The 456,685-nt window shown below is 41.5% G+C and overlaps 1 protein-coding gene, 1 long non-coding RNA gene and 1 other non-coding gene across 3 annotated transcripts; 2 read left to right on the top strand and 1 right to left on the bottom strand.

The window, feature by feature from the left end:
* Positions 1–15,784: 15,784 nt before the first annotated feature.
* Positions 15,785–63,107, bottom strand: LOC124777338. The gene is made up of 2 exons (XR_007015717.1): positions 62,894–63,107; positions 15,785–16,410 (listed from the first exon to the last, which is right to left on the bottom strand). It is a non-coding gene; the product is annotated as an uncharacterized LOC124777338 (long non-coding RNA).
* A 40-nt stretch (positions 63,108–63,147) lies between these two features.
* On the top strand, positions 63,148–342,604 carry LOC124777337 (putative E3 ubiquitin-protein ligase UNKL). The gene is made up of 15 exons (XM_047252703.1): positions 63,148–63,270; positions 63,369–63,578; positions 63,843–64,029; positions 111,515–111,614; positions 123,434–123,569; positions 168,199–168,401; positions 169,057–169,202; positions 219,422–219,574; positions 249,236–249,419; positions 273,561–273,674; positions 295,870–296,030; positions 306,458–306,652; positions 306,769–306,930; positions 315,887–316,048; positions 339,760–342,604. The coding sequence occupies exons 1-15, from the start codon at positions 63,212–63,214 to the stop codon at positions 339,919–339,921; spliced, it is 2,334 nt and encodes a 777-aa protein (XP_047108659.1). The 5' UTR covers positions 63,148–63,211; the 3' UTR covers positions 339,922–342,604.
* On the top strand, positions 127,408–127,482 carry Trnal-caa. Its single transcript has one exon. It is a non-coding gene; the product is annotated as a tRNA-Leu (tRNA).
* Positions 342,605–456,685: the final 114,081 nt, after the last annotated feature.

Here is a 456,685-nt window from a genome sequence, read left to right as displayed (position 1 = left end):
GGAATTTTTTCTTGAATAATATACCATCTCGAATCTTATACCAATTTTCAGAAATAGTGGCAGCTCCTTGATTTAATTTGTTTCTTATCTTCTTCCAGTGTGAATCATGTTCCTGTAGTCGTGATAAATTTTGACATAAAGTTGACATCTTGGTCTCACAAAATTTCATAGTCATGTTCATCACTCGGAAGTCGATAATTGAATTCTCAACCTCTTTATTATCCCTTCCTTTAGGTAATCTTGACAGTTCATCAGCCATGACGTTGTCCTTTCCTTTGATATATTGTAGAATCAACGCCCAGCGAGTCAATCTCGAGTGGAACAGTTTGCTAGTTAATATGTAGGATAATGCCTTGTGATCACAAAATATAGTTGTCTTTCTCCCGTAAACAAAATATCTGAATTTTTTCAGTGCCCATACTAACAGCTAACACTTCCAGTTCAGTAACTGAGTACGCTCGTTCGCATCTCTTCAACGTTCTGCTTGCAAATCCACTGATTTTGATGGTGTTTATATCTTGCATGTCTTCCATTTGAAAACCTGTCGCTCCCATGCCAGTTTCCAAAGCATCAGTAGCTATACAGATATCCTGATCCAATTTTGGGTGGTGCAACATCTGCACTTTAGTTAAAGCATTACGTATTTTGTCAAATGATTGAGAGCCATGTATACTCCATTTCCGCATTGCATTTTTTCGCAGTAACTGTAGCAAACATTCTTGGTTGATAACATTTTCTGGCAAAAATTGACGAAAAGATGAAGATAAGTCTAAAAATGATTAATTCTTTCTTATTCCTTGGATAAAGACATTTCTTGATGGCTTTCAGTTTATTTGGATTTGGTAATATAAGTAACCATATGGTGAAATGATGAGTCCTAAAGATTTCAGTTGTCTCCTCGCAAACTTAGATTTTTGTAAGTTCACTGTAACCCCATATTCAGAATACTTCACAGAAACTCTTTTCAATAATTCAACATGTTCTTTCCAAGTCTCTGTGGCTATTAGAAAATCGTCCACGTACAATGTCACTCTGTCAAGCAATTCCCAACCCAGCACAGTATCAAATGCTGAAAGGAATACACTTCCACTTATGTTCAGTCCGAATGGCATGACAGTGAACTGATAACTTCTACCTCAAAAGATGAAAGCTGTATACTTTCTTGATTCTATTGAGATCTTGGTTTGCCAATATGAGCTTCTCATGTCCAGGTATGTTTGGAACCGAGCACCATGAAACTTCTGCAGTAATTCGTCTACATTCTCTGGTGTCATTTGAACAAGTGCAATGATCTTGTTTATTTCCCGAGCACCTACAACAAGTCTTATTTCACAAGCATGTAAAACAAGTCTTACTTCACCATTTGCTTTAAAAACTGTCAACAAAGGATTGCAATATTCAGAATGAGATGGTTCAATGATTCCCCATTTCAACATTTTGCCAATTTCCTTTTTGACTGCATCCTGTTTTGACCAAGGAATGGGGTAGAATGTTTGTCAGAAAGGCTGATGCCAGTAAGTGTTGATCTTGAAGTCAAAAGACTTAATTATTCCTGGATGTCTGTCAAAAATAGATAAATATGCATCTAAAAGGCAATTCAATTCTTCCTGTTGATTAACAGATAAAATTTCAGATTCTGCGACTTTTTCTTGTATCATAGTTTGATCTATTTTATCTTCAACACATTCAATGAGACAAACACCATCTATGATGGTGTCATTACTATTTACACAATCAATCATTAACTTTATAAATAAGGGTTTTGGGTCTATTTGACCCCTCATTAAAGAAACTGTTACAGTCTTGTCCCCAGAGTTGAAGGTACAGGTCCCTCTCTTTAAATTGATCACTGCTCTGGCATCAGACAAAAAATTGAGTCCCCAAATACAAGGCACAGTTTTCTTCGATACGATCAGGAAGGTACATTCCATCAATACCCCCATAGTTCAATATCCACTCGTGCTTGTTTTGAGATCCTTTGCATCTTAACACTGAAAGCACCAGATACAGAGCATCGTGAGACTGGGAATGTCGTTACCTTTCTCCCACAACGGATATGTTTGTAGCAATCCTTTGTCATTACTCTAACAGTAGCCCCTGTATCAATTAAAATGTCCGTTTCAACCTCATTTATCCATGTATGTACCATTGCCTGCACAATTCATCCAGTTACTTTGACTTATTTTCTTCAAATAATTATTCCCGCAAATCAGTATTGTTATTGTACCTCAAGACGTTTACATTAAAATGATGATTGCCTCCCTCATCTTCCCCAGTCGCCCTCAGAAGACTATCAGAGAGAGGTATTAGTTTAACCTCTTCCCCAATGTCATATTCGGTGGATTGTGAACTTCAACTACCTGTAATGAATAGTCAAAGTTGGTTAATTGTTGCCGCTGTGATGCTACTGTTTGCTCACCAAGCGGTGCTACTTCTGATGGTCGTTGCAATACATTAGCATCTACCCACCGAATCCGATGATTCAAAGTGTCTCCCCAGGTATCTATTTGATCTGGATCTTCTTTTGGACAGGTAGCGTCTCTCCTAAAATTAGTATCTTGACCATGAACATCTTTAAATTTCCTTTTTTGTATGATAGTCTCCACCTTTACATAATTTACAGATTGGGTATCACTGTTATGATCTTCCTTGGAATAGTCATTCCTACGCTCTTCATTCCAATATTTACTGTTATGGCTGTATTTGAACTTCTGGTTGTTGTTATTATTATTGCCCTGGTTATTTCTTTGTAAATTAGACATTTGACCATTATCTTTAGAAGCTTGTGCATCCTCTAAAATCATATCTATCAAGTCAACGACTGCCAGGAATTGTTCCACATTGGAATCTGGGACGTTAATAAGTTTCTCTCGTATACGGATTGGTAGTATGCCTTTCAAAATACGAGTTACTTCTCAATGAGATATGGGATCCAATACCTAGTCTTATTAATATATTTTTCAAAATACTGTCTCGGGGAACCTCGTTTGCCGTTATAAAATTCTGGCTGGTATACTTCCTTGTGAAGTCGTTCTTGTTTACTGTTAGACCAATACGTTGCTAGTAACAGTCACTCAAAGTCCGCACATGTTTGGCACTTTTCAATTGCTTCCACAGCCAACAGTGCTGCTTCACCCGTAATTTTAGATGCATTGAAATGTAGTCGATCCTGTTCAGATCAACTCCTTGGGAAAATATGTTTAAAATTCTTTACAAAGATTTTAGGACGGGTCCCATTCCTTCCTGTAGAAAAATTAGGAAAATGCCTACTTTTAAAAATACTTGTCTTGACTTTCAGAGATGACAAATATCCCTTCTGCACAAACGGATTATCTTCGTTCACATACCAATAATCAACTTTATCCGATTCATTCCCCCAACATTTCACATCATTCCTGCATTGATTACCTTTTGATTTGTCTACAGAATATTGATTCTCCATTAACAAGCTTCACGAAGATTTCTGTTGCAAATCAAGTGATCTATCCTCTATTTCCAATTGCTATTTCGAAAAATCTTCACAAACTGTCTTTAATGGTCTGGGACTTATCAGTAATTGAATTAGTTCAGCATTTTTCGTCTGGATTTCTTTAACTAACTCTGAATACTGTGACTTAATGACACTTCCAACTTTTTCCTCTACCTCTATTTTTTAGTTTGATCCAATCATTTAAACCATTATCTAATTTCACTGTCTGCTTTCTCAAGTACTGATCTATCCCTTGACAAGCATCTTTCTCAAAGTCCGTGACCAGTCTGATCAAATTGTCAATTTGCTTACCGGTTTTTATGGAACTACATTCGCAATTTGAAATTCAATCTATTAAATCATTCGGTCTCTTAGAAATCTCCCTACATTTCTTCTCAATGTCCTCGACCTTCCCTATTACTTCAGAATGTAATTGATTTCAGTCTTTAGAAACCATGATTTCAAGACCTTTGAATTCCTCACTTAACTGTTTTCCAATCGAGAGTTGATTTATCAAATTTTTCATTCGGTGATTTATCATCATGTTTCAAAGAATCTGTATCTTCCTGTAATTGCTTGGTGTTCTCTTTTAAAGAACCTTTGTCTTCCTGTAATAATCCAAATTGCCTATCAAATTTACTGTCAAGCTTCGTCATGATATCCATCAGTCACGTAAACTGTAACATTCAAAGTGTCATCTTTCCCTTCCTTCGATTTACCACATCTACAGATTCTCCCATGTCACTGTCTTTACTTTGGATAGAATCTACATCCAATGTTGCCTCAACATTTGAAACATCAACCTCCGTTGATCGTGTTTCCCCACCAGTTTCAACAGTCATCTCCCTATGAGATTCAACCCCCTTATCTTCACTTATCATTTCCAACCTTGAGTTTACTTCACCTCATACTCTACGATTTCTGCTGTGCATGGTTACTTATTCTGGAGCAAACATTTAACATAAACACAATCTTTATCCACTAGAGACAACACTTCAATGCATTAACAGAACGTTTCCAAATGGATAACTCACACACTTGTAGATGACTTGCGTTAATGGTCGGTACTTATCTTCTCCTTAGGTTCTTACTGCAGACCTTAGGCTGTTAGTCAAGCCTAAAGTTGCAGTTCCAAATTTGCCCTTCATGCTGCAACGCACTCAGGCCGACAGGCTGGGCGCCAACATGAACCGCTTTTTCCCCCCCTCCTTTCGCAACATCATGTGGACCACATGGTGTCGTCTTGTCTTCCAGCTTGCTCGTATCAGGGAAGGAGTGAGGGAGAATGGCACATAGAGTTTCAGTAAGTGTGACTGTTCAGTTAGTGTCCCAGTGTGGATTTATATTTTTAATTCCATTTTTTTTCTTCTCGAAATGAATGTCTGGTCGCCCTCACCAAACTTCCGACAGGTATGTAGTGTACCTGCATTCAAAGTTTAAAAGATTGGTTTTACATTAAGAGAAATCTAACAATATTGAATATGTCGAACCGCGGTTTATTTATCCTTCTGAAATAAAACTGCACTCACGCTGCATCCACTCATTGTAAATAGTGTGATTTCGTAAGCAACTGTAATTGTGCTGAATGATTCATGCAACCTTGCAACGGAATCAATAAGCTACTCCGTATTTCCGATTATTTCAAAATTCAATATTTTAATACTTAGCATGGGTGAGTCTTTAAATCTCTGCTAATTATTTATGGACCACACTATTGTTTATCGCGCGGCTATTCAAATCTGCGTGTTTTCAATTACTTCGACAAGTCAATTGCACACAATGCTGAGCGCATTCTATACCAAAGTGTTATTTTGTGTTCCCCATGTGACTCCAAACTACTCTCATCGACATTATTACGCTATAGAACTGGATTAATGTACCAATAACACAATGTAGCACTTTTCCCTAGAAATAATGCGAACAAATCACCAAGACGAATTATTAATTCACACACACATCTTCGTCCAACAAAATATAATAAAGCAAAAGAGCTCTCTCCTCTGTCCACGGAATAAATGCGGCACTTACATGTCACCTTCCTCTGACGTGAAAATCCAAAACACTTCAACAAAGGTATCTACACAATTCAAAGCCAGAAAAATGTCAAAACAAATATTCTACTGTAAATAGAATTATATCCCATAGTTAAATCACCACATTGCAAAAATTTAGTTTGATTGCTGCATATAGCATATGATTGATACTATGTAAGGGTACTGGACTACATTTGGACGTATTCTTGGATCCAACTTGTTGATTGGTATGTAAGGTATAGCAAGAGATAGTCAGAAAAGTGATGCATAGTAATGAAAAATTTCAGTGTCAATGCATTAAAATTGTATTTGGCATAAACTGCTTAGCTGCAAGGCAACTGGAAGCTGCATTCTTGGACAAAATTGTACCCCATTCCTCACCCACATCAGAATACAGTTTATCAGCAAGCAAGCTATTTTGCTTAAATCTGCATCAGAATGAATACAGAAAGAACAAATTACCCTAATGAATGACTGCAAAAAGTCACACTGAATGGTATCGCAGCCTGTGGGGACAGTGCAAATTATTTCACCCATGGTCCTTGTGTTGAATCGTATTATTATTTTGTTCTTTTCTTTTTGTACATGTAAGCTATATGTAAACTGAATGGGATATGCACAATGCCAAATGTAGATCAACGAGTTGTTTTGTGGCAAGGATAACGTTCTGATACATCTGCACGAAAAATAAGAAGGAATACGCTCTTCAATTCATTCAGAGTTATTAGAAAGGTAAAATTAATTTGCACATGTGAGATGTGCATCCCTCTCTGTTGATCATTTCATCCACTGCCTAGATCCTGCATCGGCATTGTTATAATCATGACTGCACAATGGAATTAACATGAAGCAGTAAGTGATGCATATTATGAATATTGACCTTGAATGTATTGATATTTAGGATCTGTTGATATTGTGGTATTGGTATGAGTTAAAGTCACCCCGGATTCAGAAACTACCTTCCAATTTCTTTCAACTATTCTTTCCAATCAATTTTTTTCCATTTATTCAAGCAGCAATTATTAATCAGTTTCCACCATCATTATACACCCCTCCCCCTCCCCCCCCCCCCCCCCCACACACACACACACACACACACACACACACACACACACACACACACAAAAAATTATATATATATATATATATATATATATATAAAAACAAAGACGATGTGACTTACCAAATGAAAGTGCTGGCAGGTCGACAGTCTCCCACTGAAGCGAGTCCTACAAGTTTCACCTGAGCACTGGTCTGCTTGCTTGTAGGAAGACATCATCTGTGTTGTTCTGATTCTGGGGACCTTGGCTGTATATTTGTAGATGTTCTGCTTAAAACCTTGTTACAAGTCCTAACTTTGTGTTCTTAAAAGTTATCCATCCTTCATACCCACCTGCAATGTAGTGATCTGTGTTCACAACTGGTCCATTGACTTTACATTTTGGTTATTAATTCATACAATTTACCACCACGATGTCACTGAAGTCTACGTCAGTAGTTAGTGTGAAGATTTCCGCAATGACTGTGAATGATATGGTTTCACCCAAGCAAATGTCCAGCTTGAGTGTAAACTGTAGAACAGCAGTTGTCCTGAATCATTTTAAACGAGTGATTCACATTTTTTGTTGAATTATGTAAAAATAAACAACCTGTAATTTGCTGATATGGTAGTAATGTTCTTGTCAGCTCTTAAACAGACTGTAGATTTTTTTTTTTTTTATGCACCTTGCAGTTTGAAGTGTGCGTATTTCGCTCCTGATTCAATAGGGTCCTTTATTTCTTGATGTCTGTTTGACATGTCTGAAAACTTCACGTTAAGCAACAGTTTGCATCAGTCCGGATGAGACAGATACACAACCCACCAAGGTGCATCCTATGCACAATTATCACGCCATTATTGAAGCTGACAGTTCATTGTTTTACAAACAAGGAGCTTGTGTTTTGAGTGCCCAAACTGTTTAAGATTGCTACCATGTGATACCACACATCTGCCAACTGTGTCTCTCTGCTTCCTGCATTGCCAATACCTCATTTATCCAGTGTCATAGCAAAGGTGCGGAGTAATATTAAAGCCACTGGTCCAATACCTCCATACCATCTGCACTCTGCTCCAGCAAGTTATTTAGCCAGGTCTCAACTGATACACATCTACAGAGGAGCAAATTAAGTGTTTATATTTTCCTGTGTTCTTCTTGCAGCATGTTCTTAAAATTTCGGGCAAGTTTCCATTTAGCAGGCGTAAGCTCACATTTTGTAAGTGTAAATTTGGGCAGTTTGTAGTGCAGTTGTCATTTCTTCTGAACAGCCAGCTACACAGCTCACTGAGACACCAGTGGCAATTGGTAACACATCACAAGAGTAGCAAGTTGCATAATTAGGAGTCAGTCTGATTTTACAGTTTACTTCTTCAGTTAGTCTTGCAAGGATGGGTAGGAAGTGTGCATGCTGTGCACAAGAAACATGTCGCTTGTTTCACCCACAGCTTCTACTATTGAGGCACCTTCTACTGCACCTGAGGCCCTCACAGCAGAGTGAGTGGTGGGTGGTGATGCATTTGCATCATTCAAAGCAGAGGGTCAATGTGAGACTGGATGTCTGGAGTGGACAGTTGGCCATGCCTTCAGCGGGGACCGAGCAGCAACATGTAGGCAGAGGTTTGCTAGCTATCGGGAGCTCTAACGTTAGGTGTGCTGTGGAAACCCTTAGCCAAATAGCATTTAAGGCTGTACAGAAAGCCAATGTATACTCCGTATGTATGCCGGGGAGCCTCATCTGAGATGTGGAGGTGGCCCTGTCTGCTGCTATCGAGAGAGTAGTGTGCAGTCGTCTGCACATTATGGCTCACATCGGCGCCAACGAGGCCTGTCGCATTGGTACTGAGGCCGTCCTTAGTTCATACAGACAGCATCGTGAGTGTGACGTAGGCTGCTGGCCTCAAGAATGGGGTGCAAGCAGACTTCACAATGAGCAGCATTGTTCCAAGAGTTCATAGTCTTGGCTACATGTTTCTAGACCTGCATTATAGGTTGGGGATTTGTAGGGCTCCACTTAACAGATCAGGGGTGCACTACACAAAGGAAGCAGCTACTCGGGTAATAGAGTACTTGTGGACTGCACATCAGGGTTTTTTGGGCTAGGCGTTTATTGGAGGTACTCTGATGAACGCTTGCCAGTCATTACACAGCAAGGGAAGTCAAACCGTGCTCAAAATAAAGACACATCAACTGTCAAAATTTTATCAGTAAATTATCGAAGTATTTGTAACAAAGTTCCCTAATTTACTGCTCTCCAGGAAAGTTCTCACACTCAGATTGCCCTGGAGACCGACAGCTGGCTCAAATCTGAAGTGGAAAGCTCTGAAAGATTTAGCAAGTCATGGAATGTGTATTGGCAACACAGATTAGAGACCACAGAAGGGGCAGTGTTCATTTCAGTTGACAAAAATACTATATCTATTTATGTCATAGTTGAGTAACAGTGAAGTTATCTGGTTGCCAAGTTAATTCTTGGATGTTTTTACCCGGCCACCTGATTCTGCTGTGACAGTTCTAGAGTCATTCAAAAAATGTCTATGGTCAGTAATGGGTTAATACTCAGTTCATGCTTACTGGTTGGAGGCAACTTTAACCAACCGAGTATTGACTGCGATGTTTTTGGATTCAATATGGGGGTACAGAAAGACAGTCATGCAAAGTACTTTTCACCACATGTTCTGAAAACATGTCTTGAGCAGCTAGTTCACAAGCCCACACACAATGGAAATATCATAAATCTTGTAGCTACAAATAGGAGGGAACTTATCGACAGCGTCAGTATAGAAGTGGGGATTAGCGATCGTGAAGTCATTATAGCAACTATGGTTGCAAAAGTTAATAAATCAGTCTTTGGCTAGGAGGGTGTTTTTGTTTGAAAGAGCAGATATGAAGTTATTAGAATCTCACTTAGACAGTGAATTGACATCACTTAGTTCCAGAAAGATTGACGTAGAGGAATTACGGGCAGAGTTCAAGCAGACTGTAGGTCGTTATCTGGAGAACTATGTACCCAGTAAGAATGGAAAAACCCATCATAGTATAATAACAAGATTCGGAAAATGCTGAGGAGGCAAAGGCTGTTGGACTCCCGGTTCAAAGGAGACAAACAAAAGTTAGTAAAGATTTGTGCTTCTATGAAAATATTTTTGCTCAAAGCAAACAACTACTATCACCACCACACTTAACATCTACATCTACAAATATACTCTGCAAATCGCATTTAAGTGCCTGGCAGAGGATTCACTGAAGCACCTTCACAATACTCTATTATTACAATCTCGTATATCATGTGGAAAGAACAAACACTTATATCTTTCCATACCAGTATTGATTTCCCATATTTTATCATGGTGATCATTTCTCCCTATGTAGGTCGGCATCAACAAAATATCTTCACATTCAGAGGAGAGTTGCATATCATAGCAAAAGATCTGGCAGATAACTAAGAAAATTCTCGTCCTATGTAAAATCGCTAAATAGGTCTAAGGCTTCCATCCAGTCACTTTTGACCAGTCTGGTGTGGCAGTTGAAGATACCAAAATGAAAGGCAAAGTTTTAAATCTCAGTAATAAGCATCCGTGACAGAGAGAAACAACTGAAGGAGTTGAAAACAAAGTCACCAGGTCCGGATGGAATCCCACTTCCGTTTTTCAAGGAGTACTCTGCAGCACTGGCCCCTTACTCAGTTTGCTTTTATTGCAAATCTCTTGCCCAGTGCGCCATCCCAAGCCACTGGAGACAGATGCTGGTGACTCCTGTGTATAAGTAGGGCAGAAGAACTGACCTGCAAAATCACAGACCAACATAACTAACACTGGTTTGCTGCAGAATCCTTGAACATATTCTCAGTTCAAATATGATAAATTGTCTTGAGACTGAGAAGCTTATGTCCACAAATCATCTTGGTTTTGGACATCGCCCCTCGTGCCATACTCAGCTTGCCTTGTCTCACACGATATACTGCAAACTATGGATGAAGGACAACAGGCAGATTCTACATTCCTAGATGAATGTACAAGCACATGGAACAGGTTTACAGATGCATTAGTGGTTTGAAGACTTCTGTTCACTTTTCAACTGGTCTTCTACACAGAATTGTACTGAATTGGTGGTGATCATCATCATCATCAGGATTTCCTTCCAGCGAGCCGTGTAGGTACTTTGTGAACGATATGCCTCTATTGGTTTCTGTGCTGGTATAGCTTTTCCCTCTCCATTACATCCCATGTTACTCCTCTCCTCTTGAGATCTTCCTTAACCTGATCTGTCCATTTCTTTCTAGGCCACCCAACTGGTCTTCTTCCTGGTACCGCCACCTCCAAATACTGGCGTGGAGTTCAAGTCGGGTGCATTCACTTCACATGATCGAACTACTTCAATCTCAAAGCACTCATTCTTTCCTCTGTACTCAATGTCACCGTCAGGTCTCTCCTTGTTTTTCGTAGAGCTGACCTATGGAACTTCATTTCACATGCTTGTTTTGACACTCTTCTCTCTTATTTATGACATAGGCCTCTAGACTATACATCATGTTTAGCGCGAGATAAGTTTTATACATGGTCTGTTTGGCTCTGAGGGACTTCCTTCTCCCAGATTAGATTTCATACTTGGTGGAAGAAGCTACATCCTTTCGTTATTTTGTTTAAGACTTCTAGTTTGGAACTACCATCACATGATATGATGCTACCCAGATAATTGAAGTTTTTCACACATTCAACCTTCTCCCCATCCACTATGATGTGACAAGGTGTGGATGTCCTGCTCCTCTTCATTGCCACTGTCTTGTTCCTATTCACAGTTAACTCGAATTTCTTAAATTTTGTGTTCCAGTAAGAGAGTCTCCTCTGAACCTCCATTTCCGTCTCTCCCCATATGGCGATGTCATTGGCAAAAACAAAAGCGTTGAGATCTTCATTTCCTTCATCCTTGATTTCTTTCATGATTGTGTCCATAAGTGTAATGAAAAGCGAACTGCCTTGCTGAACAACTCTCTGTCTTAAACCATTTTGATCTTCCACCTCCTACTTGTACACTGCTATCACAACCATTGTACAACATCTAGACTTTTTTAATTACTGAATCAGGAACATTATGATTTCTCAAGCATTGCCATATTTTATCCCGTCGTACACTGTCATATGCTTTTTCCAAATCCACAAATACTGCTATCAAGTCCTTTCCTTTTTCCCAATATTTCTTCATTAACTGACACAGAGAAAAATGAGATCTACTGTTAACGTATTACTTCTGAACTCTCACTGTTTTTCCTCTAATTGGTGTTCTAGAATTTTCCGCAATCTTTTTTCTACGACCTTTCCCATTATCTTAAGGCAGTGTGATAAGAGTGAGATTCCTCGATAGTTGGTCCATTTCTTTCTACTACCTTTCTTGAACAATGGTATTATAATTCCTTTTTTCTATTCATCCAGCACTTTGTTTTCCTTCCATATCATCCCCAAGGACCCAGTGTAACCATTGTATTCCATGGATTCCTGCGGCTTTAATCATATCCACTGTCAGCTCATCTACTCCAGCTGCCTTCCCACTTTTCATCTGTTTCAGGGAATTCTCTGTTTCTAACCAAGAGATTGGATACTGCTATTCCTCTAATTCAAAGACTTCGGTGTCACTTTCTTGTGCACCTTCCCCACTCAGTAAGATTTCAAAATAAGTCTTCATCCGTCTTCTGATACCTTCCAGCTCCCTGATAATATCCCCATCCTCTGTTTCAATCACTTTTATGTCTTCTCTATCAGTTCTTTTACTTTTCAAAAACCCATAGAGCAGTTTTTGGTCCCTTTGCTACCTTGCTCAAGCTTCTGGGTGAATATTTCCCAACTCTTCTCCTTTTCTTCTTTTGCTTGGACTTTCTTTTGTCAGTATTCCTTCTCCAGTGTTGACACCTTGAGTTCATCTTTTGGTACCAGCCTCTGGTTCTGATTTCTTCTTTCAAACTGCATGTATTTCTTAGCTATATTACGTTTTTTAATTGCATCTTTTACTCTATCATTCCACCAACTGGTTTTTTTGTATTTCACTTTACCCTTTGCATTGCCACATTCGCCAAAGGCAATTGATATTTATGTAAATAATCCATAATTCTCTTTTTGTAGGTTGCTATTATTTAAGAAAAATGGAACAATAATGAAAGTGGTATGTTATTCCCCATTTTTTCTGTATGACCTTTTAGTGGGTGGGAAGAACACTTACAAGTTTTAGGTAATCAGAGAAGCAACTGGATGTGTGTGACTTGTCTGTAAATTCGTGGGGTGCTTTTAGGAGACACGGCGGGGGTGTCACATAGACCTGGGGATATTTAACTCTTAAATTTAGGAATGAGCTCTACCCTGTGGTAGGTACCAGCAGCTCCCTGATATAAAACCTGGCCAGTGTCCAGCTGCCAGAGAGTCCAAGTCTGCACCGAATGCAAATCGCATAAATAAATGGTCACGAAGATACTACTCTATACAAATCCTTGTCTTCAGTTCTAATTGTTATGCTACGTCTACACCTCAGGTCTTGCGGTAAACAAAGTGGTGTATGAATCATCTTGTGATAAAAACCACTCATTGCCTGTATTTTTAAAGAACGTTTCATCTGAATGCTGAAAGGCATAACCCTGAAAATCCATATTATTCAAAATATATCATCATCAGTGTATTCTTTTATATATATAAAAACAAAGATGAGGTGACTTACCGAACGAAAGCGCTGGCAGGTCGATAGACACACAAACAAACACAAACATACACACAAAATTCAAGCTTTCGCAACAAACTGTTGCCTCATCAGGAAAGAGGGAAGGAGAGGGGAAGACGAAAGGAAGTGGGTTTTAAGGGAGAGAGTAAGGAGTCATTCCAATCCCGGGAGCGGAAAGACTTACCTTAGGGGGAAAAAAGGACAGGTATTCACACGCACATATCCATATTCTTTTATATATTTACACTAACTGAATTTTCCGACACTTTGAGTGATGACCAACTTGGCTCACACCCTAACCATGTGGAACTGTATTTGCAATAGATCCAGTTTGTTGACAGTTGCAGTTATGTAATCGTTCGGCTGCGGAATCTTGAGTATCTTAAAATTAAACGTACAGTATTTTATTTTGTGCATCGCTATTTCAGGAGTGTCATCACTAGACCTTGGACTTTTAGGTTCTGAAAAATCTTAAATTAGGTACCTAAAATAGGTTCTATAACTTACAAAAATAGGTTACAATAATCTGGAAATAGGTGACCAAAATGTGACATTTTATTGTCTAGGAAGATAAATAGATTGACAAAAATCCACATTATATTATTGTCTATGTCCATAATTACAGTCACAGTAAATAACTAACACTTTCTCCACATTTTCCATTGAGAAACTGCATGTCTTGTCTGTTAATAGCATCTTATATGCCAAGAATGAGCATTCCACGTCAACAGATGTCATCGGAGTGTATTTAATTGATAGTATTAGGCGCAGACTGCACACTCATGTTCTGTTGATTTACTCGATAAGATATCAACCACTGTGCAGATGGTGGTCGGTCCTGTTTTTTTTTATTGCACTGTCTTTAGTTTCTCACTTTCATACCAATAGAACTAGGGACCAAGTCGATTGTTTCTGTGACCTCTTCTATCAATCGCAGTTGCGTGTAGACTGGTTTCCCTGAACACGCTAGTGCTTTAATAATAGGCACCATTAATGCATAATGTGATTTTATGTATGCAATGTTGTTCGAAATTGTTGGGTCCTTTAGAAAATCTTTAGCTGAAGTAATGCTCACTGCCTCCTCCCACAAGTTAAGAACAAGGTTCTTAATGTCTTCCAAATGCTTGCTGTAATACTCCACTGCCTGTGGCCACGTTCCCCAGCAATTAAGTATGGGTTCTGGTGGAAGTGGTACATTGGGAAGTTCCTCTCGAAATAACTGGATTCTTGTAGGTGCTTTAATAAAAACCTTTTTGATGGCAGAAATAGCTTATTTACATGTGGAAATTCGAGACTTATTATCTCAGCTACATGATTCATGGAATGGGCAAGACATATGATATGGAGCAAGGCTGGGTAAAATACTTTCAACAAATTGACAGCAGCAATCATGTATGCGGCTGCATCAGTGTAGATTACAAGTAATTTATTTTTATCTAGACTGTTGGGGAAATGTAATTTGAGGGCTTTATTAACAAAGTGAGGATTTGTTTTCTGGTTAGTCTTTTTTAGTTCCTTGCTGCAGATCAGGTGAGGTACAGAGCTAGTTTCAGGATCTGACTTTCCAACAGTCAAATTACTCACATATCGACCTTGTCTGTCAGTTGCCTCTTCGACAGAGAGCCACATGTATGAATCGCCTGTGTCTTCCCTTATCTTGCTCTATGTATTTTCATATAAAGAATCTAAATTGTTCTTTCTCAGTTTGGATTCTGATGGAATGATGTGGTGACAGTATTTTTCTGGAGAACTTTGGATCTGACTGTTTTCACCTGATTTGAATGGTATGTTTGCTGCAACAATGGCTCAACACAGCTGAAGATTAAATTCAGTTCTGTTTGTTGCATTTGGTTTAGTTACAAATGTTTGTTTCAATTTTAATTTATTATTTTAAATTTGCCTGGTGTTTAACCGCTGCAACATGCTGACTTAAATGTGACCTCTGTTCAGAACATACCTAAAAACAAAAAGAAAAGAGAAATACTTTGTGGAAGAATTTACGCACAAGATCTACTTAGCAAAATTAACGTACATTAAGGGTTTAGAAACACTATTTTTGCATTCACACATGTCTGACCCAAGATAACTTAGAAAAAATAGAGGAATCACTGTTCTGTGAGTGGGCGTAGCAGATAATTGGTCAACATGTTACTTACGTCTTTGTTGTACACATTGGAGTGAATAACTCTTCTGTCTGTAGGGAAACCAGAAAATCCTTGTAACAAGTGACGAATCAGAGATGATTTGGATCTGCCTAGTTTCGGCATTCTTGACTTTCCACACTGACCTACTGAATGTAGGCAGTGCAGGTGATTCAAACTGGCTGTTCCGACAAGGCAGGAAGGTGTTGGAGGCAGGTCACAAGGCTCCTCCTTGTCCTGCTGGCCAATTTGACAGTCCACAGCGAGCGTCAACGCTCCGCAGAACAGGGTGGGCTGAAACAGCCTGGCGTATGCTGTCACTGTGACTCACGATTGGCATTCACGCATGTGAACAAACTAGTTATCATTCAATTACTGTTTTCTAAGTAATTGTGAAGACCAAAAGGGTACGTTTAGTCATACAAATTTTATTTGACTGGATTTTTAAAAAAATTAGATACAGTCAAGTTCTAACATGAAGTTAGATATTTTTAGAATATTTAAAAATTAGGTACAATCAGGTTCTAACATTAAATTAGGTATTTTAGGTACTATAAAATTACAATTTTCGATAAAATATTTGTGTAATTCTTAGCTGGAAAGACCATTTGCGAACGTTAGTCATAACAAAGTTTATTTACTTGGATTTTTAAAATTTAGGTACAATCAGATACTAAACTAGCATTTTCGATCATAAATTGCGTAATTCGTGTATGTACAACTTTTATTGCCTTTATTTAATGAGAAACAAAATAGGTTTTTACTTAAAATCCAATTCTTTCAATTTAAAACACAGTAGATCACAACATGAACAGCTTTCACCTTTTGCTGTTTACATTTTGCTATCAACTTGCTATGAAGAAGTATAAGCTTCTACCTTTTTCTGCCCGTTGGAGGTCCATCTTTATCAATTAAAGCAGCTTCAGTAGCTGTAGTGTCATGACTTTCTTCATCGTACCACACTGTGTCTATATCCCTGGATCAGGTGTTACATGTTCAGTAGCTAATGTATCATGAACTTTATGTTCTGGCCCCTGAAAACAATGCATAATATATAGCCTGCCTTTTTGAAAGCATGTTTGCAGTTTTAGATGTACAGATAAAAAACTACAACATTTAAATTACCTACAAGACACATTCATAGAATAACAACCCTGCTTTTTTTTCAGTTGCCTATAAACAGAAATAAGTGGCTAAACATAGCACAACATCTAGAAAATCTTCAGAATTTTCCAAACTGTTTGTGAGCAATTGACATCAAACACATCATCATACCGAGCCAAGTGAATACATGAACCTAATTTTTGAACTACAAAAAGATATTTAGTGTGGTACTTCCAGCTCTAGTGAATGCCCACTATTGTTTCACATTTGTGAGGAAGTTTTCAACAATTCATGTCAGTCAACTGAAACTATCACCCGACAGGAAGGTGCCTTCATTTAGTGAAATATTACTATGTCTTCATCGGCGAAGCAGCTTTTTTTTTTTCTTGGATTGCAGCATGATGAAGCAATACCCTGGTATTTATGAGAAAGGAAGTGCACAAAGAATTTCCAGGTAGAGGTTATTTCATCTACAGTATTGCTGAAAATGTTGTTTGTATAAAGGCATCTTGTTTTCCGAGTTTTCAACAACCTAAGGGTTATGGATCCTAACAAAGTGAGCAATGTTACCCTACTGTGCATCCTTTTGCATAAATTAATGAGGAGAAGCTAATATCAGCAACATTTTATACTCCTACAGGTATAATTGGATATGTTTCCGCCAAAGTCAGTTGACAAAAGTTTTCTGAGTAAAGTACCGCATCATAATGTAAAAAGTTAAACTGCAGGACCAAATGTTTTAGCCACAGTTGCAGTGGCCTTATTGTGGTTCTACTGATCATCAAATGGTACTCCCAACCAAGGGCATGAATCCGGATGACAACATCCCTTGTAGGGAAAGAGATTGGAGTATGCGGGACAGTCAGGGAATTGTCGAATAGCAATTGCACAGGAGACCAAGAGCTGGTACCATCAAATGTGAAGAGGAATGATCTCCATTTCAGCAAGCACACTAAGAGACAAACCGAAATGCACTAGTGGCCAGACACATGCCATGATGGTGGACTGGATCTAACAGTTTCAAAGCTGAAGGAGTTATTGAGCCGCAAACATGGCAACCATAGTGCAGTCAGGACAAAACCAGGGCCTGGTAAATACATATAAGAGTAGCACCCTCAACATTTATGGGCAAAGCAGCAGATAGTGTCAAGCTTCTGAGTGCAGTTAGTCTTCAGGTAATGAATATGGGGCAGCCAACACAGTTTCTTGAAGGAAAAAAAAAAAAAAAAAAAAAAAAAAAAACAAACGAGGCCTAACAAACAGGACTGTGCTACAGTGTCCAGGTGCTTGGCACCTAAGTAGAGTTTGAGCCAGGACAGACCACAGTACAACAGCAGAAATGCAAGACTCGGGTTTTTGTAGGAAAGATGTGGAAACTGTCTGAAAGAGCCATGCAGAGGTTCACGGACAGCACCGTGGAAATGTGATTTATTCATCTCATAAAATACAGAATTTCAGAACAATAGTCTTATGTACAGGATCATGTCTGGGTTACAATTTACTTAATTAAAAATTTTGTCAACCATGCAAATTGCTTGTTGAAGAATTTATTCACTGTTCTTTCTAATTTTTAATGCTATTTCATAATGTGCACTCACTATAACTAGCACAAATTTTTAATTCATTCTGAGGATTCTGCTCAAAATATCACCTCATCCTTCATGAAATCTTTCTCTGAGTAGTAGGATCTTTCCATTAGAAAATCATGTGGTTTGTTTTCTAAAATATATAGCATCATGTTCGTTATGTCACAACCTTTTGTTTTTTGTATATGGAACACAAATCAAACTTGCCTAAGGATTGAGCCTTGAGAAACATCTAGTGACAGTTTTCCTCTCCACTCTATTTGTTGTGATTATTACCCTTTGTTTCCTCTCAGTGAGATATGATTCAAAGCAATGATGGAGTCCTCTTGGGTAAAATATTCCGGAGGTAAAATAGTCCCCCATTCGGATCTCCGGGCGGGGACTACTCCGGAGGATGTAGTTATCAAGAGAAAGAAAACTGGCGTTTTACGGATCGGAGTGTGGAATGTCAGATCCCTTAATCGGGCAGGTAAATTAGAAAATTTAAAAAGGGAAATGGATAGGTTAAAGTTAGATATAGTGGAAATTAGCGAAGTTCGGTGGCAGGAGGAACAAGACTGGGCAGGCAAATACAGGGTTATAAATACAAAATCAAATAGGGGTAATGCAGGAGTAGGTTTATTAATGAATAAAGAAATAGGAGTGCAGGTAAGCTACTACAAACAGCATAGCGAACGCATTATTACGGCCAAGATAGACATGAAGCCCACACCTACTACAGTAGTACAAGTTTATATGCCAACTAGCTCTGCAGATGACGAAGAAATTGAAGAAATGTATGACGAGACAAAAGAACTTATTCAGATAGTGAAGGGAGACGAAAATTTAATAGTCATGGGTGACTGGAACTCGATAGTAGGAAACGGGAGAGAAGGAATGTAGTAGGTGAATATGGACTGGGGGTAAGAATTGAAAGAGGAAGGTGCCTAGTAGAATTTTTTACAGAGCATAACTTAATCATACCTAACAATTGGTTCAAGAATCGTAAAAGAAGGTTGTATACATGGAAGAAGCCTGGAGATACTGACAGGTTTCAGATAGATTGTATAATGGTAAGACAGAGATTTAGGAACCAGGTTTTAAATTGTAAGACATTTCCAGGGGCAGATGTGGACTCTGACCACAATCTGTTGGTTATGAACTGTAGATTAAAACTGAAGAAACTGCAAAAAGGTGGGAATTTAAGGAGATGGGACCTGGATAAACTGACTAAACCAGAGGTTGTACAGAGTTTCAGGGAGACAATATAGGGAACAATTGATAGGAATGGGGGAAAGAAATACGATAGAAGAAGAATAGGTATCTTTGAGGGATGAAGTAGTGAAGGCAGCAGAGGATCAAGTAGGTAAAAAGACGACGGCTAGTAGAAATCCTTGGGTAACAGAAGAAATATTGAATTTAATTGATGAAAGGAGAAAATATAAAAATGCAGTAAATGAAGCAGGCTAAAAGGAATACAAATGTCTCAAAAATGAGATCGACAGGAAGTGCAAAATGGCTAAGCAGGGATGGCTGGTTAGAGGACAAATGTTTGGATTCTGTAGAAATATTGGAACACGTGAGGCAATACTGACCCTACGACTTATCTTATAAGCTAGATGAAGGAAAGGCAAACTTATGTTTCTAGCATTTGTAGACTTAGAGAAAGCTATTGACAATGTTGACTGGAATACTCTCTTTCAAATTCTGAAGCTGGCAGGGATAAAATACAGGGAGCGAAAGGCTATTTACAATTTATACAGTAGGTATTAAAATCCATAGAGAAGAAATAAAAACGTTGAGGTTCGCCGATGACATTGTAATTCTGACAGAGGTAGCAAAGGACTTTGAAGGGCAGTTGAATGGAATGGACAGTGTCTTGAAAGGAGGATATAAGATGAACATCAACAAAAGCAAAACGAGGATAATGGAATGTAGTCGAATTAAGTCGGGTGATGCTGAGGTAATTAGATTAAAGTAGTAAAGGAGTTTTGCTATTTGGGGAGCACAATAACTGATGATGGTCAAAGTAGAGATGATATAAAATGTAGACTCGCAATGGCAAGGAAAGCATTTCTGAAGAAGAGAAATTTGTTAACATGGAGTATAGATTTGAGTGTCAGGAAGTCGTTTCTGAAAGTATTTGTATGGAGTGCAGCCATGTATGGAAGTGAAACATGGACGATAAATAGTTTGGACAAGAAGAGAGTAGAAGCTTTCAAAATGTGGTGCTACAGAAGAATGCTGAAGATTAGATGGGTAGATCACATAACTAATGAGGAGGTATTCAACAGAATTGGGGAGAAGAGGAGTTTGTGGCATAACTTGAAAAAAGAATGGATTTTAATACCTACTCCGAATTTTTCTTTTGTTTCCTTCACTGCTACGGATCGAGTTACATAGGGGAGAGGCTACAACCCTGTCTCACTCCCTTCCCAACCACTGCTTCCCTTTCATGTCCCTCAACTCTTATAACTGCCATCTGGTTTCTGTACAAATTGTAAATAGCTTTTCGCTCCCTTTATTTTACCCCTGCCACCTCCAGAATTTAAAAGAGAGTATTCCAGTCAACATTGTCAAAAACTTTCTCTAAGTCTACAAATGCTGGAAATGTAGGTTTGCCTTTCCTTAATCTAGCTTCTAAGATAAGTCGTAGGGTCAGTATTGCCTCACGTGTTCCAATATTTCTACAGACTCCAAACTGATCTTCCCCGAGGTCGGCTTCTACTAGTTTTTCCATTCGTCTGTAAAGAATTCGCATTAGTATTTTGCAGCTGTGACTTATTAAACTGATAGTTCGGTAATTTTCACATCTGTCAGTACCTGCTTTCTTTGGGATTGGAATTATTATATTCTTCTTGAAGTCTGAGGGTATTTCGCCTGTCTCATACATTTTGCTCACCAGATGGTAGACTTTTGTCAGGACTGGCTCTCCCAAGGCTGTCAGTAGTTCTAATGGAATGTTGTCTACTCCCAGGGCCTTGTTTCGACTCAGGTCTTTCAGTGCTCTGTCAAACTCCTCACGCAGTATCGTATCTCCCATTTCATCTTCATCTACATCCTCTTCCATTTCCATAATATTGTCCTCAAGTACATCACCTTGTATAGGCCCTCTATATACTCCTTCCACCTTTCTCCTTTCCCTTCTTTGCTTGGAATTGGGTTTCCATCTGAGCTCTTGATATTCATACAAGTGGTTCTCTTTTCTCCAAAGGTCTCTCTAATTTTTTCTGTAGGAAATATCTATCTTACCCCTGGTGAGATAAGCCTCTACATCCTTATATTTGTCCTCTAGCCAGCCATCCCTGCTTAGCCATTTTGCACTTCCTGTCGATCTCATTTTTTAGACATTTGTATTCCTTTTAGCCTGCTTCATTTACTGCATTTTTATATTTTCTCCTTTCATCAATTAAATTCAATATTTCTTCTGTTACCCAAGGATTTCTACTAGCCCTCGTCTTTTTACCTACTTGATCCTCTGCTGCCTTCACTACTTCATCCCTCAAAGCTACCTATCCTTCGTCTACAGTATTTCTTTCCCCCATTCCTGTCAATTGTTCCCTTATTCTCTCCCTGAAACTCTGTAAAACCTCTGGTTTAGTCAGTTTATCCAGGTCCCATCTTCCTAAATTTTCACCTTTTTGCAGTTTCTTCAGTTTTAATCTACAGTTCATAACCAACAGATTGTGGTCAGAGTCCACATCTTCCCTGGAAATGTTTTACAATTTAAAACCTGGTTCCTAAATCTTGGTCTTACCATTATACAATCTATCTGAAACCTGTCAGTATCTCCAGGCTTCTTCCATGTATACATCCTTCTTTTATCGTTCTTGAACCAAGTGTTAGGTATGATTAAGTTATGTTCTGTGAAAAATACTACTAGGCAGCTTCCTCTTTCATTTCTTACCCCCAGTCCATATTCACCTACTACATTCCTTCTCTTCCTTCTTTTGCTATCGAGTTCCAGTCTCGCATGACTATTAATATTTCATCTCCCTTCACTATCTGAATAATTTCTTTTGTCTCATCATACATTTCTTCAATTTCTTCCTCATCTGCAGAGCAAGTTGGCATATAAACTTGTACTACTGTAGTAGGTGTGGGCTTCGTGTCTATCTTGGCGACAATAATGCATTCGCTATGCTGTTTGTAGTAGCTTACCCGCACTCCTATTTCTTTATTCATTATTAAACCTACTCCTGCATTACCCCTATTTGATTTTGTGATATTGCCTTACAATCCAGAACTATTAACTGTCTGTCCATAATTTGCTCCATCTAAATCAGATTGGCTGCATTTATGAAGTACTAACTGAAGCACTCAGATATTTGAGCTGGATTTACATCAGATCAGAAATATCTAGCTTTTGATTTCTGATACCTAATTCACAGTAAACTTTTTTGTTTTTTGCTCTAGATTGAATTTACTATTTGTCATTTGTTTTGAAGGTTACACAACTTTCTTAAAATAGTTGTATAGTTTCTAATATATTTTACAAAACTATGATCTTTGTTGTACTTCAGCTGGTTTTATACTTTCTTTTCCTCCCATGGGAAATTTTTATTCCTTGTGTGATCCATCTTACCTTGCTTGATGGTTTATTGCAGTATGTTCTTAGTGGGGAAGTTTCATTAAATTCTTCAGAAGAACTGTTAAAAAAAATGACTAAAATTTTCATTAGTTTAATCACCATCTTTGAGAGACAATTTTACTTTCACTTGATTTGATTTTGGCAGGGAAGCTAAAACAGCTTTGGTCTAACCCGCTACTGCCCGCACCGAAACTGACTTTATTGTGTGGTATCACTCCTTGTATGTCTAGTAAAGCCAACCAATGCCCCTAAATAGTGCAAGGAGTCCCTTACCAGATATTTGTTAGACACATTTTTTCAGGTCTAGTTGTCCTGCCATGTGGGGCAGCTGAGCAGTCTGAGGCACCTTGTCACGGTCCGCAAGGCTGCCCCCTCGTCAGAGGTTTGAGTCCTCCCTCGGGCGTGTGTGTGTGTGTGTGTGTGTGTGTGTGTGTGTGTGTGTGTGTGTGTGTTGGATTAATGAGTGCGTAAGCTTAGGGACCGATGACATCAGTTTAGTCCCGTAAGACCTTACCACAAATTTTTTCTAGTTGTCTCTAAAATTCTGTCTCTTGCTCTCCAATGCCGTGCATTCGAAGGTTAGGTGTGATGCAGTTTCTTTACTCTCATCACAGATCCTACATTTACAGTTTTTTTTCCATTATACCCACTGCATGTAAGAGTTTTTTGAAATTCCCATGGCCCGTCATCAGTCCAACCATGAGTTTATTCTCTTTTATGTTCAAGCCCAAAATTACATAGCTTCTTTTAAAACACAGCTTTGGCATCATTACCTCACTGTGTTATTGTTTATAGACCATGGTCCGGTATTATGTGCTGTCTTCTAAGCCAGTCCTGTAGCTCTAGTTGGATCATAGCCTTTGTGATTGTCAGGACAGGTTCCAGGCCAATGAGTGGAGTCTTTGCCCCCATCCTGACCAACCTGTCAGCTTGTTCATTGCCACCAATCCCTGAGTGGCCAGAGACCCACACTAGGTTAAACCTATTGCTTCCCCCTGGCTCCACATTCTGCAACAATCTTAGATCTCGTTGCACAGGCTGCCAATGATTTCACGGATGTCTGAATAGATGCAGACACTATAATCCTTGTAGCACCGACGCATGTTCTCCTCCCCACATGCCCAGATTGCAGTAATTTCAGCTTGGAATACCGAGGCCAGTTTTCCTACAGAGATGATGCCCTCCAGTCTTGGCTGAGCCCCGTACACGCCGGCCCCAGCAGAACCTTGATCGGATTTCAACCCATCAATGAAGCAGACATGTTTTTTTCCCACTGCTCCCTACTTCCAATTTTTATATTTTAAGCCTTGTTGAAGCAGTTGGGAGTTGTTATACAGTCAGCTAACTTTTGTTAGTTTCTCATAACATATTTCACTATTTGTTTTATTGAAATGTCTTTTGATATAACTTTTTCTTGTATCGAGTTTATAAGTTTTGGCAGTGAAACAAACAAGGCTGAGTCAACTGAAAGTCCTAAGTCTAGACATAATTTATGTACATTAACAGTTTGTTACAATGTTATCAATGGATGTGGCTGAGTGAAAATTTTTCTGGTGAACTCCAAAAAATTTAGTTTAAAACCAGACTTTTTAATTTAATCAATAACTTTTGTTGATTCTTTGATGCCACTTGCAGTGTTTACATTAAAACCAGCAGCTATTACCACTTTTTTCTTTCATTGGTTTATTTAAAATGCACTGGAATTTAGAGAGGAATGGTTTAATTAATGCCCTTTGTGGAATTCTGTAAACCGCGATCACTAACACATTAAGGTCTTCAAGCTCTTTGCACAGCTTTGAAATATACAAGCTTCATTTAAACATTTAAAATCTGTTTTCACTTTGTACCTTATAGAAGAATCCAAAAGTATGCAACGTCCTCCACGGGATTTTTTTCCCCCTGCAATAGCTGCTTGTAATGTTGAAATTTTCAATTTTATTTAAAATATTTACTGAATTAGAGATATGCCAATGTTCATTTAAACAAATCATTATTTCACTTTTACATTCTGCGAGAAGAACTTTTAAGTTATCAACTTTGTAGCTTAGGTTGCAGGAACATTTCAAATTCAAGTCATTTATATTTCAGTGCACCAGACAAGAATTTTCACTTGTTTGAATGGTATTAAGCAAACATTACTGTGAACAATGTTTGGCAGCTTTCTTTTGAGCTAACAGGTTTTTTTTTTTCTTTTATATGCCCCCCCTTCCCCAGAAATAATTAGTTTACATTATTTTTAATGATTTTGAAAATATTAGTTTGCATTATTTTTAATGGTTTTACAGAAGGTCATTGAGCCTAGTCTGTTTAAAGGCAGCCTACATGTACATCCACAAACCACTGAAGTGCATAGCACAGGGTACGCCCCCTTATACTAGCTTTTTGGATACTTTCCCGTTCAATTCATGTATGGAGCATGAGAAGAATTATTGACTCGTTGCCTCTGTGTGTGCTGTAATTATTATAATCTTACTGTTATTTCTGGTTATAACACAATAAATATATCACCATTCTACAGTTTACTGACACAACACTGGCACAAAAAGTTCTGTTACCAAGCGCCAAATTATAGTTGAACACTTTAAGGAAAATTATGATGTTGGGTATACCTATGTTCAGGAAGTGCACGTGAAATGCAGAATTCCAGCAGAATCACAAGCCCATTGACATGCTAAGCCTAGTCAGTGTTAAGGCCCAAGTTCCAATATAGCATTCGGATTCTAAGTCCAGAGTGCAGCCAAATTAACATTGAACAGCAGGTCCACGGCAGCGTAGCACACACGAGCTGTGGAGCAGAACATAGGTAAGTGGCTTGTATATGTCAGTGGCAGTATTAAATAAGGTTTCACAGTTAATGGCGCCGGTGGCTGGGGTCGCTGTACATTCTGGGTGGCCAATCACCGTCACGGGTGGCCAATCGCTGTGGTTTGAAGCGCACGTATGAAGACGGCCTACACTGTTAGTGGCATTTCTCGGCTGCGTGCAATGAATTACACTGGTGCTTGGTGCGGAGCCTTAATAATGGTGGATGTGTGCAATGGATTACACTGGTGCTTGGTGGATACCACACCCCTTCATCCTTAGGGAAGTGGGAAAGCATATGCTGCGAATGAACACTACATACATGGGGTCCTCCTCTGAGTCCTCAGTGGCGTTAGTGATTCAGGGCACAGGAGAATATGGATGAAAATGCCCCAGCTGCAGGTGAAGGTTGCATGGTGTTGACCTCGGCAGTGGAGCAGATGGAACAGGAGGAGCCAGCGGCATTTCTTCATCTTCATCTGGAATTACTTGTGGTTGGTGATCGGGCGACATCTCTTTAGACTGGGAAGGGCATCTGGTACTAGTTGGTTGGTTTGTCGGGGTTGAAGGGACCAGACTACAAAGGCCATCAGTCCCTTTTTCCATGACTCTGACCATGAAGCAACCGCAAGGAAGAAAGAAAAGCAATGGAGAGGACAAGGGACTACACAGAACAAGAAAAACATAGACAAAGACCAGAAAAGAGGAATTAAAAGCTCACAGAGAGTTAACAGCGGCTGTCCGACCATGGGGGGGAGAAAGGGGGGGGGGGAGAAAGGGGGGAGAAAGGGGGGGAGAAAGGAGGGGAGAAAGGGGCGCAGTACACTAAAAACCCTAATCTAAAACTGTAGGCCAAAGGCCAGACACAAAAAAAGAGAAACCCTCAGATTGAGAGATAAAAGCCCCCTGCTTGAATAAAACTCAAAACTAAGCCTGCCATGTCAGTGTCATGTATTAAAAGAGCGGGGAGCGTATCAGGCAGTGCAAATGTCTGCCTGAGCGCAGTTAAAAGCAGACCGGCCAACAAGACGTGGACCACTATCAAAGCTGATCCACAGCGACATTGAGGTGCATTCTTGTGGTGCAATAAATGACCGTTCGTCAGCCAGGTGTGGCCAACGCATAGCCAGCAGAAAACAATTGAGTCCTTGTGAGAGGCTCGCAAGGTGGAGCTCCACACACCTGTCGTCTCCTTGATGACCCTAAGTTTGTTGGGGGAACGCAGGGTGCGCCATTCATCACCGTAAGTACTTTTTGCTGCAATACTGACTGGAGATCACATTCCGGAAGGCCGGTGCACTGATAGCCAGTTGGCCAGCATGTCAGCACGTTAATGACCCGAAACACTGGTCAATAGGGACTACAGATAACGAAGGACTCACCTGAGCAGGGGCGGATGTACTCTAGGGCACGGGAGGTGGCTACAAGCTCTGCAGTAAAAACACCAGCTATTCTGCAATGAGCGTTGTTCAGATTGTTACCCAAGAGTAAAGGCATAACCAACTCGACCAGCAACCATCGAACCGTCGGTACAGACTATGGCAGCCGGGAAACGCAGCAAGGATGGGAAGAAAGCATCGGCGGAGGGCCTCACGAGAGACGAGTCTTTCGGGCCTTGTGCTAAATCCAGCTGAAGCCACGGGCAGGGCACACACCATGGGGGTATACACATATGGGCCCGGAAAAGAGGTTGGAGAGGGAAAACCTCAAGCCCAGAGAGAAGAGCCCGGATGTGAACAGCGATTATACACCCTGACTGGGGTCGCCTTTCTGGAAGATTGACTGGGGCCGCCTTTCTGGAAGATCGACGACTGAGTTGGAGAACAGGAGACAGTAATTTGGATGCCTGGGCAAGCCACAAACATGTGCAGCATAAGTAGCCAGTAGTCGTTGATGTCGGATCCACAATGGAGGGACACCAGCCTCCACAAGTATGCTGTTTATAGGGCTTGTGTGGAGCTCCAGTTGCGAGTTGGATCCCGCAGTGAAGTATGGGGTCAAGCAACCGCAATGCAGCAGGCTCCCATAATTGAGACGGGACTGCACCCTGCGGGTGTCGCCCTATAGTTGTCGTTCAGCAACTGCAATGCCAGTGGAGCTATAGCACAGGCAAAAGTCATCACCATACAAAGAAGCCGATACAGACGTTCCCATAGTTGCAGCTAGTCCATTGATATCAACTAAAAAGAGGCAGACACTCAAGACAGAACCTTGCGGAACCCCATTCTCCTGGACTCGGGAGGAATTACAGGAGGGACCAACTTGCATGCAGAAGGAATGAAGTGAAAGAAAATTTTGAATAAAAATCAGGAGCCGGCCACTAAGACCCCACCCATGAAGCGTGGTAAGGATGTGATGTCGCCACGTCACATCACATCGTACCCCTTCCGCATGTCAAAAAAGATGGTAACCAGATGCTGACGGCAAGCAAAGGCCGTACAGATGGCCGACTCCAGGCAGACCAGATTATCGGTGGCGGAGCAGCCCTTATTGAACCCTCCCTGAGATGGAGCCAGAAGGCCACGGGACTCATGTAGCCAACTCAACCTCCGATTCACCATGCGTTTGAGCAACTTGCACAGAACATTCAACACTGCGATGATAATGCTTTCCCGCCACTGAGACGGGAACTCACCCTCAACCCAGATACGGCTGAAAAGGTTTAGTAGGTGTCGCTGGCAGTCCTTGGAGAGGTGATTGAGCATCTGATAGTGGATGCGATCCGGCCCGGGAGCCATATCAGGGCAAGCGGCTAGGGCACTTTGGAATTCCCATTCACTGAATGGAGCATTGTACGATTCAAAGTGGTGCGTATGGAAGGAAAGGCTCTGACGTTCCAACCGCTCTTTCAGGGAACGGAAGGCCAGTGGGTAATTCGCAGAAGCAGAACTCTGAACATAATGCCTGGCTAAGAGTTCTGCAACTGTGTGTGATTCAGTACAGACTGCTCCATCCAGTGAAAGCCCAGGTACACTGACGGGGATCTGATATCCACAGGGCTGCCTAATCTTGGCCCAAATCTGTGATGTAGAGGTACGGATGACAATGGTGGAGACATACCTTTCCAAGCACTCTTGCTTCCGTCGGTGAATAAGGCATCGAGCTCAGGCATGGAGCCGCTTATAGGTAAGGAGGTGTTCCAGTGATGGGTGCTGCTTATGATGTTGGAGGGCAAGCCTGCGATCTCGAATCGCCTCAGCGATCCCCGGTGACCACCAAGGCACAGTCCTCTGCCGAGGGGACCCAGAAGAAAAGGGAATTGCAGATTCCACTGCAGAAATGATGCTGGTGGTTATTGTGAGAACCACCTGATCAATGGCATCATGAGAAAGAGGTTCAATAGTGGCAATGGAAACGGACGAGTCCCAGTCAGCCTTATTCAAAGCCCATCTGGGGAGGTGCCCAGGCGAGTGATGCTCTGGCAGTGACAGAAAGATTGGAAAGTGGTCACTACCACACAAGTCATCATGCACACTCCATTGGACAAATGGTAGAAGGCCAGGGCTGGAGACTGGAAGGTCGATGGCTGAGTACATGACATGCGCCACACTGAAATGTATGGAGGCACCATTATTTAAAAGAGAAAGGTCGAGCTGTGACAACACTTGCTCAATGACAGTGCCTTGGCCTATTGCCACCAATCCAAGCCGCAGAGGGTTATGGGCGTTGAAGTCGTCCAGTAACAGAAAAGGTGGTGGCAGTTGGGCTATCAGCGCAGCCAATACATGCTGCGGGACACCACCATCCAGTGGAAGATAGGGACTGCAGACAGAAACAGCCTGAGGCACCCACACCCAAACAGCGACAGCCTCTAAAGGTGTTTGTAGAGGGACACACTTGCTGTAAGGTGAGTGAAGGACGTAGATGCAGATGCCACCAGATACTCTCTCATAAGCTGCCCAATTCTTGTAATAACCCCGATAGCCTTGGAGGGCAGGGGTTCACAACACCGGAAACGAAGTTTCCTGGAGAGCAATGCAAAAGAAAGGCTGGAGGCTGAGAAGTTGTCGGAGCTCAGCAAAGTGGTGGAAAAAACCGCTGCAATTCCACTGGAGGAGGATATTGTCCGTGGCCAAAAAAAGCGTGAAGGGACCGAGAAGGCAGATTATGCCGCTGGGTCATCGACCACCACTGAAGGAGAGCCTGAGTCGAGAATAAGTGCGTCTGAGGTAGGGGCGTGATTGAGGTCGTTGGGGGACGCCAAAATCAGCAAATTGTCCTGAGACGCAGAGCTGGTAAGGACAGGTGGCACAGAGGCTACCGGAACATCTTCCTTCTTACCCAGTTTTGTCCCCCCACCCCCCTCTTCTCCATAGTAGCAACCTTGAAACGTGGGAAACTCTTCGATCTGCCACTCATGGCTCCTTGAACCACTGACTGATGTCACCTGTCACGCTGGAGGGTGCCTGAGAAGGTAGTCTTCCAAGTGACCCTTCTGTGCGAGAGAAGCTGGAGGAGGCTGGAGGTTGGTGTACCTTTGGCAGAGGAGGTTTTTTTTTTTGTTTTAGGGCGCAAAACTGCTATGGTCATTAGCACCCGGCCTGTGACTTAGGAAAAGGTAAAAAACGAAAACGGAAACCAGCAGCAATGGAAACGAAACTCAAAAAATTGGAGAAACTAAAAGCAGAAGGAAAGCTTAAAAAACCACTATACAAGGGGGTTGGTTGTCCCCAAAAAGAGCTTCAAATGACTGACGTCATCTCACTGGCACTAATAAACTCGAGAACGTGATCGGCTGAGCGCGTGTCATCTGCTAAAATGGACGATATATCAGGCGACAGCTGTAAACGGGCGCGTAATGGAGTAAAATAGGGGCATTCAAGTAAAAGGTGTCTTACCGTCCACAGCTGAGAGCAGTGGGGACAGAGTGGGGGAGGATCGCCGCTTAAAAGATGTCGATGGCTAAAAAGACAGTGCCCTATCTGGAGTCTAGTTAAAATTACCTCCTCCCAACGACGCGTTAGGGAGGAAGAGGTCCAAGCACAGGGAAGAGCTTTCACGTCCCGCAATTTATTATGGGGAAGTGTCGACCAATGTGCGTGCCATAAAAGAACAACACGACGACATAAAACACTCCATACATCGCCAAAGGGACTCGTGCGAATAGCTGGCTGAAGAAGAGAGACTGCAGCCTTGGCCGCTATATCGGCCGCCTTATTTCCACAGATACCAACATGTCCTGGGATCCAGAGGAACACCACCGAGACGCCCCCCAAGTGGAGCAAGTGTAGGCAGTCCTGAATCTGGTGGACCAGAGGGAGGACATGGTAGAGAGCTTGGAGACTGAGGAGAGAGCTGAGAGAATCGGAACAGATAACATACTGTATCCACTGATGGCGACGGATGTATTGGACAGCCTGGAGAACAGCGTAAAGCTCCACAGTATAAACCGAACACTGGTTGGGAAGCCGAAATCGATTTGGGGTGTCGCCAACAATATAGGCACGCCCTACACCAAACAATGTTTTTGAGCCATCGGTGTAAATAAATGTGGCTTCCTTCATTTGTGCACATAGAGCAGAAAATGGTCGACGATAAACAAGTGAAGGGGTACCATCCTTGGGAAACTGACAAAGGTCACAGAGCAGGCAGGTCCGGGATGGAGCCGAGGCGGTGCTGTACCCCAAGTTGTCAAGAAAGTTTTAGGAAAACGGAAGGAAAGAGAATGAAGCAGTTGACAGAAGCGGACTCCCGGTGGTAGTAGGGAGGAAGGGCGGCCTGCATACCCTAAATCCAAGGAGGCGTCGAAAAAAATGTCATGGGCCGGATTAGCAGGCATGGAAGACAGATGGCTAACATAACGACTCAGAAGGACAGCCCGCCGATTGGACAGCGGAGGTTCAGCAGTCTCAGCATAAAGGCTTTCCACAGGGCTGGTGTAAAAAGCTCCAGACACTAAACGTAATCCACGGTGGTGGATAGAGTCGAGACGCCGAAGAATTGACAGCTGAGCAGAGGAGTAAACTATGCTTCCATAGTCCAATTTCGAGCGCACTAAGGCGCGATAGAGGCGGAGAAGGACCACTCGGTTCGCTCCCCGGGAGGTACCATTCAGGACACGGAGGGTGTTGAGGGATCGCAGACAGCGAGCCGAAAGATAGGAAACGTGGGAGGACCAGCACAGTTTTCTGTCAAACATCAGACCCAAGAATTTAGCGACGTCTGAAAACAGAAGGTTGACAGGTCCTAGATGTAAGGAAGGTGGAAGAAACACTGTATGATGCCAAAAATTAACACAAACGGTCTTACTAGGAGAAACGCGGAAGCCTGTTTCGATGCTCCAAGAGTGGAGGCGATCGAGACAGCCTTGAAGACGTCGTTCAAGAAGGCTGGCCCGTTGAGAGCTGTAGTAGATCGCAAAAACGTCCACAAAGAGGGAGCCCGAGACATCAGGAAGGAGACAATCCATAATTGGATTTATGGCAATGGCAAACAGTACAACACTTAGCACAGAGCCCTGGGGTACCCCGTTTTCTTGGGAGAAAGTACGGGAGAGAGTAGTGTTCACCCGCACTTTAAATGTGCGCTCTGTCATAAATTCGCGAAGAAAAAGGGGCAACCGACCGCGAAAGCCCCAAGAGAACAGTGTGCGGAGGATGCCTCTCCTCCAACAGGTATTGTATGCTCTCTCCAGATCAAAAAATATTGTTACTGTTTGGCGTTTCCGGAGAAAATTGTTCATGATATAAGTGGAGAGAGCAACAAGGTGGTCAACTGCAGAACGATGCTTTCGGAAACCACATTGGGCAGGTGTTAAAAGACTGCGGGACTCCAGCCACCAAGCTAAACGGCAATTCACCATACGCTCCGAAACCTTACATACACTACTTGTGAGAGAAATGGGGCAATAGCTAGAGGGGAGGTGTTTGTCCTTTCCAGGTTTCAGAACAGGAACGACGTTAGCTTCCCGCCATCGTCTGGGAAAAGTACTGTCGGTCCAAATTCGATTATAAAGGCGAAGTAGGTAACGCAGACTATGGTATGATAAATGCAGCAACATTTGGATGTGGATACCATCCGGTCCTGGGGCGGAGGAGCGAGAAGAAGAGAGTGCATGTTGGAGTTCCCGCATGGAGAAAACAGTATTGTAGCTTTCGTGATTTTGAGAGGAGAAAGCAAGAGGTCGCAATTACGCTGCACGTTTCTTCGAGAGAAACGCTGGCAGGTAATTTGAAGAGCTCAAAATCGCAGCAAAGTGTTGACCCAATGAGTTAGAAATTGCGACGGGGTCCACTAATGTATCATGCGTGACAGTGAGCCCAGAGACCGGGGAGAAACTAGGCGCGCCTGATAACCGTCGAATCCGACTCCAAACTTCCGAGGAGGGAGTGAAGGTGTTAAATGAGCTAGTAAAGAAGTCCCAGCTTGCCTTCTTGCTATTACGGATGACGCGATGGCACCGCGCACGGAACTGCTTATAGCGGATACAGTTGGTCAAAGTAGGATGGTGTCTGAAAACGCGTAGAGCACGTCGGCGCTCACGTATTGCGTCACAGCATGCCTCATTCCACCAAGGAACTGGGGGGCGCCGGGGCAATTCGGAGGTGCGAGGTATTGAACGTTCCGCAGCTGTAAGAATAACGTCTGTAATATGAGTGATCTCATCGTCGACACTAGGAAAGTGACGGTCATCGAATGTCGATAGAGACGAAAAAAGTGTCCAATCGGCTTGGGCAAACTTCCAGCGTCTCGGGCGCATATATGGCAGTTGTGGCTGCAATCGAAGCACACATGGAAAGTGGTCACTTCCATGTGTATTAGCAAGGGCGAACCATTTGAAGCGCCGAGCTAGCGGAACAGTACCGACCGAAAGGTCCAAATGAGAGAAATTTGTCATGGAGGCAGACAAAAATGTAGGGTCCCCAGTGTTGAGGCAAACAAGATCCACTTGGTGGAAGACGTCTAGCAATAGTGAGCCACGCGGACAAGGATGTGGAGATCCCCAAAGCGGGTGGTGGGCATTGAAGTCCCCAACCAGCAAATAGGGGGGTGGGGGGTGGAAGCTGACCAAGAAGATGAAGGAGATCAGCTCGTGCCATTGGTGTGGACGATGGAATGTATACAGTACAAAGGGAGGAGGGGTATCCAGGAAAGGAAAGACGGACAGCGACTGCTTGGAAGGAAGTGTTTAAGGGGATTGGGTGATAATGGAGAGTATCATGGAGAAGAATCATGAGTCCTCCATATGCTGGAGTGCCTTCAACAGAGGGGAGATCAAATCGGACTGACTGAAAATGGGGGAAAACAAAGTGGTCGTGGGGACACAGCTTTGTTTCCTGAAGACAGAAGATGACTGGCGAGTAGAATCCTAAGAGGATTGACAATTCATCCCGATTGGCTCAAATGCCGCAGATATTCCAATGGATAATGGACATACGGAGGACAGAAAATGGAAGAATGTGACCAAGGTTGCCGTCAACTCAACGACTGCTCAGAGCTTGCGACCGACAGCGTGGAACAGCACTCAGCTGAAGGCAGAAGATCCTGATCCATAGGTTGTTCAGGAGCAGCTCCTGCCACCAGCGATCGGTCGGTTGATCGGCCGCCAGCAGCGCGCCTCGGTGACACAGAAGACGGCTGAGGGCGGTTACCGACAGGTGTTGCTGTAGATGAGACACGCCGTGGCAGAGAAGGAGAGGAACTGGGTTTCTTATTAGCCTTCTTGGAACCATGATGTTTAGATGAAGGAGGAACAGATGGTTGTGAAGTTGGGGTACGTAAAAAATCTTCACGAGTATGCTCCTTTTTGGAAGTCCGGGTGTCTGACTTTTGGGATCGAGATTTAGCAGAACCCGATGAAGGGTGAGCCATAGAGCGAGCAGGCGAAAGTGGGGAGGTTGAACGGGCGATCTTTGCGCTGGCTGATCTGACGACCATGTCACTAAAGGTGAGATCACAAATCTGCGTGGCCGCCTCCTATGCTGGCCGAGGAGAGGCAAGGACAGTGCTGTATTTTCCTGTCTGAGGCACAGTGGGCTTTCGACTGGCGAATAATTTTCGAGCAGCAAAGGTCGACACCTTTTCCTTCACTCTGATTTCCTGAATGAGCTTTTCGTCTTTAAAAATGGGGCAATCTCGAGAGGAAGCAGCGTGGTCACCCATACAGTTGCTGCAACGAGGGGATGGAGGTGGACAAGCACCCTCATGGGCATCCTTGCCACACGTAACACATTTGGCCGGGTTGGAACAGAACTGGCTGGTATGATTGAACCGCTGACACCAATAGCAACGCGTAGGGTTTGGGATGTAGGGGCGAACTGAAATTATCTCATAGCCCGCTTTTATGTTCGATGGGAGTTGAACTCTGTCAAATGTCAAGAAGACAGTACGGGTTGGAACGATGTTCGTGTCAACCCTTTTCATGACTCTACAAACAGCCGTTACGCTCTGGTCAGACAGGTAGTGTTGAATTTCCTCGTCGAACAATCCGTCGAGGGAGTGGGTATAAACGACTCCACGTGAGGAATTTAAAGTGCGGTGTGCTTCCACCCGGACAGGGAAGGTGTGGAGCGGTGAAGTATGCAGCAATTTTTGTGCCTGGAGGGCTCTGACTGTTTCTAACAACTAGGTGCCATTCCGTAATCTGGAACAAGACTTTACATGACCTGCAATTGCATCAGCACCTTTCTGAATAATAAAAGGGTTGACTGTGGAGAAGTCGTGACCTTCGTCAGACCGAGAAACAACAAGGAACTGTGGCAACGATGGAAGAACTGTCTGTGGCTGAGACTCCGTGAACTTAACGCTTGTGAGCAGACATAGTGGAAGATGAGGAAACCATTGCGGAAGAATCCCCCTTGATTAGCGGCGTCTCCGATGGCGCGCTCCTCCCTTGTGGGGGACCTCTCTGAGGCCACTGCCGCTTTAGGTGGTTGTTCACACCTCAGGTCACACCTCCCGAGAAACGGACGGAGGGACCAATTGGTACTTTCGGAAGGTATCAGCTTGGGTAATCACCCCTTCCTGGGCCTGGCCGTTACCAGGGGGTACGTACGTGTCCTACCTGTCTACCCGGGGCGGAGAATTACGCGTTACCTCACCACCGGCTACGCATGAAAATGCGTGGGTCGGCCTTCAGACAAACACAGGGAGGAATTTTGAGAAAGGGAAAAACAAAGAAAGGGAAAGAAAAGAAGAGAGGTCTCAAACGCCGCAGCGAAGAGGTAAGGAAAAGAGAAGGACAAAGGAAGGATGAAGACGTGCAAGCAGAGATAGCGAAGAATGTGTTACATGTTCGAGCGTCTGTCTCCGGACATAGGCACAAACCATACTCCCAGAGGGGTAGAAAGGGAAGGAAAGAGCCGGAGGTGAGGGGAGGGGAGAGGGGGGTGAAGATGGGGGATAGGGAAGGATGCAGAAAAGGAAGGTATGCAGCCCGGAAAGGAAGGAGGGCCACATTAGCTCGGGGTCCCGTGCTCGCTACGCACGTATCCACAAAAGAATTGTGGACCCCCTGGGGGGATTGGGGGGGGGGGGGGGGGGAGAGCTTGATAGCCCCATCAATTTGGGGGGTTGGTCTCCCAAAGGAGGTACTGTGGGTGCACCAGAAGGAGCAATGTCTCCCATCACTGACACGAGGAAGAGTCGGGGCAGCCCTGAGGGCCCACTGGAGGTTTAACAAACGCAGAGACAGCCGGGGCAACGAAGTTGCAGCCGCAGCACACGATGCCGTCATTGCAACAGGATGAAGGCGGAAGGTGTTACTATTTCCTCTTTGATTCTTGATAGGTGAGCCTGCCAATGGATTTGATTTCCATTATTCGCCGCTCCTCATGGAGAACAGGGCAATCAGACGAGCAGGGGGAGTGGCATTTCCCACAGTTGACACAAGTGGGAGGAGACACATACAGAGCGCCCAGGTGCAGAGAGCGACCACAGTCCCAGCAAGTGCTGCTGGACGTACAGAGAGATGACACGTGGCCAAACCTCCAGCACTTTAAGCAAAGCATAGGAGGAGGGACGTAACGTTTCATGTCGCAACGGTAAACCATCACCTTGATCTTTTCAGGTAATGAGTCGCCCTCAAAAGCCAAGATGAAGGCACTGGTAGCAACCCTGTTATCTTTGGGGCCTCTACGCACGTGCCGGATGAAGTGGACACCCCGTCACTCCAAGTTGGTGTGTAGGTCCTCATCCAACTGCAAAAGGAGGTCACGATGGAAAATAATACCCTGGACTATGTTAAGGATTCTATGGGGCGCAATCAAGACAGGAATGTCACCCAGCTTGTCACAGGCGAGCAGTGCCCACAACTGGGCTAGATGGCCGCCCAGATCAAAATCGACGCACTACGCATTTTGGACAATGCTGCCACTTCCTCAAACCTAACTTCAAGATGGTCGACAAAAAACTGGGGCCTGAAAGGTCTCTTCATCAGTCCTGCTGCAAACGAGGTACTGAGGCAAATACGGCTCTCGAGACCAGGTCGACCGACGGTCCTCCCACAGGGTAGCCAGGGAGGGAAACGATCGGGAATCATAGGTTGCAGCATCAAAATTATTCCTTACACGCTTGGAGACTTCTGGGGCCAAGCAACCACCAGCTTGATTTGATTTAACCCATTTCATTGTGGGTCATCTGCCCTAATGCCACCCACTCCGACCAGAGCTCTCCCCACAGGTGTCACCCAGCCTCAGCAAGGACCACCTGGCAGGATAGCCATTGCCGCGAGTCCTGGTACCCCAGATGGATGGGCACCTACTCCTTGGCATATATGGGGAGGTCGCAGCTCTGTCATCAGCATTGCGATCCCTCTGTTGTCAGGGGGCTACCACCAAGAGCATACATGACAACTCCACCATGGTGGACTGGCTACCACACTGGATTTCAGGTGCCGAAATGGTCCAGAATTGTCGTAGCCGCAAAGGATGGTACAGCGCAGGAGATGAGAAGGAGGCAACCCATATGACGTTGGGTACAAAGCCTGCTACATGACAATAGGTAGCATGCAAGATCTTGGTGCACGATGGACAAACCAAAAGCACCATGTAAGGTGTTCTTCCCCAAATGGCACAAACTAGCAACAGAAATTTGGAAAAGATGGAGGTCAAACTCGAGAGGGGACCAAGACAAAGACCAAAACGTGAGAGATTCCTTTTAGTCGCCTCTTACAACAGGCAGGAATACCGCGGGCCAATTCTAACCCCCGGACCTGCAGAAGGGCATCTGGTTTTGGTCGATGTCGGGTAAGTCGCTCTTGTTGGGATGTGGTGTTGGTCAGCTAGCTGTGTACGAAAGGCGTCTGTAAGTCCGGCGTCTGTCTGGGTAGCTTGGGGTAGGATGAGAACTAGGTGACTTGTAATGGTGGTGTGGGGATGGGGACGGAAAAAACTGTTGGAAAACTAGGTGGGAACAAAGTTGGTTGGCATGTCACAGAACATCCCGGTCCAGAAGCTGCACCTGGAGTCCTTCCAGTCCCAGTACTGGACGATTGTTCCCAGAATCCACGTTGGTTGCCAGCAAAATCCTATCACCCACACCAAGGTCCCAGGGCATAACTTGGAAGCAGGCAATAGTGGTGGTGCTGGTCATGGCATTTGCAAGAGCAGGCTCAAGAGGCTCTGGGGTGCTGTCCATAGAAAAGTTCCGCAGGACTTTTGTCTCCTATGGGTGTGGACATGTAACTGTTAAAAAATAAAACTTTATGATGTATCAGTGGAGTGATCCTGGAGGTATTTCTTCATCTGAGTTTTGAATGTGCTGGCTATCCTCTCAGCTTCTCCATTACATTGTGGATGGAAATGGAGTGTTGGAATGTGGCAAATGCCATGCCGGGCACAGAAACTACCAAACTTCTCACTACAGAATTGTGGACTGTTGTCAGTTACGAGCACTTCCGGCAGACTTTCAATTGCAAATTTTTTTTCTAAGGCTGTGATGGTGTTGCTGGTTGATGTGGCATTGCAGCAGGCACTGTACGGAAATCGGGAGTGAGCATCAATCACTATCAAGAACACTGCGTTAAATCAGGCCCAGCAAAATCAACGTGTACCAGTTCCCAACGGCGAGCACATGGTGATCAAGAAGCAAATGAATGTCATGGAGTTGCCTGCTGGCTTTGGCAGTACGGACATGTCTGGGTGAGTTGTTCAGTCTCCTGGTTCCTGCACGGCCAGTAACTGAACCTGCAAGCCGGATGTTTAGTTCAGGATACCCCCAGTGATCTTGGTGCAATAGTAGCAGAACATGCTGATGTAAAAAACAAAGAACCACTACCCGTGGGTGTCCATTGGAAATGAACAGAAGCACTCCGTTGATCAACATGAGCTGATTGTGAGCATTAAAGAACTGACGGAATGCCGCCGAAGCCTTGGGAGGTGGTTGTCCAGGCTACCCATGAATTATGTGACTCCGGACTTGTTGGAGTACCTTGTCATTACCGGTTGCATCTGCAACCTGGGAGCTGGTAATGGGAAATCAATCTATGGTGGCTTCTGCTTCATTGATGTGTAAACACAGAATTTCTTTTTTGTCAAACTCTGGATCAAGTCCACATGGAAGGCGGGCTAAGGCATCAGCATTGGATTTTCAGTTGTGTTGTGGAAGTGAATCTCATACTTTTAGCACGCCAAAAATACGGCCCAGTGCTGGAGGCAGTGAGCAGTCCCATCTGGAATCTTTGCTGCTGGATTGAATGAGGAGATCAGCAGTTTATGGTATGTGATGAGGTGAAACTTTGTGCACATAAACAAAAATGTGGAATTTCTTTAACGCGAAGATGATGGTCAGTGCTTCTTTTACTATTTGGGAGTATCGGCATTGGGTGTCAGTCAACATTTCTGATGTGTAGGCCACAGGGTGCTCAGAGCCTTCTGCCTCCCTGTGTGCCAGGACTGCTCAGACACCTGTATCAGATGCGTCTGTTGAAATAAGTATCTGCTTTGATGGAAGAAAACGTGCGAGGCACAAGGCTGTCAACAGTAGGATTTCTACCTGTGGAAGCCATGCCCTCAAGCTGGTGTCCACTGAAAAGGCACCCCTTTTTTGCATGACAGGGAGAAAGGTGCAGTTTCTATTGCTGCTGCAGGTAGCAGCTTTCAGTAACACGATATCTTCCCCAGAAAGGAACAAAGTTGCTTATGCATTATTGGTATGGGAAGTTTGATTATGGCTTCAACACGTTTATCCAGAGGACGAATGCCCAAGCTGGAAGCGATGTGGCCAAAGTACTCAGTCTCAGACTGGGAAAAACAACAATTTTCATTTCTGCATTTCAGGCCAACTTTCTTTAAGATGCTGAATAAAGGTTTCAGATTACCAAGGTTCTCCCTGTTACAATGATGTCATCGAAAAAGTTAATGCATCAATTCACTTTGAGTACTAATTGTTTCAAAAAGAGCCGAAAAACGGGGGGGGGGGGGGGGGGGGGGGTTACTTGCTGTACCAAACATTAGTCATTTCAAATGATAAAGTCCGTGCGACGTGTTAAGTGCAAGAAACTGTTGAGATTCTGAATCAAGGGGAAGTTGGAAGTATGTATCCACTATGTCTACTTTAGAGATGATGTTTCTACCTTTTAATTTGGCAGTAATTCTTCTGGCTTCAGAATAGGATATGCCTCAATCTCTGATTAGGCATTGACAGTTACTTTAAAATTGCCACACAGGTGGATCTTCCCCGGTGGCTTTAGCACTATGCCCCATTGACTAGGAGGAGTAGGTTCTAGAACTCCAATTGCAGTTTGTCGATCCAATCCTTCCTTTACTTGGTCTCTGAGAACTAACAGAATGGCATGGGCTCTACAGTACGAGGCGGTGCATTACATTTCAGTGTGAGGCGTGCCTCAAAATCCTTTGCAGTGCTGAGCTCCAGGGTGAACAGGTCCTTATAATCCTAGCAGTGTCTCTAAGTCCGAGTGCGAACCAACTTCAAATACCAAATACACAGAATCTTCTATTGAAAGCCCAAATTTCTGAAAAGAGAAGTCCAAACAAGTTCTCAGTGGAATCACTGTTAATGACTAAGAAGGTAATGTGGCAGGTGATGATATGATGTTGGCAGTTCGATTTGACCACATACAGGGATGGTGCGTTTATTATATACCATTAGACATCTGTTTTTTGCAAGGCAGGTGCTCCAAGATTCAAATAGACACCATAATTCAGAATGCTAATGGTTGCACCGATATTTACTTTTAACTGAATTGGTTTCTCTGCAATTTGCACTTCTACAAAAAGCTTATTGGTGGTCTCTTGATGGTCTGTAGTGGCTACCAGATTAACATCCACCTGTTGGGCAGGAGGCTGCCTTGCCTGGCAGGACTTAAGACATACAGAAGCTAAATGGTCATTGTCAGAGCAGTTTTAGCAATAGGTCCATTTTTCAGAGCAGTCTTCACACTGATGTTTTTTTAACACAATCCGGACGGGATGGCAGTCGTTTCACTAACCAATACCAGTCTGATTGGCTTGAGTGGGATGGAGGACGTCGGACGATGGTACGGCATCCTGCCTGTACTGTTGCTACGTCCAAATCACGACTAGTGTGGCCATTGGCAGCTGCCTGGGATGTGTTTACATTAATGGCTGCTATGTCGATCCACGACTCCAGTCTGCTGCTTGAGTCACTTTGAAACTTTGTGCTAAGTTCAAAACTTGGTCTAATGACGGGTCTTCGAGTTGAAGTGTCTCGTGCTAGAAATCCCTGCCTGGAGTACTCTGGATGACCACGTCCACAGTCATTTCTTCTGCATAGGACTCACTTTTAGGGGCAACAAAATAGCATTTTCACCCTAAAGCTTACAGCTCTGCAGCCAATTCTTTTTGAGTCTGTCTCTTGCATTGGTAAAATGCTACCTGGGAGGAAATAACATGGGTATGCTGCTGGTAATAATTAATTAGCAATGAACCAATATTTGAAAAGATGAGCTCTGAAGGCTTAGATAAGGGGTCCAGATTGCACAGCAGCAAGTAAATTCCAGGTTTTGACAAAGTCAAAAAGAAAGATTTCATGAGGCTGGCATCAGTTACCTTGAATGTGTGGATATGTTCTAGTTATCTTGATTCATAGGCTTCCCAATCCTCTAAAGCCTCATTAAAGGGAGAAATAGCCAGCACTTGCTGCGTTGCTTGCATTCGCAGTATGCCTTGAAGAAATGGTTGGAAGATGTTCAGTAGCTGCTTCTGGTTCACATCCTGCTGAAGAATAAGTTGAATGAGTAGAGCTTCCAATGTAGATGGTTGCTGACTTGTCGCCATTTTATTGTGACATAACTAGGAATAACACAACAAATGTAACACCATTCTACGTTTTATTGACAAAACACTGATAAAAATAACTTTGTTACCAAGCGTCAAGTTGTAGTTGAACACTTTACGGAAAATTACATAAATTGATGGTGGTTACACCAATGTTCAGGAAGCGTACATGAAATGCAGAATTCCGGCAGAATCACAAGCCCGCTGAAATAATAAGCCTAGTGAATGTTTAAGCCCAAGTTCCAGTATAGCACTCCGTTTCTAATCCAGAGCACAGCCAAATCAATACTGATCAGCAGGTCCACTGCAATGTAGCACTCCTAAGTTGTGGAGTAAAACATAGCATGATGAGAACTGGCTTGTAGATGTTGGTAGTGGCGATAAATAAGGCTCCACAGTTAATGGAGCCGGCAGCTCGGGTCGCTGTATATCCTGTGTGGCCAGTCGCTGAGTGTCATTGGAGGCCAACATTGTGGTTTGAAGCACGTGCACACGCACAGAGGTGGCCTGCAATATTAGTAGCACATGGAGAGGTGCAACCAATGATGCGTTGTTTGGTGTGGAGCTTTAATAGTGGTGGATACCATACTTATCCTCACAATCTCTATATGAGCGATACATAGGAGGTGGTTGTATATTACTAGAGTCATCATTTCAAGCTGGCTCTTGAAACTTTGTTAGTAGACTTCCTCAGGGTAGTTTACATCTCTCCTCAGGGGTCTGCCATTTCAGTTTCTTCAGTATCTTTGTGACACTCTCCCATGTATCAAAAAAACCTGTGACCTTCTGTGTTGCTGTTCTCTGTATACAGGTTGACAGTTATTGAACTGTATGCAAAAAAAAAAAATGTAAATTAGTTACAAACTACGGTGTGCATCATTTTATTCAACATGTAGACATCACTATAGATATTTGGATTTAGGTTGTGACATGTTCGACATGCCTGCCATTATTGGTGAAGGTTACGAGCAGACCCTTAGCGAAATTTTGCATGGCCTGCAGTAGTGTCGGAGCTGGGATTATTGCTATAAACATTATTTTTAATGTAGTCCCACAAGAAGGACTCACATATGTTCAGATCTGGAGAAAATGGCGGTCAATCGAGGCCCATGCCAGTGGCCTCTGGGTACCCCAGGGCCACAATGCAGTTAAAGTGCTTTCGATGGCGAAATCAGTGTCACTTTGATTAATGGGGATGAAATCATCTTCCAAAACCCTCACATAATGTTCAGGTAGTCACCACGCCATCAAGGAATATCACACCGATTATTCCATGACTGGACATTGCACACCACATAGTCATCAGTTTACGGTGAAGAGACTTCTCGATTGCAAAATGCAGTCTCATTCTCCCAAATGCAACAATTCTGCTTATTGATGAACCATCCAAATGAAAGTGGGCTTCATCGCTAAACCAGACCATGCACATGCACACTAGTTCCCAGCATGCCCCGAAGCAAACCTTGCAGTTTGAACTTCCTAACGCAAACCATTCAAGGTTATGATGATTTTATTTCATATAGTTCCATAATTTTCTCTCTGTATGTTTAATATCCTCAGTTAGCCCTATTTGGCATGGGTCCCAGACACTTGAGAAATATTCTAGAAGTGGTCGCGTGAGAGACTGCACTTCCCCAGTATTCTACCAATAAACTGAAGTCAACCACCTGCTTTACCCACAACTGAGTGTATGTGGTCACTCCATTTCATGTCCCTACAAAGTGTTACACCCAGGTATTTGTACAAGTTGTACGAGATTCCAACTGTGACTTATTGATATTATAGGGTACTATGTTTTTTCATTTTTTGAAGTATGCAATTTTACATTTCCGAATATTTAAAGCAAGTTGCCAATCTTTGCATCACATTGAAATGTTATCAAGAACTGACTTAATATTTATGCAGCTTCTTTTGGACAATATACCATTATAGATAACTGTATTTTCTGGAAAAAGTCTCAGGTTATTATTAACATTGTTTTCAAGGTCTTTAACATATAAAATGAACAGCAAGGGTCCCAATACACTCCCATGGATCACACCCAAGTTACTTCTTCACCTGATGATGACTTTTCAACCAACGTAACATGCTGTGTCCTCCCTACCAAAAAGGCCCTTAACCCAATCATAAATTTCACTTGATACCCGATATGATCATACTTTTGATAATAACCTTAGGTGTGGTACTGCGTCAAATGCTTTTCAGAAATCAGTCCATCCTTGGCCAAACAATCTTTGAATAAAAACTAACTTGACTTTATAATCATAGCACCTAATCTATCACAAATCTCATTAATTCTGCAGTTGATTTGGTCAGTACTGATCTCACTTACTGCTTATGACAATCCTGGAAGCAGGGTAGATTTTTCTGGAGGATCGCATTATATTTTTCCATTTATTTATAGTTTCTCCTTGACTATATCCTCAGAGGGGATTTTTTGCAAGTGATGAAAATGCCTTTGTAACTTTCATTTACTTCTTTTTCAAAATTCTCTCTTGAATTCATATTTTTAATATATTTATTGAGCTCGTGGGACCTAATTGCTGGACAGACTTCAGTTTCACAGGTCGGTATGATATTTTTCAACATGGAATTGCAAATTTCATGATATTCATTTCCAGCCACATTTTTGATACTATGACATCTGTCTCTTTTGTTCTCAAACTTTTCATTTGTCCATCTATACACAGTATTTATTCTGATGGAGTCTGCACATTGTACCGATTCATGTGACATGAAATGCAAGGGGCTCATATTTATGTTCCTCTGAAAAAGGCATGTTACTTTGTCAGTTGGTTGGTTTAAAGGTTGGGGGGGGGGGGGGGGGGGGAGAGAGATACCAAATTGCCAAGTCATTGGTCCCTTGTTCCTTTTTAAAACAATTCCACAAGAGAAAGAATAAAATAAATGACACTCACAGCACAACGAACACTACAATAAACAAAATAGGACAAGAAAACCAGAGAGAGAGAGACACAAGAAACAGGTAGAAGGGATTTGAACAAGAGAGCCGATGACTGTGGCTGGCTGACCACGAGAAAAAAAAAAAAATACATTAAAACCTTTAGCCTAAAAGCGCTAGGGTGGAGGACACAGAGAAACAAACAACAAGCACTAAAACTTAGATAGAAGGATGAAGGATAACCCCCCCCCCCCCATCCCCACGCATAAAACTAAATCAGAGACCCCATTCATATAATGTGGCAACGATATGATGTTGCCAGGTCGCATCCTAAGCTTTTCGTAAATAAAAAAAGATGGTAACCAGGTGTTGGCATCTGGTAAAGGCTGTTCAGATGACAGACTCAAGGGACACTAGATTATCAGTGGTAGAGCGACCGCATAGAGCCAATAGGCCACGTGACTCCAGGAGCCAACAGAAACGCCAACGTACCATACGTTCTAGCAGCTTACAAAGAACATTGGTGAGGCTGATGGGCCAATAGCTATCCACATCAAGTGGGTTTTTACCGGGTTTCGGCACAGGAACGATGATGCTCTCCTGCCATTACGACGGGAATATGCCATCCCTCTGGATGCGGTTGAAGATGACAAGGATATGTCACTGGAAGTCCGACAAGAGATGTTTAATCATCTGACTGCGGATCTGATCTGGCCCAGGAGCTGGGTCGGGGCAATGAGAAAGAGCGCTGAGGAGCTTCCACTCAGTAAATGGAGCGTTACACGATTCACTGTGGTGTGTAGTGAAAAAGAGGAGTTTCCCTTCCATCAGCTGTTCGAATGTTCGAAGGTACGAAAGGCAGGGTGTAATTTTCCGACGCAGAGGCTTAAGCATAGTGGGCACCAAAGTGCTTGGCAAGTGCATTTTAGTCGGTAGATAACACTCCATTTATATGAATGCCAGGCACACCTGTGGGGGGGGGGGGTCTGGTACCCAAAAACATGTCTGATCTTCGTCCAACTTGGGAAAGTGATGTATGGCACCCAATGGTTGAGACGTACCTCTCCCAACCCTCCTGTTTCCGTCTTTTTATAAGCTGGGGAATGCAGGCACAGAGCCATTTAAAGCTATTAGGTGCTCCAGGAAAGGGTGCCGCTTATGAGACTGTAGAGCCTGCCTACGCTCTTTAATAGCCTCAGCAATTTCCGGCGACCACCAAGGTACTGTCTTTCACCGGGGCACCCTGAGGAACAAGAAATTGCATTTTCCACTGCAGAAACAATTGTCTTGGTGACTCATTCAACCACCACATCAATGTTACCGTGCCGTGTGGGGGAGATTTAATGGTGATGACAAATGTGACAGCGTCCCAGTCTACCTTGTTTATAGCCCATCTGGGTAAGCATCCATGGGCGTTATGCAGGAGGAGTGACAGGAAGATGGGGAAGTGGTCACCACCACTCAAGTCATTGTGGGCTCTTCAGTGGACTGATGGGAGATGTCCTGGTCTGCAAAGTAATAACTCAATGGCCGAGGAAGTACCGTGAGCCAAATTGAAATGTGTGGGGGGGGGGGGGGGGGGCCCAGTATTCAGGAGTACTGCACAATCTGGAGAAAGATATACATTGTAGCCGGTTACTTCCTCTGTCGTTCTTATCCTGACAGGCAGAGGTCAAGTTGAGACAGTAAATTTTCGACATCTCTACCTCGGCCAGTAAGTATGGTGCCATTCCACAAGGGGTTATGGGCATTACAATCTCCCAAAAGTAGGATAGGTTTAGGGAGCTTCTGAATCAGTGCAGCCAAAACGTTCAGGAGTACTGCACAATCTGGAGGAAGATATACATTGCACACGGATACTTCCTCTGTCGTCCCTATCCTGACAGCCACAGCTTGAAGAGGAGTTTGAAGGAGGCACGGGTTCACTACATATTGAGTTCAGGACATCAACACAAACTCCACCTGACACTATTATACTCACTACTGTTCTTGTAATATCCCCGATAGCCACGGAGGGCTGGGTTCTGCATTGTTGGAAACCAGAGGTCCTAGAGGGCAATGCAGAAAGCAGGTTTAAAGCTTAACAGTTGCCATAGCTCAGCCAGGTGGTGGAAAAAACTGCTGCAATTCCACTGGAGGATGACATCATCGTGAGACTGGGAAGGCACGAAGCACGCAAGGAGGCAGTTTATGCCTCAGGGTCACCTGCTACCGCCAATTGAGTATCGGTATCCATTCCTATGGCGGATGAAGCACCAGTGAGATTAAGGGATGCTAAAATCTCCACCTCATCTTCAGATGCAGAACTGGTAGGGAGTGGTGGTGTTGAGGCCATCGGAGGGTCCCGCTTCTTAGCAGTCTTCTTTTTGGTTTGCTTGCCCTCTCGCTTCTCTTTAGGGGCTCGCTGGGAGGACTTCTCTGAAATAGCTTCAGGCACGGAGGAAGACTGTCCGGCAGCTTAAGGCTCCTTTAGCCACTGGCGAGTGTCCACTGTGGCATTAGTGGAGACCTTTCAAAAGAGTGTCTCGTGGGACTGCTGCTGCACAAGAGGAGCCAGAGGAAGCTGTCGCTCCTCCGGCTGGGGGGAGGGGATGTTCCCCGCGTTTGATGGAGTATTGCTCCGAAGTAGGTGCTTTGGGAGCAACACAAGAATATTTGCCCCCTACCACGAAGGGGGCAGATGTATTCTGGCAGCACAGTGTATGTAATTACTATCACTTGTGGCGGTGATGTTGAAGTAGCTGCAGCATATGTGGACGTCAGCCGAATGAGGTGTAATCGTTAAAATTTACATTTAGCCTCTTGGTAAGTCAATTGGTCCAGTGTGCTGTACTCCATGATTTTCCACTCTTTTTGGAGTACTGTGCAGTCTGGTGAGCAGGGGCAGTGGTGGTCTCCACTGTTGATACAAGTGGGAGGAAGTGCACACGGAGTATGTGGATGCAGTGGACGTCCGCAGTCTAGACGTGTGGCACTAGAAATGAAGCAAGAAGACATGTGCCCAAATTTCCAGCACTTAAAGCACCGCATAGGGGGAGGGACATATGGTTTTAACATCACAGCGGTAAACCACCACCTTGACATTTTTAAGCAAAGTATCACCCTCAAAGGCCAAGATGAAGGCACCGGTCGTTGTCTTTGGGTCCCCTGTAAACGCATCGGATGAAATGAACATCCTGCCATCGGCGTGGATCTCATTGTCAGACTGCAAGAGGAGGTCGCGATGGAAAAAAATCCCCTGCACCGTGTTGAGGCTTTTATGGGGAGTGACAGAAACAGTAATATCACCCAGCTGGTCGCAGGCGAGTAAGGCCCAGGACCGGCCTGGGGATGCTGTCTGAATCAAGACTGCACCGTTTCTCATCTTGGACAGTGCTGTCACTTCCCCAAACTTATCCTCAAGATGTTCAACAAAAAATTGAGGCTTCGTACGTAAAAAGGAGTCCCCACCCATTCTGCTACAGACTAAATAGCGAGGCGAATATGGCACTCTTCTTTCTGCAGCCCTACATTCTTCCCACGGCGTGGCGAGGAAGGGAAGCGATTTACGATCATACCTGACAGCATTGTATTTGATATTTCCCTTCTCAGAGACGGCTGGCGCCGTTCGGTCACCAGAAAGTGATGACTTGCTCTGCTTCATTGCGGGTCATCTGCCCTGATGCCACCCACTCTGATCAGGTGCTTTCCCCAAAGGCACCACCCAGCCACAGCAGAGACCACTTGGCACAACGGTCATTGCCGGGAGTCCTGATGCCCCAAGAAGACGGGCATCTACGCCTCGGCATACACGGGGAGTTTACAGCTCGGGCATCAGCAATGCAATCCCTATGTTGTCATGGGGCCACCACCAAATGGGTACACGACGGCCCCACCACAACAATCCCCAGGAGAAGAGGTGGTGTCAGAACTGCTGGCTAGTACGCCCCTGCCCTGCCCTTTAGAGAGATGTGAGTGCATGACGACATGAGAGGCAGACTGGCCATTTTGGCAGAACGGGACCCAGCAATCCAGCCAGGTAGAGTGGAGTGAGGTAGAGTCTACACACACAGTGCAAGCAGGGGAGATTTTTATGAATGGGGAAAATCGCAGGTTCCCACAAGATTTTATCTTAGGCCCACTATTGCTTCTCGTGCTTGTTATCATTCTTCCACCTAAAATAAAATGAACAGAATTAATTCATTTTGGAGATGACACTACTGTTGTAGTCATCCACACACATGAACAGCAACAGAAATTTTGGCAAATCATTTTCTTCAGAATATTGTTGAGTGATTTCTTGCGAATGATATCACCTTCAACAACAAAAAAGGACACAAAATATTCAGTTCTGCGCAACTAGTAAGTGTAACACCTGGGGAAGAAACAATAACTTGTGTTTTAGGGCTCCACATTGACGAGAATTTAAAATATGACGATGATAATCATCTTTGATGTTCCTTAAACATCTTAGTTCAGCCATATTTACATTTCAAATCACTGAAAATCTTAGGGGGATACAAATCAGTAAGTCTGCATATTTTCATGCGATATCTACATCTGCATCTAAACTCTGCAAATCATTGAAGTGCATGACAGGGATTATCTCCCATTTCAGCAGTTATTAGGGTTTCTTCCCATTCCATTCACTTGCTAAGCACAGGAAAAATGATTGACTGAGTACATCTATGTGTGCTGCAGTTAATATAATCTTCTCCTCACTACTCCTTTCATCATTTAAAGTCGGTTGTTGAGACATTGGAAGTAGACTGTCGAAGATAAAAGTAAACTTTTCTGAGAAAGCCTACTTCCAATGTCTCAGTTTCTTCGCCATCTCTGTGACACTCTCCCACACGCTATACAAACCTGACCTTTCATGATGTCCTCCTCTGTTTACATTCGATATTCCTGTTAGTCCTTTGGTATGAGCAAACACACTTGAACAATATTCCAGAATGGATCACGTGAGTGATTTGTAAGCTTTGTAGACTTATGCCAATTTCCCAATATTCTACCAATACACTGGAGTCTATCACTTGCTTTACCCATGACAAAGCTATATGATCATTCCATTTCACATCCCTGCAAGTGTTATACCCAAGTATTTGTCCAAGTTGACCAATTCCAATTATGATTCACTGATATTGTAGTCACAGGATACTCTTTTTGTTCTCTGAAGTGCACAATTTTACATTTCTCAACATTTAAAGCCAGTTGCCAATCTTTGCACTACTTTGAAATTCTATCAAGATCTGTTTGAATATTTCAGCTGCTTCTTTCAGCCGTATTTCATTATTGATGCCTGCCTGGTCTGCAAAACGCCTAAGATTAATTTTAATATTGTTTGTAAGGTCATTAATATACAGCACGAAATGCAGGTGTCCCAACACACTTGTCTGGTGCATACCTGGAATTACTTCTACATCTGACGATGACTCCCCACACCAACACATGCTCAACCCAGTAACAAATTTCGTTTGATAACCCATGCCATTGTACTTTAGCCAATAAGCATTGATTTAGTATTGAGTCAAATGCGTTTCAGAATTCAAGAAACACTGTATCTACCTGACTGCCATAATCCACAACTATGCGGATGTAATGTGAGAAAAGTGCAAGTAGGGTATTACATTATCAATGTTTTTGGAATCCATGCTGGTTGACATGGTGGAGGCAGTTATGTTCAAGATACCATTTTATGTTTGAGATCAGAATATGTTCTAAGATTCTGCAAGAAAGGGGTTCCAGAATATTGGATGGTAATTTTAGAGATCACCTCTTGTACCCTTTTTATAAATGGGTGTGACATCTGCTTTTGTCAAACTACTGGGCATGTATTTTTGTTCAGGGGATCTACAATAGGTTATAATTAGAAGAATACAGTATAGAATCTAATAGGTATTACAATGTGTGCTGAGGCTGTTCAATTTTAACAATTACACTTGTTTCTCAACACTTATTTAACTTACCACTTCAGTGGTACAAGAATTAATTATGGGCAATTCTATTGTAAAGGAACAGTTAAACAGAGTTAAGCATTTGTACTTTTGCTTTGCTGCCCTCAGTTTCAGTTCCTATCTCATTTTCAAATTGCTGGAAACTAACTTTGGGCCATTGACAGCCTTTACACAAAAATAGAATTTCTTTGGGTTTTGTGAAGCATCATTTAATAATATTCTGCTATGATAGTCACTGAATGCTCTACACATTCTTCTCTTGACGGCAAAATGTGTTTCATTCACCATCTCTCTCTGTAGCCCTATGCTTTGTTTTATACCTGTCATGCAGTAGTCTGATCCTGTAGATGTTTCTTTACAGTGCATGTAAACCAAGGAGAATGTGTCCCATAGCTAACTGTGCTACTGGGTACATAGCTATTCAGTGCACTATCAACTATTCTTGAGCCATAGTTATGCCACTTTTTCCCATCCTTTTCAATTTAGTCTATCCTAAGCTACAGATTTCAAGTTCCTCATTGACACTATTGCTTATCTCTCTAGTTGCTACAACTGCCTCAAGGTCACTGATAAACTTCAGAATGTGGACTTCCTCCAAGACGTCAGGTCTGTTTGTTGCCATCAGATCTAATAGATTTCCATCATGACTAGGGTTCCTAGCTATCTGTTCTCAGTAGTTTTCAGAGAAGGCATTTAGTATTGCTTCACACGATGTCTTTTCACACCCACTACTAACAGATCTTTTACTTCCCCACTTGACTGCTTGGTAATTAGTCACCATCAATGATTACAGTATGACTGGGAACTTAGGTACAAGAAAAATGAACTTTTCTCTAAAATTTTTGGTTACATTAGGAGGTGCACCATCTGAATTTCCCATTAGCATGTCCTTTCAATGAACATTCAAATTTTCTTCAAAAATCTCACTGCTATCAATTTCAGTTTTCAACCAACTTTCTGCACCTAGTAATATGCGAGCTTCACTGTATTTCCAGAGCGTTTGTTTTTGCGGATTCATGACCTAACTCTTTATTGAAAAAACTTACACAACAGAAATGTCCCCTTCATTGTACTCCCCTCCACCTTGGACTGCTCCATGAGAATTTTGCACTGCCAGAAGCAGTGCTGCAAGTCTTTTCCTGTTATGTTGTCGAGGAGGCCCATCACATTTTCCTTCACTGTGTCCACGGACTCGAACCTGGTTCCTTTGAGTGCAGACTTCAGTTTTTGGAAGAGAAAGAAATTACATTATGCTATGTCAGGCGAATAAAATGGATGTTCCGTTACTGGAATGTTGTTTTTGTCAAAACCCTCTACACAGACAACGCATTATGAGCAGGTGTGTTGTCCCGACGAAGAATCCACAAGCGATTCTTCTACAGATCTGGTCTCCTTCTCTTCGCAGATGTTCATGGAGGGTCTCCAGAACAGTTATGGAGGGTCTCCAGAACAGTTACATCAGCTTGATTGACAGTCTGATCTTCAGGCACCCAACAACGTAGATAACCCCTGAAATATTGAAGAAAACGATCATCATTGTTTTGAATTTTGATTTACTCGTGTGCTTTCTTCTTCCTAGGAGATCGAGGGCTCTTCCACGGCACTGATTGTCTTTTAGTCTCAGGATCATATTGGAATATCCATGTTTCATCACACAATGTTTCTGAGTGTCAGCACAGCAGTCCACTCGATGTTGCTTTTGTTTGTTTGTGCGGATTCTTGGCACCACTAGCACAAACCTTTGTCATGCCCAGATCATCGTACAAAATATGTCTATCTGTTTTCTTACAGATGCAGGCAAGTTCTGAAATTGCTCGGAGTTCAGGCAGTAGTCTTCTCAAACAATTAGTATAAGATTTGGAGAAAAAGTTGTGTTTGGTGGTGACAGAAATGACATATTCACCAATAAAACACCGTAACTCCTACTGGAGAAAGCAAAGGAAACCGTCAAGAATGCTTACAAGTGTGCAGTATGTAATAAATTAACATTGACCGTAGCTTATACACAGTCGAGTCACATTAATGTGGCCACTATCTACGTTCATCAGAATGCAGTAACCGTTCAGGGATGGACCGTGGTAGCGCTACCAGAGGAGAATGCATGAAGTGTGTCAGAGGGACATGAAGAACAGTGTCGTCTTCATCGCACTGAAGAAATGGAGCGATTTATCTGAGGTCCTAAAGGGCACAACCGTCGGCTTCCGGGCCAAGGGTGGAAGCATTTCTAAAACAGCTAGGTTTGTAGACTGTTCGTGTGCTGCCATGGTTAAGTATACCCGTGCACAGAAAAATGGCGCAAACCAAAACTGGTGCCAAAGCAACTGTGGCACACCACAGGCCACAGATGACAGGGATGAATGACGGTTACTGAGATGTGCAACTCCAGAGCTACCAATCGCCCAGATGGACTGAGGGGCTACCGACAGCATCTCCTCGACAAACGTTGCCGCATGCAGGCCTCCATAGCAGGTGCCCAGTTCGTGCACCCGTGCTGACTGCTGTTCGGTGGTGATGAAGGCTGGAATTTGTGTGCCAATATCACAACTGGACATTCACCGACTGGTGACAGGTGGCTTTTTCAGATAAACCACCATTTATGCTCCATCAGATTGAAAGCAAAAACCCTGCATAAACGGTCGGAAGATCCAAGCCAGAGGTGGGAGCATTATGGCATGGGGAATGTTTTCCTGGCATTCTCTGGCCGATCTCTTCTTTCTGAAAGCTACAATGGACCAACAAAAGTATGCATCTATCCTCGAAGACCACGTCCATCCTTTTATATATAGTTTATTTTTTCTCATCCGAATGGCACTGAGTCAATGCAATGCGTCACCCAACTCTAAGTGTGTGTGCACAGTTTTATGAGCACCAGGGTGAGTTTACTGTATTCTACCGCCCACAGAACTCCCCAGCTTTAAATGCATTCTAGACACTGTGGAACCACCTCGATCGGGCTGTTTGCACCGTGGATCCTCAACTGACAAATCTAGTGCAGACAGCCGTGGCAACAATGTTGGCACGATTCCGCATTCCTGTCAGTACCTTCCAGAATCTCAGTGCCACTCTTATCTTACAACTCGCAAAACAGTGCTGCGGTGGTGTAATGGTCAGCATTTCGGTCTAGTAAGCGAGTAGTGCTCTGCACTGCAAAAAGTGGTTACTAAGGTGATCACATTAATGTGACTGGACAATGTAAATCTAGAGATTTTATAACAAATACAAAGTTTTTAGGGACAAATACCAGTTGTCAGTCAACAGGATTCTGTCACATTTTGAAGCGTGATCACAGTTTCCTGCTTTACGAGACAATTGTATGTTAGGAGTCAACCAACTAGCAGGATGTCAGTTCAGTTTTTCAGGTTGACAAAGGTAAGTAAATTAAGACACATATGGACATGTGGAACACAGTCGCATGCTTACGGGCCTCGAGTCATTTTCCAAACAGACTGGAGTTAATACACAGACTATGGAGGCAAGTTCGTGGTCCAGAAGTCACCAATGGTTGTCTTAGTGTATGCAGTGCTGAAGAGCAAAGCTATGTTTTATATGATAAGTTACCTCAAGTATGTTGTATGTAATCAAAGAACATTGTACAATAGGGAGCAACTGAATGAGGCAGTACAGCTGCTGTGACACTTACCTCACATACAGGAAATGGAGTTGGTTGCGTCCGGCCATCTCGATTTATGTTTTACATGGTTTTCTAAAATAACTTTTTGGAATTCTGAGTTAAATCCTCCGTAAAGGCAGTGGCTGAGTACCTGTCCTATCCCCAGGGTATATTTATGTATTCTGTGTGTACGTATATTTTTAGATATCAACGGTCAGTCCTACCCGGAACAGGTGAATCGACAAAACTACACACCGAAGAAGGGTCTAGTGTATGAAACCTGACGTAAGAAAACTCCAAGGTCCACCGTAGGTCGACAGAGCCTACAGAAAAGGATAAGGAAGCAGGTAAGAGAGCAATGGAAGAAAGGCTGGCAAGGTGCCCCATCCGGGAGCAGCCAGAGGCCCTCAAAGGCAGAAAGTGTGACAGGGGCCTTAACTTTTGCCAATTACTGGGGGCACCCCACCCAACATTACACAGAAAAGACTTGTGACACAGATAGGGTGAGAGAAGCACAGGAAAACAGAATAACAACACCGAGCCAAACAGAAGAGGCAAGAAGGGAGAAGAGAAAAAGAAGGGTAGAGCACGCCCTGGGGCAGACAACCAGGCTTGGACAGCCGTTGTCCGGTTGGGGGAAAGGAGATGACAGGGCATCCTGTCAACCTCTTGACGAGCCAATGAGGCTAAGGTGCCCTCCATTAGAGAGAGTGATAAAAAACCCCTACACGAATAATCCATAAAACTGGGACAATGGCTGAGGCATCATCTGCTAACACTGGGGTTAGCCAGTCAGGAAGATTAAGAGTCCGCTGCAGAGTGGCTAGGTTAGGACAGTCTGGCAAAATTGTGACCACTGTCAGATGGGCACCACAATGACAATGGGGCAGATCGTTGCGACGGAGGAGATGTCCACAGTCAGTTGAGTATGGCCAACGCAGTGGTGGCAAAAGACAACAGAACCCTTGCGAGAGGTCCATACAGTAGTTTGTTCGACGAAGTCAGTGTATGCCATTCCGTATTCCAAATCCGTAGAACCTGACCGCATAATACCAACTGAACGTCCAGTTCAGGAATAATGATCCCGAGAAGAGGCTTGTCGGTAGCCAATCTGGCTAGCCTGTCAGCGATTTCATTCCCCAGGATCCTAAAGTGACCTGGGGTCCAGGCAAAGACCACCGACCATTCTTTTGTTCAAGGGCAAAAAGGGAATTCTGGATACTGAGAAATGAAGGATGGTGAAGGTTACGACTGGTCAAGAGCTTGAAAACCATTCAAGGAGTCACTACAGATGAGGAAGTGACTCACCAGTGTAAGAACACATATGCTCAAGAACACGAGATGGCCACTAACTCTGCAGTGAAACACTGCAGTCATATGGCAAGGAGTGGAATTCGTTACATCCTGCACGAACGCAAACAAAGCCAGTGTGAGCGGCAACCATCGAGCTATCAGTATAGACAATGTCTGAACCTCAAAACACACCAAAAATGGAAAAGAATTGGTGGCAGAGGGCCTCAGTCAGGGCCGAGTCTTTCGGATGTTATGACAGGTCAAGACAGAGCTGTGCATGGGATGCATGACGGAGGGGAACATCAGTGGGCCTGGAGAAAAAATGGTAGAAGGGTAAGCTGGAATTCAGCCAAAAAAAGGGGAACAGATGTAGGTTAATACTGATTTCAGGACATACACAAACTCCACCTGACACACTATTATAGTCACAACAGTTCTCGTAATATCCCCTATAGCTGTGTAGGGCAGCGGTCCGCATTTCCAGGAACCAGGTTTTCTGAAGGGCAATGCAGAAAGCAGGTGTAAAGCTTAACAGTTGCCATAGTGCAACCAGGAGGTGGGATGAACCAACGCAATTCCACTGGAGGATGATGTCATCGTGAGCCTGGGAAGGCATGGAATATTCAATTAGGCAGTTATGCCTCAGGGTCACCTGCTGTCACCGACTTATTGCCTGAGCAGTCTATATCATTGTGTCTGAGGGTTCGGCGAGATCTATGTCCTGAGCGGATGCCAGAATCTCTACCTCATCTGCAGATGCAGAGCTTGTAGGTAGCAGTGCTGTGGGTGCCACCACAATTCCCTTGGTCTTCGGGATCTTCTTTTTAGATTTCTCTCACTGCTCCTTGGGTTTCCTTGGCTGGGAGGACTTCACTGATACAGTCTCCGGGACTGAGGATGAGCGTGAAGCCCTACGACCAGCTCCTTTTGGGCTCTTCAGCCACTGGCAGGTGTCATCTTTCCCACTAGCAGAAACCTGGGAAAGGTGCTACAGAAGTAGATGGTGTAGGAGCAACACATGACAGTGGTAGACCATCACCTTGACCTTCTCGGGTAGTGTATCACCCTCGAAGGCCAAGATGGAGGCACTGGTGGCAACCCGTTTATCTCTCGGTGCCCAGTGGACACGCCAAACGAAATGTACACCTCACCACTCTTAATTGGCGCACAGCTCATCATCAGACTGCAAAAGAAGGCCCCTGTGAAATATGATACCCTGGACCATATTTAAGCTCTTATGGGGCCTGATGTTTATGTAAACATGCCCCAGCTTGTCAGAAGCGAGTAACGACCATGACTGGGCAGAGGGTGCTGTTTTGATCAAGACTGACCTAGATCGCATTTTAGACAATCCCTCCACCTGCCCAAACTTGTCCTCTAAATGCTCAACAAAAAACTGAGGCTTCTTCGTCATGAAAGATTCCCCATCAGCGCTCGAACATACAAGGTACCGGGGCGAATAAGAGCCGCCGCCATCCTTAGCATGACGTTCCTCCCATGGTGTGGCCAGGGAGGGGAACAATTTGGGGTCATACTTCTGTGTGTTGAATTGAGCCCATGAGTGCTTAGAGTCTGCTTGTGTTTGACCACCAGCAAGAGATGATGTACTATGGTTCACCCTGTGTCATCCGCCCTCATGCCACCCACTCCGACCAGCAGGCCTCCCCATGGGCACCACCCAGCCACAGTGAAGGCCACCTGGCAGGATGACCATTGCTGGGAGTCCTGATGCCTCAGGGTGACGGGCATCTATTCCTCAGCATAAGTGGGAAGTTAAGGGCGCAGGCATCAGCACAGCAATCCCTGTGTGGTCAGAGGACTACAACGAACAGGGTACATGGCAGCCCCACCACAACGGACTGGCTACCATGCTGGATATCAAGTGGAACCTAGCAAACAAGCCCATTATCATTGTCAGTGTAGAAAATGATATGCACAGTTGATGGAAAAATACGCACCCAGGAGGGTCACCTTGCCCAACAGTTGGAGAATGAGCAGAAGTGCAGATCCACATTGATGAAGGATGCAATAGGTCTCAGTGCATGATGCACACGATTCACCATGTAAGGCGTCCTTACTCAATTGGCTTGCTCTTCGGAAAATTTTGAAAAATGGAGGTGAAACCCTACAGGGGACCATCACATGAAGGCCGAAACGTGACAGACTCCTTTTAGTTACCTCTTATCACAGGCAGGAATACCTCGGGCCTATTCTAACCCTGGACCCGCAGGGGGTGAATCTGACCTGGTCCTGGAGCAGCGTCTCTGGCTGTAGGCACAGATGATTTCAATTCCCACACAGAGAATGGAAGCTCGTACATCACACCACTGCACGAGTAGAAGCAGAGCATCATCATTTCCACAGCCCTACAGCAAATGTGCTGTAGTTTGTCCGGATGATACAGTTTCCAGCTAAAACCTAAGCGAGACACCATTTCTCAGTAAGAACATAAGGGGAGATGTAAAGACCTCACACAAAACCCACCCTCTCGAGTTCCAAACTCGTGCAGAGGGAGTAAGTCCTTTTGGGGGTTCCTCTTCAGTACTTTTATTGTTCGCCTGCTCGTGCTCTCACAATTTTGAAGGCACAAAGACTTCCGCAGGTGGTATTTAATTGCTGCAAAACTGCACACCCAGCTCTGATGGCCGAGCAACAGTCTTCATTCCATCGAGGTTAAGTGTAGCTCCACTCCCTAGGTACATTGACAAGAGCATGTACTCGTACTTGAATCTGTGGCAGCATCACACTTGGCAACTGGTTTTGTTACATGCTGGAGGGGGAAAAATAATGCAAACACTTGAGATGGCATGGGTTTGAAACTTTTTTTTGCTTCACCACAGCCTCGACTTTTCCTTCTCTCATTACAAAACCAAACCTTCTGCTCCATACTGGTCAATCCCCAGAGAAGTTTATACATTTCCGAGGAATGTCGACTACAGTTGTCAGATCCACGAGCTGTGCCTTCACAATTTCTAAACATAGCTCTCCCATCACACACCACAGTTGTATGACCAAGTCTCTGATAAATGAGGCACTGTGCCAGATTGAGAACAAACAGTTGAAGCTTTTGCGTCAGTGGCCAATCTGCAGCTGGTGACAGGATCACAACTGCCAGTACCTGACCACTGCTGGCAGAGCTCCCAGCCCCTAGCTGTGGCACAATCTTCGGCTTCATCCTGCCAGTAGCTGCACTACCGCAAACACAGGCCTCAGTGTCACTGAAACATGCAACCTCCTCTCCCCCCACCTCACACTTACGAGGCTTATGGTATGATAATGTGGCATGTGCCCCACTGAGTGGAGGACCTAGAAGTGATACAAGAAACTTTATCAATACAAATTTATAGTACGCTAAAGGAAGCTCTCATACAGTGTTTCATATTGTCACCAGAGCTGTGATAAAAAAATCACAAATGTCAATAAAGGTAACAAATCACCATCACAAGTACCCAAATTCTTACAATCATTAGTGGGCCCTGAACTTTTGCCCAAACAACCTTTTCACAAGCTATGGTTCCATTAACTTCCAGTTGATAACTGTGCTGTCATTGTGACACACCCTTACCACAACAAGTCTTAGCCAAAAAAGCTACACAACTTCATAAACAGCTTAGATGAAATTCGTACATACACAAAAATCAATAACAGACAGTGTTCCTATAATGCACAGGTTTATGGAAGCTGCATCACTGACTCTGGAACGTGCACAAATACTTCCCACCCACTGCGTACATCTACTAAACCCACCACGGGGCAGTTGGCAACCCAAGAGCCAAAACTCAAAATGTAAGTTGCTACACACCAACAACAGCTACCAAGTAACAACTGGAGAGATTGAGGGGGGGGGGGGGGGGGGGGAGGAAAACAAATACACAATAAAATGCTGTCCCGTAAGAATCACCAGAACAACGGTGTTGTTACCCCAGGCATTTTGGCAACTCTGCCTGCCAATGCATTTGGTCTAGCAATTGCGCAGATTTAAAAGACATGTATTACTGGGCACTAAGGTCTGCCAGCAACAGTTAAGCTCCTGGAACTGGGTGTGGTACAGAGACTGTGCAAACGCCACACTATCTGCAGTCAAACAATCATTCTGACTTATTGTGCAGGCCGGTACATCGAGTGAAGAGTTTTTGACTGATTTGAGTTCAGAAGTCAGCGCTCTATCTTACAAGAACACAAGATGGGCTTAATGCGACCAACAACTCCAACTTCCCTGTCTATGATGAAAAGCAGTTAACACTGCATCTGAATTCAGACTGCCACTTGACACTGACTTTTGCTATTACAGACATACTTGGTCCTATAATTGCTCCAGACTTTTTATGTAGCTTTCTACTGGTTTCAAACATGCTCAACAGCCAATTGGTTGCATCAAGTGCAGTGTGATGCACATGTGGCTTCCCACACAAAGAAACCCGGTTCCTCTCATCATTAGGGTTTTGTGATTCTACTGTGTGCTCACAGCAGTGTGGAACACACGTGTATGCTTCACACAAGAAGAACTCCGAGACAAGATTCACAAAACAATGTCAGATGATGTACTTTCCCCATGACTTGCTTCAGGATTTTCCAACACTCACCAAACCCGTCAGTGCCACCAGGGACTGTGACATGCACTATTCGACATCATATCTGCCTTGGGGATGCGTGGTTAAATTCCTGGGATATTGTCTTCAGCACAGGCTTCTCACCATCATATGAGTGGGCAAAAGCAGCACAACATGTACCCCTTCCCAAAACTGATGAGAGGACCCACTGATGCACTCTGGCTGCCACTGAGTAGCCACTCTCAGTACTACTCAATGCTAAATATACTACTGGTATCTTAAAATACCGTGGAGTCCAGAGGAAAAAGCAGCTTTCCACGACCTAAAGAAACATCTGTCACAGACATTGCTGCTGAGACAACATTTATGTGCTTTTGGTCAATGTGAGCCAAACAGCAACAGACACAGCTCTTTGGTAAAGGAGTGGATGGCAAATGGCAGGCACTTGCGTTACTTTTTAAAAACTTAATGAAGCAGCAAAAATGGATTGCTACTGACCGTGAGTTGTTTGTTATTTACTTCGCTAAGAACCATTTTCAAGCATCTGTTGAAGGGGGACACTTCAGATTTTGTATGGGCCAAGCAGCTATCTTTCAGAGAGAGAGACAGACCTTGGCTCACAACAACAGTGAAGTCATGCCAAATATATCACACAGTTCACAACTAATGTGCTTTTTTTTTTAAAAAAAAAAAACACCTCATCACAGACTTAGTATCTCAGAATTGCACCAATTTAAACTCCGTTCACTGGGTAGAGTAGGTTTCTAAGTAGCAGGAGCCTCCTCTGTTATGCAGTCTTGCACAAGAGCAGTGAATAGCTCTGCAGCTCAGATGTGTATCACCTCCAAATCTGCTGGACGGAATTTGGTGTGATGTAGCAAAGGGGTTGGGGTGCAGCAACCCTACATACCAGAACAACATCACTGTGAGGCTTTTGACACACTGTGTAATCTGGCCCTGCCAGGAATCTGAGTTGCACATAAGTTAGTATCCGACAATGATGCGTGGCCCAGAGATCAAAAAGATTGTTGTGTACAAGCACGTGCATGTCTATTTATGCCAGTGTAATAAGATTGGCAGGTAAATCTTCGTTCTGATCACTCCATTTCCAACACTGTCAGCAAGAGTTGCATATGCAAGTGGACACCGTGGACCAGTTGCTGTACTCTTTGGGACGACACTATTGACTGACAGTGATCAATAGTTTTAACAGGTGGCCAGAAGTTGCCACAATCCAGAACATACGTGCCAGTTGAGCAATAGTACACTCACAGTTCTCCAGGTTTGGCATTCTGCATAATGTAACCACAGCCTGAGGGAGGCAATTTGAAAAGTCAGTTTTCCCACAAACTGTTACTACTGTGAGACTGCATCCAAGCCCGCACTCCGATGTACTTGCCACCAGCAACAGGATAGTGGAGTGGTGTAACTGCCTGCAACTAACCTAATGTGTAGGCCTAACCCCTCATTGCCCCTGGTCACACTACAATTGAGAACAATGAAGGCAGACATACAACACTCTCCTGTACAGTTAGTCTACAGCAAGCAGCTGTGGATGCCAGGAGGGTTAATTGAGCCAGTGTTCTGAGCTGGTCATTCTCAAGCTACAAACACAGCTGGCAGAAACTGGAACTGGACTGAGGAAAACTGAGCCTACCAATGCTGCCAGAAATGGAGATCTGAAGATATTCGTGTGCAAAGATCAGCAGAAAACATTCCAGGTGTTGCTCAGGTGTGATGCAATATGCCCACTGCTTCTTTCGCTCTACTCTGGACTTTACAGAGCAGTCTCAAGTATAAGCCACCATTTCAAAATTGACAAGATCTGCAAACAGGTGGCAGTTTCAACAATGTGGCTCAAACCTGTGTACAGCTGCAACAGCACACTCCTTACTCAGCCTGTCAAATTGCACTTCATTGTGGAGGGTGACATTTCAACATACAGTTTTGCTCAACTTCGGTACCAATAGATGACACCGAAATGACACCCGCAGAACGGGAGCAGCCCACACCTGCACCAAACATTTTCACGGGAACTGGCAGACAAATCTAGTGCAAGTTCCTCATATAGCAGGATGTCACTTTTTTGCTTCAGTTGACACGGTTACACTGTTGTTGGCTCTCTTTCCTACTGTATCTTATGCAAGAGTGAATAAATGCTATCTGTTATTTACAACAATATTATATATCACTCCCACCATTACTATATAACCTTCAAGCATCTGCCAGTTCAGTTTCTTCAGCATTTACGTGATGCTGCATGGGCAATCCTACTGTCAATATTTTGCATTATTCGTATTTGGTGTGGGCCACACACAATTTAGGAATATTCTAGGTTAGGTCACATAAGTGTGTATGCCATCATTCCATTTCATATCTGTACGAACTGTAACACGCAGATATTTGTATTAGTTCACAGGATACGTCTACGATTTACTGAAATTGCACTCTTATTATACGTTTCTGCATTTTGTGGCATGCACAATTTTATATTCCCGAACATTTAACGCATGTTGTCTTCTCTGCACCACTTTGAAATCTTATGAATATACTTTTTAAGACGGCCAGAAAATAATAACTAGAATATTTATATGGTGGACTGTCCAGAAAATCCCCACGTATCTCTAACACAAGCAGCAAGGTGTAAGTGGCGGAGAGAGTTACACGACACTAAATCCGCAATTTGTTACATTTATAGCAATTTTAGTGATCGATTGACGGCTAGCGGGATATTGGAATTCACACAACTTTCTCAAAATTGTACGACGCGTTCTTAATACACTACTGAAGATTATGTGATTAATATCCTTAACTTCAATGTGTGAAACCAAAGAAATCAAACTGCGAGATGTGTAGCGAACGATAAATTTAAAACTTGCTCTATTCATACAGAGGTTGAATGTCGTGTTAGAGCCTGGTTTCATCAGAATGTCAAGCAACATTGTCACAAGTTTATAATCCTCGTTACCTGACACTTTCCCATAAGAATTTTATGTGGTGTAAACGGCCCGGCGTGTTCCTCGATGTTTAGCGGTTGATAAATCGTTTCACGTAGGTAGTGTATGAATCTACGAAAGCATCCAACACAAACTTTTCTTTCTCTTGTCTCACATTCGCTTTCGTAACGGCCTCCATTCCACTGATTTCTTCGATCTGGCCTCTTCCACGTGACTTCGAACTCCAATGGGGTAGCAAGAGAAGTCCACACACACTTACCAATAAGCGCGTCCTGTCAGACGCAGCGTTCCGTGCGCAGTAATGATGCGCAGTGTGTTAGCATCACAAAATGCAGTCTGAATCAAAAACTTTGTTGACAACTCCAACAGAAAAGCCGAATCATTACTCGTAAGTTCCGGGATTGAAGTGTCGAGTGTTTTCTGGAGGGCGTTTGCACTATAAAAGTTCACCGATAAGGATGAAGATGATTTTTCTTCCTTTTACAGATATTTGAAGGAGTTTCGTGTGGAACAGTGTCCATTGTTTCTTCAGCATAAATGTACCCAACACAGACCTTTCACGTGTTTTCATTGGCATTTTATGAATCAGCGGCGGAGGAGACCCGTTAGAAGACGAGATGGAACTTTTAATTATAGTGCTGATAATTACTGCACGAAGTTTGATGAAACGACAGGACAGTGCCCCGAAGGAGATGAGTAAGTTCAAACCAGTAGTTTTTATATTTGAATCTTTAAATACCTCTTTATTTTTATACGCATTTCGTCGACCATCACGTAACGCCTTTGCATTTCATCTAAGCACGTTACGTTATAAAATTGTTAGTTGTTTTTCATTAAAAATATAAACAACCATTTCGGATCAGTTTCTGTCATTTCTGCATGATAAAATACAGCAAATGTTATTGATTTATACATATTTGCATGGAATGCGCTCCTGGATTATTATTTATTGTTTTTCAGTTGTCAGTTTTTACACCGCACGGCAGGTGATACAGAAAGACGCTATCACCTGAGATATTACAAGACATGTATGTGCGTTCATGATACGGATTCACGAGGATTTTGTGTGAAAAACGGACCACATTGCGCGTTTGCTCATGGTAATCATGACCTAAGGCCCCCAGTGTACGATATTAATGAGCTTAAGGTGAGTTCCCTATCACCGTTCTCAATTCATTTTGTTTACTTTTACGCTTACTTTAACTGTCAAACCCAGTAAGAATTAGAAATGCGTTTGATAAGTTAGATTTGATAGATTTAAGATTATTTATTAGGAATTGAGCTAGTCATTTCAATTACCACTTATTTAACAAATCAGAAGTTTTGTGAAGAATTTCACTTAATACTGTACCATTTATGCTGGCATAAATAAATCATCAAGGGATCACAAATTTAGCATTGGAGGGCAGCATGGAGGGTAAAAATCGTAGAGGGAGACCAAGAGATGAATACACTAAGCAGATTCAGAAGGATGTAGGTTGCAGTAGGTACTGGGAGATGAAGAAGCTTGCACAGGATAGAGTAGAATGGAGAGCTGCATCAAACCAGTCTCAGGACTGAAGACCACAACAACAACAACAACAACAAATAAATCATGAAAGTAAATCTCAACTCAATGTAAATTTTGGAATTGGCCTACTATCCTTAGAGCAAGAACTGCCCATCAGCACGTACTCATTTAAACAGCAGGACAGGATTTCAGTATGATAATTAAGCTACAGTAACAGACTCATAAGTTCGTTAATGTAGTAAAAGGGGGAGGACAGTAAAGCAGTTGCTCCACACGCCCCCCCCCCCCCCCCCCCCCCCCCATCCTCCCTTCCAGTAAATAGATATATGCGGTCAATAAACATCAACAGCAAGACTGCAACATTTCTGCAAATTGAAATTGACAGGTGGAAATAAATGGTCTCCCACACTGAAACCAAGAACAGCATTTTCATTTAAGTTCCTCATATGTAATTAAGCTTCAGAAGAGTCAGATGTATTTTCTTTTTGAGTAAAAATATCTAGATCATATTAAACAGTTACAACATGTTGTTGTTGTGATCTTCAGTCCTGAGACTGGTTTGATGCAGCTCTCCATGCTACCCTGTCCTGTGCAAGCTTCTTCATCTCTCAGTACTTACTGCAACCCACATCCTTCTGAATCTGCTTAGTGTATTCATCTCTTGGTCTCCCTCTACGATTTTTACCCTCCACGCTGCCCTCCAATGCTAAATTTGTGATACCTTAATGCCTCAGAACATGTCCTACCAACTGATCTCTTCTTCTAGTCAAGTTGTGCCACATACTCCTCTTCTCCCCAATTCTATACAATACTTCATCATTAGTTATGTGATTTACCCATCTAATCTTCAGCATTCCTCTGTAATACCACATTTCGAAAGCTTCTATTCTCTTCTTGTCCAAACTATTTATCGTCCATGTTTCACTTCCATACATGGCTACACTCCATACAAACACTTTCAGAAACAACTTCCTGACTCTTAAATCTATACTCGATGTTAACAAATTTCTCTTCTTCAGAAACGCCTTCCTTGCCATTACCAGTCTACATTTTATATCCTCTCCACTTTGACCATCATCAGTTATTTTGCCCCCCCAAATAGCAAAACTCCTTTACTACTTTAAGTGTCTCATTTCCTAATCTACTTCCCTCAGCATCACCTGACTTAATTCGACTACATTCCATTATCCTCATTTTGCTTTTGTTGATGTTCATCTTATATCCTCCTTTCAAGATACTGTCCATCCCGTTCAACTGCTCTTCCAAGTCTTTTGCTGCCTCTGATAGAATTCAAATGTCATCGGCGAACCTCAAAGTTTTTATTTCTTCTACATGGATTTTAATACCTACTCCGAATTTTTCTTTTGTTTCCTTTACTGCTTGCTCAATATACAGATTGACTAACATCGGGGAGAGGCTACAACCCTGTCTCGCTCCCTTCCCAACCACTGCTTCCCTGTCATGCCCCTCGACTCTTGTAAGTGCCATCTGGTTTCTGTACAAATTGTAAATAGCCTTTCGCTCCCTGTATTTTACCCCTGCCACCTTTAGAATTTGAAGGAGAGTATTCCAGTCAACATTGTCAAAAGCTTTCTCTAAATCTACAAATGCTAGAAACGTAGGTTTGCCTTTCCTTAATCTTTCTTGTAAGGTGAGTCTTAAGGTCAGTATAGCCTCACGCGTTCCAATATTTCTACGGAATCCAAACTGTTCTTCCCTGAGGTCGGCTTCTACTAGTTTTTCCATTCGTCTGTAAAGAATTTTGCAGCCGTGACTTATTAAACTGATTGTTCGGTAATTTTCACATCTGTCAGCACCTGCTTTCTTTGGGATTGGAATTATTATATTCTTCTTGAAGTCTGAGGGTATTTTGCCTGTCTCATACATCTTGCTCACTAAATGATACGAGTTTTGCTCTCCCAAGGCCGTCAGTAGTTCTAATGGAATGTTGTCTATTCCTGAGACCTTGTTTCGATTCAGGTCTTTCAGTGCTCTGTCAAACTCTTCACGCAGTAGCATATCTCCCATTTCATCTTCATCTACATCCTCTTCCATTTCCATAATTTTGTCCTCAAGTACATCACCCTTGTATAGACCCTCTATATACTCCTTCCACCTTTCTGCTTTCCCTTCTTTGCTTAGAACTGGGTTTCCATCTGAGCTCTTGATATTCATACAAGTGGTTCTCTTTTCTCCAAAGGTCTCTTTAATTTTCCTGTAGGCAGTATCTATCTTACCCCTAGTGAGATAACCGTCTACATCCTTACATTTGTCCTCTAGCCATCCCTGCTTAGCCATTTTACACTTCCTGTCGATCTCATTTTTGAGACGTTTGTATTCCTTTTTGCCTGCTTCATTTACTGCATTTTTATATTTTCTCCTTTCATCAATTAAATTCAATATTTCTTCTGTTACCCAAGGAGTTCTACTAGCCCTCGTCTTTTTACCTACTTGATCCTCTGCTGCCTTCACTACTTCATCCCTCAGAGCTACCCATTCTTCTTCTACTGTACTACTTTCCCCCATTCCTGTCAATTGTTCCCTTATGCTCTCCCTGAAACTCTGTACAACTTCTGGTTTAGTCAGTTTATCCAGGTCCCATCTCCTTAAATTCCCACCTTTTTGCAGTTTCTTCAGTTTTAATCTACAGTTCACAACCAATAGCTTGTGGTCAGGGTCCACATCTGCCCCTGGAAATGTCTTACAATTTAAAACCTGGTTTCTAAATCTCTGTCTTACCATTATATAATCTATCTGATACCTTCTAGTATCTCCAGGATTCTTCCATGTATACAGCCTTCTTTCATGATTCTTGAACTAAGTGTTAGCGATGATTAAGTTATGCTCTGTGCAAAACTCTACCAGGCGGCTTCCTCTTTCATTTCTTAGCCCCAATCCATATTCACCCACCATGTTTTCTTCTCTCCCTTGTCCTACTCTCGAATTCCAGTCACCCAAGACTATTAAATTTTCGTTTCCCTTAACTACCTGAATAATTTCTTTTATCTCATCATACATTTCTTCAATTTCTTCATCATGTGCAGAGCTAGTTGGCATATAAACTTGTACTACTATAGTAGGTGTGGGCTTCGTGTCTATCTTGGCCACAATAATGCGTTCGCTATGCTGTGTGTAGTAGCTTACCCGCACTCCTATTTCTTTATTCATTATTAAACCTACTCCTGCTTTACCTCTTTCTGATTTTGTTTGTAACTTTTCCATGAACCATGGACCTTGCCGTTGGTGGGGAGGCTTGCGTACCTCAGCGATACATGTGACCGTAGTGTAGGTGCAACCACAATGGAGGGGTATCTGTTGAGAGGCCAGACAAATGTGTGGTTCCTCCTGCCACCGAACTTCACTAATTCCCACTATATCTAACTTAAACCTATCCATTTCCGTTTTTAAATTTTCTCATCTACCTTCCCGGTTAAGGGATTTGACATTCCACACTCCGATCCGTAGAATGCCAGTTTTCTTTCTCCTGATAACGACGTCCTGTTGAGTAGTCCCCACCCGGTGATCCGAATGGGGGACTATTTTACCTCTGGAATATTTTACGCAAGAGGACGCCATCATCATTTATCCATACAGTAAAGCTGCATGCCCTTGGGAAAAATTATTGCCGTAGTTTCACCTTGCTTTCAGCTGTTCGTAGTACCAGCACAGCAAGGCCGTTTTGGTTAATGTTGCAAGGCCAGGTCAGTCAATCATCCAGACTGTTGCCCCTGCAACTACTGAAAAGGCTGCTGCCCCTCTTCAGGAACCACACATTTGTCTGGCCTCTCAACAGATACCCCTCCATTGTGGTTGCACCTACACTACGGTCACATGTATCGCTGAGGAACGCAAGCCTCCCCACCAACGGCAAGGTCCATGGTTCATGGAAAAGTTACAACATAGGCCTGGGTAATTGTCAGATTTTTATAGAATCCTGATTGAGTACAACATATGATTACCGAATGTTGAGTGCAGTCTCACTACCAGCCTGGAGACTTGCCTGAGATTTTCTTCCCATACTTCTAGGACCCACCTGTGTCCCTTGTACAGTACAGTACAGTAAGCATGCTGAGTGTTGTGACTGGATAATTGCTTGTGCTTATTGCTTTACCAATCTATATGTTCATCAAAAATGCTAGTGCAGTGAAATAAGGAATTCTGAGCACGAAATTGCAGGGATAAGGCAAGCTATATTTTAACATACATAATTACAGAACACAATGCATTAAAGCACATTGTTAAGGAACAGTCAAAGAGCTCTCATTACAGTATGTGGAATGGAAAATCCAGGATGGAATATAATAATATTGTGAAAAGAATAGTTGCTACTCACCATATAGTGGAGATGTTGAGTTGCAGATAGGCACAGCAAAAGGACTGTCAGAAGGTAAGCTTTCAGCCAATAAGGGCTTCATGGAAAATACGAAAATACACACACACACACACACACACACACACACACACACACACACACACACACACGTACACGTATATACACGACCAATGACTACAGCCACTGGCTTCAGCTGCCAGAGACTGTGGTCAGTTGGGTGTGTGTGTGTGTGTGTGTGTGTGTGTGTGTGTGTGTGTGAGAGAGAGAGAGAGAGAGAGAGAGAGAGAGAGATTTCCGATCACGGCCTAGTTGGCCAAAAGCTTACTCTCTGACAGTCCTTTTGTTGTTCCCATCTGCGACAAAGCACCTCTGCTATATGGTGAGTAGCAACTATCCTTTTCATTGTATTGTTATATTCCATTGTTTGACTGTTCCATTCCTCTCCCATATGCACTTTAAATGGCTTACATATCAAGAGGTCGCAGTTGTGAAGTAAGTCCTCTCAGAGTAATAGCAAGCTCTGTATTTCTGTTTCTCAGTTTATCTTTTCTCTTTCAAAGAATTTTTTGAATGACTACTAAACTGATCTACTGTGAGAAGAGAACTCTTTTTTTCAATAAAGCACAAGTCTTTCTCTCCTATACTCTGTTAATCCATAATTTCATACCAGCCTCATCCATTCAACCGGTGTTTGAGAAGGTTTTGCCATTGTTTTGGACTTGAAAATGACCATCAACACAACATGAAAAGACCACAGTGTAGTGCATTTTCTCATGTCCACTTGTTTTGTAGTTACAGTTTTATCATCTTTCATGGCAATGGTTCTGTTACTTGCACATCAAATGTCAAAGGAGTTTCGTCCATATTGGGTGTTTAGATTAGTTCCACATTGCTGTTTCCGTGCGGTTTTAGGTGCTTCAGTCCGGAATTGCGCTGCTGTTACGGTCGCATGTCCGAATCCTGCCTTGGGCATGGATGTGTGTCATGCCCTTAAGTTAGTTAGGTTTAAGTAGTTCTAAGTATAAGGGACTGATGACCTCAGATGTTAAGTCCCATAGTGTTTAGAGCCATTTAAACCATTTGTGAATGATACCAAAACACCAACACCTACAGCAAACACTACGGAAATTGGAATCAGACATTTCCATTGACGACAGCTGACGATACGAAAACACCAATACCTACACATAAAACTTCGAAAATTAGCATCAGTCATTTCCCTTGACCTATATAGGTCAACCATAGCTATTGATTCGAAAAAACAAACACCAACGACTACGAAAAACAAAACCACAAAACACACACACACACACACACACACACACACACACACACACACACACACACACACATATACAGAGAGAGAGAGAGAGAGAGAGAGAGAGAGAGAGAGAGAGAGAGAGAGAGAGAGGGGGGGGGGGGGCACCATCAAACACAGCAAGACGACATCTACAAACACAACCAACTCATAAACTCCGCGCCTTAGTAACGTCACATACCATAACACCCTTTCACCATGGGTCAAAGCAGATGGGTTGAATCTGACACTTCCATTGACCCATATTTTGGTTTTGATTCGCATGACACTTCCTAAACCTGTAGCACCACCTAACTCCATCTTTAAAGTCTGTTATGTTCAGCTGTAGCACTAGTTTTAGTATTTGAATAATTTTGTATTAATTCCAATGCCAATTTGACAGTGTCCTTGATTTAATTTCAATGTGTCATCATCTAATTTTGGCAGTTTTGCATTCAGTCCTCTGTTTCTACATTTAGTCTTCCTCATTCTTTTTTTCAGTGACAATCGCAAATGGTTTTTTTTCTTGGTAGGGGCCAAAATATCGCCCAGTTGTTGTATTCCCATGTTCTTCTACATGTGCTATTACTTTAAATTTATAGCCCACAACATATTAATATCTGTTATTTTTTCCATTACATAACTAGTTACTGACAAGAAGAGAATAGAAGCTTTCGAAATGTGGTGCTACAGAAGAATGCTGAAGATTAGATGGGTAGATCACATAACTAATGAGGAAGTATTGAATAGGATTGGGGAGAAGAGAAGTTTGTGGCACAACTTGACCAGAAGAAGAGATCGGTTGGTAGGACATGTTCTGAGGCATCAAGGGATCACCAATTTAGTATTGGAGGGCAGCGTGGAGGGTAAAAATCGTAGAGGGAGACCAAGAGATGAATACACTAAGCAGATTCAGAAGGATGTAGGTTGCAGTAGGTACTGGGAGATGAAAAAGCTTGCACAGGATAGAGTAGCATGGAGAGCTGCATCAAACCAGTCTCAGGACTGAAGACCACAACAACAACAACAACTAGTTACTAACAGAAATATTGTGCTATTACCAACAACACAGATCTCTTTCACTTAAAGTTCACTGGCTCTGTAGACTGTAGTGGCACATCACAGGCTAGGCAGTGTTCTGCATTTGTGATGGCAGGGTGGGAGGGAGAAGTCTTAGCAAGCTTGTGAATCCCTGTAGCTCGCATTCGTCGCATCGGTGCACTGTTGCTGCCAGTTGAATCCAGTGTTGCCAGATAGAGAGAGATTTCCTGCGGAATTAAATATTTGGCCATTTTTTAGACTGGCAGAAATTGTAAATCAAACAAGTGTAAGATGCACTTGAATTTTGTAATCTTATAGTCAGTAAAATATTGCTGTACCTCTCCCAACTCATGCATGTTAAACTTGGTTTTGAATAGTCTTTTTAAATTGTTCGTTTATTATTCATCTTTAGTTAGAATCAAGAAATCATCCAGCCATGTAGCTATTATTCTGATCTCTGCTTTACTTCTTCTATAGTAGGTACCAGGATTTGCCTTAGATTGTTTCATACTCATTTTAAGGTTTCATGCAGACATCTGTTACAGTAATAACTACTTTGCTTCAGTCCATAAATACTTTTCATCACTTGCCAATTTTCTCTTTTTCCAGATGAGTTTTTCTAGTTTCTTCTGGTGAGATCACATGTATTTCTTCATCTAATTTCAGATTTACATATGCTATCTTTATATCCATTTGATAAGTTAGTAAAATTTCTTTTATTGCTAGGGTGAAAAGGCACCTAAGTTTCCACCCATTCAGAAGTTTTCTTTTGAAAAATTCTCTTTCTGAGGCATCTTTCCATTGTGGAGATTTTGAGCCACTCATAGTCTCTGCAACTGTTGTAGGTCCATCATTAAAAGGTTGGGCTGCATACATTTCATAATCAGGGTATTCCTTAGGTTTAGGTGTATGAGAAGAAAATATTTTCTTCCTCTTCTTCATTCTCTACAACTGTATGTTCATAGAATGTGTCTACTTAGTGTTTATTAACTCATACATGAAAATCTGGTTAATTTTTTTTACACGAGCACGATGATCATTCCATTTGGGGTTTGTGGAAGGTACAATGGCATTTTTCATTTTCGTTGGAAATATTTATTGTGTATGCTTGTTTTTCTGACACATGATGTGTGCATCCAGGAGGATCTCCTGACTACGGATCAAATGGTTCAAATGGCTCTGAGCACTATGGGACTTAACATCTGAGGTCATCAGTCCCCTAGAACTTAGAACTACTTAAACCTAACCAACCTAAGGACATCACACACATCCATGCCCGAGACAGGATTCGAACCTGCGACCGTCGCGGTCACGCGGTTCCAGACTGTAGCCCCTAGAACCGCTCGGCCACTCTGGCCGGCTAACTATGGATCAGTTGGAACATAAAGTACATCTACTCTGAACAATGTGTTCATTGCCATCTTCTTCCTCATCTTCAGTTTCTGTTTCTTTTCCAGACTTAATGTTTATTAAATTTGAGGCTGTATTGTCTTGATGACACTCTTTTACTTCGTTTTTATAATTGTCAAGAAATACGTCGCCACTACTGATCACCATCTTCTTATACGTAGGATTCATGGGTCAGTAACCCTTTGAGGCTTGACAATAGCCTACAAAAATGTACTTCTTAAGACTTTGGGTACCATTTTTCCTTCCATTATTCCAGGATGGAGAGAAGGAAATGTAGTAGGTGAATATGGATTGGGGCTAAGAAATGAAAAGAGGAAGCCGCCTGGTAGAATTTTGCACAGAGCATAACTTAATCATAACTAACACTTCATTCAAGAATCATAAAAGAAGGTTGTATACATGGAAGACGCCTGGATACTGACAGGTTTCAGATAGACAGAGATTTAGGAACCAGGTTTTAAATTGTAAGACATTTCCAGGGGCAGATGTGGACTCTGACCACAATCTGTTGGTTATGAACAGTAGATTAAAACTGAAGAAACTGCAAAAAGGTGGGAATTTAAGGAGATGGGATCTGGATAAACTGAAAGAACCACAGGTTGTACAGTGTTTCAGGGAGAGCATAAGGGAACAATTGACAGGAATGGGGGAAAGAAATACAGTAGAAGAAGAATGGGTAGCTTTGAGGGATGAAATAGCGAAGGCAGCAGAGGATCAAGTAGGTAAAAAGACGAGGGCTAGTAGAAATCCTTGGGTAACAGAAGAAATATTGAATTTAATTGATGAAAGGAGAAAATATAAAAATGCAGCAAATGAAGTAGGCAAAAAGGAATACAAACGTCTCAAAAATGAGATCGACAAGAAGTGTAAAATGGCTAAGCAGGGATGGCTAGAGGACAAATGTAAGGATGTAGAGGGTTATCTCACTAGGGGTAAGATAGATACTGCCTACAGGAAAATTAGAGAGACCTTTGGAGAAAAGAGAACCACTTGTATGAATATCAAGAGCTCAGATGGAAACCCAGTTCTAAGCAAAGAAGGGAAAGCAGAAAGGTGGAAGGAGTGTGTAGAGGGTCTATACAAGGGTGATGTACTTGAGGACAAAATTATGGAAATGGAAGAGGATGTAGATGAAGATGAAATGGGAGATATGCTACTGCGTGAAGAGTTTGACAGAGCACTGAAAGACCTGAGTCGAAACAAGGTCTTAGGAGTAGACAACATTCCATTAGAACTACTGACGGCCTTGGGAGAGCAAAACTCGTATCATCTAGTGAGCAAGATGTATGAGATAGGCAAAATACCCTCAGACTTCAAGAAGAATATAATTCCAATCCCAAAGAAAGCAGGTGCTGACAGATGTGAAAATTACCGAACAATCAGCTTAATAAGTCACGGATGCAAAATTCTTTACAGACGAATGGAAAAACTAGTAGAAGCCGACCTCAGGGAGGATCAGTTTGGTTTCCGTAGAAATATAGGAACATATGAGGCAATACTGACCCTACGACTTATCTTAGAAGCTAGATTAAGGAAAGCAAACCTACGTTTCTAGCATTTGTAGACTAAGAGAAAGCTTTTGACAATGACGACTGGAGTACTCTCTTTCAAATTCTGAAGGTGGCAGGGGTAAAATACAGAGAGTGAAAGGCTATTTACAATTTGTACAGAAATAAGATGGCAATTGTAAGAGTTAAGGGGCATGAAAGGGAAGCAGTGGTTGGGAAGGGAGTGAGACAGGGTTGTAGCCTCTCCCCTATGTTATTCAATGTGTATAATGGGCAAGCAGTGAAGGAATCAAAAGAAAAATTCGGAGTAGGTATTAAAATCCATAGAGAAGAAATAAAAACTTTGAGGTTCGCCGATGACATTGTAATTGTGTCAGAGACAGCAAAGGACTTGGAAGAGCGGTTGAATGGAATGGACAGTGTCTTGAAAGGAGGATATAAGATGAACATCAACAAAAGCAAAACGAGGGTAATGGAATGTAGTCGAATTATGTCGGGTGATGCTGAGGGAATTAGAATAGGAAATGAGACACTTAAAGTAGTAAAGGAGTCTTGCTATTTGGGGAGCAAAATAACTGATGATGGTCGAAGTAGAGAGGATATAAAATGTAGACCGGCAATGGCAAGGAAAGCGTTTCTGAAGAAGAGAAATTTGTTAACATCGAGTATAGATTTAAGTGTCAGGAAGTCGTTTCTGAAAATATTTGTATGGAGTGTAGCCATGTATGGAAGTGAAACGTGGATGATAACTAGTTTGGACAAGAAGAGAATAGAAGCTTTCGAAATGTGGTGCTACGGAAGAATGCTGAAGATTAGTTGGGTAGATCATATAGCTAATGAGGAGGTATTGAATAGGATTGGGGAGAAGAGAAGTTTGTGGCACAACTTGACTAGAAGAAGAGATCAGTTGGTAGGACATGTTCTGAGGCATAAAGGGATCACCAATTTAGTATTCGAGGGCAGCGTGGAGCGTAAAAATTGTAGAGGGAGACCAAGAGATGAATAGGCTGATCAGATTCAGAAGGATGTAGGTTGCTGTAAGTACTGGGAGATGAAGAAGCTTGCAGGATAGAGTAGCATGGAGAGCTGCATCAAACCAGTCTCAGGACTGAAGACCACAACAACAACAACAACATACCAGGATCTGTACAATAGCTTCACATCAAAAAAATTGTAAGTGTCATAGGTTTTGCTTTCTTCCTGTCTGCACTTCATAGGGGGTTGAATTTTTTATTTCTTTGGTAGGCAGTCAGTTGATCAAATATACAGCCATGGATACCATCTCTGCCCAAAATCATTTACGTAACCCAGCATCTGTTAACATACTTCTTGCTGTTTTAACAATAGTCCTATTTTCTCTGTGTGCAGCTCCATTCTGGGATGAACTCTATCTGATGGTGACTTGGTGTCTAAGTCCTACTTCCTTCAAATGTTTATTGAATTTTCTATTGGTACAATCCCCCACCCCAATTATCAGTTCTGACTAGTTAATCTTATTTCCTGTTCTCTTTCTCCATATTGAAAAGCTTTGGAAAAATATTAATCACTTGATCATTAGAATTTAAAAAATAAACATAGTTATATATTGAGTAGTCTATGAAGGTAATTTGTGTGTTTTAAATGCAAGCTGTCTGTGGTTTAAATGGTAACCTAGCCTGTTTAATTTGTATACAAATTTCATGAAGTTCTTTGCATTTACCACAATCTTCCTTTCCTGTTACCTTGTACTCTGATAATGAAATGCTTTTTCTGTTTACGTTCCCAAGTCTTCTATGCCATAAGAAACCTTTTGCAGAGTACACACGATAGTTTACATCTTCATATATGTCTTTAACAGTATCTAACTTGAAAATTCCCCTTTCATAAGTCGCCATTGCCATAATTTCCCCATGTTGAGTAAATATTTTTGCTACGTTTATATTGAAGATTACTCTGTTGCCCCTCCGCTGTGGATCTACCCATATGTGTTTTATTAGTGACAGCATAAAGATTTGTTTTCTCTGTAATAATATGCACTGATGCTCCTGAATCAAACATCCATTCTGGTTCTCTGTTATCCATTTTTCCTCAGGAGTAATAAGTGGAGAGTGCCTAACCTTGATTAGCTGCCCTCCTTTCTGGACTATTCGCATCATACTCTTTTTCCTTTGTTTGTGTCCTTTTATGGCACTGGGGTGCAATTTTAACCCATCTTGTGACAGTTGTAGCACTTTACTAGTTTCTTACTTTCCTACTTTCCATGATAGAATAAAGTACTGTAGCTAATTTTCTTCTCCAGAGTATGACACAAGGATGTACTTTTCGCTTCCTGCAGGACTTCACTTTCACTCAGTCTCCCATAATTGGTAAGCACGAGCTTCCTCTCTCCATAACCGTGGGTGCATATTTTTCAGGTAGTTCTGCTAAATAATGTGCCTGTTCATTCATCGACAATCTTGAACCCAATGCTCCTTAATCTGTTTGATGTAGATGTTATCTTGTTAATGTACCCATCCACATTTTTACAAATATCAAGTCGAGTGGTCATAAATTCACAGAGTAATCCGACTTTCCTTGGAAGGCTGCCATTTTCAAATGCATACTGTAACTTGTCCCAAATTTCTTTTGCCATAGCAATTTTCTCTGTGTACTTGACTCACTGGATCACTTAATAACATCAACTTTGATATTGCCTCCTGGTCCTTATGTGCATAATTTTTCTCAATAGGCTTCAGTGTACCATTCATTAGGTCTCATAAATCATCCAGATATAAGTATGCTTCCACAGCAAATTTCCATGTGGCGTAGTACTTGAGATCTACAATTTGCAGTATTTATGCCGCACTCAGTTTTCACAGTAATCTTTACTGGTAGTAAAGACAGTATTAAATTAATGCAAATTTCTGCGCCATTTCCTCATTCCGTAGCTTTCACTGCACCTCACTGTTGTGGTGATTCTTTCCTTCTACGGGGGTGTGCTGAAAACTAATTTTTACGTGAAAACCCTTCAAGAATTTTAGAAAAAACAAACTTCATTAACGTTCTTCATGTCTATATATTCATTTCTCAATATAGTCACCCTGGTGACAAACACATTTCTTCCAATAAGAGATCAAATTGTTGAAACCATCACTGCAGAATGTTTGAAATAGTTGAATGAACCACAGCCTCACCTCTGCTTGCATCCCTTCATCACTGTCAAAGTGAAGTCCACAAAGGTGTTCTTTAAGAAGTGGAAACATATGAAAATTGGATGGAGCCTAGTCAGGACTGTATTGTAGGATGATCGATGGACAGTAAACCTTATAAGATGTTGGATTTTCAAAGGTGTCACAGCGTTTGTGTGTGATCTAGTATTGTTGTGCTAAAGGAGAGGGTGCTCCATGCATGGACAAACTTTTCTGCAGTTAGAAACTTGATTACAGCCCGCTGGTTGTTACATATTGACATAGTTACATTGCGCACTGCAATATTGCACACTACAATTCCAAGCCCTCTTGTGGCAGAAAGTTGCAACTTGTGTCAGTTATGGTGAAAAGTCGACCGAGTAATATGCGTGACATATAATACCTCAACAAAGACTGAGAATAGAATAAGAAATAGTGTAGTCTGGCTTCAGCTGACCGAGACTGTGGTCGCGCGCGCTTTTGTGTGTGTGTGTGGGAGGGGGGGGTCTATTTTTGAATTTTTGACAGAGGCCTTGCTGGCTGAAAGATTATTGTCTTGTGTGTCAGACTTTTTGTTGTGCCTATCCGCAACTCAGCATCTCCACTATATGGTGAGTATCTGTCCTCTTCATAATATTGTTACATTCCCTCCTGGATTTTCAGTTGTTGGATAAGAAATTTGGACGCATTACTTTTCAGCACGTCTTCGTATGTTTCAGACTTCATATTGAAAATGCATTTACTTCATGCTGAACCCATAACCCAGTGGAACTAATGCATCAAAATAAGTCATTCTGTATACAAAATTGCAGGAATAAGGCAAGTTATATGTACTGAAATGGAATGAGCACCTAGGCTCAGTTACCAGTAAATGACACAATAGACATCTGTTTTCGGACTTTGGTGGAATAGTGGTAAAATTCCATCAGTCTGCAGAGGAGATACTTACAAATAACACACGAAAACCACTCTAGAATATTGATCAAGGGTTTGGGGCACATACCAAATTGGAATATGAGAGAAAGTTGAATGTATACAGAGAAGAGCAGCACTTACGGGAAAGTGTCACAGAGCTGCTGAAGAAACTGAACTGGTAGATTCTTGAAGGTAGATGTAAACTGTCCTGAGAAAGCATACGTACAAAGTTTCAAGAACCAACTTCAATTGATGACTCTAAAAATATACCCCTAGCCCCCTCCTTGCTTCCTCCTCCTCATCCTCCTCCTCTATAATTTTAAACTGCATGTTAGCCATACGAATATTTAAATTGTAATTATGGAAGGTACAATCAGAGTGGGCAATATTTTGTGGTGCGAATTTTGAGAAATTTTTGTTTTATACCTAGCTATTCTCAAGGTCAAAAGATCCTGGTCACTTAAAAATTTTTAATTGACTAATGATGTTGAGTAAATGTAATGCAAAACTGTTATATATTTATCAGAACAATTATTTTACAGCCTTATAAGTGAGTGGGACAACAACTGTTCATTTTGTTCGAGCATTTTACATAAAAAAATAGGTATAGAAAATAACTCTGTATATACATTTTTCTGTTTCTGATATTATTCAGAAATTTTTATTGCCTTCTGTCATGATTTTACTTCTTTATGACATTCCATGAATTAAAATTGCCTACATATAATAGTCAACATTGTTGCTGGATAAATTGTCACATGCACATGTTTAGGAAATTTATGGTCTCTAGATGCTATGTCATCAATTATTCCTGCCAAGCTGAATTTGCCCATGGACAAGGATGATCAAATAGGAGCAGTACTTGGGAAATGGGAACTGCACACTGATCTGTTGATGATGGCTAGTTGAAAGAATTTGCCTGACCATGAGGTGCCATAAAGGAGACAGTTACATCTTGCAGCTCTTGAGAGACACTAATTACTTCTCCCACCCACCAATATTGTCTTAAACACAAAAAATGAAGTTGCTTCCAACATAGCCTTTTTTTCATATACTTGCATTTAGAAGTAAGAGTTTCACACTTTGTAGAAATTTTGATATGGTCTGTAGAAACCCAGTAGCTTTGGTTATAGCATTAACAACTTCATGCTGGATGTTAAATCTTGTTGCATGATGTTTATAGAGATCTCTTACCCCATCACAAGCACTTTTTCCACGATCTGTTGCTGTTTTATTTATTTATTTATTATCTCATGTACAGTGCTTTCCAAGCTCTTAAAGCTGAAAGCAGTTTATGAAATGAAATGCTGGATAGTTTGTCACATGCACATTTTTAGGAATTGTATGGCCTCTAGATGCTGTTTCATCAATTATCATGCTGATGCATAGCCTGCATGTGCACTGTCAAGAATGAGATCATCACTGACAATACCAAAACAATGTGATGTTCCAAGGAAGTGAGCAACACATGTGAATATTGACACCTGTGATGTGTGCCAGTGGTAATTTTGAACTTCGTTCTGCAAAGCAACAGACCAGTTCTTAGCAAAGGCGAAATGAAGGGCTAATTTGTCAGTGTTGTGGAATGTGTCTGGTTTTTCATCTGCTGTGGTCTGTCTCTGAATCCTGCAGATACAATGATGATCTATTCCTTTCGTGAGCCAATGCCTAACCTCTGTGGCAAACTTCCCTAGTTCCACTGACTTCTTCATCAACTCTCTTCCCTCCCACAACGCGTAGGTAATTTCAGTGTCAGCATAATGGTGGTGTAATGCTTAAATGGTCAACACTTCAGCACCAGGACACACCACAGACTCCTCCAACATTTATCTTGCAGCCCTTGACAGGTGCACAAAAGCATCAGGTCCATCTCTCTGTACTTCTTCCCTGTAACACTACTTATGGTGAAACACACAAGATTCAAATTGGTGCAGTAAATACATGTGCATACTTCCTTCACTGGCTGGCTCTTTACCTATTTTGAGACCAATTTTTAAATTTGGGTTCTCCTTTTTCATTAGGCCATATGCTTCTCTTACTGATTAGGTCATATCTTTTTACCTTTTTAACTTTTTCACCATTTTCAGTTACAGAGATAACATCAGCCCGATTAAGACTTTTCCTGCTGCAATCTTGGTTATCACTTAGGTAATATTCCAGAGAAACACCAAGTGTATCATTTTGCAGTGGATGCCCACAGCAGGAATCTGGGCATGCCCAAATACCTTTCTCATTTTTTATTTTACATGCTTTTGAAATTAAATAACGTAAGTGGGTATGTATTTCTGTATGTGCTGCTTGAGGAAACTATCTGGTGTCAGTGTCATTAATTGTACCTTCTCAGTATAGGTGGCTGCTGAGATAGCAGTGTTTAGGTTTTGAAACCACACTTCACATTGGGTACACATGTTGCTACCTTCAGGTTCTGCACCAAATGCATTTACATTATATGCTTACAAAGTTTTAAAGATGTTGATTTTGTAAAACTTGTTTAAAGTTCTTCCACTCTTCTTTGTACATACCGTTTGCTTGTGCTTCGTATCTTGCCTGGGCATTTAAGGGGAGGTATATTAAGGGGTAAAACAGAAATGCTAACATTCAATGCATCAATAACTTCATGCTCAGGAATATAAACATCTTCCCAGTTTTCTTCAGTTTCACATTCAGGTGATGGTGATCGTTTAGGTGGGTTGTCACTAAATTTCTTGTTGTAGTGTGTGTAGCAATTCCCCCACAATGGATGTGATGCTAATGCTAGAGGACCAAGATATTTCTGCAGTACCTCTTACAGATTTGCAACAACTGTGAAGTGTTTTTCACTTTTCTTAAACATCACTTTCTTTTATCAAGGGAGCTTGAAACAGTGTTGCCAACTGCCAACATGCATTTTTTACACTAGAAATTCAATACACAGAAAAATATTGCCCCCATAAGCCAAACAATATATTTGCAATTTTCATAATGGGGTTTTGAAGTAAATAATTTGTAAAAACTCCTAAAAATGCAATTTTTTAAATGTTTTGTAATGAATATTTATATAATACAGGTATCTGGAGCAGAGAAGATATTTTTTATAATTATATCAGTTGCATCTGCTAATATAACAAGGAACTTAGCATTCCCTGACTTTCCAAACTAGAAAAAATTTAAGTAGCCAATATTTTCTTCGTAAATTTGTAATTTAAAAGACAGCTCCTAAGAGTGTGTGTGTGTGTGTGTGTGTGTGTGTGTGTGTGTGTGTGTGTGTGTGTGTGTGTGTGTGTGTGCGGGTGCGCACGCGTGCGCGCATGCAGTTCTCTACTGTTTTAAGAGTTATTTACAAAATATACATTTTCAGTGGGCTGTACAAGTTACAAAAACCAAGCTAAAATGAAAATATTTTATTTCTTTCTCAACACATAAGTTATTGGATAGATAAAAAATCTACTCACTGAAAAGCCACACCGAACCTTGGGTCAGGGAAGATGTTGAGGATGGGATGAGAAGGAAAGACTGACTTGGGGTGTGCACCGGATGAGATTCGAAAACCTGAGAGCGTAAAGGGGGAAGATGGGTCAATAGGCAAGGCATAGATTACTGCTGAAATATTGTGCACAAGTTAATAAGAGTATAAAGTGAAGTGCTTTGTGATGGAGATGGGAGGGGGACGGGGAAAAATAGACATGTCAGAAAATAAAAGATGTAGAAAACTAAAACAGAGTGAAGAAAGGAATAGTTACTATGAAGAAAAGCTGAGACAGACGACATTAACATAAATTAAGGCCAAGTGGATGGCGAGAACCGTTGACATATGAGGGCCGTTCAATAAGAAATTATCATAAACTTTTTTTTTTATTTTTTATTTTTATTTTTGTTGTTGTTGTTGTTGACAACATACCTCTACTTATCCTCATAACTTTGATGGTCTTTCTCAAAGTGGTCTCCAATGAATGCAATGCACTTGTCGAGCATTTCTACCAGTCTTCAAATACATACTGGAAACCATTTTTTTGAGGGGTCCTTCAAAATCGCCTCTGCAAACTTCACCACTGCTTTTCATGATCGATAATGCCTCCCACGAAGGCGTTTCTTTATCTTCGGGAATAGAAAAAAGTCACATGGGCCTAAATCCGGACTATAGGGAGGGTGAGGGATGAACTTCACATTGATTTTTGCAAGATACTCAACAACAACATTGGCAATATGCGGCCACGCATTATCGTGGTGCAGCATCCAGCCTGCTTCACGGAAATATGGTCTTTTGCACCTGTTAAGGACTTACAATGTTTCAAGCACATCCCTGTAGTACTGTCCACTTACTGATGAGTGTGCTGGTACAACATGCTGATAAACCATTCCATGAATATCAAAGAATGAGATGACCAGAACATTCCCAGCAGAAGCAACCACTTTCGTTTTTTGGAGGGTTGCTGATGAAGTAGATTTCCACACTGAGCTTTGCTGTTTACTGTCAGGATCAAAATGATGTAGTCAAGTTTCATCAGCAGTGATTACATTTGAAAGAAACTCCGGATCTTCCTCTAACATCAACTTTAACTGGATGCAGACCTGCATGCGAATGTCCTTTTGTTTGGGAATCGACAGTCTTGGAACCCATCGTGCATAAACATGTGTCATGTGTAATTTTTCTGTCACCGACGTGTGGTTTCAGAAGGTGATATTAAGGAAATTTATCGATCCTCTCTCACAATGACAGCAGCAGTGTTGATGTTTTCTTCCTTAAGAGCAGTAACTGTAGCACCGGGTCCACCTTCCTTTGAAATTGTCTCCCCTCTTTAAACATTTTAAACCACCTTCGAGCTGTCCTGTAGGGAAGAACAGACTCTCCATAGGCCTCCTGTAACATTGTATAGGCCTCAGCTGAAGATTTGTTGAAGCGAAAGCAGAATTTCAAAGCAGCATATTGTTCCTCACGTGTTACCTCCATTGCAGTGGTAGGTGATACTGAACATGTCTGACCTTGCCTGCTTCTCACAGGCAGGAACCAGGAGTCCCAACAATGAAACTGCTAAGGCGTGTTTTTTGCACATTAAGTTAACAGATCATCGTAAAATTAAATTTTAGTGTGAGAAATTATGACCATAAAAAATTATGATCAATCTTTATTGAACAGCCCTTGTATTATAGTGCTAGTTCCCACCTGCTGGGTTGTTAGAAACTGGTGTCTGGGGGAAGAAAACAGATGGCACATGTTGTGAAACAGGTACCGAGGTAGTGACTGCAACAGGATATTATTTGTTACCAGTAACACACTCTGCTTACAACCATTCATGCTAACTGATAATTTGGTGGTAGTCATGCTGATGTAGAAGGCCCAACAATGTTTACATAACAGCTGGTATATGAAATGTGTAATTTCACAGGTGGCTCTCTCCTTGATAGTATATGTGAAACAACACAACACCTCATATACCAGCTATTGTGTAAACACTGATCTTTTATATGGGCATGGCTACTACCAAGTTATCAGTTAGGACGAATGGGCATAGGCCAAGTGTTTATACCGCCAACAAACAATATCCTGTTGCAGAGATGCTGTACAAAATGACAGTCGTGATCTCAGTTTTGTTTCACCACACATGCCATCTGGATTCTTCCCCCAGACACGTTTCTGAAAACTCTGCAGGTAGGAACTGGCGCTACACATATCCTTGGTTCTTGCTACCCACATGGCCTTAATTTAATTTAATTTCTTCAGTCTCAGCCTTTCTTCATAGTAACTATTCCTTTCGTCACTGTGCTTCAGTTAACTATATCTTTCATTTTCTAACCTGTCTGTTTTTCATCGTACCCCTCCCACCCCTATTGCATGGAATCCACTTAGCTTTTTGCTCTTATTAACATGTGTACAATGTTTTAGCAGCAAAATAGTCTTGCCTATTACTCTATCCTCCACCTTTAAGCTGTCGGGCTTTCAAATCCTGTCGGGTGCAGTCCCCAACAATCAGTCTTTTCCTTCTAATCCCATTTGGTGAGTCTCCAATGACATGGGGTTCTGGGTGACTTTTCCAAACCTAACCCATTTTCTAAACCTCAGCAGTCCTTTTCCTTCATCCCTCTTCCTTCACCTTCAACCCTTCTGCCAGGAGGAGGAGCCACTGGCTTCGAAAGCATGCAAACTATAATACCTTTTTATTTGTATTTTCTCCCATCACCACTTGGTGAGTAGATTTTTTTATGTATCCAATTACTTGTATTTTTCAAAAATTGATTATTTTTGTTGTTTCCTGACACACATGATATAGAGGTCTAACATATATTTTTTTCAGAGAAATTCCTGATCATGAGATGAAATGTTCTGTATGATTTGAGATGAAATTGCCCCATTACACTCTGCACTTGCTGCACACCTGTACATGCACAAAATGTATTGTTCATATATACCCAATGCAATCACATAAATAGAATAAATGAGGACTCATCTGTGTGACTCATGCCATGAGCTGGCTCGAAAACACTTTCAAAGGCTAGTAAGTTGTTGGTTTTTGTGTCGTCATTCTTCACACTCAAGTTTCCAGAAAATTTACTTCATCTTTCTTCTAGATCTTTTGCTATGTTTCCAATTTACGCCAGTGTTTTAAGTCTATCTTTGGGGATATCAGTCATAGTGAGTTCCATTAAACACTTATTATCACAATTATCATTTGGCTTCTTTTGTCTTTACAGCAGCTTGTTACAAAATTTCAGCTGATAAAAATTGCAACAGCCGCCAGAAATTGATTTATTAATCACTCTGTCACAACTAGTGTCATGAACATAAAAGCTTATCTTCAGGTGAAAAACACATGAACATAAGCAAGATACAAAGTTTATAATGAGAACTAACCTTATCTTGACTGTATCAGTGCTACTGTGTTAGTTATCAGGCGAGGGCCGAGGACCTTAATTTGCGATTAGATTTCCACGAGAATCAATAAGACATCCCTAGCTTTGTGCCTATACTTGTAGTAAAATACGCACCTGTCATCCACAATATGACAGAGAACAAAGTGAAACATTACAAAGAAAATGATAGTAAGTACCAAATCCACAGAAATGGACAAGAATCACCCAGTAGATTCAGCTTATTAACAACTGCAGTGAGTAAACCACAGGTGAAATGGCCAGGACATTGGCTCAACTCATACTGAATGCATGGATCATGTCTACACAAGACCACCCAGGCATGTGTATGTGGAACTGGAGGCTCAATGTTGCAGCCCAATGGCTGTAGACATCCGTAAGAAATGGTAAGACTAAACCCTACCAAGAAATTAACTACATGGCAGCACAAGAAGATGGAGAACATCTATACAGAACTAAAATCTGGATTCACTGGTATGAAAAACAGTATAATTGACAAATAGTGTACTTCAGAAATGTACAAACATGTTCAACATGGAACCACATATTAAAAACCAGCAGACACCAGAGTGGTGGGTTTAAAGTACAATAAATGTAATGATGAGTGTGGAAAACAGTAATAGCGTACTGGCAATTAGCATATTGTATGACAATGTGAAATCAGACAGTGTAAACATACAAAGAGCTAAAAATAACTTACAAAGGAAAAACTAAAAATAAAGTAGCCAGTGTACCAGTATAAAGCACAGATGCTGAAAGATAACCTCTTTAAAAAATCAGATAGGACTTGTATCCTAAAAGTCATACAAGATCAAAAAGTGGGCTGGCCAGTCCTGAGAATTGTGAATTGTGTTTTATACATCTCATGACGTACATTTGCAATCAATTTGTTTTGCGTATAAGAGACATGTCAAAAATTTATAAAACAATTGCAATGATTTTTACATTAATAAATAATAGCACTATAATAAATAATGACACTATAAGGATAACACATTGTACCCAGCTCAAATTTCCAGTTTAGCCGCATGAATTCATCCACTGAGTAATAACACTTCAGTGTCAGTACCTCATATAGCTTTCTTTTAAATGAACCTAAATTCATCTACATCAACTTGTTCCCTTTTAATTTATTACAAATTTTCATTCCCATGTATTGAGGTCCCTGGGCATACAGTCTGAGGTGGTGAGTGGATAAGTACACTTAAGAAAAAATATGACCTTCTGTAGACACCAAATGTATCAACACTTTTTTATGCTGAAATGTGAAGTAGTACATGGCCAAAACGAGGTCAAAAGTAATGTAAAAATAATACACTAAATAGAAAACAACAATTGGGCCACCACATTCAAAAAACCACATAGTACAAATTTTTTAACTGGAAAAACAGTGGAAAATATGAAATCTATGTAATGCAAACATCTCATAGGGGGTCTGAAATGAATGTTACCGTAGTATTTTTATGAAACCTGCATATTAACAACTACAAGTGGCGAACAGCAAAATGCTGTGAACCGCAGACGGAATGGAGAGCCTACCTGTTTTGTGTTGAGGTGGTTCTCTCGTGTGTTCTGTACCAACAGTCAGAATGAGCCAGAAGGACATGGTGTACTTTTAAGTGCGCAATAAGGGTTAACTGTGGATTAGTTTTGAGGCATTTCATTATTTTTACCTCGTCTAAAATATGCATTAAATGGCCTGTAGGTTTTGGATGTAAAATATTTAAATTTTTAGAAATATTCATAATAGCGTGTCCCTCCAGTCATAAATGACATGACACCTGCTTTTTTCATACCTCCATTAGACATAAAGAGGTTACGGAATCAGACCTTTTAAGGGCACGGGTATTTGTAGTATTCATTGTGATTTTTGCCTGTTAAAATATGTTGGTCAGATGGAGAGAAGCTTTAATGTTAGATTTAAAGAGCATGCTGATCAGACAAATTCAAAAACAGTGTTCAGTGTACATTTATGTATGGAGGGACACACTATTACGAAAATTTCCAAAAATCTGATTTTTTGTAATCGTCAGCCTTCCGTTTGGATCAACGTGGCCCGTCACGAACTCCTGTCCTTTGTCAATTTTTCCATCTCAAAGAAGCACTTGCAACCTATGTGTTTAATTATTTGCTGGATGTATTCCAGTTTCTCTCTTCCCCTACAGTTTTTACCCTCTACAGCTCCCTCTAGTACCATGGAAGCTATACCCTGATGTCTCAACACATGCCCTATCATCCTGCCCCTTCTTCTTGTCAGTGTTTTCCACATATTCCTTTCCTTGCCAATTCTGTGGAGAACCTCCTCATTCCTTACCTTACTAGTCCACCAAATTTTCAACATTCTTCTGTAGCATCACATCCCAAAATCTTCGGTTATCTTCCATTCTAGTTTCCCCACAGTCCATGTTTCTATACCATACAATGTACAAATGTACATTCTCAGAAATTTCTTCCTCAAATTAAGGCCTGTAAATGTTGTGCGACTATGGCCTCCCGTCGGGTAGACCATTCGCCGAGTGCAAGTCTTTCGATTTGACGCCACTTTGGCGACTTGCACGTCGATGGAGATGAAATGATGATGATTAGGACAACACAACACCCAGTCCCTGAGCGGAGAAAATCTCCGACCAAGCCAGGAATCAAACCCGGTCCCTTAGGATTGACATTCTGTCGCGCTGACCACTCGGCTTCCGGTGGCGGGCATTAAGGTCTGTGTTTGATACTAGTAGACTTCTCTTGGCGAGGAATGCCCTTTTCCAGTACTCGTCTGCTTTTTATGTTCTCCTTGCTCTGTCCATAGTGGGTTATTTTGCTGCCTTGATAGCAGAATTCCTTACTTCAACCACTTCGTGATCACCAGTCCTGATGTTAAGTTTCTCACTGTTCTCATTTCTGCTACTTCTCTCATTACTGTTGTCCATCTTTGATTTATTGTCAGTGTATATTCTGTACCCATTAAACTGTTCATTTCATTCAACAGAGCCTATAATTCTTCTTCACTTTCACTGAGAATAGCAATGTCATCAGCAAATCTTTATCATTAATATCCTTTCAGGCTGAATTTTAATCGCAAAGTTGAATCTTTCTTTTTTTTTCCCTCATTGCCTCTTTGGTGTATAGATTGTACACTAGGGACAAAAGACTGCATATCTGTGTTACACATTGTTTAATCAGAGCATTTCATCCGTGATCTCTCACGCTTATTGCTCCCTCTTGGTTCTTGTACATATTATATATTACCCATCCGTCCCTGTAGCTTACCCCATCTTTTTTCAGAATTTCAAACATCTTGCCCCATTTTATGTTGTTGAACTCTTTTTCATATTTTACATTGGTGAAAAGCCCATCTGCTGAAGTGACTTGATAGCCTTGTAGTCTGGTCCCTTCAACCCCCACAAACCAACCATCCAACCCATCTGCTGAATATTTTAGAAGAGGTGGAAATAATGAAATGCCTCAGAACTGACCTGGAGTTCACACATAATGGGAAGGTAGAATTAAGGCATCATAACCTTTCGTCAAATTTTGATTGTTTGTACAGAACATACATTGGGATGGATTGAGTCGATTTGGGGGAAGAGACCGAACAGGGAGGTCATCAGTCTCATTGGATTAGGGAAGGATGGGGATAATAGTTAAGATATCTGTTCTCTCTGCGGCTAATGGCGTTTTGCTATTTCCCGCTTGTAGTCATTAATATGCAGGTTGCGATTCAGAACTGATACGGCAGTATTCATTTTAGAATCCCTTTGGATGTTTTCTTTGCATAGATTTTATATTATATTATGATTTTTTTCAATTAAAAAAATATTTTGCTGTGTGTTCTCCATAATGTGGTAGCGCAATTTTCACTTCTTATTTAGTGTAGTGTTTTTAAGTTACTTTTCGTGTAGTTGTATTACTATTTATCCTACTTCATGCTTCAGCATAAAAAATTGTCCACCCATTAGCAGTGTATAGTAGTTTATATTTTTATTAAGTATATTGTTCTAAGGACTGGCTATCCCAGTTTTTGATCTTTTATGACTGTTTTCCATTTTAGGATGTAGGTTCTATCTGTTTTTTATGCCAATACACTGGTGACTACTTTTTGATTTTAGTTCACAAGTTATCTTTAACCCTTTGCATAATTGAAGTGCATGACTTCTCATTGTAAAATAATATAATATGTTGGGTGTGAGTATGATGTTATGGTTTTCCACAATTTTTGTTAGGTGAATGCATTTTAAGCAGGCCACTCTTAATTTTGTTGGGTTTTAGATGTGGTTCCATGCACCTTTGTGAAGTGGTAGACCTTTTACTGGTGTTTTGTAATGTTTTGCTGTTGTACTTCACTTTTTACTTCCTTGCACAAATGTGCTCCATGAGTTCAAACTTACCATTGTATGTGATACTGTCAATGTGACAAAGTACTTTACATTGTTAGCTGTTTTTCATACCAGTGATTCCAGATTTTGGTTCTGGTAGACATTCCCTTATCTTCTTGTGCTGTCACGTACTTCATTTCTTAGTCAAGTTTGGTATTACCGTTGGTTATTTGTATTTGCAGCCACCAGCCTACTGTATCGGTCCTTCAGTTCTGTGCACACACTCCCAGGCAGCCTTCCATGGACACGACTGGTGCACTCAGTACTAGTTGCGCCGACTTCCTGTCTGCTTTGCCTGTGGTTTGCTAACTCCAAGTGCCTGTCACCTGTATCTACTGGGGGGCTGGGGGGTCCATGTCCATTTCTTTGATTTCATTCTTGCCATCATTTTCTACATAGCGCTTTTTCTCGTGTCACACTCTGTCATTTTACAGAAGACAGGCATTTTAAATGCCAACTTTGGGTCCCCCTGCAGATCCGGGGGTTGGAATAGGCCCGATGTATTCCTGCCTGTCGTAAGAGGTGACTAAAAGGAGTCTCACTTTTTGGCCCTATGAGTTCAGATCCCATTCTATGGTTTGACTTGCCACTTTCAAAATTCTACAGAAGTGCGGGCCACATGGGGAAGGACACCTTATGTGGTGCACGAGTTATCCATAGTGCCCTTACATTAGATCTCCTGAATCTCTTGTCATGGCTTTGCGTCTCCACCTGCTATTCAACTATTTGGGTGAGAACACTTTCTGGGGTATGTCATCTTCTTCCATTGTCTCCTGTCCTCTTTCGCCCCCATGACAATATTGGATTTCTCTGCGCCTAATATCCAGCACGGTAGCCACTCTATTGTGATGGCGCCATCATGTACCCATTTGGTGGTAGCCTCCTGAAAACACAGGGATCGCACTGCTGATACCTGAGCTGTAAACTCTCCATGTATGCCAAGGAGTAGATGCCCGTCTTCCTGGGGCATCAGGACTTCCGGCAACGGCCATCATTTCAGTTGGCCTTTGCTGTGGCTGGGTGGCACCTATGGCGAGAGCACCTGATCGGAGTGGGTGGCATCAGGGCGGACGACCCGCAATGAAGTGGAATAAGTCATCTCTTGTTGGTGACTGTACGGCACCAGCAGTCTATAAGAAGGGCATGATCGAATACAATGCTGGCAGGTATGACCCTAAATCGTTTCCCTCCCTTGCTACACCGTGGGAGGAACGTAGGGCTTCAGAACAGAGAGAGCCATATTTGCCTCAGTTTTTAGTCTGTAGCAGAACTGACGGGGACTCCTTTCTACCTATGAAGCCTCAATTTTTCGTTGAACAGCTTGAGGATAAGTTTGCGTAAGTGACTGCGCTGTCCAAGATGTGGAACGGCACAATCTTGATTCAGACAGCTTCCCCAGCCCAATCCCGAATGTTACTCACCTGTGACAAGCTGGATGATATTACTGTGTTCGTTACTCCCCATAAAAACCTCAACATGGTCCAAGGGATCATTTTCCATTGCGATCTCCTCTTGCAGTCTGACAATGAGCTAAGCACCAATTTAGAACGGCGGGATGTTCGTTTTATCCGGCACGTTTACAGGGGACACAAAGACAACAGGGTTGCTACTGGTCCCTTATCTTGGCCTTTGGGGGTGATTCATTGCCCGAAAAGGTTAAGGTGACGGTTTACCACTGTGACATTAAACCGTATGTCCCTCCCCCTATGCGGTGCTCTAAGTCCTGGTAATTTGGGCACGTGTCTTCCTGCTGCACTTCCAGCACCACATGTTGAGACTGCGGTCGTCCACTGCACCCAGATACTCCATGTGTGCACTTCCCACTTAGCTCCCTGCGGATCTAGGGACTAGAATAGGCCCGAGGTATTCCTGCCTGTTGTAAGAAGTGGCTAAAAGGACTCTCACACCTTTCGGCCTTTGTGATGGTCCCCTGTCGGGTTTGACCTCCATTCTTCAAAATTTTCCCAAAGAGCAAGTCAATTTGGGAAGGGCACCTTACATGGTGCATTGTGTCCATCGTGCATTGAGATCCTTAGTTCGCTTCCTCGTCGGCGCATTTCACTCCTGCTCATTCTCCATCTATTGGGTGAGGACACCTTCCTGGGAGCATTTTCCACCGTGCACTATCGCTTTCTGCGTCGACAATGACCGTGGACTTCTTTGTGCCTGAAATCCAGCACTTTAGCCAGTCCATTGTGGTTGGGCTGCCATGTACCCTGTTGTCTGTAGCCCCCTGTCCACACAGGGATCACTCAGCTGATGCCTGCTCCATTAACATCCCACATATGCCAAGGGGTAGATCCCCATCCACCTGGGGCTTCGGGACTCCGAGCAACAGCCATTCTGCCAGGTGGCCTTTGCTGCGGTTGGGTGGCACCCTTGGGGAGGGCCCCTGATCGGAGTGGGTGGCTTCAGGGAAGATGAAGTGTAGTCTATCATCTCTTGCTGGTGGTGAAACACCAGCAGTCTCTAAGCATTCCTGAGCTCAATTCAACACACAGAAGTATGACCCTAAATTGTTCCCCTCCCTGGCCACACCATGGGAGGAATGTCAGCCTAAGGATGGCAGCAGATCTTATTCGCCCCAGTACCTTGTATGTTTGAGAACTGATGGGGAATCTTTCATGACAACAAAGCCTTAATTTTATGTTGAGAATTTAGAGGACAAGTTTGGCGAGGCAGAGGGCTTGTCCAAAATGATATTTTGGATCAGTCTTGATCAAAACAACAACCTCTGCCCAGTTACAGGTGTTACTCACTTCTGACAAGCTGGGGGATGTTTCTGTAACCATCACACCCCATAAGAGCTTAAATATGGTCCAGGGTATCATATTTCACATGTACCTTCTTTTGGAGTCTGACGATGAGCTGCATGCCAATTTAGAGTGGTGAGGTGTACATTTTGTCCGGTGTGTCCATCAGGGTCCGAGGGATAATCAGGTTGCCACCGGTGCCTTCATCTTGAGCTTTGAGGGTGATAAATTGCCCGAGAAGGTCAAGGTGATGGTCTACTTATGTGATGTAAAGCCCTATATCCCTCCCCCGATGCGCTGCTTTAAGTGATTGAAGTTTGGCCATATGTCTTCCCACTGTACTTCCAGCGTCACATGTTGAGATTGCGGATGCCCATCACATACCAACACTCTGTGTGTCAACTGCAGAGAGCACCATTTGCCTTGCTTGCCAGATTCCAAGATTTTCCAGGAAGAAAGGAAAATTGTGGAGTACAAGACCCTGGACCGACTGACCTACACCGAGGCTAAGAGAAAATTTGAACGCCTGCATCCTGTGCGTATGACAGTCTTACACCGCCACTGCAACAGTTCTGGCACCATCAGCTCTGTCAACCCCAGTCACCTCTCAGAGCCGGAAGACTACACCTGCCCCCTTGATGGTAGGGGGTATTTCCCTCCCTGTTGCTCCTGCACCACCTACTTTAGAGCAAACCCCCCCCCCCGGCCACCACCATCGGGTACGTCCATCCCCACTTCTAAGATGGAGAAGCGTAACTCTTCTTCGGATTTTGCTGGGAAGGGGTCCCTTGGGTCACTCCCTTCCCAGGTTTCTGCTAGTGGGAAAGATGACACCCACCAGTGGCTGAAGAGCCCAAAAGCAGCTGGTTGTAGGGCTTCACGCTCATCCTCAGTCCCGGAGAGTGAATCAGTGAAGTCCTCCCAGCCAGGGAAACCCAAGTAGCAGCGAAAGAAACCTAAAAAGAAAACCCTTAAGACCAAGGAAGTTGCGGTGGCACCCACACCACCACTACCCACAAGCTCTGCATCTGAGGATGGGGTGGAGATTTTGACTTTTGCTGAGGAGCTAGATCTCGCTAGACCGTCAGACGCAATGGATATAGACTGCTCAGGCAATAAGTCGGTGGCAGCAGGTGACTCTGAGGCGTAAACTACCTCAGTGAATGTTCCATGCCTTCCCAGTCTCACGATGACGTCATCTCCAGTGGAATTGCGGCGGTTTTTCCCACCATCTGGTTGAGCTACGGCAACTGTTAAGCTTTACAACTGCTTTCTGCATCGCTCTTCAGATAACCTGGTTCCCGGAAATGCAGAACCCCTGCCCTCCACAGCTATAGGGAATATTACAAGAACCGTAGTGACTACAATCGAGTGTCAGGTGGAGTTTGCGTTTGTCCTAAACTCAGTATGTAGTGAACCTGTGCCCGTTCCAACCCCTCTTGAAGCTGTGACTGTCAGAATAAGGATGGCACAGGAAAGAACTGTCTCCAATGTATATCTTCCTCCAGATGGTGCAGTACACCTGAATGTATTAGCCGCACAGATTGATCTACTACCTAAACCTCATAATTCTTCATACTTTCCCGGCAATTTGTTGACATCTTGGATATTCGGGAATCCAGCCGGATGTTCGTGTCATTCTCGCACAATATTTCAACAGCTTGCCTCGCTCTCTTCTTCAGGTGCTACCTGAGACTGGTCCTTGGGTCGATCGAGTCCAGTATTTATGCATGGAAGGAGCTGGGTGTTCCCTAATCGGTCTGCACAGAGTCGAGTGTTCCGTCTGTGGTCCACACCCGCCAAACTCGGCTTCAATGGACCCCTCCAGTTGCGGATGTTCCGACTGCCGTCCGCGCCCGTTTTGGCCGTCCTCAATGGTTGTGGTCGCCATCTGAGGTGTGTCAGACCTGATCTGAGATGTTGGGTACTCTGTCTCATGACTGTTGCTATGATTTCCATCTCTGTTTCGTGCTGGGCACTCCATAATCGGTCTGTGTCATGTTGTGTGTTGCGTCTGCGGTCCGCGCCTGCCAGACACGGCTACATTGGTCCTCTCTGGTCGCCGGTGTTCCGACCGCTGTCTGGCCTGGCCTGGCCGTCTTCTGAAGAAGAGTTCACGATCTGGGTTGTGTCAGGTCTGGTCTCTAATGTCCGACACTGTGTCTCACGTCTGTTCTCTCGGTCTCCACTTTTACTTCTTGTAGAATCCCGGAGTATCCTGTGTTGAGTTTTCACAAGCTCAAGTGCTGGATTCCAGGCAGTGCTGATTTGGTATCCCGAGTCACGGTTGATTAGATTGTATGTGACCTTATCCTCACTGGCTTCTTTAATAACACTGTCCCAAAATCTTGAGGTGTGTGTCACAATCTTGGCGTCATTTTAATCCATTGAATGACCAAGTTCTTGACAGTGCTCTGCTATGGCTGATTTAGTTGCCTGTCCGAGTCTGGTATGTCTCTGGTGTTCTTTACACCTGATGTCCACAGTTCTGGTGTTCTGGCCAATGTATGACATCCCACACTAGATTAGATTAGTACTTGTTCCATAGATCATGAATACGACACTTTGTAATGATGTGGAACGTGTCAGATTAATAAAAGGTGTCTCTACAAGATATTATGTTACACAAAATATTACATGACACTTAATATTTTTAATTTCTTCTTCTTCTTTTTTTGTGGGGGTTGGGGAAATTACCCACTTACTACATCCAAAAATTTATCTAATGAGTAGAAGGAGTTGCCATTAAGAAATTCTTTTAATTTCCTTTTAAATGCTATATGGCTATCTGTCAGGTAAGTGACCAAAGACTTTTGTGGCAGCATAATTTACCCCCTTCTGAGCCAAGGTTAGATTTAACCTTGAGTAGTGAAGGTCATCCTTTCTCCTAGTGTTGTAGCCATGTACACTGCCATTACAGGGTGAGGCAGTGAAACGGCACGATTTCGATAGTGGTTGTCGGGCGCGGAGGGGGGTTGCGAGAGTGGGGGAAGTGACCTTGGGCGTCTAGAGTGGTGGAAGTTTCAGTAGCCATGAAGCGTTGGTCGAGCGCGCAACGTGCATATGCCGTAAAGGCATATTACAAAAATACGGATGGTGTGGTTGGTGCTCAACGCGCCTTTCGTCGTGAATTCAACCTGCCGCCACGGGCTCCCGTGCCATCAAGGAAAGCCATTCTCCTTTGGGTTAAAACCTTTGAAGCTGCTGCTAGCACAACAAAGAAAAGAGGCGGCAGCACAAAAACAATCCGGACACCCGAGAACATTAATCGTGTGCGCGAAGCGTTGGGACGAAGTCCGCGAAAATCCGCGAGACGGCACAGCGCAGAACTTGGTCTCAGCAATCGATCAGTAAGACGGATTTTGAAGAGTGACCTACACTATCATCCATACAAAATTCAGGTAGTGCAAGCCCTTAAACCTAATGACTACAATAACCGTATACGCTTTTGCCAGTCAATGCTTAACGTTATTGAACGAAATGAAGAAAGAGTGCATAACTTATGGATGAGTGATGAAGCCCACTTTCATCTTAGTGGGTACGTAAATAAGCAAAACTTCAGATATTGGTCCTCAGATAACCCGCACGAACTTCATGAAAAACCTCTCCATTCTGAAAAAGTAACAGTCTGGTGCGCAATGTCATCTCGTGGAATCGTGGGGCCCTATTTTTTTGAAGATGAAGATGGCAACACAGTGACGGTAAACTCTGGACGTTATGCTGACATGTTGACCATTTTTGGTCTGCCTGGAATTGATCGACATGATCCAGATGCTGAAACACTCTTCCAGCAAGATGGTGCAACAAGCCATACTGCTAATGTCTCAATGGAATTGCTCAGACTTGCATTTCCACGACGTCTAATCAGCAGGAATGGCGATTTCCCCTGGCCTGCCCGTTCACCAGATCTGACGGCACCAGACTTTTTTCTTTGGGGCTACCTCAAGTGCAAAGTCTTCCAGGAAAATCCACCAAGAACAAAAGAAGACCTGAAGGAGCGAATTCGACAGGAAATTAACAACATTCCAGTACAGATGCTAAGAAACGTCATGGGACAATTTCATCTCAGGCTTAGACAATGTATGCAAAACCAAGGACGACACCTCACTGACACCATATTTAAAAAATGATTGTTTTTAAGTTAAATCTTTAATTTCCACTCTTGTACTTGAGATCCATGTTCAACTATTATGATTTTACTTGTAAATAAATCTTTGGTGGTTTTACAAAATCGTGCCGTTTCACTGCCTCACCCTGTACTTTTGAATTCGTTCGGCTTGTAAATAACAAATTTCATAAGCGAATATATGCACACTTTTGTGCGGTGAACACTCTTTTAATGATGAGTTACCACAGAATATGATGCCATACGAAAGTAGAGAATGAAAATCGGTGTGGTAAGCTAACTTACTTAGATGTATATCGCCAAAATTTGCAGTGACCTTAATAGCACAAGTAGCTGAACTCAAATGTTTCAGCAGATCCTCAGTGTGCTTTTTCCAGTTCAACACCTCATCAATGCATACACCTAAAAATTTTGAATATTCTGCCTCAGCTACCGATTTCTGATGGAGATCCATATTTATTAATGGTGTCATTCCATTTACTGTGTGGAACTGTATGTACTGTGTTTTGTCAAAGTTTAATGAGAGCCCATTTGCAGAGAACCACTTTATGATTTTCTGAAAAACACCGTTTACAATTGCACCAGTTAATTCTTGTCTGTTGGGTGTGATAGCTATACTTGTATATATCATCGGCAAAAAGTACCAGCTTTGCATCTTCGTAAATATAGAATGGCAAGTCATTAATATATATTAAGAACAGCAGAGGACCCAAGACCAAACCTTGCGGCACCCTATTCTTGATTGTTCACCAGTTTGAGAAGTAACCAGTTTTTTGCATATTATGTGAACTGCTTACTTCAACTTTCTGCACTCTTCCAGTTAGGTATGATTTAAACCATTTGAGCACTGTCCCATTCATACCACAGTACTTGAGCTTATCTAGAAGTATTTCATGATTTACACAATCAAAAGCCTTTGATAGATCACAAAAAATCCCAACAGGTGACTTCCGGGTACTCAGAGCATTTAATATTTCATTAGTGAAAGTATATATAGCATTTTCCGTTGAAAAACCCTTCTGGAAATCAAAATTGACATTTTGTTTATAACTTTATTTTTACAAAGGTGTGAAGCTACTCTTCAATACATTACCTTCTCAAGAATTTTGGATAAGGCAGTCGGAAGAGAGATGGGGTTGTTGACATCAGACGTATCCCCTTTTTTATGCAATGGTTTAACAGTGGCATACTTCAGTCTATCTGGGAAAATACCCTGTTTCAGAGAGCTGTTACATATGTGGCTACGACTCCCACTTATTTCTTGGGAACAATCTTTTATTATCCTGCTGGAAATGCCATCAATTCCATGTGAGCTTTTATTCTTGAGAGAGTTTATTATCTTCCTAATTTCAGGAGGAGAGGTGGATGGAATTTCAATTGTACCAAATGGTGTGGGTAAGGCCTCTTCCATTTACTGCCTTGCTTCTTCTAATGAACATTTAGATTCTATTTTCTCTACAACATTTAAAAAATGATTATTCAAAGTGTTTTCGACTTCCGGCTTGTTGTTTATCAAGTTTCCATTTGCTTTGATGGTGATGCCGTCATCCTGTACTCTTTGTTGCCCTGCCTCCCTTGTAATAATATTCCAAATTGTTTTGATTTTGTTATCAGAGGTATTAATCTCAGACATGATGCACATGCTTCTGGACTTTGTAATAACCTTTCTTAATGTAGTACAGTAGTTTTTATAATATTTGGCTGTTCTGGGTCATTACTCTTTCTTGTTGTTGGATACAGTTCCCTTTTGTGCTTACAAGATATTTTTATTCCTTTAGTAAGCCAAGGTTTTTTGCATCGTTTCTTATAATTAGGTTTAACTACTTTCTTGGGGAAACAGTTTTCAAATTCTATTACAAGGGTATCATAAAATAAGTTATATTTTAAATTAGCGTCGGGTTCCTTGTACACCTCATCCCAGTCTAACGGCTGAAGATTTTCTATGAAATTTCTAATTGTTGAGTCATTAATTGAACACACAACTTTGGAGGGTAGTTTTGAATTACTGAATGGAGCTATGTCATATACTGTAACTAGCTGAGCATCATGATCAGAAAGCCCATTCTCAACAGGACAAGAATTTATGTTTTTAAACCTATCTTGGTCTACAAAAGTGTTATCTATCAATTTGCTGCTGTCCTTTACGACCCGAGTAGGAAAATGGTATGTTGTGAATACCTGGCTTGCATAGCCCCAGGTCATCTTTTAAATTCCCCAATTTTGGTGGGTGGGCAAAATATGCTCTTGATGTCATAGTTCTGGAGAATCCTGCTGATTTTTGACAGAGATAGGTCTGGCGTATGGCGGGTATGCCATCTTCTTTGCCTCTTCTGGATCCTTTCGCTGATTGGCAGGTTGAATTGCTTTCTGAATATCTCTAGAGGAGTACTCATTCCTGCTTAACACTGATCGTAAGTGTTCTATTTCTGTGGCCAAACTATCAGGGTCTGACAGAGTTTGTGCTCTGTGGGCCAGTGTTTTGAGCACTCCATTCTTCCGTGCCGGATGGTGGCAACTGCTGGCTTGTAGGTATAAGTCAGTGTGCGTAGGTTTGCGGTACACACTGTGTCCAAACGTGCCATCTGCCTTTCTCTTCACTAGAACATCCAAGAACGGAAGCAGTCCATCCTTCTCCATTTCCATTGTGAACTGAATTTTCGGATGGCAAGAGTTCAGATGTAGCAGGAATTCATCTAACTTCTCCCTACCATGGGGCCAGATGACAAAGGTATCATCCACATACCTAAAAAAAACACTTGGGTTGATATGTGGCTGAAGAGAGTGCCTCCTCTTCAAACCTTTCCATAAATAGGTTGGCCACCACTGGTGATAGAGGGCTGTCCATCACCACCCCTTCTGTTTGTTCATAAAATTGACCCCCATATAGGAATTACGTCGAGGTCAGTACATGCCTGAATAGGTCAAGGAGAGCCCCATCAAACTTCTCTCCAATAAGCTCAAGTGACTGCTGTGGACTCGTGTGAAGAGAGACACCACAATGAAACTAACCATGATGTCTGTGTCTGTGATGTGTTGCTGGCACAGCTGTTGCAGGAAATCCTCTGAGTTCTGGATGTGATGTGCACATTTACTCACATGTGATGTCAAAATCTTCTTCAGGTATTTAGCAGTAGGGTAAGTTACTGCACCAATATTGCTAACAATAGGTCGCAGAGGAACTCCATCCTTGTGAACCTTGGGGAGTCCATACAGTCTAGGTGGTGCTGGCACTTTGGGACGCAGCTTCTTGACGACTTGTTCAGGCAGGCCCGTCTCCTTCAACAGAGCCTTGAGCCCTGATCTTTTGGTCCACTTTCTCTGTAGGGTCACTTCCTATTGACCTGTATGCAAGATCCTCCAGAAGTTGTTGCACCTTTCTGTCTTATTCGGTTTTCTTTAGGATGACTGTGGAGTTCCCCTTGTCTGCGGGCATCACCACAATGCTGTAACAGCTTCTCTGTCACTGTAGGATGGAAGCCATCACGAGACTTTAGTGCTCCCAGGAATAGTTCTCACCAAGTGAAATACTTTCACGCTGCAAAGTTTTGTCTTCAGTGAAATACATTTCAACAATTGTGTGCAGTAAGAATTATCGATTCTAAGTCTAGGTGTCTTTGCTGCTCACACAATGGAGGCTAGAATGTTCTGAGGCCCAGTCAGGTGTGAGACACAAGAGTGACTCATATGACAACCCCTTATAGTTGGTGGAGAAAAAAGTACGGTGATGGCTAAAATCCCGTATGTCATCTTGCACACTCTCTCCACAAAATGTATGTTTTCCAAGTTACTGGGTTTCCAAGTGAGCTAACATCGTCATTTTTCTTTCCAGGATATTTCGACATCATTTCCATCTGTGTTCGTATTGAGTAGTGAGTGCAGATTTCACTGCTCAGAGTGTGGACTCCGATCAGTGAGCGACAAAATCTGCACTCGAATCCTGAAAGAGATGACTGTGGTAGTTGTGACAATATTGTGGAATGAAAATGACAATACTAATTTGGGATATAAAGCCAGAAACTTGTAAATTGGCATCATGTAAATTACAAACACATTCTTTATGGGTGTGGTTATACCAGTCCTTTTACCAGATAATATCTATATACTTACTCTGCGAGCCACAGTACGGTCTCCTATACAGATGATCCACACTATCTTAAAATGCTCCCAGTAAACTGAAGTCGACCATTTACCTTCCCTACTACAGTCCTTACACGCTCGTTCTATTTTGTATTGCTTTGTAATGTTACACCTAGATATTTAAACAATATGACTGTGTCAAGTAACACATCACTAATACTGTTTTTGAACAGTACGAGATGATTTTTCTCACTCATCTGTATTAGCTTACATTTTTCTATGTTTAGAGCTAGCTGTCATTCATCACGTCAATTAAGAATTTTATCTAAATCATCCTGTATCCTCCTACAATCACTCAAGTACGACACCTTCCTGTACGTGACAGCAAACAGCTGCAGGTTACTGCTCACCCTGTCCATCAGATATAGAGAGCAATAGCGGAACACTCCTGACGATACCCTCATCTCTGAACATGCGCCATCGAGGACAGTGTACTGGGTTCTATTACTTCAGAATTCTTCGAGCCACACTCGTACCTGGGAACCTACTCTGTATGCTTGTACTTTTGTTAAATCTCCAGTGGGGCACAATGTCAAATGCTTTCCCAAAGTGTAGAAATATGAAATCTGCCTGTTGCCCTTTATCCACAGTCCACAGCACATCGTGTGAGAAAAGGGCAATCTGGGTTTTGCATGAGCAGTGCTTTTTAAATCTGTGCTGATTTCCATATTGAGTAGGTTTATTGCATTCCAATTGAGAATAGGTTCAAGAATATCTTGTGGTACTAAGTATCCTTCTACAACAGTGTATTTCCAGTATTTAAGAGTGTGTTGGAAGTAACCATTTTTGTCTATTTTTGTCACCATTTATTCTGTACTTTAAGTGTGTTTCCATTTTATGTACATAACAGTAAAAATAAAAATGACACTGGAATGTGCAATTTTCCCGCCTCTCAGTGGTTCTCTCGAATTACTGCTGCAGTTTAATTTGTAAATATTTTCTTCATTAGATGTTGACACAGAATAAACTAAAAATTACCAATAACTCTCACCCATCAAACTTACTTTTATGTACAGTATCAGTGAGTAACAGCTGGGAAAAATTACAACAAACACTTCAACAAATAAAATTAGCTCAAATGAGATTGCCAAACTGCAAAATTATCAAAAGTTATGAAAAGGAAAGTTGCTACTCACCATATAGCGGTTCCCAGAACCGATCGCGGTCCTCTGGTTTGGAGCCAAGTAGAAGGCTCAGACAATTCTGCGGAGATCTGGGGTGCAAATTTCTCGACCTCCGCTGTCGGGTGGAGAAATGTAGGGTCCCCCTGAATAGGTCAGGCGTGCACTACATGCGGAGTACGTGTGGAGTGCACATGTGGGTTTTTTAGGTTAGAGAATTCACTCCCTAGGCCCGACAAGGCGCTTCCTGAGACGCGGCAAGGTAGGAGTAGGCGAAATGCAACAGGGAATAACAATATTAATGTGCTAATAGTAAACTGCAGGAGCGTCTATAGAAAGGTCCCAGAACTGCTCTCATTAATAAACGGTCACAATGCCCATATAATACTAGGGACATAAAGTTGGCTGAAACCAGATGTAAACAGTAATGAAATCCTAAACTCATATTGGAATGTATACCGCAGAGACAGGCTGGACAGTGAAGGGGGAGGCGTGTTTATAGCAATAAGAAGTGAATGGTATCGAAGGAAATTGACGGAGATCCGAAATGTGAAATAATTTGGGTGAAGGTCATGGTTAAGGCAGGCTCAGACATGGTAATTGGATGTCTCTATAGGCCCCCTGGCTCAGCAGCTGTTGTGGCTGAGCACCTAAAGGATAATTTGGAAAATATTTCGAGTAGATTTCCCCACCATGTTATAATTCTGGGTGGAGATTTTAATTTGCCGGATATAGACTGGGAGACTCAAACGTTCATAACGGGTGGCAGGGACAAAGAATCCAGTGAAATTTTTTTAAGTGCTTTGTCTGAAAACTACCTTGAGCAGTTAAACAGAGAACCGACTCATGGCGATAACATATTGGACCTTCTGGTGACAAACAGACACGAACTATTTGAAACAGTTGACGCAGAACAGGGAATCAGTGATCATAAAGCGGTTACTGCATCGATGATTTCAGCCGTAAATAGAAATATTAAAAAAGGTAGGAAGATTTTTCTGTTTAGAAAAAGTGACAAAAAGCAGATTACAGAGTACCTGACGGCTCAACACGAAAGTTCTGTCTCGAGCATAGATAGTGTTGAGGATCAGTGGACAAAGTTCAGAACCATCGTACAACATGCGTTAGATGAGTATGTGCCAAGCAAGATCATAAGAGATGGAAAACAGCCACCATGGTACAACAACCGAGTTAGAAAACTGCTGCAGAAGCAAAGGGAACTTCACAGCAAACATAAACATAGCCAAAGCCATGCAGACAAACAAAAGTTACGCTAAGCGAAATGTAGTGTGAGGAGGGCTATGCGAGAGGCGTTCAATGAATTCGAAAGTAATGTTCTATGTACTGACTTGTCAGAAAATCCTAAGAAATTTAGGTCTTATGTCAAAGCGGTAGATGGATCAAAACAAAATGTCCAGACACTCTGTGACCAAAATGGTACTGAAACAGAGGATGACAAACTAAAGGCCGAAATAGTAAATGTCTTTTTCCAAAGCTGTTTCACAGAGGAAGACTGCACTGTAGTTCCTTCTCTAGATTGTCTCACAGATGACAAAATGGTAGATATCGAAATAGACGACAGAGGGATACAGAAACAATTAAAATGGCACAAAAGAGGGAAGGCCACTGGACCTGATGGGATACCAGTTCGATTTTACACAGAGCACGCGAAGGGACTTGCCCCCCTTCTTGCAGCGGTGTACCGTAGGTCTCTAGAAGAGCGTAGCATTCCAAAGGATTGGAAAAGGGCACAGGTCATCCCTGTTTTCAAGAAGGGACGTCAAACAGATGTGCAGAACTATAAACCTATATCTCTAATGTCGATCAGTTGTAGAATTTCGGAACACGTATTATGTTCAAGTATAATGACTTTTCTGGAGTCTAGAAATCTTCTCTGTAGGAATCAGCATGGGTTTCGAAAAAGACGGTCATTTGAAACCCAGCTCGCGCTATTCGTCCACGAGACTCAGAGGGCCATAGACACGGGTTCACAGGTAGATGCCGTGTTTCTTGACTTCTGCAAGGCGTTCGATACAGTTCCCCACAGTCGTTTAATGAACAAAGTAAGAGCATATGGACTATCAGACCAATTGTGTGATTGGATTGAAGAGTTCCTAGGTAACAGAACGCAGCATGTCATTCTCAATGGAGAGAAGTTTTCCGAAGTAAGAGTGATTTCAGGTGTGCCGCAGGGGAGTGTCGTAGGACGGTTGCTATTCACAATATACATAAATGACCTTGTGTATGACATCGGAAGTTCACTGAGGCTTTTTGAGGATGATGCTGTGATATATCGAGAGGTTGTAACAATGGAAAATTGTACTGAAATGCAGGAGAATCTGCAGCGAATTGACACGTGGTGCAGGGAATGGCAATTGAATCTCAATGTAGACAGGTGTAATGTGCTGCGAATACATAGAAAGATAGATCCCTTATCATTTAGCTACAAGATAGCAGGTCAGCAACTGGAAGCAGTTAATTCCATAAATTATCTGGGAGTACGCATTAGGAGTGATTTAAAGTGGAATGATCATATAAAGTTGATCGTTTGTAAAGCAGATGCCAGACTGAGATTCGTTGGAAGAATCCTAAGGAAATGCAATCCGAAAACAAAGGAAGTAGGTTACAGTACACTTGTTCGCACACTGTTTGCATACTGCTCAGCAGTGTGGGATCCGCACCAGATAGGGTTGATAGAGGAGATAGAGAAGATCCAACGGAGAGCAGCACGCTTTGTTACAGGATCATTTAGTAATCATGAAAGCGTTACGGAGATGATAGATAAATTCCAGTGGAAGACTACAGGAGAGACGCTCAGTTGCTCGGTACGGGCTTTTGTTGAAGTTTCAAGAACATACCTTCACCGAAGATTCAAGCAGTATATTGCTCCCTCCTACGTATATCACGCAAAGAGACCATGAGGATAAAATCAGAGAGATTAGAGCCCACACAGAAGCATACCGACAATCCTTCTTTCCACGTACAATACGAGACTGGAATAGAAGGGAGAACCGATAGAGGTACTCAAGGTACCCTCTGCTACACACCGTCAGGTGGCTTGCGGAGTATGGATGTACATGACTGCAATCTCTGGCAGCTGAAGCCACTCTCCAAGCAGCATAACACAACACACGATGATAGCAGAATGCAAAAACTCGCTAAAACTCTTGCCCTGCAGGAACTAGAGCAACATTCACACCACCTCAAAAAACACTCTACCCTGCTCACTTCCTGCTTTTGCTTTGGAGTACAACTGTCCACTACCTCTATAACAACCTCCAGATCTTCCCCATGTCCCTCATAGCTGACAAAACTACTCTCACAGACCTACTACACTTACCCCACCCTCCAAACTCCCTCCCACCATCGTACAGAATCCAGAACCTAAACAGACTTGAAACACAGTCATGACCCTTTCCTCCAGATGCCTTAGCCCCATAGAAATACCAACCCTTTTCAAAGGCCTTATTGTTTGCCCCACTCCCAAATTCAAATGTGCAGCAGGACTTGTTAAAAACCTTCTTTCCTTATCCCGGTCCCTACAGTGGAAACACTTTTTCACCAACAACCTTACCAATCGGACTCCACCAAAAATTATTGTTGAACCCTGCATGACTCACTTCACTCCTCCATCCAGTCATGATCCACCCCCACTGCTCCAAAATCACCCCTGTTAACTTTCCAGAATTTTTAACCTTAAACCTTGCCTCACAATCATTCCCCAAATCCCTCAACAAGCAAACTAACCTTACATCCTCACGAGAATTGTAGCCTACCATCTAAAAACTGATTCTGACCTTATAATCCTACCTGCGGACAAAGGCTCTTCCACTGTTGTTTTGAACTGCAAGGATTACCTGGCAGAAGGACTCCGCCAGCCACCTACAAACCTTGCCACAGTGACCCCATTCCAGAAATCCAGCAGGATCTCCAGTCATTCCTCAATCCTTAGGCCCATCCCAGAACCTCTCCCCGGAGTCCATTTCACTGCTCACCCCTACCAATCCCTGCTTTCCTACTTTCTACATGCTTCCTAAATTGCATAAATCCAACCACCCAGGACACCCCATTATGGCTGGTTACAGTCCTTCCACTGAGAGAAGCTGGTCTCTTGTAGACCAACCAACACCTTCAATCTGTTACCTGGATCCTACCCTCCTATATAAAAAAAATATCAAACATTTCCTCCACTGACTCTCCACAGTTCATCTCCGTTTACCTCACGCTGCCCTACTTGTCACTATTGATGCCACCTCCCTTTACACTAACATCCCTAATGCCCACGGCCTTACTACTATTGAACACTGCCCCTCCCAATGCCCGATGGATTCCAAACCAACCACCTCCTTCCTAGTCGCCCTCAATTACGAGAGTTGAATCAAAAGTTAATTGGGTTTGGATGGGAATATTTTAATAAATCAAACACAGAAATAATCCTTAGAATGTGATCTTTAAATGCCAATATTCATTTTTCCACATAATCACCCGCCAGTTGGATACATTTCTGCCAACGATGAACAAGTTTTGTGAAGCCGTCACGGAAGAAGTCAACACCCTGTTTCAACAACCACAGTCTCACAGTTCTCTCAACGTCTTCATCAGAAGCATGATGATGTCTCTGCAGATCGTCTTTCATTATCGGGAATAGATGGAAGTCAAACGATGCTGAATCTGGACTGTATGGAGGATGCTGTACGGTGGTGAGATTCAGTCCCTGAAGTGTTCTGCAGTGGTGGCACGGGAAGTGTGTGGTTTGGCATTGTCATGCTGCTGGAAAACATTTCCCTTTTCCTTTTGGACCCTTGTTAGCCGTCATTTCAGAGTTCGCAGCATTGTGATGTAACACTGTAAATTTATTGTTGTTCCACCAACGAGGAAATCGACATGGATAACACCATGTGCATCCCAGAACACAGTGGCGATGACTTTTCCAGCTTAGGGCTGCGTCTCGAATTTCTTTTTCTGGGGCGAGTCTGTGTGACGATATTCCATAGATATGTAGATGATGTACTGTGTATGTGGACAGGTACCAACAGACAACTGAACACATTCCTAGAACAATTAAATTCACAACACAAAAACATACAATTCACCATGGAGCTAGGTGAAAAATCCATTAACTTTTTAGACCTTAAAATAGATATCACCACAAAAACACATACTTTCAAAATTTACAGAAAACCCACAACAACAGACACAGTTCACAACACCCAGTAACACACAAACATGCAGCTTTCCACTCCATGGTACATGGCCTCACATCCATACCTATGTCAAAACAGAATTTCCAAACAGAAGTAGACACCATTAAATCTATTGCATATAACAATATCTATAACCCTGAATTAGTTGACAAAATCCTGCACAAGAAACAAAGAAGGAAGCTCTTGCTCTACATTTATGCCCCATCTGCAATAACAACCACACCAAAAATCAACTGGTGTACTATTCCATATCTAGGAAACTATCAGACAAACTAAAACACTGAAATCCCAAAACTATAAAACATCATTTTATGTAAGAGGCACTACAGCTGATCTCCTATTCAATAGCAAGGACGAAACTGATAAACTAGGCAACAGTGGGGTCTACAAAATAACCTGCTCTGACTGCAAGAAACTGTGCATTGGTCAAACGAGCCGGGCCATATCAACGACGCTGACTGAACATGAACTCAGCTGGAGATTAAATAAATCAGACACCACCTTTGCTGAACATGTCCTCAAAGGAGGACACAAATATCTAACACACACAGAAGTGCTTCATATAGCCAACAAAGGCAGAAAACTCTGCCTACTAGAAGCACTTGAAATTAACACACACTAGGCCCTAAATCCCCAGCTGGTTCTAAATGACTAATTGCTACTGAACTAATCACCACTCTTAAACTTTATACAATAAAGTAGACCTGCTACTAACCACAAAGCGTCCCAGTAGTAAACAAATTCACACCCCAGTATAATGTAATAACCATTATGTATTACATTCCTAACTGTAACAATGTTAATATTTGGTATATAGTAATGCACAATTTTTCTAATAACAAAATGTAACCTCCAAAGAAAAGATCGCTGTTGTACAACCAACAATTAGTGTCCAGTGCAACTGTTCACAACAAATACCAAAAATTGTAATTTTGTAATAATGTGTATTCTAAATAATTCTAATTGTTGTCATACATGGTACTGACAAACCATAAAATGTGATTTATTATATTAAAGAACAGTTTTACAGAACGAAAAATCAAAGATCCGTTTGAAAATTCCATAGACAATACCACAACTAAAGATCGTATGTAAGTGTGTTGTATCTTAGTCTAGAATGTTCGATTTGTAAGAACACAAGCTCCTTGTAAACTATAGCCAGTAGTTATCAGAAGATGGCCTAATAAGCCGATAACTAGTTCATACAAATAAAAATCTTTAGAACAAAAAAATGCCTAAATGTTATTCAACCCTCAATATTCCATAGACTGATGTTTCGTCTCGGAGTCGTAATGGTGTACGCACGTTTCATCTGTCACAGTTGAATGGAGAAAGGCATCACCTTCATTCTCGTAATGCGAGAGGAGTTCCTAGCAAATTTCAAGCCTGTGTGCTTTCAATTCATGAGTCGACGTCTGGGATACCAATCACGCACAGATCTTCCGATAGCCAAGCAAAGCAATAATGTGACCCCCGCATTCTTGTTAAATGCTGATTGTGCTTGCAGTTTCTCTCTGAGTGATACGACGATTGTCCTGAATCAATCCATAAACATTTTGCTTGTGAAACTGGGTGGTTGCTGTCACAGGATGTCCAACTCTTTGTTTTTCACGCAGGTCAGATGTTCCTGCCTCACCATCTTTAAGCATACTCGCCAGACGATGCACAGTACTCACATCAACACAATCACTATAAACTGCTTTTGTTCTCTGATGAATCTCCATTGGGGTGACACCTTGTGCTGTCAAGAATTCAATGACTGCACGTTGCTTAAATCGCATTGACCGACCGTCTGTAACAACACAACTGTTCAGTGCTAAGGCTTCCTGCCAACTGGAGCTGTAGAGAAGAGGCTACGGAACAAGCCAGTACCTGCCGCATACCTATGCTGCCAACTGTTGAAGAGTTACGAAGATGGAGGCATTACTTTTCAGTCAACCTTTGTACTTCTCCTCTGAAAGCATTATCTACAAACAAATCCAGGGTACGACTATGGGCACCCGCATGGTGCCATTCTATGCCACCTTTTTCATGGGCTATCTAAAGGAATCCTTCCTAAACACCCAGAATCCTAAACCCATCACTTGGTTCAGATTCAGTGATAAAATCTTTGCAATCTGGATAGAGGGTGAGGACCCACTATCCATGTTCCTCCAGAGCCTCAACTGCTTCTGCCCCATTTGCTTCACATGCCACCTCCCTAGACGTTGACCTCCACCTCAGAGATGGCTACATCAGTACCTCTCTCCATATCAAACCTACTAACCTCCATCAATACCTCAACTTAGACGGCTGCTAACTGTTTTGTACCAAGAAGTCCCTTTCATACAACCTAGCCAACTGTGCATCGCATCTGCAGTGATGAGCAGTCCTTCTTGAAATATACCAAGGGTCTCACTGAACCCTGAACAGACCGCAGTTATCCTCGCAACCTTGTACAAAAACAAATCTTTCCAGTCTCCCACCACCTCCCATAATTTCACCATCTGGCGACAGATGAGCATTTCCCTCAACACTCAGTACCATCCAGAACTGGGTCAGCTGAATTACATTTTCCGCCAGGGTTTCGACTACTGTTCTCTCTCTCCCTCCCTCCCTCTCTCTCTCTCTCTCTCTCTCTCTCTCTCTCCCTCCCTCCCTCCCTCCCTCCCTCTCTCTCCCTCTCTCCCCATGTAATGAGCCGTTCAGTGAACAGCAATTTCCCAGAGCTCTCGATGTGTCCCTCAGTTTGGCCCATTTCTTAACTGGTCACAACCGTATGACTCAGCACCTGAATACGGATTATAAATGCCACCTACTGGAGGTTCTCAGTTGTACGTGGCTGAGAGTCGGTGGGCAGTACCATCACTCAATCTTCGATTGGGCGAAAACTTAACGTCCACTGCAACTAGAGACCAATTAGTGTAATGAGTGTGTGATGCAAATTGCACCAGATGATGTCGTCTTGTCAAATGCTCAAACCGCGAGACATTTCATACAATTATCATTGTGTCTTCTGTGAGGAACATCCGCAGCTGACCGTACGGTCCTGTCGAAAATGGCCGTTGGGAACAGAAACTGAAACATTGCATTGAAACAAGCGTTCTGTTCATAGTGCTGTGGAGTGTGGAAAAAACCACAAATTGGCATTCATAAGAAGAAGAACAACACCAAAAATGCAACAGGAGTTTAATATGTAAGAAATTGTCCGCACAACCTGGCACTGATGATGCCTTGCAGAAAATAAAGGCGAAACGCGTATGTCACTAAAATTGTGTTTTATTCAGTAGCTGTCAGACGGTCCATAAGTAAAAATTATCAATATACCGTAATATTACACGCAACTGAGGAAGACAGGACTACAAAAGTTGAAGATGTCGAGTTCTTTTTGTCTCCAATTAGTGCTACCCCTGACAATTGTCCTGTGGTGGATTTCTGAATTGAAATGCATTTAGAAATTTGTGCATATCTTCACCTCCACCCTCTACAGTGTCCCTAGGGGTTGAACACAGACAACCCCCTTCCCTCCACCCGCCACCGCCTGCCCCCTGTACCTACCCAGGTACATGTAGATGTATTCCAAGTTTCCTGAAATACGTGGTGGAATATAAATAATCAAATGAATGAAGGTAATAACTGACTATAGTAGAGATGTTGAGTGCTCAATAGCCATATAAATGTGATTGAAAACATGCTTTTGGGTTATAGCCTTCTTCAGGACTTAATATTACAGCACACACACAAAAAAGTGCACAGCTGTGTTGTCATTGCCGACTACTTTGTACTGGCAGAGAGTGTGTGTGTGTGTGTGTGTGTGTGTGTGTGTGTGTGTGTGTGTGTGTGTGCGCGCGCGTACGTGCGTGCGTGTGTGTTGTGTGTGTTGTGTGTGTGCGTGTGTACGTACGTGCGAATTCGAAGTGGTAATACTAGAAACTTAAAGAAATGAATGTACCGTGATATTGCCAAAATTAAAAGTAAGTATGTTATCATCATACATATTGATAATTAACATTTGATTGAGGTACTATAGATTTGGAATTCTATTCTGTTGAGGCAGTGTGTATAAAAGTAATGCAGTTTTTTGTAGCAATATTTTCGTCTATTTGTATTAACATATCTAAAACATTGTCTTGTGTGAGCAACAAGATGCCACGTGTGCAGTACTTTAAACCAAATGCTGCTGTTCTTTCATGTCAGGTTTCGTAGGACTGGCTTCTGGAAACTGTAATATAAAATTCCATTTATTTTTTAGTATATAGAAAATCTTACAATTTATTACAGCAGAGTTACAGTTAACTTAACAATCGTTGATGAGGTATATTAACTTGATGTCCTATTGTTACTACAAGTACACGAAATATGAAATTTCCACAAGTGAAGTGAAGCTGTGTCTAAATTATTGAAATGGCATCGAACTTGCCATGTACATTTCTGACAGTGTAGACTTTTTCTGAGAGATTAAGTGTGAATATTCAAAAAAAAAAAAAAAAAAAAAGACGCGCCATCTGTTGGACATTTTGTGAACTTTGGTTTTTCGGTTCTAATAAAACCCCATGTCATTCCAAGCATGTGTGTCAATTTGTACCTCTCTATCTATATTATTCCGTGATTTATTCAGTTTTCAAATTTATACTGACTTTTTGATCAACCGGTATTTATTGAGGGTTGTTTGAGAAGTAATTCTTTTGGTTATCTGTTGTAGTTTTATTCCTTGTAAATGCAGCCAAATAGATATCTTTTTTATCGTGCTGAGTGTAATTACTGATTTGTATGAAGCTGTCCTCACAAGCGTTTCTTGTTTTACTTATCTCCGCAGAATGTGAAACACATCTTGCTCATTGCATGATGTTTGTATTAATGCAAATGAGGCAATAATAAAGCAATGATGGATAATTTGTATTTATGCATCTTCATATATGTATTTCGTGTTATGTTTTTACAGTTGCTAGAACATCCTGAATCAGATCCAAGTGTCATAAGTAATGGACCAAATGCACTGGATAAGGAACGAAATTTAATGAATGAAGACCCTAAGTGGCAAGGTAACTATATGACTTATCGTAGTACAGTACTCACATATTATGCTCACAGGGGGAAGATGGAAATACAGTGTAGTGCTTAGAGAATTTCGGAGTAAATTCTAGAACCACTCGGCCTTCCACTGTTTTGAACACCCGATATTTTAGAGGTGAATGGGAGAAACGAATACGCCCTGCTGTGCATTGCCTATTTGTATGTGCAGGTCAAAAAGCAGTTACGAGAAAAGATGGACCCGGCGGCCAAACAGCGGCAGACAAGTACCTGCTGTACAGTCCACAGAGTTTCTGTGTACGGGTCGGGAACAACAAGGAAAGTTTCTGTAGTATTCCGTGCTCTTTTTAGTGTATGTGTTGATTGTAAAAAGACTAATGAACAATTGAATATAGATTTCTATGTTCATTCATGTATTAGACTCGTTTGAGAATAGAGACTTTTGAATTACTTCAAGTCTTGGCTATAAACGAAGCAAGACACATGTGTAAATGAGTCTATTGTTTAAGGGATAAGTTAGCTTGCAGAACTTATTGTCTGTGAAAGTTGAAAATATATAGTGATTGAACTGAAAAGTATTTTATGAGTACCAAAATTATTTCAAGGATAGAGAAGTATTTTAATAAACACCTTTAACCAGCTACAGTCTTCAGACAAGAAGCTTTTGGAAGATCAACATAGCTGATTACCCAGAGAAGAGGATCGGCTACGCACAACATGCAAGTTAACTGAATTGAGAGGCGTGTGAGCCTTGCAACCCAATACCACACTGTCTCTTGTCCTCCGAAAAACGTTAGAACGTGGCGACGGTGGCAGTAACAAGGTGATGTAGAACAGTCACAACAATCAACCATAAGTGCATATTTCTGTATGTGCACATTCTTTCCCCCTACAACACTTGACACTTCTCACATGCTTTTAATCTGTACTTTCATTGTTTGCGTCTTCATGTTATGGTGTGTGTATGTGGAAGTGTGTTTGTGTAGCCCGATTCTTTGACCTACTTATATGAAATAAGTTGAAGGTTATTGGAAACCACGGAAAATAAGGAGTTCAGCGATAGAAGTATATGCATATGGAAAGAGGAAAAGATAGACTGGTACTCAGATGAGAAGTGAGAAAGGAAAAAGTAGAAGTGGTTGCCGAGATCGAAGAAGAGAAAGAAGATGGCTCCCAAAGACAGGAAACCCTTCCCACCGCCCTTCCCCAGGATCCTTACTTCACCGGTACTTGAGTGAGAAGCCGGAGGAGGTATGATGTTAAACGTCTCTTACAGAACGGGTATTCTCACCTTCCCCTTTGAAGTCCCCGAAGAAAAATCTTAGCAACCCCTATGGAACAGCAAATGGTGAAGAATCAGTCACGCTTGTCTGCGAAGGTTGTCTGAAAGGTGTGGTGTGTATGTAGTGTTAGTCAAGCTTGTACTTGCACTACCCACCCCTTGCAAAACTAATGGAAACCCTCCCATCCACTTCATGTCTCATAAAAGGTATAGAATGTTCTATGAAAATAGAAAATTATACACTACAATAACATAGTTGTTTAGTCATTCGGTTTATACTCTACTTTTATACACATATAAAATTCTCTGTTCAGTTTAACTCGTCTCGACATCACATGGTTTAAATAGTACCGTCATATTATACTTTCCACTAATATAACATTCTGTTTGATTCACTTCAAGTCTAGAGATCACTGTTCATCCATGATTCTCTTAAATTGGTCTCAATCTTGTCATGTCTGGTTTCCTACATACTAAAATTATAGGATATTTTAAGAATTCAAGAACAGATTACAGAATAGTTTAAGATTTGAAGGGAATTTGGTTGCAGGAAAAATAGTACAGAAGAAACACCGAAAACAACTGGGGATCTGACGGTCGTCACTCTTCCCGATAACACAGAACGTTAACGTCCCTGGGAGACAAATGTGACTCCGCCCAGATCCCATGGATCTGACATTAACCTCACTCAATTACTTATGGACCAATACTTCTCGTAACATTTTGTGAGAAAGCCTCCCCACAACAAAACAATTATCATTTTACTAAGAAACACATTATGTAAAGTTATTCTATTTTCTACTTTGTCATGGACAAGCTTGAATTCTTCGCAAAAGTCGTCCATAACCTTGCATGCATCATTAAGTTCAGAAAAAGCAACCGTTGAGATGTTTCCGGAGATTATACTCTCGATAACTTCTCGATCTTTAATTAGTTCAAATGGTTCCACCAAACTACTTACATTTATAATGTCAAAGTTGGTTATTTTTCCTTTAAAACTTCGTCCTACATTATTTACTCGTGTACTGACACCTGTAATTTGCGATTGAACTATTGGCAATAACTTGTCCTATTTCTGAACACTCTACTTTAAGGTGTGTAATCCATGTTTTAGAACATCGAACGTAACATTGCATACACTTTGAGATTATCCTAATTTTTCGACAAGTTCTGTTTCTACATTATTACATTTATCTTCAATGTCAAATTGTTAATTTTATAGTTAAATTTTGAAGTTGCTCATCCAGTCTCTGGTTGAATTCAGTAAATAGTTGATTAACGTGAGTATCCAAAGAACTATTTAATTCACCGTTCAAATCTATCTTAAAATTTTCCACTTTAGTGGTTAAAATATCAAATTCAGTCTTCAAATTTCCTATACCTTCTCGCAACTGGTTAAATTCCTTACTTTGTTCATCTACTTTTGTACTTAACAATCCTAAAGTCTTATTCTGAATGTCCAATTTATTATGTAGTTGAATATTCACTGTGTCTATTTCTCTACTTAAATTAGCATTCTGTGCATCTAGCCATTCACTGAAAGTTACACTTTGTGCTTCTAGTTTTTCACCTAAATTCGCACTTAGTTCATCTCTCAGGGAAGCATTTTGAGAATTTAAATTTTTACTTATAGTAGTAATTTGAGCATTTGACTCCGTTCTTACTGAGTCTAACTTTAGACATAGTTCTTTGATTAAATTTGCTACTTCAGACCAGTCTGGCGTTTCCTTATTCACTGTCGTAGTCATGGCTGGTTCTGGTAGTTACTGTTCTTGATGCGTAACTTTATTGAATTTAGACCTGGTAATCATCTAAAAGAAAATACACCACTGAGTACAATAACTACACTAACAGCTTATCATTCAACAGTTCCTTCAACTTTACCAAGCAATTATTGTTTTTCACTCATCAAGCATAGAGTTCTAGCTGCTTTGGTGAGCGGATGTGTAATCAGTGCCAGTGGACAGCATTGGTGCTGGCAGTGTCGGTGGCTGGTTAGTCGCCACACCTAATCTTCTTAGTCGAAAACTTGAGGTCTTCTCTCCATTCCCTCCCTCCCCCCCCCCATCCCCCCACCCCAATCCCCTATCCACTATTACTTTTTCACGCCTTTTACTGCGTTGCACTCGTAATTTTCTTCCATGGGTTTATTGGACTCGGTACAATTACTGGAAACAGTTCTCGTATCTTGTTAGGTCTAGTTACTATGACAACACCTAATATCTTCTTCTCGTTTCTGTCTTGAAATGCCTGTTTTCTTCGGGTCCTGTCACTTAGGTCGCCGCGTTCTAACGATTTTTGGATGATAAGAGACAGTGTGGTATTAAGCTGCAACGCTCACACGTCTCTCAATTCAGTTAACTTGCATGTTGTGTGTAGCTGATCCTCTTCTCTGGGTAACCAGCTACGTCGATCTCCCAAAAGCTTCTTCTCCGAAGACTGTAGCTGAATAAACTATATATATATATATATATGTATATATACACACACACACACACACACACACACACACACACACACACACACACACACACATGATGTGACTTACCGAACGAAAGTGCTGGCAGGTCGATAGACACACAATCAAACACAAACATACACATGAAATTCAAGCTTTCACAACAAACTGTTGCCTCATCAGGAACCACACACACACACACACACACACACACACACACACACACACACACACACACATATCCATCCGCACATACACAGACACAGACATTTGTAAAGGCAAAGAGTTTGGGCAGAGATGTCAGTCGAGGCGGAAGTACAGAGGCAAAGATGTTGTTGAAAGACAGGTGAGGTATGAGCGGCGGCAAATTGAAATTAGCGGAGATTGAGGCCTGGTGGGTAACGAGAAGAGAGGATATACTGAAGGGCAAGTTCCCATCTCCGGAGTTCTGACAGGTTGGTGTTAGTGGGAAGTATCCAGATAACCCGGACGGTGTAACACTGTGCCAAGATGTGCTGGCCGTGCACCAAGGCATGTTTAGCCACAGGGTGATCCTCCTTACCAACAAACACTGTCTGCCTGTGTCCATTCATGCGAATGGACAGTTTATTGTTGGTCATTCCCACATAGAAAGCTTCACAGTGTAGGCCAGTTGGTAAATCACGTGGGTGCTTTCACACGTGGCTCTGCCTTTGATCGTGTTTCCGGGTTACAGGACTGGAGTAGGTGGTGGTGGGAGGGTGCATGGGACAGGTTTTACACCGGGGGCGGTTACAAGGGTAGGAGCCAGAGGGTAGGGAAGGTGGTTTCAACCCAAAGTTTGGTACAGATTTATTGATGACATCTTCATGAATTGGACTCACACTGAAGAAGAACTCCAGAATTTCCTCTCCAACCTCAACTCCTTTGGTTCCATCAGACTCACCTGGTCCTACTCCAAATCCCATGCCACTTTCCTTGACGTTGACCTCCACCTGTCCAATGGTCAGCATCACACGGCCGTCCACATCAAACCCACCAACAAGCAACAGTACCTTCATTATGACAGCTGCCACCCATTCCACATCAAACGGTCCCTTCCCTACAGCCTAGGTCTTTGTGGCAAACGAATCTGCTCCAGTTCGGAATACCTGAACCATTACACCAACAACCTGAAAACAGCTTTCGCATCCCGCAACTACCCTCCCGACCTGATACAGAAGCAAATAACCAGAGCCACTTCCTCATCTCCTCAAACCCAGAACCTCCCACAGAAGAACCCCAAAAGTGCCCCACTTGTGACAGGATACTTTCCGGGACTGGATCAGATTCTGAATGTGGCTCTCCAGCAGGGATACGACTTCCTAAAATCCTGCCCTGAAATGAGATCCATCCTTCATGAAATCCTCCCCACTCCACCAAGAGTGTCTTTCTGCCGTCCACCTAACCTTCGTAACCTCTTAGTTCATTCCTATGAAATCCCCAATCCACCTTCCCTACCCTCTGGCTCCTACCCTTGTAACCGCCTCCGGTGTAAAACCTGTCCCATGCACCCTCCCACCACCACCTACTCCAGTCCTGTAACCCGGAAGGTGTACATGATCAAAGGCAGAGCCACGTCTGAAAGCACCCACGTGATTTACCAACTGACCTGCCTACACTGTGAAGCTTTCTATGTGGGAATGACCAGCAACAAACTGTCCATTCACATGAATGGACACAGGCAGACAGTGTTTGTTGGTAATGAGGATCACCCTGTGGCTAAACATGCCTTGGTGCATGGCCAGCACATCTTGGCACAGTGTTACACCGTCCGGGTTATCTGGATACGTCCCACTAACACCAACCTGTCAGAACTCCGGAGATGGGAACTTGCCTTTCAGTATATCCTCTCTTCTCGTTACCCGCCAGGCCTCAATCTCTGCTAATTTCAATTTGCCGCTCATACCTCACCTGTCTTTCAACAACATCTTTGCCTCTGTACTTCCGCCTCGACTGACATCTCTGCCCAAACTCTTTGCCTTTACAAATGTCTGTGTCTGTGTATGTGCGGATGTGTGTGTGTGTGTGTGTGTGTGTGTGTGTGTGTGTGTGTGTGTGTGTGTGTGTGTGTGTGTGTATACCCCTTCTTTCCTCCTAAGGTAAGTCTTTCCGTTCCCGGGATTGGAATGACTCCTTACCCTCTCCCTTGAAACCCACATCCTGTCGTCTTTCCCTCTCCTTCCCTCTTTCCTGATGAGGCAACAGTTTGTTGCGAAAGCTTGAAATTCATGTGTATGTTTGTGTTTGTTTGTGTGTCTATCGACCTGCCAGCACTTTCATTCGGTAAGTCACATCATCTGTGTTTTTAGATATATTATTTTACACTTAAAATGTCCTTTGTGAAGTGGATTGGAGATTTTTAAATTAACACTTCACAATAAGCGGATTACTCCCTCAGACTTATATCACATCAGAGAGTAAATATATTTGAAACCAAATAAATTGGCCACTTGTTGAGAGAAATATAGCAATCCCTGTGCTTATTTTTTTTGGCGCAATATTTATATTTTTACACTTTGTTATGGCATCTTTTGGATCAAGTTTTGATTCTGGAGCAATTAATGGGACTAGAATCACAAGAAATTGGAATTCACAAATCATCCAAAATAGATTAGTGAGAGCCCATATTTTGTAGTTGCCAAAGGACTTCATTTTCTGTTCATAAAAAAAAGTCTGAATGCGCTCAAAGGCACTTTTAACAAGAGCATTTTCGCCTCTCCTTTGGTTTTGGAATATTTGTTTGGTCAGGTTCTTCTTCAGGATCTCCAGTGTCAGACTTGAGTTTCTGGTTCACGTTCTGAGCCTACTTTGGGACACAGAATGTCTTTGTAGTTCTTTTTGCAGTAGGTCCTGATATTTTGTGATCCCTGGAGGAATTACTGCAGCAGGAAACTCAAATGGGTCCATTGTCATTGGGGAAGATGCGGTACACAAATTCATTTCCATCAATGTCCCATTTGTAATGTACTCTACCTTTGTAGCTAACATTGAACTCAAAAGTGATTGTATTTAGTTATGTGAGGTACTTTGTTAGTATTACTATCCTTCAAGAAATTTAGCCAGTCATATGTAATCACAGCAACTTCACCTATTTCATTTCCAACAGCAACAGCTGAGTTAACATGTGTTGTAGGTGTAGATTTCTCAATGCAATCGGCGAATTCTTGTATGGTAGAGATATAGGTGACCCTACATCTTTTCTTTAAAAGTCCAAATGCATAGTCACATGCAAAATTTCATGTGACCTACTGGCATGAATGACAAAACTGATTCTCCAAGCAAGATATCCTAATAAGATATTGTTCTTGTTCTGACCTACACAATTGTCATCATGAATGAACATTGTGTCTTCTCCATGACTGTAGTTTTCCAAGTGTCTTCTCCATGACTGTAGTTTTCCAAGTAGTTGTGGAAAAGACTGACAACAACGTTGGATCCCTGTGTTGTTCCTACACTTTCTGGTAGTAGACAGTTTACTTGTTTGTTCACATTCTCACACATAACCTCAAATATTCCTATTCTGAATGGTACCAAGAAATAAATAGGTCCAGGCTGCAACGGGTTGCAGGGTATGTGAACCTGCTGGGCCATGTCAAAACTGTAGTGTACACAACTTCTAACACCATCTCCAAAATTTTCCGTAGTCTTTTTGATAGTTCCCTTATAAAACTCTCTTTCATTTGCAACAAGTTGTAGATGGGACATTTTTTTTTTTTTTTTTTTTCCCAATAGTTTCCATTTTAGTTTCTTCAGGTACTGAAGCCATTGCAGTTCCTGACATGAAATGCCATTGGCAAAATGCACAAAGATATGATTTGGACTTCGTGACAACTATTTCTGGGCATATCTCCTTCCAAATATTACAGAACACTCTACTTGGTACTGGTTTTTCGGGCATATCATTTGTAAAGGAAGTTTCAAAAATTTTGGCTTTATTAACACTTGAAGGTAGAAGTATGAAATTTGCATAATACTGAGTGCTACTTCTGCCTGGCAAAATTATGGCATGTTCTGCGTAATTGCGTAAAAAAAACATTACAATGAACTCCGAATCAGAAAAAGAAGTCACATTCTTAGGAAGTTTTCTTGCATTACCATGAGCTTTGACAATCAATCCTGTGTCATCATACACTTTTGTTAGGCGCTTTAGTCTTTTAATTTTAATATTGTTGGAAAACATGTAAGTGTTTTTACAAACATGCCAACCTTTTACTAAGTATTTACTTCATGGTTGTTTCCTCTCAGTTTGTACTTTATGCTTACGAGCTGTCAAAGAAGAATCTGAAGTTACACACCACGATTGGCCTAAAATTACTTGAGCTAATGTGTTGACTTTGTTCTCATAATGATCAGTCTCAGCACATTCACGACGCATTTCCAAATATTCATCAACTGAATAGTAATTGCAACATTCTTCTTTGCACCTGCAACTCTCTTTAAAAACTCTGAAACGAGAGCATGGTCTCTGTCAGCATCAAAAGAGTCAATTAAATTTATGCAGTCATCAGTCATGACCAGGTCAAAGTCTTCAGCACCACCATTGTCATCTACAACTTGATCACTATTAACATTTCATTCTATTTCAATAATAACATTATCAATAACATTATTGTTTTTACCTAAGGCTTCATTAAACTTCGGAATGTCTTGTAATAAAGAAATATCAGATAGGTTAACTGACTCATCACTTGATTCGTCACTACTTGGCATTCTTTCTTTCAGAAAAATAATCTTGAAATACTTCATAATCTTCATCACATAAATCACCACCTACACCAATATCGTTTAGTGCTTTCACAATTCTATCTTCACACATTGCCTACTTTAAACTGAGAAATTTGTGCTGTCAGCTGTTCTTTAAGGGCTACCAACTATACATTGGCAACATCTCTTTTTTTAGGCATTCGCAAAAATAGGACCACATGTGTTGTTTGACATTATTGAAATCACAAAACGGTTTTCTTTTACACGAAATTACTCTGAGCTCCTTAAAATGCTTCTAAAATTTAAGAGATGCTATTTTTTGAAGTACTGCATGTATAGCTGCGATATTTAGAAAAGGGACCTCTTGTCAAACCAATGTTATTTCCCCATAACGACAAGAGGTCCCTTTTCCGAAGACTGACATCAGTTGCTTTTAATGATATAATTGACTCTTGTTGCATTCAAACAAGTTTCAAATCAATACGAGCGTGTACAGAAAAAAATGAAAATCGAAATTTTACACATTATTGAATGTTTTTGCTTGTACTTAAAATTTTACTCTTCCGACAAGCGGTCCCTTTTCGCTTTCCACCTCACATATATTTTCAACTTTCACAGACAATAACTTCTGCAAGCTAACTTATTCCTTAAACATTAGACTCATTCACACATATTCAAATAGCATACATGTGTCTTGGTTCGTTCATAGCTAAGGCTGGAAGTAATTCAAGAGTCTCTTGTCTTAAACAAGTCCACTACATGAACGAACTTAAAAATCTATATTCAGTTGTTCATTAGTCTTTCTACAGTCAACACATACACTAAAGAGCACAGAATACTACAGAAACTTTCCTTGTTGTTCTCGACCTGTACACAGAAACTCTGTGGACCGTACAGCAGGTACTTGTCTGCCGCGGTTCGGCCGCCGGGTCCATCTTATATTCATAACTGCTTTTTGACCTGCACATACGAATAGGCGATGCAAAGTAGGGTGTATTTGTTTCTGTCGCTCACCTCTAAAATATCGGGTGTTCAAAACGGTGGAAGGCCAAGTGGTTCTAGAATTTACTCCGAAATTCTCGAAGCACTACAACAGGTTGACAGTACGTAACTTATTAAATGCAAATATCTCACGAAATAAGTGTCAAACGAAAAAACTACAAAGAACGAAACTTGTCTAGCTTGAAGGGGGGAAACCAGATGGCGCTATGGTTGGCCTGCTAGATGGCGCTGCCATAGGTCAAACAGATATCAACTGCGTTTATTTAAATAGAAACCCCCATTTTTTATTACATATTTGTGTAGTACGTAAAGAAATATGAATGTTTTAGTTGGACCACTTTTTTCGCTTTGTGATGGATGGCGCTGTAATAGTCACATTCATTTCGGTTGTTCCAATGTGATACATGTACCTTTGTGAACTTATCATTCCTGAGAACACATGCTATTACAGCATGATTACCTGTAAATACCACATTAATGCAATAAATGCTCAACATGATGTCCGTCAATTCAATGCATTTGGCAATACGTGTAACGACATTCCTCTCAACAGTGAGTAGTTCGCCTTCCATAATGTTCACACATGAATTGACAATGCGCTGACGCATATTATCAGGCGTTGTCGGTGGATCACGATTTTAAATATCCATCAACTTTCCCCACAGAAAGAAATTCAGGGACGTCAGATCCAGTAAACGCGCGGGCCATGGTATGGTACTTCGACGACCAATCCACCTGTCATGAAAAATGCCATTCAATATCGCTTCAACCGCACACGAGCTATTCGCCGGACATCCATCATGTTGGAAGTACATCGCCATTCTGTCATGCAGTGAAACATCTTGTAGTAACATCGGTAGAACATTACGTAGGAAATCAGCATACATTGCACCATTTAGATTGCCATCGATAAAATGGGGGCCAATTATCCTTCCTCCCATAATGCTGCACCATACATTAACCTGCCGAGGTCGCTGATGTTCCGCTTGTCGCAGCCATCGTGGATTTTCTGTTGTCCAATAGTGCATATTATGCCGGTTTACGCTACCACTGTTGGTGACTGACCCTTCGTCGCTAAATAGAACACGTGCAAAAAAATCTGTCATCGTCCCGCAATTTGTCTTCTGTCATCGTCCCGCAATTTGTCTTGTACACGACATTCAGAGTCGTCACCATGTAATTCCTGGTGCATAGAAATATGGTCCGGATGCAGTCGATGTTGATGTAGCATTCTCAACACCGACATTTTTGAGATTCCCAATTCTCGCGCGATTTGTCTGCTACTAATGAGTGGATTAGCCGCGACAGCAGCTAAAACACCTACTTGGGCATAATCATTTGTTGCAGGTCGTGGTTGACGTTTCACATGAGGCTGAACACTTCCTGTTTCCTTAAATAACATAACATAACTATCCAGACACTTTGATGATGTCGTCCAGGATACCGACAGCATACATAGCACATGCCCATTGGGCATTTTGATCACAATAGCCATGCATCAAAACGATATCGACCTTTTCCGCAATTGGTAAACGGTCCATTTTAACATAGGTAATGTATCATAAAGCAAACACCGTCCGCACTGGTGGAATGTTACGTGATACCACATACTTACATGTTTGTGACTATTACAGCGCCACCTATCACAAAGCAAAAAAAGTGGTCCAACTAAAACATTCGTATTTCTTTATGTACTACATGAATATGTAATAAAAAATGGGGTTTCCTATTTAAAAAAAAAACAGTTGATATCCGTTTGGCATATGGCAGTGCCTTCTAGCTGGCCAACCAAAGCGCCATCTGGCTTCCCCCTTCAAGCTAGACGAGTTTCCTTTTTTGTAGTTTTTTCATTGGATGCTTATTTTGTGAGATATTTGGCCTGGTCACTATCAATGGACCACCCTGTATATGGTGAGAGTAGAATTCATGAAGCAACATACTGGTCTGTGTGATGCTCTAAGTGAGATCAAGGGTTTCTGACAATGTCGCCATTCACAGTAGGACATTTTGATGTTATTTAATGCTTTCAAGTGAGGTTCTTTTTTTTTTTTTTTCTTCCTAGTCCTAATGCTTTATAGCTTTTGATATAGTACAGTAGCAAAGAATGTGAATGAGGGGGAGTACTATCAAGTCTGCTGTATGTGACTCTTCCCCGCAATGTAGGTGAGCAGCAGCGCATAGTTCAGCTGCTTCACTTACTTCCTTTTGTTGTTGTTGGATTGTAATTTGAATGCTTGTTTTGACAACAACAGTATTTTTTATCATTCTATTTATGATGAGAATAATTATTTTTTATTTTGTGTGTCATTATATAAAAGTGGTTCTGCAAGTCTTGTGTACTAATGAGGCCATTTTCATTGTAGATACCAGTTATGTTTTAGCAAATTACAAGACCGAACTGTGCAAAAGACCTCCTCGACTGTGTAGACAAGGTTACGCATGTCCCCAGTACCACAACAGTAGAGATAAACGGCGCAGCCCAAGAAAATTCAAGTACAGGTAAGGCAAACTTATAGTTCATGAATTTGCAGTCGACTTAAAAGTCCAGGCTTCCCAGTACTGGATTCCTTATATATGACTGTTTAAGTTTCACATATATCTCATTATTAATATCTTTCTTGTATTATAAAGATTCTTCATTTGTTACATGTACAGAGGTGTAATTTAAGTAATAGCCTGTTACTTAACTTAAACATTCACAAACTTTTGTCCTATGTTTCCCTGTGTAAATAGGGAGAGGAATGGAAAGAAAAATATCAAACTAGTTCATTTTTGAGTCCATCCATTAACCATGTTGAATGACCTTGTAAATATCGCTTCAAAATTGTGTACTGAATAGATAGTATGCAGCAGGCTATTGATACACAGTTTATAAAATGTTGGACTTCACCACTTTTTGCATGCTGATCTTTATTGCAGAGTGCCCACTGTGAAACATGTGAAATAAGGTAAAGCAAGCAGTCACTTATAGCAGACTAGTCTCAGGAGTGTAGAAACACACAATTGTGCTAGAGTTTAGTTGATATTCTTGACTAGACGAAGTCATCTTAAATCGTGATTCGACTTCAACATCTGCTACATCAGTACTCCAACAACTCGGAATTGCAGTCGGACTTCTTACATATTGACTATCTGTAAAACAAGAAATTAGTCAGTAGCTTGCATCTTGATGTGAGACCGACATCCACTTCATATTCAAGCAATTAAAGAAAATGGTATTAAAAACAGTTTTGGTATAATTGACATTATTGCTCTGTACTAGGTTGGAGTCATTCACATTCCTTGGAGCGGCGTACAGTGCAGGAGTATCGTTTCTACACTTGCAATGACATGAAGTGCGGTACTACCATTCTTGTCACTGCACAAAGTCCATAAGGAATAACTCTTGCAAATAAATATAACAGCCATGACAGAATGCACTCTGTAGTGAACCTACACAACTAAAAAATATTACTAACTCCAGAAATGACCTTTTTACTAAACTTTAGCAAAATGCTCAACTATGTATGCTTGTTCATTTATGCATCGAGCTACTATGGAATTTTCCTATTAATCAAATGGTTTCAATTTTTGGCATTTTACCTGTAAAACAACGGAAAATCTCGTATCCTTTCAACAGAAAATAGTATGCACACTAATTTTTAGGTTTTATTCTTGTGAAATAAGTAAAATTATTAAATCTTTGGAATATAAATGTTCTGTTGGCGTAGATGACATCTCTAATAAGATATTAAAACAATGTGAAGCAATTACAGCTGATGTTCTGAGTCACATATGAAATGCATCACTAACTCAAGGTATTTTCCTAGACAGGTTAAAATATGCCATTGTCAGGCCTCTCTACAAAAATGGGGACACCACAGATGTCAATAATTATCAGCCAGTATCGTACATTTTCAAAAATCTTCGAGAAAGTAATGTACTCGAGAGTGATTAGCCATATCAACAGTAATACGATACTTAGTAAATCACAGTTCGGATTTCAAAACTGATGTTCCACTGAAATAGCAATATACAATATCACTGTCCACATAATCGAGTCTTTATATAGTAAAATGTCACCAATAAGAATTTTCTCTGGCTTGTCCAAAGCATTTGATTGTGTGAACCATTACATAATGTTACAGATAACAATTCTATGGTATAAATGGAATAGCATACGAGTGGTGTAAGTCATACCTACAGAACAGGAAGCAAAAAGGTTCCTTATTTGGGCCAAGTGATTTTAAAAAATCTAACTCAGGTGAAATTACATTAGGTGTTCCACAGGGTTCAATCATGCATCCCCTTCTGTTCTTGATATATGTGAACGACCTTCCTTCCTGTCTGAAACAGAAAGCTGAACTGACACTGTTTGCTGATGATGCAATATTAATCCAGTAAAAGAAACTCCAATTGAAAATGATACAAATAAGGTCTTTGGAAAAGTCGTTAATGAGGTTTCTGCAAATGGGCTTGCTCTAAACTTTGAAAAAACACAGAACATCCAATTTTCTGCTGCAAAAAGTACAGTTCCTTCAATAAATATAACACATTAACAGAAGTCAGTAGACAGGGTAGAGCATACTAAGTTTTTGGGTGTACATATAGCTGAGAATATTAATTGGAAAATTCATATTTTGGATCTTCTAAAGCCACTAGGTTCAGCAACTTTTGCATTCAGAATAATTGCCAATTTTGAGGATATGTTGTTGTTGTTGTTGTTGTTGTGGTCTTCAGTCCTGAGACTGGTTTGATGCAACTCTCCATGCTACTCTATCCTGTGCAAGCTTCTTCATCTCCCAGTACCTACTGCAACCTACATCCTTCTGAATCTGCTTAGTGTATTCATCTCTTGGTCTCCCCCTATGATTTTTACCCTCCACGCTGCCCTCAAATACTAAATTGGTGATCCCTTGATGCCTCAGAACATGTCCTACCAACCGATCCCTTCTTCTGGTCAAGTTGTGCCACAAACTTCTCTTCTCCCCAATCCTATTCAATACTTCCTCATTAGTTATGTGATCTACCCATCTAATCTTCAGCATTCTTCTGTAGCACCACATTTCAAAAGCTTCTATTCTCCTCTTGTCCAAACTATTTACCGTCCATGTTTCACTTCCATACATGGCTACACTCCATACAAATACTTTCAGAAATAACTTCCTGACACTTAAATCTATACTCGATGTTAACAAATTTCTCTTCTTCAGAAACGCTTTCCTTGCCATTGCCAGTCTACATTTTATATCCTCTCTACTTCGTCCATCATCAGTTATTTTGCTCCCCAAATAGCAAAACTCCTTTACTACTTTAAGTGTCTCATTTCCTAGTCTAATACCCTCAGCATCACCCGACTTAACTCGATTACATTCCATTATCCTCGTTTTGCTTTTGTTGATGTTCATCTTATATCCTCCCTTCAAGACACCATCCATTCCGTTCAACTGCTCTTCCAAGTCCTTTGCTGTCTCTGACAGAATTACAATGTCATCGGCGAACCTCAAAGTTTTTATTTCTTCTCCATGGATTTTAATACCTACTCCAAATTTTTCTTTTGTTTCCTTTACTGCTTGCTCAATATAGAGATTGAATAACATCGGGGAGAGGCTACAACCCTGTCTTACTCCCTTCCCAACCACTGCTTCCCTTTCATGTCCCTCAACTCTTATAACTGCCATCTGGTTTCTGTACAAGTTGTAAATAGCCTTTCGCTCCCTGTATTTTATCCCTGCCACCTTTAGATATAGAAATTAGTGAGGATATAGAAATTAGTAACCTAACGTACTTTGCATACTTTCACTCTCTGATGTCATATGGAATAATATTTTGGGGTAACTCAACATTTAGACAAAAAGTATTCACGGCTCAAAAGAAAGTGGTTAGAATAATGTGTGCGGTTCATAGCCGCACATCTTGTAGGCATCTTTCTAAAAGATTTGTAATTCTTACAACAGCCTCACAGTACATTTACTCACTAATGAAATTTGTTCTCAACAACATGGACCAGTTTAAAAACGACAGTGACATTTATGATTATAATACAAGAAAAAAGAAAGACTTACACTATCCTTCACTCAACCTATCTTTGGCACAGAAAGGGGTAAAATACGCTGCTATAAAAATTTTCGACAAATTACCAGATGACATAAAATGTCTGACAGATAGCAGTAATAGCTTCAAAAATAAATTCAAATAATATCTAGAATGAAATTTTCACTCTACAGCGGAGTGTGCGCTGATATGAAACTTCCTGGCAGATTAAAACGGTGTGCCGGACAGAGAGCTTCTGTGAAGTTTGGAAGGTAGGAGATGAGGTACTGGCGTAATTAAAGCTGTGAGGACGGGGCGTGAGTTGTGCTTGGGTAGCTCAGTTGGTAGAGCACTTGCCCGCAAAAGGCAAAGGTCCCGAGTTCGAGTCTCGGTCCGGCACACTGTTTTAATCTGCCAGGAAGTTTGAAATAATATCTGCTTGACAACTTCTTCTATACCCTAGATGAATTCTTGAATAGGAATAAATAAATCTATAAATATATTATATGCATTTTGTGACATTTAAGGGAATGGGGTAAATAAAAGAAATATTAATCTTTAACTCTGTATATATTAAAAAATCATGTTTCATATGTGCATTTCTGGTGCGCTTGACGCGTTCCACATCATAACGACTACCGTACCGAGTGATTGATCAATGGAACACGCAAACAACTAACTAACTAACTAGTAAAAGTACTCACATTGACACACACACAACCACACAGACTCACTCACAGACACCCAGACCCACACTCTTGTGGCCAGGCTACACTGATATTAATTGTCGATTAGTGAAAACAGTTGCCTGATCTGATGGAGGTGGGGAGAGTGTAGGGGAGGATGCAAGGAGTGGGTTGCGAGAGAGAGGCAGTTCTTTCAATAGATGACTCACTGGTAGCACAACAAGATGAAAGGAGTACAGAGGGTAGACAATAAATGAGATATAGAGAGATTGTAGGAGGGAAGGAGAACAGCATAGGAAGGTGAAGATGACTGAGAAAGGGGGAGAGGTGGAAAAAGATGGGAGGGGGGAATTTAGGAAAGCAAGGTGAGGCCAGGTTAGAAGTGAGGAATTCCTGGATGATTACCAGGGGATGATTGGGTGGAAGGTGGTTAGTCCATCACTCCTATGGAACACATAGCTGTCCATAATCTGAAAATCACCCCAAACCTTACCATCCATTGTGCAGAAAAGGATCCACCAGAGTGGTCATGAGCCATAGTGGCTGTGTGCTCGAGGGTCTCCATCAACTTCCTGACATGTCTGATACAAAGCCTTTTACCATGATCCCATCCCAGAATCTTTGGTCCGTCTCATTACCTGACATTTAAATTCATACCCCTCCCCACACCAGCAGCCCCCACACACCCCTACGTTTATCTTCTCTGCAAACACAATCCCATAGATATCTCTGAGGGTCACCCCATTATGGTCGGTTACAATGCTCCCAGAGAACAAACCTATGCCTTGGTTGACTGAAACCTCTAAACTATTGTCTCTTAACTTCCCATCTAGAGGTGGGTTGTTTGTAAATGAATGGGTCCGCAGTAATGGTTCACAAAAGTGAACGGAAAGATCGAGGGATGATTTTTAAGGAACCGTTGTTCATAGTTCACTTTGATCATTCCAGGAACAGTCGTGGCCTTTCTTCATTCATGGAATGGTTGCGGCCAGTTCTGGTTCCGGGAACGGTTGGTCCTCATTCCCAGAACTGTTGTGGCCTGTCCTTGTTCCAGGAACAGTAGTGGATGTCTTGTTCCCAGCTCTGTCTCGTTCTTTTTTAGGGTAGACACTTGCTCCACATTCCATTTCAATTTTTTTACAGTTATAAAACTTACGTAAAAATTAAGTTGTTTGTGATGTATACTTCTTTCACTCAGACAAAGAAACCTGCTTATCTCTTTGTCATTTGGATCCACAGTAGAAGACAAATTTCTCACAAGACAAATTTTTGTTTTTTGTTTTGTCTGCTTGATTGAGTGACTAGTTTTTAAGATAACTTTATATTATGTTTTTGTTTATAGTGTAAGAAAGTGTGCATAAAACATGCGATTTTGGCATTTCTTCCAAAAATAAAACAAGACACTTAGTGATTATCTTATTTTTCAACTTTGACTGTTTCCTTGTGCTGCCCCGTAACTTGTTTTCTTTGCACAAAATAATGAGTTGTTCATGATTTCAGCTCCATAGAAAAAAGGGAAGGGGTACCTCCCCATTTGAAAAATCGTAGATTGGCATAAAATCATATTTACTTTTTATTTAAAAAATACTGTTCAAAAGTAGCAAATAACTTTATTACTTTGAACTTAAATATTAATATTGAATTGCTGCAGTAACTGTAATAATACAACCTATAAACCTACTATATACAAAGCACTTGAGTCACATATGACCCAAAAATCACACTTTTCTGTAAACATACTTATTCTTCAAAGAAATCTTATTTTGCCCTGGAACTCCTACACAACATGAAGTACATGCAACTTCTGTTCCTAATTTTTCTGTATAATTTATTTATTATTGTATTCCACGAACTTTGTTCCTGTTTCAATTGGATAATTTACAGTGTTCAGTTTAGTAACTGAAGAGTGTTGACATCTTCATTTATATGCCACTGTGAAGGTTCTGACATACGGAACTTGTCACTCAAATCAGATTGTTTGAATAAGAGTACTCTTAGTGTACTAGAAACAAGCATTTCATTTCCATTAATATTCCTACTTGAATCCTTAACTATCTTTGTCTGGTTGCTCTGTTGTATGATTCAGTGTAGTGATTGCAGTAATTTTTTACTCATAAAATTAAGGTGATAGAAGAATTGATGGGAACCATGAATTATATTCCAGTTTTTGTAAAGCCACACTCAGGATGTCACTATCGACATCGTGGTATATACATGTGAAGTAGTTTTGAAAGAATTCTGAAATTCAGATACAGAGCTTTGGCTTCTAAAGCGACACAGGATTTAGCTCCAACATATGGAGCACTAATGAAAGTACAAACAGAACAAACTGCAGTCTGTCCTTGTTGTTGCAATTCAGCTTCATCAAGGCACATAAACTTTTTAAACACATAAATTGTTTTTGTCATCCTCCTTGAATGATCCCTTTGGGGCACAGATAAGTACTCCATGAGACAGTTCTTAGAGAAAGAATTCACAGCTAATTCAAAAACTATCAGTATAATTGTCTCATTTGTATTGTGCCTGCAAGATAAATAAAAAAGATCCTTTTGCAAAATGTTTTTATTCAAGACCTCTAGAAGGGTTCGTATTTTGTGCCTTTGTGACAGAGACTAGTAATTTAACATAAAAGCTATTCAATACGAATTCCATGACGACCTTATTCTGATCTTTTCCATAGTAAATTAAATGACTGAAATATATGTGAGATTAGCAGCATTAAACTGGTGGTGGATTTCTTTCCTTTTATTTTTAAATAATGTGTATAAAATTTATCTTTCAATTGTCTACATTAATGTGCAATTTACTGATTTATCAATTTTTATATTAGTTTCACTCTTGCCTGTTAATGGTTGCCTGTGCCTGCTCAGTTCTTTCTCAAATAACTAATGATGGATTTCACGCACATATTTGGGGTTCTTTTCATCTGCTGGCTGATCTCTAACTGGTAATCTTTTTCGATTGTAAAGACCTTCAGAGAATGATGTGTGCTAATTCATCAAGGTTTTGGAGAAAAAAGTCTCGTTTCTTTTCAGTTGTTAAGTCTCGGCAATCTCCCAGCAAATTTATGTAGTTGCTGCAGTAGCTGACACAGATCGTCTAATTTCGGTATTGAGTTTCTCAGCTCGTTTGTCGGAAGTGATTAATTTCCCAAACAAATCTTCACTTCACACACAGTATGACACTTTGGTGCATAATTAATTTACACTCCCCTAAATAGTAAAAGAAAACTGTTAACGTCTGTTTGACAGATGGTAGTTTACTTTTGGGTATTTCATGCTAGTAGTGTCTACACAAATAAATATAATTTTTGCAACAAACTGAAAACCGAAACACTGTACTCACTACGCTTAAAACCTCGACCCACATCTTGACGACAGTATTATTTTTCTTTCAAAGGCCAAATCTATTAAAAATTCTGTGGAACTGCTGAGAGACTCACATGACACCATTCTATGCCAGGATATTTATGGGCCATCTGGAGGGATCCTTCGAATTCAACCAGCACCTACAACCCCTCGTTCGGTTCAGACTCATCAATGACATTTTCACGGTCTGGACTCCATAAATTCAATGCGTACTCCCAAATCCACTTCACCTGGTTCTTCTCAACTCAGTTCAGTGAGCCACCTACCTAGATGCTGTTCTCCACCTGTCAGATGACACTATAATTAAGTCTGTTCGTATCAGGTGCACCGACTACTTACAGTAACTCTACTTGACAGCTGTAACCCATTCTGTGTCCAAAAGTCTCTTCCTTACAGCCTGAAACCTGTGGACACTGAATCTGCTGTGGAATGTAGAAGTTGTCTAAATGCACCGATAACTTGGACTGAAGCCTGTGTTCATAGACAATATCCCATCCAGCTCGCCCGTAAACTGATCTCCCATGCCGTCTCCTCTTCTTACACCAGCAACCCTGTTAACTAGCCAGCAACCGGCACTCCCCTAATCAACCTGTATCACTCCGGCCTTGAAATCTGAACCACGCCTTTCACCTGGGCTTCAGCTACCTCTTGTCATGCTCCGAGATAAGGGATACCGTATGCACACCACACGAGTAGGGCTCTGTTGGCCACCCGACTACAGAATATCCTTGTCCGCTCCTACTCCAATCCTGTGTCCTGTCGGTTATTCCCTTGTGGCTGACCCAGGTGCAGGACCTGTCCTGTACTCCCACTCACTAATTCCTACAGCAGTTCAATCACGGGCATCTCTCCTACACTTTCAGGCAGGTCCAGGTATGAAAACAGCCATGGTACATATCAGGTGTGCTGCAATTACTCTCAGCATTCTATCTCGTCACGATAAGTAACCAACTGTCCACTAGCACGTACAGCTACAGCCAACCTGTCGCAAACCAGAAACTCGAGGATCCAGTTGCCGAACGTGCTGCACACGACAACATGAATGACTTCGACAGCTGCTTCACTGTTTGGACCATTTGGATACTATGTTCCAGCAATAATTTCTCTCAACTGTGCAGGTGGGAATTGTGACTCTGTCATATCCTGCCCTCTTGCCGTCCCCCTGGCCTAAACATCCCATAACCTGTTTCCCACTGCCTCGACTTACCGCTTATCCCATTTCTCATCTATCCACAAAAAAAAACAAAAAGGAAAGAGAGCTTGAAATCTAGTGTGAATACAGTTTCTAGTTACGTGTTTCTATGCTCCACATGTCAGTCCACTGTATGCACTGACTGGTTGCCTTTCCCTTATTTTACATATAATTTGTGAAAGTTATGTTAAAACACCCGAACGTGTCTCATTACTGCTATGGAGTCATCAGTGGCTACACTATTTACTGTTAAATGAATGCAGCTCTGTGAGATCTGTGTTACTAAGCAGGTAGCACGGTTCGTGATTCACAATCCTAGTTACAGCTTGCGTATCTAACGGTTTCCGGGGGCTATAAAAATTTGATTTTCAATGTTTTATGTAATTATTGACTGAATGACTGAACTGAAAAATTTAAAATCCTATCTTAATCTACTCATTAAGAGATAAAATCTAATGTTAAAGGTTTGACATAGTGTGACACGTTCCACAGTCAGAAACTGTGTAAACTGCTTGAAGCTGCTAAGCTTATTAGGCGCAAATTACTGCTACTATATTCGTCCAGTATTTGCGAATGAGAGAAGTAAACAACTTCTGATAAACTTTAAGCATAATTTCTAACATTCATGAAAAATTATCTTGTGGACACACTCCGCCAAATGATGAAATGTAAAAAGTCTATTGCTTACTACATTGTCACTTTACTTGCAGTAAAACTACCGCATGGTGCATCTTGTTTTAATTTATTACTACTAACAGTATTTGAAACACATATTGCAGATGGTATACACGTATACCACTGAAAGTGCCTGCAAAATTATTCATGAGATATGATGACATAGACATTGAGATGTGTGAAAAACTAGATTTTGCATAAAAAAAAGAGCGGCAATTATCCTGGCTGTACGACACTCCCCTGCAGCACCCCTGAAATCACTCTTACTTCGGAAGACTTCTCTCCATTGAGAATGACATGTTGCGTTCTGTTATCTAGGAACTCTTCAATCCAGTCACACAATTGGTCTGATAGTCCATGCGCTCTTACTTTGTTCATTAAACGACTGTGGGGAACTCTATCGAACCCATTGTGGAAGTAAAAATAACATGGCATCTGCCTGGGAACCCAAGTCTATGGCCCTCTTGAGTCTCGTGGACGAATAGCGCGAGCTGGGTTTCACACGATCGTCTTTTTCGAAACCCATGCTGATTCCTACAGAGTAGATTTCTAGTCTCCAGAAAAGTCATAATACGTGTTCCAAAAATCTACAACTGATTGACGTTAGAGATATAGGTCTATAGTTCTGCATATCTGTTCGACGTCCCTTCATGAGAACGGGGATGACCTGTGCCCTCTTCCAATCCTTAGGAACGCTACGCTCTTCTAGAGACCTATGGTACACCGCTGCAACAAGGGGGGCAAGTTCCTTCGCGTACTCTGTGTAAAATCGAACTGGTATCCTATCAGGTCCAATGACCTTTCCTCTTTTGAGAGATTTTAATTGTTTTTGTACCCCTCTGTCATCTGTTTCGATATCTACCATTTTGTCATCTGTGCGATAATCTAGAGAAGGAACTACAGTGTGAAACAGCTTTGGAAAAAAGTCATTTACTATTTCGGCCTTTAGTCTGTCATCATTTAGGAACCAGGTTTTAAATTGTAAGACATTTCCAGGGGCAGATGTGGACTCTGACCACAATCTGTTGGTAATGAACTGTAGATTAAAACTGAAGAAACTGCAAAAAGGTGGGAATTTAAGGAGATGGGACCTGGATAAACTGAAAGAACCAGAGATTGTACAGAGTTTCAGGGAGAGCATAAGAGAACAATTGACAGGAATGGGGGAAAGAAATACAGTAGAAGAAGAATGGGTAGCTTTGAGTAATGAAATAGTGAAGGCAGCAGAGGATCAAATAGGTAAAAAGACGAGGACTGGTAGAAACCCTTGGGTAACAGAAGTAATATTGAATTTAATTGATGAAAGGAAAAAATAGAAAAATGCAGTAAATGAAGCAAGCAAAAAGGAATACAAACGTCTCAAAAATGATATTGACAGGAAGTGCAAAATGGCTAAGCAGAGATGACTAGAGGACAAATGTAAGGATGTAGAGGCTTATCTCACTAGGGGTAAGATAGATACTGCCTACAGGAAAGTTAAAGAGACCTTTGGAGAAAGGAGAACCACTTGCATGAATATCAAGAGCTTTGATGGAAACCCAGTTCTAAGCAAAGAAGGGAAACCAGAAAGGTGGAAGGAATATATAGAGGGCCTATACAAGGGCGATGTACTTGAGGACAATATTATGGAAATGGAAGAGGATGTAGATGAAAATGAAATGGGAGATATGATACTGCGTGAAGAGTTTGACAGAGCACTGAAAGACCTGAGTCGAAACAAGGCCCCGGGAGTAGACAATATTCTATTAGAACTATTGACAACCTTGGGAGAGCCACTCCTGACAAAACTCTACCATCTGGTGAGCAAGATGTATGAGACAGGCGAAATACCCTCAGACTTCAAGAAGAATATAATAATCCCAATCCCAAAGAAAGCAGGTGTTGACAGATGTAAAAATTACCGAACTATCAGTTTAATAAGTCACGGCTGCAAAATACTAACGCGAATTCCTTACAGACGAATGGAAAAACTGATAGAAGCTGACCTCGGGGAATATCAGTTTGGATTCCGTAGAAATGTTGGAACACGTGAGGCAATACTGACCCTACGACTTATCTTAGAAGAAAGATTAAGGAAAGGCAAACCTACGTTTCTAGCATTTGTAGACTTAGAGAAAGCTTTTGACAATGTTGACTGGAATACTCTCTTTCAAATTCTGAAGGTGGCAGGGATAAAATACAGAGAGTGAAAAGCTATTTACAATTTGTACAGAAAGCAGATGGCAGTTATAAGAGTCGAGGGGTATGAAAGGGGAGCAGTGGTTGGGAAGGGAGTGAGACAGGGTTGTAGCCTATCCCCGATGTTATTCAATCTGTATATTGAGCAAGTAATAAAGGAAACAAAAGAAAAGTTCGGAGTAGGTATTAAAATCAATGGAGAAGAAATAAAAACTTTGAGGTTTGCCGATGACATTGTAATTGTGTCAGAGACAGCAAAGGACTTGGAAGAGCAGTTGAACGAAATGGACAGTGTCTTGAAATGAGGGTATAAGGTGAACATCAACAAAAGCAAAACGAGGATAATGGAATGTAGTCGAATTAAGTCGGATGATGCTGAGGGAATTAGATTAGGAAATGAGACACTTAAAGTAGTAAATGAGTTTTGCTATTTGGGGAGCAAAATAACTGATGATGGTTGAAATAGAGAGGATATAAAATGAAGACTGGCAATGGCAAGGAAGCGTTTCTGAAGAAGAGAAATTTGTTAACATCGAGTATAGATTTAAGTGTCGGGAAGTCGTTTCTGAAAGTGTTTGTATGGAGTGTAGCCATGTATGGAAGTGAAACGTGGACGATAAATAGTTTAGACAAGAAGAGAATAGAAGCTTTTGAAACGTGGTGCTACAGAAGAATGCTGAAGATTAGCTGGGTAGATCACATAACTAATGAGGAGGTATTGAATAGAATTGGGGAGAAGAGGAGCTTGTGGCACAACTTGACTAGAAGAAGGGATCGGTTGGTAGGACATGTTCTGAGACATCGAGGGATCACCAATTTAGTATTGGAGGGCAGCGTGGAGGGTAAAAATCGTAGAGGGAGACCAAGAGATGAATACACTAAACTGATTCAGAAGGATGTAGGTTGCAGTAGGTACTCGAGCCAACAACACGAGTCTTCCTCTGCTGACTGGAAAGGCTGGAAAAAGTCCAACAAAGGCATACGGTCTTCTCTTTTACCGACTCGAAGATCCTTTTCGACGATGCACACCACCGACAAATTTTCTGCATTGGACTCCGCAGGCCGACATCACAAGAAAGCATACAGTAGATTTCATGGAGCGGGATCCTCTTGCCTCTGTGCCCTGTAGCAGTGAGTCTTTACAGGCTGGCACTTGGCAGCTGCCGGCGTTACAGCCCTTCCTGTGTTCCTCATCGTGACACTCCTGCAATGCAACATTCGCAGCCTTTTATACAACACAGAGGATTTATGGCTGCTTTTAGAATCGCAGCGTCCACTTGTACTCTGCCTTCAGGATACAAAATTGCATCCTCGCGGCTGCCTTGAGCTTTTGAATTTCTTCCCAGTCCGTTTCGACCTTCTTCCCGAGGTCGGCATTCCATCTCGTGGGGAGTCGTGCTGCTCATACGGGATGACATACGTAGTCAACCTGTCTCTCTGACTACCCGTCTACAAGCCTTTTCCTTCCTCACTTGATCTTTTCCCTTTGTACCATTTACATCCTTCTGTCATTCGATGTCACAAGGACAGACTTCCTCCAGCTTATTGGACAGCTACCCATTTCTGGTGCTTGTTGATTTTAATGCACACCATCCTCTTTCGGGTTCTTCCAGAACCTATCAGAGTGGTGCCCCTTTGGCTGATCTTCTTAATCAACTTAACCTCTTTTGCCTTAACACTGGAGCACCCACATTCCTTTCTCACTCCTCACATACCTATTCCCATTTGGACCTATACTTCTGCACTGCCCAGCTTGCCCATCTCTTGGAGTGGTCCGTTCTTTCTGACACCTACTTGACCGACCATTTCCCATCTACTACCCATTTGCGGACTTTTACCCGACCTGCACGCACACCCAAATGGCAGCTTACTAAGGCCGACTGGCGGCTTCCCCAGTTGTGATGACCAGGTGGAATATCTTACAAATGTTATCCTTACTGCTGTAGAACGTTCCATTCTTCGTACTTCCTCTTTACCACACCGTGTCACGGTCCCTTGGTGGACTGAGGCGTGCCACTACGCAATTTGTGTGCAGAGACATGCTGTCCACATTGTTAACCGTCATCCTATGATGACAAAGTGCATTTGTTATGAACGGCTGCGTGCACAGTGTCATCGCGTTCATTGCGATAGCGAAAAAACTAGCAGGATTTCATTCACTAGTTCTCTTAGCAGTTCCACTCCCTCCTCTATCATGTGGGCCAACCTTGGATGGCTCTCTGGGACCATGATCCCTTCCCCAATTTCTGACCTGACAGTAGAAGATGATGTCATCGTGAACCCTATTGTTATCTCCAACATCTTGGGCTGCCATTTTGCGGAAATTTCAAGCTCTTCCCTCTTGCTCCATCGGAAATGAGTGGTGAGGCTTAGGTGATACCCTTCTCTTCTCAGAATCGTGAGCACTACAATGCGGCCTTTACTATGAGGGATCTAGATTGTGCTCTAACATCATCCTGATCGGCCGCCCCAGAGCCAGACGCTGTTCACATTCAGATGTTGCAGCTCCTTTCTCTTGCGGGCAAGCACTTTCAGCTTAATACGTAGAACCGCATCTGGGCAGAGGGCACGTTTCCCAGATGCTGGTGTGAAGCTACTGTCTTACCCGTACCTAAGTCCGGCAAGGACAAACACTGTCCTTCTAGATACTGCCCCATCTCTCTCACCAGCTGTGTTTGCAAGGTGATGGAACCTATGATTCGTGTCCGTCTGGTGTGGAGGCTCGAGTCTTACTAACCAGTGCACAATGTGGATTTCAAGCATGCTGTTCTGCAGTTGACCATCTTGTCACTTTGTCCATCCGTGTCACGAATAGTTTTCTGCGTAATCCCAGACTGTGGCCATGTTTTTTGATTTGGAGAAAGCCTATGACACCTGCTGGTGGACTGGTATCCTCCAAATTCTCAACACGTGCGGCTTCCGTGGCCACCTCCCCCACTTCCTGGGGGAATTTTTAAAAGACCCTGTTTTCAAAGTACGTGTGGGTTCTGCCTTGTCGGAAACATTCATCCAGGAAAATGGCATGCCTCTGGGTTCCATCCTGAACATTGATTTCTTTGCTATCGCCATTAACCCTATAATGGCCTGCCTCCAGCTGGGCATCTCCAGTTCCCTTTTTGTTGACAATTTTGCCATGTATTGCAGTTCTCTACTGACCTGCCTCATTGAGCAGCATCTTCTGTGATGTCTTGATTGTCTTTACTCCTGGAACATCGACAGTGGCTTTCATTTTTCCACTAACAAAACCGTTTTTATGAATTTCTGGTGGCACAATTGGTTTCTCGCAACATCTTTACATCTTAGGCTCGTTGCTCTCCACCGAGCGAGGTGACGCAGTGGTTAGCACACTGGACTCGCATTCGGGAGGACGACGGTTCAATCCCATCTCCGGCCATCCTGATTTAGGTTTTCCGTGATTTCCCTAAATCGTTTCAGGCAAATGCCGGGATGGTTCCTTTGAAAGGGCACGGCCGATTTCCTTCCCAATCCTTCCCTAACCCGAGCTCGCGCTCCGTCTCTAGTGACCTCGTTGTCGACGGGACGTTAAACACTAACCACCACCACCACTCGTTGCTCTCCCATTCGTTGAAACTACAACATTCCTGGGGCTCACGCTTGGTAGGAAACTCTCTTGGTCCTCCCACGTGTCTTATCTGGCAGCCCGCTGTATGCAGTCCCTCAGTGTCGTGTGTCCTCAGCGATATTCCTGGGCTGCACATCGAACCACCCTCCTCTGTACCCGTCCCTTATCTGCTCGAAACTAAACTATGGGTGCTTTTTTATGTTTGTCCCTCTTACACTGTCTCAATACTATCCACCATCGTGATATCCATTTGGCCGCTTACACTTTTTACACTCGTCCGATTGAAAGTGTATGCAGAAGCTGCTGAACTACCGCTGTCCTACTGCCGTGACTTTCACCTCAGCAGGTATACGTGCCGTTTGTCTACCGTGCGTGGCCACCTCCTTCGATCGCCAGTACGGTGTATGTCTTTCTTCTCTGTTAGCTCCTGGAGTTCGCTTTTGCCTCTTGCTCCGGCAGCTTATCTTCGTGCTACCTGCAGCTTTCCTTGTGGTTGTGAACCCTTCACCACCTCGGCTTTGTGTGGCGGCCTGTGTTCACTTCGGCCTTCAGTCACTTCCTAAGGATACTACTCCAGCCTCGCTCTATCGCCTTCAGTTTAACGACCTTTGCACGAAACTTCAGGATAGTGCCTTCGTGTACACTGACGGCTGTCAGACTGACCGTGGTGTCGGGTGTGCCTTTGTTATTGGCACTGATGTTTTTCGGTATCAGCTTCTGGCACACTGCTCAGTATTTACAGGAAAGCTCTTCGCCCTGTATCAGGCCACGGAGTACATCGGGGACACGGGCTTTTAAATTGTCATCTACTCGGACACACTCAGTGCCCTTCAGAGCATCTGTGCCCTGTTCACTGCCCATCCTTTAGTGCAACGGGTCCAGGAAAACTGTCACATGCTCGCTCTTGATGGAGCCGCTGTGATGTTTATGTGGGTCCCTGGTCGTGTCGGTCTGACAGTAAACGAGGTTGGTGACACTGCTGCCAAGGCTGCAGTCCTTGTACCTCAGCCCACTAGTTCTTATATCTCCCCCTCCCTCCAGTGATGATTTCTGTGTTGCTGTCTGTCAAGAGGTGGGGTCACATTGGCATCACCACTGGTCCTCCCTTCATGGGAATAAGTTCCGGGTTATTAAGCCCCTCCCAGCAGCTCGGACGACCTCCGCTCAGCCCTCCCGCCTGCAGGAGGTCATTTTAACTGGGTTGCCTATTGGGCACTGCCTTTTTAGCCATCACCATTTGTTAAATGGCGCTCACCCACCACTTTATGCACATTGCTCCCAACTTTTAACTGTCTGTCATTTCCTGACAGAATGCCCATTTTTTAACTGTCTTATGTTCCCGCCTGAGTTTGATGCCCGAGTTATCGGGCATTTTAGCAAATGACGCACGGGCTGTCGACCGTGTTTTACTTTTTATCTGTCGTAGTAATATGGCAAAGGCCATTTAATTTTTAGTTTTGGACCTCCGTTTCTCTGTGGTGTATTTTATAGACCTTTCTCCACATCCCTGTTTTTAGCCCCTTTTAACCCCTCTCTTTGTCTTCGTATTTCACAGTTTTGACAAGCGTGTGTATGACCCTAGATGTTTTTGCATCCTAAAACAAAACAAACAAGCTACACCTCTTTCCACACTAAAATTATCCCTACGCAACTGCATAATTATCCACTGCGACACTGTTCCTATTCGTGCATCTTTTTTCATCTCGGGAAGAGGTCACCCGTTCCCTGTAGGTCCACCTATCCTTTCCAGCACACTTTACATGCATACATATATAATAGTGTTCAATATCCTGTTAATAGCATTTGCATATATACCTGCTCCTTTTATACATATATGTCAAGGTAACCCAATCCTGCCATAGCCTTTATTCATGCTCGGTTTTGTAATCTGTCTTTTGTACTGTATTTGTCTGATTCCTCTGTACATAATCACTATTGTAACTCTGAATGCCCTCATATGATGTGTTACAGTGAATGCCCTCCTATTAGATGGTGCAACAGTCATATCTGAATGCTAGTCCATCATATGTATACTTCATATCTAAGGGTGTATTCTCCTTGATTTCCCATGTCAAAAGTGATGGAACTAACATCCAGCCCAATATAGAAAAAGAAACACCATCTGTATGTTTTGAAATCTACTTGCCCTATAAAGTTTGTTAATGTCTATTGTCACCACATACTAATGTAAAACTATGTTAAGTGAAAAGGGATGTTTCTTATGACACATGACTCATGATCACATCTATATTAGAGAGACCTTTTCTTTTCCGCTCAATGGGGCTACTGAGAAAACAGCCTTTGGATGTGGAATCCCTGTAATTTTGTATGGGCTGTCATAACAATGGAAAAAACCTGCTCATTTCTTTTTATAATTGTGGACTGTAATGAGAACTGTCGTGTCGTTCAGTTTACAGTTAGGTCAGAGTAACACGTACTTTCATTTGAGTAGCCCACATCCAAAATCCGCTAACTGCACAATAAGAGAAACTGAGATAATAGTGGAAAACTCATTCTGTCCAAACTATTAAAGATTTCATTTCTTTTTTAAAAATAAGTACAAAATTATTAATTGCATGGTATTAATGGCTGAAATATGCAATTCTGTTTCATACATTAAAATTTTAAGTGAAATATTGACTTAGTGGTTTTTGCACCTGATTTATGCGATTAGCAGGTTTTACAAATGTATCAATCCAATTTCAAAACAAACATTTGGTTGCAAAATCCGCTACTTGGTGATATGTTAGGAATGACAGAAATGCGGAATTTAAGTATTGTGAATATAAACAGAAACATTATATTTCAAAGAAAAGTCTGAATATTCTACAAAATTGGCATATAAAAATATGAAGGTGGTATAATTTTACCAGGAAAAACTGACTTACTTAACCTCAAAAAGAGAACAAATATGAATAGTCAACATTAGATTTTTAAAAAATTACGTGTTTTTCTTTCTTCTCTCCCTCTCCCTCTCCCTCTCCCTCTCCCTCTCCCTCTCCCTCTCCCTCTCCCTCTCCCTCTCCCTCTCCCTCTCCCTCTCCCTCTCCCTCTCCCTCTCCCTCTCCCTCTCTCTCTCTCTCTCTCTCTCTCTCTCTCTCTCTCCCTCTCTCCTTAAAAAAAATCTGGAAATGCTGGTTTACAGTAACTTTCACTAATCCTTCCACATATGTCATAACAATTAGTGTCAACACAGTTTTCATTGCATAACATTGCTTTAAATATACTGTTCATGTTTTTACCTTTCTGTTTTGGAAACCTTTCTTTTCTACTGATCAGGACACCTCTCCCTTTGCTGCGAAGGGCAGTCTCCCTCGGTCTCGTTCTGGTCATTTGCAGGTACAAAGATGGGTTTGACTTCCTGCAAAATTGCTACTGTTTCTATTGCTCCCAACTCATTTGTACGAGTACCATCATCTGAATTTAAACCATCCACAAAATCACTTATGCAAACATCATATTTGTCATCTGAACTCTGCTTACTGACTTGTATTTCGACAATGCATCTGCAGGAAGAGCTTCATTGTTGCATACGTGTTTGCTACATTGCAGCCAACCTAACTCTGAATAAGAAAAATATCCCTTATAATCGTAACAAACTGAAAGGTAGCTTTGAATATCTAGATTAGTAAGACTGATGTCAGTTGGCACACTTTGCATCTGGACACAGCACAGCGATCGCCATTCCTGTTGGACTTAGGAGGTTTTGTAAACATTGGATATTTAATGAGCTGTGCACCCGAAGACAACGTGCAGTAGTTGTGCACTTAGTGGCTTCTGCAAATGAACACGATTTTCTATAGCCATCGTCAACAGCTTATAGCAGGTTTTCCACCCTGAAACCTATTCCATCACATAAGTGCCGAAAAAATCTACACGTTAGTGTGATCAACTCAAAATTGACAAAAAATGCATTTGACGGCATTTACATCTGGGCTACTCATTTATATGATTTACAATGGTATAAGCACACTTAGCACAAAGTGACCTACATACTAGGAAAAATTCATTTTCTGTAATAAAGAATCATTAAGTATTCCAGCCTAATAATTATGGGAATTAACATGAATTACCCAGTGACCCAAAGTAACCTTAACACTATTCTTTTCCTTCAACAATAAACAAATAACTGTATAGACAGTTTCATTGTCTCGGGTAAGTAAATAAAATTATAAAACCTTAAACATCGTAAACTAATAATATTCTTCTCGTGTCTGCAACCAGATCATGAAGTCATTTTAACAAGGTCCACCTGTCTCTCCATACAACATTTTATGCCCCTCAATAAGATGGCGCTCTGCCGTAACAGATTTCTCAGGCTGACACAAAGTTGCGTTGTCCTGGTGCTCAGCACATCGATCTGAATAGGACGAATTGTTTGACAAATATAAGCTTTCCCACAATGGCAGGGGATTTTGTACACACTGGACTTCCTCAATCTCAGGTCATACTGTACTGAGCCAAGGAGTGCTCTAATCTTGACTGGCAGATAAAAAACACTTTTTATCTCATATCTTTTTTAAAATTCTTCATATTTTCAAAGATATGCTCACAGAAAGAGATAGAGAAGCCACCAATTTACATGTCTTTTCTAATGGTTCCTGCTAAGTCCAAAGTGGATAGCTCAGCAGATCCATTTCTCTGTATAGCCATTCTGCTTGAAGACAACTTTAAGGTGATGTAGCTTTTGGTCAAGCTTTCTATATCTAAAACAACTTAAGCTGCTCTTGCGAAAGTCTGCACGACTGCCGTGCATTGGAACGGGGGATGGCAGTTGTATGCATGCAGATAATGGTCCGTGCTCATGGGCTTTTGATAATCATTGTATCCTAGTGTTCCTTTCTGTAAATGAGACATCTACAAACGGTAGCTTTCCACTCCTTTCAGCCTCCATTGTGAACATCATGTGGAGATGAAGGCAACTTAAATGATCTAGGGAACTGTTAATAGCAGCTCTCCCATGTGGCCATACAATGAATGTACCATTGGCATACCTCCAAAAAAGAAATAGGTTTTAAAAATGCCATCTTTAGGGCCATGTCTTCAAAATCCTCCATTAATAAATTGGCAACTCTTTGGGACTATGAGCTCCTCATACCACTGTGTGTGTGTTTGTTCAAAACTGTCATTAAATAAAGAATACATCTACATCAGCTCGTGGTGACAAATCTTGGTCGTTTGCTTGACCAGTTCTTCATCAATTAACTACGAGGATCCTTAAAGAGGAACTCAGGTAAAAAGTGACCCTACATCGAAGTTGACAAGCAAATCTGAGAGACCAAGACACACAAGCTTCAAATTGCTGTATAAAAACCATAGGATTGGAAATACAATGTTAATGTTTTCCGCAGTCCAGTCCATTATAGAAGACCACAATTTAATAATTCTGCCAGGATACAAAGGCAACACCAGGGTTCTTAGTGAAGACAATCTTACATTTCTGCCAGAGTTTGCTAATGTATTAGCTCCATATTTAGCAGTCATATCAGTCGTAAGATCTGTACTCGAGGACTGGAAACTGTACAGGTCACACCAATACACATGAAAGGAAATCAGAGTAAACTGCCGAATTATGTGGTGAACACGTTCATCGAGAATGACGTATTTCACTTCTTCCTCTCAAGCCGATGAAATATATTCGTGTAAAAACATTATTTTAGGTAGGTAGTGTGTAGATAATTTCCCACTGTATGCTAGCTGGATATGTGCAGATTTGGTGACAAATATGTGAGCAAAGATCATCACTAAGATGTGGTGGCAATTGAGCGTCTCCACCTGCTGTGAGGGGGTCACTTACACTGTGGCATCTTGGAAATTGAGGAGCAGATGGACAGACAATAATGTCAGTTGAAGAGAGAAAATATAAAATGTCTTTCTGATTTAAATTTCTATTCAGAGATGATGATCCGATCTACAAATTATTCAAAGATCTCTTCACCCAACATTGTAATTGTCATCTATGAGGTGTGAATCAGAAAGTAATGGGAATTTGTACTTTTCTTAAAGAATCTTTACTTATTTGTCAACATCAGCTTGTCCCTTCAAAGTAGTCCCTGTCAAATATAATGGACTTGTGTCAGTGCTTTTTCCAGTCTTGCAAGTACTTCTGGAACTCAGTTTTTGTTGTGGTATTCAGCTCTTTTAGGCATTCTGTTTTTATCTCATCAATGGTGGCAAAACAATGTCCTTTCTTGAGCCTCGGGAAAAGAAATAAGTCGCACGGGACCATGTCTGGCAAATACAGTGTCCGAGGCAAAAAATCCCATTACATTTTGATTATGCCTCGTAAGAACAACAAAATATGGTCGGGTGATGTAACAGGTGATTATGTCATTTCGTAGCTTTTGTAGATTGACGCTCTCCTATAGCCCTTGACCGTCTGCAGATGGTGAAGAAGCCAACCTACACAGATCAGTGGCACTGCGTGTCAGGTCCACTGCATCAAAAAACTTAAAGGACACAAACATAATTAAGGTAAAAATTATCTTGAAATCATAAGAATGACGGATCATTTGTGAAAGTAATGCACCATATTGGCATAGTCCAGCTACAGAAAGTGGATGTTATGCTCAAAGTATAGATCCGTATCATTAAATTTACAGTTGTACTTTGCAACACACTTAACTTTTTAATTTTGGTTTTGTGTGCATGTGCGTATGTCATGTACAGTCTTAGACATAAAAACTGACCGCCGGCCGGCCGCCACAGAGACCAAGTCCGAGTCATTCACTTAAGGTGGCCAGTAAAACTGACCGCCCCTGACAACTCTAAGTCCGGCCATCTGCACAATCTGGCAACACTGTAAGATGCGGCAGTGTCAGGAGGAAGTGTTGTCTACTTCCTAGATGTTGTCCGATTCAGTGAGCCCGTGGTCTAGTGGTAATCGTCATGCATTCTAAACTTATACTCGCCTGTTCGCGTCCAATTGTACTTTTTTTTTTTTTTTTTTAAACTACATTTCGGCCCTCGTCTAAAGTTACGAGTGTGATTGAACATCGAAGATGATTCGCTTCACATTCTACCCACCAGCAATAACAAGTACTTCCAGAAACAATTCCGCAGGACAGCTTGTGGCTGCGTCGCGATCATAACAGCTTACGCTCGAGCGTTTCCTCGCACTGCAGCGGCGAACGGCCACCGGCCAGACGCCACCTGCCGCCTGAAATCCGGCGTCGTCCATGTGAACGCGGCAATCATCTGTCTTTTTTGAATTTGAAGTTCTAGTTATCATCTTGCAGTTAAGCATTGGATTTTGCATACCTGAAAATCGTTAACTACGGTCAAGCACAGTAAAATTGAGTCGCAAGTGGAAAAAACGTGTAATGTCTGCAATACAATATTTACTTTTGGTATAACAGAGGGGTGAGTGCAGAGGAGGCAGCTAGAAAGATTTGAACTGTGTGTGGAGCGAGTGCTTTTGGGAAAAATACACTAGAAAAAGATATTTTTCTTTTAATAAAGATCTTTCTGGCGTGAATGATTTTCCATGTTAAGGAAGTCTCAAATGCTGATACATGTGATGGATTACCAATTAACCATCATTCGACATTTGCATTCAACAGGCAAAGTTCAGAAGTCTGGTGTAGAAGTACTGCACGCTCAAATTCGAAACAGCAAAAATCAACGGAGTGACTATTCTTGAACATCATCAGATCTCTCATTGAACATTCCTATGCAGTACTGTTAGTGGTGACAAGTTATGATGCCTTTATCGTTAACTTCCTAAGAAGAAATGAAAGGCTGAGCCCCACCAAAAGACGTAAACTGATAGTGTGAACATATTTTACACCTGATAGCTCCAAAAATGTGTTTTGGGCTACGAATTCTGCCCCAAGGGGTGTGTGCATCACAACTGGAATTTGTTGCCAACAACTGAAACACCTTTCGGTCGCAGTGTAAGAAAATCGACTGACAAAACTACATCACCTGTGCTACTGCACGACAACGCACTCTGTTGATTTGAGAAACAGAACTTTCGAGGAGATTGACAGCAAAGTCGTCTCTCAGGCAATTGATAGGGAACTTCCCTCTCAAGTACTTGTCCTTCTCATCATATACTCGTAAAATTTTACCTTTCCCGCTGTTGATTGATCAACCGTCAAGGCAATTTATTTCTAGACGAAAATACTCTTTAAACTACACTACTTTAATGACATCGTTAGAACCAGTAGGTTTCTGCATGCATAGAATTTGTACACTACTTTAGCATTATCAGATTGTTTTAGATGTCGTGAAAGAAAATTCTGCTGTTGATTAATTTCTCTTTGATGATTACTGTTGCGTTCAGTAAACTAATGGACAGAAACATCACGTCGGCAGTCTATCTTAATAAAGCATTACGTATCTGTAAGACGATTGAGCCTTTTTCAACACGAGTTAGTAGGATATTAATGACTTTTGACTTCGAAAAGGTCTGTATTTACTTCATGTCCTGCATCATTCGCAAGTATTATGAAAATGTGGCAGTTCATAGATAAAATTATGTATTCACATTAATAAAAAATATGTAAGCAGAAAACAAAACTGGTATTATGAATTTTGCAGTACTGTAAGGTTTTCGCTCTGACACTAATAGGTACTAAAAGTAGCATGACGAATTTTGCTCGAGCGTCGTCTTAAGATTCCCTTATTGAATTGGTAACTGCCTGCTTGTAGCTCTGCTACAAAAGAATTAAAAATCTGGCTTTTAGCGAGTCTCGAAAGGCGAACGAAGGCAGCTTGCACCTGTTAGCCAAGTATGTTACCTGAGAACGGGTTTTTTCGTAGTGGGTAGACATCATTTTGAGGTTGAATTGGCAAATGTCAGTGAGACGTGTGCTGTTGGTGTAAGTGTTTCCGTGTGTTGATTTTGTACCAGTGATTTTTCTATAGGTTTTTCTGTCCCAAATAGAGAGTTGATGTCTCCCATTAGTATTTTCACGTCATCTTCGTGACTTTTGCTCATAGTTTTTTCGAGTGTGTTCCAGAATGTTTCGACATTTTTGGTGTTTTCTTATTTTAGATGTGGGTTGGGGCATGTGCATTGATGAGTGTATATTTTTAATTGGGGCTCTTAGTGAGCATAGTCATATACGTCGATTGTTGATGGGTGCGATTTCTTTGTCAGAGTTGATGATAGATCTGTGTTTGAGAAATGCCATGCCGAAGATTGGTGCACATTTCGCTACGTTTTGTTGTGTTTTGCTCTTGAAGATGCGATGGTTTCCGTAATGCAAGGTTTCATTGTCAGTTAGTCATGGTTCTTGAAAAGCAAGGATGAGAATTGTTTGTCGGTCGATTTCTTATGTGAGATGATTTAGTTTTCGTGTTTGGATCAATGTACCGATGTTTAGTTTTCAATTGCATGTTTTCTGCTTGTAGGGAAATTTACCAGAGATGTCCGATATTCTGTGCCATGCTAGCCTGGACTCCCCAGAATCCGAAAATCCAGCTGCTGTCTGTTGACGGGCAGATTGTGTACCACCTGGAGTAACGTTGATTTTGCTTGCACAGTTCATGTTTGCCTGTGTTTCATTGGTTTGGCCAGGGTGATACCAGGACCAGACAGAACCAGAAGGTGTTGAAGCTTTTTGAAGCAAACATTTTCACCCGAGCTCATTGAGCTAACAGATGGTGACCAGAGTACCGGTGATTTTCACTCAGATGTGTCTGGATTTTGGGTTCAACGGATTGAGTAGCTGTTCAGGATTGTGTTAGTATTTGGTTCACCCCAAGTGTTTGATTTCCTTGGTACCACCCATATGGGGGAGGTTTTCCCCTATCCGCCACATGGGATTATTATTATTATTATTATTATTGTTATTATTATTATTATTATTATTATTGTTATTATCATTATTATGTCACCAGCAAATCCAATATGGTGTATCTTCCCACCACTGAAATAGATGTGTATTGTTCGATTCAGTATTTGTATCACATAAATATGGGTTATAGTTATGTTACATTGCTGCTAGTAGACACATTTCTCACTTTTTCTTAGACAATTGCTAAATGTTACTCCATCAAAGGAATTACGTGCCCAGCATTGTTGCAACACAGACGTTCAAATTATCTGATGTCTGCAGTTTCATTTCGATACCAGATCGTTCTAATCGGATTCAGCCAGTCAGTCTTAATGTGGATATCTGACTATGGCTCTCATCATATGATAGACAGGGTAAACCATATTCTTAATCGGACTGTTGAATCTAGATCACTTATCTATGACAGGGTCTGAATTAGTAAACACTATGGAAAATACTAATACAATGTGCTCATTACAAATACGTTCTTTAAATATAAATATATGAAGTAACGAGATAAGAGTTTATTTAGAGGAGCAGAGCCCCATCCATCACAGCAGAGCAGTGCAAGATAGGTTTCAGGGCCAAGAGAGGATAAACATCAACCAGATAGAGAATATATGGACAGAGGTAACAAGGTCATTGCCATCTGGACCTACAAATGCGAGTGACCTTTGGACGAATATAGAAAACTTCTGTCTGTAAACCATCACACTGCACTATCGACGACTTAATGAAATCAATGCCCCTACGCCTTCGAGAAATCTTATGTAATGATGGTGAGTGGGTTGGTTACTAAAAGTATACTCATCCACAAAACCCATGTGGACAATTATCTGATAATCGGTCAAGCTTTGCTTTGTCGCAGCTCTTTAGCATACAAGTCCATTTACTTTCAGTTTCCTCCATGCAATTCAAGGTAATTGAAAAATCTCATCCACTCGAAGCCAACTGAGGAATTGTTTGGTGCATGTGTTGTTCAACACACAGTAGTCGTCACCCTCACTGCAATCAATCACTGTTTGTGTGTTTGCGTGTGCATGTGATTTCATATTCACGCACAATCTGAATCAATACTATTAACATTAGAGAGACAACCAACAATAAATATTGCATCAAATATGACTGTAAAGGATTTTAATGCGATGGGAAGTTACAAACTGAATTTTTACCCAACCCACGACCTGCGTATTACGTTAAGTAAGGAAGATGTATTAACTCCATGATATCATTAGGAGAGACAGTGAGCTCTTGTTGTCGTGGCTCGAGATAAGTGCATTGATTGGCAGTGCCCAATGCCACAGCGATTTGTTTATGTTGGCTGAGCGTGGACACTGCAGCAGACTCTTCGCCATAAACAGAAAGAAATCGCCTTGGCTCTGACTGCAGTGAGAGGACATCGCTGCCTGCATGTTCTAATAGTAACCAACGTGAGACTCTGCTCACAGGTGCCATGGAGGATTGCAGAGGGTATCATGTCATTAGTCATCAGAATATTTACCAGTGATGAAATGTCCACTCTATTTGAATCACAAAACAATGGGAACTTTCTCACAAAGTAATGTGAGATGATACCAAAATTTATCTAAGACGCAAAAATTAACTGCAGAGCTTTCATGCACGCAGTAGTAGCGCACAAGGAAATATTATGTCTTGGAATCATATTTTTCATTTCCTCTTCTCATATCAATGCCCTTGTTTTAGTCTGAAGTGAGAAAATAAACATTAAAAACTAAAGTTCCTAAGAAGCATATAAGTCATTGTGACCGACCGGGATTCAAACCTGGACCTCCTGCTTACTAGACAGACATGCTGACCACTGCACTATTTTATTTTTTAAGTTTGAGAAGAGTTTTAGCACCAGGTAGGCGGAGGCAAAGAGGACAGGGGTCGAAGATCCGAGGCCTGGCCACAATGCCTCCCCTATACCTGTCACTGAGTAGCTGCATTATTCCCATGTATTCCATGTTTGTTTCCATATATGCCTTAAATTGTAGAACAAAATTGAAGTAGTAATTAAGGTAAAATAAATTACAGATTGTCGCCTCCAATGGCGTGCATTCCTTGTAGAACATAACTTATAATAGTCCAAAGGGTGACAGAAAAATACATAACAAACATTCATTCAGAAACGTATTCACAATTTAAGTTTTTATGTACTGGATGCATACGAGGTCTGTGAGAAAGTCATATATTTTTCAACAAATGAAAGAAATTTCGGAGCCGGAGGAGTTTTACCAAATTAGAACTGTTCTGACTTTAGAACCAATGTAAAAGAAGATTCCAGGAATAAAAAAAGTGAAAGAATAGTATTCTGCTTCTAATCAATAAAACTGTCCCATCTCTTTGTGGCCCACATAATGCAATAGACAAAAAATTTTGAAACCTTTCCTTATATTTGTTATTCTTCTTCAGCTTAAAATGTTCTTCTGCAATATAAAACATGTACTTTTCTAAGTTAGAAGTTTTGTTTGTTAACACATAAAACACAAACTGTACCAGAATCCACGAAAAACTGTTATTCTTTGCGGACGGGTAACATTTCCAGTTGGGTTGTAAAGCTTCAGTTATCCGTATATGACTTTCTGCGGTTCTGTTGATAGTGCTAATTTCTTCCTATTCCAGTTCCAAATTCTGATACTCTTTTCACATAAGAAAATGTGCACTACAGTTTCTACAAGCTGACATTTGTCGCAGTATGGAGATGGTCTGAATTTGATTTTCCATAATCGTTCCACTGCGGGTATGGTTTCGTTTACAACGTCGTAACGTACGGCACTGACTCTAGTTGGTAGAATTTTACTGTTGATACTTTTCCGGATGTTCATCCAATTTTTAGTAGGTTAATTTACCTGAATTGGGTTGTAAAGACGATGCCTGGTAATATAATCATAGACGGTTCTAGTGTTAGTTTGTGCTGGTGGAGGTCTTATACAGCTGCAATCGACATAGTACTTTCGGACGTAATCTAGGCTGGCACCTATATGTGCTACATTAACAGGAGCGTTCCTATCCCCAAGATCTAATGAGAGGAACAGAAGTTTCTTGATGCCTGTCTTAGTGGCCCATCGAGACCTGAATAATTATACAGGATGTTTCTGGAGGAATAGTAAATATTGTAAGAGGTGGTAGTATAGACAAATTGCAGAAAAAATACCATGTAACATGTGTCCAATTTTTACTGAGTACATACAGCTGGGTTCGTTGCATTTTCGTTTCGTATGTTGGTCCTTATAGGACCCAGTTGTCTACACTTCCTTGAAAATGAGCTTCCAGCATTATTGGAATAGGTTCTTTTGGCTACAAGAATTCATATGTTCCTCCAGCATGGCGGGGCTCCTGCACATTCTAGTTGTCAGGTGACACATTATCCAAGCCTAACATTTCGCGGAAGATGGACCAGTAGGTATGGGCACTTTTCTTGGCCACCAAGGTTCCCGGACCTTATCTCTTTGGATTTTTGCCTGCATGGATGGTTAAAGGTGAAGTCTACAAAGAAAAAGTAAACCCAAGAGCCAATTTGATCATTCGGATTATGAATACTGCAGCCCTCATAAAAGAACGCAAAGACAACCTCAGAAGAGCTACACATGGAGTTATCAAGTGAAGTCAAATGTGCATTGAAGTTGGTGGGGGAATTTTTGAAAATCAACTTTTAACGTCCTCATTTGCCTTTCCTTTGAGTTTGTTAGATTTGCGTACTAACAGCTGTATCTCTGTACTCAATAAAAAGTGGACACATTTATTTGGAATGTTTTTTTATGCAACTGGTCTGTACTACAAGCTGCTAAAATATGTACTATTCCTCCTGAAACACCCTGAATATGGATATATGTGTGGTGTCTGTTCTTTCGGACATGTCCGAAAGAATACACACACACACAGTCACACACACACACACACACACACACACACACATTTTTATCTTAAGTGCTATTCGGAAAATGTTTGGCAACTAAGTGATAGTGCCGGACTGCAGCTGCATCAACCTACTCATTTTACTAGGTATAGTTGTAATTTTCTGAACAATTCCTGTTTAATAAGTGACAGCGACAGTGTCTCTCATCGTTTACTTTGTCGGAAACCTGCTTCTTTCTGCCCTAGCGTATACTATAGCAATGAGTGATTGCTCACATTCTTGGTACCTCACTGGACATGCTACTGCAACTGTAGCCAAAGATTCAAATCCCACTGGAAAAGTATGTTTCAAGTCAGATGGTTTTGCTCCTCCCCTGCCGTCATTGGAAACGATCACAACGAAATTAAGTATAGGAATCCTATGAAACGCTTGAGTTCATACTACGCTCCTGTGCAAATGAAAAAAGTAGTTTTTCGCAATTATCAGATGGCAGATGGAATTTGTCAGATTCCACTAATTATGACTGCATTATTAATTGTTGGTTCACAGGCACTTTTCTGCCACTTATTGTAACTGTTTTTAGAATGTTAGAGCTCTAAGAATAGAATCATCAAATTTTTGCCATGTGGAATATACGAATTCACCTTAAGTCTTCACGTTTCGAGCAAAGGCAGAATATCCGTCAGAAAAGCTGACAACAAAAAGCCAGGCTGTGCCTGTCTTCTCGCGGATGTGCCAATTACAGTGATCTCAATAACAATATTGTATAGCAAAGATACGTTGCCAGCTCAACCACTGGAGAAGCTCCAAAACTGTGAATCGCTTCTGGTGAATACGCTTTCTAGGTTTCGGTCCGATTAAGACAGTAAAACACAAATAATTGTCCCAGTTATTAATTTATGACATTTAGTTTGCACTCAGTGCATCGATTTATTGCAAGTAATTACACTCTAGTCCCTGAACCTAGTTACAGAAATGTGAATAGGACTCATTGATATATAATGAAAATATTGCGGCCCTTGCCCCCCGCAACTTTGAGATGAGGCTATAGTCGCATCTGAGGTCACTCACAGAACACATCAGCTGGTAACCTTCCTGGCAGTATAACTGAAACTTGGCAGCAGCGCATAATATGTTTGGAAACTCTGTGACCGACGAATTACTTCCTTGATGGCACAGAAATATCCTGCTAAATTCACTTCATATTATCATGTCATTTCAATTGAATAATGTGATTTTCTCTTGACATGTGACATAAGGATATCAGTTACTGCTTTTGAGTCAACGAAAGTCGTCTCTTACATTGCGAATTATATGCCATAGCGGCTACTGAGCCAATAAGTACGTCAAAGACACCGCAGCTGTTCACTAGCTCCTAGGTTATGTGCTTGAGTGTCAGGTGCACGCTGTCTCTGTTCGCCTTTCGATACTCGCAGAAAGCCAGATATTTAATTTCTTTGTGGGAGAGCTACAAGCAGGCAGATAAAAATTCAATGAGGGAATCGTAAGACAACACTCCAGCATAATTCGTCTTGCTACTTTTAGTTTAGATTAGATTAGATTTACTTTCATTCCAATTGATCCGTAGTGAGGAGGTCCTCCAGAATGTAGAACATGTCAGAAAAACAACAATACATGACAAATATTTACAACTCAAACAAATAAGCTAATGTACCATTCTACAGGTCCCAAGTGGTATGATCGGCATTTTTTAACGAATACTATATGAAATAATAACTTTACAAATAATACTGCACTGAATTTAAAATAAAAAAGTTTGTTTTTTATTTATTTATAAGGTTATAAACACCCCCCCCCCCATGAACCATGGACCTTGCCGTTGGTGGGAAGGCTTGCGCGCCTCAGCGATACAGATAGCCGTACCGTAGGTGCAACCACAACGGAGGGGTATCTGTTGAGAGGCCAGACAAACGTGTGGTTCCTGAAGAGGGGCAGCAGCCTTTTCAGTAGTTGCAAGGGCAACAGTCTGGATGATAGACTGATCTGGCCTTGTAACAATAACCAAAACGGCATTGCTGTGCTGGTACTGCGAATGGCTGAAAGCAAGGGGAAACTGCAGCCGTAATTTTTCCCGAGGGCCTGCAGCTTTACTGTATGATTCAATGATGATGGCGTCCTCTTGGGTAAAATATTCCGGAGGTAAAATAGTCCCCCATTCGGATCTCTGGGCGGGGACTACTCAAGAGGATGTCGTTATCAGGAGAAAGAAAACTGGCGTTCTACGGATAGGAGCGTGGAATGTCAGATCCCTTAATCGGGCAGGTAGATTAGAAAATTTAAAAAGGGAAATGGATAGGTTGAAGTTAGATATAGTGGGAATTAGTGAAGTTCGGTGGCAGGAGGAACAAGACTTCTGGTCAGGTGACTACAGGGTTATAAACACAAAATCAAATAGGAGTAATGCAGGAGTAGGTTTAATAATGAATAGGAAAATAGGAATGCGGGTTAGCTTCTACAAACAGCATAGTGTACGCATTATTGTGGCCAAGATAGATACGAAGCTCACACCTACTACAGTAGTACAAGTTTATATGCCAACTAGCTCTGCAGATGACGAAGAAATTGAAGAAATGTATGATGAAATAGAAGAAATTATTCAGATTGTGAAGGGAGATGAAAATTTAATAGTCATGGGTGACTGGAATTCGAGTGTAGGAAAAGGGAGAAACATAGTAGGTGAATATGGATTGGGGCTAAGAAATGAAAGAGGAAGCAGCCTGGTAGAATTTTACACAGAGCACAACTTAATCATAGCTAACACGTGGTTTAAGAATCATGGAAGAAGGTTGTATACATGGAAGAACCCTGGAGATACTAAAAGGTATCAGATAGATTATATAATGGTAAGACAGAGATTTAGGAACCAGGTTTTAAATTGTAAGACATTTCCAGGGGCAGATGTGGACTCTGACCACGATCTATTGGTTATGAACTGTAGATTAAAACTGAAGAAACTGCAAAAAGGTGGGAATTTAAGGAGATGGGACCTGGATAAACTGAAAGAACCAGAGGTTGTAGAGAGTTTCAGGGAGAGCATAAGGGAACAATTGACAGGAATGGGGGAAAGAAATACAGTAGAAGAAGAATGGGTAGCTTTGAGGGATGAAGTAGCGAAGGCAGCAGAGGATCAAGTAGGTAAAAAGACGAGGGCTAGTAGAAATCCTTGGGTAACAGAAGAAATATTGAATTTAATTGATGAAAGGAGAAAATATCAAAATGCAGTAAATGAAGCAGGCAAAAAGGAATACACACGTCTCAAAAATGAGATCGACAGGAAGTGTAAAATGGCTAAGCAGGGATGGCTAGAGGCCAAATGTAAGGATGTAGAGGCCTATCTCACTAGGGGTAAGATAGATACTGCCTACAGGAAAATAGAGAGACCTTTGGAGATACGAGAACCACTTGTATGAATCTCAAGAGCTCAGATGGAAACCCAGTTCTAAGCAAAGAAGGGAAAGCAGAAAGGTGGAAGGAGTATATAGAGGGTCTATACAAGGGCGATGTACTTGAGGACAAAATTATGGAAATGGAAGAGGATGTAGATGAAGATGAAATGGGAGATATGATACTGCGTGAAGAGTTTGATAGAGCACTGAAAGACCTGAGTCGAAACAAGGCCCCCGGAGTAGACAACATTCCATTGGAACTACTGACGGCCTTGGAAGAGCCAGTCCTGACAAAACTCTACCATCTGGTGAGCAAGATGTATGAAACAGGCGAAATACCCTCAGACTTCAAGAAGAATATAATAATTCCAATCCCAAAGAAAGCAGGTGTTGACAGATGTGAAAATTACCGAACTATCAGTTTAATAAGTCACAGCTGCAAAATACTAACACGAATTCTTTACAGACAAATGGAAAAACTAGTAGAAGCCAACCTCGGGGAAGATCAGTTTGGATTCCGTAGAAACACTGGAACACGTGAGGCAATACTGACCTTACGACTTATCTTAGAAGAAAGATTAAGGAAAGGCAAACCTACATTTCTAGCATTTGTGGGCTTAGAGAAAGCTTTTGACAATGTTGACTGGAATACTCTCTTTCAAATTCTAAAGGTGGCAGGGGTAAAATACAGAGAGCGAAAGGCTATTTACAATTTGTACAGAAACCAGATGGCAGTTATAAGAGTTGAGGGACATGAAAGGGAAGCAATGGTTGGGAAGGGAGTAAGACAGGGTTGTAGCCTCTCCCCAATGTTGTTCTATCTGTATATTGAGCAAGCAGTAAAGGAAACAAAAGAAAAATTCGGAGTAGGTATTAAAATTCATGGAGAAGAAATAAAAACTTTGAGGTTCGCCGATGACATTGTAATTCTGTCAAAGACAGCAAAGGACTTGGAAGAGCAGTTGAATGGAATGGACAGTGTCTTGAAAGGAGGATATAAGATGAACATCAACAAAAGCGAAACAAGGATAGTGGAATGTAGTCGAATTAAGTCGGGTGATGCTGAGGGAATTAGATTAGGAAATGAGACACTTAAAGTAGTAAAGGAGTTTTGCTATTTGGGGAGCAAAATAACTGATGATGGTCGAAGTAGAGAGGATATAAAATGTAGACTGGCAATGGCAAGGAAAGCGTTTGTGAAGAAGAGAAATTTGTTAACATCGAGTATAGATTTAAGTGTCAGGAAGTCGTTTCTGAAAATATTTGTATGGAGTGTAGCCATGTATGGAAGTGAAACGTGGATGATAAATAGTTTGGACAAGAAGAGAATAGAAGCTTTCGAAATGTGGTGCTACAGAAGAATGCTGAAGATTACATGGGTAGATCACATAACTAATGAGGAAGTATTGAATAGGATTGGGGAGAAGAGAAGTTTGTGGCACAACTTGACCAGAAGAAGGGATCGGTTGGTAGGACATGTTCTGAGGCATCAAGGGATCACCAATTTAGTATTGGAGGGCAGCGTGGAGGGTAAAAATCGTAGAGGGAGACCAAGAGATGAATACACTAAGCAGATTCAGAAGGATGTAGGTTGCAGTAGGTACTGGGAGATGAAAAAGCTTGCATAGGGTAGAGTAGCATGGAAAGCTGCATCAAACCAGTCTTAGGACTGAAGACCACAACAACAACAAACAAGGTTATAAACATGTAATACAACTACTATAATACTTATTTACAATGAACGCATTACTGCACTGAAATTGTGCAGAAGTTACATACACACACACACACACACACACACACACACACACACACACACAAAAATCAGTTGGTTCTACTGAGAAATTCACCAATGGAGTAGAAGAAGTTGGCCACCAATAAATCCTTTAGGCTTCTCTTAAACTGAATTTCGTTGGTAGTTAATCTTTTTATAGCTGCTGGCGAGTTATTGGGAATATGTGTTCCTGAATAATGCACACCTTTTTGTACAAGACTAAGTGACTTTAAATCCTTGTGAAGATTATTCTTATTTCTAGTATTGATGCCATGAATTGAGCTGTTGGTTTGAAAAAGTGATATATTTTTAATGACAAATTTCATTAAAGAATAAATACGAGGGCCGTTCAGAAAGTAACCTTCGGTTGATTTAAAAAAATACACCAAGTTAAATAAAAATATTTTAATATATACATCTTACAACTACATCTTTGCACTATTTTTCTACATAGTCTCCATAGCGATTGAGGCACTTATCATATCTCTTCACAAGCTTTGAAATTCCTTCTGCATAAAAATCGCCCGCTTGTGCCTGGAGCCAGCCTGTGACCGCATCTTTGAGCTCTTCGTCGTCATCAAACCGCTGTGACCCGAGCCATTTCTTCAAATGCATGAAGAGGTGATAATCACTTGGCGCCAGGTCTGGGCTGTAAGGTGGATGGTTGATAACGTCCCACTTGAAGGACTCAAGAAGGGCCGTTGTTCTGCGAGCAGAGTGAGGACGGGCGTTATCGTGCAAAAAACCGATACCGGAAGTCAGCATACCACGGCGTTTGTTCTGTATAGCCCGTCGTAACTTTTTTATTGTTTCACAGTACACGTCTTGATTAATGGTCGTACCACGTTCCATGAATTCAACCAACACGCCTTTGGCATCCCAAAACACCGTTGCCATCAGTTTTCTGGCAGAAAAATCTTGCGAGGCTTTTCTTGGTTTGGTAGGCGAATTTGAATGTGCCCACATCTTTGATTGTTCTTTTGTCTCAGGGTTCACGTACTTAATCCAGGTTTCGTCACCGGTCACGATTCTGTTTAACAATGGTTCTTCTTCGTCCTCATAACGTGACAGAAAAGTCTAATGCAGAGGCCATTCTTCGAGTTTTGTGGTGGTCGGTAAGAATTTTGGGCACCCATCATGCACAGAACTTACGGTAACCCAATCTTGCTGTCACTATCTCGTACAAGAGAGTCTTAGAAATCTGTGGAAAACCAGTAGACAACTCCGACATTGAGAAACGTCGATTTTCACGAACTTTTGCATTAACTGTCTGAACGAGTTCGTCAGTCACCAATGATGGTCTACCACTCCTCTCTTCATCATGAACGTTTTCTCGTCCACTTTTAAATAAACGTACCCATTCACGGACAACTCCTTCACTCATAACTCTTGGTCCGTACACGGCACAAAGCTCACGATGAATAGCTGCTGCAGAATATCCTTTGGCTGTAAAAAACCTTATGACAGCACGCACTTCACATTTGGCGGGGTTTTCTATTGCAGCACACATTTCAAACTGCCACAAAAACTAAACTAGCGCAGGTACGACGTTCACTCGACCACGGCTTGATGCCGACTGACCTGTTGAGTGCGTGAACGCACAGATGGCGTCGCTACTCCCCCCACAACCCGCACTGTGACCAATTGGAGGTTACTTTCTGAACCGTCCTCGTATATTGGGAAGCAGTAGTTAGTATCCCTAGTTCCCTAAACAGGCTTCTGCAGGATGTTCTTGAGTTCACACCACATATAACTCTTACTGCACGTTTTTGTGCCCGGAAAACTTCAGCTTGGCTTGATGAATTACCCCAAAAAATAATCCCATACGACATTATGGAATAAAAGTAAGCATAGTATGCCAGCTTTTTCATTTTTATATTCCCTATGTCTGACACAATTGGCATTGCAAATAGAGATTTGTTATGACGCTTCAGCAGTTCTGTGGTGTGCTTTTCCCAGTTGAATTTATTATCAAGCTGTAATCCCAAGAATTTAACACCGTCCACTTCTTCTATCTGCTTGTAATCATATGTCAGGCATATAATCGTGGAACACTCCTTACAAGTTCTGAACTGCATGTAGTGTGTTTTTTCAAAGTTTAGTGACAAGGAATTGGCTAGGAACCAGTGATTAATGTCCACAAACCCTTAGTATCAGAGCGAAAACCTTATGGTACTGCTAAACTCGTAATGCCACTTTTGTTTTCTGCCGACATTTTTTTGTTGTTGTGAATACATAATTTTATCTATGAACTGCCACATTTTCATAATATTTGCGAATGATGCAGGACATGAAGTAAATACAGACCTTTTCGAAGTCAAAAGTCAGTAATATCCTACTAACTCGTGTGGAAATAGGCTCAATCGTCTTACAGATACGTAATGCTTTATTAAGATAGACTGCCGACATGATGTTTCTGTCCATTAGTTTACTGAACGCAACAGTAATCATCAAAGAGAAATTAATCAACAGCAGAATTTTCTTTCACGACATCTAAAACAATCTGATAATGCTAAAGTAGTGTACAAATTCTATGCATGCAGAAACCTACTGGTTCTAACGATGTCATTAAAGTAGTATAGTTTAAAGAGTATTTTCATCTAGAAATGAATTGCCTTGACGGTTGATCAATCAACAGCAGGAAAGGTAAAATTTTACGAGTATATGATGAGAAGGACAAGTACTTGAGAGGGAAGTTCCCTATCAATTGCCTGAGAGACGACTTTGCTGTCAATCTCCTCGAAAGTTCTGTTTCTCAAATCAACAGAGTGCGTTGTCATGCAGTAGCACAGGTGATGTAGTTTTGTCAGTCGATTTTCTTACACTGCGACCGAAAGGTGTTTCAGTTGTTGGCAACAAATTCCAGCTGTGATGCACACACCCCTTGGGGCAGAATTCGTAGCCCAAAACACATTTTTGGAGCTATCAGGTGTAAAATATGTTCACACTACCAGTTTACGTCTTTTGGTGGGGCTCAGCCTTTCATTTCTTCTTAGGAAGTTAACGATAAAGGCATCATAACTTGTCACCACTAACAGTACTGCATAGGAATGCTCAATGACAGATCTGATGATGTTCAAGAATAGTCACTCCGTTGATTTTTGTTGTTTCGAATTTGAGCGTGCAGTACTTCTACACCAGACTTCTGAACTTTGCCTGTTGAATGCAAATGTCGAATGATGATTAAATGGTAATCCATCACATATATCAGCGTTTGAGACTTCCTTAATGTGGAAAATCATTCATTCCAGAAAGATATTTGTTGAAACAACAATATCTTTTTCTAGCATATTTTTCCCAAAAGCACTCGCTCCACACACAGTTAAAATCTTTCTAGCTGCCTCCTCTGCATTCGCCCCTTCGTTATACCAAATGGAAATATTGTGTTGCTGATATTACACCTTTTTCCACTTGCAACTCAATTTTATAATGCTTGATCGTAGTTCATGGTTTTCAGGTATACAAAATCCAATGCTCAACTGTAAAATGATAACCAGAACTTCAAATTCGAAAATGACAGTTGATATACACACTGACATCGTCGCACTGTGTTCACCTGAGCGGCGCTGAATTTCTGGCGGCGGGTGGCGTCTGGCCGGCGGCCGTTCGCCGCTGCAGCGCGAGGAAACGCTCGAGCGTAAGCTGTTATGATAGCGACGCAGCCACGAGCTGTCCTACAGAATTGTTTCTGGAAGTACTTGTTATTGTTGGTGGGTAGAAGGTGAAGCGAGTTATCTTCGATGTTCAATCACACTCATAACTTTAGACGAGGGCTGAAATGTGGTTAAAAATGGTGGGGGGAGGGGGGGGGGGCAGCAGTTGAACACGAACAGGTGACCATAAGTTTAGAATGCACGACGGTTACCACAGGCCCGCACAATCGGAAGACATCTAGAAAGTAGACAACACTTCCTCCTGACACTTACGCATCTTACAGTGTTACCAGATTGTGCAGATTGCTGGACTTGGTTTTGTCAGGGGCATTCAGTTTTATTGGCCACCTTAAGTGAACAGTTCAGACTTAGTTTCTGTGGCGGCTGGACAGCGGTTAGTTTTTATGTCTAAGACTGTACATTGCACACATCTCCTCCTCCTCCTCCTACCCCTCTCCTCATTCCCCTCTGACCACCTCCTCCTCTCCCCCCTCTAACCATCCCTTCCTCCCCCTTCTCTCTGTCCATCTCGTCCTCCCCCACCACCTCTCTCTGTTCATCTGCTCTACCCCTTCTCTCTCTCCATCTCCCATGTCACCCCACTTTCACCCCCACCCTCCAACGGGAGGTAGTACTTACCCCTATAGTACTTCTTTACATACAGTAAGTAGTATGTGTACCTAGTTGGTCGAAATTGATCCATTGGATTAGGACAACATGTGTAACATACATACATCCGTTGTCATATTATATACAAATTCTGCATTTGAACATTATGAAACATCTTGAAGAAAATGATCTATTGACATACAATCAACATGGTTTCAGAAAATATCATTACTGTGAAACATAGCTGGGTCTTTACTCATAAGAGTAATGAATACTATCCTCAGAGGATATCAAATTGATTTCATATTCCTAGACTTCCAGAATTCATTCCACACCGTTCCTCAGAAACGGTTTCTAATCGAATCTAAAGAGTATCATCTTAGTTCGTGCGACTACATTCGTGATTTCCTGTCTGAAGGGTTACGGTTCATAGTAACTGACAGAAAGTCAGCGAATGAAACAGAAGCGATATCTAGTGTTCCCCAATTGGAGCATCACTCTGTAGATTGTTTGCAGATGACGCTGTCCATCTACTAAAGAGACTGCCCACACTATGCTTGTCTGTCCTCTTCTGGAGTAGTGCTGCCCTGAATGGGAAAGTTTCACAGATACGATTCAAGAGTTGGAGTTTCTATCATTAAAACAAAGGTGTTTTTTGTCGCAGTGTGATCTTGTAATGAAATTTCAATTACTAACTTTTCCTCCAAATGTGAAAATATTTTGTTGAGTCCCAAATATATAGGGAGATCACAGAGCGTGCATGGAAAGATGTAGATGTTTGTTTTTCACATGAGATTTGAGAACGGATAATCTGAAAGTGGTTCAGTTCACTCCCTGTCAATCACTTGCATATGAATAACAGAGTAGTCGTGTAGATAAGGTTCGAGTAGTCGTCTAGATAAGGTTCAAGTAGTCGTGTAGATAAAGTTCGAGTAGCCGTGTAGATAAGGTTCGAGTAGCCGTGTAGATAAGGTTCGAGTAGCCGTGTAGATAAGGTTCGAGTAGCCGTGTAGATAAGGTTCGAGTAGCCGTGTAGATAAGGTTCGAGTAGCCGTGTAGATAAGGTTCGAGTAGCCGTGTAGATAAGGTTCGAGTAGCCGTGTAGATAAGGTTCGAGTAGCCGTGTAGATAAGGTTCGAGTAGCCGTGTAGATAAGGTTGGAGTAGTCATGTAGATATAGGTGAACCTACTACAGTATTTGAGGTTTAGTCTCTCTCTCTCTCTCTCTCTCTCTGCCATTCTAACTACATCCTAGTAACTGATCTCTTCTTTTAGTCAAGTTGAGCCAAAGACTTCTTTTTCTCTGTACTTTGATTCAGTATCTCTTCATTAGTTATTAGATGTACCCATCTGATCTCGTGTAGCACCAGATTTCAAAAGCTTCTATTCTCTTCTTGTCTGATCTGTTTATTGGTCACGTTTCACTTATGTTCGAGGGTACACTGTATACAATTACCTTCTGGAAAGACTTCCTGGCACTTAAGTTTACATTTAAAGTTAACAAATTGTATTTTTAAGAACTGTTTTTTTCTTTTCATTGCTAGTCTGCATTTTAAATCATATCTACTTTGGCCATTGTCAGATATTTTGCTGCAAAATAACAAAATACAACAACTGGTTTTAGTGTCTCATTTGATAGTATAATTCTATGAGTGTCACCTGATTCAACTACAGTCTGTTACCCGTATTGATGATCTTCGTGAACCTTCTATCGAGGTGACTTCCGTTCCATTCATGTGATTTCTTCCAAATCCTTTGTCATGTCCAATAGAATTTCATCATAGGAAAACTTCAAAGATTTTGCTTTTATCCCTGAACTTTAATTACATTTCCAAATTTCTCGTACCATAGTTAAATTCAGTATCTATTGCGTTATCCACAGATTTCTACTAGAACTTGTCTTTTTGCCTATTTGATTCTCAGTCGCCTTCAGTGTTTCATTCGTCAAAGCTACCCATTCATCTTCTGTTGTTTCTGTTCCCGTGTTTCAATCAATCATTGCCTAACACTCTGTTTGAAACTCTGATCAAATTCTCATACTTTCAGTTTATCCAGGTCACATTTCCTTAATTTCGTATTTCTCTGCAATTCCTTCAGTTTTAATCTGTAGTTCATAATCAACATATGGACGAAGTCCACATCTACTCCCTGCAAATATCTTAAAATTTAAAATCTGGTTTCATCATCTCTGTCTTACCATTGTGCAATCTGTCTGAAACCTTCCACTTTCTGCTGTTCTCTTCCATGCATGCAAATTTATTTTGTTATTCATAGACCATGTAAAATGATTAAATTTGTGCTCTGTGCAAAATTCCACTAGGGTCTACCTCTTTTGTTGCTGTACCCTCTCCATCTCCCTCTCCCCTTGCCCCTGTCCATGTTCTCCTAAAATTTTCCTATTTATTCCTTTCCTGCTACCAAACTTCACTCTCTGTCACAATTACAACAGTTCAATAATTTTATTTATCTCATCGCACATTCTTCCGGTCTCTTCATCTGCAGAGCTTGTTGGTGTTTAAACTTGTACTACTGTGGTGGATGTTATCTTCGTATCTATCTTCATAATATCTGTTTTCATTGTAATGATGTATTCGTTATGCTGTTTATAGAAGCTTATCTACTCTCCTGCATTCATATTCATTGTTAGACCTACTCATCCTATTTCATTTTGTGTTAATAACACTGTACTGATTGGACCAAGAGCACTGTTCTTCCTGCCACAACAGCACTTGACTATTCCTCACTATATCTAGCTTAAGTCTATCCATCTCTCTCCTTAAATTCTCTAATGTGCCACCTTGATTGAGGGATACGGCATTCTCTGTTACAGCCCATAGGACAGCAGGTTTGTTCCTCTAGAAAACAACTACTTCTGAGTAGTTCCACTTGGAGATTCAAATGGGGAATTATTTCAACTCCAGAATATTTTACCAAAGAGGATATGATAATCATTGAGCCATACGAAAGAGCTGCATGTGCACATATTAACAAACAAATACATCCCTACATGAGAATAGTGATGTTGTTATGATCAAATCTGAACATAGTTCATCGTCTAACTCGTGACTAGTACAAATCAGTTATTGTGGCTATTAACTGCACAAATTATCAAGAGCCCTAAATATTCGACAGATATGATGTAAGACTGTTGTAAAGAAAAGATATTATGCCAAACAAGCCACAGAAGGAAAATAACTAGTGATGGGAGTTCTGCAAAATCTTTACAAAATCAGATTGTAGTCAGAAAGGACGAAATGTGGCAGCCTTCTTAATTGGACCAAGAGAGGTGGCACAGTGATTAGCACACTGGACTCACATTTGGGAGGACGACGGTTCAAACTCACGTCCAGCCATCTTGATTTAGGTTTTCTGCGATTTCCCTTAATCGCTTTAGGCAAGTGCTGGGATGGTTCCTTTGAAAGGTCACGGCTGACTTCCTTCCCTGTCCTTCCGTAATCCGATGAGACCGACGACCTTGCTCTTTGGTCCCCTCTCCCAAATCAAGCAACCAGTCTTCTTGATTGGCCTCACACACAGACACGACACAGTCGTGTGCTGGAGTTCAGAGTGACTATTGCTGGTGGGTTCAATGTTTTGTTGTCAGTCTCTGACAGTTACACGTTTTTAGTTCCCCGCCCAGATTTTGTGTGGCATCGAGTGATAACATTCTCTGGTGTGGTGACAGAAGTGATTGATATTGTTCTCCTCCCCCTCACACTCTCATTATAACAATTTGTACATTGTTACATACAGCAAATTTGCCAATTATAATTAGAAAAATTATCAGCAATTGCAAAATAAATCATCATCCTGTAGCTACAAGTGAAATACATTGAATGTGGTACCAAATCAACCACAATTCTTCTGTATCTAAGGAAATATCTTTGAAATGCACTGCATGAACAGTGTTGATTACATTTTAGTTAATTACACATGAATTACTCCATCCCAAATCTTCCTAACATGTTTCTTGTTTCAAAGATACTGTACGTATGTTATTTTTTGGTGTCACTTACACATTATTTTGTTGTTTGGAACTGAATAGTTCTAATTATAAAGAAACAGATTGATTATACATGTTCCTAACAATGGCTGGATGTAATATCGACAAGTATTTTGACATATTATTGAAAATTACTTTTCAGAGTTCGAAATGTGAAATTACTTACATGGGTTCAACCTAATGATATAATAATTAATCAAGCAACCTGAATTAGCTGTAGTGTCATGTGAAAGAGGAGGTAAATTAGTTCACGGAATCATATGAAGAATGAGCTGTTAAGTTCCAGTGTCCCTCAGTTACACTGGACTCATTTGTTCTTTTGTCAGGAGGATTTCCTGTTAGCTTTACCAGTAGCTCATTATCTCTATCAGAAATTTCATCGTGCTAGTGTGCTGATCCTCATTGTTCTTAACCATTATGTCAGATTCTGACCTCAAAGTATTCTGTGATCTGTGAAAAGTGTTTATGTTTGATAAATTTTATAATTTGTGTATGATTGATAAAATTTATGATCGCTGTTACTTTTAAATACTGTGTTGCATCTTCTATGTTAGCCATACAGTTAAACCCTGTTTTTTTTTTTTTTGTACGTGAACTTTGTCTTCTCTGCATCTTCTTCTGCATTGGCAGCCGTGAACATTTCTTCTCTTACCTCGACTTTCTAACAGTAATACAAAGCGTGTCCTTAGAAATCAGATTATATTGATCTTCCCTTTACCAGATGGTAACCTTCATAAACTGTGACATTACACATGTACTGTTTGACATGAATAACAACTTTTTTAGCTCATATTACAGATAAAATATATCTTCTAGTTTCCTCTTTTGTTTTTGACATATTATCATGGTACTCATATTCCATGGGGCACTGTACATGTCCGAGCCTGGGGAACATAGGGTGGAGTAAACTGCCAAACTGCCAGGCACCACAAAGAATAGACGAGTTGCAAACATTGTCCTGCCTCACAGATGTGCTGCATCCATCCAGACACGTGTACCTGCAAAAATATGAAATAAACTTACGAACACTATGTGAATCTAAATCACTTAAGTAGTAAAATAAATTCTACAAATGTCACGGCCATCATTCATCCATCAGGTAGATGATGACACACATGTCACTTTCCCCAAACTGATATGCTTTACCACAGTGAGCCACTCCAAAAATACCAATGGATGCCTGATGTGTAGTTGACTTACAGGTGCACTTGAATACTTTGAGTTGCCTTGATAACAATTTAAAATGTTAAAAGTGAATCCAATTGCTTCTTTGTATCACAGTGCTTTTATATAAATTGGAGGTGACTCATTGGTAGTTTTGTATCCATGCCTCTTTAGACTGGACAGACCATAAGTGTCTGGCATTGTTGAAGTTCTGAAGTACCTGACGTCACTATAAAACTGTGTCATATAGTCAGTAGATTTTTATGTTGAATTGGAGAGAGGAGTTGCCACTGAAACCCAACACTTAAAACTAAAACTTTATTGCATGAACATAGTGGTTTGTGGAATAGTGTCTCTGAGAACAGAGGAGGAGGAGGAGGAGGAGGAGGAGGAGGGGGGGGGGGGGGGTGCATAAAGTAAAATATATAATGGAAACTGATTAAAAAATTGCTGCTTAAATAATTAAAAAAGAAATTTTGAAAGAAATTGGTAAGTAGTCATATCCTGAGTGAACTTTAGCTGGCGTTAATATCAACAGATCTTCAGTATTCAGTACATTATTAGATTAACAGTCTTAAATTTATGTACATCCTTTTCCTGTTACCGCTATTATGCATAGAGATTGGTATGACAATACTGGTTCTGGATCGCCCATCCTCTGCTCACGCAATTTCTTCTTGTTTGCTAATAACTTTCTTTAATGTACAGTTGAAAAAAACTTTTTTTACTCGGCGGAACTCGTAATATGTCCGCCTGTTATCGCTTATAGAGACAAACAGGTGAAGATTAATCGATTGAAGAGCGTATCTCTCCTTGTTTGTTTGTATGCCAATATTATCTAGGGTACAAAATTATTAGAAAAGAATGAGAGGGGGGAAAAATTATATGATTCTGTACATTGTATAGCTTAACTTCCCATTGAAGGGTCAATACTCCTACTATACAGGCAGTTGAAGTATTTAAAATAGTACAGAATTTTGGTGACAAGAAAGTCACAGGATTTCCCAGAACTTATAAATATTAAATTACCGATGTCGACAGGATGTGGGGCTAAAGATTTATACCTGAATGGTGCTACCTAATGGCTCTTAACTCCAACCCCAGTCTAAGTGACACACAGACTATTTGAAATAGATTATTAATAGAAATAACATCTTGCTCGGTATCTGTTTCGTTTCAGATCGACACCTTGTCCGAGTGTCAAACACGGTGACGAATGGGGTGAACCAAGCAATTGTGACAACGGTGATCAGTGTGCATACTGTCATACACGCACTGAGCAACAATTTCACCCCGAGATTTACAAGTCGACAAAATGTAATGACGTTCAAACTGCCGGGTACTGCCCTCGTGGTGTCTTTTGTGCATTCGCACATGTTGAACGTAAGTATATGTTTGGGCACCTCAATCTTTGGATTTTAACATGTCTTTGTGTTTTTGTCGTGTAAGTCTTGTTTTTGTAACAACTTAACTACCTAAATAAGTATAGAAATATGATTTTAGTAATAGCTAAGCTCATTCTGAACTGACAGCCTACCATAAATTATTCTCTGTCCTTCATTTATATTGGTGTGTCATACATTCATGGAATCACGTGAGGATGGCATACTCGGGTCCTCCTCGGCACTCCGTACTGCGTCAGTAGCACCGCACGGCACCTGCTGCGATGTAGGGGTGTCTGCTGTCGAACTCTGTCTGCTGTGTGTCGCCTTATGAATACTTGAAATGTATAATCACAATTCGAAACAAATATTTGAACGTGTATAAGATATCATTTACCTATAAAGAAAACTTCATTGTTCCTTTTAACTATTATTAATATTACAATAAAATTAATGGTGTATGTGTTTGCTCTTTTGTAGATAGTGAGGGTACAGAATAATTGCACATCTGAAGTTTGAGAAAATTTCCGAATTAAATAAACTTGAATTTTGTACCCTCAAACACTGTTGCATTTAAACATTCTGGGTACGTTTTGACAATGTGACAACCTGTTTTCATTGTTCAGTAATTATTAATATTTTATTTTCCATAACAGAGGAAATGAGTTTAGCGAGAGATCTCGTCGCTCGAGTGGATTCCGGGATGAGTCTCGCAGACATTTTATCGAGTGCACTTCCTTCCGAAAAATCAAGCAACGGTCACGATTCTTGCAAGAGGGATGAAAAGAGCAGCGATTCCTCAGTAAGTAATTTATCTTTTATTTTATAACAGTTCTGTGTGTTTGTGTGTGTGTGTGTGTGTGTGTGTGTGTGTGTGTGTGTGTGTGTATTTTATGTAATTGTGACATCGGTAAACATTGTAAATATACTGTTTGACAAAAAAAGTGAAGTACCCAGGATGCAGGGGGAAATGAAACAAAAGTACACGAGGGTACGTGATGTTATTTCAGTCATTAAAAAGTGGAGTCAGATTTACAAAAAACTTGTCAGTACAAGCCCACTCACCACTACAGTGTCGCAGCCCTCCTGGCCGGGACATGAGCACCGATTTGACCAGGTAGGCTGACACGGAGATGGAAACGCGGCCCGGACTATCGCGGTTGGTCCTCGATATTCCGTACACTGGCATTGGGACAGAGTCGACATTTTGAGCTCTTCTCACACGTGTCGTATCAGTGGACAGATCTGGGGATCTTGCCGGCCACAGGAGTATCTCGATATTATGCGGCCAGTTCGTAGATATTTATACTACAGTCAGACGAGCATCGTATCGTCAAAAAGTGACCTGGCAATACTTTTCCGCTGGAGGTATAGGGTCCACGACCTCTGTAACTATACATTACGGCCCGAGAGTTCTCTCGATCACTACCGGCCGTGGCCCGTAGTTCGTATCCGAGTGCTCCCCAAACTGTGGAGCTGAGAATTTTGCCGTGTCTCTTCGAAGTGTCGGAAGAATCGAACCTCTTGTCAGGTCACCACTGTACTCATTGACGGCAGTCTGTTTGAGGTACTGCAGAACCACCATTTGCCACCGGACGCAGTGCACCGCCACTCGCCTGCAGTCCACGATTCCAGGGCGCGGCACTGCTCCGGATGCGGCCTTTTGCAGTCAGTGTCAGTGACGGACTGCATGTGGGGCAGTAATTCCCTAGCCCTGCCACTGCTAGTCTCTGACAAACAGTGTGGGATGACACAGAATGTTGCAGGGAGTCTACTTCTCATTTTTAGGTCAGAGGTGCAGATGCCAAATGTCGGCACACGGTACGGCAATCGCCGTTCGCAGTGTAGAGACGCAGTGAACGGTAACTTTGACGGAGAGTATTCCCACCCATTGTTACGACTGAATGCTCTACAGATGTGGATAAGACAAAACGGAGACATAGGACGAGGGCACTTTCAAACTCCCGTGACCCAAAAAAAAAAAAAACTATATCTGTCATTATGATTTGGCAGTTGACGGTTGGAGTGCTGACACATTATCTGCGTATCCAGTAATGCTGGCAACTAATCGGTTATGCATGGAGATCATATAAACCTGTACCGCTGCAAAAACAGCCTGAAGATAACACAATGAAGCGTTGAAACTGGTAGCGACAAAATAAAATAAAATCACAAGGACGGCTGTAGATGTTTTTATCTTTTGTCACAATAGTAAATGGCCGTTGTCCCAGAGACCTCCTGCTAAAAGGATGGATGTACAAAAACTTCCGAAATCTGTTAGGTGCCGATACCACCTTCTTCCGCGAGTACGTGGTACCTCTGCATCGTTTGCAGCGGTCACTCGACATCTGATACTATTCTCACACCTTGTATACCGTGTGGGCACAAGAACAACACGGAGCGTGAACGACACTAATGAACTCCGGCGGATGTCCTACCTGTCACAGAGAATTGCAACTTGGGTCACTTATGTAGATAGTGACATTGTGCACACACATAGAGTGAAACTGACATTCGCCGATTTTCAGTGTGCTTCATTTTTTTATCGTTCAATGTACTTGTGTAGTTGTATAATGGATTATTAAGTATTTTATGTGACATTTGATGGTATCGTAATAAAAATTCAGTTTTGAGAACTTAAATTATGAGGAGACAGAAAAGCTGACCTCGAGGTGGTTACCTGGCAGAGCGAGGTGAACACTGTACACAGTCGGGGAGGGGAGGGCAGTAGTAACAGCATACCCTCTGCTATTCTCACGGGTGGAGTGCCGTCACACACTGTGTCTGTATGCCGTTACCTTGTCTAATTAAACACCGAGTAGCATCAGACTTTTCACTTTCCAAGCATTTACACACACAGTAATATGTGACAATTGAATCCATGTTTTGTCTTCCACTGTGCACTTTATTTCTTATGCCTAATTTGTTCCTAAATATTTGATGTACAATTTGGGCAGTGTGAGAAAACGGTCGTCGTTGTGATCGACGGTAGCTTTTGTATAACTTAACACAATTTGAGGAGTGGAGACGAGACTGTTATCTGCTCCATATTTCATTCGTGTTCGGAGTGACATCCCGTGGCGACGATATACTTCACTGCCTGGCCTGCTTGATTCCACTATGAGCTACATTTTCTGTTTGATGTTTCCGCACATTTACCTTCACTACCCTTAAACATTAACTTGTACCGACAAATCTGTTCTTATCAGTTTGTGCTTCAGTACATCCTGAATTGTAGATTGTTTAGAAAGTCACTAGCTCACGCCAGCCCGGCACTGCTGTCAGTCGGCCTTGCTCCTGTCTCCACTGCCCACAAACATTCATCACTAATCTGCGTATATGCTACCGGAAACATCAAAAACCTGACAATGGTTCATAAGATTTGTTGTGACTTGGCAAGACAGCCAAGTCACTATGCGAGGATGCCGAAAGGCACGCGTTTAACCTCACGCAGGCTGGCGTGAGGTCTGGAACAGTTATAGGAATTGAGTGTAGTAAAAAAGGAGGTAACTGGTAGAATACTTAACTTTAATCCACAATTGGTGAACATCTCTCTTGACTGTACATGCTTCACAAGATAAATATCAAATGCTATGGCGCCTTGCTACGTCGTAGCAAATGACGTAGCTGAAGGCTATGCTAACTATCGTCTTGGCAAATGAGAGCGTAGTTGTCAGTGTAGCATCGCTAGCAAAGTCGTCTGTACAACTGGGGCGAGTGCTAGGAAGTCTCTCTAGACATTCCATGTAGTGGCGCTCGGTCTGCAATCACTGACAGTGGCGACACACGGGTCCGACGTATACTAGCGGATCGCGGCCGATTTAAAGGCTACCACCTAGCAAGTGTGGTGTCTGGCGGTGACACCACAAGATTAGCTTTCACAGACAAAAAAAATGCAGGGGAGAACATTAATTTGTACGATGTACGTGCATGTGTGTGCGCGCGCTTAATGGATTTCACCTGTATGAGCAGTTGAGATCACCATCGAGCAATGTCCTTATGTTCCAGTAATGCCGATCTCTTGTTTTGAGCATTTTTTGACATGGAGCCTGCTGACTTAAAAACTACACAGAGGTAGCAGAGTTTTTGTGCAGTGCGCATGGTGGCGGTGGTGGTGTTTTTTTAAGGCCAGGCCGTAGTTTGAAGTACTCTCTCGGGCACTTACCAGGCGATACATGTGTAGGAAAATCAGACCCTGTTCAGGGTAAAGACTGTTCGACTAAAATTTCATCAGTAAATTGTGGAAGTATTTGTAACAAAGTTCCTGAATTTACTGCTGTCCAGGACAGTTCTCTATCTCAAATTATTCCTGGGACTGAGAGCTGGCTCAAAACTGAAGCAAAAATCTCTGAAATATTTAGCGAGTCTTGAAATGTTTACTAGAAAGGCTGATTAAATGCTATAGGTGGGGGGAGTGTTCATTGCAGTCGACAAAAACATTCTGAAGTTTAAATTGACTGTCATATTGAAGTTATCTGGTCACACGTTACAGGTTTAGGAGAAACCGAGTTAATTGTTGGATGGTTTCACTGACCACCAAATTCCTCTGTGACAGTCATAGGGCCATTCAAAGCAAGTCAACGGTCAGTTGTGCACCAATACCCAGACCTTTTAATACTAATTGGTAGTGACTTTAACCTAACGAGTATAGACTTGGACGTGTATGGATTCATTGCAAGGGTTACAGTCAGTCAGTCTTGTGAACTACTTTTGATTACCTTTTCTGAAAACTTCTGTCGGTAGCCCTCATGCAGTGGAAGTATCTTACATCGAAACTACAAACAGGCCGGACATTATTGATGGCGTCAGTATAGAGGGGATTAGTGGTCACGATATCATAGCGACTATGGTTATGAAAGTTAGTAAATCAGTCAAGAGGGCTAGGAGAGTGTTTCTACTAAAAAGAGCAGATAAGAAATTGTTAGCATCTCACTTAGTCGACGAACTGCATTCATTTAGTTCCAGAATGATGGCCATGAAGGAATTATGGGCAAAGTTTAAAATGATTGTGAATTGTGCTCTGGACACGTATGTGTCTAGTAAGTGGATTAAGAACAGAAAAGATCCACAGCGGTTTAATAACAAAATTCATGTTGGGAGGCAAAAATTAGTAGCGGTTTGTGTGTCTGTGGAAAGATCTATACACGAAGAATACAACAGCCACCACCATCATACCTTGGCTAAAGATCTGGCAGAGAACCCGAAAAAATTCTGGTCATACATATAATTACTAAGTGGGTATAAAGCTTCCATCCAGTCACTTGTCGACCAGTCTGGTTTGGCAGTAGAAGATAGCAAAAGGAAGGCCCAAGTTTCAGATTCCACGATTAAGAAATCATTCACACAGGAGAATCGTACAAACTTAACCATTGTTTGACCATCACACATAGTCATGTATGTATGACATAGTAATAAGCATTCCTGGCATACAGAAACAACTTAGCCGCACGGGATTAGCCGAGTGATCTAAGGCGCTGCAGTCATGGACTGTGCGGCTGGTCCCGACGGAGGTTCGAGTCCTCCCTCGGGCATGGGTGTGTGTGTTTCTTAAGTAGTGTGTAAGCTTAGGGACTGATGAACTTAGCAGTTAAGTCCCATAAGATTTCACACGCTTTTGAACATTTGAACAGAAACAACTTAGAGTTGAAAACAAATAAGTCACACGGTCTGGATTGAATCTCAATTCAGTTTTATAAATACTCCACTTCGTTGGCCATTTACTAAGTTTACTTTTATCACGAATCTCTCGACCAGCGCAAAGTGCCAAGTGACTGGAAAAAAAGTGCAGGTGACTTCTTTATATTAGTAGGGTAGAAGAATGGATCAATATACTTAACATTGGCTTGCTGCAGAATTATAGGGCATATTCTGAGTTCAAATACATAAATTTCCTAGAGATCGGAAAGCTCATATGCACAAATCAGCACGGCTTTAGAAAGCATCACTCGTGTGAAACCCAGCTTGTTCTTTTCTCACATGATATACGGTGAACTATGAATCTTCAAGCAGGTTCAGTATTTCCAAATCTCTGAAAAGCATTCGACACATCACCCCACTGCAGACTATATGTGCATACGGAATAGGCTCCGAGATATGTAATTGAACCCAGTACGTTGTCTCCGACAGGGAGTGTTCGTCAGAGACAGGAGTAATGTCAGGAATGCTCCAGTTAAGTGTAATTGGGCCATTGCTATTCTCTATATACATAAATGATGTGGCAGACAGGGTGGGCAGCAATCTGCAGTTGTCTGCTGATAATGCTGTGGTCTAGAGGAAGGTGTCCAGTGGGGTATAGAGGAAGATGTCCGAGATAAGTCACTGTCGGGTGATACAGGATGACTCGGACAAAATTTCTAGTTGATGTGACGAATGGCAGCTGTATCTTAGTGTCAAACAGGGTGTGCACAGCCCAGGACAACTAAAACAGGGGAATTTTTCAGAATTCCAGAAATTTTTCATCATTTTAGTTTTCAGTTAAATTTTTGTAATTTTAACTGGTAAGAACTGATACTCTAACAAATAATTTTACTGAAGTCTGCTACTGCAGAATAATACTGAGGCAGTAAAAAGAGTGAATAAAAAGATCTCAAATTGTAAAGGAAATCTGCCATTCACACCAACAAAACGCAGTGTACAGACAGGTGTCTGCCAACAGTAAAATGTGTCAAATGATTTAGGACAAAGTCTATGCTATACTTCATAATAACAAACTGCTCCCAATGAGTGTGAGCGAGCTCGCGTGCACACGCAGTTCAGTCGTGTACGAGCAGTACCTGCTCTCGCTCTGTGGCTACTTGAAGTGCGGCTGTATTGGCAGTAGCAACAAGCTGCCAGATTAGTGCATGTGCATAGCGGTCTTGAATTGTAGTGGGGAGGGAGGTGACCCGTGTTTACATTTAATGATTTTACTCTTCCCTTTTTGTTTACAGCTCTCACCTCAAATGAAAATAAAATGGATTTCTGTGTGGGACCTATCAAGTGAATTGAAAAACATTCACTTAATTATGGAAGTCTGAAATATGTTATTAATTTCAGTTTTCTGGTTTTATTTTATTTCCACATTTTTTGGCAGTTGAGCATTGGTGGCATTGCTGAACAGTGAAGTTATTTTCATTGATTTGCTAAAGGGATTTGGCTTTTATTAATCTTTTCCACAGAGGCAGTCAATTTATTTGAAATGAATTGTTTCATTCCACACTGCTGGCTAGTGTCAACTAGTCTGGCAGTATCCGGTGATCAAGGGTGGCAGTATGGTACTGGCATGCAAGACTCACACTCCCCCATGGCTATTGAACTTACTTGGAGTTGCTTTGCAGATCTTCTTTTCATGATAGCCAGCTGCGATGTCCTGCACAACTTCTTCTCTGAAGATAAGATGCTACTTCGAGAAATTTTATATACTTTTAAAATAACTCCATACACTCGAGAATACTTTGAACTTAATGTCACTGTATTTTTGTGACGCATGACAGTTTTCGTACAAGTAAAACCTTTTTCGTGAGCTCAACACAGCCTGGGGGATTTTTCCAGAATGAGATTTTCACTCTGCAGCGGAGTGTGCGCTGATATGAAACTTCCTGGCAGATTAAAACTGTGTGCCCGACCGAGACTCGAACTCGGGACCTTTGCCTTTCATGAGCTACCGAAGCACGACTCCCGCCCGGTACTCACAGCTTTACTTCTGCCAGTACCTCGTCTCCTACCTTCCAAACTTTACAGTAGCTCTCCTGCGAACCTTGCAGAACTAGCACTCCTGAAAGAAAGGATACTGCGGAGACATGGCTTAGCCACAACCTGGGGGATGTTTAACGATGGTAGAGCACCTGCCCGCGAAAGGCAAAGGTTCTGAGTTTGAGTCTCGGTCGGGCACACGGTTTTAATCTGCCAGGAAGTTTCATATCAGCGCACACTCCGCTGCAGAGTGAAAATCTCGTTCTGGAAACATCCCCCAGGCTGTGGCTAAGCCATGTCTCCGCAGTATCCTTTCTTTCAGGAGTGCTAGTTCTGCAAGGTTCGCAAGAGAGCTTCTGTAAAGTTTGGAAGGTAGGAGACGAGGTACTGGCAGAAGTAAAGCTGTGAGTACCGGGCGGGAGTTGTGCTTCGGTAGCTCAGATGGTAGAGCACCTGCCCGCGAAAGGCAAAGGTCCCGAGTTTGAGTCTCGGTCGGGCACACAGTTTTTATCTGCCAGGAAGTTTCATATCAGCGCACACTCCGCTGCAGAGTAAAAATCTCATTCTGGAATTCATCAGTCGTTAGACTGACACCAATTCTGTCCACTTAAGTATATGATGTAGCATAACGACCACAATATGTTCCTACGTCTCTCATGTACACATACTAGTGTAATACCATCATCATAACCATAAATACTCTTAGGTCTTACATATATGAATAAATCCCTGTATATACCTTTATGTGATGTTGAACCCCCACCTCACATAACCAGGTGCACATACCTATCACTGTGTGCACACTTTTCTCCATCCAACACGACGGTTCCCACATTATCTTAAACTGTACTCTTCCTCTTTGTGTCTTTGTGTTTTATTGTGTATATGTGTACGGGTAGTCGTGTAGCCCGATTCTTCGGCCAGCTTATGGAAAATAAGTTGAAGGTTATAGAAAACCACAGACATTGAGGACATCAATAATAGAAGTGTATGCGTATGGACAGAGGGAAAGATAGATAGGTACTCAAAAGAGAAGTAAGAAAGGAATAAGTAGAAATGGTTGTTAAGAACGAAGAAGAGAAATAAGATAGTCCCAGAGACAGGAAGCCCTTCCCACGCCCCTTCCCCAGGATCCCCACTTCGCAGGTACTTGAATGAGAAGCCGAGGTAGGTATGATGTTAACCCTCGCATTACCAAGCGGGGTATTCTGACTACCCCAGGTTGATTTTTTTTCCCTATAATAATGTTATCTGAAGGGCCACATGCCTGTGGTTTCATGACTTTGTACTAAAATGATTGACGTTGAATTCACATTAATGACTTTCTAATTTTTTTTGGTTTTATCATTGTTATTCAAGTTATTTGTTGGTGGGATTGTGAGACTACCCCGCTTGGTATGAAACGTCTTGCTTTCTTATTTGTAGAAAAAGAAGATTTTGGGAAATATATCTATCATTGATCTTCTTTGTTGAGTTTTGCCATAGACCCAATGTTTGTTATTGTTGCTGGTTACTATTGTTGAGTTGAATTTGACGTTCACAGTTGAGCTGACATTACACGAGTCAGTATTTCATCTGCAAGTAAGGCTGTCCAAAGGACTTTCTAGAGAAGAGGTCATGGAAATTCAATACAATTCTGATGTCAGTGACGATGGAAATGAAGGGGCCATTGATAATGAACTGAATTAATATATGGAACCTCTTGACAAAGACCATATCATAGCATCAGATGAAGCTGATGATGAAATATCAGAAGACATTACACATTCACGTGAACAAGAAGAAGAGGAGAAGGATGATGATGATGATGATGATGATGATGATGATGATGAAAAAGAAGAAGACGAAGACACTGGAGATTTGTTTGTTTCTAGAAGTGAATTAAAATTTTCTAGTGAACCACCAATAGGCGGCGGCGATGTCGCAACATTTTGAACGTAACACCTGGCCCAGTGAATGACGGAAAAACAATCAAAACAATAACAGAGTCATTTTTATTATTTATCTCACTGGAAATTGTGAGCATCATTGTAGAAGAAACAAACAGGGAAGCCAAACGAGTAATTTCTTTGTGGAATGCAGCTCATTCTTCGAACAAAATGACATGGAGAGATGTAAATGCATCTGAAGTGTACGCTGTATTATAGCAATTCTAATAGGAGCTGGTCGAACTCATGGACATCACACAAGTACTTATGATCTGTGGGGAGGTAATGTTGCCTTTCAGCAACCATTCTTTTCTGCTGCCGTGTCAAGAAACCGATTTCTGTCTATACTGAAATTCTTGCCATTTGACAACAGAGGGACAAGAGCACAGAGAATTGAAGAAATCAAGGACAAGCTAAAAGCCATCAGGGTAGTGTTCGACAAATTTCAATCTAACTTGTGCAAGAACTTCTATCATGAATACGGGACTATTGATGAATGATTAGCAACGTACCAAGGACACTGCCATTTTAGGGTTTATATGAAGAGCATGCCTGGCAAGTATGGCATTAAAATTTGGGTTTGTGCTGATATGAAGTTATCTTACTTATTACGGATCCAAATTTACACAGGAATGGTGGACAATACTCGGGAAGTGAATCAAGGACAGAGAGTTGTTTTGGATCTGATGGAACCATTTCTGGATAACGGTCATGGTGTAACAACTGATAATTTTTTCACCAGTTTTCCATTGGCTGCTGAACTACTAAAACGAAACATGACTTTGGTTGGTTTCTTGCTTTCCAATAAGGAAGGAATTCTTGCCAAACAGAAAGGGAGAAGTTCACTTTTCAATGTTTGGTTTCACAAATGACTTGACCTTAGTTTCCTATGTTCCAAAGAATGGAGAGGCAGTAATACTACTTTCTACTCAGCATAATTAGAGACAAGTGAGTGGTGAAGAAAGTGAACACAAACCCGAAATCATACTGCACTACAACAAAACCAAAGGTGCTGTAGATAATGGGGACAAAATAACAAGAGAATACAGTTGTGTTAGAGGAACGAGGCGGTGACCACTAAGAATCGTCATGGAAGTGATAGATATTGCAGCACTGAATGCATATATTCTGTACACTCAAAGATTTCTTGAATGGCATAAGAATAACCGAAGCCGACGTAAACTCTTCACGACTGAACTGGTATTTGGACTTGGCAAAGGCAACATGGAAGAAAGAGCCAAAAATATCAACGGTCTTCATAAAGATGTACAAGATGCACTGAAAGCTTGTGGTATTGCAAATCCTACAGTAGTGATCCAGACCCAGTGTTCCAAGTTACCAACGCCACAACGATGTGAAGATTGCAAGAGAAACGAAGATCGGAAAACAAGATTCTGTTGTGTAACGTGCAAGAAACCTGTTTGTAATATACACAAGAAACTGTTACTGTGAAGTGCATGCAGTGCAAAACTGCACTTGACTGAGAAGTTGAAAAAAGCCTTCTGTTATTTTACTGCAGTGACTGTTGAGGTACACAGATTATTAATTTTCTGTTCGTTGAGTACTGAATTTAGTGAAAGATATAAAATTTTTTTGTGCTTTGTATCTGTGATCTGATTAAATACTTCTAATAACCTGAAAAGCTGTTTTTCAATACTAAATAAACCCATTCAATGGAAATAACGAAATCTGAGAACATATATTACTTTAAAACGCAAAACTCTTTTGGGGTAGTCCAAATACCCCGCTTGGTAAAATAGAGGTGTGGAAAAGCTTGGTAACAGGAAGGTTAAACATCTCCTGCAGAATGGACATTCTCACCTTTACCTTTGAAGTCCCTGAAGAAAGATCAAGATCTTAGCAACTCCTCTGGAACGGCAATGGTGAAGAATCAGCCACACTTGTCTGCGAGGGTTGTTTGAAAGGTGTGGTGTGCGTGCATAGTGTTAGTCATGTTTGTACCTACACTACCCACCGCTTTCAAAATTTATATAAACCCTCCAAATTCATATCACGTTTCACAAAAGGTATAAATTATTCCATAATATGTAGAAAACTATGTATCATATCATCACAAGTATCTCATTATTCCTCTTATCCCGTATCGTATCATTCACATCATTTTTCACAAAGACAAAATATTCAGTAGCAAGTAAAAAAACTATGTATCATAACATTGCAAATATAGAAATATTCATATTATATCATATCGTCCAATAGTTTAGGCCCAAATCAGACCTAACTATACATTGGTTGGTTAGGCAAAAATATGACCTAACTATATGCGGATGGTGAGAGAGACGGGCTCGTTAGGCAAAAAATGACCTAACAATCTGTGGAGACTGTATCGGCTGCTGTCGATACTACAAACAAGACCTCAGGACCAGTCACAAAGACTAGCAGTGGCGCTCCTGGATTAACTGAGGACGACGTTCGAGTGGGTATAATTTCTTTTTTTTTTTTTTTTTTTTTTTTTTTTTTTTTTTTTCTGTTGCCATCCATGAATACCTCTGCACACAGTTTCGTATGGAAAACTGGTTAAGAGATTACGTTCAAAAACTACTTTCGGCAAAAATAAAACCTAACTATGATTGGATTCGAGATCCTTGATGACTAGAGCAGAGCATGCTGTCAACTCACCTTTACATCAAGACTAGAGCAGAACGTGCTGTCAGTTCACACATTATGATATGCTTCAGTCTTGACTTGATATAACAACCCAATACATCACGGTAAATATACAACGGGGAATCACAGCACCCGTGAAACAAGTAAGACTATGGATATTGACGAGATCACTTACCACTACCTCCACACGAAGCAGTATGACCTCGATATCAACCCTGCTTGCACACGACGTCTAGATGAGAATGCCCAAGTGCTAAACTATATGACAGTATAAGAGGAAGAAAACATAATACAGGATAGTATAAGACTTGAAGAGAATTTGATGTAGGAAAATGAATATGGAAGTAACACCGAACCCAACTCGGGATCCGACTGTCGTCACTCTGCCCGTTAACACAGAATGTTGACATCCTGCGGAACAGATGTGACTCCCCCCAGATCACATGGATCTGACATTAACCACACTTGATTACTTACATACCAATATTACCGTTAAATTTCGTGTGAAAGTCTCCCCACAATGAAACAGTTACCATTTTACTAGGAAACACAATATTAAGTTAAGTTATTCTACGCTCTAATCTGTCCTGGACAAATTTGATTTCTTCGCAAGAGTCATCTATAACTTTGTTAGCCTCATTAAGATTGAAAAAGACGACAGTTGTAGTGTTTCCTGAGATTATACTCTCGGAAACTTCTCGATCTATAATTAGCTCAAAAGGTTCCACCAGACTACCTACATTTATAATATCAACATCGAGTATTTCTTCTTTGAAATTTTGTTCTACACTATTTACCCACGGACTGACAATGCGTGTACTGATGCCTGGAATTTTTGATTGCATAATCGATATTAATTCTTTATGTCGAGCTGTGCTCTCTTTCAAGACGTTCGTTTTCTGTCATACGGAATTACATTTAACATTACGTACATTTTCACAAGATTCTCAAGTGTTGACCCCTGCAGTTTGTGATTGTACAATAGGGATCAGTTTGTCCTGTCTTTCAACGGTATCTTTTGAGGTATGTAATCTCTGTTTCATTGCATCGAATGTAACATTACACACACTTTGAAATGACCCTAACTTCTCATTAAATTCAGACTCTGTATTGGTACACTTGTCCTCAATATCAAATTCTAATTTCTGGGTCAACTTCTGAAATTGATCATCCTGCTTTTGGTTAAATTCGGTAAACATTTGATTCATTTGTACAGTTAAAGAATTGTTTAATTTATTCTTTAAATGTACTCATAAATTTTTCCACACACAAGATCCTTCACTACCAAGGTGGTGTCATCAGCAAACAGAAATATTTTTGAATCACCTGTAATACTAGAAGGCATATCATTTACATAAATAAGAAACAGCAGTGGCCCCAGCACCGACCCTTGGGGAACGCCCCATTTAACAGTGCCGCATTGGGACTGAACATCATTACCACTCCCAATATTGCGGAGGATTACCTTCTGCTGTCTGTTCTTAAAGTAGGAGGCGAACCAATTGTAAGCTACTCCCCTTACTCCATAATGTTCCAACTTCTGCAGTGATATTTTGTGGTCAACACAGTCAAAAGCCTTCGTTAAATCAAAGAAAACACCTAACGTTCGCAACCTTTTATTTAATCCATCCAAAACCTCACAGAGAAAAGAGACTATAGCATTTTCAGTTGTTAAGCCATTTCTAAAACCAAACTGTACATTTGACAGCAAATTATGTGAATTTAAATGCTGCAGTAACCTTGTATATACAACCCTCTCGATAACTTTAGCAAACACCGATGGCGTAGAAATAGGTCTATAATTGTCAACATTATCCCTGTCTCCCTTTTTATAAAGTGGCTTCACTACCGAGTACTTTAATTGGTCAGGAAACCGACCACTCCTAAAGGAAAAGTTACAGATATGGCTAAGTACTGAGCTAACATACGTGGAACAATACTTCAGTATTCTGCTAGATACCCCGTCATATCCATGAGAGTTCTTGGTCTTTAGAAATTTAATTATTAACTCAATCTCCCTCTTGTCAGTATCATGGAGGAGCATTTCAGGTAACAGTCTCGGAACACTTTTTTCTAAGAGCGCTATATGATTCCCTGTTGGGACTAGGTTTCTATTTAGTTCACCTGCTATATTCAGAAAGTGATTATTAAGTACTGTACATATATGCGACTTATCAGTAACACGGACATCCCCACTACGCACTGATTCTATATTCTCGACCTGTCTCTGCAGACCAGCCACTTCCTTTACGACTGACCATATGGTTTTAATTTTATCCTGAGACTTAGCTATTCTATCTACATACCACATACTTTTTGCCTTCCTAATAACTTTTTTAAGCACCTTACAATACTGTTTGTAATGGGCTGCTGCATTTAGATTTTGACTGTTTCTAACGTTTTGATATAATTGCCACTTTGTTCTACAAGATATTCTTATCCCTTTAGTCAGCCACCCAGGCTGTCTGTTTGTGCTAGTACCCTGTTTTGAACGTTCTAACGGAAAGCAACTTTCAAAGAGCACGAGAAAAGTCTTGAGGAAAGCATTATATTTATCGTCTAGTGTATCAGCACTATAAACATCTTGCCACTCTTGTTCCTTGATAAGGTTTACAAAAGTCTGTACAGCAACTGGATCAGCTTTCCTAAAAAGTTGGTAACTATATTTAACATGTGTTGCAGCACAAAAATCTTTTAGAGTTAAAATTTGTGCATCATGATCTGAAAGGCCATTCACCTTTTTGCTAACAGAATGCCCTTCTAATAATGACGAATGAACAAAAATATTGTCTATGGTTGTTCTACTGTTCCCTTGCACTCTCGTTGGAAAGAATACAGTTTGCATAAGATTATATGAATTAAGGAGGTCTACCAGCATCCTTTTCCTTGCACAATCACTTATACAATTAATATTGAAGTCACCACATATAACTAACTTTTTGTATTTCCTATAAAGTGAACCAAGAACCTCCTCTAGCTTTAGCAAAAATGTTGTGAAATCGGAGTCTGGCGATCTATAAATAACAACAGTAAGAAGTTTAGCTCCACTAAATTTAACCACACCTGCACAACATTCAAATACCTTTTCAGTGCAGTACTTTGAAACATCAATTGAAAGGGATACCGTTTTTCACATACATGGCTACTCCCCCACACCGCAAAGAGCTCCTAGAAAAGCTGCCAGCCAACCTGTATCCTGGTAAAGGAAGCCTCTGAATTATCTCCTTATTTAAGAAGTGTTCAGATATACCAATAATTTCAGAGTCAACATCTATAAGCAGTTCACTAACTTTATCTCTAATACGTATGAAGATACGGGCTTCCTACGTCAATGTAGCTGTGCACATGCAGTAACACCGTTTTCTGGGCCCCTCTGACAACTGCTGAAATGAATCTAACAGGTCGAAGGAAAATGTTGTGAATGGTGGTTTGAAAAGTGTTGCTTTCAAAGTAAATTTAATTTTACAAGACCATTCATTTATGTCAGTATTTAAAATTTTGCTGGTACATTTGTGTGATATATCTTAAAGTATAACACATGCAAAAAAAGACCATTATTACATGTGAAAGCTTAGCTTTTCTTGTAGCTATACTATGTGTATTAATTTAAACCATTAACTTTTTCTATTTGTGCATTCACACTATTTAACAGTGATGTTGGTATTGGCTGACTACATGATGTGTCCTACTCTCTGAATATCTGCTATTGTCGGCTGGGGAGATCACGTGACATCAGCTACGATTGGCTTACTAAAGTGCGTTGCAGTCTCGATTTCAATGCTTCGGTTACTAATGTGCTATGTTTGGTGGAATTCAAATATATACTGTCATAATACAAAAATATGCAGTGTACATGTGGCTGCACATCAGATGTGTTTCCAACTCTCTCTCTCTCTCTCTCTCTCTCTCTCTCTCTCTCTCTCTCTCTCTGTCCTTGTCTCTGGGTGCCGGTAAGTTCTACGCCAGTGGATAAAACCTTAACCTTTCAGAGGAATGATAAGTTATATGGTTCCGAGGGAAAGTATAAAGTCACTTAACACAGAAAAAGTGTATTTTCACTCGGGATATAGAGTATTTCTAACCAGGAAATTTGGGAAATATCGGAGAATTGCTTTTTCATTGTCCACTTGTACACCCTGTAGAAAAATATAAATTAATGTGGATGAGTAGGAAAAAAAGATTCCTAATGTTTAGATACAGCATTAGTAGTGTCCTGCTTGACACAGTTGTGTTTTTTAAATATCTGGGCATAATGTTGTGAAACAATACGAAATGCAATGAGCACATGGGGATTGTGGTAGGGAAAGTGAATGGTTGGGTTTGGTTTATTGGGGGGGATTTTAGAAAAGTGTGGTTCATCTCTAAAGGAGACCACATATAGGACACCAGTGCGACCCGTTCTTGAGTACTACTGGAGTGTTTGGGATATGCCTCAGGTCGGATCGAAAGAAGACACCGAAGCAATCCAAAGGTGAGTTGCTACATTTCTTATCGGTAGGTTCGATCGACACGTGAGTGTTACAAATACACTTCGGAAGATTGAGTGGGAATTCCCGGAGGGAAGAAAACGTTCATTTCAAACAACACTACTGAGAAAGTTTAAAAAAGCGGCATTCAAAGCTGACTGCAGAACGATCCTATTGCTGCCAACATACGTTTTCTGTAGAGATCATGAAAACAAGATACGAGAAATTAGGGCTCGTACGAAGATGTACAGACAGCAGTTTTTCCCTTGCTCTATTTGCGAGTGAAGTGGGAAAGGAAACAAGTAGTAGTGGTACGGGTACCCTCCGCCCTGCATAGTATGGCAGCTCGTGGAGCACGTACGTAGGTGTAGACATAGAGTGAGAGAGGGACTGCTGTACCTTACACTACAAAATGGGCAGCAGTTTCATCACGTCGAGAATGGCTCCTTGCACTGCAAAACACACTCGGTGAAGTATCGATTTCTGGGGTATATGCCAGGCTGCACCCCTGTATATTTTGCCACCACGCTTTTGTATATACTTTGCGTCACCTCAGAGGATGTTCATCGATAGAAGAGTCTCTAGGCTGTGTACTGACGAGCCCCTGACAGTCGCTGCAGCACCCTGGGGCACCGTCCTCTCTGTGCGAGTCACAGTACGTGGTGTTGTGGTCATATGCACCTCACCGCATTCACGTGGCCTAGTTTTTGCGTCACATTACATGTGTACTCTCCTGCCGGACACCCACTCGTGCCGGTGCTCCACCCGTTGATGACCACGTACATTCTGGGCCCCAGCCAACGGCCAACCGTCACAAGCCTCTGGAACGGACTGGACATCTGCTGCTACTGATGCTCACCGTGCATCATCACACTTCCTTGAGCCATTCTGGAGGGCACTGCTTCACAGTATCTTTGTCCGATTGCCTGCAAGCCCGTTACCCTGTGAGACTGTGTCGTAATGGCACCTTGCCGCTCGTCAGTGGATTGCCTACGAGCTCCTGACCCTGTGGGACCGTATTGTTACCAATCCTTCTCGCTTCACACCACTTTGGCATCACTGCACTCCTTTTTTAGTGTGCACCCGATAAACACTGTCGAGAACAGACATTGCTGTTATCGAGTTGTGTGGATCTTCGTTCTCGAAGTCATATGTAGTTTAGTCTTGTTAATAAATAATTGTTATTGCAAAGTGTATATCCCAGTACTGCTAATAACACCACACACCCCAAAGAATATTTCCATTTAAATTTTGCCAATTAATTTATTTGGGGTGGGACAAGTGATGAGAAACTTTGACCACCGTTGGCAGTATTCAAATAAATTAAAAGTATACGAATATTTGATGCCGTTTAGCTATATACTTATACATTAAGTCTAATCGGATACACATAGTAAAGTAATTTAGAGACAGTAAATGGCTGTATTGAAGGACAGTGAATAGTATAATCATTAACTAACCTCTTCATGTGAGGGGTTCCTGGAGACTCATCAAGATGAATCTTGAAAATTTAATTAGTGTATTATAGTGGACTGGCTTTTTCTGTTGTAAGTAGCAGCACGTTTACCTTATGGTGAAAGTTGGTAGAGCAACTTATTCTGTCGCTTTTCCACACATATCATTAACTGTCATTTTATGGACTTGCCTCGGTAAAACTAGTCAAAAGGAACACAAATGTACACAGCATTGGAAGTACCCTACGAGAAGTTTGATATTCAAACTAAACAAGTGAATATTGCACGAAGTTGGGTGTTGTCAATTTTGATGGTCGATTTGCCTTTTCTGAAACTGTGTCTTTTTCATCTGTATGTGATAATTGTAGCACATATTAAAAACAAATTCGACTAACAGGACAATTTTTCTTAAAAGGTGAGGATGTGGTTTGGGGCTGGGGCTTGGAGAATGGAACGAATGGTCATGTAGTTTAAGGTGCCAACTATATCACACTAAAGCTGTTCATCGTAGTGGGTGTTCCCTCAGCAAGTAAGATTTTGGCATACAGAATGAGATGAAATTGCTTAGTATCCTTTGAAATGGCATCAGCCTTCAGAGGGGTGAGTGTACACTGTTACACAGACTTTTTTTTTTATTGTCTCGCGTTCGATGCGAGTTGTCTGATAAATTAATTGTGCTGGTGTAAAAATGTTTTGGCTAATATGACCAAAAATAAGGGGAAATATTGCGAAATTTTCTTTAGAGACAGGTTTAGGGCCTCAAGATTAACTTAAGAAAAACCAGTATTGCAAAATATTAATAACATATGTTACCCTTTATTGCAAATGAAATGCAGAGGTGTCCTTCACACAAAGTTCGTGGTGCAAGAACAGTTTGTTACCAGTTTTTCCTATGATGATCGTCACCAAAAGATTATAAATCGTAACATAATAAATACATTTTTATGCAACTGCTGTTTATTAAACATAAAAGCAATCAGATTCTGTCTCTCTATGCTATCACACTGCTTTAAAATCTGAGATACCATTAAAATGATTGGCAGTTGAATTCAGCTCATCCACTCCTATTATGATATCTTCTGAAAGAAAACCCACCAGGGTAAAAGACTGCAGCAAGAGATAGCTGGCACCTTAAAGAACATTACCATTCAGTCTGTCCTCCAATTGCTCCCTGACTCCACTCCCTCCCTTATCTTTCTATCTTTTTTTGTGCACTATAAGCTGTGAAATTCGCACGAAGTCCGTATTTCCTTATCTTGATGGTAATATTGCAAAAATTACTTCTGTTAACACACTTATTGAGTAAATGTGGAGGAGGACAGCCTTTGATGAAGCAAGCTGGGATATTTTTACTTACCCTCTTTTGTTGCCAGCTGCCTCCTTAAAATTCACTTTTTCATTTCTGACTAACGACCATTAACATACGTGAGTATAACTTGAATTTTCATAATCTTAAAGTATCTATTTGGCTCTATCTGAAAACATATTAGCAAAGCCAGCCTTTCATTAATTCCAAAGTAATTAACAGTTTTGTCAAAAGTATTGTTTCCATAACGATCTATCATAATTTCATGATTTAAACAAATAATTCAGCTGTTACTTGCAGTAGAAGAAACTGTTAAATTTTTTGATATATTCAGTTAATTTAGTGAGTTAAGTTTTAATTGTAATTTCTGTAAATTTCACTTCAAACAGTGAGTAGTTTCAGCACCTATTATTGTGAGGATACATAAGGGCCCAATTTCTGGTCCTGAGACAGTCAGTCTACAGCCAAGTTTCAGATGAGAAACCTATGTTGATTAGAACAACAACAACAACAACAACATCAATGCTTCAACTTAACTGTGAGATAAGTGTTACACAATTAGGCCATGTGTTAAAACCATGATAGTGTCTGCTCCATACTTATCTTTCTATTCTTCAAGAACAGTGAATTTTGTGGTTAGGTTTTTAGTGCTCGTAGATGTCCAGTAGTAAACTATTGCAGCAGTATTTGGAGGTTTGCCTGCAAACTATTAATGAGGCTTATGGAAAGCTAAAACAATAGCACACTGGCCATATGTAACTCTGTGTTATTGAGGGGTTGTGAACAGGGAAAATGAACTACTGTGAAATGCAACATGCACCTGTTGGCTACATTATTTAAAGTAGTCAGTGTTGTATTTCCACACCCTTTTTTTCATCCAGTATCACAACGCAGTAGGTCGACACCTAGGACAACAAACAAACTCAGACTAGCAACTTAGTGTATGAGTGTGCCATTTGTATTTATGTCAGTTTTGGTTCTGCCCTCCAAATAATAGTTCCCTTTTACTCATTACTGGTTAATGTTGGTTGGCTAAACAGTGTAACCCCCTACCACCCTCACGGGGTGGGAGGGGGGCGGGGGACCACAGCTGGGCCAAGAGTTTGTGTGTAGTGTATGAGGGGACTTTTCTTCCTTCCAGAGCTACATTCCCTTCCCTGTGCCCCTCCCTCCCTGCCCTCGCTCCATCCCTTCTGCCTCCTCCTTCCTCTCTTTCTTTGTCCTAGCTTATGTCGGTCGAGCTATCCTCTTAGTTTCTGGTATTCCTTCTGGTTTGGTTTCTCTTGTTTTCTCTTTTTCATGTTTTCTTTTTGGAATTTTTGATCCTCAATTGGGGTTTTCCTCTCCTACATTTTCTCTCTGTAATGTTAGCCAAATGGGGAAGAACACCTTCCTTAGCATCTTCTTCATGTGGTATTATTTCCTCTTCCATTGTTTCCTCAATACCACAGCCCTTATAACACTATATAGCCAGCATGATAGCAAGTCCGTGTGATGAAGTTTTTATGTACCACCCTCAAGGGCCCAGCATTCGTTTGCCGAGTACGGGCTTGGCAAACCCGGGGTTCCTGAGCTAGGGTCTGGTAAGCACCACCAATCCTCTGTCACCGTAAGCTCTGGCCGTGCTGCAGGGAACAGGGATCTCGACTCGACTGCCCGGATCGCGAGGATGGAATAAACCTCTATAAAAAAACCTCAATCTCGAGGTGTGCTGTGCACTGATGAGATGCATAGCTGTGGAACAGTCGTTAGTGGGCAACCCCTGGGAAACTTGCCACACCTCAGTTGAATAAGGCTTACTCGGGCATTTGGGACCCTTATTTCCCTAGCTGCTCATGGGACCGAGATGGAGCCCTCGAAATCTTCTTCTTCTCCACCTGTGTACTGCCTGGGAGTAATCACACCCACACATCAAAAACAATGAGGGAGGCTAGTTCTCCTGATAATGAACTTGTTGTTAGTAACAGGGCTCAAGGAGTCACGAATCAGAATGTTTTTGTAGTGATCAAGAGGAAGGAGAGGACATTAGAAAAAGTGTCGCCTTTCTATATCCGTAAAGGCTTAGAAGGACTTGCTGGTACCCTAGTCTATTAAACGGTTGCAAAATGGTTCCTCTTTGGTCGAGTGGTTGAAACTAACCGGGCAAAGCAGGTGGAATTGCTTAAGAAATCAGAAAATTTTGCGAGTGTGACATCGTTGTTCAGTTGCGTAACTCCCTTAACTCTTAGCAAATGGGTGGTAACCTGCCATGATATTATGGACGTAGATGTTGCCAAACTCAGACAAGAATGGGCATCACAGGGGATATTAGATGTAGAGCAGAGGGCAGGGAAGGACAATGGAGAAATTGAGAAGACTGCCACCTTCATAGTGACCTTCAATTCCCCGATGCTACCTGACCACATCGTGGCAGCTTTCCTCCGACTTAGTGTTAGGACCTGTGCACCTAACACGATGCACTGCTTCAAATACCAGAATTTAGGTCATACAATGCTGAGTTGCAGAGGTAAAGTGACCTGTGGGAAGTGTGGAAAGGCACGAAGGCCATGAAGCTGGGGCTGACTGACTGTCTCCAGCAGTCTGCATTAACTGCTCTGGGAGCCATTCGGTCTGCAGCCGAGACTGCCCTGTTTTTGCAGAGGAACGCAGAATTCAGGATATCAAAGTGACCAAGCAGAAGCCAAAAAAAGCCTATCAGGTAATGAAACCCCTCCTGTCTTTGCCATTTCTTATGCTTCCTTGGTGCAGAAACCTGTTCCTAAGGTCAACACTTATGCACAGACGACATCCATTGTACCTTTATCCTCTACCAACACCTGTACTTGCACCTGCGTGTGCCAAAGCAAAGTTAAAGACATAGCGATCCAGTCAGCTACGACGGTAATGTTTTCACAGTGTGCAGCACCGAGGCACCCCAAAAGCAGATCTACCGTATCTTCCTTCGCCGTCGGCGTTGTCGTGGTTACCGTGAGACACCGTTATACCAAGAGGAAAGGTGCGTCGATCTTAGAGCATGAGATATGATGTCCTTAAGCCATTGACAACACACAACGGTCACGGTAGCACCTGATTCCAGAATAGCTGCAGTAGTTAAGATCTACGAACTATCCCCTGTTGACCAGGTCCCCAAAACTTAACTCGTAACGAGATCCCTTCAAAGCAAATTGTCATAACGATCGTCTATAAAGGCTTTGTACAACGAGAATAAATGTTACGGTTTATGGAATAATAACAGATACGACCAAACTGTCTTGTCTCTTCTGCTTTATTTAACATAACTTCGTTCACAGTTTCATTTCGCATTCACCACTCATTCACCGAAACCCTTTGATGAACAGTTTTGGTTGCTTAACACCAACAGTCAATGATAATGATACAGCTTTTCTCCTTTTTATAAATTGAAACCCGCTCTCCGTGATATAATAATAATAATAAAAAAAAATAAATAAATAAATAAATAAAAAAAAAAAACAGTCTCAATACCGCGTCCCTCGTGAGATGCGAAAGATGCGAATAGACTTATCCCGGAATTGACCGCCCTGTAGGTGTACTCAATTTAATGACCACACTTCACTGTCCGCTATTTCGCGTAACTGAATGTCCATTTGTTAGTCTGATTATACACTGTAGCTATTTAAAATTCGCCCCTATATTTTTCACAACGCACAATTAGCACTTCGTTACTTGTTTTCTTTTTTTTTCTTCTAAGAGTAAACGGAAAAAAAAGACGCCGTATCATCGGCTTAGTCGATATAAAGCAAAACACCTTAATATGCCCAATTTTACCTCTTCTTATAGGATCGGCTACCTTACTCATTAATTTATTACATATTATTTCCCATAACGCTAAACAGGTATCGCCGTTATATTTTATCTCCAAAGGAAGCCACTGAGTTGGTTTTCAAAATGGCTAACTGGATGCGTTACAGGCCGTTAGCTGTTTATGAGCAATGTGACAGCATGTAGAACTGTGTGGATCACATTACAGCTGTGATTCACCATGCTGCTGTTGCACCCATCCCAAAGTCAATGGAAATGCCTAGGAGACAACCTTTCTCTTGCCGGAACAGTGAGTGTCGTTTTGCAATCGTGCACAGATTCAGTTGATGCCCTACAGATGAGAATCTTGCAAACTTTTGAATGGTGCGTGCAAAGGCGAGGAGAATAATTTGGGAGGGTAAGCAGAGGTCTTGGTAAGAGTTCCTGAACTCCATTAATAGGTCCACATCCGCAAGTAAAGTATGGGAAGCCATCAGGAGAATCTCAAGGCACAACTCTCGACTGTCAATAGCAGCCGTACGAATTCAGGGGTCTCTCATAATGTCACCGAGAGACGTAGTTCAGACAATGCCTGAATCGTACGAGACCATTATGGCCGATTCTAGCCTGGATCCCACCTTCCGTCACTTTTAGGAGACACAGGAGATTTTGATTTCTGTTCCACTAACATGGAGGAATACAACCAGCCTTTCTCTCTGCGTGAGCTGGATTCTGTATCGTTAGTAGATTGTGATACGATCCCTGGAAATGACCTGATAACCTACAGCATGTTGCAACAGTTGGACTGACGGTCAAAGGAGGACATCCTTCAGCTCTTCAATAAAATTTGTATTGCGGGTGACTTTCCCAACTCGTGGATCGGACAGACCCCAGTAGTTATTGTGGTATCAGCCTGACAAGCTGTGTAGGAAAGACACTGGAGCATATGGTCAATTGGCGCGTAGTGTTGGTTCTCGAAACCAGGTCCCTATTCAGTCACTCCCAGTGTAGCTTCAGGAGGTATTGCTCCACTCTCAAAAACCTGACCCTGCTTGAAGCAGCAATTCAACAGACCTTCCTTCATAAGCAACACCGTATCAGTATTTTTTTCGATTTGGAAAAGGCCTACAATGCTGCTTGGAGGCATAATATTTTGTTGCAGTTCCATCAGTGGTTCTGCCGTGGACATCTACCAACCTTCATACTGTCCTTTCTCTCGGAGAGATATATTTAGATACGAGGTTGGGAATGGACTGTCTGATCAGTTTAAATAGGAGAATGGTGTCCCTCAAGGGAGTGTTTTTAAGTGTCACAGCTTTCACCATTGCAATCAACAGTATTATGTCCACAGTGCGACTTCCAGGTATGTGCTCCTTGTTTGTGGACGACTTCTCCGTCTCCTGTGCATCCTCAAGCCTTGCCCGGCTACTCGGCAATTGCAACTGATGATCAGGTGGTTGGAGGAATGGTCTTCACCACAGGTTTTAAATTCTCTTTGGAGAAAATGGTTCGTGCTGATTTTAATCATTCCTGCTGTCTGTTTAATTTACCCATTTTAAGGAAAAGGTGCAGTATCTGGATCTTACTTTTGATGAGAAGTTAAGACGGTTATCACACCATAAAGAACTGAAACTGAGACGTCTCAAGACTTTAAACATCTTTAAATGTCAGTCATAGGTCTTCGGGAGCCGACAGGGCTTGTCCGCTCCAACTTCATAAGGCCTTTGTGCAACCCCGGCTTGAATACGGATGCCAGATTTATGGGTCAGCAAGGCCTTCATGCCTTAAAATGCTGGCTGCAGTTCACCAAGAGGATATTAGGCTATTAACAGGGCCCATTCGCACGAGCCCTGTTGTTAGTTTATGTGCGGAGGCTGGTGAGTCTCCGCTGTCTATTTGACATCTTCTACCTGTGGTACACCAAGTATATAGGGCGTTGTCCGTTCCTACATTGCCAGCATCCAGCTACATTGTTCAGCAGCCACTGCAACGGCTTTCAACCATCAGCCACAAGCAACAAGGCCATTTGGGATCCATGTAAGAGAGAACCTTGAGTTATAACAACGGGGGAACATTATGGTCCAAAGCCAGAGTAGGGTATCCCCTTGGCTCCTACCAAATCCCAGATTGCTTTTAGAACTGGCTGCTTATAAGATGCATTGTATCCCAGACTATGTTTTTAGTATTAAATTTAATGAGATTTTATGTAGTCGCCTACATTTTATTACTGTCTACATGGATGGTTCTAAGCAGGGAGATTTTGTCAGTTGTTCTGTCGCGTTCCCTGACATTGTCCTCAGGATAGGGCCCCCAGAGCAGTTTTCAGTTTATTGTTGCTGTCCTGGGGGCAGTGGAGCAGATGAGATGGCAGGAGAGCGTGACAAAAAATTTATTATCTGCTCCGATCCTCAAAGTTCCCTTCTCTCTATTGGACAGATGTACACAGCAGGTGTGGCAGGTGCAGGGTGCTCTCTTTCTCCTGCAAAGGCAAAAGAAGGAAATAATTTTTTCTGGATCCCAGTGCACATATGGATTCAGGGAAAAAAATATCACTCGTGTGACTACCGAGAAGGCTCGCTCCCTTCCTCCTCCTGCTCACTGTTCAATCCCTCTGCAAGCTGTCACTTCATTTGTGACCAGGAAGGCAATAAGTTGGTGGGAGTCTCAGTGGCCAGAATTGAGGAATAATAAATTACGTTCCATAAAGACTTAAGTGCGACTGTGGATTACATACTACCGCACACAACGGTGTCGAGAAGTAGTCCTTACTCGGGGCAGAGAGTGGGACATTGCCTATTGACACGTGGTTTCCACTAATATCGGGAGGAGTCTCCAGTATGTTAGATACGGGATACAGCTGGCATTTCGACATATTTTAACTCCCCACTGCGGGTTCAGGAAGTTAGAAAAGGCCCGCGGTATTCCTGCCTGTCGTAAGAGGCGGTTAACAGGAGTCTCCAACGTTTCGGCCTATATGTCACGGTCCCCTCTCGGGTTTGCCCTCCGTATTCACATATTCTTCCGAAGAGTGAGCCAATTGGGGAAGGGTGTCTTACACGGTGCATTTTGTCCATCGTGCATTGAGACCTTTAGCCAGCTTTCTCGTCGTCGCATTGCCGTCCCGCTCGTTCTCCATCCCTTGGACGAGGATACATTCCTGGGTGCGATTTCCACCGTGCACTGTGCAGTGTTACTTTTTGCGGAGATGTCGACCGTGGACCACTTGCCACCTAATATCCAGCACGTTAGCCAGTCCGTTGTGGTGGGGGCACCATGTACCCTGTTGGTTGTTGCCCCCTTACAACACAGGGATTGCTCTGCTGATGCCTGTGCTGTTAACTCCCCACGTATGCCGAGGAGTAGATGCTTATCCCTCTGGGGCATCGGGACTCCCAGAAATGACCGTCCTGCCAGGTGGCCCTTGCTGAGGCTGGGTGGCACCTGTGGGGAGGGCCCTTGGTCGGAGTGGGTGACATCAGGGCGGATGACCCACAATGAAGTGTGGTACATCATCTCTTGCTGTTGGCCAGCCGCCAGCAGTCTCTAAGTGTTCTCAGGCTCAATTCAACACTCGGAAATACAATCCCTAATCGTTCCCCTCCCTGGCCACACCGTGAGAGGAGCATAAGGCTCAGGATGGCAGTGACACTTACTCGCCCCGGTTCCTAGTTTGTACTCGCCCCGGTTCCTAGTTTGTACGGGAGCTGATGGGGAGTCTTTCATGTCAACGAAGCCTCAGTTCATCGTAGAGCGTTTAGAGGACAAGTTTGGGGAGTTGGAGGGCTTGTCCAAAATGCACTCTGTGTCAGTATTGATAAAAACGGCATCCTCTGCTCAGTCACGAAGGTTACTTGCTTGTGACAGGTTGGGGGATGTTTCAGTTACCATCACACCCCATAAGAGTTTAAATATGGTCCAGGGTATTATTTTCCATAGGGACCTTCTTTTGCCGTCTGATGACAAGCTGCGCTCCAATTTAAGGCATCGAGGTGTTCATTTCGTCTGGCGCGTTCGTCGGGGTCAGAAGGATAATCAGATTGCTACCGGTGCGTTCATCCTTGGCCTTCGAGGGTGATACATTACTGATGAATGTCAAGGTGGTGGTCTACCACTGTGATGTCAAGCCCTATATCCCTCCCCCGATGCTGTGCTGGAAGTTTGGCCATATGTCTCCCCGCTGTACTTCCGGCCTCACATGCCAAGATTGCGGACGCCCATCACATCCCAATACTCCGTGTGCCCCGCCTCCCGTCTGTGTCAACTGCGGAGAACATCATTCAACTTGAATGAGATTTTCACTCTGCAGCGGAGTGTGCGCTGATATGAAACTTCCTGGCAGATTAAAGCTGTGTGCCCGACCGAGACTCAAACTCGGGACCTTTGCCTTTCGCGGGCGTGAGTCGTGCTTCGGTAGCTCAGTTGGTAGAGCACGTGCCCGCGAAAGGCAAAGGTCCCGAGTTCGAGTCTCGGTCCGGCACACAGTTTTAATCTGCCAGGAAGTTTCATATCAGCGCACACTCTGCTGCAGAGTGAAAATCTCATTCTGGAAACATCCTCCCGGCTGTGGCTAAGCCATGTCTCCGCTATATCCTTTCTTTCAGGAGTGCTAGTTCTGCAAGGTTCGCAGGAGAGCTTCTGTAAAGTTTGGAAGGTAGGAGACGAGATACTGGCAGAAGTAAAGCTGTGGGTACCGGGCGTGAGTCGTGCTTCGGCAGCTCAGTTGGTAGAGCACTTGCCCGCGAAAGGCAAAGGTCCCGAGTTCGAGTCTCGGTCGGGCACACAGTTTTAATCTGTCAGGAAGTTTCATATCAGCGCACACTCTGCTGCAGAGTGAAAATCTCATTCTGGAAACATCCCCCAGGCTGTGGCTAAGCCATGTCTCCGCAGTATCCTTTCTTTTAGGAGTGCTAGTTCTGCAAGGTTCGCAGGAGAGTTTCTGTAAAGTTTGGAAGGTAGGAGACGAGATACTGGCAGAAGTAAAGCTGTGGGTACCGGGCGTGAGTCGTGCTTCGGCAGCTCAGTTGGTAGAGCACTTGGCCCGCGAAAGGCAAAGGTCCCGAGTTCGAGTCTCGGTCGGGCACACAGTTTAAATCTGCCAGGAAGTTTCATCATTCAACTTGCTCGCCAGACTGCAGAATCTTACAGAAAGAGTGGAAAATCATGGTATATAAGACCCTAGACAGACTGACCTATACTGAGGCCAGGAGGAAATATGAACGATTCCATCCTGTGTGAATGACTTCCTCATATGCGGCTGCTACGTCAACTGTGATAGCCGAATCAGTTCAGCGAATTCCAGTCAGCTCACAGAGTCGTGCAACTCCACATGCCCACTTGCCCGCGGGGGGCACAACCCACCCTATTGCTCCTGAGCCACCTACCTCGGGAGCAACCCCCCCCCCCCCCCCTCCCCCTCCCACCCATCACGGACGTCTGTCCCCGTTTCTTTCCCTGAGAAGTGTCCAACTTCTTCGGCTCCTCTCGCTCGCAAAGGCTCCCTTGGGTCCCTCCCTTCCCAGGTTTCCACAAGTGCGAAGTATGACACCAAGCAGTGGCATAAGTGCCCACAAGCAGCTGTTCGTAGGGCTCCGCGATCCTCCTCCGACCTGGTGACTGAATCAGAGAACCCTCCCAGCCAGTGAAACCCAAGGAGCAGTGAGAAAAGTCCAAGAAGAAGACCTCTAAGACAAAGGAACTTGCAGTGGCACCCACCCCACCACAACCTACAAGCTCTGCGTCTGAGGGCAAGGTAGAGGTTCTGTCGCCCGCTGAGGACCTACATCTTGCCGGTCCCTCAGACGCAGTGGATGTCGCTCCCATAGGAACTCAATCTGTGGCAGCAGGTGACCCAGTGGTGTAATCTGCCTCCTCGGTCCCTTCACGCCATTCTCGGTCATGGACAATGTCATCCTCCGGTGGAACTGCAGTGGTTTTTTCCACCATCTTGCTCACCTCCGACAACTTCTCAGCCTTCTCCCTTTCCTCCACATTGCTCTTCAGGAAAATTGGTTTCCGGCGATGCGAAGCCCCCGCCCTCTGTGGCTATCGGGGTTGTTATAAGAACCGGGCAGCTTATGAGAGGGTATCTGGTGGCATCTGCATCTACGTCCTTCACTCCCTTTACAGCGAGTCTGTCCGTCTACAAACACCTTTAAAGGCTGTTGCTGTTCAGGTGTGGACACGTCAGGCTGTTACTGTCTGCAGTCTCTATCTTCCACCGGATGGTGATGTCCCGCAGCATGTCCTGGCTGCGCTGATAGCCCAATTGCCGCCACCTTTTCTGTTACTAGATGACTTCAACGCCCATAACCCTATGTGGAGTGAATCAGTGGCAACAGGCTGAGGCAGCATCATTGAGAAAGTATTGGCACAGCTCGACCTTTCTCTTTTAAATAATGGTGACTTCACACATTTCAGTGTGGTGCATGACATGTACTGAGCCATCGGCCTTTTGATCTGCATCCCTAGCCTATTACCATCTGTCCAATGGAGTGTGCATGAAGACTTTTGCGGTAGTGACCACTTTCCGATCTTTCTGTCACTGCCACATCATCACTCTTCTGGGCACCCATGCAGATGGGCTATGAATAAGGCTGACTGGTACTTGTTCACCCCCATTGCCACTATTGAGCCTCTTTCCAATGACACCATTGATGCTGTGGTTCACTCAGACACCATCGGCATCGTTACTGGGTCCCCGCAGTGGAGGACTCTGCCTTGGTGGTCGCCCAAGATCACTGAGGTGATTAAAGATCGCAGGCGGGCAATCCAGCATCACAAGCGGCATCCCTCATTGGAACACCTCATTGCCTATAAATGGGTCTGTGCGCAAGTCCACCGCCTCATTCGCCAACGCAAGCAGGAGTGCTGGGAAAGGTATGTCTCCACCATTGGCCTCCGTACCTCTCCAGCGCATGTTTGGCCAAGATTAGGTGACTCTATGGCTATCGGGCCCCCATCAGCGTACCTGCACTTTCACTGAATGGAGCAGTCTGTATTGACTCCGACACAATTGCAAACCGCTTAGCGGAGCATTTTGCTAAGAGTTCTGCATCTGCGAATTACCCACTGGCCTTCAACTCCCTGAAAGAGCAGTTGGAACATCGGAGCCTTTCATTTCACATGCGCTACCCTGAATCGTACAGAGCTCCGTTCTGTGAGTCGGAATTCCAAAGTTCCCTAGCCACTTGCCCTGATATGGCTCCCGGACCAGATCGCATCCACTGTCAGATGCTCAAACACCTCTCAGTGGACTGTCAGTGACGCCTCCTAGACCTTTTCAACCATATCTGGGTTGAGTGTGAGTTCCCGTTGCAATGGCAGGAAAGTGTCGTAATCCCTGTGTTGAAACTGGGTAAGAACCCTCTGGAGGTGAACAGCTACTGCCCCATTAGCCTCACCAATGTTCTTTGCAAGTTCCTCAAATGCATGGTGAGCTGGAGATTGAGTTGGCTACTTGAGTGCAGGGGCCTTCTGGCTCCGTTTCAGGGTGGGTTCTGTAAGGGCCGCTCTGCTGCTGATAATCTGGTGTGTGTGGAATCTGCCATCCATACGGCCTTTGCCCGCTGTCAGCATCTGGTCGCCATCTTTTTTGACATGCGGAAGGCGTACGATACGACATGGGGATATCACATCCTCTGTATGCTTCATAGTTGGGGTCTTCAAGGTCCGCTGCTGATTTTCATACAAAATTTTATGTCGCTTCATTCCTTCCATGTGCAAGTGGCGGCCTCCCATAGTTCCTCACGAGTTCAGGAGAATGGGGTACCGCAAGCATCTATCTTAAGTGTCTGCCCCTTTTTGATTGCAATTAATGGGCTCGCTGTGGCGTTGGGAACGTCTGTCTCAACTTCCTTGTATGCTGATGACTTCTGTCTATACTTTAGCTCCACTGGCAGGGCGCTATCCGAAAGGTGCAGTCTTGGGCTGTAGCACATGGCTTCCAGTTTTCGGGTGCCAAGACCTGTGTTATGCATTTCTGGCAGCGACACACTGTTCACCCTGAGCCACAGCTTTATCTTGATGGCAAGCCTCTTGCTGTTGTAGAGACGATTCGGTTTTTGGAATTGGTTTTCGATACCCGGTTGACTTGGCTGCCTCATATTCGGCAGCTTAAACAGACGTGCTGGTGGCATCATAACACATTTCGTTTTTTGAGTCACACCAGCTGGGCTGCCGATCGGTCTACCCTTCTACGGCTGTACCAGGCGTTAATTCAGTCCCATCTAGATTATGGGAGCCTGGTTTACGGTTCGGCAGTACCTTCTGCATTGCAGTCGCTTGACCCCCATCCTTGACAGCGTGGTCCGACGTGCCACTGGAGCTTTCCGGACAGTCGCTGTCAACAGCATACTTGTGGAGGTAGGTGCCCCTCCATTGCGGTTCCGGCACCAATGATTACTGGCTGTTTATGCTACACACGATTGTAGCTTGCCCAGGCATCCCAATTATCATCTCCTGTTTCCTCAGTAGGTCGTCCATCTTCCGGAACGGCGGCCTCGGTCAGGGTGTACGAACACAGTTCGCATCAGAGCTCTTCTCTCTGGGCTTGAGGTTTTCCCTCTTCCACCTCTTTTCCTGGCCCCTCTGCGTGTACCCCCATGGTGTGTGCTCCACCCATGCCTTCGGCTCGATTTGGCACAGGGCCCGAAGGACTCAGTCCCTCCTGAAGCCCTCTGCCGCCACTTTCTTTCAATCCTTGCCACGTTTCAAGGCTCTGACGTCTATACTGACGGTGCGATGGTTGCTGGTCGTGTCGGTTATGCTCTTACTCTAGGGGATCATTGTGAACAACACTCACTGCTGACTGGCTACAGTGTTTTCACTGCCGAGCTGGTCACCATCTCTCGTGCCCTGGAATATATCTGCTACTGTAGTGACTCCCTGAGAGGTTTACGAGCTAACAACCAGTGTTTTCCTCGCTGTCATGAGGTGATGGCTATCCATGAGTCCCTCCATACTCCTGCCCATTGCGGCCGCTCTCTGGTCTTTGTGTGGACCCAGGGTAATGTCGGCATCCCGGGAAATGAACGTGTTGACACGCTGGCTAAACAGGCTGTCGATGCACCAGCCTTGTAGATTGGCCTTTCGGAGAGTGACCTAAGATCAGTTTTGCAGCAGAAGGTACTTTGCACCAGGGGTGAAGAATGGCGCTCCCTTCCTTCACCCAACAAACTTTGGGCCATCGAGAGGCTGCCGGTGCGTGGCGCTCCTCCTTGTGGGTCTCTCGCAAGAACTCTGTTGTCCTCTGCCGGCTGTGCATTGGCCACACCTTGATGATGCACAGTTATTTCTTGTGCCGCGAGGACCCACCTTTATGTCGCTGCGGGTCAGCTTTGACTGTAGTCCACATCTTGTTGGACTGCCTGCTTTCAACTCTGCTCTATTGTCGGCTAACCACTGTCACAATCCGTGTGATTTTAATTCCTTTTGTCTGGTCTCTGTCTTTCTTGTCCTGTGTCGTCTCCATTGTTCGTTTTTATTCTTTGTGGGTGTTTGAAATCTTTGGGAAAAGGGACCGATGGTCCTAGCAGTCTGGTTCCTTCAATCCCACAAACCAATTATCAGCTTTCTTTCACGCATATTTAGTGTTCCACAGTTAAATTGGTGACTTGATAACATTCAGTATTTGATTATCACTTTGTTGTGTTATACATGGTGTCCCATTTCTCTTGACCACCCTAAATAACTGTTTGTCCAGAAGCAAATTACAAAATGTTTCAAGCAAATGTTCTTTAGCTGTCAGAGGGACATCAATCATCATGATTGCCTTCATTGTAGCTTTGTTTTTTACAAAGATATGAACAGCGGTATGACTTTTAAAGAGCATCCTGTATTTTTTATTCGGTACTTAATTTCCTCTCCTAAAGACCTATTCAGATATGTATAACAGTTTACCATTCACTGAAGCACAACATTATTAATTACATAACACAACATTCACTTTGAGCCCGCGATCACAATCTCGTCCACTTGCTGGAGTTGTCAGAAAACAAATGAAAAACAAGTAAAAACGTAACACAAAATTGACTTTGACTCTCCTGTACCATTGCCCACGAGTAGAACATTCAAAGGTGCTCAAGGTGGTGACGCTGCACAATGAAACATGGGTGCACTCGTTGAATGGAAAAATTATTTACTGCTTCCAGTGTTGCCTGCTGGAGAGAATTACAAGCAAGCATGATGTATTTCTGCATGTCCTTTAGAGCTGTTGGAATATCATGATAGACTACGTCTTTAATGCATCCCCAAAGAAAAAAGTCCAGAGGATTTAAAACAGTAGACCTAGCAAGCCAACCAAGTAACTGCTCCTCATCGGCCAGTCCATCTGGCAGGATACCTTCAGTTCAGAACACGACGTGCTCACAAGCCATTATGTGCTGGACATAATCGTGTTGATACCACATAAGCATTCTGGTTCATAGCGGCACTTCATCCAGAAGAGGAGGAAGAATTCATTTGAGGAAGTTGGCATACGCTGTGCCGTTTGGACTATCATTGGTGAAATAAGGGCCAATAATTGTATTACCGAGCATCCCACACCAGACGTTAATTCTTCATTGATGCTGATGTTCCACCTGTCTAAGCCATCGTGGGTTGTTGCTGGGCCAATAATGTGTGTTCCTTGTATTTACCTGTCCTTTGTTTAAGAAGGAACATTCACTGGTAAATAGAACAATGGAGAAGTAGTCCAGGTTGGCGAGGATTTGCTGCTTTGCCCACTGACAGAACTGTACACAATTCTGGAATTCATTCCCGTGCAATTCGTGAGGTAGGTGTAGATGGTTAGGATGGGACCGGTGATGTGTAAGAATACGATGTACACTGGTTTTAGGAAAGCCAATCTTGTGTTCACACTGTCATGTGCATTCGTAGCAACAGAAGCGAGAACAGCATTGTCTGTACAAGTGCTACGACAATTGCATTGTTGTGGGTTGAAACTTTCCGTTTCTTGAAGCGTCGTAATAAGACGAGAAAACATCCATTGGGAAGGTGGGTTCTTGTCAGTATATCGCTCTCTGTACAGTTCTGCGTACCATTTCGCCTACTTTCAACAACAATAAAAGAAGTGTTATGTCAATGTAGTTTGTAGGAAGGACAGCCTTTACTGTATGCCTACTCTACACAACAGTATTTAAAAGGACTAAACTACTGTACTAAATGTAGCCGTACTTATTAAACAGTATTGCACTGTTCTGCTAACTTACATTTCCCATAGATGAGTAGCATTTCTATCTTCTCTTTGTTGGTGTACATTCTACTCACACAACTCTTCAACTGATGATGGTTGATGGAATGGCGGGTGCGCATTCTACTTATGTTTACATTTGTCCTCTGTCAACATCAGCATGTGGATGTGTTCCATTACCCTAGTACCTGCACTAAGTGCAGGGAGTGTCAATGTCATTGTTGTATTATGTAACTAATAATGTTGTGCTTCAGTGAAAGGCACAGTGTGACACATTTTTGAATAGGTCTTTACCAGAGGAAATGAATTACTGAATAAAAAATACGGGATGCCATTTAAAAGAGTCATACCACTGTTCATATCTTTGTAAAAAAAAAAAAAAAAAAAAAAAAAAAAAAAAAAAAAAAAAAAAAAAAAAAAAAAAAAAAAAGGGGCTACAACGAAGGCAGTCATGCTGATTGATGTCCCACTGACGGCTAAAGAACATTTGCTTGAAACATTTTGTGATTTGCATCTGGACCAACAATTATTTAGGGTATTCAAGATAAATGGGACACCCTGTATGTAATAGTACTCAGTCACTGTGGTAATACTTGATAAAACACAGACACAGCGCATTGACTTTATTCACAGAAAATATGGAAAATCGTCAGCTGAAAAGAAATTTTCATTCTGAATGCAGTCTGACACTCAACAGGCTTGTTGGCACTTCTACACCGTGAGACAGCCAGCAGGATCATGCACTCGTCACTTCACTCTCGGTCAGTGAGCACAAGACGGTACCGAGTGAAACCGCAGGTGACGGGCGGCGAGCACCACTAGTGCGGTTTTGCTGAGAGGACATAGTGTTCTGTCACAAGTCACATTTGTCAAATACTATGTACAAGAACAATTCAGGCTAAGTAAAAGCCTAATGCACAAACTGGAGGCTGGCGTAATCTCCGCTAAACGTTGAACGAGAATCCAGTCGGCACCATAATACTCGAAGAGTTGATGAAATGGGTGAAACTCATCGTCAGTGATGCATTCACAGTGTAGTGTAATGGGATCTGGCAAACAGATGTGCAAGTATGTTCATGCTTCACTGTGTGGGCAGACTCTTTCTTCCCCAGAGACCACTCATCGGCACTGTACAGCCGTATGAGGAGCCGAGAAGTGTGACCACAGCCCTGCACACCGGTCATGGATTGAGCCAGAGGAACAGGGCGCCTTCAGTAGTGCCATCAGAGAGGGTCTGTTATCTGCGCCGCTGCCATTGTTGGCAGATGTGGCAGTGGGCGCTTTCTCCTTGTCACCGATAGATGTAATTTTTTTTACTATCAAAAAACAGTCTTGATCACAATGTATTTATTCTGGTGACTGGTTTTGACCACAGTAGTGGTCAAAACCGGACACCAGAAATCACAGCTGCAAAATACTAACGCGAATTCTTTACAGACGAATGGAAAAACTGTTAGAAGCCGACCTCGGGGAAGATCAGTTTGGATTCCGTAGAAATGTTGGAACACATGAGACAATACTGACCCTACGACTTATCTTAGAAGAAAGATTCAGGAAAGGCAAACCTACATTCCTAGCATTTGTAGACTTAGAGAAAGCTTTTGACAATGTTAACTGGAATACTCTCTTTCAAATTCTAAAGGTGGCAGGGGTAAAATACAGGGAGCGAAAAGCTATTTACAATTTATACAGAAAGCAAATGGCAGTTATATGAGTTGAGGGACATGAAAGGGAAGCAGTGGTTGGGAAGGGAGTGAGACAGGGTTGTAGCCTCTCCCTGATGTTATTCAATCTGTATATTGAGCAAGCAGTGAAGGAAACAAAAGAAAAGTTCGGAGTAGGTATTAAAAATCCATGGAGAAGAAATAAAAACTTTGGGGTTCGCCGATGACATTGTAATTCTGTCAGAGACAGCAAAGGACTTGGAAGAGCAGTTGAATGGAATGGACAGTGTCTTGAAAGCAGGGTATAAGATGAACATCAACAAAAGCAAAATGAGGATAATGGAATGTAGTCGAATTAAGTCTGGTGATGCTGCAGGTATTAGAGTAGGAAATGAGACACTTAAAGTAGTAAAGAAGTTTAGCTATTTGGGGAGTAGAGAGGATATAAAATGTAGACTGGCAATGGCAAGGAAAGGGTTTCTGAAGAAGAGAAATTTGTTAACATCGAGTCTAGATTTAAGTGTTAGGAAGTCGTTTCTGAAAGTATTTGTATAGAGCGTAGCCATCTATTGAAGTGAAACGTGGACGATAAATAGTTTAGACAAGAAGAGAATAGAAGCTTTTGAAATGTGGTGCTACAGAAGAATGCTGAAGGTTAGAGGGGTAGATCACATAACTAATGAGGAGGTATTGAATAGAATTGGGGAAAAGAGGAGTTTGTGGCACAACTTGACTAGAAGAAGGGATCAGTTGGTAGGGCATGTTCTGAGGCATCAAGGGATCACCAATTTAGTACTGGAGGGTAGGGTGGAGGGTAAAAATCATAGAGGGAGATCAAGAGATGAATACACTAAGCAGATTCAGAAGGATGCGGGCTGCAGTAAGTACTGGGAGATGAAGAAGCTTGCACAGGATAGAGTAGCATGGAGAGCTGCATCAAACCAGTCTCAGGACTGAAGACCACAACAACAACAACAACAACAACAACAACAACATGATTGGTTTTGATAGTAAGTATTTGTAACAACATTTATCACTGTTCACTCCCTTCCTCTCATATGTAGTATTCGACAAATGTGACTTGCGACAGAACACTGCATCCTCTCAGCAAAACCTCACTAGTGGTTCAATCCCACAATGTATTGAGATGTAATTTTGTTAATGGTGAGTCACTATGTGCTGTCCGAGAAGGCATTATCCAGTATCACTTTTCATAATTGCACACATGCGAACATGGCCGTACCTACATTAGTGACCTTTGTGACACCATTGTCCTCAGTTCGGAGGTCAGTTCGGTGTGGTGAGTTTCAGATTTCGAAGGGTTTAGTCTGGTCGACATTGTCGAAAACTATTTCTAAATCTACAAACGCTATAAATGAATGTTGGTCTTTCTTAAGATAGGTTGTAGGGTGGTTGCTATTGTGTGGTGTATTACGTTATTTTTCTGGAACCCAAACTGTTGTGCCTCAGATAAGCTCCTATTAGTTTTTCCATTGTCCTGCTGCTGTTACAATGAGTTAAAAGTAGGAAAAACAGTTCCAAACTTTCAGAGCTGTTTTATCCTTCATCTAGAAGGAAAGAGGGATCAGTTAACGAAAGTCTGAAAAGTAAGGGCAAGTCACTCAATCCCATGTTTGGCGGAAACCACCTGTTGTCAGTTTTAAGAGATTATGGTGGCATTAATAGAAATTTTTCCTCCAAAAGTCGAGTAATAACTAACTGTTCTCATCTCTCTGTAATTTAATGTAACATTTAATCCAACACGGGGATTAATACGAATGGTGGTACGAAAAAATACACACACACTCCGTACTGGAGACATACCAAAAAACAAATTTGGGCTGAGGGGTGATACTGCAGGATGAATGGGGTCAGTAATTGAGCCAACTGGAGGGAAGTGAATGGAGTTTAATGAGAAGAGGCTAGCCATAAGGTGAGGAAGGAACAGTAGGCAGCACGGTTGAAAGATAGGCACATGATAGCAGAGAAATTAGACAGAGCTACTAGAGTGTTGTATGTTGCCAATTCAAGTTAGAGAAACAGCTAAAATTAATGATGTGTAGGGGGTAGACGATGTCGTCCTGATTTTCAGTCCGAAGAAAGGTTTTTTGTAGTTCTCTGTGCTAATTTGTCCTTTGTGAGCCTCTTGATGTGTGCGTACCTACTGCAACGTACATCCATTATAGAACCTGCTTACTGTAGTCGAGCCTTTATCTTGCTGTACCATTATTAGTCCACACAGTTCCCAAAAAAAGAAATTAACTATTCCTAAGCACCTCAGGACTTGTCATATCAACCTGTCTCTTCATTTAGTTATGCCATAAATTCCTTTTCTCTGCAGTTCGATTTTGCACGCCTTTGTCAGTTATTTGATCTATCCTTGTAATCTTCAGCATTCTTTTGTAGCTCCAAATACCAAAATCTGTTACCTCATCCACGTTTAACAGCCGTACAAGACTACATGTGAGACAAAAAACCCCAGAAAGTAATTCATAACACTTAAATCTTGTATTTCGTGTGGACAAATTTCTCTTGCTGTGCTACTGCCAATCTGCATTTTATATCCTTTCTACATGACCATTTATTATGCTTCGTAAATGACAAAACTTGTCTACTGTTTTTAGTGTGTCATTTCCTTATCTAATTCCTTCAGCACTGCTCTGATTCATTAAACGACAGTCCGTAACTCTTGTTTTACGTATTTCAGTATTTGTGTTATAAGCTGTTTCCAGAATTCTACCCAGTAGGTGATACACAGTGAAAAAACACATCTGGGAATGACATTGTTGAGGTATCTCCACACTGCAAAGTGATTGAAAGCACTTTAAAAGAATAACTGAAACGAAACAAAACTCTTTTATAATATCCTCTGGCAAATATCCACACAACTACACCTAACAGAATTGTCTCATCTACGATGATGTCTGTGACGTGCCTAACCGCAATGAACCCCGGAGTCGTGGTAGGTGGCAGCACGAAGACCTGAGATGTTACTGTGCTGGTGCTGCCGGCGTGTAAATGCTGATGTGATGCCGGTGCATGGTGCAGACTGGGACAAACTAGGCCGGTGCTGCCAGCACGGAGAGCTGAGACGAAACTGGCAGTACTGCCTACTCGAAAGCGCCGGGACCGAACTGCAGACGAGGTCTGACGGAACTGCCGGTACAGCCGGTTCGAGGCATAGGACGTAACTAACTTTGCATAGTCTGGCAGTGAACTATACAGTAGGGAGCAGACACACATCCGTGCAGCAGGGTGAGGGCCCGTGATCTGGCATTTCAAAACAGTGCCCTGCTGACAGTGCACCCTGCTGTGACAGATTCACCGCCTCCTGTCAGTGAGGTCAGTGCTCCTAGACACTGTGGGGGCAACTCGTTACTCCGTGGTAAACAGCCCAGCCCTTACGAGAAAAATCTCTGTTTCAATGAGAACTGTTTACACACTCCTCTTGGCAGGGCAGCTGGCCACACAGCCTGCCCAGTGTGTGGAAGAAACGACTACCAGGCAAATACATCTTCCCCTCCCCCCTTAAAAACAGAAGATATTGTTTTCTCAGAAACATTATTTACTCGTGGGGAGAGGCCGCTCACCGCAGACAGCAACTCCCCAGGGTACTGGACGAATCGACAGTACAGCTGGCAGAAGGAAATTGGTGCGCGCGAACTGACCAGAAAAATACAATAACTAAGCCTTGCATTCTGTGCAGTTTGAGCTGAACAAAAACACTGTGCGTATGTAAGAACATTCGAAAGGACAAAACCACTGAATAAGAATGCAAGAGACAACTAACAAGACTGCCGAGCAAAGGGTGTAGGACGCGTGACTTTGATACACGGGAATAGTACAGAAGCACCAAAAAAAATGATCCTGATAAAATGAGTGTGCTGTGTCCGCTGAGGGGAATGACAACTAGCCTCTGTCACGGATGGCTACAGAAGAGGGCCCGGTGTTGACGGGACTCGGAGCAGTACTACTGAGGAGGCACGACAGGTGGGCGGCAGAACACGCTATGGGATCGGCGATGTCGTCATAACTGAAGAAACGGTGATCGGGCAAACGGCGGGAATGACAGGAGCGGCCACATTGGCAGCTTCGGTGAAGCTAGTGGGAACAGCCAGGCTGGCTGCAAGGACAGTGGCGGCAAGACGGCCGACTGCGGCAGGGGTGGCGAAGTCAGGATGGCGGGCGGAACAAGGGTGGCGGAGTGAAGACTGACGGATGGACGAACAGTGCCACAGATGATCCCAGTAACAACTCAGGGGGCCCCGGGTGGAATGGGGTCAACGAGAGTCCTAGAGTCGGCCAGGAGCGACGATCGAAGGGATCGCTGTGTTGAGAAGAAATCTGTGGGTACCAGTCACTGAATGCTGTTCCCTTTTTTTACTGGACCAGGACCAGAGTTGTGATGCTTCCTACAGGGCATAACATAGTGCTGAACTGGTTGTTCAAATAGGATACCAACTGGAAATTTAGACGGCTCAAGGTGTTTTGATTTGACATTTTATATTGGACAGCCAGTGTTCCGCAACCATCTGTATAAAGATGGACTTACAGAGAAAGATTTAAGTGATCGCTTTTCCCCGCATGCTTTTTGAGAGAGGAATGGTAGAGATAGCTTGAAGGTGGTTTTGATGAACCCTCCGCCAGGCACTTATTTGTGAACTGCAGAGTAATTGTGTGGATGTAGATGTAAAGTACCCTGCTTTCTGAGTAACTGCTTTTTGTGTACTGCATGCTTAACGATCGAGGGGAAAGAGGGGATCCTACAATTCTCCACCTTTACAACGCAGGTCCAGAAATCTGTAGCTGAGACCATCACAGAGCTCCTAGTTGAGACCCTCCAATCATCTCCAAACCAAATGATCCTGTTCTGGGTACAATACTGCAAATGTAAGATCTTAGAGAGTGTGTCATGTATTATGTAATGTGAATTAAAATTCCTTTGTGCTTTCACTTGATGTTCACTTTATGTTCACTTCTCTCTCTCATTTCCATATCTTTACTTTTCACTAACTTGTTTTCTTCTGCATCTAAGCCTATAGTGGACATCGTGGTTGAAAGTTATGTTATGTTACTCAACACTTTGCCGTCTGGCGACACCACAGTGGTGTCGTGCGCGAAATAGCGGTCAACAGCCAGCGACACCATAGTATCGCTCAGTGGCTGGCGACACTACAGTGGTGTCGTGAGCATAGTACCGCACAGTGGCCGGTGACAACACTTTAGTATCTTTTTCATTCTGTTGGTGTTTTGTTTATGTAACAATAAGTTACACATGTCAACAAGTTTTTTGTTTTTATAAGTACTTGAGCACTTTCATCATGGCAGACGAAAGAGACGATACAATTATTTACGATGAATGCGCGGTCGTTTTCTCTACGTTCTTGACGACTTAGCCAATTGGGAAGAAGATATTCGATATTGTTGCAGAAGAAGGCGAGTAGCGCAGTCGCCGTAGTGTAGTGGTTATGATACTAGATTGTTGCGTGGAGGGTCGTGAGTTCAGAACTCGCCTGAACTGAAAAATTTTAATTTCTATATTCAGTACAAGTACACATTCTAGAAGTATCCACAGATGGGAAGAATCATTGTACTGGAATGTATTGTAGCTGTATATATACTGTATGTGTTCTGCCTGGAGACTGTTTGCTCCATGCTCTTGTATGTGCAAGTGCTGAATAAACCTTTGTTACGTGAACTTAGTGTTCATCATTCATCTACTTACACCTTCCTCTACATGACATTATTCTGGTGGAGGCGCTGGTATTGGAACATGTGATACCGGACATTATCGACGACACAGTGGCTCCCATCAGGCCACGACAGAGCCGCCGTTTACGTGGCGAGAAACCCGAGTTCGAGCCATATTCAACAGATCACAATCTATCGGAGACAGAAGAAGAAGAAGAAGAAGAAGAAGAAGAAGAGGAGGATGTTACGATGACAGCAACTGTGTGCCACCACATGAGACATTCTTCTGGGTTCTCTGGTGACGATGGCCAAGATCCAAACAAGTGGCTGAAGGTTTGTGACCGTATAGCCGAATATAACAAATGGGATAACACCGTGTGTTTGGCTAACGTATTTTTCTAGTTAGTGGGCACTGCCAAGCAACGGTATGAGAACAGTGAACAAGCTGGGAAGTATTCCAGGTGGAACTGCGCAAGTATTTTGGCGACACACGACAACAGACATGCAAGGCTGAAGATAAATTAAAGTGCAGGGCACAACGTGTAGGAGAACAGACAGCATCCTACGTTCTAGACGTCTTGGAGCTGTGTAAAATGGTGGATCCTCGAATGAAGGAGGAACATAAGGTTGCACATCTCATGAATGGTGTTGCTAAGGACATGTATCAAGCCCTACTCCTGAAGGAGGTTTCGACATTGTCAGACGACTTTATAAATTGGTGCCAGTATATCGAGACAATGCATCGAAAAAGAATTACACGCAAGACCTCTGAACGGCTTCCAAATGTCATATCGATGCCTGTGACAGAGGAAGAAACTGATTTCACAAGTATTCTTCATCAGATAGTGAGAGAGGAAGTTCAGAAGGCGCTTGGATTGCACAGTCAGCAAAAAACTGAGATGCTTCAAGAGGTTATAAGGGAGGAAGTGGGACAGACGTTGAACCCAATTTCTCGTCCTTCATTTCTCTTTAAAACAGTAAAGACCCAGGTGAAGTTACATTCCCACAATGCCGCATGAGGAACTTGTTTGGGCACCAAGGAAGACTGATGTCTGGAGGACCCAGGATAACCAACCAGTATGTTTCCACTGCGGACGACCGGGACACATGGTGTGCTATTGTCAAGAAAGGTGGCGGATATTTGATGACGCTCGTGCCAGAAGACAGCAGACCAATCTTAGCTGACGCCAACTCCAGGCCGACGAAGATGAACAAAAAGATGTGGGTGCAGGAAGACGTAGGTCACCATCGCCGCAAGCTAGCCACTGGAGAGGACGCTCCCCAACACACCGATCAAGGTCTCCATTGCCGTTTAGAAACTCCAGCCGATCACCTAACTGTCGCAACCTGGAAAACTAAATGGTGTGACCTTCCTTGAAGGTGAGGCCGGCAAAGAGAAAAACCCTCTGCCGTCGATCACTACAAAAATGATGGGAAACTACATTGATATCTTCATGGATGGCCGACCAGCCCAAGGTCTAGTAGACTCTGGAGCAACATATTAGTCATTTCGGAGAAGTACCGTTGCCAGTTTCAGAAAACTGTAATCGTCGACTGCAAAATATCTCTGCTGAAGGTGGCTAACGGGAAATATATAAAATCTACAGGAAGATTTGCATTCGTGTGGGTATAAGTGGCCATACACAACCTTTAGATTTCATCGTCATACAAGAGTGTAGTCATGATGTCACTCTCTGATGGGACCTTTTGAAAGCTTCTCAAGCAATTATTGATTGTGGTCGCTCGAAGATTATGCTAGACAAGATGAGATACCTTGGACAGGAAGATGCTCATCCAAGTGTGTGTGGCAACTTTGTGCTGGATGAAGTGATCATTCCTGCAGTCAGCACTAGAAAGGTAGCTGTTATGTGTCATGCCATGTATCAACCCATGGATCTTGTAGTGGAATGTAAGAGAAGCATACCACTGAAGAATAACTTGGTCATCCCAGCCTCTGTCGTCTCGTTTAAGAACGATGTCAGTGAATTGTGGATAGTTAACTGTCGCCGAAAACCACAGCTCACTCCAAAACGCATGTGAGTAGCAAATGCTGAGTAGTAAATTGCAGAACAGCTGAGCATCATAGAAACCTCTCATGCCGAGTCTGTGGCGAAATTAGCGCTACCACTAAGAGACACCCCCCCATGAACCATGGACCTTGCCGTTGGTGGGGAGGCTTGCGTGCCTCAGCGATACAGATGGCCGTACCGTAGGTGCAACCACAACGGAGGGGTATCTGTTGAGAGGCCAGACAAACGTGTGGTTCCTGAAGAGGGGCAGCAGCCTTTTCAGTAGTTTCAGGGGCAACAGTCTGGATGATTGACTGATCTGGCCTTGTAACACTGACCAAAACGGCCTTGCTATGCTGGTACTGCGGGTGGCTGAAACCAAGGGGAAACTACAGCCGTAATTTTTCCCGAGAGCATGCAGCTTTACTGTACGGTTAAGTGATGATGACGTCCTCTTGGGTAAAATATTCCGGAGGTAAAATAGTCCCCCATTCGGATCTCCGGATGGGGACAACTCAAGAGGACGTCGTTATCAGGAGAAAGAAAACTGGCATTCTGCGGATCGGAGTGTGGAATGTCAGATCCCTTAATCGGGCAGGTAGGTTAGAAAATTTAAAAAGGGAAATGGATAGGTTAAAGTTAGATATAGTGGGAATTAGCGAAGTTCGGTGGCAGGAGGAACAAGACTTTTGGTCAGGTGAATTCAGGGTTATAAATACAAAATCAAATAGGGTTAATGCAGGAGTAGGTTTAATAATGAATAAAAAAAATAGGAGTACGGGTAAGCTACTACAAACAGCTTAGTGAATGCATTATTGTGGCCAAGATAGACACGAAGCCCACACCTACTACAGTAGTACAAGTTTATATGCCAACTAGCTGTGCAGATGATGAAAAAATTGATGAAACATATGATGAGATAAAAGAAATTATTCAGGTAGTGAAGGGAGATGAAAATTTAATAGTCATGGGTGACTGGAATTCGAGAGTAGGAAAAGGGAGAGAAGGAAACATAGTAGGTGAATATGAATTGGGGGAAAGAAATGAAAGAGGAAGCCGCCTGGTAGAGTGTTGCACAGAGCATAACTTAATCATAGCTAATACTTGGTTCCATAATCGTAAAAGTAGGTTCTACACATGGAAGAATCCTGGAAATACTAGAAGGTATCAGATAGATTATATAGTGGTAAGACAGAAATTTAGGAACCAGGTTTTAAATTGTAAGACATTTCCAGGGGCAGATGTGGACTCTGACCACAATCTATTGGTTATGAGCTGTAGATTAAAACTGCAAAAAGGTGGGAATTTAAGGAGATGGGACCTGGACAAACTGATTAAACCAGAGGTTGTACAGAGTTTCAGGAAGAGCATAAGGGAACAATTGTCACAAATCGGGGAAAGAAATACAGAAGAAGAAGAATGGGTAGCTCTGAGGGATAAAGTAGTGAAGGCAGCAGAGGATCAAGTAGGTAAAAAGACGAGGGCTAGTAGAAATCCTTGGGTAACAGAAGAAATATTGAATTTAATTGATGAGAGGAGAAAATATAAAAATGCAGTAAATGAAGCAGGCAAAAAGGAATTTAACGTTTCAAAAATGAGATCGACAGGAAGTGCAAAATGGCTAAGCAGGAATGGCTAGAGGACAAATGTAAGGATGTAGAGGCTTATCTCACTAGGGGTAAGATAGATACTGCCTACAGGAAAATTAAAGAGACCTTTGGAGAAAAGAGAACCACTTGTATGAAAATCAAGAGCTCAGATGGATACCCAATTCTAAGCAGAGAAGGAAAAGCAGAAAGGTGGAAGGAGTATATAGAGGGTCTATACAGGGGTGACGTACTTGAGGACAATATTCTGGAAATGGAAGAGGATGTAGATGAAGACAAAATGGGAGATACAGTACTGCGTGAAGAGTTTGACAGAGCACTGAAAGACCTGAGTCGGAACAAGGCCCCGGGAGTAGGCAACATTCCATTACAACTACTGACGGCCTTGGGAGAGCCAGTCCTGACAAAACTCTACCATCTGGTGAGCAAGATGTATGAGATAGGCGAAATACCCTCAGACTTCAAGAAGAATATAATAATTCCAATCCCAAAGAAAGCAGGTACTGACAGATGTGAAAATTACGGACCTATCAGTTTAATAAGCCACAGCTGCAAAATACTAACGCGAATTCTTTACAGGCAAATATAAAAACTAGTAGAAGCCAACCTTGGGGAAGATCAGTTTGGATTCCGTAGAAATGTTGGAACACGTGAGGCAATACTGACCTTACGACTCACCTTAGAAGAAAGATTAAGGAAAGGCAAACCTACGTTTCTAGCATTTGTAGACTTAGAGAAAGCTTTTGACAATTTTGACTGGAATACTCTCTTTCAAATTCTAAAGGTGGCAGGGGTAAAATACAGGGAGCGAAAGGCTATTTACAGTTTGTACAGAAAGCAGATGGCAGTTATAAGAGTGGAGGGACATGAAAGGGAAGCAGCGGTTGGGAAGGGAGTGAGACAGGGTTGTAGCTCTCCCCGATGTTATTCAATCTGTATATTGAGCAAGCAGTAAAGGAAACAAAAGAAAAATTCGGAGTAGGTATTAAGATCCATGGAGAAGAAATAAAAACTTTGAAGTTCGCCGATGACATTGTAATTCTGTCAGAGACCGCATAGGACTTGGAAGAGCAGTTGAATGGAATGGACAGTGTCTTGAAAGGAGGATATAAGATGAACATCAACAAATGCAAAATGAGGATATTCTAGGCGCTCAGTCTGGAACCGCACGACTGCTACGGTCGCAGGTTCGAATCCTGCCTCGGGCATGGATGTGTGTGATGTCCTTAGGTTAGTTAGGTTTAAGTAGTTCTAAGTTCTAGGGGACTGATGACTACAGCTGTTAAGTCCCATAGTGCTCAGAGCCATTTGAACCATTTGAAAACGAGGTTAATGGAATGTAGTCGAATTAAGTCTGGTGATGCTGAGGGAATTAGATTAGGAAATGAGAGACTTAAAGTAGTAAATGAGTTTTGCTATTTGGGGAGCAAGATAACTGATGATAGTCGAAGTAGAATGGATATAAAATGTAGACTGGCAATGGCAAGAAAAGCGTTTCTGAAGAAGAGAAATTTATTAACATCGAGTATAGATTTAAGTGTCAGGAAGTCGTTTCTGAAAGTATTTGTATGGAGTGTAGCCATTTATGGAAGTGAAAAATGGACGATAAATAGTTTGGACTAGAAGAGAATAGAAGCTTTTGAAATGTGGTGCTACAGAAGAATTCTGAAGATTAGATGGGTAGATCACATAACGAATGAGGAGGTATTGAATAGAATTGGGGAGAAGAGAAGTTTGTGGCACAACTTGACAAGAAGAAGGGACCAGTTGGTAGGACATGTTCTGAGGCATCAAGGGATCACCAATTTAGTATTGGAGGGCAGCGTGGAGGGTAAAAATCATAGAGGGCGACTGAGAGATGAATACACTAAGCAGATTCAGAAGGACGTAGGTTGCAGTAAGTACTGGGACATGAAGAAGCTTACACAGGATAGAGTGGCATGGAGAGCTGCATCAAACCAGTCTCAGGACTGAAGACCACAACAACAACAACAATAACAAGGATCCAACAGGACGACTCGCCAGGAGTGCACTTCATTTTCAAGGGTATGACATTACCATTCTGTACAAAAGTGGAAGAAAACACCAAGATGTCGACTGTCTCTCAAGAAACCGTGTGCAAGACCATCAAGACTTTGATGAAGATAGTGACTGTCTCATTGCACTCCAGGATCTTCTTGCTGAGCAGGAGGAGGACACCAAGGTAACTCAAATTATGCTTGCCTTAAATCGGTCAGAAGATGTGAAAGGACAGTTTAAGGTAGTTAATGTATTACTATGCAAAAAAAAAAAAAAAAAAAAAAAAGAAAGAAAGAAAGAAAGAAAAGAAAAAGAAAAAAGAAAAGAAAAAAACAACTTTGATCCGTTTGGAAAGAGGTGGCAACCAGTGATTCCGAAACACATGCACTTAGATGTTCTACAGAAATTCCATGACACACCTGAGGCTGGACATTTAGGGTTTATTAAGACATATGACAGGATCCGCAAGAGATTTTTCTGGCCAGGTTTATTTAGGAGTGTCTGTCACTCTGTGTCGCACTGTCGAGAGTGCCAGAGGAGAAAGGCAGTTCCTCAGAAACCACCTGGCCAACTCATACCGATTCCAGCAGTCAAAACACCTTTCCAGCGTGTTGGGATTGACCTCCTTGGATATTTTTCCAATGTCTGCTAGTGGCAATGTATGGATTATTGTTTGCACTGATTATCTGACACGGTATGCAATTACAAATGCAGTGAAAACATCCGAGGTAGCCAAATACATCGTGGAAGACATTGTATTAAAAAACGGATTGAGGGAAAGTTTTTCAGTTGAATCTTGTGGCAGAGATACCGATAAACCGTCGGTGCAACATTACTCATCACATGATGACTGCCTACCATCCGCAAACTAATGGGCTTACTGAACACTTTAATAAGACCTTGGCCAACATGCTATCAGTGTTTGTCAGTGTTGAGCAGAGAAACTGGGATGAGGTGCTACCTTTCGTAATGTTTGCCTACAATACTGCCAAACAAGACACCAGAGGATTTAGCCATTTTTCCCAGTGCATGGGCGTGAGGCGATGACGACTATGGACACTGTGTCTCTGTTACATCCTGATGACGTGGACGATGACTACATCGGCCAGGTGTTAACCAGAGCTGAGGATGCTCGGCAGTTAGCTCGACTCCGCATGCTGCAGGCTCAAGAAAACAATCACCGAAGGTATGACGTGAGCCACTGCCTTGTTGTCTACCAGTCTGGTGACCTCGTCTGCATCATCATTCCTGTTCGGAAGGTTGGTCTCTCTAGGAAGCTCCTCAGGCTCCACTTTGGACCTTATAAGGTTGTAAGACCTATCTGATGTTACTTATGAAGTTGAAGATTTCGATCTTGACACAAGTCGACGAAAGATCAGAGATTCGGTCCACTTCCTTCAGATGTAGCCCTATAAGGATCTTGCAACCCAGGGTAAATTCGAAGCTCCAGCGACAGGCAACAAACGGAAAGGTAACAAAGAACGTAGCAGCAAGGGAAGTTCTAAGATGATCACCGCCAGGGCGAACATCAGGCATCGGAAGTCGGAGTATGCAGGAGCGACGACTCGTTCCCGGGCTAGGAGGACGTAACACCGAGATGCTGTTCTCTTAAGGAGGGAGCAATGTCGCAGAAGAAGTCGACTAGTGCAGTCTCCATAGTGTAGTTTTTATACTAGATTGTTGCATGGAGGGTCGTGAGCTCAAAACTCTCCTGAACTGAAAAAATTTAATTTCTATATTCGGTTCGAGTACATTCTAGAAGTATCCACAAATGGGAAGAATGATTATACTGGAATGTTCCGTAGCTGTATATATACTGTATGTGTTCTGGCCGGAAGCAATTCGCTCTGCGCTCTTGTATGTGCAAGTGCTGAATAAACCTTCATTAAGGGAAGTTAGTGTTCGTCATTCATCTATGTACACAACCCTCTACGTGACAATATCAAAAAAATGAAAGTGAATCAGAATCGTCAGAAGATAGTGAACTTTGTCCAAGAAGAGTTCGGCGAATGCTACGGTTACCAACTGATGTGGATGAATCAGATGAAGGAGACAGACTATGATTTACTGGGGACCAATAATAAATTTGAAAGATCTCCCAGACCATACATATTTCCCAAAGATACACAGAGCGTCATGGATATTGTAGAATTATATATTGGGAACAATCTATTTGAATATATTAACAACGGAACCAACAGGTATAACAGTCAAAATTGCAATAGAAGGAAACTGGATAAAAAAAAATGCAAAATTAGTCGATGTTACGGGACCCAAACTTAGAAAATGGTTTGGGCTCGCTATTCTTATGGGAATTGTAAAAAAGCAAGGGTCAATGATTATTGGTCAGCGTATCCGTTGATAGACACACCGGTATTTTGCAAAATGATGTCCCACAGCCGATTCAGACAGATATTATTATTTTTACATTTTTCCAACAACAACAACAGCAACAATAAACTGGATAATGCCGACCGGCTTTACAAAGTGCAATTTGTAATTGATTATTTTTCCAAAAAGTTTAAAGAAATGTTTAATCTAAGTCAAAACAACTCAATTGATGAAGAAATGATACCGTGGTGTGGACAGTTAAATTTTAAAGTTTACAATCTGTCGAAAATTACAAAATATGGCATACTCATTTGGATGTTGTGTAATTCGAGTATTCAGTTTTCAGTTTATTCACCATTGACCACTTACAGCGGAATAGGTCTGAACATTAATCATACAATTAACAATAACTTTACAGTAAAGTTTTTACAATTTAATTCCTTTTCTTTTAGGAATATTCTGTTATCTTATAAAATGGGTGTTTGAGTAACCAGTCATAAACCTGACGTTTGAAAATATTACTGGTCAGTGACCGAGCAGATGCTGGAAGTTTATTGAAGAGTTTTAAACTCATTATTTTGTGTGATTTTGCAGTCTTTGTGAGTCCGTGTCTTAGTATGTTGAAGTACAGTTTGCCTCTGGTGTTGTGGGGGTGTATGTTCTCTCTGGTCTCGAACTCATTTAAGTTGCTTTTGACATAAAGCAGTGCTGTGTAGATGTATAGATTCACAACAGTTAATATCATGTGCTTGATAAAGAGGGGGCGGCAGTGTTCCTTGGGCTTAGCTTTGCTCATTATTCTGATTACTTTTTTTTTAATACAGGATACATTTAGTCATTCAAGATATTCCCAGCACTGGACAGCCTTTAGTGAAAACAGTGATGGAACTATTGACACCTTCTTATGGAAAGTGGCATCACCTCTACATGGATAGTTATTATAACAGTGTAGAACTTGCAGAGATGTTACTTGAAACGAAAATTCAAGTTTGTGGAACGGTACTACAAAATAGAGGACTTCCAGAAAAATTAAAGTGCGCAAAGTCATTGTATTTGAAGCTCATCACCAACGGAAAGGTGACAAGCCAAATAATCCGAATTAGCGCTGCCGGTGCCGAGCGAATAAATTTGTACAAGATGTGCGGATGGCAAAGTGTTAATATATTAATTTTGTCAGTAGTAATGTGACCCGTCTTCTTTACATTCACTTTCACTATGTAATTGTCAAATTTTTTATTTGTTTTGTTTTGCTGACCAGAATAATCCTCATTGTTTTAATTATTTTGACTGTTTGACACAGAATGGGAGTGGAGAGGTTTCAGAGTCTGCATCCACAAGTAGTGCTGGGTCAAATAGTTCCCACAGTAAAGCACCAGGAGCTCAGCTCGCACACCACAAAATGGGAATGTCGTCAATTTTCTCATCAACTCAGCATGAAACATTTCAAGAGACTGTAAGTGCACCTGCTCTTTGTTTACTCTGTAGTTTTAATTGGTTTATGTGAGTCGTGTCCAACTATTTGATATTTTTAGGTTAAACTATCAACTGAAGTCCCTTCTCTCTCTCTCTCTCTCTCTCTCTCTCTCTCTCTCTCTCTCTCTCACTCTCACACACACACACACACACACACACACACACAGAGAGAGAGAGAGAGAGAGAGAGAGAGAGAGAGAGAGAGAAAGTAACCAATGGGTGAATTAGTGTGGCACATCTCTATAATTATTATCAGATGAAATACATGTTGAACTAAGTACTACACTACATGTTGAGTGTACCCTTCATTATGGTTCTTGTAAGCTGAGGGCTGTCATTCTGATGGTATATAATTTACACTTTTAGCAAAATGTGTAACAGTGCCAACTAGCAAACTGGAAAGCAATAAGTACACTCTGTTGTTAGGCAGATTGGAACAACTATCAATCTGTTTCCCCTAAACATGTCACCTCAGCCACTTTATGAACTGTGCCATTCCTTTGGGTTCCCAGCAGGCCATGTTACCAGCAGATAATTTCTCCTTTTCTTGGATATCTTGTTTTAGGAAGAAAAGCAGACAAAAACTGTTCATCGAATTATTTCTTCCTTCAATTAAACAACCTATGCGGCACAGTGGCAGATGCAGCAGGTTTTTTTTAAAAAAAAAAAAAAAAAAAAAAAAAAAAAAAAAAAAAAAAAAAAAAAAAAAAAAAAAAAAAAACTGTTTCACTCGTGTCTGCATAGTTGCAGATTAGACTTATGGAGCTAAAAAGTTTGAAAGCATGTTGAAAGCCATGCATGCATTGCATTTTGGTAAATGTAAGTCAGTTATGAGAGTTCAGTGAAAATTTCATACCAGCTACTTGCCAAAATGCCCCCATGCATGCTATGATTAATCTGATGATGTCTTCACAGTTCAGATGATGTCTTCATGATTCTCATGGAAGCAGTACATAAGGGATTGTTGTATATTCGTAGATTCCTCACTTAATGCTTGTTCTTGAAATGCTCTAAATAGACTTTCATGGGATTGTTTGCATATATCTGAGAGGGAAAATCAAAAAGTAAAGGGACTTTTGAGAAAAGTAACATTTATTCTTATGATAGAAAACCGGACCATACATTATTTTTCTACGTAACCTACCTGCACTTCAGTGCACATTGTCCAACATTTCACAAGTTTTTTGATTCCGTTGGAAAAAAAGTATTTTGATTGCACCTGCACTGCGTCAGTGACTTGTGCATTGGTTGCAAATCTTTCTTTGACCGTTTCCTTCAGTGCTGGGAGCCAGGTCTGAACTTTATGGCAGGTGTTCCAGTAGTTCGAATCACGTTGTTTTTGCTGCCCATTTGGCATAATGTGGCCAAGCTTTATCTTGGTGCAGAATGACACCTTTTTACAGTTTTCCACGACATTTGAATCTGATTGCAGGTTTCAGTTCAACTCGCAACACGTCACAATAGTTCTCACTGTTCACAGTTTCATCTCTTGGGGTGAAATGAATGGCTACCACACCTTCCAAGTCACAGGATAGTGTTACCAGAATAGTCTTACAGCTGCAGTTGACATTTAGATTTCTTAGCTTCTGCCAACAAATGGTGTTTCCAAACCGTGCTCGCAGCCTTGCTTTCTGGTTTGTGATGATGCATGCACATTTCATCTAAGTAACAGTTTGCTGTAGAAATCCATCTCCCTCGTGATGATAATGGGCCACATGTGCACGAGAGATGTCCATTCTTTGCACCTCATACGGCACTGACAATTCTTTCGTTACCCATCTTGCACACACTATCCAAAAATTTAGCCTGTCGTGTTAGATAGAATACACTGAACAGTGACTGATATGTAAAGTATTGGTGATTTCATGCACTGTGATTCGTCCGTTTTACATCACCGTACCCTCAAAAACTTCCAAATTATCCTCAGTGGTTGATGTCAATAGTCTACCCGAGCTTTCCTCATCACATTAAGGTCTTCCCTGCTTGAATTACTTTACCTATTTGAAAATCTTGCTTTGTGATAAGCAGCTGCTTGCATCGGACAAACAATTTCTGTAGGTTTAACACCTTCCACAAACAAAACGTGAATCGTTGCGCTCATTTCCTACTCGGTGTAGACCGACAATGAAGCTGCCGTGTTTCACATTCTGCTACAATACGGTGACTAGCACTGGAATAGGAGTAACACGTTGTGTAGAGTTGTTGGAGACAACAATACTTCAGCCCCGGATTAGAGCAGTGTTACCGAGCCCTGTGGCAAGAAAATGTAAACCCCTACACTTTTTGACTTCCCCTTGTTCAACTACATCTACATACGTAACTCTGCAAGCCACCATACAGTTTGTGGCATAGAGTACCCTGTACCACTATTAGTCATTTCCATACCTGTTCCATTGGAAATACCCTTAGCAAAAAATAACTCTCTGTATGCCTCTGTACAATCCCTAATGTCTGTTATCTTACAGTTTGTTGCACATTGGTGGCAGCAGAATAATTCTACAGTTAGCTTCAGATGCCAAGTATCTAAATTTTCTCAGTAGCATTCCTCAAAAAGAATGTTGCTTCCCCTCTAGTGATTCCTATTTGAGTTCGTAAAGCATCTCCATAATACTTGGGTGTTAACTGAAACGATCGGTAACAAATCTAGCAACCTGCCTTCTGAATTGCTTCGATGTCTTCCTTTAAGTTGACATAATGAGGACTCTGAACACTCTAGCAGTAATTGAGAATGGTTCATACTAGTGTTCTGTATGCTGTCTTCTTTACAGATGCGTGACAATATCGTAAAGCTCTCACAGTACACAAAAGTTGGCAATTTTGCTTTCCTCACTACAATTCTTACATGCTCGTCCCATTTCATATCGCTTTGCAATATTAATCGTCATAACTGTGTTGAGCAGCCAGCTACTAATGCTGTATTCGAACATTATGGGCATTGTGTTTCCTACTCATCTATATTAAATTAAATTTGTCTACATTTAGAGCTAGCTACCATTCATCACACCAACTAGAAATTTTGCTATATTATCCTGTATCTTACAAAATTGTTAAGCCTTTCGTGACCACTTTTCAACAAACTCTTGGGTAAAATATTCCGGAGGTAAAATAGACCCCCATTCGGATCTCTGGGCGGGGACTACACAAGAGGACGTCATTATCAGGAAAAAGAAAACTGGCGTTCTATGGATCGGAACGTGGAATGTCAGATCCCTTAATCGGGCAGGTAGGTTAGAAAATTTAAAAAGGGAAATGGATAGGCTAAAGTTAGATATAGTAGGAATTTGTGAAGTTCGGTGGCAGGAGGAACAAGACTTTTGGTCAGGTGAATACAGGGTTATAAATACAAAATCAAATAGAGGTAATGCAGGAGTAGGTTTAAAAAAAAAAAAAAAAAAAAAAAAAATATAGGAGTGCGGGTAAGATACTACAAACAGCATAGTGAACACATTATCGTGGCCAAGATAGACATGAAGCCCATGCCTACTACAGTAGTACAAGTTTATATGCCAACTAGCTCTGCAGATGATGAAGAAATTGATAAAATGTATGATGAGATAAAAGAAATTATTCAACTAGTGAAGGGAGACGAAATTTTAATAGTCATGGGTGACTGGAATTCGAGAGTAGGAAAAGGGAGAGAAGGAAACATAGTAGGTGAATATGGATTGGGGCTAAGAAATGAAAGAGGAAGCCGCCTGGTAGAATTTTGCACAGAGCATAACTTAATCATAGATAACACTTGGTTCAAGAATCATGAAAGAAGGTTATATACATGGAAGAACCCTGGAGATACTAGAAGGTTTTAGATACGTTATATAACGGTAAGACAGATATTTAGGAACCAGGTTTTAAATTGTAAGACATTTCCAGGGGCAGATGTGGACTCTGACCACAATCTATTGGTTATGAACTGTAGATTAAAACTGAAGAAACTGCAAAAAGGTGGGAATTTAAGGAGATGGAACCTGGATAAACTGAAAGAACCAGAGGTTGTACAGAGTTTCAGGGAGAGCATAAGAGAACAATTGCGAGGAATGGGGGAAAGAAATACAAAAATGCAGTAAGTGAAGCAGGCAAAAAGAAATGCAAACGTCTCAAAAATGAGATTGACAGGAAGTCCAAAATGGCTAAGCAGGGATGGCTAGAGGACAAATGTAAGGATGTAGAGGCTTATCTCGCGAGGAGTAAGATACATACTGCTTACAGGAAAATTAAAGAGACCTTTGGAGAAAAGAGAACCACTTAAATGAATATCAAGAGTTCAGATGGAAACCCAGTTCTAAGCAAAGAAGGATAGCAGAAAAGTGGAAGGAGTATATAGAGGGTCTATTCAGGGGCGATGTTCTTGAGGACATTATTATGGAAATGGAAGAGGATGCAGATGAAGATGAAATGGGAGATATGATACTGCGTGAAGAGTTTGACAGAGCACTGAAAGACCTGAGCCGAAACAAGGCCCCGGGAGTAGACAACATTCCATTAGAACTACTGACAGCCTTGGGAGAGCTAGTCCTGAGAAAACTCTACCATCTGGTAAGCAAGATGTATGAGACAGGCGAAATTCCCTCAGACTTAAAGAAGAACATAATAATTCCAATCCCAAAGAAAGCAGGTGTTGACAGATGTGAAAATTACCGAACTATCAATTTAATAAGTCATGGATGCAAAATACTAACGCAAATTCTGTACAGACAAATGGAAAAACTGGTAGAAGCCGACCTCGGGGAAGATCAGTTTGGATTCCGTAGAAATGTTGGAACTTGTGAGGCAGTACTGACACTACGACCTATCTTAGAAGAAAGATTAAGGAAAGGCAAACCTATGTTTCTAGCATTTGTAGAATTAGAGAAAGCTTTTGACAATGTTGACTCGAATACTCTCCTTCAAATTCTGAAGGTGGCAGGGCTAAAATACAGGGAGCGAAAGGCTATTTACAATTTGTATAGAAACCAGATGGCAGTTATAAGAGTTGAGGGACATGAAAGGGAAGCAGTGGTTGGGAAGGGAGTGAGGCAGGGTTGTAACCTTTCCCCGATGCTATTCAATCTGTATATTGAGCATGCAGTAAAGGAAACAAAAGAAAAATTCGGAGTAGGTATTAAAATCCATGGAGAAGAAATAAAAACTTTGAGGTTCGCCAATTACATTGTAATTCTATCAGAGACAGCAAAGGACGTGGAAGAGCAACTGAACGGAATGGACAGTGTCTTTAAAGGAGGGTATAAGATGAACATTAACAAAAGCAAAACAAAGATAATGGGATGTAGTCGAATTAAGTCGGGAATTAGATTAGGAAATGAGACACTTAAAGTAGTAAAGGAGTTTTGCTATTTGGGGAGCAAAATAACTGATGATGTTCGAAATAGAGAGGATATAAAATGTAGACTTGCAATGGCAAGGAAAGTGTTTCTGAAGAAGAGAAATTTGTTAACATCGACTATTGATTTAAGTATCAGGAAGTCGTATCTGAAAGTATTTGTATGGAGTGTAGCCATGTATGGAAGTGAAACATGGATGATAAATAGTTTAGACAAGAAGAGAATAGAAGCTTTTGAAATGTGGTGCTACAGAAGAATGCTGAAGATTAGATGGGTAGATCACATAACTAATGAGGAGGTATTGAATAGAATTGGGGAGAAGAGGAGCTTGTGGCACAACTTGACTAGAAGAAGGGATCGGTTGGTAGGACATGTTCTGAGGCATCAAGGGATCATCACTTTAGTATTGGAGGTCAGCATGGAGGGTAAAAACCATAGAGGGAGACCAAGAGATGAATGCAGTAAGCAGATTCAGAAGGATGTTGGCTGCAGTAGGTACTGGGAGATGAAGAAGCTTGCACAGGATAGAGCAGCATGGAGAGCTGCATCAAACCAGTCTCAGGACTGAAGACCACAACAACAACAACAACAGGTAAAAAAATTGTGTTTTCCGACAAAATGTATCTCAAAAGTTTTCCTCGAGTGACCGACGGGAGTGGAGCTATTTACAGACTTACAAATCTTTGATTTGGTGGAATGAGGTGTGTTCCATGCAGTCACTACTTTTGAAGTTCACGACAGTTGTGACAAGAGGATTTACTTAGTTTCTTACTGGTTGTCATGATACCTTATCTGCAGTTCGCTGTTGTTAGATATCAGTTATATCATCCCATAGTTTGTATCTGTCTTGCAAACTTTTCGTACCGGAAAACAAGAGTTAGTGTTTAGCCAGAAGAGCAAACCTGCCCTGACTCGAATTACAGTAAAATCCAATTTTAACGAATCTCCAGAGACCCAAATATTTTTTCCATAAACAGGCCTTTTCTGTAAATGGGGATTTTAACACAGTGCACAGAAAGAGTGACCCAGAAGCATAATTCATGCATATTTATGTGACATAAGTGCTGGTCAATTACAGAATTATCAGTATCTTGTGCTACAAATTTAAATGTAATAGATGTATAATTATTACACATTTTATAGAAAGCAGTCTTAATTTATTAATGATAATAGTAGTAGTAGTAATAATACTAATAATAATAACAGTAATACCCGAAGTCTTCTTTCTTTTGCCCTTCCAGCATGTTGTAGTAAAAGAAGTTGCCCCTTCAGTTGGTTGGTATAAGCTGGAATGATTCATCTACCGAGTTTTAAGGACTATAAGACCCACCACACAGTTTATAAAACTGAACTGACCAATAAAATGCTAGAAAAACGTCACCTGAACTTTCTTCTTCTTCTTCTTCTTCTTCTTCTTCCTCGTTGTCATTGTCCTCTTCATATATAAGATGGTTTCACTGCCATTGAGTGTGTTACTTATGTCACACTTCTTGAAAAATTTAACAATAATGTCTTCTCTCACTCTAGATCGCAGCTGTTTCAGCCACTGACATGCTTATTTGATTTTAAGTCATTTTAAAGCTCCCTTCAGCATGAACTGACATTGGCTTTCATCTCATATCCATTTGTTTCATTGTTCTCACATATACATTTTACATGGTTTGTTTATTGAGAAATCAAAAGGTTGCAATTGTGAAATAAGTCTCCCAGAATAACAGCAAGCTCTGTATTTCCCTGTCTCAATTTCTCTTTAACAGAATTTTTCGAATGACTACTAATCTAATCTAGCACAAGAAGAGAACTCTTCTTCAATAAATCACCTTTCCTTCTCTCCCACACTCTGTTAATGCATAATTTCATACTAGCCCTGTCCATCCGACCATTGTCATGTATGTGAACAGCATCTGGCAGAATTTCAGAGGGTTTTAGCATTGTTTTGTATTTACAAATGGTCACTGGATTAACTTTAGTACCCTCAACTCAGCATGAAAGGACAAGAGTGTAGTGCATTTTTTTATGTCCGCTTGTTTTTATAGTTCCAGTTTTAGCACCTTTCATGGCTACAGTTCTGTTACTGGGCACATCAGATGTCGGAAGCATTTTGCCCATATTCGCTATTTGGCTTAGTTTCAAACTGGTTTTCTTTAGATGTTCAATAATAAAGCAATGGAAGTATAATGTTCTTCAGACTCTTGTGGCATTTTTGGAGACATTTTGGTTTTGGTTTGCACGCTAAATCCATGACGCTTCATAAACCTGTAGCACCAACCTAACTCCACCCTCAAAATCTGCTAAGTTCTACTGTACCGGTAGCTTGCGAGTGTGTATTTCAATCATTTTTGCATCAATTCCAATGCCATTTTTTACGATGTCTTTGAATCCATTTCGATACATCACCATCTAGCTTTGGCCATTTTGCAGTCAGTCTTCTGTTGCTCATTTTGAGCGCTCTCTCTCTCTCTCACTCTGCTACCCCACCAGTCAAAAATTGTCTTTTCTGCTGGTGGAGGGCCAAAATGCTGTTCAGCTGGTCTGTTTCTCTGTTCTTCTGCAGATGCTATTTCTTTCAATTTATGGTCCACATCATACGAATACCTTTTAGTTTATTTCATTACAGAACTAGCTAATAACAAAAATATTGTGCTGGTACTGATAACATAAATCACATTCTATTCAAATTCACCGGCACCGTAGACTGCAACGACGCATCATAGGCTAGGCAGTGTTTTAGGTTTGTGATCGCAAGGCAGGAGAGAGACATTGTTAGCAAGCTAGTGAATCCCCGCGACTCACGTTCGTCACATCGGTGCACTGCTGCTGCCAGTTGAATCCGATGTTGCCAGATAGAAATAGGTTTCCTGTGGCATTGAATATATGGCCATTTTTAAGACTGGTGGGAATTTTAAAGCCGGCCCTGCAATTTGGAGGCAATTTTCTGAAGAAAAATATAGTCTGGAAAATACAGTACATTAAAAGAGAAAAAGAAATTGCTGATGGTATCAGTTCCTTGCACAGCAAGAACAAATCTTGGTACTGCGGTCTCCTCTTTTTGTTCTGCTTCAGCAGTATTGTCTCAACCAGCTCCTACCTCAGTGTTACTTTATACCACAAGAGTTCGACACATTTCACTTCTGTCAGTCTGGGGTGTGGATATCAGGAAGTCATCGTTACAAAGACTCGAGTCCTGAAACGCTGCATTTTCAGAAATATGTGTGATTCTGCTCCATTCTTCTTTTGTAACAATGTCATCTTCAGCAGCAACTGGTGTATTGCAGCCAGCCTGTGTGATATAATTAAACAGTCTCTTGGGTTACAGGATTCCAGACAACAATAAACACACGCGTAGCCTGTATAATGTCAAGCCTCGTCATTTCCTTCCTGTCAAGGAATGAAATCGACTTTGCTCAGTTGCTACTCTTCATTTGGCTGAGTGTATTGTGCTGAGGTCAAGATGCTACAGTTGAATTGTGCTGTTCAGAGGGTGGAACGCAGCAGTTAGATTCCTCGGAAATTATGTTTGCTTGGGATGTGCAGGACATAGGTCAGTTAATGAGTACAGTTTTCCAGTTGTGCCACCCATCTGAAAAATCTTGTAAAGCTCTAAAATGTTTCCAGGCAGTGTTGTTGCACTCATACACACACATTAGAATTATTATGTTTTGTGAAACACCTGAGAATTTTAAACTTTCCTATTGTTAATGGGGGCCTTTTATTTCAGTCGGTATTTACATGCAGTAGCATCATATTTCTTTACATTTTTTAGTCTCTGTGGCATATTTCTCCGTTACGATTAAATTGTAAAAGACACAAATTTCATCAGCGTCGAAAGTGTTTCTGGTCTGGTAGCCCTGTATCGGTGTGGCAGTGTAATGTTCTTTCAATTGGTCACACATTTTCCACTTACACTTTGAAATGACAGATTGAGATATTCTTTTGAAACAATCCAAACAGCTGCTCAATGCAACAAAATTTTCAACACCAATCTTTATAGCAATATCACAAGTCTTTTCTTGCTGCATGAGCCCCTTATAGGAATGAGTGAGTTAGTTTCATGTTCCATGGATCATTTGCATGATAAATTGTGATGATGTGAAATGAGTTATTTTACCGTCACATCACAAATTAATTTGTAAATGTGGTTACATCCTGATTATTTGTAAGCTTTTTGTTTTATTATTCATTTTATTTAAACTTTTTAGACTCATAGAGGATCGCACAAAGCAAACTATGATCCGTGGTTGCTATTTTTCTTGTCCTTCCGGAATTGTTTCATCCTCTGGCTATGTTTAGATTGACATTCCATTTTCTCGTAGATCTCTTGGGTTTTTCTTCTGGTGCAACTTCCCAGCAGTAGATCTTCCGTCTGAAGATTTTTCGATCTGCGATGTCTGCGGACGTGATGTTGGCATTTCTGAGACAGATTGAACTTGTTTGATCCATACTTTCATCGTCCTTAATTTCCGTGAGTACATTAGAAGTTTCTTTGCTAACCTGTTGTCATCAGGTCTCATGATGTGCTCATAGAACTTCAGTCGTCGTTCGCGGAAGTCTGTTCAAATGTTGGAGTATTTTTCTGTTGTTGTATTTGAATGTAGCTGATATCTTTCATCTTCGACCTTTGGACCCAGGATTTTGTAAATGATTTTCCTTTCAACTTTTTTGATGTTGTCGAGATCCCCTTTGTAATTGAGATTTAGGGTCTCGCTTGCATAGTGTTTCAGGTTTGGTGACAGTCAGTCACATAGTGTTGAATTTTTGTTTTGATATTCATGCACCTTTTGTTGTAGATGTTTGCAATTTTCCTGTATGCTTTGCACACTTTGTGATCGTGTGCTTTTTGGGCTAATCTTTCTGTTGCTGTGGGTTCGATGACTTCACCCAAGTATTTAAAGTGATTGACTCTGTTTATTGTGCTGTATTCTGTGGTTAAATTTTCTGTTTTTACATATTTTGTGGCCATAAATTCAGTTTTTGTGAAAGAGATTAGGAGCCCAACTTTTTCAGCACATTCTTTGAATACATCGATTTGACAAATTGCTGTTTGTTCATCCTCTGAGAGGATCAGGAGATTGTCAGCAAAGGCTAAACATGTGACATTGATGCCCCCCTCCCCCTCTAGCATGATGGGTCTCTGGCTGTTTTGTTTTTCCAGTTCCTTTTTCCATTCTTTGATGACCTTATCGAGAACGATATTGAAGAGTAGTGGGGAAAGTCTGTCACCCTGTCAGGTGCCAGTTTTGATGAGGAAAGGTTGGTGGGAGATTTATCCACTGAACTTAACTTTGGAAGTGGTTTTGGTTAGGGTTTGTTGGATGAATCATCGTGTCTTCGGGTCAAGATTGCTTTCTTCGAGGTTATTAATGAGGGATTGTCGACCGATGGAGTCGTAGGCTTTTTTGAAGTTGACGAATGTGCAGATGGTTGGGAGATTTTGTGTGGCTCGAAATTTTAATGTCGATTTCAGGTTGAAAATTTGTTTGGTGCATGATCTGTGTTGTCTAAACCCTGTCTGGTATTCGCCAATTAGAGGCTCGAGCTGTTCTTGTGCACATTGTAGGAGGCAGGCAGAGAGTATTTTGTAAGGGACGGGGAGGAGGGAGATTCCTCTGTAGTTATTTACGTCGGATTTGTTTCCATTTTTGTGGAATGGGTGGATGAGTGCACATTTCCAGTCGATTGGGAGTTTTCCACTTTGCCAGATTTCTTGGGTGATCTGTGTGATTTTCTCCGTTCTTGATGTGGTGATGGATTTCTTCTTGTGTTGGTGGTTCTGCATTGGGGTTTGTGCGCTCTGGGACCAGGTGTTGGAGACATTCTGGTGGATTGGGGCAATTGAGGAGGTCGGAAAAGTACCATGCCAGTTCTTCGTAGTTTTCTTGGTTGGTGAGTGCAAGTTTTCATTCTCGTTTCCTGAAACTCAGATTTTGTGGTGAGTAACTTTTAATTTTGCTTGTGGAAGGCTTGTAGGAATTTCTGCTGTTGAAGTTCTTGAAGTTATCCTCTAGTGATTTGAGTTGTTCAGTGATGTAGTTGTGTTTTGTTTTTCTGATGGTTCTGTTTGTCTGCTTGCGGGTGTTGAGGTTTCTGGTGATTTGCGGCTGTCGTATTTTTGGAAGCTGAGTCAGCGGTTAATGATGGCTCGATCACAGTTAGAATTCCACCAGGGGTGTTTTACCTTCTTTTGCAGTGGGATCAGTTCTTTAGCTTTTCTGATTATTTTGTTGCAGAAGACAGTCAAATTATTCACCGGTTCTTTCTCCCATTCTTCTGTGATTTTTATTTCCTGGATTTTTGGTACATAACACTTTTGGATGTAGACTTTTTTGTGCTGAACTATCTTTGTGAAATATTTTACTTTGATTTGTATAAGGTAGTGGTATGAATGAATGTTTGCACCCCATCGGACTTGGATATCCTGGATGGTTCTGTAGTGCGCATGGGAGATGGCTTTGTGATTGATCTGGTGTTCACTGAGTTGTTGGATTGGTGATAGCCACGTTTTTCTGTTTGTGTGCAGGTTTTTTGAAGTGGGTAGACATAATCTTGAGGTCAAATTATTGGCAGATATCTACGAGCTGCGTGCCGTTTGTGTCCATGTTTTGGAGTGCAGAATTCTTGGCAATGATTTTTTGATAGGTATTTTTCTTGCTAATTTGAGCAGTGAAGTCTCCTATTAGAATTTTCACATCATCTTGATGAATTCTGCTCATGGTCTTTTCAATTTGGTTCCAGAATTTTTTGACGGTTTCGGGGGGGTTGTTCTTGTTGTCGATGTTGGTGGGGCCATGTGCATTGATGAGGGTACACTTGTTGTTGGCACTCTGGATGTGCATTGTCATAAGTAGATTGTTGACAGATGAGATTTCCTTTACAGAGTTTATGATAGATCTATGCACAAGAAAAGCCATGCCAAAGATTGGTGCACCTTTTGTAACTTTCTGTTTTGCTCTCAAAGATGCAGTAATTTCCATAGTCCATGGTTTTGTCATCAGTCTGTCGAAGAGCAAGGATGAGGACTCATTGTTGGTTGATTTCTTGAGTGAGGTTGTGTAGTTTTTGTGGTTGGATGAGTGTGTTGACGTTCAGTGTTCTGATGAATATTTTCTGTCTGTAGGGAAGTTTACCAGAGATCTCACACATCCTCTGCTGCGCTTGCCTGGACTTCCCAGAATCCGAAATTCCAGTTGCTGTCTCTTGACAGGCGGATTGTGTACCATCTGGGGTAAAGTTGTGATGGTGTGCACGATTCAGTGGTTTGACCTGGATCCTTCCAGAAGTTGTTGAGGCCTTTGTACTGTTTTCAGCCGAGCTCACTGAGCTAACAGACACTGACCAGAACACAGTTGATTTTCACACAGACATTTTGAATTTCTTGGCTTCAAGTTAGTATTTGGTCAGCCCCAAGTATTTGATTTCCTCAGTACCACCTGTATCTGGGAAGCTTTCCCCTATTCACTACCTGGGGAGGCACCTGATGGAGGATCTAACAACCTCACACAGGTGTTTTTATTATTATTATTAATATTATCATTATTATTATTACTGTTATTATCATCAGCATCATCACGACCATTATTATGAAATATGCAGCTGTGAGTTAATAATTCCTACCCACCACTCTTTGCACATTACAATAATAGAAATTCTTCTGGAATAGACATAGTTGTCACAGAGAAATCTTTTCAGTTTGTTTTCAAATTTTAATTTGCTGTCTGTCAGCCATTTTATATTAGTGGGTAAAAGATGAAAAATTTGACATGCTTCGTTGTGTAATGCCTTCTGCGCTAAATACAATGTTAGTGTGGAGAGAGAATGTTACTGTGGAGTAATAAACGTCATTTTTCATTCTGGGATTGTTCAAAGAGTTGGTTTACGCACAGGTCACCCTCCCCTTCAGCAGGACAGTGCCAGCGCCATCGGTCTGGTCCAGAGTTGGCCCCATCCGCCCGCATTTCGGTATTTGCAAAAAATAAAGAGCATCTTCGAGGATTTCACTTTGATAGTGACAAAGCAGTGCTAACATTGGTGAGAATGTGGCACCGTCGACAGATTCAGTTGCTCTACATTGAGAGTATCGACAGGCTGTTCTCTCGTCCGGAGAAATGAGTTCGCCTTCAGGCTGACTGTGTTGAGAAATAAATACGTAGACGTGAAGAATAAAGATGTAGAACGTTAATGAAATTTGGTTTATTTAAAAAGATTTAAGATTTTTCACATAAAAAATTTGGGGCATTACTTGCACAACTTCGTACATTGAAATGACCAAAGACTGTTAACAGCTTGCTGCTGTCTGACAGGTAGAACAGTAAGGAATCCAATTTCTCATAAACAGTTCAAAATTTCTGTTTACAATTAAAAATTAATTGCATTATTTCACAAGCCACATTTCTGTGTGCTGATCACTACAAAATCTACTTGTCTCAATGTTTTTGGACTTGTGTTCTGACTTAATATATGTGACAACTCCTCCTTTTCCCACATTAGTTCTACGTGAGTAAGATACTAGACTGTAATCTTCTCAACCCTGTGTTTATGTGGTGCTCAGATGTCTATCTTGTTAGAGCTCTCTAAATTTTCTAAACAGAAAGACATTCTTCTACCTGATTACTAAGTCATCTAATATCCTTCACTTTCTACATTTACTACAGGAAATAATAAGAATAAAAATCAAAAATCGATTCTTTCGGAAACCAGTTTTTTGAGCGGTTTTAGAAGTAGGTTAAACTGGTGTTAAAAAAAATCAATATATCTGCCATCCGTATGGCACAACAATACATTGCAGCCATCCTGCATCCATATGTGTTTGATGTGACAGTATTGTTGTGCAGCTTTTCAACAACACATTGCTTGTCCACACGTACCATGTGCGTCAGTGGGGTACTTCTCATTTTTTTGGAAATGTGAGCTTTATTTGTCCAGTTGTGAAATGAAGCCACTGGGTGTTAGGCTTGTTTATGATTAGAGTCTGTGGGGTAGTTGTGGAAAGGACTGGGAGAGGTCATCAGTTCAGATATTGAGGGATTCGGTGATGGGACAGATAACTTTTCTGCAGGGAAGAGGGCTTCTGATGTGCCATGTACTTCTAAATGCTTCTGTTGGCCCCACTCTGACAGCCATGACCCTTTTCACAGCAAATGCCCTTCTTCCCTAAAACTTAGGTATTAATGGGAAACATATTTGCTCCACCACCAAATTGCTCGCAGACTTCAACACCTATATATTTTTATTCTGGTTTTATTATTATTATTATTATTATTATTGTGTCACATGTAATTAGTTCTTCATTGCTTTTGTTCTGTTCTCTCTCTCTCTCTCTCTCTCTCTCTCTCTCTCTCTCTCTCTCTCTTTTCCCCCCCATCCCCCACCCCCTCCCCCTTCCACCTCCTTTTCCCTATTTTCCCTTCTTCCTACTTCATAATTACACTATTCATTTCTCTTCCTCATAACTTATGTTTACTCTGTTGTAATTATCATCCTTGGACTGTAGCTGGCACAGTGCTTACCAACGTACTTTATCTGCCCCCCCCTCCCCCCTCCCCCCCCCCCCTCTCTCTCTCTCTCTCTCTCTCTCTCTCTCTCTCTCACACACACACACACACACACACACACACACACACACACACCCCTCACTGCAGGTGGGTTCCTTCATCATGGGGTGTGAGTGACTTGCCCTTCCTTTCTGACCTATCACTCCCCCCCCCAATTCTGAAAGCAAGAATAATGTCATGTACTTTTACTTTTATGTTTATCTATTGGCAGTGTTACATATTTTGCCTCCTAAGGCAAGTGATGTCTACGAATTCTATTTAATAATTTATTTGGTCGAATATTGCTTTTGACACAGTTATTTTTACATCTGTCATTTTTTGCATCCATGCCATTACTAGAATGAGGGAGTAAGAGAATTTGATTGGTGATCAAAGCACTATATACGAATTTGTTATCAGTAGGATTGAGGCCACCATCCAATCGTGCAGATTACTAGTTAAACGAGCCACTATTCCATTTCACATGGCTGTAAAGTAGACTAGATGGTAAACTTGGACCTTCCTTCATTTAAGGTGGTTGGGTTTCAGGTTCCGCTGAATAACTCAGGTGCCCACTATACGCAGGAGGCGGGTACACAGGTAGCAGGGGCTGTGTGGTGTGGATCGATTTTTGTTTAGGTTAGAGCGTCTCACGAAAACACAAACAGGGCCTCAGTCACAAAGGGTGCGAGCTGAACACAGGAAGAATGTAGATACAGGAACCATCAGTATAACAGTTATAAATTGTCGTAGCTGTGTTGGGAAAGTACCAGACCTCCAAGTGCTAATAGAAAGCACTGAAGCTCAAATCATCATAGGCACTGAAAGCTGGCTAAAGCCGGATATAAGCTCAGCAGAAATTTTTGCAAAGAACCTAGCGGTGTTCCGAAAGGATAGGCTAAACACAGTTGGCGGTGGCGTGTTTGTTGCTGTTAGAAGTAATTAATCTAGTCGCAAAATTGAAGTAGATGTTTCCTGTGACTTAGTATGGGCAGAGGTCATTGTTGGCAAGCGGAATAAAATAATAATTGGATCCTTTTACCGACCGCCCAGTTCCATACAGTTGCTGAAAGATTCAAAGAAATCTGGAGTTTGATTTCAAAGACTTACCGGACTCTCATAGGTGGTGGTGAGTTTAATTTACCCTCAGTGTTGTTGTTGTTGGTGGTGTTCTTGTTGTGGTCTTCAGTCCAGAGACTGGTTTGATGCAACTCTCCATGCTACTCTATCCTGTGCAAGCCTCATCATCTCCCAGTGCCTACTGCAACCTACATCCTTCTGAATCTGCATAGTATATTCATCTTTCGGTCTCCCTCTACGATTTTTACCCTCCGCGCTGCCCTCCAGTACTAAATTGGTGATCCCTTGATGCCTCAGAATATGTCCTACCAACTGATCCCTTCTTCTAGTCAAGTTGTGCCTCAAATTTCTCTGCTCCCCAATTCTATTTAATACCTCCTCATTACTTATGTGATCTACCCACCTAATCTTCAGCATTCTTCTGTAGCACCACATTTCGAAAGCTTGTATTCTCTTTTTCTCTAAACTATTTATCGTCCACATTTCACTTCCATACATGGCTACACTCCACACAGATACTTTCAGAAACGATTTCCTGACACTTAAATCAATGGTCGATGTTAACAAATTTCTCTTCTTCAGAAACGCTTTCCTTGCCATTGCCCGTCTACATTTTATATCCTCTCTACTTCGACCATCATCAGTTATTGTGCTCCCCAAACAGCAAAACTCATTTACTACTTTAAACGTCTCATTTCCTAATCTAATACCCTCAGCATCACCCGATTTAATTCAACTACATTCCATTATCCTCGTTTTGCTTTTGATGATTTTCATCTTATATCCTCCTTTCAAGACACTGTCCATTCCGTTCAGCTGCTCTTCCAAGTCCTTCGCTGTCTCTGATAGAATTACAATGTCATTGGCAAACCTCAAAGTTTTTATTTCTTCTCCGTGGATTTTAATTCCTACTCCGAATTTTTCTTTTGTTTCCTTTACTGCTTGCTCAATATACAGATTGAATAACATTGGGGAGAGGCTACAACCCTGTCTCACTCCCTTCCCAACCACTGCTTCCCTTTCATGCCCTTCCACTCTTATAACTGCCATCTGGTTTCTGCACAAATTGTAAATAGCCTTTCGCCCCTGTATTTTACCCCTGCCACCTTCAGAATTTGAAAGAGAGTATTCCAGTCAACATTGTCAAAAGCTTTCTCTAAGTCTACAAATGCTAGAAATTTAGGTTTGCCTTTCCTTAATCTATTTTCTCAGATAAGTCGTAGGGTCAGTATTGCCTCACGTTTTCCAATATTTCTATGGAATCCAAACTGATCTTCCCCAAGGTCAGCTTCTACCAGTTTTTCCATTTGTCTGCAAAGAATTTGTGTTAGTATTTTGCAGGCGTGGCTTATTAAACTGATAGTTTGGTAATTTTCACACGTGTCAACACCTGCTTCTTTGGGATTGGAATTATTATATTCTTCTTGAAGTCTCGATATGTTGGTGAAAATACATGTTTAATTCCGGAGGTATGCATTAAACACATTCTCTGAAAATTATTTCAAGCAGTTAGTTCATGAGCCTACACGAATAGTATACGGTTGTGAGCACACACTTGACTTCTTAGCAACAAATAACCCTGAGTTAATAACAAGCATCAAAACCGATACAGGGATTAGTGAACACAGGATTGTCATAACGAAATTGAATATTGTAACCTCCAAATCCTCCAAAAGTAAACGAAAAATATACCTATTCAAAAAAGGAGATAAAAATTCACTTAACGCCTTCTTGAGAGACAATCTCCACTCCTTCCAAATTAATAATATAAGTGTATACCAGATGTAACTTGAATTCAATGAAATAGTATCAGCTGCAATTGAGAGATTTATAACAAATGCATTAACAAACGACAGAGCTGATCGTTCTTGGTACACAAAATGGGTCAGAACACTGTTGCAGAAATGACGAAACAAACATACCAAATTTAAACAGACGCAAAATTCCGAAGATTGGTGGTCTTTCACAGAAGCTTGAAAATTAGCGCACACTTCAATGCAAGATGCTTGTTACAGTTTCCGCCAAATTTTACGACGAAGGAATTTCCAAGCTCGTCCATCGCTACGATAAGTGCCTTAATTTAAATGGCAACTATGTAGAAAAGTAGTATTTAAGTGTGGCTTTCATCTTTATATAATAAAAAAAAATTTCCAATACTTTATTTATTTTTAATTCCAAAACATAATGTACTTTGTGGATAGCCCTCATATGTTAGTGGCAAGAAACACTCAATGCTTTCTCTGCGCGATAGCAGTGGAGATACTATTGAAGAGCCAAAGCAGAGTTACTAAACACAGCCGTCTGAAATGCCTTCACAGAAGAAGAGGAAGTAAATATTCCAGAATTTGAATCAAGAACAGCTTCCAACATGAGTAACGAAGAAGTAAATATCGTCAGAGTTGTGAAGCAACTTAAATCACTTAATTAAAGCAAGTCTGCTGGTCCAGGCTGTATACCAGTTAGGTTCCTTTCAAAGTATGCCGAAGCGTTATCTCCATACCTGATAGGTATATACAACCGTTTGCTTGACAAAAGACTGGAAAGTTGCACAGGTCACACCTGGCGCATATAATTGACATTGATATGCAGCAGGATTTTGGAACATATATTGTATTTGAACATTATGAATTACCTCGAAGAAAACAGTTTATTGACATGCAGTCAACATGGGTTTAGAAAACATCGTTGTTGTGAAACACAACTAGCTCTTTATTCGCATGAAGTGTTGAGTGATATTGACAAGAGATTTCAGATTGATTCCGCATTTCTGGATTTCCAGAAGGCTTTCGACACTATACCACACAAGCAGCTTGTAGTGAAATTGCGTTCTTATGGAATATCGTCTCAGTTATGTGACTGGATTTGTGACTTCCTGTCAGAGAGGTCACAGTTCATAGTAATTGACGAAAAGTCATTGAGTAAAACAGAAGTGACTTCTGGTGTTCCCCAAGGTAGTGTTATAGGCACTTTGTTGTTCCTTATCTATATAAATGATTAGGGAGACAATCTGAGCAGCCATCTTAAGTTGTTAGTAGAGGTCGCTGCCGTTTATCGACTAATAAAGTCATCAGAAGATCAAAATAAATTGCAAAACTATTTCGAAAAAATATCTGATTGGTGCGAAAATTGGCAGTTGACCCTAAATAACAAAAAGTGTGAGGTCATCCACATGAGTGCTAAAAGGAATTCGTTAAACTTCGGTTACACGATAGATCAGTCAAATCTAAAGGCCGTAAATTCAACTAATACATAGGAATTACAGTTTCGAACTACTTAGATTGGAAGGAACACACAGAAAATGTTGTGGTGAAGGCTAACCAGATTGTGTTTTAGTGGCAGGACATTTAGAAAATGTAACAGATCTACTAAGGAGACTGCCTACGCTATGCTTGTGTATCCTCGCAGATAGGACTGTCAGAGTACATTGAAAAAGTTCAAAGAAGGGCGGCATGTTTTGTATTATCGTGAAACACGGGAGAGTGTGTCACTGAAATGATACAGGATTTTGGCTGGACATCATTAAAAGAAAGGCATTTTTTTATTATGAAGCAATCTTCTCACAAAATTCCAATAACCAACTTTCTCCTCCGAATGCAAAAAATATTTTTTTTTTTTTTGGCACCTGCCTACATAGGGAGAAATGATCACCATGATGAAATAGGTAAATCAGAGCTCATACGGAAAGATATAGGTGTTTGTGCTTTCCACGCGCTATATGAGATTGGAATAATAGAGAATTGTGAAAGTGGTTTGATGGACACACTGCCAGGCTAAGTGCAGAGTATCCAAGTAGATATAGATGTAGATGTACCAGACACCATTCCCCTCCGAGTCACTAGAGCCTATACTAAATTGTTTATTATTTGCATTTGGAAATTCCATTATTGTACGTAAAGTTCCGTTTAACTTTTGTTTGTGGGAAAAGCTATCTGTGATGCTCTGTTTCTGTTGTTATTAGAAGCTATGGATTGTATTCGTAATGCCCTGCATTTACAAGTACATAAAAGTGGTATATTTATCATTGTATGTCGGGACACCCTGTAAGTAGCTGAGGACTAAAACAAGTTGTTTACAGAGTGAAGAAAATAAGGTAATATTCACAATCTGAGCTAAACATTGTAATAAAAATTTAAATGTGGGTTTGTCAAACCGAAAAACCCACATTCAGAAGCCTTAAACATTCTCTCCGTTCATCATGTGCACTCTGCATACCAGATTATTGTACGGTCAACTGGGTTCAGTATGTGATACTCTTCAAGAAATTTGATTGGCAGGGAATGATACGCTCTTCAACGAGACCAGCTGACAATCGGATATTTGCAATTTTTTGTATTTATAGTATGTGAAGTTCAGAACTCAAAATGAAAGGCCCTAAGCATTCCAAAGCATTCATTGCAACTTCCAAAAATTCTGGAGAATATCAACTTTGAATTTTTCCAACTAAAAATTAATGATATTTTTCACGACGATCAGCATGGCTCACTCAGAGAATGGCTCGCTGATTTGAATCTCGCTATGGCATATTTTTTCATTTGCATCAAGTTCTTACTTCATTTAAATGTAGAATTCATCACATATATAGTAATTATCACATCTAATCATCATTTTTGTATGATAAATGCACATCATTTTGTTCTAATTATGAGGGTGAATCAAATGAAAACCTTAAATATTTTTTAAAATATTATTTATTGTACAGAAGTAGTACAAAGCTGTATCACCTTTCAAAATAATCTCCCCCACGCTCAGTGCAAGTCCTCCTGTGCTTATAAAGTGCATAAATTTCTGTAGAAAAAAATTCTTTTGGTAGTCCGTGCAACCACTCATGCACCGCATGGTGTACCTCTTCATCAGAACGGAACTTCTTTCCTCCCATTGTGTCTTTGAGTGGTCCAACCATATGGAAAACACTTTGGTGATGAGGAATGGCGCCATTCCTTGGTCGCTCTCTTCATTTGCGGTTAGTGGAAGTGAACCCAGGTTTTCGTCCCCAGTAATGATTCTTGCAAGGAAGCCATCACCTTCTGTTCAAAGCGGCAAAGAAGTTCTTCACAAGCATCAACACGTTGTTCTCTCATTTCAGGAGTCAGCTGCCATTACATCCATCTCGCAGACACTTTGTGAAACTGGAGCGCATCAAGCACAATGTGGTGTGCTGACCCATGGCTAATCTGTAAACATGCAATGTCATTCAGTGTCACTTGGCGGTTTTTCTTCAACTACTGCAATGTTCTGTAGAGTCACAACTCGTGCCTGACCTGGACGAGGAGCATCCTCCACTGAAGTCACACCATTTGCAAACTTCCTACTCCATTCGTAGACTTGCTGCTGTGACAAACATGCATCACCGTACTGAACCTTCATTCCCTGGTGCAAGTCGCAAGTGGGGCAGCCATCTTTATACTGATACTGTGACGGTATGTGTGCACCTGCACTATGCTGCCACCTACAGGCCATTCTGCACGCTGTTTGTAGTGCGCTTATCAACTTACAGGATAACGGCGGGAAATTTCGATTTGTTAATACAAATTTAAGGTTTTCATTTGACTCACCCTCGTACATTTCAAGCATACAATTCCAGTTTTTGTCGCAAATATAAATTCTTAATTATCAGTGTTTTATAAAAGATTGTTAATAAATATATAATGCTATTTTAAATTTAACCAATCTTTATAAGCAATATTTTATAAAACATTGATGATTAAAATATATATTTGTGGTATGTGCAATATGTAATTAGAAGTATGAAGATGTGAATTTTTCTTGAAAATGACAGTTAGAAATGTCAGTTAGTAAATACTTGAATTTTTAAATCTAAATAATGTAGGTATTTGTATTTAAACAATAAAAGCACCACAGCAGGATTGAACCTGTGATCCATTGATTACCCTATTACCATTCTCCGATAGTACTGAGCAAGCTGTGCGGTGCAGCTTGAAAATTGTTTTAACGTCAGTGAATTAATGTTCCTAGGAAATCTTTGCAGTAGATTTTCTCAAAAACTTTTGAGTGTTTCATTGAGATGCTTGATTGATATTTGAGTTCTGAACGTCACACACCATAAATATAAAAGGATCACAGAAAGTTGATTAGGTAATCTCCTTGTTAGGACTTGTTACGGTCTTATTGTTGAGAGACGTAATAATTTCAGTCAGAAAAGCTGGGATATCAATGTGCTAATGATGTGCCCCTTCATGCTGATATTTACTGACACAATTTGTACCAGATGACATAACAGTTGGTTGGTGTTGTATGGTTTCCTGGGACTAATTGCAGAGTTTAGTTTCCTTTCTAATGTGTTAAAGAGTCCCTGAAAATTTTGAGAATGATGTTGCAGTCATTTACATTTGTAACTTTCAACAATGTGCTACTGTAAATAACTGCAATGAATCCTGCCTCTTATTCCTTGTGTTCTTCAGTTGCTTTCAAGTTTGAAGGTGAAATGAGAACACCTCTGCGATACAGTTTTCACCGACCAAAACAGATTTCGACTTTGATCAGTCATATAGGGGCTGTGTTTATCTTGCGATATCCTTCTTATGTGACCAGGATATTACATTAGTTCTTGATTCAGGAAGTCACTCTAATATTAAAGTCAGTCCAGACATAGAAGATGGTATCACCAAAAAACATAATTCATGTTTCAAAAATGATTGCAGTGGATGTCGGCCATACTTACCAGGAGATCTCGTGTCATGTCATATTTTTGTTGGCCGCAATGTCTTAATACTTTATTCTTAATGTCAGGAAAGCTATTATCATACTGTCTGACCTGATAACAGAAAGCTTACCATTTCATTTGGAGTTCTATCAGTGAATGTCTGGACTTAATCGTGGTAGGCCGGAATTGACATTTGACATCCTGACTTCTGAGCTACATGTATATCTACATCTATACTCTGCAAACCACAGTGAATTGTACGGTAGAGGGTACATCCCGTTGTACCAGTTTCTAGGGTTTCTTCCCATTCCATTCGTGTATGGAGTGTGGGAAGAATGATTTTTTTAATGCCTCTGTGTGTGCTGTAATTATTCTAATCTTATCCTCCTGACCCACATGTGAGCAATATGTAGGGGGCTGTAGTATATTGCTAGATTCATCATTTGAAGCCAGTTCTTGAAACTTTGTTAGTAGACTTTCTTGGGTTGGTTTACTTATATCTTCAAAGAGTCTAACACATGCTGTACCCACAGTTGAGCCTATGTGATCATTCTGTTTGATATCCCTACAACGTTTTATGCCCATGTATTTGTATGTGTTGGTTGATTCCAACTGTGACTCATTGATATTATAGTCATAGGATACTACGTTTTTTCGTTTCTGAACATTTAATGCAAGTTGCCAGTCTTTGCGCTATTTTGAAATCTTATCAAGATCTGACTGAATATTTATGCAGCTTCCTCCAGTTAGTACTTCATTATACATAAGTGCATCATCTGCAAAAAGTCTGAGGTTACTATTGATGTTGTCTCAAAGGTCATTAATATACAACATGAACAGCAAGGGTGCCAACACACTTCCCTGGGGCACACCCGAAATTGCTTCTACATCTAACAATGACTCTCCATGCAAGATAACATGCTGCATCCTCTCTACCAAAAAGTCCTCAGTGCGCTCAAAAATTTCGCTTCATCCCCCATATGATTGAACTGTTTACAATAAGCATAGGTGTGGCATTGAGTCAAGTGCTTTTCAGAAATCAAAAATACTGTATCTACCTGACTGCCTTGACGCAAAGCCTTCAGTATGTCGTGAGAGAAAAATGTGAGTTGGGTTTCATATGATCAGTGTTTCTGTAATCCGTGCTGGTTGGCATGGAGGAGGTCATTCTGTTCAACATACTTCATTATGTTTGAGTTCAGAATATATTCTAAGTTTCTACAACAAATCGATGTCAAGGGTATTGGTGGTAATTTTATGGATCACTTCTTCTACTTGTCCCATAGATGGGTCTGATGTGTGCTTTTTCCCAACTACTGGGCATGATAGTTTTTTAATTATTATTTTTTTATTTATGATGGATTGTAGTTAGAAGAGGGGCTAATTCAGCTGCAAATTCAGTATAGAATCTGACTGGGATTCCATCGGGCCCAGTAACTTTTTCAATGTTAATGATTTCAGCTGTTTCTCAACACCACTGACACTAACACTGATTTTTTTCATCTTTCCTGTGGTACAAGGAGTCAGTCAGGGCAATCCTCCTGGGTTTTCCTTTGTAAAGGAACATTTGAAAACAGAGTTAAACATTTCAGCTTTTGCATATGCTACCCGTAGTTTCAGTTCCTCTCCCATTCGCTAGGGACTGGACACTAACTTTGGTGCCACTAACAGCCTTTACGTATGACGAAAATTTCTTTGGGTTTTGTGAAAAATCATTTGACAGTATTCTGCTACGGTGCTCACTGAAGGCTCAGATGTTGCTCTCCTGATAGCCAAATGCATTTCATTCAGCATCTCTCTATCTATAGCCGTATGCTTTGTTTTACACCTCTAATGCAGTAGTCTGTTTCTTTAAAAGTTTATTTACAGTGGCTCTATGCCACAGAGCGTCCCTCCTGTTATTATGATTAGATATTTTTTAAAACAGGCCCATAGTTCCTCCACATGTCTCTCTACATTTGAAAACAGAGTCAAGTTTCTAGCTCCTCATTGAGATACGACCGGACAGTCTATAGCCTCCGTAGGCCACGGTCGCGACATCGGCGGTGCGCTTCTGCTCTCTCGGGGCCCGCTCTCGAATGGCTCCTCAGCTCTGCTCGTGGCCACTGTGCCAGAGTGTACGTGGGATTCGATCCGCTGCTCCTGGCAGGAATCAAATGGCACTGATACTGTGGCACGGATTCTCTGGGAGAGAACTCAGTGGGAGTGGTAGCAGGTGTGGGTGGCAGGTGGGCGGTCCCGTGGCACCGAGTCCCGTGAGGAACTTAGGTGGCAGGCACAGCCCAGTTCCGAACTCACAGCTACTGCTGGCGAGCCCAGTTTTCTCACCGTCCGGCATGCCCCTGATGGGTGGTGGTGCTGCCGGATTCCGCCGACGAGAAGTGCTCCTGCCTGAAAATTTGGCCTTATTCGTATCGCTCTGAGGTGCAGTTGTTGCACTAGAACCTGGCACCTAGTTACACCATCTGTTACCAGAGACTTCCCTCAGTGCGGTGACGTCAACCCTCCTGCTACAGTCGTTACTACTGTGCAGTGCAGTGCAGTTTTCTGCCGAGTACTGCTAGCCGTGTCTTGCAGTCCCTTCAAGTGTGTGTTACTCTGACCCACATGTCACCACACTGCAGCTATCAGGCTGCATCTGTTAATGCGATACTTGATGGTGGCTTTCTCACGGCTTCTCATTACTTTTGCTCGAAGACTGGTTAGTGACACTACACTACCCCCTCCCCCCATGGAGAAACCTGACCCCTGAAGTCTTGCTTCGACCTGCTTCTCTACTGAAATTACTGTCACCCTTAATCTGTAAAACAAGTACGTACTACTAAATAGGCTATCCTTAACTACTGTGCAATTACTATATTAATCTTTAAACATTCCATTAACTATTTATCATCTCTTGCTCGTATTTCTTAATCTCACATGACCTCTTGAGGGTCTCTTGACGTGCTCATTAGCACAAATACTACGAAACGTATTTCACTGTTAGGCCCCTTGCCTCGCACGTGCACAAAAAAAATTTTAACTCTCCATCCCAGACTTACAAACTGACACTCTTCTTGTCTCAATAAACTATCCTTATCAAACAATGGAAAATCCATGATGGAATGTAACAATATTATAAGAAGGAAAGTTGCCACTCACCATATAGCAGAGATGCTGAGTGGCAGATAGGCACAATGAAAGGGTTTTCGAACTTAAAGCTTTCGGCCAATGGCCTTTGTCAACAATAGACATACATATGTGCGAGAAAGCGAGCGAGCGCGTGTGCGCGCCCACACACACACACACACACACACACACACACACACACACACACACAAATGCAAACGCAACTCACACACACGACTGCAGTCTGAGGCAACTGAGACCACACTCTTTCGTTCTCTTCACTGGACTGACAGGTTCAATTACATTAACGGTCTTTCTTTCATTTTCTTTCTTCTCCCTCCTCTCTGCTTTTTTTTTCCTTTCCTTTCATTCTTTGCCTAATCAATGTATTTCTGGCATCCCAAGGCCAGTTTTCCATTATCCAGCACTCCTGCTCTCTCTGCAATTACTCCTTTTACTGTGGAGTTTTGTTATTAGCAATTTTCTTCATGTCAGTGTCTGATGCATCTAATCTCTTATCCTGCTCAACCTTTTCTGCTTACAACTTTTCTACTTTGCCTCTTAAAATTTAAACACCCCAGAGCTCCTTGTGGTATCGACCCAGACACGGTCACCTCTCGTCGACCCCGAAACAGTTGCCTCCTGTCGATCACACAGTCGTAAAAGGGAGAGAAAAAAAACTCTTAAGCATACCACTCTACCGTATCTTCCTTCGCCGTCGGCGTTGTCGTGGTTACCGTGAGACACCGTTATACCAAGAGGAAAGGCGCGTCGATCTTAGAGCATGAGATATGATGACCTTAAGCCATTGACAACACACAACGGTCACGGTAGCACCTGATTTCAGAATAGATGCAGTAGTTAAGATCTACGAACTATCCCCTGTTGACCAGGTCCGCAAAACTTAACTCGTAACGAGATCCCTTCAAAGCAAATTGTCATAACGATCGTCTATAAAGGCTTTGTACAACGAGAAAAAATTTTACGGTTTATGGAATAATAACAGATACGACCAAACTGTCTTGTCTCTTCTGCTTTATTTAACATAACTTCGTTCACAGTTTCATTTCGCATTCACCACTCATTCACCGAAACCCTTTGATGAACAGTTTTGGTTGCTTAACACCAACAGTCAATGATAATGATACAGCTTTTCTCCTTTTTATATATTGAAGCCCGCTCTCCGTGATATAATAATAAAAAAAAAACCGGTCTCAATACCGCGTCCCTCGTGAGATGCGAATAGACTTATCCCGGAATTGACCGCCCTGTAGGTGTACTCAATTTAATGACCACACTTCACTGTCCGCTATTTCGCGTAACTGAATGTCCATTTGTTAGTCTGATTATCCACTGTAGCTATTTAAAATTCGCCCCTATATTTTTCACAACGCACAATTAGCACTTCGTTACTTGTTTTCTTTTTTTTCTTCTAAGAGTAAACGGGGAAAAAAAAGACGCCGTATCATCGGCTTAGTCGATATAAAGCAAAACACCTTAATATGCCCAATTTTACCTCTTCTTATAGGATCGGCTATCTTACTCATTAATTTATTACATATTATTTCCAATAACGCTAAACAGGTATCGCCGTTATATTTTAATTGTATTCAAAAGCATGTTACTACTATAATGACCGACCAAATCGTAACAAATCGCGCGGCGTGCGTTTTTAACGATAACTTTATGCTATTCAAGTTCTGTTACAGCTGTCTTGACTCGTAATGTTACACCACGCTACTAAGACTTCTCACTATCTTACGTGCTTAAATGTTGAGCTGTATTCCTTTCTCTGCAAGGAGTAAAATCAAATTATGAGCACACTTAACTGTAACGGTATTGTATTACTTCGTGCTGTCACTTAACTACTTTCGCACGAGTGGTTGCTCGTAATCACTGCTATTCTTCAAAACGACAACCGTGCTTAGCTTCACTTCCTGAACTACTAGTAATGGTTAACAACTTATACTACTAGACAGTGAGGCACACCTCTCTGTAGTGACATCTGTATTGCCCATATTGATCAGGTGAAAACTGAGTTACATTTACACCTCCAAATATCATCTGCGTTCACCTGTCACACAGCGAACTTGGAGTTGAACAAAACCAGAACAAAAAGACTGCACTCACCCCACCATGTGTCAACAGAACTGCACTGCTGCAGTAGTCGTGTCACCTTCCTCATCCACATACGGACATAGCTGTAGTTGCTGCCTGTCTTGTCACTGAACACTAGGAGAGCCCCTGCCGGTACCGCTCTGATGAGTGGTGTCTTCTGCAGTAGTGAAGGAAGGCTGCCTACACTGGGATTCGGCCCACTCCTCCCCGGCAGGAGTCAGACGGCAGCTGGTGTTGTTGTACTAAGTTCCAGGGGGAAACTCATTGTAGGCAGTAGTAGGTATGAACGGCAGGCCGGTGGTGCCACAGCACTGAGCCCTGTGAGGAACTTAGTGCAAGCGGTGGCAGGTGCAGCCCAGTCTCGAACCCGAGGCGCCCGATGACGGTTTCCCGTTCTTACGCGATCCGGCACACTTCTTTGTCCGTGGTGGTGCTGTCGGACTCCGGCGACGAGAAGTGCTTCTGCCTCAAAACTTGGCCGTATTTATATCGCTCTGAGACACAGTTGTTTCACTGAAACGTGGCACCCAATTGTGTCACCCGTAACGGTGGACTTGCCCCGGTTTAGATACGTCGACCCGCCTGCTGCGGTCATTACCGTCACGCAGTGCAGTTTTCCACCGAGTGCGGTTAGCCTCAAGTCGCAACCGTCTTATGTGTACATTTTTCTGATCCGCTTGTTGCCGCACCGCGGCCTTCGGCACGTGGCTGCTAATGCGATACTTTGAGGCAGCATTCTCACTACTACTTGTTGCTTTTGCTGAAAGACTGGATAGTGATGCAACACTTACGAGGAAACTTTGCCCGGACAAACTTCTGACGAATTTACTTAGAAACTTCACATTTGTACTTTCTCGATTGTGTCAATCCGGTACGTGTAAATAGAGCGAGGTGTGCCAATGGAAGAGGATTGCATCTAGTTGCAAATGTGTGTATCGCCAATCGAACTTTAATGAGGTAGGACATTGACAGCAGTTTGGTATGACGGTGTAACAATTTTGAAATAACTAAGTTGCTAAAGCAAAACCTGCAAAGGATTGTCACACCCAGAATGCCTTCACAGAGGATTTAAAGAAAATGAATTCTTTAGGATTCGTAATTCTCGATATTACCATATCCCTCTTTTAAATTCAATTTTGGGTCCATCTGATTTGATTTGTCTCCCAATAAGTGAATGATAATGCCCACGGGCATCATTTCGAGACCTCGTGAAGTGGCTGTCGTCCTGACACTGAAGGCAGCATATACCACAGAATTTTCACTAAGCAGTCTGTGGGAGTTCTTCATTGTGTTTATCTCAAAGAAAAAAGCAGTTAGATAATGTGTTGGTAACTTGACAAAAGTGGGGAGGGGGAACTCAAGAATTAGCACAGCTTTTCAAAATTTTCTTGGTTGCTTTTCTCACAAACAGTTCAAAAATATTTAATGTGTTGAGCTACAGACTCGTGAGTAAATGAATAGAGATATTGTTGCTTATATCATCAAAATATTGTCTAATAATTTTCTTTAAAGTGATTGTAAATTGGTTGTTATTTTCTTCATAAATATTATCTGAGGAGATGGGAGAGGAATCTGCAATTTTCATTCAGTACCTTATAATTTTCTAAAGCACTAAACATACCTGTCATCAGAAGCCAGAATTTATTTTCATATATTCTGAAACATTTGTGTTCAGATGTTTAACCTATGATGTCACATCATATGAACTCTTTTATTTGTGAAGTTTCCTTCCGAGGTAGTATGTATTATTCCTGTTCTGGCTGAAAAGTCCACTATATCACACCCTTAATGAATTATTGAAACACTAATTTTTTCTCTCTTTCTTACAGAGTGCAATGCAAAACAAACTAATAGCAATAGAGCGGGATCCACTCCTTACACCAATGGAAAAGGCAAATAGGAAACAAAATATTTATTTGAATTATAGCATTAGCAATTCTATACCACTGCCATCAGTGTCCCCACTGGCTACTCCATTTTATCCAGCAGCTGATACTGTTGAATCTGTTGTAGGTAAGTGTATATTTTTCTATATTATTTTAATTGCTCTAAATTTTGTGGTATTGTGTGAGGTAATTGAATGAAAATGAAAAATTATTTCTATCGCCTGGGAATTAAAATCTTCAATTAAAATGGCATGAATTGCAATGACATGCTTTGTTGTGATTTTGACTGTGATAAACACTGTGTTGTTCATCATTGGCATGTTAGGGTAAAAGGTATCACAAATTCTACTAAGTAACAAAATTTGTTCATTTCACACATTTATTTACACATATAGGTGACTTCTGAATTTTCCTTTGTGTGAGATTGCTTGTGCCAAATAGGTCTGACCTACTGTTTGTGTCATTTTCACATGGTCTCTCGTATTGTGTATTTTCAAAAATTTGTGAGTGCTTCATATTTATATCGTACTGCCAAGTGTTAAATTACTTTGTTCTTTTCGAAAACTTTCAGTGACAGTATTTTTGAGAGTTTTTTAACACTTGCGAGTGTTTATGTTCAGTATGTGAAATAAAATTGTCTTAACTTCTGAGCGGTTTGCCTTAGGATGCTCAAACTGCACGGTTGGCCGCCGGGCACAATGGGAATTAGTGTGTGTAGTACGGTTCAGTTTAGCGACAAAGCTCACTTTCATTTGGACGGGCTCATCAATAAGCAAGTCTGTATTTTGCTATCGAGAAGTCTCTTCACCCTCATTGGGTGACTGTGTGGTGTGCAGTGTCCTGTCACGGAATAACTGTGTGATATTCCTCTACGAGACGGTGACTCCGAATGGTACTCGAAGGTTTTGGAAGATGATTTCATCCCCATTGTCGAAAGTGATCCTGATTTCGACAAGATGTAGTTCGTGCAAGACAAAGCTCAACCCTGTTGAAGTAAGAGTGTGTTTGATGTCCTGGAGGAGCACGTTGTGGGCTGCATTCTCACTCTGTGGTACCCACAGGCCACTGGCACGGGCCTTGATTTGCTGCTGTATTCTCCGTCTCTGAGCATGTGCAATTTCTTTTTGAGGTTTACAGCAATAACCCCACAACTATTGCTGAATTGAAAACAGCCATTCAGGAGGTCACTGACAGCATCAATGTTCAGACACTTCAGCGGGTCATGCAGAATTTTGCCATTCATCTGTGCCACATCATCGCCAATGGTGGCAGGCATGTGGAACATGTCATAACTTAAATCAGAATATCTGTAGTGACATTTACATGTTGAATAAAGTGTGTCCACACCATAGTTTGTAACTAATTTATCTTTTTCCATATACTTCAGTAATAGTCACCCTATATAACGGATTTGTGTGTGTGTGTGTGTGTGTGTGTGTGTGTGTGTGTGTGTGTGTGTGTGTGTGTGTGTGAGTGAGAGAGAGAGAGAGAGAGAGAGAGAGAGAGAGAGAGAGCGAGCTAGGAACAGGGTGGGGAGGGGGACAGGAGGAAATGGACAGAGTGAGGAGGGGTGTGACACTTGCAATATACATGACACATGCGTACAGAGCCATGGGTAAAAAGCAAGTAAACATATATTTTTGGCTGCTTTCTAAGGTTGTGTGTGATGTATGCAACATACTTCGTAGTAAATCGGTGTTCGTGAAATCCAGTTACTGTAGTATATATTAAACCTAACATATTGTGCTGCGTTTAGTTTCCTCTTTAAACAAGAACACACATTGTCAGTATCTCTCATAAATCATAATCATAAATAAAATAAACAAAATTTCTGAGTTGATTAGTGACTTTATCCTCAAAAATGTTTCAGTGTACCAATAAATTTATCTCAACTTTTTATGTTGCTGTAATAGATTTTTTCCAGTTAATTGCTTCAGTTGTTAGGTCAGCTGGTAATACTTGTAGCTTGTCAGACTGGGAAATTGAAAGAGAATCAGAAAACTTAAAGTTATTTGTGTGTTGGTTTATAAAATTTGCATCAACCACAATGCATCCACACTGTGAATGCTGCTCTTGGGTACAGGAGGAGTTAGTCGATGTTCGTAAACAGCTGCTAATCACCTCCAGTATAGTTAATTGATCCAAAGCTACAACCGATGGGTATGTTGCGAGGGTTAGCGAGAGTCCTTACGAGAGGTACTTCGTATCTCAAAGTACTATACTCCTGTGGGTATTGCCTCCTCTACGGGAAGTACAGGATCTGTCACTACTTTGTCACTCGAATGGGAATGTCATGTAACTGATAGGTTTAGGTTGGACGGACCAAATAGAATGCAAGTGTTACCCTTATCCCCTGACTGACAAGTTGGAGGTGCTGCCTTCCTCTGGAACTAAAAGTGAACCAATGAGACTGACTTCACTGGTTGGGAAATATATTGTATCCGTTGTCTAAAGGAGGCAAATGCAAACAGGTAGTAGTCTATTGTTCTCAGCAGCTCTGACTTATGGCAGATAATGGAATCTCTTAGAAAAATAGTTTTAAATGGTAGTATGGAAAACCAGGTGCACTCAGTGTGTGTGATCAAGGGCGTCATTCAACAAATTGAAGAGGTAGATCTGGCAGCCATTATTAGATCATGCTGCAACTTGCTGCAGGTTGTGGTGCACATTGCAACAAATGGTGTCGGTCATCTGGTTTCCTAGATAGTACCCGAATAATTTCAGTGAAAGGAAGAGAAGAGTAAGAAGACAGTGTTGCTTGTGAAGTTTCAACGAAGCTTATAATTTGTAGCATTGTCTCCAAAACTGATTGTGGCCATCTGCTTCTGAGTCAAGAGGAAGCCTTGAACCAGAGCTTCTGTGACAAGTTAGGCTGCAACTTCCTAGGCTTACACCAAGTGGTTGAGAATAGTGGGGACCCCCTAAATGGGCCAGGTGTACACTACACATGAGAGGCTGCTACTCGTGTAGCTGACTGTGTGTGGGGTGCACACAAGGTATTTTTAGGTTGAGCCAGATAATGATAGCTGTAGGATACTCAGAAGTGTCAGTGTACGTTCCAAAGAAATGCCTCCCACAGACAAGACTATTAAAATCCTGTTGATTAATTGTCAAAGCATTAGCAACAAAGGGCTAGAGTTTGAATTGATCCTAAAAAGGAGTGAAGCTCACATATTACTAGGTACAGAAAGCTGATTAGAAGCTAAAATTGAGAACAGTGAGATTTTTAGGATAACTTAAGTATATAGTGTGAGTCACTAACTATTGCCACCAATAATAACTCTGAAAGTATGATAGGAGCTGAAAAGTTTGTAGGACAAAAGTTGTGTGGGACAACGGTCGCCATAATATGATGTTGGCTTTTGTTGCTAGGTGGGGTCCCTTAAGAGATATGAAGGTCAACTTTGCTTCTTTTTTTTTAATGGGATGCTATACTTTGGTATTTATTTTCTGATAGGAATTATCGAGATGAATCCAATGATGTGTAACAGTAAGGTCAACAAAGGTCACAAAGGTGGCACGAACATCCATTTACAGAAGGTGTTCGAAGTGATGGCCATTGGTATTAATGCAGTGCTACAATCTTCTTATTGTGGATTGACTGGTGTTGCTAATCACTTCGGCACTTATCGAAAGACATGCACTGACAATTCTGTCTCCCATATCTTCAGGCGTAGTTGGAACCTCTTTATAAACAATGCCTTTTACGAATCCCTACAATAAAAAATTCAGAGGTGTCAAGACTGGCGAACAAGACGGCCACGACACACCTCCTCCACGTCCAATCCAACAATTTGGGAATTGTCTCTGCAGTTCATTTCTAGCCATCAGCGAAAAATGTGCTAGATGCCCAATGTGTTGATACCACATTCTGTTCCTTGTTCCTGAAGGTATTTTCTCCAATGACATACCTAATGTTTCTTACAGGAATGTGTCATACTTCCTAACATTAAGATTTCATTCGATGAAACAGGGGCCTGTAATTCTGTCCTCTAGAATACCACACCATACATTCATCGACCACGGATTTTGGTGTGCGACTTGCTGCAGCCAACAAGGATTTCCAGTTGCCTAATAATGCATGTTACGCAAATTAACATTTCTGTGCTTCGTGAATGTAGCCTCGTCAGTAAATAAAATCAAATTAACAAATGTGTCATCCCTCAGAGTCTGAAGTTGAGCCTACCAACAGAATTCAATGCAATGCATACAATCTGTACCAGTTAATTCTTAGTGGAGACTGATATGGTAAGGATGATATTTATGGGGATGCAGAAAATGAGTAACACTATTCTGGCTCATGCCAGATTCCCTTGCAATTTGACACGAACTAACACAAGGATCTCGGACTACAGTGGAGAGAGTACCAATTTCTGTTTACTCATTAGTAACTTTCCTTTGCCAGATATGTTTCCGATGCATTAAAGATCCAGTTGTTCTCAATTTATCACACACACATTTAAGTGTACAATGTGTAGGGTGAGTATATTGAGGATATCTTTCAGTGTATAAGTCTCTAGCTCTCACTGAATTTCGTGGGCATTCTTTGTAAATGAGAAGCATATTGAGTTATTCTTCGAAGGAATACATCATTTACATTCGCTTGATTCGACAATACTAGTCTTACCTTTCCTATTAGTGTTGTATTACGAAACCATCGAATGGTGTTCACATGTCAATGGTACGTTAGATGGATATGCCGTATTTGGCGAATATTTACTATTTGCACGATATACGAGAGAGAATTATCAGAGCATGTGCTTCAATAAGAGCAAAAGGGATAAGGAATACCACTCAATCCATGATAAGAAGATTGAAACAGTGCATTGATACCAATGGTCATTATTTTGAACATCTTCTGTAAATATACGTTCATGCCACCTTTGTGACCTTCATTTATTTTCAAAGACCTTACTGCTACACATCATTGGATTCATCTCAATAGCTGCTATCAGAAAATCGGTGCCAAACTACAGCATACCATTTAAAAAAACAAAGTTGACCTTCATATCTCTGATATGACCCCACCTAGCAACAAAAAAACCAATGTCATATTATGGCCCCCGTTGTCCCATGCAACATTTGTCCCACAAACTTTTCAGCTACTATCATACTTTTCGAGTTATTCTCGGTGGTAATAGTTAGTGACTCACCCTGTATATTGAAAGGATAGGCAAATGGCAAATGGAGCTTGTATATTTGTCACAAGAGACAAGAAATTCTAAACTTATAACTAGATTTTTCTTACGACCACCAGATTTTCCTCCAGATGTAACCTAAGACCTTAGAGAAAATTTCAGTTCACTAATAACTTTAGCAATCCTGTAATCACAGGAGGAGAACTTAATTATACAATAATCAGTTTGTATAATTACAATTTTGTTGGTGGGGGCCATGACAATACAAAAGTAAAAGTGGCTACTAAAAAAGTAGAAAGTTATTTGCAGCATTATCAGAAACAGTCTCAAAAGCACGGGACATCCTGTTCCAATATATGAAGAATTGTTGCATGAGCTAAAAACATCCATGATGTTTAAGTAAAGTAGAGAGGATCAAATATTGACAGACCTACTGTGTGTACCATATCTGTTCTTACAGAGAGGGCATACTATGAAAGATGTAGCCGTAGTGCGTGGAAGCCAGCAGAATGTTGACTACTTGCTGGTCATCTGGTATGCAGTCTGCGGACCCAGAAGATGTGCACAGGATAAGTGGGATTATGGAGTCTCTTAGGAGAAAAACAAATGATGTTTTTTGATTGTAATGTAAGAAAGATTTTATATTGATTGGCAGCACTCTTGTTTGAAGGGTTGGGGATTTTCTCTGCCCGGGGACTGAGTGTTTGTGTTGTCCTCATTATTTCATCATCATCATCATCATCATTTGTGACAGTGGCTCAAGTGGACTGTGTGTAAAAATTAGACTGTGAAAAAACTGGTACTTCTGATGACCACACAGTTGAGTGCCCCAAAAACCAATCATCATCAACTACTCTTGTTTGAGTTCTAGTAGAGAAAGAATGTGTTAGTGTCATGTTAATGGACTGAATTGTAAATGCAGTTATAATATCTGTAAGCATATGATTGAAAGTGAAAATACGTGTTCAGTTGTCATTTGATAATTTAGTGTAGTCATTAGCAATTTCCTGCCGCAGAGAAGACAGTTAAGAGAATTTTGCATGAGCATGACACAGCATATCTGGTGTACAAAATTCTACACAGTGACTGGAATTACATATGAGCCAGATTTAAAATAAAAAAAATAAAAAGTAATCCTGTAACAGAACGTTGTGACAAACTGTACAGAGTGCAAGTGAAATAGTATCGGGCAAAACTGTATTATTATTATTATTATTATTATTATTATTATTCCACCCTCCCACTGCCTCCCGTGCCCACGCAAATTCAAGTGACTCGCCAGATACAATTTGGTACAGCGTAGATGATAGCACTTGAGTCTGCACAGCCTAAGTCTCAGGTTCAATCTTTATTACTGTCCTGTGTCCAGATTTTGTATGACATTCTTGTTCAGTTTTAGGAAACCAAATGAAGAATATGTTTGACGACACCATCTCTGGTGCGCTACCTGAATTTGCATGCGCAACAGTGTGATTGGCTAACATCAATGCTGATTAACTTAGAAACAGCACAGTGTATCAATATTTTTTTTCTGAACAATTATTTATCAGCTCAACCTACCCTGCAACACCCTTACAAGCTTTTCAGATTGTTTCTCAGCACCCTGGATGTTCAACATATTAGATAAAGAGACTGTAGCTCAGCATAAAACGTGAAACATTAAACTCTGGACAGGACATATATAATAAATGTGGGTCAAGTTAAAAAGAGTAAGTGATCAGAAACTGGATACACATGTACCTAGAACAATAGTTCATGATGAGAGGTGCCCTCCATGGTACACGAATCTGTATACAAACTTCTAAACAAACAGAAACTACTCCATAATAGTGTCAGTGCCACCATAGTTAGTATCCAGATACTTATTGACAAGACAGGAACTAAAATTGAGCGTAACAAAGTAAAAGCAAAAAATCCGAAGTTAATTCTCTTACCACTGCCAAGGTGAGTAAAATATATGTTATTGTCAGTGGCATTGAGAAACATCTGACATTGTTAAAATAGGACAAATCTCCAGGGCCCTATAGAATCCTTATCAATTTCTACACCAGTGATTTTTAAACTTTTTTCCAATGAGGCCACTCTTCACGAGCAAAAGCATCAGCCACTCCCTCCATTTTATGAACAAAAATCCTCATTTTTTTAAATATTTTCTTTGCCTTGTTATTTGATTTACCAAATTCAGTTTAGAAGGATTTTGTGCAACAGAAACCAAAACTATACAAATTGTTGAATTGACAATATGGAACAAATTATCTGTCTTATTCACATTTTCATTTATTCAAAACTGCGTAATGAACAGTATTTACAGTATGGCAAATGAGAATTACAAGAACGTTGTTGTTGTTGTGGTCTTCAGTATTGAGACTGATTTGATGCAGCTCTCCATGCTACTCTATCCTGTGCAAGCTTCTTCATCTCCCAGTACCTACAGCAGCCTACATCCTTCTGAATCTGCTTAGTGTATTAATCTCTTGGTCTCTCTCTACGATTTTTACCCTCCACGCTGCCCTCCAATACTAAATTGGTGATCCTTGATGTCTCAGAACATGCCCTACCAACCGATCCCTTCTTCTGGTCAAGTTGTGCCACAAACTTCTCTTCTCCCCAATCCTATTCAATACTTCCTCATTAGTTATGTGATCTACCCATCTAATCTTCAGCATTCTTCTGTAGCACCACATTTCGAAAGCTTCTATTCTCTTCTTGTCCAAACTATTTATCGTCGATGTTTCACTTCCATACATGGCTACACTCCATACGAATACTTTCAGAAATGACTTCCTGACACTTAAATCAATACTGGATGTTAACAAATTTCTCTTCTTCAGAAACGCTTTCCTTGCCATTGCCAGTCTACATTTTATATCCTCTCTACTTCGACCATCATCAGTTACTTTGCTCCCCAAATAGCAAAACTCCTTTACTACTTTGTCTCATTTCCTAAACTAATTCCCTCAGCATCACCCGACTTAATTCGACTACATTCCATTGTCCTCGTTTTGCTTTTGTTGATGTTCATCTTATACCATCCTTTCAAGACACTGTCCATTCCATTCAACTGCTCTTCCAAGTCCTTTGCTGTCTCTAACAGAATAACAATGTCATTGGCGAACCTCAAAGTTTTTATTTCTTCTCCATGGATTTTAATACCTACTCCGAACTTTTCTTTTGTTTCCTTCACTGCTTGCTCAATATACAGATTGAATAACATCGGGGATAGGCTACAACCCTGTCTTACTCCCTTCCCAACCACTGCTTCCCTTTCATGTCCCTCAACTCTTATAACTGCCATCTGGTTTCTGTACAAATTATAAATAGCCTTTCGCTCCCTGTATTTTACCCCTGCCACCTTCAGAATTGGAAAGAGAGTATTCGAGTCAACATTGTAAAAAGCTTTCGCTAAATCTACAAATGCTAGAAATGTAGGTTTGCCTTTCCTTAATCTTTCTTCTAAGATACGTTGTAGGGTCAGTATTGCCTCACGTGTTCCAATATTTCTGCGGAATCCAAACTGATCTTCCCCGAGGTCGGCTTCTACCAGTTTTTCCATTCGTCTGTAAAGAATTTGTGTTAGTATTTTGCAGCTGTGACTTATTAAACTGATAGTTTGGTAGTTTTCACATCTGTCAACACCTGCTTTCTTTGGGATTGGAATTATTATGTTCTTCTTGAAGTCTGAGGGTATTTCGCCTGTCTCGTACATCTTGCTCACCAGATGGTAGAGTTTTGTTAGGACTGGCTCTCCCAAGACTGTCAGTAGTTCTAATGGAATGTTGTCTACTCCCGGGGCCTTGTTTCGACTTAGGTCTTTTAGTGCTCTGTCAAACTCTTCAAGCAGTATCGTATCTCCCATTTCATCTTCATCTACATTCTCATCCATTTCCAACAAGAACATTAAAAATTTAAATTATGAAGTTCTGTGTGATGGATGAGCTTGCTTTTGAGAAGAAAGTTTCTCCAGACACGCTGTAAAAGCAGAAATAGCGTGTTTTTAGCTTCAAATGGTAGTTCGGTTTCATAGCTGCCAAAGCTGGAAAGTTTTCATTGCATTTTGCCTCAGCATTGGGAATTTCTTGCCAATACGGATCCGTATCTCCCACAGAGACACTTCAATTACATTTACTCTTCAATGAAATAACACAAAGTGAGATCAATAAATTGTTTTTGCTCTTCTATATGTGGATGTGATGGTTCAGGAGCATTTTTGAATGGATTTTTAATCAAATTAAATTTATCAAAATTGTCACTGAAATTCTTTTCAAAGTGAACCTTTAGTGTTGCAAGATGTTGATGAAGGCAAGCTTCTGTCTCCATTGTGTCCTCGTAACGGTGACACTAGGGTAGGGAATATACCTAGCATGCCACGTCCCATTTGGTTTTCCCCCAGCTGTAAATAGTATACAAACACCTTCCATTTTTCATTCCGAGATAGTACAGTTGCCCAATTACTGTGAAGTGTTTAGTATTAAGAATATTTCATTCCTCAAAAATGTCAATGAGATAATCTATTTTCAATAGAAAATCTCTGTTTCTGAAACAGTTTTCTAAAGAGTGACTTTTCTCCTTTAACAAACAGAATACTTCATTGTTCGGTTGAAACATTCTTTTTAGCACTCTTAACTGTTCCTATAACGATACACAGCACTTCACAAGGGGTGTGCTGTTCCCTTCAGCAACCAGAGCCTCCCAATGTTTTGTGCAGTGAGTCCATACTGCATCACAAGCTACAGCTCGTTTGGTTGCGATCCTCCGTGAACTCCAGACATTGAGTGAGCTCCATCTGTGCATACTCCAGTGCACTTATTACATAATATCCCATTTTGATTTTAAAAAATTGTCAAAAAGGCTTTGAGCTGTTGCTGTTTTCGGTTTCGACTCACAGTAAAGTAATTCGTCTTCAATGTTAAACTCATCAACAAAATGAACATAAGCAATCTTTATGAAAACCAGTCACTTCATCCACTTCAAGTGCAAAACTGTTATTACACAGTTTATTGTTAACTGCTTGAGTAAATTGTCAGAAATGTCTAAAAGTCATCTTCTGTGCACTGTGTTGTTAGGGATAGAAATACGTTTCAGCTGTCGAGTAAATGAGTCACCGAACTTTGGCTACGCTATATCAATTGCTGCTAGTTTTTACAACCGATAGTGTTTCTTGAATTCAGCAATCCTATATGAAATCCTATTCGAGGCTAAAAGGGCCTTAGAAGTCGCATTTGTCATTTTAGCAAAGTTCTTGTGGGTAGGCAGTAAAACATTTAGTTTCCTGACAAAAATTTCTTTTGGTTTTCCCATTAATTCAGGATGTTTGATTTCATGTCTCTTTAACTTGTTAGGTTTCGTGCTGTCCGCAGCTAAAATTTTTAAGCAAATTACACACTGTGGATGTTCTTCGCCATTAATTCTAGTTTCTGTGAAGCCTAGCAATAAATACTCCTCACCATACCTTCTTGTTTTAACCTTTGTACACATGTCAAAAAAAGTTTTGTATCACCACAGTTCCAAGAGTTCTGGAACCTGTACAGAAAATCGGAATAGAGATCAACATAAACATCATTTCTGCCCTTTTTATTGCTCATGGAAACCACACATTGTATGTTGTACCATCGTACAGCAAGATCTTCATAGGTGGTGGTCCAGATTGCTGTACACACTGGTACCTCTAATACCCAGTAGCACGTCTTCTTGCGCTGATGCCTGCCTGTATTCGTCGTGGCATACTATCCACAAGTTCATCAAGGCACTGTTGGTCCAGATTGTCCTGCTCCTCAATGGCGATTCGGCGTAGGTCCCTCAGAGTGGTTGGTGGGTCACGTTGTCCATAAACAGCCCTTTTCAATCTATCCCAGGCATGTTCGATAGGGTTTGTGTCGGGAGAACGTGCTGGCCACTCTAGTCGAGCAATGTCGTTATCTTGAAGGAAGTAATTCACAAGATGTGCATGATGGGGGTGCGAATTATTGTCCATGAAGACGAATTCCTCGCCAATATGCTGCCGATATGGTTGCACTATCGGTCAGAGGATGGTGTTCACGTATCATACTGTGATTATGGCTCCTTCCATGACAACCAGCGGTGTACGTCGGCCCCACATAATGCCACCCCAAAACAGCAGGGAACCTCCACCATGCTGCATTCGCTGAGCAGTCCATTCAGCATGTTGTTGGGCCCATCTGTTCCGCACTGCATGGTGTCCTGGTTGCAAAGATGGACCTCGCCATGGACGACGGGAGTGAAGTTGCGCATCATGCAGCCTATTGCACACAGTTTGAGTTGTAACATGACGTGCTGTGGCTGCACGAAAAGCATTATTCAACATGGTGGTGTAACTATGAGGGTTCCTCCGAGCCATAATCCGTAGGCAGCTGTCATCCATTGTAGTAGTAGCCCTTGGGCAACCTGAGAAAGGCGTGTCATCGACAGTTCCTATCTGTCTTTATCTCCTCCATGTTTGAACAACATCGCTTTGGTTCACTCCAAGACGCATGCACACTTCCCTTGTTGAAGCCCTTCCTGACTCAAAGTAACAATGTGGATGCAATCAAACAACAGTATTGACCATCTAGGCATGGTTGAACTACAAACAACACGAGCCGTGTACCTCCTTCCTGGTGGAATGACGTTAACTGATCAGCTGTCGGACCCCCTGCATCGAATAGGCTCTGCTTATGCGTGGTTGCTTACATCTTTGGGCAGGTTTAGTGGCATCTCTGAACAGTCAAAGAGATTGTGTCTGTGATACAATATCCACTGTCAACACCTATCTTCAGGAGTTCCGGGAACCGAGCTGATGCAAAACTTTTTTTGATGTGTTTATTATCTCCCTCCCCTCTGGCAGCTGATGTCTCCGTGCCTGTTGCTAACCAGGAACCGCTTCATACTGCAAAGTCTGAAAGTTTGTAATGGGGCATCAAGATAGATGTGCCGAAGCTTGTACTTTGCGTGATAGTTAAGGATACGGTCACACTGCAACCAACAGTGGGGGATCCACCAACAGCCGACATTGCCCCGGAGTGCTCGATTGTTTCAAACAGTGCTAAAAATATGACCACAGTTTCATTTTTGTTGGCAACATCTGATGTAACAGTGTTGTTATGAAAAAACTGTCCAATTATTATTATTATTATTATTATTATTATTATTACTTTTTTAATTAAAAATATACTGCACCTCTCTTGCACGCCTTTAGGGCCTAGCCTCACACTCCGACCCGCCTCTCCCACCTCCCCTGGGGGTCATGCATCACACAGTTTGATAAATGATGTTCAGTACTGAGTTGGACCCTCTTTTGCCTGTAGTATACTGTAGAACCCTCAAACAAAAATTGTGTTGTGTGGTTGGAAGAGAGTATATGTCACACACACACACACACACACACACACACACACACACACAAAAGGAAGGATGACAGAAGTGATACACCAAGCTACTGTCCAATATCATTGGCCCCATTTGTTGTAGAATCATATACTATATTCTGTGGTCAAATGTATAACAACATATTCTAAGGTCAAACGTATTATAACATATCCCGAGGTCAAACATGGTAATGTATCTCAGAAAATGACCTCCTCCGTGCTAACTGGCATTGATTCCCGAAAATATCTGTCGTGTGAAAGCCAATTCATGCTTTTGTTTTATAACGTCCTGAAAGCCACGGATCGAGGCAATCAGGTAGATAGAGTACTTCTTGACTTTCGAAAAGCATTTGACTCGTACAACACTTCCACTTATTATAAAAAGTACAGTTGTTTAGGATAATTGAGAATTTCTATGTAGACAGGACACAAGAAGTTATTTTGGATAGAGAGTCATTAACCTAGTAAAAGTAACTTCATTTGTGGTGCAGGGGAGTGTGTGTGTGTGTGTGTGTGTGTGTGTGTGTGTGTGTGTGTGTGTGTGAAGTGCATTTTCATATCCATCAAAGGTTAAGGTCAATGACCTTTGGTATGAAAATTCTCAGTAAGCTGCAATGTGGCATATCAATGTAAAAGGTCTATTCATTAGCTTTCCAATGGTACCATTTTCATTGCTGTAACTGAATTATAACCAGATTTACAGTCATTTATGTTCTGACATATACATGTAAATTTAGCACAAATTTCAAACTTCCCAGTCCTATAACTTTCTTCACAATTGTAATACACATCTGAAAATTGGTATTTTTCCATCTCTTATCTGGGTCATTGAATGCATCAAATTTGAAAGAAATCAAAGGGGGTCTGGTTGAGAGGTGCGTTGAATTGACATGGAATGACCCTAATATCTTTGTTGTTCTTTTGACTTTATGAGCCAAGTTTTACGAGCTGATAAAAGCATAGTCTCTCTAAAATAATTGTTGAACTGTATGTAGGCCATAAATACAGTTGAATGCTGCCAATTATTTCTGTCCAAAGACTCTTGTCGTAGGAAGAAATAAGTCACATCTTACTGGAAAAAGACACTGTTACTTTCCTAAGCTGCTGAGGAGCTATTCCAGGAAAAAAAAAATCAAAACATGTTCCACATGGAGCTCCACAGCTATCTGCAAAAATGTTCAAACTAAAATACTCAATAGAGACCTAAAGCAACCCAACAGAAATTCTGCCAGCTGGGTTGCATTTCCTGCAATAGAAGTGTGGATTTTTATTATCGGTATCTGTTACATAGAGAGTGTGATAGTTTACTTGATGTGAATAATGTGCCTTATTTATTGATAGTTGAAGAACCTATATGTGCTGCATATCAAAACATAGTGTTGTTGAATTGTGGGGTTTCTCCGTCAGAAGTTGGTGAAATGTCTTTGCCCTTAACCTTTGAGCTCCCAAATTAGTCAAAATTTGTGATTTTTCATTTTGGACAGCTGTCGCTAATATGTGAGACATTTTAAAACTGTGGCTTTAAGTATCTGAGGCAGGTAGTGAAATTTTGAGTTGAGTTGAATATTTTCTGAAAGGATTACATTTTTACTTGTAATTCACTTGGTACATTTGCATTATATGTTTTGAACAACTTTCTGATGCTCAGTTCTGAAGAAAGGTACAATTGCTGGTTCTCATTCCTAGAATAATGCCTCTCCCTGCCCTCCAGGTTTGAGATGAAACTCTTTTTTTGCTGCAAACTTCCCTTTCTTCTGGTCACTCACTCTTCGTTCTCTACATCCTTCACCACCCATAACCCAGTTGTATTTAGATGACTCTACCCAAATCCAAACAGTTTTGCAAAAAATTTAGCACCCATGGTTTATAAATCTCTATTTACTGAAATGTGATACTTAACAGTCATCAATGTCTGGATATCAGCTCTCGGGTAATGTCTCTTTGGTGAAGAAACGCAAATCATCAATGAAACTTGTAGATCTTCACTTTTGTTTAGAACTCCAAATACTTAATTTTTTGCCTTTAGTAAGAAATGTGCTGGTATATTGCAGCAATGGAAATTACCTGTGTGTTCGCATTGTGGTGTGGACATGGTCATGTCCGGATCTTTATTGGAGTGCCTACTATAGAAGGGGGAGGGGGAGTCATAAATCTGCATGTTGGCTTAGTACTATATTAAATTATAGGATGTCAACATTTATTAAAATTTTGGGGGTACATATTAATGTTTTTAGTGAGAATTATGACCCCAGTATTCGTTTTTAAAGCTTATTTTTATGTACCTTGTCTTAGATTTAAGTTGATGGTTACGTTCATTTTCTTTTCCTCTTTCAGCTTCCTCTCAAATTATCACCTACGACAATTCCTTCATGATCAAAAAAGCTGTTCCCTTACTCACAATTCACAAATAAAATATAACTGTCGTTATAGAACTGATAAGTTTGAAAGTAAAGTGTGCTGTTTGTCATTATAACCAACTGAGCAAAGTAACGTATTAATGTTGGACACAAGTCAGACACTATAGAAAACTCAGTATAATTTGAAACCACAACTAGTTCCAACAGCCATTTACACTTTTAGTGAATACTATTTGTTACAATCTGAGTTCACAGAATGGAAAATTACTTTGGAAACTATAGGAAAATACAACAAACTCAATTTGTTCCATCGGCCGATGTAATACTATTTGAAACAGTGCTCCTCAAATATGTACAGGTACAGGGGTTGCGGGACGAGGAAGGTGCACACTTTATATTGAAAGCTGATCGAAATCAATAGTGATCAAATTTAGCACAGAATCAGCAGACCTCATGAGTAATGTGGGGTTTATAATTGCCTAGCTCCAATAGGCATGGAGATAATAGGGGAAAACATACTTTTTGTAGCCCCTGACAACTGCCCGGCATGACAGGGCATATTGTGTAGGAATGGTAACGCTGTGCCTTACCGCGCTGCTGTGCAGTGCTTCCTACACGTGAGGGGCACACAGTGGTTTCCTAGCCCCTTCCACATAGGCTGAACAGATAGTGGGGAAGGAACTGAGAGAGGGGAGGAGTAGATAGACAGTGAGAGGGAGGAGGAGGAGGAGATGTGCGAATTATATATGTCAGACGTGTCTCAGGGCAAAACTCTCTTCCAGCCTCTCTGTCGACTGCTGTTGCCCAACTATCTGCAATGTGCAGTGATAAGGGTAAAGAGGTGTGTACTCAGCTCCAAGTGTGTACTTTGCCCAGTGTGGCAGGTGGGTAGTGAGGGATTAGTAACGGCCTAATTCATCATCCATCAACAGTGAGGCATATCAGTGGATACATTCAGTACACTATGACAAATGGTATCATACACTGTGTTGGTAGAGCTGTGCTGCTCACTCCACAGTGATCACGTGCCTCCTTCAGAGCTAAGTTGCAACCGAGGTAATAAATATTGAGTTGCTTACAATTATTACATATGCCAGTACAATCCTATACCTATGACATTGCGTCCCTTATGTATAGGAGGCACAACCACAACTCCTCCGTGGCATCCGAACACACCACTATTTCAGCAGATATATTCAGTATGTAAAGCCACATGCTTTATTTTGTAACTTAACATCACTTGTGAGTAGGACAATGTCAAAAAGAAAATGGACTGCAGTTGGATCAGTGTGACCAAATACCAAGCAACATAATGACGTTCACAGACTGAAAAGTTCTCAGGAAAAATATTCGCGACTGTCTTCGATGCGTGCTACAGCTTCTATTAGTAGAGCCTGCGATATGGTCTGACTGTGTGATGCCCATTTGCATTACAAGAAGCAACATTCGGCTGCATCCAGAACCTCAGACACCTTCCAGCAGCATGACATTTGCTTACGATACGTGATACGACAACCAGCTGCGTGCAGAGCTGCCGAGGCTGCACGACGGTATGAAGCACGATTGCAACAAATCGTGAAGCACTCGGTCGTATGAGTGTGCCATTCACGTAACACTTTAATGAAGGAAGGCTTCTATTATGATTCACATAAAAATTACTCGAAGGACAAATCCGTTAAAATTGGAGCACTACTTGCACTGTGTGTACATTGCGGGGCAAAGAGGTTTCTAGCAGAACCTCATGACCTATGATCTATGAATGGGAAAATAAAACTTGATCAGATGCTACAACTACCAACAGATCTTCTCACCTACATGTCAGGTACCGTATTAGAGTCAAAACGTTTACTGCTGCACAACATTAGAAAGTGTAACATTTTGTTTCAGATGACATCTCTTGGTGCAACATCAGTTTGTGAGCGCTTTAATTTTCTAACGACATTTACAGTGCAGGGGGGAGGTTTACCACGAGGTGAGTTCTCTCTTCCCACCACGTGACCATCATTTAATATGCCCGCAGTTATACTTCACAGGCAGTGACAAACTAGAAACAAATAAGAGATGTGCACACATTCCAGGAACAAGCTGCCACATTGTGCTAAACATTGCAAAACATGTTCCATAACCTCATCAAACAGTTTATGATCACTCTGAAATGAATGTAGACAGGTGATTGCAAAGTTGTGATACACTTAGATCGACGGTCACCAGGCCAACACCAGTGGCACTTCAGTGGTAATTGCAACTGAAAGTACTGATCGCTGTCACACCCTGTGTCACATTTTGGGAACTTGTGGACCGTACGACATTGGCAGCGATCCTCAAATTATGTAAGCACTGTCCATTTGTGAGAATTTCATTGTATCCAGAGGTGCCTCGGTATTACATGCAGCACACATCAGGGAAATGTTTCCACAGAAGAAAATTTGGTAAATGTGTGCTGGGACACAATTGACACTGGGAGCGGCGCATCAGGAACGGTGTACACAGAGCACACTCATAACACTGAAGCACAATGTGTGATGCCGAGTTGGTCTCGGTGCCGCATCACATAATACCAACAACGTGTAGACCGAGCAATCCTGTTATACTGTGGGAGAAATATAAAGCGACAGTGAGTTAGGAGATACTTGTCTCTGTCTGCAGAGACAGTCTGTGTGTTTTCAACAAAATGCTTATTATACTAGGAGACAAATGTGTGGTCATGTGCAACAAAATATTACTCCACAATGTGACCATCAGCATTTGATACAGACAGAATACATATCTGCGATATGCATTATGAAGTCGACAATTTGCACGCTTTTGTTGGAGCCGAGAGACCGCAGTTGAATTATGACCGGAAGCAGGCCTATGACATTATTATGGATTGCATAGCACATCAAAGGGGTGGCATTATTTTCCTCAATGTGCCCAGAGATAAAGGTAACACGTTTCTACCAAATTTGAATCTGGCAGACATACAGGCACAGAGAGGTTGTGTTCGCCACCACTTCGGCCATTACGATAATGTTGCTAGGAGGAGGAAAGATGGGCCATTCGACACTCAATTTACCACTTGACATCGTGAGACAAAAATATCCGTCACGAAATGTAAGAAATACCATTTGTCATGGAGCATTACTGCAGATATGTAAAGTAATACTTTGGAACAAGTGCTCAGTGGTACACAAGAATGTTATTGAGGCACTTTGTGTTAGGAGTAGCCACAAAACAGTGGAAGGTGCTGTGGGGCCCCTGTATGGAGACTTTTTGTTATAACTTCAAGTTAAACAAATGTATTTCAAGGAAGACGCAATACATGACAGTCACAGATCGAGTAAACAGAGTAAGACGTGTGTACGCTTTAACAGTCAAATCATAACTGAGTCAAGAGTTTAACAGCCGCTGGCTGGCTGGCCACTTAGGTGGCGCTGCTACTGCACGGCTGGCAGACAGTGCCACATGTAGAGGACGCGCGTAACTGTGCGGCAGCACTTTGAAAGATTGGCGAAGTTTTTGCACAGGTCTTGATGGAGGTGGCCTGTAGATTGCTAACATCCATAGGTGTTGTTTGACTGGCAGTAAAGTCTCGAGGAGGAGGCTTGCCGTACGGACGGAAGTGTCCCCGATGATAACAGGTCGAGATGACAGGAGATGTGGGGGTCGAATCTGCTGGGGCCCCGTGCACCAGTCTGCCCGTTGCGGCAAATCCGGTTGTTATAACAGGAGACATGGGCGATGTGTCCGCGTCCGTAGGAGAAGGAGGCGAATAGATAGGAGAAGGAGGCGAGTAGAGTTGCTCCAACAGATGATGGTCTTCTGGTTCCTGCATGGGCACGTCTCCTGGTGGTGTCAGTTCTTGTGCTGGCACCGATATGATGGTGAGAGGACTGCGTTGTGAGTAATGAGAGATTCCAGTATCCCGAGCAACAGGTAGAGCCGAAGGTGGTGTAGCGGCATCCGGAACAGGTGTTGTCGGCACACGAGGCCAAAGCTGGTCCAAATGATGCACTGCAACACCCGTATCCGTCTGGATTTCATACAGGCGTTGGCCACGGTGTCGTAAGATGGGGCCAGGACTCCATTTTGGCCGCCTGCCATATCCCCGTACTCGTACAGGTTCGTCGGCGGTGACCTGGCCAAGCGAAGGCACCTGCGGCCGTGATGTGGAAGGCTGCAGAAGATGAAGTAGCATGTGGGGCTGTCGGCCATGTAAGAGCTCAGCCGGGCTGTGGTCGCCCATGGGGGTGAAACGGTAAGAAGCCAGAAATTGGAAAAGCGCATCATCAGCAGCAGCAGAAGAAGTCAGGAGTTTCCTCATCTGAGCCTTAAATGTGCGGACCAGTCATTCAGCCTCACCATTTGACTGTGGATGGAACGGAGGGGCCGTGATGATCACAGAAATCCGCAAAATCGGAAGAGGCAAATTGCGGACCATTATCAGTAATACGAGTAGAGGGAAGGCCTTCCAAAGAGAGATTGCAAGCTAGAGCATTGGTGGTTGCCGCAGTGGTAGGCGACATGCAACGGACAATGAAAGGAGAGTTAGAGTAGATGTCAATAACGAGAAGCCAATAAGTACCTAAAAAAGGTCCAGCGAAGTCAGCATTAATACGCTCCCAGGGCTTCTCAGGCGAAGGCCACGGTGACAAAGATGACTTCGGGGTGGCAACCTGTGATGCACAAGGGCCGCAGGCAGTGACCATGTGTGCGATTTCAGAGTTGATGCCGGGTCAGTACACATGACGGCACACCAGAGATTTTGTGTGAGAGACACCCCAGTGCCCTTGGTGAAGGAGGCGCAAGACCGAAGCACGCAAAGATGCAGGTACCACAACACGAGGTGAAGCATTTTCAGTGGGAAGGAGGATAACACCATCCCTAGCGTAGTAGTTCCGCAACAGATCAGAAGTCTTAGCGGATGGACGATCTGGCCAACCCTTCTGAATACAGCGTAAAACCCGGGAGAGGGTAGGGTCAGAACCCGTAGCAGCTGCCAGCCGGTCCCGGTGATGGGGAACCCGTCCACAACCCGCTGCTCGGCAACATCCAGGTGCAAACACAAAAGGTCGTCCCTACCGAATGCCAGATCAGGACCCATGGGATGGCGAGACAGTGCATCAGCATTCGCATGTTGAGCCGTCGGCCGGAAATGAATCTCATAATTGAAACGAGACGAGTAAAGACCCCAACGCTGGAGGCGGTGTGCAGCCTTGCCGGGAAGTGACATTGATGGATGAAACAAGTGGTTTGTGATCCGTAACAAGATGAAATTTGGATCCATAGAGAAAAACACCAAACTTATGAAGAGCATAAATTATGGCCAAAGCTTCTTTTTGAATTTGAGAATACTTTTGTTTGGCATCCATGAGCGTTTTGGAGGCATAACCAATGGGTTGTTCAGAACCGTCAGAAAAACGGTGCGCAAGGACTGCACCGACCTTGTATTGAGAGGCATCCGTGGCAAGAACAAGATGCTGGCCCGGTTGATAAGTAGCCAGACACGGGGCCTGTTTCAGTATAATCTTCAATTTCTGGAAAGCCGCATCGCATGATGTGGACAAGTGAAAAGGCACGTTTTTATGCAACAGGCGATGCAATGGCTGAGCCACCGAAGCAGCAGATGGTAAAAACTTGTGATAGTATGCTATTTTTCACGATAAGGCCTGCAGTTCCTTAACAGATGTAGAGCGAGGAAGGGTGTCGATCACAGTGACAGTTTGCTGAAGCGGACAAATACCATCCCGAAGAGAGTTGAAACCCCAAGTATGTGATAGATGCCTGAAAAAATTGTGATTTATAAAGATTAAAGACCGGCAGTCTGTAAGACATGAAAAAGTGTTTGGAGATGTTGGAGATGTTCGTCAGTGGTGGAGCCAGTGACAACAATGACGCCCTGGTAATTTATACACCCAGGGACAGTGAGCAATAATTGTTCCAAGAATCGCTGAAAGAGAGCAGGGGCGCTGGCAACCCCAAATGGCAATCGTTGGTATTGATAGAGGCCGAAAGATGTGTTAAGGTCCAGAAACTGCCAGGAAGCAGCGTCGAGAGGAAGTTGATAAGCTTCTGACATGTCAAGTTAAGAAAAATACTGGCCTCCAGCAAGTTTAGTGAACAATTCTTCAGGTTGAGGCATAGGGTAAGTATTGATGAGACATTGAGCATTTACAGTGGCTTTGAAATCGCCACAGAGACGAATATCACCATTTGGCTTAGCAACGACAATGACAGGAGAGGACCACTCACTGGAAGTGACAGGAAGCAAGACCCCTGAGACGATCCAACTCCCATTTGACCTGATCACGAAGGGCCACAGGAATGGGCCGAGCCCGAAAAAACTTTGGCCGAGCAGTGGGTTTGAGCGTGATATGAGCTTCAAAGTCGTTTGCACGGCTTAACCCAGGAGAAAAATGGGACAAAAATGTCGTCGACAAGGAATCCAATTGAGCATAAGGAATAGCATCAGAGACGATATTGACAGTCATATATGGAGAACCCAAAAACACGAAAGGCATCGAAACCAAAAAGATTCTCCGCATTACTATGGTCGACCACAAATATGGGAACAGTGCGAACGACAGATTTGTAAGATACCTCACCATCAAATTGTCCCAAGAGAGACATCTTCTGTTTATTGTAAGTCCCTAATTGCGTAGTGACAGATGACAGGATTGGAGAACCCAACTGAAGATACGTCTGAGAATTGATGATAGCGGCAGCAGAACCAGTATCCACCTGCATGCGAACATCTCGACCAAGTATTTGGACAGTGAGGAATAACTTCCCTGAAAGGGAAGAAGTACAATTGACAGACAACACAGAATCAGAATCAGCGTCATGTCCATGAACATCATGTATGCGGTCGGATTTGCAAACGAATGACATATGACCCCTCTTTTTTTTTTTTTTTTTTTTGTGACACACGGCCCAACGCTGTGGACAATCTTCTTGTGATTGTTTCGTAAAACACCGCGGACATGAAGGAAGTTGCCGTGGGTTTTGCTGCAGTTTCTTAGAGGTTTGTTTACGGTTAGGCCGAGGCTGCACTTGGGAGCATACTGCGGCCATGTCGGCCGGCGGGGACACGCCACACGCTTCGTCAACATCGCACAGTGGTTGTATTTCCCCGACATTGCCCCATGCCTCTATTTGCGCTCCAGCGGTGCGAGAAATTTCAAAAGCTGAGCGATGGATAGGACTTCATCTAGAGTCGGATTTACCAACTGAAGGGCACGTTGCTTAACTTCTTTGTCGGGTGCCGATCGGATAATAGCATCCTGTACCATGGAATCGGCATAGGATTCTTTGTGAACTTCAGTAACAAATTGACACTTTCTACGGAGGCCGTGAAGTTCATCAGCCCAAGCGCGATAGGATTGATTCGGTTGTTTTTGACAACGATAAAAGGCAACATGAGAGGCTACCAGATGTGTTTGCTTTTGAAAATAGATGGACAGGAGTAAGCACATTTCAGCAAAGGACAAAGACGCAGGATCTTCCAAAGGAGCCAATTGCGGCAACAACCAATTCATTTGAGGTGAAATCCATGAAAGGAACAGAGACTTACGTGTTTGTTCGTCCGCAACATGAAGTGCCAAGAAGTGCTGTCGAAGACGTTTTTCGTAATCAGACCAGTCTTCCGCCGTTTCGTTGTAAGGAGGAAAAGGTGGTAGAGACAACGATGAGAGACGCCCCACATTTGATGCCGCGACGAAATCACGAATCGCATTTGTGAGAAGCGTTTGCTGTTCTATGAGACCTTGCAGTAGTTGCTCTAAAGTAGGCATGGAAACATGCGTCAAAGATGGAAAGGAAAAATCACTACCTCGTTGTTATAACTTCAAGTTGAACAAATATACTTCAAGGAAGACGCAATACATGAAAGTCACAGATAAAGTAAGCAGAGTAAGACGTGTGTACACTTTAACAGTCAAATCATAACTGAGTCCGGGTTTAGTGGCTGATGGCTGCTTAGGTGGTGCAGCTGCTGCATGGCTGGCAGACAGCGCCACATGTAGAGGACGCACGTAACTGTGCGGCGGCACTTTGAAAGATCGGCGAGTCACAACACTTTCAGATGTTGCCAGTCATCAGCAGATCTAGACACATGTGTAAGAAATTCATATTTATGGAGCCAGATGCACAAATTATTGTTGAAACTAAACACAGGATTATGTTTAGTGATTCACTGTGCACAAGTGTTCTCAGAATATTTATTAGCTACTGGAGAAGAACGTACTGTTGACACAGCTGGCAGTATAAACCTTTCATCAAAATTTTGCACTGTGGTATCTTGCATTGAGGAGCTTATAAATTGTGCATGGCTACATATTGCAGATGACTGTCGCAATATGGTATGTTTCACAAAACCGGCCAGTCTTTTGCCTAGAAATGGTTCTGTCAGTAATACAGTACTACATCTGTTACTGGGAGAGGTTACTAAAATTGCATGTAGTGATGCAGCAGTTGATGCTTCGGAGTTTCTGAATTCTCTCAATCTTGCTGGTCTGCCGCAACTGATAACATGATTTAGAAGCCTCAGTGCTCCACAGGTTTACTATGTAAAATGACTGTGTGTTAGGCGAACATTGGCCAGTGTGTTTGAGACTGCGGTCTTAGCAGGTTAACTAGTAAGGGTGAGAGACAATCTGTTTTCATATCCCGAATACTCCTCACTCCAACATACCTCCCCTTCACATTTTGCAGACTTAAATTTGTGGTACGATTATCATTTGTAGTTATGATGAATAAGGCACAGGAGCAGGCGATTTATTACTGTTGAATTACTGTTTCATCACAGTGTTTCTTGTGCAGTTTGTTTGCATTTGTCCAGGAAGTGTATCGAAGAATTCTGTAAAATTAGCAAAGCTTACTATAAATAAATAAACAAGTACAATCTTTTTTACTGCCCACATTAGTGATGATCTGTCTACTTTCTACATGTACCCTATTTCTGTGGCGATCAAATATTTTATTAATTCCTGATATCTGCACTACAGTCTACATTCAACTGGCTATGGCACAGAGAAAGTAATATGATGAGCTAACTAAACACAGATTGGAATAAGTTACTTCTGCAGGTGGCCTGCAAACACCCATTGTGTGAAGATGAGGTGGACAGAAATTGTCTGCGATTGGCAAATGCATATCTGTTTGAAGTTGCGGGTATTTAGTTAGTCAGGAATAAAAAGGAATTCTCTCTCTCTCTCTCTCTCTCTCTCTGTTTCAGTCCCATCTTTCCCCCTCTCTCCCCCCTTCCTCCCTCTTTTCGTCCAAAATACCTGTTATATGTAGAAGATTGTGGTATTATGTAGTGTGGTGTATGTACAGAAATAATAAGTGTTACTGTTGGTAATTAAGACTTTCTTGTACAGTATTTTGAAGCCAATAATGCTGACATGTAAATAAATTAATTATTTCTCCTCAGGTAATGCATTGGAGGATTTGACACTGGATGAACCATTTAGTTTAACAGCTTCCCTAGACAAAGACTTAGAAGCAGAATCTCCACTGTCTATATCTGCAGGATTAGCAAGTTCTGGTAAGTATGTATTGTATATTCTTTAATTTGATGAAAAGTTTCCCTGCACATTTTTGAGTATACACTCATTTAGAGCTTCATAAATGCCTGTATGGGCTTGTTGAAGTAAGTGATACATTTCTCTCTCTCTCTCTCTCTCTCTCTCTCTCTCTCTCTCTTTCTCTCTCTCTCTGTATTTGTGTGTGTGTGTGTGTGTGTGTGTGTGTGTGTGTGTGTGTAAAAAAATAATGGCCTATTTTGTATGTCATTATTACACACTCTGAGTTAGTAAAGGAGGAAACACCGTCAACTATTATATTTAGTTCCAGTAGACTAGTAAATCAGTTTGAAGAGTGTACATCAGACATCTGCATGTTGCTAAGTTAATTTGGTTGCTACTTCCTACTCTTTATCAGATGAAGGACCATCTACCTGAAAATGTAGAACAGCGCTGTGTTACTTACTTTATATCTTTTGCAGTCATCCCAAATTCTTTGTAAATGTTTGGTTACGTAATGTTGTGGAAGTCCTTAGTGTCTTCGATTTGTTTTTCACTTTTTATGTGTGTGAAAGGTTTGTCAGACACAATAACCAACTGCACCTACCCTCTACTGAGCCACTTGCAGTAGCCGAATGCATCAGAGAAAGCTAGGAGAATATTGCATTCTGGTAGCCAGAGAAGGGCTGCAGTCACATGTAGTGTGGTAGCAACAAATAATTTTGTGACATTGTACTTATTCTCTTTTTTGAGTATGTGTGTTGTAAGATAGTAAAGGATGTAAAGCATGCACACAGTTCAATGGAAATATTAGAAAGTTTTTGGCAAGCACAGAGATAATTAATACATACTCAGGCGTTGTTATAAAAAGCAACTAAATAAAATCAGTATGAGTGTAAGGACAACTTTATGAGTAGTATTCAGTAGATCTGCAAGCAAACCCTATCAACCATTTGCCAGAATGACATTAAACAATTTGCATTGCTTATTATTTGCTGCTGCTGCTGCTGCTGTTGTTGTGACCGTCGGTCCAAAGATTGGTTTAATGCAGCTCACTGAGCCAATCTATGCTGTGCAAGTCTATTCATCTTTGCTTCATTACTGGAAACTACATCCACTTGGGCCTGGTTACTGTAGTGAAGTCAGGGTGTATATGCCCCGGGAAATCCAGGAAAAATCCAGGAATTTTTTCATCCAGTAGAAAACCGGGAAAAACCCGGGAATTATTCGGAATTTCGGGAATTTTTCATGGTTTTAATTGTCAGTTAAATTTTGTAATTTTGACTGGTACGAACTGATACTCTAACAGAAAATAGTACTATATCCCGCTACTGCAGTATAATACTTCAGCAATAAATCATAAACGAGAGAAAAATACCAAAATATAACTTAAGTTGCAAAGGAAATGCGCCATTTACAATAACAAAACACAGTACACATATAGGTGTCTGCCAACAGCAAAATGCGTCGAAGGCCCTAGGATGTAGACTATGCAATACTTCATAACAACAAACTGCTTCTGATGAGTGTGACTTCACGAGTGTTCACATTGGGTTGGTTTGAGCAGTTGCCAGTGGGCTCACGCTCATGCGCAGTTCTGTCACACAAGAACAGTACCTTTCCCGCTTCTCTGGTTGCTTGAAGCCAGATACTAACTGGAAAATTTTTTTCTGGCACGCCCCAGGTGCCAGATTCGCACATGCGCAAAGAAGTTCAGGTTGTACTGGGGAGGTGGGTAGTCTCCACGTGACCTGTCTTTATGTTTAGTGCTTTTGCTATTTCCTCTTAGGGTACAGCTCCCATGTCAAATGAAAGCAAAACAGATTTCTTAGGGTACAGCTCCCATGTCAAATGAAAGCAAAACAGATTTCTGTGGCCGGGAGTTATCATGGGAAGTAAAATACATTCACATAATTACAGAAGACTGAAATATATTACTAGTTTCAGTTTTGTGATTTTATTTCATTTCCACATTTTTGGCAGTCGGGCAATAATTGCCTTGCAGAACAGTGAAGTTATTTTTGTCAGTTTTGTTTCATTCCACAGTATAGGCTAGTTTGCTGAATTCCAAGTGCACATTTTCATCTTCTGGCACGTATGACATTTTGCCATAAGAAAGAACCAAACTAGAGATAGTACAGTACTGGTACTCGGAGAAAATATACATCCTGAAAACCACTCTGGGAAGCATAATATTAGGTTGGGGCCTACTTCTTTGTGAATCTGGACATACAAATGTGCACTTCAGGCTGAATTATACATTTCAGTACGGTTTACGAACTTTTGAGTTCTCGTAGCATCCTCTGATGCCCTGTTTCTTTTATGACATAGTGTAAGATATCTTAATGCTTTATACGTATGAACGTGCAGGCTTCCTTCACTATCGTAGCTGCGCAAGTGCAGTAACACCTGTTTTCTTGCACTCTGGCAACTGTCAAAATGAATCTATTTCTAACAGGTCTCGAGAAAATACTGCGAACAGTGGTTCGAAAAGCATTCCCTTTTGCGCAAGACGAATTACGTTACATGTGAGGTGTGTGATGAATATCTTAAATCACAGAGCGTTTGACTCTCGTTTACAACTTAATATTTTGAGGACTGGCCACATAGAAGAATTTTGAGACCAGAAATTTATGTCATTACTTTAAATTTTACTGGTACATTTGTGTGATGTTTGATGTTTGTTAAAGTGTAACACATGCAAAAAAGACCAATATTACTTGCGAAAGCTTAGCTTTTCTTGTAGCTACACTACGTATATTAGTCTAAACCGTCAACTTTTCCTATACGTTCGCACCACTTAACGGTGATGTCGCTTTCGGCCGACCACATCACGTGTCCTACGCTTCGAATACCTACCTGTCACCGGCCGGCGAGATCACATGATACAAACCAGGATCGGCTTACAAAAGGGTACGGCGATCTCGATTTCTGCGCTTCGGAAGCTGAGGTGCCGTCTTCGGTGGAATTCGGACTTACATTTTCGTAATTACGAAAATACCTAGCTTACACATTGCCGCATATCGGCAGAGATCTCTTTTTTGCCAGATTTCGTTTTCTAAAGTGGCAGCGGGAAGTTCTACACCAACGACATATAAAAAGTTAACTATTCAAAGGATTGATAAGTTTTACAGTTCCGTGGGAAAGTATACTGTCACTTAACAAGGAAAAAGAGTATTTTTTAACTGGGAGAAGTCCGGGAAATTGTTTTCCTCGTCCATGTATACACTCTGTGAAGCTTCTGTCTTTCTCTACAGTTATTACAGTGCACAGTTCCCTAAATTACCAAATTGACTATTCCTCAATATCTCACTGTATATCTTATCAGCTGGTCCATTCTGTCAGGCTGTAAACTTCCTAGCTTTAAATTCATATTAGATGTTAATATATTTCTCTCTCTCTCCCTCTCTCTCTCTCTCTCTCTCTCGCTCTCTCTCTCCCCCTCTCCCTCTCTCCCTCCCTCCCCCCCCCCCCCTCTCTCTCTCTCTCTCTCTCTCTCTCTCTCTCTCTCTCTCCCCCCCCCCCCTCCCCCCCCCCCTTCATCTTCTTCTTCTGCCATCATTGGTTATTTTGTTACCCAAATAGCAAACTTATCTATTAATTTTATTGTCTCATTTCCTGATCTAATTGTTCTGCATCAGCTGCTTTAATTTCATTTCTCTCAATTACCCTCATTTTATTTTTAGTGACGTTCGCCTCACAATAGGGTCGCCAAATCCGAGAGTCGAAATCGAGGACGCGGTCGTATGGCGAACGCCGTAGGCAGAGGAATTGTTGTCAGTTGAGAAAATTGCCTAACTTTTTAATCACAATTACTAAAATATACACAATTGTGTCGCTTAAGTCCAGACTACGTTATACCGAGCTCTGTACCGGTCGCATTTCTGTGACTGTTGAATGGGGGAGAGAAACTTGCTCCGATTCTGTGTGAGTGTATAAAAATGGATGCTACTCGAATTTTTCACGTATATTAATCTCAAATAAACCATGGAATGAGAAATATAAAGACGAGGCAGGCAGCAGAAATAAAAGCAGCATTGTACTGCTTGGGGTGTCACGAGGCTGGAAAGGAGAGGAACTCGAGTTAATAACAGAGATATTTTAAACACTCACTACTTTCGTGGACTTTGGTCTCTCGGTCCGAGACGTTTGTCTTCTAGCATAAAATCGTGGATTGTCTGCAAACTGCACGGTGTATGGAAAACCGATCTCATAACAACTTTTTGAGTCTGTATCTATTCTGTTTCCAATATATTCCGTTTTTGTCTAACAGAAATGAAATGTCATCTGCAAAGCTTGCTTTTTTATTTCTGTATTATCATCATCATCTTTTCTCACTGTCCTCATTTGATCTGTCCTCATTACATTATCTGAATCATTTCAGTTTTGACATTCTTATGCTTTTGCACAGTGTTCGCTTCACCTGTGTTTCTTGACAGATTTTGTCACTTCGAATCTTAACTTCTCTCGTATTTCGAGCACCGACTTCAGGCGCTCTATTTCGGCAGCTCGGAGTATGCTGATGTTTCTCCCATTTGTGGCACGGATTTTAAAGGTGTATGTAGTTAATGGTAAATAAAAGATTTTTTGGCTCTCAAGAACCGGAGGTCATCTGTAAGTCCTAACTTGGTGGTAAAAGTGAGTTCCCTTTTTAATTCCGTCTGTAATTTCTGTAAAACATTTGGTGCCACGAGTTGTGGCGTTTCTATTTTTTCTTCTCAAGCTCAAATTCACTGACTGTCGGTATTCTTTACGGCTTGCTCGATGCCCGGAGGTGGGCAGTAGACTGCGGTCCTCTCTCATTTCTCACGTCCGGCCTTTCCCTCGTGTCCTCCAACTCTTACTGCCGAGGTCCGGTCTCTGTACGAGTTGTAGATAATCTTTCTCTCCTTGTATTTTATCCCGAACAAATTAAGAATTTCAAAGTGTTTATTCCAGTCGATAGAGTCAAAAGCACTTCTAAATTTACAAATACTATAAATGCGGGTTTGCATTTTTCTGACCTATCTCCAAAGATGATTTGTAGGACCAGTTATTGTCTTGCGAGTTCCTACGTATTTCTCGAACCTCGACTGGTGTACCACCAGGTCGGCATCTACCGGTCGTTTGTTCCTTCTGTACGTACTTTGTACTAGGGTTTTACACTTGTGATTTATTAAACTAACGGTTCGTCAATACTTGTACTACAAATGGTACGGCACAGCAATGAGTCGTCCTTTTTTTTTTTGGAGTGCTATAAATAGTTACTCTTGGCATATGTTCAATTACACCTACCGGTATTTCGTAGCATCGACAGATGTTGTTTCCCTGTTGTTCACGTGTCAGTCACAATTCTTTAAGAGACCACTGTATAATGATGGTAGGCTCTGTGGAGAACACATCGATTGGCTGTGTGGCGCCTTCTGTACGAACTACATAATATATAACACTCGAAGGAAAGCAGTTATGAGAGTAACAGGAAATAAAATAAAAGTTAAAATATTTACATTGCTGTCAGACTTATTTCCTCATTTAACAGTAAACATAGGAAATAAAATAAAAAATTCCAGATTCACTCCTTATGAGTCGGTGAGTCAATTGTTTCATTATTCTTTAAAACATACATGTAACATCAGATTGGTAAAACTAATTTTTATTTTTACAAGACACAAGGAGGCACATGCTATATGTTGCAACTATTAGAATTGATTTGATTTAAACATTTTTGTCTTTTGTACTATTTTTCTCTTTATGTAATCATCATGACGGGTATGTTGTTCCTCTTATTTACTGAATAGTCCATAGTGGGTGCCAAATGTCAGCACAATGGATGGTTGGTGTGACTTGGCATTCCATTACATGTGTCTCTGTGTCACTTTAAACAGATTTTAATTATAAATACAATAAAACAAATTACTGAATTGCTGTTATTAACAATGTACGTGCATCTACACTAACATACCGTGGAGAAAATCCTGTAAGTTCAGTGTTATAACCATTGTACTCGTACAGTATTATGGTAATGGCTGTCATCTGTGTACCTAAAGTAGTATACAATTTTGTCCACCAGTGAGGGATTTTCATAAAAGAATCTGTTTTCTAGATAATTCATAAACACGTCAGCGAGCATTCCGGATCTTGAGCTCCCCTGCTTAGATCATCTTGTTGGGAATAAAATTTAAAGTAGTTAAATTTTAAAATTATCGTAAGCAGCAATGATTTCATCTACTTCCCTCATAGAAAGCTTGTTTTGTTCCATTAAATTACACTGAATTACCTGCACAGTTTTGTCAATAGTTATGTTTGTGTATAAGTTGACAAATCAAGAAAACAAATTTCATTTTATCAGTTATTGGTGTATTTTTAATTTTATTGATAACTTCGAAACTGTTTTTAATGGAAAATTGGTTATAGAATTTATAATGAGTTTTAAGAAACCACAGGCATTTCCCAGCTACTTTATAGAATGGACTGCTCCTACCATCTGTTAAATGTGGAAATAAGTCAGACAGCAATGTAAATAATTTTGCTTGTATTTTGGTTTATGTTTTTCGCAGGCAAATTTGAAGTTTTTTACTAGAGACCATAACTGCTTTCCTTTGAGTGTTATATATTACGTAGTTGCTATAGAGGGTGCAACTCAGCCAAATCGATGTGTTCTCCACAAATCCTACCTTAATTATACAGTAGTCTTGAAAGAACTGTGATAGACACCCAAACAACAGGGAACTGACATGCATTGATACTATGAAATAGTGGTATGTAATCTAGTGTATAAGCCGTATAGGTTATGCCATGTGTTGTAACTTTTTATAGTATTGCCTGACAATATACTTCCTGAATTTTTTGACATTGATAATGGTTAGGCACTGCCGAAATCTAGATGTGGCAAATAAAACCTGCAAACGAGGACGACTAATTGCTGTGCTCTATCATTTGTAAACCATATCACAGTCGCTGAGTTTACCCGTGTTCCTAATGAAAGGTAACCTGATGAATACTTATACTTCTTGGCAGTTACCTCTTATGGAGTAGAAATTACTATGTGCTTCTCGAAGTCCCAGAGTGTATTATATGCCTTGCATACTAAGTGGAACACTTTTGTCATGTTTGGTTCTGCCAAGAATCGTAAATATTTTGTAGTAATTTCATGCCAAGGTACTTTGTTTCGAGTTACATATTTCAGTGCCCTGTCACTCTCTTCTCAGACAACACACTCCCGGACCCGAGCTTGTCTTTCCTTTTTATAATAATGCCTTCAAGTTTATTTCATTTTTTAGTCCTTCTATCCCTTCCATCTGAGCTCTTGATATTTGTATAGCTGCCTCACTTTTCTTTTTAATTTTCCTAAAGTTGCAGCCAACTGACCTGTAGCCATGCATACTTTTGCAACTTTAAATTTCTTCTGTGGCCGCTGCTCATGCTTTGGGTGTCACACTTCTCTTTTCTTTTTTTTTCTTTTTTTTAAATAAAAAAAAAATTTTTTTTTAATGTTGGTGTTCCGTGTTCCCATTTGCCTTGCTCCATTTGCTGCATTACATTCTCTTTTTGTCAGTGAAACTTAGCATACTTTGTAATATCCAAGACCTCATATTTTTGCCTTATTGTTCATCTGCTGCCTTCTCTCAAAACTGCCCATTTGTCTTTTGCTTGTTTCGGTAGTCATTTCGTAGTGCTCCCTTTGAAACTCTTAACAACCTCTGGTTCTTTCAACTTAGCTGGGTCCCGTCTCCTTTGTTTCCTAACTTCTACAATTTTAACTACAAAATCTATTTTATGCAATGCTTATGTAAACTGTTTAGTAGCTATACTGCTTAACCAATAGCCCACAAATACTTCTTGACGTATGGCTGTGTCAGATGTGCTAAGTGTCAACATTTCCATGAGACTCCTACTATAGTACTTTTAGGCTATTGATAACGAGTGGTCAGTCATTATATAAACATTAAACTACCACTTTCAATTATGTAAGCCCATCCACCATGGCAAGGTCATATCACAACAGATGGGAAAAATCAGTTTTTAGTTCTGCTGTGGCCAAAAATCGGATAAAAAGCAATCAGTTTTTAATTGTCCAGAGGCCCAAAACCGCATAAAAAGCATCAATCACATCGGTTTTTGTTGTTCTGAGGGCGAAAACCACATAAAAAGCATCAGTCAACATCAGATTGGTTTATTAATTTCCTTGTGACTGGCGCAAAACATATTCAGTATGCTGTCCACTGTTTTCTGCGAGAAGTTGTAATCGAAAAACAGCATGTTCCACAACAGATCAAAGTGTTTCCAGGGTCACGTTCGGAATGTGTGCCTTCAGTGCAGCTAAGTTTGCAATTGGAACACTGAACACAACATCTTTCAGATAGCCCCACAGGCTGAAGTCACACGGATTAAGATCAAGTGATCGGGATGGCCAGGTTGTAGGGAAATGGTGGCTGATAATTCTAGCATTTCCGAAACGGCATTTCAGCAGCTGCTTAACTGGATTTGCAATGTGTAGAGGTGTGCCATCTTGAATAAAAATGATCCCATCCACACATCCACTCTGTTGGAGAGCTGGAATGATGTGGTTGCGCAAAAGACACTCACAGCGCTTACCAGTGATGGTACAGGTAACAGGACTGGAAGCACCTCTCTCTTTAAAAAAGTAGGGCCCTATGATAAACACACAGCGACCTTTTCAGAATAAAGTTGTACTGGTTGATTTGTGTGTGGATTTTCCATTGCCCATTATTTGACAGTTCTGTGTATTGACATATCCTGTTAGATGGAAGTGTGCTTCGTCTGTCCACAATATCTTCCACAGTCAATCATTGTCCACTTCCATATGAGCAAGAAATTCTAAAGCAAAGGTCTCTCTTGCTGGCAGGTTAACAGGAAGCAACTCGTGTACATGGGTAATTTTGAATGGATGACAAAGAGGGATGTTTCGTAGGCTTGTACACACCTTGCTCACAGGTATGTCCAGTGTTCAGGCAATTCTCCGTGCACTACACGTTTGCGCACCACCACTCGTCTCCTCTTGCATTGCTGTGACCACTACTTCCACTGATGTCGAATCAGTTCATTTCCTCCCTCTTCCAGGTAGCACACCAAAACAACCCATCTTTTCGAATTTCCAAATTATTTTCTCCAGACCCACAGCAGTCATTGGACCAACACCTTTTTTCAAACCTTTCAGTGTCTGGAACTTCTCCAGAGCGACGTGTGCATGGTCATCATTTTTGTAATATAGCTTTACAAACAGAGCACGATCCTGCATTGAGACAGTCATGGCGAACATCGCAGACACAAAAGGAGGAAAAGCATGTACCCGGCGTGTTTATACCAACTTCAATGGGTCATGTGCATAATGGGTATTTTCAATTATATATATTCTGACACATACAGCGCCATCTATTGATTAATTTTCACACTATTTTTTTCCTTCTGCCATACGTTTTCCCCCTTCTCCAATAATATTCCATTGCAATTTGACGTCATTCTGACCAGTGTTGTTTTTACAGCGTTTTGTATGATGCACTTTAATTATAATCACCCTGTAGAGTGCTCACTAGGGTGGCTTTTAGCTATATGTAATTTTCTCAAAGTTAGAACATTGCCTCTCCCACCTATTGCTTTTGTTCCAGTTGACAAAAAAATAATCTGTGAAAAATTTCATCTCAATCCAAGAAACCCTAAGCAACTCTCAAACACATTGATGTTGTACCATAGCACCCACAACATGTGTTTCCATAAAAACATGTTGTATTCTTCCTTATCTCTGCATTACACTTCTCTTTTGTGCGAGTAATGTATGTGACACATTCAAGTAAACCCAGTAATTATTTAAAATAATTTTGACTCACATTTCTGAACAGTTCTTCCAAGGAATTAAAAACTCCATGAAAATTCAAGGAGTACTACTTTATTTTCAACAAGGCACATATTTTCAGTTTGAGAAACCATTTTAGTTACAATTATTGCCTCAGTACACTCATTTGTGTAGAACCAAAAGATAATTTCATCGAAATTGTTTGTCAGTTTCATCTTTCATGAGGATGTTGTTGTACTCCTTTATGTGCATCATGGCAACAGCCATCTCCTCAAGTTTCTGAACTACACTTTTATAATGGAAGTCATTTTTTCATGTTGAAAGTCTTTGGGAGATAATCGGCACTGATAGGGAACCTTTTGAAGAAAGTTTATGTAATGTGTGTGACAAAACATTAAAAGTCAACATTTGTAAAATAAGATAGATCATTTTTGTGTATAATGTTCCTTTTCATTTGATATTTATTTATTTATTGACAAACTGGGCTCAGAAGTACGTGTGTTCAGGATAAATACATATTCTTGCTAATGAATTATTCTCCATATGAGGTAAATAAAACTGATCTTGAAATATGTGTATCTTGAATGAATACATGGCCTTTGCCATTCACCTAGAATGAGTAACAGCTCCTGGGATATGAAATGACATCCCATTTGTTGGAATTCTGCATAGAAAGATCATATTAACTCCAGCAGTTTTCGTAATCATTTCATAGTTGTTTCTGTGCAGTTGGATTTCAAGAAGTCAGAGACTAATAGACTGTACATCATCAGATACTTCACTGCTCCAGGTTATGTAAGCGTTCTTGTCAAGTTCCAATCAATTTACTCTAAACATCTTGAAAATTTCTGTGTCCGACATGTAATTTGCCTCCGTCATTGAACTCAAACGCCAATTAAAAATGTGATGACGGCAATGTAGGTATGACAGGACAGAACTGAACAATTTTTCTAGATTTTTACAGCTGCCATTAATTCAGCCTAGGTAATGACTAAACACTTTCTCTATATTTTTACAGCTGCCATTTATTCAGCTGTGCCTGAATTTTATGAGCCATACCCCACTTCTCTGCTGCCTGGTAAATAGTTGTGGCTTGATCATCTCCAGACGAGGCTGGGATTTCAGGGACTCCGGGCAACTGTTCCTTGCCTTTAAAGGGAACTAATACTGCCAGTCTACCTCCATTTTCAACACTATTGAGTGCCAAGAGCAACTTTCCATCTCATTACAATACTACTTCAAGGAGTTTGATTTATAAGCAGGTTTCCAGTTTCGTGCCTGAAAGTTTCTGCTGCAGTCATTAATATATAAACATCATTCTGTCACTGATTTTGCACCTGCAGGGTATATACCCACCGGGACAACCAGGAAAAACCCAGGAATCTTTTTATCCTGGAGAAAACTGGGAAAAGCACAGGACTATTTTAGAATTCCAGGAATTTTTCATTGTTTTAGTTTTCAGTCAAATTTTTGTAGTTTTGACTGGTAAGAACTGATACTCTAACACAGAATTTTACTTCAGCTCGCTACTGCAATAAAACATAAATGAGGAAAAATAAATAGAACCTGAGTTGCAAAGTAAATGCACATTTACAGTAACAAAACACAGTACACATACAGGCGTCTGCCAACAGCAAAATGTATCAAAGGCTGTAGGACGAAGACTGTGCAATACTTCATAACAAGAAACTGCTACCGATGGGCATGACGTCACAACGGTTTCGTTGGGTTCATTTGAGTAGTTGCCAGCGGGCTTATGTGCATACGCAGTTGACTTGCGTATGAACAGTAGCAACAAGCAAACAGATGCTACCCGGAAACATTTTTCTGGTGCACCCGAGCTGCCAGATTCGCACATGTGCAGAGCAGTCTGAGTTGTTGTGGTTTGAGAGGTAGCTTGAAGAAAAAACATCCACCACATCAGTCTTCTATGTAGTAATCAACAGTTCATTAAAAATGAAAGAGCTTGGTGATCCGTATAGACATATATTTCGGACCCCCTTATCAGTGTTTGGAATTTTTGTATACGCCGTACTATGGCCAATAATTCTTTTTCTGTGGCTGTATAATTCAATTCATGTTTGTTGAGACTCCGGCTAACGAAAACTATTGACCTATGGTCTATACTTTCCAAACCCCATTCGCCTTGGAAAAGTTCTGCTATACATAGTCTGATGAATCGGTTGAAATCTTGAATGGTTCACCCATCACCGGATGGTGCAATGTCAGTGATTCTGATAGTGCCCACTGTACACTTTCAGATGTATTATGTGGCTCTTGGTCTCAACTCCACAGTATTTCCTTCCCTAATAAATGCAAAAGTCGAGGGTCTTTTAACTCTCGACTGTGTGTATAGCGACTGTAATACCCTGCCATTCCAAGATATCTCTTCAGTTGTCTTATGTTTCTAGGTGGTGGACACTCCTTAATGGCCTCTGTACCTTCTGGATTGGGCTTAATTCATTGTACACCTATGATATGTCCCAAGAATTTTAGCTCTTGCCTCGCAAAGTGTGATTTAGACAATTTTATTGTAATACATTTTTATTTAAATCTTTTTAGGGTTTTTCCTCAAGATCAAGCAATGCTCGTCCCAGGTGGGTTATACTATCAGTATATATCTACATATATGATTAAATCCTTTAATAATTCTCTTCCTAATGCTTCATCCAGCACGTGTATAAATACTGGTACTGAGATATTTAGTCCAAAGGGTAACACATTAAAATGATAGGATTTCCCATCAAATAGAAATATAGTATATTTCTTTTAATCTGGATGGAACCGGATTTGCCAATACTCAGCAGTCAGTTCCATCGAGCTAAAATACCGTGCTTTCTCAAATTTCGACAATAACTCGTCGATGTTAATAGGTCTATATCTTTCAGTTTCTATATACTTATTTAGGGTGCATGCCTCCAGTACTAACCGCACACCTCCTGTAGCCTTTTTCACTACTACTAAAGGATTATTTATTACACTCGTACTGTGTTCTATTATTTTATTGTCTATCATTTTATCTATCCCCTCCTTAACCACTTCCTTTAAGTTTACCAGTATCAGATAAGGTTTACAAAAGAACGGAGTTTTATCTTTGACCTTAAATTTAATAATCACTAATACTACCCGGACTATCGGAGAACACCATTTCATATTCTAGTAAAATCCCTGATAAATCTAACTTTTGGTCATTTGTTAATATTTGGGATTCATAAACTTTGTTTTGTATGTCCGTCTGGTAAAATGTATGACTTATGTTTCCAATCTCTGTTGACAATTGTGCGCTCTCTGTTAATTGCAAACATTGGGCCTCTGTTGTTTGTTTACCCATATTGTTGTCTGTCACAAATGATACACAACACTTTTAGTCTCCTTTTCCACAATAAAGCAAATTTTCCTCAAAATTTAACACGACGTTAAATTCTGATAGCCAGTCTATGCCAAATAACACATCCCTGTTAATATTTTCTATGGCCAGGTGTGTTTGATGGAACGTAATACCACTGATGATGTTACAAGTTACTTTGGTTTCATATTTGACAACCTTACTTTTAGTTCCAGTTATACCGACTATATATACTCCTGTTACTGATAGTATAGGTAAGTCATGCTTGGTTCTTAATGTGTTAAAGAACTCCTCGAAATAAGTGACACTTCACTACCCGAATCTATAAAGATGTTAACTTCAATATCTTTTATTCTTCCAATTGTAATTGGTTGTGGAGTAATGTTGTTATCGGTATGTTCTTCCAGTAACAACCACTCTTTGGTGGGTGCTTAATGCATATAAGCAACATATTTATTATAATTTAGGCCTCCTAGTGTATTTATACGACCTGGGACCCAGCCCAGGGTCCAGATCACACTACGTTTTCCTCACTATTTGTAAGCACAGGTTGGTTACCAAATTGAAGTATCACATTTCTACTTTGGACTCCATTATTACTCGGTACAAATTTCTGTGACATAGCTGGGCCTATAGTTGAAGGTGAATGTTTCTTTTGAAAATTTTCGTTACCATCATTCTGCCTATGCTGATGTACTCTCGCTAAACTTGCCACGTGTCTCTTAAAGTTACCACTACTATTATTATTTCTTCAGTAATTTTTACTTTCATTTTGATGTATGCTCTCATTTCGGTCCCTATTTATGGCATCAAGTGCATCTACAAAGGATAATAATTCTTCTACCGTTTTCCATCCTCTACACAATATGTCCTTTCTGGCATAAATAGGTAAACGTCTTATAAGAATCCTAACCAACCCTTCTTCTTCCATGGGCTTATCAAAGTACTTCGCTCTCATTAAATGCCAATCAAAATATCTTCTCATTGTACCTTGGGAACTATCGTAATATTTTGGGTCCCACACATCCGATAGTATTTTCTCCTGGGTGCTGGGTGACCATTACTTTTCTTTGAACTTTTTCTGAAAGTCTACCAAGAAGAAGTTTTCAATGTTATGGTACCCCACTCTGAGTCTTCTCCCAAAAAGATACCCCACTGCAAATTCAATCTTTTTTGTGTCTTCCCAAAACTTGGGTAATGCCTGGTTAAATCGCTTCAGGAAGTGAGTTGGGTGTACCTCCCCATCCGGCTTAAACTTGGTGAATTGCCTTGATAACCCGGAATTCTCTCCCCATTGTAAATCGGTCATGACATCACTAGTTAGTACTATGTTAGTGGAAGACCCTCTGTTCCCTACTCCGTCCTGCATAAGTTTGAATTCTTTCCATAACTCATCATCATTTCTCTGTGTCATGAAGTTCATAGGACAGCTTTGTAGACACATTGTCAGAGTTTACTATTGTGGCAACTTTTTAATCTGTTATCTCCTCTACCTGTTCCCCCAGGCAGCTTATATTTATAGTGTCTGAAGCTGCTATTTTTTCCTTAAAATTTCTTTCCACGTCATCAGCTCGAGTGTTGACACCTGCGCAAATTGCAATTGGACAATAGGGATCAGTTTACCCTGTTTTTCCACCCTATCTTTTAAAGTATGCAGCCTCTGTTTTACCGCATCAAATGTAACATTACACACACTCTGAAATGATCCAAATTTTTCACTACGTTCAGACTCTGTATTGTTACACTTGTCTTCAATGTCAAATTCTAATTTCTGAGTCAACTTCTGCAGTTGGTCATCCTGCTTTTGGCTCAGGTCAGTAAACATTTGATTCATCTGGACAGTTAAGGAATTACTTAATTCATCCTTTAACACTTACCGTGCGGCTGCCGTAATATTACGTCGCGGGCGGAAACGAAGAAAATGCAGCCACCGTAATATTACGTCCCGCCGCATTCCACATTGTTTTAGTGTTTCAAACGCATAGTTAGTGTTCCCGCTGCAACCTCTAGGTCCTGTAATGCTTGTAGTTCATCATATTAGCACTAGATCGCAGCCCCTAGTGAGGTAATGCGATATATCCGGATATATTTCCGAACGAATTCACGTGTGTTTTTCACGCGTATGTTACGTGTTCTGTGGTGTCCTGTCGTTTGTTCACCGTTGATTTTGGCGCTAGTATTTTGGTTTTAGCTTGTTTATCTTCTTTTTACTCACAATGGCGAGTGATGAGGATGCAAAACTTCGAAAAATGATTGAAGAAGTACTTGCTGAACCTACTGATGACGATTTTTCGGATTTCGATAGTGACAGTGATTACGGAATGCCGGAAAATAACGATAGTCCAGGTAAGTCTAACATCTTACTAAATCGATGCAGAAAATGACAGTTCATGTTGCGATTTGTTCTGTTACAGTCTGTATTATTTCAGACACAGATTTGTCGTCAGATGAAGATGAGCCACCGCCTGTGTCCCCCCCCACTCATCATCGAAAGAGGCCAAGATTGAGTGACATTTCACAGGATGACTGGACTATAGTGGATCAAACACCAAACATTTTGTTATTTACAGGGTCTCACGGTGTGCTAAATAATGTAGGACTCGGTCAGTCTAGTGAATATTTAAATTTTTTTCTCATTTTATAAATTACAGGGTTATTTCAATTATGAAGGAACAAACAAACCTATATGCTAGACAGAAGCTGGCCACACTGAGAGCACAAAACAAATTAGGGCCCAATTTTAGATTCAAGCAGTGGAGGACGCTAACAATTGCTGAAACAAAGACGTTTCTCGCTATTATCCTCCACATGTCAATCAGTGAGAGGCCAAGTATGGCCAGTCACTGGTGTAGTGATCCAGTGGTTAGCTGCAATTTTTACCCCTATATTATGCCAAGGGACGGATTGCTGAATATTTTGTATATGTTCCACATAAATGACAATTCAAAGCAAAAAAAGAAAGGTGAAGTAGACTTTGATGCCCTTCATAAGGTCAGGCCTCTTCTGGATGATTTGGTAAGGAATTTCAAAGAAAGTTATAAGCCAGGTGAAGTGCTAACCATTGATGAAGGTATGTGTCCTTTCAGAGGGCGTGTAGGTTTCAAAGTTTATATGGCTAATAAGCCAAACAACAAATATGGCATGAAGCTATACATTCTTGCAGAATCCAAAACTGGGTAAATATTCAGCTTTGAAGTTTACCACGGAAGGGACGATAAACTGGACAACAGTGCTGCTGCAGTGGTAAAGCGATTGCTCGGCTCACTCCAAGGTAAGGGCCACACTGTATATGTTGACAGATTTTACACCAGTGTTCAGCTAGCCGAAGAACTGGCTAGAGCCAACACTGGTCTTGTACGGACTGTAATGCCAAACAGAAAAGGATTGCCCAAGGCTCTCGAAGAGGGTAAACTCAAAAAGGGTGAACAAATATTTCGCCACAAGAACGATGTGCTAGCATTGCGATGGAAAGACGAGAGGGATGTGTGGATGATAAGTACCAGGCACACGTCCTCAATGTTGCCTGTTGCTACAAGAGAAGGCAATGAGAAGTTGAAACCAGTGGCAGTGCTGGATTACAACAAACATAAAGCTGTTGTAGACCTTTTTGATCCGCGTCTTTCATATGGAGCACTTGATCACAAAACAGTGAAGTGGTGGAGAAAGCTTGCCTTCCACGGTATAGTTATGGCTGTTTCCAATGGTTGTATTTTGCACAATTGCATCAATGAGAAGAAACTGAGCACTCCTAAGTTTATACAGGAGGTCTGCACTGCGTTAGTGTTACAGAGAGGAGAGAGAATTGAGGATTCTCATGGATCTGCAACGATTGCTCGATTGACGAAGAAACATTTTCCGAACCGTGTGGATATGGCAGAAGGGAAGAAGAAAGCACAAAGACGTTGTGTAGTGTGTAGTGGAAAACAAAAGAACATTACAGGGAAAGCTGGGAGGAAAGATACTTCTTATGAGTGCAGTGAGTGTAATGTAGGTTTGTGTGTCACCCCATGCTTCAAGCTTTATCACACTGTGGTTCACTATACAAAATAGCTTACGTGTATCTAGCTATGCTTTATGTGCAAATGATATAACAAATGTCTTTTCATTGTCAAATGATTACTTTCCAAAATTTATTTCTTCTTTAAATTGAATGAAGTAGTAAAAATAAATTTTTGACAAAAATTTATTTTCACAAAATCGAGGAGAAATCCGCATCACTTCTTGGAAACAGTATATGCCCCGTGCACATGGCTGTTAACCCATCTAAAGTTGAAACCTTAAAGTTTTAAACCGTACCTGTAGTTTTTATGTATCTCTAACTAAATGTCCTTCACAGCTATTTAAAGTCTGTTGAAAATAGAAAAAAATCATCCAGCACACAGGGAGTGGCATGCAGTTAAGGGCTTAGCATGGTAAGTGTTAAATCTAATCACAAATTCTCCACTTTATCATTTAATATAGCAAACAGAATCTAAAGCTTCACCCTGTACTTCTATTTTTTCACTTAAAGTCGTACTTATTTCGTTTCTCAAAGAGGCAATTTGAGCAGTTGAAGTTACACTCCGTGCTTCTAACTTAGTAACTAATCTAGTTAGACCTTCACTCTGGGCTTTAATTACATTTATAATTCAGACAAGTCAGGCCCTTCTTTAGCAATTCTCATAGCCATGGCTGGTTCTGTCATCTCTCCAACTGGTTGTATACTGTCCATGCTTCTATAGACTTTAGCCCTTGTGAGCATCTAATACTAGTTTCAATTATACAGTAAAAGTCACCCCACAGTATTTTGTGACACTTCTTACTAGAGTAATAAAGTTTTTATTTCATGCTCACCCGGGGTAGAATTCTAGGCTGCGTCGGTGAGCAGGTATAGAATTGGCACCACTGAATAGCACAGGCGCCGGCAGCTTCGAACACTGGTTATGGCATCGGCGAGCAGACACGAAGTCAGCAACGGTGGACGGCAGCCGTTGCAGTCAGCAACTTCCTTTTGTTCAGTAGACACAATGCAATTGCTCGAAACAGTTTCTCAGTCTTGTTATGCCTGGTTGCTTTGGCAACTCAAATATCTTCTTCCCGCTTTTGGCGTACAATTTTCCTTTTTCTTCGAGTCCTGTCACGGTCGCCAGATTCTAGCGCTTTCTTGGACAACAAGAGACAGTGCTGTGTTGGGTTGCACGACTCTTGTGTCTCTTCCAGTAGACTCATACGTTGTGTGTGCAACCGACCCTCTTCTTTGGGTCATGAGCTACATCGCTCTCACTGTTTAATTCTTCTCCGAAGACTGTATCAGGTTGACAGGAATAATATTAACCAACTCTCTGTTCTTGAAATAAATGATGTACTCGTAGAATCTTGTCAGTTCAACAACAATATATTTTCAACTCTCATCCCAAAGTAACAGTTATTCTGTACAAACTCCAGCAAGCCAACTGGTTCCAAGATAAATGTCAGAATCAACTAAACACTCACACAATTACATAAGTTCTGCCTCATGTAGTGCCAAGACATGAAGTCTCTATACAATACACGCATCATCTGTCTCTGTAACAGTCCTCATGTCACCACAAACCACGGAACATTATACAAACACTCATTGACTTTTTTATATAAATTCCGAGGCGCTACTGGTAACCACTTGTCGGGGCCACTCGTCTGACACAGTTGTCCTTCCTGCACACACAGATATGTGTGGCACTGTAAAAAGACTCTCTCACCCTCGTCATTAAAGCATCGGGTGTTCAAGACAGTGGAGAGCCAAGTATTTCTAGAATTTACCCCGAAATTCTCGAAGCACTACAAGCCATTGCTACCAAGCTAGTGTCATACTATAGAAGACTGCTCGAAAGGTCCCAAGTTCAGCTTAGACTGCCAAATGAATAAATCAGTGGTAACCACAGTCTGACGAAGCTGTCATATGTATCAAAACCTCAAGGCAATATTTTGTTTTCTCTAACTGTAGCTTGGAGACTAATAGGACAACCAAATGACAAAAAATATAATATATAAGGGAATATTACATCACCAAGTAGTTTGTAGGCTGTATTTTAGTGCAGTAGGCTCTGCCACACATTTTTCTAAATACTGGAAGTCCTGAAAAAATTGCATCTTGCACAAAAATAAGAATCTTTTTACCATAATTCCATCATTTGTTTTGGATGTTCTCGCATGTGTCATTTCCTCGTGTCTTACAATATCGTCTCTGATATCATACTTCAGTTTTTAGTACTAGCTATTTGACATTTACCATAGCAGCGACAGACTTATGGGCAAATGTATGAGGAGGTACCCAAAAAACAAAAAGCTATATATTTTCAAATCATTTACGAAACAACCATATCCCCTTCCTTGTCCTACCAGTGCTCCCACTTTTCGAAGCATTTTTTGTAGTCATCTTTAGAAATGGCTGACAGCTTCTCCCTCGTTTTTTTTATCAACTTTTTCAGTGTTGTCAAATTGATATCCTTTCGTGCCCCTTTTCGTGTGTGGAAATAATAAAAAGTCACACGGAGCCAGGTCAGGCGAGTAAGGTGTGCGGGGCAGCGGAAGTGTGCCGTTTTTGGCCAGAAACTGTCAAACAAAGCTGGCTAAGTGTGCAGCTGCATTGTCATGGTGGAATAACCGGTCTCCTGTCTTCTGTTAAAATTCGCTGAACCGAGCTCAGAGATAACCCACTAATCTCCGATGATCGATCAGTTGTCTGTCGACAGTCTGTGAGCACGGGTCTTGAATTTTTTCAATATTTTTGTTGATTCGAGCAATTGGACGTTCAAAATGAGGTTTTGTCATCAGTCGACGTGTCGCCATTTTTAAATTGAGCAAACCACTTGTACATTTGAGTTTTTCCCATAGTGTCATCTTGGTAAGCCGCTTTCAGCACTAAAACAGCTTCAGCAACATTTTTGCCGAGTAGAAAACAAAATTTCAGAGCTACACACACTTGCCATCATAAAAAGCGTAACGAGAACAAAACAGTGCTAGCAAAACCAGTCACTTCAGATGAACAGAACAAGCCAGGTGAAAAACTCAGGGGGCACTGAACTGGCAGTGAGCTGCATTATACATGCCTTGTGGCTAGAATGCTTACTACACAAGCTCTGCCAACAACAATGTTGTTCCAGGTTTTTTTTTTTGGGGGGGGGGGGGGTTACTCTCTCATACTGCCCTAACAAGAGAAAATACCATAGCAGCCACAGACTTTTGGGCAGATGTATTGCCCTGATGAGAGAAAATATTTTCACTGCCACCACATTGCCACTCATGGTTGATATTTTCTTCTTCTTCTTCTTCTTCTTCTTTTTTTTAAATCAGTTACTTGTGAAATTAATCCATCAATGAAGAATAGTAGGAATCTTGGACAGTTTTTACTTTTTTCTGGTAACCAATGAATCTTGTAACTCAAAACTACAAAAATGTTCCACCAAAATATTTTTACCAAATTCTTGGGAGCATACTGACAAAAGAGAATGCACTTTCAAGAATGCTTTTTATATGAGGTAGCACATAGCAACATATTCGTATGGACTGCTACTGAAAATAAATCATGTACAGTTTTCATCTGCATTTGAGAATGGACCACTAAACCATACCAAATGAAGATACACTTAGCAGTGGAGAGATATGGAAAATATGGAAAAAATCTTAGTTTTCAAACTACTACTCCAGAGAGAGAGAGAGAGAGAGAGAGAGAGAGAGAGAGAGAGAGAGAGAGATTTCCTGAATGGTTCTAATGGGAAAAAAGATCAAAATATTTGAATTCAGTAGTAATATATCATGAATGTGTGGAGTGAGATACTAAACACTGTGTCTTATTAGATAAAGTACTTAATAAGCAAATACATGTTTAACCTTTTGTGATTAGTGTCTCTTAATGATAGATAGTTAGTTAAAATAAATAATATAGTGCCTTGCTGCATGATCAGCACTTGCTGATAGATCTCTAATAGCCATAGGAGCTCTTCTTCTTCTTCTTCTTCTTCTTCTCCTTTTTCAGATGTTGTCAAATGTTCCTTTTCAATAAAACTGCTTGTGTTAAAATGCTAATTCCTGTCCTGCCTAAGATTTTTGTAATTTAACCACAAAATTTTTACATGTGGATAAATATGAGATTAGAAATAAGAGATGGAGCTTACCTACAGCATTTATTGTTTGCTGATGATCAAGTAGTCGTAACACAAGATGGGGAGGATGCTAACTATATGTGCAATCAAGTAGCAGTAGAATACAGAACTTGGGGTTTGAGGATTAATTACCAAAGAACAGAATACTTGACTAATGATTCAGAGGAGCTATACATTGAAGGAAAGAAAATCAAAAAGATAAACACTTTCTGTTATTTGGGATTCATTTTAGAAATCGAGGGAAAATCAGAATCAGAAATCAATAAAAGAATTAGTAGCAGACGGAAGGTCATTGGGATGCTTAACTCAGTCTTATGGAGCAGGAATGTAATGAGCAGAACTAAAAAATTAATATACAAATCCATATTAGAGAGTGTGGTTCTGTATGGAACGGAGACGTGGACAATTAACATGAAGCACTTTAAAAAATTACAAGCTCTAGTGTTGGACTTTTGGAGAAGATCAGCAAGAATCTACAGGAAAGAAAAGATAAGGAACACCGAAATAATAAGGAGAATGGAAATAAAAGAAAGAATATATGACGTAATGGATAGGAAGAAATTACAGTGGTACGGGCATGTACGACGAATGGAGAAAACCAGAATACCAAAATTGATACTGGAGTGGGAACCGGAGGGGAGAAGAAGAAGACGACGACCTATGACCACCTGGCTCCAGAACGTACAGCACACAGTGAGGAGAATGGGCGCAGAGTAAGAGGATACACAAGATCGAAACACCTGGAGGAATATTTTGAAAATATAGTTTAAGAACGTTTATGGGTTGTATTGTAATTTCCAAGTAAATTATTATGTTGGAGATAAGCCTCTGCAATGAGGAAAAACTCAAAATAATAAAAAATAATAATAATAAATATGAGAAAATCTGTCACAGATATCAGTATAATAAATATTTTGTGTTTGTCGAATAATTGAATTAGTGTTTGATTGTCTGTCATGCAGGTGTGCTTGGCAGTTCAGCTCCTGTTAACATCCCCGGCAGTACACTGAATAGCAGAAGCTCTCTAGGAAACTTCTCACCGTCTACTTCATCTCCATTGCAACAGCTTCAATCAAGTTTTCTGTCTGCTGCAAGGTTTTCTCATCAAGATTCACTTGATTCGGTAATGACCTTTTTCATAGTGATGTGTGTCAATTGATTGTTGTTTGCAACTCCTATGTCTTCATTCATAAAAATTAAAGCAATATGATCATCGCTATGTTTAATGTGAACGTTATAAAAAAACTCTTACCATCAAATAGGGTGAAGTCAAAGTTAACCCTTAAATGCATGATTTTTTATTTCAAGCTGTAAAAATTACCATGTTTAGTTTATAGTGCCTACATTTCGAAAAAAAATATTGAAAAATTTTTTAAATTAAATTAACAAAGCACTATTGTTGAAAATCGCTTTGTAGCTGATCAGCTACATTTTGAGTTAACACCTTACGAGCCACAATAAATGTGCTTATTTTGCTCCCTCAATTTTGACCAAATCTCTCGTAATTTAATTGTTGATTATGATTAAATACTTTGTGTAGGAAGGGAAAAATCCTAAAATAATAAATAGGACATTAATGTTGTAAATATTGAGCATTTATTGTATATTTTATACACTTTTATATATGAACAATAAGGTATCTAGTTCCAACAGGTTTGTACCCAAGCATGTGATAATCACTTTACATGAAAAGTTTGAAAACAGTTCTTTTGTTTGTGCAAACACAATGCAACTGCACATTTATTACACTGAACCCAGGAAAATCCCTTGCATCCTGGCATTTTGCACCTCTGTCTCACTTGCAAGTACGAAGGCAGGTGACCTACTTGATCCAGCCTTACATCTTGTGGAGGTACATGTGCTGTGGGCCCCTTTGTCTTCTTAGCTTGTATTTGGTTTTCGAGTTCATTACTTGGCCTTCCACGTTTTGCTGAAGTTTGACCTGAGCGACACAAACAGTGAGCAATTTCCATTCGAAATTCGGAGAGTTTCATAGTTCTCCTAATCCCTTTGGTTTCTGCTACTCTCCTATACAACAGCCAGGAATTGACTACTCCCATGTCCAGGAGATGGTAAAACAATCTTATATACCATTTTCGACTTTTCACAAGAATTTTATGTCGACCCATTATGCTGTCAAGAAGGTCAACACCTCCCATATGTTTATTGTAGAGCTTAATTATTTGTGGACGAGGTATTGTTATTCTTGACTTTGTTTTTTTGTCATACCTCCCTGCTTCATGAATAGGCTGCGGTCCAGCAAGTGTAGAAAGCAACATCACACTCTTGTTATCTTTCCACACTACATTTGATATGTCGACACCATCCTCTGTTGCGATGCGCTCTACTGATGCACCTCGTGCCATTTTCTTCAGCTCAGCTTCTGAAGGGAGCTTGCAGTCTGGCACTCTGTTTCTTCTGACAGTCCCAAGTGAGTAAATTCCTTGTTTATGTAACCATACAAGCAGTGGCAGACTTGTGTAATAATTGTCACAGTACAGTTTGTGGTTCATATTTCTTGGTAATATCCTACTGAGTCGAACTACAACATTTGCACTTGCTCCCAAGTCTTCCTCCCCAGTCACTCTTTTTTCTGGTTCATTTTCATCTCCAGTGAAAATCTCAAAATCGTAGGCATAACCAGATATGCCACTAATAACAAATAATTTGTATCCATATTTATGAGGCTTGTTTGGCATGTATTGTTTCAAATAACTTCTAGCCTTTGTTGAACATATCTGTTCATCAACAGAAACACACTCCTCAACAGGTATTGTTTGAAACCGAGATCTCATCAATTCTATTATGGGTCTTATCTTGGAGAGTCTATCATGACCTTTTTCACCCCTGGGTATCATTGCACTGTTGTCGTTGAAGTGAAGAAACTTACGTATTTGCTCATACTGATTCACTGTCATTGTTGTCTTGATCAGATGAGTACCAGTAACTTCTCCCCAGTAATCCCTCGTATTAGGTACATGAACTATTGACATTACGATACAGATGCCTATAAATTTTTTTATGTCATCACAGGATAAATCTATTGGTCTATCAGGATTACACTGCACACTGTATCTATGAGACTCTTCGACAATTAGATCAAACAATTTAGATGGAAATATATGTTTGAAGAATTGGTATGGAGTATTTAAGTTTATTACTTCTTCTGGTAACGAAGTATTGCCATGAAATTTTGACTGCAGTTCGGGAATAATCAACTGTTTATCTTTCCAAACCACACTCCTGCTGTTTTTGGTAACATTTTTGCTGCTGCACGGCAGTTTCAGAGCATTATCAGACAACTGTGACGTCGATTCCTTCATTATAACATCAGATTGTCTTGTTCCAGAAACATCTTCAGTCCTAATTACTGGTACTTGACTTTCTTCGTCACTACTGTCACTATCACAATCAACTGATTCTGGAGCAACATATGTCTCATCTTGAATGGAATCGTCAGAGAAACACTCAAGATCGTCATCACTGCTTAGTGGAATCTCTAACCATTCCATAAGCATTTCTTCTTGACTCTTTCGAGACATTTTTACGTCAGCGCCTGAAATGCAGTAAATGAAAAATGTAGCTGATAAGCTACATACACAAAAACAGGCCTCATTTCAAATCTATCGCAAAGACACTCGAATTAACTGTTTACACCATATCTACTTACGTTTTCAAAATGAAAAAGTAATTTTCAAACCCAGAAATCAGTGCACAAACACCAAAAACACACCTCAACTTTCCGCCAAAACACACACTTGGCAGTATGTCCACACAGCTCACTGTCGAACTGCTTCAGCTCGTCCTGCCATCTATGATCGCTATGAAGAACTACTAGAAACTGCAGCGGAGTGTATACACTTAGCAGCTACATAACGAATTTGATCGAAAATGTTTCTCCATATGGAATAAATCGAAGAAATGAGGTCTGTAGCTTATCAGCTACAGTATGCATTAAAGGGTTAAAAAAATATTTTATGTTAAATAACTACTAAAATTTCAGTTATTACGTTTACCATTTGAAAATTCTTATTTTGTTGCAGTAGCTAAATGTACAATATTCCAAACCTCTTTACCAAACACTAATCATTTTCAGGACTGACTTTTTTAATGGGCTAAAATTTTTATCGGGTGACTAACATAAAACAACTTGTATGTCTAGGTCTTATATATGTTCTGCAGTGACCCTTAACAATGACTACTAGAGCAGTAACAAAAGCTAATCTATTATACCTATCTGTTTATAGACACATAAATAAAACTTTGCATATTCTTAGTGGAACAGAGTTAAGTTTGACATCTTTTCTTGAGTTGTTCTTCTGTGAACAAACCTTCGTTAATACAGTAGAAATGTGTTATAATGAATGCAGCAACAATGTGAAACAGCAACAAGTCAACAATTGTTTATAACAATCTTAGTGGTTGTTGCAAGTGTCTGTATGTGATCTTAGGAATTTGCCACATAGAACACAGTTCCGTTTGTTGCATCATACAGTTGAGATCGTAAGAGTTGTCAGTATGAAAATGTCGCATGATCACTTTTTACGGTTTTTCAGTAAACAGAACCCACTGACGATGGCACAGAGGTACTGAAACATATTTGGGTAACAAGAAAAAATAGTGTTTAGCATAAAATGCGGAACCTAAATCCACTAATACACAAAAAGTTTAAGGAGAAATGTAAACAGGGTAAATTGAAGAAATATAACCTTGGTGTCTTAGAACTGTGTCTCACGGGAATTTTAAATGGGAAAATAAGCATTAACAGTGTACTTGAATGTAAAATTCCCAAAGAAACCCTGTTAAACAAAATTCATGGTCATCATAGTAAAACACATGGTGGTCAGCCAGTTTTCAGTGCTAAAAAATAAGACAGTGCGTTTCTTCAGAATTTCATGAAACAGATTTGTGATCATATTTTTTTCTCCTTAAACTTATTGCATATTAGTGGGTATGGGTTCCACATTTTATGCAAAACACTATTCTTTCTTGTTACCCAAATATGTTTCGGTACCTCTGTGCCATCGTCGGTGGGTTCGGTTTACTGAAAAACTGTAAGAAGTGAACATTTTTTAGGTTGTAATTGTTGTAACAAAATGAGGTGTAAAGTTAGTTGTTCGTTTTTGTTCTTTACTTGATTTTACGTTATATGGCTTTTACAGAACCATATGTATCGTGTCCTCCACTGATAGCTTGTCATTTGCAAACTGTACAATGTAAATGTGAAATTTACCACCACCTTGATTTTTAAAAACATGATTTTTGTATGGCAAAATGTTTTGTGTATATATTTGTTATTACTCACGTTTTGTTGTGATAGGTCCTTCATTTGTGTTCTGGGAGCACTACACACACACACACACACACACACACACACACACACACACACACACACACACACACACACACACATATTAAATGTACTTTGCATAATTTTGGTTTAACAAATGCCTTTCCACTTCGCAGAACACAATGTAAACAATATTGCTGTTTGTCCTAACCCCATCGACATTTATTTTTGTCCAAGTGCCTTTGGCACCAAATTTGAATTTTGTTTACTTTTATCTCTTTGTGTGTGTGTGTGTGTGTGTGTGTGTGTGTGTGTGTGTGTGTGTGTGTCTGTCTGTTGTTGATTGTTGACGAAGGCCATTAGCCGAAAGCTTTAAGTGTGAAAGTCTTGTTGTTGTGCCTCTCTGCAACTCAGTGTCTCCGCTATATGGTGAGTAGCAACTTTCCGTCTCATAATATTGTTACATTCCATCCCGGATTTTCCACTGTTTGATTTAACTTCTCTATCATATCAGTCTCGTAACCATTTTCCACTACTATTTGTCTTATTGTGTTCAGCTCTTGTGTGTAATTCTGTTTGCTTATGGGTGTTCTGTTCAATCCCTGCAGCATGAATCTGTAGCTCGCTTTTGTATGTGCAGCCAGGGGATTTGGTAGATTGTAAATGGTGGTGCTCATGGTTGTTGGTTCCCCGAATATTGTGTAGTGATGGCTGTTTGTTTTTAATTTGGTTAGATCCATAAAATTAAGTAATGTGAATTGAATTTGTGGGTGTAAGTTGTTTATTTCATTGTGTAGCTGTTCTGTGTGTGTGTTGCTATTTCATTAATGTGTGAATCTGGTGTGTTTCGTTGTCTTTGTATGATGTTGATTGTTTCATTTATTGGATGCAAGTGTAAATGGGTGTGACATCAAATGACATGACGCTTAATGTGTCTGGTAAGCCTACATTCTCGAGTCTCTCTACTAGTTCCATTGGGTCTCTAGGTTCCTGTTGTTTTTCCAAAAGTGTATATTTTCTTCTGTAACGTGTAGAAGAAAATTTCCACATACAAAAAGCAATAGCAGAAACTAAACAAGTTGTGAATCAATACACGACACTCTGCAAAGACACATTATTTAACACATGAAAAACACTGTACAGAAAAGGGAAAACACACACACATTTAACACGTGAAAAACACTGTACAGAAAAGGGAAAACACACACACACACACACACACACACAGACAGACAGAGAGAGAGAGAGAGAGAGAGAGAGAGAGAGAGAGAAGTAAACAAAATCCAAATTCAGCACCAAATTCACTCATGCACTAATGAATGCCGATGGGATTAGGACTCACAACAACATTGTTTATACCCCATTTTGCAAATTGAAAAGGTGTTTGTTAAACCAAAATGATACAAAGTAAGAATATAAGAGCTGCAAATGCAGAAGACTTATCTTTCTGCGTGTGTTACTCTGAAATTGGTTGTTGTTGTTGTGGTCTTCAGTCCTGGGACTGGTTTGATGCAGCTCTCCATGCTACTCCACCCTATGCAAGCTTCTTCATCTCCCAGTACCTACTGCAGCCTACATCCTTCTGAATCTGCTTAGTGTATTCATCTCTTGGTCTCCCTCTACGATTTTTACCCTCCACACTGCCCTCCAATACTAAATTGGTGATCCCTTGATGCCTCAGAACATGTCCTACCAACCGATCCCTTCTTCTAGTCAAGTTGTGCCACAAGCTCCTCTTCTCCCCAATTCTATTCAATACCTCCTCATTAGTTATGAGATCTACCCATCTAATCTTCAGCTTTCTTCTGTAGCACCACATTTCGAAAGCTTCTATTCTCTTCTTGTCTAAACTATTTTCCACGTTTCACTTCCATACATGGCTACACTCCATACAAATACTTTCAGAAACGACTTCCTGACACTTAAATCCACACTCGATGTTAACAAATTTCTCTTCTTCAGAAACGCTTTCTTTCCCATTGCCAATCTACATTTTATATCCTCTCTACTTCGACCATCATCAGTTATTTTGCTCCCCAAATAGCTAAACTCCTTTACTACTTTAAATGTCTCATTTCCTACTCCAATACCGCAGCATCACCCGACTTAATTTGACTACATTCCATTATCCTAGTTTTGCTTTTGTTGATGTTCATCTTATACCCTCGTTTCAAGATACTGTCCGTTCCGTTCAACTGCTCTTCCATCCCCTTTGCTGTCTCTGCCAGAATTACAATGTCATCGGCAAACCTCAAAGTTTTTATTTCTTCTCCATGGATTTTAATTCCTACTCCGAACTTTTCTTTTGTTTCCTTTATTGCTTGCTCAGTATACATATTGAATAACATCGGGGAGAGGCTACAACCCTGTCTCACTCCCTTCCCAACCACTGCTTCCCTTTCATACCCCTCGACTCTTATAACTGCCATCTGCTTTCTGTACAAATTGTAAATAGCCTTTCGCTCCCTGTATTTTACCCCTGCCACCTTCAGAATCTGAAAGAGAATATTCCAGTCAACATTGTCAAAAGCTTTCTCTAAGTCTACAAATGCTAGAAACGTAGGTTTGCCTACTGAAATTAGTATTAAAATTTAATTATTATGCCAGATTTATTTTTTAGTTTTTGATAATTTTTCAGGACAATTAATTTCGTCCTACAATCATAAACAGTGTACAGTTATTAACAGGTCATCAGTCAATTTCAACCCCCCCTCCCCCCTCTGCCTACGCCTCAGGTGGGCTGAAGTTGTTTTGTGACGTGAAGCTGAGTGACAATCTGTTATAACAAAAGGTAATAAGCTCCAAAAGTTTTATTACTACAGCTCAACACCAGTCGTCTGAAACAAAAACAATATAATAATTGTATTATTTTCAGTAATATGTAAGTTAAAAGTTCAAAATCATCAACTTCACCCCATTTTACAGTACGTGTTCAGTGTCTTATGTGTAGCACACATTTGTGATAACATCAGACACACAGAATAAACACCAGAGTCTTCCTAGAATAATTCTTTTTTTTGGAGTAGTGAGAAAATGTTGTTAGAGATATAAACTGGTAGGGATGCCTTAATCTGTAAACAGTCAAACGATAGATGGATATTTTCAGTGCATACAGTGACAGAAGTACGAGTCATGGTCCAATATATATGAAATTGTGCTTTAAAGTTCCATAATCATTCTTCTGGCCACTTCTGAAAACAATTTCTTATACTAGGTTTGGCTCCAGTCCAGTCAGAACTGATTATTTACTTATGTATTTACTTATTTCCTCTGCCCCCCCTCCTCGCCCCCAAATATTTACTTATGTATTTACTTATTTCCCCTGCCCCCCCCCCCCCCCCCCTCCTCACCCCCCAAATACTGTAGCTGCATTTTCTTTGGTACAAATTCTGTCAGAAACAGTATGTAACATTTCTGTCAGGGCAGTAATCTTTCTGTTCTGCTTGGAAACTCTCACAATTCAAGCTTCAGCTGTAGCAGTTTTCAATAAATCTTTCTATCTTCATCCAGGAGATGAAATTTCAAATTCTGTTGATACAAAGAATCAGAATAGAGGGAAAAGACTATTCCTACTTTTCAGTTGATTTATGTTCCTTCTTAAAGGAGGAGAGGAGGGAAGAATAGAAGAATAGAAAGGAGGGGCAGTTCAGACGACTCTCACAGCTGTCCTAGTGCAAAAGAACACAGCCAAAATACCCAGCATTTTTCTAAAAGTTGTACAATGAATAATTCTGAACTGAAGCTTCATTCCTGATATATTTGCAATCTTTTAAATGACACACAGTCTTCAGATCAGAAAAGGTACATCGTAAACAAATTTATAAGTACAATAAAACTGCATTTTTACACTGTTCAACACACTGGCCTAAAAAAAAGTGTGCAGAAAAGTGTAAAATATGGGAAAGCATAGGAGACACAACAGTCAAAAATGGATAAATTACTCTTTTTGTCATTCTCTTTATATTGTTGGTTATAATAGAGGGAAACATTCCACGTAGGAAAAATATATCTAAAAACAAAGATGATGTGACTTACCAAATGAAAGTGCTGGCAGGTCGACAGACACACAAACAAACACAAACATACACACAAAACAACAAACTGTTGCCTCATCAGGAAAGAGGGAAGGAGAGGGAAAGACGAAAGGATGTGGATTTTAAGGGAGAGGGTAAGGAGTCATTCCAATCCCGGGAGCGGAAAGACTTACCTTAGGGGGAAAAAAGGATGGGTATACACTCGCGCACACACACACACACACACACACACACACACACACACACATATCCATCCACACATATACAGACACAGGCAGACATATTTAAAGACAAATAGATTGGGCAGAGATGTCAGTCGAGGCAGAAGTGCAGAGGCAAAGATGTTGTTGAATGACAGGTGAGGTATGAGTGGCGGCAACTTGAAATTAGCGGAGATTGAGGCCTGGTGGATAACGGGAAGAGAGGATATATTGAAGAGCAAGTTCCCATCTCCGGAGTTCGGATAGGTTGGTGTTAGTGGGAAGTATCCAGATAACCCAGACGGTGTAACACTGCGCCAAGATGTGCTGGCCGTGCACCAAGGCATGTTCAGCCACAGGGTGATCCTCTTTATATTGTTGAAAATATGAAATTGAAACAATTTAAATTTTGCCTATTTGAAAAAAAATCTGAAATAATCAATTGTTTTTGTTTCTTTCAAACAGCAGTTAGCTGTACTCTTCCATGAAATCATATTCATGTTGTAATGTGAGACTTTATTGATAGTCACTATAAAATAATGATAAATAGAACTTGTAATACAATATTGGTTAAAACACTTAAAGTTGGCAACCTTCGTGAACGGAGAACTATAGGCATGATATCTACAGCTTGTTACTATCAAGGCAGTCACTTGATTCTGGGACATCCTGCGCAAGAAAGAGAGCAGAAATTATTACGTTCCAGACCATGTCGAGGAGGAATGTTTATGCCTGACATTGGGTTATACCAATATAAGATTGCATGCCTAGTACGGATTAGCGCATTTCAGGCAGAAGTAATGACAGTTTGTGAAAGCCCGTTATAGAGACTGCTGTTTTCAAAAGCAATATTTGTTTGTGTAAATGACTGTGAAAATAAGTTAAAACTGTTGTAATATAACACAGTGAGCTGTAGGAAGGTTGCTGCTAGAGTCACTATTGTCGGATCATGATTATCATTTTAGGCAGTGACTGAGCATACTTTCCCACACTTCCAAATACTGCGAACCTATAATACAGGTGACTATAATGCAGCATGCCCACAGTAAAAATCTTGCTTACCACACTAATGCTACATTACACGATCAATAACTTTGCGTATATAGTGTATTTTCTATTTTGTTCCAAGGCTGACTTCGAGCAGGAATAGGGTGGATTTTTTTGCAGGAATCTGTATGAAAATCGGTGTTAAAGGTCATGATAACATCAAAGAGTACTTAAAATACAGGAAATGCTGTAACATGAAATTGTTAATGATGGGAAAGCATTGTATTGAGAGAATAGGACGTACATTTGGGATGGTCAAACGTGGATGTAAAAAGTGGGAAAATGTAAAATGCAAAAACATAAAAGCAGTGCTTTTGTGTATATGACATAAGTAATATACTAACTACTATAATGAAAGAAGGAACTCTAAAAAGCAGATTTTGAAAACTTCTCGACAGAATACCATATGGTAAATACAGAGAGACAACTGTGGTAGTAAATAAAACATGTAGAAATGGAATTTCAATTTAAATTGCAGCACCGTGATATGAATACATCTTGTAGTTACTTGCCACATTATTCTATGTGAGGCACTAGTCCCATTTTCTTGTGTGAAGGTAAAGTTTGTATGAGTATTTTGTGACAGTGCAGTAATTAATGTGTGTCTTGTGTAAAGAAAAAAGAAAAACAATAGTGAAAATTCCTCAATAAATAATATGTAAAATAAAGGAAAGTCAACCATACACCTATAACTGCTGATTTCTAGAACATAGAAACACACAACAGGTACTGTTCCTTTTGCTTGTATCTGTGCACCACATGTCAGTCAGCTGTAGGTGTTGGTTGCCTTACCTTTAATTTACTTATTAAACAAGGTAGAAGTTTAGTGCTCTCAGATTTCCACATTCTTTAATGTGATAATCTGTGACATTCTCTTGCACAAAGTTTCAAAATAATTATTGTTATTATGCTATGTCTCATAATGTAATAATTCTATTGTGTGTATTGTAAGTGTAAACAACCTGCTTTATTTTCATAGGGGAGCTCATTTTTAAATCCACCCACAATGACATTAAGTAGTAGTGCATCAAAAATAAATAGCTTCGGGTCCAGTAGTTTATTCGATTTCACAACGCACCAGAATACGTCACCGAGCAGTCGCGGAAACCTCTCGTCCTCGCTGATCGGTAGCTTTCCTCTCAGTTCGTCGATGGGCAACAGTATATCTAATGATGTAAGTATGTTTGAGTGTATTTTCCTATATAACTGTAGCTGTATCTCTTTTTTTTTTTTTTTTTTTTTACTTTGTGTGTGGCAGGATCTCTTGCTGAAAGCTAGTGTTTCTTTCAGGTGCATATGCAAAGGCTATGTGAGGAGCTCGCTAGTAGTAGATCCAAGTTGGCTTCCTGGGATGAGAGAATAGCACAGGCCCGTACTGCATGTGAAGCTTGGCAGCGTGAATCTGAAGAGTCTAATAGGAAAGCGAGCATTGCCGAACAACAGAGAGATGAGGTTTGTACTCCAGATTTTTTTGCTGTTCGAAAACACACACTGCCTGTAGTTCAGCAATATGATTTAATCTCCTGTTAGTATTGGTCTGTAGTCTGCTGCTTTCTGAATTCCCCAGGCAGAAGTGTTACTTGAGGTCTTTCCACTGGCAACACTTTTGCCGTACAGTGTCCAGTTACGCAATCCGCCGGTCGTGCCCATCACGGTGTCCTCGCCTTCCTTTTTGAACGACTTTAGGTGCTGCATCGACACCTATTTTATGCCGAAGTCTGAGCAAGGTCTGATAGTGAGATTCTCAAAACAAATGTTATGCTATCATATATTGTACTCTCACTTAACAGTAAGCATGCATAACAGAGTTCTCTCATTACACGCAACATCGCAAATCGCAAATACATCAATACGGACAGTGTCCAGACTGATCGGTCTTAGTAGATCCCAATTGAATATATAGATAACAGGTTTTCTCTTCTCCTCGTGATGTCTTCGGCATTGTCAAGACCGTCTTCCACAGCTCACATCGTGTCTCTGAGGCAGGGCCTGATGACACAGAATAAACCACCCGGCTTGCAGGTGTGTGTGTGTGTGTGTGTGTGTGTGTGTGTGTGTGTGTGTGTGTGTGTGTGTGTGTGTATTTTGTCTGCTTTAGAAGAAGGAATTTTGGCTGAAAGCACACATGTTTAACAATCTGCTAAATGTTGGGTAGCATCTATCTTTTCCATAATATTGTCATTATTCCAACTAGTAACATAAAAAACACTGTTTAAGAATCGTAAGAGAAATAATGATGAAGAGTAGGTTGAAGTTAAAGATAATCATTACGAAGAATCAATATGGAAAGGAGGAACAACCGACACAATATTTGCACTAAGGCAGCTGATGGTGAGACACAGAGAAGTACAAGCCGAACTGCATATGGCCTTTATCAATCTTGAGAAGGCATATGACAGATTACCGAGGCAAGAGATACGGAGATGTCTGAGAAGTAAATGCTTGCCAGAAAAATATATCATGGTGGTAAAGACATGTATGAAGGAGCAATGACACAAGTCAGAGGCAGTGCAGGTGCAACAAGGGCATCTCTAGTGAGAGTAGGACTACACCAGGGACCTGCCCTCCGCCCATATCTCTTTGACGTTGTCATGGATGTACCAGTCAAAGATGTGAAAAAAGAGGCACCTCGGAGCATGATGTTTGCCGATGATGCAATCTGTGAACCCACCCAGGAGGCACTTCAAGACTAGCTTGAACAGTGGAGAAAAGCTCTAGAGGAAAGGGGAATGAGAATTAGCAGGGTGAAAACAGTGTACGGGGTTATTACAAATGATTGAAGCGATTTCACAGCTCTACAATAACTTTATTTTTTGAAATATTTTCACAATGGTTTGCACACACATACAAAAACTCAAAGTTTTTTTTAGGCATTCACAAATGTTCGATATGTGCCCCTTTAGTGATTCGGCAGACATCAAGCCGATAATCAAGTTCCTCCCACACTCGGCGCAGCATGTCCCCATCAATGAGTTCGAAAGCATCGTTGATGCGAGCTCGCAGTTCTGGCACGTTTCTTGGTAGAGGAGGTTTAAACACTGAATCTTTCACATAACCCCACAGAAAGAAATCACATGTGGTTAAGTCGGGAGAGCGTGGAGGCCATGACATGAATTGCTGATCATGATCTCCACCACGACCGATCCATCGGTTTTCCAATCTCCTGTTTAAGAAATGCCGAACATCATGATGGAAGTGCGGTGGAGCACCATCCTATGTTACGTTTAGCTCCCTGCTTGCTTTATTCGTCGACTTCTGCGGGCTACGCGTGAAACTTGCCCGCACGCGTTCAACTGTTTCTTCGCTTACTGCAGGCCGACCCATTGATTTCCCTGTACAGAGGCATCCAGAAGCTTTAAACTGCGCATACCATCGCCGAATGGAGTTAGCAGTTGGTGGATCTTTGTTGAACTTCGTCCTGAAGTGTCGTTGCACAGTTATGACTGACTGATGTGAATGCATTTCAAGCACGAAATACGCTTTCTCGGCTCCTGTCACCATTTTGTCTCGTGCGCTCTCGAGCGCTCTGGCGGCATAAATCTGAAGTGCGGCATCAGCCGAACAAAACTTTGAGTTTTTCTACGTATCTGTAGTGTGTCGTGACCATATGTCAATGAATGGAGCTACAGTGAACTTATGAAATCGCTTCAATCATTTGTAATAGCCCTGTATATGTGTAGAAAGGATGCCAAAGACCTACATATTAACCTGCAAGGAGAGCAACTGATGCTAGTCAATAAATTTAAATACCTAGGCTCTTACGTGCAAAGTGATGGGGACTGGAGGCCGAAATACAGCACAGGATAAATAGTGGATGGATGAACTGGAGGAAACAGTGGAGTACTGTATGATAAGAAGGTTAGCTGCAGAAGGAAAGGAAAGCTTTACAAATCTGTGGTGAGGCCTGCGGTGCTGTATAGCGCAAAAACTTGGCCAATTTCAAAAGCCCGAGAGAAAAAGATGGAAGTGGCAGAAATGAGAATGTTAAGGTGGACGAGTGGGGTGACACGAAAGGATAGACCAAGGAATGTGTACATTGGGGGAACTGTGGAAGTGGGGCCCATAGGGAAGAAGATCCAAGAAAGTAGGCTAAAATGGTATGGACACGTGCAGAGAAGAGGGGAGTACTATGTGGGGAGAAGAATTGAAGACCTAGAAATCGAAGAACCAAGGAGAAGAGGAAGACTGAAACTGAGATGGAAGGTCAAGGTAGTAGGGTACCGAAGGGAGAAAGGATGGCTCAGAAAGGAAGCACTGGATTGATATTTATGGAAGAGAAGTATCCAGCAAAGCATCACCGACCCCACATGATGTGGGAAAAGGCTGAGATGATGATGATGATGATGATGATGATGATGATGATGATGAATATGGAAAGAAGTGGGATACTGAAGTACTGAGGAACGGTGGTGTGTGTTTGAAGATCTCTTAGGTTGTAGAGATTGTGATTGTGAATGTCTCGCTAGACACTTCAGTTTAAGAGGAATGGGTGTAATTAAAAAGGGCAATCATAGAAGTTGGACAGACAAATACAGGTTAAAAGAAGATAACTGTGAAGAAGTTTGGATAACAGGAGACATTCTTCAACTGATGGATGAAAGCAGGCAGTACAAAAATGTTCAGGAAAAGACTGGAATAGAGCAGTATAATTCTCTTGGGAATGAATTCAGTAGGAAGTGAAGGGTAGTTAACGTACAATGGCTACAGGAAGAATAATCGTAAAGGAAGTTCTCATCAGGACAGATTGAGATACAGGAAGGTCAAAACAACATTTGGTGAAATTAGAAAGAAAGGTGTCAAAACTACGACTGCAGGAGGAATACCCTGTTAAACATAGAGGAGAGAGCAGATACGGGCTGCCTGGTGATGTGAAAGATGAAGGAATGGGAGCCAGTTAGTAAGATGTGGGAGCTCCAGTATCAAAGTCGGAAAGTTTGACAGTACTTTGAAATACACCTACTTTCTAATCAAATAAGGCGAAGCAGATAGATCACATTCCTTCAGGACTTTTTAAATTATTGGGGGAAGCAGCAACCAAATGATCGTTTATATCAGTGTGTAGAATCGATGAGGCTAGAGATACACTATGTGATCAGAAGTATCTGGACACCTGACTGAAAATGACTTACTAGTTCATGGCACTCTCCGTCAGTAATGCTGGAATTCACTATGGTGTTGGCCCATCCTTAGCCTTGATGACAGCTTCCCACTCTCGCAGCCATACATTCAATCAGGTGCTGGAAGGCTTCTTGGGGAATGGCTGCCCATTCTTCATGGAGTGCTGTACTGAGGAGAGGTATCGATGTTGGTTGGTGAGGTCTGGCATGAAGTCAGCGTTCGAAAACATCCCAAAGGTGTTGTATAGGATTCAGGTCAGGACTCTGTGCAGGTCAGTCCATTACAGGGATGCTATTGTTGTGTACCCACTTCTCCACAGGCCGTGCATTATGAACAGGTGCTCGAACGTGTTGAAAGATGCAATCTCCATCCACGAATTGCTCTTTAGCAGTAGGAAACAAGAAGGTGCTTAAAACATCAATGTAGGCCTGTGCTGTGATATGCTATGCAAAACAATAAGGGGTGCAAGCCCCCTCCATGAAAAACATGACCAGACCGTAACACTACCACCTCTGAATTATACTGTTGGCACTACACATGAGCGGCAGATGACGTTCAACGGGCATTTGCCATACCCACACCATGCCATCGGATTGTACCATGATTCGTCACTCCACACAACGTTTTTCCACTGTTCAATCGTCCAGTGTTTACACTCCTTACACCAAGGAAGGCATCGTTTGGCATTTACCAGCATGATGTGTGGCTTATGAGCAGCCACTCGACCGTGAAATCCAAGTTTTTGCACCTCCCGCCTAACTTTCATAGTACTTGCAGTGTATCCTGATGCAGTTTGGAATTCCTGTGTGATGGTCTGCATAGACATCTGCCTATTACACATTACGACCCTCTTCAACTGTCGGCAGTGTCTGTCATTCAACAGTCGAGGTTGGTCTGTATGCTTTTGTGATGTACATGCCCTTCGCGTTTCCACTTCACTATCATATTCAAAACAGCAGACCTAGGGATGTTTAGGAGTGTGGAAATCTCGCGTACAAGCATATAACACAAGTGACACCCAATGACCTGACCACGTTCGAAGTCCGTAAGTTCCGCAGTGGCGCCCCATTCTGCTCTCTCATAATGTTCTAATGACTACTGAGGTCGCTGATATGGAATACCTGGCAGCAGGTGGCAGCACAATGCACATAATATGAAAAACGTTTGTTTTTGGGGGTGCACACATACTTTTGATTGCATAGTGTATGCCGTGAGACTTTTGAAAAATATCATCCACGCAATCCTGAATATGGCAAGTGCAAATAAATGCAAGTAGTATCACATGTCACTACATGTATCAGAACTATTAGTTTAACAGCTCATACATTCAAGCTGCTGACAAGAATAATTTACAAAAAAATGGAAAAGAAAATTGAGGCTTTGTTATGTGACAATTAGTTTGCCTGTAGGAAAGGTAAAGGCGACAGAAAGGGACAGTTCTGATGTTATGCTTGATAATGTATCTGTCAAAGAATCTTTGATGGAAATAAAAGAAAGAAGATTGGAGGTGAAAGGATATCAATGATAAGCTTTCATGATGATATTGCTGCCTCACTGGAACTGCGGAAGCATTAAAGAATTGTCAGATGAAGAGTTCTGTCTGATGAGCATGAAATTTAGGTTGAGAATAACCCAAATAAAAAACAAAAGTGTCGAGGATTAGCAGAAATATGATAAGATATATAAATTTGGCACCAATTTTGGGACCAAGCAGTAGACAAAGTTAAAGAATTATCCCATCTTGGAAGCAAAATGGTGAATGACAGATGAAATGAGGAGAATATAAGGAGCAGAGTAGCGCAGGCAAAGAAGGTATTTCTCACTAAAACTAGTGTGTTAGTATCAAACAAGAAGAGGAGAGGAAGAAATTTCTGAGAATGTTTGTTAGTAGTACAGCATTGTATGAAGGTGAATCACAGACTGTGGAAAAACCAGCAAAGAGAGAAGTCAAAGAGTTTGAGATGTGGTGCTATTAAGTTAAGTGGCCTTCATACTATAAGAAATGAGGAGGTTCTTCGAGAATAGACAAGGGAAGGAATATCTGGAAAACAATGACAAAAATAAGAACAGGATGGTAGGATACGTGTTAAGGAATCGAGGGACTAACGTCAGTGGTACTTAAAGGGAGCTCTATATGGTGAAAACTTTAGGGAATATGGCTAGCATACCATTGAAGACATTTAATGTAAGTACTACTCTTGAGATGAAGAGGTTGGTTCTGGACAGGCTGCATCAAACTAGTTAAAAGACTGATGACAGATAAAAGCTCTCTCACTGCCTTCACCATTGTGTCTTCTGACTCATGGAGGTGATGTCATCAGCATATTCCATTCAGATTAGCTTCATCCCTATTGCTGTCCATTTCTCGTATCACTTTCACAAGCACTGTTTAACCAGTACAGGTGCTGTAAACTTGTTTAATAAGAAAACATTGTCTGTTTATGGTTTTAATAACAACTTCAAAAAAGCTCCTATCATACTTCACCATTTGAGAAATGGAAACTGGGGAGTTGACTATCAACAGTCATCAAGTAGTATGGTTTATATCTATTATTTTGAAGTGTAGTTTATACCACATTCTCTGCGTCTTCACGGTATTGCACATGAAAAAGCCACATGTTTGTGACATACTGGTGCAGGATGTTATTTACTTGAATTGTGTATACCAACTCAACAGTGTGACATGTTAGAATGTATCCTCATAGAATGACAGTTTTCATCATTATCTTCCTTTTGTATTGTTAATGATTGAAGATCAGTATTTGCTATAAATATATTTATTGTAGTTGTGAATATCCAACAATGGATACCATTAAGTTATTACATGTTTGTTTTGTTATTCTGCAATTATGAAACCAGATAGGCTCATATTAAAATTCAAGTGCAATTGAAACTTTGCTACCAGCACATCTGTCTTCAGGACCTAATACTAATCATCATCATCACAAGCTGTTACGTGATAAAATGGTGTGAACATTTTGTTTACTGAGGAATGTTAGCAGGAATTCTGTGCTAACTATTTTATACCAGTGTACTTTTTCTCTTTGTGTGTGTGTTACAGACAGGCACAACAAAAAGACTTCCTTCTAAAGTGAACAAAACACACACACACACACACACACACACACACACACACACACACACACACACAGTCACAGAAGCACAATTCACAAACTCGTGACCTCTGTTCCTGGCCGATACGGCTGTACTGCGAGCAACTGTGCATAATTGGATGGTGGGGGGGCACGGAGGTGGATGGGGTGAGGAGGGGGAGGTATAGTGGGGTACGGGTGGGGGACAGTAAAGTGCTGCTTGTGGGAGCATACGGCAAAGTGGTTGGGTCAGGGTAGGGTAGCTAGGTGCAGTTGGGAGGTTAGACAGTGGAGGAGGAGGGGGGGGGGGGGGGGGGGGGGAGTGGAAAAGGTGGGAAGTAGGGGAGGGTAAAAAGGAGACCGTGGGTGCATTGGAAGAGTAGAAAGATGTGTAGTGCTGGAGTGGAAGCTGGGAGGGATAGGTGAGTGGAGGACAAGGACTAATGGAGGTCGAGGTCAGGGGTCCGAGAATGTGAGATAGATTGGTGTTTCCCACCTGCGCATTTCCAAACAGCTGCTGTCAGTAGGAAGGATCCAAATGGCGCAGGCTGTGAAGCAGTTGTCAAAGTGAAAAATGTGATGTGTCGAGCAACGTGCTTAGCAACTGGGTGGTCCTGCTGTCTCATGGCCGCTTTTGTCGGTGGCATTCGTACGGACAGACAGCTGTCGGTTGTCATCCCCGTGTAGAGCACAGCACAGGGATTGCAGCTTAGCTCGTAGATCACACGACAGCTTCCACCAGTAGGTCTGCCCGGCAGTGGTGGTGGGAGTACGTACGGGACAGGTCTCGCATTAGGTCTATTATAGGGATGTGAGGCGAGAGGTTGGGAGAAGGTAGAAGGTGTGGAGTTGGTTTTGACTAGGATATTGTGTAGGTTCGGCGAGCAGCAGAATACCCCTATGGGATGATGGGATGGGGGAGAAGGATAGTGGATAGAAATTCCTCGTTTTAGGACATGATGAGAGGTACTCGAAAAACCTGATGGAGAATGTGACTTAGTTGCTCCTGTTTGGTATCGAGCTCACTTTGTGGCAGGATAGTGGGACTCTGGGAGGTGGTGGGCGACGGGAAAGATAAGGCACAGGAGATTTGTTTCTTTACAAGTGTGGAAGCTCGTCACAACAGATGTGACGGCCACAGGTGGCTAGAGAGTACAGAAGGGACTTCTCGATGTGTAATGGGTGGCCCACCGAACCTGTGCAATATCTGTGGTCATCCCTACGCCAGTCCTGCTCGTGACCTATCCCGGCAGTGGGCAGGGTACTTGTGAAAGCAATCGTGTGATCTACACAGCCACTGGTGCCGTGTTCTACACAGACACGACGACAACAGACGAGCTGTCTGTCCGCACGAATGTCCACTGATACACTGTCGCTGAGGAACAGCTGGACCACTCAGTTGCGGAGCACGCTGCCCGACAGTGTTCTTCATTTCGGTCGCTGCTTTCCAGCCTGTGCCATCTAGTTCCTTGCTGCTACCGACAACATCGTGTTCCCATAACAACCCCTTGATCTCAACCTCCATTAGTCCCATTTCTCCCTACCCTGGCTTCTACTCCAGCACTGCAGAGTCTCCTTTTTCCCCTCTCCTACTTCTCACATTTTCCACTCTGCTCCCCCATCCAATCCCCCTCCCTCCCAACTGCACCTAACTGCTCTATTCTGTGTGCTACACATCCCCCGCATGCTCCCTGAAGCAGCACTTTACTGTCTCCCCCCCCCCCCCCCCCCCATCCCTCCTACCCCTGCTGTCCTCCCCCCCCCCCCCCCCCCCTCATTGTCCTGGCCACCTCTGCACTCCCCACCACCCACATTGCATGCATGAATGTGTATGTGTTATCTACTTCAGAAGAAGGCCTTTTGCACAAAAGCTCACATGTATAGCAGTCTACATGTTGTGCCAGTCATGCGACTTGGCATCTCTGTGTGGTGATTAGTAGTCTATTCTTTTCATAATATTGTCACTATTCCATCCTGGTTTTTCCACTGTTTAACCATATGATATAAGGTAAATTGTACTCACCACATAGAAGAGCCATTGAGCGGCAGACAGACATTATTTTGTAGAGGTAATGCTGGTATAAATTCATTCTTTTCATCTATCACTTAAAATAATATGGACTAAACACAGGTAGAACACTTTGTGTCAGTGGAAAAATATGGTATGGCATGTCCTGATGCAGAACATCTTTTTTCAGGCACTATCACAAGCAAAAGCACTTCAAAAGGAGGTTGATCTTTTACAAGGAAGTCCGTATTTGCATGGTCTGAGGAGAGTATCTGAACTGAAATCGTTATCACTTGCAACTCTTAAGTCCTTAGAAGGACAGTTGAGAAGTGACTTGGAAGAAATTGAGAAGGTAAGAAGTTAACATCTATACCTGCTTACATATTCTGGAAGCCACCATATATAGTGTGGTGGAGGGTACCTCGTACCACTAGTAGTCATTTCCTTTCCTGTTCCACTCGCAAATAGAGAGAAGGAAAAACAACTATTTCTGTGCCTCCTTATGAGCCCTAATTTCTCTTACCACTTCTTCACTTCTCTAACCGAGCGAAGTGGCACAGTGGACTCACATTCGGAAGGGTGACAGTTCAAACCTGCGTCTGGCCGCTCCCAATTTATGTTTTCCGTGATATCCCTGAATTGCTTCAGGCAAATGTTGGTGTGGCTCCTTTGAAAGGGCACAGCCAATTTTCCCTTCCCATTTTTCCCTGATCTGAGCTCGTGCTCTGTCCTGTAACGACCCTGTTACTGACAGGACATTAAACACTATTCTCGCCTCCTCCTCCTTCGTGGGCCATACGTGAAATGTACATCAGTGGTAATAGAATCATACTGCAGTCAGCTTCAAATGTCAGTTCTCTACATTTTCTCAATAGTGTCCCTCTACAGATTCCCATTTAAGTTCCCGAAGCACTTCCGTAATACTCGCATGTCGATAGAACCTATCGGTAACATACCTAGCAGCCTGCCTCTGAATTGCTTCGATTTCTTCTGTTAATTCAACCTGGTGGGGATCCCAAACTCTCGAGCAGTATTCGAGAATAGTTCACACTAGTGTCCTGTAAGCGGTATCCTATACTGATGAACCACACTATCCCAACATTCTGCCAATAAACAGAGTCCTTAGCAGAATCCTCACATACTCATTCCATTTCACATCACTTTTCAGTGTTACACCCAAATATTTAAATGATGTCAAGTGGGACTCTTATCATTCTGTATTTGAGCATTACGGGTTTGTTTTTTTCTGCTCATCTGCATTAACTTACATTTTTCTACATTTAGAGCTAGCTGCCATTCATCACCCCGTATAGAAGTTATGTCTAAGTCATCTTGTATCCTCCTACAGTCGCTCAACTTGGACACCCTTCTTGTACATCACAGCATCATCAGCAGACAATTGCAGATTGCCGCTCATCCCATCACATCATTTATGTATATGGAGAATAACAGCAGTCCTATCATATTTCCCTGGGGCTCCCCTGTCAATGCCCTCGTCTCTGACAAACAGTCGCCCCCCGAGGACAACGTATCGCATTCTGTTAGCACGTATGTAATTGCTGTTTCATCGAGACTAATGCGTACTAAAAAATGGGCGAGCTTAGAGATTTATTTTACGTATTTACTATTTCTACGATAGATTACAAATTTTGAAAAAATTGTGACAGAAAGTATGAAAAAATAACTACAGAAAGTACGATTGTCGTTCCGAGGAAAAAGTGCAAGGCGAATTATTGTGAAAGTTCTTCCTCCGGAAGCTTTCAAAATGTCTCACTCACTGATCAAACGTGACATTTGTAGTAGAAGTACAGCAAACTGTGAAAACTATCAAGTAAACAGACGAAATTACATCGGTGCGATCGTATCGGCTCGACCCGTCGTGACTGCAGCTGTTACATTTGCTAGTGTTCCTTTTGAAATCATTCTAGAAATTGACAACAGAAGGTAGCACCGATCGGCGGGAAGGTCTCGAGGCGTCCGTACGTTGTTCTTGTACGAAGTAAGTCCAATTTTTGAGTGGCAGGTGGCTTGCACGTATAGAAAATCTCGGCCCGTCCCGTACTCACGCGTAGTCTCTTTAACACGGAGTCGCATCTCGACCTGCACTCGGGTTCGGGCCCCGAAGTGTCGGAGAAGTGTTCGACCCACTCACATATTAGGGAACCTATTCTGTATGCTCGTACTGTCATATCGGGCTGCAGTGTGGAAATCTAGTAATACAGAATCTGCCATTAGTCCACAGTTCGCAGGATATCGTGTGAGAAAAAGGCGAGCCGAGCACCACGGATGCTTTCTGTAAAACTGTGCCGATTAGCAGACGAAAGCTTTTCCGTCGTGCAGAATTTTGTTGTATTCGAAGTGAGAATATGCACGAGAATTCTGCAGCAAAAGGGTGAACATCCTTATCTCCGGTTACCTACCGACAGGAGCCTTTCCTGAACTGCACGGGTGGAAATTCTTCATTGCTCTAAACCCCGTGGCCCAACTTAAACTTTTACTAGTCCTGCCTCCCACCTACCCTCCACAGCACTGCTTCCTGATACTACACGTAACAGCTTTATGCTGTCCCTGCATGCTCTGCCAGACAGCACTAGCACCTTCCCCCACACCAGCTCGTGCTGCCTCCTTACCTCCACCACTCATTCCAGCATATTAATGCTCCACCAGACACAATCGCAGTTGAGCTCCGGTGGCGTCAAACGGTGGTCGCGTATTCTCGTGTGAACGTGTGTGTGTTTTCTAATGCAAAAGAACTTCATCTGAAAACTTTAATATTTTAGCAGTAGTTTTCACTGTGCCCGTCTGTGGCTACACACCTCCATTATACGGTGAGTTGCAGTCTACCGTTTCCGTATTGTTGTCACACATATATCGGTGGTGCCGAATGGCGACTTGGTATGTAAAAAAATTCAGTTCTACAGGAGAGCAAAAGGACATTATTATTATCTCGGTAACAGACAAATGTAAAATTATTGTCATTATATAGATTTCTCTAATAAAATGTTAGATGTGAAAAGATTGGGAAATAAATTTTGAGTCACACATTAAATAAAAATTGGCATATGACGGTACCGTACGGGCAAACTGACATGTGAGGCTGCAGTTCGACACCGTCAGTACTGGGGGTTTGTGATTAATTGGTGAATATCTTCCAGGTGGGGAGAGTAGACGTTGGAGTTCCATTGTAAAATCACTGAAAAGTTGGTGTAGTCAGTGAAGGTGAAGCTGGTGTGTGTGTGTGTGTGTGTGTGTGTGTGTTCAGATTAGTCCTGTGTGATCGGTGTACTGTCCGTGGAGTCGTTAGCTGTCAGTGAGAGTTCTGGTTGCATAACAACTATTGAATTAGTTCTGTGCTATATTCCTTTTTCTTTGGGCTTTTCTTTCTTTTAGCCGTTTTTCTTGGTGTAGTTCTTCAGGTTGTGGATTGGGGTAAGAAGACGATACATCACTTCTTCGGCCCAGTGTCATAATCTCTTTTGTCCGGTGACTAGTATTTGATTGTATGCCACATATATTTTGGAAGGGAAAAGCTGTGGAGCGGGGTTTCCTCTCTCGTGTTGTCGGAGGGATACAAAATGACAAAATGTGTCTGCTGGTGGGCTCGTGCTGGCACTGTAAGATTGGAACTCCAAAGGGATAGGGATCTCTCTTGCAAATAATGTTTCATTTTGTTGCACATTCTTGTTTTACAGCAGATGATAAATTGCATTTTGAAAGAAGATGAGGTGATAGCTGTGACTTTTGCATAATTTATCATACTGACTAGATGTGTGTGCTCGTATTTTTTTCTCACGTGTGTACGTGAGAGACAGTTCGTGGTTTTATATTATTGTATTTTATTTTACCTTTCGAGTATTGAGCTAAATGGTGGACACGGAGAATGATGTTGCGCACAGTTTACTCGGGTACTGGCTGTTTGCACGGGGACCTTTACGAAGTGATCTGCGACAGTTGTCAAATTTCGGGTCTGCCTTTCAGTTGGACAGTGCGTCCAGAATGTAAGCGTCGAAAATATCTCGTTGGCAGTGAGACGCAAGTTTTCACGTCACACCTGTACACTGTAACTTTGAACTTTTTATGAGAGGACATTCTTTCAAAAACTGAGATGAAAGCCCTAGTCTCGATTCAGATATTTTTTTTAACACTGTCCGTCGGATAAAATGGGCGCCTCGCCATTCTAGATTACCTCGTAGCTCTCTGTCTGTCTGGATCCTGAGGTCTCTGTAGTAGATAACTCCTTGTACAGTATTCAAAGTTCTAGCTGGAACAATACTCCCTCAGTCTTTTCGCACGTCTGATGTGCTCGAGACTAGACGACAGGAGATACTTTTAACAGTAGTAATCCACTTCGCATTTTTTTTCCAGTGTGTCTGCTTCTCCAAATTTATCTTCCATTTGTTGTGTGAAAAATAACTGTTTCATCCCTGTAAAAGTATCTCTGTACATTTTAGTGTGCACAGTGTGTGTAATAAATTGTTTTGTTCCCAGTCTTCATGCATGTCCCTCTTCTTGTGGGGTAGCCGGTGTAGGGAAAGCAGTTGGTTTGTAAATGTATGCATTGAAATCTTTACATTCTCATAGAGGTTCCTAGACTTTTTCATCTCACAGACTATATGCCAATTTTTCCTATTTTAGATAGGGTCCTGCCTTACATACATTTAAGTTTCACAAATTCCTCAACCTGAAGTGTGTTTCCAACAGCTAATACTGTGCAGTTCAAATGGATTGGTTTAACTGTAGAAAAGTAGAGCAAAAAACTAAAACAAAGTTAAGTTTTATATATTTGTTACTTTAGTGACACAAAATGCAGGTCTAGTAAAACTAATAAAAATGCTTTTAATGGGAGGTATGAACCTGAGTCTGTGTAGCCAGAATTGCCCATATTCCATTATAAACTGTACTTTTAAGTTTTTCATTAGTGACTATTGGCATCAGTTCTTCTTGCACTATGACATTCATTTCTCCAACTTCACTGTGTTGATTGATAATCCACAGATTTTTCCACAGTCAAAATCAAATCTAATTTCAGAGTCGGTGCGACAGATATTTAAATGTTGAACGTACATTGAAATGCGATCATTCTGGCAGTTTGTCTGTGACAGAAACTGGAAGAATTTGCTCTCTCCAGTGTTTGTTGGATTAATTTTGGAAGAAAAACTGAAATTGTGGACTTGTTTTTATCAAATTTAGACTGTCACACTGCAATGGCAAGTTAACCTCATTAAAATTAGAAAACAAGTATGTTAAATAAGTGATGTATGGTTTCCATTTGATTAGATTTCCTTTTAAAATTGGATCTTTAGTGCCCAGAAAGTCTAAAAACAGTCTGAAGAAGTCAGAAAAATCATGTCAAACATAAGCTTTTTTACACCCTGCGCATTTCATTGTGATGAAGTATCTGACCAAAGTTCTCAGCATTACAAAGGTATGTACATAACCTAGAATGCAACACCTCACTTCGAAATTAATTTGCTGTGCTAATGACAAATTTAAGAGATTGATGCTGTCTACTACTCAGATTTTTAGCATCTAACTGTGGTTGACGGTTGGCGTAGTGTACTGCATACACCCTGGGTACATTTTGTTTTAAATAGCTTATAAATCCTTGATAGCACCCAAATGTGCTAGGTGCTCCACCTGCTGCTGCTGACATCGTATTTGATAGTGGGATCACTTTTTCGACGAAATAATCTTTCGAAACATTAGCTACTGATTCGCCTTTACTGTTTTTTTCCCACAGTTCTCATGAACAGCAGCTATTTGTGGATTTTTTGGTCCATAATAAAATAAATTTATAATACTAATAATGCTTAATTTACCAGATAAACTTGACTCATCCATTTGTATGGAGAAATTGGTCATTTGCATGTAACTACACAAGTTGATTTCAGTATTGTGCTCAAAGGAAATTTTTTGAGTATATTGTAAACAGGTTTGTGTAGAACAGTTTTTTAAAACTACTTCAGTGGCAGGCAAAATTAACTGTTCCCCAATAGTCGACAGTTTTCCAGATTTTGCTGCAAGTAGCTAGATTTTTTAAGACATTCACAAATCAACAGAATCTCTTTGTGATGTCAAAAGTAAAAATGCTGTCTACTGCTGGTCTCTTATGAAATTTATCATTAAGTATTTCAAAGTATTTCACCTCTTTTTATCACAGTGACATGTTCTCAAATGTCTCTTATGAAATTTATCATTAAGTATTTGAAAGTATTTCAAGTTTTTTACCTCTTTTTATCACAGTGACATGTTCTCAAATGATCCTCGGTTGTTTTTTCAGATGATTTCATAGCATTTACGCTTAACACTTCGTTGCATAAAATGCACTTAGGTAATCATTGGTCCAAGAATGATGGAATGAGTCAAAACTTCAAATAATCAACAATTTACTATCTACATTCCTTTTTAGATTCTGCTATGCTTAGAATCAGTTATCTGTTAACAAAATTTAAACTATTTTGCTAAATATGACAAGATGAAGCAATCAAAATTAGCCCTCTCATATTCAGAAAATGATTTGGGTATCTCTTGGCAGATGTAAGGAACTACAAAAAAAAGGTAAAGAAAAGTATATTTTCCACCACCTCTCCAAAACAACATACATTGATTCTCTTCGACTTGCACATTTTTTAACTATAAACTGTTCACAAAGAGATGAACAAGGACACTAGTTCAGGATTGGCAGAAGTCGGTCAGTTCAGCCCACTCGAATTTTGTACCCACTGACTGCCAACCTATGCAATGTAACAGTGCATGTGAAGCCACTGCGAGATAATTGTTATGTTATGTAGTGTGGTTCATGGCACCTTACTGGCAGTGCCAAATACTCTGTCCACTCCTCAGAGAAGAGCAGGGGCTAGTACTCTAAGGACTGGAACCATAAAAATAATTAATAATATTGCTGAATGTTGCAAGCAGGAGAGTAAAAGTAAGTAGTGGCTCCATCTTCTCTCTTAGTCGATGAGACAGACACTGGCATACATTGGGGCAAGCTTCATTGCTGTGAGAAAAATTTGGAATTTTCGTTATGACCTACCTAAATGGCAACCACTTTCATTGACCCCCATTTACATCTGATGCATTTTCAGTTCCTCTTTTTTTTTTTCCATTGACATGGACCCCTTGCAGGTTCAAATCGATCCAAGAGGTCGATAAAGACCACTTACAGAAATACTGATCTATACCTATATGTTGAGGTAGGCAGCTCAGTAGGGCCATTATGTTGGTTTAGTTTGAAGTGTTTCTAGTGCATAATGTCTGCCTTGATACCAGCTATTTCAATTGAGGGCTCTCCCCACAGCTGCCACCTGGCCACAGCAAAGGTCATCTGGCACAATGGCCATTCCTGGGAATCCAGGTTCCCCAAGGTCATGGGCATCTACTCTTTGGCATGCTTGGGAAGATAGCAGCTCAGGCATCAGAAGTGAGACCACTGAGTTGAAACTTCCTGGCAGATTAAAACTGTGTGCCGGACCGAGACTCGAACTTGGGACCTTTGCCTTTCGCGCTCAAGTGCTCTACCACTTGAGCTACCCAAGCACGACTCACGCCCCGTCCTCACAGCTTTACTTCTGCCAGTACCTCGTCTCCTACCTTCCAAACTTTACAGAAGCTCTAAACCACTGAGTTGTCAGCGGACTCTACAGAAAGGGAACATAATAACCCCACCACACAAGATTCAATACTGTGTTTAAGCAAATACACTCCTGGAAATGGAAAAAAGAACACATTGACACCGGTGTGTCAGACCCACCATACTTGCTCCGGACACTGCGAGAGGGCTGTACAAGCAATGATCACACGCACGGCACAGCGGACACACCAGGAACCGCGGTGTTGGCCGTCGAATGGCGCTAGCTGCGCAGCATTTGTGCACCGCCGCCGTCAGTGTCAGCCAGTTTGCCGTGGCATACGGAGCTCCATCGCAGTCTTTAACACTGGTAGCATGCCGCGACAGCGTGGACGTGAACCGTATGTGCAGTTGACGGACTTTGAGCGAGGGCGTATAGTGGGCATGCGGGAGGCCGGGTGGACGTACCGCCGAATTGCTCAACACGTGGGGCGTGAGGTCTTCACAGTACATCGATGTTGTCACCAGTGGTCGGCGGAAGGTGCACGTGCCCGTCGACCTGGGACCGGACCGCATCGACGCACGGATGCACGCCAAGACCGTAGGATCCTACGCAGTGCCGTAGGGGACCGCACCGCCACTTCCCAGCAAATTAGGGACACTGTTGCTCCTGGGGTATCGGCGAGGACCATTCGCAACCGTCTCCATGAAGCTGGGCTACGGTCCCGCACACCGTTACGCCGTCTTCCGCTCACGCCCCAACATCGTGCAGCCCGCCTCCAGTGGTGTCGCGACAGGCGTGAATGGAGGGACAAATGGAGACGTGTCGTCTTCAGCGATGAGAGTCGCTTCTGCCTTGGTGCCAATGATGGTTGTATGCGTGTTTGGCACTGTGCAGGTGAGCGCCACAATCAGGACTGCATACGACCGAGGCACACAGGGCCAACACCCGGCATCATTGTGTGGGGAGCGATCTCCTACACTGGCCGTACACCACTGGTGATCGTCGAGGGGACACTGAATAGTGCACGGTACATCCAAACCGTCATCGAACCCATCGTCCTACCATTCCTAGACCGGCAAGGGAACTTGCTGTTCCAACAGGACAATGCACGTCCGCATGTATCCCGTGCCACCCAACGTGCTCTAGAAGGTGTAAGTCAACTACCCTGGCCAGCAAGATCTCCGGATCTGTCCCCCATTGAGCATGTTTGGGACTGGATGAAGCGTCGTCTCACGCGGTCTGCACGTCCAGCACGAACGCTGGTCCAACTGAGGCGCCAGGTGGAAATGGCATGGCAAGCCGTTCCACAGGTCTACATCCAGCGTCTCTACGATCGTCTCCATGGGAGAATAGCAGCCTGCATTGCTGCGAAAGGTGGATATACACTGTACTAGTGCCGACATTGTGCATGCTCTGTTGCCTGTGTCTATGTGCCTGTGGTTCTGTCAGTGTGATCATGTGATGTATCTGACCCCAGGAATGTGTCAATAAAGTTTCCCCTTCCTGGGACAATGAATTCACGGTGTTCTTATTTCAATTTCCAGGAGTGTATTTTAAGTCTCTGCAGTTACTCTGTGCAGAGGATCCTTTACACTGTAGGCAGTTGGCAGTATTTAAGATCCCTTCCCCAATTGGTCCACACTACAGGAGGAAGTTTTGAAAAATGGAGGTCAAACCTAAAATGGAATCAAAAATTACTTCAAGTGAAACATTTGTTGTAAAGTAAGTAGATAAAGATGTTAGAGACGAAGCCAACACCCACAATAGCAGTATTAGTTTATACGCCATCTAGCATATACCGGGTGTATACGACCCGGGAGATCTGGGAGAAACCCGGGAATTTTTTCTTCCGGGAGAAAACCGGAAAAACCCGGAAATTTTTTAGAATTTCGAGAATTTTTTGTTTTGTTTTATTTTTCAGTTAAAGTTTTGTAATTTTACCTGGTAAGAAACAATACTGTAACAAAGGATGCTACTGTATCCTGCTACTGCAGAGCAATATTACAGCAATAAACTAAGAACAAAAAAGAAGAAAATAAAACTTAAGTTGTAAATGAAATTCCCCATATACAACAATAAAACACAGTACTCACACAAGCATCTGCCAACAGCAAAATGTGTCAAAGGCTTTAGGAAGACTGTGCAATGCTTCAAAACAACAAATTGCCTCTGATGAATGTGACGTCACAACTGTTTACATTAGATTCATTTGAGCAGTTGCGAGCAGGCTCAGACATATGCGCAGTTGAGCCGTGCATGTGTGATACTTTCTCCCGTTTCTGGCTGCAGAAGTGTGGCTGTTAGCTGTATAAGCAGTTGCAGCAGGATGCTACCCAGAAAAATTTTACTGGCGTGCGCAAGCAGCCAGATTCAATGGGGGCAAACAGGAATATCTGCCCCGGGTTGCAAGAATTCATATTCTTGAGGAAAAAGCCTTTTTTCACAATGTGCTTAGTATCCAGCACATGTTGGTCTATCGATTATTCATATGATTTTGAAATGCATCCCTGTTGGTTTTTGAACATTTATAAACATATTCTAAGTTTATTTCTGAAGGGATCATAAGTTGATTTTTGAATGCATGCATAGTGTACGTCATGTATCTGCAAGGGGAATCCCCGATGTATCTAGAAATAAACTTTCATGCAGACAGAAGGGGACGGGGCTATACGAGCTGAGCGGAATAAAGCTGAACGGGTGAATGTCAGTCGCTGTTTGTTTATGTGATTGACTGGGTTTCTGAATGATCAGCATTGTTATAAATACCAACTAAATCCATCGATTCAGACTACCAGAGCAGAAATAACTACTAACAGGAATAACAGGCAAGAAAGATTATGTATTATCTTCTCGGTGTATCCAAGAAAATGAATTTTTGATAGATAATTTTTGGCCAGATTGCTACACTAGTAATGGCCAGTTGTACAAACCCTGGTAGCAGCCGCCTAAGTTCTATTCTTGGAGTAGCATTGTGTGAACACATAACTGGAGAATAAACACAGGATAACTAAGCAGTTGATTGTGGCAGAGTTAGTGAAATTAACTGGAGAATAAGTTTTGACACTGGCAGGAATAGTTACAGAATTAGTGGTGACAAGATTGTTTGTTATAACGAGGAAGGAGAAGAAACAGGGACTTCACACAAATTATGGAAGAATATGACAGTTCCAAATTTGTATAAAAATTTCGTACTACTGCTTTTCGATCTCCAGCTTGAGAAGCTGGAGCGTATGAATGAAATGTGAAACTATTTCCGAACATAAAGCTTTGTGCTTGTAGTAAGCCTAATAGGCATTTGATATCGGTACTTCGTGAATTATATTCTGTCGTGTTAAAAAAAGTGATCATTTGTGATAAAACAGTCTGTTTATTTGTTGTGTCTTACAATTGCTGCAATATTAGACAGGCCTATTTCGTTTTATCTAGAAGACAGTGACAAAATAGACGTAACCAGATTGAGAAAACACACCAGTCTTGGGTACTGTTTGTATTAACAGCTTTTTCAATATTAGGCAATGACATTTCGTTTTTTTTCATGTGGCAAAACATTTGATGAAGTTTGATGAGTTAATAGATTTCGCAGAAAGGAAAGGGCACCATGTAAAGCTGTAGCAAGGTTAGAGAGAGAAAAATGCTAGAACTTAAGGACTGAAGAAATGTACTGTCTTCCTTGTCATTTGTCTTTATTGGTTTTATGTATCCTATTTTACGTTACACAAAAAAAGCAAGTTATTAGCTAATAGGCAATAAAGAGTGCAAATTTTCTGAAGAGTTCTTGTCCTCTGGATTACAGATAATCCCATCCAATATTAATTGCAAGGTATTTCCCCCCCACCCACCCCCCACGCACACGCACACGCACACGCACACACACACACACACACACACACACACACACACACACACACACACACACACACACACAAAGAGAGAGAGAGAGAGAGAGAGAGAGAGAGGACATTTTAACTTCTGTTGTTATAAGTTTGAATTCCACAGAGCAATGTACAAGGATATGCGATAGAAGAATGCTGTGTGAAGATGCGGGGCACTGCGCTTCCTCGTTGTCGACGGGACGTTAAACACTAATCTCCTCCTCCTCCTCCTGCACTTTGCACTCAAGGGAGGGAACCACTATCTAGTATTGCCGCTGTTCCGAAATATTGTAGATCTGGGGCTGATGTATACGGGCTTCCTGCGCCATCGTAGCTGCGCAAACGCGGTGATGCGTGTTACATGGGGCGCTCTTGCAACTGCTGAAACAAACCTGTTTCTAACAGGTTGCAGGAAAATATTGTGAATGGTTGTTTGAAAACTATTACTTTCAAAGTAAATTTACTTTTACGCAAGATGAACTATGTTCGAGAACGTACAATGAATTTCTTAAATCACAGAGTGTTTGACTCTCATTTAAAAATTAACTCTTTGTGGACAACTATTAGAAGAATTTTGAGCCCAGATGATCAGACATTTATGTCGTTATTAAAAATTTTACTGTCACATTTGTGTGATATATCTTAAAGTGTAACATGTGCAAAAAAGATCAATATTATATGTGAAAGCTTTGGTTTTCTTGTAGCAACACTACGTATATTAATTTAAACCTTGAACTTTTCCAATTTGTGTATATGCGCTACGTAACACTGATGTTGCCTGACTATGTCAGGTGTCCTATGCTCTGAATATCCGCTGCCATCGGCTGGCGAGATCATGTGACCTGAGCTATGACTGGCTTACAAAAGCACATCGCAGTCTCGATTTCAGTGCTTCGGTGTTTGGTGGAATTCATAATTATACTATCATAATACAAAAATATGCAGCATGCATGTTGCTGTACATCAAAGATCTTTCCAAAACGTGTTGGTTTCTTTTTACTGAGTTTGGTTTTCTAAAGGGCTGGGAAATTCTACGCCGGTGTATAAAACCATAACCATTCACAGGATTGATAAGTTTTACTGTTCTGAGGAAAAGTATACTGTCACTTAACACGGAAAAAGGGTATTTCACATGGGAGAAAATGTATTTTTTACCTGAAAAAATCCGGAAATTTATTTATTTTTTTTTTCCCCCCTGTCTGCATATACACCCTTAAATAATAAAAATATTGAAAGAATGTATGAGGAGATAAAAAGTTAAGGGAGACCAAAATTTAGTTGTGATTGGGGACTGAAATTTGATAGCAGTAATAGAAGGAAAATTAGTTGGAGAACATGGGTGGGGGAAAGGAGTGAATGAGGAAATCACATGGTAGAATCATGCTCAGAGTGTTGTTTAATCATTGTTAACACTTCAAGAATTATATAAGAAGGTTGTATACATGGGACAGACTGAGAGACACTAGAAGTTTTAGTTGATTATACAGTAGTAAAATAGAGATTTTGAAACAAGGTTTTAAACTGTAAGCCTTTTCCAGTGGCTGATATGGACTTGTGATTGTTGTTGTTCGGTTATTAACTGTCAGTTGAAACTGAAGAAATTGAAAAAAGATCGGACATCACGGAGATGGGTCCTTGATAAAATAAGAGAACAAGAGATTGTTGAGGGTTTCAGAGGGAACATTAAGCAGTAATTGAAACAGAGGAAAGGAATAAAATACAAGATGATAGATGGTATATTGAAAGCAGCAGAGGACCAAATAGGTAAAAAGGCAGGGTCAAGTAGAAATCCTTGGTAACAAAGGAGATGCTGAATTTCATTGACAAAATAAGAAAATATAAAAATGCAGTAAATGAAGAAGGCAAAAGGGAATACAAATAACTAAAAAATAATATTGACAGAAAGTGCAAAATGGCTAAGCAGGAATGAGTAGAGGACAATGCAAGTCAGTTAGACGTACTCATAAATAGGGGAAAGATAGATACCACTTGTAGGCAAATGAAAGGAACCTTCGGAGAAACGAAAAGCACTGTTCAGCGTCAAGAGCTCAGGTGGCAAGGCAGTATCAAGCAAAGAAGGGAAAAGTAGAAGGGCTACGCTCGTGAAGTGGGCTCAAAGGAAAAATTATAGAAAAAGACGACTGTCGATGAAAATGACGATAATTCGAGAAGAATTTGACAGCACATTGAAAAGTGTATGCTGAGACGAGATCCCTGGACATTCTTTTAGAATTGTTAAGGTCTTGGAGAGAGCCAGCCATAACAGAATTGTTCCACTTGTTGAACAAGATGTGAGAGAGAGATGAAATATTCTCAGATTTCAAGAATAATTTAATAAATCGAAGAAGGCAGGTGCTTGACAGGTGAATATTACCAAACTATTAGTTAATGATATGAATAAAATAGAAAGAAACATCCCACATGGGAAAAATATATTAAAAAACAAAGATTCTGTAACTTACCGTACGAGAAAGCGCTGGTAGATAGACACAATAAAAAACACAGAAACACAAACACACAAATTTCAAGCTTTCGCAACCCACGGTTGCTTCATCAGGAAAGAGGGAAAGATGAAATGATGTGGGTTTTAAGGGAGAGGGTAAGGAGTCACTCTAATCCTGGGAGCGGAAAGACTTACCTTACTGGGAAAAAGGGACAGTTATACACTCGCGCGCGCGTGCACACGGACACACACACACACACACACACACACACACACACACACACACACACACACACACACATCCATCCGCCCATATACAGACACAGGCAGACTGACATCTCTGCCCAAACTCTTTGCCTTTACATATGTCTGCCTGTGTGCGGATGGATATGTGTGTGTGTGTGTGTGTGTGCGCGCAATTGTATACCTGTCCCTTTTTCCCCCTAAGGTAAGTCTTTCCAGTCCCGGGATTGGAATGACTCCTTACCCTCTCCCTTAAAACCCACATCCTTTCGTCTTTCCCTCTCCTTCCCTCTTTCCTGATGAAGCAACCGTGGGTTGCGAAAGCTTGAAATTTGTGTGTTTTTTATTGTGTCTATCTACCAGCACTTTCTCGTTCGGTAAGTCACAGAATCTTTGTTTTTCAAACTATTAGTTATTTAGTTATGACTGTGAAATACTGACACATACAGAAGAATGGAAAAGCGGGTAGGAGCTGACTTCAAGGTGCATCCAAGTCAAGGAACACTAAGAAAAGTTGGGGGGGGGGGGGGGGGGCGGGGAATTGTGTGGTCATAAATTTTTATGCAATGACAGGAGGAACTGCCACAAACAAAATACTAAAATGACCCACAGTGGGTCGTGTGTATAGGGAGCTGGAGGTGGGCAACTTCTATAGAAACGGTGCTACTCATATTTTCCCCTAGGACTAACAGTTTCCACATTGCAGTGGATGGAAAAGATCACAAATTATTTTTAAGAGTTTTAATGGTACAAAATTATTGTTCACTGGTAAATGAAGTGCAGTAAGAAGAAATATTAAATGTGTGTACCTCACCTGGGGAGGAGGGGGGTGAAAAACATGAGAAGGTAGGTCGTCAGATTGTGGTTGTGCAATTTCTAATTCCCTGCTTCATAGGTCTGCAAAGTGAAGAGTTTCAGAAGAAACAGCTGCAGAGTGTTTCAGGAAGTTATACCCATCCTCAACAGGATGTCTTAAAAATAACTGGTAACAGCGCACAGGCATTCCAGGGAGTTGTTTGTTTCCTAAAAAGTGTGTTAACTTTACACAGAATACAGGTATGAGTTATTAATAATGCTAATGCCAGAAACACATATGGACACAATATATGTGAATTTCTGCACAGTGTTCTATACTGCTAGAGAGGATGTTGATTCTTAGTGATCCTTAAGACAGCTGTAGCATTCCTCCTAGAAAGGCAGTTTCCCCCACCACGAGCACTGCTTGCTTTTAGGTTTACAGGCAGACTATACCTTCCTGGCATTTCCTATCGTGCACTCTTATGTGAGTAAACAAAATAACTTCACTTGAGTCCTGTTTACATAGTGGAGCTATTTTCAGTTTATTGAATGAGTACCTATTTCCCATGGTTAAATGAGACATTATGTACAAATGTTCAACAGCTGTAACTGTCTACTATACTGGAAAGTCTGTCCCAAATGACACATGGTGTCAGTACTTATTTGTCAACATCAATTTTGTTGTCTTCACTACCACTTTCTGTAATGCTCTTCACAGCACAAAGGGTATCGAATGCATTTCCCCACTCTCAGCGCTCCCGACTTCTGAAGAGGCTGAGAGGCTTAAATTGGCTCTCTGCAACAGAAGTGGGTCACCTAGGTGTCATGGGCAAATTACTGTTCTAGACTTGAACATGATCAACCCTATTCCACCAGACATATTAATGTCCACCTTGAAACATATACTGTGGGTATGTGGTAAGTGGATCCACTCTACAAGTGCCAACAGTTCCTGAGTGAGTGGAGTCTACCAGTAACACAGTTAATGGTGATGGAAGTGCAGTAACTTATTGGTCATTCATTAATTCACCATCAAACGACAAGACAATCACATGACTTTTCAATACAGTGTAAACAGTAGACAGCAGCAAGGTGCCACATTTACCAATCCAACCCCTTTCCCACTGAGACTACAAAGGTCACTAACAATATCACACTTATAAATTATACACTTCTCAGCCATTGTTTATAGGAACATTTTTTACATAAATGCTCACTTAACAATTGCAAATAAATACTCATTAATAAACTGAAAATTGTTTCACTGTATAAAGACAGGCTCAGTGAAGTTATTTTGTCTGCTCATATACGAGAATTGGGTAAGAAGCTGCAATACAGAATGACAGTGTGTCAATTTCCCCTCAAGCAGTGTAGAGATTTGTGTAGATTCTGTCCGTATGTGTTTCTTGTGCTAGTATTATTAGCAATTCATATCCGCGTTTTGTGTAGTGTTAATGCAATTTGTGAAAAACAAACACTCTGTGGGAATGTCTGCTTACTGCATTGCCTGTGATTCGAAAGGCACTGCAGAGGGTGGATATAACTTTGTGAAACACCCTGTAGTTGCTTATTGTAATGTTGTGGGGTAAATAGAATGGGGAATCAGCTGCTTGCTCTTCGGTTTGCAGATCTGTGAGCGAGGGAATTGCATGACCTCCCTTCATGTTTCTACCCCCTCTCTTTCCAACCTATACCATTAAACTTCCTTTCTTTTAATAATCTGTGATTTTTCCATCCCTTAGAACATAAAAACTATTAGTCCTAGAGAAAAAAATGAATAGGACAATTTTTTTGCACTGGGAAACATTTTCACTAACAGCCTCGATTTTTTAGTTATATAATTAATTAATCGATCAGTAAACAGTAAATTTAAATACCCCTCAACCCCATGCTGACACCCTGCTGGTGAAGATTTTAGTGTGTTGTTCACCATACTCTATCCTCCTGTTCAAAAATTTTTGACTACACTATATTTTTCCCCAAATTTTGCTTTGCTGACTGGACTAGTAGACCAGTTATGAATCCAGAGAAATGTAGGAACGCGTGAAGCAATATTGCCTCGAAAACTTATTTTACAGAGTTTGTTAAAAAGAAAAGAGGCCTGTGTTTCTAACACTTTTACAGAAAACATTTGGCAGTGTCGACTGGAAAAGTAAAGTAACAGGTGTAAAATAAAGGGAGTGAAAGGCTATTTACAACACCCGTGCAGAACCCAGACGGCACATGTTATTTAGTCTATCCATTGAGTGAGCAATAAAGGAAAATGAGGAGAAATTTGGAAAGTGGATTAAAATTCTGGGAGAAGACGTAAAGCTCAGGTTAGGAAATGAGACACTGGAAGTAGTAGACGAGTTTTGCCATTTGATCAGCAAAATAACTGATGTTTGGCCAGAATAGGGAAGATACAAACTGGCAATGGAAAGGAAAGCAGTTGTGAAAAAGAGCCATGTGTTAACAACTGATATAAATTTGGGAAGTTTTTCCAAAGGTATTCTACCAGAATGTAGCCTCGTGCAAAAATGAAATGGGACAATAAGCGGGCTGGGTGAGAAGAGAATTGAAGCATTCAAAATGTAGTGCTAGAGCAGAATACTGAAGATCACATGGGCAGATCGAGGAACTGATATAATTCTAGGGATTAAACAGATAGATCATAGATGTGACGAGGAGTTACTGAATTGAATTGGTAACAAAGAAATTTATAGCATAACTTGAGTAAATGGAGGGATCGATCGATAGGTCACACCCTGAGGCATCAAGGAATTGTCAGTTTGGCAACAGAGAGAAGTGTGAGGGAGTTGGAGCAGTTATCTGAATACGAAGAGACTTTCAGAGGACAGAGTACTATGCCAAACAAGTCATCAGACTGAAGACTGCACCAACATTAATCTTTCTCATCTCCAGGTTCTTAAGGTATTGTTGGTAGCTGTTTCTTTTTTCAGAAAGCCATTTGCCTCGAGTGATTCTTGCTACTGTCTTTTCTGCATCTTCCTTCTTCATACTCCCAAGACAGCAAAATTAGCCCAACTGTTCAGGAGTTCCTTGTCCTAGTTTAACACTCAGTCCCCATTATGTTAGTTTCCTTCTTATTTATAGATAGCTATTACAGCAATCAGCTAACATAGACTGCATTTCATTAAGCGGCAACTACCATCATGTTGTTAGCAGACAGTATTGTGATGATTTTCTGTCCATGTCCAAATTGAGGTAGTTCTTTATATCCTTCTTTGCCTGTTCAATGTGCAAATTAAATCTCGGTGATAACTGAGAGAAATGGTGCCTCGACTTTGGTCTCTCGTATCATTCCATCACTGCATAGTGAAGTGTAAAAACAACATGTAATTCCCCCTTTCACGCAAGGACACAAACTCAGCACAATAGGCTGTAGTGTGGTAGGACTGGACCAAAGTAACACATCAGGCAATCACCATTGACAGTTGCACCGAACATTTTATTTGGTACCTTTAAACGAGAGAACTTGTCAGATAAAACCATCACATGTTTAAAACTACCACACATCTTTAAAAATTATTATTCAGGTGAAAATAAGTTACTTCAATTTTAAACATTCATAAAAACACGGCACTTATAGCCTATTACACATTTACTGAAATGGGCTAAATTTTATACACTCTAAATTGTAAACAAGCTGAAGAACAATTTACTGATGTTTAACTAATGTACTCTTTCATTACGATAGTGATTGTTACTACCAAAATAATTCAGAGGTCAGGCAACAATCGGATACCTTGGCACACAACAGGTTATTTAAATGGTTGCCACACAGCAGGTTATTTAAATGGTAGGCACCACATAATTTAGCATATAAAATTTCATGTGAGCAAACAAGCTCGTGAGATTCAACATCTACGCTCAGAAAACAGACGCCCGCACGCTCAGCTGTTTCCTATACAGGCTCGACATGGACCCCCGGACGTGAGCAGCAACAGTCACAAATGGGCATGAGAAAATCCCAGAACTAGTGGGTATCTACAACAGACTGACATCTGCCTTAAATAACTAGAAACACTAACTCATTACAACACATCATCAGTAAAATTAATACATAAAATTAATTACCAGGTGTACCAGTATGAAATGAGCGTTAAGATACAAATGTATCGGTAGGGAACATTTGTTGTGAATGAGCCTTAAATTTTTTTTTTTGGTTGGTATGAGATCTATCAAGGACTTTAGTACACGTCAAGTCATGGAACAAACATCATCATATGTTTTCGTCGTGTTAACAATGTCGAATTTTGTACCAGAAAGTGATGATTTGCGGAAAGCATTAATTTTTTGTTTTCATTTGAAAAAAAAGTGCTGCAGAGTCGCATTGAATGCTTGTCGAGTCTTATGGTGATCATGCTCTATCAGAAGCAACAAGCAAAAGATGGTTTCAACGGATCAGAAATAATTATTTTGATGTAAGAAATTAAGAACATGGAAGACCACCAAAAAAGTTTGAAGACACCAAATTGCAAGCAATATTGGATGAAGATGATACACTTTGACTCAGAAGCAAATGGCAGCAATGCTAATTTGCATTGTGCAAACAAACAATTTCTGACCGTTTGAAAGCCATGGGAAAGATCGGAAAGTGTGGAAAATGGGTGCCACATGAATTGAATGAAAGACAGATGGAAAACCGAAAAACCGTTGTCAAATTTTGCTTCAAAGACATGAAAGAAAATCAATTTTGCATCGAATTGTTACTGGCAATGTAAAATGGATTTATTTTAAGAATCCTAAATGGGAAAAATCATGGTTTAATCCGGGACAACCATCAACATCGACTGCAAAACCAGATCGATTCGGCAAGAAGACAATGCTCTGTGTTTGGTGGGATCAGAAAGGTGTGGTGTATCATGAGCTTCTAAAACCTGGTGAAACTGTGAATACTAATCGCTACAGACAACAAATGATCAATTTGAACTACGCATTGATCGAAAAAAGACCAGAATGGGCCAGAAGACATGGCAAAGTAATTTTTTTACACGACAATGCACCTGCACACAAAGCAAAACTGGTTCAGGATACAGTCAAAACACTTGGCTGGGAGCTGCTACCCCACCCGCCGTATTCACCAGACTTGGCCCCTTCCGACTACCATTTGTTTTCATCAATGGGAACCCATTGGATGAGGAACACTTCGATTCCTACGAAGAAGTCGAAAATTGGGTGTCTGATTGGTTTGCTTCAAAAGACGAACATTTCTATTAGTGTGGTGTCCACAAATTGTCAGAAAGGTGGTCAAAATGGATAGAAAGCAATGGTCAGTACTTTGAATAAAATGGTTTTGCTTTTCAATTCAAAATTAGTGCTTCATTTTCACAAAAAAAAAAAAACACACATTTCATACCGGTACACCTGGTACAATATCGATCTACTGTCATTGAAGGAATTCTAGTACCATCATCAATAGAATCCGCTTCATGCTATTAAACACACAATAACAACTGGCCTCTCGGTAAGAATTTAGGAAACTACTGATTTCAAAATTATACACGAGTCTCTCAGACACACTATTAGTTCAAACAGGAACGTAACAGTAATGTTATTACAATTCAGAGATAAATATATCCAGGGAAATATTTTATATGTAGATTTATCAATAGTGACTGGCCATCTTAACTCCATGGTGTGATATAAATACAATAACCAGGCAGTACTTAAAACAAGGGCCAGCAAACTGCTTTCAATGGGATCTACAATGGAATGTCTCAGCACTCCAGGCCCTCATAGATGTTAATAATCACACCACATACACCTTAAAACATTACATATTAAACTAATTCAAATCAACACATTGAAGGCCACACTCAGTAGGAGTAGTGACGGCCACCCAAGAAAATACAGTCAACCGCACAGAACCCAGTAGTGGATTCCACTCACAATTTACAGGACAAGCAAGGCCCTTACCCTCTTGCCTGTTCGACAAAGCCAGCCGCCGCAGGTCCTGATAATGCCAGGAGACATGAAGCAAGCGAAAAAAAAAAAAAAACACCAGCAATGGCTTCCCAGTAATGTCTCTTTCCATGCCGGAGATATTTGCCACAGCGTCGTCACAGCCCCTTTAGATGTGCCCACCTTGCTGGCTGACACTGGACCTTATCTGTCCACCATAGTTCCCAAAACACTGTTACTGCTCGGCGTCCAAAAGCAAAATCACTCCCTCTTCCTCAGCTTTTCCACTCAGCCCGGCAGGTGGCGCCAGTGCGCGCTCTGCACACACTGCTGGAAAGATGATCCGTACCGGCGGCGGGAATAGCGCTGATCGAGCCACATGGTTCACATAGGAATCGGCAAGTGTTGGAAGGGGCGTGAGAGAGCAAGGAAAGCTACTCATCTCTCCTCTGGAATCTGGAGCACGGAATTTTTAGCCAGTATAGAAATATTGTGCACTTCTAAAAGCGAGTGGATAACCTCTTAAAGTGAGTGGATAACCGTCAGTTCTTTAGGATATAATAGGTTTTTGTGCCAATAATAAAATTTGGTTCTCACATTGTGAAACATCTCAAAACCAACTCGTTTTCATTCAAAATGGCAGTATTAAAGGCATGTCACCCCTTGCCCCTGGACAAAGTCCTGTGGACATCTGACTGCTCCAGTCGGCTCTGCATAAAGAGGATGGATTGAGTACTCTTTTACTTCTGTAGTTGATGCCACAGTGCTTAGGAATGGAAAACATGTTATTCCATTCCACAATTCCAAATATATAAATGAAATGTATGTCTCCCTGATGTTTATGAATCTGTTCTCTATTATTAACCCATTGCTAAAATAACTTCTCAATTGCCTCTGGTTCTCTTAAACCAAATTTGTCTTCTCCTAACCTGCTTTCAGTTTTCCCTTCCATTCTTACATAAATTTCATCTATTCCAGTAGATTACTCTCGTAGTCTTTTTGAGCGATTTGATATTGTATGTATTGTGCAGCAGTTTTCATTTCTGTTAGCTGTCGCTTTCTTTGACAGTGAAATAATTATATGCTTTACAAAATCTAGAGGAACATTCCCAGTTGAATAGATTTTATTTGTGAGTTTGTATAGTTTGTGCTCTGCACATTTTCCTGATGCCCACAAGAGTTCTACTGCTATTTGAGCAATACCAGGGCATATGTTCCATCAGAGATCCTGCAAAGATATTTGAAATTCATAAAAAAGTGTTTTATCTCCTTTATCGCCTTCTTGCATGTTGTACTCATTTTCAGTTGACCTAATTTCTCCTGGCCAACACAAAGTATTGTTTCCATCTCACTTTATTTTTGCTTCAATTGGCCAGTTATCTGTTTCATCGCTGGTCATTGTGCTCCTTATTTTGTGCTCTCTAAAAGTGATAGTTTATTTGTCTGTGTACATCATCTCTCTTAGTTTTCCGTCCATCTTCCTTTCACTCATTCTTCCTTACCTTCCTTTCTAAATTTCTAGAAAATTTAATTTCTGGATGACAATTAGTATGGCTGCATTGCAGCCCCCATTACGTTTAAATTATTGTCCCCTTTGAGATATTTTAAGAGTTCATAAATATTATTGTACACTTTAGTTTTGCTGCCATCCTCCTCTGTGGCTTCCATGTATACTTATATGATCACAATGTCTGTTGGATATCCATTCAATTTGACCATCGATCCTTTTTCTATCTGCTACAGATAAACCTTTGCTTTATTTCCAGTTTCCCTATTGATTATTATTAGTATTACTCCTCCTCTACCATCATCTGACCCAGTGTGAATAATCCTGTGAGCTCCACTCCAAATACCACAGTCTTCTGGCCATTGCTACTTACTTATTCCTAAAATATCTATCTGCCTCATTTCTTTTCATTTGAGATCATGTTTCTCCTCAGTGCTTTAGCATTCTGACTTTACACACCATCACTGTAATTATCATTGTCATTTTGTCTGATAGTTCCATGTGGGTATTGCCTTGGAGATCTGAATGGAGGACTGTTTTACTGAGTAGAACTGCACGTGTAGGATTACATAATGTGGTGTTTTCAGTCATGTTCCGTGTTGCAGTACTGCCACCATTGAAGTTGTACTGACTGTGCCTGCAGATAGCTCCCAAATGCTGTGGCAGTCACCTTGGTTTCTGCCAGTTGTGAATATGCTTTCCCCCAGAATGTATAGTAATCCCAGCAGAGTGGGCTGCTGCTCTCACCCTGTCAAATGTATTGGTGATTTTGTGATCTCATTCATCTTACTGTCTATTGTAGTTTTCACCGTAAGTCTGCCAAGAGTGTGTCTTTACAAGGTTCTAACAGCTGGTCCAGTTGAACCAAGTGTGTGTGTGTGTGTGTGTGTGTGTGTGTGTGTGTGTGTGTTTAGACACACAATCAGTTTGGGGAAAGACAATTGCTACTTACCGGACAGAAGACACGTTAAGTTGCAGACAGGCACAATTAAGACTCTTACATAAAGCTATCTCTCTCTCTCTCTCTCTCTCTCTCTCTCTCTCTCTCTCTCTCTCTCTCTCTCTCTCTCTCTCTCTCTCTCCCCCCCCCCCCCCCCCTCCCTTTTCCCCTCCTTTTAAAGTTCTCTGTAATCTTTGTAGAAATTCCAAATTCCTCTCTTTGTTAAAGAATTACAAGCAAAAGCCGTGGGCCACAAAACAGTTGAATAAGGCCTATCTTTCACATTTTCTTTATCAGTTACAAGTTACACGAGTATCAGCTTCAGCTGATCAATAGTTTTGCTTCAGTGTTACATTTCCGATTTTGCTCTTAGTTTAAACCACTAAAAAATTCCTAAACAGAAAGGGGCAGATGCTTCTCTTATCTAGTCACTTGTAGAGCAAATTGTACATGAATGCCTTTTTTAAATTTACTTGTATCATTCTAATAACTTTGGCATCAAATGACTGTATAACATATAAATGCCCTGGTGTTACTGTTTCAGCTTTGCTGCACACATTTTGTGGGTATGGATTCAGAATTCTTGCAGACTGACTTTTGGTTGCAGGAGTTAATTTTATTTATTCATGATTCCTTATGTGAAAAAGAGAGCAATAGTCCAGCATTTCATTATAACTGAAAGAATATTTTCACATATATTGCAGACTAATTGTTAAAATGTACTATATTTCTTGGTACATTTTTGTTTTCTGATATGTATGTTATTTAAATTGTTTCAGGTTATCTACTTGCAGACTGCTACTAAGTGTATGGTTTGTGAAGAAGGAAATCGTAGTATAACTCTAAAACCATGTAATCACTTTGTGCTATGTAGTAATTGTGCTCTTACCCAAAAGGAATGTCCGTACTGTCAGATGCCTATTAGCAATACTCCTGTTTGAGTGATAAATAGAATTATTAGTTATAAACACTTCAAGTACAGATTAAGAACATTTTATATCCAGAGAAAGCAAGAAGACAAAATAATTATATCCGAGTTTAAAAAGTATGTATGCTTTATAATAGTGTATGGATAGAAACAGCAGTATAGAAGGTCTGATACAAAAGTATCTGGAAGTTACCTAAATAATATAACCTACAATTCATACGGTGACTGTGTCTACGTATTTTCCTACTACTGTGTGTGTATTACTGTGTATGTTGATTGGTCGTTCATTTGCTATTGCAAGTACTCATTGAAATACATGCTATCTTGATGTATAATGTGTAGTCCATGCCACAGTTTCTATAACTTTCATACTTTTTACCTCATAGAAAAATGACAAAAAACAGTTGTGACATCTACTCTTAAAAGATAGACATGGAAACCATTAAAATTATGTTTTAGTGATAGTACAATATTAAGAAATAAAATAAGCAACAGTTGTGGCAAAAGCATGTATGGTTACTGTGTTCGCTGTGTTAGAAGAATCAGCAAATAGACTGAATTAGTATTCATGTACCCAGAATTTGCAGAATATTTCCAAGTGCTTTTCATCAGACCTTCCATTTTAATTTACAAAAATATAATTTGCCTTTTAAAGTGCACATGGACCATAATACTTATACTGCTTAATGATTTAAGACTGATTAATTTTAACTATTTGACTTGTGGAACCAGATACATTGTTGGACAGTGTTTCCACACTTTGAAGTACAAGCAAAAGGAAGTACAAAATTTTTATTAAAATTTATACGTGCTAAACTTTATATGATAGAAGAGAGAAAATATGAATGAAGATCAGGTCTGAGGAGCATGATGTGCCTAGGAAGAAAGCAATAGATGAAAGAGATGATTATACAGACAGTAACATAAAAATATTATATTCCATATTGCCACTCAAAGCCTACAAAAATGCACTGTAAAACAAAGTAATCTTGAAGCTGTAATCTTTTTTAAGACAGTTTTAATTTCTTTTCATACCTCCAGTATGTTGTTGAATAAAGTAAAAGAAATTCTTTGGATTGTTGTATTAGAGGTAAAATTTTCACAAGTCGCAAGTTTGAACATTATATGTTGTCAGTTTTCTTTGTATCATAAAATACTTCCTGAAAAAGGCATATGTGCAGTGTAGGTAGATTTCATTGCTAGTAGAGCTGATAAACACTGATTTTTAAGAAACCACAGTTTCTTAATGCTAAATTAACAATCTATAAAAGGAATGCTGTATGTGTGAAGTCCAGAGAATTTTCACAGTATTTGAACATATTTGTAATGGTAAATGTCTTACCACATATTTGTAACTATAGCAATAGAAGTTTAGGCCCAATTCCTTGATCTTTATTTTTATCATAAGATGGGTATGGACACTGTTTTTACCTGTTGACATTTGAGAATAACAACCTATTTTGTTATGTGAAGAAATAGCTGTTAATAAATTTCTTTATGTTTTGGTGCAGTGTGGTTCCACTTCTGGTCCAGCATTTAGCATGGTTCCATTTTAATGTTTTAAGGAAATCACTCCATATTTTAATATCTCTTTTTTATGTTTTACTACTGTTTTAGTGCCAAGCTGCTTCTATCCTGAACTCAAAAGATTTTTTAAAAAGAAATTTACATATATGAATAAATATTTGATATGATGGATATTATACTTGTGGGGCACTTCTATTTATTTTACTTTATATTTTTAATGGTAAACCTGTATGTATGACTGTGAAACCTCTAAACAATGCATATGGGCCAGTAATGAGTAATTGTATGCCGAAGAAAGACTGCACAGCAGGATTATAAGTTACTTTGTAATGTAATTACATTTGAGCCAGTGGAGACTTCCTGAAAGGTTATTAAAACATATTATAATGTTGTATAGATCTTTTTGTTAAAAGTGGAAAAATGTTTCAGTATTTTGTTGGTGTATAGAAAGCAAAAGTTGGCGCAATTGTTTAGATGCTGCATAATTCTATGAAATGTTTTAATGTACCAAAAAACATTTTTCAATTTTATATTTGTAAACTAATTGTAAGCATGTGAAATAATGTTGCTATAACTGACAGTATTTGCACTAGGATTTTTGTTCTCTTCAAGTAGTTTTTTTGTATACCATGCATCAGTTCTGCAATTATAAACAGTATACACAACCTACCAAATGTTCATACTCGTTCGGTGTGATCTGTTTAGTTTTAGTAACGGTGAGCCTAAAGACATTTTCACATCCTTTGCTCGCAGCATTATAAATTTCTACATTTTTTTTCCACATTCCTGATTGTTTGGCTAAATCTCTAAGCCCAATATAAAACAGTGAAACTGCAGAAGAATGATAGTTTTATATGCTCACAATAGCACAAATATGCCAAACAAAATTTCAGATAGAATCTCAGTCAACATTTTTCCTTCAGTGATGTTTTTTTACTGTATGACAAGGAAGTGTAATAAAAATTGCATGTCACTATTGGTGTTCAAGCTGATATCCAGTAAAAAATGAGGGGAATCGGAATGTATGTGTTTATGATTCTGTTGTGAAGAAATAAAGATTTAAAGACAGAAAAATTGGCCAATCATTGCAAAGTGCACTACTGATTGAGATATATGTATCTAATAACATGATTTGGTGACAACTTATGCTGTTAATGCCTGCCCTCACATCAAACAAGTTTTTACAAATTGCTAAATGATTCTGTTACAATTTAACATTACTATTATTTTATAATTTGTTACATGGAGAACAAGATTATCTTAGCCAAAATCGCTCTACAAAACTTTATTGTGCATAACTGGTTTCAGTAATGCTAAGTTATCTTCTTCAGATCTGTAATGAAATTACTAGAAATGCTACAAACTGTTATATAAATAATGCATCATTAACCTATGGAAGAACCAAATGGCAAAATCCTTCATCAAGATTATTACAAACATCTTGTGCCAGCTATACACAAGATCTTTCCATTGAATTTCCAGGTATATAAACGTGGAATGAACGATGCGTTGGCACTACAAAATTAAAATTACTTTGTACGTAACAATTTGCCAAAATACCATTACCATAATATGTCGTGCCTACAAGGGTGCCACAAGACTAAATGTCAATAGCCAATGCATAAGATGAACTGACCACAAGCATAACAGGTGTTGCGGTAGTACATAGATTCTTTGAGGAAAAGTCAAATATGTAATTTAAAACAAACAAGATTCCAAATATACGTATATATAAATATAAAATTCTGAAATGTTTATAAAATATTTTTGATTATTTCTTCATGACAATATGTACACTATATTTACGATACTTGCACTATATCAGTACAAATTTGCAAGTATTTTTTTCCCCCTTACAATATCACCAAGTAAGTGACAAACATAGTTACAAAAGAAAATTAAATTTTTTTAAACTTATTGTAAGAAACAGAAGTTAGGCTGTATGCTAAAAATTGTTTTTATTAAATTATTAAAATCAAAATACAGCAGTGTTCAACCCAATATCTGAAGCTAGCACAAACAGTCTGAAAATTATACCATTATAGTTCAATGCATCATTCATCCAATCCATCTGTGGCATGAATCAGCAAACCAGTGTTAGTAGTATTAGTTGAAAACTGTCTTGGTTGCAATTTTAGTTTTTTTATTTATCAACTACGTGTATCACCTTATTTAGGCATCTTCAGGCTGATCTTGATTTAGTATTTCTTAGGACAATCCTTTAGACAGTGTAGCTAAAGGGCATTGTCAAGTACATCAGACAAACATCGCCTTCATTAACCTCAGTAATTACTTTCTAGATGGAAATGAATGACTCCAAGACTTGCATAACACATACACGCCCTTTAGCTACACTGTCTAAAGGATCAACTAAGAAATACTAAATTAAGATCAGCATGAAGGTGCCTAAATGAGGTGAAATGTAGGTGATAAATAAAAAAACTAAAATTGCAACCAAGACTGTTTTCAACCAATGCAATGCATCATATTTAGTGCACCAACAAAATTAGAGGATGTGCTAGCTTATATCATGGCCATGAATAGCGTGTAGGATACCAATGGAAAACCGTCAAAAATCATTACAGTGTGCATATTAGATTGAGTACAAATCAGACAATGGAAAATCCAGGATGGAATGTAGCAATACCAGAGAAGGAAAGTTGCTACTCACCATATACCAGAGATGCCGAGACGTGATAGGCACAACAAAATGATTCACACAATTATAGCTTTCGACCATTAAGGCCTTTGTCAGCAGTACACACACACACACACACACACACACACACACACACACACACACACACACACACACACACACACTCAAACACAACTTTCACACTCATCTGCAATCTCAGAGAACTGAAACCACACTGTGAGCAGCAGCACCAGTGCATGATGAGAGTGCCAACTAGATGGGGATAAGGAGGAGGCTGAGGCATGGAGGGGGAGGGATAGTATGGTGGAAGTGGCAGATAGTGAACGAAGTGTTGCAGTTTAGACGGAGGGCAGGAGAGAAGGTGCGAAGGCGAGGGGGTAACTAGCGGAAAGGAGAGAAATTAAAAGACTGGGTATGGCAGTAAAATGACGGCTGTGTAGTGCTGGAATGGGAACAGAGAGGGGCTGGATGGGTGGGGACAGTGACTAACAAAGGTTGAGGCCAGGAGGGTTACAGGAATGTCGGATGTATTGCAGAGAACGTTCCCACCTGCGCAATTCAGAAAAGTTGTTGTTGGTGGGAAATATCCATATGGCACAGGCTGAGAAGCAGTCATTGAGATGAAGGATATCGTGTTTGGCAGCGTGTTCAGCAATAGGATGGTCCACTTGTTTTTTGGCCACCGTTTGTCGGTGGCCATTATGCGGACAGAAAGCTTGCTGGTTGTCATGCCTTCATAGAATGCAGCACAGTGGTTGCAGCTTAGCTTGTAAATCACATGACTGGTTTCACAGGTAGCCCTGCCTTTGATGGAATAGGTGATGTTAGTGACCATACTGGAGTAGGTGGTGGTAGGAAGATGTATGGGACGGGTCTTGCATCTAGGTCTATTACACGGGTATGAGCCAAGAGGTAATGGGAGCAAGGGTTGTGTAAGGATGGATGACTATATTGTGTAGGTTCGCTGGACGGCAGAATACCACGGTAGGAGTGGTGGAAAGAATAGTGGGCAGGACATTTTTCATTTCAGGGCTTGACGAGAGGTAATAGAAACCCTGGCGTAGAATGCAATTCAGTTGCTCCAGTCCTGGATGGTACTGAGTTATGAAGGGAATGCTCCTCTGTGGCCGGACTGTGGGACTTTGGGAGGTTATGAGACACTGGAAAGATAAGGCACGGGAGATTAGTTTTTTTACAAGGTTGGGCTTCCCCATGAACCATGGACCTTGCCATTGGTGGGGAGGCTTGCGTACCTCAGTGATACAGATGTCCGTACCATAGGTGCAACCACAACGGAGGGGTATCTGTTGAGAGGCCAGACAAACGTGTGGTTCCTGAAGAGGGGCAGCAGCCTTTTCAGTTGCTGCAGGGGCAACAGTCTGGATGATTGACTGACCTGGCCTTGCAACATTAACCAAAACGGCCTTGCTGTGCTGGTACTACGAACAGCTGAAAGCAAGGTGAAACTACGGCAATAATTTTTCCCAAGGGCATGCAGCTTTACTGTATGGATAAATGATGATGGCGTCCTCTTGGGTAAAATATTCCGGAGGTAAAATAGTCCCCCATTCGGATCTCCGGGCGGGGATTACTCAAGAGGACGTCGTTATCAGGAAAAAGAAAACTGGCGTTCTACGGATCGGAGCGTGGAATGTCAGATCCCTTAACTGGGCAGGTAGATTAGAAAATTTAAAAAGAGAAATGGATAGGTTAAAGTTAGATATAGTGGGAATTAGAGAAGTTCGGGGGCGGGAGGAACAAGGCTTTAGGTCAGCTGAATACAGGGTTGTTGTTGTTGTTGTTGTTGTGGTCTTCAGTCCTGAGACTGGTTTGATGCAGCTCTCCATGCTACCCCATCCTGTGCAAGTTTCTACATCTCCCAGTACCTACTGCAACCTACATGCTTCTGAATCTGCTTAGTGTATTCATCTCTTGGTCTCTCTCTACGATTTTTACCCTCCATGCTGCCTTCCAGTGCTAAATTTGTGATCCCTTGATGCCTCAGAACGTGTGCTACCAACCGGTCCCTTCTTCTCGTCAAGTTGTGCCACAAACTCCTCTTCTCCCCAATTCTATTCAATACCTCCTCATTAGTTATGTGATCTACCCATCTAATCTTCAGCATTCTTCTGTAGCACCACATTTCGAAAGCTTCTATTCTCCTCCTGTCCGAACTATTTATCGTCCATGTTTCACTTCCATACATGGCTACACTCCATACAAATACTTTCAGAAACGACTTCCTGACACTTAAATATATACTCTATGTTAACAAATTTCTCTTCTTCAGAAACGCTTTCCTTGCCATTGCCAGTCTACATTTTATATCTTCTCTACTTCGACCATCATCAGTTATTTTGCTCCCCAAATAGCAAAACTCCTTTACTACTTTAAGTGTCTCATTTCCTAATCTAATTCCGTCAGCATCATCCGACTTAATGCAACTACATTCCATTATCCTCATTTTGCTTTTGTTGATGTTCATCATATATCCTCCTTTCAAGATACTGTCCATTCCGTTCAGCTGCTCTTCCAAGTCCTTTTCTGTCTCTGACAGTGTTACAATGTCATCGGCGAACCTCAAAGTTTTTATTTCTTTTCCATGGATTTTAATACCTACTCCGAATTTTTCTTTTGTTTCTTTTACTGCTTGCTCAATATACAGATTGAATAACATTGGGGAGAGGCTACAACCCTGTCTCACTCCCTTCCCAACCACTGCTTCCCTTTCCCATGCCCCTCGACTCATAACTGCCATGTGGTTTCTGTACAAATTGTAAATAGCCTTTCGCTCCCTGTATTTTACCCCTGCCACCTTTAGAATTTGGAAGAGAGTATTCCAGTCAACATTGTCAAAAGCTTTCTCTAAGTCTACAAATGGTAGAAAAGTAGGTTTGCCTTTTCTTAATCTTCCTTCTAAGATAAGTCGTAAGGTCAGTATTGCCTCACGTGTTCCAATATTTCTACGGAATCCAAACTGATCTTCCCCGATGTCAGCTTCTACCAGTTTTTCCATTCGTCTGTAAAGAATTCGCGTTAGTATTTAGCAGCTGTGACTTATTAAACTGATAGTTCGGTAATTTTCACATCTGTCAATACCTGCTTTCTTTGGGATTGGAATTATTATATTCTTCTTGAAGTCTGAGGGTATTTCGCCTGTCTCATACATCATGCTCACCAGATGGTAGAGTTTTGTCAGGACTGGCTCTCCCAAGGCCGTCAGTAGTTCTAATGGAATGTTGTCTACTCCCGGGGCCTTGTTTCGGCTCAGGTCTTTCAGTGCTCTGTCAAACTCTTCACACAGTATCGTATCTCCCATTTCATCTTCATCTACATTCTCTTCCATTTCTATAATATTGTCCTCAAGTACATCGCTCTTATATAGACTCTCTATATACTCCTTCCATCTTTCTGCTTTCCCTTCTTTGGTTAGAACTGGGTTTCCATCTGAGCTCTTGATATTCATACAGCGTTATAAACACAAAATCAAATAGGGGTAATGCAGGAGTAGGTTTAATAATGAATAAAAAAATAGGAGTGCGGGTAAACTACTACAAACAGCATAGTGAACACATTATTGTGGCCAAGATAGGCACGAAGCCCACGCCTACTACAGTAGTACAAGTTTATATGCCAACTAGCTCTGCAGATGATGAAGAAATTGAAGAAATGTATGATGAGATAAAATAAATTATTCAGGTAGTGAAGGGAGACGAAAATTTAATAGTCATGGGTGACTGGAATTCGAGAGTAGGAAAAGGGAGAGAAGGAAACATAGTGGGTGAATATGGATTGGGGGATAGAAATGAAAGAGGAATCCGTCTGGTAGAATTCTGCATTGAGCATAACTTAATCATAGCTAACACTTGGTTCAAGAATCATAAAAGAAGGTTGTATACATGGAAGAATCCTGGAGATACTAGAAGATATCAGATAGATTATATAATGGTAAGACGGAGATTTAGGAACCAGGTTTTAAATTGTAAAACATTTCCAGGGGCAGATGTGGATTCTGGCCACAATCTATTGGTTATGAACTGTAGATTAAAACTGAAGAAACTGCAAAAAGGGGATGGGACCTGGGTAAACTGAAAGAACCAGAGGTTGTACAGTGTTTCAGGGAGAGCATATGGGAACAATTGACAGGAATGGGGGAAAGAAGTACAGTAGAAGAAGAATGGATAGCTCTGAGGGATGAAGTAGTGAAGACAGCAGAGGATCAAGTAGGTAAAAAGACGAGGGCTAGTAGAACTCCTTGCGTCATAGACGAAATATGGTGTGAGCAGGATGGAGAGCTTTTTGAGTTGGCATTGTGCATGTTGCTCAGGTTCCTGCAAGGCAAGAGTTTCAATGTGTGTTATGGGTTCCAGGAATTTGGCATTACATAGCAGGAGAATTTCTTAACCTCGAAACTTGCCTCACTATCATTCACCAAATGCAAACTAACCTTACATCCACAGAAAGAACCACAGTCCACCATCTAAAAACTGATCCCGACTTAAAATCCTACCTGCAGACAAAGGCTCCACCGCCGTTATTTTGAACTGCAAGAATTACGTGGCAGAAGGACTCCATCAGCTGTCAGATACTTCCACCTACAAACCATGCCACAGTAACCCCATTCCTGTAATCCAGCAGGATCTCCAGTCACTACTCAAATCCCTAGGCCCATCCCAGAACCTCTCCCCAGAGTCCATCTCTCTACTTACCCCTACCACTCCCACCTTCTACATGCTTCCTAAAGTCCATAAACCCAACCACTCAGCCGGCCGGGGTGGCCGAGCAGTTCTAGGCGCTACAGTCTGGAACCGCACGACCTCAACGGTCGCAGGTTCGAATCCTGTCTCGGGCATGGATGTGTGTGATGTCCTTAGGTTAGTTAGGTTTAAGTAGTTCTAAGTTCTAGGGGACTGATGACCTCAGAAGTTAAGTCCCATAGTGCTCAGAGCTACTTGAGCCCAACCACTCAGGACACCCCATAGTGACCAGTTACTGTGCCCCCACTGAGAGAATCTCTGCTCTTGTAGACCAACACCTTGAACCTGTTACCCGGAACCTACCCTCCTATATAAATGATACCAACCATTTACTCCACTGACTCTCCACAGTTCCTGTCCCTCTTACCACACAGTACCCTGCTCGTCACTATTGATGCCTCCTCCCTGTATACTAACATTCCTAATCCCCATGGCCTTACTGCTATCGAACACTACCTTACCAGATGCACTATGGATTCCAAACCAACAACCTCCTTCCTAGTCACCATGGCCAACTATATCCTCATCCACAATTACTTCTCCTTTGAAGGCATTACCTACAAACAAATCAGTGGTATGGCTATGGGCAACTGCATGGCACCATCCTATGCTAACCTATTCATGGACCATCTAGAAGAGTCCTTCCTAAAAACCCAGAATCCTAAACCCCTCACCTGGTTCAGATTCATTGATGACATCTTTGCTATCTGGATTGCAGGTGAGGACACCTTATTCACTTTCCCCCAGAACCTCAACAACTTCTCAATTTGCTTCACCTGGTCATACTCAACCCAACAAGCCACCTTTCTAGATGTGACCTCCACCTCAGAGATGGCTACATCAGTACCTCCATCCATATTGTACCTAGTAACCACCAGCAATACCTTCACTTTGACAGTTGCCACCGATTCCGTACCAAGAAGTCCCTTTTGTACAGCCTAGCCACCCGTGGTCGTCGCATGTGCAGTAATGAGCGGTCCCTCTCAAAATTACTGAGGGTCTCACTGAAGCCTTCACTGACCGTAATTATCCTCCCATCCTTGTACAAAATTAAATCTCCTGTGCCTCATCTTTTCAGTCTCCCAAGGTCCCACAGACTGGAGCAACTGAATTACATTCTACACCAGGGTTTCAATTACCTGTCGTCGTGCCCTGAAATGAGAAATGTCCTGCCAACTATCCTTCCCACCACTCCTACTGTGGTATTCCGCCGTCCACTGAACCTACACAATATACTCGTCCATCCTTACACAACCCTTGCTCCCAATCCCTTACCTCATGGCTCATACCCCTGTAATAGACGTAGATCCAAGACCTGTCCCATACGTCCTCGTACCACCACCTACTCCAGTCCGGTCACTAACATTACCTATCCCATCAAAGGCAGGGCTACCTGTGAAACCAGTTGTGATTTACAAGCTAAGCTGCAACCACTGTGCTGCATTCTACAAAGGCATGACAACCAACAGTCTGTCCGTCCACTTGAACGGCCACCGACAAATTGTGACCAAAAAACAAGTGGACCACCCTGTTGCTGAACACGCTGCCAAACATGATATCCCTCATCTCAATGACTGCTTCTCAGCCTGTGCCATATGGATCCTTCCCACCAACACCAGCTTGTGTCTATCGCGACTCAGCATCTTCGCTATATGGTGAGTAGCAACTTTCCTTCTCTGGTATTGTTGTATTGAGTTCATTGACATATGTAGCCAAAGAATACTGAACGTGAGAAACCAACGTGCAGCCCTATACCACAAACCCATGAAGACTCATTCATTGTATTATATTAACATAAGTTACAGACTAACATATAACTTAATGCTGAGGAAAATATTAATGTAGTCAACCATTTGTCCTTATACGTGAAGGTACAAAAAGGCTATCCATTGTGGATGGAAACTTGAATAACCCATAGGATATGCCATAGGTGTTACAAAAGCCAAAATAATTAATAAAAGTATACTTGAATGCTTCCCGTAATAAATCATTTTATTACACCACCGTAACTCAAGTTCTACATACAACAGCATAAAGTTGAAAGTACTGAAGAACTAACCGCTCTAGATACCTAGCACCTGTATACAAAAGGGTAATACCACTTTCTGTGAAGAATAGAAGCCCATCACTTTGCTAGATATCTACGTATGAAATATCTCATCACTTATGTGACACATATACCACTATGTAACTAGTTATCTACATTCAAACTATTGCACAACAAAATACTGAAGGAGTATTAGCAAAATATGAGACATCCAAATGCCTCAACAATGGCATATGTTACCTTCTATCTACACAATAAGATTCAATAGGATATTAAAAGATATTCAGTAATCTTTCGTTTATACAGCAGTGCAGGCCTACATTCACCAATTTAAAGTTGTAACTATCACAGAACAGAAAAACTGAATCTAAGATGCAATGGCTACCTAGTATCTGTATGCAATAGTTCTCTATCTACACCAAAGAAACTTGTACACCTGCCTAATATCGTGCAGGTCCCCGACGAGTACAAAGTGCCACAACACAATGTGGCGTGGACTCGGCTAATGCCTAAAGTAGTGCTGGAGGGAACTGACACCATGAATCCCGCAGGGCTGTCCATAAATCCAAAAGAGTACGAGGGGGTGGATAACTCTTCTGAACAGCACATAGCAAGGCATCCCAGATATGTTCCATAGAAACATGGGAGAACTGCCGGATATCAGTAACGTCCTGCCACGATATTTCGGCGCAGAGTCTTCTGGCCATCTTCAGGTGAGTGCCACTGTAATAGTGGCACATCCCAGATATGCTCAAAAATGTTCATGTATGGGGAGTTTGGTGGTCAGCAGAAGTGTCCGAACTCAGAAGAGTGTTCCTAGAGCCACTCTGTAGCAATTATGGATGTGTGGGTTGTCACATTGTCCTGCTGGAGTAGCCCGGAAGTCCGTTGGAATGCACAATGGACATGAATGGATTCAGGTGATCAGACAGGATGCTTATGTGTGTGTCACCTGTCAGAGGCATATTTAGATGTATCAGGGGTCCACATATCACTCCAACTGCACATGCCCCACACCATTACAGAGCCTCCACCAACTACAGTCCCCTGATGACATGCAGGGTCCATGGATTCATGCAGCTGTCTCCATACCCGTACATGTCCATCTGCTCGATACAATTTGAAATGAGACTTGTCCAACCAGGCAACATATTTCCAGTCATCAACAGTCCAATGTCAGTGTAGATAGGCCCAGGCGAGGCATAAAGCTTTGTGTTGTGCCGTCATCAAGGGTACACGAGTGGGCCTTCGGCTCTGAATGACCTTACTGATGATGTTTCATTGACTGGTTCACATGCTGACCCTTGTTGATGGTCCACCATTGAAATCTGCAGCAATTTGCAGAGGGATTGCACTTCTGTCACTTCGAATGATTCTCTTCAGTTGTCATTGGTCCTGTTCTTGCAGGATCTTTTTCCGACCACAGCAATGTCAGATATTTGATGTTTTACCGGATTCCTGGTATTCGTGGCATACTCATGAAATGGTTGTATGGGAAAATCCCCTACTCATCACTACCTCAGAGATCCTGTGTCCCAAGGTTCAGTCGCCAACTATAACACCACGTTCAAACTCACTTAAATCTTGATAACCTGCCATTGTAGCAGGAGTAACTGACTGTAACGACTGTGTCCGACTCTTGTTGCCAACCACAGTCCCGTATCCTGCCTGTTTACATATCTCTGAATTTGAATATGCATGCCTCTACTGGTTTCCTTGGCACTTCAGTGTAAAAGGTGTACAGAAGAACACCATTTACACACTATTGTAGTTCAGAGTCTTCTGCGTTAGTCATTGTCCGATAATGGCCTTCTACTCTTTATATAAAAAGTGGTATTACCTGATCCATACAGGTGCTAGGTATCTAGTGTGGTTCGTTCTTCGGTACTTTCAACTGTATGATGCTGCACGTAGACCATGAGCTACTGTGATGTAACGATTTACTAAAGGAAGCCTCTAAGTATTCTTTTATCAATTATTTTCACTTTTTCCGCATTTGTGGTGAATCTTATGGGTTATTCAAGTTTCCATCCACATTGGATAGCCTTTTATAGGTTGAAGTACGAAGATAGATTGCTGGCTACATTAAGTTATATATTAATCTGTAACTTATATTTATATAATGCAATGAATGATCTTTTTTAGGTTTGTGAGTCAAAATTGTATTTTAGTTTCTCATGTTCAGTATTCTTTGGGTACATACATTCTTGTACTCAATCTCATATGCGTACTGTAATTATTTTTGATGGTTTTTCGCTGATATCCTACATAATATTCATGGCCCTGATATAAGCTATCATATTGCCAATTTTTTATTTTATTTTATTTTATTTATTTATTTATTTATTTTGTGCACTTGATATGATACATTGCACTATAATGGTGTAACTTTCAGATTGGTTGTGCTAGCTTCAGATATTGGGCTGAACACTGCTGTATTTTGATTTTAATAATTTACAAAAAATAATTTTTAGCGTACTGCCTTACTTGTGTTTCTTATAATAAGTTTAAAAAAAATTATTTTTCTGTTTTAACTATGTTTGTTGCTTATGTAGTGATAATGTCAAAAAATAAAAAAAGTGCTGCTGTTTTGTAATGATATAACGCAAGTATTTTACATATGGTATATAGGGTTTCTTAGCAGGTTTCTGTCATGAAAAAATCATCAGAAATATTTTATAAACATTTCAGAATCATGGATGTTTTTAAATTACATATATGAATTTTTCTTTTAGAATCTATATGCTCCAGTGACGCTTGTTGTGCTTGTGGTCAGTTCGTCTCATGCACTGGCTATTGACATTTAGTCTTGTGGTGCCCTGATAGGCATGATACATTGTATTATGGGAATGATGTTTTGGCAAACTGTGATGTACAAAGTAATTTTAATTTCAATATGCCATCGCATCACTCATTCTACGTTGATATACCTGGAAATTCAATGGAAAGATTTTGTATGTAGTTGGCACAAGGTGTTTGTTATGATCTTTGTGAAGGTTTGTTGTCATTTGGTTTATCTATTGGTTAATGCGACATTATTTGTGTAACAGTTTGTAGCACACCTTGTAATTTTATTACAGATCTGAAGAAGATAACTTAGTTTTACCGAAACCGGTTATCTACAATAATGTTTTGTATAGTGATCTCAGCTAAGAAGTTGTTCTTCTATTAAGTAATTACTACGCATTGCCCCTTTGAGCTCAGCATGAGTAAACTAATTAAAATTTGTTGTTGTTAAAATAATTGGAGCTTATAAATTGGTCAAGTAGTTTGTTTACAGTAAGCATTTAAAGAAACTTTTTCAAAAAGTTTTCAAAAATTCTTTTTAATGAATTTTGTAAAGACTTGACATACCAACAGTACCGCTTGAAAATGAATCACCTTTGTAAAACACTATACACAGTTAACGGAATTTTATCACGGTCACGCTTCCATCAGCAACAAATGTTGTTAAGGTTGACAAGAATTGGACATCATTCCACAAAAATTGACACTACATTTGACATGATTGATGAGCATCAGCACCTGGCTTACCCACAAGATAGAGATAGAGGGACACTTAGAAGATGCAACAAGTCCACTAAAGAGACAGCTTACACTACACTCGTTCGTCCTCTGTTAGAATATTGCTGCGCGGTGTGGGATCCTTACCAGGTGGGATTGACGGAGGACATCGAAAGGGTGCAAAAAAGGGCAGCTCATTTTGTATTATCACGTAATAGGGGAGAGAGTGTGGCAGATATGATACGCGAGTTGGGATGGAAGTCATTAAAGCAAAGACGTTTTTCGTCGCGGTGAGACCTATTTACGAAATTTCAATCACCAACTTTCTCTTCCAAATGTGAAAATATTTTGTTGAGCCCAACCTACATAGGTAGGAATGATCATCAAAATAAAATAAGAGAAATCAGAGCTCGAACAGAAAGGTTTAGGTGTTCGTTTTTCCGGGAGATAGTATGATTGTGGTTCAATGAACCCTCTACCAAGCACTTAAATGTGAATTGCGGAGTGATCATGTAGATGTAGATGTAGATATCCTCAGGCTTAATAAAGACTGCAGTGAAAGAGCTGTTCCTGATGTATTCCACACAATCTACAAAATCTCAAGAATGTAATTCAGTGTGAGGAAATGTTCAAAAAAATTGGTGAAGGAAAAACACACACACACACACACACACACACACACACACACACACACACACACACTTGTGTAAGACCTGCTAGAGGCCAAAGAAGGGCCATCATATGCAGTAGGACAGTTTTAATTAACTGTAAGTAATAAATTTCAAAAGTTTTTTCTTTAAAGTCAATTTCCCACAAACTAAAATTTTCAGTACGTATGCCCAATTATATCAGAAACTATCATAGATAAATGAATGAAATTTTCAGAGACTCTGCATAACATAAAAAGCCACCTCTGGTACTACACTGCTAGTCACCGTAAATGCAACACCAAGAAAGACAAGAGGTAGCACAACAAAATTTATTTTGTAGATAAAATGTTGACCAAGTATCAAATGATTACGTTTACAGACGGCTGTGACATGTGGTTCCTGCCAGAATCAGTAGCCAGAGTAGCCACCATTGTTGGAGATCACCGCTGCCACACGTCTCGGAATTGAGTCAAAGAGACGTTGGATGTGTTCCTGGGGTACAGCAGCCCAAGCAGCTTCCACACGTTGCCAAAGATCATCTGGTGTGGCAGCTGGCAATGTAATCTGGGTCACTCATTGAGCAACCATGGACCACATGTTTTCTATCGGCGAAAGATCTGGAGAGCGAGTCGGCCAGGGAAGCAAGTCAATCTGGTTATTGACGAAGAACCTTTGGACAATGCGTGCCACGTGTGGTCGTGCATTATGCTGTTGAAATATGGCTGTGGCCGAGCCCTGAAGGTAAGGAAGGACAACTGGCTCCAGCACCTCGGATATGTAGTGCCGGCTATTTAAAGTACCGGCAATGCGTACTAGAGGCGTGCGAGAGTAATATCCAATACTGCCCCATACCATAATACCCGGTGCAAGACCAGTGTGGCAGTGCATAATGCAGCTGTCCAGCATCCTCTCTCCACGGTGTCTCCACACTGAAATCCGACCATCGTGGTGCTGCAGACAGAAGCGTGCCTCATCAGTAAAGACAACGTCATTCCATTCTGCCGTCCACATCCGTCTGTCATCACACCATTGGCGACGGAGACGTCTGTGGTTCTGCGTCAATGGTAGACGAAGCAATGGACGTCTTGCGGGCAGACCACTCTGATGTAAACGGCGTCGAATGGTACGCGCAGACACTGAATGATGCGTTACAGACGCAATGTGCTGTGCTACGGTTCGGGATGTCACTGAGCGATCCGTCACTGCCATGCGCACAATTTGCCTATCAGCACGTGCAGTGGTGCACCGAGGTGAATGCGATCGACCACGTCGGTCCGTCGTACCCTCCTGCATCCAACGGTCACATATCCGCATTACAGTTCTTTGGTTTCATCCAACACGACTAGCGATTTCTCTGTATGATAATCCACAATCTCGGTAAGCCACTATCCCTCCTCTGTCGAACTCGGATACTTGATCAAACGATGTTCGCTGTTGTCTACGAGGCATAACTGATCGTCTTGTGAAACAACCACAAGGTAAACACACGTGCCGAATGTACGCTCGTCGAAATCACCAAGCCTTAAATGGCGCTATGAGGTGGCGCCACAGGCGCGCGTGATGTGCATCTGCACTGAAATTCTAATCAGTTACACATATCATCGCTGCAAACCCATGGTGTAAATTTCACTTGATTCGGATGCTTCCTTCAGGGTGTTGCATTTACGGTGGCCAGCAGTGTACATTCATTAATATCCCCCCATTAGGAAGTTCACAAAAAAATATTTTCTGCAGAAAAAACTTAATATTTTTTGTTAATAAATTTAAAAAAGTATTTCTTAAAAACTATAAAATGGATAAAGTAGATTTTAGTACAGTTGACTCTATTAGCATCACGTAAAATACAGTAAAAATATTAAGGTCCTGCATCAAATAGTTTTTTTCAGAAATTGGCCAAACATTCCCTAAATTAACATGGGTTGGATAAATGGATAAAGTAGATTTTAGTACAGTTGACTCTATTAGCATCATGTAACATACAGTAAAAATATTAAGGCCCTGCATCAAATAGTTTTTTCAGAAATTGGCCAAAAGTTCCCTAAATTAACATGGGTTAGACAGGCAGGGTGTAGTCGCCGTAAGTTATATCGATTTCTGTGAATAATAATTACTATCTTTTTAATTACATGGTGTTAAGTAATTACTGCAATACTCCTTTTAAATGTCATTAATATATTGGAATGTGTTTATGAGTTGTTATATTCAAGATGCATGTATCAGGATATTGTGCTCACATTGTTTGAAGATGGAATGACTATATGATCTTAGCATTGGGTCATTTAAATACTTAATTAACTGCAAGTCAGACCTGCAGATTTTTTCTTCATGAAGTCCAATTAAACATTTGTTACCACTTTTACATAGAAATAACAACAGTCTCTTTACAGTCAAGAAGCCTTCAACCAATAAATGGTCACCTCTGAGATCATTTAAGCCAAGCACTAGTGCTAAAATGTAATACCAAATTCAAACCACGAAAAATGTATTAGCACAGGCGAATATTATCTGCAAACAACATTGCTACACTAACACTAAGACATAGTTTTGGCCAGGAATCATGGGAATCATTTATGACTACCACTTGGATCGCAGGAATTATGATGGAGCACATAAATAGAGCCATGCCTTTATAAAAACTGTGTGTCCAGAAAAATCAACCTTCAAAATCAAAACCTGCCCCATCATATTTTAAAACAAAAAATCTAGAAGAAAAAATGGAAGACAGCTGATACAGACTGACTAATTCAGAGTTACATAAAGAACTCTACAAGCAGTACCAGGTACCACAAAGAAGTCAGGAGATTAAAATCAAAAAGAGTCAGCCAACAGATATGATATCCAGATAACATTTCAAAGATTTGCTGGTCAATTGTAAATAAAATCTGAATTAATGAAACAGAAACTAAAATTGATAATGTGCAATGAACTGTGAATAATGAAGATATCTCTGATACTCTTCTAGTCAGCAATATTTTTAATAGTTACTTCACAGCTACTGTTGAAGATGAGGTCTCTATGAAACAGGATATACAGCACTCATTTGAGTTCTGTAACAAACAGAAATGCAGTACGCTAGCTGCAGTAAGCACATATGACATTTTGCAGCTTATTGATAACCTCAGAAACAAAAAATCAGCAGGATTAGATGAAATTTCTCCATATCTATTGAAGAAAAGCAAACGTGAACTAATGAAACCACTAGCTCATCTAATAAACTGTCTTCTCGAAGACGGTGTGTTTCCTGACAAGTTGAAACTGTAGGTAGTGAAACCAATACACAAAAATCGATAAATAAAGCGTGTATAGAGCTACAGACCCATTGCCCTAATCTCAACTTTCATCAAACTGACAGAGAAAATAACATTAAAAAAATCTTGGAACATTACAACAACACTGACATATAAAGTGATTTCCAACATGGTTTCAGAAGAGGTCGAAGTACCACATCAGCAGCAGTACAATTTGTCCATAATGTACTTGAAAAAATAAATGAAAAATCCCAAGCAGCGGGAGTATTCCTGGGCCTCTCAATGGCTTTTGATAAAGTACATCATGATGTGCCCTTATCAAAAATTGCCAAGAGTGGTGTCACTGGAAAACTTAGTAAATCACAGTTTGGGTTTCAAAATGCTGTTCCACAGTGACAGTTTCTCTGCCTACATAATAGAGTCTTTAAATAGTATAATGTCCCCAATAGGAATTGTCTCTGACTTATCCCAACCATTTGATTTGACATTACATTAGAGATATAGCATAGAGGAGAGAACATAGAGGAATTTCCAGAGGTATTAGAGAGTATAATTGCAAATGTGGTAGCAATAGTAATGGGTGACCTAAATGTGCAGGTAGGCAAAGAAATGCTATGGAAGGAGGAGATAATTGGCCCATATGGATATGGGAGGAAAAATGAGGAAGGAGAGAAACTGGTGGATTTCCGTGAAAGTAATGGGCTGATTGTGGGCAATATGTGGTTCTGTAAAAAGAATAGCCAAAAGATAACGAGATATGGATGGGATGATAGATGGATGAAGACGGTCATCAATTACTTTCTGATGCAAAAGAAAAATCGGAGACAGTTGATGGATGTAACTTCACCCCCAGGAGAGGCTTTTGATGGAGACCATTGAGTGGTGATGGCAAAGATGAGATCTGATGAATTGAAAGACATAAAGGAAGAAAGTGAAAGGAAAATAACAGCGTGGAAACTAAAAAAAATGTTCAAATGTGTGAGAAATCTTATGGGACTTAACAGCTAAGGTCATCAGTCCCTAAGCTTACACACTACTTAACCTAAATTATCCTAAGGACAAACAGACACACCCATGCCCAAGGGAGGACTCGAACCTCCGCCGGGACCAGCCGCACAGTCCAGGACTGCAGTGCCTTAGACCACTCGGCTAATCCCACACGGCTGTGGAAACTAAAGGATGGCATGGTACAAGAAAAGTTTAAGGAGTTATTTAAGTGTAAAATCCCTAACACTGAGTATGGGAATGTGGAAGAGGAATGGGGTAAGTTCAAAAAAGCGTTTGTAAGCTCTGTTGGGAATACTTGTGGCAGAGTGTCTGGAAGGGTAAAGGAAAAGGAGACACCATGGTGGAATGAGAGGGTGAAGGAGGCAGTAAAAGAAAAGAAGAAAGCCTGGCATGAATGGAACAGAGACCAAACACATGAAAGTAAAAGGACATACCAGGATAGTAAAAATAAGTGTAAGAAAATGGTAGCAGAAGAAAAGAGGAAAAGCTGGGAGAAATTCACCCAAGAGTTGGAAAAAGATGTTACTAGTGGTAAGAGGGTGATATATGGAATTACAAAGAGTATGAGGAAGGAAAAAACAAGCACAAAGCTAGTGAAAGGGGAAAGCGGAGAGCTATTAATGCAACCAGAGGAGATAAGGAAAAGATGGAAAGAGTACTTTAGTAAATTACTAAATGTGAAGAATGGCAATGGAAAGGGAATAGAAGTACGACAGGGGAGCAGGGGTCTGGAAGAAGAGGAGGGTAGAACAATGTTAGAAGTGGAACTAGCTCTGAGAAAAATGATAACAGGAATGGCACCTGGGATGGATGAAATTACTGTGGAGATGATAAAGGCAGCTGGACCAGTTGGGCTAAAGTGCTATATAGATTAATAAGATGAATTTGGACCCAAAAATGTGCACCTGAAGAATGGGGAAAGTTTTAAAGAAGGGTGACAGGTAAGTATGTGACAACTATTGAGGGATCACACTCATATCCCAAGAAGCAAAAACAACTGTTAGGATACTGGAAAGAAGAGTGAGAGAAAAAGTGAAAGGGCAGTTAGAAGAGGAGCAGTATGGCTTTTGTCATGGTAGATCAACAGTGGATCTAATCTTTAGAATGAGATAGTTGATGGGGAAGACATCGGGAGTATGGGAAAGATCTGGTGATGACATTTCTCGACCTAGCAAAAGCATATGACAGTGTTCCCAGGGAAAAGGTATGGGCAACCTTGAAGAGAAAGGGAGTTGGAAAGCAAACACTTGAAGTCATCCAGGCAGTGCATGAAAAAAGCTCTAGTTGTGTGCAAACACCAGTTGGAAGAACTGAATGGTTTAAGAATGTTATGGTACTAAGACAACGAAGTGTGATATCATCACTACTGTTTATAATGGTGATGGATGAAATAGTCAAGGAGATGAAAGAAGCCCATAGAGGAAGGGAGATGAAGCTGTTACTATTTGCTCATGATATTGTGGTGTGTGGAACAAGTGGTAAGGAGGTACAAAAACAAAAATACATTCTAAATGATAAGGTCGAGAAATATGAAATGAAATTTTGTGTGGACAAAAGCAAGACCATGGTGGTAACCAGAGGGGATAGAGAGGGCAAGGAACAAATGCATATTAAGGGATGGGATTTTGAAACAGTGGACAACTTTCAATATTTGGAAAGTGTATTAATGGGGAATGCTCGTTTGGAGACAGAAACTAGTAAAAGAATACAATGGAGTATACTTTTTACGAGTGTCTGGGGGGTTTGGTGTGGGGAAGGGAAGTGCCAATGAGGTGCAAGCTGGTGCTATACAAGACTTACTTCACACCCGTACTAATTTACGGCTCAGAGAGTTGGATTATGACTAGAAGAGAGGAGAGTAGGGTACAATTCAGTGAAATGAAGTTTCTGAGAAGTATGCTAGGGAAGACAAGGAGACACATAAACTTCTCCAAAGACAAGCACTCATTACTAGAAAAAGGTTTACTATATATTGCCTAAACTATATATTACCTAAACTATATATTACCTAAACTCACTCTTTCAAAATGCCATTTGACAATTAGGTTAGATTGCCAGCCGGAGTGGCCGAGCGGTTAAAGGCGCTACAGTCTGGAACCGCACGACCGCTACGGTCGCAGGTTCGAATCCTGCCTCGGGCATGGATGTGTGTGATGTCCTTAGGTTAGTTAGGTTTAAGTAGTTCTAAGTTCTAGGGGACTTATGACCACAGCAGTTGAGTCCCATAGTGCTCAGAGCCATTTGACCCAATTAGGTTAGATTACATTCAGTTTTCATTCCATAGACCCAAAAATGAGATTATTCTCATTGGTATAACATAAAAAATGTGAAACATTTGAATATTACACTCACTATCCTGATCATCTGTCAGGAGGTTGTCAAAATAAGTGATTACATTACAGTAAACTGGAACCGCTAATATTTACAGAATTAATACACTGTCAGAATGTAACACAGGTATGCACTTTTGATATATTTATCATACACAAAATAACTAACCTTGATTGTTGTGACAAAGTGCTGTCAAAACTGAAATCTAACAGACATTTTTACTTAAGCCAGTCCAACAGTCCTTGTTAAGATATTCATGTATAGAGTAGAAGGAGTTGACTATCAAAAAGTCTTTCAAACTCTGTGTAAACTCTGCTTTATTTGAAACCATGTTTTTAATGGTTGTTGGCAATTTATTGAAAATGTGTGTTCCTGAATACTGGACCCCTTTTTGGACTAAGGTAAGTGATTTTAGGTCTTTATGTAGTGTGTTCTTATTCCTAATATTGATACTATGTTTTGAGCTATTGGTTGGAAAGAGGTATATAATACTCATAACAAATAGCATTAAGGAATAAATATACTGCGAAGCAGTGGTTAGAATACAGGGTTCCTTGAACAGGTTTCTACATGACAGTCTTGAATTTATGTCACAAATGAGTCTTAAACACTTTTGCACACTAAAAACTTCTGCTCGTTTTGACAAGTTACCCCAGAATATAACCCTGTATGGCATAATTGAATGAAAGTAATCAAAGTGTGCAAGATTTTTTATATTTATATCTCCTTCATCTGACATCATTCTCACTGCAGATACAGACTTGTTTAGGCACTTCAGCATTTCTGTAGTACGTCCTTCCCAACAGAATTTATCAAGTTGTAATCCCAGAAATTTAATACTGTCAACCTCTTTGATCTGCATGTCTTCATATGTTATAAACATGGTGGAAGGAAATCTCTTACAGCTTCTGTACTACATATGGTGGGTCTTTTCAAAGTTTAAGGACAGTGAATTAGCTTTAAACCATTTATTAAAGTCAGTGAAAATTTGATTAGCAGCCATCTGTACTTGACTTGCTACCTATTGCAATATTTGTATCATCTACAAACAAAAGAAACTTAGCATCTGGCAATGTAACAGGCGAGAGGATATGTCAAATAACGTCGACAGAATGTCATTTTTTCTGGTTCTAGTGACACGAACAGAATGGCAGTGTGGTTTCTGATAGAACTGAATATTGTTTCCTCATAAGACACGTTTATACGAGATACACTATGAGATCAAAAGTATCCAGACACCTGGCTGAAAATGACTTACAAGCTCGTGGCGCCGTCCATCGGTGATGCTGGAATTCAGTATGGTGTTGGCCCACAGTTAGCCTCATGACAGTTTTCACTCTCGCAGGCATGCATTCAATCAGGTGCTTAAAGGTTTCTTGGGCAATGGCAGCCCATTCTTCACGGAGTGCTGCACTGAGAAGAGGTATCGATGTCAGTTGGTGAGGCCTGGCAAGAAGTCGACGTTCCAAAACATCCAAAAGGTGTTCTATAGGATTTAGATCAAGACTCTGTGCAGGCCAGTCGATTACAGGGATGTTATTGTCGTGTAACCACTCCGCCACAGGCCGTGCATTATGAACAGGTGCTCGATCGTGTTGAAAGATCCAATCGCTATCCCCAAATTGCTCTTCAACAGTGGTAGCAAGAAGGTGCTTAAAACATCAGTATAGGCCTGCACTGTGTTAATGCCACGCAAAACAACAAGGGGTACAGGCCCCCTCCATGAAAACCACGACCACACCATAACACCACCGCCTCTGAATTTTACTGTTGGCGGTACACACGCTGGCAGATGGCAGATGGCATTCACTGGGCATTAGCCACACCCACAACCTGCCATTGGATCGCCACATTGTGTACCGTGATTTGTCACTCCACACAACGCTTTTCCACTGTTCAATCGTCCAATGTTTACGCTTCTTAGACAAAGTGAGGCGTCGTTTGGCATTTACTGGCGTGATGTGTGGCTTATGAGCAGCCGCTCAACCGTGAGATACAAGTTTCCCCACCTCCTGGCTAACTGTCATAGTACTTACAGTGGATCCTGATGCAATTTGGAATTCCTGTGTGATGGCCCGGATAGATGTCTGCCTATTACACATTACGACCCTCTCAGCTGTAGGCGGTGTCTGTCAGTCAACAGATGAGGTTGGCCTGTATGCTTTTGTGGTGTACATGTCCCTTCACATTTCCACTTCACTGCCACATCGGAAACAGTGGACCTAGGGATGTTTAGGAGTGTGGAAATCTCGAGTACAGACTTATGACAGAAGTGACACCCAATCACCTGACCACGTTCGAAGTCCACGAGTTCTGCAGAGCGCCCCATTCTGTTCCCTCACGATGTCTAATGGCTAGTGAGGTCGCTGATATGGAGTACCTGGCAGTAGGTGGCAGAACAATGCACCTAATATGAGAAACTTGTGTTTTGGGGGTGTCTGGATACTTTTGATCACATAGTGTAGTTATTCTCAGCTGCTGAGCTACGATCATTCTGTCTACATTTGATTTTGTTGTGGCTCCCAGGCAGTGAGGTTATGTAGCGTTACCTCACAGAACCTGGCTACGCAGGACATCGACGCCTCCATTGTAGGCTCGCTCGCTCTGAGCTCAGTTGTACTGGTGGTGTGCCTGGTCGACATTACCACTGGCACACCGCCCCAGCGCCTAACTACTCGCCATTTTGGTAGAAATTTAAAACAAAATTAATCGCGAACAATAATCTTCTGTGCAATTCTTCTCCCATATTTAAAAAAAAAAAGTAGAGAATTTTGTCTTCTATTATGTCGTGTACAACTTCGTACACAATAATAAGGAGAAGTGGGCCACAGAGTGGAGAGCGAACTGTCATCGTAGAAAAGCTGGACAGCAGCAGAAGTCAACACGGTAAACAGAAGATTTACTTAACTCGTTTTTCTGCAAGCGTATGAAGACTCATTACAGTTATTGCAGCAAGAAATAAAGTCCAGCTGATACAACGGCAACAAGGATGAGGCTCTCTGTGCTAAAACGCAGTCGACGGGGTCGGAGCCGTCGCCTGCTACGGCAGCGGCCCAGTCGCCCGCGGGTGCACGCCACGCCAGCGGGTCTGAAACCTTCCGAACGACCGCTGTTGGCATCTGACGGAAACTTGCAGTTGCATTGCCAACTACGACCCCTGTGAGGTTGTACCGATACGTGATACTACAGGTTATCCTCCTCACCAATTCCATAGATCCTCTTACGAAACTCTAGAATGTGCACATTACACTAGCTTTTTTCCTTACGAGAGCTGATTTACGTGAATGATTTCCTAATTATATATTATTATTCTAAGCTTCGGTTTGCAAAACCTTTTTTACAGTTACATTACATTATCAATTTTTTCATTTTTTAAAGTTATACTAACGGTTTTCTTAGTCTATACTTCTCAGTTTATGTTAGTTAAGGACTTGACAGATACCGGTAATTCTACCGAATGGATGTTTATACGTCTCGGACAAAAGTAAAGTAGGCAAATTGCTATCAGGAACAGAGCAAGACTAGTCATTGTAATGCTTACAGTTACCCCGCTTCGGTGACGGTTCTGTTAGTATTTGTGAATATGTTGCAACATTTGCCTCGTGGAAATTTTGCCTTGAAGAGGTGCTGTCACTGTGTCTAAAGAGTGTAAGAGATCAAGATTTAGGGCACATCCGAAAGAACACATACTATTTGTTTTTGATCCCGCAGCTGCATATACAGGATGGTCCATTGATCGTGACCGGGCCAAATATCTCACGAAATAAGTGTCAAACGAAAAAACTAAAAAGAACGAAACTTGTCAAGCTTGAAGAGGGAAACCAGATGGCGCTATGATTGGCCCGCTAGATGGCGTTGCCATAGGTCAAACGGATATCAACTGCGTTTTTGTAATAAGAACCCCCATTTTCTTATTACACATTCGTGTAGTACGTAAAGAAATACGAATGTTTTAGTTTGACCACTATTTTCGCTTTGTAATAGATGACGTTGTAACAGTCACAAACATATGGCTCACAATTTTAGACGAACAGTTGGTAACGGGTAGGTTTTTTTAAATTAAAATACAGAACGTAGGTACGTTTGAAAATTTTATTTCGGTTGCTCCAATGTGATTTCTGAACTTATCATTTCTGAGAACGCATGCTGTTACAGCGTGATTACCTGTAAATACCACATTAATGCAATAAATGCTCAAAATGATGTCCATGAACCTCAATGCATTTGGCAATACGTGTAACGATATTCCTCTCAACAGCGAGTAGTTCGCCTTCCGTAATGTTCGCACATGCACTGACAATCCGCTGACGCATGTTGTCAGGTGTTGTCGGTGGATCAAGATAGCAAATATCCTTCAACTTTCCCTACAGAAAGAAATAAGGGGACGTCAGATCCGGTCAACGGGAGAGCCTTGGTATGGTGCTTCGACGACCAATCCACCTGTCACGAAATATGGTATTCAGTACCGCTTCGACCGCACGCGAGCTATGTGCTGGACATCCATCATGTTGGAAGTACATCGCCATTCTGTCGTGCAGTGGTACATCTTGTAGTAACATCGGTAGAACATTACATAGGAAATCAGCACCATTTAGATTGCCATCGATAAAATGCGGGCCAATTATCCTTCCTCCCATAATGCCGCACCATACATTAACCCACCAAGGTCGCCGATGTTCCACTTGTCGCAGCCATCGTGGATTTTCCGTTACCCAATAGTGCATATTATGCCGGCTTACGTTACCGCTGTTGGTGAATGACGCTTCGTCGTTAAATAGAACGCGAGCAAGAAAATTTGTCATCGTCCCGTAATTTGTCTTGTGCCCAGTGGCAGAACTGTGCACGACGTTCAAAGTCGTCGTTATTCAATTCCTGGTGCATAGAAATATGGTACGGGTGCAATCGATGTTGATGTAGCATTCTCAACACCGACGTTTTTGAGATTCCCGATCCTCGCGCAATTTGTCTGCTAGTGATGTGCGAATTAGCCGCGACAGCAGCTAAAACACCTATTTGGGTATCATCATTTGTTGCGGGTCATGGTTGACGTTTCACATGTGGTTGAACACTTCCTGTTTCCTTAAATAACGTAACTATCCGGCGAACGGTCCGGACACTTGGATGATGTCCAGAATACCGAGCAGCATACACAGCACATGCGCGTTGGGCATTTTGATCACAATAGCCATACATCAACACGATATCGACCTTTTCTGCAATTGGTAAACGGTCCATTTTAACAAGGGTAATGTATTACGAAGCAAATACCGTCCGCACTGGCGGAATGTTACGTGATACCACGTAGTTATTCGTTTGTGGCTATTACAGTGCCATCTATCACAAAGCGAAAAAAGTGGTCCAACTAGAACATTCATATTTCTTTACGTACTACACGAATATGTAATAAGAAAATGGGGGTTCCTATTTTAAAAAAACGCAGCTGGTATCCGTTTGACGTATGGCTGCGCCATCTAGCGAGCCAACCGTAGCGGCATCTGGTTCCCCTCTTCAAGCTAGATGAGTTTTGTTCTTTGTAGTTTTTTCGTTTGACGTTTATTTCGTGAGATATTTGGCCCGATCACTATCAATGGACCACCCTGTATAAGTGATGAAAGTGAAATATATTGACATTAGCTGCAATTGGGTACTGAAATAAATCAAATGGCGACGAGTGAGGACCGGGAGCCTGACTCAGACTTGGCTTTATGCGGGGCTCGCTTGCCCGACTGTCCGAGCACGCTTCCCGTAGGAATCCAGTTCCCAGCTTGACGAGAAGAGACACCACACATACACGTACGTGTGCCCTGACGTCAGGCAGTGATCGCTCAGAGCAGATGCACTCTTCGCTCGACCTCTTGTGGGGCTGCGAGCAGTGAAGGTAATGCCGAGGGGGGCGCTACGTATGTAGTGTGCGCAATGTTGAGAATTTGGGTCAGATGGGATGCGTGCTCAGACAGCCGAAGCTGTTAAGGCATCTGTTTGCGTAAAGCGAGGAATCCAGGGTGGAGTCTCGGTGTGGCACAAATTTTCAAGTGGTTCCATTCAGTTTATTTGGATGACCGATGGCGGCTAGTGTCGGAATTTCGATTTCGTAATTTTCTTAAGTCGGTTAGATTTTGCACTGACACTACTTCCAGCAGTTTCTCTGGCCAGTACAAAGCAGAGGGAATGAAATGTAGCCGGCCGCTGGTGGCCGAGCGGTTCTGGCGCTACAATCTGGAACCGCGCGACCGCTACGGTCGCAGGTTCGAATCCTGCCTCGGGCATGGATGTGTGTGCTGTCCTTAGGTTAGTTAGGTTTAAGTAGTTCTAAGCTCTAGGGGACTTATGACCTCAGCAGTTGAGTCCCATAGTGCTCAGAGCCATTTGAACCATTTTTTTTAATGAAATGTAGTACGACCACACCCGTGACTAGCTGGGAAGTGGAAAGTCGCCCTGGCCATCTCACCAAAATGCCCCCTGTGATTTCCATTCATATAGCAATTCACGATTACTGTTTGCAGTGCAAAAACTAAGTAAGTCCAATGTGCTCCCGCCCATTGAAAGCGAGGCTGTGGTGCCGATATTTCCTTCTGACATCCCGCTGCCTCCGTTTTCCCCAGAAACAGCTGCAGCTCCAACGCCCGTGTCTCAGTCTGCACTTCTCTGGCTGTAAAAACGGCAACATTCCCCTTCAAACACTCCTTTAGATCCCTTATTGACTCTTAGCAGGAGTTTCTCCACGCTCAGAAAGTATTATCACCTCTCGTGTCTTGTACCCATTTACTCATCCCTCTCCGTCTTACTGGACGTGGGTATACCGTGTAACATCGATATTGTTATTCGTCTCTACCAAAGATACTCGAACCAGGACGTATAATTTTGTTCGGTCCCTATTTACTAACACATTTACTACGTCGTAAAACATTGCCAAGCCATTTTCCAACATATTGTGATACGTATCATAGCTCTGTAGGAAATTCTTTTTCTGCTAGTCGTAACCGAGGTCGTATTCAGTTCGCGTGACGCCCCTGTGCAGTAGTTTATTTTACTCTCGCTGTTCCTAAACTTCAGCATTGCTATTTGTTTATGGACAACCAACAACAGGGCTGCGTAATCATCAGCTTCAATTCTAAACTTCATTGGCATATTTAAACAACTTATAACACAAAGCACACGACCAAGTTAAATATTGAAAACTAACAAAATAGCTCCCAAGGTTTAGTAGCCCCTTTTATTGAAAAATTGACACAGAATCATCAAATTTGGACACAAGATATGATAAAAACAGTATTACAGTTTAATAGCCTATACCAAAAATAAACGTGAAATTTAGTCGTTCCCAAATACACGGTACAACACCATTTAACTGGCCTTTTCCAAAATACAGCGAACTTAAAAGAAACGACTTCCTTCCCACTTTTGCATTTGCGAATTCATTTAGCGCTTGAAAATCCAGACTAATTGTCACGCCTAATACTGTGGCTAGACTGACCAGTCCTTCTTGATTTTCTGCTATCTGTAGGCAGTTCTTAATCCGTATTAAAACTGAAGAGGACATTTAAGCTGAACAGTTTGTTGCTGAAGTACAGCTGTAAATGTTAAGTACTGTGTAGACATTTGGATAGGCATCTCACCAATTGTTTTTTGAAACCAGCATTCTACAAAGAAATGGAAGCGAGCACGATTTGTCACCATCTCCTTTCTTCATAGACAACGGATAGGAGTTAAAATGTACACATTCTTCACCAAAGTTGTTCTGCAGGTCAGAACTAGGAATAGCTCTAAGTTTCTCTGCAGCGTCATAAATCTGAACAGCTTGTAGTTCTGTGGCATTTGAGGGAGATGAAAAGTTATGTTCTTTGTAGACTTTGACTTCCTTCTGCAACTCATCCTGAAGAGTTTGTATAATCTTAGAATACGACATTTTCATTCATCTCCACATTACAGAGCAATCTTTTTCTGTTTCTTCTACAGGAAACTTGTATTCATCAAAGAATTTCTTGCATTTAATCTGACGTTTCCGTTTTTGATTCTCAGCAGCTGGAGGAGATGGAACTGATAACGAATTCTTGATCTCCATAAGCTCCTTTTCAGCTAGATCCTTCTGAATTGATAAAGACGTCTGAAGTCCAGTTATAAACATTACAAGAGAGTCATCAACAGAAGTAGAAATGTCTACATTCTCAGCTTGCTGTCTTTTTTACTGCTTTGCCAAACTGTTGCAGTACGCAACCCAACACTCATGTCATGAAAGCTACCTCAATACTACTTTCTCAGATGACTTTCAGCTTCACTTATAATTCTACCACACTCACTTTCTGAATTTGTTCTCAATGCAGAAAACACAGCTTTCTAATCTACATTCACACTCTGGCAAGCATCCTCACGCACACACCATCGTGTTGTTGACAGTGACTTCAGAATCAAAAAATGTTTCCAAAACGTTTCATCTGCCGGTAGAATCTGCAAATAACTGTATTGTAGCTGAACAGTACAGCCAGAGAGTGAACCGGACGTGGAATCAAGAAAATTAGAGAGTCTTGCACCAGACATGTTAGCTGCGTTATCGTATGACTATCCTCTACAGTCGTCAAAGTTCAGTCAACGTAGTAATAAAGAATTCAAAACTGCTTCAAAAAGCTTCTCTAGTGTTTCTATAAAACACAGAAATCTTTCAGTTCAGAACCCCTCTTCATTTACGTATCTAAATATTATACTTAACTGACAATTATGGGATATATCAGGCATGAAATCTACTACGACTGAAAAATATTTAGAAGAAATAACTTCATTACAGAGTTTTGGGTCACTGGCGTCCCCATAAGTTGCTGGTGACAAGTATGAAGTAAATCCTTTTCCAGGGTTACCAAACCTTATACTGTCGGCCGAAAAAGAATCATACGCCGCAATTAATTCCAGACACATAATGAAATTTATATTTTTCACACAGCTAAACATCTCTTTGTCTCCACGAAATGCTAGACTTCTAGAAACTAGGTTCTTAACTACAGAAACAACTCTTTTTAGCATATTTCTCCAATACGTAACTTCATTTTCTTGCTGGATGAGCAATCGTATGTTAATTCTATTCATCTCGTTTCCTCTGTTTTTCAATTTTAATGAGCAGTCTCTGTGAGAGGTAGAATTTTCATGTTCAGCTATTCGTATTCCAGCATAGCTCGAGCCACTGAAACCAGATGCTGCAAGCCGAGATGCACCACCGTATAATAGTCAACATGCACAATGCGAGCGAGTCAGCTGCTGTCCAGTAAACATGCGTAGCAGTTCTCATGACGATCAAATGTTGCCTTTGTTTGCACTCACTTCGAGGAAACGAAGCAAGTGGAAATATGAAATTAACACTAAACGACAAATTGACGGGAATTTAACCGGAGTTGCAAGATGAAGGCCGCTTTTTTAGTTTTTCTCGAATATGTCGAGAGCCATTGGATACGTTCCACAAGCTCACTTATCCGAAAACCTCAAAAACTGAAATGAGCTAGAGAAAATCCAGAGGACAGACTTGTAAGTCTGTTTCAGGCAAGCAAATTACTTATAGTCTGTCGTCGCTTGGTAGAACATCATTTATGATAGGACATTATTTATGACAGAAACCATTTACTTTAGTTTTGTTAATAAATAACTCATCTGCTACCAGTCACGATCAGTTTGAATTGATCTTACTCAATGGCGTTTAAAGGTGTCCTTGGAGAGTTGCTCGCCAAATCATATCATAATTTAACCATTTCCCGTCATCCTCCCATAATTTAGACTAGTTCTTTAATTACATATTGACCTATGTCGGTCAATTATTTTAAGTGTTTTGACCGGAGCGATGTTCGCGAAATCACACTTTAGCTTTGAGCATAATTGATCTATGTCGGTCAATAGTTTTTAAGTGTGTTGACTGGAGCGATGTTCGCCAAGTCACACTTTAGCCTTAGGCATATTTCCGCTGCCGTTCCCTAATTTCAGTGGCAGTGGTCACCAGGCCCGAATTATGATGGCAGTGGTCCACACACAGTTTTTACAGTATGAAGGCAAATTGAGTACCCCATTGCCGCCACATTATCCCCTACTATAGTGTTTTCTGCACCTCATAACCATAACTTCACCAAGAAGCTCATTCAAGCACGTGCATTAGTTTGACTTGATTCTAGACCATTTCAGGTCAAATATACTAATCTTGAATAATTACCATCTATTTTACATGGCCCGTGTTGCCAGATGTTACAGATTAGATATAGACTTGTTCATGAGTTCAATCATGACAATTTGTGTGCTAAGTCAATAGGATGTTGATGCGTTGTAACCATAGCTGAGCAAGTGCTTAACAATTACGTCTTAGTCCTGACCTATTCGTAATAATGACGATGTTGGCTTTATATTATCCTTCCCACTCCTAAGTTCTTTTTAGGTGGTTACACTTCGTGCTTAAGCACAATAATTTTCCTAGATAGGCCATAAAAAAATGGTTCAAATGGCTCTGAGCACTATGGGACTTAACAGCTGTGGTCATCAGTCCCCTAGAACTTAGAACTACTTAAACCTAACTAACCTAAGGACATCACACACATCCATGCCCGAGGCAGGATTCGAACCTGCGACCGTAGCAGTCGCACGGTTCCGGACTGCGCGCCTAGAACCGCGAGACCACCGCGGAAATAGGCCATACCTTGTAAGCACATGGTGCCTCCCTCATATCATGACCAATGAATACTTCATAAATGTTAAGACAGTCGATCTAAGTACTTTCTGCACAAGTTAACATATACGCCCTTTTCCTCAGCTATACCTTTTATTTCACTTTACTGGTATATGCAAGGTCAGGAGCTAAGTTTACGTCTTGTCCCAACAAGTAACTATCGTACAGTTTACGCGCAGGCGCAAGGTATTGTGTCCGCCTAGGCGGGCCTCAACAGGCTTCGGTGTGTAGTAAGTCCACGGTATCAAGCACTGACAAAAAGTGTTCAACGTCAAAATCAGGGACTGTTACTAACTTTTCCCTTATGTGCAGAGGTAATTTTGCCTTTCAGATGCATAATACATCTTTGTGCGCGACCGGCTCGTACCAGTATCTCGTTAAATTAATGTATTTTTCGAAATACTTCTAAGTCCACCCTGCTTTGGGTTGTAAATTTCTGGGCTGAAGACCTGTTTTCTAAGGCATTCTTGTGTGGCCACTATCCAGTACTTAGCAAGAAAAGCCTTTTCAAAATGTTCATAATGCGTACAGTTCTCTGGCGCTTCGGTAACCCACAACGCACCGTCTCCATGTATATGTGAGGCAACGAATTGTATTCTTTGTCTCTCATTTCATGACCTGGGCGATACGTTACGGAATGAACGTATAAAAACTACGGGATGGACACGTTTTTTGTCTGCGATAAAGACCTGAAATTGTCAGTGTTTCAACAGGCTTTCTTCCTGAAAGATCTCTGTCAAGGTTTCACCTGCCCCCATCTGATTATGCGATTGTTGTACAGCGGGGTTCACAGGCTGATGCTGTTCAAAGTATGTGGAGACCAGCTTTGTGGACCTGCTATGTGCGCGACCTGCATTTGCGTATCGATAGTCGGTGCTTCTCGTGACCTGTGACGAAATTTCGTCTCGCCACTGTGAAAGGCCGTGATGTATCGTGTGCTTCATGTGGTCTATCGTTTTGCCGTGTCGAGTTCGGCCATCACTTCTCTCCCAGCGTGTTGTATTGTACCTTTCCACTTTGAATTTATTTTATCAGTGAGCATTTTGTCTTTCTGCTCAAGCCACTTGGCTCAACTATCCGGGTTTTTGACACTTTTTCTGTTTCTACGGACAGACTGTCGACACGCACATCGTATCTTCCAGCGTCTTGTGTGCTGATTGTATTGTTCCCTCATCTTTTGACAGTTTGGAAACAGTTTCTGGTAAAGTCTTATATGCCTCCTTTAGATGGTAGTTTCGGATGCTATTGTTCCTAAACCAGTGTTTAATTTCATTACTATCTCCTATTTGAGATGTCAGCGCTACGTCTCTCTCAGCAAGAGTAGTATTTATGCGCGAAGCAAGCGCTTCATGGCGTGCGTTAATCATCTCAGCAATTTTATTGAGTAACAGAGAAATGGAATCTACGCCGTGAGGAGGTATTTGCTCGGCACTTTCAATTGCTTGTGCCTGCATGTTAGCTTCTGCCTCCACATTTTGAGCATCGACTTCTCCCACCGTCGGATCGGTACTATTATCACCGCCATCAACGTTCTTTTCAGAAATACTATCATTTGTGGAATCCGTATTTTGAAGTTGACCTATCTTTGTCATAACACAAATTGAAAATACACTTTAAAATAAAATCTCCTGACAACACACTGAATAATTAGCGTAAATTAGCCAGAAACTCATTGTATAAGTAAAATGACAATATAGATGCTTCAAACTAAAACAATCCATTACGGTATATTAATAATTTTTACTTATGGACCGTCTGACAGCAACTGAATAAAACACAATTTTAGTGCCATACGCAATGCTTTAAAACAAGCGTTCGGTGCATAGTGTTGTGGAATGGGGGAAAAAATCCGCAAATTGGCGTTCATGAGAGGAAGAACAACACCAAAAATGCAACAGGAGCGTAATATGTAGGAAATTGTCCACGCAACCTGCCACTGATGATGCCTTGCAGAAAATAAAGGCGAAACGCGTATGGCACTAAAATTGTGTTTTATTCAGTTGCTGTCAGACGGTCCATAAGTAAAAATTATTAATATACCGTAATATTACACGCAACTGAGGAAGACAGGACTATAAAAGTTGAAGATGTTAAAACAATCCACTATCATTCGTTTTCATTTCGCTTGCGCGGTGCGGAAAAGTAGCCGTCTTAGTATAGCGCTTACCAACAATGCCTACTACAATGCAAACTACGCAGAATGCAGAAAATCAAAATTGACCATGAATCAGTGTTGCCGTCCGCTAGAACTAGCGGATTTTATGAACTTTTAGCGGGCAAAATTGTGGCTTTAGCGGAAAAAAAAATTAGTGACTTCTTGTGATCTTTTAGTCAGTCGAGACTAAGTTACCTTTTAAATCTTTTGCATATGAGTCGGTCTTAAAACTCAGTCACTTTCGGCTATGGACCACCTCTACATCCTCAGTGTTGTGCTAATTTTCTCTTCCTAATAAATATCAACATTCCTTTGCTTCCCGAATTCCCCTTGTGGGGAGGGAAAATAAAAGATTATTCTATGGAGAAAAACTCGACGCATGCATATTGTACCGCAAAATACTTTTACAGCACCAGTATTTGTGGTCTTCAGTCCTGAGACTGGTTTGATGCAGCTCTCCATGCCACTCTATCCAGAGACTTTAATTAACTCTTCCCTCGCATGATGTAGTCAATTGCGGTTCAAAACGCTTCCTTGCTATCATGAACTTTCTTACGACCTGCTAATTTTAATAGTTTTCTTGGAAACTTATACACGTCTATCTTGATTATGTACAAAAAGATCCACATATTTCCTCCTTAACCTAGTACAAAAATGCACAGCTGTGTTTACTTTTATTTTTTAATGAAACTGAAGTATGAAACCAAAGACTAGTATATTAATAGGTACAGATTGGAAAAGTTGTCCACTGACAAGCATATTTGTATCCGAGAAACAGTCAGCCATTTTCACAGTAATAACATCATGAAAATATGATAAAGAGATTTTTGCCAGCCTCGTTAAGTGTCAAAGTTCTGATGTCAAACGACTGAATAGAATATGTAAATATTTTCTCGCAAGCCTAAAAGTATAAGTACGTTAAAATGGGCATTTTTTAAAATTCCTATAATAATTATTCACAGCATTCTTTGGAAATCGAAAAAGTGATAGTTTTTAAATCTGCTGCAATTTATAGTGCCATAATAAGTCCGAAATACGACCGCATTTTTATTTTGAATGTGCTTTTGCACTTCATTTACAAAACGCACAATCCTTTCGCAGCGTTTGCCGCGCGGGATTAGCCGAGCGGTCTGGGGCGCTGCAGTCATAGACTGTGCGGCTGATCCCGGCGGAGGTTCGAGTCCTCCCTCGAGCATGTGTGTTTGTGTGTTAGTCCTTAGGATAATTTAGGTTAAGTAGTGTGTAAGCTTAGGGACTGATGACCTTAGCAGTTAAGTCCCATAAGATTGCACACATTTGTTGCAGCGTTTATACAGAACAGCTGCTTGGCGGCACTGCAGTAGCGAGCCTGCAGAAAAAGTGTAGGAGCTTCGTGACTCAACAATGAGTGAGAACAAGAATACTGTATTGGAACTGGACTGTTTGGAATGTCACATTCATTTTAGTTGTATCGATGTGTTGCGGTGTCGTTAGTTCTTGCAGTTGTTTACAAATTATCGGTTTTGATTGTGTAACGATAGTAGTTGTGTGGAATTAACGCAGTTATAAAAAAAAAATCATGGAAGTGCCACCTAAGAGAAAGGTCTACAGCCAGAGTTATAGAAAAGAGTGGGAAAACTGCATGGAGTTCAAACATTGGTTGAAGCCAGTGCCAAGTAACTCAACTAAAGCCTATTGTAGCTATTGTCAGTCCGAAATGTATGCAAAAATTAACGATTTGAAAAATCATTTGGAAACGAAAAAACATAGAGCAAAATCTGAACTAATTTCTCAAAATAAGCAATTGACATTTTCTGCAGTACCAGTGAAAACATGTAATTCATGTGCAAGAGCTGAGTGTACGTTAGCGTTGTACATTGCTGAACATGCTCAATTTCCAGCATTCATCACTTGACTGACGTGTGTAAAAAATGCTTTAAGGATTCGAAATCAACAAACGACATGAAATTACATAGAACCAAATGTACGGAGCTAATAAATTATATTCTAGCACCTCATTTCAAAAAGGAACTTTTAAGTGACATAGGTGACCAAAAATATAGCTTATTATTAGATGAATCAACAGATGTAAGCATCAGGAAATATCTCTGGGTCGTCGTACGATATTTTAGTTTAAATAAAAAAAAAGTTGTGTCTGCGTTTTTAGCTTTGCAGTCCCTGGAGAGTTTGTATGCCGTTGGAATGGTATCTGCACTTTTACAGTGTTTAAAAGCTGAGGGCCTCAAACTACAAAATTTAATTGCAATAGGAACCGATAATGGAGCTGTTATGACTGGTTTCAGCCACAGCGTGTATACAATTCTGAAAACGCAACACAATCTTCCACATCTCATTTTGATACCTTTTGTATGTCACTCATTACAGTTGGAAGTAACGCACACATCAGAAATCACTTGGTTCCTGAAACCTACACCTGGTTCTCACACTCGTCTAAGCGCCAAATTGAGTATAAAAATATTTTTAGCTAATTAATTGCGGTGATGCACCGTTAAAAAAACTGAAAGCGTGTGACACACGATGGCTATCTATCGAACCGGCTACAGCAAGAATTTTATCCCAGTGGGATGAATTAAAATTGCATTTTAAGACTACTAAAGATCGATGTTACACAGCGGAGATGCTTTATAATATGTACTCAGATGAACAGAATCGACTTGATATGTACTTTTTGAAAACAATTCTTGGTGAGGTGCAACAATCAAAATCTTTGAGAGTGAAAAAGCAAACCCCATAAAACAGTTAAGTTGTTTGATGGCTTTGCTACGTTCCATCTGCCAAAGAATTCTGTTGCCGACGGCAGCATCAACCGACCAAGACTACATAGATCTCAAAATAAGAGACCACCTTAATCCCGTCCCCTACCTCGGATATCTTTTTGAGTTACATGTGCAGAAGCTTCCAGTAAATCATAATGTTAGTATTGCAGGAATAAAAAACGGTGTACTGATTTTAACGTAAAGTTAGGAGAATAAATCCAAAAAAAACTTCCAGCCAACTGCAAAGCTTTAGAAAAAATGAGTGAGGAAGAAACTTTGAAACAATCAAAAGACACGTATTAACTAATCTTGTAAGGGAAATGAGATACCCTGACGAAAAAATTGACAAAATCTTGCAGCAGTGGCAAACTATTCACTTCGTTGATTGGAATCCGCTAAACGGGGACACTATTAGCTTTTGGGCTAAAGTAGCCGAATATAAAAATGCAATTGGAATAAACACCTTCAAGGATTTGAGTTATTTAGCTATTGCTGTTCTATCTTTACCACATTCAAACGTCGAAGTAGAAAGGGTGTTTAGCTCCATGAATATTGTGAAAAATAAGCTTCGGAACAGACTTTCTGAACAAAGTGTAAATTTTCTTCTCATCAGAAACCAACCCAAGATTAAAATCATGAGTTGCTCGACTTACGATCTCCCAGAAGATGTTATTAACCAAGTCGGCAAAGTAAGACCAAGAGAAACTGGAGAGGCTTCAACTATTTTAGTTAACGCAATTGATGATCCTGGAGACTTCTTACATGATTTTGAAATGTAGGTAAAAGCATTCAGCTAATAGTTATATTTTCTTTCATGAAAGTGCAGCGTAATATATACATCGTGACATGCATCAAAAGTCGAATCGAAGTTACTCTTCATTGCGAACAACTTCTGCTATGGGACCAGCCGTGAAATAGCAAAAAATTTGCTATACCATATATTTTTTGAGTGGCATTGGTCTTTTTACGTGAAACAGCCGATTTCTTCCGCGATTTCAGGGTTTATCTCATAATAAAAGTTGGAGTTATGAGTAGCTACATTATCTGGGCTTTCAATGTAACACGTTTAAAATGTCACAGTGTATGCATTTTATTTTATTAATAATCAATCTCATGTATGTAGTTACAACTACAGAATTTTAATAGCTAAAAGCATACTTTTAATTTTGTCTTCAGATCGGAAGCTTGAGACACGTATAATTTCGGTTGAGTGGAACATTTAATGGCTTCGTTTACAAATTTAATTTTTTTTCAGATTTTTCTAACTGTGCGTATGTTAGACTAATTTTGTTGTTGAAAATAATAAACTTTCAGAACCATTTATCAATAAATTAATGTGATTTGTAGTGTTTCATACCAAGTTTCTAAAATATCGCTGGAATAAAAGCAAAATAGGGCCATTGAAAATATGTTGTGGCGTTGTAGTACATTATTATCTGGCAATGCGGCAATATCCGAGAGCTGAAAATAAATATAATAATTCCCCTTGCCCCCCCGCCCCCCGCCCGCCGACATATCTTTGCCCTTAAGAAAGTTTAGCGACATCTAGCGGATTTTTAGTGACCGTTATTTTACATATCGAGCGGATTTTTTAACACCGGTTAGCGACTTTACATATTATGCAACGGCAACTCTGCCATGAATTAAAAGAGCTACGCGTTGCAGACTACGAAAGCAAAGGCAACTGGTAACACGTTGATAACCATACCTTCTTTTCCGTGTTGCTGCCTGGAATCTGCTTTAATTCCATTACATCAGCTAATTTCATTTATGTTTCGAGTAGCTGTCATCAGTTTTTTCTTGTCTCCAACAATACAGACATTAATGAAAAACAGAACAAGCAAGCATCAATTAATATCATATAATATTTTGTTCAGCAAGAGGTTGCTGCGCCAATTTAATATTACTGATATTTTTAAAAAATAAGGTAATATTAAATTTATCGCTTTTGCTGATGGCAAGCTTCTACAATGGTAAATTGGTACATAGAAAACGTTTACTTTTGGATAAGTGCATTACGCCAACCAGCATCCGGTTCCAATCAGACCGCCGAGAACGTGACCGACGGCATTGTTTAGAGGCCAGTGACCGATCTAAAAATCACGCAGTTTGCATAATTACATTGCCCGGATACTGATAGAAAAGACCGGCAAAAGATGTCTCAGGGACGCTGAAATAAAAGTTTGATAAAGTAATAGCCGTTTGAACACTAGTAGCGTTCGGCTGTGGCCACCAAACAATTCGTCGGCTTCTCTCCTTCGCTGCAGCCTAGAAAATTTCCAAAATGTAACATAATAATTTGATATGTGGAATTAATGAAAAAGGAAAGTACGGTCTTAATGAAAACAAGGCTTTTGAAATTAAATCAATTATTTGCCAAACATTACAGAGCGACGCTAACACTAGTGAAACAACCACGAGAGAGAGAGAGAGAGAGAGAGAGAGAGAGAGAGAGAGAGAGCTCACAGTTCCTGCTTTTATATAATCCAGAAACAAACTAGGGCGACTGCCTATTCCTTACATTAATTAAATCGTGACTTTTTTCCTTACTTTGCAGATTTATTTACACAGAAAAAATAAATTCTTCATGTATTTTAGCCGTAATAAAAAATTCTGGTATATTCTATTAATTATTAAAAAAAGTAACATTTCAACATCGATCTGAGCAGCCGGTTATTCAGCTCCTGCCTTAAGATGAAGTGCCCGAGTGCGTTGAGAACGATCAGATGTTTTAGATTTGCAACGTGTGGTTTTCTAGGTAGCATGCGAGTGCCCGACGTACAAAATGTCACTTTCCTCTCAGTCTCACTGTCTTACCTGTTCCGTGCACTCGACCATTGACCTGTGTCGCAAACTCCCGTCTGCTTGGAGTATTTTGTCATAATATCAAAACTACCATCCAGTGGCCTCTAATTCCTGACTGCAGTAGGAATAAAACTTTAAAAATTCACAGTTCGCTCACCCCTCTTTCGAAAGGTTTATCCTGAATCTTCAGAGACGATTCTTCAATTAAACTTAGCGCAAAACATCGCCTTACCGTGCTGACGGCTACACTTAACTCCAACCGTGAGCTGCCCCACAGGGTTTCTCCCTTATCCACTGCTAACATGAGCTTACTCTAAAATTCGAAGACCATACTACAATACAATCGTTAACCTAATGCTTATACTACTTAATAGAGAGGTTTTACTTCCACAAGTTTCCAATTGACTGACAACTGATGTTTTGGTGGACCTGCAGACTGTGCACATATGCGCCCCGGCCTCCTAGTAGCCGGCCAGACGTCGGCTGCACCCGGGCACACCGAGAAAGAGCGGCGGTGCGTAGCTGGCGAGGCTGCAGAGGCCGTCTGCGACACTCGCAGTGCGTTCCACGTCCGGCTGTGTTTGCAAACACGCGGCGCGGCTGCGAGGGTGCCGTACGAGGCGAGGCCGGCACGGCCTGGAGTGCACGCGGCCTGCCCTCCCTGGACCAGTGGCGCGGGGTGAGCGAGCCGCGTCGTTACAGCTGGTGCCTTCGAGTGGTCAGTACACAGGCTGCGTCGGGAAGCGTTCGTCCGGCATCCGAACACTACGGTTTGGCGAGAGAAGCGGTCGCAGGGTAGGTAACTCTCGACACGCACACACTTTGCTTTGGTGTCGAGCTGCAAGACTGGGTAATTTAACAAATTACATCCGAGCACATGTGCTCGGCATATCTCCCGCTCGGCAGAATGGGGTTTGGTGAATCTCACATTGCTTATGTTTAATGTAGTATTTGTTTTCACTTATTAGACCTAATTTGTTGAGTATCGTTTAGAGTACGGTTAAGATTACGTTGAGTCACGTGAACCCGTGGTCTTGTCACTGTTTAAGGGTAATGACATACCTGATAATCTGGAACCAGTAATTGGGCACAAATTACCGCAGCACCCACATGTTTTACCCGTACGCGTCTCGCTCATTTGGCTCGCGACTATTCAGAGTGTAAATGGATGACAATATGCGGGAGAAAGTAGTTTATAAAGTTTTTTAGTGTACTGCTGGCTTATCTGTTTTTCTGGTACTAATTGCAGTAGCGGCTACTACTACTACAGAGAGTGTTTCTGCTGTAACAGAGCGAGTGCAGGTGTGAACAGAAGAAAATTATCGCCGAAAGCAGGAGCACGAGGACCTCCTGAGGCTTCCAAAGTCGGTCAGGTTCAGTTACAGCGCGAGTCGGGGGGAAAATAAGCCAGACTTGGCGGTTAGCTGCTTCTTATTTCGTCCAGCGGTAGCAACAACTAACAATCCCTTTTTGGGTAAAACAACGGAAGATGTGTCGGCTTCCATTAAAGATGTTACAGTTACTGCAGGAATGAGCGGTCGATCACATGAAGTAACCGTACGTGTGGCTAACTTGTGTTTCACAGGGGAGGCGGAGACGTGTGTGGTACATGGTAAGATCCTCGGTGAAGCACAGTCGTTTCAGCTGTCGGTCACTGCACTAAGCCAGCATTACCAACAACAAAATACCACACGATTTTTTTCGCGGGAAGCTCAGCGCTTTGACTTTGAAGCGTAATGGGTCAAAGTATTTTCAGATAGGATTCGCCAAGTCAATGCTCAGACGTACGTGCCTACCTAGAAGGCACAGGCCAATAAGGTCTTACTGCAGGAGGCAGAAAACAGGACTTGCCGCAGAAATGGCACCAACAGTTCGCACTGACAATCAGAGTGATATAACAGCACCTCTTATAACTGCGGCACTGGTCGTGGTGGCCCAGCGGTTCTAGCCGCTTCAGTCCGGAACAACGCGACTGCTACGGTCGCAGGTTCGAATCCTGCGTCGGGCATGGACGTGTGATGTCTTTAGGTTAGGTTTGAGTAGTTCTAAGTTCTAAGGGACTGCTGACGTCCGATGTTAAGTCCCATAGTGCTCAGAACCATTTGAAGCATTTTTTATAACTACGGCGCAATGGGAGGAAAGGGATTTTGCCACGAAGCAGCGGGTGTATCAGCATGTATTCAGATGCTACAAGTGTGGGCTTAAGGTCCACAGTGTAAGCAACCGGAGTGTTACTTGAACGGGGAAATAGGCCGACGAGCACATGATTGTCGGAAGAGGAATAACGGGAAGCACCATCAGGAGAAGCAGCCATTGAACTTAAGTAGAGCTGGAGGAGTTTCATTTTTAAGAAAAATTATACCAGCTGTGCCCCACCTTCATCCACCTGAAATATGGGTGTACGAAGATGAAACTTAGGCGAGACTGCTCGGACCGTCGGAAAGCAGTCGCCGGCTGCCGGCTGCTAGTGAGTGGCTGCGGCTGCGGCTGCGGCTGCGGCTGCGGCTGTGGAACAAGAGGCCGGGGGCCGCACGTGGCTGTTACCAGGCTGCGGCCGGCCGCCACGGTGCGTCGCCAGTCACGCGCCGTCGGCGAGTCCAGCGGCACCTGAGTGCACCACTCGCGCCGAGGATATTCACTGACTCTTGACCCACATCGTGTGAGGATTGACCTTCGACAACGCGTCTCGGGTGATACAACTGCAAAGGAAGCCATGCTGCGAGGCTCACTTGTCGTCGGAATGACGCCAACTAAACCGCAGGCGAGTTCACTGAAGACTGATCGGCAGAATAAAATATCAGCTAGTATGGGAAAGTTAGTATAGGTTTCGGTGGGTACGAATTTGCTTTGTGCAACTTGGTACGTGGTTCAGCCCCTGTCGAGTAATGAAGAGTTGGACAAGTCACATTGTTTTGTACGCAGAAACATAGTACACGTGAGTAATGTTAATGGGGAATATATAGTTGCAGTTAGCATACATAACTTTGGCATAGGTGAAATTGTCAAAAGGCACAGAAGTAGCCACCATAGAAGTATTAGATGAAGGAAACTTGGGTAGATCGAGTCTGGATAGAAGCCGTAAGGAAACCGGCTGTGTTAGGCAAGAAGCCGGGCCACTGGAGGGGCAGTGGGCACATCGAGTGTGGCGACGGCGGATGGCCGGTACCTCCGGCGACTCGGCACCGCACACCGGCAGGCGGTACTACACCGGTTCGTAGGGAACCGTATCGCGTAGCGAGACATTAGCACACATTAACAGACGAGTTCGTCGAACAGCAACTACGAGATGGGATCGTAGAACCCATTGACAGTCCCTGGAGCACAAATATCGTAATGGTTCCTAAGAAATCACTGGATGGAACGAAGAAATATACGCTTCGCTGTGATTACAGATTTATGAATGCACAGACCGTTACAGAAGCTTATCCAATCCCTAATATTACGGAAGCCAACGGCCTCGCCGCAGTGGTAACAGCGGTTTCCGTCAGATCACCGAAGTTAAGCGCTGTCGGGCTGGGCTTGCACTCGGAAGGGTGACCACCCGGTCTGCCGAGCGCTGTTGGCAAGCGGGGTGCACTCAGCCCTTGTGAGGCAAAGTGAGGAGCTACTCGACTGAGAAGCAGCGGCTCCTGTCTCGTAAACACATACGGCCGCGAGAGCGGTGTGATGGCCACACGTCCCTCCGTATCGGCATCCAGTGACGCTTGTGGGCTGAAGATGACACGGCGGCCGGTCGGTTGACCCTTCCGAGGCCTGTTCGGGCGGACTTCAGTTTCTAATATTACGGAAACCTCGGATAATTTCGACCGGTGCCAGTAATCCAGTACGATAGATCTCATAACTCGTTATCGTCAGTTAGAAGTAGCACTTGAGGATAAGCCACGGACAGCGTTTACTGCATCGTGTGGATATTATCAGTTTAAACGGCTGCCATTCGGTTTAATAAATGCGCCTGCTGCTTTCCAGTGGTTATTAGATGGAGTTTTGAGCTTAAGACCTTTGTGATATGTTTAATGACGTAACAATCTATTCAAAGCATATATCATAACGTGTGAGACGACTGGACGATGTTTTCAGTGGGATACACAGTCTGGACGGTCGATGCTCAGCACGACCACGTGGCATTTTGCTCAAACTCGTGTTAACTATCATCAATTCAAAATTTTCCAGCATCACTTACGACCAAAAAGATACTGTCATTCGCCGCTTTGTGCAACTGTTACTGTAAATTCGTAGAGGATTTCACGTAACAGCAGAACCTTTGAACAGGTTACTCAAAATGGGTGTTAAGTTTCAGTGGACACAGGAGTTTCAGCTGCCATTCGAGAAATTGAAGGAGGCACTGAATTCGGATCCCATGTTGTTTTTTTTTTTCAGATTTTGAAAAAGAGTTGGTCCTCTCTTCTGACCCTTCTGATGAAGAAGTCGGTTGTATTTTGGATCAGACGACTAATGGACAGGATCATCTACAAGCTTGTGCTTCGGGGCAGTCAAATAAGGACGAATGTAGTTATTCCACAACTGGAGAAGAAATGTTGTCAGTCATATAAGGTGTCATATTGCCTGTCTTACTTACATTGATTGAAAGCTGTGACTGATCGTGCGTCATTGAAATAGTTGCTCGGTCTAAAAGTCTAGTCATCTAACATGTTGGACTTTCCAGGCTTAGAGTGTACGATTATGAGGTTGTCCGTAAGCCGACTACAAAATACACAAACAGGGACATATCAAGATGCAAAGTAGCCGTGTTGAGTTCATTGGACAAGATTGTGTCGGAATGGCCACAAACACAGGCAGAGGATAAAGACTGTCAAGCCACACTTTACCACACGTGAAGATTTGTTCTGCAGAGTCATGACGTGTGGACCATGCGTCGTGGTCCTGGCAGTTTTACAACAGGGTCACGGCCGTCTCCTGCCACGTCACGGTGACCGACGAGCAACAGTTAGGCGAGTCGTGGAAAGGTTTTGGTGGAGGAATAGGAAGCGCGACGTGGAGCAATATGCAGAGACTGTGTAACGTGCGTGCAGACGGCAGATATTTTGCATCAGAAAATCCCTTTCCAGATGTTAGAAAGGGCGTCGAAGCCATTTCAAATGGTTGGGTTCGACATTTGTGGTATAACAAAACAAGTTTAATAAGTCACGGCTGCAAAATACTAACACGAATTCTTTACAGACGAATGGAAAAACTGGTAGAAGCCGACCTCGGCGCAGATCAATTTGGATTCCGTAGAAATGTTGGAACACGTGAGGCAATACTGACCCCACTGACTTAGAGAAAGCTTTCGACAATGTTGACTGGAATACTTCTTTCAAATTCTGAGGGTGGTAGGGGTCAAATACAGGGAGCGAAAGGTCATTTACAGTTTGTACAGAAACCAGATGGTAGTTATTAGAGTCGAGGTGCACGAAAGGGAGGCAGTGGTTGGGAAGGGACTGAGACAGGGTTCTAGCCTATCTCCGATGTTATTCAAACTATATACTGAGCAAGCAGTAAAGGAAACAAAAGAAAAATTTTGAATAGGTACTAAAATCCATGGAGAAGAAATAAAAACTTCGAGGTTTGCCGACGACATTGTAATTCTGTCAGAGACAGCAACGAGCGTGAAGAGCAGTTGAACGGAATGGGCAGTTGTCTTGAAAGGAGGATATAAGATGAACATCAACAAAAGCAAAAAGAGGATAATGGAATGTAGTCGAATTAAATAGGAAGATGCCGAGGGAATTAGATTAGGAAATGAGACACTTAAAGTAGTAAATGAGTTTTGCTATTTGGGGACCAAAATAACTGATGATGGTCGAAGTAGAGAGAATATAAAATGTAGACTGGCAATGGCAAGGAAAGCGTTTCTGAAGAAGAGAAATTTGTTAACATGGAGTATAGATTGAAGTGCCAGGAAGTCGTTTCTGAAAGTATTTGTTTGGAGTGTAGCCACGTATGGAAGTGAAACATGGAGGATAAATAGTTTAGACAAGAAACGGAAAAGTGGTGCTACGGAGGAATGCTGAAGATCAGGCAGGTAGATCACGTAAGTAATGAGGAGATGTTAAATAGAATTGAGGAGAAGAGGAATTTGTGGCACAACTTGGCTAGAAGAAGGGATCGGTTGGTAGGACACGTTCTAAGGCATCAAGGGACCATCAATTTAGTATTGGAGGGAAGAAAGGAAGATAAAGATCGTAGTGGGAGACCAAGGCATTAACACACTAAATAAATTCAGAAGGATGTAGGCTGCAGTAATTACTTGGATATGAAGAAGCTTGCACAGGATAAGGTAGCATGGAAAGCCGCATCAAACCAATCTCTGGACTGAAGACCACAGTAACAAGAACATAACAAAGCACCTCAGGGACCTGGTACGTGATAATGGTCGTAGATCATTTTTCACAGTTTTAGCTACAGCAGTGATTTTAGACCGACATGCCAGTACTGTGGCACAGGTGTTAGTTAACATTTGGATACTGAAGTTTGGGTTGCCTGATACCTTAGTCAAGGGCCAGGGCACGAAATTCATTCCAGAACTCATAAAACAACTACGCCGCATTTAGTGTGTATTCGTAAGTTATGACTGAGCCTGTTCCACCCTCAGAGCACATCCATTAGAGCTGCGCAGTCGTAATGCATTGACTGAACACTGACCTCTGCAGATGTGGCTGATCCGCGCGCCAGTGGAGACAGCGGGCAGCGCGACACCTGCAGAGTTCAGCGCCCCCTCTCAACAGTGGCTTCACTGGTCGCCCATTGCCGGTCGGCCCCAGTTCGGTCGCAGGCTCTGAGAGCGTCAGTAGTGAGTAACGGGAAGAAGATACTAAGCCTGCATTCTGTGACAAGTAATAGTGTACCAGAGTCTTCTCTCCTTTCTCGTTTATGTCGGTGGTGACTCCCGCAGTAGCCAACACAAAGAGACCGTTTCTAAAATGCTAAGCTTTCACACGAATGTTAGACACGACATCTGAAGAAGCGACAAAGTAATTCAGTATGTTTTTGTTTCACATGGGTAGAATAAGGGTAGAAACAAAGGGAACAAGGGCATATATAGTGGTCCAGAAAATGGCGAGTTCTGCGAAGGGTGTCGCAAAATGGCACACAACTCTATTGTCTAGTTTAGAACACGGAATATTGAACAATACGAGGTTAGTGTGAGATTAACTGTGGAGCTAACTTGGTATACCAGTGATACAAAGATGATGTTAGATAACTACCTATGAAAGACAAGACAGTTAAGTTCGTTGGATAACAAGTTGGACATTGAAAGTTTGCTCCGTGCTGGGTGATGTAAGGAGTAACGTCACTGCACTGCAGCAAACTGATTGTCCAGCCCAGTATTGATTTCAGCACAAGGGTTCATGTAGGTGGAGTGGCTCTGAGCACTATGGGACTTAACATCTATGGTCATCAGTCCCCTAGAACTTAGAACTACTTAAACCTAACTAACCTAAGGACAGCACACAACACCCAGCCATCACGAGGCATAGAAAATCCCTGCCCCGCCGGGAATCGAACCCGGGAACCCGGGCGTGGGAAGCGAGAACGCTACCGCACGACCACGAGATGCGGGCATGTAGGTGGAGAATCAGTTCCACACCGAAAGTAATTAAGCGATAATTTTTTCGTAAGGTTAGGATAACAGTAAAAAAGGATGGAGCAAGGGTATATATAGCGTTTCACGTACCTGTAGCAGGGGTCAGTTTGAAATTTCAGTGTTACACCACTTATTTCAGATCGTGGGGAAGCTAGTGTAGTTACATCGTCAGCGGATTTGAGGAAATAGAGTCGTGGGAGTAATGATGTCTGTCCAGACAGACCGGTACAGACTGATAGGCACACGTGTGAGGCGAGTATGTTCGCAAGGAAAACGAATGAGACCAGCTGCGAAAAGGAAATCTTGCCCACGAGGTTTTGCTTCCGAGAGACAGGGAGGCACTGGCTGTACTTGGTCTACTCACCAGAAACTGTGTCGGCAAATTGCTGTGGAAAAGGGAAACCTGAGGGGTCGAAAAAATCAGAGGTACAGGGAAGCAGTGTTGGCACTGAGGGTACAGCTTGTGAGATGGCCAGCTGCGCTCCAGCTTAGATCGGCGGCGCCCTGCCGCAGGTAGGCACATCCTGCCGCAACTCGGACGAGTCGATCGTCGTCACCTAGTCCGCCGATCGTCGTCACCGGGGATGGGTCGCGGTTTCTCTCAAACTCAAAACCCCTTTACTCTCTCCAGTTCGACTAGCCGATGGAACGGTTTGAGCCCCTACACTCGACTACTCATACTCTTATAGCGACGTGACTAATCGCTTTCAGTTTCTTGTCCTCCCAGCTCTTCGTAGCTCTCTCTCTCTCTCTCTCTCTCTCTCTCTCTCTCTGCTCTGAGCTCGGGCTGCCAGGCCCAGTTCGATTTGCAGTTCTCGGTAGCACACGAGTACCCGACCTACAAAATATTACTTCACTGTTTGTCACACTGTTACTCCACCGTCGACTGGTGTCACAAAGTTGCCCCTGTACACAGTATTTTGTTGTGACGTGAGGGCACCGTCAGCTGTGCTGGCCTCTATTGCCTGCCTCTCGTGGCAACAAAACTTCAAAAATTCGCAATTCGCGCGCCGAACTTTTCCGGGCTCAGCAATAGACGCAGAAGCTGGGTCAGAAGATAAACGTGTTATTTTCCTTCCTTCAATATATCGCTATTCCTGCAGAGAGCCCGTGGCATCTGGCAGAGTACCGATACGCCGAGATACAGAAAAAGTTCGTAACATTTAAAACGGGAGACTGATCGTCTATGCGTCGTTCACCGAATCGACTCACCTACTCCGAGAAACACCAATTGAAATCCCCTAAACGTGAATAAAGAAAAAGAATATTTTAATGCATCAGGAAGCTCAAATATGACTGCAGTACTCTCATAGGAATTTGCAAATCACAAAATAGAATACAGCATCGTACACAAACATAATTGAAACAAATGCATCTCATAAATACATATGTGACCTGTATAACTAGAGTATGTTTTCACTATGTATCACACACCAGAGTTGAGTCAAATCACCGACGAAAATTAAACTGATAGCGAATAAGTAATAATTAATTTTGAAGGCTTTTCAAATAACAATTTAATCGACACGAGGTGCGTACCAAACAAAGGTAATTTTCCGAATAACTCAAATCTGATATCAAAGGTAATTATTTAATTTACTTAGGGAAGTAACTTTATGTTGAAAAAATTATTAAGCAGAGTTACAGCAAGTTGAAGCATAATATAAAAATTTCTCACCAAATGCTTTACGTCAAAGTTTTATGAAAATCTAACGAAAATGTTTCTTAAGATCCGTATGACGTGTTACGCACCGGCAAATCCGGAACACGCGCCAGTGGGCAGTACGGACCAGCTGGACTGCCGTTGCTCTGGTGTGTCGACTGAGGTGGTGGTCGCACGTGAATTAACTCTTCGACAAAATATGGAGCAATCTCTCAGAGTTGGTATGCAAAACTTTGTCCACGGGAAGGAACCACTGCTGAACTTTGCGATTCAAGTTGTGCATCGATTCGTGTAGAAATGTATGAAACAACTGTGGCAGATGTAGCCACAGAATTACATTCGTACACTCTTCTATATGAAGAGAATATAAATAAGAAATAATAAGTGTAAGAGCTTCATGTGTGTCTTTATTTCTGTATAAAATCCCCTGTGTACCATGAGCAAGTGGATGAATCACCATTGTCTCAAGTGCCTCGTGCTTACCGACAGGAAAGTGGAAGAAGGAGAACAATGGACCATTACTTCTCCATAATACACATAGTATGTTGTCGGATCGTCCAACTACATAGGAACATAGTCGAGCCACATTAATGTGGCCACTGCCTACGTTCCAAATCGGTATGCAGTAACCACTCACATATCACTGGTGGCAGCACTAGGCGTGGGGGGTATATACATCGTGTCGAGGTGGCACAGAAAACAGTGTAGTCACTGTCGTAATGTACAAATCGAGTGATTTATCTGATTCCAAAAGAGCACACTCATTGGCTTTCGGGCCAAGTGCGAAATCGATTCTGAAACTGCAAAGTTTGTGGACACTTAAAGTACTTTTACGGCAAAATGGTGCAGCGAGAAGCAGCGCCTCGGCAGCTGAGGTGCAGCACGTGCCGCAGATGACAGCAGGGCTGAGCGACGGCTGCCGAGGCGAGGCGTGAGCGGGCGGGCGAGTGAGCACTCTCACAGCCGAGGGGGGCGGGGCGCTGCCCGGTCTCCCCGGCGACCGTTCGGCTGTATTCGGGCCCCCGCAGCGGGCGGGACGTCCACTCACTGATGGGTAGTTGGTCATCGCACAGGCGGCCACTGGTGTGTACGGCGTGAAAGGTCTGAAAGAACAAATTTTGCACGGAATCGATGAAGCAACCTTCCAGAAGTTCAGCAAAAGCAGTGCTATTCCCCCCACCTGAAAAGGTAAAGCCTAACGGTTTATTTGTATTGACGAGGTTGCAGTGGAGAACCAGAATCAAATACGGAAATATTTTCGATTTGTCCGACGTATGAAAGTTCAAATGTCTTATTGGAGCCACTCATTTTTGACGATTCTGAAGCAGTTGGAAAAGGGTAATGTGAACCTTATTATTGCTTTCGGACAGGACAACCTGAATTTAGGACGTATTTACCGAGCACATATAGGAATCGACATGACATTTAACGAATTCATTGGCATGTGGGGATTGATGGTATCACGTGCAGTACGACGTTCTGAGCATTGAGAAAACGAGAAAAGTGAATGACAGCCAAGGTAGGTTTCTGTTTGCAATAAAGTACACCAATACGTAACAGGATCAGTATTTTGTAGACTGTGGAAAAGTTCCAAAATTTTTGGTGATATTTTCGGGGAACAGCGATCTTGTCATCTATATAAAATTAGTGAAAAACAATCTAGGTCGCAATGGTTATTTCATTCAAAATGACCGGTTTCGGCCCAGTATTAGGCCATCTTCAGAATAACACTGTGAAAGATAAACATCGTGCCAGTTACATAAAGGAGTAAGTGATTTTCGAGATAAGCTTTCTTCGAACTATTTGAAGACGTCATTTAAATACACTGCTGTTTTTCTGTTTTACCTTAATTCCAGTTGTACTTTAATTTTGTAACCTAAAATTCCGTAACAGGGAGTTACATTTAATTATCTTGTTCTGAATTTGTTAACAAAATACAGACATGAGTAACTACTTCGGAGTTTTTCCAGTTTAATTAAGTGATCATGCGCTCTTTTCTTACCAGATTTTATACGCTGACGTAATTTCTCGACAGGTAACGATTTATGGGTTTCCAAGTACATTATTTTTTGTGAGAAAATAGTTCTGTATAAACAGTATGGCCCGCATTCCAGTTTTATTATATGATTAGACGCTATTTTATAATGTTTTTATACTTTGACGTAATTTCACCACAAATAACGGATTATTGGCTTCCAAGTACTGTTGTTCTTACGTACGACAGGTCTGGAATTGGAAATTTGCGGTGAGTTCCTATGGGACCAAACTGCTGAGGTCATCGGTCCCTAGGCTTATACACTACTTAATCTAACGTAAACTAACTTACCCTAAGGAAACACACACATACTCATGCCCGAGGGAGGACTCGAACCTCCGAGGGGGGTCAGCGGCGCGAACTGTGGCAAGGCGCCTCAGACCGCTCGGCTACCCCGCGCGGCCTACAACAGGTCTGTATTACGAGAATGACTAGCATTTTGCTGGCAACTTGCAGTAAAAATTGTACTGGCGCTGCTTCAGAAGACACCGTCCTGATTATCTCTGACAGCTGCGATCGACGTCAGTCGTTATGGTAACACATGGCGTCCATGATATACATTTTGATATTTGCTGGTCATCTTACTATGACATCTGTATAGCAACGGCGTCCGTAGATAGCAAGTTCAGGCGAGAAGAGTGCGCCAACGTTCTACTAAATTTCGTATCCAGAATGAGATTTTCACTCTGCAACGGAGTGTGCGCTGATATGAAACTTCCTGGCAGATTAAAACAGTGTGCCGGACTCTGCTACAGAGTGAAAATGTCATTCTGGAAACATCCCCCAGGCTGTGGCTAAGCCATGTCTCCGCGTCTTTCAGGAGTGCTAGTTCTGTAAGATTCGCAGGAGAGCTTCTGTAAAGTTTGGAAGGTAGGAGACGAGATACACGCATAAGTAAAGCTGTGAGTACCGGGCGTGAGTCGTGCTTCGGTAGCTCAGTTGGTAGAGCACTTGCCCGCGAAAGGCAAAGGTCCCGAGTTCGAGTCTCGGTTGAGCACACAGTTTTAATCTGCCAGGAAGTTTCATATCAGCGCACACTCCGCTGCAGAGTGAAAATCTCATTCTGGAAACATCCCCCAGGCTGTGGCTAAGCCATGTCTCAGCAATATCCTTTCTTTCAGGAGTGCTAGTTCTGTAAGATTCGCAGGAGAGCTTCTGTAAAGTTTGGAAGGTAGGAGACGAGATACACGCATAAGTAAAGCTGTGAGTACCGGGCGTGAGTCGTGCTTGGGTAGCTCAGTTGGTAGAGCACTTGTCCGCGAAAGGCAAAGGTCCCGAGTTCGAGTCTCGGTTGAGCACACAGTTTTGATCTGCCAGGAAGTTTCATATCAGCGCACACTCCGCTGCAGAGTGAAAATCTCATTCTGGAAACATCCCCCAGGCTGTGGCTAAGCCATGTCTCCGCAGTATCCTTTCTTTCAGGAGTGCTAGTTCTGCAAGGTTCGCAGGAGAGCTTCTGTAAAGTTTGGAGGGCAGGAGACGAGGTACTGGCAGGAGTAAAGCTGTGAGTACCGGGCGTGAGTCGTGCTTGGGTAGCTCAGTTGGTGGAGCACTTGCCCGCGAAAGGCAAAGGTCTCGATTTCGAGTCTGGGTCCGGCGCACAGTTTTAATCTGTCAGGAAGTTTCAAATTTCGTATTACTCAGAACACAGTGTAATTACTGTATAATTATAATAGATGATAATAATACCACGTGAATTCATTTGTTTATTCCATACACACATTCTATTGATTAAACAGCCGATGTCCGCAGCTTGTGGTCGTGCGGTAGCGTTCTTGCTTCCCACGCCCGGGTTCCCAGGTTCGATTCCCGGCGGGGTCAGAGATTTTATCTGCCTCGTGATGACTGGGTGTTGTGTGATGTCCTTAGGTTAGTTAGGTTTAAGTAGTTCTAAGTACTAGGGGACTGATGACCCTAGATGTTAAGTCCCATAGTGCTCAGAGCCAAACAGCCGATGCTATGGGTGTAAATTATTTCCGCCAAATGGTACTACAAGAAATATTAATTTAAATAATCTTACTACAGTTACTCACTATTTTTTACAATCCGTTCTGTCGTATAGGCACTACTTTTTATGATTACTCACTTTTAGATAAACTGTATCTTCAAATGATACGCAAATTATGTAAATAGTTCCTCATTGGCTGACGTTGGCGTCATAGAACTAAACACGCCCTCACAAGATCTACATAACGCAATGGTGCCTAGCGAACACTAGCGACTGAGGTATACTGACTGTTCTGAACATTGTCAACCGCAGGTGATAGGTAAAGACTCTTCGAGTATAATCAGTACAAATTATTTTAAGTCACTGACTTCTTTATGCAACTAGCACGATTTCTAGTCTACACAATGCTATTCTGAAGATGGCCTAAGACTGGGCTGAAACAGGTTATTTTAAATAAAATAACTATTGCGATCTAGACTTAATTATTACATATGACTAATGCAGGCGAAACAACACACCAGATAGAAGAATAAAAATCGCGAACACTGGCAAATATATGAATATTATCGGCACTGGGTTAGCCGTCGCAGACAGCGCAGGAAAAGCCACTGACATTTAGTATAAAAGACTGGGAAATCTACCTCTGGAGTTCCTCTACTACGCTGGCCCCAATGGCTATGGCTGCCGCAGCTTTCGCTGCCCACATCAGTCACTTCAGAGTTTCAAGAATGCTGCCTTACTAAGTTATAATTGTGAAGGAAGGAAGGAAGATTGGATTTAACGTCCCCTTAACATCAAGGTCATTAGGTTGAGAGCACAGGCTCGGATTATGTCAGTGCTGGGGAAGGTAATCGGCCGTGCCCCTTGAAAGGAGAATAGTAATGGTGGAGTGGTAGTCTGGTCACTCCACATTCCTGCATACACATGTCATAATATGAGGTGTGGATGATTTATGGCTGGCAGATCTCATTGAGGTGAGACAATATTCGTGAGTAAATAAAAGTTTCAAATATATTTTGATGGTTGTAGATATTTATTCAAAATTTGCCTGGGCCTTATCTGTGAAAGCAGAGACTGGGAAGGAAGTTGCACAGGCGAATGAACAATAGCTGCAGTCAGGAATGAATCGTTGTCCTGACAATCTTAGAATCGACCATGGGCTGGAATTTTGCAATAAGTATTTGAAGATAGTAACGGAGCAATACAGAATAAACCACTAATCTACATTTTCCCACATGAAAGTGAGTATTCTGAATTGTTTGAACATAAAAAAACATATGTGGATACTACTTAATCTCCACGGTTCATACAAATGGCTAGAAAGTCTGCCACAAATACTTGGAGAGTATACTCGAACTAAACATCTTTTGATAAGAGTGAGGCCTCTTAACATTTGTGACAATGAGCATCTAATCGCAGTACACAACTGTATTAAAATGTTGGATCCATATAAGCAGAAATTTAATGTAGGTGATTTGGTGTCTATTGTAAAAGACAAAACCGCGTTTAAGAAATTTTGTCTGCTTAACTGGCCAATGGAGATATTTACAATTTGCAGAGTGAAATGAGCAAACCTCCGAACTTACGTCATAAAGGACAGTGAAGCTGAGTACACGGCTGGAACTTTTATAGAGAAGAATTGCAGAGACGCACTGGAGCGGACATGCTTCTCATAGACTTCGACTTTCCACCATCACACAACGTTTAGTGAATGCTCACGATCTGGTGTATACCAGGGTGCACCAACCGCAGACAGTCCAGTACCATAATATGAGTGCTACAGAGTACACCATTCTCGATAAGTTACGTATTGAATTACATATCCCTGGATATAACTAACTACTGTGGACCTGGAAAGGTGATGGAAAACTGTCTAGCTCGTGCAGATAAGTCGATTAATCTACTAGATGAGGCCTCCAAGGAACATGATTTAGCATTTGGCAGAATGTCTCACTGCTGAACGAAATTTAAATGACAAAGCCAAACATACTCGTATATGTCACACAGGCATACGGTAACATATTGCAGAATTTGCAGTTGATCAAACAATACATGCCAAACTTAAGTTGGGTGCTTGGACTAAATTCCGACAAGTTATGAGCGCAGCTCATCATACAATGAAACAGAAGAAGAAAAAACCTGTTGGATGTTTAAAAAATTGCGTCCAGTCAGTGGTGCCAGTGGCAAAAAGTGCCTTGGAGAAGAAAGTAGTAAGAACAGGAAGTAGACGTCTTAAAACTTCTAGGGTTTTGCCAATACCCAGCACGACTGGTGGAATTATCCCATTTCTATTCTAATTTTTGCAGGACTAGACGCTGTTGGGTTTTTAGCACGAAGGTGGCTGCTGCCATAGCCTGAGCAGAGAAGAATGTACCAAATGCAGAGAAACAACTGTAGGAGGCAAAAAGACAAAACAGGCAGGCACTATTAGGAAAGGAGTATATTTAAAAGATACAAGAAAGGACCTGGCCTATTAATAAAACAATTAGTTTCCTAGCTGTACTACGCAGTGCTGTGCGGCGTTTGTTGCGAAAGACGATGGAGAAATCCAAACGGGGGGGGATTGTTAATTTGTATATTGGGGAAGAATCTGGAACCCACTGTGTTACATATGTTAGAAAAACACTAGAATAACGTCTGCCTGAAGAATTATGCAATTACTTCCTGTTGTACAAGCAGCACGCACATCACTGAGTCAGTTGATGTCGTGCAGTCTAATGTCAGAAGAGTGCATGTCAGGATTACAGTCTGCCGGTAGATCTAAGCAAGGGAGAATGGAGTGTTGCACTGATCGCTCTTGAAACATACAACAGCATTCCTAACATCACCATGGCGAACAATGAATTACGTCTAGGAAGTAGTAAAGTTGCACAAATATCTCCTGGCTTATACGGTATTGGTGATTTAAATGCAATTATAGAACGTATACCTAATCTGAGTAGCCGAAAACTGGGCCCTGCTCGTATCAGTGCTGAGAGCAGAAAGAGAGAAGACAGAAAATTAAAAACTCTGACATCGAGTTGCACAAATGATGCACGAAATTCAATGAGCGAAGTAATATTAAAAGTTGTATTAGCTTCCGTGCTGCAAAGATTAATAATTAGTGAATAAACTACTCTAATATTCGAGAAAAATAGTAAATTATGTATTAGATATTACATAGTGCACGATCTTGCCGGGGACGAATTCCGACGTGTGCCAGTAGACGCTCGTTCGAGTTCCGCGAAACAGAAACAGACAACACTGAAACGTGGAAAGCCGCAGACTGGTCTTTCCTTATACGAGTATATACGGGGGCGTGCTGAAAGGTAATGCCTGCGAATTTTGTATGTGGAAACTCTTAAAGCTTTTTTAAACAAAGCAAATGCTGTTAACATTCTACACGTTTATTCTTCGTGTCCACGCATTTATTTCTCAACATAACCCTTCACGTTGGCGACGAACACATTCCTCCCAACGAGAGACCAGTTTGGCGATAGCGTCACTGCAGAAATGTTTCACATCGTTGACGGAGGCACTACCTCGCCTCTGCGTGCACCGCTTCATCGCTATCAAAGTGAAGTCCTCGAAGGTGTTCTTTAAGTGTTGCAAACAGATGAAAATCGGATGGGGCCAAGTCGAGACTGCGTGGGCAGTGTGTGGTCTGGCGTTGTCGTGCTGAAGGAGGGGGTACTCGGTGTACGGACGAACTCTTGGAATTCGTGCTTTCAAAAAAATGGTACAAATGGCTCTGAGCACTGTGGGACTTAATATCTGAGGTCGTCAGTCCCATAGAACTTAGATCTACTTAAACCTAACTAACCTAAGGACATCACACACATCCGTGCCCGAGGCAGGATTCGAACCTGCGACCGTAGCGGTCACGCGGTTCCAGACTGAAGCGCCTAGAACCGCACGGCCACACTGGCAGGCTCGTGCTTTCAGAAGCGCGATTACATGACTCTACATTACACGTCGCCATGTTGCACGCGACAATTCGGAGCCCTCTAGCGGCAGTGGATTGCAAATATGTAGACACGAAGAATAAACGTGTAGAATATTAATAATGTTAATTTTATTTAAAAAGCCTTAAGAGTTTTCACATAAAATATTGGGAAGTCTAGAACACGGATGGCATCACTCCTAGCAATCTTTGCGGTTGCGCTGCCACGCTAATCTTTTTACTTTCGGAGGTTGTAGTCATAGAGTAAATATCTCTGGAGTGAGCATTGCGTTCTGCGCATGTTGTCAACATTAAACCAGGATTGTCACGTGTTCTCGGGACTTCGCTGTGCGTGTGTGCTCTCCGCAGCGTTTGAAGTTTATAATATTAAGAGTTTTTGTTGTGTTTCGCCGTTTGTTGATAGTGTAATAGCGATGGTGGACTACTGTTGTTGCTACGGATGCAAAGAAAAATATGTGAAAGGAGGGATAGTAACTTTTCATGGGTACATACCATGTAGCTCTAATTATAGTTATCATATTAGTAAGAGACACTGTATATGTTAAAAATTTCGAGACGCATTATAATTAAGGCTTGATTCTGTAGACATATTTTTCTACGATTTTATGACTATATAATAGATATTACGGCTCGTACAAAAGCTTACAAACAATCGCTTCCTCTCGTAAATTTGCTAGTGGAACAGGAAAGGAAATGGTTAGTTGTTTCAACAAATACTATCCTCCATGCATTTATCAGTGACTTGTCGATTATATGTATAGATTACTCAGTCTACTATTTATTTAATGAACTGGGAGCAAGTACGTAAAATGCGTTAAATAAATAGTTCAAAGTGTCACCAGTAAGAAAATTTGTCCTTTAGGTCCCAAAACCAGAAAATAAATACGCAGGAATAGCAGGAAAAAAAAGGACGAATTAGCAGGGATATAATCGCTAATGTGTGGCAAATTCGGTGTTTTTTCGGACACTTTCAAAAGTACTAGCGTACTGTCAAGTCGTTTTGCAAGACTATCAGTGCAAAATGTACTTCAGGTTCTGTAATACTATAAAGTGCCGTATCATACCGAAAAATACCAAAAACAGAGTCCAGAAGCAGAATGCAAAACGAGTATCACTTGCCCCTAAAAGTTACGTAGCTGGTTTATTCCGGGTATCAAATGGATACTGTTAAAATGTCTACGCAACATATATAAATAATCCACGACTCGTACGAAAAGAATCCGTCTGTACTAGAGATGTAGTGACATTCTAAATATAGAGGGCGCTATACAGACAAACACACGACGTCCCGAGAACACGTGACGAAGCCGGCAATGTATGTTGACAACACAAAATCTGTTCTGCGCATGTGAATGCTGACTCCAGAGATATTTACTCTACGGTTGTAGTTGAGTGCGTGGCAATGTGACCTCTGCTGCATGCCGCTTTCATGTCGTCGCGGTCTTAATGGCCAGCAGTTGGAGCTTTATGTCAGCTGTAACTGAGGAATAGTTCGACTGTCAGTTGCAAGTCGCATATCGTGTACTGGCAGGGCTGTGTGACTCGAGGGACGTCTCGATAAGGGGACGGGAGGGGCGCTGAGGCGATATGGCGAGGCGAAGCGAGGCGGGGTCAGATAGCCGCGGGCGCCGCACGAGGCCGGAGCGCGCAGCCGCCAGCCAGCCAGCCAGCCAGCCAGCGCAGACGATGCGGTGAGTCTGACTCCCTGTCTCGTGTCTGCGCGTCCGGGGGGCATTGCCGGAGGCGGGCAGAGCGTCCAAGTGACTGTGGACTGTGCACACTAGTCGTCTCTCAGTGTTATCTCAGCAAAAACTTTCTACCAGTCACCACGTGATTAACGATTGCTGGCTTACTTCTAACTGTAAACACTATGTCATTCACTGTAACAGTACACTCTGAGAGTCCGGCGTAAGACTCTTTTACTTTGCTACGTGTCTCTCACATAACTGGAATAATACCCTTCCTTCGTATTTTCGAGTTTCTCTTCACGTTTTGTTCCAGTAAATGGCATCAGGAATTTATGATTAATTTATCAACCGTAAAACTGCGTTTGTCTTGCAGCACTATTCCCAAATCCATTGTCAGTCACCTTGTACATCTGCTTCTGTGTCAAAACTCAAAATAGACCACTCGTAACACAAAGTGCAGATTATCTTCCTGAAAACTACACATTTAATGTCTCGTTTAGAGAAATAAGTTCCCACAAATATACTTGCTTGTAGGAAATGCATCCTTTCAAATACCAGATATGTGTAAACGTCAGTTTTGTTAGCGTTGTGTCTGTAATTATTAGGAACGCTTGATTTTCGTGCTTAAAGGTTCAGCAACCGTCATTTCCTGTTGCATCTCGTGTAAGCATTTTATTGCACGATAGTGGAATGAATGAGTAAAACATATGTGAAAATATCGGAATAGCTTTCCTGCATCCAAATCACACTCGAGTTCGAAACGCGATAAGTAATAATTCCAATTCCAAAATAGGCATGTGATAACAGTTTTCAATTTTACCAGAGTATCAGGAATATCCCCCCACAAACACGAGACAAAATAAAGGAAATAATGAGTTCGTCTCTTCCTGAACAGACCCCCCTTCCGAGCGAAGCATCCCTGGATTTTGAACCCTGAAGCGACGTGGCGTACAAACTGCTCAAGTTTAGGAAGAGTGCAACGCAAAACGTGGCGCAGCCGGCGAACTGAAAAATGGTTCAAATGGCTCTAAGCACTGTGGGACTTAACATCTGAGGTTGTCAGTCCCCTAGACTTACAACTACTTAAACCTAACTAACCTAAGGACATCACACACACATGCATGCCCGAGGCAGGATTCGAACCTGCGACCGTAGCAGCAGCGCGGTTCCGGCGAACTGACAAGACACAGTATCTCGCCAGCGTATGTGATCAAACGACAGCATCAAAAGCTAAATCAAACACATGACGTCTCCAAGAAGATAAACGGCATTACCCGAGAGTTCAAACCGCACAAGTGAATGATAGAAGATGTAAATAGCGATCTTGTTGCTGACGAGAAAGAAGCAGTAGTTAAATGGAAACGACACTGCGAAACCCTGTACTGCAAAGGAAATAACATCGAGGAAGAGAACATTTGCAAGGAATCTGACACTGAACCCGATATTCAGTTCGGTGAAATCGAGAATGCCATCAACCATGCGAAAAACAACAAAGCCCCAGGTACAGACGGTAATTCCAGAGAAATCCACGCAGTGATGGAAGGTATGCGTGCTTGACATTTAATGTGTAATACGGTGTGGCATACTGGTGAATGGCCTTAAGACTGGACGTAATTCCTATTCACAAAAAAGGATCAGTTAGGGATTGATCCAGTTACCGGACTATATCTTTAATATTGCGTGCTGGCAAAGTCCTCCTTTTACATAATGAATCGAAGTCTAAAGAAATTTCTTGGAGTTTGAGATTTCTGCAGAAAAATCACATTCTGGGACAAGTGAAGGTACTAGAGAGGCAGCCACGAATTTAAAGCAGATAATTGAAGGAGGTCTGAGTTCTGTGTCTCTGCCTTCGTTTGTTTCCTAGATTGATTGTCTCATGTGGTACAAGTTGTGGCATGTGCTCAAAAATGGGGGTTCCAGAACACCGAGTATCACTACTAAACGGAATTTTTAAGTCATACTGCAGCCATAAAGACAGAAGTTGGAGACTCGCAGTTTTTCGACGTGACAAATGGATGTTCCTACACTATCATCTGAGCCCTATAGCACGTATGCAGGGTATGTCATAGGCGACGCACCGGATATCTCGGGACGTGAAATTTCAACTGGCAGCAGGAAAATGAAGAACCTACGCTTTGAAGATGAGCCTGCCCTCACTGCAAGAGGTGAAGAAAAACTTAGTTACTGGTCTCTAGGGTAAAGACTATTAGTTAGGTATTAACACGGAGAAAAAAACTAGTGGTTATTAATCGCGAAGGTCGAGATCAGAACCATCTTACAAGATGCTTAAAGGACCTGGAGGGAGTGAATGACTGAGCGTATCTACGACCTCTGATCAATGACTAAAGAGAGTGCGATGCAAGGAAGTAGTACCGACGGGTTGTCCTTGGTCGACCGGGCGAAACCCAAAGCAAGCAAGATGCGCCTGCTGGGGTCCACTGCCTTCTCGGGCGGTTGCGAGACTTGTACCGTAGAAGCTAGTGACAAGAGCCGAACTAATTTTTCGTGTACCGTGGCCAGAAACAACGACCAATGCTCGTTTTTTTTTTCAAATAAAAACCGCCTTCTCTTGCTCCACTGTGTTTCATTTCATCCAAACGTGTTTCGCATTTTACTTTAAGGCATCTTCAGTGGAATCTACAATGATACAATTTTGTTTTGGTATGTGATATTTGTAGATTATAAAACAGTTCACGTCTTGTTTCTTACGTAAATAACTGATTGCTTGCAGTTGTTCGCGTTTTTGGCTGGCTTCTGTGTTTCCTCTAATCTGGTCACTTGCTGAAGGTCGCACTATAACTTCATTTACGAAACATAATCACGTTTTCAAGTTACGAACTTTTGTCTTTACAGTTTTCACATTGTTTGCGCTAATTTCTGTGGAGTACTATCAGTCTTCTGTCACTAGCCGTAGATATTTTAAAGAAAACTATGGTTTAAAGACGTAGCTACTGTGTGTTTAGTTTATGATAATAATAATAATAATAATAATAATAAAGATTTTATTGTCTTTAGGCCATTACAGCAATTGACAACGTCAAATGAAGTTACAAATTATAATACAGTGTGATAAGGTATCTCTTCCTGTTTGGTTTGTTTACGTATATGTTGTCCTCCTAAAGAGGTGTATGCTGAAAACCAACGCTTATTCATTTATTTTCTCTTAGTTGTGTGTGTGTCTGTGTCTGTGTGTGTGTAAGAAAAAGAATGTACATGTAGGTTTTTTGTGGTGTGGCTGTGGGTGTGTCAGTGGTTCCTCGGGGCGGGTTGTAGGAAGTTGAATGTGAATGTGACAGGGGTTTTTTGAAAGTTTTGGGTTTCAGTTGATATGAGTTTTGGTTTAAATGTTTTGTGGAGGGGCTCATGGGCAAATGAGTGGACAGGTGTTACGTGTTGTTGTTGTTATTATTATTATGATAATAATCCTCTTTTAGACTGTTACTCTATTATTTTATCTATTAATGTAAACAGTAAGCTCTCTGTCATGTTACTTGTTCATTCAACAGGATTTTGTTCTCTGCTTTGATTTTTTTGTATGTGATAATTTTATTGCATGTTTAGGAGGTGTTTTTTTATTGTTGATTCTAATTATTTTCATGTCTCCTTTTCTAGAGGTTGGCTTGTGACTGTTCCCTTACTTCCAGATTCTCACGTATTCTTTGTATCTTACATCAAATTTTCTGCCTGTTATATGTACATTGGTGTCTAAAATTAGAGCAATAAACGGAAATTTTGCAAGGTTGCCATTATTTTTCTTAAATACCGTACAAACAGGTGACAGTAAAGTAAAAACAATGTAAAGAACACAGAAGTTCACCACTGCAAAATGCCAACTTAACGGATTTGCACACACGTTCCAACAACTGGTTAATGTGCCCAGTATGGGGTATGACATCTCTGGCAGCAATACAAGCCTGACAACGACGGGGAATGCTTTGAATGATGTTCGTCTCATGCTGGGGCAATAACGCCCATTCTACGTGCAGAGCTGCTCGCAGATCTTGGAGAATGGTTGGTGGATGCAACGCGTCTCCCTGGCGCAGCCTGCATATTGTCTGTGGGATTCCAATCTAAGAGGGAGCAGACCACGCCATGCCTACCATATCTTCTAAGAAAACATCAACCACTTGTGTTCTTTGAGGTCGAACATTACCGCCCATCAGTACGCAGTCTGGGCCCACAGCATCGCGCAGCAACCACATACGAAGTCCGAAGATCTCGTCACGATACCTAATAGCAGTTACACCTTGACGATTCCCCTGTACAATTTCATGAAGAGGTGTTCGAGTGGTCAACATAATCACTGCTCACACCATGCGGAATCCTCCTAAATATCGGTCTCTTTCCGAATCTCTGGATCTCGAAATAGTGTTCCACGTTCCCTCCAGAAGCGAATCCGTCGAGAATCACTCTCCAGACCAAATCGGGACTCATCTGTGGAAAGAACTGTCCGGGTACCTTGGCGACTCCACTCTTGACGTTCTCTTTTGTGAAGACGTTTCAGAGGTGCACACACATCATGCCCACGACAATAAAGGCCATACTGCCGAAGCCTTCTCTACACCGTATTCCTCGATACAACTCGTCCAGTGGATACTGCGAGGTCAGACGGCAGTTGCAGTGCAGTACTAAGGCGGTATCGTCGTGCCCTTACAGCCAAATAACGTGGCCCGACCTGTGCTGATCTTCGGGATACAGTTTCGGTCTATAACATAAAATGTCACCACTTCAGAGAAACAAGAGAACGACTCACACTAGGCCATCGCGTTGCATCAGTCTGCATTGCTCTGCTTGCAATCTTCCTACGGCCGACCGCCGCAGGGAGTCTGGTACGCGTCTTTTCTGTGCCACACCGCACATTGCACCGCCTGTGACTGTACACAGCGATTGTGGTTAGACATCACGGTTGGCGTGATTGTTCGTTGACTGGGATGCCATTTTCCGTGCAGAACACGATCGTACCGACATCTATTAACAGTTTGTATTATTATATCATGAATGAGACAGAGAATGCGGATATAATGCTACGTTTATACCCTGTCTTTTGAAAATATTGGTGATTTTATGTATGAGTTTGTGTTTGTATGTCATTGTGAAACACTGTGTTTTCTCGTGTATTTTCCTGATTATTCTGTGTAGCTGTTGTCTGTGGTTTTGTGTTTCCATTACAGAAGAACTTTACATCACGAGAAGTTTATCTTCCCGTGTCTCCCGAAGATACTTTTAGTTTCTCGGGCACATTTTTAGAAAGGAAGGGGATAATTTAGAAAAGACCATCTTGTAAGGTAAAATCGAACATAGAAGACTTTGGGCAATAGCAGAAAGTAGACGGTTGAGTCAAGCGAAGAAGATTACCGGCCTACCTCTTCACATTATATTAAGAAGGGCTGAAGATCGCTGTGGATGCAGACATGTAGTCCAGGATCCATTTACTTAACAAATTAATGAAGTAACTTCGCTTAGCAGGGAGTAAACCGAATCATTATCATGATCATGAATTTAGTAAGTTAAAGTTGCAAAGTACGACACGAATTGTTTACAGAACAATGGAGAAACTGGTAGACGTCCGATCTCGAGGAAAATCTGTTTAGTTTCGACAAAAATATTGGAATACGTGAGTAATATTGACCTTTTAGACGTATCTTGGAAGATACTACGTTTGAAGGGAGGGAAACGTACGCTTATAAAATTTGTAGAGAAGGATTTTGACAATGTTGACTGGAATACATTGAAATTTTGAAGGTAGCAGAGTTCAAATACAGGGAGGAAAAGGTTATATACAACTTGTACGAAAACCGGAGTGTAGTTATTAGTATTGAAGCACGGGAAGGGGAAAGAGAGGTTGAGAAGGAAATGAGAGGCGTAGCCTACCCCTGACGTTATTCGATGTGTCCTGTGAACAAGTAGTAAAGGAAAATAAGGGGTAATCTGGAGAGGGAATTACAGCTCAGAGAGGAAAAAAAGAGCTCGAGATTTGCCTATGAGACTGTAATTCTGTTAGAGATACTAACGTCTTGGAAGGGTTAGCGGCTCTAGAAGAGACTGTGAGGTTTACGTCAACGAAAGTACAGCACGGGTAATGGATGTAGTTGAATTAAATCATTCGATGCTTAAGGAATTAGGTAATGAGTCACTAAGGTAGTAGGCAAATTTTATTTTTTTTCTAGTAGAAAGAACGCAGGTGTGCTCTAGCATTGACTGGCGCTCGATTATTACTTGCTATATATTGGCTGGTTGGAAAATTTCGCCTGCAGTCGTCTTCGCTTGACCCAGTCATCTACTTTCTGCTGTTGCCCATAGTGTTCTACGTTCGATTTTGCCTTACAAGATAATCTTTTCTAAATTATTCCCTTTCTTTTTGAAAATGTGCAAAGCAACTGGAAGTGTATTTGGCAGATGCGGAAAGATAAACCTCGTGTGATGTTAAGTTCTCCTGTAGTGGAAACACAAAACCACAGACAACAGAATAATCAAGAAAATATACGAGAAAACACAAGATGTTATACAGTACGAACTCATACGTAAAATCACCATTTTCAAAAGACAGGGCATACACAACATACAGTTCTACCCAAAACACACCCAAAACTGACAAAAGACATAGACATATACTAGAAAGCAGGTATATACGAATTACAGTGTAGCACTTGTGATGGCACATAGGTATAACAAACAGGTAGAACATTTGATGTCGGATAGAGAGAACACGTGAGAGTCTGCAAGTGTGGGACAAACCACTCCACATTAGCAGAACACCTCAGTGACACGAAAATAGGTGCAAGAAGTGCGGCCGTATCCGGAGTTACAGTATCTCGCGAGATACTGTTTCTTCCGTAGGTGTGTTTAACTTGCAAAGACGCGGTATTTACTGTATGTGGCTTCGTAAACTATCCCTGCGTAATAATTGATTGTATTCGTGCCGGGTCTCCAGCCAGGAGAACATAATTATGTTGAGTGGACGTTGTGTTGCGGTATCGGCCTGTAAATCCCAGCTTCCTCGCCGACGAACAGCACTCGTCACGGGTGGTGCGTGCAGCAGGCGCCTGCTGCGTGGCCCTGTACGCAACAATGATCGTTGAGGTGTCACTGTTGGTAGGCGACGGTTGTGGCCTGTCAGCTGCGCGTCCTTCCGCCCCTGCACTTCCGTGCGGCCAGCGGTCACTCCTGTCACCTGTCGCTGCCTCGGTGGCGGTTTTCAGTAGCGCCATTTTGCCATGCACGGTGTAATTTAACCACAGCGACACGCGAACGGATTTCGAACTAGTCTCAATGCATCTTTCAAACTGTGACTGACGCCCGAACAACAGGGAACTGAGATGCATTGAGACTACAAAACAGTGCATTGCTAATGGCTAGGCACTATCCGAAATCTGGATTTGCCAAATAAAACGTGCAACAAAAGGACGACTGATTGCTGCGCTCTGTAATTTATAAAAGATTTAAGTGAGTTTGAATGTGGTGTTATAGTCGGCGATGGGACTGAGCGTGTATGACGTAGCGATGAAGTAGGGATTTTCCCGTACGGCCATTTCACAAGTCTACCGTGAATATCAGGAATCCGGTAAAACATCAAATCTCCGATATCGCTTTCCTGCAAGAACGGGACCGACGACAACTGAAGAGAATCGTTCGATGTGACAGAAGTGCAACCCTTCTGCAGATTGCTGTAGATTTCGACGTTGGGCCGCCAACAAGTGTGAGCGTGCGAACCACTCGACGAAACTCCGTCGGTATGGGCTTTCGGAGCCAGAGGCCCACTCGTGTACCCTCGATGACTACACGACACGAAGCTTTGTGCCTCGCCTGGGCCCGTCAACACCGATATTGCATTGCTGATGACTGGAAAGATGTTGCCTGGTCGGTTTCGAATTGTACCGAGCGGGTGGATATCTACGGGTAGGGAGGCAACCTCACGAATCCTTGAAGCCTGCATGTCAGCAGGGGACTGTTCAAGCTGGCGGAGGCTCTGTAATGGTGTGGGACGTGTGCAGTTGGAGTGATATGGGACTCCTGATACGTCTAGATACGACTCTGACATGTGACACATACGTAAGCATCCTGTCTAATCACCTGCATTCATTCGTGTCCACTGTGTATTCCGACGGACTTGTGCAATTCCAGCAGGACAATGGGACACCCCACACGTCCAGAGTTGCTACAGAGTGGCTCCAGGAACACTCTTCTGAGTTTAAACACTTCCACTGGCCACCAAACTCCCGAGACATGAGCACCATTGAGCATATCTGGGATGCCTCGCAACATGATGTTCAGCAGCGATCTCCGCCCCCTCGTACTCTTACGGATTTATGGACAGCCCTGCAGGAGTCGTGGTGTCAATTCCCTCCAGCAGTACTTCACACATTAGTCGAGTCCATGACACGTCATGTTGCGGCATTTCTGCGTGCTCGCGGGGACCCTGCACGATATTAGGCAGGTGTACCAGTTTTTTTGGCGCTTTAGTGTGTATCTTGCAGAATAGTAAAAGTGAAGAAATTGCAGGTTGCTTCTGCACCGAAGAGTTGCAGAAAAGCTCAGAACCGGATTTGTTTCTCGTGGAGCAAATAGTCAAATGGCTTGGTTTTCCTGCAGCACAATACAGGTGGACTGATGTTAACTTTTTGCTGTATAATGGGTTGCGCAAGCCACAACAACAAGCGTGCTAGGAGACACACTAGACAAACTGCCAGTCGAATTTCGGGATATGACTATTGTGGACCTGGAATAAAGCTACAAAAACGCTTGGCACGAGGTGATAAGCTGCTCGACGAAGCGTGTATGGAAAATTACATTGCATACGCTGAAAATAAAGATATCCCTAATCGTCACATTGCAGAGAGGATTTTAGCTGATAAGGCTAAGGCGATACGCAGAAAAAAGGATACTGGTATAGTAAACGATGGAAATCGCAGCCACCTTTCCTATACTTGAATCCATACAGGAAAGGGCTTGGTCTATTCATAAATAGAAACAAACCCGCTAGCAGTCCCACAAGATCGGACACTCACAAATACTGATCCACTTCAGTTTGTTAGAAGAAATTCAACATTCCAAGATTCCGTGGTGCTGTGTTTATGCGAGATACATAACCGAAGATTAAGTGGAAAACTGGCGCAAGTGGTATTGTGAATTTAGATGTAGCTGAAGGTCCCGGCACGCACTGGTTGTCATATGTTACGAAAAATGCAAATACCGTCTACTGATTCGACTCATTTGGTGACCTGCAACTGGCAGAAGAATTAAAACAACACTTCACTCGCAGAAGACGTGTGTTCCCCAATTTTCGGTGCTATCAGGACTGTAACACACACCTCTACGGACATCTGTGCACCATGTTTCTCTCGACGTTTACAAAGCAGACATATGTAAGGAAAAGCTTTAAACATTTCATCAGTTGATGTTCAGATGCAACCACTTTGACAATGAAAGAACGATCATCTGTGTTAAGTGCAAATTACTATCTGCCAATTGATTTGAGCATTGGTGAATGGAATTGATTGGACTGGAGACGTACAACAGCATCTCAAATATAACCGAAGATAACAATAAACTGCACCTGGATATTAATGATGAAAAAGACATTGTTGAAATAGAACCTGATGCATACGATATCGATGATATAAACGAAGTCTTAAAACAGACTGGAAAAGCTATTGAGCTGCGTGCAAACATTAATACACTTAAATCTGAAATAAGCAATGTGAATGCAACGATTGATTTTAACCAGGAAAGTTCTATAGGCAGCCTACTGAGTTTCATAAAAGGACAGGTTTTGAAGAAGGATCGTAGTAAATTTTACAAGTCAGATAAGACTTGACATACTGCCTGTCAGCACAATCCGGGTTGAGTGTGACATTGCAATGAACTATCCCAACGACAGTCTGATTCATACTATTTACAAATTCTTCCCATCAGTTACAACAGAGTATAAGATTTCTGAGACTCTCACCAATGCAATATACCTTCCAGTGACAGTTCAGACATTGGACTATTTGGAGTTGCGTATTGTGGACCAGAATAATCAACCTGTTGACTTTCGTGGTGAGGAGATCACTGTACGATTACATCTAAGGCAGGATGGGCGTACTATATAAAAGCAGCATACGCAATCCACAGCACCTCACTTTGCTGCCGAACTGCAAAGTGATAACAGGTGCGAACTAAGAGTTTCTTAAATCAGTTGGCTTGAAACCTCACAATTACGTCCTCACTCAATATAACCAGTCCAGTAGAGTATGATGAGCGAATTTTATGCCAAGAGTACTTCTCGCATAAACCCTATTCTTCAACCACATTTAAGAAAAATGATGAAATAAAAGGATTGTCATCCAGCAGCAAAAAAATATTTTACACTGATTACCCTATTGTACCAACAATTAAACCCTGCAAAGTGCACCCTACATATTGTCAAATAGGGAAAGACTCATACTTAATTACACTTCTCTCTCATTGAGGACATGAGCTTCAATATTAGAACATGAAACCGACCTGCGGCCCATCAGTATATCACTGCGTACCCTACATATTGTCAAATACGGAAACACACCAACTCAATTACACTGCCTCACACTGAGGACAGGAGCTTGAATATTAGAGCGTGAAACCAATCTCCAACCCAGCAATATATCACTGCCTACTGTGTCGATGTAGTAAACATGTAATTCGTATCCTACACCGTACAAAAATCGCCCCTTTTACATCATTCATACATATACCACGAAGATAGACAGCACAGTATGAATACTCACACCATTAGATATACCCCTGCATGGTCGGCAGTCATCCGTGCCAGACGGGTGGCCACAGCACCCTCATAAGACCCAAGTCACACTCAGAACTGTTGTACAAATTCAGTCTCGTTTCCCCTTGGCACAACCACATTACTGTTTCTGGTGGGGACCTGCTTGCTTGCTTGCTCGCTTTTCTACACCCATCTCCAGACTCTGGGATTACAAGAACATATCTAATTTCGTGTGGTTTGCTAGAATATCATACTATTTTCCCAGTACTTCTCGATATCAAGCACATATCAATATTGCTTGCATAGCAGTACCTCTCGCATGATATAATTCCGAAGGTAGAGACTGGAAATTATCTCTCTAGAAACTGAAACTTAATTAGGTGGGGCGTGCTGTAACCACTGACTAACTAGAAACCTGTCACGTTTGCAAAGACATTTACTCACAAACTCGAAAAAAGTAAAGAAAACTGGTATTTCCACTCGCGAATACCGATGTCAGTGATGTAGCAGATTCCAAATCATCCCTATAATTTACAAGGTCAACTGGGGTGTTTCTCATGTCTAGAAAACCGGCAGTCGTGTCTTCCACATGCTAGCTGTACATGCCACAATCGATTTTCCCTCAACTAAATAAAGGCGCGAATTGTGCAGAAGCAGTCAACCAAACAATTTTCATGGGAGGGAATAATGGTCCTGCGCAAATGCATCTACATATTCAATCTCCTCAAATTTCCACGCAATCACGAAAGCTGTCCAACACATATTAAGTATTAGTTCGCTATTCGGTAGTCTAGAGGACAGCACATTAATTCATCTACATTCCTGCACTCCAACAGGCCTCTCCATTCTGACAGCTCCTACCATTAATGGGAAACGTGAATCACCCCTGCACAGATCACTGACGCTGCAGGCCAAGCATGCACAGGTAGAATTAATCATCCTAAGAAATCGGTCACATATATATTTTATCCCTGTACTTACAACTAAAAGTTATGATCGCGGTCTCAGTTGAATGACATTCGACAATGAGCTAAGTATCAGAAACACACCCTGCTGATGGCTGTGGCTCTGTAAATAGAAATATCAGTACCCATTCTTATGACTTGACATAGTCTCCCAGGCTATTACAGTACTCCACGTGAAATCCATACCTTCCTTGCGACTGGACATAGTACTTTCCTTTGCACTTGTCAGAACACAAACACATACTTTATAAGCCTGATGCCCAAATGCGAACTTATCATGCACTCCCTACTACTAAGTACAATACAGTACTATAGAAAGATCTACCTGGGGCGGCATGAGGGAGTCGCAAATACCACTTACATACCACATTCCTTAGCTGAATCACTTTCAAAGTTCAGTGATTTTATTACGAGGTTGCACCGTCGGCTATTTGTAATCGGAGTGCTGGTCTGATACTATATACTCCTGCGATCGCCGTCACGGATACTGGTGTGCACCTGTAGAACGAAGTCTGCTTGTGACAGTAACATACAGTAGTTGTTGGGACCGAGTTTTTTTAACATCTGGCTTTTAAACCTCTCTCCCTAGGACACGTGGTGGCACTCACGAGAAAAACTTATGAGACATGTCCACCTATGGTTGATTTTCTCTCAGTATTATTTCATATCGCCAGCGATCAGTTATTGACAAAGTATTACACTTAGTAGTAGGGGGTGCATGCTAAGTTCACATTTGAGCATCAGGCTTATAGAGTATGTGTTTGTGTTCCGACATGTGCAAAGGAAATGACTATGTCCAGTCGTAAGGATGGTATGGATTTGACGTAGAGTATTGTGATAGCATGGGGAGACTACGTCAAGTCATAAGAATGGGTACTGCTATTTCTATTTCCACAGCCACAGCCATCAGCAGCGTGTGATTCTGATACTTTGCTAATTGTCAAATGTCATTCAACTGAGACCGTGCTCATAACTTTTAGTTGTAAGTACAGGGATAAAATATATATGTGACCGATTTCTTAGGATGATTGCTTCTACCTGCGCATGCTCGGTCTGCAGCGCCGGTGACTTGTGCGGGGACGATTCACGATTCTCGTTAATGGTAGGACCTGTCAGAATGGAGAGGCCTGTTGGAGTGTAGGAATGTAGATGAATTTACATGTTGTCCTCTAGACTACCGAATAGCAAACTAATACTTAATATGTATTGGACAGCTTTCGTGATTGCGTGGAAATTTGAGGAGATTGAATATGTAGATGCGTTTGCGCTGGACCGTTATTCCCTCCCATGAAAATTGTTTGGTTGACTGCTTCTGCACAATTCGCGCCTTTATTTAGTTGAGGAAAAATCGATTGTAGCATGTGCATCTAGCATGTGAAAGACACGACTGCCGGTTTTCTAGACATGAGAAACACCTTAGTTGACCTTGTAAATTGTAGGGATGATTTGGAATCTGCTACATCACTGACATCAGTATTTGTGAGTGAAAATATCAGTTTTCGTTTTTTTTTTTTCGAGTTTGTGATTAAATATCTTCACAGACATGACAGGTTAGTCAGTGGTTTACAACACGCCCCACCTATCTAAAGATTAGGGTTTCTAGAGAAATAATTTTCAGTCTACATCTTCCGAATTATGTCACATGAAAGGTACTGCTATGCAAGCAATATTGATATGTGCTTGATATCGAGAAGTACTGGGAAAATGGTATGATATTCTAGCAAACCACGTGAAATTAGATATGTTCTTGTAATCCCAGAGTCTGGAGATGGGTGTAGAAAAGCGAGCAAGCAAGCAGGTCCCCACCAGAAACAGTAACGCGGTTGTGCCAAGGGGAAACGAGACTGAATTTGTACAACAGTTCTGAGAGTGACTTGGGTCTTATGAGGGTGCTGTGGCCACCCGTCTGGCGTCGGTGACCACCGACCACGCAGGGGGATATCTAATGGTGCGAGTATACGTACTGTGCTGTCTGTCTTCATGGTATATGTATGAATGATGTAAAAGGGGCGATTTCTGTATGGTGTAGGATATGAATTGCATGTTTACGACATCGACACAGTAGGCAGTGATATATTGCTGGGTTGGAGATTGGTTTCACGCTCTAATATTCAAGCTCCTGTCCCCAGTGGGAGGGCAGTGTAACTGAGTTGGTGTGTTTCCTTATTTGACGATATGTAAGGTACGTGGTGATATATTAATGTGCCGCAGGTCAGTTTCACATTCTATACTGAAGCTCATGTCCTTGGTGGGAGAGCAGCGTAATTGTGTAGTCTTTCCGTATTTGACGATCTGTAGGGGGCACTTTGCAGGGTTTAATCGTCAGTGCAATATGGCGAGCAGTGTAAAATAGTTTTCTTTCCGCTGAAAGTCTTGTCTGCAGAAATAAAAAGAAAAGGCAGCTGGTGCTTCGATACTGGCAGCATCAGTATTTCGGCGGGTAAATTCGATAAGGGCCAATCATAATGCTCAATTCATTCACAAAACATAGTCTCTACATAGTGGTGGAAATGTTTGTGTATTTGTTGAAAGCAGGAAGAGTAAGACATGGTGGATGGGGTATCACATTAGGAATGCTACGAAGAGTGCATTTGATGTTATTCTGCGCTATTTTCGGATACAGGTTATGTTAGGGGAAGAATTTCCGTCCATACAGACTGAGACATCATGAAAACTCCTACAAAAGCGCATGTTAAGTGTTCCTGGGATACTTTGCATTTTCCTAGAGTTCGACTTGCTTGAAGCCATGTGGCTTCAGTATAACATTGAGAACGTTGCTAGATGCACTTGCGATGGTATGTAGCTATGCGCGGTGATGCGTCAGCCAAAGGTCACGTATGATCCGTAAGAATCGCTAGGGAGAAAGCATCTTGTGCCATTCTGAAACGGATTTCTGCAGCATCGCTCGGCAATAAGCTCTTTGCCGGACCACAGGTGTTGTGAGAGTAGCCACTAACACATACACACACACATACGGTCCATCTTGAAGCATCTGCGCTCTGTAAGTAGGTCTTTGCTCCCATCTGGTCGTATCATCAATGGCGCCTAGGTGATCACGTATTTCGAGAGTTGTGTGAAAGCAATGCCACTGCCTCATGCGTGCGGGTCCCGAACGGGCGTCTGCATATGGTTTGACGGTGGACGGCTGCATCACTTTGTGGGGGCTGGTGCTGGCCACCAATGCGGTCCAGTGGACAGGGGGTAGGGGACGGTGCTTGCACACGTTGATTGCATGTCTGTTGCACTATTTTGTGAGCAGGCCTGTAGGCTGTGCTGTGCGCTATTTGGACAGTTTATGAGTCGATTTCGTGTCTGCACATCTGTGTACTGCATTATTTAGGAGCAGTTTGCAGGTCTTTACTGAAATTATTTCGTTAATTTAGGAGATGTTTGCGTGTCTGCAGAGCGTTATTTAGGAGTAGTTTACAGGTCTGTGGGCTGTGTGGCGTGACCCCAAGCATGTGTTTTGTATCAGTGTGATAAATATACTCCATCCCTAAATAAACTGTTCCAAAATAAGTAATACACACTCCTTCCTTGCTCCCTCCAGCATCCCAGCGCATGCTCAGTTATTTTTGGGCCATTTTCCTCCTCCACACCATCATCATGGATTATGTCACAGGATGGATGACAGCAACTTCAGGTGGCAGTATTGTGTACTAGGTCAGTTGGAGTCTAGATCTCGTGGCGGAGACATTGCCTGCAAAATAAAAATGTCCAGCATAGACAAAGTCGTTTCCCCACCATTTCCCCCCACCACCTTGGCTTATGTCATGAAATGGACGACAACACTCTCTGGTGGTGGTACTGCATACTAGGTCTAGACCTCCTGGTGAACACTTTGTTTGCCGCCATCTTGGATAAAACTACTTGCATCATCAGCTGACATCATGGCTGCCATCTTGACCTTCCGTCACAGAATGGACGACGTAGCCCCCTAGTGGTGATACTGTATACTAGGTCAGTTGGAGTCTGGACCTCATGTCGAACACACTGGATGGTGGTGCTTTGTGGAATTGTTTAAATAAAGACTGGTGAGTGATTTTGACAGTTGACGATTAGCAACCTTGTTTGCAGAGTCTTTTAGATGGCTTATTATTTTGACAATTTATGCATTGTTTGGCTCTCTGAACATAAAGGTATTGCATTATTTATGAGTGGTTTGCAGGTCTTTAGGCTGTGCAATGCATTATTTGGACCATTTACAATTATCAAGCATGTGTGCAGAGCATTGTACATGAGAAATTTAGAAGTTTGCAAACCTGTATGCTGTGTGGCATGTCAGTCTGTGTGTTCTGTATCACTGTGATAAATATACTCCATCCCTAAATAAATTGTTCCAAAATAAATAAAGTACACTCCATCCTCTCTCCACCAGTCCAGTGCATGTGGAGTCCTTTTTCCACCAATCTGTAGGAAGAGGTGGCGGTCGGGTGACTTAGGTTAGTGGGGGTAGTCCAAGTGGCCTATCTTCCCGCGATTTTCTTAGGTTAGAAGAGGTAACTATGGTATGTTGCATTATTCTGTTGGAATTTGAACTTCCTGCCATTTTTCTGGGGGATGGGAGGGTAGGGGGATGGGTTAGGTAGGTGGTGGTATCCCAACTGACCTTCTTGCCAAAATTCAAATTCCCGACAAAATCCGCCATCTTGGATGACGCCACCGCCGCCATCTTGGATATATCTGGGGTAGAACGAACTTTGCCCCAATACTTAAAAAAATGATTCCATTGTATTCGACATCTGGAAGTTAACTAATGCCAGAGTCTACTTGAATTCAGAATTCTACACATATGACAATTTATACCTGCAGTAGTATGAAAATGTATACAATCTAGCACATGATATGCATGCGAGGTTTTGTGCTTCTTACTATGAAGATGTTGAACAATGCCTGCTCAGTCCATGGAAATTGAAGGAGCAATCATCAATCTTCACAATAGAGGCTCAAAATGGAACGATGTAATTAAATTTGGGCCTGTAGATGTATGTGCCGATTTTGAATCTTTGGAGAATTTCCTGGAACACACAGCAGCATATCATCAAGTTCTACAGGACCCTATGATTAGTTACTGCCCACTTACCGGTGTTGTGCAACTTGCTGTATAAATTAACAGGCGTTGTGCCGAGCATTCCACAATGGTATCTCAAGGTGTAAGGATCATTGTAGACGCTCAGGGTTTTTATGATGGTGAGCATAGACAGTTCATATTTAAAGATGTTGCATCTGTAGTGTACACAGAAGATGCTGGAACAACAGAGACATTGTCAGCAAACATTGCATCACCAAGGCCTTTCAGGAATGTGCAGTGATATAAAACATGGAAGAGTGCAGAGTGGTTAACACATTTCTACCACGGAATTCACTGGGATGATTCTGGCATACCCTATAAAGGTATGGTGACGTCACTTCAATCATTCGACTACATGGATGCCGTCATGTATGTGAAATGGGAAGGAGAAGATCTCATGGACGCATCGAGTCTTCAAGTTTGCTGCTGTTCAAGACCTGGAATTCTGCGGGTGTCCTGCTCTCCATCGACACAAGAAGAAGATGTGTGGAAGTAGTGTTGCTGTCTGCGTATGAAAATCTGAAAATACTTTCAAGTTGGATGAGAAACGAATGAATTTTACCTCACATTACGTGCCAGCTGTTGTGGCAACTGTGGTACCTCGAACATACGAATAATGAAAAAAATTAAGTACAGCGCTCACGTTTTTTAAGAAATATATGTTGTAAACAAATAACGACATTTCAGAATAATAGTAATAAAAAAATGGCTCTGAGCACTATGGGACTCAACTTCTCAGGTCATTAGTCCCCTAGAACTTAGAACTAGTTAAACCTAACTAACCTAAGGACATCACACACATCCATGACCGAGGCAGGATTCGAACCTGCGACCGTAGCGGTCTCGCGGCTTCAGACTGCAGCGCCTAGAACCGCACGGCCACTTCGGCCGGCAATAATAGTAATAATTATTATATGTTGGAACGACTGAGCAGTTCAGTAAGGCTTTCCGGTAGTTGTCCCACCCAACCCAGTACTACCTTGCCATCAGCTACCACGGCACTCTAAACCTGTATACAAATAACCAGATAGAACATAAATAGAGATATCAAACGCCACAACTAGAATAGAATAGAACTTCCTAGGCTAAGGTTAGGGGACTGAGGATCAGAGGCTTGAAGATAAATCCCAAGACGCTCATCCTCAGTCCCCTACGGTGGTGGGACTATCATCTCTTCCTTTCCTATCGTCTTTTCTCCTCTTCAGACTAAACTATTCCTTGTATTTCCTTCTTCCAATTAAACATTAATTTTTGTAAAATTTTTGTTAAATCGGTTTTGGGAAAGCTGCCAAAGTAAAGAAAAAAGAAAAAAGAAAAAAAAAAAAAAAGCACAGACCCGCCTCCACGTGGCGGGACACGGGCAACGGTGCGACCGGATGCGGGAACTGGTGTGAGTTTCATCAACTACATCAGAGTCCGCACACCGGTCGTAGCGGCCAAGTGGTCAAAATAGACCCACCTTAAGCACTTAGGTGGTGGGTCGTAAAATCAGGGCGGCAAGTGAAAAAAAAAAAAAAAAAAAAAAAAAAACTACCTTGTCCTGCTCCAAAAGGGCGAGATGGTACCGCCTTTTAGCTTCTTCTGCAGCCGCCATCTCATACACCCACTCTGGTATTTCACCCTCGCTTGTGGCATCTGTCTTGCTCACTGACCCTACCTACAACAGTAAGATATTGAACACAATTATTTCTTGAAAATGTTAGAGACACACACACAGAAAATCGTACTGAAAATCGTTTTATTTATGCCACTGAAATATAAACAGAAAATCGTATTCTTTAGCTCACTGAAGTATAAACAGAAAATCGTATTCTCCAGTTCAATGAAATTACTTATATGTGAAACACACTGAATTTGAAAGTCGGATTCTGGTACTTACAAGAGTGAATCGATGGCTCCTGGCTCTTGGCCTCGACACATGCCCCTACCTCTCCTTCCTCGTCCATAGAGACACCTGGAAAAGCAAAGAATATGTCTCAGACAGCTGAATGCACCATGTTACGAAAAATAAATGTATGTGCATTACCCAGTCCTCATCATTAGAACCACAGTGCATATGTGAGCAAACAAATTTTTTTCTCTAACAGCTACATGTTACCAAAAACATAAGTAAATGCACTTACGCTCTTCCTGCCCTGTCTCGATTGTTATTGCTGGAGGCTGTTGCTGCAAGAGTGTGTCAGCCTCCAGCTGCCCACCACCACCTCTACCCCTCCACCCACCATTTCACCCAGGCAGCCAACAGGAATGCAGTATTCCTCCCCATTTGCTGATGAATGCTGGTGTGAGCACGCAGGATACGTTGGTGGTGGTGTGCCGGCCATAGATTTCACACGCTTTTGTATGCAGGTTCTGGCGCACTCTGGAAGTACCAACTTGTTTCAGCGATCTGTTCATTGCGCACTCGCCAATCTGTTTGGAGAGCCCACTTCTGGTTAGTGGCTCACTGTGTGATAGACTGCCGCCACTGGCTGACATGCCGCTTCGCAGATCCCGCATTACGCCCATGCCTCCTGTAGCAAACTACTGTGATAGTGCATTTAACAATATTTTTACGTGATATAGGATCGTCTTCAGAGTTTCGACACAGTGTATTTGCGTCCATTTAGTTTAGTTTCAATTTATAAATATTCCTGCACGATGTATTTTCGAGTGTGTTTACATTAATTTATTTTTGTGTGATGTATTCCTGTTCCATGTGCTCCTGGGAAGACAGTGCAGTGTTTTGTGTGCCAGTGTATTTGAAACAAATGGTTTAAAGCAACATTTGCATATGTACTGAAGTGTCAAACACTTTACGTAATTTGTTTATGCGCGCAAATATTCCAAAGCAATGTCGATCTTTAATTACAATTAATATTTCGTACTCTGCAAAAAGGTGGGAATTTAAGAAGATGGGACCTGGATGAACTGACTAAACCAGAGGTTGTACAGAGTTTCAGGGAGAGCATAAGGGAACAATTGACAGCAATGGGGGAAAGAAGTACAGTAGAAGAAGAATGGGTAGCTTTGAGGGATGAAGTAGTGAAGGCAGCAGAGAATCAAGTAGGTAAAAAGACGAGGGCTAGTAGAAATCCTTGGGTAACAGAAGAAATATTGAATTTAATTGATGAAAAGAGAAAATATAAAAATGCAGTAAATGAAGCAGGCAAAAAGGAATACAAACGTCTCAAAAATGAGATCGACAGGAAGTGCAAAATGGCTAAGCAGGGATGGCTAGAGGACAAATGTAAGGATGTAGAGGCTTATCTCACTAGCGGTAAGATAGATACTGCCTACAGGAAAATTAAAGAGACCTTTGGAGAAAAGAGAACCACTTGTATGAATATCAAGAGCTCAGATGGAAACCCAGTTCTAACCAAAGAAGGGAAAGCAGAAAGGTGGAAGAAGTATATAGAGGGTCTATACAAGGGCGATGTACTTGAGGACAATATTATGGAAATGGAAGAGGATGTAGATGTAGATGAAATGGGAGATATGATACTGCGTGAAGAGTTTGACAGAGCACTGAAAGATCTAAGTCGACACAAGGCCCCAGGAGTAGACAACATTCCATTGGAACTACTGACGGCCTTGGGAGAGCCAGTCCTGACAAAACTCTACCATCTGGTGAGCAAGATGTATGAAACAAGCGAAATACCCTCAGACTTCAAGAAGAATATAATAATTCCAATCCCAAAGAAAGCAGGCGTTGACATGTGAAAATTACCGAACTATCAGTTTAATAAGTCACGGATGCAAAATACTAACCCGAATTCTTTACAGACGAATGGAAAAACTTGTAGAAGCCGACCTCGGGGACGATCAGTTTGGATTCCGTAGAAATATCGGAACACCCCGTGAGGCAATACTGACCCTACGACTTATCTTAGAAGCTAGATTAAGGAAAGGCAAACCTACGTTTCTAGCATTTGTAGACTTGAAGAAAGCTTTTGACAATGTTGACTGGAATCCTCTCTTTCAAATTCTGAAGGTGGCAGGGGTAAAATACAGGGAGCGAAAGGCTATTTACAATTTGTACGGAAACCAGATGGCAGTTATAAGAGTCGAGGGACATGAAAGGGAAGCAGTGGTTGGGAAGGGAGTGAGACAGGGTTGTAGTCTCTCCCCAATGTTATTCAATCTGTATACTGAGCAAGCAGTGAAAGAATCAAAAGAAAAATTCGGAGTAGGTAGTAAAATCCATGGAGAAGAAATAAAAACTTTGAGGTTCGCCGATGACATCGTAATTCTGTCAGAGACAGCAAAGAACTTGGAAGAGCAGCTTGAAAGGAGGGTATAAGATGAACATCAACAAAAGCAAAACGAGGATAATGGAATGTATTCGAATTAAGTCGGGTGATGCTGAGGGAATTAGATTGGGAAATGAGACACTTAAAGTAGTAAAGGAGTTTTGCTATTTGGGGAGCAAAATAACTGATGATGGTCGAAGTAGAGAGGATATAAAATGTAGACCAGCAATGGCAAGGAAAGCGTTTCTGAAAAAGAAAAGTTTGTTAACATCGAGTATAGATTTAAGTGTCAGGAAGTCGTTTCTGAAAGTATTTGTATGGAGTGTAGCCATCTATGGAAGTGAAACATGGACTATAAATAGTTTGGACAAGAAGAGAATAGAAGCTTTCGAAATGTGGTGCTACAGAAGAATGCCGGAGATTAGATGTGTAGATCACATAACTAATGAGGAGGTATTGAATAGGATTGGGGAGAAGAGAAGTTTGTGGCACAACTTGACTAGAAGAAGGGATCGATTGGTAGGACATGTTCTGAGGCATCAAGGGATCACAAATTTAGCGTTGGAGGGCTGCGTGGAGGGTAAAAATCGTAGAGGGAGACCAAGAGATGAATACACTGAGCAGATTCAGAAGGATGTAGGTTGCAGTAGGTACTGGGAGATGAAGAAGCTTGCACAGGATAGAGTAGCATGGAGAGCTGCATCAAACCAGTCTCAGGACTGAAGACCACAACAACAACAACATTTCCTACTCAACATTTCAAATCCATCCTGGCAGATTATTTAACGATTTATGTACGACGCATCTTGAAGCAAACTACTGTGCAGGGGTCTTTTTGAAAGTATATTTAGAGCCATATTCAATTGGATTTAACAACTCCTGAAGCAGCTTCTTCTCAAAGACAGTGGAAGGCTGTGGTATTTCCGACAAAAGGATCCAAAGTGTCTTGGGGAGGATGGCTAGATGAAGACTGAAAGGTTTCACAAGTGTGGCAGAACCCAGCACGAGCTTTTCAGACTTCAAGTGTGGCAGTATGCCTCGTAACAAAAAATGTAAGTGTGTCGCAAATTGTTTAAATAATCTTCTGTCATCTGCAAAGCTCTCTCTCTCTCTTTGTGCAGTGTTACATTTAATTGCTGTGACATCCTCATTTTATAAACTATGTGAGATAATTCACATGATGCCAAAATTGTTTAAACAATGTACAGTATCATTGCAAACTGTTTAAATATTCCAACTACGCATCTTACAGTGTTTTGTATGCAAGTGTATCTCGAGTAGTTTCGTGATATATATTCACTTTGTGGAATGAATTGTCTAATTAATATTTCCTGTGGCGCATGTTCTGAATCAGCAGCATTTGAAGAGTTTTGTGACAATATTCCACACTTTGCTTAAACACGAGATTTAATAACCACTGAAGCAGTTCGTGTTCAGTTGTACAACAGGGCGTACCCGTGTGCCACGAAGGAAGGCGGCACGCCAGGCAGGCTGCCGCCACGTGCCGGTGCTTCGAGCCCAGCACGGGCTCCGGTGGATGAGAAAGTTTTTCGGATATCTTTAGTGTGATCTGCGATAGCGTAATTACGTGCTTCCTTTAAGTATTTGAATTTAAAAAAGTACTGCAATTGCTAAACATTGTCTTTCTTGCCTAAACACCAGCATCAATTTCGAGATGTATTGCAATTTCAGAAATAAATAAACAATATTCTTAAACAAATTGTTTAAAAAATACCTTGTGCATGTTATATTAGTCTACTGTTGTGAGGTCCTCCCAGTCCAGCAGGTAGACACAGACTGAGGGTGGAGAGGGCGAAGGGAGGGGGCTGGGAGTTCCCTGAGGGGGCCCACGTTACAGCTGGGGAAAACCAGGGGTGGTGGTAATTAATTGATCAGTTAATTAATATGCACAATTAATTTGATATCAAAAGTTGGCCAGAACTTGCTTTATCCTACTACTTGTGTAGTCTTTCTTCTTCGAATTTCAAATGAGTTTCTTAAACATACAGGTCATCTTTTACACTACTTACATAAATTAACTAGCTTAGCACTTGCTACTTCGCTCACATAGACTGTATTGTTTGCAGAGGTTTTTCGTTTCTTAGTGTTCCGTTAATCGAATTATTACGTTATTGCCAGGTTGCAACAATTTCTAAACTTTTCACGCTAATTAATGCCATAAAAGCACGGTCTTCTCCAGAGGTACTTATGACTGAAAAGCGGTTCTGGTAACTGGAGTCCAAGGTCTTTGCTTTCTTCTGCTGACATTTCCATGGGAACTTACATCCCCTAAAAAGTGAGATGTGAAATACCACTTTTCATAGATTTAGATTTAAAATTTTTTTAATACAATGAAATATTTTCTTAAAAATTTTCACTCTTTACTTCACCCTCTAAAGGTTTGAATTTCCAAAATCTGTGAAACAGATGTTAGCTTTAAAGATGTTTTCGTAATGAAATAGTTTCATAAAACTTTTTATCCCCTATTTCACTCCATTAGGATGTTGAATTTCTGAAAACATTCAAACATTTATTTTTTATTAGTAACAAAGAAGTCAAATACCAATTTTCATGTTTAAAAATGCTTTAGTAGTTCTTTAACACTGATTATTTTCAAGAAAATTTCACCCATTATATCACCCCGAAAGGGGTAAAATTTTCAAAAATGCTTAAACACTTGTTTCTTTATTTCGAACCGACAAACCAGATATAAATTTTCGCAGGTCTAGCTTCAAAATTGCCTCCATAACAACATGCACTGTTTCACCCTCTTAGGGGATTTCAAAAAATCCCTTCTTAAATGACGCCAACATGATAAAATCAATGTTGTTGTTGTTGTTGTCTTCTTCAGTCCTGCGACTGGTTTGATGCAGCTCTCCATGCTACTCTATCCTGTGCAAGCTTCTTCATCTCCCAGTACCTACTGCAACCTACATCCTTCTGAATCTGCTCAGTGTATTCATCTCTTGGTCTCCCTCTACGATTTTTACCCTCCACGCAGCCCTCCAACGCTAAATTTGTGATCCCTTGATGCCTCAGAACATGTCCTACCAACCGGTCCCTTCTTCTTGTCAAGTTGTGCCACAAACTTCTCTTCTCCCCAATTCTATTCAATACCTCCTCATTAGTTATGTGATCTACCCGCCTAATCTTCAGCATTCTTCTGTAGCACCACATTTCGAAAGCTTCTATTCTCTTCTTGTCCAAACTATTTATAGTCCATGTTTCACTTCCATACATGGCTACACTCCACACAAATACTTTCAGAAACGACTTCCTGACACTTAAATCTATACTCGATGTTAACAAATTTCTCTTCGTCAGAAACGCTTTCCTTGCCATTGCAGGTCTACATTTTATATCCTCTCTACTTCGACCATCATCAGCTATTTTGCTCCCCAAATAGCAAAACTCCTTTACTACTTTAAGTGTCTCATTTCCCAATCTAATTCCCTCAGCATCACCCGACTTAATTCGACTACATTGCATTATCCTCGTTTTGCTTTTGTTGATGTTCATCTTATATCCTCCTTTCATGACGCTGTCCATTCCGTTCAACTGCTCTTCCAAGTCCTTTGCTGTCTCTGACAGAATTACAATGTCATCGGCGAACCTCAAAGTTTTTATTTCTTCTCCATGGATTTTAATACCTACTCCGAATTTTCCTTTTGTTTCCTTTACTGCTTGCTCAATATACAGATTGAATAACATCGGGGAGAGGCTACAACCCTGTCTCACTCCTTTCCCAACCACTGCTTCCCTTTCATGTCCCTCGACTCTTATAGCTGCCATGTGGTTTCTGTACAAATTGTAAATAGCCTTTCGCTGCCTGTATTTTACCCCTGCCACCTTCAGAATTTGAAAGGGCGCAGCCGCGACGGTCGGCTTGTCGCTGTTCGCCGCCAACACCGACCGTGTTCAGCCACTGCTACACGTACGTTCTGAATTGCGGACACCACTGCGTCTACGCGTTTATTTTTTGAAAAAACTGGAGGCGTCACATCATTCAATGCTGAATGGGAATTGCGTCTTGAACACAGTACCAACTGATCGCTACCATCACGCTAAAGAGTTGGAAAAATATTCTCTGGATGATCGTCACAACACCAGGCACAAAGATGATGTTGCTAGGGAGAAAACTGAGTTATGAGAAAACAGACGGACCAATTATTTGGTATCATCGAGCGCTTTAATGCAAGAGAAAACGATATGCTAACACGTATTACAGATTCATGCCACTAAACAAAAGTTAATCATATGGAAAAGTAGGCTTCAAGTTGATGATATGGAACATTTCTCACGACTCAAAGCAGTCATTTCTCGACCAAACGTGACTACCTTCGTTTCAGTAATTCAAAAATTTCGTCATGAGCTCTCAAAGAGATTTCTAGATTTTGCACGTTGAACACTGACTTCGATTTATTTGTCAGACAGTTCTCGCTTGTGCTGCTGATGTACCTCCTCATTACGTCAGACCTGAGCTGACAGACGTACAGTGTAGCACCCGGCTCAGCTACCTGTTAGGTCAGTCGAGGAATTTACAAGACTCTTATAAAATGTTACCCCAAGAGCCGTATTCGTGACAGTACAGACAAGTTGGTAAAGTTAGTTCAATGTTTGCTTCAGCGTATGTGCGCAAAACGGTTTCTGTTCTGAAAAGTCCCCCAACGTGCGGTTTACTACTACTACTCGTTGGCGTTACAGCTCATGTAGGGCCTTGGCCTCTCTGGTGATCACAGCCCAATCCTGCTGACGATTTTCTGCTCGTTTCCTCCATCTCCTGACTCCAGTCTTTCTCAAAACACTTTTCACGTACTCCATCCATCGTTTCTTTGCTTCTTTTGCCACCTGGATTTCCTGTGTAAACCTTTTTGACATCTAGATCCTCCGACATTCGCTTTACATGGCCCAGCCATCTCAATCTGTTACACTTAATTTCAGTCACCGAGTCAGAATTTCTATACAGTTCTTCCAGTTCCTTCTTTCTCCTTATTCTCCATTGCCCCGCCTCGCACACGGCTCCAAAAATCTTTCTTAATATTTTCCACTCCCATCTTCTCAGAGCTCTTCTTCTGCTACTTTCATTGTCCATGTTTCTGAGCCATACGTTACCACCAGTCTTATGACCGTTCGATAGACAGTCACCTTCGATTTCCTGCTCAGGTTACGTGACAGAAGGATCTTGATCACGGCCCAGCAAGCTCTATTTCCTGCAGCAATCCTACATTTTATTTCTTCTCTTATTCTGCTATCCTCCGTAACCAGCACTTCCAGGTATTGGAACTTCTCATATCTCTCATAATTGCCTCTGATCAACTTAATATATTTAACAACAGCATTTTTTCTGGAAGCAAAGAGATGCTGTGTTCTTGTGTTCTTTACTCCAAGTCCCAACTGTTCTGCCTCATTTTCCAGTCTGCCAAATCCTTCTTCCATTTCTCTCAAACTTCTAGTCAGCATACACACATCATCGACATAAGCTAGATTTTGGTGCATACCGTTAAACAGAGTGCCACCTCGGTTATCAATCTCCACCTTTCGCATCACTCTCTCCAACACTATGTTGAAGAGTAGCGTGGATAATACATCTTAAACCTTGATTGACCTCAAATTCTTTAGAAAGTTTTCCTTCTCCTTTTACCTGGCATTTTGTGCTGGTGAGGGTCATTTGTACCAGTCTGATAAGTTTTCTTGGGAACTCCATCTCCATTAAGATGTCATATAGTTTTTCCTTTTAACACTATCTCAGGCCTGTTTAAAGTCTCCAAAAGGTGGTGTACATCCACATTATATTCATAACACTTTTCTCTTAATTGCCTTATAATGAAGATCTGGTCAGTAGTTGAACTGCCCCGTCGAAAACCGCGCTGGTAGTCCCCGAGTCTTTCTTCTATAATTGGTGCAGGTCTCATAGCAATAACTTTGGCTAATACTTTTTTACATCACGCTGACTAAAGCAATATCGCTGTAATTTTCACAGTTTCCTATGTCCTTCTTCTTATGAATCGGGCATATAATGGCCATGTTCCACTGGTCTGGCATCTCTTCCTTTTCTTATATTTCCACTATCAGCTAATGTACCAATCATGTTAGATGTTCACCTCCATCCGTCATCATCTCTGCTAAAATCTTGTCGTTACCTGGAGCCTTATTATTCCTTAGGTTTTTAATTGCCTTCCAAACTTCCTATATTGTCGGTATAGGTACAGGTCTTTCATCCTAACATTCTGCCACGGTTTGTCACCCTCTGTTTAATTTTCTTCCAGAACTTCTCTTTCTGTAGTGACATTCAGCAGCTCACTGAGATATTCGGCCCATCGGTCTAGAACCCGTTCTTCTCCTCATATAAAATATCCTTCTTTATCTCTGCAGAATATCGTACGTGGTTGGAAGCATTTCTTCAGCTCCTGAACTCTCTTGTAGAATTTTCTTGCTTCTTGATCATTATACTCTTCCTCTAGCTCCGTAATCCATCTCTTCTCTAATTCTCGTTTCTTTCTTCTGCAAATTCTATCTGCCTCTTTCCTTGTCTTCATGAATTCTTCTGTATTAGATCTTGTTGTCCTGTTTATCATTCTTTTCCTTGCCTCATTTCTCTCTTCCACTGCCTTTTTACAATCTTCAACGTACCGTCCTGCCATTTTCACCCTTTCTTCTAAACCTAAAACTACTTCTGCAGTTTCCTGTTGAGCCTCATTAATTATACCCCGTTTCCCTTCGATACTTTCTAGAGCTTGGCTTTGTTTAGTCTCTCACTTCTTCTGCAGTTCTGTGTCATACTTTTCGGATACTCCCTTCTCTTTCAGTTTGGAATCATTGTATCTTCGCGAAGCTTTTCCCTTCCCTCTGAATCTATAGACGGCTATGCGTTGTCTGTGTTTCACTCTTACCATGTAATGATCCGAGTTGCAGTCACGCCCCCTGCAGCTATCAACTTCAAGGATGTCAGACGCTTGTCCCCAGTCGATTACCACAGGGTCAATTTGATTAAAAGTAGTGCCATCTGGCGAGCGCCATGTGGCTTTCCCTATGTTCTTTCTCTGGAACCATGTACTCTTCACTACCATTGCATTGCCCATGGCAAAGTCTACAAGTCTTTGTCCATTTTTATTCTACGCCTCATGCAGGCTTTTACTTCCTACTGTTTCTCTAAAGGCTTCTTCTTTTCCCATTTGTGCATTGAAGTCACCCATCACTATCTTTATGTCATTCCTTGGTATGCCTTCTAATTCCTCCACTTCATCCTCATCTTCTTCTGTGGGTGCATACACACATACTAGAGTGATGTTAAAGAATGGGCCTTCATTCTCAAAGTACACATCTTTTCATTTATAGAGTTAAAATTTATGACTGCTACTTTATACTTATTATCTACAAGAAAGCCATTACCACCTACTATACCACTGTCTCCTCCACTACACATAATTGTGTAATTACCACTTCTTATGATACCATCTTCTTTCCATCTGACCTCTTGAATTGCTGCTACTCCTCTCCATCTCTTGTTTGAGTCCATGTAGTGCTGCTGGTTTCTTCAAAGTTCTTACATTGCAAGTAGAAAAGTATATATCATTTTTCCGTTTACGGTGTCCTTTTCCTTGCATGAGTCGTTCGTCAGTATCATCAGTCCGGCTGTTCTTATCTTTGAGTTTCGAAACGACGTTCGGTTTAACAGATTTTAATCTGCATAACACCATGTGTTTGTATAGTGAACCATAGTTCCACATATATCATATACTGCTTTAACGCCCATTGCTTCGCTAGCGCAGTCTGTATTGTCAGCAAAGAGTTTTTTGTTTTCTTCTTCTTTACTTTCCGCACTAATTAAGGCCGTAGAAGAATAGCCTTTACGGAATGTACTTCTGATCAATTCTGGTAGCAGGAATCGAAGGTTTTTGCGTTCTTGTGCTGTGTGCTGGCATCTCCATAGGAACATCCCCTAATACATAGCATTTCAAGAAACAATGAAACATGTATTTATAATTTCTAACAGAGGAGCCAAATAAAAATTTTCATACAGGTAGCTTTGAAAATGTTTTCATGATGAATTAATTTCATAAAAATTTTCGCCCCTTATTTGACTTAATTTCTAAAAACACTGAAACATGTATTTTTTATTTCTAAGTGAGAAGGCAAATATCAGTTTTCACAGATTTAGCTTTGAAATGCTTTAGTAGTTCTTTAATAATGATTTATATCCAAACAACTTTCACCTGCTATTTTATCGCCTTAGTGGTTGAATTTCCAAAAGTGCTGATACACGTATTTTTTTATTTCTGACTGAAAAACCTAATGCCAATTTTCGTAGGTCTGGCTTGAAAATTGTCTTAATAGCAACATATTTTCAAAAAAACATTTCATCCCTTATTTGATCTCCTTAGAGATGGAATACCGAAAAATCCCTTCTTAAACGACGCTTACAGTATGAGGTCCACACCCTCTACAAGTTTCAGGTTTCTGTCTATGACGAGTCAGTGAGCGAGACGACCAGCTGATACACTGCCTTCTTTATGTAGAGATAACGTTTTCGTGAACATTTTTTTGTTTTACCATGCTGTGTTTCGTCATTCAACTACAAATAATGTTGCAGGCTTCAAGAATCATTTTCGTGAACGGCTACGGCGACACAACAGTCCACTGAACTGCTGCTCCCGCAGCTTACAGCCTCCCTCGTGACTGTATTCTTTCTCGTTAAGAATGATTCATCCATTCTTAGATAATCGGGAAAATCATCGGTCCCAGCTGGTTAAGTAACAGAATTTGGGTGAATTTCTTTCCTCGCATTATCCACTTCTTTGTCCACAGCTCTCTCTCGTTACCTCTAAAACGGCCAAGGCAAGCCCCCGTTTTTCTTTCTGTGTAAAACCGAGCGGGATCTCGTAGAAGACACACCGGCAAGCCAAAACATTCTGACCACTGCCGACCGCGACGTCAGATGCCGCCTGGTGGCGTGACGTGACGCTGTGTAAGCAAAGCACACACCTGCCTGAGACAGGCGACTCTGACAAAGAGAACAGCCTGTGACCGAGAACGTCGAGCTGGTCCAATGTTCGAGTGCTACTGGCGTGAGGATCTACGGAAAGAGGTAGGAGGACAGGGAAACTACCACTGGGCGCTGAATGGTTGCGGTCTGCTATGTAACGTAGTACAGATGCTGATCTGTGGCATCTCTGCCGAAAGAGCACAATGTCTCGGAGCTCACCGTTCGTCGCACGTTGTTGAACACGGAGGTCCGCAGCAGACCAGCCCTACGTGTTCACGTGTTGACCCGACAACATCGTGTACTACGACTGCAGTGGACACAGGACCATCGGGATTCGATCGTCCGTCCATGGAAACGAGCCTGCTCGTCGGCTGAACCACACTGTTGCTGCACTGGGTCTATAGTCGATGGTCGTCTCCACAAACGCCGTCCGGGAGTGTCCCACGAAAAGAGAGCCGAAGGAAAGAGATTAGAGTTAACACGGAAGCTTACCAACAGACATTTTTGCGGTAACCATTCGCGACTCGACAAGGAAAGGGCCGGAAGGATAGTGTAGCACATGGAGTACCTTCCGTCACACACCGTAATTCGCCTTGCAGAGTACAGATGTACTCGTAACTGCGAGAGCGAGAAAAGGATTTCTGAAGAAGAGAAATTTGATAACGTCGAATATAAAATTTAAATTAATCTTCGAAAAAATAACCTCCGTACAATCATAAACTTTCGCTGATGTGGTGAGTATCCATTCAGTATTAAGTTGTCTGTGTGTCACGTAGAAAGTCGGTTTAGAACGGCGTATAAAATACACTCCTGGAAATTGAAATAAGAACACCGTGAATTCATTGTCCCAGGAAGGGGAAACTTTATTGACACATTCCTGGGGTCAGATACATCACATGATCACACTGACAGAACCACAGGCACATAGACACAGGCAACAGAGCATGCACAATGTCGGCACTAGTACAGTGTATATCCACCTTTCGCAGCAATGCAGGCTGCTATTCTCCCATGGAGACGATCGTAGAGATGCTGGATGTAGTCCTGTGGAACGGCTTGCCATGCCATTTCCACCTGGCGCCTCAGTTGGACCAGCGTTCGTGCTGGACGTGCAGACCGCGTGAGACGACGCTTCATCCAGTCCCAAACATGCTCAATGGGGGACAGATCCGGAGATCTTGCTGGCCAGGGTAGTTGACTTACACCTTCTAGAGCACGTTGGGTGGCACGGGATACATGCGGACGTGCATTGTCCTGTTGGAACAGCAAGTTCCCTTGCCGGTCTAGGAATGGTAGAACGATGGGTTCGATGACGGTTTGGATGTACCGTGCACTATTCAGTGTCCCCTCGACGATCACCAGTGGTGTACGGCCAGTGTAGGAGATCGCTCCCCACACCATGATGCCGGGTGTTGGCCCTGTGTGCCTCGGTCGTATGCAGTCCTGATTGTGGCGCTCACCTGCACGGCGCCAAACACGCATACGACCATCATTGGCACCAAGGCAGAAGCGACTCTCATCGCTGAAGACGACACGTCTCCATTCGTCCCTCCATTCACGCCTGTCGCGACACCACTGGAGGCGGGCTGCACGATGTTGGGGCGTGAGCGGAAGACGGCCTAACGGTGTGCGGGACCGTAGCCCAGCTTCATGGAGATGGTTGCGAATGGTCCTCGCCGATACCCCAGGAGCAACAGTGTCCCTAATTTGCTGGGAAGTGGCGGTGCGGTCCCCTACGGCACTGCGTAGGATCCTACGGTCTTGGCGTGCATCCGTGCGTCGCTGCGATCCGGTCCCAGGTCGACGGGCACGTGCACCTTCCGCCGACCACTGGCGACAACATCGATGTACTGTGGAGACCTCACGCCCCACGTGTTGAGCAATTCGGCGGTACGTCCACCCGGCCTCCCGCATGCCCACTATACGCCCTCGCTCAAAGTCCGTCAACTGCACATACGGTTCACGTCCACGCTGTCGCGGCATGCTACCAGTGTTAAAGACTGCGATGGAGCTCCGTATGCCACGGCAAACTGGCTGACACTGACGGCGGCGGTGCACAAATGCTGCGCAGCTAGCGCCATTCGACGGCCAACACCGCGGTTCCTGGTGTGTCCGCTGTGCCGTGCGTGTGATCATTGCTTGTACAGCCCTCTCGCAGTGTCCGGAGCAAGTATGGTGGGTCTGACACACCGGTGTCAATGTGTTCTTTTTTCCATTTCCAGGAGTGTAGATATTACTATGGAAGAGCAATAATGCGCATTTCAGTTCTTAATTTGTCTATGTTTCTCCATGCACCTTCGAAATACTCCAAAACTGTTGTAAATTTGAATCTTACTGAGTTTTTTCTGTAATTAATTGTCCCAAGTGTAGCGCAATATGAAGTCGTACGGGCTCGATAAGGAGCGTAACGCGAAGAGAACAGGGGATTATGATACGCAGATTAGATAGGCAGATCAGATAACCAATGAGGAGGTAACGAATCGAACTGGAGATAAAAAAAGCTTTGCAGTAGAGTTTGACTGAAAGAAGAAATGGATTGACAGGGCACGTCCAAAGACATCAAAGACGGGTCGATGCGTTGGTGACGGAGGGAAGTGTGCGGGCCACATTCTACCTGGGGGGCAGCGCTGCAGCTGCGTGAGAGGGTCGAGGGCAGACAAGCTTTCTGACTCGAGACTACTACTACTACTACTACTACTACTACGACGACGACAGCATTTCATCGGAATCCTAACGAAAGTACGCAGAGCATCGTTGACGTCGTGACTTTTTGTGAAACCGTACTGGAGTAACTTGTTTTCAGACGTCCTTTGTCTGACTGCAGGCGACAATACAAAGCCACTCCAGCATTTTCGCAGGGATATTTCGAAGCTACGTTGGGTCTGCAGGTCTTGCACTCTCTTCGATATCTCGGCACTTGTAATCTCGACGGTGTAATGGATGTGGTGAAAGTTAATACCTAACCACTGCCTCACAGTAAATTATTTTCCACGGGGCGAGACCTACTTTGTTTTCTGTCGAAAACACTTAGGTTGAAATGCGTGCCAAGTTCTGCTTATTCAGACGCAGCCACATTGACATAGCTGCAAAAATAAGCCGCATTATGTATTTTCAATTAGATAGTTCTTCCCACTGCACTGCCTCGCACAAATAACTTTAGGGACGTATTAATGTTCATAATTGACACAATACATTGTCTTTGCGTGATCTTTATACCCAGATCGGTATCACAAGAGGCAGTTCAAAAATTACAAAAACACTACCAACAAATACACAGAGGTTAATTCTGGTTTAGGTGTGCGACTACAAATAAATTAGTCTTGGCTGCGACTATGCTTTTTTTTTAATTTCTTCAATGCGTAATCGATTTGGCGATTGCCAGCCGCATCACAGATGCGCCTTGAAGTATGCAACCAGAGGATGTCAGGTTTTAATTTTTCTGGATCGCTGATCATCGAAAGATCGAGACCCGCGTCCACAACGTCACACAGACGGCGCCTCAGCTGTCGGAAAAGATTACTTGTGTGTGTGGCGTTGTGGATGCGGCTCTTGAACGTTTGATGATCGGTGACCCCAAAAAAATAATACCTGACATTCACTGGTTGCATATTTCAAGGTGCATCTGTGGATGGGGCTGGCAGCCGCCAAACCGAATAGGCATTGACAAAAAATCATCCTTGCAGCCACAGAATGATTTATTTACAGTCTCAAATCATCAGACAGCTCCTCTACCAGCAACCACTACCACCACCATGCAAATTCAGACTTGGGTATTCTGTACTATAACTGTGATGGAGGCGCGTGACATCAGTAAAAATTTCCCGCAATTATCAAACAGCCGTGTATCGATAATTTAACAATTCTTGTCAACACGGACAATATCCATGTAAGGATAAATTGTGTATGCGGACCATTGAGTATTGTCGTCACGTAAACAGTGCAACATTACGATTTCCGATTTTTTGATCAAAGTGGAATGAACTATGATATAATACACGTGTAAGTAGTTGTAGAATAATAAATGAATTTCAACCTGTTTTGGTTGCCTTCTACATCTACAACTATATCTACACTGAAGCGCCCAAGAAACTGGTATCGGCTTGCGTATTCAAATACAGAGATATGTAAACAGGCAGAATACGGTGGCGCAGTTGTTACATCGGTTACTGCTGCTACAATGGCAGGTTTATCAAGTTTTAAATGAGTTTGAACATGCTGCTACAATGGGCGCACGAGCGATAGTAAACAGCATCTCTGAGGTAGCATTGAACTGGGGATTTTCTCATAGACCATTTCACTAAGGCACCGTGAATGTCAGGAATCCCCGGTAAAAAATCAAATCTCCGACATCGCTGCGGCCGAAAAAGCAAGAACGATACCAACGACGACTGAAGAGAATCGTTCGATGTGACAGAAGTGCAACCCTTCCGCAAATTGCTGCAGATTTCAATGCTGGGACATCAAGAAGTGTGAGCGTATGAACCATTTAACAAAACATCACCGATATGGGCTTTCGAAGCCGAAGGCCCGCTTGTGTACCCTTGATGACTACATGACACTTAGTTTTACGCCTCGCCTGGGCCCGTCAACACCGACATTGCACTGTTGACGAGTGGAAACATTTTGCCTGATATAACAAGTGTCGTTTCAAATTGTATCGAGCGGATGTCGTGGACGCTCTGTAATGGTGTGAGGCATGTGCCGGTGGAATGATATGGGACCCCTGATACGTCTAGATACGGTTACATGTACGTAAGCATCCTGTCTGATCACTTGCATCTATTCATGTCCATTGTGCATTCTGACGGGTTCGGGCAATTCCATCAGGACAATCCGACATCTCAGACGTCGAAAATTGCTACAGAGTGGCCCCAGGAACACACTTCCACTGGTCACTAAACTACCCAGAGATGAACATTATTGAGCATACCTGGTGTGCCTTGCAACGTGCTGTTCAGAAGAGATCACCGGGCGATGTGGCGCAGTGGTTAGCACACTGAATCAGATTCTGGAGAACGACGGTTCAATCCCGTGTCCAGCCATCCTGTTTTATTTTTTCCGTGATTTCCCTAAATCGCTTCAGGCAAATGTCGGGATGGTTCCTCTGACAGGGCACCGCCGACTTCCTTCCCCATCCTTCCTTAATCCGATGAGACCAATGACCTCGCTGTTTGGTTTCTTCCCCCAAATCAGCCCAACCCAACCCAGGAGAGATATCCACCCCGTCGCACTGTTACGGATGGCCGGCCGCGGTGGTCTCGCGGTTCTAGGCGCGCAGTCCGGAACCGTGCGACTGCTACGGTCGCAGGTTCGAATCCTGCCTCGGGCATGGATGTGTATGATGTCCTTAGGTTAGTTAGGTTTAAGTAGTTCTAAGTTCTAGGGGACTGGTGACCACAGCTGTTAAGTCCCATAGTGCTCAGAGCCATTTTTTGTTACGGATGTATGGAGCCGGCCGTTGTGGCAGAGCGGTTGTAGGCGCTTCAGTCTGGAACCGCGCGACCGCTACGGTCACAGGTTCGAATCCTGCCTCGGACATGGATGTGTGTGATGACCTTAGGTTAGTTAGGTTTAAGTAGTTCTAAGTTCTAGGGGACTGGTGACCACAGCTGTTAAGTCCCATAGTGCTCAGAGCCATTTTTTGTTACGGATGTATGGAGCCGGCCGTTGTGGCAGAGCGGTTGTAGGCGCTTCAGTCTGGAACCGCGCGACCGCTACGGTCACAGGTTCGAATCCTGCCTCGGACATGGATGTGTGTGATGTCCTTAGGTTAGTTAGGTTTAAGTAGTTCTAAGTTCTAGGGGACTGATGACCACAGCTGTTAAGTCCCATAGTGCTCAGAGCCATTTTTTGTTACGGATGTATGGAGCCGGCCGTTGTGGTCGAGCGGTTGTAGGCGCTTCAGTCTGGAACCGCGCTGCTGCTACGGTCGCAGGTTCGAATCCTCCCCCGGACATGGATGTGTGTGATGACCTTAGGTTAGTTAGGTTTAAGTAGTTCTAAGTTCTAGGGGACTGGTGACCACAGCTGTTAAGTCCCATAGTGCTCAGAGCCATTTTTTGTTACGGATGTATGGAGCCGGCCGTTGTGGCAGAGCGGTTGTAGGCGCTTCAGTCTGGAACCGCGCGACCGCTACGGTCACAGGTTCGAATCCTGCCTCGGACATGGATGTGTGTGATGTCCTTAGGTTAGTTAGGTTTAAGTAGTTCTAAGTTCTAGGGGACTGATGACCACAGCTGTTAAGTCCCATAGTGCTCAGAGCCATTTTTTGTTACGGATGTATGGAGCCGGCCGTTGTGGTCGAGCGGTTGTAGGCGCTTCAGTCTGGAACCGCGCTGCTGCTACGGTCGCAGGTTCGAATCCTGCCTCGGACATGGATGTGTGTGATGACCTTAGGTTAGTTAGGTTTAAGTAGTTCTAAGTTCTAGGGGACTGGTGACCTCAGATGTTAAGTCCCATAGTGCTCAGAGCCATTTGATGTATGGACAGCTCAGCAGGATTCATGGTGTCAGTTTCCTCCTGCACTACTTCAGACATTAGTTGAGTCCACGATACGTCCTGTTGCGGCACTTTTGCGTTCTCTCGGGGGCCCTACACGATATTAGGCAGGTGTACCAGTTTCTTTGACTCTTCGGTGAATATCCAAAAGTAGGGTAGGACCCAAAGTAAAGAGAAGAGAAAGAATATAAATTGTCTGTATTACAAACGTACTCCTTATTAAGGAGTGTACGCTAGGAAACACAAAAAACAAATAAAAATCTCACATTCACTGTGCGCTACACTCACAAAGAAAGACGTTCTTTCCGAACCAAAGGTTTAGTTTAGTAGTCTGCGACTTAACTTTTTCCAACAACTGCTTTACCACTGCGTTCACATTACACGTGTTTTTCTTGTACCTGCAGCTTTCCTACTGGTCGTCTACTTGTCTTGGCTAACTTGCTCCATCTGCTGCTGAATTTTGTATTCTACGTGTTCGTCGTCCTCCATCATCCTGAGCTGGGACACTCGCCATGGCTTTACGAATCGATCATAAAACATTTGTCCAAAATAAGCTGTTTTGTAAATTACCAGTTTGTTGGCGAAGAGTACTTTGCACGGTGTTTGCAGGCGCTGAATGTGACAGCAGCATCTTCGTTGGCGCCAGCCGACCGCCTCTCCCGCTGGCGCCGGCCGCGCGGGCTCCGCCTGCCCGCGGCCCTCACTCACGTCAGTATCGTGTTCGTGAAAGCCGAGTGCCGCTAAACGCGGGGAAACGTGCCGCTTCCGTCGTCACTGGCAACAACAGTTTTTTGTTATAGTGCATAACGACACACGCACATGTTTGATGTACAACACTACTGGAAAGGGGAATACTGAACGCTGCTCTAGAAAAGTTCATAAAGCTGTCGGTAGTGAGTCGAGGAGGAAGACTCTCTATATTCTTAAAAAGTAAACTACGACCACAGCAGTCTTTTTTTGTAACGCCTGTACAAATTCAGTAAGAGAACAAAGTTTTGCTGTAACTAGAATTTGCATATTCAGAAAACGACGGTAAAAATTTACGAGACCTAGAAAACTGCGGACTAGTTTTTTTTGTGGATGGAACTGGAATGGCTCTGATTGCTTCTAACTTTTCAGGATCCGGCTGAATGCCTTCAGAAGAAATAATGTGTCCTTAAAACGTCACCAGTCTCATCAAACGTAGCATCATTTCGTGTATCTCAAGTACTGATGAAACATGCAAAACCATTTTACAATGGCACTGTTGTTAAGAAGCGCTTTCTGGCGACTGGCGACTAGTGAGTCTTTGTTGTCGGCATTCAAAAACAAGACAAGATTATATCAGCCGTCAGAGACATCCCTCTGTCAAGACCTGCTGTAACATTACGAGTCAAGACAGCTGTAACGGAACTTGAATAGCGTAAAGTTATCGTTAAAAACGCACGCCGTGCGATTTGTTATGATTTGGTCGGTCATAATAGTAGTAACATGCTTTTCAATACAATTAAAATATAACGGCGATTCCCGTTTAGCGTTATTGGAAATAATACGTAATAAATTAATGAGTAAGGTAGCCGATCCTATAAGAAGAGGTAAAATTGGGCATATTAAGGTGTTTTGCTTTATATCGACTAAGCCGATGATACGGCGTCTTTTTTTCCGTTTACTCTTAGAAGAAAAAAAAAAAACCAGTAACGAAGTGCTAATTGTGCGTTGTGAAAAATATAGGGGCGAATTTTAAATAGCTACAGTGTATAATCAGACTAACAAATGGACATTCAGTTGCGCGAAATAGCGGACAGTGAAGTGTGGTCATTAAATTGAGTACACCTACAGGGCGGTCAATTCCAGGATAAGTCTATTCGCGTCTCAAGAGGCACGCGGTATTGAGACCGGTTTTTTTATTATATCACGGAGAGCGGGCTTCAATTTATAAAAAGGAGAAAAGCTGAATCATTATCATTGACTGTTGGTGTTATGCAACCAAAACTGTTCATCAAAGGGTTTCGGTGAATGAGTGGTGAATGCGAAATGAAACTGTGAACGAAGTTATGTTAAACAAAGCAGAAGAGACAAGACAGTTTGGTCGTATCTGTTATTATTCCATAAACCGTAACATGTACTCTCGTTGTACGAAGCCTTTATAGACGATCGTTATGACAATTTGCTTTGAAGGGATCTCGTTACGAGTTAAGTTTTGGGGACCTGGTCAACAGGGGATAGTTCGTAGATCTGCAGCTATTCTGGAATCAGGTGCTACCGTGACCGTTGTGTGTTGTCTATGGCTTAAGGTCATCATATCTCATGCTCTAAGATCGACGCGCCTTTCCTCTTGGTATAACGGTGTCTCACGGTAACCACGACAACGCCGACGGCGAAGGAAGATACGGTAGAAGTGGCGCCCAACGTGGGGCTCGATCGAGGAGGATTGCTGCATCGAGTCGAGTGTCATCCGGATTCACGAACCCTAGAGTTGGAAAATATTGTAGCAGCCAGTGAGTCTGTCCAATGAAAGAGGTATTCTTCAATAATCGCTAAAAGTGAGCGACACTACCAGGTATGATTAAAATAACTATATAATTATAAAAAAAGGGAAGTTGAGACTTGTGATTTCGGGAGATAAATATATATAAATACATAGTGAAAATAAGTGTATGTCTTGGTAGTGAATAATCATGTCAAAACGAACGAAAAGAATACATGATAATGTGCAGTTGAGTAGAGTAATGAGTAGAGAGAGTGAGAAAAGTGAAGAGGATAGGGATGATGCATCCTATGAGCTCAATGTGGGACAGGAGACATGTACAGATAATAATACAGTTATTGATTTAGAGCCGTTAGGAGATTCAAATACAATGATAAGTAAGGTAAGCAGCGTGGGAGAACATAAAGATCTTGAGGTTTCAGAAGTAGATCAGCAAGTTGATCCTCAAAATGGAAATATTAATCAAAAAATGTTTGATATGCTGGTATCAATAAATACTCAAATGGGTGTAATGAATGGAAGACTTGGTTCACTAGAAAAAGATAATAAGCAATTAAAAGAGGACAATCAAAAGTTAAATGAAAAATTTGAGGCCAAATTTGGTTCATTAGAAGTTAAAATGGATTCTTTGGAAAGCAAACTGAACACCTTTGATTATAAACTGGAAAATACTAAGAAAGAATTAAAGGCGGACTGGGAGACTCAATTAAATGCGAAATTTGGAGAACTAGATGTAGAGTTTTCTAACACCTTAGAAAGGCAATATAATAATTTAATGGGAAAACTTCATGAAGTAGAAAAGAAATATGAGGTAGTTTCGAAGAGTTATGATGGCTTGTCCAATAGGATGGTTAAGTGTGAAAGCAGCTGTTTCAATGCTAGCGCACAGATAGAAGAGCTTTCGAAACAAATAGTCGAGTTTGAGTCCGATGCTCGTAAGGGGATTGACAAGTATTTAGTAGATCAAACTAAAAGACTTGACGAAGATCTATCTGAATGGGTAGAAATAAAAGGAAATGAAATTGTAGACAAGGTTAAGACTACTATTGGATCCCAGCCAAATGAAAATATCAATGAGCACCTGAGTAGAAATGATGAATTAATTAAGCTCTTCACTAGCGAATTTCAGAAAATAAAAGACAAAATAGTTGATGAGTTACCTAAATGGCAAAAGGAAACCAATCATAAATTGGCGGAGTTAGAACGAAAGTCATCACAAAATTTGTTGACAGAGGACGAACGTTCGGAGAATAGGTCGAAAAACAACTGAACATGTGATAATACGAAGTACAATTGTGGTGAAAATTTGCATTGGAAAGTTGATGATTCGGTTGGTAAAGATGATGATTCTTTTGGTCAGCGAGGATATTTGTCTTCTTTAAAGGTGGAGAACAGCATTTTTAAAAGTAGACAATTCCCAACATTCTCCACTGAAAAGAACAACCTGCATCCGAAAATCTTTATCAATAATTTCAATAGAATATTTCCGCGTAGCTGGTCAGAACACGACCGACTTCAATTTACAGTATCCAAAATTACCGGAGAAGCCGCATTATGGGCCGCCGAAGTAAGTGAAAGGTGCCATACTTGCGCTGAGTTTGAACAACTTTTTTTGCCTAAATACTGGTCGTCGAGTAAACAAGAGAAATTAAGAAAAGAGGTTTACCAACCTGAGTATTTTAACAGTAAAAGGAGTACTTTAAGGCAGTATTTTGAAAAGTACATAAATAAGACACGTTATTGGAGTGATCCAATTTCTCACAAGGAAGTGATCAGAATTTTGAAGGGAAGGTTGCCCATAAATATACGTGAAAAGTTAATAAATGTTCCTGACCACGATGTAGAACAATTCTTGTCGGTGATTGACTCAATAGATATGATTATGGAAGACGCAAGACAAATGAGTGGTAATCAAATGTTGACTCACACTCATAGTAATACGAATAATTCTAATAATAATTTAACGTATGATAATAATAATACCGAAAACCAGGTCAAACCCGCATCACAGGAGCGTGGACAATCTTCATCCTATGGTTGCAATAAAAACAATGATTATAATAAATATAGAAGAGATACTTACTGTACTAGAGGTAAACCTCGATATGGTGACGCGAATGTGCATAGTAGTGATATTAATAAGAGTAACAGGTACCCAAGTGTTGAACCCAATTGCATTCGACCTTGGGAAGATAATTCGAAGCATAATGTTCATCGGCAGGATGGAACAAATGCCTCGAGTCCTCATCCAGCACAAGGAGTTATACCAATGGATGAAGGAGCCTCCAATGTGCGACGGGGTGAATACCATAACTCGGATCATACTGTACGGATTGTGGAAGTTCATGAACCCCCACCGATGACTCAACGAGATAGATTAAACTAATACCAGTCACCAAATGCCTTCCTAGGATGACTGGAAAGGAGAAGGAAGGCAGGCATCAATTTGAACTGAGAGTATTAAGGTACAATAATGATCAGGATATAAGGAATGAATTAATTGAAGAAAAACCTGAAGTTTCTAATAAATGTGGACAAATTTTACAGGCAATAATTCCAACAAGTATAAATAATGTTGATGTTGAAATATTAATTGATACTGGAGCAACTATTAGTGTCATGACGTTGGACTGTTTAAAACAGATAAGCCGAGGGGTAAAAATGCCCACTTTTCCTATCACAGGATGTACCGTGTCTGGCGCGTTCAGCGCAAAAATGCAAAAAGTTGTGAAACAGGTACGTGTTGACGTTACAATACAGGGGGCTCAAATAGAAAGTACATTCCTGGTTGTTCCTAAAATGACAGTACCATGTATCTGGGGTTTGGATTTTTTATGTGAGACCGGTGCAATCATTAATTTAGAGAAAGGTGAATGTATATTTAATTCCAATGGTAATGTTTTGACAACCACCCTGAGAAAGGGCCGAGTAATTCCAAATCAATTGTGTATGAATCTAATGGTAAAATATGTCAGTATTGATGATGAATATGTGTATGATATATGCCTTATTGAATGTTCTGAAGAAATGATGGATAAAATGTCATTGCAGGAAAAGGTGTTAGAATCAGAATATTTATCTGTTATCCAAAGGAATGAACTGTACTACTTGTTGGAAGCATATCAGTCAATTTTTAGTAAACGTCCGGGTATAATAAAAGACTTTGAATACCATATAAAGACGTATGCACATAAACCCTTTTGTCGTACTTCCTATTCTATCCCATGGACAAAGAAAGAAGTAGTCAGAAAGGAAATCAGTAAAATGTTAGAATGGGGTGTTATTGAGCCCTCAGATTCTGAATATTGTAACCCTCTTGTGGCGGTAATTAAACCCAATGGTGACATCAGATTGGTGTTGGATGCCAGAGAGATCAATAAGATCATTATACCTGTACACACGCGACCGGAGAACCTAGAAGAATTAGTACAAAAGTTTTATGGTGCCCGCTTCTTAACTTCTTTGGATATGCGTAGTTCATATTGGCAAACTAGAATATCGCAAGAATCTAGAAAATATACTGCATTCGTTTTTCTGGGCCGAAGTTACCAGTTTACTGTCATGCCATTTGGGTTGAAAATAAGCAGTGGTGTTTTCATATCGGCATTAGATACCGTACTGGGCGGAGACCTTTTGAATGAAGTTACTTTATATGTGGATGATTTGCTAATTGCTTCTGAAACTTGGGAGGAACATTTGGACTTATTAAGAAGAGTTTTTGCGAAATTTTTGGAATACGGAGTTACTGTAAATTTGAGCAAATCCAAGTTTGCTCATAACCAATTGAAATTTCATGGACATATAATCACTCGTGAAGGGATAAAACCAAATCCTAAAAAGATGGATGCGATTAACAGATGTGCTTATCCAAAGAATAGAACGGAATTAAAGTCATTTATCGGCTTAGTTTCATTTTTTCGACGATTTTTACCCAATCAGTTAGGAAGCCAAGACTGTTTGTTACGGCTGTTAAGAAAAATGTCATGTGGGAGTGGAATTCCGAATGCACGCAAGCTTTTGATAACATCCGCAATGCTTTGACTAATGCTCCACTGTTACATCATCCGAGACTTGATCAAGATTTTTATATTGCTGCGGATGCTTCTGAAACAGGATTGGGTGCCACTCTTTTCCAGATGGACAATCCAGAAGATATCAGTACCAACAAGATAATTGGGTTTGCCAGCAGAACACTTTCTAGCTGTGAACGTGCATATTGTACTACTGAATTGGAAGTACTGGCCGTGGTCTGGTCACTTAGAAAGTTTCGCTATTTTGTATATGGAAAGAAGATCATTGTATTCTGCGACCACAAAGTTTTATCTTTTATTTTAACAGGAAGGATGTTCCATTCACGTTTAACCCGGTGGGCCTTGCTACTACAAGAATATGATATTATGCTCAAATACATCAGAGGGAAAGACAACATCATAGCCGATGCTCTTTCAAGAGTACCGAAAAGAAAGAATGCTGACGAGTGTGAAGAACGGACTATTGACTTTAAAGTCATGAATTTATCAAGGCAATATTGTGAGAGGCAGATTTCACAGCTATCTCGAAGTCTTCCACAACTGCAAGAAGATGATAAGTTGTGGAAAGCCATTAGGCAGGCTGTTGAAAGCAAAACGCTAAGTCACTCTCAAGAACAGTATCAATTAAAATCCGGAATATTGTATCGGAGGAAGGATGAAGAAGATGTTTGGAAAGTTTGTGTTCCAAATAAATATTTAGAATCACTAGTATGATACACTCACTTGAATTGAGGTCATTTTGGTGCCGCTAAATGTACAGCCAAAATAGCACAATACTGCTATCATCCAAATTTGGGACGTATAGCTACAAATATTATTAGGAAGTGCAAAATATGTCAGAAGGCGAAACCCATAAACTATTGTCAGAAGATAGAATTACATCCTATCATCCCACAACAACCTTTAATGTTGGTGTCATGTGACGTCTGTCCCATGTCCCATGACACGTGGACGGTTCAAATATGTATTGGCTTTCTATGATCTCTTTTCAAAATATGTGAAATTATATCCTTTGAAAAATCTCCACGTTCGACCCATGTTACGCAAATTTGTCAACAACTATATAACTGAGCTTGGCAAACCTATAATGATCTTGACAGACAACGCTGCGTATTATACAAGCAAAGTATGGAGAGACACTATGAAAGAACAAGGAATCCAGCACATTTACATCTCAAGATTTTACCCTTGTGGAAATCCGGTTGAAAGAATCTTCCGAGAGTTGAACCGATTTTTACGGACGTACATACCCAAACAACATTATAAATGGATCGATTGGATTTATGAATTTGAGAAAGTGTATATTGACTTACCACACTTATCGACAGGTTATTCACCTAACCAAATAGTATTTGGTGAAAGTATTGTGCCAGAATGGATGAAGAAATTACCTGCAATAGAACAAAAGATTACAAAGAAAGAAGATATGGTGAAGAAGGTCTACGAAAACCTGAAGCATCAAGCACGATTGAGAAAAACCCGTTTTGATAAAAATGTGAAGAAAGTAGTCACATATGATGTAGGGGAAGAAATTTTATTGAGAAATCACCCAAAAGCATCAACCAGGAAAAGACTGAATAAGAAATGGCAATATTTATATACAGGTCCATATAAAATAATGAAAATACCTCATGAAGGGAGCTACCTCCTGGCAGATTGTGATACTGATGTAATTAAAGGCTTGTTCCCTCACATAGACCTGAAGAAGTATTATCAATAATGAGCAAAATATAGATTCAAGAAACACTGAATGATACCAAGACTACACTTAGTGGACTAAATAAAAGCACCAATGGATAAATACGTACTTATACTAACTTACAAAGAAAATTAAAGAATGTACCGATGATTTCCATGAGATACCTTCTTGGTATCAGCAACAATGACGACGCTGAAATACGATTTATCCTCTCACTGAACGGCGAGGATGGATGATTTGAAAGTGGAATTAAGAGGAAAAGAAAAGGACCAAATCCTCTCTGGTTAAACAAGTGGCCTGATAAGGGTTTTGGCCTAGGATGCCAATCGTCGAACCCGGCTGTGATCCCTGCCTTGCACAGTCGGTTGAAGAACTGAGGGCTTCATCCAAGAAAAAAAAAAAATGTGGTGTGAATATGAAGTGATTAGTGCGAAGTGCTTCTAAGACAACCTATAAACAAATGTGGAATTTAGTTAAGGGCATTTTGTCTAGGCTCATTAACTCAACTTAAATATTGTAGAATGTATGTACTGACTTGTTGAGTGAATCTGAGAGTGAGTGTATTCGCCGAAACAAATACCCTCTCCTGTCACAGTACACAAAAAAAAAAAAAAATAAGCCTGTTCTGTCTGGAACCCTCTTCAAGACATCACAGTCTGGGGGGCCGTGTAACATTACGAGTCAAGACAGCTGTAACGGAACTTGAATAGCGTAAAGTTATTGTTAAAAACGCACGCCGCGCGATTTGTTATGATTTGGTCGGTCATAATAGTAGTAACATGCTTTTCAATACAATTAAAATATAACGGCGATACCTGTTTAGCGTTATTGGAAATAATATGTAATAAATTAATGAGTAAGGTAGCCGATCCTATAAGAAGAGGTAAAATTGGGCATATTAAGGTGTTTTGCTTTATATCGACTAAGCCGATGATACGGCGTCTTTTTTTTCCGTTTACTCTTAGAAGAAAAAAAAACCAGTAACGAAGTGCTAATTGTGCGTTGTGAAAAATATAGGGGCGAATTTTAAATAGCTACAGTGTATAATCAGACTAACAAATGGACATTCAGTTACGCGAAATAGCGGACAGTGAAGTGTGGTCATTAAATTGAGTACACCTACAGGGCGGTCAATTCCAGGATAAGTCTATTCGCGTCTCAAGAGGCACGCGGTATTGAGACCGGTTTTTTTATTATATCACGAAGAGCGGGCTTCAATTTATAAAAAGGAGAAAAGCTGAATCATTATCATTGACTGTTGGTGTTATGCAACCAAAACTGTTCATCAAAGGGTTTCGGTGAATGAGTGGTGAATGCGAAATGAAACTGTGAACGAAGTTATGTTAAACAAAGCAGAAGAGACAAGACAGTTTGGTCGTATCTGTTATTATTCCATAAACCGTAACATGTACTCTCGTTGTACGAAGCCTTTATAGACGATCGTTATGACAATTTGCTTTGAAGGGATCTCGTTACGAGTTAAGTTTTGGGGACCTGGTCAACAGGGGATAGTTCGTAGATCTGCAGCTATTCTGGAATCAGGTGCTACCGTGACCGTTGTGTGTTGTCTATGGCTTAAGGTCATCATATCTCATGCTCTAAGATCGACGCGCCTTTCCTCTTGGTATAACGGTGTCTCACGGTAACCACGACAACGCCGACGGCGAAGGAAGATACGGTAGACTGCTACAACGAGAAAAGTGGAATTAACGGCATACAATATAAAAGGCCAACTCGTAACAGATTTCCAATAGTGCTTGCGTTTCTCATTGTAGTTAAACGAGTCACTACATGGAGTCGATTCACAACTTATTTTTGTTAAATGATGTTTTCGGATTTCATTGTAAAAGATTTGCTTACGGTTTTGACCTCAAAAGACGCGACACGAGGATTTTTACAGCGCATTCAATTCCTTCCTTTCTGAATATGATTTGTCGATTCAGAAACTTGCATCTATTACTACTGATGCAGCACTTTACACGGTCGGCAAAAACAAAGCATTTGCTACCTGATGTGCGAACGATGAATCTTTCTCACTTCTATTCCATCATCACCGCATCGTGCGTCACCGAGTGCTTTGTGGACATATTTTGAATATGGAACATGTTATGAGTATTGTCATAAAAATTGCGAATTCAGTTAGCTCACAGTCACTACAGAGAAGAAAAGTTTAGAGCTCTAGTAGAAGAGTTGGACAGCCAGTATAGAGACCTGGTGTTGCATTGACAAGTTCGGTGGCTGAGTAAAGGTATGGTTCTCAACACATTTAGAGAAATTCTGTCAGCGACGAAATCTTTTGCGTGAGAAGGAAAGGAAGAGTACCCACAACTGTACGATCTGAGCTAGTTGTTGGATCTGGCATTTTTAACAGATATGACAGTTAAACTAAATGAGTTAAACAAAGAGCTTCGAGGCAAAAACAAAACTGTCATAACTCTTATATCTTGTGTACAGTGTTTCGTGTAAAAGCGTGACCTTTTGATATCACTGATACAGAAATAAAATGTGAAACACTTTCTCAAATAAAATCAATACTGTCGGATCATCAAACACTATTGGATAGAGGACCTGGACAAAAGTATGCGGCCAACATGACAGCGCTAAAGACGGAATTTGAAAACCGATTTTCAGATTTAAAGACCACGAAACCTGTTTTAGCTTTCGTAGTAGAACTTCTCCAAAAAATGTATGTGGAAGATATTCTTCTCCTAGTGAGACTGAACCTGAAGAGGAAATAATTCGATTTCAAAATTATATTTCCTTTAACTCAAAATACAATGAAGGTAACATTCAGAAATGAGTAAGTGTAAGAACCTATTATAACATTGTACAAGTGGGCATCGTATGTTGTATCATTCTTTGAATTATCTCATGAAAGCGAGGCTGCGTTTTGAACGATGAACATGGTGAAATCTAATTTTAGAAATAAACTGATTCTCATATTTCATATTGTATACAGTTGGCGGTGACAAATTATTCACTAGAATTCAGTACAAATGCCAACGATGTGCAGTGCCAAGTATCTCACCAAACGTTTATTAACATTTGTGACGGTGTACAATTGTTTTCACAAATGTAATATAATGGAGGTTAAGTAGCAGGCGCACAACTTTTCGTGGCGATAAAATTCTCTTTTATGCATATAATGTAATTAAAATGGATAGTTTTGAGTTTTAACTATGGTGTTCTTTTGTGCTTAAATCGTCGAATTTTTAATCCTCGCAATACCAGGGAGAAAGTGGGGAGTGGTACTTCCGTGCCCATGTTTTGCAAATACTGTAATCAACTTGTATTCGTATTTTAAAATTCTGAAAAAAGTATTTATTGTTTTTAATGAAGTCTTCTACCAAAGTACATAAATGTTTTAAATTTTTCAGCGAACTCAAAATTTATGTCTTAGTAGTAAATGTGACTTTTCACAGTGAAAGTCATTTTTAGTGTTTGCGGGTTCAGGACGCAACTTGTACGTCAGTCTCCCTTTAGAGGTTATTCCGTGAGTGAAATTCAACAAGAAGTAACGAAATTTGTATTTTTAAAAATTTTTTGTTGTGGTCATAAAGTAACCCTGCCCTTAGCAGCATACATTATTGAAAGTCGTTGGTAGAACTAAGAGTGTAGTAAAACATATTTTCAGGTTCTGGGTCTGCTTACATGTCAGTACATCTTAAAAGAGCATGTAGTTAATGAAGACAAAAAAATTATCGAATTTTGTTTTCTTTTTAATTTTATATGGGTCACTTGGTAATGTGTATTACTGAAAATGAGTTGATACTGCTAGGGTTAGGTTTGAAGGTCACTATGAGAGGCAGCCACGTGCCTTGCTCATACTGTGGCATCAAGCAGTCAGCCTGCAAGATGAGTGGTCTGCCAGGCGAGTGGATTCATTCTTATTTCTCGCAAAACATCAATGACTAATTATGAGCACTAGTACCCACAATTAAGCTAAAAATTATTCTCCTGTTTGAATATTACACAACGGAAACGGATAACGCACTTCTGACTATTGGGAATTTACACAACTCTGATTGTTCACTACGCTCTGACAATACCACATTTTCTTTTTTACCCAACGGCTTTGATCAACACGTGGCCATCGCACTGAATATGAATGGCGCACACATTATAAATTCTGATTATCATGACTACACACTATTCGAATAACAAGGCCACCAATCATTTCCTTTTCACTATCTTTTTTATTCCGATAAATTCTATTATGATTCAAAGATAACCTAAACACACAATTACATTTTATGCAACAATTACACATGAGAAACTCCGCCCAGTGGACATGCCTTTACATTGGTGATTCTCTATCTTATGGTCTCGTAATTATCTAACGCTACAGTGCACTTTCTGGATAGGATGATTTATCTTATGCTATATCTTATACTTCGACTCTCACACCCACCATCACGAAAATTTACTCCAGACCGGGCGGTACAAAAGGGAACATGCATAACCCACTGCCTCTGAACCTATCTTGCTACTCTCCCACGCAAACCACACATACTTAAATTACATGAAATACATCACATTGGCAACATACAATACATTACGAAGAACAGTCACAACGTTAGAATCTCTTCACTTTCAGCTTTCCCACTTCAATTAGTATTCATCCCAGTTTCACACGACACTGCCCCACTTCGTAACTTTTCTTTCCTACTACGAACTCTGGAGGACATATGCACGTCTTCCTGTGCAATGCAAACCAAGTGGCGTTGCTGGATAGACGGCTGACTCGGCTTGCTTCTCTCTCAGAGTATTAGAGTTTGAATCTAGCGTCACACGGAAACATAACACGCAAAGTAATATTAAGATCATATTCGTCACACACGCGAGTCCTCAACTGATACCATGGACGAGTACTTCTCTTTATCCTTTGTCTCATACACAGATTGAGACTCACACAGTACTCACCACGTGGAAGTACTCGTCTCTAATTTCAAGTCCTGCACACGCCATTTCTTAAATATTTCCAACTTATAGCACACATTTAGCTTAACTTAAGCACTCGGAAGTATTTCAACTTATTGCTACACGTGGTTTCATTGTAACCGTTGGTCACTTCCGAAGATTACTACGATCCCCTTAATATTACCTGCCTGACGTTTAATTCTCCCCCCAAAAGTTCCTGAAATAGAGAAATAATTATTCAGAATTAGTCTTGAGCCAGTAAAAGCTTATCAAATCTGCCACGAGAAGTAAGACTGCGTGCTCTTGTTGCAAAGTACTAATCAAATAGTTCCATTTTCTAAAACCCCTATGTACTTTTCTCTGTAATAGGTATTCTTTTGTTTTAACCTCCATATTCATTCAGATCGCTCAGTGTACTAATGATTTGCAATTTAGGACTCACTGTTGTGCACCCTAGTCTTCTGCCACAATTGCCCTGTCACTTCAGAATGACCCTCCTCCCTATGGGGGGGGGGGGTTCTTTGAGGAAAAATATCTCGCCATGGGTGAAGCGCGCCAGCTTAGTGCTCCTGGGACGTGCCTGTCTAATGCTGATGGAAACGCGGCCCTCACACCGGGCTTTGTCCATTCGAAGAAGAGCCCGTGGTGTGGCTTGCTTGCGAACTGCTACTTTACGCTGGATAACAGAGAGTATGAGTAACTTCCTGAATGGTAATATGAACACTAGCTAAAAAGGCAATGGCGTAAGTAATGTACTGATGATGATTTGAATTTTTTTGACATTACTTGCAGGTAATGCTGTAACTTACACTGGGATGCTGGCTGTTTTTTCAGGGTAACAGTTGGCACCAGTTTTAAGATTTACAAAAATTGTGGTAATACATATTTTTTAAACACACATTCGTTAGGATAATAATGAAAACAGTCAGATTCCACAATAATAGATACGGTGTATTTCTATTAGTTTTACAAGCAAAGTCGGTGTGATCTAAGAACATTCTTTGTGTGCAGATTACAATCTGTCGTGCACAAGGGCATTGTGTTCATTCCAGACGTATGAAATGCCGGTACAGATCAGCATACACTGCATTCGAGAGCACTCCTCATCGCTGTTTTGTAACATCCAGAGTAAGTAAAAAAAAAACTATAAACTATCTGGTTCCAGACTTTCAAACAGTCATTCCACTCCTTGTAATAGAACCTCCAATAAGATTTTACCATGTCTCTGTCTCCCAATAAATCGAAAAACAAATACTGTATGCATGTTGATATCAAGCGTATTACATATACATGTAGTGCTCCACTGGAGCATGTGGCCAGTTATCAAAGTCACGTTCACAAACCTGTGTAGAGTTTTGTTGACTGTACTGGAGTAAGACCACCTCCCACAGACTAGCAATCACAAGATAGCGTTCCTGTGTTGTCATCTCTCTCTCTCTCTCTCTCTCTCTCTCTCTCTCTCTCTCTCTCTCTCACACACACACACACACACGCACACACTTACAGCTGTGTGCTGAAATCCACCACGAATTTTCTGTGTATCAGCAAAACCCTGCTGGGTATCTATCGTGTCATAACGAGTCAGACAATATCACTTTTATTATGAATCTCACATGCTGTAGTCGGTACTCGTAACTGAAAAGAGCACCAGCCAATGCTGCACGCAGGCTGTGTAGAACAAGAGGTACGCAGGATCAGGAGGCATCGCTTGAGGGAAACACAGCACACATGTTAACGAGCAGAGAGAAATTTACACGCCTCCGACAGGCTTTAAGTACAGTACTAAGCCAGGAACTTAATGCAGGACATCGTATGCTCAACCTAAATGAAAGTAGCTTGGATATGTCACTAGTAAGCATAACACTGCGGGTTAGGTTATCACTATCCATAAAAGATTTATAAATAGATCCAGCAGCTATATATTTTTTTCCCTCTTTGACGGTTTTGTTCTCAACTGTAAAGTATTGCCTCCAGCAGTAAAATTCCTTTAGGAATCAAGCAGGTAGACAACATGGAAACGACGATGATGTATAACTTGATTGAACTTTGCTGTCAGTAAGCTATGTAGGGAATAGATACAGTTCCTTTTTTATTTAGGAAAAGGAATGATCGTATCGCTTTAACTATCCAAGAACATTTAACAGATAGAATCAAGGCTTTGTAAGCCATTAGATGGCTGGCATAATATTAATACATGAAAGCGATCATTAAAGAACAAACTTTAAGGGGGCCACTGAACTTTTAGAATTCGTAACACACTCTGCCATAGCTGCGCACAAAGAAAAAAAATTATGTGTATATGTAGCTGTTAAGAATCGCAAAAGGAAGTAGAGGCATTCATATTTATAACTCTGATAATACCTTATGCATGATGCATGATTCCTGTGTCTCTCACCTCGTTAATATTGGTACTAACACCGATCAGGTGTTATGGTAGAAATGACACATGGAAGTAACAACGTTTCGTGAAATCGTTACCTAGGACCATTCATGTTTACTTGATTCATGTGCAGTAACTCACTTACATCAGGCAGCTACAGTGCAACATCTGTTACGTCGATGAAGTTTCAGCACTGGGAATCAAACTGTCGTAGTAACGAAGTCTGTAAGTGACGTTGTGGCCTGCCATAATTATTTCACTTACTTTTCTGTGGGAGCTAGGAGCTCCAATGGAGCGATATATGTATGTGTAATATGTTCGATGTCAACTCCGATTCGGTATTTGTTTTTCGATTTATCGAAAGAGAGAGATGTGATAAAATCTTACAGGAGGTTATATTACAAGGAGTGGTATGACTGGATAAAGTTTGTAAGCAGATGCTTCGTAGTTTTTTTTTTTTTTTACCTCCTCTGGATCTTACAAAATAACGATGAGGAGTCCTACTGAACATAATAAATGACTGTATAGATGCTGATCTTTGTCGGTATTTCATACATCTGAAATGAATGTAATGCCCTCGTGCATGACACATTGTAATCTTAACACACGGAATGCTCTCAAACTACACCGACTTAGTTCATAAAACCCACAGAAATCGAGTACGTATATTCTTGTGGAATCATGATTGTTTTAATTAGTATCGTAAAGAATGTGGGTTTAAAATATTTGTATTACCACAAATCCTGTGTTATATCATAGTTCATAATCTCTAATTATAAAACAGACAGCCCTTGAGTTATAACTTGCTGTGGAACCTCCCAGCATGTGAGTAGACTGCGTGAAACAATTTGTTCTGTGAAGATGAAATTGCTTATGAAACTACGATGGAAGATTCTGCTGCTATTGCGAATGATAGTCTGCTGGATGCGGCAGAAACTACAAAAGCAGTCACTAGAGGCGAGTTATGGAGCAAAAAATGTCAGATGTCAGCGCACACACACGTTATTTGTTTTGATGTGTGGCTGGACTCTCATAGGGTTCTTTAGTGTAACAGATGATGTTACAAGACACGCTCTCACGGTCCTTTTTTTTTCACGTTTCGCAAACGCCGGTGGATGCACTGCTGAAATGGTACATGCCGTAGCTTACGAAACAATAGCGTCCTCTTGAATTATAATTTGTTGTTGTCGAACATAAAATGATTGCGTTTTTTTCCAACATGTAAGCTAATGGCGTGAATTGCTGTGTTCTGTAATGTTATTCCACGTGTATGAAAAGTTTGTAGTACACACATGCATGACAGTTTATTTATAAATACTGATTTGAACGGCAGGGATTCTCTGAAACCGCGTAATTTTGTCCATCAAACCGAAAGAAATGGCTTAACAGGTATGTTTGTTGTCGCAAAATAACAGCAGGTGGGGGGGGGGGGGGGGGGGGGGGAGAGAGATGCAAATTGTATCCTTCAGTTGAACGTAAAATGTATACCGATTTTGCTCAGCAAACTATAAGAAAATGGACTGCGCCCGTTTCTTGGAAACAGGACATTTAGTATCACCACGATTGTGTTTTCGTTTTTTTACAGGTGCTCAGTTATGGGAGGTGCGCTGATGATGAATACATTTGTTAGAGTGAAGTGTTTTATCGCAGAACGAGAGGTGATCGCAGGAGTGGTATGCTGGCACATTGGACAAACAGGGCGCTGTCGAGCTACCGTCATCTATCTCGCTTCGTCCTGTGACCGCCGGCGCCGGCGCCGCGCGCTTTCCTGTACGACGGCGTCCTCGACATTGGCCGAGTGGCTGGACCACGTGGACCTCTGGCAACGCCCACCTGTTGGGAAGCGGACTGAGAGCCTGCACGCAGAAGCCGTCGCAGCTGTCCATTTGAAAAAGTGATCTGGAGAGTTCTCCAGAATTTCATTATTGTTCCAGTCTTTCCGAGAAATACATTTACGGATTGCAGGAAGCACCCATCTGTAACTGAGTTCCACAAACTGCCACCAGATGGATCTCTTTGTGGACAAGGCAGAGCAGACCTACAGTGGGGAGAGGGAGGGAGGAGGGGAGATACGAGTGCCCAGTGGCTCTACACTGGTTACTCTGTGACCGCACATCCAGCAGAACGTACGTGCAACTGCCGCCCCTCTCCCCTGGTGCAGTCTTTTGAGAGGACGATTTTCCCTTTTCCCCAGTACATGTGTAGCCACAGGACGCAGTGATTATGAGTGCTGGTATTTTTCGGTGCGTAACTAGAACAGTGGAACATTTTCCACCAGTAGTGGTAGCGTGCGTTAGCATTCCTTAATTTCGGTCGCCTGGGCTGAAGGCTGATTGTTGAGCAACGTAATGGGAGTGTGTGCACTGAACTGTGACGTCAGACAGCTAGAAACAGTCGCCAGCTGTAAGATTATTAAACTAATCTCTGTCCAACATCAGCACCTCGTCACTTGAACGCAATTCCCGCCAACGATAAACATACTACCCTCCACTCCAGCGTTTTTTTCCCCGCCAGCTTGTGGACAAAAGGATCATCCCGTGAAGAGCTTGAGTAAGTGTGCCACTAGTTTCGAGTAGTACTGAAAAATTTTTTCCCAGTAGGATGACGTCAGTTGTATGTCATCGTCAATTTTTAAGCTGTCTCGCGATTTCACGTGCTCTTTGTGTAGCGCTATGCACGTAGTTGTGTAATTATGACTGATCTTTATGATTAATTACGTAATTTGGACTGATCTTTACTTCAGTTTACCAAACAAAATAAATAAAGTACACAAAACTAACCTTCCTCTCCAGGATCTGCACAATTTCCATGTGGACTTGGGCTTTCCACCCAGAAGAATTGTGGTTCGATTCCCAGAAAGGCCACCGCCATTTTGAATTTCCTTCCAATTTCTGGGGGAGGAGTGGGACGTCAGCAAAGCCTTGGGACATCAGCAAAGCCTTTGGACAAGGAAATTCCCACTATTTTTAAATTCCTGCCATTTTTTAAAATTCGAAATTGTCGCCAAAATTCGAAATTCCCGCATATAGGGTAGGTGGTGGAATGGAGGGATGGGGCGGTGGTCGGGAGGGGGCCCAAGTGTTGGCTGGGGAAATCACATGTTGTCATCTGGGGGTGGGGGTGGGAGTAATTAATTTGCATATCAATTTGATATGAAACTTGCACCCGTACCACTATTACCACCACTGCCATATTGATTGAAGTGCTGCCAAACGAAAGGCGAAGGCTATTTGTCTGAAATTCGAGATCAGATACATGCACATCTACAGGAGTATTCTGCAAATCACACTCAAGTTCCTGGCAGATGGTCCATCGAACCAGAATCACAGTAATTCTCTATCAGTCCAATCCCGGAGAGCGCGCTGAGAAAACGAACTCATACATCTTTCTGTGTAACCTCTGCTTTCCCTTATTTTATTATGATGATCGTTTCTCCCTATGTAGGTTGGCGTCAACAAAAGATTTTCACATTTGGAGGAGAAAGTTGGTTATGGAAATTTTATGAAAAGATTTCGCCGCAACGAGAAACGCCTTTGTTTGAATGACATCCACCCCAAACCGTGTATCTTATCCATGACATATTCTCCCCTATTTATCGATAATACAAAACGTGCTGCTCTTCTTTGAAGTTTCTCAATGTACTACATTAATCGTGTCTGGTAAGGATACCACAATGCGCAGCAGTACTCCGAAAGACAAGTGAAGTGTACTTTAGTAGATCTGTTACATCTTCTAAGTGTGCTGCCAATAAACGCAGTCTCTGGTTCGCCATCCCCATGACATTTTCTATGTGTTATTTCCAATTTAACTTTTTACTAATTGTAATACCTACGTATTTAGCTGGATTTACGGCCTTTAAATTTGACTGATTTTTTTTGTGTAACCGAAGTCTAATGGATTCCTTTCAGCACTCATGTGGATGACCTCACATTTTTCTTTATATAGGGTCGACTGCCAATTTTTGCACTATACAGATATCTTTTCTAAATCATTCAGCAATTGGTTTTGATCTTCTGATGACATAAGTAGACGATAAACGACAGCATCGTCTGCAAACAACCTAAGACGGCTGCTCAAATTGTCTCCTAAAATGATTGTATGAATGAGGAATAGCAGAGGGCCTCTAACAATACCTTGAGGAATGCCAAAAACCACTTCTACTTTACTCGATGACTTTCCGTCAGTTACTACAAACTGTGATGTCACTGACAGTTAATAATGAGTCCAGTCGCTTAACTGAGGACATATTACATAAACACGGAGTTTGATTACAAGCCGCTTGTGAGGTACAGTGTCAAAAGGCTTGTGGAGCTCTAGAAATACAGAATCAATTTGAAATCCCTTGTCAATAGCACGCAACACTTCCCGTGAGTGAAGAGCTTGTTGTGTTTCAGAACAACGATGTTTTGTAAATCCGTGTTGACTGTGTGTCAATAGACTATTTCCTTCGAGGTAATTCATAATGTTCGAACACAGTATATGTTCCAAAATCCCTGCGTGCTACAGTACGATGCGTTAGTAACTCCCCTTGCTCGCTCAGCAAGTGGGGACTCACACAAATGCGCAGATAAAAATAAAGGGTTATGTGGCAAGTACTTAACATACATCACGTGAGAGACAACACCAACATTGGTAGACAGTTTTATCTTCGCAAGTCTCTTCCGCGCTCCCCCCCCCCCCCCCCCCCTTCCCCTTTTCATAGTGCTGTCAAGTTTCCAGTAGCGATTTGTTATAGCGACTGATCGTGGAAAGTAGTCTTACTTTTGTGCACTCAATGGAATATTGGTTAGATAACGTGGAGAGCCACACAAGCACGTTCCTATCCGTCGCTGGCCGCGGTGGTCTCGCGGTTCTAGGCGCGCCGTCCGGAACCGCGCGACTGCTACGGTCGCAGGCTCGAATCCTGCCTCAGGCATGGACGTGTGTGATGTCCTTAGGTTAGTTAGGTTTAAGTAGTTCTAAGTTCTAGGGGACTGATGACCACAGCTGTTAAGTCCCATAGTGCTCAGAGCCATTTTGAATCCTATCCGTCGAGCGTTCTTCGAACCATTACTGAGTTTCATAACCCCCCGCCCACTCCGAGTGCCATCTCGCAAACCGGACAGGTCACGTCGTCCAGTCCAGTGTACGGAGCTGGACTCTGCAGGTACGGCGAGAGCGAGCGGGTGCGGAGACACCGCAGCCAACGCAAGTACAGCGCGTGTCGGCCGGCGGGCGCGTCGGCCTGTGCTGTACAAGTACCACAGGGCAGCGCCTCCTGCAGTACGGGCTAACCACCCGTGTTCTGTCTCATCGCTGCTGTGCAGTGGAAACTGTGAGGGGGGGGGAGTGGGTCTTCTCGTACTACACACCACGAACTTCAGTTTGCCATAGCTGGTCCAGATGCCTGCGGCAAATTGTCTACGACCATTATGAGATTTGGGGGCCTTAGCACGGTCCAGAGTAATGATAAAGCTGCGAAACAAGCAGTAATAGCGTTAATTTCTGGGGTGCAGTGACGAATTGTTGAGGGGGCGTTGCTGCGGCTGATACAATTCATGAATAATGTCGGAAGTTGCCTGGCGCTGTTTGCGGAGGTGGGTATGGTGTACAGGACGGTACGAGTCTACAGCGATATGCCGCAAGACCAGAGCGTGGCTGCGTCAATGTGAGACGTCGTACACAGGCAGCCGAGGGCGTCCATTACTGTTACATTCCGCTGTTGACAGTGAATCGCAGGAACGTCTACGTCTTCATTCAAACAGATAGCCCGCAAGTCACCGTACGGTGCGTGGCGGAGGGTACCCTATACCAGTAG

The sequence above is a fragment of the Schistocerca piceifrons genome, chromosome 2 (genome assembly GCF_021461385.2).
Source record: "Schistocerca piceifrons isolate TAMUIC-IGC-003096 chromosome 2, iqSchPice1.1, whole genome shotgun sequence".
Classification (NCBI taxonomy): domain Eukaryota; kingdom Metazoa; phylum Arthropoda; class Insecta; order Orthoptera; family Acrididae; genus Schistocerca; species Schistocerca piceifrons.
The sequence above is the reverse complement of the archived record's forward strand: the minus strand, read 5'-3'. Positions and strand labels throughout refer to the sequence as shown.

Coding starts and splice junctions, on each gene's coding strand:
- LOC124777337 (XM_047252703.1), top strand. CDS start 63,212: ATGCAGTCTGAATCAAAAACTTTGTTGACAACTCCAACAGAAAAGCCG. Junction 63,271..63,368: donor GAAAAGCCGAATCATTACTC/GTAAGTTCCGGG, acceptor TTCCTTTTACAG/ATATTTGAAGGAGTTTCGTG. Junction 169,203..219,421: donor AAAAGAGCAGCGATTCCTCA/GTAAGTAATTTA, acceptor TGTTTGACACAG/AATGGGAGTGGAGAGGTTTC.